Here is a 576,716-nt window from a genome sequence, read left to right on the forward strand (position 1 = left end):
TGTAAGCCCAGTCCAGACAATTAGGGCCACCCATCCAATCACTGAATCAACCACCTAAGAATTGATGCTTTTGAACTATGCTATTGGAGAAGACTCTTGAGAGTCCCTTCGACAGCAAGGAGATCCAACCAGTCCATCCTAAAGGAAATCAGTCCTGAATATTCATTGGAATGACTGATGCTGAAGCTGAAACTCCAATACTTTGGCCATCTGATCCAAAGAATTGACTCATTTGAAAAGACCCTGATGCTGGCAATGATTCAAGGTGGGAGGAGAAGGGGATGACAGAGGATGAGATGGTTGCATAACATCACAGACTCGATGGACAGGAGTTTGAGCAAGCTCTGGGAGTTGGTGATGAACAGGGAGGCCTGGCATGCTCCAGTCTATGGGGTCACAAAGAGTTGGACACAACTGAGCAACTGAACTAAACTGAACTGATCCAATCCCTGTGGCAATAAATGCCAATTATTGTATGTCATTGAGATTTTTGTGGCTGCAGATTATGCATTATTATTATGGCCATAAATAACTGCCAGAATATAAATTTCAATGAGCAGAGATTGTGAGTGCTCACCTTATTCTAGATGCTAGAGCTACAGTAGTTATTTAAACAGACAAGGTCCTTGCTCTTTGCAGAGATTACATTCATACAAGGACACAGATTTTTTAAAATGTGTACAAGATACTTTCAGATAGTGAAAGGTACATGAAGAAAATCAAACCAGATGGTATAACCGAGACTGACTAGGAAACAGAAGATGTGAGGCATAGAATGTGATCAGGGAAGGAAACATTTTGGAGTGACATCACTATTGATTTCAGAAGGGACATTTGGGCTGGTAACAAGGAGTCAGCCATGCTAAGATCTGAAGGAAGATCATTTTAGGCAGAGGAAACAACCAGTGCTAAGTCAAACTCCAGGCTTGTGTTGAGAGTTGAATTTTGTCCTGCATAAAGACATGTTCAAGTCCTAACTCCCAGTACCTATGAATGTGGCTTTATGTAAAAAGGGTCTTTGCAGATGCCATCAAGTTGAGATGACTGGTACTTTTATAAGAAGAGGGAAATTTGGAAATTTGGACAGAGACAGACACACTCAAGGAGAGTGCTTCATGAAAACAGAGACCAATTCAAGCATTTAGAGACCAAAAAAAAAAAAAACCCCACCACGAACTGTCAACAATGACCAAAAACCAAGAGAAAGGCATGGAAAACTAGATTCTTCCTTAAGATCTTCTAGAAGGAATCAACACTGCCTACACCTTACTTTTAGATATCTGGTCTCTAGAACTATGCGAGAAAAAAAAAAAATTTTTTTTAAGGCAATCTGCTGTTTGCAGTACTTTATCACAGTAGCCCTAGGAAAGGAATACTGCTCAGAAAAAATTCAGTGGATTATAAGACCTGAAAGAAGACTCAGGAGCTACAATATGGTGGATGAGGATGTTAAGTGTAGAATTTGAATTGGGAGAGACTCAAGGATTCCAATATTTAGGGAAATGAGTTATTTTTTAGTTTTAAAAGCAAGGAAAGAAGGGAATGAAACTAAAAGAAAACAAGGGAAGGAAAGATATAATGAAACCAGCAATAAATTTAAGTAGGCAAGTATTCATTTCATGGGTTCCCTGTACTTGTTAGAAATGCATTATGAATATTGTCTTAAATTTTCTATCATCCTGTGCAGAGAGAAACTCATAAATCAAAGTTCTCTTAAGATAACACCAATCTGGTTGCCAATCACAAACAAGATAAAGTCTAAGTTCCTTGGCATGTCATGGGACTTTTTATTTGTGATTTCTGCTTATCTTTTCCATTTGACTTTCATTCATTCCCTTCCTCACTGTTGTTTGTTCAGTTGCTAAGTCATGTCTGACTCTTTGTGACCCCATGAACTGCAGCACAGGGTAGGACAGGCTTCCCCGTCCTTCACTGTTTCTGGGAGTCTGCTCATACTCATGTCCATTGAGTTGGGGATGCCATCCAACCATCTCATCCTCTGTCACCCGCCTCTCCTGCCCTCAGCCTTTCCCAGGACCAGAGTCTTTTCCAATGAGTTGGCTCTTTGCTTCAGTTGGCCAAAGTATTGGAGTTTCAGCTTCAGTATCATATATGAAAGTACTCAGATTGTCATAATTTCAATGCACCATTATTTCTGCCTTCCATGTTTGCACATGCTATTTGGTAAAATATTTAATCACCATCAGCCCCACATTCACTTACCAGTTTCTTCATCATTACATTCATTCGTTTAACATTTGAACTTCTTCTCTGTACCAGGCATCTTTAGCGTTAAGGTATAGTAATAAATAGAGTGTTTCCCTGGTGATTCAGGGATAAAGAATCCACCTGCCAATGCAGGAGACACAGGTTCGATTTCTGGGTCAGGAAGATCCCTTGGAGAAGGAAATGACAACCGCTCCAGTATTCTTGTCTGGGAAATCTAATGGATAGAGAAGCCTGGTGGGCTTCACTTTCTGGAGTTGCAAAGAGTTGGGCACAACTTTGAGACAAAACAACAAATAACAACAATAAATAGGATATATATATATATTCCTTTTTTTCCCATAGAGCTACGGTCTAGCAGGCTAGGCTGAAAAATAGAAGATCAATTAAAATTGTGTCAAATGTAATGAAAGAAAAGTACAAAGCATAAGGCAGGGAGAACCTGACCCAGGCTTAGAAGTTGAGAATTGGCTTCAAATTGAGAAATAATGGTTGAAAAGAATTATCAACACAAAGAATGAGGGCGCCTGTCCAGTCAGAGAAAGCTGCATGGTCAAAGGCCATAGAAATGAAAAGAAGTATTTCATGTTCCAACTATCTGAAATAAACTGCTTCTCCTTTCTATCTCTCTTTCTTTCTTTGTACCTCCCCACTCCTGTTTCTTCCTCCTCCCCTTCTTCTTTCTCCCTCTTCTTCTCCTCCCTACCTCTTTGGTTGTTGATTTTTATTTCCACTCAAAAGAGGTGGTATAGCATCATTTATTATTTGTGTAGAAAATTATTTAAGATATGCCCCTAGTCTCCTTATCTGTTCAATAGGAACAGTAAAAATCCTTAACACTTGGATTGTATTGAGGATTGAATGTGATTGTGTGCCAATTGCCTCAAAAACTGAGCTATTGCTCTATTTATTCATCTATTTGTCCTTGAGCATTAACTATTAGTTTTATGTGACAAACCTAGCCATAAGCGCTTTATATAGACAAAAGGATAGAGAGCGAAGGGATTGTTACAAGAATGTAAAAGAAAATAAGTCAAAGTGCAGCCATTATGTTGCTCATTCCTGAGCACTATAATGTCCTTGCCAACCCAGATTAATGATACAGATCATTTTCCAAATATGTATAATTTGGGAGATTTCCAAAAAACTGTAGGGTAGATCATTAAAAGCTACAATTAGCCAGTGGCCATCATTTCAGCCTTCTGTCACCATCCTCTTCCTTCCCCAGTTCCCATGAGGCTGATGCTTTATGATAACAACCCTCAATGTGGGCTAGTGGCCTAAGAGATCAGAAAAAACATTTATATCAATTGGATCTCAGTTTACAGTTCTCTGATGGTCTGGTTCAAATATATATTTTAGGGGTGTCCATAAATCAGAAGCACATACAGTGGCTGAATATTAGGACAGTATCCCCTTTCTTTCAACAATGCTTTTGAATTACAGAATGTAATACATTCTCTGGTAAGAACCTGAAGTGAAAATCATCTGTACTTATGAAGTCCAGATCTTTTGGGCATCATTTGAGTTGGGGAAGACACTCCATGTTTTTAATCATACCACAAAGTCTATGCAGCCATGAAATTAAAAGATGCTTACTCCTTGGGAGAAAAGTTATGACCAACCTAGACAGCATATTAAAAAGCAGAGACATTACTTTGCCAACAAAGGTCTGTCTAGTCAAGGCTATGGTTTTTCCAGTAGTCAGGTATGGATGTGAGAGTTGGACTATAAAGAAAGCTGAGTGCCGAAGAATTGATGCTTTTGAACTGTGGTTTTGGAGACGACTCTTGAGAGTCCCTTGGCCTGCAAGAAGATCAAACCAGTCAATCCTAAAGGAGATCAGTCCTGAATATTCATTGGAAGGACTGATGCTAAAGCTGAAACTCCAATACTTTGGTGACCTGATACGAAGAACTGACTCATCTGAAAAGACCCTGATGCTGGGAAAGATTGAGGGCAGGAGGAGAAGGGGACGACAGAGGATGAGATGGCTGGATGGCATCACTGACTCGATGGACGTGAGTTTGAGTGAACTCCGGGAGTTGGTGATGGACAGGGAGGCATGGCGTGCTGTGATTCATGGGGTCGCAAAGAGTCGGACATGACTGAGTAACTGAACTGAACTGAACAAAGTCTATGGTAAGGAATAATATAAATACTAACAGACTCTCCAAACAAGAGGTTGTCACTGTTGGCCCATGATTGATACAAATTCATTAGGCATTTTCACCTGTCCTCAACTTCTGACTTCTCTATAATGGGGATCAAAACCTCCAGTCTACACTCTCATTGTAGGCAGATATATATCTGGCTTGAAGGGATCTGCAGTCTCCAAAGCTCTTTTACCTCCAATTCACTCCCTAGTCTCCAATGCTTTGAATCTCTGACTTTCAAGGAAAAGTCAGAAATACTGCCAGATGACAGAGACTGGAAAATATTTTCTTTAAACTCTCAGTTTCCCCATAACAATATAACAGGGAAGTTGGCTCCACTTTCCTTAACATTTCTGTGCAATACTGACTCTTTTGAGACAGAGGAATCAGACATAAAGAGCAGTGTGGAGGTTCACTGGGAAGTCATCTCAGGAATTATAGCTGAGCAGAAATAAAGGAAGACTAGTTGGGCAAAAGAAATTGGATTTTAGTGAAGTTGCAGCAGCAGCCTCAGTCAACATAGGGCACTTACTACCCTATATCCAGGCAAAGTGGCTGGGTCTATGTACCCTTCCATTAACCAGTCATTGGAATATGGGCTGCCTCTGGAGAGGGGCCACACCTTGAGTTAGGCTTCTTCCTTCATTCAAGGATAACTCCCGTATAGGACCACAGCTATAAGCCATGAGGAACCCATACATCTTCTGATTTCAGGGATTAGTTTATTTTTCCTGGGGGATGGGAAACATGCCACAACATCCACCATGTGGAGACATTGTGATACACTGGATGGGATATACTGGGTATTTGTTTAGTTCTCTTCTCTGTGTTTTGTTGCCAAATGTGGATCCCTAAAGTGACAAGCATAGAGAAGGAAATGGCAACCCCCTCCAGTATTCTTGCCTAGAGAATCTTGTGGACAGAGGAGCCCTGTGGGCTGCTGTCCATGGGGTCGCACAAAGTTGAACACGACTGAAGTGACTTAACATGCATGCATACATTGGAGAAGGAAATGGCAACCCACTCCAGTATTCTTGCCTGGAGAATCCCAGGGACAGAGGAGCCTGGTGGGTTGCCGTCTTTGGGGTCGCACAGAGTCGGACATGACTGAAGCGACTTAGCAGCAGCAGCAGCCTCAGCAGCAAAGTGACAAGCATAAGTCAAGAAAATAATTATGAGCGAAGTGAGATTGCCAAATAAAATTGAGTTGTGTGTGACTCCTATCAAAAACACTTTTTTTGAGATTATGTTCTGTGTACTCCTTTGGTGTTAAATATAGGTTTTAAATATCATATTTGGGATTTTTAAAAATGACAATACTATGTTGAGTCCACACATCCAGTTTTCTTCCTGAACACTTCCGCCTGGATGTCCCCCAGCATCTCTTAGTCATCTAATTCTCACATTAAGTCTATTCCTTTTATTCCTCTTTTGGAGAGTAGCCGAGGGTTATTAATAATATCAACATTGTCATCTATTGCCACTCATTTCAAAAACTTTTGATCTATCCTAAATATCTCAATCTTTTCTCCTGTCTGAATTCAATAAATATGTATTTTTTAAAAAAAATTCTACTTAAAGGAAAAAAAAAAGCAAACAAGTTCTGACTATACTGCTCCATTTTTACTTCATTAGTTTCTTTAGGTCTTTATTTTTTCTCCTCTGTATGATTATTCAGACCAATCTTTCCAGTGTTGCCAGAGTAATGTGTATTTTTCTTTTTTAATATAAGTTGTGTTTCTACAAATCAAATATGCTGATGATAATTCATATTTTCAAAACATTGAGAATGTCATCCTTCTGGATTAAGTCCAGACAATTTATCAGTGTACATTCAAGACCTTTTATGACCACATGCCTCCTTCCCTCTTGGTTTATGTTCTCTCATTGGCCCAAATGCTTCCTAAATTTCCTTCAAACTGAAAGTGAAGTCATCTGCAGCTGCACAGGAATATTGCTTCTTCCTGGAAGGCCTTTATCCTCAACGCCATCCACCTGACTAATTCATGAACAGCCTCCCAAGTCCAGCTAAAGCATCACTTCATTGGGAAGGTTTTGCTGGCACCCAGACAAACAGTTACAATAAAACGTGATAAATGTTTTGATAAAACAGGGTATAATGGAAATAAGGAGGAGGGGAATTTAGTTCAAACTTAGCACTGCAAGCAGGGCTTAGAGAATGTCACATCTAAGACCCGGACAATGACAGGAGTGAGTCAAGCATAGGTATTGGGGCAGACTGCTTCATTAGAGGAAAGTGCAAGAGCAAAAGTGTTCCTGTTAGAGGTAAAACCTAAGTTAAGAAATTTGACCTTCATCCTGAATGCCACTTGTTAAATAGGAACTGTAGAGAATTAGAATTGGTAGTGCTTAAGCTGAAAAAGCGACGTGTGTACTGTTTATATAACCCAGATAAAAGTTCATGCCACTCAAGCAAAGAGAATGGGAATAGTAATGGAAATAAATAAATTTGAGAGAATCTGGTATGAATACTCTCCCCCACAAAAGAAGTAAAGGAAGGAAGGAAAAGAAAGAAAAAAGAAGGAAAGAAACATCTCCTGGAAAGAAGTCTGCTCTCTGCTGCTTCTTTTCTCCTTTGCTTAGATAGAACAAACATGCTGGACATGTATGGAGGCGAGGTGCCTATGAGAAAGCTCTGTGTCTCCCTTTCAGTTTTGTTGTAAACTTAAAGCTTCTCTTAGAAAACTAAGTTAAACAAAAATAGAAGAAGAAAAAGAAAACAGTATAGATTACGTTTCCGTATGGAGAAGACTCTTGAGAGTCCCATGGACTGCAAAGAGATCCAACCAGTCCATTCTAAAGGAAATCAGCCCTGGGTGTTCTTTGGAAGGAATGATGCTAAAGCTGAAACTCCAGTACTTTGGCCACCTTACTCGAAGAGTTGACTCATTGGAAAAGACTCTGATGCTGGGAGGGATTGGGGGCAGGAGGAAAAGGGGACAACAGAGGATGAGATGGCTGGATGGTATTACCAACTCGATGGACGTGAGTTTGAGTGAACTCTGGGAGATGGTGATGTACAGGGAGGCCTGGCGTGCTGCAATTCATGGGGTCGCAGAGAGGTGGACACGACTGAGTGACTGAACTGAACTGAACATTTGACTTATTTTGAACACCAGGTGGCAGTAGATATAACCTTTATCTAAAATGAATGCTTAAGGAGAGAACAGTTTGTATTTTGTGTATGCTCAAATTTTTTTCTACTATCTAGGGAGAAGGCAATGGCACCCCACTCCAGTACTCTTGCCTGGAAAATTCCATGGACAGAGGAGCCTGGTAGGCTGCAGTCCATGGGGTCCCGAAGAGTCGGACACAACTGAGCATCTTCACTTTCACTTTTCACTTTCATGCATTGGAGAAGGAAATGGCAACCCACTCCAGTGTTCTTGCCTGGAGAATCCCAGGGACGGGGTAGCCTGGTGAGCTGCCGTCTATGGGGTCACACAGAGTTGGACACGACTGAAGTGACTTAGCAGCAGTAGCAGCAGCAGCAGGGCATACAACAGAGAGGGCAATGGCACCCCACTCCAGTGCTCTTGCCTGGAGAATCCCATGGACGGAGGAGCCTGGTGGGCTGTAGTCCATGGGGTTGCTGGGAGTCGGACACGACTGAATGACTTCACTTTCACTTTTCACTTTCATGCATTGGAGAAGGAAATGGCAACCCACTCCAGTGTTCTTGCTGGAGAATCCCAGGGACGGGGGAGCCTGGTGGGCTGCAGTCTATGGGGTTGCATGGAGTAGGACACGACTGAAGCGACTTAGCAGCAGCAGCCGCAGCAGGACATACAAAGCACACATAAATGTGGAATATAATGTACTAATCTGTTAATTCCATCATCTATATCATTTCTGAGTCTGTTCCTGTTAATTTACTTTTCTGCCAGTTATGGTTCATATTTTCCTTCTTCTTTGCAAGTGTGGTAATTTTTTTAAAATGGATGCCAATCAGTGATAATTTTACGTTGTTAGGTCCTTCAGAAAGTGTTGAATTTTATTCTGGTTAGCATTTTAGCAAGTTGAAACCAGTTGGATTCTTTCAAATCTTGCTTTTAAGCTTTGTTGGTGTAAATCTGGAGCAACTTTAAAACTAATTTAGCCCCACTACTAAGACAATGAATACTCTTCTAAGAATTCTACCAGTATCTCACATGTTACAAGGTCTTTACATGTTCACTGCAGGAATGCAAATTATTTCTAGCCCTGGTACAAAGGCCAAGACCATATCAAATTAGATCAGCAAACATTCTGAAGCTGATACGTTTTAGGAAACTACTTTTCTCCTGCTGTTTCATTATGCATAATTTTATATGCATATGCATAAATAATCTTTATTACTCCAGATTATGTCTAAAATCTTCTTTGCATATTGTGTAGGTCTGTGCTCAGTTGCTAAGCTGTGTCAGACTCTTTGCCACCTCGTGGACTGTAGCCTGCCAGGCTCCTTTGTCTATAGGATTTTCCAGGCAAGAATACTGGAGTGAGTTGCCATTTCCTCCTCCAGGGTATATTCCCTACCCAGGAATTGAACATACATCTCCTGGTTGGCAGGTTTCCCCAGTGGTAAAGAATCTGCATGCAATGCAGGAAACGCTGGTTGGATTCCTGGGCCAGAAAGATCCCCTGGCCAAGGGCATGGCAATCCACTCCAGTATTCTTGCCTGGAGAATCCCATGGACAGAGAGAACCTGGTAGGCTACAGTCCATAGTGTCGCAAAGTCAGACACCACTGAAGTGAATAAGCATGCATGCACGCACTCCTGCTTGACAAATGTATTTTTTATCACTGAGCCACCTGGGAAGCCCTTGCATATTGCATCATGTTTCTAGACCTTTGTAATTTTACTTTGAAACTAGTTTTGAATGCTACTTTTTAGCTATGTATACAGAAAGACTTGTAGCTGTAGGCTCCCATTTTCACAACATTGTAATTGTCTTATCTCAAATTAGAGTATTGTCATTAGCTGCTGCTGCTGCTAAGTTGCTTCAGTCGTGTCCGACTCTGTGCTACCCCATAGACGGCAGCCCACCAGACTCCCCCGTCCCTGGGATTCTCCAGGCAAGAACACTGGAGTGGATTGCCATTTCCTTCTCCAATGCATGACAGTGAAAAGTGAAAGTGAAGTCTCTCAGTCGTGTCCGACTCCTAGCAACCCCATGGACTGCAGCCTACCAGGCTCCTCTGTCCACAGGATTTGCCGGGCAAGAGTACTGGAGTGGGGTGCCATCGCCTTCTCCATTGTCATTAGCACATACTAGTAAAGAAATATATTTCTGATCCTATTTAATGAGAAAAAGCAAAGTCTGCCAGTACTACATTGCTTAGTTTATTGTCTCACATTGCTGCCTATTTCTTCTCCAGAAACTTCTATAGTTTTGAAAATTGGAGTGGCAATTGTGAAAAAAACAAATGTGTAGATTTCCACGTTGTGTGTGTGTGGTAATTTGCTTCAGTCATGTCCGACTCTTTGCAACCCTATGGACTGTAGCCTGCCAGGCTCCTCTGTCCATGGGGATTCCCCAGGCAAGAATACTGGAGTGGGTTGCCATGCCCTCCTCCAGGGGATCTTCCCAACCCAGTGACTGAACCCATTTCTCCTGTGGCAGATCCTTTACCGCTGAACCACCCAGGCAGCCCAAAGTAAAACAATTCTTTTCTTTTGCTTTGGTTTTGAATAATAATATTAGTAATTTCAAAATACAAACATCTCTACTTTTTTCTACCCAAATTATAGAAGATCAATTGTGAATAGTTCAAGAATTAATTGGTTGTTGGCTGGTTCAACCAGGTTCTTCTCTGCCTCCTGTAATTCAAGACTACCTTTTAAACTTTTCAATGGCATTATCTAGTTATATCTATATATAACACCATCACTGGGTACTTGGTGAATTCTTAGGGGCATTTAATGTAATACTGAATAGGAGACTCAGATGATCTTTTTTCTGAATTTAGACAGAGACAAAAATATAATAAATAATCCCAGCACTGCCAGAAGAGCAATAAAAACACAAGCAGCATGGACTAAAGGCAGAGATTACAAAAAGCTTGTGAGACTGAAAATGGTACATGAACTAAATAGATGGATGGTAACCAAATAGTTGGGAGATGAAACAGAATTAGAAAAAGAATGAATAATACACACCATACTTTGCAAATAAATTCACAGGCAAAATCTCACCAGGGACCCCTCATACAAATCAAGGAAGTTTTATTTTTTAAGACTCCCAATGAGAACACAGGTATAGTGAAGGGACTCCTACAGTGGCAAAGCATGGTATACACTCATTATCAAAGCATGGTGTATATTATTTTCTTAGTGGCAGGGGGAGGGAGATACTAAATCCCTTTCCTACCACACAGGTGGGGAGAACGTTTTTTTGCCATGAAGAAAAACAGCTACACTTCATCAAACCAGTGGATCACCCAGCCTAGTACCTCATCACTATCCCAAGAGATGTTTTCTGGACAGTGTTATCTAACATTAACCACCAAAAGTGACTCTAATTTCCTATATGGTGCCATCATTTATCAGTTCATCTTGTCTCTGTCTTGATTTTACATCATCTCTAAGAAATACAAATCTAATAAACTCATTCTATACTTTATAGCATGGTACTTTGATTTGTTCTTGATTGCTTCTTTAAGGCTTTGAGTGTTACGGAATTTGATCAAAATTCCTCTTAATCATATTAATAAATTTAATTATCTCATAGGCATTGATCATTATTTCTTTGTCTTAATCAGCTAGAGTCTTTATGTTGTAATTTACATCTTCTTGAGGAAAAAAATAACATGAGGTTGAAAGTCTCTGGGTTCTAATTATTCTGAATATCATATGGATTATTCCCTAATGAAACCCAGATTAGGTGTCAGGGAACTATAGAGAAATGGTTGGTTGAGCTAATTTTACATATCAGTGCATCAGACAATTTAGTTGAAGGGGGACTTCAAGGTGGTAAGAAAAGACAGTGACTTTACCGCATCTAGTCAAAAAGGCTGTCACTCCTACTACAGTTAATTCTTTTTCCTCTATCTTCAAATAATGAAGGAAGAGAAAGTGACTTGGTCACAAAGTGGCATTGAGAATTAGCCCCAAGTGACCGAGTGTACTCTTCAGCTGAGAGCCTCAGAAACTTGACAGCTAAGGTCCAAAGGGCAAATCTCAGAAGCTCAGTAAGCCGCCCAGAAAAGTTAATCCTGGGGCTTGAAATTCTGTGTGTTTACCACTAGGTTATCATCTCCATATTAGAAGGTATGGAAGTAAATTACACTAAAGCTGCAAACGCCCATCATTCATATTTATATAGCAAGGTGATCTATCTCTTTTTTAAGGCCGGGATCCACTTTGCCACAACGTCATAAATCCTTCCATTTTCCTCCTTGGTGGAAATTTCCCGTTTCTCTTTGAGAAAGATAATTCGATTTTGTTTGCATCATTCTTCCTCCCAACAGGCTGTTGTAGAAAACGCGCGCGCACACACATGCAACCGCACACAATGATTTATAAAGATTTCTTTTCACAATCGCTCCTATCCAGCTCCGAAAGTCAGAACCTATATGACTGATGGCCTATCCAGATGAGCGGGTCCCAGGTGGGGGAAAGGCAACCTCTGCGTCAAGTCTCCCTCTCCACCCAGGGAGACCTGGGCTCCTCACTCCACCTTTGAAAGGAAATGCATTCTTTGCTTGCCTGGAAGTCTCGGTAGCCTGATCGATCTATCATAAAAAAGGAAAGAAAAACCGCAGCCTCGAAACAGGTCTTGCGCGCCACCATCCCCCCCAACAGACACCGTGGGGAAACTCCCAGGGAGGGAACGGATTCCCAGCATTGAATCCCCGGAGCTCAGGGCCCAGGAGGGACTGGCGGGGTCACTGCCATCGGTCCCCACCTCCTCTGCCCGTGGTTCTTTCTCTCGCTCCGCGTCAAGTGGCTTCTCGGAAACGTTAGCCGATTCAGCAAAGCAGGAAGAGTGGAAAGGGTGATGGGGGCGGAGTGAAATAAGGGAAGGACTCTTCTGGCAGCTGGAGGAACACACACACACACACACACACGCACACATTCACATACTAACGCCCCATCCAATGGGGTAGGTGAGGGTGCGCAGTCGTGCGATCCCCTCCTCTGCTCTCTTCTGGAGCACAATGGAGAGCCTGTGGCATCTCCAACCCGGAGGTCGGGGCTGGGTCCCCGCCCAGCGCCCCCAGCAGGAGTGGAGGGCTGCGCGGAGCTAGGGTGGGGCAAGGGCGGGGAGCGAGGAGGGGCCGGAGAGCCGGGGCGGGGCCGCCGCCTTTCTGGGCGCGCCCGGGAAGGAGGGGCGCAGTGGCCCGGCTGGCCCTCGCCCGCGTTCACCAGGCGAGTGTCTGGTTTCCAATTCCGCGGGCTCCGGAATTGGGGTTGGGCTAGCTTGGGTGCCAGCGGCGGGTAGTGGTAGGCGCCGGCCGAGCAACAGGAGCTCAGAGAAAGAGGCAGCGGCAGCAGTGGACAGGACGCCGGAGGAGAGGAAGGGTCCCTGAAGCCCGCGCCCTCCCCGGGGCCAGACTCTGCGGGCTCACTCGGTGGGCATGATCGGCGAACACGGTGGCAAGTAAGTGCCTTTTCTCTTGCTCCTCTGGTGTGGCGGGGACGGAGGCCGCCAGTCAGTCTCTCGCCAGTGCTCTGCTCAACCGCCACACCCACCTGTGTCCGTTTTCGCGTCTCTCGGGTTTTGGCCACCTGGAAGTAGAGCGGGGAGAAGTTAGGCGAGGAGGTGCCAGCGACTGGACAAAGGGGAGCTGGAAAGGCAGCTGTTTCCCTTGCAAGGTCGGTGTTTTGCCAGTTTTGACGGTGTGGGTATGCTGCCAGATCCTGAAAATGTGGCTGTACCGAATGGCTACTGTTATTTCTTTTCTGTCTACGGTAGCTGAGTCGTCGGATGGGTTTCGGTTTCAGGGTTAGGTCGTATTCTTTAGGAGCAAAAAACATGTGTTCTGTATCCCATTTGCAAAGGTGAGCGTGCAGAACCCGCAGAGCTGACACTACCTGTAGGGTGGCAAGGATGCGCCGCACCCCTTCTGAGCACACAAACAGAGATGATTGACGGGAGGGTTAGCCTTATTTCTCGGCCCAGTTTATTTTCTTTTCAAACGAATGTGCATTTTGTTAGTGAAATTCAGATGGATTTCAGAATCATTTTAACTTTTTATCGACTTCAGCTGAAACTATCATTTAGTTTTTAGAAGAAAATAGTTGTTTTCGTTACTTCTTTTAAATACAAAAGCTTAAAACGAGATTAACAAACTAGAAACTTCAGTGCCAACTTTGGTGATTATAGCAAAGATTTCTCATTATTGTAGTGTTTATATCAGCAGCGTTTGAAATAATTTATTTTAGTGTTTTTTTTTTTATTATTACAGTAGCAGCGTTCGAAGTAATTTATATCTGCTCTGAAGGTAAGAGCAATTTTTATGTGAGAGAAGCTTAAGGGAAAGTTTTAAACAGCTCACTTCAATAAGATAAATACCAGATCAACATAGGCTTTTAAAAGGATGATGGATTTTCATCTGTTGTTGTGAAGTCAGTGTTAAAAGGTTCAAGTTTTTTCAGAGACACAATTAATGTTCTTGTCTATTTCTCCTGATTCTACATGGGCAGGAGAAAGGTACTGTCCTTTCTTTCTTTCTCTTGGTGATTTAAAATATATGTTCATGATTTTTGCTTTAATATCAATAAGACTTATCTCTATATAATCTGCAAACCAAGTCAAATTATTCAATAGCCCATTTTATTGAAGTCTTCAAAGTATTTTCCATCATTTAAAAAATATAAACTAGAATTCACTTTTTTAAGAAACTAAGTTGTTAATCTTTATTTATTTAATCTTTGTTTAACATTTTAACAAATGTTGTTAATTATTTGAAAGCTTGTCTTATTTGAGCTCTATATATGGGATAATCATGATTGCTAGAACAGCTTATTCACAATAAAATGCTCGACAAAATATGGCATATGATATAATGAAGGATGTGCCCTGTATTAAGCAACTGACAATAGCTTAAGATAAGTTTTGTATTTTGTAGATGTTTTAAGTACCTGTCTATTTAGAGGTCCCCTTTTGAAGGTGAACCATTGTGAAATGGAGGGACATGGTGACATATTCTTATAGAAGCCAGGGGTATGGTGTGCCATGATTCCTGTGGTACAGGTTAGGGCTTCCAGGGCACCTGATGCTTCTATGGAAGAAAGATGAGTCAGGTTTGTCTCTCTGCCAAGAGCATCCTCCTGCCTCTGTGTCTCCTAGGACCAGGAGCTAATCATGGGAGCCCTCCTGTGGCAGTGCTTCTGTGTTTTTGCTACCTGTTGCTGAGGAGACTTTTGGCAGCAAAGAAAAAGTAAGAAATTCAGAGGTGGAATCTGTGGGATCCTATTCACCCTATTTAATGTGACGGACCAACTTTCTCTGTGGCAAGGAAAAAAATAGAATCTTGTGTGTTTCATGAATAATAAAAATATTTATCTAATATCTATGCCTGTTAGATATGTGAAAGACTGTGAAGTACTGGGAAGAATTATATGCTATTTTTTCTAACCTTGTAAAGGAACTTAAAGTTTAGAGCTATGAATGAGTCATTCTGAATGTCATAATGGTAACAATTTATGATTTTCCCTAAAACTCTCTCAGGTCCTTTTCCCCAGTCTTTGTCATCTGAATTAATGGTTCCACCTTTCACCAAGTATTTACTGCCTTCTCTCCCTCCTCATAGCATTTCATCCCTAACCAGTCCATATTTCGATCTCTCAATCCTGTCTCCCAAATGCATCTCTATTCAATTATACTTCTCTGCTGTACCTCTTCCACCCTGTTTTCTTTATCTACCCTGCCACCAGATTCGTGGCATCATTATAATTTTAATGGATTCATGCTGCAGCCTTGATGCAGCCTCTCTACTTCCATAGTTTGCTCCCTTGTAATTACCTCTCCAAGAAAGCAACACCATTGTGTCTCCCCTTAAGAACATTCAGTGGGTCATAACTACATAGAAAAAAGGAATAAGTGCAGAAACACAAAAACGGATTATCAACACATTCCTTCAGTTAGCATCCAGCTCACTGTCTAATCTGGCCCTCCGCTACAGCCTCTCTGAGCGCATCGCCCACTCATTTATATGCTCCAGCCACCCTGGTCTTTTAGTACCTGAAACACAAGAAGCAGTTTCACTCCCTAAGGCCTTTTCAAATGTTCCCAGTGCCTGGACTGTTCCTTCCTCTATTTAAATGCCTCTCTTGTTTGCAGACTTAAAACCTCAGCTCAAAGGTCTCTCCTTCACAGAGATCATTCTTGATCTCCTTGTCAAAAGTAGACTGTTACACATTTGTTTCTGTCTTGGTACCTTGTCTGTTTCCCCCATAATGATTATTACAGCATGCAGGTATTTTGTAGATCTGTATATTTTGTGGTTTTGTGTACTGGATGCTCCAAACAAACAGACACCATGTCTTTCTTGCTGACCCTGCTTCCAGAGTCGTACCTGCAGTGGGGAAGTAGGAGGTTCCTAGATATTTATGAACAAAGATAAGACTTATTTCACCATAGAGTGCACTAACCCTGTAAACTTAAGCATTTGAGGATTCCAATTCTTTCTTTGTTGAGCATCTGGTAAGTTTACAATGCAGAACTATGATTCTGAAGAGGTAAAATTTAAATATCTTGAGATCTCTCAGCAGTATAGGCTTTAAGGTATTCAAAGGGAAGTAGATTATAACACACTCTAAAAAGGCAGCAACCACAACTGGATTAAAATGTATTTTAAAGAAACATTGGAGTGCATAATCCAATGACTTTATGACTTTAGTGCAAGTGACTCATAATATACAATGATGACCTTATTAGGTTTAAACCTACATCTTTCACCAGGATTTGAGGGTCGCTTTGTAATCACTAAATTTAAAATCTTGTTTCATAATAAATGAGAACATTGGGCTCAGTGGATGGAAGTATAATCAAATGAAGTGGAGGTCATGGATTGGTGCCCACATGATCCAAATTTGTGTTTACTCCAGACTCAAGGGGCAAATTATCTCACAAATCCAAAATATTCAGTAGGAAAACTCAGAGAGACACTGTGGGCTAACCCAGGAAGATCCATCACTATTTTGGGGATAGGAGACAGGGCTTCAAAAATGCTTGTTGGTTAATGATAGCATTATATTTATACTGCAGTTTATGCACACACACACACACACACGCTTGTGTATGCCCACACTTTGTGTGGCAATAAGCCCCCTCTTTTTTTGAGCCTATACTTAATGATATTAAATGAAAAATAAGTTTTTATAGTAACATTTGGTTGAAAATGTAGCTTTCAATTAAGCACTTGCTTTGATTAGTGATATTTTTTGTCTTGCAAGTGACCAAACATTTGTTTGTTTGTTTTTGGTAAAGAATTGGGCAGTCGTGTTTCTTCTTGAAGGACTGCACTACTTCATGAATTGTCACTAGGGATTTTGTTAAATTTGCCCTTATAGTGGTACAGTGGGGTTGTTGTAATGTATTGGAGTGCATCTGTGTACTCATTGAAGTCAGGCTTCCATTTTACATATCCTCCATTAACCAATTCATTCCCACATATAGTTATTAGGCTTCCTTCTTTGGAACTATGTAGGATTAGGTTACTATTTAGTATGGCAAGGTCATAATGAAATGGATATCCTAAGATTGTATGAAAATGATTTGCTTATGAGAATTTATAAGAGCACATTCAAAAAAGGTGGGTAGATTACTTTTGTGGAATATGAGAGAACAGTTGATGCCTTGCCATCCTGCAGAATGAAATTTCTTCATCAAAGGTTTAATTTGCTTTTCCTTCTCTGTGTAGCTAGCAGCCAGTGGCTTTAGGCAACAGGGAAAACATAAGCCTTGGGCACCTAAAAGTAGAATGAAGTTTGGAGGAATGAAACCCTTGAGTGGTGAGGGAAAATGCCAGACCATGAAAGAGGGGAAGGAGGAGGGAATGTCTCAAGGAGTGCCAATAAATATCATCTGCCACAAACAAATTTGAGTAAATATTATATGGAGAACTGAATTATTCTCTAACTTTTTAGTCTCACTGAGAAAGTCATTCTCTTTTCATTTCTCTTTAAAATAACTGTGTTTTAAGTGAAAAGACATTCTGTCGTTGTGGCTTTTTAATATAGGAAATAGCTTTGGATTTTTAGAATAATATAACCTGGAGCTAAAAGCCATATATTACTGTTAAATTATACCATTACTTTAATTGTAATTTCATGGCTATTCGTTTTATAATTTCCTTTTGTTGTGTCAGGTGTTTGAGAGACTGCCATTATTGATCACAACTTTCTTTAAAATGTCTCTTTGGATTTTTTACAAAGCTGTCTGAATCATTTATCAACATCTGATAAAATTTTAATTGCACCTACGATTGTTCACTTAGAAATTGTTCACTCTTAAAGAGAGTGAGTACATTTACATTATCATTAACTTACCATCCCTCCCCTGAAATGAATGTCTTTTTCTTTCCCTTTCTCTCTTACATCTCATCTTCTAAACAGTAATACAAATTTCGCTCCACTGCTCGGTCAAAGTATTTATACAAATAATTGGAAAATTGAGCCTCTAAAGAAGAATTAATAAGATTAGATAGATGTATTAAAATACAAAGACATTTCTATACAGGTGGTTAATGAAATCTTCTTTGTGTTATATGCCAAACCAAACTTCTTGTGTCACCTGATTTTTTTTTTAAATTGGGGCAGTTTCACGATATGTAGTGTCTGCCAACTGTATCAGTCATTCAATGTAATTAAAAATGTTAACTTCTTCAGGGCCTGTGATTTACAAGTTCAAAAAAGAAGCAAATAGAAGTAAATCGGAGAAGGCAATGGCACCCCACTCCAGTACTCTTGCCTGGAGAATCCCATGGATGGAGGAGCCTGGCAGGTTGCAGTCCATGGGGTCACTAAAAGTCGGATATGACTGAGCGACTTCACTTTCACTTTTCACTTTCATGCATTGGAGAAGGAAATGGCAACCCACTCCAGTGTTCTTGCCTGGAGAATCCCAGGGACAGGGAAGCCTGGTGGGCTGCCGTCTATGGGGTCGCACAGAGTTGGACACAATTGAAGCGACTTAGCAGTAGCAACAGTAGAAGTAAATAGTACATATTCATATTGATACATAAAAATATAATGTGGGAAAATAAGAGAAATGTTGTTTGATAATAAAATATCTCCTTATGTATGACTTAAATTCCACTGAATGTTCATTCTTTCAAGTCCAATGGAACTGCTTCCTTTAGGGCTTTTTTTTTTTTTTTAATTAAAAAAAATTTTTTTTTAATTTTATTTTATTTTTAAACTTTACATAATTGTATTAGTTTTGCCAAATATCAAAATGAATCCACCACAGGTATACATGTGTTCCCCATCCTGAACCCTCCTCCCTCCTCCCTCCCCATACCATCCCTCTGGGTCGTCCCAGTGCACTAGCCCCAAGCATCCAGTATCGTGCATTGAACCTGGACTGGCATCTCATTTCATACATGATATTTTACATGTTTCAATGCCATTCTCCCAAATCTTCCCACCCTCTCACTCTCCCATAGAGTCCATAAGACTGTTCTTTGAGTAAGGATAATTTGCTAACTATACATATGTTTTAAATGGAATAAGTAAAATATTTTATTGGTAAATTATGATTCTGCTTTCTCTGGGTGATGGTATAGAGTTAATATTGCTTATAGGTAAATTTTATGGGCCCAATATTTATAGGTAATCCTTTCATGGAACAAATTTTACAAAGTTAAAATGACCTCCCTCCTCCAATGTAATACATATATTCTTGTTATCCTGGAAAAATTAGGGTAATTCAAGTAGGGAGAAAAAAAATGTCATCATCAGGGGTCAACTGGAAAATTTCAGTTCAGTTCAGTCACTCAGTCATGTCCTACTCTTTGTGATCCCATGGACTGCAGCAAGCCAGGCCTCCTTATCCATCACCAACTCCCGGAGTTTACTCAAATTCATGTCCATTGAGTCGGTGATGCCATCCAACCATCTCATCCTCTATAGTCCCCTTCTCCTCCTGCCTTCAGTCTTTCCCAGCATCAGGGTCTTTTCCAGTGAGTCAGTTCTTCACATCAGGTGGCCAAAGTATTGGAGTTTCAGCTTCAGCATCAGTCCTTCCAATGAATATTCAGCTTCTTACAATCCTGTGAGATCATCTGACAGACTTTCAGGAATGAATGCTTGTGGAATAATGGCTATGCAAAGAATTTCTTTTGAAAATTCATATTGTCTCTCCTGTAATTCAGAATCTTTGTAAAATACTCTATAATGTGTTGAAAACACAGAGGAATAAATTTGTATTTACATTAGTGTAGTGAAAGAATTGTTTTCTAGATATTTCCTTTGCGGAACATATGATCTTAGTCAAATGCTGAAAAGTGAAAGTGTTAGTCTCTCAGTCATGTCCAACTCTTTGCAACCCCATGGACTATAGCCCACCAAGCTCCTCTGTCCATGGGATTCTCCTGTCAAGAATACTGGAGTGGGTAGCCATTCCCTTCTCCTGGGGATCTTCTTGACCCAGGGATCAAACCCAGGTCTCCAGCATTGCAGGCAGATTCTTCACTGTCTGAGCCACCAGGTAAGCCCTAGTCAAATGTTTTCGCTTCTCAGATCAAATTTGTTATAAAATTGGTAGTGTCTATTTCTCAGGGTGGCTGTACAAATTAGGTTAAACTATATATATTATCAACAGGCATTTTAGTGTCTCACATTTTAGGGAGGTGTTCAGTAATGTTGGCTAGACATTTGGTAACAGTATATTATAGTCAAAATTTACCCATTATATTTTGAATACAAATGGTGCAACATCTAAAGTTTAATCCTGTTTCAGTGAATACTAACAATACACTTTATCCTGACTTTTTCATGATAGTATAGTTATACATCTCAAACACAGGACCACTGCATTTATAACACTTGCCAGTAAAGTTTTCAGCTATAAGCTATTTCACATAGTTTATATGAAGTATGTAAGAACTTCTCAGTAGGAATACATGAGAGAGGCATTCAAAGATCAAGAATTTAACCATCCAGTTACACTTTATTTATGACTTTCAACCTGATCCATCAGAATTCTGCATTAATAGAGAGCAGGTCTGTGGAGGTGACCTGTCAGATGTCCTATTAGTGACCTTACAACAAATACTATCTACTTTGATAGGAATTTAAAAAAAAGCATACATGAAATTTCTCACTTATGTATGAATTCAGACTTACTCTACTAATTCAATCATCAGGAGTATAACTTTGCATTTATAAATCAGTGAATAAAATGTGTGAACTTGAGGGAAATACTTGCCAGTTACATCCATTCTCTTACTTTATTCCGCTAGTGATACATGAACAAAAATCCACATCTTGTAAAGCAAATCATCAAATTAAGAATGATAATTAGTTTTTTAGTTATTTTCTTTAGGCAATCATAAATTTTGCTCAGATACATAGAATAATAAGAGGTGGGCTAGAGCAGTATCATGAAGACATAAAATAAGCATATAATGGATACATTACCATAAGGGAAAATATAGATAGCACAATTTACATCTTGTTAAAATTACTGATTGCTCCTTGGAAGAAAAGCTAAGACAAACCTAGACAGCATATTAAAAAGTAGAGAAATCACTTTGCAGACAAAAGTCAGTATAGTCAAAGTGATGGTTTTTACAGTAGTCATGTACAGATGTGAGAGTTGGACCATAAAGAAGGCTGAGCGCTGAAGAACTGATGCTTTCAAACTGTGGTGCTGAAGACTCTTGAGAGTCCCTTGGACAACGAGGAGATCAGTCAGTCTGAAAGAAAATCCACCCTGCATATTCATTGGAAAGACTGATGCTGAAGCTGAAGCTCCAATACTTTGGCCACCTAATGGAAAGAGCCAACTCACTGGAAAAGACCCCTATGCTGGGAAAGATTGAGGGCAAGAGGAGATGGGGATGGCAGAGAATGAGATGATTAGATAACATCACTGACTCAATAGACATGATTTCAGCAAACTCTGGGAGATAGTGAAGGACAGGGAAGCCTGGTGTGCTGCAGTTCATAGGGCTGCAAAGAATTGGACAGGACTTAGTGGCTGAACAACAGCAATATTACTGATAATAACATTAATTTAACAGCTTTATGTGTGAGGGTATCCTTTTACACTGAGCAGTACATTAAGGGATTTGCTAATGCTCTTTTTAAATCCCCACGATCACCCTCTGAGGTGAGAAAACACTAAGGCTCAGAAGTTAGCTAACCTTCCCAGAGACTCACTATGATTATGAAACTTGAGTAACATATATATTCCTTTTAATGAAAGCAAAATCTTATTTATCCCAAGATTAAGCTTACAAATATCCCACAGAGATATACCTGATTACTGTGTATTCTACAAACGCTTTTTTATAAGGGAGCTGAAATAATCTACATTTGCAATTAAACATACCAAACAGTGTAATTATAATATTAGAGAATAAGAAGAAGAAAGGTTGAAGCTTATTTAAATGTTCATCTTGAATATTGATCTTGGGGAGTGCATTTGTATTAAACTGAAATTGAGATGTAGGTAGGAGTTTGAAGACATTATATTATTATGAAATGCATCTATACATTTGAAGTGTTTCTGAGGTTGTTTTAGACATTGAGTAGCTTTGCTTTCTTGATCTAGGGGTATCACTATATTATTCTGACTTGCTGCTGCTAAGTCACATCAGTCGTGTCCGACTCTGTGCGACCCCATGGACTGCAGCCCATCAGGCTCCTCCGTCCATAGAATTTTCCAGGCAAGAGTACTGGAGTGGGGTGCCATTGCCTTCTCCGATTCTGACTTGACTTGGCCATAATTAGAATATTTTGCATATTATGAGTTTCTCGTACTCATACTCAAGGAAAGGAGACTTTCCCAAGGTGGGCAAAAGTTGAAAGAAGGATGATAGTGTCATTGAAAAGGGTATGTGTGTGAAATGTCTGGGGCAGATTTAGTCAGCTATGAGCTATGAAATGGAGTAGAAACAGGGAGTGGAGTATATCTATGAGATCCTGGGTGTTAGAGGGTGGAGGAGAGATTGCCAAGTGATCTTGTGCAGGGTAAGAAAAGAAGAAGACAGTATTCATCTAAAGTGTTTTTATGTTCTAAAGCTTAGTATTTATTGTCACACAATCAATTATTTATGTCAATTACAGTGATTCTTTAACATCAGTGCTGCTGCTGCTAAGTCGCTTCAGTCATGTCTGACTCTGTGCGATCCCGTAGATGGCAGTCCATCAGGCTCCACCATCCCTGGGATTCTCCAGGCAAGAACACATCAGTAATTCAGGGTTAAATAAGGGTTTTAAAACATTTGGGGAAAAATAATTTATTTTATGTGACACATAATTTTCTAAGACAGATGATTTTCTATCAGTATCTGTTATCTACTTAGATACTGTCCTTTGGGTGGTGTATAAAAAAAACGAGAAAATGGACCCCTGAGTTCTATGATATATCTCAGTCTGTTCTAGTGATTGTGCCTTGTCAGCTTACCCACTAGACTGTTAAAGTTTTAATAGCAGAGACCATAACTTGTTCATATTGGCATTTCTGCATGGTGCCATATACACAGTCATTCTTAATACATATCTCATCAATAAAAACAGATTTCGTCAATACTTATTACACAACCATGTCCTTGACTTTAATTAAAAATAGCTTTTTCATTGAAATGGAACAATTTCTAAGAATATAGGAGGAAGTTAAGAATTTAATAATTTATACTTCTCTCATGTAGCTTTTTACCATCACAAGGTAAATTCACGTTTTTTATTTCTTACTGCTTTTTTTCTTATTTTCTGCTCCAGTATGGGTTCATCAGTTGTAGATGACAATATTTAGCCTTCTTTGCCTTGAAGAGCTGAAATATTTTGACATGTATGCAAGTTGATGCTTTAAAAAGGCTGAAGCCCAAATCCTTTTCTAAAAGTGAAGGATTTCTGTTGAAGGATTCACATAAGAGATGAATCAGTAACCAGATAGTAAAAATAAAAAGTTCAAAGTAAAATTTTCAACTGACTTGTGTGGAGGTGATGATCAATCATTTAGCCCTATCTGGCTGGCCTCCAGAATGTGTAGGTTAGGCGTTCGTATCCAAGGTGGTATCAGTGCCCTTGAGGTTTGTGGGGAGGGAAGACCTGGCAGAGGTCCCAAGGGCAGTGGTAAAGGGATGCAGAGTTGCCCCAGGTCCATTCCTGGAACTCTCAGCCTCACTATTCTCAGCATTTGTACATTTTCTTAAATTTAATGGTATTTCCTTCTTTCCTTCCCTCTTCCTTTGTTCACTCGCTTCAGCAACTATCTGTTGAGTAGGTATTCAGGGTACTACCATAGACACTGTACACGCAGCATTGAACAAAACATGGCAGTTTCCTGCTAGTTTTGAGACTGATAATGAATAAGTAAACAAATGGTTATCACTTCCTGACCTTACACTGTATACTGTGAGAAGAAAATAAAAAAAGCAGGACAGAACCCATATAGGAAAGTAGGCATTGTTTATTAAGAGTGGCTTTCGTCTTTTAGGGGTGGGTGCTATTTGAGCAGAGACCTGAAAGAGATAAGGAAGTGTGGAAGCCAGCTAAGTGACAGGAAATTTATTCCAGTCACAAGAAGCAGTGATCTCCATAGCCCTAAGGTTTATCTGATGTGTTTACTGAACAGCAAGGAAATCAGTGTGACTGAAGTACAGAGAGCAGAGTTGAAAATGGTAGAAGAAGGCCTTTTCTTAATTTGGAAAAGATTACTAAGTCTGCCTGGAGGCCTCTGTGATAAACCAACATTACAGTGGGACCAACGTCATAGCAAGGGACAAACTTTGGGAGGGGTGAAGTGTGCATGTTTTAAAAACTGGATCCCATTCTTAACGTGAGTACCACACAACCCAAATTAATGATTGAGAAACTCTTAATTTCCTTACAAATTTATCTTTTAGTCATTTTTTTGATGATTTATATGAAAAGGTCATATTATTTTACCAACTGCAATAGATTAGATTCTTGGTAGCCATTTGAAGAAAGAGGTAACATAGAGTTTACAGTTGAGAGTATCTAAATATTTAAATTCTGAAAATTAATATGTGGTGAAAGTACAGTAAGAGTTTGTATATTTTGATTACTTTTTATATCATGCAAATTATTTCCCATGAAATAATGATATTGCATATATGTAATTGAGTCCTGTAACTTCTTGGCCTTTTTGCTAAGATCAAGTTTATAAAGGAGTCCTGCCTGGCAAAATAGATAGCAGGAAAGCACATCTGAATCCCATCAACTTAGACCCAATGCTAACTGCTGTGCCTTTGGTATCTCCTGACTCTCTTCTTTACAGTTGTCAGCAAATTTTTGCGAATTAAAAAATAAAAAAATTTTTGTGGTAAAATATACATAGCATAAAATTTACCATTTTAACCATTGTTAAGTGTTTAATTCAGGAGCATTAAGTACATTCACACTGTTTGCAACCATCACCACCATCCATTTCCAGAACTTTTTCATCGTTCCATACTGAAACTCTGTACCCATTAAACAATAATTCCTCATGCTTTCTGCTCCCCCCAGACCCTGGTAACGACCATTCTACTGTTTTTCTTTATGAATTTGCCTATTCTAGATACCTTATGTAAGTGAAGATATACATTTGCCTTTTTTTGTCTGGCTTATTTCACTTCACATAATATTCTTAAGGCTCATTAATGTTACAACATGTATCAGAATTCCTTTCTTTTTAAGGATACGTAGTAGTTCATTGACTGGAGAATCCCCATGGTCAGAGGAGACTGGCACGCTACAGTCCATGGGGTTGCAAAGAGTTGGACATGACCGAGCTACTAAGCACAGCACAGTAGCCCCTTGTATGTATATACCACACTTTATCCATTCCTCCACTGATGGATGTTTAGGTTGCATCTGTGTTTTGGCTATTATACATAATGCTCTGATGAACATTGTTGTACAAATAGCTCATTGAGTTCCTGCTTTTAATTCTTTTGGATGTATAAAAGAAGTGGAATTGCTGCTGCTGCTAAGTCACTTCAGTCGTGTCCAACTCTGCTGGATCATAGGATAATTCTATAATTAATTTTTGAAGAACTGCCATACCCCTTTCCACCATGACTGTACTATTTTATATTGCCACCAGCAATGTACAATGGTTCCAATTTCTCTACATCCTCATTAACATTTACTTTCTCTCTTTTTAAATAATGGTCATCCTACTGGGTGTGAGGTTGGGTTTCCCGATGGTTTTGATTTGCATTTCCTAATGATTAGTGAAATTTGTTTTTTCATATGTATATTGACCATTTATACATTTTCTTTGAAAAAATGTCTATTCAAGTCCTTTGGTCATTTTAGAATAGAGCTGTTTGTTTTTGTTGTTGAGTTTAAGAGTTATTTATATGTTGTGGATATTGCTCCCTTATCACACACATGATTTGCAAATGTTTTGTCTGTTCCCGGGTTGTCCTTTTACTCTCCAATAATGTCTCCTGACACACAAGTTTTAATTTTTATGAAATCAAATTTATCTTTTTCTTCTGCTACCTGTACTTTAGGTACTACATACAAGAAATCATTGCCAAATCCAATGTCTTAAAGATTTACCGTGTTTTCTTATTTTTATAATATTAGCTCTTATGTTTAGGTCTGTGATCCATTGTTGATTTTTTTTTCCATTCCTGTAGATGTTACAGAGTTTTAGAGTCTCCCACTTCCCTTTACCCATCATTCCCAGTGGTTTGTTCTTTAGTGCAGTATTCCTTACTCTGAACATTTTCCTTTCAATAATGTCCATTGCATTTTTTCTTGTATGGCAAGATTAAAATGCTTAAATTATTGAAAAAGTATAGTAGTGATATAGAGGGATGCCTGGTACAGAAAGAATATTACATATTCACATTCTCCTAGTCTCTAATTGGGTTCTTTCATCCTTTAGACAAATATTATTAAAATTATTTTGTAGTTTAAGAATTATGATTCCTTTCTAACTAATTAATAGATTCAAGAACTCTTTCTATTCTCATTGTAGATATCAGTTCAGTTCAGTTCAGCTGCTCAGTCATGTCCAACTCTTTGGGACCCTATGGACTGCAGCATGCCATGCTTCCCTGTTCACCACCAAATCCCAGAGCCTACTCAAATTCATGTCCATTGAGTCAGTGATGCCATCCAACCACTTCATCCTCTGTTATTCCCTTCTCCTGCCCTCAGTCTTTCCCAGCATCAGAGTCTTTTCCAATGAATCAGTTCTTCACATCAGGTGGCCAAAGTATTGGAGTTTCAGCTTCAGCATCAGTCCTTCCAATGAACATTCAGGACTGATTTCCTTTAGGATGGATTGATTGTATCTCCTGGCAATTCAAGGGACTCTGAAGAGTCTTCTCCAATACCACAGTTCACAGTTCAAAAGCATCAATTCCTTGGCACTCAGTTTTATGTAGAGTCCAACTCTTACATCCATACCTGACTACTGGAAAAACCATAACTTTGACTATATGGAATTTTGTTGCCAAAGTAATGCATTTGCTTTTTAATATGCTGTCTAGGTTGGTCATAGCTTTTCTTCCAAGGAGCAAGCATCTTTAATTTCATGGCTGCAGTCACCATCTGCAGTGATTTGGGAGCCCAAGAAAATTAAGTCTGTCACTGTTTCCATTGTTTCCCCATCTGTTTGCCATCAAGTGATGGGACTGGATACCAGGATCTTAGTCTTCTGAGTGTTGAGTTTCAAGCCAACTTTTTCACTCTCCTCTTTCACATTCATCAAGAGGCTCTTTAGTTCTTCTTCACTTTCTGTCATAAGGGTGGTGTCATCTGTATATGTGAGGTTACTGATATTTCTCCCAGTAATCTTGATTCCTGCTTGAGCTTCATCCAGCCCAGCATTTCACATGATGTACTCTGCATATAAGTTAAATAAGCAGGGTGACAGTATACAGCCTTGACATTTTCCAATTTGGAACCAGTCTGTTGTTCCATATCCAGTTCTAACTGTTGCTTCTTGACCTGCATACAGATTTCTCAGGAGGCACGTCAGATGGTCTAGTATTTCCATCTCTTTGAAGATTTTCCACAGTTTCTTGTGATCCACACAGTCAAAGGCTTTGGCATAGTCAATAAAGCAGAAATAGATGTTTTTCTGGAACTCTCTTGCTTTTTGATGATCCAGCGGATATTGGCAATTTGATCTCTGGTTCCTATGCCTTTTCTAAACCCAGCTTGAACATCTGGAAGTTCATGGTTCATGTACTGTTGAAGTCTGGCTTGGAGAATTTTCAGCATTACCTTGCTAACATGTGAGATGAATGCAATTGTATAGTAGTTTGAACATTCTTTGGCATTGGAATGAAAACTGACCTTTTCCAGTCCTGTGGTCACTGCTAAATTTTCCAAATATGCTGGCATATTGAGTGCAGCACTTTAACAATATCTTTTTTTGAATTTGAAATAGCTCAACTTGAATTCCATCACCTCCACTAGCTTTGTTCTTAGTGGTGCTTCCTAAGGCCCACTTGACTTCACATTCCAGGATATCTGGTTCTAGGTGAGAGATCATACCATCATGGTTATCTAGGTCGTGAAGATCTTTTTTGTATAGTTCTTCTGTGTATTGTTGCCTCCTCTTCTTAGTATCTTCTGCTTCTGTTAGGTCCATACCATTTCTGTCCTTTATTGTGCCCATCTTCCCATGAAATGTTCCCTTGGTATCTCAAATTTTTGAAGAGATCTGTAGTCTTTCCCATTCTGTTGTTTTCCTCTATTTCTTTGCACTGATTGCTGAGGAAGGCTTTCTTATCTCTCCTTGCTATTCTTTGGAACTCTGCATTCAAATGGGTATACTTTTCCTTTTCTCCTTTGCCTTTCGTTTCTCTTCTTTTCTCAGCTATTTGTAACGCCTCCTCAGACAACCATTTTGCCTTTTTGCATTTCTTTTTATTGGGGATGGTCTTGATCCCTGCCTCATGTACAAGTTCACGAGCCTCCGTCCATAGTTCTTCAGGCACTCTATCAGATCTAATCCCTTGAATCTATTTCACACTTCCACTGTATAATCATAAGGGATTTGACTTAGGTCATACCTGAATGGTCTAGTGGTTTTGCCTACTTTCTTCAATTTCAGTCTGATTTTGGCAATAAGGAGTTCATGATCTGAGCTACAATCAGCTCCCAATCTTGTTTTTGCTGACTCTTTAGAGCTTCTCCGTCTTTGGCTGCAAAGAATATAATCAGTCTGATTGCAGTGTTGACCATCTCGTGATTGGCCATATGTCGAGTCTTCGTTTGTGTTGTTGGAAGAGGATATTTGCTGTGACCAGTGTGTTCTCTTGGCAAAAGTCTGTTAGCCTTTGCCCTGCTTCTTTTTGTACTCCAAGGCCAAATTTGTCTTGGAGTTATTCCAGGTATCTCTTGACTTCCTACTTTTTCTTTCCAGTCCCCTATAATGAAAAGGACATATTTTTTGGGTGTTAGTTCTAAAAGGTCTTGTAGGTCTTCACAGAAATGTTCAACTTCAGCTTGTTCAGCATTACTGTTCAGGACATAGACTTGGATTACTGTATTATTGAACAGTTTGACTTGGAAATGAACAGCAATCATTCTGTCATTTTTGAGGTTGCATCCAAGTACTGCATTTTGGACTCTTTTGTTGACTATGAGGGCTACTCCATTTCTTCTAAGGGATTCTTGCCCACAGTCGTAGATATAATGCTCATCTGAGTTAAATTCACCCATTCCATTCCATTTTAGTTCACTCATTCCTAAAATCTCGATGTTCACTCTTCCTGTTTGACCACTTCCAATTTGCCTTGATTCACACACCTAACATTCCAGGTTCCTATGCAATATTGTTCTTTACAACATCGGAATTTACTTCCATCAGCAGTCACATCCACAACTGGGTGTTGTTTTTACTTTGGCTCAGTCTCCTCAGTCTTTCTGGAGTTATTTCTCCACTCTTCTCTAGTAGTATATTGGGCACCTACCTACCTGGGGAGTTCATCTTTCAGTGTCCTATCTTTTTTCCTTTTCATACTGTTCATGGGGTTCTCAAGGCAAGAATACTGAAGTGGTTTGCCCTTTGTTCTCCAGTGGACCACATTTTGTCGGAATACTTCTCCATGACCCGTCGGTCTTGGGTGGCCCTACACGGCATGGCTCATAGTTTCATTGAGTTAGACAAGGCTGTGGTTCATGGGATCATTTTGATTAGTTTTCTGTGATTGTGGTTTTCATTCTGTTGGCCCTGTTATGGATAAGGGTAAGAGGCTTATGGAAGCTTCCTGATGGGAGAGGCTAACTGAGGGGGAAACTGAGTCTTGTTCTGATGGGCAGGGCTATGCTCACTTCACTTCAGTCATTCAGTCATGTCTGACTCTTTGCGGACCCATGGACTGCAGCATGCCAAGCTTCCCTGTCCATCACCAACTCCCAGAGCTTACTCAAATGAAACGTATATCACATCAGTGATGTAATCCAACCATTTCATCCTCTGTTGTCCCCTTTCTTCTCCCACCTTCAATCTTTCCCAGCATCAGGGTCTTTTCTAATGAGTCAGCTCTTCGCATCAGGTGGCCAAAGTATTGGAGTTTCAGCTTCAGCATTAGTCCTTCCAATGAATATTCAAGACTAATTTCCCTCAGGATTGACTGGTTGTATCTCTGTGCAGTCCAAGGGACTCTCAAGAGTCTTCTCCAACACCACAGTTCAAAAGCATCAATTCCTTGGCACTCAGTTTTCTGTAGAGTCCAACTCTCACATCCATACATGACCACTGGAAAAACCATAGCCTTGACTAGACAGACCTTTGTTGGCAAGTAATGTCTCTGCTTTTTAATATGCTGTCTAGGTTGATCATAGCTTTTCTTCCAAGGAGCAAGCATCTTTTAATTTCATGGCTGCACTCACCATCTGCAGCAATTTTGGAGCCCGAGAAAATTAAGTCTGTCACTGTTTCCATTGTTTGCCATGAAGTGATAGGACTGGATGCCATGGATTTCTGAATGTTGCATTTTAAACCAACTTTTTCACTCTCCTCTTCCACTTTCATCACAAGACTCTTTAGTTCTTCTTCACTTTCTGCCATAAGGGTGGTGTCATCTGCATATCTGAGGTTACTTATATTTCTCCTGGCAATCTTGATTCCTGCTTGAGCTTCATTCTGCCCAGCATTTTGCATGATACTCTGCATATAGGTTAAGTAAGCAGGGTGACAATATACAGCCTTGACGTACTCCTTTCCAGATTTGGAACCAGTCTGTTGTTCCATGTCTAGTTCTAACTGTTGCTTCTTGACCTGCATACAGATTTCTCAGGAGGCAGGTCAGGTGGTCTGGTATTCCCATCTCTTTAAGAATTTTGCACAATTTGTTGTGATCCACACAGTCAAAGGCTTTTGGCATAGTCAGCAGAAGTAGATGTTTTTCTGATGATCCAACTGATGTTGGCAATCTTATCTCTGATTCCTCTGACTTTTCTAAATCCAACTTGAACATCTGGAAGTTCACAGTTTATAAGTATTGTTGAAGGCTGGCTTGGAGAATTTTGAGCATAACTTTGCTAGCGTGTGAGATGAGTGCAATTGTGCAGTAGTTTGAACATGGCTTGGCATTGCCTTTCTTTGGGATTGGAATGAAAACTGGCTTTTTTTAGTCCTTTGGCCACTGCTGAGTTTTCCAAATTTGATTACATATTGAGTGCATGCTCAGTAAATCTTTAATGCAATTTTCTGTTGATGGGCAGGCCTGTGTTCCCTCCCTGTTGTTTGACCTCAGGCCAAACTATGGTGGAGGCAATGAAGATAATGGTGACCTCCTTCAAAAGGTCCCATGCATTCACTGCTGCACTGAGTGCCCCTGACCCTGCAGCAGGCCACCACCAACCCACGCCTCTGCCAGAGACTCCTGGACACTCACAGGCAAGTCTGGGCCAGTCTTTTTTGGGGTCATTGCTCCTTTCTTCTGGGTGCTAGTGTGTACATGGTTTTGTTTGTGCCCTCCAAGGGTCAGTTTCCCCAGTCCTGTGTAAGTTCTGGTGGCTCTATGGTGGGATTAATGGTGATCTCGTCCAAGAGGGCTTATGCCATACCCAGGTCTGCTGTACCCAGAGCCCTTCCTTCTGGGCAGGCCACTGCTGACCCGTACTTCTGCAGGAGACATCAAACACAGATCTGGCTCAGTCTCCGTGGGTTCTCTGGGTTCTGGTGCACACAAAGATTGTTTGCACCATCTGAGTGTCTCAGCCTGGTTTGGGTTTTGATTCTAAACATGATTTCACCCCCCTACTGTCTTACTGGGCTTCTCTTTTGCCCTGGGACGTGGGGTATCTTTTTTGGTGGGATCCAACATTATCCCATCAACTGTTGTTTAGCAGCAAGTTGTAATTTTGGAGTTCTTGCAGGAGAAGATGAGTGCCCGTCCTTCTACTCCAACATCTTCCTCTGCCACCAGACTCCTCTATCCATAGGGATTTTCCAGGCAAGAATACTGGAGTTGGTTGCCATGCTCTCCTCCAGGGGATCTTCCCAAACCAGGGATCGAACCTAGGTGTTCTGCATTGCAGGTGGATTCTTTACTGTCTGAGCCACCAGGTTACTCTGTGGCCAGTATGCAATCTGGAATTTTCTCCACTATTCTAAGCCTGTTTGCATTTATAAGACTCTAAAATTCTGTCTAAAAATGGTAGAATATAAGAAATACCATCATATTTTAATTCACTCCTCTTTGGAAACAGTCATACTATTCATCTTCTGACTATCTTTTAAACAACTGTCTCAAAAAAGAGTACATTTTAAGTGCTGTTATGTGGATTCCATCCTATTCCCAGATTAAGGTCAGGGCTACTGAATGCCTTGCCATAATGATAGCCTCTAGTTCCAAGAGGGAGTAGAGAAGTAGGGAGTATAGGAAGTTTCTCTGTGATGAGCATAGTAGTTTGATGGACATTTAGTTTGCAAAGGATTTGTAAATCCATGTTATTTATTCAGTGGTTCTTTACCATCCCTAATGAACTTCCAGTAAATAAGTTGTTTGTTTAGAATCTTAAAACCTTCTCTTCCTGCATTATGCATCCTAAAATAAAATACACCAAAAGCCTTATAAGTCGACGACAACTTTTCTTGATAATGCCTGCAAATATTCCAAAGAATCTCTTGGCGTGTGTACTGCTTAATTCACTTGTTCTGATATTGAACTAAAGGGCTTTGAGTCTATTGACCATTCCTGGTCTGCAAGGAATATTTCATCAGCAGCTGTCACTACTTAGATTTTACCTTGAATGAGTGTCTAGTCTTCTCATGCTTTAGCTTTAAGTTCTGGAGCATCCACTACTAATAAAGAATAATCCTCTGACCCCCTATGAGAAATTTTTCCCTTTTTGTTTTTGTGTAAATAATGTGTCTCTGTATCATGCAGACTGTTGCCTACCCTCAGCGTTTTTAACCCATTGCACGATCCTGCTCAGTCCTAAAGAAGCATTTCTACTGTCTGTTGATTAATCTTCTATGAAGTCGCCACATTCCTTATTTTCATATACTTTAAATTATTTTATTATTTCCATTTGGATTTCATCAAATTCCAATTTTGGGTTGTCAGATATTTTAAATTCTCAGTATATTTTCATTTAACAAGCCTGATTGATTTACTAGTTTTTATCACGTCTGAAAAGCAATGCACATATTCTACATACACTCCATAAACTGAGCCTTAGGTTGGGCGGGGACCAGATGACTACTGTGTGATAGATATTGTCATCTGTTGATAGAAAGCGGTGTCATTTTGGTTTTACAATGATCATAGTTCAGTTTTAATCTTTAAAATATCCTGAAAGTAGAGACTCACAGACATAGAGAACAAATTTATGGTTACCAGGGGGAAAGAGGAGAGGAGGGGTATTACTGACATGTACACACTGCTAAATTTAAAATGGATAACCAACAAGGACCCACTGTATAGCACAGAGAACTCTGCTCAATGTTATGTAACAAGCTAAATGGGAAAATAATTTGAAAGAAAAGAGATACAGGTATATGTATAACTGAATTACTTTGTTGTACACATGAAACTAGCCCAACATTATTAATCAACTATACTTCAATATAAAATGAAAAGTTAAAAAAAATAAGTACAGCTCCTAAGAAAAGCAAGTTAGGAACCTTCTACAAAATTACAAACATGCATATCTTTTACCTTAAATAAATAAATAAATAAATAAAATACCCTAGAGAGGAAAAGTTTCTGTGTGTAGATAAATGCAAAGTTTATCTATTATGAAGTAATCAAATTTATTATCCTTTTTTAAGAACGTTAGGTGTGCAAAATAAATTGGTAAGAAAGTTGATAAAAATCATTCATAATAATCGATAGGGTTTTTGTGTACTTAAAACATTATCAGGAAATATGCTAAATGAATGGTTAGAATGTACTGTACACTTAAAATGTACTAAAGAAATGTGCTTATGTTTAAAATGCATTGTCTCATTTTTTCCTCTAAAATGAACTTATTGGATAATCATTTTCAGTCCTGTTTTCCAATGCAGAAACCAAGCTTTAGAGAGATTGACTTGCCCCCAAACACAAGCTTACAAGCAATAGAGATAAGATTCATATTTTTAAGTGATAAATGCAAAATATGAAGTGGTGTGTATATAGAATATTATTAATGTGAAAAGAAAAATTAATAGGTATGTATGTGTTTATTAAAACACATAGATGGATACATAAGGGATTGGACCAGTTATTATCTCAGGATAGGAGTCTGGGTGGCTGGGAAAAAAGGGAGAGAGGGAGAATCACTTTTTGTTATATGTACCTTTGTGTTTTGTGGCTGTATTTATTCTTCAAAAACAAATGTAAGGATGCTGTTTAGGGGAAAAGTGAGTCGTAAACCTGTAGTTTGGGCCCAACATTTCAACTTAAAAGTATTCTGTTCTTGGAGTTGCTGATTGCTCTGAAACTTTGGGCTCTAATCAAATAACATATCCTCAAAAATATGTCTAAACTGAATTTGAATGAATGAATGATGCAGGTGAGTGTTTAGTATACCATAATGTATATAAGAATATATGATATTATTAGCCTTATTTAGAATATTCATCTCAATTAAATAAATTTCACTATACAAAAATTTGAAATGCAGTAAATTTTATACAGAAGATCTGAGAATGTGCTTGACCCAAACACTAAGAAAAGCAGAGAGGCAAAAGTTGAGTTGGATGAGTCCAGTTAAGGTAAAATGAGCAACCTCTCTTAGCCTCAGACCTGACTCTAGGGACTGTGTGATTAACTCATTCCTAGGTCTGTGATTCCAGAAACATATCTTGAAAATAAAACTCTGCTTTCACACAATGAAAAAATACATATGCATAAAAAAGTGTGAACATTCTTATTATAAACTAACTATATAGTTTTGTAAAATAGCAATTCTATTTATTTTCAAAAATAAGGTTTACCAAAGACAAAGGTTAAGATGACAAACTGGCAAAAAATGATAGAACTTTTGTAAAAAGGGACCAATGTCCTTAGCATAAAAGACCCCTTATCAAAGAAAGAAAAGATGAAAACCCCAATAGAAAAAGGACTAAGAAAGTAAGTAGATTAAAGAAGAAACAAATGTTCCATGGAATGCACATTTTTAAATGTTTTTTTTTTTTTTCCTATCAGATTGGCAAGCATTTTTCAAGTTACTATATTTAATATTGTTTGGGTATGGAAAAATATATACTTTTATATTGCTAGAGGGAATATACATTTTTACAGCCTATCTGGAAAACGTTTTGGCAGCAACTTCACTTTCACTTTTCACTTTCACGCATTGGAGAAGGAAATGGCAACCCACTCCAGTGTTCTTGCCTGGAGAATCCCAGGGACGAGGGAGCCGGGTGGGCTGCCATCTATGGGGTGGCACAGAGTTGGACACAACTGAAGCAACTTAGCAGCAGCAGCATGTGCTTTAAAAAGACAAAGGAAATACATCAAAATATCATCAATAATTTGCTTTGAATAGATTACTTTTATTTTAATCTTTATGCTTTTCAATGTTTTCTAAAAATACCAATGAAAATTTACTATACTTATATTCAGCTATATTAATAACTTTAAATTAGTTGTGTGTACAACTTTCTTCAAGGTATCATATGTTGGATTTAACAGTAAAGCCATAGCTTTGACTCTACAGACCTTTGCTGATAAATGTCTGTATAGTCAAAGCTATGGTTGTCCAGTAGTCATCTACGTATATAAGAGTTGGACTATAAAGAAGGCTGAGCACTGAAGAATTAATGCCTTTGAATTGTGGTTTTGAAGAAAATTGTTGAGAGTCCCTTGGACAGCACGGAGATCAAACCAGTCAATCCTAAAGGAAATCAACTTTGAATATTCATTGGGAGGACTGATGCTAAAGCTGAAGCTCCAGGACTCATGTGAAGGGTCGACTCATTGCAAAAGACCCTGATGTTGGAAAAGATTGAAGGCAGGAAGAGAAGGGGGTGACAGAGGATGAGGTAGTTGAATAACATCACTGACTCAATAGACATGGGTTTGAGCAAACTCCGGGAGATGGTGAAAGACAGGGAAGGTTGGTGTGCTGCAGTTATGGGGTCGCAAAGAGTCGGACACAACTTAGTGACTGAATAGCAGCAGCAAGAACAAAAGTATTTTCTATATAACTTGGCCTTGTTATTTACCTACAGATTTTAAATAAACTATTGTTAATGGCAACATTTAAGCTGGAATTAATCAACAATCTAGTATTGTATCTGTGCCTAAGTTTCTGTCACAGTTGAGTAAGTTACCACTTTGCTAGAGATCCAGACATTTAGATATTTGTCCTTAATCAAGTATATGTTTCAAATAAAGTATCTGCAATTTGGGGATGCTCAACCACTGATGACATGGAAAAACATTCCTAATGAATTTTTAGGAGTGACTAATATAATTGTGTGTGCCAACAAAGGTCCGTCTAGTCAAGGCTATGGTTTTTCCAGTGGTCATGTATGGATGTGAGAGTTGGACTGTGAAGAAAGCTGAGCGCCAAAGAATCGATGCTTTTGAACTGTGGTGCTGGAGAAGACTCTTGAGAGTCCCTTGGACTGCAAGGAGATCCAACCAGTCCATCCTAAAGGAGGTCAGTCCTGGGTGTTCATTGGAAAGACTGACGCTAAAGCTGAAACTCCAATACTTTGGCCACCTCATGCGAAGAGTTGACTCATTGGAAAAGACCCTGATGCTGGGAGGGATTGGGGGCAGGAGGAGAAGGGGACAACAGAGGATGGTATGGCTAGATGGCATCACTGACTTGATGGACATGAGTTTGAGTAAACTCCGGGAGTTGTTGATGGACAGGGAGGCCTGGCGTGCTGCAATTCATGGGGCCGCAAAGAGTTGGACATGACTGAGCGACTGAACTGAACTGAACTGAATATAATTGTGAGTATACATGACTAGTATAATTCAGAATTGAAGAATTTTAGCATGGATTTTCCAGTAGTCATGTATGGATGTGATAGTTGGATCATAAAGAAGGCTGGGCATCAGAGAATTGATGCTTTAGAACTGTGGTGTTGGGGAAGACTCTTGAAATTCTCTTGGACTGCATGGAGATACAACCAGTCAATCTTAATCAGTCCTGAGTATTCATTGGAAGGACTGATGCTGAAGCTGAAACTCCAATACTTTGGCCACCTGATAACAAAAAACCGACTCATTGGAAAAAGACCCTGATGCTGGGAAAAATTGAGGGCGGGAGGAGAAGGGGGCCACAGAGGATGAGATGGTTAGATGGCATCACTGACTCAGTGGACATGGATTTGAACAAACTCTAGGAGATGGTGATGGACAGGGAAGCTTGGTGTGCTGCAGTCCATGGGGTCGCAGAGTTGGACATGACTGAGTGACTGAACAACAACAACATTTGATTAGGTGATGTTTACCATACTATTCTCTCTTCCTATCTATCAGATCAAGCTTTTAACTTGAGTGTTTTTGGTTGTTATTAGAATACTGCTTTCACTAAGGTAGATAGACAGTAGCTTTTATTTTGGTATCATTAAAATGAGAAAAGACAATAAAAGCAGCAAGGTTTTCACTTTCAGTTGCTCAGTCATGTCTGACTCTTTGTGGCCTACCAAGCTCCTCTGTCCATGGAATTTTCCAGGCAAGAATACTGGAGTGGGTTGCCATTTCCAACTCTAGGGGTTCTTCCTGGCCCAGGGATTGAACCCGCATTGGCAGATTTATTCTTTACCACTAGCACCACCTGGGTAGCCCCAGTTTTATATTTCTTGCATACATGAGGCTACACATAAAGTAAGGAATTGTTTCTGAATGTGTTTTAATTTTTTAGAAGATAAAAAGTAAGAACATCATAACTTTTTAAAAATTTTCTGATGTAAAGTCAATGACATGACAGTTATTGATTACTGTATTTGAAGATAATCTTAAAATATTAAACTCTCAAGTATTTACTAAATAATAATTGTAATTCACTTACAAATCAGTGTGGCATTTACATTGCCTTAAAGACAGGGTGCTCAATTCTTCCCGTATTTGGGTTAGCAGAAGTTGTCATTCTTCAAATGTTCAACAAGTTCCTATGACATCTAGATGCCATGCAATACGCTAGTGATAAAAGATACCCAAGACAAGTTTCCTGTCTAAGGAGCTTAGAGTCTGGTTGAAGAAGACAGGCATGGAGACTAATGAAAGAAATGAGGCATTATAGGAAATATGATAAAAATCTGCACTGGGGGGTAGGTAGAAACACAAATTAGGAGAGGTGAGAGAAGGAGAAGCTGATGAGGAGTTGAATTTATATTTGAGGGAAGAAAGGTAGGAGATGAGATCAGATCTCTTCATATAAGAAGTGCTGAGCTGAATTTTTATTTTATTTTATTTTTTTAATTAATTTATTTTTTTTGAGCTGAATTTTTAAAGTAATGAGATGATCAGAATAGTTGAAACTGGATAGAAGGAGCAGCATAAGAAAGCAGGGATCGTAGAATAATCTGGCTGCCCTTTGGGGAAATGAAATGTAGAGAGATGTAGCTGGAATGTAGTAGACACAAACAGGGGAAGGAAAAGAGGCTATCAGCACCTGGCTAGGAAAAGTTTTCTGTGTTTTTCCTAGCCATGGCAGATTATCCTGTAGGCAGCTGTCAGCTACAGAGGATTATTTTTAGCAGGGGAAGATTACTGAATTTCCCATTATAAAGGCAGGGTTTCTTGTACATTGAATGAATACTAGAACTGACTAAATTTCCTTGGTACTACTGAACTACATGCTTTCCAGCATTTTCTGTAGCACAACTCTTTTTTTCCCCCTAAAGGAATTATTTTGGTGCTTCAATAAGAAAAACAGATACAAAGGAAATATAGGGTCCTTAACAATTTTAAATCTTGGTCTAGACTAATTCATTGTTCCAGCAACCCCTGATACTCCTAAATTGAAATCCACTAATGTGGCCCATGTCACATGTACAGAAATGACACCCAATTTTCAATTGATAGAGGTACCAAAACAGAGAAGTATGGAAACCCAAAGCCCCCTTTCAGGTGAAGGCTTAGATTCCTAATAAAGGCTCTGTTAGGAATTTCATCCCCTTTTGTAAAGTTTGAAAGTCTGACTATATTCTTATAATTGTGGGGGCAAAAGTATTTTGATAAGATATATCAGAATATCTTACAATATCATTGTAACTAAAGGGAAAATTAACAAATTTGAAGCAGAATATTTTTAATGAATTCATTAAAATTCTGAAAAAGATGCCTTCAATTACAGCAGCACATGTATTTTAGCTAATGATTAAGAGTTTGTGATTGAGAATTGCTTTCCTAAGTACTTATTTACTTCCGCAGGTCCTTTCTAGGACATTATTTGGTTTCTTAGTTTCAGCCTTTCTGTACTTTGCTCTTACAGTAGGATTTTTTTAGAAAGTTATCATCATCATTACACTATCATCACATCATTACATTATCACTACAAGGGCTTCCCTTGTGGCTTAGCTGGTGAAAAATCAGCCTGCAATATGGGAGACCTGGGTTCAATCCCTGGGTTGGGAAGATCCCCTGGGGAAGGGAAAGGCTACCCACTCCAGTATTCTGGCCTGGAGAATTCCATGGACTGTATAGTCCATGGGGTCACAAAAAGTCGGACATGACTGAGTGACTTTCACACTTCACATCACCATCATTAATTTGTCGTTGTGTTTCATTTTTTGAATTTCAATTGTTTGGATAATATTTTGTATGTTTTACTTCTTGTCTCAGGGCAAAAGAGTGCACACGTCAACCGTGTAAATATTTGTTGAGTTGAACAAGCTTTAAAAGTACATCATTAAATCACTATGGATTTATCTATTCTAAAATTTCTATTAAGCTATCTGAAGGAGAAGTGTGTAAAACTGAAACTCATTTAAATTATAATAGGAAATGTACCAATATTCCAAATTAGCAGTTTTTTCCCATTTTACAGGGATGAAGTTTATTTTCTAGTCATGTCAGTATAGTTTCAACATTGCATAATGTGTTGCTTAACAATATGCAGAAGAAATGACAGTAGAAAAGAGTATTTGTGATATAGTAGATATCATATATAATTTAGCCATATAATAAAAGATTATATTATAATGGAGGCTAGACTATGTATGTTTGATATATATATAATATATGTATATATATATATATTCTAGTGCAGTGTGTTATAATGTTTTCTATTACTGTAAGATAGTAAAAATAAGTATATATACTATATATATTATATGTATATAATATATATAATGGAATAAAAGACATTTTAACGGTCACTGTATTATTTTACATATACATGTTTGTAGGTGGCATCAGGTATGCTGATATGCTTCATAATAATTGTTTAAAACTCCAGAATGAGATTTGTTCCCATTGTAATCAAGCAGGATAAGGCATTTTGAAAAAAAAAAAAGAAAGGACTTATTCTCTGGTAATTAAAATTAACTATATGAAAAGATTTGGACTCTGTGATTCCACATGGTTTTTCTACCCATCCCCCAAGCTTAATGACTTAGATGATCCTGTTGTATTCGCTTGTCCATAGCAAAGACAGATGGCTCAGCCAGGGAATTCTCCACTAGCTCTGCCTCTCTGAAACCACAAAGTCAGGAAATGTAATCAGAGTGCTCAGCTGAACCAGAGCAAGAGCTTTCCTAATGGGTAACTGTGACTTGAGAAATTACATCCATTAGATAAAGTGATTAAATATACATCAGTCCTTTGGCAAGGGAGCCATGAAGATATTGCAATAGAACATCATCATGTGACCTGTCTCTCCTGCTGGGAAAAAGAAACATGTTTTTACCTTTGACATGTATTATCTCTAAATTCCTCAGCTCAGTTTCAGGGAGACATTTTTTATAACAGGATTTATACAGTTCTGATTTTCTGTGAACTAGAAAACATACAAAACATTACAAAATATTTCAGAATTGCTCATTCCTCCACACTGTTTTTGTTTTATATTGTTTTTCTTCATGTTTTAGGCATTTCATACTTCAAGAATTTTTTTAATTCTTCCAGTAGAAACCATTTGTGTCCCCACATTAGACTTTTTTCACTTAGATATACACATCTTAAATATATACTTAGAAAAAATTTTGTTGTGCCAATGTTCATGCAGATTTCTCTTAGCATTCTAAATAGTTTATGTTAAAATCATGTTAAAAGAAAATTTAGCTTTAAAAAGAAATATCACTATAAAATAGCATTGACCTTGAATGTATTTATAGTTCTAGAGAGTCCTGTTTCTTACTCTTAGTTATAACTACCTTTTGATTAATAATATGCTGCCCATCATATATTAATATACTTTCTACTAACCTACTTGAATCCATGCATTTAAAATGTTCTTTTTAAGTGATGAATAATCTTTCACTTTTTCCCTGGTGACCATCAGCAGATCGGAGAAGGCAATGGCACCCCACTCCAGTACTCTTGCCTGGAAAATCCCATGGACGGAGGAGCCTGGTAGGCTGCAGTCCATGGGGTCGCTAAGAGTCGGACACAACTGAGCAACTTCACTTTCACTTTTCACTTTCATGCATTGGAGAAGGAAATGGCAACTCACTTCAGTGTTCTTGCCTGGAGAATCCCAGGGACGGGGGAGCCTGGTGGGCTGCTGTCTATGGGGTCGCACAGAGTCAGACATGTCTGAAGAGACTTAGCAGCAGCAGCAGCAGCAGCAGATAACTGCAAGATGACTGACAGAAAATGTGTTTACAGTTATGGACTCATAGATAACTAAGTTGAAAATACCCTCCAAAAGAGTCAACTTCCTCACTTTATAGATAAATCCCTGAGTGCTCAACCTGTGTCTAGCATAATAGAAAGCACAATTAAAGACATGAGCAAAAGTAATCATCATTTTTGAAGTTTTCTTAGTGGATTCCTGAGCACACTTATATATACACTAATTCCTCTCTGCCAAACCAAGATTTCTCTTCGTATTCTTTTTTTATAATTTATTTATTTATTTATGCTGGGTCTTCATCAGTGGGCAGGCTTTTCTCTAGTTGCAGCGAGCAGGGCGCTGCTCTCCAGTTGCAGTATGTGGGCTTCTCATTGTGTGGTGTCTCTGGTTGTGGAGCGTGGGCTCTAGAGCACAGGCTCAAAAGTCGTGGCACCTCTGCTTAGTTGCTCCACGGCATATAGGCTCTTCCGAGATCAAGGATCAAACGAACGTCTCCCACATGGCAGGCAGATTCTTTACTACTGAGCCACTAGGGAAGCCCTCTCTTTATATTCGTAAATCTCCAAGTCCTCAGTCAGCAGTTTTTACTATCTTACAGCAGTAAAAAAAAAAAAAACAAGTCCTTCTTTAATTACCTGTAAATTATATACGAAGGAAAAATGGAACCAGAATTGTAATACAGAAAAGTACCTTACAGATGTATAGTTAAAACCTCCCGTTGTATAAATGTTCTTGGTGCCAGAGATAGTTTAGCTATAATGTAACAAGTTAAAGTCAAGTCTGTGAAGTCATTTATTGGTAGAAAGCCTTTGAACTAAAAATATAACAGACCTGATATGTTTCTATGAAACATTTTTACGTACACGATGATTCTAGATTCCTATATGTACTACCCTCAGTGTTTAGTAAAATTATGCCGTAACTTACAATGTAGTGCAGATATTATAATTTACAGAATTGACAATATTTTAATTCTCTCTGGCCATTGAAAATATTCCATTCTATATTCCAAAACTGGGAGTTGAGGAAAAAGTATTCAATAGATAAGCAAAATATGTGGTTCAGTGTAGAAATTGAAATAAATAAAATGGATTATATAGAAAATTGTATAGAAAACAATAACTATGAGAGAAAACTGGAGAACTCTTGTGTAATTTTGACGTTTCTCTTTTATTGGGGTCTTGAGGTTTGAGCTTCTTTGAACCTCTTCTTGATTAAGGAATAGAGAAAAAAGTATACAACCATTGAATCAATGCTTGTTGTCTGCCTACTATGTGCCTTGTTAGGCTAACCATTGGGACATGAAAGATGAATAAAATGCCACATTATGATGAGAGGAACTACTTTGGAGATTTAATTAAAGTTGTCCTGGGTGAAATAATCCTTGGGCTGGCTCCTGAAGGATGAATGGGAATGCTCCATTGGACCACGGCCACTTAGCTAGATTTCTGGATAGGTGTGTGGGCCTGAATTTCCTTAGTGGATTCCGGAGCACACTTATATACACACTAATTCCTCTCCACCAAATCAAGATTTCTCTTCGTATTCTTTTTTTATAATTAATTTTATTTATTTATTTATGCTGGGTCTTCATCAGTGGGCAGGCTATTCTGCCCACTAAGTGGATCACTTAGTGATCCACTAAGGCTAGGATCACTTAAGAAAGGCTTTTGTAGTTAATCTCATAAACCAAACATTGATGATTTTTATTACAAGTAGAGAAGTGATGTTGTCAGTTTTTATTTACCACTTTGCTATTAATATGTAGTCTGTAGATTAGAGGTAAAGAGTGAAAACCTAGACATAAGAAACTATTGTGATAATGTAGATAAGATGTAAAGAATAAAGAGACAAACTGTGGGGGTGTAAAAGGAAATGAATTTAGGGGTGATTTAAAAAGAGTAATTAGTAGGACTTGTTGACTGGATATTAAGAGTCTATTCTGAATCCCCAGATAGTGGGTGATATTTGTTACTTCTAGTACTGGCTACTGATTAGTTGAGTCATTTAATGATGAGAGTAATATAAAAGTATAGGAAAAATAGATAAGAGTTTGTCAAATCTGAAGGACGTATCTGCTGCTACTGCTGCTAAGTCACTTCATTCGTATCCGACTCTGTGCGACCCCATAGATGGCAGCCCACCAGGCTCCCCTGTCCCTGGGATTCTCCAGGCAAGAACACTGAAGTGGGTTGCCATTCAAAGGACGTATCTAGGTTGGAAAATAATTGTTTTTTTCATGTTTTTACAATGGAAAGCCTTTCCATCCTTAGTTTGTATCCTTAGTTTGTAAAAAGGCAATCCATATGATAATCAACAAACAACTGCGTATGTGCAGTGGTGCTATTTTAGCTGATTTCCATTGGCTCATGAGTTGACTGCTGCCCGAAGTCCTCTCTGAGAGGCACCACATGACAGCTAGGAAGTGGGCCATCTCTCTCCCACATCTCTTCTTCCTGAGTGTGCACCTGTTTTGAGTACCTGCCATCTTACTTAGGAAAAAGGCTTAGTCCCTCTGGAACATGGTCATGAAAAGTTGCCAGTTCCTTATGTAGGTCCTGCATCTATTGAAATTCAAATTCAACTGGGCATCACATATTTTATCTGGCAACCTTGTCCTATATTTTTCTAAAATGTTCATCCTTTTCTGTCTCCTCATGACCTCATTATATAAGCTCTAGATTAGAATGTACTCTGTAAATTCTGGGACATGAACTTTAAGTGCATATGAAGGGTGGGGTCAGGGGGAGGTCGTCTACCAGTCAGTTCCAGGTACTTCTGACACTAATTCCTGGATTTATTTTCAGTGTTTTCATTTATCGATGACTTCACATAAAACCTTAATGTGTTTATAACTCAGGCAGAATGATGGAATAGTAATAACAGGGCCCCAGGTGTGTTTTGAGCATTAATTAGTTAATTATGGAACAGTTGAGAGGCATACTAAATAGCATAGAATTCAAGGCTTTTCACTTCAATTGGGGGTCCACTTAAAGAGCACTTTACTAAGCCAGGGAAAACAAATACAGCTTGCCCATGAGGTACACAACCCACTAGGAAGGCTGATCTCCTAGTGTGGCCACTTGCATGAAAATATATCCCCTGGGTGTCAAAGGCTTTCTAAGAGCAATGATTCATGAGCCTCTTGGATTTTTAGGATGGTATTATTAAAATATTTTCATCTGTACTCTTAAACAGTTACTTGACTTGATTAAAATATTTTATGCTTTGATCCAGAAGTTACAGGTGTAAGTGGAAATGACAGACTACTCCAGAAAAAAAAAAAAAAAAATCCTAGAGGAGAGAGGGAAATGAGTTAGGAAGATGGAGAGAGTGATGGGTGGGTCAGTGCCTAGAGATTTTAGACAAACTTGCAATACTAATGCTTCTAGTTTATGTTCTCTAGATTCCATTCTTATTAGTTCAGGATCACTGTAATACATAAAAATATTTATTAAAAAAGACCAATCGGTTATCAGCAAATTGATGTGGAAGAGGAGGAGACATGTAGATGACTCAGCCCCAGTCCCAATTCCCCGTCCTAATCTTCATGTGAAATAGTCAACCTTTCAAGCACGCTGAGTTCTGTCCAGTCTGAGGCTCAAATGATTTGAATAGTTATCTCAAAACTATTGTGCAGGTGTCTTGTTTTCTATATTTTTGTTGTCTGCGTTTTTCTCTCCTGGCTTTCCCACCTACTATGAGAAGTCATATACTGTATCATGTACATTTGTATATTATATGCCTTTTTCATTGAGCATGACATTCCCACCTGAACCCATGCTTTAGCGAGAACAATGATAAGTTTCTCTGCACCTGTTCCATGTTTAGTAAGTTTCCAGTTCCTTTTGGTGTCAAACAATAGCAGGTATCTGTGCAGTCCCTCAGGTCACTACTGTGCTTGGTTTGTTGTCAAGGTAGCAGCTGAACTATATCTTTCACAAACAGATGGTAAATTTTTTTCCAGCTTGAGCAGAGCACCTCCCATTCATTAGCAGAAATGCCCCTAGAGACCCATTTCTGTGTTGCCTACATGGCTCAATCATTGTATACTTTAAAATGTCTAACATGTTCAGTGTTGAATTGTTTTAAAACATTTAAGTATCCTAGTAAATCCTCTGCATTGAGATGAATAAAAAGGGTTCGGTTTCTCAAGTCAAGACTGAAAAGGTCTATGAGAAATGCCAAGTCATGGTAGATTCATTTGGGAAAAACAGAAAACTTTTGTGCAAAAGATTCATGATCTTCGGTATTAAATTTTGGAATTAAGAATAGACCTAAATAATGAGATTTTCTGATGATCTTTTCCATTTTTATATCCCCTGAGCAAGCCCATTTTCTTTTTGAGAAATTGACTAAGGCAGGAAAGAGGGGGCAAGTGTTAGGGCATCACTGGTCCTTCTTCCCTTGTTTGTTTACAAGTGGTGAGACAAATGACCTCCCACAGCAGCACAGGTTAATCAAGAGACTCAGAGGAGCTGCGGATGAGACACTCCTTATTGATATTTCAGTAAGAATTCTCCGTTTTGGTGGTTTCAAGGCAGATGACAATAGCTCCTCAGCCTATACATCCCAACAAGCAGACCTATTGACATAGAACTTCATCATGTGTTCCAGGAAGGCAATTTTAAGTGTAGAATACTCCCATGTTTTAGCAAGGATGCTAGGTCGCTGTTTTTCAACTAGACTGGAAAGTCTAATCTATAATACCTTTGTTCAAACAGTCTTTGGTTTCTAACAGATTATAACTTTAGAAAAGAAATTTTCTTGGGAATGAGAAAAATACAGGATAGGCACCGTTAGTTTTATTTTGGGTGAAGTTGATAGTAGGGAAAACATAGCCAAGGATATCATCCTTGTTCCTAATACTAACAACATGGAACTTTGGGAGCTCAGGAAGAAGGTAAGCAGCAAATGTTCTCACCTTCAGCAGAACCTTCTGGTAAATATACTTGTTCTGTTCATTTGGTTTTTATTTTATTGGTTTTTAAATTTCTGTATTGACTTGAAATACCTGTTTATGCTGTGTGTTATCTTATAACTTGCACTTTTATCTCAGTCAGTATCCCCCTTTCCATAGGTTTTTTCCCCTATCACCTTTTAAAGGGTCTACTGACCTGCACATGATGAAAACTTTCAAAGCAGGGAGAATTGAGTTTGGCTTGCCTCGGCCCCTTTCTGGTATAATAGTATCAAAGAAATGTCTCTAAGTCTCTGTAAATTGAGATGAGAATAATAACTGTTTCTGAAAAGATTATAATTCTAACACAGTACTTAATGCTGCATTATCTATATATTAGTTTTCTTCTATAGGACAACCAAACCCCATCTTCGCTCAAAAATCATGTTCTCTCCTGATGGCATTCATAGTTTTGTAAAAGCTCTCTTATCACTAGCCAATTTTCTAAGCTATGCACACCACAACTCAGTACCAACTTTGTCATGAAATTACCTAAAGATAGCCTAAGAGTAGAGATTCTATGAAAGAACTTTGGGAACTCCTAAATTGAGATATGTATCATCAAGCTGCAATTTGCTGGCTATTCTTCTATACAGATGAGAGCCAGGGCCTCTATTTAGGCCATTTGATGCCCATCTTACATGGCAGCTGTGATATTTTAACTCACGCAGTAATTGGGGTTGTATTTGCAATACAATCAGCTCAAATCTAATTTATCAATTTTATGAGATCTGAAACATGGTCAGAGCTCCCTTTCAGAGCCTTGAGGAAAAGCTGCTTTGCCAAGATAACAGAGGGCATGACTCAGGCTTTTCTGACTTGCAATCCTGCTTCACATCAGACCCATAAACTTTTATATTTAGCGACCTTCTCCTCCCGTGTGTTTTGGATTTTTTCATCTAAAGGCACAGCTGTGATGTCAGTGATGTCAGCGGTGGGAATTTCCATCTCTGGGTTTATTATCTTGAGGAGTTTTTCCTGCTTGGACAAAGGATTTTAGGTGGCTTTCCATAAAACACACGTGAAAGGGATCACTAAAAGGAATTTCAAAATAAATTAGACATTATTGGCAGTGAAGAAAACAGTCCAAGCAACAGGGAACTTTGTTTTGTGTTTGACAGAAGGGCTTCCACATACTTGTGTATTGCTAGGATGATGATTATTTATACAGGTCAGATACATCTTCTTAAGGTTTGTCCTCTAGTCTCTTTTGACCAAGCCCAATACTCTACAAGGTTGAAAGATTCTGATGACGCATGAGTAGGAGGATGTCTTTTTAAGCCAAAGTATATGATTACACATCCTTAGTTTCGTAAGATAACTTCTCACCAAAGGGCTTTACTTTGTGGTTTCTCATGGTTCACACTTCTGATAATTCCTAGGTGATGGTTAATAGTTCAGTGTTGTTAGGTTCCAATGAAATAATATATACTAAAAAGCCTCTAAGTGTTGTCAAGAAGCAACAGTTAGAACCGGACATGGAACAACAGACTGGTTCCAAATCGGGAAAGGAGTAATTCAAGGCTGTGTATTGTCACCATGCTTATTTAACTTATATGCAGAGTATATCATGCGAAATGCCAGGCTGGATGATGCACAACCTGGAATCAAGATTGTCAGGAGAAATATCAGTAACCTCAGATAACGGAGATGACACCACCCTTACATGGATGGAGGAGCCTGGTAGGCTACCATCCACGGGGTTGCAAAGAGTCGGACATGACTGAGTGACTTTACTTACTTACTTATGTAAGAAAGCAAAGAAGAACTAAAGAACCTCTTGATAAAAGTGAAAGAGGGGAGTGAAAAGTTGGATTAAAGCTCAACATTCAAAAAACGAAGATCATGGCATCCAATCCCATCACTTCATGGCAAATAGATGGGGAAATAGTGGAAACTGGCTGAGTTTATTTTTGGGGGCTCCAAAATCACTGCAGATGGTGACTGCAGCCATGAAATTAAAAGATGCTTACTCCTTGGGAGGAAAGTTATGACCAACCTAGATAGCATATTAAAAAGCAGAGACATTACTTTGCCAACAAAGGTCCGTCTAGTCAAGGCTGTGGTTTTTCCAGTGGTCATGTATGGATGCGAGAGTTGGACTGTGAAGAAAGCTGAGCGCCGAAGAATTGATGCTTTTGAACTGTGGTGTTGGAGAAGACTCTTGAGAGTCCCTTGGACTGCAAGGAGGTCCAACCAGTCCATCCTAAAGGAAATCAGTCCTGGGTGTTCTTTGGAAGGACTGATGCTAAAGCTGAAACTCCAATACTTCGGCACCTCATGTGAAGAGTTGACTCGTTGGAAAAGACCCTGATGCTGGGAGGGATTGGGGGCAAGAGGAGAAGGAAACAACAGAGGATGAGATGGCTGGATGGCATCACTGACTCGATGGACATGAGTTTGAGTGAACTCCAGGAGTTGATGATGGACAGGGAGACCTGGCGTGCTGCAATTCATGGGGTCGCAAAGAGTCAGACACGACTGAGCGACTGAACTGAACTGAACTGAACTGAAAAGCACTGCAGATGGTGACTGCAGCCATGAAATTAAAAGAGGTTTGGTCCTTGGAAGAAAAGGTATGACCAACCTAGACAGCATATTAAAAAGCAGAGACATTACTTTGCCAACGAAGGTTCCTCTAGTCAAAGCTAGACTGGTTTTTCCAGTAGTCATGTATGAATGTGAGAGTTGGACTATAAAGAAAGCTGAGCACTGAAGAACTGATGCTTTCAAACTGTTGGAGAAGACTCTTGAGAGTCCCTTGGACTGCAAGGAGATCAAACCAGTCCATCCTAAAGGAAATCAGTCCTGAATATTCATTGGAAGAACTGATGTTGAAGCTGAAACTTCAATACTTTGGCTACCTGTTGCACAGAACTGACTCACTGGAAAAGACCCTGTTGCTGGGAAAGATTCAAAGTAAGAGGAGAAGGGGACAACAGAGGATGAGATGGTCGGATGGCATCACTGACTCAATGGACATTAGTTTGAGTAAGCTCCGGGAGTTGGTGTTAGATAGGGAAGCCTGGCATGCTGCAGTCAATGGGTTTGCAAAGAGTCAGACACGATTGACCAACTAAATGGAAATAAACTGAAAAAGCTTTATAAAGCTTTAAAAGCCTTATAAAGCATATCAAAATATGCTTTTAATGATGATTCATTGATTCTAAATAATATGATATGGTTGATCATTTTTCAATTAAGTATGTGTCTGTGCTAGTTTAGGTTGGTTGATTGAAATGTGATCCTTCTAAAGCTAATGCAGTGGATTGGATCCATATAGGAACACTTAGCATTTATTTCTCCATGGAAAGATATATTATACTCTCAGACAGTCTTCCATGACCCTAGCCAGTTATCCACATAAGCACAGAATTGAACCTTAGCATTTTGAGTTTTACTCTTTTATTGAGTCGTTCTTATGTTCAGTACTCCTTTCAGCACCATCTATATAAATAGATGGCTTTACATGCACTGTCTATTGTAATGCACACAATAACATTATGAGGAAAAGCACTGTTGTTGTCATCACTTCTTAGATGAGCAAACTTGATCTTAGATAAGACACTAATTCATTACACACAATCAGAAAATGATAGGACTGGATTTCAAAAGCTCATTTGTCTGACTTGTTCCTAATACAGTCCTATGTTCCTCAAGTCGAAGGCTGTCTTTTGACTGATTTTGAAATGTATAGAGTAATTCTTTGGGCAAAAAAAACCAAAGTTTTATTTCCATTTTTTCCCTTTCCCAAAAAAGGTATCGGCAGGTATTTTGCATCAACTATAACTTCTTTTTTGAAACACAAACATTCCCAGTTCTGTAAAATATCGACATATGTAATGTCTCCTAAAAGCTTGGGGCTTCCATATGTAAAGACTTCTTGTTTTTGTTTCAAAATAAAACACCAGTTATAATTCTAAATGGGTTATCTCAAATATGTAATTTTCTGTAAAACTGGTGAAGGATATGACAAAAATTTTATGTGTTTTCTTTTTCACCACACTGAGAAAAAAAATCAGTCTTCTAATTATTTTATATAAATATAAATTTAGTACATATTTCACCTGCACTAAATTTTGTGTTGGGTTGGCCAAAAAGTTCATTTGGGTCTTTTCCAAATACCTATAAATGCTTACTATAATAATCATTTACAGCCAGGAAAATCTGAAGGAATTTTTTTGCCAACCCAATAGTTAATTTCATGACACCTAGAAAGATGTAATACAGATATTACAATTAATTTTGATGTTGAAAAAAATTGCTAGTTTCAAAACCTAAAGTATTCTGTGTTCTAAAAGTATTTTTGCAGTATGAAGGCAGGAATAGATAGGGACATGCTTTCCAGAGTTCTCCAGGGAAGTTTTGGTGGTGGTTTTGAGGCCTGAGCAAGTCAAATAAATTGTGATTTGAACATGGGAAGGGCATATTCTGCTGTCTCCAAGTGGATTATGCACATCTAAGAAGGATGTTTGAAGATTTTTTGAAAAATTATTGCCTTTAAATTTTCAATCTTTTATGTCCACATTTTAATGTATATGCTATTTTGTAGTTGTACATGTAAACTACATGTTAGTAGTTTACACTAACTTTACCACTGCTTTAAAATTTAGCAGTGGTATAAATTCATGTACTCAATTTATTACTATTGTTATTATTACTTTGCTAGTAAAAATGAGTCTGGGAGGTTTTCTTAATGATAAGGATTGCAAACATGATCCTGTAAGTATCACAGTCTTAAGGAAAGGCAGGAAAACTAACTGTAGGAATTAATTGTAGGGCTCATGATTGGCCTAGTCACAAACCTCTATGTGCCATTGACTGAGTAGATTGGCCTCACCACTGATTGAAAGCATTTATGTTTCCTAGTCAACCTTGAAATAACACAATAATTCTACATTATTTTAAAGTAAATATAATGTATTATTATAATATATCTAATATATATTGATATATATTTATTTGCTCTTTTTTCTGTTTGTAAGATATCATAATTTCTCAGATGTCAAGAACAGAATCTTCATGACAAGATTTTTGGAAAGTATATGCAGTCATCACTCAATTGATTATTATTTTGTAGATATTTATATAACATCCACAGAAATAAGTCTGAGACATTTCCTGTGTATTGACCTCATTATTCTGCAAGTATGCTTACAAGACAATAAAAGAGAGATGAGAATCTCCTAGTTTTCTTAAAATTAAGATCAAAACTTGCCTCATATTTCCTGAATGAAATGACAGGTTAATATTATTGATGAAATGATTATGGCTTGGCTTCTTTGAAGAATAAGCTGTTTTAGTTTAAAAAAAAAAAGCAATTAGGAAAATAATAAAGAAATGAAATAGCAATTCCCCTTCCATTTTTCCCTTTCCTCATATTGTCATAAGCAAAAGTAATACAATAGCCACTAATTATAGGAAACCTCTCAGACTTTGTAATTTAATTTCCCATTTTCCCCACACAAACTATGAACTAAAAATTTCTTCACGCAAAGGCCTGGTTCATTCTCTTGAACTCTTATCAGTGTGTCTTTATGAGAACCATAAAAAAACAGAGACACATTTAGACTTATTGGCTAAGCTGGTTCCTTTTTCAAAAAAGAGCAAATATATGTAGGCTTATTATGCTCAATTCTTCCATCTACTATCAAAGTAACTCATCTTAAACATAATGAAGTGGTGGAAGGCACTGTACTAAAGCTCAGAACTTGACCTCTAGTCATGATTCCAATATTTCCTTCAATATAACTTTGCAAATACTAAACTGTAAACCTCGATGTCACCATTTATTTTTAAAACAGAATATCTACATTTTACATTTCAGAGCATTCCCATATGAGAAACAGGTATAAAAATTATAAAACCATTATAAGTCAGTGTATCTTTATGTAAGTCTATGTTATTCTTGAATGTAATGTTTCAGCAACCAGTAATGCTGAAGAAGCTGAAGTTGAAAGTTTCTATGAAGACCTGCAAGACCTTCTAGAACTAACACCCAAAACAGATGTCCTTTTCATTAGAAGGGACGGGAATGCAGAAGTAGGAAGTCAAGAAATACCTGGAGTAACAGGCAAATTTGGCCTTGGAGTACAAAAAGAAGCAGGGCAGTGAAAGGCTAGCAGAGTTTTGTGAAGAGAACACACTGGTCATAGCAAACACCCTCTTCCAACAACACAAAGGAAGAATACATGTGGCCATTACCAGATGGTCAACACTGAAATCGGATTGATTATATTCTTTGCAGCCAAAGATGGAGAAGCTCTATATAGTCAGCAAAATCAAGACTGGGAGCTGACTGTGGCTCAGATCATGAACTCCTTATTGTCAAATTCAGTCTGAAATTGAAGAAAGTAGGGAAAACTACTAGACCATTCAGGTATGACCTAAATCAAATCCCTTATGATTATACAGTGGAAGTGACAAATAGATTCAAGGGATTAGATTTGATAGACAGAGTGCCTGAAGACCTATGGACGGAGGTTCGTAAACTTATACAGGAGTCAGTGGTCAAGACCAACCCCAAGAAAAAGAAATGCAAAAAAGGCAAAATGGTTGTCTGAGGAGGCCTTACAAATAGCTGAGAAAAGAAGAGAAGAGAAAAGCAAAGGAGAAAAGAAAGATATACCCATTTGAACAAAGAGTTCCATAGAATAGCAAGGAGAGATAAGAAAGCCTTCCTCAGTGATCAGTGCAAAGAAATAGAGGAAAACAATAAAATGTGAAAGACTAGAGATTTCTTCAAGAAAATTTGAGATACCAAGGGAACATTTCATGCAAAGATGGGAACAATAAAGGACAGAAATAGTATGGACCTAACAGAAGCAGAAGATAATAAGAAGAGGTGGCAGCAATACACAGAAGAACTATACAAAAAAGATCTTCGTGACCCGGATAACCACAATGGTATGATCACTCACCTAGAACCAGACGTCCTGGAATGTGAAGTCAAGTAGGCCTTACGAAGCATCACTAAGAACAAAGCTAGTGGAGGTGAAAGAATTCCAGTTGAACTATTTCAAATGCTAAAAGAAGACACTGTTAAATTGCTGCACTCAACATGACAGTGAATTTGGAAAACTCAGCAGTGGCCACAGGACTGGAAAAGGTCAGTTTTCATACCAATCCCAAAGAAAGGCAATGCCAAAGAATGTTCAAACTACTACACAATTGCACTCATCTCATACATTAGCAAAGTAATGCTGAAAATTCTCCAAGCTAGGCTTCAACAGTACATGAACCATGAACTTCCAGATGTTCAAGTTAGGTTTAGAGAAGGCAGAGGAACCAGAGATCAAATTGCCAACATCTGTTGGATCATCAAAAAAGCAAGAGAGTTCCAGAAAAACATCTACTTCTGCTTTATTGACTATGCCAAAGCCTTTGACTGTATGAATTACAAGAAACTGTGGAAAATCCTTCAAGAGATGGGAATACCAGACCATCTGACCTGCCTCCTGAGAAATCTGTATGCAGGTCAAGAAGTAACAGTTAGAACTGGACAGGGAACAACAGACTGGTTCCAAATTGGGAAACGTCAAGGCTGTATATTGTCACCCTGCTTATTTAACTTATATGCAGAGTACATCATGTGAAATGCTGGGCTGGATGAAGCACAAACTGGAATCAAGATTACTGGGAGAAATATCAGTAACCTCACATACGGAGATGACACCACCATTTGGCAGAAAGCAAGGAAGAACTAAAGAGCCTCTTGATGAAGTGAAAGAGGAGAGTGAAAAAGTTGGCTTAAAACTCAACGTTCAGAACTAAGATCATGGCATCTGGTCCCATCACTTCATGGCAAATAGATGGGGAAACAATGGAAACAGTGACAGACTTTATTTTGGGGGGCTCCAAAATCACTGCAGATGGTGACTGCAGCCATGAAACGAAAAGACCCTTGTCCTTGGAAGAAAAACTATGACCAACCTAGACAGCATATTAAAAAGCAGAGACGTTACTTTGCCTACAAAGGCCCGTCTAGTCAAAGCTATGGTTTTTCCAGTAGTCATGTACGGATATAATAGTTGGACTATAAAGAAAGCTGAGTGCTGAAGAATTGATGCTTTTGAACTATGGTGTTGGAGCAGACTCTTGAGAGTCCCTTAGACTGCATGGAAATCCAACCAGTCAAGCCTAAAGGAAATCAGTCCTGAATATTCATTGGAAGGGCTGATGCTAAAGCTGAAATTGCAATACTTTGGCCATGTTGTGAAGAACTAACTCATTGGAAAAGACCCTGATGCTGGGAAAGATTGAAGGTGGTAGGAGAAGGGGACAACAGAGGATGAGATGGTTGAATAACATCACTAACTCGATGAGTGTGAGTTTGAGTTAGCTCCAGGAGTTGGTGATGGACAGAGTGTGCTGCAGTCCATGGGGTTGCAAAGAGTCAGACATGACTGAGTGACTGATTTGATCTAAATTATCCTTGAATTGGAAATGTATTTTCAATTTTTTTGCCTAAAAGGGTGCTATCAAGGGGTATTGACAAAACAAATTAATTCTTTAGAAAATATGTTGGCATATTTTCTAGCCTTTCCCTTCTCCAGAGCATCTTCCCAACCCAGGGATTGAACACAGCTCATAACTCAGTAGTAAAGAGTCCGCCTGCAATGCAGGAGACCCTGGTTCGATTCCTGGATTGGGAAGATCCCTTGGAGAAGGGATAGGCTACGCACTTCAGTATTCTTGGGCTTCCCTTGTGGCTCAGCTGGTAAAGAATCTGCCTGCAATGAGGGAGACCTGGGTTCAATCCCTTGGTTGGGAAGATCCCCTGGAGAAGAGAAAGGCTACCCACTCCAGTGTTCTGGCCTAGAGAATTCCATGGACTGTATAGTCCATGGGGTCACAAAGACTCAGACACAACTGAGTGACTTTCACTTTCACCCATATTGCAGGAGATTCTTTACCAGTTGAGCCACAAGGGAAACCCAAGAATACTGCAGTGGTTAGCCTACCCCTTCTCCAGGGGATCTTCCCACCCCAAGAAACCAACTGGGGTTTCCTGTATTGTAGGTGGATTCTTTAACAACGAGCTATCACGGAAGCCCTGGCATGTTAATGTCTGTCAAAAGTACAAAGAAATGTAGATATAATAATAAAATATAGAGCAAGTACACAAAGCCATGTTCTTAGCATAAATTTGTACATCAGGAAGTAAACTTTATAGTGTGATGAGAGGACTAAAACATTGGAAACCTGATAAAATGAAAATTAGAAACCTAGAATCAGTAGGATGAGTTGAAATAAAATGAATCCGAGGTCCATAGTGGAACTGATGTGGAAGCTGTGTTTGGTAAAATACACATGTGTCTTTGGGCTTCCCAGGCAGTGCTAGTGATAAAGAACCTTCTTGCCAATGCAGGAGACTTGAGAGATTTAGGTTCAGTCCCTGATTTGAGAAGATCCCCTGCAAAAGGAAATGGCAGCCCACTCCAGTGTCCTTGCCTGGAGAATCCCATGGACTGAGCAGCCTGGTGGGCTGCAGTCCATGGGATTGCAAAGAGTCAGACACAACTGAAGTGACTTGGCACGCCTGAACATATGTGTCTTTGCCTTTAGATTGTATATATAAATATTAAAATTGTATAGTTTGAGGGAAAACCCAGGTCAAGTGCAGTCAATATAAATTATAAAATTTCTAAAATATTTTCTTTTTAGTTTGAGTTATTTGGGAATTTTGTTTTCACTCATTTTCATTAAGAGATGGGTTTCCTATTTGCTTCCTTCCTCCCTCCTTTCTTTCCTTCCTTTATCCCTCTTTCTTGCTTGCTTGCTTGCTTTCTTTTAGCTGTAATGCAGTAGACTAAAACTAAACAGTTTGTAGACACATATATCTCATGGTTTCTTCTCAGCAGATTAGCCAGTTAGGTTTCTTACCACTGAAATAGGATGTAGAATTCTACAGTATTGGGGAGAATAAATTTCTTGTTGTTTATGTTGACAACAAAAGTGTTGTCACAGCATTTGCTTTTGTGATAAGAGAGCTTATGATTTGCCGGCTATAATTTGCTGCCTCTCTGGACAGTAGCCATTAGTTTCAAAGAGAAATCTCATAAGAGAAGTTTTATGTATTTATATTCTGCACTAAGGTGCTCTTTATTTTATATTTTTGCCATATTATACAGAGATTATTTAAATGAAAGCCGGTTCATCTTACTAAGATGATCTTTGTACTAATACCAAGTTTCTTCTTTGCAGTGGTGAATTTATAATTAATTAACCAATACTTATTTGCAGACACTTAGATATAAGGGACTCAATTTTGTTAATATATTTCTTTATTTAAATATAGAGTTCAGTTCAGTTCAGTTGCTCAGTCATGTTCGACTCTTTGTGACCCCATGAATTGCAGCACGCCAGGCCTCCCCATCCATCACCAACTCCCGGAGTTCACTCAAACTCAACGTCCATCGAGTCGGTGATGCCATCCAGCCATCTCATCCTCTGTCGTCCCCTTATCCTGCCCCCAATCCCTCCCAGCATCAGGGTCTTTTCCAATGAGTCAACTCTTCGCATGAGGTGGCCAAAGTACTGGACTTTCAGCTTTAGCATCATTCCTTCCAAAGTAATCCCAGGGCTGATCTCCTGTAGAATGGACTGGTTGGATCTCCTTGCAGTCCAAGGGACTCTCAAGAGTCTTCTCCAACACCACAGTTCAAAAGCATCAATTCTTCAGCGCTCAGCCATCTTCACAGTCCAACTCTCACATCCATACATGACCACTGGAAAAACCATAGCCTTGACTAGACGGACCTTTGTTGGCAAAGTGATGTCTCTGCTTTTGAATATGCTGTCTAGGTTGGTCATAACTTTCCTTCCAAGGAGTCAGCGTCTTTTAATTTCATGGCTGCAGTCACCATCTGCAGTGATTTTGGAGCCCCCAGAAATAAAGTCTGACACTGTTTCCACTGTTTCCCCATCTATTTCCCATGAAGTGATGGGACCAGATGCCATGATCTTAGTTTTCTGAATGTTGAGCTTTAAGCCAACTTTTTCACTCTCCACTTTCACTTTCATCAAGAGGCTTTTTAGTTCCTCTTTACTTTTTGCCATAAGGGTGGTGTCATCTGCATATCTGAGGTTATTGATATTTCTCCCGGCAATCTTGATTCCAACTTGTGTTTCTTTCAGTCTAGCGTTTCTCATATTGGAGAGACTTGATATCAAATATTAGAACAAAAGGCAATAGATTTAAAAAGCTTCTCTTCCATCTTCATAAATTCATTATGTTTAGGGATGGGGGCCTATAAAAATACAAAGACCAATAGGTTTGTTGTACTTCTACAAAATATGAGAAAATGTGTTTCCTCCCCAAGGCATATCTTTCTTGTCCTCTTGGCCTCACCTATTTTTGCATATTTACTAATCTTTAATTACAATGTCTAAGTTACAGACTTAGAAATTCCCAAATTGTGTGCCTATCAATAAAAAGTTGCTGCCTATGAAATCCTTTTCCTTGACAGATTAAATTTCAGAGTTTGCAGTTACTTGTTTATGCCTTTAAGGAAGTTAAGAGCAAACAGTGTCATTTTAAATTTGATTTTCAAAGAGCAGTGTGACAGAAATGTGACATAATCACACCAACAGAGTATATGTACCTTCTCAGTGTTACTGATGTGTAGACATTCCTCAATTAAGTTTCTGGGGATTGTTTTATTTAATTATGAAGTCAGTTTACTAGATAAACTACTTGCTGATTGAATTTCTAAACTCAAGCCTGCTAAACAAAGCCAAATGAATCATCAATTAAGAACTCTAGTGATTCACATACCAAGACCTTTGTGACAGGTACATCCTCTCAGCCATATACTTCTGCATTTTGAACTTTTAAAATCATGAATATCCCTTTTCTAGTGTTATTTATTTCCTACATTGAGAATCAGCAACCTTAGTTGCTTAGTTTTGACTCTGCTTCACACAGCTTTGTCATCTTGGACAAAGTCACACTCTAGATGACATTTCAGTTAACATATTTGTAAATTGAGAGGTCTGACTTAGATTTCCTCTAAGTTCCAGTGACTCTAGAGTAGTGTTTTTATACTGGATTAGTGAGTTGTAGCATGTAAGTTTAACACACAGGCACACATACTCAAGGAAATGAGGGTAGACTAGAAGAGAGAACATCCGTATTATTTATAGTAACAATAAATATTGTTTGTGAAGTTTGTTTCAGATATAAGTGAACATGTATACTCAGCCTCAGTGTAAAGTTACACTGTGGGTCATGGTCATAAACTGTGAGGACTTCTCTAGAATCTTACGGATCTTTCCCACTCTGTTTATAATGGTTGGTTTGCAAATACAAACTTAAATAACACCTGTTCCCACTACAGAATTTTAATTGTCTTAATAGCCTTAAAAACACCATGTCCCCAAACAGTAAACCTCAGAATAAAGTAAACACAAACCAGAATAATTCATGCCTTGAATATGTATGATATAATTTTTTGATTATATTAAAAGTAGTCACGAGGGGAGGGAGGCAAAGGAGAGAAGGAATATATATACATAAAATTATGACTGATTCATGTTGTACAGAAGAAACCAACACAAATTTGTAAAGCAATTCCACCAATTAAAAAAAAAGTAGTCATGGAAAAGCAGAATGTGCTCAAGGCACTGAATACTATTTTGCCCTGTTAAGGTAAGGGCAAGTATTTCAAGTATTTTCTGCATCCTAAAAGTCCATTTGGTGGTTAAATTTTAATGTTGACTTTGCTGCACCCTATTCCTTTCAGAACAATGAGTCTGATCCTGCTGTCCGAGATTTGCATATTAAATCAAGATGATAAATAATTGTTGAGCCTCAGTAGATAGTAATTAATGTAGTCTACTTAAAGTATTCAAATTGTCTTTTTATTTCTAGGCTATAAAATAGATTTTAGTACTATCTTGGAAAATCTTGGTTTTGGAAAACTCCAATTAGGAAAAATTATTTTAATATAGCCATTTATATGCAGACCATTTGGACCAAGGTCTGAATGTACTATAGTTGTTGAAGTCCTATTAAAATATTACCTCTGGATTCATGAGAATAGTCCTTGGAATTTTCTTATAAGTGAAACTGTTATTTTGCTGTGCTTTGAACTTCCTCTTAAATGGCACCTACGATGTAGTCACTCTGTTCTCTTCTCTTTGGAAAAATAATACTAATTATGATATTAAAGTTGTTCAATTATAGGGTTGTTTTTATAGCTGTCTGCAATTCATAAGGACTGTACATCTTGAAGAACAACTTGCTTCTTGAAACCAACCTGTGTGGTAACACGTCAAACACTGAATAAGATAATTTTTTAAAATTAGAAATAATTGTGAAAAATGAAATAATGTTTCATAAATGTAAAAAGCAGAAGCACATGAAATGTGTTTCCATGTGGTATATGATGTTATTAAGAGCGATTTAATTCAGTTAATCAGTTTAATTTAATATGAATCAAGTTAATATCACTTAATTTGATAGTTATTCAATATTGCTTCAGGATTATTTGGAATTACATTCCAGTGCTAATAATAGTGACCTGAACACAGTAGCTTAAACTCCCATATGCAGAGTACATCATGAGAAATGCTGGGCTGGATGAAGCACAAGCTGGAATCAAGATTGCTGGGAGAAATAAAAAATAACCTCAGATATGCAGATGACACCACTCTTATGGCAGAAAGTGAAGAAGAACTAAAGAGCCTCTTGATGAAAGTGAAAGAGGAGAGTGATAAAGTTGGCTTAAAGCTCAGCATTCAGAAAACTAAGATCATGGCATCTGGTCCCATCACTTCATGGCAAATAGATGGGGAAATAATGGAAACAGTAGCTGACTTTATTTGGGGGGCTCCAAAATCACTGTAGTTGGTGAATGCAGCCATGAAATTAAAAGACGCATACTCTTTGGAAGAAAAGCTATGACCAACCTAGACAGCATATTCAAAAGCAGAGACGTTACTTTGCCAACAAAGGTCCGTCTAGTCAAAGCTAGACTGGTTTTTCCAGTAGTCATATATGGATGTGAGAGTTGGACCATAAAGAAAGCTGAGCACCGAAGAATTGATGCTTTTGAACTGTGGTGTTGGAGGAGACTCTTGAGTCCCTTGGGCTGCAAGGAGATCCAACCAGTCCATCCTAAAGGAGATCAATCCTGAGTGTTCATTGGAAAGACTGATATTGAAGCTGAAATTCCATTACTTTGGCCACCTGATGCGAAGAGCTGACTCATTTGAAAAGACCCTGATGCTGGGAAAGATTGAGGGCAGGAGGATAAGGGGATGAAAGAGGATGAGATGGTTGGATGGCATCACCGACTCGATGGACATGGGTTTGGGTAAACTGTGGGATTTGGTGATGGACAGGAAGGCCTGATGTGCTGTGGTCTACGGGGTCGCAAAGAGTCGGACATGACTGACTGACTGAACTGAACTGAATGGAAGGCCAAGATAGACATCCAGGACTTGTCTAGTGCCTGCAAAAAATCAGTAGGTACCTACACGGTCCTTCTCCTTCTGTTACTCCTGACTTCCAGCCAGAAGGTCCATTATAGTACAAGATGGTTGTTGGAGTGCTAATGCCCAAATTCAAGGCAACAGAAAGGAGGGAGGACTCAGCTTCTCCTTTTTCAGGCATCTACAAGGAAGTTCCATCAATACTTATTACATTTATTTAGTCAGAACTAGTCATACCCCTACCTGTGAGGAAAACTGAGTAATGTAGTTTTTCAGTAGAGCTGATAACCCAGGATTCTTGTGTAAAAAAAGAGAGTGAGAATGAATATTAGAACACATACATTTCCTCTTTTGTTCCAAATGATGGGACCATTTGAGGTTTTCTAAATTTTTCAAGAAGCAGTCTCATTATCAAGTAATACTGAAGGGTTTATTAAATAATCATTTATAGACATTGTGCTTTTTATTCAGAAAAAGTTACAAGTTTACAAAAACTTTTTATTCAGAACTTTTAGTCAGAACAAATTACAAGTTCAGGAAACTTATGAACTCTTTAGACTGGAAAAGAACTTAAAGATCATCATCAAAATTTTTCATTTTCCCAGTGGAATAACTGGCGCTAGGGTAAGCTGAGTAAAACCTGCTCTGGGTCTCATGGGTGACAAGAGTAAGAGCCAGAACATAAATATGGTTTCCTAAGGTTCCTACTAATACTCTTCCCGCAACGTAATGGCATAAAAATTGCTGCACAGATTCCTATAGAAGTGGTTAGTCACTCAGTCGTCTCCGACTCTTTGCTGCCCCTTGGACTGTAGCCTGCTAAGCTCCTCTGTCCATGGCATTCCCCAGACAGGGCTGCTGGAGTGGGTAGCCATTCCCTTCTCCAGGAAATCTTCTCGACCCGGGGATTAAACCCTCTCTTACAATGCAGTAAGTTCTTTACCATCTGAGCCACCAGAAGAGGAATGCCAGTGAAAGCACTACTCTGCTAGGAAGTTCTGGTTCATAATCATCTGTTCCTGGGTTTAATGCTACCAAGTACTCCATAGACCTCTCATCATTTCTTTAGTTTGCTCTGTGTGTTTTGATGCATCAGTGCCTTGGTTCATTTTGTTCCCACTGCCAGATCAATAATGATAATAATAGCAATCATCATAGGCGTTTATTAAAGTCTTACTGTTTTAGATGCAGTTCTGAGGAGTTTATATTTGTTGATTCATTTAATTCTCCATCATCCTTTCCATACTCATCTTACATGTGAGTAAATTGAAATGCCCAATTAAGTTATTTGACCTAGGTAACATAGCTTCTAAGTCTTGAAGTCAGGATTAAAAAGAAGTTCTCCTGCCTGGGTTATATAGTCAGGATAATTAGAAATATCTATTCAACCATGAACTTCTATGGAATTCTGGCTAATCTTTCCTACCCTAGCTCAAACACACTTCTACATCCTCATGTTTCTAAAGTACTTTTTCCATTCAGCCTCCCTTGTATTATGCTAATTTGTACATAAGTCTTTCTTAAAGACTATTACCCTTTAAAAATAGAATTTTTTCTGGTCTGTGTCAAATGGTTCTTTATGCTGATGAGTCCAGAGTTACTATTTTCATCCCCACTCATATACTGAGTGGGTCACTGAACATGGCTCACTACTTATTCACCTGTATACTTTATGTCTGCAGACATCTCAAACACATTATGTTCAAAACTGGACCCGTCATTTTTCTCTCTTGTTTAAGTCTCATCCTCCTAGTTTTCTTACCATCAGAAATTATGGAAGCATTTACTTGGTTGTCCAAGTTGGATACCTGAAAGCAATTTTTGATTCTCATCTCATTCCTAGGGTACCACATTTAAGTGTCAGTTTTAACTTTTCATGTGCTCTCAAATATGATCATGCTTCTGCACCTTGATATGTTACATTTTTGTACTCATTTGCTAGCTGATCTCTATACTGTAAATTCACCCTCTGCACTGTGGAAGACATGAGTTTTACTAAATACAGATTTGATCATTTTCCTGCTTAAATTAATTCACAGTCATTGCATCTTCCTTATTCTCCAACCCTCCTTTCTTTTCATTATTTTTTCAAGGACACAGTTCCTTTAAAAGGAATGGGAAGAGTGAATATTTCCCAAGTGAATTAGTGTCAATATCTAGGTCTCTAGCTCTGCACAGATATTCTTTATAATGAGTACTATAGTAGAAGTACCAAAGGTTGGACCAAAGCTAATGATAATGTAGTGATTATAACTGAGAAGAGTGGAGCCATTGTGAATTTATTGACAGCCTACAATACCCATCAGGAGAAGGAGAACCAAAAACTGAGCCATTTGCTCAGGGAGTTTACAGTGTAAACAGCAAGGAGACAATGTAAAAATCAATGAGAGTCAAATTAGCAAGTAAGTTCCTCAGAACCTTGGCCAGTGCTAAATCAGAGGGGCCCGTGGATGAAACTGTGGTCTAACCACAGGTTTCTCAACTCAGCAAGATTGACATTTTGGGCCACGTAATTCTTTGTTGTTGGAGGTGTTCCTGTAGGATGGTTAGCAAGCTCCCTAGACTCTTCCTGCTTGATGTTCATGACAAGCACTCCTCCTCTTACTGAGTTAGGCATTAATTATAAGAATTGTACTTTTTTGGTGGAGATAATACAAGTATAATTTGGTGATGTGTGTGTGCTCGGTCGCTCAGTCATATCTGACCCTTTGTGACTCCATGGACTGTAGCCTGCCAGGCTCCTTTGTCCATGGAATTTTCCAGGCAAGGATATTGGAATGGGTTGCCGTTTCCTACTCCAGGAGATCTTCCTGACCCAGGGATCGAACCCATATCTCTTGTGTCATTAGCAGGCGGATTCTGGGACATTCATATTTTGGTGGATGTTTACCTAAAGGTGTGTTGTTTATTCAAAGTTGAAGCAAAGTAAAAATGAGTCTCTGAGTGTTGACAGTTCTGCCATGTTTTACATAATGAGCAACATCTGGTGTCCTTTATACTGACAGTAAGGGCTTCCCTGGTAGCTCAGTCGGTAAGGAATCTGCCTGCAGTGTAGGAGACCCAGGTTCATTTCCTGGGTCAGAAAGATCCCCTGGAGAAGGAAATGGCAACCCACTCCAGTATTCTTGCCTGGAAAACCATGTGGATAGAGGAGCCTGGTGGGCTATAGTCCACAGGGTCACAAGAATCAGACGACTTAGCGACTAAGCACCATATTGACAGTAATGTAATCGTCGTGAAATTATTTTCTTATTTTAAGATTCTGCTCAAACAGAATGATTGGAGGATTTTTATAGTTTGTTTGCGTTCATTACTTTTCAGTTCTCTTGCATTCTAAAAGCTAGTGGCTTTCTAAAAATGCAGTGGAGACAGTCCTTGACTATTTGAAGCATTGAAATCATATATTCATTCTGAAATTCTTGTTGACTTTTTAAATAACTCACTGAGTGATGCCTACTTATTTCCTGTTTATAGTTTTCAGTATCTCTTTACAGTATGATTATGCTGTTTGAAAGCAGAGAAGAAAGTATTATTGAAGTACTCCACTGCTTAAAAGAACTTGTTGAATGAAAAAAATTAAGGAAAATGTTATTCCTTAAATACCAAGGCTGTTTTTAAAAGGGACAACTTTACTTAAGAACAAGTGGGGGAAAATCCATCTTCTAATGAATGATTATTATGGCAGGCATGATGACTGTATTTTGAAATGACTCATCTCTTGAAGAATTTGATTCTTGCTTATGAATGTTGCTAAATTCTCTTCCAGAATGAGGTTACTGGAACCATCTGTAGTCAAAGAAAAAGAGGTTAAAAATTCAAGACAGTGTTTGTTTGTCAGTAGACAACATTTTAAAACGTCATAGATCAAGAGAGATGACTTAGTCCTAAAAAATACAAAAGCAAGTTATATCATGAAAGGTAATATTATACACTTCAAAGAAATCAGTCATATGACTTCAGAGTCATTGTACATATGTGCTCAGTATTTCAGCTTGAAAGGCTGATGTTGACCATGTTTTCTCCTTAATGAATGTTCAGTAGACAAGAGAATGAAATAAGTGGATGTGAACACTATACCAGATATGTTACAATGTAAATGGAACATAGACTCTAATTGCAAGAAATTTTATATAAGAAAATTCAGCAAAACAAGGAGCTGTTAATGAAAGCCAAAACACCAAGGAAATATTTAAGAAAGGTATAGATAATTTAGATACTGATAATTTTAGATACACAATGAATGAAATTTTAAAGTAAGTATGCTCTATGTGTGTGTTTTATTTATCTCAAAATGGGCATAAGCAATTCAGTTCAGTTCAGTCACTCAGTCGTGTCCGACTCTTTGACCCCATGGACTGTAGCACACCAGGCTTCCCTGTCCATCACCAACTCCCAGAGCTTGTTCAAACTAAGGTCCATTGAGTTGGTGATGCCATCCAACCAACTCATCCTCTGTCACCCCCTCTCTTACCTCCTTCAGTCTTTTCCAGCATCAGGGTCTTTTCCATTGAGTCAGTTCTTTGCATCAGGTGGCCACAGTATTGGAGTTTCAGCTTCAGCATCAGTCCTTCCATTGAACATTCAGGACTGATTTCCTTTAGGATGGACTGGTTGGATCTCCTTGCAGTCTAAGGGACTCTCAAGAGTCTACTCCAACACCACAGTTCAAAAGCATCAATTCTTCAGCACTCAGCTTTCTTTTTAGTCCAACTTTCACATCCATACAGATGGACCATGGTTGGCAAAGTAATGTGTCTGCTTTTTAATATGCTGTCTAGGTTGATCATAGCTTTTCTTCCAAGGAGCAAGCATATTTTAATTTCATAATTGCAGTCACCATCTGCAGTGATTTTGTAGCCCCCCAAAATAAAGTCTCTCTCTATTTCCATTGTTTCTGCATCTATGTGCCATGAAGTGATGAGACCGGATGCCATGACTTTGGTTTTTGAATGTTGAGTTTTAATCCAGCTCTTTTACTCTCCTCTTTCACTTTTATCAAGAGGCTCTTCAGTTCCTCTTCACTTTCTGCCATAAAGGTGGTGTCATCTATGTAATCTGAGGCTATTTATGTTTCTCCTGGCAATCTTGATTCCAGCTTGTGCTTAATCCAGCCCAGCGTTTCGCATGATGTACTCTGCATATACGTTAAATAAGCAGGGTGACAGTATACAGATGTACTCCTTTCCGAATTTGGAACCAGTCTATTGTTCTACATCCTGTTCTAACTGTTGCTTCCTGACCTGCATACAGGTTTCTCAGGAGGCAGGTCAGGTGGTCTGGTATTCCCATCTCTTGAATAATTTTCCACAGTTTGTTGTAATCTACACAGTCAAAGGCTTTGGCATAATCAATAAAACAGAAGTAGATGTTTTTCTGGAACTCTCTTGATTTTTCTATGATCCAAAGGGTGTTGGCAATTTGATCTCTGGTTCCTTTGCCTTTTCTAAATCCAGCTTGAACATCCCGAAGTTCATGGTACATGTACTGTTGAAGCATGGCTTGGAGAATTTTGAACATATCTTTGCTAGCATGTGAGATAAGTGCAATTGTGCGGTAGTTTGAACATTCTTTGGCATTGCCCTTCTTTGGAATTGGAATGAAAACTGACCTTTTCCATAATTGCATAAAAAATTAGAAATGATTTAAATTTGACTGAATGTTGTGATTTTTTATTTGCTAACTCTGGTAACTCTACCTGAGTAGTGAGTAGGGGAGTATTTCCCTGTTGAGAGAACCACTAGTTTAGGCCAAGATCAAATAATATAGCATTCTTATGATTATTTAAATTACTTTATTATCAATCTTTATATTTCTCATAATCACAATATTCCTGTTTATCCCAGACTTTCCTGAGGATGAAAAACTATAAATATTCTATTAAAAATGTAACATTAAAAGAAAATTTAATTTTGAAGTATTTTAATCACTTAGCAAAACTGCCCTGTCTAAAATTAGCCTGTTCTTTTCATAACCTAGTTTCCACACAGTGAGTCAGAAGTAATTTTCCCTTATTAAGCAAGAATATTAGTTGAAAGCAACAGAAATAAACATTGGCTCTCTCACACCAAAAGGAGTTTTATTGGAAGATTCTGGGTTCTCACACAGTCACTGGACAGCTTTGGGAATCTGGACAAGCTGGATGGGGAAATGAACAGACCAACAGGAGGGCCAGAGACTATTTGCAGACTCATCTGGCCAGGACAGAACTGCTGGACAGTTCTACCACAACTGGACTTTACTGTAGTTGCACAAAGACTCAAGCACCTAGGAATTCCAATTTGACCTTCCTCCGTCTTGGCTTCACTCAATCCAGAGTAAAAGTAAAGGGAAAGTTAGTCCATTTGGATCAACTTAGGAGATGCGGCCTCACTATTCTAACAAGAGTAGAAAGGAAGGATAATTCACCTTAGATTTTTATAGTAAGAGGTAAAGGCTCAAGTTCCATCACCACTACTCTCAAAGGGACATCCCTGTTCACCCCAGTTAAGAAGGAAGATTGGTTGTTGGATATAAATGTATATACATATACACATACACACATACTTCTCTGCATAGACATATCTGTAATTTCCTTTGAGGTTAAAAAATGAAGCAAATTAATATCTGACTATGTCTAGTCAAGGCTATGGTTTTTCCTGTGGTCATGTACGGATGTAAGAGTTGGACTGTGAAGAAGGCTGAGCGCCGAAGAATTGATGATTTTGAACTGTGGTGTTGGAGAAGACTCTTGAGAGTCCCTTGGACTGCAAGGAGATCCAACCAATCCATTGTGAAGGAGATCAGCCCTGGGATTTCTTTGGAAGGAATGATGCTAAAGCTGAAACTCCAGTACTTTGGCCACCTCATGCGAAGAGTTGACTCATTGGAAAAGACTCTGATGCTGGGAAGGATTGGGGGCAGGAGGAGAAGGGGACGACAGAGGCTGAGATGGCTGGATGGCATCACTGACTTGATGGACGTGAGTCTGAGTGAACTCCAGGAGTTGGTGATGGACAGGGAGGCCTGGCATGCTGCGATTCATGGGGTCGCAAAGAGTCGGACACGACTGATCGACTGAACTGAATTGAACTGATGTAAGACTGATCTGTGTGTGCAGTGAGTTGGAATAGATATACCTTTTATATCTTCCTTTGCTTGAAGCAAAGGAAGGCATTTTACCTCAAGTAGTGTGACTTTTCAATAAAGTATCATTTTATCTTTGAATTTGTCTTGTGGTAGCAATTGGTAACCCCTTCTCTCCAAAGTAGGGGTTCCCTTGTAACTCAGTCAGTAAAGAATCTGCCTGAAATGCAGGAGACTCAGGTTTGATCCCTGGGTCAGGAAGATCCCCTGGAGAAGGAAACGGCAACCCACTCCAGTGTTCTTGCCTGGAGAATCCCATGGACAGAGGAGCCTGGCTGGCTACCGTCCATGGCGTTGGAAGCATTGGACACGACTTAGTTACTAAACCACCACCACCCCAAAGTAATAGATAATTTGTGGTGCTTTTCTATCTATGTAGTTGTAATACTGTTGTTCAGAGAATTCCCAAGTGATTTAGAACCCAACTATGCCTACTGTCTAATTTGATAAGTGAACTATGAAATAATATAATATGAAAAGGTAACACAAGTATGAAAGATAATGCACTAAAAGTAGATTATAGTAAAAAGAAGCAGTTAAAATGATTAAACCTTAAGAATTTAAGTTTTAAGTTCTGCTTATGTTTATTTTAGTACTGCAGTGCAGCTATAACATGTATCTTTGAGCAAAGCACACAATACCAAGATTGCATACCTTGACAGTCATCAAGACAATTAGTCTCACATGCTTCCTGAAAGAGGAAAATTTTATTACAAGCGAGTGCCTTTATAAGGCTCTCAGGTTCTTTTTGGTAACTTCTATGATGTCTCAAGAGGAAGATAGGCATATACGTCTCTTTAGATTTATGTCTTTCGATTTATGTCTTGGTGTCTGATGTGATACAGCATTTAATCTTGACAAAATATTTTGCTTTGCTGTGTAAATGCCACAGTTATCCTGCCAAGGATGGAACCAGATTTGTACACCCAGGGCATATCTGTCTATTGCCTTCCTCCAGTGATGTTATCTGGCAGATTCTTTACCGCTAGCGCCACCTAGGAAGCCCCTATCAGGTATTCATGTGTGAGTAAAATGAACAACTATGGAGAGGCCTTCTAATTATGATTCAGAAAGCAGCCAGTACTTGCCCCACACCTGGTTCAGTTACTGTTTTTCCTCTGTATTCTCCAGATTTAGTTCTCCAGCAGCTTTCCCTTTCTTATCTAAGTAGGAGAGCTAGTGGTTGACGAATGTGCAAGTCCTCTTATCTCGAATTGTTTCACCTTCGTCTTCCTTGTTGTTGACAGTTAGGATCTAATTGACCTAGGTATTCCTCTCCTGTGCTGAAGCTGGGTGTAGGAAGGATCCACATGTTTCCTTTGGAGCCAAGAGGTAGAGCAGAACTTCCAAACTCATCCGAAGTTTTTCAGTTCTCATGAAAGAGAGCTTGTATCACGACAGTCATACTAGAAGGTTGCCTCTCTCGTCTCCCCTGATGATGACTTTCTCTTTTATCAAGAGACTTTGGATTTTATGAATAGAAAATTTGTAAAGGGGATGTCATTGAACATAGGTGAGGATTTTAAAATGTTTTGGTGGTGGGACTTTCCAGGTGTCCAGTGGTTAAGGATCCACCTTGCAGTGCAGGGGACACTGGTTCAATTCCTGGTTGGAGAACTAATATGCCACATACTGCAGAGCAGGTAAGCCCACCTGCCATAACTAGAGCATCTGCACTGCAATAAAAGATTCTGCATGATGCAGCGGAGATCCCACATGCCACAACTGAGATGCAAGTCAGCCAAACAAATTTTTTTTTAATACTGTGCTGGCAAAAGAGCACTTTGGTTGTAAGAAATGGTTAATCAAGTGTATCCCTGCTAGCCAGAGTTGTCTGTTGTCTTGTTTGTTGTTATCAGGTGTTTGTTGTTATTTAGTTGCTAAGTCGTGTCTCACTCTTTTGAGACTCCATGGACTCTAGGCCACCAGGCTCCTCTGTCCATGGGATTTTCCAGAAAGAATACTGGAGTGGGTTGCCATTTCCTTCTCTAGGGGATCTTCCTGACCGAGGAATTGAACCCACATCTCCTGCAGTGGCACGCAGGGTCTTTACCACTGAGATACCTGGGAAGCTCTCAGGTGTTTAGATGTCAGTAAAATGAGAATTTTGCAGTCAGATTTCTTTCATCACAGTATTATCCTACAGTTCCTAAAGTAATACAGAAATTGGAACAGAGCCTTTTGTAACTTAACTGTATCATCATGCAGATATATAATAAAGCTTTAATTTAACAACTTAGAAGATATTTGGCATCTTAACACTACGGAGTGAGTGAAATTGCCCTTGCAGGTTTGTGCAAAGTCGCTTCCGTCGTGTCTGACTCTTTGCTACCCTATGGACTGTAGTCTGCCAGGCTCCTCTCTTCATGGGGCTTTCCAGGCAAAAATACGGTAGTGGGTTTGCCATTTCCTTCTCCAGTGGATCTTCCCAACCCAGACCTATTCTAAAAGAAAACACACATGAATCCCTTATAGATGAATTTTTTAGCCCACTTAGTCATAATGATCTCAAGTATAATTAGGGCTCAGACATTGTGAATCCAGTCAAGTTCTGTGTTTATAAATTGTAAGCTTATTCCTTACCCAAGAGGGCACATTTATAAAAATTACCTCCCAAGCATAATAACTTAAAAATTGATCAGCATTTCTAATGGATCTCATATTTATTAAATCTATGCTATCTTTACTGTGTAAAACATTATTTTTATGTATTAAGTATAGCCCATTTTAATTAAAGTAGTTCAGTTTTGTAGATCTATTATTGCAGGTACATTCTAAATAATAGCAGTGTATTTACTTGATAAAATCAAATTACTGAGACATTGGTAATGTTACATAATATTAGTATAATTTTACACCTGTGATTTCTTCTTGTTTTAAGTGAACTACTGATCTTGGAATTGCTTTAGATTTACGGAACAATTTTACAGGTAGTACAGAGTTCCCATGTAAACCATACTCAGTTTACTATATTAATGACAATTTACATTGTTATGGTATATTTGTTGCATTAATGAAACCATAATGATACATTATTATTATTAAAGAATGCTATTACTATACTTAGATTTCCCTAGCTTTTCCCCACTGTCTTTTTTCTCATCCAAGATCTTTCCCACATTACCAACATTACATTTAACCATCATGTCTCCTTAAGCATCTTCAAGCCATGGCAGTTCTTCAGACTTCCTTTGTTTTTGATGACTTTGATGATTTGAAGAAGTACTGGTCAGGCATTTTGTAAAATGTCCCTGACTTGAGAGTTTCTGATGTTTTTCTCATGATTTAGATCAAGGTTTTGGGGAGGAAGACTATACAAGTAAAGTACCATGATCATCATATATCAAGTGAGCATGTTATCAACATGTTATCACTGTTGATGTGAGGAATGATTTGTCTTAAATTGCTCTTTAAAGTGCTTGTGTATGGATTCCATGGTGCCTTCAGAAAGCTTTAAAAATAATTGGTACTCTGGCTAAAATCTTACCTATGGGAAAATATCACCATTTGTTTCTGGGAAAGTGGCAGTTTCAAAGCAGTTTTTTGCTTGACAACCATATGTATCAATACAACATTCTATTTTACTTCCTTTTACATTTGTCCACTGTCTTAAATAGTTTAGATTTGACTGAAGCTGATTCACATTTTGACAGATCTTCAAAATGGTTTATTGAACCTATTTTACTTTTATATAAATTTAAATTAGCCATAGGTAAGAACCCAATGAGGAAATATAAAACAGAATCTGAGATTATGAAAGAATTTTGAGCATATAATTATTCTCCTGCTCCTTGAAATGAGTAAGTATATCTTTAATTGTCTAATCTCAACGAAAGAAACAGGAAGTTCAAATGGTGGTTTCTTTCTACAAGAAATATTGAAAGCTGTCAAATGAAACTAACTGCTAAAGGATTTCCGTAGGAAATATTTTAAGAGAATAATTGTATTTTTAAATCTGTATTACATGTGTAAGACAAAATATGCTGATATCATTACAAAAGCCTGACTCTCATTAGAAAATTATATGGACAAAAATATATACATATGCTACCTGAACCACGATAGACTAGATACTGTCATTAATAAACCAGTTGGGTTTATTAGAGTCAGCATTAGGCACCTGCCGTGGCACTAAGGAAACAGGCCGCTGAGACCTTTGTCAGCATAAGATAATGGGCACAGACATTTTCCCCTTTCAGTCACTTAAGTAAGAACTGGTTTGGGGTTTACTTCAGTGATTTCTATGAGAGTCCCAATTTGGATTGTAAATATCTATGGGACCCCATGCCCTTCTTACTCTCAGAGGTTACTTCTATGGCAAGGGCTTCATAGGGCTCTGAAGATTAAAGGAATCCCCCCAAACAGCTTCCTGATGGCTGCAGCTAGTATATGATGACAAAAATCCAGTTTTTGAAACAGTATGTTCAGAGCCATAGAAAGTACCTATAGTCCCTAAAACTCTCTAGAGACTGTCATATTTCTTTGCTTGAAGGAAGGGATCATTCTTGTTCTCTGTTCAGAGACTCTATTAATGATACTTAAATGCTTCTTAGAAGGTGAACCAAGTGGTTGAATTCATTTCCTTTTGACTCTGTTCACAAATACAAATTTAAGTTTAAAAAAAAAAAAGAAAAAATCTTAATGATAGTTCTTGAACCACCTAACTTTGTCTAAATAAAAAAATATCTTGCAAATCTTCATATAAAGTTCAGCAAAATAATGGGGATTTACTTAAACGAAACTCAGTAGCAGTCTAAATCTCTGAGTAATCAAAATGCCTCCTAGGGATATTTGTACTGTTTAACATTATGTTTATGAAGTAACCGGTTCTTTTATAAATGCTTTGCCATCTTTGGGCTCAGAGAGGTTGCATAACTTTGATATACAAGATCACATACCTAGTTACTGGAAAACCTAGGATTCAAACTCTAGGACTTTTAGCTCCTGAACTTGCACTTGAATCATTTCTCTAAATCAAATCTCTGCTTATGTTATACACATATATTGAGCTATGTTTCATGTTTAAAAGGCTAATCATTTCAGCTCAGTTGTGTCTGACTCTTTGCAACCCCATAGATTGTAGCACACCAGGCTTCCCTGTCCATCACCAACTCTTGGAGCTTACTCAAACTCAGGTCCATCGAGTTGGTGATGCCATCCAACCATCTCATCCTCTGTCATCCCCTTCTCCTCCCACCTTCAGTCTTTCCCAGCATCAGGGTCTTTTCTAATGAGTCAGTTCTTCGTATCAGATGGCCAAAGTATTACAGGCTAATATATATCTATAAGCTGAAATATCCTCAAGTTGATCATAATTAATAGATCTTAATTACAAATTTATGATGAAATTGACCCCAGCAAGAAATTTAAATGAAAGAATGAGACAAGTTAATAATATTAATGGCCCCATTTATGGTTACTATATGAAAAACTCTCTCCTATGCTCTTTATATACACTTAATCATCCCAATCCTAACCACTCTTTGAGGCAGTGATTATTAACCCCATTTTCCAACTAGGAACCTGAGGCTCAGAGAAGTTAAGTCATATGTACGGAGTTAATAGCTGTAGAACATAGAATGTGGATTGTGATAGGAAAGGTCAAGATGATGAAATGATCTGTGAGCTACTGAAAACAGTTCAGATTTTCCTGTATTGAGTGCAAGTATACCTCATGAAAACTTTTGTCCATTTTATATTTTACATTTTGGAAATTGAGTCATACTTTCTTTTTTTTTAATTTTATTATTTTTTTTTTACTTTACAATATTGTATTGGTTTTGCCATACATCAACATGCCATACTTTCAATATCTTATAGAAACTCAAATTTGAAAAGAAACTGGAGAAACTTACATAAAGTGAAAAATTATTTTTTTTTAAGTGTGCACATTCCTAAATAGCATTCATAAATTACCACGTACCTTTAGTTTTAAGGGCTTCCATGGTGGCTCAGATGGTAGAGAATCTGCCTGCAGTGCAGGAGACCTGGGTTTGATCCCTGGGTCGGGAAAATCCCCTGGAAAAGGGAGTGACTACCCACTCCAGTATTCTTGCCTGGAGAATTCCAGGGACAGAGGAGCCTGGCAGACTAAAGTTCCATGGAGTCCCAAAGAGTCAGACATGACTGAGCAACTAGCACTTTAATTCTTAAGCTGATAAACATGCATCTTTTAATATCTTTTTTTTTTTTTTGCAGTGTTGTCATTTATTCCTGAAAGTTGAAGATCAGCTTTTTTTAAACTGAAGAATAATTGGCATATAACATTGTAATTAGTTTCAGATATACAGCATAATAATTTGATATTTGTATACATTGTGAAATGATTGCCACAGGAAGTCTAGATACCATCTGTCATACATAGTTAATTTGTTTTTCTTGTGATGAAGATTTTTAAAGTTTATTTTCTCAGTAACTTTCAAATAGGTAATACAGTATTATTAACTATAGTCACCATGGAAGAACAGCTTTTAAAAAGACATACTTGGAAAGGCTAAAGGTAACTCTTGGTTTTTTTTTTTTTTTTTTAAGCAGTATTAGCTAGTCCTCTCCATGCTTATTGCTTAGCAAACATTATCTGGGCTCACGTGAGAGACCACAGATTTGAAGGATGAGTGTGGGGGACACTCCCAGGAGGAACATTGCTTACCTCAAATGAAAACGGAGAACATAAAGGATACAAAACTGAAATTTCCAGGCTTAATAGTGATGAAGCGATATGAGTGATACAACGTGTGGTTGAATTGCCAAGTCATGTCTGACTCTTTGTGATCCCTTGGGCTGCAACTTGCCAGGCTTCTCTAGCCATGGGATTTCCCAGGCAAGAATACTGGAGTGGGTTGCCATTTCCTTCTCCAGGGGCTCTTCCTGACCCAGGGATTGAACCCACATCTCCTGCGTTGCTGGCGAATTCTTTACCAACTGAGCTACAGGGAATACAGCATGAGTGATGCTTAAAATGTTGAGAATTAAAAATAAAAATTAATATGGCAAAGAACTTGCTTTGCTCTTTTATTATCTTGGACTTTGTAGCTAGAAGGGAGCTAAGGGATTCAGGGTATTTTTGTTAGTCTTTCCCCCTTTTCCCCTATTACACTCTCCTTTTGTGTTTGGTTTGTTTATTATCTTCCTTCTCTTGCTCAACCTCTTTCATTTCCTCCTTTCCCCACCTCATCCCCAAATCTTCTTTCTTTAACTGAGCATGATAGAGATTCAGAGTTCAAAAATGTGTTGTTTTTATTGAATGGAATTTATGTTTATCCTTTCAGTTTTAACATGGAGACTTTACATTTTCATATTTTACTTCCTACTACCTACTGTTCAAATAAAGCATAACCCACACAAAAATTTTGTGTGGTTTTAATTGCATTTGTTTTCATTAAATAATGAAACCTGGTCATTAATTTACAATGTTCATCTGATTTTTTGTAACAGTTTATGTGATTTTAGCTGTGCTGGATATCTGTTGCTGTGTGGGTTTTTTCTGGTTGTGATGAGCAGAGCCTACTCTCCAGTTGCGGTGTGCCGGCTTCTCACTGTGGTGGCTTCTTGTTGCAGAGCACAGGCTCTGGGGTGCAAGGGCTTCGCTAGTTGCCGCAGTGGGGCTCAGTAGCTGTGGCTCCTGGGCACTGGAGCACAGGCCCAGTAGTTGTAGCGCACAGGCTTAGTTGCTCTGCAACATGTGGGATCTTCCTGGACCAGGGACTGAACCAGTGTTTCCTGTGTTGGCAGGTGGATTCTTTACCACTGCGCCACTGGGGAAGCCCCAGTCTGATGTTTTGATTTGGTGCATTTGTTCCTTTAAAAAAATGGTTCTTAAAAGAAGTCACATCAATATTTTATGATTTTTTTAAAAGTAGATAAGCGTAAACCCTCCCTGAAAAATTTTATTTCAGCATTACTTGGATAAACCCTGACAGTTGTATTTTTTTAAGTTATACGCATGATTCCTTTATATACATACGTTGAGAATGGAGTATACCTTCATTCTGACATAAATATTTTTTGGTAGCTATAGGGAAAGTACTTACTATTTTGAAATAGTAGTATTTAAGAAAATGATAGGGAATAAGACTCATTAATTTCATATTATGGATTCTTGATATTGTTCTCTATCCTCTCAAATTTCTCTGGGAATGCTAATTTTAAACTCTTAATATTCCCCTATGTTTGCTTTTTCCTTTCTTCTGGAGTTAAGAGTTTGATCTGTACATCTTAGTCCTTCAGTTTCATGTTTGGTAGTTTTGATTACCAGTTTACCCTTAGTTATCTATTAGTAGTTATAAATAAAAGGTTGTGATCTTGTTGGTCAGGGTTTCTTCTGCCTTTATGTAGGCCTGTTTTCCAAATAAGTACTCCCTTGAAAGGGCAGGATGATTTCAAGTTCTCTATATGTATCTGATGAGTTGATAGACTGGCTTCATTTTAGGATAGGTGAGCAAGAAGAAGAATCCATCTTTCCCCAGACTCTACTCCGCTTTCACCTAAAATGAATATGGACATTCTAGAGGTCTTATCTCTTTTAATTCAGAGATTAACTCTTTGGTTTTAGCCTCAGGATGAATTCTGCTGCCTTATACAGAAGTATAGAGGGAATTGTGGGATAGCAACCTGCAAGTTGTTAAGTTGATAATCCTTGGTTAGTCAACTTGGTTTCTGACATACTTGCTCGTGTGCCAACTCTATGACTTCTGTGCTAGAAAGAAGTATTTCTTTCTTGAACATTCTCAGATGATTGTTTTAGGCCTTGCCTTCTCCTTTTATCTCCTCTCTAGGGTAATCCCATCTGCTATCTCTTTGAAAGGGAAAGTGAAGTCCCTCAGTGTCTGATTCTGCAACCCCATGGACTGTAGCCAGCCAGGCTCCTCTGTCCATGGGATTTTCCAGGCTAGAATACTGGAGTGGGTTGCCATTTCCTTCTCCAGGAGATCTTCCCGACCCAGGGATTGAACTTGGTTCTCCCGCATTGTAGGCAGATGCTTTACTATCTGAGGTACCAGGGAAGTCTGTCTGTATCTCTATCGCTGCTGCTGCTGCTGCTAAGTCACTTCAGTCGTGTCCAACTCTGTGCAATCCTATGGACGGCAGCCTACCAGGCTCCCCCGTCTCTGGGATTCTCCAGGCAAGAACACTGGAGTGGGTTGCCATTTCCTTCTCCAATGCATGAAAGTGAAAAGTGAAAGTGAAGTTGCTCAGTCGTGTCCGACTCTTAGCGACCTCATGGACTGCAGCCTACCAGGCTCCTCTGTCCATGGGGTTTTCCAAGCAAGAGTACTGGAGTGGGATGCCATTGCCTTCTCCGATCTCTATCACTGTCTATCGCTATCTCTAGTTTTGTGAAAACTCTTTAGTATCTTTTTTTGGTTTTCAGTGATGTCATAAAACCCTTGGTTCCCTTCTGTGCATCTTTGTTTTCAATGTAGTGGGGATTTAGAAGCCAAAGAGTGATAAACACATGGAATAAGACCATTGTCATGAACTGGAAGCAGACATTGCTTTGACTGGAAAGATGTATAAGATAAAAATAGGTAGATGGTAGATGCATACGTACATAGGTAATAGCTAGAAAATAAGAGAGTTCAGAATACTTTCATAGATATCAATGCATGGAAATATGGTATTTTCAAATTATAAACTAAAAAGGAAAGAATAAATATTGGCTAATTTTATTAACTGTCTTGCTGCTGTTTAGTCACTAAGTCATGTTCGACTCTTTTGTGACCCTATGGACTGTAGCCTGCCACACTCCTCTGTCCTTGGGATTTCCCAGGCAAGAGTACTAGACTTGGATTGCCATTTCCTTCTCCAGAGGCTCTTCCTGACCCAAGGATTGAACCCATATCTCTTGCATTGGCAGGTGGAATCTGTACCGCTGAGCCACCAGAGGTCAAATAAATTTCAGTGCTTCTGTTTTAAGTACATTTTTTTGATAAAAAAGTATGACATTTTTAATGTTAAAATTTGAAAAAACATAAATAAATTAGTAAATAACTCCTAATCCTTCAGCTAGGAATAGCATTCATTAAATATACAGTACATTTAATTTCATACTTTCAATACATTTTAAAAAAAACTAATACAATTATGTAAAGTTTAAAAATAAAATTAAAAAAAAAATTGAGATGAAAGTAAGTATATGTTTTTGTTTGTGTACCCTATATTCTGTTATTTATATAAGATTTGTAAAATATATTAAATCGTCTTTAAAGCACTCTTTAGACGCCACTCAGTTTCCTATTATATGTTCATTTTTCACTTAATGAAACCCTGACAGTTAGACTTTTGGATTGATTACACTTTTTCAATATTATAAAAATATTGCAGTTATATCTTCATAAATGTTTAAAGACATCTGAGATTATTGCTTTTGGTTACTTTCTTAGAAGGGAAATTATTTGGCAATAAAAATGAATCAACATATTTATTGATAGATATTGCAAAATTACCCTCAAAAATTTGTACACATTATTTTTTCCCATCATCCAGATAGGAGGCTGTGATTTCCCCTCTACCCACCAAACTAGAGGATGATTATGGAATCTGACCCAAAGCTCTTTAACTTACTTTTTTCAAGACCCTCATGTTAAGCAAGGGCTTAACGTCTTCCTTCAATTTAGCTTGAGGAAAGTATCTAAAATTGTGGTACCACTGACTTGAATCACCCACCACCCTCACTGTTGGCATATACTTTAGTGACTTTTAAACTGTATGTTGAGAATGTGCATGAATAGAGAGTGAGGACAAGAAAAAACAGGGAAAAAGAAAATAACAATATTGGAAGAGTATTGGATATCTGAGGTCATGACATCTACTTACCAGAATTTCTGTCAAATAATTCTTGAAAGATGTGACACCTCCATTTGAATATAAGATGTACAGAAATACCAGCTCTTCAGCCATCTCTTCCCCCAGGAGACCAAGTATGTGTACACTTAAAGTCAATCAGGACAAGTAACCCCTCCTTACCTCTATGATTTCTAGAAGCGTTGAGGAATCTCCTAAGCCCAAACGGCAACTACACTCACCACCTTGTTTCTCAGAGAGAGGTAGTACCATTTCCAAAAGGCTACTAACTTCTGGAATCAAGTGATTTGTGACCACTGTTTTATAAATTGTACCAGGCTTGGCCTGCAAGTGCTAAAACTAAATCATAGCTTCTCCTAAATTAGTCTTACACCAAAAGATATTCTGTGTTTATACTGAGACCATAGAGACTTATGCAGAGATTGGTGTTGAACGTGTGCATTTGTTTCCATTTTCTAAACCTCTTTTCTTGACGTAGGACAGTTTTCATGGATTTCATGATTCTGTTTTCTTAGAAATTGTTTTTAATAGTTTTATGAAGGTGTAGCTTACATATCATAAAAATCATCCTTTAAAGTGTAAATTCAGTGATTTATAGCATAGTTACAGAGTTGCACAATCATTGCGTTATCTAATTTTAGAACTTTTTCTCATCTCTCTGAGAAGCTTCATTCCTATTAACCATTAACCCCATCACCATTAATGGTCATTTCTCACTATCCCCACCTGCTGGCCTCTGGCAACAGTAATGTTCTTTTTGTCTCTGAGGATGTATCTATTCTGGACATTTCACATGGATGGAACCATCCAGCCTTTTGCCATTTGGATCTGGCTACATTCATGGGGTTTTCAGGGTTCATCTGTGTTGTAACATGAGTCCATATTTTGCTAATTTTTATTTTCATGTAATATTCCATTATGTGGACACACTGCATTTTGTCAGTTGACAGACATTTGGATTGTTTCCACTATTTGGCTATTAAGAATAATGCTGCTATGCACATTCATGTACAAGTTTTATGGGGACGTGTTTTAAATTCTTTTGAGTACTTACGTAGTAGTGAAATGATGAGTCATGATTCATTCTCTCATGAGTCACCCTGGCCTGCTTTTGAATGTGCACATTAAGATATTCCTTATCTTTCACTACTTTCTTAAAAAAAAAAGTCATCTCAGCTTTAGTTTCCATCAAAATAAATAAATAATAAATGTTTCTTCTTATATTGGTTTGAATTTATAGAAACAATGGAGTAAATGAATGCATGCATGCTAAGTTGTTTCAGTCATGTCCAGCTCTTTGCAATCCTTTGGACTGTAGCCCATCAGGGTATATTCTCAACTCAGGGACTGAATCCACATCTCTTACAATTCCTGCATTGGCAGGTGGGTTCTTTACCACCAGCACCCCTGAGAAGTCCAATGAAGTAAATAATCTTAGTCAAATACTTTAAAACCCAGGAAAGCCAGCAAACATGTAGTCATTAACTGTTCAAAAGCAATATTATTAGCTGCTTGTGGCCAGCAGCATAGACTTTGTTCTTCTCTATAATTATAAAATTCTATAATTCTGAATCCAGGTAGAGATATGTTCTTATTTCTAATTATGCCATTGCATGGCTTTCAACATGTTCTTTCCCGTGAATGATTGCTATATGTCTACTATTTATAAAAGGGTTTTAGTTCTGCATATTTGGAGAGGATACTAAAAGAGTCCTGGAATTTGTCAGAAATGTTTGAAATTTTGTTCTTAAATCAGAGAATTCACTACTTCCTCTTACATATGGTACCCTCTCTCCTGATCCATGCCTAATCTCTCTATCTTTGTTTCTACATTCAATATATAAAAAAAGAATGTGAGTTAAACTAGTTGTATTGTCCTTTACTATGGTCAAACCAGGTTTGTCTGTATGATTCGGTTCAACTGGTATTCCTTTTTAGAAGTTTCATAAACACAGAAGCTGTGTTTTCTCCTTACTCTCACAGCTCTATATATCCGATATAGAAACATGCCCAGATTAACTATTTGGTAAAATTATTTTAAATGAATATGAGTTAGCAAAGTTAAAAAGAAATGTGATAAGACACTGCCATGGCAAAACCCAGATTCAAGTGTGTGGTGGTTTAGTCGCTAAGTTGTGTCCAACTCTTGTGACCTAATGGACTGTAGCCTGCCAGGGAATCTTCCTGACCCAGGGATCGAGCCTGGGTCTCATGCATTGCAGGCATATTCTTTACTGACTGAGCTGTGTGATAAAACATAAAAAGGTTATTTTTCAGAAAAGCTAAATTTGCTTTATAAGTTTTTACATAAATTTACATTGCAAAATGATTGTTTTTATGTTGTTTTTAAACTGGCTTTCCACCTTTAAAAAAATACATAGATTTCTGATAAGGGCTTCCTTGGTGGCTCAGAGAATAAAGAATCTCCCTGCAATGCAGGAGACCCAGGCTTGATCCCTAGGTCAGGAAGATCCCTATAGAAGGGAATGGCAATCCACTCCAGTATTCTTGCCTGGAGAATTCCGTGGACAGCAGACACAGTGGGCTACAGTCCGTGGTGTTGCAAACAATTGGACACGACTGAGCGACTAACACTACTACTTACTAAGGGTTGTTATTCTTATACTGTGCTCAAGTAGCTAAGGGGAAGAGTCATCCATTTTGCTCTAAACATAACTAGAGTTGATTTTAACAAAGCGGAGAAATCTGTAAAAGAAAGAATAATTAGTTTCAGCTTCCTTTCACTTCTTTTTCTGAATCTATATAACCTGTGTTGTCACTATTGTGATTTGCTTAATTTTTACGTTTCACAATGGAAAATAAAAGAGCAGACCATGGCTTCTCTTAGCTCATCCTCCCTTTGTGTATCAAGATGTCACTTAATGCACAGTCTTTCAAGCTTTTCACAGCGGGTTGACATACTAGAAGTTGGTGTATCCCAACACTCAGGCAATCCTGATGCAGAAGGACGCATTTTTATTTCCCAGTGGAGGCGTTATGAAGTTACCTTGACTCAATGAAATAATGCGCCTATCATTTTAAAAATAAGAACTGTGATTTTTATGCTTTTATTTAGAACATTCCAAAATAATAATATATAATTTTTAAATTTTTCTTTCCTGCACTTTTTGTGTTGTTTTGTATATATATGTAAGTCAATTAAGGAAGTCATAATTTGAGTGCCTATCATAGTTTCCCACCACTTCATGGGAAATAGATGGGGAAACAGTGGAAACAGTGTAAGACTTTATTTTTCTGGGCTCTAAAATCACTGCAGATGCTGACTGCAGCCATGAAATTAAAAGATGCTTACTCCTTGGAAGGAAAGTTATGACCAACCTAGATAACATATTCAAAAGCAGAGACATTACTTTGCCAACAAAGGTTCGTCTAGTCAAGGCTATGGTTTTTCCTGTGGTCATGTATGGATGTGAGAGTTGGACTGTGAAGAAGGCTGAGCACCGAAGAACTGATGCTTTTGAACTGTGGTGTTGGAGAAGACTCTTGAGAGTCCCTTGACTGCAAGGAGATCCAACCAGTCCATTCTGAAGGAGATCAGCCCTGGGATTTCTTTGGAAGGAATGATGCTAAAGCTGAAACTCTAATACTTTGGCCACCTCATGCGAAGAGTTGATTCATTGGAAAAAGACTCTGATGCTGGGAGGGATTGGGGGCAGGAGGAGAAGGGGATGACAAAGGATGAGATGGCTGGATGGCATCACTGACTCGATGGACGTGAGTCTGAGTGAACTCCGGGAGTTGGTGATGGACAGGGAGGCCTGGCGTGCTGGGATCATGGGGTCACAAAGAGTCGGACATGACTGACCAACTGATCTGATCTGATCATAGTTTTTTTTTTAACTTTAAAAATTGATGGAGTAGGAAATGGCAACCCACTCCAGTATGCTTGCCTGGAGAATCCCATGGACAGCAGAGCCTGACGGGCTGCAGTCCCTGGGGTCTCAGAGTCGGACATGACTGAGCGCACCACAGCAGCAGCAATAACAAAGGCTCTGTGTGGAAGTCTTCAAAATTGAAGAAGTCCTTGAACAAGCAGACTACTTATATGAAAGTGGAGAAACAGAAAAACTTTACCAGTTGCTAACCCAGTACAAGGAAAGTGAAGATGCAGAGTTACTGTGGCGTTTGGCACGGGCATCATGTGATGTAGCTCAGCTTAGTGGAACCTCGGAAGAGGAGAAAAAGTTCTTGGTATATGAAGCCCTAGAGTATGCGAAAAGGGCACTAGAGAAAAACGAATCCAGTCGTGAGGCCCATAAGTGGTATGCAATCTGTATTGGTGATGTTGGAGATTATGAAGGAATCAAGGCTAAAATTGCAAATGCCTACATTATCAAGGAGCATTTTGAGAAAGCAATTGAACTGAACCCTAAAGACGCTACTTCAATTCACCTTATGGGTATTTGGTGTTACACAGTTGCTGAAATGCCTTGGTATCAAAGAAGGATTGCTAAAGTGCTGTTTGCAACTCCGCCTAGCTCCACCTATGAGGAGGCCCTAGGCTACTTTCACAGGGCAGAGCAAGTGGATCCAAACTTCTACAGCAAAAACTTGCTCCTTCTAGGAAAGACATATTTGAAGCTGCACAACAAAAAGTTCGCTGCCTTCTGGCTAACAAAGGCCAAGGACTACCCAGTGCACACAGAGGAGGATAAACAGATACAGACAGAAGCTGCTCAGCTACTTACAGGTTTCAGTGACAAGAACTGAGAATTTTTCAATGAAGTACCTAAGGAGCATTGCCTTTTCATCAGATTTTAAAGATAATAAATACATTAACTATATAAAAGAAAAATTGAATCTTTCCCCAAACATTTCCAAAATTCCTTTTATCTTCTTTGTTCTTCTAAAACATTTCCCTAAATCATTTTTAATTCAAAATGTAAAAATGTTTTCTGATTTGTAAAATGGCATGTATTTATTGTGTGTGTGTGTGTGTGTTAGTCGCTCAGTCGTGTCTGACTCTTTGGAACCCCATGGACTGTAGCCCGCCAGGCTCCTCTGTCCATGAAATTCTTCAGGCAAGAACAGTGGAGTGGGTTGCCATTCCCTTCTCCAGGGAATCTTCCTGAACTAGGGATCAAACCCAGTCTCCTACATTGTAGGCAGATTCTTTACCATCTGAGCTACCAGGGAAGCCTATGTATTTATTGTAAGAAAATCTAAATGTGTAAAATAGAGTAAAACAATCTTCTACCGCTTCACTTTATAGAAATGAGTTTCTTTAAGAGAGAGAAGCAGAGACTGTGAGTATGTCAGAATAGGATCAGGTGATGCAGAAAGAGGAGAACTGGGACATGGTGCTGTCAGAAGTCCTATCACAGAGATTTTTAAACAAGGGAAGTTGAATTGCACTAAGAGTAAGCACAGATGAAAAGAAAACTGAATTAAGCATTTTTAATTAAGTTGTCACTAAGATCCACGAAGTACTAAGTTCAAGTTCTTAAGTAAAGTTCATTAGAGGGCATGGGAAATAAGTCATGTACATGGTAGTCACTTAGTAAGTGCCCATTCAACATGATGGTGATTATGTGAACACATTACTTCTTGCAATTGAAACCAGAATCTGTTTTTTACTATTACTATAATTATTATTATTATTTGTTAAGTGTCATTCTTGACTGGCAAACAGTTAAAGCTTTCTTTATTTCTCCTTAGGCCTCTTATGTAAGGAGTTGAAGGGGAAATAAAACATACAGGATGAAAAGATGGCAATGTTGCCTCCCCCGGGACCTCAGAGCTTTGTCTTCTTCACAAAACAGTCTCTTGCCCTCATTGAACAACGTATTGCTGAAGGAAAAGCAAAGGAACCCAAAGAAGAAAAGAAAGATGATGACGATGAAGGGCCGAAGCCAAGCAGTGACTTGGAAGCCGGCAAGCAGCTGCCCTTCATCTATGGGGACATTCCTCCGGGCATGGTGTCAGAGCCCCTGGAGGACTTGGACCCTTACTATGCAGACAAAAAAGTGAGTTTATTGTACCTGCAATGGTGTAGTTTCTCTTTACCTCTTTTGTACAAACAGATACTGAGATTAAGAGGAATTTAGTGAAAAATTACATCATGAAAACATGTTTAGTTAAAAATGCATATGTAGGATATTTCAGAATATGTACTTTTTCTAATTTTTCATCAAAACTGATTCTGTCACTGGCATACTATTTTGATTTTTTTTTTGAAAATAGTGTTCAGTATCATGTTCTGCCCTTTAGACATGACATAAGTGCATCCTCATAGAAACAAAATAACTGTCAATGTGAGAAGTAAGACCTGGGTAAACGTCCAGAATGCATTTGCATGGAGGTGTCAGTTGAATCCGTGGGAATATATAAAATCACTTAACTAATTATAGGGTTTTGAGAGCCACTCATTTAGGGGGTTGGAGAGAATGGAGAATCTGAGATGGTCAGAAAGGTAAGACATAAATAAGAAAATTTTCCACTATTCAAGAAAAAAAGGAAAGAGAATATCTCATAAAATTACTCAGGAAGCTGAGGCTGGATAAAGACTATTGGAATGAACAAGGAAGATGAGTTGGTAACTTTTTTGCAAGCAGTTTATGTTGATGGAAATCAAAGCAAGAGAGTAGTAACTCTGCTCAAAACTCTGTAATGGCCTATATGGGAAAAGAATCTTAAAAAAAAAGAGAGGATATATGTATAACTGATTCCCTTTGCTGTATGCCTGAAACTAATACAACATTGTAATTAACCATACTCTGTTCATTTTTTTAAAAAAGCAAGATAGTGTTGGACAGCAAGTGAAAAGAGGAAGTTTGAGAAATTTCCATCAGAAAGATGGTCACTTAAGGCAACAGAAAAATTGAAAACATTTTTTTTTTAAAAATAATGAAACGTTGCAGTTACAGTTTTTTTAGTATTTATTTTTGGCTGTGCTAGGCCTTCCTTGCTGTGTGCAGGCTTTCTCTCGTTGTGGCGAGCAAGGGCTAGTCTGTAGCTGTAGTGTGTGGGCTTCTCATTGCAGTGGCTTCTCTTGCTGTAGAACATGGGCTTCAGTAGTTGTGGCACACAGGCTTAGTTGTCCCATGGCATGTGGAATCTTCCAGACCAGGTATCAGACGCATGTCGCCTTGCATTGGTAGGCATATTCTCAACCACTGGACCACCAGGGAAGTCCCTTGAAAACCTTTTTTACATAGGGTATAAATAGCATGTTTAAAAGTGGAGAAAAATTATTCCCAGAGAGGAAAATACAGAAGGTTGAGTAAAGTAGTTAGTTGCTGATGTTAACAGACAAGGGATAAACCACAAGTCGACTTGAATTTGCATTAGAAAACTTCAGAAAAGTGGAGAGAAGCCTTACTGTGTGAGCCTTGTAGGGAAAATACGATGATTTAAGATATGTTGAAGTAAATGTAGGGACATCTGAGGAAATGCACGTTAAATACTGTCAATATTTTCCATGCTACAGGAGTGGAAGCTGTCCTTTGAGAGTCAGTCTTGGGAACAAGGAAATGGGAGAGTTTGAAACAATTGCTGTAAAGATAATTCTACCAACAAAATGAGAAGGAGGTTACCGTCATTTTGAGACAGTAGCAGATACAACCAGATATAACTTGACAAAGAAGAGACAGTACAGGATAAAATCAGCAGGTTCCCTAACTTTCTCCCAATAACGCTTTGCTGCACAGCACCTGCAGACTTACCGTCAAGAGGTCAAGAGAGGCAGGATAAAGTCCGTTTAAAAGTTATTTTGATTTAAGATATAAATAAAAGGGCACATTTCTTGATAAGATAACTAGCAGACAAAATAAGGAATAGTAAAATGTCTTGTGAAATAGAAAATGTGATTAACTTAATTTTGATGGTATAAACACATCTACTATGAATAACAATGCATAATTTTTTGCCTCATATTAAAATCAGCATGTCAACAAACTGACAGCATGTCAAATAAACAGAATACCTGAGAAGCCTTTGAGATAATACCCAGCATTCTTATGCACCCATCAGTACTCCGACACAGAAGAAAAGAAAGCTAACATGTTTTTAGGGTCTCTGTGATAGACACTGGATTTTTCATACAAATTAGCAACATATTCACCACAACTGGGAGAGATAGGAATTAATAAAGGATTCAAGGAAATTAATTAACTCACAAAATGTTACATAAACACTCGTAAATTCCGTCCTAGATTTTTTAGTTCAAGTTGATTTGACTCCCTACTGAGATGTTGTCCGGCAGCTCTTAGTTTGGTTTTGTTTCTGTTGTATAGCAACTACTGTGCTCACAACTTTACAAAAATGAATGAGACAATGAGTGGATAAATAATGAAATAGGCAAAATTAAAAATGCTTTCTCATTTTACTTATTGATATTACTTCATCCTGAAAAATGTCTGGCTCCTGCATTTCCCATTTCCAGAGAGGGCCTGGATGTAATTTAACCAGCCTCCTTAAGGAGGAAAAAATCTTTCTGGAGTAAATCCCAGTTCAGAGACATAAACTAATATTGGCTTAAAGTGACTTGGGAGGTAAGAAGAAAATGTTTGCATTTGGAGGATGAAAAATGGAATCATTTTAGCTCTGGGATAGACTAATGTAATAGAGAATATTTGGGGTGGCACTCTAGTCCCTCGCTTTGACACCAGCTCCTTTCAGATGTGACACCAACCATGTTAAAAGCACAACGCACATCTACATCAGAATATAATACTTAGGTAGAGCTAAGTCAGACTAAGTAATCTATTTTTCATGGCTCTTTCTTAACAAATAAATAAATACCCAAAGGGATTATTGAGTCTTCTTATTTTTATTTTTTGGTTTGGAGCTTTAAATGATCAACTTTCAGTGCTGTGTCCTAGCTCCTCAATCATTCTTGGTTAAAATGGTTTGGACATCCCCTTGCAACTTCAGGTTGACTTTCATGTGGATTGAGTCTTTAATGTTTCAGGTTATTCACACTAATAGACGAGAACTTTATTTCTGCTACACTATAATCATTGCTTGGATTAAAAATCTTAATGACTCCTGATTTGACTTAGGTTCAGATTTTAACTTATGCTTGAGTGTAATGGTCAATGCTTTGTTAAAAAAAAAAAAGAACATTTAATAAATTAATGTAGAGGTATGTAGAGGTTAGGGCTTCATTTTCATATATGATAAATATATTAAGTGGCTTCCCAGGTGGCCCTAGTGGTAAAGAACTCACCTGCCAATACAGGAGACATAAGAGATGTGGGTTTGATTCCTGGAGTGGGAAGATTCCCTGGAGGAGGGCATGGCAACCCACTCCCGTATTCTTGCCTGGAGAATCCCATGGACAGAGGAGCCAGGTGAGCTGCAGTCTATAGGGTAACACAGAGTCAGACAGGACTGAAGTGACTTAGCATGCATACATGTTCCCAACATTTACCAAGAAGTTACAATGTACCAGAACTTAAAAGCTTCACAGACACTGAGTGCTGGCTCTCAAGTTGTGAAATGGTAGATCAAGTGTTTAGAATACTATCTGTCCAACTCCAAAGCTTATACTCGTAATTTCATAATTCTCGATTTTATGTTCAATAAATTATTAAATAAGTGAGCCATATTAAAATAATTTATTCAGACATTGACATCTGTGCATTTGCTAGCAGGAATTTAGAGTTTTCTAGAGATACTCATTCTGCTACTCAAAATTTCATATCTGTTCTCCCATCTGTAATTAACTAGTGGCTATGTATAAATCCAGACAATCCTAAAGAAGTTTTTAATGTAAATGAAAATTGGGAATTTGAATTTAAAAATAGTAAGCCAAGTCTTTTTTTTTTTTTTAAATTTCAAGTACAAGTTAACTTGATCTTGCCAAGTTGAGGCAGTAATATTTTCATGTTAGCTCAGATGACTTCTGTTTCGTGAAGCCTCCCTGATTATTCCAATAGACGTAAGACCCTGCTCCCTCTTTACTCTCATGCTCTGCCATTTGAATTTCTCTGTATGATACCTGTCATGTCATGCCTTGTACTAGAGTTGTGCTGTCTGCTTAGTCACTCAGTCGTGTCTGACTCTTTATGACCCCATGGACTGTAGCCTGCCAGGCTTCTCTGTCCATGGAGGTTCTCTAGGCAAGAATACTGGAGGGGCTGCCATGCCCTCCTCCAGGGAATCTTCCCAACCTAGGGATCGAACACAGGTCTCCCGTGTTGCAAGTGGATTCTTTACTTTCTGAGCCACCAAGGAAGCCCTGTATTAGTTACTGTGCTCTTAATCACTTTTCTCTGAAACCTCTTGAATGCAAAATTCATGCCTGACTTATGTTCAAATTCATTTCAGTATCTCTTATGCCATAGTTGCTCCCAGGTGGCACTAGTGGTTAAAAAAAAAAAAAAAAAAAAAAGCTTGCTATCAATGCAAAAGAGACTTAAGAGACACTGGTTTGATCCCTGGGTCAGGAAGATCCCCTGGAGGAGGGCATGGCAACCCACTAGAGTATTCTTGCTTGGAAAATCCCATGGACAGAGAAACCTGGCAGGCTACAATCTAAAGGGCCGCAAAGAGTTGACAAAAGTGAAGCAACTTAGCACACACTCATGTTCATGAGACAATTGTAGAAAATATTAGATGAATGAATTTTAAAAAGCACAGTGCATTGAGATTTAAGAAAGCAATAATTGTACTCAAACATGAGGTATTAATTTTGAAACTAATTTGCAATATAACAGTGAACTTTATGTTCAATTATGTTTTAATGTACCTGGTATAGTAAAAGAGACAAGGAGTATAAAAAGTTAACCTAAGATAGTTCTCATTTGTTTTCTCAGGAACACTGCCACATACAAAAGCAAGATTACCCAAAGTTATATCTCTAAAATTGGGTGGAAAATATTTATTACATATGTTTACCACTCATAAACATATATAAAATTCAGAATCAACATCAAAAAGACCAAAAATCAGTGTCTTCTGTTAATACATAGCACAAGGAATTTGCTTGCCAGCCACAGATAAGTAAGAGCAGGCTTTGAACTTAAGTCTTTCTGGTTTCCAAGCCAATTCCTTAGGTTGTTTTAATGTTTTGTTGTTATTGCTATTTATTTGTTTGGCTTTAAAATTTTTCAACTAAATACCAAAGCCATGGAGAATGTAACTCATTATTCAGTGGTTACATATTTTTTCAATGGTTCTATTCACATTTCAAAAAATTACCATGAATAGTAGCAAGCAAGTTCTTTAATTTGTGTTCTTTTATTTTAGCTGTTATTAGTATTATATGTAAAATAGGAAAATCAAATCGAGTAATAGGATTTTTCAACTCTAATGTTCCTTAAATTCATGAAAATATTTTGAAAACTCATATTTTAGAACATTTGCTACTAACCCTGACAATAGCCAGGAAGTATTACAATTCTCAAAGCAACATGATAAAAATCAGGGATAGCTCGTTGCTATTTGGTTTGCATAAAATGCAATGCAATGGTACAAGGAAGTTGTATTTTAAATAATTCCAGTGGCCACAAGTTATTGTTACTGATTTGAATGTTAAGGGGTATAAAAAAGAGAACACTGCATTTTGAAAGCTGTAAATAATACATACCCATAAATGGCTCACTTCTTACTTTATTGAAGAAATGGACAATGGACTTGGAGTTCATTGGCTAACATGACATGAATATCTCCATCAATGGCTTTGGAATCACACTGCTTGAGTCTGATGGCAGTGTTTCTTTAATATGACTCTACCACATGCAGAGGTAAACTGCAGCTATTAATGTACTAGATTGAAATTTTGGAATTTCAATTCATACTGTTTTCTTTTTGCTCCTGCAGACTTTCATAGTGTTGAACAAAGGGAAAGCAATCTTCCGTTTCAATGCCACACCTGCTTTGTACATGCTCTCTCCTTTCAGTCCTCTCAGAAGAATATCTATTAAGATTTTAGTACATGCATATCCTTTTTAAAATGCTTACTTACAGTGGTTCTTTAAAATGTAGTTCTTGGCTATTTTATTTAAACATAGAGTTTTCTTTCCTACCTGAGAAGACTTAGGTCTGTCAATCTCAGTATGTATAATTTGGTGTAGATCTCTGCATAGATTGGGAGTCTGGCGATTTGGGGCTTCCCAGGTGGTGCTAGTGGTAAAGAACTCACCAGCTAATGCAAGAGACGTAAGAGATGCAGGTTTGATCCCTGGGTCAGGAGGATCTCCTGGAGGAGGGCATGGCAATCCACTCCAATATTCTTGCCTGTAGAACCCCATGGACAGAGGAGCCTGGTGAGCTACAGTCCATAGGTTTGTAAAGAGTTGGACGTGACGGAAGTGACTTAGCATGCATGCATGCGTTCATTATATCATCATCATCATGGCAATTTTAGTATTTTAGGATAAATTGCTTTTATCCATTACTCTTTTGTTCAGAGAGGTTTTTTTTTTTTTTTTTAAGTCTATAGGCTCTTTTAGAATTATTTTCTAAGGAAAATTGTCAGCATTTCAACAAATGTCGTTATCAGATATTCAAAGTTACCATGTGTTCTTTGATCATATTCCTTGACTCTAAGCTACCGCATTCAGCATGCTTATCATGTGCACTATTCTGACGAACTGCATATTTATGACCATGAGTAATCCTCCAGACTGGACCAAGAATGTAGAGTAAGTGGGTATAAGTACATTTTAATATAGTCTTACTATGGTTGTTATCCTTCCTTTTTCATACCAGGAAGTTATTGCATGTATAAAAATTGTGGTGATTATCTTCCCATGTTCTATAGTTACTGTACTTTCAATTAGTTTTTCTCCTTTATTAACCTGCTAACATTAGAAAAGAATAATACATGTTACAGTCTTTTCTAGAAAAAAAGATCTTACCAGATACCCTGCCTGTTCTTAGACATGTCACGTATCTCTTGTCCTTGGATGTATTTCAGATAGGAACAATACAGGAATTTTCTAGGCAGATCTCATACCTGTGTTCTTAGTAAATACCTTTACTTTAAAATACCTCTACTTTCTGGGAGTGTTTCTGACATATACATTTCAAGATTTTCTGGAAAGATCTTAATTGTAATTTATTCTAATAGTTAGAATGGGCCCCTTAATCATCAGCCATACTCTAATCAGTGTCTTCCTTTGGTTGATCTGAGAAAAATAATTATAAAGGCTTACCTGGTACCATGTTCTTTTCACAATGGATTAATATCACAATGGACTCTTTTACCTAGGTACACTTTTACTGGAATATATACTTTTGAGTCACTTGTGAAAATCCTTGCAAGAGGATTCTGTGTAGGAGAATTCACTTTTCTTCGTGACCCATGGAACTGGCTTGATTTCATAGTCATTGTCTTTGCGTAAGTATTTATTTTTTGAAACTCCAAACTCATGAAAATCTCAGAGAGCACAGTGTCCCAGTGAGAAAGAACTTTGGGATCAGACTTTTCCTGCATATAATAGTTTGATTTAAAAGATACTGCATGGAAACTAGTCATCAAAAAATGGTAATAATTTTTCAGAAAGAGCATTTCCCACTCAAACATGTATATATGATATTGTTATAATAGAGGATCTTTCTCTGTGCTCAGCATGTGGATGGATAGCATATGTGGTGCCAGTTAGAGTCACACTTTTCCCAAGTTCCTATTTAATATCTGGTAAAACAGATAAGAGAAACAGAGAAAACTCAGGCATTTATTATTAGCATGGTGCTCTTTCTATTAATGTATATTATTCAAGAACTAATAAAATATAGAAGCAAATCTTTTCATAAGGACTGTCACTGCATACTGAACCTAACATTAATGCATTGTGTATATATTACATAGGCATCTACAGTTTATTTTCATGGGAAAAATATCACATTAAGATATAATTTTAGCTTATTTATATTGCTGCTCTTTTCCTAACTATATTTGTCAGAACATTTCTTTAGTTTTAACATCTCAAACCTAAATGCAATATTTTCCCTCTGTCATTTTGAATTGTAAAAGTAATATATGTTCATTGGAGGGATTTAGACAATAGAAAGGGTCTTGAGATTTCTAGTCTCCAATTCTGTACACCTGCCCCACCTCTTTGTCCTTCATCCATGACTACTGTAGGTCCACCCACCACCTGCTAAGATAACACTGTGTCAAAGAAGGCTGCATCTTCTCAGGGGTCTCCTTTTTTATTGAGTATAAATTACATGCCATAAACTTTATCTTTTTTTAAAGTATAAAATTCAGTGTTTTATAGTATGTTCATAAAGTTATGCAACAATCACCGCCCTCTAACTCCAGAAAATTTTCATTATCCCAGAGAGCAGTCACTTTCCTTCCCTTCTTCCCCCAAGTCCCTGGAAAATACTCATCTATCTTCTGTATCTGGATTTGCCTAATGTAGACATTTCACATGAGTGGAACCTTAAAATATGTGGCCTTTTGTGGCTGGTTTCTTTTAATTAGCATACAGTTGTTAAGATTTGCTGATGGTGTTTTGTAGAACATTATCAATATTACCATAATATTGAAGTCTAGTCATTGAAGCATTTCATCATTTATTTAGGCATTTAAGTGTATGAAGCCATTTTAATATTTGCATTTTGCTCACATCAAATGACTCAAATCAAATTAAATTAGTAATGATAGAAGCAAAAGATTTGCACAACTATAAATTTAAATAAGAAGTTCCAAGCATAGGAAACACCTTGACTAAAGGCACAGGTAAGTATTATAGACTCTATCTAAATTCTGAATAACTCTGATTTAATTCTGCAGGTATTTAACAGAATTTGTAAACCTAGGCAATGTTTCAGCTCTTCGAACTTTCAGAGTGTTGAGAGCTTTGAAAACTATTTCTGTAATCCCAGGTAAGAAGTAACTGGTGCGAAGCATTAGGTCACTCATAACTCCAACTATTTGGGAGTTGTTCTTTGTGTGTGTGTGTGTGTGTGGGTGTGTGTTGTCACCGTGTTTGTGTATAAACTCCCCTATTTCAGATATGTGACAGAGTTTGTGGACCTGGGCAATGTCTCAGCGTTGAGAACCTTCAGAGTTCTCCGAGCTTTGAAAACAATTTCAGTCATTCCAGGTGAGAGTGGGGTTAAACACCAGGGCTGACTTTGATCTTTTGAAGGAAAAAACAATAAAAACTTAATCTTAACATAATTTTAATTAAATTTGATCTCATGTCTTTCATAATTGTTATGAAAAGTCAGCCTTTGAGTTTAATCAATTGCATGAGTCTTAGAGGATGAAGATGGCCATTTGGTTCACATCTCAACTTGAAATTTTTCCTCCTGTTTAACAGTTTATTTTCCATTTTGCTTATCCAGGAATAAAAATTTCAATTTGTTTTACTGCTTTTCTTAGAGTGAAGAAAAGAGATATAAAAATATTAGCATGGGGAGGATTGCATGACACAATGCTTTTTTCTTTCCTCAACAAACCATTTCGTTACTGAAAACAGTTGTCACTGTATCCTGTAATTCAGCCTCTGTTTTGGTCATTACAAAGAGATGGTTTGTCTGACAGACATGTACTGAACTGACACAAGTTATTTTTTCAAGTGAGTGTGGCTATGATTTGAGCAACCAAATTATTCATTTTGATTGGTTATTCTCTGGAAATACTTTAAAGTTTTTAGTCACTTGCTGCAATATACAGAAACAAAATATATAAAACAGCAGATCCCCCTTTTGAGCTGGTAGACTTTTTTTGAACTAGGTTATTTAAGATCATTGATTTGATAAAGTGCATGCACTTCTAGGAAAGCTTGTATTTTGCTTTTGTTTTTCATTTAGAAACTTTATTTCATTTTGAACACCATTTCTTCGCTGTATTCAGGCCTGAAGACCATTGTGGGGGCCCTGATCCAGTCTGTGAAAAAGCTCTCAGATGTCATGATCCTGACTGTGTTCTGTCTGAGCGTGTTTGCCCTGATTGGGCTGCAGCTCTTTATGGGCAACCTGAAGCATAAATGCGTGCAGAGTTCACTTGCAAATAATGAAACAATGGAAAACATATTGAACACCCTCGATGAAGAAGAATATGCAAGTAAGAATACCTCTGTAGTTGCTAATAGGTTGAAATAAGGCTAAGAGCATTGTTCTTTTTTGGCAATGAAATGTTGCTTTCATTTTAATTATTTCAAAACCACTCAAATATACAGAAAGTTGCAACAGTGTGAATTTTTATTATGTTGTATTTTCATAAATTTCCCTTGGATCTGAGCTTTCTAGCAGCTCTAATATTGAGAACTTGTGATAGTTCCATAATTCTCAATTTCTATAAAATAAAAAAGAATAAATTCAGCTGTAGAGAAATAAATCTAGCTATAAATTAATGGTATTGACCATTAGATTTCATCATGAACTATATGTTTATATACTGTAGTTTTATTGTACAGTTTATGCTTACATTTTTTATAGTATGATTTATTATATAATAATACAATTACATTTTCATACTGGTATTATTTTTATAACATTAATCATGGTACAATGTCAATTATCACATATTAAAATATTTGTCTCAATATATTTCTAAAGATTTGTATAAGCAGAGAAATTTATTCAGCTTCATCTTATTATATTAAGCTCTATCCTCCTATTATAACCAATGATGTGTTTCACAGAGCTTTCTAATGGCTCCCCTCAATCTAGCTAATAGACCATCGAAGTTTAATTCCTCAGAACTTGTTCTGTAGGTATCATTTCAGATGATATGTATACACAGTCCCAGAAGTCTACTTAATTCACGAATATATCTTTGAGTATCTTACAGAAAGCATAAATTGTATGTTTCCTAACAGTTATCCCCTACCACAGTTTCTTTCACCAAAGCCGATTAGTTTGAGTGAGAATGAGGTCTGACAAGATTGTACTTTCTGTCTCACACCTGCAGTGTGTCTGTATGATGTTACCCACAGAACCCATGAAAGTTAATAGATAATTGAATCCAGAGGTAAATGGATATACAAGTGCCTTAGATAGAAGGGGATCAGGAAAAAAAAAAAGAAGAAGAAAAGGGGATCAGGGAGTAAAGGTCAGGGGTTAATTCTCCTTAAATAATAAAGAATCATATGCATCTTTTTTTTTTTTAAACTCAGTGTGTTTTTCCTACTCACTGAGAAATATAAAGGCAAATAAAATCTAGATAATATAGGAAAAAACTGTAAATAAAGAAAACTAAAAAAAAGGAACCTAAAACAAGAAAACTGAAGATTTTCAAAGTAAAATTTTAATGTATTTTTTTTTACTAACTGAAGGATAAGGAATTTAGCAGATTTTCCTTTCCTTTTTTAATTTATTTTTTTAGCTTCTGATATTATTAATATGATCCTAAATTTTATATATTTCCCAAAGACTTTATTTCTAATTTTATGCCATAAAAATTTATATATCTTACAGGTAATTGCTGACGTTTATATTCTGTTTTATGAATTGGTTTACAGCACTTACTTAAACTTGACTTTTTATACTATGATCACTATGTCCTTTTTTCAGAATCTTCGTCTCATTCCTGGGTTGATGATTTGAGTGATTTTTAAAAACATTTTAGAATTGCTATAAGCAATTTTTTTGAAAGGAGTAGTAAAAGCTCTTAGATTTTGCAGTGTGTCCTCTTGTTGTGTTTACAATGACAGCTTAGCTAAGAGTGAAATTTTATACCATCATCTTCTCCCTCAATTCTGTATATTATTCTTGATTTTAGTCTGAAATATACTTTCACAGCAGAGATTACTGTGTTAAATCTGAGTTTGATGTCCCACCTGTTTGTTGTGTCATGGAAGCCTGGTCTCACTGCAATATTTATTCAAGCATTCGTTTATCATGTCTTTTTATTGAATGCTTCCTCGAGCTAAGCATTGTGCAAGTTTCTGGAGCTGCAGCAATGAGTATGGTAGCCTCAGACCCAGCATCCACAGAGCTTATCATCTTGGGGGAATAAAAGAATAAAAGGAGGGGAACAGACAAATAACAATATTATAAGTTATAATAAATGCTATGCAAAGAAAGTAAATCTCAGGGGCTGAGATACCAACTAAATGAGAAACCTTCTCTGAGGAGGTGGCATTTAAGCAGAGATATGAAGGATAAGAAGAAGTCATAACACAGTGTAAGTGTATATGGAGGCTGTTCCTTGAGTTAGAAGGAAGAGGCTATGGAAAAGCCCTAAGACTGAAAGAGTATGTATTTAAAGAATGGGAAAGAAAAAAGAATGGGAAAACAGCAGTATGGTTAGACTTTAGCAAAAGAGAGGCAGAATGGCAACAGAGAAAGTAAAGGGAAAAGGCAGGGGTCATTTCATGAAGGATGTTTTAGCCCAAGGAAAGGAGTTTTGATTTTATTTTAAATGCAGTGGTTTTAATCACTTTTGCCATATGGAGAGTTCACTGCGCAAGAATGGATAGTAGACTGAAATATTGAAGGCCATAGGATGTTGTTTCTGTCATCCAAACAGGAAAACATTGTGACTTCATCTTGAGAGAAGTCAGAAAATGAAAAGGGTGTGTTCAAGATGACCTATATAACTCATGGATGGATTAAAGAGGAGAGGAGGGCTTGGGGATCTCATCTAGGTTTCTGGCCATAGTAACTGGATAGGTGGCAATGGGAAATGAGGGAAGAGTGGGCAGGTTTATAGGAGAAAGTCACTATTACCCAGTTAAAATTGAGAAGTCACTGGGACATCCAAATGGAGATAGAAAGTAGACAGTTGGAGATTTAAGAATAGAGACCAGAGGAACTGCCTAGTTTGGAGATACATACTTTGAAGTATTCATCAAAAGGAAAAGATATGTACACACCTACCCACATTCTTCTGAAAAACCCTGATGTTTATAAGTAGGTAGAGAATGGGCAATCTGGTTTTTAAAACAAATTTGGTGGTTAGAAGCTGCTAATCTCCACAACCCTAATGTCTGAAAGCAGGTAGAGAGGAGTACCCCAAAGAAGACATAGAGAAAGAGTGGCCAGTAAAGCAAGAAGCAAAGATATAAGTAAGGATGCCAAGAGAAGAAAGTAGACTGAGAAAAAGGGAAAGCTTGTGTTGAATGATGCTGCAAGATCAAGGATTAAGGTTAAGGTCAAGGATGATGAGGATGGAGAAATGTACATTAGCTTAAACAACATGGGAATGATTAGTCACTTTCATGCAGAAATTTCAGTGAAGTGGTAGGAGTACAGGGTGGACTAAGGCGGTGACAGGGGTGAATAAGACAGCAGAAAGAAGAGAAGACTGTGTGTATAGACAGTTCTTCCAAGACATTTGTCTATAAGGGAATCAGAATAACAGGGACAGTGGCTGGCGTTTTTTTTTTTAAGGTGGATTTTGATAGAGATATTTTTCTAGCGCTAAAGAGGAATGAGTAGTAAAATATGGATTAATAATTCAGGAGAGTAGGGAGAGGCAAGTCCTTGAGAAAATGGAAGAGCGAAGGGGAGAGACATCTCCACCATTGAAACAGGAGGAAAGATGGAGGAGCAGGCTGCAGTGTTCATCAGAAGAGGATTAAGTCAAGCCCAGGAGTTTTTATTTCCATAGAAAAGTGTGAGATGTATCATTGGCTAGGAGGAACAGAATTCTTCTCTTTGTATTACATTCTCCCATTACATGTTAACCTTAAATTCTCTCGAGGCTAATTACCTTAATACTTTACTTGTTTAGGAATTATTTTCAAGTGTTACACCAGACCAGCATGAGCTTTCCCATTGCTTTCCCTTTCATCAATAATGTGCTGAATTGAATAGTTAGCCCTGCAGCATGCCTATGCAGGCAGCTGTAGAGCCCACTTTTATAAAGCAACTCCTCAGTGATTGGCCAATATGAATCAGCATTACCTTAAAGGATGACTCTAAAGTAATCTTTCCATAATAAAAAAAATCTCAGAGATTTATGGATAAAAAGTTACATGATAACCTCCTCCATCCTCATTCTGCCATGCCTACCCTCCCTGAGGCACAGGGTTGTTTTTTTTTTTAAAGCACAGTGTGAGAATTTTCTCCCCAAACTAAGAGGCTTTATTGCTTTGTGTCTTCTAAGATTTGTGTCTTCTGCATAATGCCAAACGGTGATGTGTAAGTTGGTCAGTCTTACCTGAAGTTATTTAATAAGAGCTGCTGCTCTTTGAGTATTTATATAGAAAGTGTGGGGCACTGTGTTAAGTGTTTTACACGCAATATCATATTAGTACTATTCAACAGCTCTTTGAAGTAGGTGTTCCTATCCACATTTTACAACTGCAATAGCCAAATCATAAAGTGGTAAAGCAATTCACTTACATATGAAAGAGTGGAAGCAATATTCAAATTTAAGTACATCTGACTTCAGAGTTTTTGTTCTACTGTTGCTCCAGAGGCTGCTAAAAATGATATCTTTATTTTTTTTTTTTTGACTTGAGCCAAATAGGAAGTTGAGCCCCTATTAAAATGTTTTTTTTGTCCTTTATACCTTTACTATGTACTTTTGGATCAACCCTCTGTATTAAGAATAAGTTGTTGCAGTGAATAAAGGAAGAGTTATGAGTTCCTTTACACCTGAAAATGGGCACCAAGGGTACCATGAGAGGGGAAAATGTGCATTTATTTCAGTTCAATGTCCTCAACATTCCAGAACTTAGTAAGTCGTAAGTAGATATTGATTAGTGAGTAAACAATGAGAGAATTTCAGAAAATACATTTCCTTTGCTTGTGGTTTTGCCTTGCCAGTTCTTCCTCTTCTGGAATCCTTGGAGCTCTTTCCCTTCTCTTCTCCCTCCCTCCACTCCCCTCCCTTACTCCACTTCCTCTCTGGGTTCACTCATCAGATCCCCTTGGCCTGACAGTAGTTGATACTTTCACTGACCTTAAGACGTATCCATCCACTTACTTACTTGACAAATATAATTAAATACCTAGTAATCATTTCAAACAAAGAACAGCTAAAACAGAGATCCTGGTTTTCCTTCAGGCCATTTCTTTGCCTCAATCTTCCTTATCCCAGGTAACTGGCACCGCTCTGACCAGTTGACACATCCCCGTGTCCCCTCTCTTCCACACATCCCACACACATTCCTAAAGGTAGAATAGATACCTTTATTCTACCCCCTTCTCTCCGTATCCATGGCTACTCTCTGGAGACCTGTCACCTCTCACTGTAGTCTCTTAGCTTGTATCCCTGCCTCCACACTTGCCCTCCTATTGTCCAGAGTCCACAAAGCAGCCACAGCAACATTGTCTTGTATCTCTACTTCCTACTTCTATTGCTTCCTATCATACTTAAAATCCAAACTCCTTTGCATGTCATGCAAAGACTTGCCACATGGCCCCTGCCTATCTCTGCCACCACAATACCCCCAACTCACTACACTGTAACTGGGCTGACCATTTTGCTGTTTTGTCCCATATACCAATTTCATTTCCACCTTAGGGTTTTATTCTGCTCTTTACCCTGTCAAGATGTCTCTTCATCAGGATCTTTGAGTAGCTGGCTTCTCTGTAGCATTTAGGTCCCAGTTTAAATGTCATCTCTTTAGAAAAGACTTCCCAGGCCACATTTTGTCACACTTTCTTAATATATTTTTATAGGGCATCTTCCCCTATGTGAAAATCCCTTGTATATTTATTTACATACTTCTTCACCATCCCTAGCCTCCACCCTTACCTGAGCATAAAGCTTCATAAAACTGATGATCTTATTTATCTTGTCATTGTATTCACTGCCTGGCCCATAATAGGTTATCAGCATTTTTTGAGTGAGAATTTATAAGAATGCAATAAATAAATGAATGCCTATCGCCGGGCCTGAATGTATTTGTAAATATATCTGTTTTAGTTAACTTACCTGCTCAGCCACTCTGAAAGTTTACACTCCATAACGTGATGTTGTCCAATTTCTTCCTAAACAGAATATTTTTATTACTTGGAGGGATCCAAAGATGCTCTCCTTTGTGGTTTCAGCAGTGATTCAGGGTATGTAATATTTGTTTCAATTTTAGTCTAAAGACTGAAAAAAAGAAAAAGCAAGTTCAATCAGTTTGTTAAGAAGGACCTTTGATTCTATGTTATTTTCTTATATTTCATGACATTACTTGACGCATTCTGTCCCACAGTGAGTCCAGACTTTAAAACGATCATGGTTAATGCGTACTTTTGAAAGCAAGATGTAGGTATGCTTGGATTAAAACAAGATACCAGTCATACATATCTTAAGGAAGTAGAAAGAAAGTTACTTCCAAAAAACCCAACCAAGAGTTGTTTGGATAGTTTCTAGCCTTTCTTGTTTCCAGAAAGAAGAGTGATAAAATCAACTTTTCTTTCCATCCCTAAATTCTACTCATTCTCCCATCGAGTACAGTTCATGGGTGACAGAATGTAGTGACAGTTTGGCCACTCTAAACAAAAGGGTCCCACGGACTTGGGTAAAGCTATTTTAAGATATCATATTTATGTAAGTACCTGCTGTTTCTCCCATACACAACTTTATTTCTGCTGTAAGGCCTTTGTTCTTGCACTCTTACTGCCCAGAAATCCCTTGACCAGACTCTGTGTACACAGGGAACATAAAAATAAACAAGATAAAGTTGCTGCTCCCAAAGACACATCAAAACACCTTTTATCTGTCATTGTGGATACCAATCTACCAACTTTAAAAAGACAAAAAGTCTAATTATAAATCTCCATGAACTTACACAATTGCTATCTGTTGACTGTTGTTGATTCTAGTTCACCTCAAGAATAATTTGGGGAAACAGTTTTATTAGAGACCTGTATATTAATATCAATCTTTGTGAATATAAGAATTTTTATATGATATCTAGTGAAAGTTTTCAAGTTTTGATGATTGTTGATGATGATACTAATAGCAGCTACCATTTATCAAATGTTTTTAATGTACAGGAAGTAGGTTAGGTAATTTGCATACATTATCTTTTTTAAACTTTAAAACAATCTTAACCTTTGGAAGTACGTATTATTATCTTGTCTCATGGAAAGAAGAAACTGGGCCTTGCAGAATTTAAGTAATTTGACAAAGTCAGCAACTAGTAAAAAATAGGGATGGGGTTGAAACCCACTTCTTCCTGACTTCAAAAAGTGTGTTCTTAAAAATTATTCGATATTGTCCCCCTGAAAAGGAAATCTTGAGTTTTTGATTTCTCTGTAAGACTCTTCAGCTTGCATCCTCTGACTTGTGATATTCTTTCTCACATGTAGTCAGTGTCCAGAAGGGTACACCTGTAAGAAGATTGGCAGAAATCCTGACTATGGCTACACGAGCTTCGATACTTTCAGCTGGGCCTTCTTAGCCTTGTTTCGGCTAATGACCCAGGATTACTGGGAAAACCTTTACCAACAGGTGCGTGCCAAGAGAAGCATCCATTGTATTCACTCCACAAAAAAACTGATGTATGTGCTAACCAGCTTTATGTATGAGATATTTTATTCAATTTAGAATGGAGAAAACTCTATTGTATTAGTCCTGTGTGTTCTATTTCTTGTATGATTAGAATGGATCATTCTTAAATCATAAATTATTTTCTTATCTTTTCTGGGCTTTTTGATCTCCAGATCTCTTTCCCTCTTTGTGAATGTAGCATCCCATGGGGTCCTAGGTAAATAGCAAGAAATATCCTATAACATTTTCTCATAGCACTGCTATACACTCTATGCTTTCCACACATGCCTCCCTGCTTACAGTGCTCTAAATACTAGGCTCTCCTGTGCTCACCATACTTTATCTTTTAACTACCTTGGACACTTGTTCTGGACTCAGTAGTATCTCCCCCAAATTCATATGTTGAAGTCCTAACTCCCAGTACCTTAGAATGGCTATGTTTAGAGTTATGGCCCTTAAAGAGGTAACTAAGTTAAAATGAAGGGCTTTCCAGGTAGCTCATTGGTAAAGAATCTACCTGCCAATGTAGGAGATGTGGGTTCAATCCCTGGGTCAGGAAGAACCCCTGGAGAAGGAAATGGTAACTCACTCTAGTATGCTTGTCTGGAGAATCCCATGGATAGAGGAGCCTGGCAGGCTGCAGTCCATGGGGATGCAAAGAGTCAGACACGACTAAGCAACTGAGCACAAGTTAAAATGAGGCCATTTGGGTAGGTTCTAAACCAATCTCATGTTCTTATAAGAAGGAAACATTAGGACATGAGTGAGAGACACCACACACACACACACACACACACACACACACATACAGAAAATGCCAAGTGAGGACTTAGAAGGTGGCCTCAGGAAAAACCAAACCTGCCAACACTTTGATCTTGAATTTTCATCATCTAGGACTATGAGAAAATACACTTCTGTTGTGTAAGCTACCCAATTTATAGGATTTTGTTATGGCAGCCTGAGCAAACTAGAATAGGAATGGAAGACTCAATTCATGACTCTAAGTTTTCCTCTCCTAACTCAACTGCAGGTTTCATCATCCATCTCTTGTAGTGGAATTCTTCATTCACGTGGCTATCTCCTCCAACTTACGTGTGGTCTTCTGGGGACTGTGGGCTCTATCTTTTCACCTATATGTTATCAGCACCCAACCTCAAGAGAAAGGAGACCAAAAATGATTATTTTGTATTATAAAAAATAGGTTCGTGACATTGTACAGGAGACAGGGATCAAGACTATCCCCATGGAAAAGGAATGCAAAAAAGCAAAATGGCTGTCTGGGGAGGCCTTACAAATAGCTGTGAAAAGAAGAGAAGTGAAAAGCAAAGGAGAAAAGGAAAGATATAAACATCTGAATGCAGAGTTCCAAAGAATAGCAAGAAGAGATAAGAAAGGCTTCTTCAGCAATCAATGCAAAGAAATAGAGGAAAACAACAGAATGGGAAGGACTAGAAATCTCTTCAAGAAAATCAGAGATACCAAAGGAACATTTCATGCAAAGATGGGCTCGATAAAGGACGGAAATTGTATGGACCTAACAGAAGCAGAAGATATTAAGGAGAGATGGCAAGAATACACAGAAGAACTGTACAAAAAGATCTTCACAACCCAGATAATCACGATGGTGTGATCACTGACCTAGAGCCAGACATCCTGGAATGTGAAGTCAAGTGGGCCTTAGAAAGCATCACTACAAACAAAGCTAGTGGAGGTGATGGAATTCCAGATGAGCTATTCCAAATCCTGAAAGAGGATGCTGTGAAAGTGCTGCACTCAATATGCCAGCACATTTGGAAAACTCAGCAGTGGCCACAGGACTGGAAAAGGTCAGTTTTCATTCCAATCCCAAAGAAAGGCAATGCCAAAGAATACTCAAACTACCGCACAATTGCACTCATCTCACACGCTAGTAAAGTAATGCTCAAAATTCTCCAAGCCAGGCTTCAGCAATATGTGAACTGTGAACTTCCTGATGTTCAAGCTGGTTTTAGAAAAGGCAGAGGAACCAGAGATCAAATTGCCAATATCCGCTGGATCATCGAAAAAGTAAGAGATTCCAGAAAAGCATCTATTTCTGCTTTATTGACTATGCCAAAGCCTTTGACTGTGTGGATCACAATAAACTGTGGAAAATTCTGAAAGAGATGGGAATACCAGACCACCTGATCTGCCTCTTGAGAAATGTGTATGCAGGTCAGGAAGCAACAGTTAGAACTGGACATGGAACAACAGACTGGTTCCAAATAGGAAAAGGAGTTCATCAAGGCTGTATATTGTCACCCTGTTTATTTAACTTATATGCAGAGTACATCATGAGAAACCCTGGGCTGGAAGAAACACAAGCTTGAATCAAGATTGCTGGGAGAAATATCAATAACCTCAGATATGCAGATGACACCACCCTTATGGCAGAAAGTGAAGAGGAACTAAAAAGCCTCTTGATGAAAGTGAAAGTGGAGAGTGAGAAAGTAGGCTTAAAGCTCAACATTCAGAAAATGAAGATCATGGCATCCGGTCCCATCACGTCATGGGAAATAGATGGGGAAACAGTGGAAATAGTGTCAGACTTTATTTTTCTGGGCTCCAAAATCACTACAGATGGTGACTGCAGCCATGAAATTAAAAGACGCTTACTCCTTGGAAGGAAAGTTATGACCAACCTAGATAGCATATTCAAAAGCAGAGACGTTACTTTGCCAACAAAGGTTCATCTAGTCAAGGCTATGGTTTTTCCTGTGGTCATGTATGGATGTGAGAGTTGAACTGTGAAGAAGGCTGAGTGCCAAAGAATTGATGCTTTTGAACTGTGGTGTTGGAGAAGACTCTTGAGAGTCCCTTGGACTGCAAGGAGATCCAACCAGTCCATTCTGAAGGAGATCAGCCCTGGGATTTCTTTGGAAGGAATGATGCTAAAGCTGAAACTCTAATACTTTGGCCACCTCATGCGAAGTGTTGACTCATTGGAAAAGCTTCTGATGCTGGGAGGGATTGGGGGCAAGAGGAGAAGGGGACGACAGAGGATGAGATGGCTGGATGGCATCACTGACTCGATGGACATGAGTTTGAGTGAACTCCAGGAGTTGGTGATGGACAGGGAGGCCTGGCGTGCTGCGATTCATGGGGTCGCAAAGAGTCGGACATGACTGAGCAACTGATCTGATCTGATCTGATCTTTCTCAGATTGCCACAGGTTCTTTTGGCTTGTTTTGTCTGTTTCATTTCTGAGAATATTATAAATGAATATAGAAATTATATGGAAATCTAACTTTACAGGAAAAAATAGGAAATATACAAATGACTGTTTAAGGATGCAAAAAGATACTCACCTTTACTGCAAATTAAGACTAGAGTGACATATAACTTTTCATCTCTTGGAATGACAATGATCAAAAAGTTGATCAAAAGAAGATACTGTCTGATTAAGCTATGGGGAGGCAGATTTTCTCACACATTTCTGTGAACCACTGGAGAGGCTAACATGGGAGTTTCTATGAAAATTAAAATGAATATGCCTGTTGACTTAAGAATTCCACTACTAAGAATTTATCCAAAAGAAGAATTCAGTAACAACTGATACTGATAGAAAAAGGAACTGAGTTTTTAGAGAAAGGATAAAGAGACTTATTTTTCAGTTAATATCTGTTGGTACAATTTAATTTTTTAACATGTATTACATTTTAAAATGTTTAGTGTTAATTAAAAATATGTAAAAGTTGAATACATAAGTTCATTTAATAAGGCTATTTACCTTGTGGTAACATAAACATTAGTATTTAATATATCAGAATGTGATACTATAGAAATTATCTAGTCCTATAATTTGAAAATGAGTAAAAACATCTAGTTTTTGAGTAATTTTCAGACTAGGGGAGAAAAAAATTCAGAGTTCTTATTAAGCTTATCATAGTCTAGAGTCATATTTAATTTTGGTACAGGCTTAATACATTGCTATATCTTTTGTCTTGGAAAAGTGTGTGTTTTAATACTGATTGTTTTCCATGAAGATACAGTTTTATTCCTTTATTTTTTGATAACATGAGACTATACAGAACTGCTAGATTTACCATGCCTTAATATGCCATTCAAGTTGAAATGATTTACCAAAAAAAACCCCTTTGTGTTATTAAAATAATGATTTCCTTTTTTGCCTAGACCCTGCGTGCTGCTGGGAAAACCTACATGATCTTCTTTGTTGTGGTGATTTTCCTGGGATCCTTTTATCTAATAAACTTGATCCTGGCTGTTGTTGCCATGGCCTATGAAGAACAGAACCAGGCAAACATTGAAGAAGCGAGGCAGAAAGAGTTAGAATTTCAGCAGATGCTGGATCGACTTAAAAAAGAGCAAGAGGAAGCAGAGGTATTTTTATTTGGTTTAAAATTCTTCCTAGAAGTGAACAGGCAAAGGGAACAACAGAACCCCTGTGATCTCTGTCCGACCTTTCCCAGGGAGATTTTCTCTCCTGGATTCTTTCATATAAACTGAATTTTCATTCTGGTGTGGTCAAAGGAAGCAATTCTGTATTGAGTTAGAGTTGACATCTGCTTCATTCTACCTTCTCCCTTAATCAGCTCACTTCAGCATGGAGAATGTTCTAAGCTCTTTTTCCTAAGCCTGTTCCCCATGATTCCTCAGTGTGTATGGTATTAAGCAAAGTCCCAAAACATTTATGATGTTATTTCCCCACACTAACAATTGTACACATGTCCTTAGGGAAAATTATGTTGCTATTAGAGTTAACAAATACACTGTGGAGTAGAAAGCAAATGGGCATCAGTTTTGGTTAAAGTTGCAAAAATTTTAAGGTAATGTGAGATGTTGAAAAAATCATACTTATGATTGTGGCCACTTTAGGTTAAGTCGCAAATTTTTGTGGATTTTTCCTTACTCCTCCCTCCAAAGGGGTATGTCAGTGGAAAAGTTTGAGGAAGTTTGTACTAAGAGAACCAAAATTTCAAGTATTTTACATAAGTGATGGTTTGACCTAGTAAAATCTCTTCAAGAAATCTAACCTATTGGGAGGAAGGTAGTAATCTGTAATGCAGAGAAGCTTTTAGGCAGAAAGATGTTCAGTGTAATATTTTAATATTTAAAATCAGAAAGCATTTAGATTTCCAAAAATTAGAAAGTAGCTAAGAGGATTATAATATTTTTGTGTCTTGAAATATTACTCAGCCATAAGATATGTATTTTAAGAATATTATGACAGGAAAAGGTGTTAATATAATAAAATATGAAGTCATAGAATACAAAATTGAATGTAAGATATACATTAAAAATATATGAAGACTGAAAGACGTGTTAACACCAGTTATTCCTGGGATGTAGGATTGTGAGTAATTCTTGCTTTTTATTCACAATATCTTTAATTCCAAATTTTGTAAGGGTTGGAAGGTTTTACAAGGGTTTTTAATAATAAAACCTTAATTTTTATAAAAGGGTTAGCACTAGGCTATTACAGGAATTTCCTGGGTAATCCCTAAAAGTGTCTTTTATTTTCTTGATATATTATTCTGTAATAATTAATATTATTTTAAAATAATTCTTTCTTCATTTAACTATAGAAGTGCGTGAATCTATTGATAATATTGAAGTATACTGTATACCTGAACAACGTATACAAATGAATTATCTTATCACATGGTTGATATGTTTTATGTCCCAGAATTATCTACAGTTAAAACTTTTACATACACTATTTAAAATTGCTTTATTATAAGTATAGTAATAGTATATAATTGTTTAATTATGAAATACCGTAGGGCTTTATTAACAATGCAGGAGAAGTGATAAACATATATTTTATAAGCTCTCAGTCATGATGCAAAGGAAACATTACTTCCCGTATGAGGGACAGGATTATATGCACAGTATAATTAGATTTGTGGTAAAGAGGTGCATTTTGCAGTTCTTGGAATTGACTCACTGTATGTGTGTTCTCTTGGTTCAACAGGCAATAGCATTAGCAGCAGCTGAATATACCAGCATTGGGAGAAGCAGAATAATGGGTCTGTCTGAGAGTTCTTCTGAAACATCCAAACTGAGCTCTAAAAGTGCTAAAGAAAGAAGAAACAGGAGAAGGAAAAAGAACCAAAAGAAACTCTCCAGTGGGGAAGAAAAGGGAGATGATGAGAAACTGTCCAAATCGGAATCTGAGGAGAGCATCAGGAGAAAAAGTTTCCACCTTGGTGTTGAAGGTCATAGGCGAGCACGTGAAAAAAGATTGTCTACCCCTAACCAGGTACCACTGACACCCTCACATGTGTATTGCCAGAGGTGGGATCATGGAGTTCTGTCTGAGGGGAGGGCGCTCAGAAGAGTGAGTGACTTCGTTAGTATGTTTTTAGGTAAAAACCTATTGATGACTGGGCATTTATGGAAAGAACATAGAGATGTATAGTCTTCCATTTAAGTTTGACCATTTTGAAGGAGCTTATAGTTTTAGAATTGTCATATCTTCTCCAATATAAATATCCAAAACACATGTTCATGAGAACCAGCGTAGAAATGAAGAAAACATTTACAGTATCAGTTACCTTTTCTTGTTTTTATTTAGTCTTCATTTTGCAGTGCCTCATTGGTTAAAAACTAACCTTAGATTAGTTTTTTTCTTTTTTCACCAGTGTAGGTACACCAGACTACTGTAGGTAGTCACCACATGACTGCAAGGAGTCACCACTTTAGGGACCACCAGAATATCAGTCACCCAAACCTTACTGCCTCTACCCCAAAAGGTACCAGTCTCTAACATCTAGTCCCTCCCATAGTCTCTTATTTCTCCTTGTGTGGAATTTCTCTTTCCTTTTTTTTTTTTTTTTTCCCACTGACACCTCTGTATTTCAGATCTTCCTGCCTACAAACCTCCAGGAGCAAGAATTCCTATTCTTCTTTACACTTCCCTGGTTTCCACTGCACAGTCCCTTCAAATAAGTTTTCTAAAACCAAGTAGTTTTTCTGCTCAACTTAAAACATAAAAAGCAGACAAAAACTATGTTGAATAGCCGCTGACTACAGAACAAGCCCCACGTCTTGTCAGTGCCATGGCTTTGATCTAGTCCCACTCTTGTCAGCCTGCAATGTAGCCTCGGTCCACCACCACGGTGACTCTCCGCTCCATGCCCTATGTTCTCATGGCTTTTGACTTGGTGCACATGGTTTCCTCTTCTTCCTTGTTTTCCTCCTGGCATGGGGCCACCCATTCATTGCCCCTTAGCTCAGGGGCCATCCATCCACAGAGTCCTCTGTTCTCTCTGCTCCTCCCAATCTGCTCTTCAATTACCCACTTAGAATTACTCTCATTTTCATTTATGTCATTAAAATTTCTAGCTTCTGCTGCTTAAGTCTGTAGGACCCTACCAGATATACACAAAAGTGAAAGAATCCCTTCCTTCAAAGATTTCATAATCTAGTTGGGGAGATAGAACTTGAATGTAATATCGGTAAAAAAAAAAGCAAAACAAAACTATGAGTGGAGCAGTTCAAGCTAGTTTTAAGGTAAAGACGTTACTATATGCATTTCCCATTATTCTCAATGCCTATCACATTGTCCTTAGCATAGTAAGCACTAATGTTTATTGAATTAGATACACCCAAGGAATATGCAGTTTGATTTATACACATAGTTTATCTTGGACACAAGTCATATAAATGTGACTTGTTTTCACCTCTTTAGTATTGGACAGCTTCTTCTCCATGTTCTAATATTATTATGGGGGCTTCCCTGGTGGTTCAGCGGTAAAGAATCCACCTGCCAATGCAGGAGACAGGGTTCAATCTCTGGGTGGGAAAGATCCCTTGGAGAAGGAAATGACAACCCACTCCACTGTTCTTGCCTGGGAAATCCCACAGACAGAGGAGCCTGACGGGCTACAGTCCACAGTTTCCCAAAAGAGTCAAACATAACTGAGTGACTAAACAACAACGACAAAAAATATTTTTAAGACTTTGTAAATCCATTGGTAATTAGAATGTCTTTCTTAACAGACCGTAACTGAGCCCTCAGTGTGCAGGGTAGAGTTGCAAGCAACGGAATGCAAAGATGCGTATAGTGTGGTCTTAGCCTCAAGAAAGTTTCAGTACTTAAGCAATGTAGGGGTTGATGTATGAACAGCTCGGTAACAGCTATTAGTATCAAATTCTTTTTTAAGTAATAATTTATTTATAGCAACATGAATGGTACAGAATGAGTGGAGAGATAACTTGATGCCAGAAGTATAGAGAATGATACAGTAGCAGATAACGCACTTGGTCCTGAAAAGATGAACTTTTCCAGTCTCCTCATTCCTTATTTGAAAGAATTTGTTGTTTTGCTGAATTTCTTTGTTTTTAAATATGTTTCTTTTAAACCCAGTACAGAGCCCTCTGCCCTCAGGTCCGTGGTCTTCATAGGAGTTCTAGGAAATGCACATCTGCTTCAGCAGATACACATCACCTTTTATTTTTCCTGCAGTCACCACTGAGCATTCGTGGCTCCTTGTTTTCTGCAAGGCGGAGCAGCAGAACAAGTCTTTTCAGCTTCAAAGGTCGAGGAAGAGATATTGGATCCGAGACTGAATTTGCCGACGACGAGCACAGCATCTTTGGTGACAACGAGAGCAGAAGGGGCTCCCTGTTTGTGCCCCACAGACCTCGGGAGCGGCGCAGCAGTAACATCAGCCAAGCCAGTAGGTCTCCCCCAGTGCTGCCAGTGAATGGGAAGATGCACAGCGCTGTCGACTGCAATGGCGTGGTCTCCTTGGTGGATGGACCCTCCGCCCTCATGCTACCCAATGGACAGCTCCTGCCAGAGGTGATAATAGATAAGGCAACTTCTGATGACAGCGTAAGGACGTTTTAAATAGCTTAGGCATGGTTCGGCCCTTATTCTTGCATCCATCACTCTCTCTGCTGGAGGGGCCTTCTCTCTGGTCCTCTGAATGGCTCTGCATCTTGCAATACTTTTTATGCTAGAAACACACCTTTAACTGATTAATGTAATCCTTATACTATTGTTGTAGGTATCCAATTCCAACATATTTAAAATCCCATTTTTGAAAAAATAGTACTTATCTACTGATATTATACTTGATTATGACTCACCCCCTTAGAAAACAATTTATATATCAGCATAAAATGCATTGATAATGCTAACATTATTAGTTGATAATAGGTTCCATGTCTGTAAGGAGATCTGGGTTATTTGCCACCTACTGCTATTTTTTCAAGTCACTACTTTATATATACCTTGCTCCAAGGGATCTTATTTGAGTTCTTAATAATTAATAATAGTAATAATAATAGCAGACACGTTAGTATTTATAGCAGCCCTAGGAGGTGATATATTACTATCCCTTTTATACACCTGGGGAAACTGAGTCACGGGGAAATGAAACAATTTGTGCAAAGTCACTCAGCCAATAAATGGTAGTCCTGAAATTCATAAAGAGGCCCTCTGTTTCTGAGCTTGTGGTTTTAACCACCACACTTTCTCTCCAGGATGTGGTAAACTTCTTAGGAATAGTTTAGAGTAACTGTGATTTTCCCCCACATATAAATGAAACACACTGTTATCATTAAAAGAAATACCAAAATTCTTTCATCTGAAATCTGTGAATAAAAACATAATATCCAAAATACATACGTAAATGCAAACATATACATATAAGATAAAAATAAAACACCTTTCCAAAACAACAATTTCAAGAGTTCGGGAGTCATTGAGTGGTATGAGAAAAGGGTGTGATGAAGCCTGAAAGTGAGATCTTTCTGGTTTTAGAGTTTCTTGGTTATGTGTTAAGGTCACTCACCATGTTACATTGTGTTGCTTGATATCTGAAAGGCTTTGACTAACTTAACAAGCTCTGAACTTGTGCCACCTATTCATAAATCATATTTGCAGACAATGAAGTATTTTAAGTGAGAATGAAGTTCCATCAAAGCCATGGCCACGCATGCATTTTCGTTTGAATGCATGCATATGCTTTTAGGTCATATGTGACCTCTGTGCTTGCATGATACAGCTTCAGCCCTCTGTCAAGGTGTTTTTCTTATCAAACAAGCATGTTAAATTTCCATGGAATCATATCTTTGCTGTGTTTTGCTTTTCAATAATGTGTATTACCTATAAAAGATTATATAATGTATATCAGATTTAGAGATTATTTCCTATTTTTAAATGAAATGTTTCACTTAATACTTTGTTTTACCACAGAAAAATCATTATCACTCTAAATTCTAAGACTAAAACTACAGAGCTGGAGTAATTAGTGGATACTTTATAATTCAATAGAAATAAATGCAAAACATAATAGCGTGAAATAATGTACAGTTTAGATGAAAAAATTGCATGAGAAATAATATAACTTTGAGACCTGAGACATGTCTATATGGAGAAAAAAATGCTTTATCAACACAGCTATTTGTTTGACTTGGGGAAAAAAGAAATCACTGCTTCCAGAAAGTCAGTAAATTAGAGAGTATTTCAGCTAAAACATGGTTATAGACAGATCTCCGTAAGAAGCCACCTGCAAATATGTGTGTGTGTATCCTCACACATATATGGACATGCATGCATATATACACACATACATCTATTTATGCCTGTTTGTCTACATTTTAATATACAAGCATATATAACTGTATCTAAACAACTATACTTTACAACTCTAAATCTTATATCTATGTATATGTTTGTAGAATGGTGTGTGTGTGTATACACATATATATATATACATACCACATATTGTGACCCCATGAACTGTAGCCTACCAGGCTCCTCCACCCATGGGATTTTCCAGGCAAGAATACTGGAGTGGGGTGCCATTGCCTTCTCCATAAAGTTGTCTGAAGTCTATATGTATATATGTGTATGTGTGTGTGTATTGTTGGCCTGCACTGAACTGGCACAGTGTTTTAACTCTGAATTAGCTGCCGAGATTTAGAAATAAGACATCTTTACATAAATATGGTATACCTGGTAAAATTGAGCTCATATTCCTGCATGGCAGCAATCCTTTGAAGCCTCTTTTAGATGGAGCTTACATTCTCTATTTTGATACAGTGTCCATCAGTCTTAATCATTGTTTTTCTACTGAGTCATTCATCTTGATAGAGCAGTTCATGAGATCTGCTTTGGCAAGAGAAACAGTCATGACCATTGCCCTGTTATTGCCCCAACAAAGAATAATTACAGAAGTTTATCAGAGAACACTGAAGTTCTTCCTTTACACACACACACATACACCATTGCAAAACTTATTTAGCTGTTTTCATGTTAGGACTCTTACATAGTAAAGCTATCTGAATAAATTGGAGACCCAGAAAGATAGATAATGATAGTGATTATAACAATGAAAGCAGCTCATTTTAGTTTTTATTTCCTTAGTGTTAAGCCATTTAATCCTCATAACAAGATTGTGAGGCAAGTACTATGATTATTTCCATTTCACCAGTGATGAAATGGAGACAGGTTAAGTAACTCTCCTGTGGTACACAGCCAGTAAATGGCAGAGCCATGACTCAAATCAACAGTCTAGGCTCTAATTACTCACTACAACTTTGTGGGCAAGATTTTATTTTCTACCTACAATTTATTGAAATTCCATTCTTAAACTGTAATTAATCATCTTTTTTTTTTCAGGGTACAACCAATCAAATACACAAGAAAAGACGTCACAGTTCTTACCTCCTTTCTGAGGATATGTTGAATGACCCCAATCTCAGACAAAGGGCAATGAGTAGGGCAAGCATATTAACAAACACTGTAGAAGGTATGGAATAACATTCTCTTAACCATACAGATTTTTAAGCAAAATTCAGGTAAGTCCTGGTCAGCCTCGAATAGATACAGCAAGTACTTAGAAAGAATTCAAAGAATGTAAAATGGTTATGAGCAATGGTAAGACTAACCAATAGGTACTAATGGAATTGTCTTTAGTGCTTAAAAAGGGGATAAAGTTCTTTGTGATTAAAGACAGGCTTTGGGTGATAAGGGCTTCCCTGGTGGCTCAGACGGTAAAGCATCTACCTGCAATGCAGGAGACCTGGGTTCGATTCCTGGGTCGGGAAGATCCCCTGGAGAAGGAAATGGCAATCCACTCCAGCACTCTTGCCTGGAAAATCCCATGGACGGAGGAGCCTGATAGGCTACCGTCCATGGGGTCGCAAAGAGTCGGACACGACTGAGTGACTTCACTTTCTTTCTTTCTTTCTTTCTTTCTTTGGACGATAATGACCTTTCAAAGATAAATAGCTTTATGGTACTAAATGAAGACAGTGAGGGTGGCCCAGGGCTATGTGACTCTTTTACTATATATACTCTTAGAAATGTTACCTAGTCTCTCGAAATTGATCATTTTTCTAACAGGCAAGAAAACAGTACCAACTTCCAGGTTCTGTAAGTTTCTGCTTCTGAGAACATTCTATAAAATTGTAAAATGGTAATATGTGACACAACATCTTTCAAGATAGTGATGCAAAAGCGCTAGACAAAGCAGTTTAGAGAATATGATGTGAACAGTAGTGATCAGCCAAAGGGCGGCAATTTCAATAATGTATTGGCGCCCACCTTCTCTCCCCTTAACAAGCCTCTGGTTCCACCTTATCCATGGGCTACCACCTCATCCCCCAACACACCCATGATGGGCCCAGACAAAGTTTTCACCCACCTCCTAAATTTATGATGAGAACTAAATGGGCTAATGGTGTGTGCTACCTATTGCATGAATAGCTCTATAAATTATTTCTAGTCTCTTGGTCCTGGGATTATTTTCACCTGTGAGCTGGCAAAAGCTTTTCCTGGAGAGAATAGAAATGTGTTATTATTGTAATGGATTCAGGGCATAGGGGAATGTATATATTGGGGTGTGTGTTTGTGTTTGTATGTATATATATTGGTTTATATACATTTATCTTAAATATATACATTATCTGAATTAAGAAAACATCAATTCTTTTAACATCATATGTTAAGTGCTTGTTTCTCTCAGAGATACCCATAAATGCTCTTATTCATTAATTTCACTGCCTTCTTATGATTGATCTAATAAATGAATGCATGATATAAGATTTTTATGTTATATGCTATGCTTTCATAGAAAGGATATTGTTAAACTTACAAAGTATAAAGCAGAAGACTTGTTTCAATGTTAAAGTGTACTGCTGATGTGTATCTGGTTAGCAATAAAATATATAATATGCTAATGATTAACTTCGTGATCTCTGTGGTTTTTTCTTCCAGAACTTGAGGAGTCCAGACAGAAATGTCCACCTTGGTGGTACAGATTTGCACACACATTCTTGATCTGGAATTGCTCTCCATATTGGATAAAATTCAAAAAATTTATCTATTTTATTGTAATGGATCCTTTTGTAGATCTTGCTATTACCATTTGCATAGTTTTAAACACATTGTTCATGGCTATGGAACATCACCCAATGACTGAGGAATTCAAAAATGTGCTCGTTGTGGGAAATTTGGTAAGTCTGTTAATGTGTATTATGTACCCAGAACGTCTCTCTTTGGTTGTCATGATTATCATTCCTGTTTTTTTTTTTTCTTAAGTCAGATGGATATTTAGCTAGTTAGTTATGCATGTTCAGGATTCATAATGTGAATCATTGTACAGAGAGAAGTTTCTGGTAATAAACACTATGTTAAAGTAATTCTGCAGGCATATTGAGGTCTATGAATAACAGCATTATCTCCGTAATTGGTCACCATCTTGGGAGTAAATATGTGTGTTTTCTGACAGGCATGTCTGTTAGCAGCAACACTTTGAAAACTTGATACTTTCTAAGCCATTTTATAATTATTTTGCAGCTTACTTGTGAGTACATACCCTACAAGTTTTCAGAAAAACTACAGACACTTTGTTTTGACATATAGGCAAAGGATTCAGGCCTTTGGAATCCCAAAGTCCTTAGTTTGAGTCCTGGTTTTGCCTCCTACTTGTTATATGACCTTGGGAAAAAATTTTAATATCTATACTCTTTCATTTTCTCATTTATGTGATAATAGTATTTTCTTTATAAAATAATATTTTATTTTTAATATAACAATAATGCTTTATTTATATTACATATATAAATAAAATTAATGCTTATTTATTAATATTTATTGAGAGGAATGAAGACTTTCTACTTATTAGCCAGGCATATAGTAAGTACTTAAACCTGTTTTCATCAGTCATCACCATCATCATCGTAATCATCATGCTTTCTTTTTTTTAAAATTTTTGTTGGAGCATAGTTGATTTACAATGTTGTGTTAGTTTCTGCTTTACAGCAAAGTGAATCAGTTATACACATGACGTATATCTACTCTTTGTTAGAATCTTCTCCCATATGGGTTGTAATAGAGTATTAGGCAGAGCTCCCTGTGCTACACAGTAGCTCCTTATTAATTATCTGTTTTTTATAATCATCATGCTTTCAATGAATCAGCAGAAACAAGCCTTAAGAACAAAAATATTTAGAAGTCAAAATGATTAAACTGGACACAGAAGAAATAACGGCAGCCTAGAAGGGATCTGTAAGCTTCAGGAAGATATAGGATTCTGTTAGGAAAGTTGATGCCAGAGTGACCTCTTAAATGGGCAGTGGTGATCACACTCAATTAATGCCTTATGGCAAACAGAAAGTGCTAGTTTCCAGCAATCTGCATAACCAGGCAGAAGTTCTATTTCACAGCCAAAAGGTCCCAGGGTGTAACTCTTAATCAATCATGAATAACTCTGGATGTCTTTGAAAAATGTCTGTATAAGATAATTTTGCTTTTGCCATGGTCCCAAATCAATTGCTATTTGAAGTCAAAGAGTGTTTCTGAGTTGGTCTTCTATCCAAAATTTCTTACACATATTCCACGGCAGGATGTTTAAACTCATGTGCCCTGAGTTAGCATTCTTCTTTCTATTCCTAATTGCAAAAGGGCAGGACCGTCTAGTTTCTAATTGTTGGTAGAGGTCAGATCATGAATACCAGTACCTTCTCACTGAGTTGTCTGTATCACTGTGAATCCACAAATGATTCATCATGTTTCTTGTCTATACAGTCCCAAGTCTGGGTGCTCCCTGCCAGTCTTCTTGATGATGTATTATTTTACAAATGACTCACAGTTATAGAGCTAACCATTTCCCTTTGAACCTTCTTTGCTGTTTCTTTGAATCAAATTGTACCCAAGTGATTTATAAGACTTCTGCTGTTGCCTTTTTAAATGAGTCCTTTTGATGCCATGTCATAAATTAATGATGTTTTGTGATGTACTATTGTGTCAAAGCTTTAGAAATCTTTGGGGCTTCACTGGTGGCTCAGAGGATAAAGAATTTGCCTGCAATGCAGGAGCCCTGAGTTCAACCCCTGGGTTGGGAAGATCCCCTGGAAAAGGGAATGGCTACCCGCCCCAGTATTCTTGCCTGGAGAATTCCATGGACAGAAGAGCCTGGCAGGCTACAGTCCATCAGGTCATAAAGAATCAGACATCACTAAGTAGAAAATCTTACTTTAGCTGCCACTGTATCGATTAAATACTTTCTCCTCTTCTACTGATACATCTTTGGAGTGAGTCAACTTATTCCTTATTACTCTAACAGCAGTCAGACCAAAAAAAAGACTGGCTCAAAGTTTCAGTATCAATATGTTTCCTTTTTACTATCTTCCAGAATAACTTGTTGACATAAGTTATTTAATAAGTGTTTTACAAAGAGTGCCTATCTTAATTTTCAAAGGTTTTATGTATCAGAGATTTTAGTGTGCTCTTCTAAAATGCTCTCTAAAGGTGATGAAAACTGATAGAGTCAGAGCTTCTTAACTCTTCAATGCTTATAGCTATAGGAATAGTGATAGTTGGTTTATAGGATTAAATGAAACAATAATATATGTTTATAAAGTATCTTTATAAAGCACATTGTCTGAAACACAGTAAATGCTGCACAAATAGTCATTATCATCATTAGGTTGTTTTCATACCTTTTAATACTAGATATATATTTTATTTCTCGTGTAGGTCTTTACTGGCATCTTTGCAGCTGAAATGGTTTTAAAACTAATTGCCATGGATCCATATGAGTATTTCCAAATAGGATGGAATATTTTTGATAGTCTTATTGTGACCTTAAGCTTAGTGGAACTTTTTCTATCAGATGTGGAAGGATTGTCAGTTCTACGATCATTCAGACTGGTAAATATAGACCCAACTTTGCCTTTATATTCTATGTATAAAGGGGTGATTCTTTGGTTTCACATTACTATTTTTTTTTTTAACTTTTGGAGATGTGATTCAAAATATAAGGTTAGATCTCAGTAGCTAGTAAAATGAAGTTCCTTCAGTAGCAAATGCACTTAAAGAGCTCAACAATATTTGAATGTTTTAATTTTGGGATCTTGAAGACATATTCAGTTCTACATGCTAGTATAATGATAGGGCAGTAATTTATATCACAATAAGAAGCTTATGGTTTATAGAATTTCAATCATTATAATATGTTCATAACTTTGTGGATTTCATAAAGTTTATCCCCTCAAAATTGCTGTCTGATGTCAAAAATATTTTTAAAAAAATGACTTTTTAATCCTTTTCCCTCTAATATATTGAACTTTCTCCTTATGTCAGCATGAAAAAAAATTGTGAAAGTATCAGAAAATAGAATTAAGGATAAATGATCAATTCTAAAGGATATAATATCTGATACTGTGATAAGAGATTTCCATAACTATCCTGAACTAAAATTACAGTTTCTTCAAAATATGTGTAGTAATTGTATAGTGGCAAATATAACAAAATAATAGGAATATTGACAGTAGATTAAAAATTAATAATAAAAATAATTGATTTTAACTAGATAATGATAATATTTTAGAATTAAATTTTGAAACAAAGTTCAAGACTGGAAACATTGAGAACTTTTTCATAAAAACTGATAATAAGTTTTGTGTTTACTCTTAGCTCCGAGTTTTCAAGTTAGCAAAATCTTGGCCAACACTGAACATGCTGATCAAGATCATTGGCAATTCAGTGGGGGCTCTGGGAAACCTAACCTTGGTGTTGGCCATCATCGTCTTCATTTTTGCTGTGGTTGGCATGCAGCTCTTTGGTAAGAGCTACAAAGAATGTGTTTGCAAGATCAATGAAGACTGTACACTCCCACGCTGGCACATGAATGACTTCTTCCACTCCTTCCTGATTGTGTTCCGGGTGCTGTGTGGAGAGTGGATAGAGACCATGTGGGACTGCATGGAGGTCGCCGGTCAAGCCATGTGCCTTATTGTTTACATGATGGTCATGGTCATTGGAAACCTGGTGGTATGTAATCGCCTGTTCATACATTTAAAATTCTCCGTAGAAAATTATTATATGATGATATGATCATTTATTTTTATAATTATAGGGTTAATTAGGTCTAAAGCCATTAATTGTAATAGAATATTGACTATTTTAATCCAGTGAAGAACAGAAAAGATAATGAGTTATTGTCTTAATTTCTCTGCCAGATAATGCTTATTTATAGCTTTCACAATATTTATTTTAATGGAAAGTTTTCATTTTTCTACTTCTTTCATTTTGATAGTAATGTCATATGAATTAATCCATGGTTTTCATGTCTTTTAAATGTTGATTCAAACATGAAGCTATGCTGGTAAACAGAATATGATTAAATTAATAATAACAAAATGAATTTATAATGGAACAAGGCAAATGGAAGGCCTAGTCCTGCTGTGTTAGTCATATATAAGACTAGCATCTATAACAAGTATCGGCAAACTGTATGGCCCAAGGGCCAAATCCTGCGCACTGCCTGTTTTTGTATGATTCCTGCAAAGCTAAAATGTTTTCTACATTTTAAAGTAGTTTAAAAATATAAAGAAAAATATTTTTTTGGCACAGGGAAATTAAATGAAATTCAAATTATAGTTTCTATAAGCAAAATTTATTGAAAACAGATATGCTTATTCATTTTCATGTTGTCTGTAGCTGTTTTACTCTACATAGACAGAGATCCTCTGTCCTACAAAGCCTAAATAATTTACTACCTGGCCCTTTTACAGAAAAAGTTTGCCCACCACTACTCTATAGCATCTCTTTTACAAGTGATCTGCTTCTCCATTACTGTTTTCTTAGCTTGTATGCCTTCTGTTTCCTTCTATCTTATACCTACCTGTTGGTGGGAATATTCAAGCTTAGAGGCAGGAGAAAATTGCAATAAAATGCTTTTCAGTGGCTCACTTCAGTTTTCAAAGCCATCATGTTCATTTGATGTAGTTGGTCAGCCAGTCATCAAGTATGGTTGTATATGGTAACAGCCATATGATTAGGACCTTCACTTCCCATTGACTTGAAAACAAGTTGCTAGATTTTTTTTTTTTTTTATCCTTGTAGCCCCCATGCCAGCTTGATAGTTGGTAAGAGAGTAGACGTAAATGTTCTCACTGCAAAAAAATAGTGGTAATTATGAGACATGATGGAGGTGTTCCTTGACACTATGGTGGTAATCATTTTGCTGTCTATATGCTCATCAAACCATGTTGTACACTTTAAACTTATACAATGTAATATGATAATTATATCTCAATTAAGCTGGAAAAGCTAAATCTAATTACAAATTTGAAGGGAAAAAAACTATTAATATTTGCAATGATTAAGAAAACTAAAGGGAAAATGAGCCCTTGGTTTGTCATCACCATTCTTATTAGAACACACACACATCAACGAACATATATTTTATAGCAAAAAATACTTTTTTATTGACAATGAAGACCAACAGGAAAATAGTCTCAAAATTTCTTAATGATTCATCAAATTGATTTCTGTGATTTTCTCTCCCCTCCATCTCAGATTCTTCTCTTAAGCCTGATATATTAACACAGACATTTTTTTACTTATGCTTTTCTACTTACATTTCTGAGAAATTATTCTAGATGTGACCAAAATTAGTGGTGAGTCCTTTTTCCTCAGTTTGGTATAATTTTGATTGTTTAAATGTGAAGTAGATGTTTCTGGCCATGAAAAGACTTACACGAAAGGGTTTTTCAGTTATCTTTTTTTTATATAAAATATTTTTAAAATATAATTTACATATTTTGAGCCCTCTGTGAGAATTTTTTAAAAAATAATATTCAGTTTACTTGTACCCTTACCTCTAGGAGGAAAACAGAAATGGTTTTGCACACAAAATTTTGCTTCAAGGACAGGAGTTATCCTGACCTGTTTTATAATATTTTCCAGGGCCAAAATGATTGACAGTAAAGCCACCCAATCATAATGCCATTATCTCATTTGAATTGGGTTCAATGGGCAGATCTTTTTCTTTGCTTTAAAAGTCTCATTAAGTTGCAAGTTGGCACAATTCTTGGACAGAATATTTTATTACAGGAACTCTGAAAGCATTGTATGTTCCACTTATTGCAATAAGTGAAGTTTATCTTCTGGGAAAAGTAAACGCAGATCTTGGCTTGTTACCTTCAGCACAACAGACACTAGTCACAATTTTCTTGTTCTACTTGTTTCTCACAGGTCAAATATTAAGTAAAGGCAAATGTCAAGAGGGCATTTTAGGTGCATAAAAGGGAATTTGGACACAGGTTTTCTGCTATAGAAATGAGTTTAGGAATGACATCACAGTAATGGTGAGGGAGCATTCTCTTTGCTCCTCATGCTGGCCCTTTAAGGCTCGGGCTGACCTCTGCTCCAGCGTTCACAGAGGCTCACACATGGGAGATTGATGAGAACTCTAGCTTCTCTGCTGCCCCATCCTGTGTTCTTATCTATGGATGAAGATGTATAGAGCTCTTCATTGCTGGTTTGGATTTTGGCCTATATTTCAGAAAACTGTATTTATGTTCTTTTTTATTTCCCATCTCCCTGTTTCTCCAACCCTATTCTCCTCCTGACATAGGTCCTCAACCTATTTCTTGCTTTATTACTGAGCTCATTTAGTTCAGACAATCTTACAGCCATTGAAGAAGACACTGATGCAAACAACCTCCAGATTGCAGTGGCCAGAATTAAGAAGGGAATAAATTACGTGAAACAAACCTTACGTGAGTTTGTTCTAAAAGCATTTTCCAAAAAGCCAAAGATTTCCAAAGAGATTAGACAAACAGAAGATCTAAATTGTAAAAAGGAAAACTACATCTCTAACCGCACACTTGCTGAAATGAGCAAGGATCACAAATTCCACAAAGAAAAAGATAAAACCAGTGGTTTTGGAAACAGCATGGACAAATACTTAATGGAAGAAAGTGATGGTCAGTCATTTATTCATAATCCCAGCCTCACAGTGACAGTACCAATTGCACCTGGGGAATCTGATTTGGAAATTATGAACACTGAGGAACTTAGCAGTGATTCAGATAGCGAATACAGCAAAGGGGTAAGATTGTTTTTTACATATATTGTTTAATGTTATTTATTATGAGTTAAAATTTCAGATTTTTGCTGTCATGAATTCTTTTCTAATATGCATACTAATAGGTACTTTGTGAATTTGTACAGTAACTTCCTGAAGGTTCACGTGGTAAGGTTTTACCTACTGGTTCTTAATAACTGATACAATCTTATTTAGCTAGATTTGAAAGTTTGGGAATATGTAAGTCTTCCTTTCCTTTATTCCGTTTGTCATCAACGGTAAAGTCATACGCAGTCTGCTTTAATAGTGTCTGTTGAATCCACAGCTCTTCTCCATCCCCTTTACCTTTGCCCTCTGCTTGGCTAAGCCATTTCCACATGGTGTCCCCACCGATATCTCTGCCTTCATTTTCCATCTACTCTAATCCATCTGTTTGATTAATTTTACTCAGGTCCAATCCTAATCACATCACTCCTTTGAAGTATCCTTGATCCCCAAGATAGATTTGAATTGTACACTGTAGGTAAAAGCCTTCATATCATGCCCTCACAACCAACTGACTGGCTGTGTCACCCTGGGGCTCCATACCCCTGAACCAAGCCAGTTTTCTTCTGGGCCACATACAACTCACAACCTGTGTGATTTTGCTTGGGGTCTCCTTCTTCAGTCAAAATCCTGAGTACGCCCTTTAAGACACAGCCCTCAGTTTCCTTGTATATAAAATTATTAGCCCTTATTAGGAGCTAGGTGACGGTTAAATGAATTGCACATGTAAAATGCTTAGAACAGTATTCACAGTGCTCAGAAGTTGTACTGATTATTTAGCATTATATTTTATATTCTTAAAAAATTATTATATGCATCAAATAGTACTATAAACTCATTGAGAACAGGAAGCTTCATTACAACTTTTTTGTATCCTCCTTCCCCACCTCCAGGGGCATATATTCAAAGTATTATTGAGCTGCATTTTTATTAATATAGAATATAATCATAAGTGAGTTTTATGACAGGATTTTTATGGCATCTCTCTAAAGTTTTAAGATACCATTTTACAATATTTTTCCTCTCTTTAGGTCACATCTGAAAATATTTGACACGTATTTCCCAAACATCTTCTATCTGCTTGGCCCTATATTAAGATCTGGGTTTCCCAGGTGGCACAGTGGGAAAGTGAAGAATCCACCTGCCAGTGCAGGAGACCCAAGAGATGTGGGTTCAGTCCCTGCATTGGGAAGAACCGCTGGAGTAGGAAATGACAATCCACTCCAGTATTCTTGCCTGGAGTATTCCATGGACAGAGGAACCTGGCAGGCTACAGTCCTTGGGGTCACAAAGAGTCAGACATGACTGAGTGAAGGAGCACACCACACACACACATATTAAGACCTATCCTTCTTAAATTTAGAGTGGATTTTGGAAAAAGATACACAGCTCTGTGTGTATGTGTGCACATGTGCATTGGCCATGTAACCAATACTAGGTACATAGTAAATGCTTAATACTTATTCACTAAATAAATACATGATTAATAAATTATGAATATATGTTTTAAGTAGCCAAAGAAATTATCTCCAAGATCACAAAGTAAGGAATAAAATATTTTATTTTTTATTTTAAAAATCTTTGCATGGAAGAGGTTAATAACTCCAAAGATTCAGAAGGTATAGTTGTTTTGGTTTGAAAGTAGAAAATTCGATTCCTCATACCCTGTGCAGAAGCAGTAATCTGGGTCTAGACTCATGTGAAAAGAAAAACGAATTCAATTACCCATTTTTCTGCCTACAAAGTTTAGAGTTGTAAAACCCTAACTGCCTAGCAGACTTTCTGAATAAGCTTAGATTCTGGGTGTTAAAGCACTGGGGTAGCTTGGGCTTCCCTTGTGGCTCAGCTGGTAAAGAATCTGCCTGTAGTGCAGGAGACCTGGGTTCGATCCCTCGGTTGGGAAGATCCCCTAGAGAAGGGAAAGGCTACCCACTCCAGTATTCTGGCCTAGAGAATTCCATGGACTATACAGTCCTTGGGGTCGCAAAGACTGAGCACGACTGAGCAACTTTCACATTTGAGAGGAATAATTTCTTACCTGGTCATTTTTTCTTTGCTCAAAGCCTGTGGCTATCCTTACATGGATCTCCTTAAGTCGCTGGCAAATATCATATTCTTAGTATGTTGAATTATAACATTTTAAAGGGAATCTAATAGACCTGTCCCATATAGCACCTCATTTTCTAATTCAGAAAGCCAGTAAGAGAAAGCAACTTTATCTACAGTTATGAAACTCGTTCAGGGCAGAGCAAAATCAAGTCCCAGTCTTGATGTGCATAAGTCTGCCTTTATTCTCCTGTCTTTGTCCCTTTCAGGGATAAAACTCACATTCCTAATGGGGTTCATACCCAGTTTGTCTCCCCTGGGATACTGAGCCATGCTTCTGAAGAACTTACATATCCTGTGGTATCCAGAGGAGGTTTGTGATGACATAGTATCCAACTCGGAGAAGGCAATGGCACCCCACTCCAGTACTCTTGCCTGGAAAATCCCATGGACAGAGGAGCCTGGTAGGCTGCAGTCCATGGGGTTGCTAAGATTTGGACACAACTGAGCAACTTCACTTTCACTTTTCACTTTCATGCATTGGAGAAGGAAATGGCAACCCACTCCAGTGTTCTTGCCTAGAGAATCCCAGGGACAGGAGAGCCTGGCGGGCTGCTGTCTATGGGGTCGCACAGAGTCGGACACGACTGAAGTGACTTAGCAGCAGCAGCAGTATCCAACTGTCTATAATTAATGATTTCATCTATAAGTTATTTGGTACTGAAATAGACTATTTTAACCATTCATAAAATTACTCTGCCACCTGTCCCATAAACCTTTCCTAAACCTAAAAAGCATGAAATTTAGTGCACTTAAACTGTGTTATCCAAAGACCATTTGATGGTAACTTAATATTTTTAATTATCATTGAGTTTTTTTATGACATTGTAGTCATAACTACTTGAGAAAAAATACATTTTTTCTATTTCATAGAAATGGAAATACATGGCATCATTTTCAGGAGCTTGAGGCTACCTTGTAGGTCATAATTTAAAATACATAAACTAGTTTCTTTAAGTCATTTGCACAGTATTTGAGTTGGTAAGCTCTAAACAAATTGGAGAAGGAAATGGCAACCCACTCCAGTATTCTTGCCTGGAGAATCCCAGGGACAGAGGAGCCTGATGGGCTTCCGTTTATGGGGTCGCACAGAGTCAGACATGACTGATGCAACTTAGCAGCAGCAGCAGCAAACAAATGTTAGGTATCGTGTTTATTATTGTATTCATCATCATTATTAGCCTCTAGAAATTCAGATTTTAAATTATGGGCTTTGAAATTTTGTCCTTAAGACATTTTCCATGACATATCTCAAAAGTGTGTCACCCTGAGTGTATTCAAACCCGCTTGACTATATACTGGACTTGAGAAGTAATGAAATTTCAAGATCTATAAGAAATTTGTTACGTAGTATTAAGCAGTTGCCAACTGTAACAACCTGCATCTAGTCTTCCTCTCCAGTGCCTTGTGATTTAAATGTTTCTAGTTATGACTTGGTTTTATTTTTCAATTCAGAACACTAAAAGGAATTCACATTTCCTTATTTACCTGAAGTGTTTCTACATCATTTCAGGCTAAGCTCTCTGCTCTAATTCCCCTAATCTTCAGCTCCCATTGAGTTCCCAGTTTTTTAATTGCTTATTCTCTCCTTTGTATCTTTCCTATATTTTCATCTTTGAAATAATTCTTGATGAACTTTTCCCAAAAAGGCAAATCATGATTATCCAACAGAAAATATTGCCCAACTGAATGTCGGTTATTTAAGTCTTAAGCACTACCTGGAGTATGGTGAAGAAGGCAGCCTCTGGAGAGAGAATTCTTGCCTTAGATCTTAGCCTTAATATTTACTGTCTCCATGGTTTGAGCAATTTACAAAATCCTCTGGTTATTTTTTTCTAGTTTACTTACATGCAAAATAGAATTATAATCAAGATTACATTATTTGGGTAAACAAACAAGTGCTTGCTGAAAAATAAGTGCCCAATTAACAATTGCCATAGGTATGAAATTGAGTAGTCATGTACATACTGTAAGCAGCTATTTGCTACAGGTTAAATTTTTATGTGTAAAGACAAATGTAGGAGCTTGTTGCAAATGCCCGTTCTGGGCTGCATCCTGCAAATGCTCTCTAAGTCTGGATGCACTCAGAATCCTTGCCGCGGTGCTCCCAGTGACCACTGTGATGGATTGGTGGGCATAAATGAACCTAATTCATCTCTGGCTTGTCTTGATCCAGGTTTCTGAAAATTCATTTTCTTTATTCAAGGGCTGGGGATATATTCTACATTTGTCTGTTTAAGAATCTGCATTTTGAACAGGGGGAAATAACATCTCTGACCTTTCCTACTTTCCCCTTCCCCATCTGGAAAATAAATCCACCCTGTCTGTTATGACCTAACATCCTTTTTTTCTTTTTTCTGCCCTCTTCTAGCATTAGCTCTCAGGCAAGTTTTCTTCTTCTGATAGACAGTTAGATATATACACTCCAGAATGAAGGCAAAATACTTTGTCATCAAACACCTTATCAGAAAATGACCAGAGATGAGTTCAAGTAAGGTGTTGAGTAAAATATCTTAAGAGTTTTGAGGCAATAATTGGCATTAGAACGCCAGCATTTCTCTGAGGATGAGTCTGTCTCAGAATCAAGAAAGACATGCTGTCATCTCTAGGGACCCATGAGAATAAGGCTCCTGTCACTGCTTCTCGGAATACACGCTGAACTGATGGCCACCCTCAGAATCAATCTCCTCCTGGGGTGCAGTGCAGCCCTCGGCAAACATTAACACACTGCAGATTTTCACCATTAGCATTGAAGTGCTTCATTATTATGAGCCTCAAATGAAGCATGAAATGCATCCATTCATTCAATAAATATTTATTGAGATCTACTATGCTCCAGGCATTGTGCTAATAGTTGCTTAGAGAAAAAAAAAATTTTTTTTCAGCCAGGTGCAATAATTCAATGTGATTGGCATCTGGCTTAATTTTTTTTTCTGTTTTTAAATCGTGCCAAATCTCAAAATTGAAAGTTGTAAAAAACTAAATTACTAAGCTTTTTTTAATGGAGAGCTCTTTCTTAGAGGGTTAAAGGGACATCCTTTTGTTTTCCGTTATTACAGATTACTTCCTTTTTTGCTTTCAAGATGAAAGAAAAATAACCAGTTTATAGACTTGTGATGTTAATTATAGACTTGTGATGTTAATTTTGAATGTGTGTGTAAATTTCAGGGGAAAACGTTAAATTTATCCATTTTATTTCTCCAAATATTTTAAAACATAACAGTCATGTGGTTTTTGGAATAAATTCTGACAGGTTTCAGAGACGCTGGTAGCTATGAATCTAAAACCCTAAATCTTCTTTAATGCTCTTTTGACGAATGTATTATCAATGCTTGCTAAAGTGAATTTGTTCATCTTGTGTACTCAGCAGAGAGGAAAACATCTCACAGAAAGATCTCCCCATTCATTCTTCCTCTATCCAAATGCAAATACTTAGCTTTCCTCAGTGGTTTTTCAGTGTTTTGAAACCAAGTTGTGATGGAGCTAGCAGAGGTCCTTAGAGAAAGGAGAGAGAGCAATGAAACTTTCAAATTTACCTAATCAAACTTCTCACCTTCAAGGGAGTGTCATTTAAAACATTGCAAAAACAGTTATGCAAAATTTATGTTCTTAAAGGAAGTGAAGGCCACCTAAAGCCCTCATTCACTTTGATTATTGTGGGAGAAAAAATTGCAAAGGAATCCATGAGTAAATATTCCATTAACTGTGGCTATTCATTTTTTCAACTTCCATTTCCTAAGCACCTGCTTGTTGCCGTATGCCTGCCGGATTCTAGAAAGACGTCAGCAGTGTACTCATTTCCTCAGGAGATGTGGTTCAGAGTCTTCTTGGTCTATGGTGTTGTAAAGTGTTGTAAGTGGTAAAGAGTAAAGCTAGGTTCCTACCTTTGAGTTAAAACACCCACAAAAATCAGGAATTATAAATATATATATAAAAATAATTAAAACAGATTTTTTAGAAAACATATTGAGGCAGGATAAGGATAGGGTGACTAACCTTGACAATAAATTGGAGTACTTCACAATGGGGATGCCAGTTGAAGTATGTTTTATGATAAAAAGAATTCATCAGGTGAGAGAAAGAGTAGGGAGAGAAGGGGAGGAATGGAGGGAGACAGAGACGAAGAAGGACAAAGAAACACCTTTCTGGTAGATGTAAAAGGCCCAGCCTGTGTGGAAGCATCCAGATACAAAAACACCCATTAAAGACATGAGAGGATGGCCACATAGGATGCAGTAGGTGACTGAGGTTGATTGGAGCCAGATAGTGAGTGACGACTTACTGTGATTTGGAGATTGAAGTAGGTTTCTTTTTATTTAACAGAAAGGGAAAACTTTGTCTTGTTGTGTTATTCTTTGTTGTTAGCAGACTTCTACTTTTAAAGGAAGTTTGGGGGTGTAATAAAGGTGAGGAAGCAGAGAGGATGGAAAGTTGTTGCAACCGTCCTAAGGACACTTGATGGAGGCTCAAGGTCAGGGAGTGATGGTGACACTTGGGATAAGTGAAAGACACTTCCAAGCTAAACTATAAGGGCTCAAGGTCTGGATATGTGAATTATGAGCTGTTTCAAAGGGCATATTCATTTTCTGTGGCTGCCATAACAGCGTATCAGAGACCCGGGGCTTTGTACAACAAGAACTGTATTCTCTGATAGTTCTAGAGGCTGTAAGTCTGAAACTTATGTGTCAGCAGGGCTATGCTCTCTCAGTGGGCTCTAAAAAGGATTCTCCCTTGCTTTTTCCTAGCTTCTGGTGGTGGTCTTTCATCCTTAGCCTTCATGATTAGCAGCTGCATCACTCTGATCTCTGCTTCTTTTGTCACATGGGATTCTTCCTGTCTTTTCTTTTTATAAGGACACTAATTATATTGGATTAGGGCCCACCTCAGTGACCTCATCTTAACTTGGCTACATCTGCAGAGACCCTCTTTCCATGTAAGTTCATATTCAAAGGTAACAGGCATTAGAACTTCAACATATATTTTGGAAGATACAAAGTAATTCATAATAAAAGAGTTTTGGCTTAGACGACTGGATGGATATTGATGCTGTTAAAAATATGCAGGAGGGAAATATTAAGGGGGTAGGGGAGAGAGAGTTTAATTTGGGGACATCTTAATTGTATTCTACTCACAGGATAGCTAAGTGATAGTGAACAGTAGATATTTGGAGGTTTTAAGAAGATAACTCAGAGTTGTAGACAGCTTGGAATTTTGTATGTAAATTTTAGGTCAGGTTCCCTGGGAAACCAACTGTGAGTAGTGTTTTCAGGTTAAACACCTAACGCCTGTATGAAATGATGGAAGCTAGTTGATTGGGCCGAGGGAGGAGTTGACATGCTCTGCAGTTGTAGCAGAGGGTTCAGCTGGTTCTATAGACATCGCTGGTATGTATGAGCCTTTGGAGTAATCCCAGATCAAAGCAAGGCTCAGGACCTGTGTGCCCTGAACCCATCAGTCATTGGATACAGGTTCTCCCTCCACTCTTCCAGGGAAGGGAGTATGACCTTGGGTAAGGCAGCTCCCTTCTGTATTTCATTTCCCAGAGAGGGACTCAGCTGTGAGCCTTCAGCTGCCAATACTCCTAGAAGGTGGAGGAATGAGTAGCTTGTTTGAAAGGCAGATCTGGGCAGTGCAACCACAGTATCCACTGCAATACAGGGACCACAGGAGGAAGAGGACAAGTGAATAACTTGACAAGTGGACATGAAAGCAAGCACCAAAGAGACCAAGGAGAGAATGTATATATTAGCCACTTTCATATACGCTATATAACTTTCCTCCTTACAGCAACCTGGGAAAGAGGGTGATGTTAATCTATATTCACAGATAACTAAAATGCTAAAGCATTAAGAAATAGTGCAGGTTAGTTGCTGATGTTTCTGAGAGTCATTTTAAATTTGAACTCCAGGCTTTAACCACCTCTAATACATATCATGGAAAGGCAAAAGCATGAGTAGGAATGTATTCTCTGTTATATCCCTGCAATGCTGCAATTCATGGTCAGATTTTCTGTTATAATGGTATTGTGCATTTGCTGATTCATGTTCAGTTTCTAGTCCTCCTTAGTGCTAATTTATTAGCTTATAGTCTACTTTCAAAATATAACACAAAGCAGAACAAAGCACATTCCATGAGAAAATGAGAAGCCAGTCCAATGAGGATGCGTTGAGTAACGGATTCTATTAGATTGAAGGCACATGAAAGGAAGTGGCACCTAAGCTAGACATTAAAGAATGGAGATCATATTTTTGTGTGAATGTGGTAGGGATGGAAACCCCAGGCAGAGGAACAAACAGTCGTGCTATTCATCTGATTCACTTAATCACTTATCCATCCACCCATTCATCTATTCAGTATTCAGTTTCTGCAAGCCATCATGTTTTGAGAAACTTTGTGTGCTTACTTGTTATTGCTTCCTTTTATTGATTTGATACAAATTTTAAATATTTGCAGTCATCGAGGTTGAATATTTCATGTTTTTTACTATATGGTGGTTTATGTTGAATATTTTATGTTTTTTACTATATGGTGGTTTATGTTGAATATTTTATGTGTTTTACTATGTGGTGGTTTTATTACACTGTTGTCAGGTCTGTCTCTCCTAAGATTTTTGTAAAGTTTTTTTCCACTAAGAGGCAGTTGCAGGCAGTTTAGATTTCTTCTCATTATTCCATTTTAGAAAATATATTAATTTTTCCAGAAATTCATTTGATTTGGCAATATTCAATTATGCTTCTGGGGGGAGCTGACATCCCTATCTTTGATGCATAGATTCTTACAAAGACAAACCAGAATACCCCTATAGGATTTCACTTAGATCATCTTTTTGCAGATTGGTTCTAAACTGTTTAAAATTTTTTCCTCTTTATTGCATTTGTTCATGTGTCTAAAAATGATGAAATTTTGGTCTGATGTTTTTAAATCAATGTTTCTTAATTGTTATATTTTGATAAATTTGAAAACATTCCTTTCATGTAATATCGTTTGAAATGTCAAAATTAAATCATCAATGCTAATTTTACAGTATGCTTCAAAAACCATATAGTGGCACTCTCACCCCACTCCAAAATTGAGGATGACTTCCTTTAAAATGTCTTATGAAAAGCAAACAGAATGCAAAAGGTTGCCTTCAGAAATTACAGTATTTAATTCATCTCATAAAAAACAGAATGATATAACTGTTTAGTTCATTGTTTACAGTCTGTGCTATTACTCTGTGGCAAATATATTTCTATGTGTTTAGCATATAGCATGCATTGTCAAATGTAACTAATTTCTACTTACAGGTATGTTGACTTTAAACACTTAAATCAGTTGATTAAGCTGTTCCATCATGCTCCACTTCCACACCTCAGTACCTAACTTTCTTACTTCTCACAGGGGTAAAAACAAACTGGATCCATCAAGGATGCAGCTCTGTGCTTTTAACCAGGCAGAGACATATGTGACCACTTTTACACAGGTTACCTAAAAAAAAATTCATACATATGTATATGATATTTTTTTTCAGTGTCATGCATGCTGTTCAGCTACAAAATCTCTCTGCCTGACCCATTGCAAGAAAGTAGAAACATACAATTGTGCCATAGATAAATTGACATCACAGCATGTCACGGGCAGTTCTATCTATTTTTGTTATTCTCTCGATGACTCCCTTGGTATATCTCTCATGTCCTTAGGTGATTTCAAGTGCATGAGCTATAGATTTTTATTGGATAGATTATTAAAATAAGGTATAGCATGTAACAGAAACCACTGAAGCAGCATTTAATTTAAAAACCTCTATCAACTTCCCCTCCTAATTTAAGCTTTACGGTTGACCCTTGAACAACAGGGGTTTGAACTGCATGGTTCGACTTATAAAGTGATTTTTTTCAATAGTAAATAATACGGTACTACATGATCCATGGTTGGTTGAATCCACAGTTGCGGAACAGAGGATCTGAGGAACCGTGAGTGTGGAGGGCTGACTGTAAGTTTTAATCAGATGTTAGACTGCATGGAGGATTGTGCCCTGACCCCCATGATGTTCAAGGGTCAACTGTATATGTATAGATATATATCATATTAACTTGTCAGGCTTACTGAGATAAGAGTAGAGTTTTAATATTCTCACCATAACAACAACAACAAAAACGGTGATTATGTGAGGTGAAGGATGTGTTAACTAACCTTATTATGGTAAACATTTCACCGTATATTCATGTAATCTAATCACCTTGTTTACCTTAAATTTACACAGTGCCATATGTCAATTACATCTCGGGGGAAAAATTAAGATTGTCACATTAAAGTCAGTAAATTAAAATTTTATTAAGAAATATTTTGTGGGAGTATTATTTCAGGTATAAACATAAAAATCTTGTAACAAGAAAAGACCATTCTAGTGCTGGTCTATAATTCACAGGTTAAGGAAATTGAGGCTCGTGCAGTTTCTGAGGACGCATGTAGAACCCTGAAGACAGAGACAGGGTTACCCAGCTTCTAGGCCAAACTTTGCATATATTTTGAAATAGTTTTAAGCAAAATGATAACTAGGGCTTTATTCCCTTATTGATTCAGTAATTAACATTTGATTTTTATTTGATCATATGTAAAGTATATCATTAATAATTTACTGGGCCTATGAATGAATGAGTTATAAATGCCTGAAATGATTAATTTGATTCCAGAATCAATTTTATACACTGATGAGAGTAAGTTTCTGATTATGTACATTTGGCCCCCTGTACCTATGGGTTCTGCATGTGCAGATTCAATCAGCTAGGGATCAAAAATATTCCAGAAAAGTCCAAATAGCAAAACATGATTTACCTGCATGCCAGCAAGTATTTACATGCATTTGCATTGTATTTACAACTGTTTACATAGCATTCACATTGTATTAGCTATCATAAGTAATTTAGATATGATTTAAACTATAAGGGATATATAAAGTATAAAGGATGTACATAGGCTATATGTAAATACTATACCTTTTTATATAAGGGACTTGAACTTATGCAGATTTTGATATCTTCTGTGTATATCTGTGATTATCTCATAAGGAGATAGATACACAGAGTAGCCTCAAGAAGATAAAAAGTTTAAGTGGAACATATTATGAAGTGGACACTAAATCTGTCAATAAGACATAAAACACTTTCTTAAAATTAGAAACAGATTAATATGAATTGCTATAACTAAAGTCTAACATATAAAAAATATGCTACTCAGATATAATATCTTGTTTTAATTTTAGTATAGCTTGTTGAATGACTGAACTGGAAGGAAAAACCCATGTTAATAGGAATCATGCTTTTTTTTATACTTAATAGAGTTCATGTTTTTAATTTATTTGTCATTGTTAGAATGTTTCTATTACTGTTTTCAATAATGAAAGCAAAACTTTATCCTGAAGTTCATACGCTCTAGGAATAATAATGCTCAGTTTCAAATTTAAAAAGAAGCATATAGTTTGTTCTAGTTTACTTGCAGTTAATTTTAAAGGAATTCCTGAGTAAAAGACATATTTTTGTATTTGAGATTGATGATGATTTAGAGGCAATATTGTCTTAGAAAACTATTTTGCTCCAAAGTGTAGTCAGTCCTCCTTCTAGAACCTAAGTAAAGATACATACATATGCAATAGAATCTATATATGTATAGGTAAAACACTATTTTTGAGAAAACTATGTTTAGAAATACATATAGATACACACATATATATGCATGTATGTGTGTATGTGTGCTTAATTACTAAATTATTATTACTTTTTTCTTGTTATCAAACTATATTAGAGAACATGAGGTGCATATTAAGGAATGGTCATTCTCTAGATAAAGGCTCAGTTGCAAAGAATGACTTGAAATATTTTCTTTGGCAGAAAAAATATATTTTTATCAGTGCCAAATTCTATTTTTACACTGTGTTTTCAATATTAGAAGCCTGGATATATTTTTAAAAAATGGTAATTGTTGTATTATTGGAATTGTCATTCCTTGTCCTTCCTCCTTACAAGTGGATAGTTTTAGGAAATAGTATTCATCATTCAGAGGTACAGGCAGTTTGTTCTTCGTCATTTCTTTTTTTATTATTGATAATTTGTAGCGATCTTAAGTCACAGAGTACGTGCTTTTACCTCACATTTTGCTGTCATGTTTGCCTGTGTCCCGATCCTTATTTACCAACTTGCAGTATTCTAGCAGGCCTCAAAAGTAGAACTGTTTAAATATTTGTTCCCAAAACTTTTAAGGTATTCTTTCTGATTTGACCCACTGCATTCCAGCTATTTATATACTCTTCTCTGCAAATAGCACAAAGCCCCTGAATACCAATTGTTGTTTTACCTTTCAAGACCTTGAATGCCAGGGTGAATGCCATTTTCCATTAGAAAGAAGTGGATGAAACTGTAGGATCTGGCTGGGAAGTCTAAAACCAGTCCAATCTTCTTATATGACCAAACTTTCTTGCATTTTTTTGTTTGCTTTTATATGCAAGATCGTATCTTTCAGTCGCATAAATTGTCATGTATTGGACAGAAATTACCCTAGGTACAAGACTTTAAGAAAACAAAGAACTTTTAGTAAAGTGTTTGCTTTGAGTTTCCTGGTGGTGACTGAGATTTTACTTCATTATTTCTCCATTATCTAAAACTATAAACCAATTGATCATAAGATGGAACTGTTAAGTGGGTTTCCTGCTGAATGAACAACAGCTGTTCCCCCAGAGCCTATGCAGCTTCTCTAATATCAATAAACAAAACACTAGGAAAGGAAAAACTCTGTTTTCTTGTCCTTTATTTTAGAAAGTGCTGGTGTTTTAGTGCCCTTAATGTGGAGCCCTATGCAAGGTCACAGGTATGGAGCCCTGTACCAGGGTCACAGGATAAAAATCTCTGGAACTACCAAGCCCCATAGCAACTGTTTCCATGAGCCTCTGGATCTAAACTGGCCAGTTCCCTGACCCCATATTAAGTAAAATACCCACCCTATTATCCACTCCATAGTATCCTAACCAATCACCCAGTGCCACCATTCCAGTAGGAATTTTCTCTGTCTTGAGACTATAAAAAGTGGCTGCTAGCCTGCAAAAGGGTTCGGCTCTCCCTTGAGCCAGCCCACTGTTCTAATGGTGTCTCTCACTCTAATAAACTTTACTCTCTGCTCATTCTGTCTCATGTCTGGAAATTCTTTTCCAACCCGCACACAGACCACAACATTTTTGGTGGCCCGTACTTGGACTTGGGGTCTCTTCCCCTACCTCCTCACTTCTCCTTTCTCATAAGGACCCTCTGCAAACAGGCAAGTGGCTGTGGAAGCAGCTGAGGAATTCTGGCCAGGGTTACTCTCCAGTGTAACTCTCCACAGTGAGCGCCACTGCTCACTGGGCCCCAGTAGCTTCCGTCCAAATGGGTGATAGTCTCTCTGACTCCTTTCCAACTGAGGAATAGGCCGACCAATATTGCTCTGGGGCTTGGTCAGTTCCAGAGATTTTTATCCTGTGGCCTCGGTACAGGGCTCCACGCCTGTGAACTTGATATAGGGCTCCACACTTAACTATGTGAGAAAAGAATTTAACTAGTAAATAAACTATTTTGTACTAACCTAAATGGAAGCAAAATGAAAATTTAGACCACAGAGAGGAAAAAATATTTAATATTCCACTGATGAATGATATCTGGTATCATTGATGAATGATGTCTGGTTGCAAAGATACAACTGAGCTAGGAAACTGAACTTAACTGATCTGGTACATTTTTTACCTTGGAGCATTATGTTTTAAATATAATCTTGAGAGAAAGCAGAATTCCAGAGAGACCAGAAGAGGATTTGAGGGGCTTTATGGGGCCCAGAAGCTAAATCATGTAAAGAAAATAAATACCATTACTCTCAAGATAAAAACAAACATACAAATGGTAATATCATAGGTAATCTCTAGTTTTAAAAGTGCTGAAGAGAGTAGTGTTTGCCTTTCTGTAGAAGGTGGGGGGAAAAAGGGGGGCCTTTCAATTGCAAGAGAGAGGAAAGCATATTTTGGCTTTAAATTCAAGTTATCCGGTAATAGAATGGTAAACTTGGAAAACTGGACTTCTAGTCACACAGAGCATAGTATAGAATTCTATCTATAGAATTCTTCTCTAAAGGTGCTTTGATCCTTTGTTATAAAGTTTACCATTTTACTCACTGTAGATTCAGAAACTTCACTATATGTATAAATTGTAAAACGAGGCTGTAAAGTTAAAAGATGCGTGATACTGGATCTAACCAAGTCTTTGAATCTAATAAAGTCTTCCTTGCTTACCGACGTACAGTGGAGCTTTTTATCACTAATGCTTCCCATAGTTTTTTGTCCTTTTATGGCCAGCCCTTCCTTTTGATTTGCTTCTTTCAACCTTCTTCCTGTCCCTCGTGTTTCTCTGATTTGATGCTCAGGTGAGATAACTATTCTAGACTGTGCTGTTCAAAGAATATCTTTCTTTTGTTGTGTGAAGCAAACAGCCTTATAATATGTACTTTAAATGTGACATCTTTGGGATGTTTTCAACACCAGCCGTCCTCTTTGAATAAGGCTTTTGTTGACTTCTGTGTTTCCTCAGTGCTCTATGTTGATAGTGTTTTTTGATTTTGAGTGCTAGACTATCAAGTTATTAGACAATCCTACTTCAAACTTCTCAAGATAAAATATGACCAACATTAATGAGCATCCATGCTAGCATGAAGTAGGCTTACAGTGTTAATGTCTATTTCAGGAAATGTCAGTAAGAAATTTGTAAATGACCAACCTAGGGCAGTTTTTCATATGACACCTATATTTAACAGAATCTCTTCTTAAATGCAGTTTTGTAAAAAGCACACCTTCAAGGCAATCAAAAGGAAATGCATAAAGAATAGTTGAGCCTTACTTTGATCATATTTTCAATAGTGAAATAGCTACAGAAGTTTGTAGTCAAGATTAGAATGTTACAAAACTACTTTATTATTTTATGGATACACACTGAATATAGAAAACTATGTCCAAAACACATGTATAATATAATAATTACCTAAAGGAGACATAATCAGGGAGAGAGTGAAGGAGACTTGTATTTTTCATCATATACTACTGTACATTTGAAATTTTTGAGGCAAGTATATAGACTTTATTTAGGAAAGATGGAAAAAATTAGAAAGTACCTACAGTCATACTATACTAGTGATTCTACTAAAAATTATCCTATTTTTACACTTGTTTCCACTTCTGTGTAGAACACCAAAGACGAAAGATTCTCTGTTGACAAGCAAAGAATAGGCAAAAAGTTTATTTCATATTTTACTAAAAATAAAATCAACATGAAATTATAAAATGACCTATTTATAAAACCAAAGGAGAAATTTTTCATTCTGAAGTATTTATTTTACTGCTTTTAGTATAGTATAGTTATTCTTCCATTTCCAAAATCACAAGAAAGAAAGCTAAATAAATAGCAAATAACTGAATTTATAGAAATGAAAATAACCATATAATTATTTAAAATAACACAAATAATTGACTTGATCTTCTCTGTATACTAAATAAGAATAAAAAAACAGTCAGTAGTTAAAATCAGAACACCTACTATGAGATTTGAAAAATTTATCTTCAAGAGAAAAACTTTGTTACAAATGTAAGCCTTTCTATTTACCCTGTTAAAGAAACTTCTGCTTTAGTAAGTATTAAATTTAAAAGCTGAATAGATTAAAACTAAACTATCTATATTGCTAGGACATGCACATAAATATTTGAAAGTATATACAGTACTGAAATTACTACTGTGTAAATACTTAGTACATTCCCAGGAAAGCATTGATTTCCTAAAAACATTCTAAAGATTGAATTTGAAAGCCACAAGAATTTGACTTGTGATACAAATTATAGTACATATTGAATATTTTGATAATTTATGTTCCAGTGAGGAATAATTTTGAATAACTGTCATTTATGATATAAAATCTGAGTCAAACTCTGAGTTTCATTGACAAAAAAAATTGCCATAAAACTTATGGGGGGTACATTTCAATGGCAAGATATGCTTCGTAAAATCATCTTAGTTTTTACTTATAAATTAACTTGGCATTAATCTGCTTTGTTAATGCTCTTTTGAAGAGCGGGATGCTTTCATTAATTTAACCCATGTTACAGCTCTGCGAATTTTAGTCATTTTATTTAGAAGTTATTACCAGGTGAGAGAAAATCATTATAATTATATCCAAGTGGTCAATGTTTTGGCTAAGGACAGTAAGGAGTTTTTTATTCTATCAACTGTTTCACCCACTGCTTTGCCTCAAATCCAAGCCAGTAACTTTTTTTTCAGGATGGCAGTATTTGATTTTAGCTCCACAGAATCAAAGTGTCTTATCTTTCATGTCCCTAAAGGTCAAAATTGAGGGTATCAAATAATTGTAGTCTTTGGATATGGTACTTAAAATTGGTTTTTGTGGTAGTTGGCACAATAGGACATATTAGTAATTACAAATTTCCCCATTGTTTCCAGGAGTAATAAATATTTTAAAACCTTAAGTCTTACGGAATATCCAGTCTTATAATTAATTTGTATTTGCTTTAAAGTAATTTTAGATGAATACAATCAGTTTAAATAACCTACTTCTTAAATGAAATTTTATATTGATATTGTTAATTCATAATATTTTTAAAATCTTTGACATTATGGGAAAAATACTTCTATGCTAATATAGATTAGAAGTATTAATTTTAATAGAGTATTCATAGTTCTTTACTTCAATTATACAAATAGCTTTCCTTACTTCATTGCTTATGCTCATTACTTTATCAACGCCTTTTTTTTACTGATGTTGAATACTGTGTGGTAATAATAGTGTTGAGAACATAATGTGGTACCCATAAAGCACACTTTTAGCTTCCAAGTCATTCACTAAAAGTTAATAGTCTAGGCTGGGCCTGTGATCTTAATGCAATTCAGGAGACTGAAGAATAAATCTAAATGAAATAAGAATTTTCTCCTTTTTAAAACTTGCATTTTTTTGGAATTATTCTTTTAAAAAAAACAAGTAAAGCTGTAATCTTAATAAGAGACTACATGCTGTAATAACTAGAGGTTTCCAATAATCACATGTCATTTAGCAAATGAGAATGAAAATTGAACTCTTCCATTGATGTGCTGCTCCATTATAAAATAATTTTAGGAAAGTCTGACAGAGTTTTGCTACAGTTGCTGTATGTATTTTTTCGAAAACTTTCTGTGTATCTGTGTGTTCGTAAACATCCTGTTTGATCACAAAGTCCTGGGTGGGAAAAAGCCTGTTTGTGTTATGATCAGTTTCATGATCATAATGACAATGAGTTCATTCCTCTCATGTGTTGGTCTGCCGTGTTCAAGTTCATGGAATCTTTGTTTCAGACTTTGCATGTGGTGCGCGCTTTAGTAGCCAGTATCTCTCGACATTATAAATACTAGTTATGATCTCTTCTACTCTATCCTGAAATTCCATCACTAAGATAGGTGATGATGAATAATTGCTATAGATGTTGACATTCTGATTCTGATACAGTATTTGACTTTTTTGTTTGTTTGGATGAAAGGCCTTCTATCTATATCATCCTGATACATATTCTTAAACCCAAGCAATGATAGAAAAAATATGTTTGGATTTCATTTTACACTAATTTTATTATTTTTTTAAATTTTAAGTATCAACAAGCTTTTTCTGCCAATTGTCAGATCAGACCTTTCCGTTATCAGGTGTTGGCAATTTGGCATTTGTATATTATTGCTGTTAGGGTCTTAGTTGTTCTAAAATAGTAATTAGTTGTATATATAAACTTATATTAAACATAAAACAAAGGTGTGGTCAATACTTTGCAAATGTTATAGTTTACATAAAAATTGTACCTTCAGGCTAATTCTGTCCTAATAATTGTTGACATACTAAAAATAATGAAATGTATTTTGCACAGGATGTGTAGATAGAAAGATCAAGCATAGATGCATTGTAAGGTGACCTGACCTCAGTGTATGTTTATATGTTTTTATGGCCATCGTATTGTTAATCTTTTTTTCATAACACTTTGCATGACTCTGATGATCAAATATGGTTTTTAACAAGAGATTTGAATTGAACCCTAAAGGAACTCTCTGGTGGGGTGGTGATTTCTTTTTAGAGGCTGAACCAATCAAGTTCCTCAGAGTGCAGCACAGTTGATAACCCTGTGCCTGGAGAAGGAGAAGAGGCAGAAGCTGAGCCTGTAAATTCAGATGAGCCAGAGGCCTGTTTTACCGATGGTAAGAAAAAAATTGAGTCCTCACTTAACATCCATTTGTTAATGTTTTGGCCTCGGTCTTAAAGCCTAATGCTTACTTGGGATTGATGAATAAACTGTCAGAAGACTCCATTCCATGCTGATTTAGTCATGGCTCTTTGACTAGGCTTCTGTTTCCATACTTATGCTACTAATAGTAATTTAGAATGTTTATGTGTGTGTTATGCTGTAAAGCACTGCCATTTTTTGAGAGAAGCAAATAAGTGTGATACCCGATAATGGAAATTTGTGTTTGCTCAAATTAGTACTATAAGCAAAACACATGGAGTTTCCTTTAGAAGTATCCCTATTAAAGGCATTTAAGGGTATCATCCGGAGAAGGCAATGGCACCCTACTCCAATACTCTTGCCTGGAAAATCCCATGGACCGAGGAGCCTGGTGGGCTGCAGTCCATAGGGTTGCTAAGAGTTGGACACGACTGAGCGACTTCACTTTCACTTTTGACTTTCATGCATTGGAGACGGAAATGGCAACCCACTCCAGTGTTCTTGCCTGGAGAATCCCAGGGACGGCGGAGCCTGGTGGGCTACCGTTTATGGAGTCGCACAGAGTCGGACACGACTGAAGTGACTTAGCAGCAGCAGCAGCAGCAGCAAACCCTCTGTGGAAAGTATTAATGCTAAACTATTTCAGACTGTAGGTGCTATTTTACTGAGATCAAACTTTACAAAGGCTATTTTAATCCTATAAAATACCAATGAGAATACTTATATAATAACTTAGAGATATTCATAACTTTTCAAATTCACAACTCTAATTTGAGTCTAGTATATAAGAGATATTACAGAAACACATTTTCAATGAATTGTAGCCTTCAACACTGAAAACATGCTGTAAACCAAAGTTTCAGTTGTGTAAGATGAATGCATTCTGAAAATATAACAGGCAACAATATGATTATAGTTAGCAATACTTTATGGTATACTTAAATACACAAAAGTGTAGATCTTATATGTTTTTAATTACCCACCCCCCAAAAAAGAAGAAATTGGTAACTATATGAAGAGATGGCAATTTAATTAGCTTGATTGTGGTGATTATTTCACAGTGTAAACATAACATATTTACAAGCTGTATAATTTAAATTTTTAATTGTCAATTATCTCAATAAAGCTGAAAAAAATGGACAGAATAAGAGAAGAATGTTTGCATGCAAAGTCACTTTAATCATGTGTGACTCTTTGCAACCCTATGGGCCGTAGCCCACCAGGCTCCTCTGTCCATGGGATTCTCCAGGCAAGAATACTGAAGTGGGATGCCATGCCCTCCTCTAGGGGATCTTTCCGACCCAGGGGTCAAACCCATGTCTCTGGTGTTTCCTGCCTTGGCAGGCAAGTTGTTTACCACTAGCACCACCTGGCAAGCCCAAAAGAAGAATAGGCAAAATCAGTCTAGAAAGGTAGAAGTCAGACTCATACTCACCTTTAGGAGGTACAGATTGGGAAAGGGCATGATGGTGATTTCTGGGTGCTTGAAAATGTTATATCATGACCAACATGGCTATTCCATGAGAACATTAATCTATATAGTTAAAATATATATACTATACTGTATGTACGTTCTCCTCAAGAATTTAAATAAATAGATAAATATATTTTTTAATGACCAGAACACCAAAGAAAATCTATGAGCAAACACACATCTCTTAGTTATATCATTTTGAGCAGCTGTGTTCCACTAGAGACTTTATACTCATTGGACCTGCTGGGGTAAGAGGTTCAGCCTGATGAATTAAACAGGGCAACCAATGAACAATGGCAACCTTCAGCTTATCTACTTATTTTATCCAGTCACCAAATAATCATTAAGTACTTTCTGCCAGGCCTAGGCCTGAGCACTAGACAGAGCAGTTGAAAAATAGAAAAAAGTTTCTTACCCAAATGAAATATGTAAGTATGTAGTAGATCAGATAAGCAATATGTGCTCTAGAGAAGTAAAATGAAAATAGGAGTACCAAGGTCAAGGGGTAGAAGCCTACTACGATATAAGTAGAGTGATCAGAGAAGGACTTTCTAAAAAGATAACACTTGATCAGAGACCTAAAGGAAATTGAAGCAGATATATGAAGGAAGACTGTTTCAAGCAGAATAAGGAAGGCATATGCCCTGAAGTGGGGATATGCACATTTGAAAACAAAATCAAGGGGCCAGTATGAGTCGAACAGATTCAGAGGTGGGAAGATTGGTAAAAGATGAGGTTAGGAAAAAAAAAAAAAAGATGAGGTTAGAGATGCAACAGAGGCCAGATCATAAGAGTATTGAAAAAACATAAGAATCTTATTTAGAAGTCTCACAACATGCCATCTTATAAGCAGATGGGTGGGTAGCAAGGGCAGAAGTTGGAAAACCTCTGAATGTTCCTGCAGTAATCCAGGTGAGAAGTGATGGGAAATTAAAAACTACTGTGGGAGTATAAGTGTCTGAATATATTTTGAAGTTAAAGCTGAAGGGATTTGCTGATGGATTAGATGTTGGGTGTTAAAGCTTTCTTTTCTTTAGAAGAGTCAAAGATGACTCCAAGCTTGGGGCCTCTGAGAAATACATAGTCTCCACACGAAGGGTTAAAAATGAGCAGGCTTGGTCTCCATGGGAAATCCACAGTTTGTTTATTTATAGTAGAAATGACCCTGACCAAGCTGTGATTGGCTGACAGGCGTTGAGCTAGAATCAATGCCAATTTAGAGCAGTGTTTGGCCTTCACAGGTTTTTGTTACCTGAATGGCAGCAGAAAAATCAAGGCAAATGTGTGAGTTAAGTCAGAATAATTGTGTTTTGGTTAAGATGAACACTAACAGGATTTTGTTGTTTATAGTCTCGCATGCATTTTTTCAGCTTCATAACTACCACTTTATCAGTTTGCACCTTATTCCTCTTCACCTTTTTCTCCTCCCTCTTCTTGTGTGTCTTTCTTTAGTTCTTTGTCATTAGTGTCATAATTCAAGACTTCAGGTTCCTTCCCCAGTTCTAGTACCATTCTTTACTATCCTTAATTCTAAATGTCTTTGCAATCTGTATAATTATGAGCATGACATGACTCTGGTTCTGCTTGGTTTTATATTGTACTCCTGTTGGATTAAACAATTAGTAAATCAAAAAATTAGGATTAGGGTGTGAGAAGGATACACTCTTCCTTAAAAGGATGTGTTTTCTATTAATTTGATAGGAGGCACTAACTCAGCTCTGCCCTCAAGTGTTCTGAGTTCAACTTCCTAAAAAATAGCTAATAACTAATCCTAACTTTGATAACACAATAACTAACTCTTTTGTGCCTATTTTGTCTTTTTTTTTTTGAAGGAAAATATGGACAAAACATTTGTTTTAAAGGATTTATAATTTTTTAAGTGTTTAAAAAAAGACATTTTTCTAATCAGTTTTTACATTAATTATACTGATCATGCTGTTACATTTTTATTAATGGATAAACTGTCTTAGAAGAAGTCTGTGGTTTTTTTTTATTTGAAAGCGTTAGTTTAACATGATGAAACCAAGTGGAGATTTGATGTAATGGCTCATAAGAGCAAATAAATGAAACCACCCAAAAGGAATAGCATTTACCCGTGGGGACCCATTAAAATGTTTGAGAAGTTCTCTGTTATGTTTACATTTAATTAATAGTCCTTTTAAAAAAGAAAGTGTGATTCCATTGCTAACCAGCTAGGTTGGAAACATCTTGGGATATACCTTTCTATGATGGTCAAACAGGCAGTGGTCTTACACTCCTGTCTCAAAATAAGAGAGAAACTCTGTGAGGTATGATAAATCCTGAGGAAAATATTTATGCACCTTCATCTCAGATAAAAGGTTTATCTACTTTTCTAATTATAATATATAGTGCCTTTTCCTACCTGAATCATAAGAATAATATTCTCTTCAATCTAAATACTGACAAAAATAAATCCCAAATGGTAAAATCTTCTTGGGGCTTCCTTGATGGCTCAGTGGTAAAGAATCCTCCTGTCAATGCAGGAGATGCCAGAACTTAGAAGTTCCCAGAAAGGACAAGAACACATAAAATATACATGCCAGGAAAAATGTCAGAGACTTGGGGGGAAACATCGCTTGCTGCATTTCTATAAAGCTGAAAATTATTTACTAAGACTTACCTCCTATTAAGAATCAATGAACTAATTTCACTACAGAATCATAAAAGAAGTACAGTACATTGTCCAAAAAATGTATTTCATTAAAATTCTAGCTATGTTGTTTCAGGACATACAGTTTATGATTATATGAAGTTATTACTTGATAGGCTCAATATTTTAATGAAATATATTGCTTGATAGACAAGGAAATTATTTTTAAAGCAGCCATGAAATTAAAAGGCACTTACTCCTTGGAAGGAAAGTTATGACCAACCTAGATAGCATATTCAAAAGCAGAGACATTGCTTTGCCAACAAAGGTCCATCTAGTCAAGGCTATGGTTTTTCCAGTGGTCATGTATGGATGTGAGAGTTGGACTGTGAAGAAAGCTGAGCGCCAAAGAATTGATGCTTTTGAACTGTGGTGTTGGAGAAGACTCTTGAGAGTCCCTTGGACTGCAAGGAGATCCAACCAGTCCATTCTGAAGGAGATCAGCCCTGGGATTTCTTTGGAAGGAATGATGCTGAAGCTGAAACTCCAGTACTTTGGCCACCTCATGCAAAGAGTTGACCCATTGGAAAGACCCTGATGCTGGGAGGGATTGGGGGCAGGAGGAGAAGGGGACGACAGAGGATGAGATGGCTGGATGACATCACCAACTCGAAGGACATGACTTTGGGTGAACTCCGGGAGTTGATAATGGACAGGGAGGCCTGGCGTGCTGAAGTTCATGGGGTCACAAAGAATCGGACACAACTGAGCAACTGAACTGAACTGAAACTTCTGAAACAAGTTTCTGAAAGCACTGTTCATTTTTGCTCTCCCAATTCTACTTTCTTTCCAAATGAGGTTTTATGTCTAAGATTTTTAAGAGAAGAATTAACTATAGTACCTCTTTTTAAATTCTTTCTTTTCTTTAAAGTAATTTTGATTGTTTATTCTTTAATCAATTTTAATTTTTAAAATTTTCAATTGTTATTTCTCTAAGCCTCTCTTGGTCATAGCTCTGTTCACAGTCCTTCAGGAAACTTCTTCCTTTCTAACTTTTCTTTTACTTCAGCCTCTTGTACATTTCCCCCACTACTGACTCTGTCATTTCCTTCAGGGTTTTCTTTTCTTCCGCCTATCCCAGTGATGTACAGCTAAATGTTTAACAACCAGTTCTCCAAGAAAAAAAAAATGGTATACGTACTGCCATCAGTTGACCATATTCTGTTGATGTAAAGGATATGTGGTACACAATTTACAAATAATAATATAATCAACATCCTTCATTGACTCTTCCATATAGCTATTCTCACAGAGTGTGAATTTTGCCAATTTTTTAAATTTATAACAATGATTGCAATTGATAAACAATAATAGTTTTAATCTGAAGGTTGCTTGGTATTTTCATTTACATTAATCAGTAACATGAAACAGACTTCCTGTCAGAACTTGACTCATTCATCAGTGATGTGAACAAATTTTTGCTGAATCAGATAATAGGATTTGAGCAATGAAGGAATATTTCCTCAAGTTTTTCATGCTATTCACAGTGTAATGGCTGCAAACATACATAACTTTTACTGTTTTATTAACATTTTATCCATCACTGTCTTAGTCTACTCTAGAAAATCAGCAAGCCTTGATTTATAGCACTTGATAACTTTTGTAAAGATTCCCACCATGACTCATTTCAAACTACTGGTGTCACTTTGCTGCATGTGGAGTTGAAAAGAGACACACAGTAGCCCAACAGTGTAACATATTTCTACCAACCAGGTAGAATACATAAAGATACTCAAGAGCATTCAGTTCAGTTCAGTCGCTCAGTCGTGTCCGACTCTTTGCAACCCCATGAATCGCAGCATGCCAGGCCTCCCTGTCCATCACCAACTCCCGGAGTTCACTCAGACTCACGTCCATCAAGTCAGTGATGCCATCCAGCCATCTCATCCTCTGTTGTCCCCTTCTCCTCCTGCCCCCAATCCCTCCCAGCATCAGGGTCTTTTCCAATGAGTCAACTCTTCGCATGAGGTGGCCAAAGTACTGGAGTTTCAGCTTCAGCATCATTCCTTCCAAAGAAATCCCAGGGCTGATCTCCTTCAGAATGGACTGGTTGGATCTAAGTGCAGTCCAAGGGACTCAAGAGTCTTCTCCAACACCACAGTTCAAAAGCATCAATTCTTTGGTGCTCAGCTTTCTTCACAGTTCAACTTTCACATCCATACATGACCACTGGAAAAATCATAGCCTTGACTAGATGGACCTTTGTTGGCAAAGTAATGTCTCTGCTTTTCACCAATTGTAAATTGTAGTAAAATTATTAGAGTAGTATGTTTTTAGTATTTATTACCTTTTCTAAAGTTATACTTTTAGGTTTATACACTTTAATTTTTGATAACAGCTGCATTTAACAACAGGCTAGCAAAATTTTCCTGACAATTTAACAATAAGTTGTCAAGACCAATGTGAGTTAGTTCCAGCATACCTTTGAATTCTCTTAATATAGCTGTTCCAGAATGTTCCAGACTTGCCCCTTTTCTCTCTTACCCTAAATACTTTTTTTGTGTGGCCTTAACAACTATCCTGATCTCAGCTGACACATACATGCTAATTATTCCTTCACATTCTTTTCCAGCCCAGACTTTTCCTTTAAACTGCACAGATTCACACCTTCAAATATCTACAGGACCTCTGTGCTTAGAGATTTCACCGGCATCTCAGACTCATTACCACCCCAAGCAGCTCCTGCTTCTGTGGTCTTCATTCATTGCTGACATCCTCACAATTGTCTGGGCTTCTCCCTTCTTCTTACATCCCATATCCAGTCAGTCAGCAAATCTACTGATTATACCAAATATGTCTTGACTCTGTTACTGCTCTAGTTCCTAACAAAAGCTACCCTAATCTATTTTTCTTGTTGAGGATACTGAACCAGCACCCTAAATGGTTTTCTAGTCTGGGTTTTTCTTTGTACCTTCCCATCCCTCTTTTTTCTTCTCTTCCAACTTATCCTCCACAGTTGTTGGAGATGTCTATTTAAATTATGATCTTCCTATGTAATTCTCTACCTACAGCCCTTCACTTACCCGTCATCAGAATATAGGATATAGACCAAACTACTTAAGGTGGGGGAAAATATTTCTATAATCTGACCAATTTCTCTGCCTCATCTCTCATCCGTGCCTCTTGTGTACGCTGTGCTTTCATCACAGTTCTGAAATACATCACAGTTCTGAAATAATCTCTGTACACATTTTGCTGTCTCTTGGCTGGAATTCCACCCAAACTCTTCTTGACTAACAATTTGATTTAATACACCTCTTCCAGAAAACCTCCTCTGACCTTACTTTTTTAACAAATTAAGCCAGCTTAGGTGAATGTCTTCCATGCTACCAAAAATAACCCCGGCATATCTGTCCTTTTAGTTGCTTTATCCTATTGTGGCCATTTATTTCTATATCTAGCTGCCTAGCTAAAAGCCAAAAGTAGATTCCATAAGAAGAAGAAACTATGTACACAGCTGAGTAAAATGCTTGCTCAATAAATGTTTGATAAGGATGTGAATGAATAAACCTAAACAACTTTAAAAATTCCTGTTTCTTTTTTATAGAAGTATGTTTTACATCTGTGATTCCAAAGTCAAATTGGTTTTTAACCTACATTATTTGAAAGTTTTATCTGCATCTTATAATCAAGATCTCTTTCTTTTGAACTGAATGTATAGGTCCTTCCACTAATTTTTAAAATATTACTTAGAATGCTGTTTCTCAAAAGTGCTTTTTTATAGAGGAGTTGAAGCAGCACCAGATTGTAGACTAAATTCACATCAAGAAGGTCATGAAATGCAATATTATCTTGAGATTTATATTGATTCACCAATCATTATTTACTGCTCATTGTGTATCAGGATTAGGATTGTATTAGGGCTGCAATAATAAATAACAGTATGTGGTTTAAATACTGTAGAAGACGTTGATGAGGAACTAGAGAAATATAGAAAACACAAATATATCCAAGTTAGAAATTACTGACAAATATTAAGAAAACGCCATGGAGATTTAGGAGATAAGAAAAAGCAACACCCAAGTTAAAATTATTTGAAGCTTCAGATGTGCTTGAAAGTATTTGGTTGAGGAATTATCATAGGGAGCACTTTGCATTAAATAATATTTCTTAAGTATTTTATTTATTCTGAATATCCAGATTTTACATGCATGTCTTTCTTGCCAGGTTGCGTACAGAGGTTCCCATGCTGCCAAGTTAACATAGAATCAGGGAAAGGAAAAATCTGGTGGAACATCAGGAAAACCTGCTTCAGGATAGTTGAGCACAGTTGGTTTGAAAGCTTCATTGTTCTCATGATCTTGCTCAGCAGTGGTGCTCTGGTAAGTGATCTGACACCTAATGCTTAAATGGATGGTCATTATTTTTAATAAATGTGTTGGAAGTTAAAAATATTGTGGCATTTTTTTTTTTTTACTTAAAAATTAATCCCTCTGATCAGTAAAGGACAACATGTTAGTTACCTTAGTAAATACTTACTACATGCCAGGCATTATTCTTCCTCCTGGAATGCAATGATGTTTAAGACCCACAGACTTTTCTCAAGGAGATCAGAGAGCTTTAGGGAAGTAAGAGGCACGAGTGGTACAGAACTGGGATACGTTTGTAAGTGAAGTACATGCACGTTTAAGCTCTGGAGCAAGAAGAGTCATCTGCTTGGGAATTCAGAAAGGTAGATGATGTTTTGCAAAATCCAGAAAGATGAATAGGAATTTTCCAGCCAGGAAGGTGGCCTGAGGGGAATGAAGCATGAAATAGCATGAGACATTTAGGAAATTGAAAGTTGTCAAACTGTAGAAAGTGTTGTGGGAGGAAGAGCAAATCCAGAGAGGTGGGTGGTGACCAGAGATACGGTGAAAAAGATAGACAGTGTCAATTTAGGAAGCATCTTGCATAAAAGAAAATACTGTAGTTTTAGTACGAGAATGGGATAGGTCTCTCATTCTTATACATGTGCTAACACTTTCTATGAGATTTGAAAAGGATCTGGGAGAGTTAGAGGCTCCCTGAGCTTTTTCTTGACTTAGAGAAGGGAAGCAAGAAAGTCCTGAGGGCTTGACTTTAATTCTTGCATTTCAGTTCCACTGTCATTCAGAAACTGTGCCAACTGCTGGAACCTTCTCTCAGCATCTTAGTAGGTCTGTCCATTCTCTGTATCCCAACGTCTGTGTTTTCCTCAATATTGACAATAAACTTTTGTAAAAAGTGCTAAGGATTATTTTTAAAGTATCGATAGAAAAACTTGGAATAAGAAGAATAAGAATGGCACAAGTCCATAACTGTGGACAAGTAGACCACTGTTAACCACTAAAGATAAAGGTCCTTTTGCTTTAATTTTCTCTAACAAGGTGAATATTGTTTAAACTTGAAAGAGAAAATTCTAATCCTTTAGACCTGTCTAGGTCAGCAGTCATTTTCAGTGGCTTCAGTTAACTCAGTTCTTTAAGTCCTTTCAAACTATTTCTCAAGGACTTTGTGGCTGTAACCACAGTATCATCATCTACCACTCACTAAAAGTTCTTGGGAAGGATCAAAATGTGTCACATTGATGGAATGAATATAACAGATATTAGTAGAGCTGAAGCTTTTAATGAATGATAAAGGGTTGGTGAAAAATTCAAAGAAAGAAACCATCTTCTGTGCTCTATAGCCCTGTTAAGCTACAGCACTTGATTTTACAAACCTTTCCTGCTGTGTTCTTGACATAGAGCTAGGTACTGAGAATTCATAAGCACATAAGAGCTGAAGGAGAGGCTCTAAATCCTACTGCTGGCTTGAAGAAGAGTGCAGGGTGAGAGAGATTTATAGGAGGGGCTGACCCTGGAATCATGTCTTAAATTATTAGGACTTACTAGTTTGCAGGAGCGTTTAGGGGTGTCAGATAGTGGAAATCACTGAAAGAGTCAGAGATCATGGTTCTTTTATAGGACTATAGTAATTTCATTTTTCATTTTTTTGCACCCTATTTCTCTTGACCTCTGGTGACCAGCCACCTGTATTGATGAGAACTGAGTGTTACACCTGCGTGTGTGTGCTTGTGTGTTAAGTCACTTCAGTTATGACTGACTCTTAACAACCCTGTGGCCTGTGGCAAGGCTCCTCTGTCCATGAGATTCTCCAGGCAAAAATACTGGAGTGGATGAGAATGGGATAGGTCTCTCAATCCTGCAGGATGCAGGATCTTCCCAACCCAGGGGTCAAACTGGTGTCTCTTACGTCTACCTGCATTGGCAGGCAGATTGGTGACTTAGTGGTAAAAAAAAAAAAAAAAAAAAATCCGCCTGCAATACAGGAGATGCAGGAACCCAGGTTTGATTCCCTGGATTGGAAGATCTGGAGGAGAAAATGGCAGCCCACTCCAGTATTCTTGACTGGAGAATCCCATGGACAGAGGGCTGCAGACCATGGGATTGCATAGTAGGAAACTTAGCAACAGACTTTCTTTCTTTTTCTCCCTTTGCCACTAGCGCCACCTGCGAAGCACATGTGCTCCACTGTAACTGTAAACCAGAAGAAAGCCAGCAGCCCCGTAATAGCATAATACGTCAGTGATCTCTTTATCAGAATTTCAGTTCCTGTTTTGGTCTTGAATCATAAGCTTTAAGTTGTACCGAATTTAAATTCAAATGTTATTTTCACAGGCTTTTGAAGATATATATATTGAAAAGAAAAAGAACATTAAGATTATCCTGGAGTATGCTGACAAGATATTCACGTATATCTTCATTCTAGAAATGCTTCTAAAATGGGTAGCATATGGTTACAAAACCTATTTCACCAATGCCTGGTGTTGGCTGGATTTCTTAATTGTCGATGTAGGTACTTTTGAGTAAATTTTAAAGAGGGTTTATTCTTAATAATAAGAGCTCTGAAAAATCTCACTAATGTTGTGTATTAATCATATTTAGATACGTGATATGCAAGAAACAGTTTTTCCCAAGGCATAGCTATACCTTATAATCTCCTGTGTTCTCTCAGACTTCCTCTATGAGAAATTTGATTTTTGATACTTATACTAATAATTTCATATTTGATTTTTTTCATTCACCCTTTTAATATATATGTTACATAGTTACTGCCTAGAAAAATGAATGGTAAGATGAATACTTTTGCAATATAATAGTTTTAAAGAAAGGCTAGCCAAAATAAGAACAGAAAGAATTTAGATCTTTTCTCTTAACCTGTAATTATGATTGAGTCTTCTAAAAATTATTATAAAATATTTAAAATCTTCACAAACTTCTTAAAATATTATCCCAAACTTTACTCTTTTCATCTCTCAGTTTAAGAAAAAAAGTTTACAAGCAGAGTTGAATTTATTTTTAGTTAATAAAGGGATATGGCTATTTAATAATGGAATTTGTTTGTATTTTGAAAATATGAAGTGTGATTCTCAATATTTTGGAGTATGTAATATGCAGAATTCAGAAAAGTTATATAGCTTCAATTTGAATTTTTAAAATATTTTGCAAAAAGCTAAATAAATTATATACACATATATATAATATATATGTGTATGTTTACAAAATGTCTTAATAATGCAACAGAGCAAAACTTTACCCAATATTCACAATATTCATACACATCTAGGCATGTGGATTTAGGGGAGGAGTTGAGTTTTTTTTTTTTATTATCTCAAAAACAGAAATTTGTCTATCTAGCACTACTACTGCTACTGCTAAGTCGCTTCAGTCATGTCCAACTCTGTGCGACCCCATAGACGGCAGCCCACCAGGCTCCCCCATCCCTGGGATTCTCCAGGCAAGAACACTGGAGTGGGTTGCCATTTCCTTCTCCAATGCATGAAAGGGAAAAGTGAAAGTGAAGTCGCTCAGTCATGTCCTACTCTTATTGACCCCATGGACTGAAGCCTACCAGGCTCCTCGATCCGTGGGATTTTTCAGGCAAGAGTACTAGAGCGGGTTGCCATTGCCTTCTCTGAACAAGGTCTATACTAGGACATAAATTTGGCTGAGTGAATGCCACACTCTTTGGACTTAGCTTTAGAATCACACAGTTCATTATTGTTGTTCAGTCACTAAGTCGTGTCTCTTTGTGACCCCATAGACTGTAGCATGTCAAGCTCCTCTGTCCTCCATTATTTCCCAGAGTTTGCTCAAACTCATGTCCCTTGAGTTGGTGATGCTATCTAAGCATCTCATCCTCTGTCACCCCCTTCTGCTTTTGCCGTCAGTCTTTCCCAGCATTAGGGTCTTTTCCAGTTAGTTGGCTCTTCACATCAGGTGACCAAAGTATTGGAGCTTCAGTTTCAGCAACAGTACTTTCAATGAATATTCAGGGTTGATTTTCTTTAGGATTGACTAGTTTCATCTCCTTGCTGTCCAAGTGACTCTCAAGAGTATTCTTAAGCACCACAATTTGAAAGCATTAGTTCTTCTGCACTCAGTCCTCTTTATGGTCCAACTCTTACAACCGTACAAAACTACTGGAAAAACCATAGCTTTGACTATACAGACCTTTGTCTGCAAAGTGATGTCTCTGCTTTTTAATATGCTGTCTAGGTTGGTCATAGCTTTTCTTCCAAGGAGCAAGCATCTTTTAATTTCATGGCTGCAGTCATCGTCTGCAGTGATTTTAGAGCCCAAGAAAATACCCTGGACTTTATTCCAATTGAAATTTTGATAGTTGCTTTAATTAAATGTTCAGAATCAATAAGCAAGTAAAAAACCTACAAAAGTATGAAAAGCATATGTGATTTTATTATTCAGATATAAGAAATAACTTACTTTCCTTCTACTATTTCTTTTTTTCTGGTTAACTTTCCTTTAAATCTATTTCCTTAAAAAGGCATCTATTTTAACCAATTTTTAGACAATTAGTAGATAACTTTATATATAAATCATGTTGTTCTTGTCCAGTTGCTCTTCAGTTCAGTTCAATTGCTCAGTCATGTCTGATTCTTTGAGACCCCATGGACTGCAGCATGCCAGGCCTCCCTATCCATCACCAACTCCCGGAATTTACTCAAACTCATGTCCATTGAGTTGGTGATGCCATCCAACCATCTCATCCTCTGTTGTCCCCTTCTCCTCCTGCCCTCAATCTTTCCAAGCATCAGGGTCTTTTCCGATGAGTTAGTGCTTCGTATCAGGTGGCCAAAGTATGGGAGTTTCAGCTTCAGCATCAGTCCTTCCAATGAACATTCAGGACTGATCTCCTTTAGGATGGACTCTTTGGATCTCCTTGCAGTCCAAGGGACTCCCAAGAGTCTTCTTCAACACCACAGTTCAAAAGCATCAATTCTTTGGCACTCAGCTTTCTTTAGAGTCCAGCTCTCACATCCATACATGACCACTGGAAAAACCATAGCCTTGACTAGATGGACCTTTGTTGGTTGCTCTTAGTGATCTTTAAAATTGACTTGTTCTCATCATGCTTTATTATTTAATTGAAATGATTAGATAAAATTTTTGATTAATGAAAATTTTCTTTTTTGTAGGTTTCTTTGGTTACATTAGTTGCAAACACTCTTGGCTACTCAGATCTTGGTCCCATTAAATCCCTTCGGACACTTAGAGCTTTAAGACCTCTGCGAGCTTTATCTAGATTTGAAGGAATGAGGGTAAGAAAATACTAAACTTTCTAATATATTCATATTTCTTAATAGAGTATGAAATATGAAAAATGGGTAATTAGGAATTATGGACTGTTTATACACGTGCATATATATACATATGTATGATCTGTTTATGTAAATAAGTGTGTATACATGTGCATATACACACATTTCAGTGCATATTGTTTAACAAAGAGTACGTGAAATATAGTAATGCCTCCTTCATATTATATTGTTAGGCAGTGATTCAAATAAGTTACTTGTCCCTTCCTAAATGAAAATCTTTACTATGGTAGGAAATGCAAATGAAGGGGACACTATTAGTCCTGACAGCATCTCTCAAATACAAGTCATGAAGAACTTGCCTGTATCAAGTGCTTAAATAATATTTTTTTAAGGAGTCACTCTGGGTAGGAAGCATAAGAAAAGACAGAGAAATAGCATCAGGCATCACTTTAAATTTCATTCTTGAAATATATGGTTCAATAAAAATGGAAATATCTCCAAATTATATTTGAGAAAATGGAAGCTCTGAGTTAATTTGCACTAGTCTGTATAGTGCCTGACAACTGATTCATTTTTCAGAAACAAACCAGGTGAGATAAATAATGACTACCAGAAACCTAGCTTTAAGGCTATATTAAACCAGCAACTTCTTCATAAAATACATAGAGGATAAGAGGACAGTGACTTTATTTTCTCTAATGAGTCCATGTCCTCATTTGTTGCTACTCCCCTCAAATTTCTTCTTTTCCAGATAGATTCCTGCTTTCTCATGCCTCCATTCTCTTGGCTGGGAATGCTTCTCCCTCCCCTGTCTCAACTCTAACTCATCAATATAGCAAATTCCTACTTATCCTTTAGACCTAAATTTAAATGTGCCTTATCTGTCCAGGTATAACTGGGCATCCTTCCTATGTGTTCAAACACATAAAATCCTTATTATATTGCATCATACATATTTATCTGACTGCCTCTCTGTAGTCTCTGAACAATTTAACATGCAGATTAATCTAGCTTGCTGCTTCTCTAAATGTAGTCAGCATCATTTGAAAACTTAGTAGAAATGCAAATTCCTGATTGCACCCTAGATCTGCTGAATGATAAACTCTGGAGTGGGGCTCAGAAATCTGAAGCGTCTGGGGAATGGTAGACATCTTTTAGTCCAGCAGATCTTCATTGTTATTCTTACTAACCTAATTAAGACTATTACCTCAACCAGTTAGTGTATCCACTGCATATTGTTCCAATGTATATGAGAGATCATGATTATACAAAAAAAATTTCATAAGTAAAAGTCAATTCCTGTTTGTCATGTAAGAACTGAAAAATTACATTTCATTTTATACAGAAAGGTAATATTGGAATTGACATTAATTTTGCTCTTTGAACATTAGTATATAGAATGTTGCCATCAGAACTTCTCACTGATCCTTGGACTCAAGCGGAGCACTTATGACATTTTCATGATCAAGGAATATACTTTGACCAACAAGACTACTTCCCTCAGTGATTAAGTCACTCCATTATTTTACCCTGTTCTTTGTTCTTTATCTGTAATACAGCTGAATAGGATGAAGGAGAATGTTTTAATGCATTTGGAGTGACAAATGTATCTATTTAGTTATGTTTATTAGCCAGGCAAAAAAAGGGACTTTTCTTCACAATGCAGGGTCATTTTTAAGAATATGATTGGAGACATTTTATAGTTAGCTTCCTTTGAAAAGACTTGAGGTTCTTGAACTTACTGACTTCTCCAAATGGCTTCTCATCAGAACAACATATATCCATCTCCCTCAGAGACCCATCATAACGCGCATTCTTTCAGCAAACATTTTCAACACCAACTATGAGTCAAATTTTGTTCTATAAAAGAAGTACAATGGTAAATAGACCCCAGCCCTCCAGGAGTGAGTCAGGACAGTGTCCATGGAGAGCTAGACAGGGGAATATTAGTTATTCTGTGGCTTCTGCTGTAAACAGTAGGCACCCAGTGCTACGGGAGTGAAGATGAAAGTGGCTGCCTGGGGGGACCTTGGAGGGGCTTCATAAGGAGGTGACCTTGGAGCCATGACTGAAAGAATGGACCCTAGCTCACAGGCAGGTGGGCATTTCAGGCAGAGGTGCAACTCGGTAGAGAAGGACAGAGTTGCATAGGCAAGGTGTGTTTGAGCAGCGACTAGAAGGATCAGCACGCCTAGGTGATAAGCATAGTGGGAGGATAAAGGAAATGAGGGTGAAAATGCAGGTTTGAATCATAGCTGACCACTTTGAACTCTCTAATCCTGTTCTTCCTAACCCTTTTGAGGGTGATGTACACTATAAAACTCTTGTGAAAGTATAAATCATCTCCATAAACAAAGCATGCCCATAATATTTTCATATAATCTCATGCCCCCATGGAACCTCTACAGGTCCAGAAATCGCAGGGTAGTAACTGTAGTTCTGGGTCAAGAGTCAACAACCAAAGCCCACAAGCTGGATGCCTGTTTTATAAAGGAAGTTTCTTTGGATCACATTGCGTTCTTCAGTCACTAAGTTGTGTCTGACTCTTTGTATGACCCCATGGACTGTAGCCCACCAGGCTCCTCTGTCTATGGGGTTTTTCCAGGCAACAATATTGGAGTGGGTTGCCATTTCCTTCCCCAAGGGATCTTCTGAACCCAGGGATCAAAACTGTGACTCCTGCATTGGCAGGCAGATTCATTACCACTGAGCCACCTGGGAAGCCCCACTGGATCATAGCCACACCCATTGGTTTATGTATGGTCTGTTGCTACAATGGCAGAATGGAATAGTGGCAACAGAGATCATATAACCTGCAAAGCCTAAAAACATTGAAGACAATATTTGCCAACTCCTGCTCTAGACAATCTCAAAAGTAATCAGGGATCCTTAATGTCTTCCCTTTTGGAAACGTCTTGAGAGCCTGCTCAACATATTGCAAAAAAAGAGGGAACATATGCTTTTTACTTATCAAGTTAGTCTTTAATGCATTTATCCCCAAATTCAGGGTAAAGTTTAAGAAGATAGTAAGTTTGGAAAGATGAGGTAATTAAGAAAATCTGGAGAGTGATAAATGTTACAGTAGTTGCCATGCAGTAGGAAGAGGCATTGGTGAAAGGTAGTAGTAGAAATGGCTGAAAAGCAGAAATAAAGGGAGCATGAAAGATAAACTGTACTGCATTTTTGTGTTAGCTGAGACTAGCTCTATCTGTATTTAGCCAAGGCTTATGTGTAAAGTTCTTTTTAGAGTTAGAATAATAAATTTGAAAAGATTGCTCTCATTCTGCAGAAGAGGAAACAGGGATCCTAAAGTCTTAAAGATATTTATGCATCACATAACTAGTGTCCATGCATGCTAAGTCATTTCAGTCGTGTCCAACTCTCTGCGACCCTATGGACTGTAGCCCACCAGGTTCCTCTATCCATGGAATTCTCCAGGCAAGAATACAGGAGTGGGGTGCCATGCCCTCCTCCAGGGGATCTTCCCAACTCAGGGATCGAACCTGAGTTTCTTATGTCTCCTGCATTGGCAGACAGGTTCTTTACCACTAGTACCACCTGGGAAGCCCCATCACATAACTAGCAGAACCAATTAAATCTAAGGAGTTCCAACCACAAAAAGATTCCTAGTCTTAATTCCAGTTTATACATAGTAATGGTTTACATGGAAGAATTTTAGCACTGGTAATTCTAGGACTATGAACCTTTAAATGTACATTTTGTTTATTTAATCATTTATATTTATAAATTTCTTTCTTTTCTAGAGCATGCAGATTTTATGACTTCACCTTACATACATCAGGTTTTTGGTTTATTCTTTTATTTATTTAATTTATTTGAACTGTCATTTAATCTTAGTAAATTGTTTCATATTGTTGCTAATAGTTTCACTGTGTGATCCTCATGTATTTTTGTAAACTCATTGAGCACGGGGCTCCTGTCTCATTTTGTCCTGCTTAGCACACTGCTGAGCGTATAGTAGGCATTCAGTAAGTCTTATGTCTTAAACATGTAAGGGTAGCTCTTCTAACTTTTTAAATTCTGCATAATGTTTCATTAATGTTGCCTACTTAACATTCTTACTGGTCCTAACCCTTCTTTTCTTTCTTTTGAATGCTAGGTGGTTGTGAATGCACTCATCGGTGCAATTCCTTCTATCATGAATGTGCTACTTGTGTGTCTCATATTCTGGCTGATATTTAGCATCATGGGAGTAAATTTGTTTGCTGGCAAGTTTTATGAGTGTATTAACACCACAAATGGATTACGTTTTCCTACAAGTGAAGTGGAAAACCGTTCTGCCTGTCTTGCGCTTATGAATGTCAGTCAAAATGTGCGATGGAAAAACCTAAAAGTGAACTTTGATAATGTTGGACTTGGTTACCTGTCTCTACTTCAAGTGGTAAGTGACTCGTTTTATGAATGCTTGATATTTTAGTGCACGTTGGATGGAGGAGCTGTCATTATCATGTAGCTATTAACTAAAAATTAAAGATAAAGTACTGTGTGACAAAAAACAGAAGTGGTCTTTCGTAGAACATGTGCCTATAAACATGAGTTAAGAAGCATGGGCTCTATTGCACTGCTGTACAGGTGATTAATCCATAATCACCTTTTCAGAGTCACCTGACCCCCTGCCATTGTGCCTTCTGAATTGCTCCAAAAATGAATAGTCATTTTTTGGACTACTGCTTTCACACTACAAGGAAATCAGAAGGACTTGCCACTGGTACAGAAAGTCCTTAAAATATGGAGAAAAATTGCTTCTTTCCTTAGTTGTAAAACTCTCTACCCCCTCTGGAAAAATAAAAGTTCAGGTACAAAACTCACAGGCAATTCTAACAACCTGGAAATTCACTGCTGTTGCTAAGTTGCTTCAGTCATGTCCAACTCTGTGCAACCCCATAGACAGCAGCCTACTAGGCTCCCGCATCCCTGGGATTCTCCAGGCAAGAACACTGGAGTGGGTTGCCGTTTCCTCCTCCACTAGGACTGAGATTTAGAACGTGACTTGGCAATGTGCCCCCCCTCTTTTTCTTCTTGACACAGCATCTTTATGTTAAGTTGATATCTTGAAATATAATGGGCTCTCTTTATCCATGGCTTTGCATCTGCATGATGCAAGGGCTTGAGCATGGGCAGATTTTGGTATTTTCAGGGACTGCCCTGGAACCAGTCCCCCCTGCATGTACCAAGGGACGACTGTATAGTTCACTCACTTAATATTACTTAAAAGTTGTAATATTAAATACACTTACTCATTTATGGCTATTTTAGACTATGAGCTTTACATTCAGAGTCTATCAATGTTATATTTACAGGCAACATTTAAGGGATGGATGGATATTATGTATGCAGCAGTTGATTCTGTTAACGTAAGTATTGGTAAACATAACACCGAACTCTACAGTTTTGAAAAGCTTCTTTGTTGAGTTAGGCTGTTTCCAAACAGCAGCTCCAAGAAGCTCTTGCTACGGGCACGCTCACTGAAGAAAATCCACCTGGTAGTTGCCTCGGTTACCTGTGTGGCATTTGGAAACAGAGCTTGACTTAAATTCTGTGACTCTACTGTATCAGACAAGCTTGCATCTGACTTGCAGCGAGCCACTTTATCTCTCTGAGCCTGTTTATTGATCCATAAAAAGAAAATAATTCACCACTACCTCATGGGGCTATTCTCTGGATCCAGCTAGAAAATGTAAATAGAGAACTTAGTTCATCCTGGCAGTAATGTGTTCAGTAAATATTTATCAAAATAAAAATGAAATAACATGTTTTATTTATCAGTCTTACTGCTTTTATATTTTAAAGTGCCTTGGAAGAGTTAATGTGAAATAAGTCTCACACTAAGGAATTTTGAAAACTACTGACTAGTTTATATTATCACAAAAGTGATAATATTAGTGAAGATATTTCTATAATCAAATTTAAAAAGGAAAAATTTATATAAATATGATGTCATCTCTTTTACTGTTTTTTCTGGAAATAAATAACATGGATTGTAATTTACTTACTACATTGTCCTATAATCCAAGAAAGTGGATAAGCCCTTTGTAGTTATTTGAAAATTATATTTAGTATTGAGTAAATGTTTAAGAATGATTATGTTGAACTTTGACAACACTATGGCTTCTGTAAAACCACATTTACCTAGGATTGCACTATTTGAATTTCCTTGTCAGAGCATGTGAGAAAGAAAATGATGAATTTATTGTCAACATACGTTAACTTTTGTTAATTCCGTAGGTAGACAAGCAGCCCATTTATGAATACAGCCTCTACATGTATATTTATTTTGTCATCTTCATCATCTTTGGGTCATTCTTCACTTTGAACTTGTTCATTGGTGTCATCATAGATAATTTCAACCAACAGAAAAAGAAGATAAGTATTTCAACTTTTTGTCATTGCCCTGAAAGACATGAACATTATTTTTCCAAAAAATATAATGTGAAATTTAATGTCAATTACTTCATTAGAATTTCATTAATTTTCCAAGTAGTTTTTAGTATCCAGTGATGGATATGCTTAATCTCATTCATCTCTGCACAGAAAATAATCACCCTGCGATACATGAGACCTGGGTTCAATTCCTAAGTCAAGAAGATCCCCTGGAGATGGAAATGGCAACCGACTCCAATATTCTTGCCTGGAGAATCCCATGGACAGAGGACCCTGACAGGCTACACTCCATGGGGTCACAAGAGCTAGACACAACTTAGTAACTAAATGACCACAAAGTCCTAATTATTTTTAAGCAATACATCAACTATTCAGGTTTTTTCCCCCCAGTGTTCCCTGTGGAGACTTAATTAAGAAAACTCAGTGCACTAATTATTTATTCAAAATGCTTTTCATAAATAGTTCCTATATTCTGTTCTGAGCCATAAGAGGGATTATTGTTATAGACTTTGTCTTATAAATGAGAAAAGGCACAGAGATTTTGTGTAATTTACCAAAATTATGCACCTGGTAAGTGATAGGGTTTTAATAGTCAGTAGTTGATCTTATCAGAGAAGGCAATGGCACCCCACTCCAGTACTTCTGCCTGGAAAATCTCATGGACAGAGGAGCCTGGTAGGCTGCAGTCCATGAGGTCGCTGAGGGTCGGACCCGACTGAGCGACTTCACCTTCACTTTTCACTTTCATGCATTGGAGAAGGAAATGGCAACCCACTCCAGTGTTCTTGCCTGGGAATCCCAGGGACGGGGGAGCCTGGTGGGCTGCTGTCTATGGGGTCACACAGAGTCGGACACAACTGAAGTGACTTAGCAGCAGCAGCAGCAGCAGTTGATCTTATATACTTTGTATATTATTTAGGCCCCTTTCTACCCCCCAAATACTGTAATATGATATAGTTATAAATGCAGTAAGAAGTTAACAAGAAATGTAAATAGGCAGTTAGAAGAAAGCTAGATACAGCTAAAACATTTTTATGATGTATGTGACAATTGAGCAGGCCTTGGAAGATGGATGAAGAAACACATAGCAACGGGGAGGCAAAAGGATAAGTAGTCCACAGCGGGTCAGAGATATGTCTGAGAACACGCACAGTGATGATAAAGGAGGCAGCAATCCAGGCAAAATACCAGTCCATTCAGTTGGGATGTAGTTTTGAGAAAAGAAATAGCAAGAGGTCTTGATTTGCTTGAGCACAGGTCTGAAAAGCCATATTAGATATTTTTCAATAGGAGCTGATGTCATTGAAGTATTAAGGAAGAACATACAAGCAGGACATACACATTTATTAAGATTTGATGACATGTCTGATCCTGTGTAAAGTACTTTACACAGTAATCTTCATCACATTCTGTAAGTGTAGAGGGCATAGTATCCGCATTTCACCTCTCAGAGGGGTTATGTGCCTTGCACATGATTGGATAGCTCAGAAGTAGCTGCATCGTAGATCCAACTCTGAGGTCTTTTTTCCCAGAATTTATGGAAATCCAGCTTTAATTTAAAAAATTAATCTATCAGTGATGCAGAGAATGACTGTAGGAGCCCAAAGACTAGGTTAGGCTCTCCTTTACCTGCTACCTAGACCACACTTCGGAGAAGGCAATGGCACCCCACTCCAGTACGCTTGCCTGGAAAACCCTATGGATGGAGGAGCCTGGTGGGCTGCAGTCCATGGGGTCGCACAGAGTCGGACAAGACTGAGCGACTTCACTTTCACTTTTCACTTTCATGCATTGGAGAAGGAAATGACAACCCACTCCAGTGTTCTTGCCTGGAGAATCCCAGGGATGGGAGAGCCTCAGAGTCGGACACGACTGAAGTGACTTAGCAGCAGCAGCAGCAGACCACACTTCATTCTCCAAATTAGTCATTTGCAGCACTGGAGAATGTTTGTGTGTGAGTGCTAAGTCGCTTCACTCTTTGCATCCCTGTGGACCATAGCCACCAGGCTGCGCTGTCCATGTGATTCTCCAGGCAAGAGTACTGGAGTGAGTCGCCGTACCCTTCTCCAGGGTATCTTCCCAACCCAGGGGTGGAATCCCATGTCATGTCTCCTGCATTGACAGAAGGGTTCTTTAGCACTAGCGCCACCTTGGGAAGCCCACTAGAGAATAGGGGATACATTCAATTAAGAGATTTTAGAGGGTAGGATCTACCGTATTGTTTGTGGTTTGCAGGAGAAAAAATTGTCTATGAAGTCTCAGTTTTCTCAAAGTAAACTGGGTTACTGTGGCTGTAGCACCACCCACAGGAAAAGAGACTTTAGAAGGATGAGGTATAGAATAACAAGAGGAAGTGATTTCAGGTACTGGCTTAGTATCTAAGAAAAGACAGATGTACTTGCAATGAAATGTCATTCATGATATGATTGACTGTTCATGGTTGAAAGAAAATGTAGTAAATATTGTGTTGTTTATGCTTACATTCTGAATACAGGTGTTTATTTTTCAAAGAATTTTTTAAATTCCTTGTTCCATTCTAACATTTTATATCTGACAGTCAAAGTTAGTATTATCATATATTCATGCCTTTAGGCAGAGAATCTTAAATAAATAATAATCTTGAAAAAAATATAAATTATACCTTCATTTCCAATGTAGTTATTTTTCCTACTTTGGTCATTATATATGTGTACCTGTGATATATAAGCACACATATATAGTTCTGCAGCATTTCCCATAGAGGATGAATTATACATGTATCTAGAAAGAGCAGTATGACCATGACAGGACAGCTACAGCCCTCACTGCTTTAGTCCCCTTGCTTTTAAATATTATTCTTACAACAAGAATTGCCACTACAGAAAGATGGGATGAATAGACACCATTCCCAGTAGCATCAGGCAAAATTACTAATTTCAAAATCCTGTCAGCTCCTGTTATCCCCTACCATTCTTCCCGTGTTTCATTTGCATTTGAAACATGCTTTTTATCTTCTGCCCCTTTCTGAGTAAGTTTACAGTTTCTTTCCAACCTACTTGGAGAATGAAAGAAGACAGGAACAACCTGTCTTCAGTTAATAACCTACTACGTAGGAGGCCTCCTGTGCTATACAAAGTGGGTATGAATTCATCTAATCCATAGAACAAGCAAATGAAAGTGGTACCTTTATACGTGCGTATAAACCGAGGCCTATAAAGAGTAAACAGCTTGTTTCAAATCAAGAACTAGGTCATTGGCAGTCAGGGTCCAAAGTTCTGTTTGAGTGCAAAGCCCATCCAAAATGAAATGTGGCCTCTTAGTGCTTTTTAACTTCAACACTTTGATCTCGGTTTGGTATGAAAGTGTTAGTTGATCAGTCATGTCCAACTCTTTGCAACCCCACGGACTGTAGCCCACCAGGTTCTTCTGTCTATGGAATTTTCTAGGCAAGAATACTGGAGTGCGTTGCTATTTCCTTCTCCAGGGGATCTTCCCAACTCAGGGATCGAACCTGCATCTCCCACTTGGCAGGCAGATTCTTTACTGCTGAGCCACCTGGGACGCCCACCATTACCCATACCTCTTTCTAATAGCCAACCCCACTTTACTAGTTTTTCAAACTAGTCTTTGAAACTAGTCCTTAAGTCTTATAAATACTGTTTTTATCTTTAACAAATCTATGTGATAATTGGGTTTTAATAGTTCATCAGAAAATATACTTCTAAAATTTGAAGTTAACGTTATTAATGAGTTCAGGTTATAAAAGGGAAATGTATGCAATGTATTTACACAAATGACTAGTACAGACCTTGGTACATGTAAGTAAATTCTAAGTAACATCAACCCTTTTCAGTAACAGTAACCTTATTTGGAACATTAATAACAACCACAGGAATTATAAATAATTATTGAATGTTTGGAATGCAGTATCTTAATTGATCCTCACAACAAACCAATGAGGTAATTACTCTTGCAGTGTGAGATTATTCAACCTTCAGTTCAGTTCAGTTCAGTTCAATCACTCAGTTGTGTCCGACTCTTTGCGACCCCATGAAACACAGCATGCCAGGCCTGCCTGTCCAACACCAACCCACGGAGCCCACCCAAACTCATGTCCATTGAGTCACTGATGCCATTCACCATCTCAGCCTCTGTCGTCCCCTTCTCCTCCTGCCCTCAATCTGTCCCAGCATTAGGGTCTTTTCAAATGAGTCAGCTCTTCACATCAGGTGGCCAAAGTACTGAAGTTTCAGCTTCAATATCAGTCCTTCCAATGAACACCCAGGGCTGGTCTCCTTTAGGATGGACTGGTTGGATCTCTTTGCAGTCCTAGGGACTCTCAAGAGTCTTCTCCAACACCACAGTTCAAAAGCATCAATTCTGTGCTCAGCTTTCTTTATATTCTAACTCTCACATCCATATATGACTACTGGAAAAACCATAGCCTTGACTAGACAGACCTTTGTTGGCAAAGTAATGTCTCTGCTTCTTAATATGTGATCTAGGTTGGTCACAACTTTCCTTCCAAGGAGTAAGCGTCTTAATTTCATGGCTGCAGTCACCATCTGCAGTGTTTTTGGAGCCCCCAAAAATAAAGTCTGCCACTGTTTCCACTGTTTCCCCATCTATTTCCCATGAAGTGATGGGACCAGATGCCATGATCTTCGTTTTCTGAATGTTGAGCTTTAAGCCAACTTTTTCACTCTCCACTTTCACTTTCATCAAGAGGCTTTTTAGTTCTCCTTCACTTTCTGCGAAAGTGGTGGTGGTGTCATTTGCATATCTGAGGTTATTGATATTTCTCCCGGCAATCTTGATTCCAGCTTGTGCTTCTTCCAGCCCAGCGTTTCTCATGATGTACTCTGCGTATAAGTTAAATAAGCAGGATGACAATATACAGCCTTGACACACTCCTTTCCCTATTTGGAACCAGTCTGTTGTTCCATGTCTAGTTCTAACTGTTGCTTCCTGACCTGCATACAGGTTTCTCAAGAGGCAGGTCAGGTGGTCTGGTATTCCCATCTCTTTCAGAATTTTCCACAGTTTATTGTGATCCACACAGTCAAAGGCTTTGGCATAGTCAAAGCAGATATTTTTCTGGAACTCTCTTGCTTTTTCGATGATCCAGCAGATGTTGGCAATTTGATCTCTGGTTCCTCTGCCTTTTCTAAAACCAGCTTGAACATCTGGAATTTCACAGTTCATGTATTGCTGAAGCCTGGCTTGGAGAATTTTGAGCATTACTTTACTAGCATGTGAGATGAGTGCAATTGTGCGGTAGTTTGAGCATTCTTTGGCATTGCCTTTCTTTGGGATTGGAATGAAAACTGACCTTTTCCAGTCCTGTGGCCACTGCTGAGTTTTCCAAATTTGAAGACATATTGAGTGCAGTACTTTCACAGCATCATCTTTTAGGATTTGAAATAGCTCAACTGGAATTCCATCACCTCCACTAACTTTGTTCGTAGTGATGCTTCCTAAGGCCCACTTGACTTCACATTCCAGGATGTCTGACTCTAGGTGAGTGATCACACCATCATGATTATCTTGGTTGTGAAGATCTTTTTTGTACAGTTCTTCTGTGTACTCTTGCCACCTCTTCTTAATATCTTCTGTTTCTGTTAGGTCCATACCACTTCTGTCCTTTATCAAGCCCATCTTTGCATGAAATGTTCCCTTGATGTCTCTAATTTTCTTGAAGAGATCTCTAGTCTTTCCCATTGTATTGTTTTCCTCTATTTCTTTGCATTGATTGCTGAGAACGGCTTTCTTATCTCTCCTTGCCATTCTTTGTAACTCTGCATTCAGATGCTTGTATCTTTCCTTTTCTCCTTTGCTTTTTGCTTCTCTTCTTTTCTCAGCTATTTGTAAGGCCTCCTCAGACAGCCATTTTGCTTTTTTGCATTTCTTTTTCCTGGGGATGGTCTTGATCCCTCTCTCCTGTACAATGTCACAAACCTCTGTCCATAGTTCATCAGGCACTCTATCAGATCTAGTCCCTTAAATCTATTTGTCACTTCCACTGTATAATCATAAGGGATTTGATTTTAACTGCTATGTAATACATCTTTGACATAACATGTAAAGACCAGCCTGACTTACAGAATGTCTGCCACCTAGGTTTTAAAGGGATGCATTTCACAGGGTCTTTATAAGCTATGGTTAATTAAAATTACAACAGGAGTTTCTCTACTGGAGTGTTTTGTAATCTCCTCTTAGCTTCATCCCGCTCTTCATTATACTGACAACCAGGGTATCGTCAACGGAAGACAAGACATGTAATTATAAGTTATTAATAGGCTATGATATTCAACCCTTGGGCTTCCCAGGTGGCACTAATGGTAAAGAGCTCGCCTGCCAGTGTAGGAGACATAAGATGCATGGGTTTGATCCCTTGGTCAGGAAGATCCCCTGGAAGAGGGCATGGCAATCCACTCCAGTATTCTTGCCTGGAGAATCCCATGAAGAGAGGAGCCTGGTGGGCTACAGCACACAGGGTCACAAAGAGTTCGACATGACTGAATCGACTTAGCATGTACTCACTTTCAACCCTCGTCACCAGACAGTGAAGGGTTTAGGTTTCTCTTGACGTTATCTTGAAAGTTCTTTCTTGTACATCAGTAGATCAAATGAATACCAAAGTTACACAAAGACTGCGTATCAATTAGAGGACATGTAAATTAAAACACATAAGACCGAAAGGGAAGACTGGTTTTCAGTAGGTATTTGATAGATAAGAAAATGCAATCCAGGAAAACCAAAGGGAAACCATATCCAAATCACCTTTAACTCCAGGACCCTACAAGTAAAGGAAAGATTTCAGAACTATAAATTTCCCCCCCAATTCCTAATTACATGGATTGTGCTAATTTATGCCATAACTTAAAGTTTATATTTCAGGTCAATGAGGAATGTGCATGAATCTGTATAAATTGTAGATAATTTTAAGAAATCAACAGAGTTTAAAAGAATAGGCAAAGCTTCTAGGTCTCCTGTGTGAGATTTAGACTTCTACAGTGAAGAAAGGATCAAAAACTTTATTTAGATGTTACTTTATTTACTGTTGAATCTTAAATGTTGTATATTCAATTAGAAAGTCCTTCAAGTCAGAAACCCTAGAGTATTGATAATTTTCTCAACATCTAAAACTCTATTATGTATATTGTTTATACCCAATAAAGTGTTTATGTTGAAATTCCTTTATTTGGAATTAAAGAGGTAATGAAAGTTTTTTTTAGTAAATAAGTAAATAAATGTACTATGTGTATACCAAATATATTTGTGTGTGTACACTATTTATCAATGTGTTATCATAACATATATAGTATATTCATTTGTATGCTAAAGGAATGTGGTATGATAAAATGAATACAAGTGAATACAAAAATATTATTACTTTTTGCCCCTACTATTTATGAGTCAGTATGGCTAATAAGTAAACATTAGCCAACTTATTATTACTTACTTTTGTTTCTTCTCACTCTTCCTGATATATTTGTTATTTAACAATGAAATGCCTGATGAGACAAGTAGCAGATAAAATGAGATACCAGCATATCATTTAAAACAAAACAAGTTAGGCTACTAAAAAATAAGTGAGCCAATTATTATTTCACGTAATCCATATATGTTATATATTATGCATATTACATTATATACAGAGAGTCATGTCCCTATGTGTAGGTAATCCTTTAAGATAGATTTGATTTATAGCTACCTTGCACATAATAAGATACATTTCATTTTATTGAAGTGTAATTAACATATAACAATATATTAGCTTCCCAGGTGGTACTAGTGGTAAAGGACCTGCCTGTTAATGCAGGAGACAACAGATGCTGGTTCGAGCCTGGGTTGGGAAGGTTCCCTGAAAGAGGAAATGGCAACCGACTCCAGTTTTCTTGCATGGAAAATCCCACAGACAGAGAAGCCTGGCAGGCTGCAGTCCATAGGTCGCACAGAGTCAGACACAACTAAATGACTCAGCACACAGCACGTACAATAGAATCATTCAGTACTTGCATACATTGTGAAATGATTACCATAAGACTTTAGTTACATGTGTCACCATCTGTCATCAGAAGTATGCAATACTTTTCAAGAGCCATACTAATCTCTATATGGTTCCAATTTTAATATATGTGCTGCTAAGTCGCTTCAGTCATGTCCGACTCTGTGCAACCCCATGGACAGTAGCCCACAAGGCTCCCCTGTCCCTGGGATTCTCCAGGCAAGAACACTGGAGTAGGTTGCCATTTCCTTCTCCAATGCATGAAAGTGAAAAGTGAAAGTGAAGTCGCTCAGTCGTGTCTGACTCTTAGCGACCCCATGGACTGCAGCCCACCAGGCTCCTCCGTCCATGGGATTTTCCAGGCAAGAGTGCTGGAGTGGGGTGCCATTGCCTTCTCCAATATATGTGCTACTGAAGTGAAAACACATTTCATTTCTGTATGAATACATTTTTAACCTGAATAATCACCTGAAGGAATATCTGGAAAATGATTCTGGTTTTAACTAGATTTATTTTTATTTCTTTACCTTGGAGGTCAAGATATCTTTATGACAGAAGAACAGAAGAAATATTATAATGCAATGAAAAAGCTGGGATCCAAGAAACCACAAAAGCCAATACCTCGGCCAGGGGTAAAAAATATTATATTTAGCTTGTAAATTTTAAAATTATTTTAATTCATCTTTAATGTATAATTATTTCTTAAACATGAATGTATAATTTTAACATTTTAAAGAAAAGTCCTTATAAAACTGAACATATGTATTTTGAACACTATCACAGCTCTTAATAGTCTTTCATATATTTTCCTTTTCTATAAAAATGAAAAAATAATTATATATGCTTTTACTCTACATTAGCTGTACATCTTACTATTAGTACAAATGTTCTATAGAGAATCAAAATAAAATGTACTTTTGACTGAAATTTGATTATCTTGATGACTTTATGATGTAGTCACAGCATGTAGTGATAGGTGTCTTCAGTCAGGTGAAACCAACCTTGTAGACCTTTGATATTACAACAGACAGAACACCAGGGAAGCAGTCAGACTGGTCATGAATCTAAACTTTATCCTGCCATAAGATCAAAGACCAGAATAGGCTCAGGTGTAAATAGTGAGTCTTAGCAGTTAAATAGTTTGTATTCCTCTAATAGTTAAAATAAATTTAAACGCATTTTATGTATCTCAATTTCTGTTTTGTATAACACTGTAGAGCAAAGTTGTTGCTGAAGACAGAGCATCCTAAAAATGGGAATATGTTTAGTACCAGCTGCCTACATGAGGATTATCCAGCACTTTTTAAATGGACACATGGCCAGGTTTCATCCAGACCTACAGAACCATAATCTATGAATTTAAAGCTCTAGTATTTAATTTTCTCAGCACCCTACTTGATCTTGATAGAGTGTCTTAAAACTTGCTTATGTAACCAATAAAGTGATTTTGAAATTGAGTTTCATGAAAAGCACAGTACTGTTCAGTGAGATTGATAAGAAAAGTGATATGTTAAATATGGATATGTTTGGAAGTATATATTCTATACATGGAAGAGACAGGAAAGTATACATCTCTGATATTATAGCAGTAATACCAGTGTAAGACAATGATGCCAACACATTAGTCAAAATAAGGTGACAAAGTAGAAATTGAGAGATGTCATTTTATTACCTTGAAACACTCTAGGTAATGGAACTGAGATTTTCTTTTCTTTTTTTTTTTTTCTCTGAGAGTTTCTTAGTAAAAAAATTACCTTGTGATCCTGGCAATTCCTGTATGACACAGTAGGGTGGATAGACTTAAAAGCAAATGTTAGTTTACAAGGTTAATTGAAGAATTGGTACACTGAAAGTCAACAGCAAGTTGTCATGTACTCTGACTTAGATCTAGCCCATTAATCATATTCCTTAAACAAAGCAAGAGCTTATAACCAAGGATAATTTATGCAAGTTTTGAAGACAGGTACCTTTAAAATTTGTTTTGTTAATGTAATCATTTATGGATACTACTTTGAAAATTTACTGTACAACTTCCTATCATTTTTGTTTCTTTGCAGAACAAATTCCAAGGATGTATCTTTGACCTAGTAACAAACCAAGCTTTTGATATAGCCATCATGGTTCTGATCTGCCTCAACATGGTAACCATGATGGTGGAAAAAGAGGGACAAAGTGACTACGTGACTGAAGTTTTAAATTGGATCAATGTGGTTTTTATTATCCTGTTCTCTGGAGAATGCGTGCTGAAACTGATCTCCCTCAGATGCTACTACTTCACTGTAGGCTGGAACATCTTTGATTTTGTGGTTGTAATTCTCTCCATTGTAGGTAAGACCATTTATTAATCAGATTTTAATTCTGAGTCAAACTAAACATCACACGTATTCAGAGAAGTTTCTGAATTCATGACTGTAAACCTACTTTTGAGTAACACTGAAAAAAATGAAGTAACCTTTAAAGCAAAACTAAACAAAAACATCTGTGTCAGAATTCCTAGGTTCACGTTATGAGCCTGAAGGATACATTTTCTATTTGTTGGAAGCACATAATACCCCTTGATGTTTGACTTCCAGGATACCCTTCACAAACGTAGCAAGTGTGCCAGTAGATAGGTGTGTCTTAGACCAATGTAAACTGGCAATGTAAATCTAAATGTAGAATCTGAAATCATCTCTAGTTTTTGCATATATGAGAACTATCCCTTGATTAGTGATAATATAACTAGCCAGAATATTGGTGATTGAAAAGTCTCCCTGAAATCAAAGTGAAGTTAAGGTATGAAGAAATGCCAGCTTCATTTCTTACAGCTTCATACTTGTCAAGTCTGTAATCATTTTCAGCCAACCACAGTCATGTCTGTGAATCACAATATTTGATTTTATACTTCCTCTTGTTTCATTACCATAGCTGTTTTCCTGTCATCTTGTTTTTCATTATTTGTACATGCCTTTCCCAGTAGTTTAGGTTTGAATTTATTTTTATAATTATAAATTTTAGACAGAAGAGATTGTGGAGATTATTTAATACAAACTCACTTAGAGATGCTGAAACAAGGAAACTCAGAAAGGTTGAAAGTACTATAACCTAAAACTGCCATATTGAGTACTGCAACTTAGAATAGGCATTCAAAATCAATTTTTGGAAAAAATAAAAGAAAAATTAAAATATAGGTAGGAATCACACATTAACAGCAAGCAGAAGAGAGGAAGCATTCCACTTAACTTAGGAAGAAGAAAGGAATATCCCTCTATCACTTCGCTTTGTAACAGTGTTGGCTGATCCAATTAGATCAGAAAACGGAGAGGTACATATATTTAAACAATGGAGCAAATGATCAGTTTCACATCTTACTGTGGTACTCTAAAAATGCAAGAGAATCAACCAATAAAATGGATTCAATTAAAGTTCAGAAGGTACAGATTTTAAATTGCATGAACCATGAACCAATGTTAATGATTGTTTATGTGGACCAAAGGATTAGAAAATATATCTAAGGAAATCTGATTCATGATTCCAATAAAAATAAAGGAAAATACCTAGAAATAACTGTAATAAGAAATGTATAAGACTTCTATGAGGAAAACTAACAGAAACAAAAGAAAGTTTAAATACTAAATCCAGTGTTACCCCAATGAGAATATGAGTGGGATAATAAATTGGCAACATAAATCTAAATGATTCTAAAATTCATCTGGAAGAAAAATTAGAGTAATGAGGGGTGACTTACATTGCCAGATATTAAAGATTGTTTTTACGTTGATGAAGTAATAGATTCAAATGAATAATCCTAATTTAAGCTTCAATATATGGAGAATTACTAAATTACTCAGTTAAAAGATCTCATGGATCAAGATTAATGGATGTGTACAATTGTATTCTAGTAGAAATAGATTTATAACCATGAGCTTAAATAGCCCTTTCTATTCATGACAAACAACTCCCTTGAGACAAAATAATGGATATGACCACATAAAAATCAAAATATTTATTCTATGGAGGAAGAATCACTACCGCCACCAAATTAAAAGAAAAAATAGTTGAAAAACATGTTAAAAACAAGGAAATTGTTAATGTAACATTTATGGCTAACAAAGGATTAGTACTTGTGAACACATGTACACCCGTGGCGGATTCATGTTGATGTATGGCAAAACCAGTACAATATTGTAAAGTAATTAGCCTCCATTTAAAATAAATAAATTTAAATTAAAAAAAAAAGGAACCACACACAAAAAAAATATTCCTCATAAATCAATAAGAAGTAAATCTCCCAACAGAAAAATGTCCAAAAACTAGACTAGGCCAAAAGGAGAAAGTTGAAAATAGTCAACAAGCATACAAAATGTCCAATAAATTAAGAAAATGTGGATTATTTTTCCCCAAAAAAATGCCACAATACTGAAATGTTTCAAACATCACAGAGATATTTTTGATAAAATTACAAAGAAGAAAACAGCGCCGGTGAGCATGTGAAGTGGGAGCACTTTCATAGACTATCGTTAGAAAAGTTAGTTTCTACAAACTTTTTGGAGGTAGATTTGCAATATATAACAAAGATTTAAATCACTGTTTCACCTACCTTCTATTATTATCAAAAAATGCTCATGCAAAAAATATACCTGCTTAGATATTCATTTCAATCAAAACAATTGGAAACAGCATAAAATTCTTCAAAATATGGTGACTTTGACACAACATTATACAACTATAGGGAATTGTTCTGTTGTCATTTATAGGGAAATACCTCCATAACATATGATGAAATAACTAAAACAGATGACCAAAAAACCCTTCTATTATCATGCTTACATTTGTATATGTTTGTGTGCTTGCATAGAAAAATGGAGTGATCCTAAACAAAATACTAACAGCAGTTAATGGTTGGTTGATATTTCAGGTGATTTATATTTTCTTTTTAGCATTTTACTATGTGACTTTAATTTTTCTACCCTTACAAATTAAAAAACTGTGCATGAAAAAATAGAAGGTTCACAAACCTACTAAAGTAGAAAAAAAAGTCATAGTGGTTAAGGCTAGCCATTTTACTGTGGGATTGCTCAGTCCTTGGATTGTTATAATATTGTCTTCAATATAAAATGAAAATCCTGAAATCACAAGAGATAAAATGGCACATAAAACTATTTAGAGTCATAATTTTCTGTAGCATAGATATTTAAATATTTACCATTTACTCCTCCACTCTTCACCAGGTATGTTTCTGGCAGATTTGATAGAAAGGTATTTTGTGTCCCCTACCTTGTTCCGAGTGATCCGTCTTGCCAGGATTGGCCGAATCCTGCGTCTGATCAAAGGGGCCAAGGGGATCCGCACGCTGCTCTTTGCTTTGATGATGTCCCTTCCTGCGCTGTTTAACATCGGCCTCCTGCTCTTCCTGGTCATGTTCATCTATGCCATCTTTGGAATGTCCAACTTCGCCTATGTTAAAAAGGAAGCTGGAATTAATGACATGTTCAACTTTGAGACCTTCGCCAACAGCATGATCTGCCTGTTCCAGATCACCACCTCTGCTGGCTGGGATGGATTGCTGGCACCTATCCTCAACAGTAAACCACCGGACTGTGACCCCAAAAAAGTTCATCCTGGAAGCTCAGTTGAAGGAGACTGTGGGAACCCATCTGTCGGGATATTCTATTTTGTCAGTTACATCATCATATCATTTCTGGTCGTGGTGAACATGTACATTGCTGTCATCCTGGAGAACTTCAGTGTTGCTACTGAAGAAAGTACTGAGCCCCTGAGTGAGGACGATTTTGAGATGTTCTATGAGGTTTGGGAGAAGTTTGATCCAGACGCGACCCAATTTATAGAATATAGCAAACTCTCTGATTTTGCAGCTGCCCTGGATCCTCCTCTTCTCATAGCAAAACCAAACAAAGTCCAGCTCATTGCCATGGACCTGCCCATGGTCAGTGGGGACAGGATCCACTGCCTTGACATCTTATTTGCCTTTACAAAGCGTGTTTTGGGGGAAGGTGGAGAGATGGACTCTCTTCGTTCACAGATGGAAGAAAGGTTCATGTCTGCAAATCCCTCTAAGGTGTCTTATGAGCCCATCACAACTACACTAAAAAGAAAGCAAGAGGATGTGTCTGCTACAGTCATTCAGCGTGCTTACAGACGTTACCGCTTACGGCAAAATGTCAAAAATATATCAAGTATATACATCAAAGATGGTGACAGAGATGATGATTTGCCCAATAAAGAAGATATGGTTTTTGATAATGTTAATGAGAACTCAAGTCCAGAAAAAACAGATGCAACTCCATCCACTGTCTCCCCACCTTCTTATGATAGTGTAACAAAACCAGACAGAGAGAAATATGAAAAAGACAAAACAGAAAAGGAAGACAAAGGGAAAGATGGCAAGGAAGGCAAAAAATAGAGCTCATTTTTGATATATTGTTTACAGCCTGTGAAGGTGATATATTTGTGTTAATAAGACTCTTTTGAGGAGGTCTATGCCAAATCTCTTTTTATCAATTTATTCTCAAAGTCAGTGCATTTGCTAGCTCTGATTCTCTGACATAGGTGGGCAGCATTAGCAGATGGCTATTTTTACATTGGTAAATGTATCTCTAAGAATTGTTAAGAGTGAGTGTACAGGAATTATTGATTACAGCAAACAGAGGTGATTTAATTTTATTTACTTTTAATAAATCAGAAAAACTTGTAGAAAATATTCACATCTGCCTTGTCATCTTTTCACAGGATTGTAAACATTCATGTTTCCCATGCATGTAGGCATGTGTGGGTGCACACACACGCCAATACCTAACATTTGGATATCTACAAAAGTATTTTGCCTTGACTTTTCAATGTAGTGCTCTGATAGAAGGCACCAGTAATGAATGTTCAGTTAAAACATCTTGTTATCTTGTTATTAGGGGGCAAGACTCTTTTATCCATGTCCAAAGGTCATTCTATATTTTGAGGTGCTTAAATTTATCCATGTTACATGAAAACCAATTTATATGTGCCCACTAAATGCCATGTGACATGTAGGCTGGTCAGTTCTACCAATGCTTTTTGTTTATCATGATGCATATACCGATTAGGATAAGAGTTACCTTTAGAATATTGTGCTTCATGGGCTGCCTTTTTCTATATCTTTGTTTGTTCATTCAGTAATCATGAAACATGAAAAATTATTTTCAGTACATATCACGTTCCTTGAAAGAAAAAATGAACATGATTGAGAAAATAAGCAACTAAAGAAAGCTTTATCCATTTTAATTTATATACTGTAATGCCGGACTGTGCTGCTCCAAAAATACCAACAACGACCCAACTCTTATCATTTCTGTCACAGTTTTCTGCTTTCTCATGCAGTATTGTTGAATCATTCTTCAGCACTGAGCAAAGCTGATACTGTCTTCAGTGAAGTGCTTCCAGATATGCAGAAAGATATTTGATATCATGATACATGTTTGAGCAGATAATGACTTGGGCACAGTATTTAGTATTTCACCTGCATAATATCCTGAATGTGTATGGCAAGCTTTCAAGTCGTACTACATGGCAGGCTTTCAACACAAACTTGTGTGTAGTAAGAATGAAATAGCATTCAACCAAGATTCTTGCCAACTTGCTTGCCTGATTGGTTCTAGTAATCCACTTGAACCTTTGTTCTTTCATCTACAAAATGAGGAGGATGTCACTTTCTCCTTAAAATTCTATGACTATGAGATATATTATGTATCCATCAATAATGTACCCTGAGCTTAAAGTTTACCAAACACACATTCATTTTGCTTCTGCTGTTGTTCTTCTATCAAGGATTATATATCTAGTTTAGAAAAAAAACTTGTTAATACTGGCTTGAAAAGAAATAGCCATAATGCATTTTTTATGAGTTTATTCCAGGAACGTGAGATCATTCTCCTATCAAGTTATTCATGCACAGGCAAAAACTGAGTTACAAAAGTGGAAAGTAATTTTATTTAGAAGATTTTGTGGGAGGTTTCAAAACAAATATATACAACAATATTTCATTCATTTGCTTTCCTCAATGAAAAAAGAACATAAACTGTATTTCTATATTAAGTGCTTAAAACATTTTTGTTGTTGTTCTTTTGGCTAGTTAAAAATAAAGGAGATTTAAGCATACCCATAGAGATGAAGAAGTACAGATAGAGGATGAAAGGCAAAGGGCAAAAAAAAAAAAAAACACAGAAATGAGAAAGACAGACAAAAACAAAGAAAGCGACATCTCCACAGAACTTCCTACCTAGAATATTTCTAAAGTATGATGTGTTTTACAGCATTAGTGAAGGAGATTATCACATCTAGACATTTGTCCTAAAGCATGAATGAAATTAAACCTAGGGCCAAAGATTCTTTACCAATCATCCATCTTACATTATTTGGGCCTCTTTTTTATTTACTATATAAGATACCATGCAGTGTTTTCCTAGACTATATAGAGCATTGTATCACCTCCCTGCTAAGTCTGTTGAAAATAGGTTTTGACCAGTTTAGAGAACCATGCAAAATATATTACCTTTGTAAGATTTTTTAATACACAAAATTAAGAAATTAATATTACCTTAAATGTGAAGTTTATCCTCATCATTTTAAATCCATATAACTGTACTTTGCGTATTTATAAAATATAGTGGGGAAAGATGTGGGAAGGTTTATGTGTGATTTACTATTCATGTTTTTACATTGCCTGATTTTTATGTGAAAAAAAATATTAGCAACTTGTTCCTCAACACAATTTATTCTAAACATTTCAAAAAAAGAATTACAAAGTTGCACTTCCATTTCATGCTGAACTATAATTTTTTAATGTAACATGGTTAAGTTTTTTTATATATATGTTTTCCCAGGAATGTCTAATTGTAACTTTTTATCAATAACAATATTTTGGAACCAAGTGCTCATTTAATATATTACAAGCTTGAAGGGAAGTTAGACTTCTCTTTTCATACAGATTACTGTTTGGTACTAATAATAAGATACCATTCTCAGCACTGTCATGCTAATATTTAAGTCACACTTATCATTGAACACATTTAATCTAATGATATAAAATGATAGTTACACTGTACAATTTAAATTGGAATAAAGTGGCAGGGAACAGATTTGAACACAAATCCATTCATCCAATGGAGATAAACATGGGAGAATCTCATTTTATCTTTTTGACTGTTACGTAGTTTGCAAAAGATGTAAGTAACTTGTTGGCTGTTTCTAAATGCTAACTGATGAAAACTTCAACTCTAAATATTTGTTCAGCATGATTTTATAGAATTTTGATAGCTTTATTCAAAAGTTAAGAGGAAATGCATATGTAAATAAAGCAGTTCTAAATAGCAATTTCAGAGAAATGTTAATGGGAATGATGAAAGTGGGCCAGCTAAATTAGAATGGCCAAGTAACTGGCTTGGGTTTAGGACCTATGTATAGAGGCCACCAATTTCTTTTAATAACTGTGGTTTGTTATGTTATATTCTTGAGGAAAATAATTGAGTTGCTTCATAAAAATAAAGGAATAGCCATGAATATAATAATGCTGTTTACATAGAATTCTTTATAAATTTCATACATATATGAATGCTCAAAATGTTTGAGTTTGTCATAAATTATATTGTAGTTATACTTGAGACCTGCACATTGTAATAGAATCTAAAAATAAAAGTCATCAAAAAATAAAATCATGTTTGCATGTATTTTCTGTTTTTGTGAGAATAACCTTTAACATTACAGCATAACCCAGGCAAAAGGAGCTGCAGAGTACATAGTTAAAATCTCTTTCAAGGGAGGGAAAGGTTGCGTACTGATTAGAGTGGAGGGGGCCTTTGCTGCAACAGGATTTGCTGCACGTGGGGTGAAACACATGACTAGTTGAGAGCTGTAAACAAGCAACAGGGGAAACATGCTGTACTTTCTGTCTATTATTCTGAAAGTTGTGTAATTGGATACCCATATTGACAATCTGTCCCAGAAGAAAAAGCCAATTTTAAGAGATTTAGGAAGCTTGTGTCATGTCTGTATCACGTGCTTTAGCTTGACCCTCAAATTTATTTTTCATAAGCAATTTAAATGCAAAAAAGCCATGGATGAAACTATAGGTAGTAAGTATATAGAAAAGATTCAGAGCTTATTAACAGTTTTGAAAACCTAGTAGCATTGAGGAAAAATTATTCCTCTTCCAGATGTAATATTTGCTAGCATGTGCTAGTTTCCATTGTATTTTGTGCAAGACAATATGACTTGTATTTTGTTAATTTCCACTCAGTGACTAGCAACACCTTGGGATATCTCTATGGGCCTACAAGAATAAGAAAAGCAAAACAAACCATGTTGCTAAGTGAAAGAAACCATTCTAAAAAAGCTATGTATTGTACAAACTAGCAGGTGGCACCAATGGGAATATTTCAACCCAGGCAGAATGTACTTAGAGAACCTTAGAGACCTTAGAGAAATTTAAATAGAATTGATTTTCACTGCATAAACCCCAGGGAAAATTGAAAAGAGAACTACTGGAGAAAATTTCTATAATTTATTGAAGGGAAAGAATGCAACTCAAAGTCTGAGAAAGACTGTTAATAAATTGAGACTACAGAAAAGAGACATTTTCCAACCTTCTGGCAAAGCCACCCAAACCCCATCTACTTTTGGTCTTTCTGCAGAGTTTTAGAACTGCCAACACTCACTTTCGTGAAAGACAAACATGATGATGACATCTGAATGTAAATATCAGAGTGTAATATTATATTGATTTATCATTCATTATAAATCATCTATTTGTTAAATTCTATTTTACTATTTCTTCTATAACCTATGTTATAGACTATTTTCTTTCATGATACTTTGAAAGACAGTATCTGGATGCTCCACTCTCAAAAGCTTCATAATTCTGGGCATAACTTAAAAATAGTGACTGGAGGTTGTGCAGATTCTTTTACTGCATGTCTGCCAGTCCCTGTTTTCTAGCTTAGTTCAAGTCAAAGGGCTTTGTTTTCCTATGGAAGCACTGACCTCCTTAGACCAAGCTCATCATGTCTCTTGTAGCTCTTGGCATGAGAGTTAAGTGAAGTTTTAACTTTATTTCAATGAAAACGATTAAATTATGCTTGCTCACATTCACTTCTTACCTGCAGTTATTCTTCAGATTTCTCATGTAGGCTGTGGTTTAGTATCATGAAGCTAAAGTAGATCGTTTATTTCTTTTCTTCTCCCTGGCTACCTCCCAGATCCCTTTCTGCCTATAACCTGGCTCTTAAGTGGTACTCTGGCTGTGGTTTGTAGGAGGCAGACCCATTACCTCTCAAATAAATGGACAATGTGTGATTCCTTAGAGAGAAATATCTTTTCCTTTACTTACAAGTATCAGAACCAAATTAGGTGACTCCAAACCAGTGGTTAGAGTAAGATGAATATATAAAATAAAATAAATTAGGCAGGAAAATGAAGCATGAAGGAATTCGTTTCCCACCTCTGTTTCCTCTATTCTTTTAACACAGTTGATTTTATTAAATTCATCAACTAGAACCACTATATCAGGACAGGCTGAGTTGTTAGGGAGATTACAAGAAACTTACGTCTTTACTAATCTCTTCAAGCGAGTCAAAAGAAGATATTTAGAAGTATGATAGTTGTGGGTTTCACAGGATGTTTAAGAAAACCAATGTTTTCTGTGGAATTTTGATACCTAATTCTTATTCATAGCATTTTACTATAAAATTAATTCTTAATTTCAAGGATTGAGAAGAACATCCAGGAAAATGAATCATTCTGGCAGCTTAAAATGACTGAAAATGCCATTAGCATTTTTCCCTATCAGCATTTCCTCCTGTTCAGTTATCTCCTCCAAAAGTAAGAGAACTCGTGTTTACCCCCAGTATCTGTCATCTTCAGAGCTGAAACAAAACAAACCTCTCCCTCTTTACAAGATCATTGAAAGCACTTAAAGAAATCTAAGCTCTGCTTTTCAGAGTCTGATACCATCTTATGCCTTTAAGATTTGCCAAAAAATACAAATATCCACCCATATACACAACAGCAGCATATTACATAGTATCATGAGTTTAAATCTTTCTTGCACTTACTAACAATGTGACTATAAGCTTAAACAATGTACTCTATTCTCTGAGCCTGGTTCTTCATCTGTAAGAGACCAGCACTTATTAGATCCAAAATACATAAATATGTGGTAGGAGTTTTAAAGGCAAACACTTTATTATGCATTTTCTGAAGTACTGCTCACTCTTAGGATTCAGAAATAAATTCTGTCAGATAATATTCAGCATCTGCTGTATCGTAGAAGAATCAGTCAGTGATGGTTGTTCAGTGCTAATGTACCATGGGAGCACGAGGAAGATGAGTTAAATCTAGTAAGGGTAGTCTAGAGTCAAATATTGAAAAGTGAATAAGAGTTAGTTTTGAGTGTGTTGAATTTGAGTTACTATGGGTCAAAGTAAAAAATGTACTGAAGGCAACTGAATATATAAAGGCCTGTATTTCGATGAAAACACCAGAAAATATCTATTTAGACAGAAGAAGTCAATAAGAAAAGGATATAAGGAGGAAAAAAACATGTAAGAGGTATAAAAAATAAACTTCAAAATGTCAAACAAATACTACCTTATTAATGCATTGAAATATCAGTATTTTTCTTTTTTTAATTTTTGTTTTGTTATTCATCAGACAAATGAAAATTAAAACAGCCATGAGATATTATTAGACTATCACCAAAATGACTACATATAAAAGACAGACAATAACAAGTCTTGTTAAAAATTTGAAGCAGGTAAGGCATTTAAAGCAAAATTAAAAAAATAAAGGAGAAAAAAGAGTGGGTATATGTATATGTATAACTGATTTGCTTTGCTGTACAGCAGAAGCTAACACAACACAGTAAATCAACCGTATCCCAATAAATTTTTTAAAATGTGAAGCAAAAGAAATTCTCATACATTGCTGCTGCTAAGTCACTTCAGTCGTGTCTGACTCTGTGTGACCCCATAGACGGCCTCCTATCAGGCTCCCCCGTCCCTGGGATTCTCCAGGCAAGAACACTGGAGTCGGTTGCCATTTTCTTCTCCAATGCATTAAAGTGAAAAGTGAAAGTGAAGTAGCTCAGTCGTGTCTGACTCTTAGCGACCTCACGGACTGTAGCCTACCAGGCTCCTCCGTCCATGGGATTTTCCAGGCAAGAGTACTGGAGTGGGGTGCCATTGCCTTCTCCGCATACGTTGCTAGTAAACATATAAATTTGAACAATTACTTTGAAAATATGTTTGTCAATATCTGTTTAAACATATATGTATTCTATTACTGGAAATTTTGTGATGCACAAAAATGAGTGTTTATAATCAAAAGAAATTTTTATGAAAATTCAGAAATGCAGATTCAGTATTTCTATCAGAAAGGATACTGTGGTAGAGTATACAACAAAATGCTATCCACTGCAGGAAAGGACAGCTAGCTGATACATGCAGTATCACAGAGAATCTCACCAACAAAATAACGAGCTAAAGAAGCTAGACAAAATATTATACATTGTATAAATTAATTTATAAAGTTTAATAACAGGCAAAACTCATTTCTGATAATAGAAGTCAAAAGAGTAATAACCTTTTGGAGGCTTACTGACTTGGGCATTAGGGAGAATTGTAGAATACAGGATATGTTTTATATCTTAATCTGGGTGGCATTTACATAAGAGCATAAATATGTATATTAGAACTGCATGATTTTTCACTTACTGCATATTTATTATACCTCAATAAAGTAATAATCAACAATTAGAAAGTATTCTGAGTTAGAGATCAGCCACCAAACCTCCAAGGCAGCTCAGCTGCAGTGTTTTCTCCTCTGTGTCCCGCTGCTTCTTTTCTTTTGGTTCTTAGAAATTTCCTTTAATTTCTTGCAAGCTTCGTCTTGCATTCAAAAATATACCTATTAAATTCTACTCAACACGCATCTTATATTAGAATTTTTTCAGGATATCTGTTCATCTCATTGTTGAGCATTAAATGGACATGGGCTTCCATGATAGCTCAGTTCCTATCCTTTCTGATAGTAATACTGAATACATATTTATGCTCTTATATAAAGCTTATGGGCATCCCTGATAGTTCAGTTGGTAAAGAATCTGCCTGCAATGGAGGAGACCTGGGTTCCATTCCTAGGTCAGGAAGATCACCTGGAGATCTTTCCTGAAAGGCTACCCACTCCAGTATTCTGGCCTGGAAAATTCCATGGACTTTATAGTCCCTGGGGTCCCAAAGAGTCCGACACGACTGAGTGGCATTCACTTTCACTTTCAAATGGACATGAAATGATATCCTACTTAAGAATCTCTTGTGATGTTGTCTGAAAGTCATAAAAGCTAAGATCATCCTAATGAAACTTTGGCTCCCAAGAGAATTTTTTTCTCCATTTCTAAAACTTCCCAGAGCAAACCTAGAAATAGCTTTTATAAAGCAGTAGGAAAATGCGGGAAAATAATTTATTCAAAGAGACTCATTAAGCCTGAGACTTAAGTTTGTAAATTTAGATAATGTCTTAATTATTTTAGAGGAGAGTAATTATTTGGTGGTCTCACTGAAACATCATTTTCCTACTGCATTGTAATTGCATTTCACTAACAACACAAAGCTATCTGAGAACTTGGATGTACGATAAACACATTCATTTATCTTTTGAGGAATGGCTTGAAATAAAGAATGCAATATGAACAGCCTTCTTTTCTCCAGCTTGCAGTGTCTTAAAGTTTTTCTTTTCTTCATTATTTAGACTGGTCATTCTTTTAAATTGACCTCAGACTAGAAATTAGCTGATAGATAATAATATCTACCCTGTTCCTCAAATTAAAAAAACAAACCTCAGAGCATACTTTTATCCTTCCCTTATATAGGCATCCAACTCATCAACAAGTACTGTTGGTTCAAGCTATAAAATACACCCCAAAGCTGTTCATTTCTCCTTATCTCTATCACCTTTACCCATAGGTCTAAACCACTATTGTTTTTGGCTTGATCTGTTCTGGTAGCCGCTTTACTGGTCTTTTGGCTCCACTTTTGATTCCCTACAATCTTTTCTCCATAGAACAAACAGAATGATCCTTTGAAACCCTCATTTAAACAAACCATTCTTCCTTGGTGTCTCAGACAGCAAAGAATCTTCCTGCAATGCCAGAGACCTGAGTTTGAACCCTGGGTCGGGAAGGGAATGGCAACCCACTCCAGTATTCTTGCCTGGAGAATTCCATGGACAGAGGAGCCTGGCTATAGTACCTGGGAGTTGCAACGAGCCAAACATTACTGGGTTACGAACACACACACACAAATTCTCCCCCATTGCCCTACTTCCTCTTAAGGTTCTTCAGAGCTTCCTCTTCCACTTAACATGAGGGGCAGACTTCTTAGCATAACGGGCCTGATATGACCTGGGCCCTGCTTAACTGCACGTCCCCCTGCCATACTATCCACTTCTGAAACTCACAGAGCCTTAGCTCCACTGACTTTCCTTCTGTTCTTTGACTCATTAAATCTACTCTTGCCTCAGCTCCTTTGTGTTTGCTCTTCTCCCCTTTTCTTTGTGCCTCTGATTCAGAACCCAGCTGCAGCCACTTAGATTTCAGCTCAGGTGTTTCCTCTTTAGAGAGGCCTTGCCTTACACTCTATATAAGGTAACCCCACTGCCCCAGCCACTCTTTACCAAGTTGAAGTTCCGTCTTCATCTCACCATTTACTATTACCTAAAATTCTTATGATTTTTATCCATTGGTTGACTTGTCTCCTCTCAGCTGATAAACAGACCTATGTGAGGTAGACACACTCTTTATTTTTGCCTTCTCTAACCCTAGAAGGTCTGACCTCCAACAGAGGCTCAGTGAGGATTAGTTCAATGGGTTATTCTGAGGCCTGAACTCCATCAGTTTGGCTTGAAAAGGAACAGCTCCAATGGACTCCTATTATGCAAAGGTCAGTGTCCACTTATAGTGTTACCTTTTCCACAAGTCTGTGAATTTAACACAGAAATCCTGGGAATATATGGTGGGGAGTGCTTAGCAGGGAAGGGCTTTCCTGAAATACTCCCACACCTGTCTCGTATTTGGGTTATGTTTGGTTACTCTGTTTCACAAGAGAAAAGCAAATCACCTCTCCTCAGGAGTAAATAACCACAAAATGAATGCCTACCAGTAGTGTCCTGGTAAATGTTTACTAACTGGCTCTTCTTCAGGACTAAAAAGCTCTTATTTGTATGTACCTGTTGTCAATTCCTATAGTATAAATACTCCTACAACAACAAAGTTCAAGCAAACAACCTGAAGTCTCAGGATGTAGCGTTGGGAGGAGATGGGCGCCAAAGGCCCCCAAGCCAGTCCAAGCTGGCTCTGGCAGACCACTGCTGGCTAGCATGTGCCAAGAGCAGGGTGGAGATTTCAAATTCACTCTCTCCTTTCTTAAAGCAGCCTGTGAATGGATAGGCATATGTCAGAGATAAGGATTTACACTTAGGCAACTTGCTCATGAATACACATCTGGAAAGGGGTAAAACCAGAGCTCAATTCCAGGCTTGACTTCAGAAACCACATTTCTCATTTGTTTCACAGAGAGGCAGTCAAAGAAGGCAATCCTAACCTCAACAACAAACAGGATTTTGGTTTAATGTCAAGCTGCTGCTTAAGATCGTGTCAGTCAGTCAGTGTTAGTCGATCAGTCTGCCCAACTCTTCGTGACTCCATGGACTGTAGCCCAGGCTTTTCTGTCGGTGGGATTCTCCAGGCAAGAATACTGGAGTGGGTTGCCATTGCCTCCTTCAGGGGTTCTTCCTGACTCTTGTATCGAGCTGTCTCCTACATTTCCAGGCAGATTTTTTATTGCTGAGTTGAGCCACGGAGGAGTGGAGGGGAAGCAGATGCAGGGTGTGGCCCTAATTTGCATTTCTAACAAGTTCTCAGGTGATGCTGAGGCTTTTTATTCAGTTCAGTTCAGTCGCTCAGTCGTGTCCGACTCTTTGAGACCCGGTGAACCACAGCACACCAGGCCTCCCTGTCCATCACCAACTCCTGGAGTCCACCCAAACCCATGTCCATGGAGGTGGTGATGCCATCCAACCATCTCATCCTCTGTCGTTCCCTTCTCCTCCTGCCCTAAATCTTTCCAAATGACTCAGCTCTTCTCATCAGGTGGTCAAAGAATTGGAGTTTCAGCTTCAACATCAGCCCTTCCAATGAACACCCAAGACTGATTTCCTTTAGGATGGACTGGTTGGATCTCCTGCAGTCCAAGGGACTCTCAAGAGTCTTCTCCAACACCACAGTTCAAAAGCATCAATTCTTCGGTGCTCAGTTTTCTTTATAGTCCAACTCTCACATCCATACATGACCACTGGAAAAACCATTGACTAGATGGACCTTTGTTGGCAAAGTAATGTCTCTGCTTTTTAATATGCTGTCCAGGTTGGACATAGCTTTTCTTCCAAGGAGGAAGCGTCTTTTAATATCATGGCTGCAGTCGCCATCTGCAGTGATTTTGGAGCCCAGAAAAATAAAGTCAGCCACTGTTTCCCCATCTATTTGCCATGAAGTGATGGGACTGCATGCCATGATCTTAGTTTTCTGAATGTTGAGCTTTAAGCCAACTTTTTCACTCTCTCCTTTCACTTTCATCAAGAGGCTCTTTAGTTCTTCTTCACTTTCTGCCATAAGGGTGGTGTCATCTGCATATCTGAAGTTATTGATATTTCTCCCAGCAATCTTGATTCCACCTTGTGCTTCCTCCAGCCCAGGGTTTCTCATGATGTACTCTGCATAGAAGTTAAATAAGCAGGGTGACAATATACAGCCTTGACGTATTCCTTTTCCTATTTGGAACCAATCTGTTGTTCCATGTCCAGTTCTAACTGTTGTTTCCTGACCTGTATACAGTAACCACACAATAACCCAATAATTTGCGTACATATTACAGATTGGAAAGCACTGGTCAAGACCATGTTTCTCAAACTTCACATTGAATTACAAGGGGACTTTAAAACCAATGCCTGGATTGAAACTCAGAGATTCTGATTTAATTAGTCTGCTGTGCAGCCTGAGTGTTGTAGAAATAGGAAGAACTCCACAGGTGATTCTAATGTGCGGCTAAGTTTGAAAATCAAGAGAAGTTGCTCTGGCTTTAATCCATAGATGCCATATTCTTTGCACACAGCTCTCAGTGTTCCCCCTACAACTGACCCATGAGAAAAGCACTCATTCCCACAGTGTCCTGGTTTGTTTCAAGTGTGTATTGAATGACATTAGCTGCAGTGCTGGTTTAGGACCCAGCAGACTGCCTCAGCTATGAGTTAGGAAGTTCTCCTTAGGGTCTCAGTCTCTGCTGCTTACTGAGTGTTTGCCTTACTTAGTTGAATATGACATTTAATTTCTGTTTTGCCTTTTTCTTTTGTATACATATCAGTGAGTAGTATTTTAAAAAAAGAAAACTTGGAAAATAATATTTCTCTGTATATGTGAGGTTAAAACATGTTACCTCCTGTCCATTGTTAAAGAAAAATGGCATTCAGTTTACTCAAATTGCATAAAATGGTTGAAAATATTAAAGAGAGAAACTGCAGATCAATTTTGGCCTGCAAATTTTAAAAATTCTTTATATAATGGCTCCATCTTCTGGTGAATGAAATAAAAGCGTTTTCAAGCTTGAAAATGCAGTTATGTGTCATGCTCCACAAGTTAACCAGTCTGAGTCAGGAAAAGAATAAGGTGACTTCTTAGAATAAGGTGAATTCAGAAAGATTCCATGAATTTGACTGAATTTCTTCCTTGAGAATCTTACTTTATTGTTTGAATCAAGCTCAATCTCTGTAACATTGTCATGTGAAAGCAAACGGTGCCATATTTGCTTTGTTCTCTCTGATTTCCTTCTTCATTATTCCCTATCCTCCTTCTTGCTGTTTCTTCCCCTTTTTCTGTTTCTTCCCCTTCTGCTGCTACCCTGAGATTTCAAGAATGCTGATACTTCACCCTCTTCATTGAATTTTTCATTCTGATTTGGAAGAAATTTTATGATACTTATGCTAAAATAACAATGAGGAAGTATGGATACTAACTCACAAACAAGCTTTGCTTCCTAGAGATGGAACGCTCTAACAGGAACAAAGACTCTCAATAGTAGATCTGAACCCAGTAAGTATATGAGATCTTTGGGGGCTAATGGGTTTAGCTTAGTAGGAATGAAGACCTGTTGAAAACGGAAGTTAATTATAAGTATCAATAAGTAGAAAAGATGTGTTCAGTTAGTTCAGTCACTCAGTCTGTCTGACTTTTTGCAACCCCATGGACTGCTGCATGCCAGGCTTCACTGTCCATCACCAACTCCTGTAGCTTGCTCAAATTCATGCCCACTGAGTCAGTGATGCCATCCAATCATCTCGTCCTCTGTCCTCCCCTTCTCCTCCTGCCTTCAATCTTTCCCAGAATCAGGGTCTTTTCTATTAAGTTAGTCCTTCACATCAGTAGCCAAAGTATTGGAACCTCAGCTTCAGCATCAGTCCTTCCAATGAATATTCAGGACTGATTTCCTTTAGGATTGACTAGTTTGATCTCCTTGCAGTCCAAGGGACTCTCAAGTCTTCTCCAACACCACAGTTCAAAAGCATCAATTCTTCAGTGCTCAGCTATCTTTATGGTCCAACTCTCACATCTGTATGTGACTACTGGAAAAACCATAGCTTTGACTAGACAGACTTTTGTTGCAAAGTAATGTCTCTGCTTTTTAATATACTATCTATGTTGGTCACAACTTTTCTTCCAAGCATCAAGCATCTTTTAATTTCATGGTTGCAGTCACCATCTGCAGTGATTTTAGAGTCCAAGAAAATAAAGTCTGTCACTGTCTCCATTGTTTCCCCATCTATTCACCATGAAGTGATGGGACTGGATGCCATAATTTTAGTTTTTTGAATGTTGAGTATTAAGCCAGATTTTTCACTCTCCTCTTTCACTTGCATCAAGAGGCTCTTTAGTTCCTCTTCACTTTCTGCCATACTGGTGGCATCATCTGCATATCTGAGGTTATTGATATTTCTCCCGGTGATCTTGATTCCCCTTGTACTTCATCTAGCCTGACACTTCTCATGATGTACTCTGCATATAAGTTAAATAAGCAGGGTGACAACATATAGCCTTGACATACTCCTTTCTCAGTTTGAAACTAGTCTGCTGTTCCATGTCTTGTTCTAACTGTTGCTTCTTGACTTGCATACAGATTTCTCAGGAGGCAAGTAAGTGGTCTGGTTTTCCCATCTCTTCAAATTTTTCCACAGTTTTTGTTGTGATCCACACAGTCAAAGGCTTTGGTGTAGTTAATAAAGCAGAAGTAGATGATTTTCTGGAATTCCCTTGCTTTTTTGATGATCCAACGGATGTTGGCAATTTGACCTCTGGTTCCTCTGCCTATTCTAAATCCAGCTTGAACATCTGGAAGTTCTCTGTTGATATACTGTTGAAGCCTCACTTGGAGAATTTTCAGCTTTACTTTGCTAGCATATGAGATGAGTGCAATTGTGCAGTAGTTTTGAACATTCTTTGGTGTTGCCTTTCTTCAGGATTGGAATGAAAACTGACCTTTTCCAGTCCTGTGGCCACTGCTGAGTTTTCCAAGTTTGCTGGCATATTGAGTGAAGCTCTTTAACAGCATCATCTTTTAGGATTTGAAATAGCTTAACTGGAATTCCATCACCTCCACTAGCTTTGTTCATAGTGATGCTTTCTAAGGCCCAATTGACTTCACACTCCAGGATGTCTGGCTCTAGGTGAGTGATCATACCACCATGGTTATCTGGGTCATGAAGATCTTTTTTGTGTAGTTCTTACCACCCCTTCTTAATATCTTCTGCTTCTGTTAGGTCCATACCATTTCTGTCCTTTATTTTGCCCATCTTCTCATGAAATGTTCCCCTGATATCTGTAATTTTCTTGAGGAGATCTCTAGTCTTTCCCATTCTATTATATTAGATCTCTCAGATTAGATCTGACAGAGTGCCTAAAGAACTATGGACAGAGGTTCGTGACATTGCACAGGAGGCAGTGATCAAGACTATCCCCAAGAAAAATATATGCAAAAAGGCAAATGGTTATCTGAGGAGGCCTTACAAATAGTTGAGAAGAGAAGAGATGCTAAATGCAAAGGAGAAAAGGAAAGATATATCCATTTGAATGCAGAGTTCTAAAGAATAGCAAGGAGACATAAGAAAGCCTTCCTCAGAGATCAATGCAGAGAAAAAATGTGTAGTTGAATGGAAAAAAAAAAAAAAACAGCTATGAGCCCACGTACTGCCTGGATATAAATCTCATGGAAATGTTTTATTCTTTATTAGTATATCCAGTAGCAGATACAATACAAGTTACCCATTTATTTTTTAGTTCATACAACATAGTAAAATGGCAGACCATTTTAAACTGTATCAGTGTCTATCTGGGGCTTAGCAAATATGACTTACTGGTTCAATGTAGCTGAGTATTAATATACACAGGTTATAGCTGTTGATTTACTTCTTATTAAGAGGAACACAGTCTTTTCTTATACTAGGGAGATAGTGACGTACTTAAATTTAAATTGCATTTTTACATTTTATATTTATGGAAATTGTGATTTATTATTATATGCATTGAAATATTATATCAAGACAGGTTGAGTCTAATATATTATTTATACTAATGCATATTGGATCTATTAGTATGTCTCAGAATAAAACAAGTACAATAATAATAATAATTGAATAATAAAAGAAATTTTAGAGAGAAATACCATAATTTGTGTACTATAAGTGCTCTATAAGAATTATATCATTAATTATTATTATCTTCTAATACTTCAGTGTTGAGATATTTTAAATGGTTTTATTAAAATGAATGTACATGAAAATTACCTCAAAAGTAAAAAAACTAAAGAATAAAATATTGTTGTTGTGTTCTAATATCAAATTAATCAAGTCTCTAGCGAACTTTCAATGGACACAATATTTTCACTAACTCACTAACAAGGTCTTATATTCTCTAATATGAAATGTACAAGGAAAAAAATAACCAATGATGTTTTGGTAGAATAATCAACTCAGTTGATGCCTTCTTTGTAACATAGTATTATAGGAACTAGGGGGGAAAGGGAGGGAACAAAGCAGACAACAGTTTGTCTTTAGAAGTAACAATAGCTAATCATTGGCTAATGATTAACAATAGCTAATCACCTAATAGTAACAATAGCTAATTGTAGTTGGGTGTGATTATGTCAGATCCTGCAGGATCTCTTCATCTAATCAATCCGTCAATCATATTTGTGACAAATTTCTTCTAGCACCCTTCTTTTCTTCATTATCTTTCACTTCCTTCATTTGTAGTTTAAAAAAAAAAAAACACAACAAGCTGAGTTCATTCTGTGCAGTGTGGCAGAAAAGGAACTTTGTGGGTAGGGAGGGGTGCTAAGGATTAGTGTGATTCTGTTGTAAATTTCATGTGCCTGGATGCTCCTCCTCACTGCAAGTTGTTTGGACAGCCCTGAGCAATACTCGGTTTTCTGGGGATTTTATGCAGTACTTACACAGTACTGGGATCTATACTTAAAACAGGCCTCTTAATCACAATCTCACTTAAATGGCCTAAAGAGTCAAGAGAACTAAGCAAAGTAAGGCATGGACTAAGCAAACTAGAACAGTGAGGAATAACGGGTCAGGAATACCTCAGACCACTACAGGTTGCTATTACTGTAAAAGGTGCCCCTGTGGGATTAATGGTAAGAAATGGACCTAGAAAGTGAACTTGTAGACCGCAAAGTTTGCCCTATTTGGTAGTAAGTAAGTCTGATATTGTGACGTGGCCACCAAAGATAAGGAAGACAACCAGCTCACAGCTCTAGATCCCCATGATCTCACTGCTTGCTCACTCTGCTTGTGGCTAGCTCTCTTTGGGTGTCCCTCCAAAGGGGAGGAGGGCTCTAGGGAGCTGCATCCACTTTACCCATTTGTGTCTGTATCTGGTTTTTAAATCTTTGCATCAGTCATTGCTGGTTTGGTATAAAGAAATAGCAACCATGAACCAGATCTCAGTACGCACTCACTAGTCAATAATCACAGACCAGCTCTGTGCAGTCGGCAGATGAAGGTAAGCTGCTTAGCCACATTTCATCAGGCTGTACAATTCAAAGGGGTCTGTGTCTCCTGATGTATTGGGGGAACACATTGCACTATAGAATATTTATTTTCTTAAAATCTAGTACTTATTCCTTGGATTGCAAAAGTAACATGCTCTTTGTAGGAACTGGAAAAATACAGGAAGAAGAAAAAAATAAGGTCACAGTCTTGAGATAAACAATTATTGAATTTTGATGCATTTCTTCCCATTATTTCTATGTTAGTAAAATTGATTTTTATGTTTTTGATGTATTTTAGATAGAGTCATGGTTAGAGTAACCTAAGGTCATCTGTTTCTTAAAACTGTTAGCTGGCAGCTGAGTGCTATATTTGGTTCATCTTACAGAGCTCTCTTTCTCTCTCTGCATCCCCCCCTCTCTCTCAGCAGTGAAGGCACTGTTGCTGGTAAAAGGTTCCAACTCTCACATCTGGAGGATATACTATTTAACTGAATTGACTCCAGTGAACAGGGAAATGAAGCTAGGTTTTGCGTGCTGTTTCTTTGTGATAGCAAAGACAAAATCATCAACCAGCCTTGCTTCCAAGTATTAATCCTCCTAGGGGAACACTTTTAAATAAAATGTGTATAGAAACCCTTAGCTGCAAAGGCTTACTAACTCAGCCTCTGGTTCTGGGGCAGGCTCCCATGAGATTCAAAGTTTCATCATAAGCAGCCTCAGAAATGTGTTCACGTATTGCTCCTATAGTCACAACTAGAATGGGTATATGTATATGCATTTGAAAATACTTGTCAAAGAGGGGAGTGTGTTTGAAGTATTTCTACTTATTTTAACATTTTCCAACTCTTTAAAATTCTTACAAACCTAAGTTTGTGAAAATGTGTAGAGGCCTATAAATTAAGCACTAAATATCTTGGTGGTGATATTTGGATGTGTTTTAAGAATTGTTGTTGTTTTATGAATTTCATCTCTAGCCTGAATTTTTTGAAAATGCAGTATGAATTTTACTAACAGAAATGAGATATCTTCTAGTTTGTTTAAAAAATAAAAAAGTTTTAAGTGATTAATTCAGCATTTGCCCTGGTTGTATCTGTGTTTATGTAAGGGGGAAGTTCAGGATGGTGAAACCAGCACAGAAAGGAGCAAATGCAGGCCTCCGTTATGGAGAAGGCTTATTTGCTGTGTGTCCCCTGCTCAGAAACGGTTGAAATGATTCCTAGAAAAATGATATAGCATTTGTCTTTCTGAATATGGCAGCAGCATGAATATTAATTTTCAAGGATTACTTCAGAATTTTATATGCTTTCCTTGCCTCCATCGATGGATTTTGAAAACCTTTAATCAAAACTATAATGTGACAAGTAAATATCATCCTATGCAATTTATATCACATTACTGAAGATACTTGAAGACTATTATTCTTAATCATTAAAAAAATATACTAATCTGCCCTCTACAGAGGCCAAGGCATACAGGTAATGCTTAAAACTATATTAAAATTGGAGAAAATATTCCTGTCTAGAAGAAACCTTCAAATAGGCTTTAGAATGTGAGTTACTGTAAAATTACAGTACTGATTACTCCTTTTTTAAAGTATATTAAAATATAGTTGACATATAACAATGTAAAAATTTAGGTATTCAATGTGATGATTTGATACACACACACACACACACACACACAGAGCAAGAGAAAGAAATGCTTACCAGATAAATAAACACATCCTATACCTCACATAATTACATTTTGTAGTTGTTTTTATGGTAAGAACATTAAAACTCCACTCTCATAGCAACTTTTAAGTATAGAATACAGTATCATTAGCTATAGTTGCCATACTGAACATTAGATCCCAGAATTTACTCATCTTTTAACTAAAAGTTTTAACATTTGACCAACATTTTATTTCCCCCACCCCTTAGCCGTTGGCAATCACCATTCTAATTTGTATTTCTATGTATTGTTTTCAGCTTTCACATATGAAATCATACAGTATTAATCTTTCTCTCTCTTGCATTTTCAAAGTTCACCCATGTTGTTGCAAATGCCAGGATTTTCTCCTTTTCTGACTGCCTAATAGTCCATTTTAGGTATATTTGCCATGTTTTCTTTACGCATGCATCCATCAGTGGACATTCAGGTTGTTTCTATGTCTTGGCCATTGTAGATGGTACTGCAATTAACATGGGAGTACAAATATCTCTTTGTGAGATAGGGACTTTATTTTCTTTGGAGATATATCCATGGGTGGATTTGCTGGGTCACATGAGAGTTTTATTTTTAATTTTTTGAGGAACCTCAATACGATTTTCAAGAGGGAACGCACCAATTTGTATTCTCACCAGCAAGGTAACAATATTCCCTTTACATCACATTATCATCATAATTTATTTACCTTTTCTTTTTGAAAATACCCATTCTAACTGTTAGGGAATGATGTCTTATTGTGGTTTATATTTGCATTTTCCTAATTGCTAGTGATGTTAAGAAACTTTTCGCATACTTGCTTAGCTTTCCTGTATTTATTTTTGAAAAATGTTTAAGATTTCTGCCCATTTTAAAATTGGACTGTTTTGGAGTTTTTTGGGAATTGAATTATGAGTTCCTTACATATTTTAGATACTAACTATATCAGATACATGATTTGCAAATATTTTCTCTCATTCTGTAGCTTGGCTTTGCATTTTGTTGATTGTTTCTTTTGCTGTGCAGAAGGTTTTTTAGTTTGATGACTCCTACTTTCTGATTTATGCTTTTGTTGCTTGTGCTTTGGGTGTCACATCCAGAAAATCATTGCCAAAACCAATGTCAAGGGGCTTACCTTCTACAATTTCTTCTAGGAGTTTTATGCTTATAGACCTTACATTTAAGTTCTTAATCCATTTCAAGATAATTATGTAAGTCATGTAAGCTGGGGGCTCAGTTTCATTCTTTTGCTAGTGAATATCCAGTTTTCTCAGTACCATTCATTGAATAAAATATCCTTTCTCCTTTCAGTATCCTTGGCTCCACTGTCAAATATTAGTTGATCATATGTGTATGGGTTTATCTCTGGGCTTTTGATTCTGTTCCATGGATCTATGTATCTTTTTTATGCCAATATAATTCTCTTTTCATTACCATAATTTCATAATATAGTGAGGCTTCCAGCTTTGCTATTTCTCAAGATTGTTTTGTCTGTCTGGGATCTTTTGTAGTTGTTTTGTCTATTTGGGATCTTCTGTGGTTCCATATGAATTTTAGGATTTTTTTCCTCTCTGAAAAATGCCATTGGAATTTTGATGGGAATGCATTGAATCTATAGATGGCTTTGGGAAGTAAGGACATTTCAATAAAAACTCTTTTGATCCATGAACATGGCCATTTGTTCATTTGATTACTGATTCAATTTCTTTTTTTATTGGTGTATAATTGCTTTACAATGTTGTGTTAGTTTTTGTTGTACAGCAAAGTGAATCAGCTATGTGTATACATATATCTGCTCCCAACCCTCCATCTCACCTACCTAGGTCATCACAGAGCACTGATTGATTCAATTTCTTATTTAATATTGGTCTGTTCAGATTTTCTATTTCTTCATAATTCAGAGTTGGTTGTCTGTTTCTACGTATTTATCCATGTCTTACAAGTTGTTCAGTTTGTTGGCATATAATATTCTTTGTGCTTTTCATATATGTGTGTAGTATGAGTTGTAATGTCTATCCTTTAACTCATAATTGAGTTCTTCTCTCCTTTTTTCAGCTGAAGCTTTGTCCATTTTTGTTTCTTTCCAAAAAACAACTTAGTTTTGTTGATCTTTTCTATTGTTTGTTCTAGATTTCATTTACTTCTACTCTGATCTTTGCTATATCCCTCCTTCTGCTAACTTTTAAGTTTTTATTTTGAAGTTTTTGTCAGGCATTTCATATATCTCCACTTCTTCTGTGTCAAATCCTGGAAGCTTACTTCTTTGGTTGCTGTCTTATTCGCTTGATTCTTTGTAATCCCTGTAGCTTTGTGTAGGTGTCTGTATTTGAAGAAGTACAGTTCTTCCAGATTTTATGGATTTAACTTCAGTAAGAAAAGATCTCTGCCTGCAAGTAGAGGCATTCTGGAGCATGCTGTGACCCCAGGACTAGAGGTACAGGGCATTGAGAGCTGGAACATGTGTCTGCTTCAAGTATAGGGGAATGTGATGTCTCATCTTGAGCTGCTGAGTTCATTGTGTAATCCTTGACAAACCCTGAGGGGAGTCCACAGTGTTTTCTAGGACTGTTTGGATTCTCAGAAGCACTAATAGTCCCCAAAAGCTGGGGACTAGGACAAACGGTGGTGGTGGCTGGAGTAGGCAGTGTGTACACACTCAGCCGTGGGCCCTAGCTGCAAGTACCTGGCTAGAGTAGGGCCAGTGGAAGACTCCCACTTAATGCCAGGGCCAGCTGCAAGAGCCAGGGTCAACTATATAATTACTGGCAGCTGTGGGAGTCCTGACTATCTGTGTGCACTCCTATGACCACAGGATTTCACCACAGGCACATGTACAGTCGTAGAGTCCAACAGCAGGAGTTGAGCAGGGGTCATGCAGGTGCATGGGTAAACAGGCAGCTGGAGCTGAGCCCAGTGATGCAGGAGATAGGAGAACAGGAGACCATTAAGAATAGGAGATAAGATGGAAACTGGGCCAATGCACAGCTCTGGTGGCCTTGGCTATTGGTGTGCACTTCCATGGCTACAGGGTCTCACCACAGAGGAAAATACAGCAGTGGGGGCTGTGACAAGCATCAGGCCAGGAGTGTGCAGGAGCCCTGCTGGAGAGGCTGGCGTCAAGTGTGGTCATGGTGGTGGGGGTCAGCTGTGGGGGTCTAGGCTGGCCTCTCACACAGATAGAAGGCTGGGATAGCTGCTGTGTGTGAGAATCCTGGGACCTGGCAGGGGCAGGGAAGAGGAAACAGAAAAGGACTCAGGATAGGTGCCTGCAGATGCTACTACCTGGGAGACAAAAACTAGTGAAATCTGCAGGAGGTCCTCAGTGTCCATGGTACCCACTGGTTTCTTCAGTGGCAAAAGTTCTAAGACTTCTGTCCAGGGCAGATCACTGGGATCCACAATTGTTCCCATTTCAGGGCTGATGTTAGTCCACTCTGCTCTCCTTCTTTGTGTCCAGCCTTTTCCATCTGTCTTAGCTTTACCACTCTCTTCTGTGAAACTGAATTGGGTTGTTCAGGCCCAATTGGAGTGCCCCCAAACTCTGGGTAAGCTGGTCACTCACCCATTTCCCCTTTCCCAGGAAAGGAAAATCTTTCCAGCTGGGGAGTTCCCTTTTGGTGATGAGCAGTGCCAACCTAGATGCTGGGGTGATGCAGGCAAAATAAAGTGGTTCTTCATTCCAATTTTGTATTCTCAGGTTTTTTCTTCCACTGTTTTGCTGAAGTTTCTTAAATGGGCTCCTGAGCTCTCCCAAAGCTGTTTTTGTTCATAATTGCCTCGTGGTTGATCTTCGTGGGAGGATGGAGGTTGGTGTCACCATTTTGGTAACAGTACTTGTAACTCTATGCCTGTGTGTCTCAAACAGAAGAATTTTGAAGAATCAGTCTATTTTTGAAAACCAACCTGGATAAAATATTAAGAATAATTTTTCTTATTATCATGGCTTACTCTGAAATATATAATCACTGGTAATTTATTCTGCATAAGCTTAGCACAATAAAAACCACCTGGGGTCTTAGGAGCATTATTATGCCTGTCATCTCAGTCACTTATTTGCTGTTACCATCTAGCCAACCTTCGTATCTAGGTTACTGCAAGAGTTTCTTGTTTTCAATCTATTGGTTAGAACCTTCCCAAATTAATCTTTCTAAAATCCAGTCAAGGTTTATATAGATAGTGCTGCTTAAAAACCATTGGATTTTATTCCATTACCTAGAGATAAAATCTATACTGATTATTCTGGTGCCAACACTCTTATCAACTCCAACCTGTTATATTATTTTAATTTTTCACAATTCCTCCTTTCACTCCTGTCAACTCAATCAGAGCTGCTGTCCTGAATCCATCATGTACTTTCTACTTCTGCCCTTGGCTTCATGCTATTTTCCCTGTACTTTATCACTCTTGAGTCTCTTTCCTTAAATCTCTCCAACTCCTCTCAGTTTTTGAGTACAGCTTATGGGGACTGTGAAGGAGAGAAGCTTGGCACATACCCAGGAGGTGCTACTCAAAAGGCCAGTCTTCTATCAGGGGAGGAACCAGTTAGAAGGCCATTACCAAGAAGACACTTTACAATCAATATTGGAGAAAGGAGGCAGTTTTCAACCTGTGAGTAAATGGGGGGACCAATAGCCCTGAGATTTGATCAAAGGAGTTACCGAGTCAGATGATCTGAACAAACCGAAAGAAAGTGAACGTGAGAGTTGAGTTGAAGGATGTAAAAGGAGTGAGGTATCAGTGTGCCAGAGGCCAGTTTGGGAATTACTGTGTATCTTCTACTGCTGTCCTCTGTTTTGGTTTGGTATGCTTTGCAGAGTTGAGGGAAACGCTTAAATTAAAAACACTGCTCAACTGTACACCCCATGCTTTTTGGCCCAGTTCAACCCAGTCTCCTCCAGATCTCTATGAAGCCTTCTTAGATCATTCAAGCATAGGTGTCTCACCTTCCTCTGACATCATAGCACTTGTTACTCTGTCTCTCACTTGGCAGTAAGCCTGTGCTTGCCTTATGACACTTTTTGTATTATGATTTAATTTTTATTTAAAACATTTTACCTGTTAGAAAAAACTTTCTGTGGTTATGTCTAACATAATCTCATTAGATTGTTAAATCTTCCTTCAGTATGGAGATGTGAATCTTTTATTTTATATCTTCCTCTTAATCTAACATAGAAATATGCTTTTTATAGGCACCTAAACAAATACTTATTACATGACCAGGAATCTTATATTTTAAAGCACTCTTCTCTTTAACCTGGCCTAAAATGCAAGCTGATATCCTAACCCTCCCTGAAACCATTTCTAAAACTCAAAATTTTCCCAAAAGTATACATTCAGAAATAATTATGTTGATTATTCTGTAAGGAATATAGATGCAGTTCAGACCTATGCTCAAGAGAGAAACATATTTCAGCTAAAATTTTTTTGTTACAAGCAACAAAATCAACTCTGGGTAACTTAAGGAGAAAATAATGTATTATAAAGATACTTTGTAGTTCAAAGTTTACAAGAAGGCTAAAGAAGGGGACTCAGGGGAAAAACTGTGACCAAGACTCTAAGGCCCAATGTAACAAACCCATCAGAGTATCCCTTCCAAAAAGAACAAACTCTGACCACTTTTTTTATCCTTGTGTTCAGTTTGAAAATGTTTCCGAGTCTACAGAAAGAACCCAGTTGACCCAACCTGTCCTCTTGACTGACAGAGAGCAAACATCTTGACTGCACAAAAATATGAGGAGAGGTTATTTGCCCAAAGTGAATCCTGGTATTCTTACCAAAAGAAGAAGAATGGAAACTAGCCATCCAAATAAAGAATAGCTGGTATATTTCTCCATCTATTAGTGTCCTCTTTGATTTCTTTCACCAGTGTTTTATAGTTTTCTATATATAGGTCTTTAGTTTCTTTAGGTAGATATATTCCTAAGTATTTTATTCTTTCTGTTGCAATGGTGAATGGAATTGTTTCCTTAATTTCTCTTTCTGTTTTCTCATTATTAGTGTATAGGAATGCAAGGGATTTCTGTGTGTTGATTTTATATCCTGCAACTTTACTATAGTCATTGATTAGTTCTAGTAATTTTCTGGTGGAGTCTTGAGGGTTTTCTGTGTAGAGGATCATGTCATCTGCAAATAGTGAGAGTTTTACTTCTTCTTTTCCAATTTGGATTCCTTTTATTTCTTTTTCTGCTCTGATTGCTATGGCCAAAACTCCCAAAACTATGTTGAATAGTAATGGTGAAAGTGGGCACCCTTGTCTTGTTCCTGACTTTAGAGGAAATGCTTTCAATTTTTCACCATTGAGGATAATGTTTGCTGTGGGTTTATCATATATAGCTTTTATTATGTTGAGGTATGTTCCTTCTATTCCTGCTTTCTGGAGAGTTCGTATCATAAATGGATGTTGAATTTTGTAAAAGGCTTTCTCTGCATCTATTGAGATAATCATATGGTTTTTATTTTTCAATTTGTTAATATGGTGTATTACATTGATTGATTTGCGGATATTGAAGAATCCTTGCATCCCTGGGATAAAGCCCACTTGGTCATGGTGTATGATCTTTTTAATGTGTTGTTGGATTCTGATTGCTAGAATTTTGTTAAGGATTTTTGCATCTATGTTCATCAGTGATATTGGCCTGTAGTTTTCTTTTTTTGTGGGATCTTTGTCAGGTTTTGGTATTAGAGTGATGGTGGCCTCATAGAATGAGTTTGGAAGTTTACCTTCCTCTGCAATTTTCTGGAAGAGTTTGAGCAGGATAGGTGTTAGCTGGAAGAATCAATATAGTGAAAATGAGTATACTATCCAAAGCAATTTACAGATTCAACGCAATCCCTATCAAGCTACCAACGGTATTCTTCACAGAGCTAGAACAAATAATTTCACAATTTGTATGGAAATACAAAAAACCTCGAATAGCCAAAGCTATCTTGAGAAAGAAGAATGGAACTGGAGGAATCAACCTGCCTGACTTCAGGCTCTACTACAAAGCCACAGTTATCAAGACAGTATGGTACTGGCACAAAGACAGAAATATAGATCAATGGAACAAAATAGAAAGCCCAGAGATAAATCCACGCACATATGGACACCTTATCTTTGACAAAGGAGGCAAGAATATACAATGGATTAAAGACAATCTCTTTAACAAGTGGTGCTGGGAAATCTGGTCAACCACTTGCAAAAGAATGAAACTAGAACACTTTCTAACACCATACACAAAAATAAACTCACAATGGATTAAAGATCTAAATGTAAGACCAGAAACTATAAAACTCCTAGAGGAGAACATAGGCAAAACACTCTCTGACATACATCACAGCAGGATCCTCTATGACCCACCTCCCAGAATATTGGAAATAAAAGCAAAAATAAACAAATGGGACCTAGTTAAACTTAAAAGCTTCTGCACATCAAAGGAAACTATTAGCAAGGTGAAAAGGCAGCCTTCAGAATGGGAGAAAATAATAGCAAATGAAGCAACTGACAAACAACTAATCTCAAAAATATACAAGCAACTCCTACAGCTCAACTCCAGAAAAATAAATGACCCAATCAAAAAATGGGCCAAAGAACTAAATAGACATTTCTCCAAAGAAGACATACAGAAAGCTAACAAACACACGAAAAGATGCTCAACATCACTCATTATCAGAGAAATGCAAATCAAAACCACTATGAGGTACCATTTCATGCCAGTCAGAATGGCTGCGATCCAAAAGTCTACAAGCAATAAATGCTGGAGAGGGTGTGGAGAAAAGGGAACCCTCTTACACTGTTGGTGGGAATGCAAACTAGTACAGCCACTATGGAGAACAGTGTGGAGATTCCTTAAAAAACTGGAAATAGAACTGCCTTATGATCCAGCAATCCCACTGCTGGGCATACACACTGAGGAAACCAGAAGGGAAAGAGACACGTGTACCCCAATGTTCATCACAGCACTGTTTATAATAGCCAGGACATGGAAGCAACCTAGATGTCCATCAGCAGATGAATGGATAAGAAAGCTGTGGTACCTATAAACAATGGAGTATTACTCAGCCATTAAAAAGAATACATTTGAATCAGTTCTAATGAGGTGGATGAAACTGGAGCCTATTATACAGAGTGAAGTAAGCCAGAAAGGAAAACACCAATACAGTATACTAATGCATATATATGGAATTTAGAAAGATGGTAACAATAACCCTGTGTACGAGACAGCAAAAGAGACAATGATGTATAGAACAGTCTTATGGACTCTGTTGGAGAGGGAGAGGGTGGGAAGATTTGGGAGAATGGCATTGAAACATGTATAATATCATGTATGAAATGAGTCGCCAGTCCAGGTTCGATGCACGATACTGGATGCTTGGGGCTGGTGCACTGGGATGACCCAGAGGGATGGTATGGGGAGGGAGGAGGGAGGAGGGTTCAGGATGGGGAACACATGTATACCTGTAGCAGATTCATTTCAATATTTGGCAAAACTAATACAATATTGTAAAGTTTAAAAATAAAATAAAATTTAAAAAAAGAATAGCTGGTAGAATTGATGTACATTATAGTCCGGTGAATATAATGGTGAGGTTTTATAGAACAAGGTTCTTCTGTTGCATGAATTTTATAATCCATTTAGACATAAAGCAAGCTTAATGAGCATAGGGCAAAGAGGTTATTTAAAATTGGAATACTAGACTGAGGCTTTAACCTTGAGGTAGACTTGGAACCATAGTATGAGTCCAGGCTTTTGGACAGGAAGCACAATCAGGTCAATGCAGAGAGGGCAGAGAGTGGGCAAGTTGCCATGTGAGGATGCTTTCAGGATTTGGGCCTCACTGTTTGCTTGTATATTCCTTTAAGGTCATGTTGGCAATCATTCTGTTTTGTATTTAATTGGAACTTTATGTGTAAAAGGTAAGTGTTTTACATTAAAGGGGAAAAGAGAAAAATTAACAAAAATATAGCATTGCTGTACCTGAGATGGATTTCTATTGTCCAACTGGTATTTAGGTTGCACAGAACTGTATTTAAGGACACAGGCAGTGAGTGAGATAAGCTGCCCAGTTACTCATCAAGCATCTCCAAATACAAAGATATTAAAACTGCTGTTTTCTTTTTCATTTAGTGTTTGGATATACTCATAAATTTTCAAAACATTTATCAAGTAATTTTATCTTGAAAAAAAATAATACCTTAAACCTGAGAATAAATCACAAATTATGAATTTTTTCAAAAGGACAGTTTTTCTACTGTCTGTGTTTCTCATACTTGTATTAGTTTTAACTGCTTCAGTTAAAGAATAGTGAGCACAAAGCTTACTATGTAAGAAGATTCTAGTTATTCTACTCTAAGCAGAGGGTCCCAAAGCTCTTGTATCTTCTTGGAAACAGAAAAATGTTCATGAGAAAATAAGATTCATTTAGAATGAAAAGGGCTAATGTTAGTATGAAAATGCTTTACAGAATGATTCTGGTTGCACATTCTCATCAAAACTGAGCAAGATATTTTATTAGTGAGTTTAGACATAAAAAAAAAAAAGGGCGATTAGAACATAAACAAGTAAAGATGACAAAAAATCAACATTTCATTTCTGTAACAGAGATGAACCAGTGAATAGTTGCTTGATATTTTTTATAAAAAGCACAGGAAGCAAGAAGACAATAAATAAATTGCATTTTCATAGCAAACATGGAACATCACTTAGCGAATAGACATTACTAAACTGATGAGATAACTTTGAATCTGTCATTAAATATTTAGAGCTTGATTTCTAAAAAATGATACTCATCTTTTAATCACTAACTAATCTGTGATTAAATGTATACAATATTTTACTTGTTGGATCAAAGGAACTACAAAGTAAAAAGTTTTCATTTTTATGGCGCTTAAGGATTAGGTAGGGAGATGGATTCATATCCACCCTTTCCTTTCTATCAATTAGTCCTGGAATAAAAGAAAATTAAGAGATGTGTTTTATGGCAAAGTGAAGCTCCCCACAGTTGTATACAACTAAAAGAGAAAAATACAGAGCAATTAAGACATCCCAGTGTTACACCTTCCCAACAATTATATTTAAGTATTTCATCCAGTGTGCATAGAAAATATCCAGTATCTCGTGTTTAGTTCCCATCTGTAAAGACAGTGTGGGAGACTTCAGACAAAAGCCCTGGTGAAATATTTTACGTGCCTCACAATCACTGTTTAACATGAATATTGCTACTGGCAGACATCGAAGCACTTAAACCCAATTTTAAAATGGCCAGGAAGTGGTAATATTGCACTGAAGGGCACACTAAAATGTTTTTAATTCCATCTGCAGACATTAAACCAATGTGGAAGCTAGCAATTTTATTGGCTCTCTATAGAGCCCTTTCTACCACAGGAAAATAAAGAAAGCATGTTATAAAAATAAAGTTCTGTGGGGATGTCCTTAACAATATATAGTCCTTTTTTCTAAGAAAAACGTTCTTATACCATATCCCCAGGACAATGAACTAGGATGTATGCGGTTGTATGTTCTATAACATACATATTGTGTGTGTGTGTATACACACATACTTGACTGGAGGCTCAAATGTTAAAAGAATCTGCCTGTAATGCAGGAGACCTGAGTTCAATCCCTGGGTTGGGAAGACCCCCTGGAGAAGGGGATGGCAATCCATTCCAGTATTCTTGCCTGGAGAATTCCATGAACAGAGGAGCCTGGCAGGTTACAATCCATGGAGTTGCCGAGTTGTACATGACTAAACGACACACATAATATATATACACACATATATATACACACACATACTTTTTCACATTACTTATTTTGAAAAAAGTGCATAAAAGTGTGTCTTTGAGGGATGAGTAAGGAAGTATAGAAGAAATTGACATCTCCACATAGCTTCCAAAGCTCTTGGGAATTACTGACCTGAGATTTTAACTCCAGGAAGGGCTTTCTGGTAGCAGCAGCCTCTCTGACTTCTTTGTCAGCTGGTGGTTAGAGCCTGTTTCATACACAGGTGCCGAGATGAGACTGAGACCGTCACTCAGCCTCAGTAGTTAGGACCTCTTGCTTCACTAACTGATGTCAAAATCCTGGTAACAGCAGTGGGACAGAAAGATCTTTTAGATCACAGTGGAGTAGTTAACTAGAGGTTGCTTTGGGGAAGCTCGGTCTTAAATTCTACAGGGAAATGCCTCAAGTATTTGCCTGCAATGAAAGCAAAAGTAGAATCATCTCAACTTGAAGACTTAGGTACTTCTGTTAGACATAGAAAATATCAACTACAAAAATGTGGAAACACTAATACATTCAAAAATTCCAGAAAGATTATAATACACGTTTTAAAAGGGACAGCAGGTGGTAACATAATCTGAGAGTTGTAAACAGTGAACAGTTAGTTCTTTCTAAGGACTTTGCTACCCTTTACTCAATTTTTCAAAATTAGTAGCTGAATACTGAGTTTGTTGTGGAGCACTTTGATCAAAGACAGAGCTCATTTGCTTGTTCTTCCTTCACTGAATGCAAGTTAAAGCTGCCTGAGGTTTCAGACATTTCTAAGATGAAAGAACTTTTTAAAAAATTTGTGATTCTTTTATTTATTCCTCAGTACAACAAATATTTATTTATTGACCATGGACTCTGGAAGCAAAGTCTAGGTATAATTTAATTATCTGCCACTTAATAACCCTGTTATATTATTTTAATTATTTTTAAACTAATATAGATGCTGTATAATGTTATATAAGTTACAGATATACAGTATAGTGATTCCCAATTTTTAAAGGTTATGCTCCATTTATAGTTAATATAAAATACTGGCTTTATCTTCCGTGTCGTTCAATATATTATTGTTGTCATAATAGTCTGTACATTTTACTCCTACACCCATAGTGTACCTCTTCCCTCTCCCCAGTGGTAACCACCAGTTTTCCATATCTGTAAGTCTACTTCTTTTGTGTTATATTCACTAGTTTGTTGTATTTTTAGGATTACACACATAAGTGATAGCATACAGTATTTGTCCAACTACTTTCTAGTTTAGCAATTTATAATATGTGCCAAGTTTCATAGTCAGTATTTAGGTAGCAATTCCCATGTATTTTTCATCTGAAAAACATGATCTCATTTAAAACCCTTTCTCAATTTGATTTAAAGCCAATTTTCACTTAAGGTATTTTTCCTTCTTTACTGTCCCAAACATACATATTTAGATGATCTTTGGTTTTAAACTACAACTGTTCAGTCAGCCTGTTAACAAACACTGGTAGTTGTTTAAGTTGCAGCATCTTATGATTCTATTGAACATCGTTGAAAACAACATGATTATGATCAAATCAAACCTGCAGTGGGTCTCTCTAGAATTTGACCATTGTGTGTTTCTACTGAGTTTCCATGTGGTCCCAAATAAGGCTCTCTGCTTATCCAATAATGGAGTGTGTAAAAACTACAAAAAAGACTGAACTGCAAAGTATCCTTTGCCAACTCTACTTCTCTGACTTTTGATGAGTCAAAAACAGTTTGATGTTATAGTTTCTGACAAGGGCCTTAAGTACTAGTATTCCTGGGATATTGATAAGGGCAAATTCTTTTTTTAAAACTGTAATTTAAAAAAAAATTTTTTTTAATTGATGGAAAATTGCTTTATAATGTTGTGTTGGTTTATGCCAACAGTGCGAATCAGTCACACACACACACACACACACACACATACACACACACACATACACACAGGTACGCACACACGCATATCTACACTTAGCTCCTTTCCCTCTTGAGCCTCCCTCTCCTCCCCTCATCCCACTCCTCTGAGTCCTCACAGAGCTCCGGGCTGGACTCCCTATGTTATACAGCTACTTCTCACTATCAGTTTTACACATGATAGTGTATATATGCCAGTGCTACTTTCTCAATTCATCCCACCCTTAGCTTCCCCTGCCATGTCCACAAGTCATCCTATGCTTTCAGTATAAGATGTGTAGATGGCAGGCTGTCATCTTTTTGTGAACAAGCATACAATGTCTTAAGCAAAGCTCTTACATGAGGCAGGGACCTATGCTATGGCTTCCCTCATGCTGGAGCCTCCTAATAGTCTTCCTACTAATTCTCTTTTCTGGCTTGTTTTTTGGGGAATGAATATGTAATTAGGTGCAGATTTCCCACCAACATCAAAAATGTCCCCAAGTATTTAAAAAGCAAGTATAATATTGTGGCTTTAGAAAATAATTTCTGTTTTTACTAACACACTTTGTAAGAAATGGTTAGACTTCCATATTCTTTCCTCATATCTGAGAGACTTTATAGTAAATTGGATATTATTGCTAAATTCTAAGCTAGAATTATTTTTAATTTAGATATAAGAGACTGTCAGCAATAGACAACTTGTAAATTCTAAGAAAAAATTAGTGATCACCACTGACAATGGAGGGGATTCTGGCACAGGTTTGCCTCCATTCTGAAAGAAGGGCTTGAGGTCTAGATAAAGACAGCAAGCAGCATGGAATGGGCTTGTAGCTATCTAAAGACATAGCCATAGAAGCGTGGGAACAGTGTAATAGGTGTCAGTCAGTTTAGTCACTCAGTTGTGTCTGACTCTTTTTGACCCCTTGGCTTCCCTGTCCATCACCAACTCCTGGAGCTTGCTCAAATTCATGTCCATCTAGTCAGTGATGCCATCCAACCTCATCCTCTGTTGTCCCTTTCTCCTCGTGCTTTCAATCTTTGTCAGCATCAGCGTCTTTTCCAATGAGTCAGTTCTTTGCATCAGGTGGCCAAAGTATTGGAATTTCAGCTTCAACATCAGTCCTTCCAATGAATATTTAGGACTAATTTCCTTTAGGATTGACTGGTTGGATCTCCTTGCAGTCCAAGGGACTCTCAAGAGTCTTCTCCAACATCACAGTTCAAAAGCATCAATTCTTCAGTGCTCAGTTTTCTTTATGGTCCAACTCTCACATCCATACATGACGACTGAAGAAACCATAACTTTGACTAGATGGACCTTTGTTAGCAAAGTAATGTCTTTGCTTTTTAATATGCTGTCTAGGTTGGTCATAACTTTTCTTCCAAGGAGCAAGCGTCTTTGAATTTCATGGCTGCAGTCACCATCTGCAGTGATTTTGAAGCCCAAGAAAATAAAGTCTGTCACTGTTTCCATTTTTGCCCTGTATATTTGCCATGAAGTGATGGGACTTGATGCCATGATCTTAGCTTTTTGAATGTTGAGTAATAGGCATGGTCCTCACTCAAATTCCCTTTACTAGAATAGCATGCAGGTCCCTCAGTTGTTGTCAGTTTTCATACCCAGAGCTTCCCTCTTTTCTGAAGAATTCCCCTAGGCCAGTAAGAGTGACCCCGTCACTAGGAAACACATAGAAAATTCCACCCTTTTCCAGAGGGGAGGATCTGATGCCTCAAAATCTAGCTGCTGAGTAGAATGACAATGCACCCTGCTTCAAGGGAACCCAACTTGTGGTGGTCAATCTGGGGAATGGTTGACAGTCACATCAAATTTCCTCCTAATTTTCCATTTTATGGCATAAGGCTGAGAATTTACTAATTCAAACACCTTTGTCAGGCCATTTGATTTCTTAGGTCACTTAATAAAACCATAAGTATTTGATCGATTTTGATTCTTCATTTCCCAGACTGTTGGAAAGAGCAGAACAGAAGTAGGTTGTGGGGAGGAGAAACCTAATATAAGTTCTGATAGTTTGTCAAATCAGGTTTTCACGAAAGATTTTAATATAGTTAGACATAAATTCTTAGCAGGTACTGAACTGACATTTTTTGAATAACTCTCATGGAGAGCTATGCCTTACAGAATTTTTTTTAAATTCTTGCATTTGAATGATAGATGAGGTCATGATTATTTGTGTGAGAATTAACATACACATATGAGTATGTACAGTAAAAACTAAAGCATTCAAAATGCATATGATCATTCTTAAGATAATTCCTCTTCCATGAATGTCATAATTATAACCACTCTAAATCCAGTCTTAAATAACAGTTTATTCATTGATTAATTCCTTCAGTCACTTAGCAAGTATTTTTTGAGAGACTAACATAAACCAAACACCTTAAAATGAGCTGAGATACAACAGTGGATAATTCCCTTTCCGCACAAAGCCTACAGCCAGTCAACAATACGGACTAGACATGGCCATGGGCTATAACAATACAACATGAAAGTGGTGAATGCTGTAAAGAAGGAAGCACAGCAGAACACACTGGAAATGCACTTAATTAGAATAAGGATCAGAATAGCTTCCTGAAAGGAGTGACACTTTAGCAAAGACCAAAAGAATGAGGGAGGAGAGAGCTCAGGAAAGGATAAGTGCCAAGGCTCAAAGGTAGAGCACTGTATATTTGAAGAACTGAAGTTAGGTCAGGCCAGATTGAAATATATATATATAGAGAGAGAGAGAGAGAGTACAAAGGGAAGAGGTCATACAGTATGAGGCTGAAATGCTAAACAGTCCATCATCGGAGAGTCTCATTCAAATATTGTGTTCTCTTTGTTATGTAGTTAGAATAGGAAAAAGGAATCCAGAATGCTGGTGGCTAAAAGACAAGGAAGGGGAAAGCCTGTGAAAATAGAACAAAGGAAGGTCTGAGGACTGGAGTGAGGACTTCAGGTAGAACAAACAGCACTCCTGGCTAATCCCAATTTACATAGGGCAGGCCCAGGGGGAAAAGAAAAATATGTAAAAAGAGGAGCCAAAGGACCCGGTGTCTCCCTCACTCCCTTTCGCTCTCTTGCTCGGTCTCTCTCCTCTTTGAGTCTTTTGGGTTATCATGCCCTCATGCCTCGAGGATGTATTTTCCTTTATTTTCTAAATAAAAATGAGCTGTAACATGGAGCTGTGACACTGGTCTGTCAGAGAGCTGTAACGGTGGCCCATCTGACAGCTGTAATGCTGGTCCATCGCTTCAAATTTTTCTTGAGACGAGACAGAGCCAAGGAAATTACACACTCCCCCAACATCTTGAAAATAGGCTCAGAGGCTGAGGTCTTGATATAGGAGATTTATTGGGGAGAGTTTTCAATATCAACACCTGTGAGGCAATGAAATCATTCTACTACCCAACCTCTCTCTCCCTGGGCTGGGAAGTTGGGCTGTAATATGATCACAACAAAGTCTTCAGCCAATCCCACAAGAAGCTCTGAAATAGGGATAGACCTTCAGAGTAGTCTATGATTGTATTCAGGAAACTAGAATTTTATGCTTCTGAATGGAGGTGTCATTGGATGACGGCTGTCCTGGGGAGGGTATAAACTTGTGCATGTAGGTTCTCTTCAGCTGAGGGAAAGTCCCAGGGAAGGACAGAATTTAGAGCTGTTAGCTGCAACACTACAATGAACACTTGAATTTTCAAAGAGATCTAGGAAGTGCATCCCATTGTAATAAAGTATATTAAAGATGCACTGTATAAACCATTAGAATGGGAAATGGGGGTTTAAGCACAATAAAAGAAGAGACACAATATGATGTGCTGACCCTTTGTGGCCCTATGTCTGACCTTTTGTGACCCTATGGACTGTAACCTGCCAGGCTCCTCTGTCCATGGGATTCTCCAGGCAAGAATACTGGAGTGGGTTGCCATGCCCTCCTGGGGATCTTCCCAACCCAGGGATTGAACTCATGTCTCTTATGTCTCCTGCATTGGCAGGGTTCTTTACCACTGGCACCATCTGGGAACAGATGGTGGCTTGAAGCAGGGTAGTGGCAGTAAGAATGAAAAGTTATTGATAGGTCTCAAAGATACTTTAGAAGTAGAAGGGCAAGATTTGGCAATTTGTTGTGAAAAAGAGAGAGGAATCAGTCTATAACCCAAATTTTTAGCTTGGGTAACTGTGAAAGGAAACAAAGTAAGAGAATGCAATTTTTAAAATTGTTAATTACATTTTTTAATGATAGGATGATGATAAATTCAGTTTTGAAAACACAAAGTTTAACAGGAGCATGCATGTGAGATTACTAAAAAGTATATAAATAAAAGAGTCTGGAATATAGGAAAGTGCTATGGACCAGAAACAAACATATGGGGGCCATCGGTATAGGGCTTCCCTGGTGGCTCAGACTATAAAAATCCCGGCTGCAATGCAGGAGACCTGGGTTCAATCCCTGGGTCAAGGAAGATCCCCTGGAGAAGGGAGTGGCTACCCTTTCCAGCATTTTTGCCTGGAGAATTCCATGGGAAGAGGACCCTTGCAGGCTATAGTCCATGGGGTGGCAAAGAGTTGGACATGAATGAGCAACTATCACTATCAGTATAGAGGTGGTAATTGTGGCCCAAAAAGAGATCAAGATGGCTCAAGATAGTGTATAAAGTAAGGAAAACAGGAGACCTAGGAAGGAATCATGAAGATTTGATTTTCTTTTTCAGTGAAGCTTTCATTAAGTTCCTACCCTGTACTTTCAACATAAGGAGGAGAGGGGGGAAAAGAATAGTATTTTTTTGGACATCTTTGTTATAGCAAACGTATCTCAGTATCTTATTTTACAACCCTATGATTTTGGATTCTCATCACCATTAAACAGACAAGAACAAAGCCTCAAAAAACTTAAGCAACTTCCAGAAGGCATAATGATATCAATTAGTGAAGCCAGAAGCTCAATTTCAGTCTGCCTAACTGTGTTGTACTATGGTTTTTACACTATACTGAGGCTAACTTCAAATGATCATATACTTCAGGTTTATTGTGAATTATAGTTTTTACAGTCATGATCTTACTTTGGTTGATATAGTAACATTTAAACATTAAAAAGTAAAACTAGAGAATTCAAATCTGCTTCAGGGAATAAAGATAGGGTCTCCTACATTCTTAAATCTTAAAGAAGATGTAGACATTTATTCTCATCAAATAGAAGAATAAAAGAAAAGGGCTTTACCTTTCATTAACCACTTTGTAAAGAACTGCTTCTATTTATTCTAAAGGGAATTAAAAATGTATAACTATAAGCATTTAGGACAAATTTACCTCACAACAAAAGTGTATGTATTGTTAGCACTGATGTTATTTATTTATGTGTAAGCTAGAATTACATGCACATCTAGGACCCAGGCTTATGAAAATGAAAGAGTTTCTCAGGGCTGGAGAAACTATGACTATGCAGAGGCCAATTCTAAGCTTTCTTGCAAAGGTTCTGAAAACTGCCAGCCACCCCATGGTTTCTGTTGATAGAGATGCATCCGCAATGCTTAATCAATGCTCTGTCTTGGTTGATAACCTGCAAACATCTTCTCTAACACAGAGAATGGGAGCTTAATCTTCAAGATGGGGGACTGAGAGAGAGAGTAATGGTACCACCAGGAATTGGGTGCTATAGTCATAAGTGTGACACCATCCATCAGCTCTAGGCTTCCTGTGGATACATCCTCCACATAGAAGTAGCATCCACTTATCACCACCCCAGTGGTGAGGCTTGAATACATTACCTTTAATGAAAGGTCACTTAGGTCAAGTGCAATTATATGAGTGGATGCCGTTTAAAACTGGAAAACCTCATAAAGTCTTGAAATTAATGTTAAGTTATACATATTTCAGAATTCCCTGCAAGCCCCAACCAGGAGCAGAAAGACATTGTTTTAAATCATCCTTTATCTTTTTAAATTTCTTTGGGATGCTGGTTTTGACATTAAGATTTAACTGGGCTAAAAGCTGCCATGTAACCCATGAAAAATTATCTTGCTACCTAAGAAGAAAAACATTTGAAATGTGCAGGTCCCATTCATCATGAATGTGGCTTTTTTTTAAAGGATGAAAATAAAGAGTATTGTGATTTAAAAAAAAAAATACATAATTTTAAAACTTGAAGAGATTAAGATGCACTTACATTTAGTCTCATTTATTTTGTACATTGTTATACAAGTTGTACAGATTCACAGATGGGAAATATATTCAAGGTCATACAAGAAAAGAATATTTAATGGTAAAAGTCAGACTCCAAGTATTTTATTCCAATTGAAAATATATGTCACAGCACTGTAGTGCTTTGCTTCATAATTTCTTGATAAGTATAGGATGATAAAATACTATCAATTGATATGCACTAGGTAAAAATGTCAAGTCATACATTTAGAAATTTCAAGGACACTAAAAATGTGCTAAAACTAAAGACTCAATTTGCCTGGGGTAATGGCATTGCTCAGTTTTAAAATATCACACATAAATCAGTCCTTTAATGAATTTCATTTTATTGCCTTCATTTCTTTAAAAAAAAAGTTTCCCCTGTCATTGAAGATGTGAAACAAAATGCATCGACAGGAATTAATAGGCAATGGAACTTGATGAATTCTCCTGGAGAATATTTTTATGATGAAAGCTTGGCATATGTTCCTGTGATTAATCATGACAATACACAAAAGCTCGGCTCCACATAAACAGCCTATTCCTTCTTTCTGGAATATTCTTCTCTTTTTTCTTCAAAGATGATTAAGTGCTCCACCCTCTCCATAGTCTTCCCTGTGATAGCCCTACCTCCACTCCTCCTTCCAAATCCCACTTTCCCCAAGAAGATATCTCAGATAACCAAAAGGAGGAAAGGATCTTGTTCTCCTTTGAATCCCAATGTACTTCAGACTTCCAGCACCCAACACTGATCATACAGTATAATATCAGCATGTATTCTCTAGACCTTAAACATTCCAAAAGGATTGAGTTTTATGTTCCAGAAGATAGGTGTGTGGGTAAGGAGTCAATAGATATTCCTTGCCAATATATTGAGTACACAACAAATGATTAAACACATCAGAAACTAAGATACTTTAAAAATTCAATCAGTGGGTCATTGGTTACCACACAAGCTAAAAGTAAGCTTTTCCTAGGAAACATGGATACTTCTAGTCTGATCACCTTTCCTATTAGAGGAAAGTGAGAAGAAAAAGGAATTAGTTAAAAAAAAAAAGGTCAAATAGAAGATTTTCAATTTAATGTAATCTGAAGGTTTAGTTGACTAAAAACAGTCTTCCTCTGGCTGACCAGGGACCAAAATGCCCATCTTTACCCAATGGAAGCAAGAGGGGTAGAAGTGAAAACTATTGACAGGTCGTCACATGCCCAGTGACAAAGTTTCCTACTATAATTTATGACAGTCCTATGAGAGAGGCATTATTATTCCCATTTTCTACCCTACAATATTTGCCCTGGCTGCTCTGGAACCAGGAATTCAGAAAGAATATGGTCAAGATGTGGCATTTCATGTATGTAATATTTCCTCTGCTCTGTTTTATAAAATAAATTTATGTTAAATGAAATAGTGTGTTTTTAACACTCATTAGTATATATCAAATGTTATTGCTTATTAAAGGTTAACAATGAGGGCTTAACAATTAAATATCAAACTATTGACATATTACATTTAAAAATTATCTTACATTAGTGAAGAAAGATTGTGAGTTGGAATGTGCTCTAGAAATATCTTTTCTTTAAATAGCACAAATCAAAGTCAAGTTTCATCTGATTATGAATTTATCAAGCTAGCCATGTGGAGCAATTGCAAAATTGGGGTTTCCTCTAACCTCCAAATCCTATGACTGGTTGATTTATAATGTTCTTTAATACTGGAATTAGAGTAAATTTTTCCACCCAATTAAGCTTGCTGACAGAGTAGTTCTATATATATGTGGAATTTGCCTGCATTTGGAGCCCTCTTGCCTATCCCCTGCTAAGAGGGAAATGTTTTCTAATCTGAAGACATTTGCAGCTGTTGGACTAGTTGACTAATCAATTTTGAGGTTTTTTCCCCCCAAAATAAAAATCATCTGGGGACTATTTGTTACTCAGAATAATAAGAGCTTGGCATTTCTGAACATCTGTTCATCACTGGATTTTACAAGTGTTCTGAGCCAACCTCTGAAATCCTGAGCTTCTCTTCCAAAATCCAAGTAGAGACTTGAATAACAGAGATTCTCCGTGGCAGGTGTGGGGTTAGGATTGAACATTCCTTGTTCGTACTTTCCACCTTACATCAAGGAGGCCCCATACTTGCTTAGTAGTATCCTGCGTTGTAATAAGATGCAAAGAGCCCTACATGCAGAGTTCTACTGTCTTGATGCATCTGGGCTCCATTTTAATAGAAGCAAAGAATCAGATAAGTGACTGCCTTAAAGACCTCATGCAGATCTGGTAAGCATCTAGGTCTCTAGGGAATAAAGTTATGAACATGCCTTGTAAAGTATCAATCATGTTTACACTAACCACTGCAAGGAGATCCAACCAGTCCATTCTAAAGGAGATCAGCCCTGGGTGTTCTTTGGAAGGAATGATGCTAAAGCTGAAACTTCAGTACTTTGGCCACTTCATGCAAAGAGTTGACTCATTGGAAAAGACTCTCATGCTGGGAGGGATTGGGGGCAGGAGGAAAAGGGGACGACAGAGGATGAGATGGCTGGATGGCATCACCGACTCGATGGACATGAGTTTGAGTGAACCCCGGGAGTTGGTGATGGACAGGGAGGCCTGGCGTGCTGCAATTCATGGGGTCGCAAAGAGTCGGACATGACTGAGTGACTGAACTGAACTGAACTGAACTGAGCACAACATTCTCATCAACTTCTTCAGTTACCAAAAAAGTGTGGCGGGGGGGTGGGTGGCAAGAGGAGGGTGACTCAATGTATATGAGGTCACTACGAAGAACATGTTTAGAGGTTTTGCTAAATGGAATGGAATACATTGCAAACTTTTTATAATCCAGCTATATCTACCAAAAAATTCTAGGTTGTTTATTTTTCATTTCAATAATTTATTTTTTCATTTATTTTACCCTAGTCAAGAAATCCTGTGTGTTGACCAAGCCCTAGGTGATTCAGACAGTAAAGAATCTGCCCACAGTGCCAGAAATCCTGCTTTGATCCCTGGGTTGAGAAGATCCCCTGGAGGGCATGGCAACCCATTCCAGTATTCTTGCCTGGAGAATTCCATGGACAGCAGAGCTTGGTGATCTACAGTCCATGGGATCCCAAAGAGTCAGACATAGCTGAGCAACTTTCATTCATTAGGGACAAATATCTATGTGGCCTCAGGCAAGTTATCTACTTTTTCCACATCTTTTTCTAACTGAAAAGTTGCAAAGTAGGAAAGAAATGGGGCAAAAGGAACAAATGGGTCTGGGTTACCCAGGTCGACATTTACAGCCTTAATTTTCTACCCCCAAAGGAACACTGGCCTTAAACAAAGGGAGCTCTACCGATTTAGAGTTCTATGTGCTCACAGATGTTCGCATCAAAATGAGAGAGTCAAGACTGGCAATTTGAAGACAGCACTTCTAAAACTGTGTTCCAAATACAATAGCTTAATTTGGAATTCTGTCTAAAAGTGACTTTGAGGACTTTGTAGAAGTAATAAAGGATGGCACACCAAAAATGTATGTTGACTGTTTGATTTGCTGATACACTAAAATTTTTTATTGAACTGAGGTCCATTCTGTGTGTTGTGTTAGGTCACTCAGTCGTGTCTGACTCTTTGCGACCCCACGGACTGTGGCCCGCCAGACTCTTCTGTCCATGGGATTCTCTAGGCAGAATACTGCAGTGTTTTCCCATTTCCTTCTCCAGAGGCCCATCCTGAGAAAACATAAATTCTGAAAGTAAATTAATACTAAGGGAATCTTGGAAGAGCCGTGTGCACTTTCTCCATCTTTTTTCTTTAATACAAGGAGAGGTAGGGTAGAGTGCTGAAATCTGTTTAACACCTATCATAGGGTTATTATAAGAATAAAGTAGTAAATCAAATGTGAGAGTCTGGGGAAACTAAAACATATAATACCAGGTCAAAATATTAAACTCTATTAATAACATATATCATTTTTATAACTTCTAGAGTATTTTCAAATAGACTACCAATGTCCAGCTTCTCTTAATCTTTACATTTGAATTTAATAAGCATGTAGAGAACAAAGTAAAGCTCCTCTTAAAACTAGGTTTAAAAAAATGTTTTTTAATCAAGCCACTGCCTGTTCTGGAAAAAATAAATGTAACAGCAGCTATTAAATGATATTTTCAATGAAAATTTGGTGTCCTTTTACAAAGTAAAACATCTTTTTAAAGGATATATCATTATTCCCAAGTTTTTATATTTAATAAAATCTGTATTTGTGTATGTTTGTTTTTCTTAAAAAATTGAACACATCTCTTTCTTCTTCCCAGGGACCCATCTCAACATCCTCCCATCCACATATACTCCAATCTGGATGATTCTCCTTTTTGTCTAAAAGCTTAGATATTCTGGTGTGCGTATGTGTGTGTGTTTAATGAAGAATGGCAGCTCTGAAGAAGGCAAGAAAGCTTTTTTTTTTTTTTGAAGAATGCCTCTTTCTAGTTGAAGTAGGACACCTGCTTTGAATATATCCTAGCGTGTTAAGAGGAGAATCCAATACTGAAAAATATGGAAAGGCAAAATTACAAATCCACAAACAACCTGGTTCATTAGCCACAGATTACAGAACAGATTTAAGTGAAAGAAGTCTCTGGACTGCCTAGGGATTCATCGTTAGCAACAATCATTTCCTTCCCCTCTCTCTCTCTCCCAACCTTTGTCTCTGTCTCCTTCCTCTCCTTTTCTCCTGCTGGAAGTCTGATTCAGAGCAAGAGATGCACTGCAGAATAGCAATAGACCCAAAACCCCAACAGTGAGCCTAAGAAAACCTTGTCAGCGCTGGCCACCATTCACATTAGGCAACACAGTAACTGGCCAATCTAATAAAACATCTGCTTTGATCATTTTACTTATTGTCCATGAACTTTGGATTGCGGCATCACTTAAGTACAGCTGCTTTTCCCCAGCTCCTTAAGGAAAGAGATCACTTGAAATAACCGGATTCCTCAGGCCCTTATCACGTGAATTGCGTGAGCCTCATCCTAGTCGAGTCCAACACAGGCTCAAGGGCACTAAATTTAATCATACCTGCACCAGGTAGGTAATATATTTTTCAGGCCACTTCTCTGTTTCTACTGATATATAATCTACTTCTTCATTTTTATAGAATAGCCTTCATATTTTAACTATTTAGGGGTCATCTCAGAGCTCTCTAGAATTTTTTTTCTAGAGCTGAATTTTTGTCTTCATTAGCCCAATTTTCTTATAATAGAAATTAGGTTGCTTTCATTCAGTTACATGTTTCTCTGTCTCTGTGTCCCTTTCTCTTTTCTCTCTCCTCACCCCTCTTTCTCTCCCCCATCCCCGCCCCCTTGCCCACCCACTTAGGACCACTGATACTTAGCTCCCTGGGAAGTATAAAAGAAGTTTATAATCACCTCAGGCTGATTATCTGTGCTATTAGTGTGCTATTAGACAGTTATTCTTTTCTTCCTCCTTTGTTATTAAGAGAACCCCAATTTAGTTTGAAACATCTAATAATACAACTTGAAAGCTATCTTTCCCAGCTTCCTCTCTCGCAACCCATAAGTGGCCATATAACAATTCTGGCCAACGAGGCCCGTGAAGAAGTCAGCTGAGGATTTCTGAGAAATTCGCTTTCCTGACATGGGCTCTAAACCTTCCTCCTTGTATTTTCTTACATCCTGCCTGAAATGCCAAAGTGATATGCTTAACTAAATGCTATGATCAGAATGGATTAGAAACTGTTCTTTCAAAATTCATATATACAAGCAATGTTTCTTAGAGCATGGGGAACTATTCCAGTTTGGGGAACTTTTACTTAAAATGTAAAATTATAGGCCTGAATTCCAGGTACTACAATGCAAACATTCAAAAATTTATGCCAAAATACCTCTGATCTCTGAAGGTAGAAGAGAAAGGACACTATCACATCTGCAGGTGCAAAAGATCATCAATCATGCCACCAACACCAGGAGAGGTCCCCCACCCCGCCATTAAATCCTCTCCATTCTCTAATCTCAATAAATAATAACTGGCAGAAGATGATATATTTTCAAAAGACGCTTAAACTGCAAAGATGAAAAGGAGGCCGAGAGAGCGTCATGACCACAATAACTTATGCTCCCATCTGAGAAATGGCCGCTGAGCCAGGAACAACATTTCTCAGCCTTTCATTGCATCTAGGTGGAGTTATGTGACTCTTCCTCACCATCTAAATATAAATAAATATAAAAATAAACCAGTCATGTGTGCTTCTTCTGGGCTGAAGAGGTAGGTGTAACTCTTCATTATGTCTGTTTTTTTTTTTTTTTTTGGTCTGTTAGCTGATTTTGGGTACCTCGAGGCAAGAAGAGCCACAGAAGGACTCATGAATGATCATGTGGAAGGTCACTTGCCAACTAGGAACAACCACAGAGATCTTTGCATGAGTAAGACAATTTCATTGTACTAAGCTACCAAGACTTTTGGGAGTATTTGATGCTGAAACTAGTGTTACTCTGATTAATATTAAGGGCAAAAAATTGAAATCTCAAACTTTACTGAGCTAAGCCTGAGATAACCGAGAAAGCATTAAAGTGATTGAGCTAACATAGAAATAATTACATTTTCTGCCATTAGGCAAAAATGGGACATTAAAATAGAAATTAAATTAATTTATAGGGAAATGAAGAAAATTGCAATTTTGTTCTCCATTGAGTTTACAATCTATAAAACCTATACCTGCCAGGTAGTAAACATATTTTAATTTTGATGTGTCTATTTGGTTTGGGTATAGTCTTGCTGTTCTGCAAAGAATTTCCTCACTGATTTCTGTAAGGAAGTGAAATAAATAATATGCTCCTCATTGCTATAGATGGAGGAGCCCAGTAGGCTACAGTCCATGGGGTAGCAAAGAGTCGGACACGACTGAGCAATTTCACTTCACTTCACTTCATTGCTATTTAGGGAAGTAGACGCTACTGAAATATTTCATTTTTTTCTGACTAGATTATTTCGAGGTGATTGTGATTTGGGTTCAAAAGTCAACTGCTGCAAAGTCGCTTCAGTCGTGTCTGACACTGTGTGACCCCATAGATGGCAGCCCACCAGGCTCCGCCGTCCCTGGGATTCTCCAGGCAAGAACACTGGAGTGGGTTGCCATTTCCTTCTCCAATGCATGAAAGTGAAAAGTGAAAGTGAAGTCGCTCAGTCGTGTCCGATTCTTAGCGACCCCATGGACTGCAGCCTACCAGGCTCCTCCATCCATGGGATTTTCCAGGCAAGAGTACTGGAGTGGGTTGCCATTGCCTTCTCCCAAAAGTCAACTATGTTTCTTTAAAAGTTAAGTTTGGTAAAAACTATGAATGCTATCATTTTTTCCTCTAAAATTAGAGAGCTTCTATTCCACTGTACCCAGGAACCCTCTACAAACTTAGAGCAAAACTTTTGATTTGCAGGGTAATCTTGTTCCAGGTTTTTAAAAAGATGTCAGTATTATTATTCCTGACAATATAAAGAACAGCTTCTGGTTTAGAGAGGTGTTCTTGTGACCTAGTTGAAATATCTGATGAAGTTCTTCCATGCCCAGTGGGAGGCACCATGAGCTCTTCAGTTTAGTTGATTTCAGCAAGATAACAGACCAAACTGGGAAGAAGAAAAAAAAAAAAGAAGAAAAACCTCTTTTCTAAATTAGTGAGACACCATTTTACTTAGGAGTTGCATATGTTTCAAGGGTTAGAGCTTTAATTCAATGTCCATTTATTCTTTTGTAGAATCTTTCTAGAAAGATACAGCTTTAGACAACCTTGGATTGTGAGTATAGGTTGAGTATGAGGTGAAATGGCAGATGGGATTATTTTTCCTTCTTCATTCTGAAAAGGTTATCTACAGCTTTCTCTTTGCATCTATTTGACAACAGTGTAGTTATAAACCCATTGTTTCCCAGGTAACATTCTGCTGCAAAAATAGGATAATTTTTCCCATAGAAAAGCCAGACATAAAATGAGAAAAGTTCTCATTTTGTGGGAAGATAAATCCACTTAGAATAAGTGATCATTCTTTAGGATTTTACCATAAACCCAAAACAATATGCTAAGGGAGAATGTATGTTGGAGAAGCAGCCCACTTTACCTTAAAAACAGAACCCTAGCCTTCATTGAGAGTGGCAATGGGTTCAGCTAAAAAGTTATTCCACATGTGTTCCCAGCAAGGGGTGGCATTTTTCAGTTATAGCACATAAGACACGAATTAAAGTCTCTAGATGATCTTCTGGGAAAGCTCTTAGAGAAAGCTCACTCAGCTGGCACTTGCCTTTTGCACTCTCTGTCCTCCTGCCTGGAATGTAGTCAGGATAAAAGAGGCGGGGCAGCCATTTTGAGACCACAAGGCAACAAGTCAGGATAAAAGCCACATATTAAGGACTGCCAAGAGGTAGGAAAAATGGGCTTAGATTCCTGAGGACTGTGGGTCTGCCAGGATTGTGAAATCCTAACTTATGTCATTTGTCTCAACTTAATGTCACATGGGTAAAACAAAACCTCTATTTGGTTAACCCAGGGAAAGTTAGATTATATCTTATGGGCTGTCAAACCTAAACCATGTTGATTGAATTAGGTTGCAAGGAAAACACTAAAATAAATTTATAATAACAGTTTCTAAGCAAGTATTTCAGAGGCATTCATTTATTTTGAAAATTATTAACATGTATAAATCATTTTTATATGTTCTTTAAAATGAGTCCTCCAAGGAACTCTACTTGGCAACAACATACACAACTCTCATAGAAGGGTCAGTATGAACACATTTTATCCCTCCATTCATTAATTCAGTGAACATCTACTGAGGGCACAGTAACCTCTGTGCTGTGGACAGGGATGCAAAAATGAAAAACAAGTGCCTGACTGCAAGAACCTGCATTTGCTTGAAAGTAATGGATGAAATAATAAAAGCAATAAGACGAAGTCTTTTTTTGAAACATTCTGTTTTCCAGTTCTCTGCTTCCTATGGGTTATTGCAGGTACATTAGCTCTCCAAGAGATGGATAAGCACCACAATCAACATTAACAAAATAAAAGAATCTGAACCACCAACATGGTATCCAGTGCTAAATGTTCAGAGCACTATCTCATAATTTGAAATTTTAATTAAATGTCATACCAGTGTATTCATTACAGCCGTGAGAAATAATTGGAGAAAATTTCTCATTCTGTCCATGACAAAACTTACTTTTTCCAAAATTAGAGAACTGCTAAAAGCAGATATTGAGTGCTATTCCACTTTGTTTTGTTATTTCTATGAGTAAAAAAATTATTGTACATCAGACCTTTACACCAGTACCAAAGGACAATTATTCACAGTGGTATAGTCAGCAAAATATTAACACCAGTGAGTATCAGGAAAACCACTTGCCAGTCACCTCTTCCTCTGTGTCACCATCAGCACATCACTTAACTTCTTTCCACCTCTGTTTACTTAGGGGTTAAATAATGGTGAGGAATTAAATTAATGTGTTTCATTGAACTAAAATTCTCTTATTTCTCTGCTCTATTCTCTGCATGATGCATTAGTAGACAAGTTTCCCAGCTAAGAGCAGCACATTAAGATTATTTTTAAATGATGCATGGTGGCTTCTCTGTTTCCGTTGCCTCGGGAATTATATATCTTAGGCCATATCCCATGTAAAACCACAATTTTATATATAATTAAACAATATGTCTTCTTGAATTAATAATACCATATCACTCTACTCAGGCTCAGAATATAGGACTGGTTTTATTATTTCCAGCTTTTAAGGACTTAACTTATATTGCACCCGTTTGAGATAATTCAATGAAAATTAGATGGAGAGTACATTGTTTTAAATTTATTGTTCAAAAGTATATCCGAGATATTCAGGAGTGAGTCTAACAAAGCTTATTTAAAAGCGCAGTGATCTTCTTGCCTCATTCAGATAAATTGCTTTCAAAGTCTAAAAAAAAGATTCATTATATGCAAAATCTGGATGCTGAAATTCAGATCTTTTTTGTATAGAAAACAGAAGTAATTAACACATCTGAAAGTTATCTGCAAATCACCACAGAGAGGTACCTGCTTCTCTTCCTACTTTCATGAAAATATCTGAAACTGAAATATATTAAGTGCAACCAGTTTAACCCCCCACATTCTGAATTTGATACACAAGATTATAAATGCTATCATCTTGCTTGCGACAAGATGTTCAAGGGACATGAACACTCTTTATAAAGCCTTTAGTTATCACCCTGCAAAGCAACTCACACCTGCAAGTATTCCTCTCTCAAAAATACATGCGTTCCCTTCTACTCACCACAATGAGTTAAAGGTAGACAAAAGCTCCGTGGCAGCCTTTGAGTCATTACTTTGCTCTACCATTCCTTTCATTTTAGGTGTCATAGCACAGTCCTTTACAGAGAACCATTCATTCTGCTAGGTTTACTGCAAACACTGAAAGAGGTGTCAGGTACTTGCTGGAAGATTTGGCTTTTCTGCTTCTGGTCACTCTCCCCACAAAAAGAGCAAGACCAGTTTCTGAGCTATTCTTAACTCTCCTTCCAAAACATTTGAAAAGAGAAAGACAAGACTTCTTGATTTCCATGCAAACTCCCAGCCTGCCCGCCTGCCTGCTGCTGCCAATACTTCTCACTCTTGCTGGTGATGACACTCAGCAAGCTCCCCAGCCCCGATGCTTCGTTATGTAAGGCTGTCTAGGTCAAGTGTAGGAGACACACTGCTGGCCTGTGAAAACTCATGGAACTGTTCCTTCAGATTAACACTTCAGGGACTATGGAAGCTGAAGGAAGCTGAGCTTTCACTACATCTTTTGGGGGTAAATATTGTTGTTTTTTTTTTTGCATGAATCAGTGGTTTATGTGCTATAGTCTTGGCAGATGCCTGTCAGCCATGCTGAGAGGTGCAGAGAGAAATTATTAAGAGATTTCAGTTCTGTCAGCATGCTTGAATAAACATAGGAAGTCTTCTAGCCATCCTAGCTTTAAGACCTTTAAAGAGTAAATGAATCATAAATCAGAGTTTGCTTGTCAAGCATCATCTCTAACCATCGAGGAATGCATGTTGATTTGACTGTTTAAACTGACTGCAATCCATTTGCTCAGAGGTGTTGTAGGAGAGCATTATTGGATGGGGCTATTAGCTGAAAGAGATTTACTGCAGTTCTTGGCTATTATTTTGCCCTTGTCTGATTGCAAATTTGTTTCACTTGTAAATGAGCTGTATGTTTTCCTATATTTGTCTTTTGTTGTGATAGTTTGTTATAATATGAGAATGGAGCCTGCATAACCTGGCAGTTAGGTGACTTCAACGAATCATAAATCCTGTCTATTTATTCCAAGGTGAATGCTGCAGTGGGAGCGCCATTCGGTACAAGCCTGAATGGTGTTGGGTTAACTGCATTGGCTCACAGTGTACTATGCTTGGGGGGCTTGGAGACATCATCCCAGGTTTAGCATCAACACTTATTCGGTCTATGAGCAAAAGTAGAAACAATATAGTGCTTATTCTGTTTCAGATTCTCACATTGTGTCCTAGTACAGGGATTAGCTGAAACAGGAGGCTCTCACTGAAATGCTGCAGAAAAGCCTGCTAAGACTGCGGCAGCAGTGTGATGTTAAGGAAAAAAAAATAAATTGATAAGATTTAACCAAGATGATGAGACAACAAATGGCACCTAAGTTAAAGGACAGGTGGGTATTTTAAAAGTTGAAGATAGATGCAGCACAGTTGAGAGGAGCTGGCTTCCTGCATGCCCCTGGCAAGAGAAGTTCAGTGCCTTGAAGCAGAATGTCATGATTAGGAAAATAAAGGCTGTGTACCCTGTCTCTGTGATGTTCAAGACATAAAGGTTGACTATTCAGTCACTGGGAGGACCAGCATGAGGCAGGTTAATCGGAGCACACTAGGTACACAGGTAGTTTTCAAGTATCTGAAATTCTGTTGCATTAAATGATCAGAATGAAAATGAGTGCTACTGGAATGAATGTCTTTGAGAGTACTTTTATTAATCAAGATTCACAGTGGCACATTGATTATTTATGATGAGAATATACTGCTTATCATCTTATTCTATGTTTAAGTGATTAAACATGTACAATTTTTCCCAAATAATTTAAAGAGACAGTTATGGTCCCTCAGGGCCTGATTGTATATTATTGATGTTCAATAGTCACATTCCCCACAGACTTTGTTTGGCGTAAGAGCCCCATCAGACTAGGTTTTACTCACTTTGACATTTCGAATATCCCTCATAAACATAATGCTAAAAATAATGCATACATATTTAGTTGTACTTATAATCTTTGACTTTATGTATCTTAGGATAACACTATCAGTACTCAAATTGTCTATAAATGATTTTCATTTAATACTGTTTCTTTTGGCTATTGTTCAAAGGAATTCTTGTAATATAGCTTTAAAGTTACATTACTTTTTTTCATTTCTAAAGTGAAACATTTGAGTTAAGCGAGGTCCAAAGTTAGTTTTGGTTCTGTCATCTGTAGAATATATTCTATAAAGTGTGAATTAGCCATACTAATTAATCTATGCTAAAGTGAGATAACATCTTCTGGTGAAATTGTTTTCTAAATACCGACAATATTAAGTCAACGTTTATTGACCGAGTGCTAGGCCAGTGTTATTTCAACATGTTACCTCTTGAGCGATAGCAAGGGCAGCATCACCTGGGAATGTGTTAGGAATGCAGATTCTCAGGCCTGTTCCAGACTTCCTGAGTCAGAACCTCTGCGATGGGGGCGGGGTAATTTGTCTTTTAACAAGCGCTCCAGGTGTCTGTGAAGCTGCTAAAGGTTGAGAACAGCTGTGCTGGGCAGGTCTTTGGTTAAATATAATTTTAAAAATTATTATTACTATAATGTATTTCAAGTAGATCCTTTTTATATTATCAAGTATATTTCAAAGATATGTTACATAAGTAAGTTTTCTGTTTTCTGGTGGCCCATTTTTCCAGTGTAAGCAGTACCCGGATTTAAAGATTTATGCACTTATTTAGTACATCTTAAGCCTAAATTTGTTCCTAAGAAATTTTATTTCCCAACAGCTTCATTTTTAGCTTTCAGAAGTTACATAGTGTGATGGGAACAGCGCTGAGGGGCCTATCTCCTCTGTTGGTGCGCTGTGTGACTTGGCCTCTGTCACTGACCCTCTCTGCTCAGTTTTTTCTTTGTAAAATAATAGGCTGGTTTAAGGGCTTCTCAGCTCAGTACAGCTGACATTTTGAGTTGGATATTCTTGTTGTGGGGTGTGTCCTGTGCATCATTTAATGTGGAGCAGCATCCCTGGCCTCGACCCAAAAGGTACTGGTAAAACCCCCCAGTTATGACAATCAAAACTATTTTCAGACATGAACAGTTTATCTCCTGGGGGCAAAATCACCCCTCCCATCTCCTCATGTCCTAGTCATCCCATCCCTATGTTTGATAACTTTTGTTGATGCCTCTGCATAAAGTTCTATTAAACTAAATAATAAAACAATGCATAATTTCTTCTTTTGGAAGTAGGTAGGTTAAAAATCCCAAATGAATAAATAGGTATATGTCTTACTTACATAGGCTCTTTGTCCTTTTTAAGATCTAGGCATAATTTGCTCAAATATCTACCAATTCCAGAGTCTGTGGAAGACCACAACCCTTCTGCAACTTTTTAGGGACTTAAAATCTTATATCCTCTCCCATGTTTCAGAGTCCTAACTCCATATATACTCATCACTCTAAAAAAGTGACCCAGACTCCATTCATCACTAGTTTCTACCAGGGATTTATGCATACAAATCATCTTTGGTGTTTAATAGATTTCACTAAGGATTTTGGTTCTTCCCCTCATTCTCTTTCCTTCCTTGACCATCTCTGCTCCTTACTCTATCTGTGCAAGATGCTCTGAGACCTTCAAATTCTTCTTTTTCTATTGGGCATGATAATCCAGTTTTCCACAGCTCTTACATCCAAATGTAAATGCCCAAACTTATCAAAGAGTTTAGAAGATCAAGGATCTTCGGTTTAGAACTATCTCCCTTTCATGGAAGATAGTTGAGTTCATGTACTACAATCGCAAAATCATAAAGTCATGGGGCTGGAACAGATATTGAACTTAATTTAATTTGTATGTCTTTAGAATTCATACTGAATGATAGTTCTTGGCCCATAAAACTATACATTTGCATGCCAGCGTTTCAGAATATTAAATTGTATCTGCCCGTGTGGAGTTACTGCAAACAGTTCAGCAATTTAGTCTAGACATTTTCTAGGGTTGATATGCATGGTGGAAATAGATAAGCGTCACCCCTCCACATACACATGCTTTTCCCTAAGAGTAAGGAATTCTTTTCAGTAAAACATACTAAAATTAAAATTGTGAAGATAACTGTGAATTAATGGATTTAATTTGATGTAAATATAAATAATATACCAGATAGCTATATTTTGATTAATCATCATAATAATAGATTATGGTAGAATAATTATATCCAAGTAATTTTATTTGGATTATTATTTCCAAAGTAATTGTAATACAAAAGTAATTGTAATAATTATATTATTTCCAAGTAATTTTATAGACATGATCCTTTTCTAAGACCCACAGCAACCCTATATATAGGTCCCATCATTTTATAATTGAAATAAAATAAAATTCTTATCTCCAGATGCCAAATTCTACCATTTAAACATAAATGGGTGCTGAATTTGTCAAAGGCTTTTTCTGCATCTATTGACATTATCATATGGTTTTTATATTTTAGTTGTTAATATGATGTATCACATTGATTGATTTGCATATATTGAAGAATTCTTGCATCCCTGGAATAAACCCAACTTGATCATGGCTAAAGCTGAAACTCCAATACTTTGGCCACCTCATGTGAAGAGTTGACTCATTGGAAAAGACTCTGATGCTGGGAGGGATCAGGGGCAGGAGGAGAAGGGGACGACAGAGGTTGAGATGGCTGGATGGCATCACTGACTTGATGGACATGAGTTTGGGTGAACTCAGGGAGTTGGTGATGGACAGGGAGGCCTGGCGTGCTGCAATTCGTGGGGTCGCAAAGAGTCAGACATGACTGAGTGACTGAACTAAACTGAACTGATCATGTTGTGTGAGCTTTTTGATGTGTTGCTGAATTCTGTTTGCTAAAATTTTGTTCAGAATTTTTTCATCTATGTTCATCAGTGATATTGACCTGGAGTTTTCTTTTTTTGTGTTGTCTTTATTTGGTTTGATTGATGGTGGCCTTGTAGAATGAGTTTGGTAGTGTTCCTTTGCAATTTTTTGAAAGAGTTTTAGAAGGATAGGCATTAGCTCTTCTCTAAATGTCTGATAGAATTCTCCTGTGAAACCATCTTGTCCTGGGCTTTTGTTTTTTGGGAGATTTTTGATCACAGCTTCAAGTTCAGTGCTTGTAATTGGTCTATTTATAATTTCTATTTCTTCCTGGTTCAGTCTTGGGAGATTGAACTTTTCTAAGAATCTCTCCATTTCTTCCAGGTTATCCATTTAATTGCCATATAGTTGTTCTTAAGTCTCCTATAATCCTTTGTATTTCTGCATTGTCTATTGTAACCTCTCCTTTTTTATTTCTAATTTTGTTGATTTGATTCTTCTCTCTTTTTTTCTTGATGAGTCTGGCCAAAGGTTTATCAATTTTGTTTATCTTCTCAAAGAAACAGCTTTTAGCTTTATTAATCTTTCCTATTGTTTTGTTCATTTCTTTTAAATTTATTTCTGCTTGGATCTTTAAGATTTCTTTCCTTCCACTAATTTTGAGGGTTTTTCTGTTCTTTTTCCAGTTTTAGGTTTTAGGTGTTTTAGGTGTAAAACGAGGTTGTCTATTTGATGTTTTTCTTGTTTCTTGAGATAGGATTGTATGGCTATAAACTTCCCTCTTAGAACTGCTTTTGCTGCATCCCATAGGTTTTGAGTTGTTGTGTTTTCATGGTCATTTGTTTCTAGAAATTTTTTTATTTCCCTTTTGATTTCTTCAGTAACCTGTGGGTTATTTAGAAATGCATTGCTTAATACCCATGTGTTTGTGTTTCTTACAATTTTTTTCTTGTAATTGATATCTAGTCTCATAGCATTGTGGTTGGAGAAGATGCTTGATACAATTTCAATTTTCTTAAATTTACTGAGGTTTGATTTGTGACCCAAGATATAGTCTATCCTGGAGAATGTTCCATGTGCACTTGAGAAGAAGGTGTATCCTGCATTTGGATGGAATGTCCTGAAGATGTCAATGAGATCCATCTCATCTAATGTATCATTTAAGACTTGTTTCCTTATTAATTTTCTGTTTTGATGATCTGTCCATTGGTGTGAGTGGGGTGTTAAAGTCTCCTGCTATTATTGTGTTAGTGTCAGCTTCTCCTTTTATGTTTGTTAGTGTTTGTCTTATTTATTGAGGTGCTCCTATGTTGGGTGCATAGATATTTACAATTGTTATGTCTTCCTCTTGGATTGATCCCTTGATCATTACGTAGTGTTCTTCCTTATCTCTTGTAATCTTTATTTTAAGGTCTGTTTTGTCTGATATGAGGATTGCTATTCCAGTTTTCTTTTGCATCCTATTTGCATGGAATATATTTTTCCATCCTCTCACTTTCAGTCTATATGTGTCTTTAGGTCTGAATTGGGTTTCTTGTAGACAGCATACATATGGGTCTTGTTTTCTATCCATTCAGCCAGTCTCTGTTTTTGGTTGGAGCATTGAATCCATTTACATTTAAAGTAATTATTGATATATACATTCCTATTGCCATTTTCTTAATTGTTTGGGATTGATTTTGTAGATCTTTTTCTTCTCTTGTATTTCTTGACTATATATGTCCCTTTAACATTTGTTGTTAAAAAAAACAAAAAACATTTGTTGTTAAAGCTGATTTGGTGGTACTGAATTCTCTTAACTTTTGCTTGTCTGAAAAGCTTTTGATTTCTCCATCAATTTTGAATGAGATCCTTGCTTAGTAAAGTAATCTTGGTTGTAGATTATTCTCTTTCAGTACTTTATATCCTGCCAATCCCTTCTGGCCTGCAGAGTTTCTGCTGAAAGATCAGCTGTTAAACGTATGGGGTTTCCCTCGAATGTTACTTGTTGTTTTTCCCTTGCTGCTTTTACTATTCTTTGTCTTTAGTCTTTGTTAGTTTGATTAACATGTGTCTTGGTGTGTTTCTTCTTTGGTTTATCCTGTATGGGACTCTTTGTGCCTCTCAGACTTGATTGACTATTTCCTTTTCTGTCTTGGGGAAATTTTCAACTATAATCTCTTCAAAAATTTTCTCATACCCTTTCTTTTTCTCTTCTTTTTCTGCTGCTGCTGCTAAGTCGCTTCAGTTGTGTCCGACTCTGTGCGACCCCATAGATGGCAACCCACTAGGCTCCTCTGTCCCTGGGATTCTCCAGGCAAGAGTACTAGAGTGGGTTGCCATTTCCTTCTCCAATGCATGAAAGTGAAAAGTGAAAGTGAATTTGCTCAGTTGTGTCCGACTCTTCACGACCCCATGGACTGCAGCCTACCAGGCTCCTCCATCCATGGGATTTTCCAGGCAAGAGGACTGAAGTGGGTTGCCATGGTTCTGGGACCCCTATAATTAGAATGTTGGTGCATTTGATATTGTCCAAGAGGTCTCTGAGATTACCCTCAGTTCTTTTCATTCTTCTTACTTTATTCTTCTCTTCAGAAGTTATTTCCACCATTTTATCTTTTAGCTCACTGATTCGTTCTTCTGCCTCAGATATTCTGCTATTGATTCCTTCCAGAGTATTTTTAATTTCAGTAATTGTGTTGTTTGTCTCTGTGTGTTTATTCTTTAATTTTTCTAGGTCTTTGTTAATTGATTTTTGCATTTTCTCCATTTTGTTTTCAAGGTTTTTGATCATCTTTACTATCATTATTCTGAATACTTTTTCAGGTAGTTTGCCTATTTCCTCTTCTTTTATTTGGACTTCTGTGTTTCTAGCTTGCTCCTTCATTTGTGTAGTATTTCTCTGCCTTTTCATTATTTTTTTTTTAACTTATTGTGTTTGAGGTCTCCTTTTCCAAGGTTTCAAGGTTGAATTATTTCTTCCTTTTGGTTTCTGACCTCCTAGGGTTGGTTCAGTGGTTTGTGTAAGCTTAGAATAGGGTGAAATTTGTGCTGAGTTTTTGTTTGTTTTTCCTCTGATGGACAAGGCTGAATGAGGTGGTAATCCTGTTTGCTGATGATTGGGTTTGTATTTTTGCTTTGTTTGTTGTTTGGATAAGGCATCCTGCACAGGGTGCTACTCGTGGTTGGATGGTGCCAGGTCTTGTATTCAAGTGGTTTTCTTTGTGTGAGTTCTCACTATTTGATACTTCCTAAGGCTAGTTCTCTGGTAATCTAGGGTCTTGGAGTTAGTACTCCCACTCCAAAGGCTCAGGGCTTGATCTCTGGTCAGGAACAAAGATTCCACAAGTGGTTTGTTATGGCATTAAGTGAGATTAAAACAAATACACAAAAATGAGAAAACAAAGATGAACCTCTGACAAATGGCAGTTACAAATGGCAGACAAATAATAATTAAAATAATGCATATGCATATACACCCATGAGCAAAGTCAAAACAGTCCAACAAGAACAAAGTACAGTAGACTGACCTGGTGAACAAAGGAAACCAAAAATTATATCTACCAGTTAAGAACAAAACTAACTAAAGAACAAACTGCAAAACAAAACTAAAGCAAGGTGCTAATTGGGGAATAAAGCAATAAAACTAATACATATGTTGAGAGGAAAGGAAAAAAAGAAAAGAAAGAAAGAATAGATATGCAAAGTTAAATAGAGGTAGATAAAGAAGATTTATATACATTGAAGGTTAACTGCAAGGGAAAAAGTACAGTAGGAAAAGCAAACAAAAGAATAAATGTCGAAAAAAATTATAATAGGTTTACAAAATTAAAATTAAAAAAAGAGAAAAGAAAAAAAATGTAAACCCCACAGAACTGCAGAAGCCCAACATACAGGCAGAGGTTTATAACAAAAATAAAAAGTGTGACTGATTATACACATATACATATACACCCATAAGCAAAATCAAAACAGTCCAACAAAAATAAAGTACAGTAGATTGACCTGATGAACAAAGGAAACCAAAAATTATATCTACCAGTTAAGAACAAAACTAAGTAAAACACAAACAGGAAAACAAAACTAAAGCAAGGTGCCAATTCTAGAGTAAAGCAATGAAAACAAAACTAACAAATATGTTGAAAGGAAAGGAAAGAAAGAACAGATGTGCAAAATTACATAGACGTAGATAAAGAAGATTTATATACGTTAAAGATTAACTGCAAGGGAAAAGAATAGTAGGAAAAGCAAACAAAGGAATAAATGGAGATAAAATAATAATAGGCTTAGAAAAATTAAAAAAAAAAAAAAAAAAGGCAAACTACACAGAACTGCAAAAGCTCAATGTAGAGACAGAGGTTCAGAACAACAGTAAAAAATGTGACTGAGGGAAAAAAAAAAAGCTCAAAAACTTTATTAGATTTCATAGTGCCAATAAAATTGACAACTACAATGGGGGAGGGGGGAGGGGAGGAAATTAAAAGAAAGAAAATCCAAAAGAATCTACAGAGTAAGTCAAAACATAAGAATAATAAATGTTTTTCTTGAGTCACTGCTGTCAGAGTCCTTTCCCTTGGTGGGAGTCACAGTCTACCTCACCTCCCTAGGATGCCCTCCAACACTGTGTTGATCTCTGGACCTATTGTAGGGGCAGCTCAGATTCTAATCTGGTCCTGCTCCTGTGTGTTCTTGCCTCCAATGTCCACAGCCATCAGAGCTAGTGTGTCTTCTATTGTGGGAGCTCTCAATGTCCTTTTATATATTCCATAGACACAGAGTCTGCCTAGTTGATCATGTAGATTTAATCTGCAGCTTGTACAGCTGGTGGGAAAGTTTTCGCTCTTCTTTCCTACCTACACTGCCCCTGGGTTTCAATTGTGGTTGTATTTCCACCTCTACATGTGATTCGTCCACTGGAGTTTGCTCCTGAGGCTGCCCTGGAGGACTTGGGTTTGCCCCTGTGAGGGCCAGGTGTTGAGGTGGTATAGCTGCTTGGGTCACAGGGATTCTGGCAGCACCAAGTACTCAGGGGAGTTGGTGGCTGGGGCAGAAGGAAATATAGTGCTCTAAAAGGGTATGGCAACCAGAATCGGCCAATACGCTCCAGTATTCTTGCCTGGAGAATCCCCCTGACAGAGAAGCCTGGCAGGCCACAGTCTTCAGGGTCGCAAAGGGCTGGACATGAACGAAGCGACCCTACGCATATAGATGCAAGACTTTTTTTGCCTGTGGCAGTTCTGTCCCAGTGAGAGTTGAGTGTGAAGGTGGCACAGCTGCTTGGCTTGAGGGGACCCTGGCACCACAAAGTGTGTAGGAACACGGACTGCCTCTGCCCCAGGAGTTATGGCCCTATCAGAGTCGTTCTTCGTGCCTTTTGTAGCTGGTGATCAGAAGGTCTCTTTGGCCACTCTTTCTCCATAGCTCCACCCATCCAGGCACATAGAGGGTCCCCCTGGCTGGGGTCCTACTCTGTAGTTTGGCGCATCAGGCACTTAAAGGAGCACCCTGGGTGGGGTCCTACTCTGTAGTTCAGTGTGTCAGGCATTTGATGGGCCAGCCTCTCTATTGTTCAGCTGCCGATGCTGGCGTGTGGGGAGAGAGAGGCTATGGTGATGTCTCCACCCCTTACGCATGACTCAGCAGTATTGCCTTGTTTCCATGGCTGCCCGGCTTTCCTCCACAGGCATTTCCCACCACAGTCTCCTCCCTCACATTCCCCTCAATCCTCTCTCCACAGTCAACAGCAGCGCTTACCCTGGGATTGCTCCACAGTCCCTAAACTCCAGCTCCCAGCGGCTGTACCTTCCAGGGGACCTGTGTTCCTGTCCAGGGTATGTATGGCTGCTGCAAAGACTGATTCTCATTCCACTTAGGCTACCACAGGTCAGCTGTTTCACTCTCAGCCTTAAATGTTTCTCCTCTGACTCAGACAATTGCACCGATGTGGGGATCAGACTCCTACTTCAGTTTTCCCACTCGCTGAGAGCAGGTCCAGTCCTACTAACACTCCTGTTTTTTCCCCTTGTTCCTTCACCCTACTGAGTTTTGCCTGGTTCTATATATTCTTTGCCATTGGTCAGGTACTCCTGTCTATTCTCAGCTGGTGTTCTGCATGCACTTCTGTATCTGAAAGTGTATTCCTGATGTACACATAGAGAGAGATGTACTCCTGGTCTACCTACTCCTCTGTCATCTTGTTCTCTCCTAATACTTAATTTTAAGCCAGCTCTTTTACTCTCCTCCTTCACACTCATCAAGAGGCTCTTTGGTTCCTATCCACTTATTGTCATTAGAATGTGATCATCCACAATCTGAGGTTGTTGATGTTTCTCCTGCCTATCTTGATTCCATCTTGTAACTCATCCTGCCCAGCATTTCTCATGATGTGCTCAGAGTACAGATTAAACAAATAGGGTGACAACTGACAGCCATGTTGTACCCCTTTCTCAATAATGAACCAATAAGTTGTTCCATAAATGCATAAGGACTGAGATGTGTTGCTAATTCTTTGCTTTGAATTCTAGGATTAATACATTTCTCCAACTTATCATACATATATTTGTATGAAATACTTAGTTAATTGCTCTTCATACATATTACTAAAGTGCTTAGGAAAGAATTTCAACACTTCATTTATGCTCTCAAAATCTCTAAGATGGGATTTCTCCCTTTTTTAATAGATGAGATTGAATTCAACTTCACCTCAATCAGTTCAGTTCAGTTGCTCATGCATGTCCAACTATTTGTGACCCCATGGAATGCAGCACTCCAGGCTTTCCTGTTCATCACCAACTCCTGGAGCTTGCTCAAACTCATGTCCATTGACTCGGTGATGCCATCCAACCATCTCATCCTCTGTCATACACTTGTGCTCCTCCCTTCAATCCTTCCCAGCATCAGGGTCTTCTCTAACGAGTCAGTTCTTCACATCAGGTGGCCAAAGTATTGGAGCTTCAGCATCAGTCCGTCCAATGGATAGTCAGGACTAATTTTCTTTAGGATGAACTGGTCAGATCTCCTTGCAGTCCAAGGGACTCTCAAGAGTCTTCTCCAACACCACAGTTCAAAAGTACCAATTCTTCTGCACTCAGCTTTCTTTATAGTCCAACTCTCATATCCATACATGACCACTGGAAAAACCCTAGCTTTCACTAGATGGGCCTTTGTTGGCAAAGTAATGTCTCTGCTTTTTAATATGTTCATAACTTTTAATATACTCATAACTGCTTATATCTAGGTTGCTTATAACTTTTCTTCCAAGGAGTCTCTGAATTTCATGACTGCAGTCACTATCTGCAGTGATTTTTGAGCCCCGAGAGATAAAGTCTGTCACTGTTTCCATTGTTTCCCCGTCTATTTGCCATGAAGTGATGGGAACAGATGACATGATCTTAGTTTTCTGAATGTTGAGCTTTAAGCCAACTTTTTCACTCTCCTCTTTCATTTTCATCAAGAGGCTCTTTAGTTCTTCTTCACTTTCTGCCATAAGGGTGGTGTCATCTGCATATCTGAGGTTATTGATATTTCTCCGGGCAATATTGATTCCAGATTGTGCTTCATCCCGCCCAGCGTTTCTCATGATGTACTTTGCATATAAGTTAAATAAGCAGGGTAACAATATACTGCCTTGACATACTGCTTTCCCAATTAGGAACCAGTCTATTGCTCCATGTCCAGTTCTAACTTGCTTCCTGACCTGCATACAGATTTCTCAAGAGGCAGGTAACTGGTCTGGTATTCCCATCTCTTTAAGAATTTTCCACACTTTGTTGTGATCCACATAGTCAAAGGCTTTGGCATGGTCAATAAAGCAGAAGTAGATGTTTTTCTGGAACTCTCTTGTTTTTTCAATGATCCGACAGATGTTGGCCATTTGATTGCTGGTTCCTCTGCCTTTTCTAAATCCAGTTTGAATATCTGGAAGTTCACAGTTCATGTACTGTTGGAGCCTGGCTTGGAGAATTTTGAGCATTACTTTACTTGTGTGTGAGATGAGTGCAATTGTGTGGTAGTTTGAGCATTCTTTGGCACTGCTTTTATTTGGGATTGGAATGAAAACTGACCTTTTCCAGTCCTGTGGCCGCTGCTGAGTTTTCCAAATTTTCTGGCATATTGAGTGCAGCACTTTCACAGCTTCGTCTTTTAGGATTTGAAATAGTTCAACTAGAATTTCATTACTTCCACTAGCTTTGTTCGTAGTGATGCTTCCTAAGACCCACCCGACTTCGCATTCCAGGGTGTCTGGCTCTATGTGAGTGATCACACCATCTTGGTTATCTGGGTCATGAGGATCTTTTTTGTATAGTTCTGTGTATTCTTGCCACTTCTTCTCAATATCTTCTACTTCTGTTAGGTCCATGCCATTTCTGTCCTTTATTGTACTCATCTTTGCATGAAATTTTCCCTTGGTATCTCTAATTTTCTTGAAGAGACCTCTAATCTTTCCCATTCTATTGTTTTCCTCTATTTCTTTGCATTGATTGCTGAGGAAGGCTTTCTTATCTCTCCTTGCTATTCTTTGGAACTCTGCATTCAAATGGGTACATCTTTCCTTTTCTCCTTTGCCTTTCACATCCCTTCTTTTCACAGCTATTTGTAAGGCCTCCTCTGACAAGTATTTTGGCTTTTTGTATTTCTCTTTCTTGGGAATGGTCTTGATCCCTGCCTCCTGTACAATGTCACAAACCTCCATCCATAGTTCTTCAGACACTCTGTCTAAGAGATCTAATCCCTTGAATCTATTTGTCACTTCCACTGTATAATCATAAGGGATTTGATTTAGGTCGTATCTGAATGGTTTAGTGGTGTCCCCTACTTTCTTCAATTTAAGTCTGAATTTGGCAATAAGGAGTTCGTGATCTGAGCCAGTCCTCCCAGTCTTATTTTTGCTGACTGTATAGATATTCTCCATCTTTGTCTGCAAAGAATATAATCAATCTGATTTCAGTGTTGGCCATCTGGTGATGTCCATATGTAGAGTCTTCTCTTGTGTTGTTGGAAGAGGGTGTCTGCTATGATCAGTGCCTTCTCTTGGCAAAATTCTGTTGGCCTTTGTCCTGCTTCATTCTGTACTCTAAGGCCAAACTTGCCTGTTATTTTACATATCTCTTTACTTCCTACTTTTGCCCTCCAGTCCCCTATGATGAAAAAGACATCTTTTTTGGGTGTTAGTTCTAGAAGGTCTGGTAGGTCTTCATAGAACCATTCAGCTTCAGCTTCTTTGGCATAGTGGTTGGGGCATAGACTTGGATTACTGTGATATTGAATGGTTTGCCTTGGAAATGGACAGAAATCATCCTGTTGTTTTATAGATTGCACCCGAGTACTGCATTTCAGACTCTTTTGTTAACTATGAGGGCTACTCCATTTCTTCTAAGGGATCCTTGCCCACAGTAGTAGATGTAATGGTCAGCTGAATTAAATTCACCCATTCTAGTCCATTGTAGTTCACTGATTCCTAAAATGTCAGTTTTCTCTCTTGCCGTCTCCTGTTTGTCCACTTCCAATTTACCTTGATTCAGGGACCAGACATTCCAGGTTCCTCTGCAGTATTGTTTACAGCACTGGGTTTTACTTCCATCACTAGTCACATCCACAACTGGGTGATGTTTTCACTTTGACTCAGCCTCTTCATTCTTTCTGGATCTATTTTTCCACTCTTCTCCAGGAGCATATTGGGCATCTACTGACTTGGGGAGTTCCTCATTCAGTGTTATATCTTTTTGCCTTTTGATACTGTTCATGGGGTTCTCACAGCAAGAATACTGAAGTGGTTTGCCATTCCATTCTCCCATGGACCATGTTTTGTCAGGACTCTCCACCATAACCCATCTGTCTTGGGTTGTCCTACCTGGCATGGCTCATAGCTTCATTGAGGGAGACAAGGCTGTGATCCATGTAATCAGTTTGGTTAATTTTCTGTGATTGTGGTTTGCATTCTGTCTGCTCTTTGATGGATACAGGTAAGAGGTTTGTTGAATCTTCCTGTTGGGAGAGACCAGCTATGGGGCAATCTGGATCTTGCTCTGATGGGTAGGGCCATACTCAATAAATCTTTATACCAATTTTCTATTGATGGGTGGGGCGGCATTCCCTCCCTGTAGTTTAGCTTGAGGCCAAATTATGGTAGGGGTAATGGCTGTAATGGCAACCTCCTTCCAAAAGACTTATGCCAGCATGCTGGGTCTCCAGGACTGTTATGTTCAGTTCCCCTACATTCAGCAGGCCACTGTTAACCTGTGCCTCTGCTGGAGACTCCTGGCACTCACAGGCAAGTCTGGCACAGTCTGTCTGCTCCTTTCTCCTGGGTCCTGGTGTGCACAAGGTTTTGTTTATGCCCCACCATAGAGCCACTGGCCACCTTAGTCCCACCATAGAGCCACCGAGGAGACAACCCACAAACTGGAGAACAATTATAAAAGTAGTTCTCACACTGTTGCAAAAGTTCTACGGCCCACAACAGATTTCCCAACCTGGGGATCCAGCAAAGCGACTGAGAACCCAGAGGGAATGTGACTTTGAAGGTTAATGAGATTTGACTACGGAACTTCCACAGGACTGGGGAAACAGACTATTGGAGGGCACAGACAACTTAACCTAAACTTGAGCTTTAACAGAGTTACCTTGTGAATCCTATTATCTGCTCTGTTTTCACAAAACAAAGTGGAGCCCTACCAACAGATCACCTCTATTCACTCTTATGTCCCAGGGCATGGCACAGAGTTTATACTGAGTCTCAGTAAATATTTGTTGAATGAATGCTGAGTAATTATCACTGCTACCTAGTTCATTTATATTTTGGATTTTACATAACTCTGTTCACTCAGGTCCATTAAATAGCAACTAACAAATGAGAACTAGGAGGAAAAATCAAATTCCACAAGGAAGAAGTGGTTCACTTATCGCTGTAATACATTTGGAACTCTTTGCAGCTCTCAATCATTCATGCTACTTTCTTAATTTACCTTGAGAAAGAATCTTTTCGGTTTGATACACAGAGTTTCTCAGACTTACAACATAAAAAGTTACTCCCAACATCAAATATAAATTCTTCTTTTAAATGATGAGTTTCTAAACACCAGGATCACACAGTCACATCCAGCTTCATTTGATCTTAAAGTAAATACCCAAGAATAACTTAAAAGATCTTTTATTCAATTATAGAATATTAATTCAGGAGAAAATTATTCAATAATAAAAATAATTTAAACACATACTAAATACAATATGACATTACTTTGCCAACAAAGATCTGTCTAGTCAAGGCTATGGTTTTTCCTGTGGTCATGTATGTATGTAAGAGTTGGACTGTGAAGAAAGCTGAGTGCCAAAGAATTGATGCTTTTGAACTGTGGTGTTGGAGAAGACTCTTGAGAGTCCCTTGGACTGCAAGGAGATCCAACCAGTCCATTCTGAAGGAGATCAACCCTGGGATTTCTTTGGAAGGAATGATACTAAAGCTGAAACTCCAGTACTTTGGCCACCTCATGCGAAGGGTTGACTCATTGGAAAAGACTCTGAGGCTGGGGGGGATTGGGGGCAGGAGGAGAAGGGGACAACAGAGGTTGAGATGGGTGGATGGCATCATTGACTCGATGGACATGAGTCTGAGTGAACTCCAGGACTTGGTGATAGACAGGGAGGCCTGGCATGCTGTGATTCATGGGATCGCAAAGAGTCGGACACGACTGAGCAACTGAACTGAACTGAAATACAATACATTTCAAATGAACTGGTAGTATGTCTATTTTTTCTGAAGTGGTGAATTAGCTCAATATTAGTCCTCTATTAGAGAACTAGTAGAGACTAATAGAGTCCCTTGGATAGATCAAACCAGTCCATCCTAAAGGAAATCAGTCCTGAATATTCATTGGAAGGACTGATGCTGAAGCTGAAACTCCAATACTTTGGCCACCTGATGTGAAGGACTGACTCCTTGGAAAAGACCCTGATGCTGGGAAAGATTGGAGGCACGAGGAGAAGGGGACGACAGAGGATGAGATGGTTGGATGGCATCACTGGGTCAATGGACATGAGTTTGAGCAGGCTCCAGGAGTTGGTGATGGACAGGGATGCCTGGCCTGCTGCAGTCCATGGGATCACAAAAAGTCAGACACGGCTGAGTGACTGAATGGAACTGAACTAGTCCTCTATTGAGAGTGAAAGTTCTCAACCTACACCTAACCCTGATAGAGTTAGGGGTGTAAATGTCTTGTCAGACAATCCCCTTCCTCATCTCCGGTTAGCTCTGTGACCACAGCCAATTTATTTAACCTTTCTGAAAACCCCTTTAGGTGCCAGGTGAGAATGATACTATCCCCTTGACAGAATTCAAAAGAGATAATGTATGTCAAGTTGTTTATTTCAGTGTGTTTCACATATTAAATGTGTTTAGAAAATAATTATTTATGATAATATTTGGCATCAGACACTCTCAAACATATCTCAGGGAGTCCTCCTAATATCCTCTGACCAGTGAGGACATTTGTATCAATATCAGGATCTGAGACTCAAGATTCTAGATTCAAGGACCAATATTCAAAGAACCAGGGTTATCAGGAACTGGAAATTGGGAAGGAATGATGCTAAAGCTGAAACTCCAGTACTTTGGCCACCTCATGCGAAGGGTTGACTCATTGGAAAAGACTCTGATGCTGGGAGGGATTGTGGGCAAGAGGAGAAGGGGACGACAGAGGATGAGGTGGCTGGATGGCATCACTGACTCAATGGACATGAATCTGGGTGAACTCCGGGAGTTGGTGATGGACAGGGAGGCCTGGCGTGCTGCGATTCATGGGGTCGCAGAGTCGGACACGACTGAGCGACTGAACTGAACTGAAAGCTAAATAAGTATGGATGGTTATCTGAGCTCTCACCCTGCCCCTAGAGATAGTTTTAAAAATGCAGTATTCCAAAATAACTAGTATAACCTTGTATATAATAATTTCACTTTTTTTTCCCCTAATATGTCAGCCCCTATTCTTTAAAAATTATAGCAGGGTAATAATTATTATATTACATATAATCATATATAATAACATAATATCATTAATTTACATGTAATTGCATGTGATTTAATTATAATAACTATATAATTTGTATAATTATGTTATCAGGATTATAATCCTTTGAGAGATTTGAAAGGCTTAGCAACTATAGAAATTTTTTTCCAGGGTAGACAGAATAACTAACTATTGGCAGAAAATACCTCTGACTGGGAAAGAAATTTAAAAGTATACTGATTAATTTATTTTGAGAAGCAGTTGGGACCAAAGATGAAGCCAAATAAATTTCTACCAAGTTAATTTCTTTGACAACTGAGAGCCTAAATGACGTAATTTAGGCTGATCTTTTTCTGATTGTTTGTTCTAATTCTGATATTTTGTATACATGAGTTGAACTCTAGAATATGGTCATCCAAATATCAGCCAAATCCAAGATGATTAGATTTAATAGACCCGTTTCATATACCCATTATTAATTAAAGAAAAATAAGTGGACTCAATATTGCTGTTTGAATCATTTATCCTACAATGCATCATTAGTAACATATGCCTCATGATCTGGAATTTGCTGGATAAATATGCTGATTTGTGAAAAATTAATCCTTGTCTTTTTAAAATGAAATTATAGTTCTCGATACAGTGGTCTTACATATATTATTTTATGTCCAACAAGTGAAACAGTGAAATAGGAAGGACCTCTATCCATGGCAACCCACTCCAGTACTCTTGCCTGGAAAATCCCATGGACAGAGAAGCTTGGTAGACTACAGTCCATGGGATCGCAAAGAGTCGGACACGACTGAGAGACTTCACTCACTCACTCTATCCATTACTTGGCCTAGCAATGGGAAATCCTGGGAAGCATTACTCCCGCTTTCAAGAGAAAAAAGAGCCATAATTGTAGGTGATGGTGTGAGTTTGTTCATGGATTTCTAAAGGTGAGAACTGCTTAGGGATGTGTGAAAGATATCAGTCTCACAGAGAAACATGGCAGCACCTAATCCAAATGACTGTTGTGCATATGGATAGCTTTGCTGTGCTCTTAGCAAAGTCAGTGGCTTTTTGCCTTAAACATGAGAGGAAGAAGATGTTAGTAGGAATCCTTTAGGGGAACAGAAACTACATGCTTGCTTATGCTGTCATGGCAAAATTCAATTTTATTCTCTAAATAGAGCTGTCTTCATAGATATCAGCTATTTCCTTCAATTTAAAGAAAGTCCTCTTTATAAAACAAATATGATTAAACTTCTTCAGTAAATAGACAAGTGATGTGGTTGACTCAAAAATATATTAAAATAGCAAGCTGGTGCTTGGTTCCAATAAGTAATTAAGTATATTTTTCATAGCACTAGCTTTAACTTGACTCATCTTTGCAGAGGGGGAAACTGCTGCAAGAAACTGATCAGGCAAAAAAACAAGCATAACATTTAATTTACTTAAGAAAATGGGAAAGAGCATGTGTAAGCACAGAAGAGAACCCAGCACAGTAATTTAACTTTTCATAACTTCATACATTTTCTTAATTTATACTGATATTTCTTTTTTCTCTTTAATCTCTTATGGCAGTAGATCTAGACATAATGCTTTAAATATTGTGATCTTTGATCTAATTTCAAGAGCCAAAGCTTTATGAAGCCTTTGTATATTTAGAGAAAGAGGCATAAAGCTTAGGCATGTGAAACATTAAATTGTGTTTTCATATGTGAAAGAGAAGTGCCGTACATAAATGGTTTATCAGCCTAAAAAAACAGACAATATATTGTTAGATTATATTTTAGCTTTTTGAGGAAATTATACAGCTTCATGGCCATTTGCTTCATGGATATTTCCTGGGGCTCTTTTTGGGTCCGTATTTTTGAAAACTGTTAGTGTTTTACTCTGAGTACCTGATTCTCACGTCCTTGAATACTTACGTTAATATTTAAGATCAGTACACAGAGCTAGACTGAAGGGCAGTCACTTTCTTTACCCTTTACTAAAACCAATGTTGGTTAGTCCATCACCTTCTTAAACAGTAACTGTGATGATATACTCCATCATATCCATCTCTGTCAAAACATGAGTGAAAATCAATTGTGGCCTACCTAGAAATACTCCACTCACTTCCATTTTGCTTCTTATGTGCTGATGCACCTGCTCAATATTAATTTCCTTCATGGTTAGGCTGTGGAAAAAATTGAATGGACTTTGGGGGGATAAAACTAGCTTGGTGACCTTGGTCAAGTCACATCATTTCTCTTGACATCATCCCTCATATCTGAAGTAAAATCCCTTGTCTGAGTAATCTCTAAGGACTTTCCAGCTCCACACTTCCTCAAAATTATAGACTCTTTAGAGCAGTGGTGAACATTTATGCCAGTTGACATTCTGCTTTATGAGGTTTGAAAATGTTATTTTATCCTACCTGTAAATGGTAATGGAGTTTCATTCTGGAATTTTGATTCATCAGTAGTCAGCAGATGCTGTCAGTTCATCTTCAGAAAGTACTTTCATTCAACCACAGACACTGTGGTATGTTGGGGGGACGAAATAATGCATGAGACATAGGTCTTGCTGTCAAAGAGATTATGTTGGACTGGACAATGGAGAAGTGCGCAGATAACAGAAGATGGGGATGTGGGCAAAGAGGAGGAGGAATCCAAGCAGAAAAGGGAGGAAGCAGAATATCCAAATGTGATGGCTCCTGGCTTATTTAGGGAAAGCTTGTTAGGAAAAAAATGACATTGAGGTTGTCCTCAGTAAATATTGTTAGCATGCTCTTACACTTTAACTGAAGGAAAATAAGAACAAAAATAAACCAAGCCTCAAGATAATAATGGATTCTAAATTGAAATTTATATGGAACAATAGAGTAATTTTTAAAAACTGAGGTATAATTGACATATACCAATGTATTTGTTTTAATAATATGATTATTTGATTAATGTATGTACTGTGTGATGATAGAGTGATTTTTAAAAGTGTTGCTTGGGTGGTTATATAACAGGAAGGATAATATTATGTAAAATGATAAAAAATAGTTTTGTAATTTAATACCCACCTTGAAGCAATATTGCAGTGTTGATCTCTTCAGATGTTTTACATTTATGTTTGTAATTCTCCTTTGAGAAGTCAGGTTTCTGCATTACCATGTCTCGTCCATAAAACCTGTTTATTTGGCCAGGAAATACCACTATTTCCTTCTCCAACACCAATGGCTACCTATGTAACTGAGAGGAAATTGCAGTGAATATTCCAACAAGAAGTAACTGCAACCCTGGGAATGATCCTCTGTGGATTTGTGATTAAATTCTGGCTTTCGTTGCTTTGGATGGAAGAGCAGGGAAGGCGTGGAGAATCTGGTGGTGGGGTGGGGTGGGGAGAGGTGTAGCGATTTGGGGGAATCTAGGGGAAATCTGATGATCTCCATGGTGATTCTCTCCCCTTCTTTCTCACTGTGAAACACAGAACTGTGGTGAGGTAAGAAAACCCCTCACTGGTCATTCTTCTCCACTACCAGAGGGAGAGTCAGGAGTAATTTTAATGATGTTTTAGAAACTTTTAACAAAATTCCGTGTACCCACAAATGCATTGATTCTATAGGTGTTTAAGAAACATCTTAGAAATTAGTAAGAAAAGTAATTCTAATTACATAAGCTCAATATATTGTAGGTGATTTTTTAAAATGGCATCTATAAGTGGGAAAACACAAGCCCCTACAACTTTGATTAAGTAAATTCAAGTGGGGGCCCACAAATAGTTTGGTATCATATTTTAAAAATAGCTGTTTTTTGTTTCAGTGGGATGTATGGACTTTACTACGGTTTTAAATGCTTACCTTCTGATACCTACAAAATGCTCTGAAACCAAAAGACCAATTTTGTGCTATTAAGAAATTGTAACTTAAAACTTGCTGAAAAACTAACTCTAGTCCTCCTAAAAGAGGGTTCCTAATTGCAGTTTCCTTCTTCATTTATCTAACAGTCAGTAAACCCTGCATTTATTTCTGGCTCATTTTCAAAGGGATAATTTAACCTGAAAAGTAAAGATAAGAGTTAATTATTTTCTGCTAGGAAGTGATTTCTATTTCTAAAAGAGTGGCTGCTAAAGGCACTGTGTTAGTGAACATTTGGGAGAGAGAGCAAGGAATGGGTAGTAAATCTTTGCAGAATGCTGCATGTTCAAAAAAAGGACTGGGAAACTCCTATCTATAGAAGCAAAGCCCTGGAGTGGAAAATGATGTTAACCACGGGATCACATCAGTACTGAGCTTAGCTGAGTTCCATGTTTCATTCTCAAGGGCAAAGCCAGGATTTGAAGCCAGGTAATAACACAGTGGTCCTTTGGATTTAGAATCATAGAGTCTGGGTTCATATTCTGACTCTGCTATTTTCTATCCATGCTGGAATCACTCACTCACTTCATCAAAAGTCCTGTTACCACCCACAGTCTGTATGGCATTACCACTATATCTTTGGGGATACCATCCCAAGGTCAGACCACTGCCCAGGTTCAACTCCAGACACCAGCATCCGGATTCCTTTCTTTCAAAAAGGAACCCAGCTCCTTGAGCCTAGATTCCCATACAAATTATAGGAGAATCTAGAAACACTTCTGCCTTAAAACCCGAATGCCATTTATAACTCTGAGCAATGGAATCCAATATTCAAAACATAATGATTTGACCATTATTTAGGGAAATTTTTGGCCAATGATTCAGAGTTATCCCCTTCTTCCTGTGAGGCCCCAAGTTAACTGAGTGAATTTATTCTCTTTGTAAGGCAGCTAACGAAAAAGGTTCAGAATTCCAAGAGCTGGGCGTCAGGCAGCATGTTTTGGCAACAAATTCCCTTTATTTTCTTTTTTTAAAAAAATAATTGTATATATTTATTTACTTTGGGCTGTGCTTGTTCTTCATTGCTGCGAGGGCTTTTTTCTCTCATTGCTGTAAGAGGGGGCTGGTCTCTGGGTGCAGTGTGCGGGCTTCTCATTGCATGGCTTCTCTTGTCACGGAACATGGGCTCCAGGGCACACAAGCTTCAGCAGCTGCGGAGTGTGGCCTCAGTAGTTGGACTCTAGAGCAGTGGCTCGACAGCTGTGGGGCCTGGGCTTGGCTGCTCCATGGCATGTGGGATCTTCCAGGATTGAATCCATGTCTCCTGCGTTGGCAGGAGGATTCTTTACCACTGAGGCACCAGGGAACGTCTCCCTTTATTTTTTATGCAAGAAAACATCAAATAATATTGAGATATTAGTTACACTGAGTTATTAGTTACAATTAGTTACATTGAGATATTAGTTACTCTTCAGCCTTCCAATTTAAGTTCTCTCCTTGAACTCTTGCAGAGTTCTCATCACAGCAGAAGATTTTCCAGGTTGTCTCAGTACTGACAGGCAAAAAGAAACAGCATGACTTTTTCTACCTCAGTGACTCCTCTTTTTCTTTCACATCTAAGATTTATTGACAGTGGTGATGTCCCATTACAATATTCCCTTTCTGTATTGGGCACTGAGCAGTGAATTGCTGCCACTGGCCCCCAACAAAGCTCTTCCAAAGGAACAATCCAATTCTCATGGCAGAGCTAATGCTTCAAGGAGTAAAGGGCATCTCATGGTTTCATTCTCTTTACCTTGCTAGGAACTCTCTCATAGGAAAGGCACACAGCCCAGACCTCTTAACTGGTTTAGTAAGTCCATGTATTCACAGGTTGAAGAAGTGTTGTCACATGGGAGATGGCCTGTATGTTCTTTCCACCTTCTAAGATGAGATTACAGAGGACCTCTTGTAATGGCTAGCTTTCAGGGTGGGAAGGAGGGAAATGACCCTGTCATTCTTTGAAACTGGAAATGTAACAGTGGGAAAGAAAATTATCTCTCAATAAACTAACTTCCAATCACAGATAATGTAAACCAGTGTAAAAGCAATGTAAAACTGGTTGTATAAGGAGTTTAGAGTCTGGAAGACAAATAAGATATGTACATAAAACTGTCAGCAGAAAGCCAAAGGGAAAAAGAGCTGAAGTGTTATAAAAGAATACAGATAAAGATTCATTTTAATTCATCTTTTTTAAAAAATTTATTTATTTTTTAATTGAAGGATAATTGCCTTACAGAATTTTGTTGTTTAAACCTCAACATGAATCAGCCATAGGTATATATATACATTTTAATTTATCTTTAGCCAACTTTTAGGAATATGTGCATTTAAGTGTATACTAAGATGATTTAATAACCATCTCACATCTTGTCTTTATGGCAGGCCTAAAATAAGGAATATTTAAAGTTACCAATGTTGTTCAACTGGTTCATCTCTGATGAACTATAAATCTTGTGTACAGAATGACAAGCTATTCATTAAATGTACTCATTGTTCAGTGGATAGGATGTTGGCCTTATTTTTCCAGAGTCTGTCAGAAAATGTATTTAACTTCATATGCCCAGTGTGTTCAGCTTAACAAATAACCATATTCTGCAATGTAAAATACAAAGTTTTTCTGTAATTAACAAAAGAAAAGAGATCTTCCCTATTGAGAAAACAAGAAAGACATTAGAGTAAAAAGAATATGTGACCTAGAACCTTGGTAGAATTTTCCACGGACAGATGGAAGGAGGCCCTGTCAAGTGAAGATTATGAACAAAGATACAGAGGTGGAAGGGTGATGTGTGCATTGAAAACGGTACACCTTTCCATTTATCTAATGAACTCCACTGGTAGAGGGATTTTGATCTAGTTTGTTCACTGATGTAACTTCTGTGTCTGAAAAAGTGCCTGACTTTTAGCTGGTGCTTGAAGTGAATAAGTGGCGTGTCAGATGTCCAGGCTATGAGCGGTACTTGAGAGCTCTCAAGGGCTTGGGCATTTGGATTCCTGCAGTGAGGAAACTGGCTAGAACTCCACAGAGGAACAGAAACCAAGCTCAACTAAGCAACAGTGGAGTTTATTTGTGACTATCATGGAACCCCAAATCAGGAAAGTATCTCAATTTGGGAAAAAACTAGAGTCAGAAACAGAAAGTCATCAGGTGTTTTCTGGCTGTCTTTTAAAAATTTGTTTATTTTTTTAAAAAATTTATACAATTTTTAAAGGTTACTTTCCATTTATGGTTGTTACAAAATACTGGCTTATTTCCCATGTTGTACAAAATATCCTTGACCCTGTTAGTGCTGGGCTTCCATGGTGTCTCAGACAATAAAAATCTGCCTGTCATGTGGGAGACCTAGGTTCAATCTCTGGATCAGGAAGATCCCCTGAAGAAGGGAATGGCACACCGCTCCAGTATTCTTGCCTGGAGAATCCTATGGACAAAGAAGCCTGGCAGGCTATCGTCTATGGGGTTGCAATATGTCCTTGAGCCTGTCTTACATTCAACAGATTGTACCTCCCACTTCCCACTGGTGACCACTAGTTTGATTTCTGTATCTGTGAATCTGCTTCTCTTATGTTATATTCACTAGTTTGTAGTAGTTTTTAGATTCCACATGTAAGTGATATCATACACATTTATCTTTCTCTGTCTGACTTATTTCACTTAACGTGTTAGTTGTTCAGTCGTGTCTGACTCTTTGCAACCCCATGGAATGTAGCCCACCAGGCTCCTCTGTCCATGAGATTCTCCAGGCAAGAATACTGGAGTGAGTTGCCATTCCCTTCTCCATTCACTTCACATAACGCTCTCCAATTCCATCTTTGTCACTGTAAATGGAAAAATTTTGTTCTTTTTATGGCTGAGTATGTATGTGTATCTATACCATTGTGTATGCATGTTTATATGATCACATCTTCTTTGCATGAATCTTTTCAGATTAGTGTTTTGAGTTTTAGTTTAATATATACCCAGGAGCGGTATTACTGGGTCATGTGGTAGTTCTGTTTTTTTTTTTTTTTTTTTTTAAAAAAAACCTTCATACTGTTTGCCATATGGCTGTACCAATTTACATTGTCACAAATAGAGTACAAGGGCTCCCTTTTCTCCGCATCCTTGCCAACATTTATTTGTAGACTTTCTGATGATTCCGACTGTCCTTTTTCACTATTTCCCCTTCCATGCCTACGTAACTCCTCTCTCTCAGTGCCCTGGTCTACTTTTCCTGAGTCTGCATTGTGAGCGAGGACTGGCCCCCACAGCTATAATAAGCTATAATAAGCAATTATAAAACATGAATGCATGTGGTCAGGGGTGTCCTTATTTTGTCTAAATCATAAGGACCATTCTCATGTAACAAGTTAGTCTAAAGATTTTAAAAGTCTGCCTGTTAGTTCACACGTTTCCCATTTTCTCTTCATCTCTTAACATCCCAGTAATTATTTACCAAACCTTGGTCCATTCAGTCACCTGTCTCTCCAGCTCCTTTCAAGATTGCCCAGACTCTACCAGAGACTGAAGAACATTATCTACCCACACCACATAGCTTGCGGAATCCTAGTTCTCTGACCAGGGGTGGAACCAGGCCCCAGCAGTGGAAGCACTGCCTCCTAACACTGGATCACCAAGGAATTGCCTGAATACATTTGCAGTGTTCATCCGACCTTGACTGGCCTTCATGGAAGTTTAGGATTTTTGAGCTGAGCAGGAAATAATCTTGATTTCTTTCTTTTATAGATGAGAAGATAGGCCCTTGAGTAATTTATACATAAGGGTTAGTAGATGTCTTGTGAACACAGAAATGCAGATTACATTCCTGTGATTCTAGAATAGGGAAAGAAGAGAGGACTTTTGAGTATGTTGTATAGAACAAATGGACTTTGGGACCAAAAGCTTTAGTTTTATTACTTTGCAAGCTAGATGCAGCCTTGAATAAATCTCAGTGAGGCTCAGAAAGCCCTCAGTATTCCCAAATGTATAATGGGAATAATTTTAATAATAGTAATAGTATCTACCACATTGTCTTATAGTAAGGAATAGAATAATTAAATATTGAAGGTGATGTCATTTAATAAATGATAAAGCACAGGCAAGATTGTTGTTGTTCATTCTCTAAGTCATGTCTGACTCTTTGCAAGATAATTATCAATAATAAGGCAAGATAGTTATTGATAATAAGTGGATTAGATAACAGATAACCAGGATGAAATATTTACTGCAAATTAGCCAGACGACTAATCTACACATAGTTAATTGTGAGCATACGCATGACCAAATGCTAAAGACTGTTCATTTTTAAAGTACAGTTTATAACACACAAAGCTGTGCTCTCATTTCCTGGAGTTATAAATAGTTTAGCATGAATTCTCCCTTGTCTTAGGAAAACCTGATACACATGGCTTTCATAATTCTATCAATAGGTAATACTTAGTTGGAGTCAAAATATATATTTGCTTACTAAAATGTTGTTATAACTAAGTTTTAGTCATGTCTAAAAACCGTGGAAATATATTGCAGTAAAAGATAATAGAACCATAGACAGAATGGGAGTATAATCTTGTTTAACAACAAATAAAGGTGGGGAAATGCAAGTTCTCAGAGAGTTCAGGGACTTGTCAAAGGCACACACTCATGAGGACTGAGCTTGTAGTAACACAGCTTCGCACTCAGATCTCTTCACTATAATACAGAACCTGCTATTAAAACACCATGTTAAAAATGAGAAAAAATTTCAAGTAGATCCCCATTGGAAAGCCATTGATCTGTCATAAATGACCTCCTAATTTTCTTCTGGGAATAAAAAAGACAAAGTTTTATTCACAGGTTATGTAAAAGATTCATAGTAAGAATAAAGTAATTCTTTTGAACAAAAATAAAATGCAAAAACAACACAAAAGTCATTTGTTGGACTTGAAAATAACTATATTTAGTTTTAAACTTTTTCGTCTTTGAGTCATTAGTTACTTGATAGAGAAATTAGAAACGAAGAGGAAACAGACAAAGCAATCGTGAGAGATCAAAGGGAAGAGAGAGATGAGGCTGAGAGAAAAGAGGTTGAAAAAGAACACAGAATTCCGGCTGGTAAAAAAATATTTAATGTTTGACCACTAGATGGCGATGTAATGTAAGGTGCTACCTCGACTTTTTTTTTTTTAAACAAGCTATTTGCTGATTTGTATTAGGTACCATAGAGTGAGGCGAGGATGAAGCCGAGAGGATACTGCAGAGGTCTCCGGTGCATGTGTGTATGTGTGCGTGTGTGTGTGTTTGTGTGTGTGTGTCCTGCCACAGTGAGACTGCAGTCCCCGTAAATACTTGGTCACCTTTGCAAGAAAGAATCAGAACAATTGCAACTGAAGGCACGCTATCATCTGGTCTTTGGAAGATGCTGTTCCTCGTTGCAGATGGGTAATTTTCCTTTTTATCAGGTAAGCCATCTGCTTATTTCGTCGCGATCTTAGGCATGTTCATTCCAGTTATTCTTTTGGGGAGACCGTGGAAATACAGTGGGCAGAGCAGGAAGTCCATTTTTGTATGTGAATTCGGACCGACGGGTCCCCCTCCTCCCTCTCTTCTCCTCCCCTTCTCCTCCCCTCCCCTTCCCCCCTCCTCTCTCCACCTTCCACGAACTGAAATCAGGTTTGTTTTGCAGTTCAGCATTTTGATACAAGGAGATTCTTTGGCCTGAAATAGCTTGGCACCTGGCCAGCTCTTGCCTTTGCCACCCTCCATCCTATTCAAAGTCTCCCTTTGAAGCCCCCTCCTCCTTCACCGGTGCTTTAGAACTGGATAAGCGGAGCTGTAAATAGAGGTCATAGTGTTCCTAAGGATGGAGCAAAAACTAGATCTCAAGTTAACCCCACAGGAAGAAAGCCAGCAGCGGGGACCGCGGCTGGAACCTAGCACTGCAGGGATTTGAGCCTCCTCGGCAGAGGCTGGGCTTCTGAGGAGAAATGCCGCCTACCTTGAGCCAGAGCAGGACAAGGATTTATTCTTTGTAACTCTGATTGAGCATGGTAATAAAGGAGCTGGAGGGTAGTGGGAAAGAAGCCCTTCTTCCTGGAATGCCAAATGGGGAAGGCTGAGCTACTTTTAATTACACAGAGGTCACTAGCTGCAGTGATACTGCAGATCCTGTTCAGTCCTCAGTGTGAACCGTGTTGCTTTTACAGACAGCACAAGAAAAGGTCTCTGGGTGGACTGGAGGCTTTTTCAAAGATCCTTGTTCTCATGGATCCCCTCTCTCCTACCTGTTTGAGGTATTTGTTTAAAGACAGCCCCCCACCCCCGCCACATTTACTTCCCGTATTTCTTTTTGTTCCCTTCAGTGACTCTGTGACAGTTGTCACTCCTCTTTAGCAAATGAGTCCAAAAGAGAGTGGTGGTAGTTGCTTTTTCACATGTCCCAGGAAAGGATTAAAGCCAAAGCCGGGTAACATCCTCTCCATATGTGCATGAGACTCAATATTTCTAAGGCGCTGTAGCAAACTTGCAAATTGCCAAACGCTGTTGCTATCACACCTATAAAATGTGGCTTCTTTTTTCTATGGATTTTCAGGTTCACGTGGTATTTCTGATGTGCTAGTGTAGTAACAGAACATATTTCCCCATTAAGCACTTTCAATCATCCCAAGAGGCTGATGCCAAGCAGAAATAGGAAAATTCCATGCTGAGGTTGGCTATCCCTGCTTTCATTTCTGTCCTCCAGAGCAGTGGGTCGCTTACCTTTCCTGTTTGCTACAATATCTGGCACACCAGATGCAACTTGGAACTCCTGCATGCACACCAGGGTCTCACACTTTTCCCCTCATCTCTGCATTTGGGAAGCCCAATAACTTTGGTGGAAAACTCCTTTAAGCCTCTCCTTTGCGGTCGCGGCTTTTGTAACTGCCCTCAGGCCATCGCATCCCTCTTGCAGGGGTAGTGTTGCAGTTTAGGCCTTCCTCCACAAAGCTTCTTGAAGAGATTTTTAGATGGTGTCTATTTTAGGAACAGAATGTGTAGACAGAATGGATGGCCACTGAGATTTATGGGAAAACAATTTTGTGGAGAGGATGAGGTAACCTTGTAACAGAGCTGGTTATATCGCATAAACTGAGCAAAGGAATTCGTTTTCATGAAATTTACTGCAGCTCAGTTTTATGGCTTTTTCTCTTCCCTCTGCACATTGTTGGCCTGTTGTTTTCAAATACCTTTTTAAGCATAGCTAGTACTTATCAGTATTTTTACATACTGATAAAAATAATATGTTGGATTTTGCTGCCAATATTGATAGTTTCTGTTACATGGCCCCCCATGCTGAGTTATTTGGCATCTGGAGACTCAATTATTAGGACTATTTCCCTTTAAGGCATGGTCGAGAGGTTTTCTCCATCTGCGAAGGGAAGGGAAAGGCACAATTGGAGGCCTAATTAGTTATCCCATATCCCAGAAGGCACTGGGTATCTCAGCTAGGATTCAGCTTTACCAACCAGAGGTGCCAGGGGCAAAGAGACAGACCAGAGACACAGAAGAAAACTATTGCCACCAACACAGGAAATTAAAACTCTAGAATCCAAAGGAGTCCAGTAAGAACTGTGCTAGTTCTGAAATTGCATACCTCAAACTGGGACTTGAACCCAACCAAATCTCTGACTGGAACTTGAACCCATGGTCTTTTAAGTGAGAACACAGGTTTCAGGATTTAATGAAGCCCAGGTTCTTGAAGTTTCATTGCAGAGAGAATTCAGTGAGAGACAAAGTGATAGGTGAGAAGTGGATTTATTTAGAGAGAAACACACTCCACAGACAGAGTGTAGGCCATTTCAGAAGGCAAGAGCTGCCTCGAAACATTGATTAGTTAGTTTTTAGTTCTTGGGTAATTTCATAGGCTAATGGGTAGGAGGATTATTCCAACTATTTGGGGCAAGGGTGCAGATTTCCAGGAATTGGGCTACTGCCCACTTTTTGGCCTTTTGTTGGCCATGGAACTGTCATGGTGCCTGTGGATGTATCATTTAGCTTGCTGATGTGTTGCAATGAGCATATACTGAGGCTCAAGGTCTGGTGGAAGTTGACTTGTCTGCCGTCTTGGATTTTGGATTTATTTGGTTCTAATCAGTTTCTGTCATCTCCTTGGGCTATGTCATTCTTTTAAAGTTTGTGCCCTGCCCCCTTCCCTCCTATTTCATTTCCTTGTGTAGAGGGTACTGTCTGGGAACCCAGAGATTCAGAGAGCAATAACAGAAGAGCATCTTCTTTGGATGTTGCAGACAAGGAAGGGAAAAATTGGGGGTTCCTTTAGAGTTACCTCTAGGACAATACAAAGCAAGCAGTCCTCATGAATTTATATTGGTATATAACGAAGCGAAAGTGAAAGACTTCCCTGGTGACTGAGACTGTAAAGGATCTGCCTGCAATGCAGGAGAACAGAGTTCAATCCCTGGATGGGGAAGATGCCCTGGAGAAGGGGATGGTTATCTACTCCAGTAATCTTGCCTGGAGAATTACATGGACAGACAGAGGAGCCTGGTGGGCTATAGTCCATGGGGGAGAACACAAGAAATATTGGTTTATTATATAGGAGATATGTATATTTTGCATATTATTACATTATTTATGTGTTTCTTCTCTGTATTCTTCTCACACAGAGGAGCATCCTTGTAAAAATTACCCTAGGGTGTCACACAAGGTATTAGTTTCCTCCTGGTTAGTTGGAGAGGCTGAACTCATCGCTGCCTCCCTGTAAATACTGAGAGCACATGCTAGATGTCCCAGCTCCCTCAGATGGGAGAGGAGAGGAGGGAGAGTTTATGGGAGGAGAGGAGGGAGAGTTTATGGGGAGGCTGCAGACTAAGACTCAGTCAATGGAACTAGGATCTGTGAAGTAATCACTTCCCTTTGAAATTCTGAGTAGTCACTGAAGCACATTTCACAGATCAGTTTAGACAGTACTGCCTTAGGGTAGGAGTGGGGAAGAGATTCTCAGAGCGGCTATAGTCAGGGGAAAAAAAAAACTGAGCCAAATCTCCCCAAACTGTCCCAAACTGTGCTTTCCCAACTTTCTCTTTTGTCCAGGTTCTCATTTAGTAATTATTTTATTTAACAAAGATATGCAGCGTTTACTCTTTTGTTGCTGAGTGTGTTCAGTTGTGTCTGACTCTCTGTGGCCCCATGGACTGTAGCCTGCCAGGCTCCTCTGTCACTGGAATTTTCCAGGCAAGAATACTAGAGTGGGTGGCCACTTCCTACTCCAGGGGATCTTCTTAACCCAGGGATCAGGCAGATTCTTTACCACTGTATCACCTGGGAAGCCCCAGCATTTACCAGCCACAATTCTAAGCAGCACCTCAAAATATTTTCTCATTGAATTCTGTGAAGTCGGTGCTATTATTAATCACCAGTTTATGGATGAGGAAACCAAGGAAGCACAGGGAGGTTAACTTGCCCTGAGCTTGTTTGCAGATGGTAGAGCCCAAACTTGAAACCAGGCTATCTGGCTGCTGGATCTGTGCTCCTGGCTGCAGAATAAGGATAAGGATATCACCCATGTGATGGTAGAATGAGGGCTTAGCCCACATAGTAGAGACTCTGGTTGCTGGCATCTGTACATGGCAGCTATAATTTATCCCTTTTCTTACATACCAAACTTTCAAAATACTTTGGTTTAGAGTAATTCTCTGTATCTACTTCATTTACTCATTTTTTTAAAATGTGCCTTTCTGTACTATTGGAGAATCCCTATTCTAGGTGCTGAATATGGTAAATAAAAGTCTTACCCACATGGTGATTGCAGTCTAAAGATGGAGTTAGTAGACAAATCAGTGTGTGATGAAATAATAGCAAATACATGTTCTTTGAAAGAAAGAAAGAAAAAAAAGGCGGTGTGAGCCATAGGATAAAACCAGCATGTAGAGACAAAAAACAATGTTTGAGAGGTGAAGAAAATAATTTTCATCTGAAGGAGGTGAGAGAAGAGCAATCTGGGAAGAGAAGTCCCAAAGGGCAGAGTACACCTGGCAGATATAAGGAATGGCACCTGTCTTGTGAGGGATTGGAGTGCAGAAGAAATGGAAGGAAATGGGGCCAGATCTGTGGAGTCTTAATGAGCATGCTTAGGGCTCTAATTGTCCCTGGCCTTTATTTAAAAAAAAAAAAAAAAGAAAGAAAGTCAAGGAACAATGTCAAGTCAATATAAGTCCTATATTTAATGATAACAAGTTACTAGGTTAAAAAAAAAAGACTAAATCGAATCATTTCTATACACACACAAAGTTTTAACAATGTGTAAAGTTCTGTGAAGAATCCTATAGTTCCTAGTATGCAGTGAAATTGGCTCAAAAATATTTAAAAGACTCTTTGATGGAAAAAAAAAACTTGCTTGAATGAGATTATCAGTTAGATTGCTATAAACTATCAGTTAAAATAAAAAACACCCCTTGTCACCTAGTCAGTTTTGCTTGCACTTCAGGACGTCCCCCCTGAAATGACCAAATTGAGGAGATGTGGCCTGGGAGCAGACATAAACCAAATCAGTATGTCCCCTAGAAGGGTCACGACACAGTAGGTATTCGGAGAGTTTGAACAAATCTTTTTCTGCACATGAATTCATACTAATGTGATTTTAAAATAATACAGTAAAACATAAGTATCCACTCTCATGTTTATCTGGTTTTTCCTGTGGTCATGTATGGATGTGAGAGTTGGACTGTGAAGAAGACTGAGCGCCGAAGAATTGATGCTTTTGAACTGTGGTGTTGGAGAAGACTCTTGAGAGTCCCTTGGACTGCAAAGAGATCCAACCAGTCCATTCTGAAGGAGATCAGCCCTGGGATTTCTTTGGAAGGAATGATGCTAAAGCTGAAAGTCCACCTCATGCGAAGAGTTGACTCATTGGAAAAGACTCTGATGCTGGGAGGGATTGGGGGCAGGAGGAGAAGGGGACGACAGAGGCTGAGATGGCTGGATGGCATCACCGACTCGATGGACACGAGTCTGAGTGAACTCTGGGAGTTCGTGATGGACAGGGAGGCCTGGCGTGCTGCGATTCATGGGGTCGCAAAGAGTCGGACACGACTGAGCGACTGATCTGATCTCATGTTTATCTACATTAAAAGCGTTTGTTGGTATAGTGTCAAAGTTCACTTTCTAATGGTTTACCTTTTTATATTTGTTCCCACTCTCTCAGTTACCTGCTAACATTGTAGTTCCTTTCCAGAAAATGTGTGTTTCTCTTCTTAGCATGAAGTGAAAGTGAAGTCGCTCAGTCGTGTCCGACTCTTTGCAATCCCATGGACTGTAGCCTATCAAGCTCCTCCGTCCATGGAGAGTGCTGGAGTGGATTGCCATTTCCTTCTCCAGGGCATCTTCCCAACCCAGGGATCGAACCCGGGTCTCTCGCATTGCAGGCAGACGCTTTACCATCTGAGCCGCCAGGGAAGCCCCTTCTTAGCATAAACCTTGCTTTTTAGTTTATCACTGTAAGTCGTATAAAACCCTTTGTCTCTTCCTTCTTTGAAGCTCTCTGTATAACTGTGGCTTTAATTTGGTGATGTGTCTATAATCTTTGGCTTTAATATTTTCTTTTGTCATTTGTGTTTTTTATGTCATACATAAGAAACCACTGCCTAATCCAAGGTCATGAAAATTTACGTCTCTTTTTCCTCTGAGTCTTATTGTTTTATCTCTTGTATTTAGGGATCCATTTTGAGTCAGATCTTCTCTATAACATGAGGTAGGGGCCAACTTAATTCTTCTTTGTGTTGCCGTCCAATTGTCCCAGTATCATTTTTTGAAAGACTGTTTTTTCCCCACTGAATTTTGTTGTTAATGCTGTTGGTCATTCCATATTTAAGTGCATCCATGTTTTTAGCATACAATTAGCAATGATTTGATACCTTGGGTACTAGCGGCAACTTTTTTCTTCCAGGAAAATGCAGTAAGATTCTCCCTTCTGGAGAATTCATACAACTTTAAAGTATGAGAAAACTGGCCTCTATCTTCTTAACTGTTACACACTTTTTTGGCCTAAGTTTAAGTCAAGTTTTTATATTATAAAATTTTTTATAATAATTTATAAAATTATAAATTTTATTATAATTTAACACATACTCATTTGTGACTCGATTGGAAATGTAAGGCAATGTTGTGCAGTTCAGCAGTGAGCTAACATTTTTGGAGAAAAGTTACTAGTTATTATAAAAAATATCTCTACTATATTGCACGTGCTCTCCCAAATTCAGACAAACATTATCTGTATAATATATGTTACTAGTTATCGTTTGCTTCCTAAACACCACTGAGGGGAAAACGTTGAACTTGAGATAGAAGTGAGTCTTTAAAATAAGGTTGACAGTTGTGTGAGTTGGCTGAGGCTACTGTGTAATGAAATACCATAGACGTGATGTCTGAAACAACATACATTTATTTCTCACAGTTCTAGAGGCGAGAAGTTCAAGAGCAAGGTCTCTGCAGGTTTGTTTTCTTCTGATGTCTCTGCTCAACTTGTGGCTGGCAACCTTCTCGTGTGTATTTGTGTGCATCCTTAGTGTCTCTTTTTGTGTCCATACTTCTCTTTATAAAACACAAGTCAGACTATAATAGAAGCCTCCTAATAGCCTCATTTTAATCTGATCCCTTCTTTAAAGACCCTATTTCCAGCTGAATTTTGAAAGGGTCACAATTCAGTCCATAGTAGTTGTCTTTGGCTACACTTACGACTGCTAAAATAATGAACAAAGATGATTGAAACTGACAGTCATTTTTTTATTGTCAAATTGTTGTTAATGGTAGTCTTTCATTATTCATGCTTTATTCCCACTGAATAATAAGGAGCCATCTATGTTTTTGTTGATAGTCAAATAAAGGCAATTAATTAGGTTTGCATTTAAAGAGGCATGATGAATAACAAAGTCTACAGAAGCAAAATGGTGGTGACATTGATTCCGCTCATATGCCTATAATGCTCTTTTTATAATCTCTGATAAATTTACTAAGCCAAGGCTCTTGTTTCAATGAGAAAAGTGACAAAAAGGGATATAAAACATGAGGTATTCATGAGACACTTATTAAAATAATTTCAAAGTGTTTCAACTAACCTCAGTCTCAGTTGGGACACAACTTGAAATGACATTAATGTAAGTATATCAGTAACGTCATGGGAAGTTATTAGAGCTCACAGCGGGAGGGGTAGGTAAAATCCAGAAACTGGAAATGACAAGAGTAAGGAAAATTATGACAGCCCAGATTTTAGACTTTTGGTGCTTTTTGTAACAAGCTCTTATCTCCTGGGATGATTGACGTCAACTGTTTCCAGGCTTTTTTTTTTTTTTTTAAATACAGTCAGCTTTATGATTAAAATTCCAGGAAGTAAGAATCTGAATGGTCACTTTGGGACTCTGAATCTTTCCCTTTTGTTAAGGGTGAACTGGACCCTTGACTGATCGTCCCTCCAATCTATTCCCCTTTTAAGAAGAGTAATTCCACCAAACAAAACTGAAAACAGTCTACATACACAATGTAAGAAGAAAGAGTAAATAAATCATGGTTCATGCAAATAATGAGATCTTGTGGAGCCATTAAACATAATATTTCAAGGAGCATTTTTACTTCTATGGAAAATTGTTCAGGATATAAGGCTACATGAAAAAGTATATATCATATATACCTAGTATGATCTCAATGGAAGACAGAAAACAAAAAAAGCATATTTGCTTAGGGAAAAAAAAAACTCTGGAAATAATGTAACAGTTTCTCCAGTTTATGGGATTGCAAGTTCAATTTTCTTTTTAAAAATAAAACATTAAATCTTATTTTTCTAATAACAAAATTAGTACATGCTAATTATGTAAAACAAAAAAGAAAGTATTAAATAATAAAGGATAGAATAACCCCTACAATTCTACATATGCAGAATTATTAGTGTTAATAATTTATTTTACTTATCAAAGTGTTTTTTTTGTACAAATTCTCTAAGCATGTGTTACTTTAAAAGTCAGCATAAAAGCATACATTATTTTTCAAATGGAACTGAATTAGCCTTTTGAACAAAGGTATTTATTATATCACTAGTAAAAATAGTAAACTCAAAGTTATTAAGGAAACAGTTGAATATTTGAATAATTTATCAGCCCAAAACTCCTCTATAATAATATTGTAACTTTTTGGAAAATTTGTAACAAGTATATAACCATTGGGAAAGGATCTAACATAATGTTAATTTTGGAATTTCAAAAGAGTGTTGTTCTGAAAATTGTGTAATTTGGTAATTTAATTTCTCCCTGTAGAATTCAGCAAACTTTGGGGAAAGTTGTCTTACATTCATGGAGCATCTCCTGTTTGCACTGGGTTGTTTTAGTAAGAACTGACCTCAGATTGAGAATGACAACAACAAAAATTTCTAAATACTAATATGTATTAATATATAAATTCTTAGCCATTTAGAATAAAACTCATCAAATTGGGAAGAATCAAGTTACAAGTTTAACATCATTACCAAATCCAATGATGGCAAGATTAAACAAGCAATTTATACTATTGAGCCAGAGGTGGCAGGATGGAGCACTGAAAGTAATTATTAGTATTTGTTGCATTTGGAGATATGAAATTATTTATGCTGAAGGTGTGGGAGGATTATGTGTGAAGAGGAATAGATGGTTAATGACAAGTCTTAGGTAACAGTATCTAGATTGTTTTAAAGCAAATATTAATAATTAAAAACTGAAGATTAATATTGAATAAAAAGAAACTAGAGTTCAATGTTTCTAAGTATATATTCAAAGAGGAGGAAAAACTAAGAATTCTGTCACATAAAATATTTCTAAGAAATTCAGTGGATTTGAGAATCCTGGAAAGAGTTACTTTGAGACTTGACAAATGCTCTCAGGCAGCAGTTTTGATATTACCCTGGAATGTGATATGCCGTTTACAAAGGCCAGATATTTTGGGCTATGTCTGTCAGTGTGTTGGTACAAAACCAAAGAGGCAACAGGCTGGTTTCAGGTCTAGAGTACCATAATTTCTGTGCTGCTTGGGTCTTGAAGTTTCAGGTTTCAGGTGATTTGAGGCATTTAGAGGATTATATATCAGCAACCTATATGAATGAAGACAAGAGTTTCCTTTGAAGAAATTTGAAAAAGGAAGTTTGAACATAGTTGAGTTAAATAGAAATCAGTAAGAAAAGAACAGAAGAAGGTGATCTCTATATAACTCTTTCTATAAGATGACAAAAAATGGAATCTCAGCTCAGTTCTCTTTTCTCTGGAGCCAAAACTTACTCTCCTTTGCGCTCACCTTTTTTTTTTCTTTTTGTTTTTAACTAATTTTTATTGGAATATAGTTGCTTTACAATGTTGTATGTTTTTCTACTGTACAGCAAAGTGAATCAGCTATACATATATTCCCACTTTTTTGGATTTCTTTTGGATTTCTTTTTCTTCTCATTTAGGTCTTCCCTGGTAGCTCAGCAGTGAAGAATCTGCCTGTCATGCAGAAGATGCAGGTTCGATCCCTGGGTCAGGAAGATCCCCTGGAGAAGGAAATGGCAACCCACTCTAGTATTCTTCCTGAAAAAACCATGGACAGAGGAGCCTGGCCGGCTACAATCCATGGGGTCACAAGAAGTGAAGTGAAGTGAAGTCACTCAGTCTTGTTTGACTCTTTGCAACACCATGGACAGTAGCCTACCAGGCTCCGCCATCCATGGGATTTTCCAGGCAAGAATACTAGAGTGGGCTGCCATTTCCTTCTCCAGGGGATCTTCCCAACCCAGGGATCGAACCTGGGTCTCCTGCATTGCAGACAGACGCTTTACCATCTGAGCCACCAGGAGTGACTAAACCACTACCATTCATTTAAGTCACCGCAGAACATTGAATAGGGTTCCCTGAGCAGTACAGTGTTTTCTTATTCAGTTCAGTTCAGTTCAGTCACTCAGTCATGTCCGACTCTTTGAGACTCCATAAATCACAGCATGCCAGGCCTCCCTGTCCATCACCAACTCCCAGAGTTTACTCAGACTCACGTCCATCGAGTCAGTGATGCCATCCAGCCATCTCATCCTCTGTCGTCCCCTTCTCCTCCTGCCCCCAATCCCTCCCAGCATCGGAGTCTTTTCCAATGAGTCAACTCTTTGCATGAGGTGGCCAAAGTACTGGAGTTTCAGCTTCAGCATCATTCCTTCCAAAGAAATCCCAGGGCTAATCTCCTTCAGAATGGACTGGTTGGATCTCTTTGCAGTCCAAGGGGCTCTCAAGAGTCTTCTCCAACACCACAGTTCAAAAGCATCAATTCTTCAGTGCTCAGCTTTCTTCACAGTCCAATACTCACATCCATACATGACCACAGGAAAAACCATAGCCTTGACTAGATGGACCTTTGTTGGCAAAGTAATGTCTCTGCTTTTGAATATGCTATCTAGGTTGGCCATAACTTTCCTTCCAAGGAATAAGCGTCTTTTAATTTCATGGCTGCAGTCACCATCTGCAGTGATTTTGGAGCCCCCAAAAATAAAGTCTGACACTGTTTCGCCATCTATTTCCCATGAAATGATGGGACCAGATGCCATGATCTTAGTTTTCTGAATGTGGAGCTTTAAGCCAACGTTTTCACTTTCCTCTTTCAAGTTCATCAAGAGGCTTTTTAGTTCCTCTTCACTTTCTGCCGTAAGGGTGGTGTCATCTGCATATCTGAGGTTATTGATATTTCTCCCGGCAATCTTGATTCCAGCTTGTGCTTCTTCCAGCCCAGCGTTTCTCATGATGTACTCTGCATAGAAGTTAAATAAGCAGGGTGACAATGTTTTCTTATTAGTTACCTATATTATACAGAGTAGTGTATGTATGTCGATCCCAGTCTCTCAATTCATCCCACTCCCGTTTCCCTCCTTGATGTCCATGTATTTGTTCTCTATGTCTGTGTCTCTATTTCTGTCTTTCAAGTAAGATCATCAATACCATCTTTCTAGATTTCACATATGTGTTATACAATATTTTTTTTCTGACTTATTTCATTCTGTATGACAGTCTCTAGGTTTATCTGTGTCTCTACGAATGACCCAATTTCGTTCCATTCTATGGCTAAGTAATATTCCATTTTATGTATGTATTATAACTTCTTTATCCATTCCACTGTTGATGGACATTTAGGTTGTTTGCATGCCCTAGCTATTGTAAATAGTGCTGCAATGAACATTGGGGTTCATGTGTCTTTTTGAATTTTAGTTTTTTTCTGGTTATATCCCTAATAGTGGGATTTCTGGGTGGTATGGTAGTTCCATTTTTAGTTTTTTAAAGAACCTCCATACTGTTCTCCATAGTGGCTATGCCAATTTACATTCCCACCAACAGTGCAAAAGTGTTCTCTTTTCTCAACACCCTTTCCGGCATTTATTGTTTGTAGATTTTTTATGAGGGCCATTTTGACTGGTGTAAGGTGATACCTCATTGTAGTTTTGGTTTGCCTTTCTGTAATAATTAGTGTTGTTGAGCATCTTTTCATGTGTAAAAATGTGGAACCCTTCAGGAATTTGTGTGTCCTCCTTGCAAAGGGGTGATGTTAATCTTCTCTGTATCAGTCCAGTTTTAGTATACTTGCTGCTGAAGTGAGCAATCTTTTTTTTTTTTTTTCCCATTCCTGGGCATTTTGTTTTACCCTTGAATTTTGCATTTCATTTTTAACTCTCCTTCCACTCATGGGTTATGTGAAAATACTTCCACAGTTGTATTCTCAGTTTGTTCAGAGCTTGTGATGTGTACACGCATGCTAAGTCACTTTAGTCATGTCCAACTCTTTGTGACCCTATGGACTATAGCCCACTAGGCTCCTCTGTCCATGGAATACTCCAGGCAAGAACACTGGAGTGGGTTGCCGTGCCCTCCTCCAGGGGATCGTCCCAGCCCAGGGACTAAACCCACATCTCTTACATCTCCTGCATCAGAAGGGAGATTCTTATTACTGGTGCCACCTGGGAAGCCCCTTTGATGCATATAGAATGTAATCTAAAAAATGGAAATATTGTGTAGAGCGAGTGCAGAGAAAAAGAGAACAAGCTGGGCAGTCAGGCAAAGAAAAGGAAATTTATTAGAGGGAAACGAGGTGACTAGCCCTTAAGGAGAACCAGCATCCTCTTTCTGATGAGGTCTTTCTTATACACCGCCAATGAAAAATTCTCTGAAGGGATGGTTAATTTTTAGCCTGTAGCTGAGTCCTGCGGTCACATAGCCAGAGGTCTGGCATCCAGTGGTCTCGTAGCCTTGAGAAGGTAGGTGCCAGCGGGAAAACAGAATGTCATTTGAGCAATTCGGTCTGTCTCAAGGGTCACTGTGACTTTATCCTTTGTTTGCGAGGTCAACATAATGAGCCATTTTAACAATAAGCCCCCATGTAAGCCTTATCAAATTGTTAACATGACTTTGGTTATTTTCAAAATGTAGCCCACAGACCTCCTTGAGTTCTCTTGAAACCTTTTAGGGAGTCCCTCAGGGCAAAAGTATTTCAGAATAATAAAAAGAACATTTTTTGCCTTTTTCACTGTATTGATTATTGTACTTAGGGTCAAAAGCAATTAAAACTCTTAGCCTTAACAATTATCAAAACAGTGGCACCAAACTGTACTTGTGGTCACTGTAGTCTTCACTACCATTCACCCCCAGTAAAAACAAGTAAGTAAATAAGTAAAATTAAAAACCAGATTTACTGCAAAAATATCTTTGATGAAGCAGGAAAAAGTATTAATTCTATTTCACCTAGATACATAAATAAGTGCACCTGTTTTTTTTAATGTTATTTGTGCTGAAATGGGAAGTATGCATACAAAATAGTTTCCTCAAACAAAAGTGTGATGATGGTTGACTCAAAAAAATAATAAATAAAACACTTGTGCAATTACTTGGAGTTGCAAGCTTAATTAGCTGATTTTCTATGGAACACCATTTTTACTTGAAAGAATGACTGACAAATTGTAGTTATTTAGACTTGGCTATCTGGCAGATGACTTTTTGAAATTGAGTGAAATGAGCCTGTCATTTCAAGAAAAAATAATTTACTATATTTGTTACCAAGGACAACATTTGAACATTTGAGAGAAAAATTAGAATTTTGGAAAACTTGTATCTCCACCATAAGTTCAATAGCTTCAAAACAAAGAATTTTCTGATGTGATGAATCATGGTATTCACATTTCAAAGATCTGCATAACTCAGTCAAGCAGTATTTTACAAATGAGCAGTGGATAATGATACAAAATCAGACACAGATAATAGATCCATTCAAAGTGCAAGATAAACCAACAGATTTAAATGTAGCACAATACAAGTTCATTGATACATTTTCAGATTCTATTTGTCTAGTTTTGCTAAACTTTCAAAGACTATTTCTAAGACTCTATTATTGAATATGTATTGAAATATATATTGTTGATGTTAAGTTGCTCAGTCATGTCCAACTCTTTGCTACCCCATGGACTGCAGCACACCAGGCTTCCCTTCCTGTACCATCTCCCAGAGCTTGCTCAAACTCATGTCCATTGAATCAGTGATCCATCCAACCATCTCATCCTCTGTCATCCACTTCTCCTCCTGCCTTCTATCTTTCCCAGCATCAGGGTTTTTTCCAAGGAGTCAGTTCTTCACATCAAGTGGCCAAAGTATTGGAGCTTGAGCTTTAACATCAGTCCTTCCAATGAATATTCAGAGTTGATTTGCTTTAGGATTGACTAATTTGATCTTGCTATACAAGGGATTCTCAAGAGTCTTCTTTAGCAGCACAATTCAAAATTATAAATTCTTCGGTGCTCAGCCTTCTCTATGGTCCTGCTCTCACATCCACACATGACTACTGGAAGACCATAGCTTTGACTAGATGGACCTTTGTTGGCAAAGTAGTGTCTCTGCTTTTAATATATATTCAATATATTGAATGTATATTGAAAAGGCTGTTGAAAAATTTAAACTCCATATACATGTGAGGCCAGATTTTCATCATCCAAAATGTAAAGTATAATAGATTGAATGCAGCAGCAGATTTAAGAATCTAGACATTAAGCCAAAATTAAAGAGATTTGAAAATGTATAAAATAAGACAATAAAATAATTAAAATAACTTTTAAAAGTAAATTGAAAAAACTCAGTAGATTTTCTTTTAGAGCTATGATTATTTTTCACCTAAATTATTATTTTAACATATTATTGTTCCTTACTGATATTTATAAATTAACTTTTTAATGATTTCTCTTTTAATTTCCAATAAAGTAAAATGTTAGTATAAAGTTATGTCCAACCTAGACAGCATATTAAAAAGCACAGACATTACATTGCCAACAAAGGTCCGTCTAGTCAAGGCTATGGTTTTCCAAGTGGTCATGTATGGATGTGAGAGTTGGACTGTGAAGAAAGCTGAGCGCCTAAGAATTGATGCTTTTGAACTGTGGTGTTGGAGAAGACTCTTGAGAGTTCCTTGGACAGTAAGGAGATCCAACCAGTCCATTCTATAGGAGATCAGTCCTGGGTGTTCATTGGAGGGACTGATGTTGAAGCTGAAACTCTTACTTTGGGAGTTCCCACCTGATGGGAAGAACTGACTCATTTGAAAAGACCCTGATGCTGGGAAAGATTGAGGATGAGAAGAGAAGGGGACGACAGAGGATGAGATGGTTGGATGGCATCACTGACTCATTGGACATGGGTTTGGGTAGACTCCGGGAGTTAATGATGGATGGGGATGCCTGGCATGCTGAGGTTTGTGGGGTCACAAAGAGTTGGACACAACGAAGTGACTGAAGTATATAAACAAAAGCTTTTGGAGGTCCTCAATAATATTAGCAATAAAGACGTCCTGAGATCAAAAGTTTATCTGACAAGGATGAATTTGATCATTCTTTTTCTATGGTAAATACATTTATGTCTTTTACATTATGGACATGTTTTAGTTGAAACTACTATAATGCAGGTAACTGAGTCCCGGAAGTTATGCTGAATAAGGAAAGTATTTATCACATTATACTAGTGTGTTTTCCATTACTGTGATATGAGCTGCACATATCATCAGTTTAACTCAGTAAGTTCTAATAAATGGAAGAAGTGTTGCAAAGCAAACCAGAGATTATAAAAGAAAAATATTCTGATACTCTTTTTGGATTTTCAACATCTCTCAACTAAAACAATGTAAAATTTTTCTATTGGTCTTTTTTTCATATAAACATCTTTCCTCCTTAAACCTCCCTCCCCTCCACACTAGTAACCTTTCTAACAGGCACATCAAGTCTCCACTGTTTAAAAGTATTAGTGACATCCAGGGATAAAAGCTCAGTTTATTCAGGATGACTGGCTCCTGTGAGCTGTTGAGGTTTCTGTCTTCTCTATGGTCTGTCTACTCTACCATGTGCCCCCCAGATATACTGCATTTCTGTGCATATCTGAACTGTTTTTGTCTCCTGGCCTTTGCTGCTGCTGCGTTCTCTGCCTGAAAAGCCACGATCTCTTCTTCCCTCAAGAATGACTCATTTCCTTTCTGTGCTATGGCTGTGCCTGGAACAGACTTCCATCCTAGCACCAACTGCACTTTATTGTGCTTATTTCTTGGCTTCCTTTTCATGTGCTGTACCTTCTCTGCAGCACATTTAGGCCTATTCTCTGATGTAACAGGATCACCACTACCTAGTTCATATGGGGGCACCTAACTACTCAATAGGGGTTTCCCAGCTGGTGTTAGTGGTAAAAGATCCCAATCTGCCTCCCAATGCAGGAGACACAAGAGACACAGGTTCAACTCCTGGGTGGGGAAGATCCCCTGGAGGAGGAAAATGGCAACCCACTCCAGTATTCTTGCCTAAAGAATTCCATGGAGAAGAGAAGCCTGGTAGACTATAGTCCATGGGGTCACAAAGGGTGGACACAACTGAGAAACTGAGCGCACACACACACACACACACACGCCCCCTACCTCAGCCGTAAAGAACCTGCCTGCAATGCAGGAGACACAGGGGAAGCAGGTTCAATTCCTGGGTCAAGAAGATCCCCTGGAGTAGGAAATGGCAACCCACTACAGAATTCTTGCCAGGAAATCCCATGGACACAGGTGCCTGGAAAATGAGACAAAACAGAAACATTTCAGGGAAACCTTTATTACCTGACAATTCTATACTTTAAATAATGTTTTCATAAATATATTTATTGGTAAAACTATACTTAAGCACATAATAATCTTAATATTTTTGTGCAAATTCCAAACTCCTATCACAGAGTCCATACATGCTATGATTAAATGCTGTTTTTCAAAGTAACTCTGAATTTTTTTTTCTTATTGTTAACTGTAGTTAAAAATGACTTGATTTAATTCAGAGAAATTTCATTACTTCCCATTTAATCTGTTGAAGTTGTATTTTGTTTTTTGCTTGAGTCAAATTTAAAAAAATTATCCAAGGATTATCCTCTTTTAGTTATAAAAATTAGTAAAGTTATTATAGAAAACTGCTGCTGCTGCTAAGTTGCTTCAGTCGTGTCCGACTCTGTGAGACCCTATAAACGGCAGCCCACCAGGCTCCCACGTCCCTGGGATTCTCCAGGCAAGAACATTGGAGTGGGTTGCCATTTCCTTCTCCAATGCATGAAAGTGAAAAGTGAAAGGGAAGTAGCTCAGTCGTGTCCGACTCTCAGCAACCCCATGGACTACAGCCTACCAGGCTCCTCCATCCATGGGATTTTCCAGGCAAGAGTACTGGAGTGGGTGCCATTGCCTTCTCCAATACAAAACTTAGAATATTTTAAAAGTATAAAGATTATAATATTCATAATTTATAATCTTCTGTGTGATTTTTTTTGCCCACAAGAATAATAATATATTGCTTTTGACACTGTAATATTTTCCTCTAAATAATTTTTATTTTTGTTGTTTTGGGGGAAATTTTTGTTGTTTCTTAGGATTCCTATGGTGTTTGCAATTTTTTATCTATCAGGTGTTATATCTTAAACATTTTTTTCATGCTGTCAGAAATTTTTTAAAAAGATTATTTTAATGGCTCCATAGTATTCCATCACAGAGTTTTACTTTTATTTAATTATTCCAACAGTTATGGAAATGTTGTTTCTTTCTAATTGGATAATTACTTTTGAGGTAAACTTAACTAGCACATTAAAAATATCAAGCATTTTAGAGTACTGTTAATAATCATCAGATCATTTGTTGTATAAAGTAGAGCCAAAAAAACAGAATTCCCACATTGCCTGTGTAGTGCACACAGAATGAAAGTTCAGTCAACCAGCACTTACATGTGGCGCAAACAATTTCAGTGCGTGGATTCATGCAGTAGGCTCCTTAGCTTTCACCTTCAGTTGTTCCGGGTCCCCGCTGAGGGTAGAGCTGGAAATAGGTTGGTTTACTATTCTTATTCACTCCTCCTCTCACAATTTGTTCAGAATATATCCGTTTGTGTTCATTTTCTCACATTTTCCCTTACTTTCAGAAATAGAGACAAAATAACACAAATATTAACATGGAACAACTACACAAAACTATTGCACTGTTTGCTTTTTTTTTTTTAACCACTTTCCAGTAGCATATAACACTCTTCTTAGATATTCAGGTACAGTTTTAAAGAGATTTAAAGTTCCCATTAAAATATGTCTTTAACAAGTGTATTGAATGATATGAGACTTGAAAGGGAAGTAAGGAAATGGTAATCATTTTACAGTTCTCATTTATCCTTCAATTATGTGTGCATGCTAAGTTGCTTCAGTTGTGTCCGATTCTTTGTGATCCCATGGACTATAGCCCACAAGGCTCCTCTGTCCATGGGATTTTCCAGGCAGGAATACTGGAGTGGGTTGCCTTTTCCTTCTCCAGGGGAGCTTCCCGAGTCAGGGATCCAACCTTCAACTCCTGTGTCTCCAACATTGCAGGCAGATTCTTTACCACTGAGCCACTGAGGAAGCCTGCTGCTGCTGCTGCTGCTGCTGCTGCTAAGTCATTTCAGTCGTGTCCGACTCTGTGCGACCCCAGGGACGGCAGCCCACCAGGCTTCCCCGTCCCTGGGATTCTCCAGGCAAGAACACTGGACTGGGTTGCCATTTCCTTCTCCAATGCATGACAGTGAAAAGTGAAAATGAGGTCGCTCAGTTGTGTCCGACTCTAGCGACCCCATGGACTGCAGCCCACCAGGCTCCTCTGTCCATGGGATTTTCCAGGCAAGAGTACTGGAGTGGTTTGCCTTTTCCTCCTCCAGGGGAGCTTTCTGAGTCAGGGATCCAACCTTCAACTCCTGTGTCTCTAACATTGCAGGCAGATTCTTTACCACTGAGCCATTGAGGAAGCCTACATAGTACCTTAATCTAATCAATCCACTTTCAAATCCACCAATTTAATACTATTTTATTTGGAGGTACCTGAATATATTTCAGTATTCCTACAGCTCCCTTTGGAGGTTTATGCTTTTATGATTATTATCTTCCTGCCAATGTACTATATCTCTTATTTCTCTTTCACTGGCAGGCAGATTCTTTACCACTAGCACCATGTGGGAAGCCCTTCAACTATATGTAGTTATAGGTTTGATATTGTTAGTAGAGAGTCTGGTTGAGACCCCTCCTCCTGTTAGCCTTGGTTCTTGGTAAGATTGCAAAGAAGAATCTGAGGTCTTACCTGTTGCAAGAAAATTTATTGAAGATAAAGGAAGAGGGAACATCTCAAAAGAGAGGTGGGCCAGGTCAAGGGAAGCAATGACCCTGGAGGGCTGAGGTGTAGAGTTTTTAAGGCAAGCTTATTTGCATAATCCATGCGGTCCATTGACTGAGGTTATATAATAAGAGGCTCTACTGTACACATCATGCACATATTTCAGTCTATTATAATTAGATGTGTCTACTCATGGAATATTTATGAACAGTTAATGAGCCCAATGGCTGCCAAAGTTTACCTAAGTACATGATAGTGAGAGGTGTGCACATATGCCAGAGAGGGGAAGGTCCCTACAGTTAGCCAGTGGAGGGTTTTTCTGATCCCCTGACTATTTTGGAGTACCGTTGGGAGCTATGTGGGGCAGGGTTGGTAAATAGCTTAGTGGGATTAGGCGGCCACTCTTGTTGCTCATGGCTGACTTCCTGCCTAACAATATTATCTAAGAAAGGATCATTCATATCCTCCATGATGTGAAAGAATCACATCAGATCCCAAAACTAGGGTAACATTAACAGTGTTAAAAACAATTTAAGTTTTCATTTTGTCGTCAGTTCAGTTGCTCAGTCGTGTCCGACTCTTTGCAACCCCATGAATTGCAGCACGCCGGGCCTCCCTGTCCATCACCAACTCCTGGAGTTCACTCAAACTCACGTCCATTGAGTCAGTGATGCCATCCAGCCATCTCCTCCTCTGGCGTCCCCTTCTCCTCCTGCCCCCAATCCCTCCCAGCATCACAGTCTTTTCCAATGAGTCAGCTCTTCCCATCAGGTGGCCAAAGTATTGGTGTTTCAGCTTTAGCATCAGTCTTCCAAAAAACACCCAGGGATGATCTCCTTTAGAATGGACTAGTTGGATCTCCTTGCAGTCCAAGGGACTCTCAGGAGTCTTCTCCAACACCACAGTTCAAAAGTATCAATTCTTCGGCACTCAGCCTTCTTCACAGTCCAACTCTCACATCCATACATGACTACTGGAAAAACCATAGCCTTGACTAGACAATCCTTTGTTGGCAAAGTAATGTCTCTGCTTTTCAATATGCTATCTAGGTTGGTCATAACATTCCTTCCAAGGAGTAAGTGTCTTTTAATTTCATGGCTGCAGTCACCATTTGCAGTGATTTTGGAGCCCCCAAAAATAATCAGACACTCTTTCCACTGTTTCCCCATCTATTTCCCATGAAGTGATGGGACCAGATGCCATGATCTTTGTTTTCTGAATGTTGAGCTTTAAGCCAACTTATTCACTCTCCTCTTTCACTTTCATCAAGAGGCTTTTGAGTTCCTCTTCACTTTCTGCCATAAGGGTGGTGTCATCTGCATATCTGAGGTTATTGATATTTCTCCCAGCAATCTTGATTCCAGCTTGTGCTTCTTCCAGCCCAGCGTTTCTCATTATGTATTCTGCATATAAGTTAAATAAGCAGGGTGACAATATACAGCCTTGACGGACTCCTTTTCCTATTTGAAACCAGTCTGTTGTTCCATGTCCAGTTCTAGCTGTTGCTTCCTGACCTGCATATAGGTTTCTCAAGAGGCAGGTCAAGTGGTCTGGTATTCCCATCTCTTTCAGAATTTTCCACAGTTTATTGTGATCCACACAATCAAAGGCTTTGGCATAGTCAATAAAGCAGAAATAGATGTTTTTCTGGAACTCTCTTGCTTTTTCCATAATCCAGTGGACGTCGGCAATTTGATCTCTGGTTCCTCTGCCTTTTCTAAAACCAGCTTGAACTTCTGGAAGTTCACTGTTCACATACTGCTGAAGCCTGGCTTGGAGAATTTTAGCATTACTTTACTAGCATGTGAGATGAATGCAGTTGTGTGGTAGTTTGAGCATTCTTTGGCATTGCCTTTCTTTGGGATTGGAATGAAAACTGACCTTTCCTAATTCTGTGACCACTGCTAAGTTTACCAAATTTGCTGGCATATTGAGTGCAGCACTTTCACAGCATCATCTTTTAGGATTTGAAATAGCTCCAATGGAATTCCATCACCTCCACTAGCTTTGTTCGTAGTGATGCCCTCTAAGGCCCACTTGACTTCACATTCCAGGATGTCTGGCTCTAGGTGAGTGATTACACCATCATGATTATCTTGGTCATGAAGATCTTTTTGTACAGTTCTTCTGTGTATTCTTGCCACCTCTTCTTAATATCTTCTGCTTCTTTAGGTCCATACCATTTCTGTCCTTTATTGAGCCCATCTTTGCATGAAATGTTCCTTTGGTATCTCTGATTTTCTTGAAGAGATCTCTAGTCTTTTCCATTCTGTTGTTTTCCTCTGTTTCTTTGCATTGATCACTGAGGAAGGCTTTCTTATCTCTGCTTGCCATTCTTTGGAACTCTGCATTCAGATGCTTGTATCTTTCCTTTTCTCCTTTGCTTTTTGCTTCTCTTCTTTTCACAGCTATTTGTAAGGCCTCCCCAGACAGCCATTTTGCTTTTTTGCATTTCTTTTCCATGGGGATGGTCTTGATCCCTGTCTTCTGTACAATATCACAAACCTCTGTCCATAGTTCATCAGGCACTCTATCAGATCTAGTCCCTAAATCTATTTCTCATTTCTACTGTATAATCATAAGGGATTTGATTTAGGTCATACCTGAATGGTCTAGTGGTTTTCCTTACTTTCTTCAATTTAAGTCTCAATTTGGCAATAAGGAGTTCATGATCTGAGCCACAGTCAGCTCCCAGTCTTGTTTTTGCTGACTGTATAGAGTTTCTCCATCTTTGGCTGCAAAGAATATAATCAATCTGATTTCGGTGTTGACCATCTGGTGATGTCCACGTGTAGAGTCTTCTCTTGTGTTGTTGGAAGAGGGTGTTTGCTATGACCAGTGTGTTCTCTTGGCAAAACTCTATTAGCCTTTGCCCTGCTTCATTCTGTATTCCAAGGCCAAATTTGCCTGTTACTCCAGGTGTTTCTTGACTTCCCACTTCTGCATTCCAGTCCCCTATAATGAAAAGGACATCATTTTGGGGTGTTAGTTCTAAAAGGTCTTGTAGGTCTTCATAGAACCATTCAACTTCAGCTTCTTCAGTGTTAATGGTTGGGGCATAGACTTGGATTGCTGTGAGATTGAATGGTTTGCCTTGGAAATGAACAAAGATCATTCTGTCATTTTTGAGATTGCATCCAAATACTGCATTTTGGACTCTCTTGTTGACCATGATGGCTACTGCATTTCTTCTAAGGGATTCCTGCCCACAGTAGTAGATATAATGGTCATCTGAGTTAAATTGACCCATTCCAGTCCATTTTAGTTCACTGATTCTTAGAATGTCAATAAAGTCTAGTAATTTATACCCGATAGTAATAAATCTCAGTGTATACATCTAATTCTCAGAGCATAATCTATACATCAGAGCTTTGAAAGAGGTTGTTGTTTTCAAGGTCAGTGAAAATGACCTGAGAAAATTTTCTTTCTTCTCCTGAATTTGGTAGTGGTAATAGACACACAGCTTCTCTGGCAGTTCAGTGGTCAAGAACCCGCCTACCAAAACAGGAGTCTTGAGTTCAATTTCTGGGTTGGGAAGACCCCTGGAAAAGAAAATGGGAACCCACTCCAGTATTCTTGTCTGGGAAATCCCACGGACAAAGAAGCCTGGCGAGCTACAATAATGAGGTCATAAAGAGTCAGACACGACTTAGCAACTAAACAGCAGACAAGCAGTCACCTTCTTTCTTTCTAGCATAACTCTGATTCTGTGGAGGTTCCACCCTCCTCAGGACATTGAAGGGTCATGAGAAACTGGTCTGTCTCAATTTTCCACCCAGTTCTAGGAGTGGGCTAATTAGCCTAGGGGTGAACTCATTCCCATCATCAATGATTGATTTAGCAATAGACTCGTTATCCCATACTAACTAATGAAATATAAAATGTCTACCATGGGGCTTCTAGAAAAACTCACTTCTCTCCTAAGAAAAAGCCACAAGAAAAGATGGTATTTTTCCTCTGGTGTTGCCTCCCTGGATGTAACACCTTTCACTGCTGCAGACCACCTTACTCAACCATCGCTGAAGGTGGTAGAATAGAGGCTTGAACAAAGCTTGGCTTCTTAAGTGAAATTATTGAATGAGCCAACCCTGAAACTGCCTCTTCTACGGACTTTCTTAGTTCAAGCCATCAGTTCATTTCAGTCGCTCAGTCGTGTGCGACTCTTTGTGACCCCAAGGACAGCAGCATGCCAGGCTTCCCCATCCATCGCTAACCCCCAGAGTTTACTCAAACTCATGTCCATTGAGTCAGTGATGTCATCCAACCATCTCATCCTCTGTCATCCCCTTCTCCTCCCGCATTCAATCTTTCCCAGCATCAGGATCTTTTTAAATGAATCAGCTCTTCACATCAGGTGGCCAAAGTTCAAGCCATCTTGAAGCCAAAAACTCCTTAACCAAAATCAAAAAATTAACAAAAAGAGTGAAATGCTTGGCATATAAAATGTAATGTTATATATTACTATCTAGAATTATTTAAAATTATAGTAAATTGAGTCCATATCATATTTATGATGAACATATATACTGATTGCTCAATCTGATAGACAAATGCAGGAAACATTGACCAATAACACTGTCTAGACATTGTAAATACTAAATGTTTTAGCATTCATAGTTACTGGGCCTTGGAGTAGAGCAGTCACGAAGTTGGTCAGCAAGAAATAATTTTCTCAGTCATTCATCCACTTATTATTCACTCACTTTACAAATATGGGTTGAGAGCCTACTATGTATAACACTAGATTTCAAGATACCATCTTTTAAGTACTTGAATTCTAAGAAATATAAGCCGGCTATATAAAAAAATATTTTAAAAACAGAATTCATTGCTTCTTTGAGATTCTGAATATATTGCATACCATCTCTAAACCTCAGCATTACTGATCTTAATAAAATCAATATTCTTATTTATGTATACTATTTCAATGCAAATGCAGTACTGTGCCTTAACTGGTCATAATGGGATTCAAAATTTCAGTTTAAATTTGGAACAGAGATTTTTCTCTATTGTAATGCCCAACATGCTGCTGCTGCTGCTAAGTCGATTCAGTCGTATCCAACTCTGTGCGACCCCATGGACAGCAGCCCACCAGGCTCCCCCGTCCCTCGGATTCTCCAGGCAAGAACACTGGAGTGGGTTTCCATTTCCTTCTCCAATGCATGAAAGTGAAAAGTGAAAGTGAAGTCGCTCAGTCGTATCCGACTCTTCTCGACCCCATGGACTGCAGCCTACCAGGCTCCTCTGTCCATGGGATTCTCCAGGCAAGAGTACTGGAGTGGGGTGCCATTCCAAATTAATAGACATTCCATGAGGAATAATCACTTTTGACTTTAGGCAAAAAAGAAAATTATGTAAAGAAATATAATAATAATTCAAATATTACAGTTATTATTTCTATAAAATTCTTCTTGAATTCCTTTAGAGGAGTAAAGCATAAAGAAATGATGAAAGCATTCTGATTCATAAATAGAAAAGAAAGGAAGTCAATAATTATCACTGTTTACATGATTATCATTGTGGCATGAGTTTCTTTTATAATTCAGTATTTTTAGTATATTTGTAGAGTTGTGCAACCATTACTACAACTTAATTTTAGAACACTTCCATTGGGCCGAAAAGAAACCTAATGCGCATTTGTGCTCACTCCCCACTTGCATTGTCAGTCCTAGGCAAACACCATTTAGTTTTTGCCTCCATACATCTGCATTTTCTAGACATTTCATATGAATTTGAATAATGCATTATGTTATTTTCTGTGTCTTGCTTCTTTCACTTAACATTATATCTCTGAGGTTCACCCATATTGCAGCATGTATCAGTACTATTATTTTTAATTGCTCAGTAATATTTCATTGTATGCATATACCATATTTGTTTATTCATTCACCAGTTAATGGACATTTGGGAAGTTTCTACTTCTTGGCTATTGTGATAAGACTGCTCTGAATATTCCCGTACAGGTTTTTGTATGCGTGTATGTTTCCATTTCCCTTTCTTGCTTTGGGGTGAAATTACTAGGTCATAAAATATACCAATGTTTAACATTGTGAGACACTACCAAGATGTTCTCCAAAATGTCTGTACCATTTTATATTCCTGCCAGCAATATACGAGGGCTCCAGTTTTTCTACATCCTCAACACCACTTGTTTTTATCTTTCTTATTATGCCCATTCTAGTAGATGTGATGTGGTATCTCACTGTGATTTTGATTTGCCTTTCCCTCATGGATAATGATTGCTGAACATCGTTTGATTTGCTTATTGATTTGTGTATCTACTTTGAGCAAATGTTTGTCCAAATTCTGTGCTTATTTTTACACTGGGTTTTTGTCTTTTTATTATTGACTTGTCTTTTTATTAAGACTTTTGTCTTTTTATTATTGGTTTTTAAAAATATCCTGCATATAATTCCTTATCTGCTATGTAATTTGCAAATGATTTCTCCTATTCTTTGGCTTGTATTTATTTTCTTGATGGTGCCTTTTGAACTACAAATCATTTTTTATGCAGTACAATTTACCAATTTTTTTCTTTGATTACTTGTGCTTTTGGTGTTATACCTAAGAAATCATTACCTCACCTAAGGTCATGATGAATTACTTGTATTTCTCAAACAGTTTTATTGTTTTAACTCTAACATTTATATCTATAATTCATCTTGAATTAATTTTTGTATGGTGTTATACATGGTCCCAATTTTTTCCTTTTGCATGTGGAAGTCTAGTTTTTCCAGCACCAAATATTCAAAAAAATTATTTCCCCATCAAATTGCCTTGTGTCTTTTTCAAAAATCAACTGGCCAGTGTCGTATTCAAAATCAAAAGCTAATCAAAAGCTAAATTGATAAAAATTTTATCAAAGTAATGTTCTCTTCTTATTCAAGAATGAATCAAAATAAAAGCCTTTGCTACTTTATAAATATCATACGTCTAAATATTAAGGAAACTATATGGTCACTTTATAAGACCTTATACTATAAAATGTTCTGAAAAAAAATTTTCTGTGTTTTAGGTTTTTAGTTTTGCTGTAGGTTTTGAATTTTTAACTATTGTGTTGTATCTCTCACTCTTGGGAGATGGCATTGTTATTCCAAGTATAATATTTTATTTATTAATGCAGAAACTATTGTGTGCCTTTCACAAGTATTCACTTTGCATGTTATAGTGAAAAATGCAAAGATGGATGCTATTCTTAAGGTGTTTATGTATTAAGATAGAAAATAAGACATTCACAAGTAAATATAATAAGAGGTAAAAGTTGGCAAGAAATGTGAGAATTGCAGGTAAATGCTTATGGGAATTTAAAGATGACTTGCTATTTATTTTGGAAAAGCGCCAGTGGATAAAAGATTAACAGTCTATGTGACAGCAAATTTAGCTCTCCATTGGCCTATAAAAGTGGTTAAGGTGATCACAAAAAATAAGCATCAAGTATCTGATTGATGAATATAAATGAGATATATGTAGCTATCAAGAAGTATCACCTGTGAAAAAAATAATTATGAATAATAATCATTGTACATGACATGCCAGTTATCAATTTGTTTTCTCTTAGCTCTAAGTTCACCATTTGGAACCTAGACAGCTATAGGGCTTTTTAGTTAGAGGCATTAGTTCTTTGTCAGTGAAAAGACTGTATCTGACTCTTTGGAACCCCATGTACTATAGTCTGCTAGGCTCCTCTGTCCATGGGATTCTCCAGGACAGAGAATCCTGGAAGAGGGTAGCCATTATCCTTCTCCAGGGCATCTTCCTAACCCAGGGGTCAAACCTGGGTCTCCCACATTGCAGGCATGTTCTTTACTATCTGAGCCACTTGAAGGCTTTTGTCAGGGAAGCTTTGTCAGTAGAGGGTACTAAAAGGAACATTGCTGACGGAAGGAGCTACACTCCCTGCTATATTTTGTTTTTACTTGCTCCTGGTGCACTGCCTATTGGGGATGTGTGTGTATGGTGACATGTAGTGATATTTTGCCACAGCCTAGTTGGGGCAGCCCATGGTGACTTCAGAACTCAGATAAGGGCACAGTGACCACTTTGCCCCAGCCCTCCTAACACAGAGACAGACCTCTTGCTCCTTGACTCACAGAGTAGTGCCCCACTCCTCCTGAGGGCCCATCTTTAATACCAAACTTGGGTCACTGGGTTCTGAAGTGTTGTTCCTGCTTGCCTGACAACTATGACCCAGCACTGGCCTGAACACCCCCACAAACTATGCTGCTTGTACAGAAAAAGGGCTTCAGCTACCCCTTGTCCGATGAGCTCTGAAACACCCCCTTAAGAAGGGCAGCACTTCTCTGTCTTCCTTTCTATGCTCTCCCTCAGCCCTAGAATTTGCTTTAGACTTTTCTTACATCTTTTTATTTACTCAGCCATTATAACTTAATAATCCTTCATATTAAAGTCTTCCTGTTTAAATTTACATGTGGTTTCTTTCACCTGATTGGATCCCCAATTGGTACCTATTGCTATAAAATCTTTTGCTCAGTTAATATTATTGATTTTTCCAGTTCCTCAGTTTAGAGTGATAAAGGGTTAATTTCACATCACTATCCTGGGCTTCCCTGCTGGCTCAGTGGTAAAGAATCCTAATTTCTACAAAGAAATTAGAGAAAATTTTTCTATATTTCTTGTATTTGTATATTTCTCAAAGGATTATAATCCTGGTAATATAATTATACAAATTATATATATAATATATAATTAAATCATATGTAATTAATGTAAATTAATGCTATTATATAGTTGTTACTCTGATATAATTTTAAAAGAATTGGAGCTGACATATTAGAAAAGAACAAGTAAAATATTATATAGAGGATTATACCAGTTATTTTGGGATATTGCATTTTTAAAACTATCTCTAGGGGCTTCCCAGATGGCTCAGACAGTAAAGAATCTGCCTGCAATGCAGGAGACCCAGCTTCGATCCCTGGGTTGGGAAGATCCCCTGGAGGAGGAAATGGCAACCCACTCTAGTATTCTTGCCTGGAGAATCCCATGGACAGAAGAGCCTGGCAGGTTTCAGCCTTTGGGGTTGCAAAAACTTGAACATGACTTAGCAACTGAGCATACATATCCCTAGAAAAGAATTAGAGATGTGTGACATATTTCCTCACATGGCATCATGGAAGGTGACTTTTTAACTAGTAAATATTGACTGTGGTCTAGCATCCCATTCACAAATAAAAATTAGGCATTCATTTATTGAATCAAGTGTCATTGATCCTATTCCCAGTTCAAGTACTTGGTTTCATATTGAGTTACCCATATAATAGATTTTGTAGGAATTGATTATTTTGGCCAAAGAAATAGAAAGAGAGAGACTTAAACTATTGTCAAATTTTGTCTTTAAATTAGCAAAGTTATACAAAGGTATAATACAACTCTTAAGTCTTAAAATGAGGTTTTTTTTTTTTTCAAAAACATTGATTTAGTTAAATACAGTAAGATTATTTTACCATTTGTTGTACTTCTTAAAACTCAAATATTTCTTATTTATATCATTGTTCTAAATTTTAGTCAATATTTTCTTCATTTTGAACATATATGTCAAATTAAAGATTGGCCAGCCAGATTGCTATTTAGGCATGTAGTCATTCTCATCTTGAATATTAATATAATACAATTTTGTTACTATTTTATGTAATGTGCCAATATAAATCTTTTGAAATGTCAGTATTCTAAAATATAGAAGTAGAAAAGATGTTTGTTTGGCAAATAATTTTAATATTTAGTTTTTGGCCAGTTTAGCCAATTTAGTTGTTGGCTCTTGTAACTAGAGAAAGATAAAATAAGGTTTTTATTTCAAGTAACTTTAATTAGTAAAAGATTTACAAATCTCACATTCATATTACTAACTCAAAAGATGCAATTCTCTAATATTAATCTAAGTGTACACCCACACATATACATATATATATGTTTCTTAAAAATCCTTAAATATTCATTTGAGAAGAAAATAAGCAGCATAACATGGAGTTATTTTTAGAATATTTATGTGCAATCTGCATTGTTTAGATTATTTTCTTATCAAATGCATATATAACAATTCTCAAGAAATATGTGTACTCCATGTATCTGGATATAAGTTTTCCAATTCTCCAAACATCTAGAACTTAACCTAAAATCGAGTTGAATATATAGGCTTTTGAATATTCGAAATATCTTTTCATATCTTTTGCTTCAAATTGAAGTCTGATGCTGCTGCTGCTGCTAAGTCACTTCAGTCGTGTCCGACTCTGTTCGACCCCATAGACGGACGCCCACCAGGCTCCCCCTCCCTGGGATTCTCCAGGCAAGAACACTGGAGTGGATTGCCATTTCCTTCTCCAATGCATGAAAGTGAAAAGTGAAAGTGAAGTCGCTCAGTCATGTCCGACTCTTCATGACCCCATGGACTGCAGCCCACCAGGCTCCTCCGTCCATGGGATTTTCCAGGCAAGAGTACTGGAGTGGGTTGCCATTGCCTTCTCTGAAATTGAAGTCTAGATAACCTCAAATATAAATTTTTCAAAATAGATTCCTATTTAAAGCAGATCTTTTAAACCTGACATTTGGAAAGATCAAATTAATAGGGACTAGAAGATGAAATAGAGATGGAGATATACAGAATTAGACATTCTTATCAAGGTAAGAAGGACTTTCCTGTATGGCTCAATGGATAAAGAATCTTCCTGCAATGCAGGAGACCAGAGACCCAGGAAATGTGGGTTTGATCCCTGGGTTGGGAAGATCCCTGGAGAAGGAAATGGCAACCCAATCCAGTATTCTTGTTTGAAAAATCCCATGGACAGACAAGTCCAGCGGGCTACAGTCCAAAGGGTCTCAAACAGTCCAACATGACTGAGCAACCAAGTGCATGCACCATGAGTGCATGTGTGCACACGTGTGCACACGCACACACACACACACACACACATATCTAGGTAAAAAGGGGAAGAAAGAACTTAAAAATTAAAACCAAGTATAATTGCCATATATTTATAAACTCGTAAATAAAAAGAGAAAAAGTGTATAATATTTTTAGATTTCCAGCAGAAATGGTGAATGCACACAGTATTTTGCAAATTCCATGAAAGGGCACATTTGAGATGTTTGAGAAAAATGATTAAAGAATTTTAGGACCTTTATCTTAACTGAATATCTTGAGATAGCCTAAAAGATGAGAAAATAACACATAAAAACCATATATATTGAAATTGAGAGTCATCTAGAATAATACAGATAAAAACAATTAAAGCCTGTGAGTAGAGATTGTGTCAGACCAATTTAATTTCCTTTGTGACAAAGTAAAAAGTCGTGTTAAGACAAATATAATAAATATAATTTATTTGTGCTTTGGGTATGCTTTCATATATCTGTACTTGATCTTTTTTTATGATCTTTTATTATTAATTCCCAACTTTCATGTAAGAATTATGAAGGGGACCACCAAATGAAAGAAGGTGAACTTTCAGTGTCTGTTGAGAGTAACAATACACTTTTTCAAAAAAGGCATCTATGAAAGAATTTATATTTTGTTAAGTTTTATCATGTATATAATTACATAATTGAAAGAGATTATGATATGAATGTGTACATGGCATGTATTCAGCATGAATCAAAAGCCAGAGTGGGCATTACAGATTTTAGAATCTCTAGAATAACCCTGAGCCTGATTTCTTGAAATTATTGGTTTATTAATTTAGTTTAATTTAAAATTAATTGTTAAGTGTTCAAGTGATTCAGGATGGTTAACAATGATTTCATGATTTCAGGGAGAAATTTATTAATTACACCATTGAAATCAACCCAGAGATTATTACTATTTAATAACTTTTCACTGACCTCAATGTTGAAATTGGGAATTAGAGTATAAATGGTGTATAATAAATCATATTAAAAGCTCTGAGGGATTCAAGAATAGAACACAGCATAAACTTGAAACTTTTAGAAGCTGACAGACTCTAAAGTTCAACCAAGGTTAGATTTTGAATCAAGAACAAACTATTAAGCGTAAATATCATAAGATGTTAGGAAAACTAGTCACAAGTTGGTGGAATCAAGACCCTTATGTTTAACAAGAAGTCAGTAAGTGTTTCTGATTAATAATAGGAAAAGGATCATAGGATGTTTTTATATGTAAAGATTGATTTTATTGTTTCAACCCTTTTTATAAATGTCAAATTGATTTGTGCAGATACAGGCTAAATGAATACAGATACCCTATTACTGAAACAATTTGTAAAGAAAATTATGCAAAAGTTAGGAATCGTCTTTTATTGTTGTTGCCATTTAGTTGCTAAGTCATGTCCTACTTTTTGAGACCCCATGGACTGTAGCCCATCAGGCCCTTCTGTCCATGGGATTTTCCGGGCAAGAATACTGGAGTGGGTTGCCATTTCCTTCTCCAGGGGATCTTCCTAACCCAGGAATTATCTTTATGCTATTTTTAATTACTATTATTCCTTTAGAATCTCTGAGCTCAGTGAATTTGGGAAGAAATTGGAAAGGACCAGGTGAACAATGCAAATAATTACATAGTATCAATTATAGGGCCTTAAAAGATTGAAAATTTTTCAGGTTGGAAAAGAGAGCACTGAAGGGAGAGGTTTTCAAATAACTGTTTTCAAATGTATGTAGGTTTGTTGCAAGGAGAGTGTGTAATTGTATCTTTTTTAATCTTTGTAAAAATATAAATTACTGGCAATGGGCATAAACGGTAGCAAGAGAACTTCATGTTTTTCTTTTCTTCTTCCAAAAGTGATTTGATCTGACTTAAAAAATCAAATACAGTATAAATCCAAATAATAAAGACCAAACAAGCTAAACAGAGTGGTGAATTTGATGTTCCAAAACCCAGAAAAGATATGACTTCTACTTGGTTCTGAACTGAACTTTGTGCTTCTAACATTAACTAGCTAAAGGGATAGCATGGAGGGTCATGGGTTACATAAATGGACCCCATTGTCTACACAAGAAAGTTAATGAAGGGGACACACTGGAAATCTCTGCTATCATGGTTGTAGTTTAATAGTTTCTTCGGTTGATTAATTGATTGCTTGATATTTAGTGATCTTTTGTTGTTGTTGAATTCCATTCTACCAAATGCCTGCCACTGTATGTCTTTTGTTGTTCAGTCACTGAGTCATGTCCAACTCTGCAACTCCATGGACTGCAGCATTCCAGGCTTCCCTGTCCCTCACCATCCCCCAGAGATTGCCCAACTTCATGTCCATTGAATTGTGATGCCATCCAACCATTTTATTCTCTGTTGCCCTCTTCTCCTCCTGCCTTCAACTTTCAGAGCATCAGGGTCTTTTCGAATGAGGTGGCTGTTCGCATAAGATAACCAAAGCATTGGACCTTCAGCTTCTGCATCAGTTCTTCCAATGAGTATTCGAGGTTGATTTCCTTTAAGATTGATTGGTTTGATCTCCTTGCAGTCCAAGGGACACCAAGAGTCTTCTCCAGCACAACAGTTCAAAAGCATCAATTCTTCAGCACTCTGCCTTCTTTATGGTCCTGCTCTCACATCCATACATGACTACCGAAAACACCTTAACCTTGATTGTATGGACCTTTGTCAGCAAAGTGATGTCTTTGGTTTTTAACACACTCTCTAGGTTTGTCATAGCTTACCTGCCAAGAGGCGATCTTCTAATCTCAAGGCTGCAGTTACGGGTCAACTGTATGTCTATGCCAACTAATTAGAAATTGCTGGTATTTTTATCATATGCAACTTACTTTCTGCATTTGGCCCTACTTTGTAATATCTAAAACACTAGATATTTTTATACTAGGATTTTTTTGAATTTTGAGGAGCAAAACATTCTGAATGTTTCTTACTTCTGCCAAAAAATTATATAATAACATATAAAACTGACTATATGTGGAAAATAAATTTGGCTCAATTGAATATTCTGGGCACAACTTAGTATCTCCTACACAAAAACTTATTCTGGCAGATGTTCTGCAAGGTCTAAATTGGTCATTTAAAAGGACACTTTCAACACTCGATTCATTAAATGGCATAGAGACTCCATTTGCAGGTAACCCCTTCTAACAGATCCATCAGGATACAGTCTCCTTAAAATCAATCATTCTCCATGTGCCATTCTTATCTTTCTCTTAAAATGTGGAGGGTATAGTAACAATGCTGCCTTTTTTTTTCCTAGTCACAAGTTTTCTCTATTCTTTATAACACAGAGTTCTGATATCCCAAGTAACCACTTGTTCAAGTGCTTGAAATTATGTTAGACCATTTTTTGAGGAAGATTTGGCCTGGAGGGATTCCTTGAGTCTACTTTTAAGAAAAGTTAGGATGACTCAGTTTCTCAGTGAGAAAACATATTGTGACAATAAATGCTTCGAACCAAATATCAGCCCTGCTGCCTGAGTTTCTGGTTTTATAACAAGAGCATTGAGCTATAAAACAGTAGACCCAGATTTCAATTTCAAACTTCCACAAACTATCTGACTGGAGCTAGTCACTCCATTATCTGTGGTACCTAACTTTATTGAACTTTCATTTTCTCCTTTACAAGGCAGACAGTTAAAATTTTAAGAATCTGTTATGTACAAAGTGCCCTTACATTTTTAACGGGGGGAAGGGAGGTTTCAGAGAATGCTTGTTCCCAAGGCATAAAAACACATTCAAGGTAGTACAGGTCAAATGGGTTATTTATTGGAATCCCACAGACCAAAACACAGCTAAGGCATAAAGAGACTAAACTGAACTGAGAAGTCAGGAGACACATCACAACAGCTCCCTCTGGCTCACTGTTTGCATGCTTGCTTCTTATCTCTGCTACTCTGTCTTATGCTTTGGCTGCTGTCCTCTGCTTGCTCAGGGCCAGAGAGCGCTTCCCAGACTCAACCCCGGGTCACTGCGTTCAGGTGCTTATAATGTTCTGACTCACTCAGTCTCACTCCAATCTAATCCTTCTCCAGAAAGAGAACCCTGTTGGCTCAGATAAGCTTGTGGATTGGTTCTACTGTGATCTGTGTCCTCATTTCACCTACCAGGCTGTGGCCACCGGAAGGGATGGGAAAGTCAGGTGGTGCAAACATGGTCACTTAGGTTATCTTTTAGCCCTGGTTACACATGGGGCTGAGTAAGCCCCCCAAGTGTTATTATAAGAATTAATTACATTTTACAAATGATGAAACTGAACTGAGGGAAGTCAAGAAACTATTTTTAATGTCATAGTTTAGTAAGGGTTAGAGCCAAAATTTGAACCAAGATATCCTCTTTGAGTTCAGTGATCTCACTACAAAGCTTTCATGGTTGACAGAATAAACCTCCAGGTCAGAAGTGACCATTCCACTATTTAAATTATTGAATCATGGATTCCTCTCTAATCAGTAAACTGATACTTGCGTGAATTAATTTAATTCCTTAGGTATCAAATACTTGATTTTGATATTTATAAAGTATGCCTTACCTAGTTCATTTGTCTATACCAGTGTTTATCAACACGTGCCCATTGATTAAATATAACCCCCCTGTCTTAATCACCTGAGCAGGTGGTTTAAAAACAGATTCCAGGCCCAACTTCAGATCTCTGAAACAAAAATACTTGGGTGGCTTTGGACTTGTGTTTTCCAAATCTCCCCCAGGTGATTTTTATGAATAAAATCATTTATATCCTCAAGGTTCAGTATCTATTAAATAAACAATATGCCCTATTATTTTAGTTCCCCACAAATTAAAAAAGAATTCACTTAATTAAGCTTTAATGTTCCATTTTTAAATTTTGAAGAAAGGAGAATTTTTATATGAATGAAGCTCTGAAAATTTTTATTATCTATGTTTGAGTTCCCTTAGTTTGGTGATGACACATATGTTAGAGTGAGATGTGGGAGGACAGTGGCTTTGCCCTTCTAATGACCTGGGACTGAGCAGATGGCCTGGGTCAGCCTCTGATTCTGAATTCATTCATGTATTCATTCATTCAAGAAAACATTTACTGAACACAGTGAGGCTCATGTGTTGGTTCTCCCAAATGTTGAATAGGATGATCTTGCTTATATTTCTAAGAGAGTTGGGGGAAAACAGAGGATAAAGGAGATTTAGTTGATTTAGTTCTTGTAGGATATTTGCAGTTTGCCTTTTTCCTTAATTCTGAAGTTGTCTTTTCTGCCTTCCTCTTTGGTGAGGGGGAAATAATTGAGCAGTAGCAGAGGAGTCTTGACTTGTCTACATAGCCAGCAAAATTTGGCAGGTTAAAAAGATGCCCAGAATGCTGAGTAATGCTTGCACATGTAAGAGGCCTGTCAACCCCATCCCTACAGCTCTGTTCATGTCCTCTATCAGGGCTGTCAAGTCCCTGATGCTCTATAACCCTGTTTCTAACCTCAAAATGAAACTCAAGCTAAATAAAGCATACAATACATTTATCCATTTTTTCCTTCATTCAAATCAGTAGCATCTAAGAAGTCTTGTAAGGACTCTTCAGTTACCAGAGAGACAAAAAAATATTTAAAACTGCTATGTTGCTAGTTTCTAAAAAGTGTCAAAATTTTTTTCTTTCCATGTAGTCAGTGTTTAAGGGAATTAATGTTAGATTAGTTATGTGAATTTTAAAAAAAGAAAAGAAAATTTCTGTTTCATCTCAGCGGAGAGCCAGCAGTGCTGCTCCCGAAAGAAGTGATTTTATTTCCAGCCTCTCTGCAGTGTCTCTGTATTGCATTCGTGCATTGCTGCAAAGCTGTGCATTGCATAGCTCTCCCCATCAGTCAGACAGCTGTTTAGCTGTGTTTCCCATAAATGTTATTGTTCAAAAGAAGGCGAAAAATATAAACCCATTGCAAAGTAGATTATTATGTTCTGACATCTGTTTCATGCAGATTGTGGGTACAATAACATGCTAGTAATTGGAATTAATGTAATTGTAGTCTGATTTAATTTTGGCCAGTTACATTTGTTTTGATACACAAGTCTTAGGAAAATGAAATTTTAAACTTGGATTGTTTGGTCACAAGAAATGAATAGCAATACTAATATAAAATATTAGATTTTGGAATTTAGAATCTATTTGGGGGATTTCACTTTAAAATATGAATTTTAATGAACAGTTGTTCAATTCATCAAAAATTTTGAAAGGCTGTTCAGTCCATCTTACTTTTCTGGGTGTCATAGAACGTGCAAGGAGTTTATAACAATGGTAAACATGTAACAATATTAGCTACATTTTGTAAGAAAACATCTATCTTATGCCCAGTGAATGGTAGACAATATACGGTGTGGACTTTGGTGACTGGGGAAACTGTGTGGTGTAGACTCTGTTTAAGAAGAGCTGAATGCTGCCAAATTCGTATCCTTTCATTTTTGCTAGGAATGTATTGTATCACATCCAAGGCTGAAGGGAATCTATAATTGCTTTATCTCTCTCAAAAGTTTATAGGTTTATGACTCATGCAAATGTGTAAGAGCATGTTCCTTCCTGTTATTATGGCTGTTCAGGTTTACTGGTTTCATTCTTAGTAATCTGACAAAACAGAGTGTGAAGGAGCAGATGCCATCCATGCCAAGAGCTGGGCTTTCAGACCCTTCTAGTTGAGATTTTTGTTTAAAATGGAAGCCAATGTTATTAATATAACCATCATTGTTTACACACATTGAAACCACAATGATATTAGTTAACTTGACCTGTCTTGTGATTTTAATTGCTGTCTCTTCACCATTTGTGAAAATCTACTTGCCACTGATTTTAATATTTACCATTATCCACTTAAATAAAAAAACAAGCCCACTACTGATTCCCTCATGAAGTAAGTACGGTTTTTAAGAAAAAAATCGAGAACAAGTGGGCTTTCTCTGGTGCTACTACCTTATACTCTTAGCCCCATTCCATCCTTTGTCTAGTCTCTCCCTGGCCTTTGATAATTGTCAGAAAATCCCCACTAAAACTGATTCATCTGCAGATATCCTCCCATAGAAATTAATAGTTTCTACCCAACCATAATCAACCTCTTCCCGCCAAAAAAAAAAAAAAAAACACTCCCAGGCCCTTCAGTCTGACTGACTGACCCACTTTGATTCAGAGAAATGAGCCAGACATTGGGAATTAAGTAGTCTCTTTAAATTAATTCACACTGACACATGAACAACTCATATAATTCCCAGAAATATTTATATTTTAAAAGAGAGTGCTTCTTAACTGATCAAAAAATGTTAATTAATTGAATGTTAGGTGATGTGAAAAGAATTTTTAGCAAAGAAGCCTTTCTTTGGATTTAGGATGACTAGATTTAACAAATAAAAATATGGGATACCCAATTAGATTTGAGTTTCAGATAAGCAATAAATAATTTTTTAGTATAGAGTATGCCCCAAATATTGTATGGTATATGTTTATACTATAAAAGAGAGTCTGTTGCTTATCTGAGGTTTAGGTTTAATAGGGTGTCATGTATTGTTTCTGGTAGCCCTATTCCATTTCTTTAAATCACCATTGTGACTACTGGTATCCTCCAAGGTGTAAGCTGGCCCTGGCTTTCCCTATCTGTCTGCCTGTCCTGTCCCAAGGATGAGCAGGTCGTTGAACATCATTATGTTTCCTCCTTTCAACACTCTACCCGGAAAACAGTAGTTTTCTCAACAAGTCAAGCACTCTTCTAGATCAGCTCTGTAACTTAGAAAAAAAAAAAAAAATCAGACCCTGCCAAGCCCAGGGGCTTTGGGACTTTACTGGGGCTGGAGGTGAAGCAGTAGGTGAAAAATGTTTGGAAATTGATGCAGAAGGAAAAATCATTTGAGTGTAAGCTTTAGTTAAATGTGATAACAGTCTACATTATTTATAAGGTTTTATTTAACAAAGTGTGTAATTGAACAACTTCAGCTGCCACCTGCTATGGAGGATAACAAAAAGGGAAATTTTGCTCAGCACTTAAATGTTCAAAAATATATTGATATGGAAGAAGAGAAATGGATCCAAAAAGCATGCATTTTTCTTTAGGAATTTTTATTTTAACTAGCTCTTCACTGACACCTGGATGAAAGACACTGGTGCCACAAAACTGGTTGAAAGAAAGGACATGCAGTGAACTTTTTCTTGTCTTACAGGCTTATTAACATTCAATATGATATACTAAGAATGTCTTAAATGAATTTATTTTAAAAATGGGCATCCAGATTACAGAAAAATCACTCTGGCCTGATAGTTTTGTGTGAGACTATGAATACAGATGGTACAGTGGTTGCCCAATTATTAAAGCATGGTTTAGCAGTACTGATTCAGAATAGCTTTGCAGCTCACACATTCACCTGCCACACACAGAGACATTCTCTTGACTTGTGAGGTTGGGAGAGATGTTCAGTTTGCAATGCTTCAGTGTTCAACATCCTTTTTTCTCCTCTCTGGGACTAAAAATATTGAATCCATTAAGATAAAAAAGCAAATGTCTAATTTTCAAGTCAAGGTCCACATGCCCTAAAGTTTATTTCATAAGGTAGCTTATAAAAGGAATTTGCTTACCTTCCAGTATTCCCAATATTGTTCTTTGCCACTTGCTAATTTAATATCCTTAACAGCCCTGCTCAGTGCCTTGTACATGGTATACATTCAATAAATATTTGAAGAATGAACAAAATTGATTGCGCATATCATATGTTGCACAGAGAGACAGAAATAGTTCCAGCTAAGGCTCTGCTATGACAGATGTTCTGGACATCTGGTCATGTCCACTCTATATAAATCTGTGCTAATCATCAGCTGGTGGGCATTCAATCTAGAAAAAACTACAGCAATAGCTAGAGGGTCACTTTAACACAGACCAGTACACCACAGAAGAAACGCAGTGAGGATGATTGAATTCACATCACAGACTGACAGATGAAACAGTTAACATAAGTATAATTGTATATAAGTGAATTGTAATTGTATATCATAGACGAGAAATAAAGAAAATTTAACATAGTGAATTTTGAATCAGGAAATCGTCTCTATTTTTCAAGATCTATTTTCTGTAACTTCTCTCAGCTTACCCTGTATTGATAGGATTTTTCTATGAACAAATAATAATTGTACATAATACTATTACTTTGCCTATAAGTGTTCAATTTTAAGATTTTGTATATACAGCATATTTTTCAACTGAGTTTCAGTAGCTCTGATACTTCTGGTCTTAATTCCTCATGTCTCAGGGAGTTTCCCTTCATCTTCTGGTTGTTCCGAAAAGTGAGTCTGCGCCATTAGATCCCTCTCCCCCAGGGCTGTTCATTAGTATGCAACACTTTTCTCTCCTCTTCTCTCCCCTGTAGTTCTGTCCTGTCTCTGCTCAGCTGCCCCTCAGTTGTGTGCTGTGTTTCTCCATATAGCAACTCTGCCTTCGGCAGTTTTGATTTGCGAAGAGATGGTGTCACACATACAAACTTATTTGGGCCCGAAGAGTAATTTCAAATTGCGTTCTTGCTAAAGAGGAGCCCCCTGAGCAGAATTCCACCCTCCAGGCTACTTCCTGTGTGACACCATTTCCACATCCTTCTGGCTTGCAGCTGCTCTGGGACTTCTGGAGAACTATTTTGTACTCTGAACTGTCAGGCAGCACTCACAAGAGTGAAGGGTGAAAGTCTTCCCCCCCAAAAAATAAACAATTATGAATTCTTAAGAATACCTAGACATTCAGTAAAGATGTGACCAAAAAGACGGACTCTGTTTCTCTCATTAACAGCATCTAATCATGTGTGTTGTGAGTCCTGAAATTGTTTACATCCTAATTGAAAATATTGCATCCTTTCACTGAAGTGATGGTCAAGGTAGATAATTTGCAAAGAGGGAATATAAGCATTTCCTCCCTGACATCTTGTGTTAAATGCTAGTGCTGGCTTCTACTTTCCTTCAATGGGAATTGTACCAAGAAAGCCTGATTGTTTTTCTCCCCTGGTTGTCCCATAGCCATCAAAGGACAGATGCCAACTCTAGCACCATGACTCCTGGCTGCTACTTAGGGCTACAGAACGCCCACCCCTCCTTCAGGGACCTGGCCACAAATGACTTGTCTTGCCTGAGAGAGAACAGTAAGAACAGTGTCATTTATTTCATCTATATCTTTGTGGAGTTTTATATTAAATTATCTTTTGGCAGTAGTTTCAAAAAATTTTTGAATGGACTCCTGAAATTTCTGCAAAGGAAGGGGGTGTGTGGAGAGTGTGGGGAAGATGAACAATGGAAGCAAAATAGGGACTGAGGGAAAGAAAGGGAAAGGGATTCAAGGAGAGTTGTGATAGAAAAGACAAGCGATAAGAAAGGGAAGGGTGAGCAGAAGAACAGGACCGGTCTCTGCACTTCTGGGCTCTAACAAATTCTCTGCATTCACAGCCTGCTGTGGTTAGCCTGGATAGAAGTGTGCTTCCCTCCTTCCCAGGTAAGCAGGCCTGGAGCATCCGCAGTAGGCTCTTGGTGCCCTGTGCCTCACAGTCTGTCAAAATCTGTAACCACAGACACAGCCAACAACTATGTGTCACACGAGTGTATGTTCCTCGGCTCTTTGTCTCGTCACAACAAAGATTTGGAGTGACGGACATTAAAGCCCCCTCAGTGTGTCACAGCTCTTGGGTCTTGGATAGACTGTGTTATAGTTCTTAGGTCTCAAATGGACCGTGTTATAGCTCTTAGACAAATCAGTGTCACAGCTTAGTGTAACAGCTCTATTTGATATAGAAGATAGCAGGAAAATTCATCTTCGCGGCGTGAGGGCACGTTGATCCAAAGACATGAGAAGAGCGCCCCAGCGCGCGGGAGAGAGAGAGAGAGAGAGATCTTGCTTTGGCTCTTCTATTTATGTTTATCTCTCCCTGGGCCTGTCCTATGTAAATTGGGCCATCCAGGAGGGTTGTTTGTTTTACCTGAGGTCCTCACTCTGGTCCTCGGACTTTTTTTTCTATTTTCACGGCTTTTCCCTTCCTTGTCTTTTAGCCACCGCCATTTTGGACTCTTTTTCCCTATTCTACCTACCTAACATTGCCCCCTCAAGAGATGGGAGGCCCAATTCTTTGGGAATAAGGGCTTCAAGGTCTTTCTGGCTACTTCCTGCTGAACTGGGATGGTGAGGGGTATTGGGCCTCCCCCTCTTGCTAGTCTCAAGCCTCAGAGTCCTTATAGCGGTGTCCATCTAAGGGTGTGTGATATTTTCCATGGTCAGCTGTAGTTTTATATCTTTGTTGAACTGGCACTGCATGTTGTAGCTGGTTGACTTGGGCAGAGACAGAACAGGTTAGACAATTGACAGTACATGGAATAATCATAAGCATCATCAATATAGCATAACAAGGACTAGTAGGGACATTAGTCAATTTTAAATTCACATTGCCAGGATGGCTCAAGTCCCTCTTTGTTCAGGGATCAGAAGATCTATCTCCTGTCTGTTTTGGAGTACAGTCTCTGTCAAGCTGTGTTGGCTCTTTAGAGTTATCCTGAGAAATTTTATCCCCAGAAACCAGATTTTGGGGGTGTTCATTAGAATGGCACTCATTGGTACCCCTGAATAGGTATCTGAGATCTCTCAGGGGCTCACAGGTGTATTGAGTGTCCTCTTCTGTTTTCTTCCATGGCTTGACTCGTGAGTAGTGAATCCAGGAGTCATGTCCTGGTACCTTGACTGCTGTGGGGGTAGAAAGTATTACAGGGTAGGGGCCCTTCCATGTGGGCTGGAGTTGAGCCTTTGGCGACCCATCTTTCCAGACTTTAATTAGGACTTGAGTCCCTGGAGCATACAGTGGTGACTCTTTAGAATCTTTTGGGTCCTGGTTCATACCCCACAAGCGTATATCCTGTTGGAATTCCCCAGTGGCCATGGTATAACACTGGAGGGTCTGAACCTCTGGATCTAGGAAGAGGTCATTGACATAAACAAAAGGTCTCCCATATAGCATCTCATAAGGACTAAGACCAACCTGTTCCTTAGGGGCAATGCGGGTGTGGAGGAGAGCTATTGGTAAAGCCTCCTTCCATCCCAGGGAGGTCTCCTGGGTTATCTTTTTTATTGCCGATTTTAAGAATTGATCGGCTCTTTCTACTTTTCCTGAAGATTGAGGCCTCCAGGCACAATGGAGATAATAAGTAATGCCCAATGCTTTTGAGACCCCTTGGGAGACCTTAGAAGTAAATGATGTCCCGTTGTCACTTTGTAATGACCTGGGCAGACCAAATCTTGGAATGATTTCATGGAGCATTTTTTTTTTTTTTTACCACCTCTTCAGCCTTCTCAGTCTGGGTGGGAAAGCCTTCAATCCATCCTGTGAATGTATCTATCATGACTAATAGGTATTTATACCCTTGAGAAACTGGCATCTGGGTGAAGTCCATCTGCCAGTCCTATCCTGAGTAGGCCCCATGTCATTGGACGGGCTGGGCCAGCTGGGGTCTTTGAGCTCTTTGGGGGTTGTTTAATTGGCAAGTGGGACAAGAGGAGACCACCTGTCTTATAGTTGTTTGGAACCCTGTTCCTCTGAAGGACCTTTCTAGTAATCTTTGGAGGGCCTTTTCTCCTAAATGAGTAGTGGCATGTAAGGAGTTAACCAGCTTCCATTGGAGGTTCCCAGGCAGAAAAAGGAATCCCTCTTTTTGGAACCATATAATCTTCTTGAAAGCCCTCACTCTCAGCTTTAAAAGTCTCACCTTCAGTATATGAAGGAGTTTCTGGAAAATTAGTCTGTAGAACTAAGGTGGCAATCTCTATTAGGTCATGGTTCTGTAATGCTGCTCTCCTAGCTGCCTGATCAGCTGCTGGGTTTCCTCGTGCCACTTCCGTGCTCCCTTTTTGGTGTCCTTTACAGTGGGAGACTGAAACCTCAGTGGGCAGATGGACTGCCTCCAAGAGTCGAAGAATCTGATCACCATATTTGACTGGGGACCCTTGGGTGGTCAAGTGGCCCCTTTCTTTCCAAACAGCCGCATGTGCATGTAGCACCAGAAAGGCATACTTGGAGTCAGTGTAAATGGCTATTCTTTTTCCTTTTCCCAGCTCTAAAGCTCGAGTCAGGGCTATGTTGGGCTGAACTAGTCAGCTAGTTGGGCTGAAGTACCTGGTGGCAGACGCTTAGCCTCTATGGTCTCAAAATTGGAGACTACTGCATACCCAGCTCTTCTTTTTCCATCCAAGACAAAGCTGCTTCCATCAGTGTACCAGATTTCCTCAGGATTGGTCAGAGGATCTTCTGACAATCCCTCTCGGGGTTTTATCCAGTGGTCCAAGGTTTCTAGAAAAGAGTGAAAGTGGAGAGAGCCCTTGGGGGTAGGGAGGAGGGTGGCTGGGTTAAGAACCTCACAAGGGGATATAGAGAGGCCTGGATTTTCTATCAGTATTACTTGATATCTGAGGATTTTTTGATCAGACATCCATAAATGGCCTCTCCCATTTAGAAGTTGTTTTACTTGGTGGCTGGTAAAAATAGTTTGCCCCCAAAGGAGAGTTTTAAAGCATCTTCTATCATGATTGCAATAGCTGCAAGATTTTGAAGGTGAAGGGGCCAACCTCGGGTAGTTGAATCGAGCCTCTTGGATAAGTAAGCTGCAGGCTGGGGCTCAGATCCCAACCTTTGAGTTAACACTCCCAAGGCTATTCTCTCTCTTTTATGGACATAAAGTTGAATGGTTTTTCTGGGTCTGGCAACCTTAAGGCAGGTGCCTGAGTTAAGGCCTGTTTTGGTGTAGCCTCTGCCTTCTTTTGAGGAGTTCCCTACATCAGTAGGATTGAATCATCTCGTCCCTTTAAGCTTTCATATAAGGGCTGGGCAATTAGACCATAGTTGGGTATCCAGATTCTATAATATCCAGTTAGCCCCAGGAAAGCTTGCAATTGTTTTTGAGTCGTGGGGGAGGGAAACTGGAGGATTCTTTGTACCCAATCAGAGGACAGCCTCCTGGACCCGTGTGTAATCTGAACTCCCAGGTAAGTGACCTTTGTCTCGACCATCTGTCCTTAGCACGGGAGACTTTATATACCCTTTCTGCCAAGAAGTTTATAACCTGAATTGCATGTTGTTGGGCACTTTTCTCATCTGGAGAGCAGATTAGTAGGTCATCTATGTATTGTAATATTTTCCCATTAGGTCCCAGGTCCAGATCTAGGAGATCTCGGCTAAGGGCCTGTCCAAACAGGTGGCGGCTATCTCTGAACGCCTGAGCTAATACTGTCCAAGTCATCTGTTGGTGTTTTTCTCCTGGGGCCTCCCATTCAAAGGCAAAAAGATATTGGGATTCTTTAGCCAGTGGTATGCAAAAAAATGCATCTTTGAGATCCAAGACTGTAAACCACTTGGCACTGGGTGGGATTTCTCCCAAGATTACATAGGGATTGGGTACTGTGAGATGGAGGGGGACTCCAGCTTCATTTATGATCCGGAGATCTTGAACCATTCGCCAGGTTCCGTCTTTTTCTTTACTGAGAGGATTGGGGTGTTACATGGTGAATTGGTGGGGACCAATAGCCCAAAAGCAAGGAATTTATTTATTAAAGGCTGTAGTCCCTCCCAAGCCTCTCTTTTGAGAGGATATTGTTTCCGGTTAGGAAACCGAGTGGGATCTCGGAGGACAATGATGACCGGTTCAGCTTGGTGGGCTCGTCTAGGAATCCTCTGGTCCCACACCTGGGGGTTAATTTTGTCTTCCCATAGTTTTTGGTCCTTCTCTATTGAAGGTGTAATGGGTTCTTCAGTAGTAACCAGGAGCTGTAGAGCTCTTGGGGCTGAAAAACTTCCCATCACAAGGGTGGTCCCCAGTTTAGTGAGTATATCTCTTCCCAATAAGGGAGTAGGACACTCAGGGACCACCAGAAACTGGTGGGAAAATATTTGTCCATCCCAGCAACAAAGAAGTGCTCGGGTGAATCTTTTAGTAGTTGCTTTTCCTGTAGCACCCAAAATGGTACAGGTTTGGGAGGAGAAGGCTCCGGAGTAGGAGATCAAGACAGAGTAGGTAGCCCCTGTGTCAACCAAGAAATTCTCGGACCTACCTGCCACATCCAGTTGCATCCTTGGCTCCAGTCCCATGATGGTTATCCATGACAGGCAGGCTGGCTAGAGCGGGCCGCTTCAGTCCTCTTGAACCATCATGAGGGTAGGCTTGGCACTTGACCTTCAGGCTCTTGGGTCTTGAGGGCATAGTGCTGCCCAGTGTCCCAGTTGATGGCATTTGTGGCAAGCTGTTCTAGGAGACTTGTCACGGTTTGGACACTCTTTGGCCCAATGCCCTGCCTGTCTACAGATTAGGCATTTGTCTCGTGCCTTGTCCTTCAAGGACTCGGGGTTTGCCATAGGGCTTCTCTGGAGGGCAGCCGGCATCTGGGCACGCCTTGTCTCTTTCTTTCTCTCCTTCTCTTGGGCCTTGGCTTCCTTCTGTTCTCTGTTATAAAAGGTATTGGTGGTTGTCTGGACCATCTCATCTAAAAAGGCAGCAGGGTCCTCTGTTGTAGCTGTTGTAATTTAAATCTAATATCTGATGCAAATTGGGACAGGAATTTGTCCTTTAAAATCACCTGTCCCTCGTAAGAGTCTAAGTCCAGATTGGTAAACTTTTGGAGTGCCTCTTTTAGCCTCTCCAGAAAGGCAGTGGGGTTCTCATTGGGCTCCTGAGTTATTGCTGAGACCTGGGCATAGTCCCACAAGTAATAGGCGTTCGTTTCCATAGGTAGACTTTCTTAGGGGTGAGTCTTTTTGAAGCTTATCCTACCCAGAACTGTTGCAACCTGAGAGCCAGGCGTCCCCGGGTCAGGGTGCAGATCCCCAGGCAGGCTGAGGCGTGACAGCCTCCTAGAGATCGAATCCCCGGGCAGGTTGAGGCATGACGGCCTCCCGAGAATTGGGTCCCTGGGCAGGTCGAGGCGTGATGACCTCCTGTGACCCCTGGGACTGGCAGATCCCCGAGCAGGTTGAGGTGTGACAACCTTTCGAGGACCAGATCCCTAGGCAGGTCAAGGCGTGATGACCTCCTGGGACCCCTGGACAGGAGTTTGGGCGTCCCCAAGGTCTCCAGTGTGACCAGTACTGGGTAGGATTAGGGGGTTGGATATTATAGAGTATTTCCCTCCCAAGCCCAGCTATTTTCTGATTGTCTCTCCAGAAGATTGTAGAGGCAGTCTTGTGGGTCTGGATGGGGCTCAGGAAAAGAGCATGAAACAGGAGGGAAGGGGGCAGAGCACAACCTTTGAAAGAATGACATAGCACAAGGGTATAATGTAAACCAATTAAAATCAATTGGGTCCAAGATGAGAAGTCAAATTTAAGTAAACCTTAATCCCCAATCTATAAGCCAACAGACACACCCAGAGGTGGCAGGACAGCTCCAAGGCACTGTCAAGAGATGGAGGAGTGGGTGGTTCCCCAGTGGCTGGGATGATCCTCTCATTATCATATGAATTCACCCCGCTAGCAAAACCTAGCCAGGCCGCATTCCATGGCCAGTACCCTGTAGAGTGGGCGCTTCTCTGTGAATCTTAACAAATCGACCTCTTATCTATCGCTTTGACTCTCAATGAATATTTGCAATGAGACCTCAGAGCCTGAGCTTTATTAGGTCCTGAAGCCGGGCCTCCTGGGTTTTGGTTGGGCTCAAGTCCCGACCCGGAAATAGAGCTGAAGGACAGGAGGAAAAAGCAGTGGGGAAAACATGCCAAGGAATCCCCTTCATACCCCGCCGGAAAATTTGCTAAATATCTGACTGGTGCTCAGTTTCATTGGTCTGATCCTTGGCACAGAGAAGAGAAAGGATAGAAGAACCCCCACCGGCTTGTGTAACAGCTACTGGGGCTCAGCAGATAGTGCCTTTGGGACATGCTGAGGAGTAGCCTCTCCAGAGTCCCTCAGTTGTGGCCCCTGCCACCCGCCTATTCACGGGAGGTTTGAGGAAACAAGAAACGAGAGATTGTAAAGGTCCCTCCAGCCATAGGAGTGACGACATCTTACCTTAACCGGAGGTCTTCTGGAATCTGAGACTGGGCTGCTTGAGCTTTCTGCTGAGTGCGTTTTTCGCTGTCCTGGTTTCCAGCACGATGGGCCTTCCCCTGCTCTGGGTTTCTTCGCCTTCTGCTTCTAGCACGGGAGCTTCACTGAGTTGGGTTCCTGCTGTGCTTGGCCTCTTCCACGCAGAGGTTGTTTCAGCCAGGTTAAATCCGAGTCACGGCACCATAGATGTCATGCGAGTGTATGTTCCTCGGCTCTTTGTCTCATCACAACAAAGATTTGGAGTGACGGACATTAAAACCCCCTCGGTGTGTCACAGCTCTTGGGTCTTGGATAGACCATGTTATAGCTCTCAGGTCTCGAATGGACCGTGTTATAGCTCTTAGACAAATCAGTGTCACAGCTCAGTGTTACAGCTCTATTTTATTTAGAAGATAGCAGGAAAATCCATCTTCGAGGTGTGAGGGCACGTCGATCCAAAGACACCAGGAGAAGAGTGCCCCAGCGCTTGGGAGAGAGAGAGCCAGCGAGCTAGCTTTGGCTCTTCTATTTATATGTTTATCTCTCCCTGGGCCTGTCCTATGTAAATTGGGCCAGCCAGGAGTGTTTGTTTTACCTGAGGTCCTCACTCTGGTCCTCAGACCTTTTTTGTTCTATTTTCGCGGGCTTTTCCCTTCCTTGTCTTTTAGCCACCGCCATTTTGGACTTCTTTTCCCTATTCTACCTACCTAACATATGAATCTTCTTCTCTTTCTATCCTCCCTAATATCTGTGACCTTGTCTCCCCTACTCTGTGACCCAAACCTATTATTTGCAATGCATTTAAGATTTTACCAGGAGCATGGACTTCAAGCAGCTCCTATGTACTGCTCTACTAATATTCCTGAGGTAATAAAGACTCACAATTCAATTTGTTTGAAATGACAGAGAAAGGAAGATGTATAAACAGAAAAAGGAATATATATAACATACAAAATTATATTTCACTAAATTATGCCATCACATAATGAGTTTTCTAAAGGCTAAGATTCTCAGCCCGAGTCTAGGACACAAGCATTTCAGCAATTTGTACTATTAAAGTATTTTGTTCAGGGATACACTAAATGCAAAGTATATCTTATATTAGGTAGCAGTTTCTGGAGTTCAGGAAACAAATTAATGGTATAAAGGCATAACCTGGAAATAGCAATTGTTCATAAGACTGGACCCAATTAATTATTTTACCAAATAAAATTTTCCACTGGGCAAAGAAAGATACGATTAAAGGCAGGCAGGATGATGTCTATTAGAGCTACATTTAAGTAGATGAGTTCTCTGAGGCGTGACAGTATAAGCCTGTGGTCTACAGGAGTACATGTATGGTCAAGCACTTTATAAGAGCTGATAATAAGTCTGTATATATTTTTTAATTTTTCAAATACTGCCTCAAACCTATGGCCAAACTGGGATAACATTCAAAGTCGACTCCAACTAATGTGATGTGAGGGCTCATATTTTGTTTTTCTAAACATTTAATTAAATAATCATACAGCAAGGCAAAAGCCCAACAATTGCACAGTTTTATTAATAAAAAATTGGTTATACATTTTTTTATTTCAAACATACCTAGAAAACGGTGTTTTATTTTAGTTCAGCATAGTATATTTGATTCTACTCTGTTTTAATTTTGCATTAGCATCTGAAGTAAATATAGACCATTTATTTAACACAGTAATAATGATGTCAATTTCAACAAAGTAGTTTATTGATATTGGATCGGCAAAGGCACTAGGGGATTTACTGAATTTTGTAGCTTGTAGTCTATTATTAGGATGCCCTGAAAAATACTCCTGAAGTGAACAAATGTACATGGAGATGTATATTAGATATGTGACCTTGTTTTAAATGTAATTTGCATATAGCATAAAAATTAGTTTTGAAAGATTCAAATTTTTTTGAAGGTTAATAAAGTTTTGAAAGGATGCAAATGTTTTAAACACAGGGATGAAATATGTTATTTAGTCAATCCCAGTTGTAATACTAAAAAAGAGTCTTGTTAAAAACCACATGAAATACAGTTATTAAAAGCATATCAAAGCCAGTTATTTCTAGAAAAGAAATTCATAAAACAATATTTCTTAGGCTTGTGAAATTCTATGTAAAAGCAGCTTCTTTCTTGAGTGTTTAAGAAATAATGATGTGAGATTACAACCGTGAGAATAACATTTGCCTAGTTATTTTTATTATTATTGGCAGTAACATTCTGTTGTAAAGTAGGTGGCAGAAACACCACAAAATCAACCGAAACACTTCCTCACGAACTACTGTGCCCAGATGGATTACGTCCCCAGAATAGTAGTGGGATGCTGCAAGGGGCTGGCAGTCATTTTGGCAGGAGACTGCTTTCTCCTCAGTTTGAAAATCAAATCATTTTAAAGACAGAATTGCAGATATAAGGATTTTCCATGTTAAAATATATAAAATGGTCAAGATACATCAGTGTCATATAATTATAGCTTTGATTAGAAAACCTTTGAGTGGAGCTAATGAATTATACAGAGCGATCTTCTCAGTAGTAAATAGAAGTAGGTTTAATAAAACATAAAAAGTTATAGAAATAAAATATAAATTGTGGAAAGATGATGGTCAGGTTTCAAATCTGTATAACATAGTTTCTAAATTTAAGTATTATCATTCTTTTTGGTGTCTAGTGTTTTTCAGATTTTTTAAAAGATAGTTTCAACTTCTGCCAAAATACTTCATTTACTTGGTTTGTTTTGGGTTTTTGCAAGAAATATAATTCATTGAATGAATGCTAGGTTACCGTAGCTACTTGTGTTATATTTACATACATTTTACTTAAGTTTAAAATCATGTAAGTACTTGAAAATCATTTCATAACTATTAAATATGGGCAGGCACTGGTTTGGGAGTCAGGAAATATTCTGAATCCAGTTCATTAATAAACTTGTGACCTGGACAAATCAGGTATTTATTTTGGAAGTAATAAGCACAAAAACTCTAAACAAAGTATCAATTTTGTTTTGATTTTGTTTGTTTTCTATTAAATGAAAGGGGTGCATTAGATGGTTTTTAACTTTTCTTTCAACATTTGCTACTTCTTGATTTTATGATTTAGTCCATGGGATCTCACAGAGTCAGACACGACTAAAGTGACTTAGCAGTAGCAGTATCTTTATCTGATTCTCTTAAAGTAACTTACTTAACCTTTCAGAAGTTCCGAGATTAAAGCAAACTAATTCTTTGACTGAAAAGCCTGTCTTATAAATTCTAAGGATCTCTTCACATCAATATTAAAATATGATTATGTTAAGGATTATCTATACATTTGTCTGCAGAAAATTAAGATCATGGCATCTGGTCCCATCACTTCATGGCAAATAAATGAGGAAACAGTGACAGACTTTAATTTTTTGGTCTCCAAAATCATGCAGATGGTAACTGCAGTCATGAAATTAAAAGATGCTTGCTCCTTGGAAGAAAAGTTATGACCAACCTAGCCAGCATATAAAAAGCAGAGACATATCTTTGCCAACAAAGGTCCATCTAGTCAAAGCTCTGGTTTTTCCAGTAGTCATGTATGGATGTGAGAGTTGGACTATAACGAAAGCTGAGCACCGAAGAATTGATGCTTTTGAACTGTGGTATTGGAGAAGACTCTTGAGAGTCCCTTGGACTGCAAGGAGATCCAACCAGTCCATCCTAAAGAAAATCAGTCCTGAATATTCATTGGAAGGACTGATGCTGAAGCTGAAACTCCAATACTTTGGCCACCCGATGCGAAGAACTGACTCATTGGAAAAGACTCTGATGCTGGAAAAGATTGAAGGCAGAAGGAGAAGGGGACGACAGAGGATGAGATGGTTGGATGGCATCACTGACTCAATGGACATGAGTTTGAGTGAATTCCGGGAGTTGGTGATGGACAGGGAGACCTGGCGTGCTGCAGCCCATGGGGTCACAAAGAGTTGGACATGACTGCCAACTCACTTGAACTGAATTGAACAGTTGTCTGTAAGGAAAAACTTAAAGTGACAACCTGAGAAAACATCAGACTGTATGTTTAACTTACTTATTAGTTGGCCAGTTTTTCCCTGTAAATTCTCTTCCAGAGTCAGATAAGGCATAAAATAATAATTATTGTTCTAATAGATCATAATGGCAGTGGTAGAAGTTTGTTAGAAAGCGTGATAAAATGGTCTTACCACGTTGGAGTGAGGGAATGGAGGGAGTGGAGAAGGAAATTACACTTAGACTTTAAAAGTAACATGGAATTTAAGAACCAAAATAATTCCATGAAAAGTTGCCTAAATTATGTTATTCCTCACCTAAATCAACAATAGCATTAGGATGCAAAGTTGTCGATGTTGGGAGTCTTTTAAGGGCAGCATTAAATGACACATTTTTTCTCACTCAGATTCTGAATGAAAGAGGCAAATTAGCAGAGGGATAACATACGAATGGGCTTTCCAGGTGACTCAGATGGTAAAGAATCTGCCTGCAATGCTGGAGACCTGGGTTTGATCCCAGGGTTGGGAAGATCCCCTGGGGGTAGGCATGGCAATCCACTCCAATATTCTTGCCTAGAGAATTCCCATGGACTAAGGGTCTGGTGGGCTATAGTCCACAGGGTCGCAAAGAGGCAGACGTGACTGAGCAACTAAGCACAACACATATATAACAAAAGATCATCTTATAATTTCATTTAAGTTTGTTTGGAGGGTATAGCTGTGTAGTCAGGGACAGAAGTATCCCCCAAAAGAAGCTGCATAGTATTAACTTATAAAAGGCCCAATTTCAAGTGGTTGTTGTTATTGTTCAGTTGCTTCATATAAACACAAGGATTAAAGGATTAAAATGTATCTCTGGTTCTCAAATACATATACATACAAATGTGTATTTGAAAGCAATACCAATTTTCACATTGGAGCTTTTCTGCTCAGATTTTTCCTCCCAAATTTCATATTCAAAAGACAATGTCATACATTTGCTCCATCTAATATTTAAGCATTACATCTCCAAAATAGATTCTGATCCCATCCATTTTTCTTTGTCTTCATTGTCAAAAATCTAGACCAAGCCTCTGTTGTTCAGTCACTCAGTCGTGTCTGACTCTTTGCAACCCCATGAATTGCATCACACCAGGTTTCCCTGTCCTTTGCTGTTTGCTGGAGTTTGCTCAAACTTATTTCCATTGAGTTGGTGATGTCATCCAACCATCTTGTCCTCTGTTGTCCTTTTCTCCTCCTGCCCTCAAGCTTTCCCAGCATCAGAGTCTTTTCCAATGAGTTGGCCCTTCACATCAGGTGGCCAAAGTATTGGAGCTTCAGCCTCAGCATCTGTCCTTCCAATGCATACTCAGGGTTGATTTCCTTCAGGATTGACTGGTTTGATCTCCTTGCTGTCCAAGGAGATCTCAAGAGTCTTCTCCAACACCACAGTTCAAAACCAGCAGTTCTTTGGTGTTCCACCTTCTGAGTTGGACTATAAGTCCAACTCTCATATCTGTACACGACTACTGGAAAAACCATAGCTTTGAGTATACAGACTTTTGGCATCAAAATAATATCTCTGCTTTTTAATACACTGTCTAGGTTTGTCATAGCTTTCCTTTCAAGGAGCAGGCGTCTTTTAATTTCATGGCTTCAGTCACCATCTGCAGTGATTTTTGAAGTCCAAGAAAATAAAGTCTGTCACTGTTTCCATTGTTTCCCCATCTATTTGTCATGAAGTGATGGGACCATATGCCATGATCTTAGTTTTTTGAATGCTGAATTTTAAACCAGCTTTTTCACTCTCCTCTTTCACCTTCATCAAGAGGCTCTTTAGTTCCTCTTCCATTTCTGCTCTTAGAGTGGTGTCATCTGCATATCTGAGGTTACTGACATATAACCTCCCAGCAGTCTTGATTCCAGCTTGTGCTTCATCCAGCTCAGCATTTCACATGATGTATTCTATATAGAAGTTAAATAAGCAAGATGACAATATATTACCTTGAATTATTCCTTTCCCAATTTTGAACCAGTCTGTTTTTCCATGTCAGTTTCTAACTATTGCTTCTTGACCTGCATACAGGTTTCTCAGGAGGCAGGTAAGGTGGTCTGGTATTCCCATCTCTTTAAGAATTTTCCACAATTTGTTGTGATCTACACAGTCAAAGGCTTTAGTGTAGTCAATGAAGAAGAAGTATATGTTTTTCTGGAATTCTCTTGCTTTTTGTGTGATCCAAGGGATGTTGGCAACTTGATCTCTAGCTCCTCTGCTCTTTCTAAATCCATGTTGTACATCTGGAAGTTTTCAGTTTACATACTGTTGAAGCCTATCTTGAAGGATTTTGAGCATTACCTTGATAGTATATGAAATGACCACAGCTGTGTGATAGTTTGAACATTCTTTGGCCTTTATAAGACTGCCTTCACGTTTAAGACTTATGTGAAATGCCACTCTGAAAATGAAATGCTTCATTTGAACTATTGTGGATAATTCTGTTTGGATGCAAAAATGCAGATGTCTAAAGGCATCTGAACTGTGCAGCATCATGGGTTAAGGTTTTTTTTTTTTTTTAATTGAAGTTCCTCTATGTGTACTATCAGTTCAGTTGAGTCACTCAGTCATATCTGACCCTTTGTGACCCCATGGACTGCACCATGCCAGGCCTCCCTGTCCATCACCACATCCTGGAGTTTACTCAAGCTCATATCCACTGAGTTGGTGATGCCATCCAACCATCTCATCCTCTGTCATTCCTTTCTCCTCCCACATTCAGGCTTTCCCAGCATCAGGGTCTCTTCCACTGAGTCAGTTCTTCACATCAGATGGCCAAAGTATTGGGGTTTCAGCTTCAGCATCAGTCCTTCCAATGAATATTCAGGGCTGATTTTCTTTAGGATGCACTGGTTGGATCTCCTTGCATTCCAAGGGACTTTAAAGAGTCTTCTCCAACATCTTCTCCAACATCACAGTTCAAAAGCATCAGTTTTTCAGTGCTCAGCCTTCTTTATAGTCCAACTCTCACATCCATACATGACTACTGGAAAAACCATAGCTTTGACTAGATAGACCTTTGTTGGCAAAGTAATGTCTCTGCTTTTTAATATGCTGTCTAGGTTGGTCATAACTTTTCTTCCAAGGAGCAAGCATCTTTGAACTTGGCTGCAGTCACCATATGACTTTGGAGCCCGAAAAAATAAAGTCTGTCATCGTTTCCATTCTCTCCCCATCTATTTGCCATGAAGTGATGGGGCCAGATGCCATGATCTTAATTTTTTGTATGCAGGTCAAGAAGCAACAGCTGGGCTGGATGACACACAATCTAGAATCAAGATTGCTGGGAGAAATATCAATAACCTCAGATATGCAGATAACACCACCCTTATGGCAGAAAGAAAAGAGCAACTAAAGAGCCTTTTGATGAAAGTGAAAGAGGAAAGTGAAAAAGTTGGCTTAAAAGTCAACATTCAGAGAACTAAGCATCTGGAAGTTCATGGTTCATGTACTGTTCAAGCCTGGTTTGAAGAATTTTGAGCATTACTTTACTAGCGTGTGAGATGCATGCAATTGTGTGGTAGTTTGAGCATTCTTTGGCATTGCCTTTCTTTGGAATTGGAATGAAAACTGACCTTTTCCAGTCCTGAGGCCACTGCTGAATTTTCAAAATTTGCTGACATATTGAGTGCTGTTCTATGGGGATAATCAAAACCATACTGTTCACTGGTCCAAACTCCTCAGAAAAATGTTTTGACTGTGATAAATGCTTACTGAAGTCCAATATGTAATGCATGTGTTATTTTCTAAGGGAACAAGCCATATGAAATGTCAGGAAGCAAAACCTCATCAAATAATAAAACACTTATTATAATATATGTGATTAATTAGGGACATATTATGGGTGATACAGAATCACAAACTTTCTGATCTTACAAAGGCCCACAGAAATGTGTAATATCTTACTAAAATGTAATTCTGATGTTGTAGATTTAGCTCCCCCTTTTAATGTCCATTTGGTGTTATCAGAATGCATAATTTCTTTTATTTATACTTGTACATTTTAATATATTTTCCCCTTATTCTTCTTTTTCCCACATTAATATTGGTTATGCTATTTCTATTACTTTACTATTTCTTTCCACTCACAAATTCTACTTTGCTTTTTTACAACCTTTTTTTGCTTCACAGCCTCTGGCTTCCAATTTATTTCCTTTTGGATTTTTTGTTTCTTTATAGGATTTTTAAAAATCTAATTGGCTTCTACTTTTGTTTTGCTTGTCTTCCTAAAGAATGTTCTTCCATTTTTCTATTGCCCACTGCACTACTTATTTCCAACTTAGGAAAAAAAAATCTTTCAGAAATGCTCTTGTCATACACGTCCTGTTATTATTTTATACCCAGCTGTGGTTACTTAGTTATCCCTCTCACTTTTTATAGTTCATTTTCATTTAAGTGCATATCTCTATTCATCTTGAAAGTATTTCTCTCTCTTCAAAGTCTTTTTCCACCAAGAAAATTAAATTGTTTTGTCTCTTATGAAAGGACTAAGCACTCCTCTGTCAACTGAAAGGCATATTTAAATGCCAGCTCTCATGTAAAGAGAAGGTGTAGGCCAAAACTACAACCACAGGTTTTGTGAGTTCCTATATGCCAACAAAGGTTCGTCTAGTCAAGGCTATGGTTTTTCCTGTGGTCGTGTATGGATGTGAGAGTTGGACTGTGAAGAAGGCTGAGCGCTGAAGAATTGATGCTTTTGAACTGTGGTGTTGGAGAAGACTCTTGAGAGTCCCTTGGACTGCAAGGAGATCCACAGTCCATTCTGAAGGAGATCAGCCCTGGGATTTCTTTGGAAGGAATGATGCTAAAGCTGAAACTCCAGTACTTTGGCCACCTCATGTGAAGAGCTGACTCATTGGAAAAGACTCTGATGCTGGGAGGGATTGGGGTCAAGAGGAGAAGGGGACAACAGAAGATGAGATGGCTGGATGGCATCACTGACTCAATGGACCTGAGGCTGAGTGAACTCCAGGAGTTGGTGATGGACAGGGAGGCCTGGCGTGCTGCGATTCATGGGGTCGCAAAGAGTCGGACACGACTGAGCGACTGATCTGATAATATATGATGTGGTGCATTGTTTCATATGCTTATTTGCCAACTGTATATCTTCAATTTGGGACAAATTAGCATCTTGATAATATTGAAACTTCCTATCCATGAACCAGGAATACCTCCATTTATTTAATTAGTACTTTCCTGGTGACTCAGACAGTAAAGAATCTGCCTATAATGCAGGAGACCTGGGTTTGACCCCTGAGTCAGGAAGATCCCCTGGAAAAAGGAATGGCAACCCACTCTAGTATTCTTGCCTGGAGAATTCCATGGACAGAGGTGCCTGGTGGACTACAGTCCATGGGATTGCAAAGAGTAGGACACGACTGAGCAACTAACACTCACTCCCTTGATTTCTTTGGTCAGTTTTATAATTTTACTCATACAGACCTTGAACATAATCTGTTAAATTTGTATTTAAGTATTTCTTTGAGGGGAGTGCTAATGTGAGTGGTTTTATGTTTTTAACTTCCAATTCCACTTGTTCTTTGCTGGAATGTAGGAAAGCAGCTGACTTTTCTATATTAACTTTGTAATTTGCAACCTCACTGTAATTGCTTATTAGTTCCAGGAGTTCTTCTGTTAATTCTTTTGGATTTTTTTATATAAACAATTATGATGTCAACAGACACACTCATTTCTTCCTTCTCAATCTGTAAACTTTTTATTTCCTTTCCTTGCCTTATTACATTAGCAAGGACTTCCCGTATGATCTTAAAAAGTGATGAGAGGAGATGTCCTTGCTTTGTTTGTAATCTGAGTGGGAAAGGTTCTAGTTTCTTCCATTGTATTTTAAAACTTGTTGTTCCTATAAAGGAAATATATTGAGTTTTTCATATCATCTTTGAAATAGACACCTCAATTCTTTTACCACTTTTAGGAATCTTTCAGATGTTTCTATTTTTTCTAGGCATACAATTATATAGTATGCAAATAACTATATTTTACTTCCTTCATCCTTATTAGTGTAATTGTATCTCACATATAATTGGATTCGTATGTATAGTGTTGAGTTTTTCCTAAGCTTTATGAAAGTATGTTTAGGATTTGTAAAGTGTTTTGTTGACCTTGGGGATCTGTGTGTGTGTGTGTATAAAATGTTAGAACAACTGGACAAATGGATGTCTACCTCACTCCATATAGTAAGCAAATTCTAGGGCTTCCCTGGTGATCCAGTGGTTAAGAACCCATCTTGCAATGCAAGGGTCACCAGTTCATCCCTGGTTCAGGAATATCCCATCTGCTTCAGAGTAACTAAGCTCACACACCACAACTACTGCGCCTGCACTCTGAGGCCTGTGAGCCACAACTATTGAGCCCACATGCAGCAACTACTGAAGCCCGCACACCCTGGAGCCCGTGCTCCATAACAGGAGAAGCCTCAGCAATGAGAAGCCTGTGCACTGCAACTAGAGACTAAGCCCCGCTCCCCATAACTAGAGAAACCCTCTGTGCAGCTATGGAAACCCAACACAGCCAATAAGTAAATAAATATTAGAAATCACATTCCAAATAGATCAAAGATTTAAATGTATAAATCTAAACCATAAATGATAAAAATGAAGGAAGAAAATATGATGTATCCCTCCACACTCTCAGGGACATGGATGCTTTCCAGAGCATGACACAAAATCTAGAAACCAGAGAAGAATTAGAGTGAATCATCACATAACATGCAAAATGTTCTAATTAAATTTTGTAATCTGTAGCACAAAACACCATAAACTCAAAATACATACACTATATATTTTTAAAAGCCCCCACATTCCCAAATTAAATGGTTCATATTGTATCTAAAAGGGTGCTATAGTTTAAAAAGGAAAAGAAAATGAAAACATGTACTGTTATTTAAATAGTCACAGAAAGAAAAGAAAATATAGCTCTTGAACATATGCTCATGTAAGTTCACATAAGTTCAGCTTTTCTCATTTTAAGACAAATGCAAATTAAAATAGTAATATGGCCCCTGTTTTGCCCCAATCCGATTGAACATACTGAAAATATGATAACACATTATGTGGTGAGAATGTACATGAGCAGGCACCATGTTGCATTGTTGTCAGAAGAACCAGTTGGTTCAACCTTCAGAAAGAGTTATTTTGTAATAATACTAAAATTAAAGATTCACATTTTGCATAGCTAAGTACAACTGTAGAAATTGATACTATACTATTCACATGTATGTGAAAGTATGTGTATAACATATATTAATTCTATCTTTATTTGTAAAAACAAAAGATTAAAAACAGTACCTATCACCCGGGAATTGATTGAATAAATTATAGTATGTACAAAAAAAGGAAAACTATGCAGCTGATAAAGAGTTGAATCTGTAAAAACTGATAAGAAATGAACTCTAATAGATATTTTCAGTGAAAAGTGCAGGGTGCAGAAAATGTGTGAGTTGGCACATATCTATTACATAGACAGATAACAGTGGTTAGGTCTTAGGTCAGAAATTGATTTTTTGCGAGCAAGAAGGAAGGGGAATTTTCCAGTTTCCTTTAATATTTTGAATTTATGTCATTTATGCATGTTTTCTATCAAAAAAACTAGTCAAAAATAAAACCATCCATACATTGATGTTATAATAGTTACCTTAGAAAATGCACCATACTTGTTATCCCTAAACATTTATTTCAAAATAAATTACTGCCAGTATTTTCCTGATTCCTTATGGGAACAGTAGAATTTTAAGGCCAAATATGCTTTTTCTGTTGATTTAAATTTACTTGATTTAAATTTTCTTTTCTTCCAGGCCCTAAGCTGAATTGCAGGTAGATTGAAAAGACCTCTGAAAATTTCACTAGTTCACTTCAAGGACAGAGAGTACAAATTTAGACTTGTATATCCAGTAAAGAATCTGCCTGCAGTACAGGGGACCTGGGTTCAATCCCTGGGTTGGGAAGATACCCTGGAGAAGGCATGGCAACTCACTCCAATATTCTTGCCTGGAGAATCCCCGTGGACAGAGGAGCCTGGCAGGCCACAGTCCATGGGGTCTCAAAGAGTTGGACTCGACTGAGTGATTAAGCACAGCACACCCCCTTGTTTCCGGTCACCCGTCAAAAACTTCACAGCAGTGGGAATCTCCCTCAGTAAAATTTGAAGTTCCTGTAAGACCTCTCAAAAGATATATGGCAGCAATTTTAATATTGCAGTTCATATACACCAAAGCTGCAATTAACTATATTGTAGTTTGCTGACCTTAATGAGTTAATGACCTTCCCTCCTAGCTCAGTTGGTAAAGAATCTCCCTGGAAGGCAGGAGACCTGGGTTCAATTCCTGGGTCGGGAAGATCCCCTGAAGAAGGAAATGGCAACCACTTCAATCTTGCTTAAAGAATCCTATGGACAGAAAAGCCTGGCAGATTAGAGTTCATGGGGTTGCAAGAGTTGGACACGACTTAGCAACTAAACCATGAACCAATGAGTTAATGCCGTGTCCAAATAAAACTTGTGGTCAAATGATAGCCTAGGCTCTGAGAAGTTTTGGCTCAGTATTATCTGTGAAATTTGAGCTGATATTAAATATGCCTTAAAACAATACCTTTGGGATTTGGCCTCCAGCATCTGATCAGGTCTGGCAGCTGTATGAGTCAAGAGTTTTGCCTCAGGTCCTTATGTTTTGCACTGTAGGATTATAGCATCAGCAAGAATATCATTATTCCTTTAGTGAAGGAAAATATCTCAGTGTTTGAGCTTATAGAACTGTCTTCTTTCTGATTACTTTTTCCTCTGAAATAAGAGAATTCTGCTGTCTCCTGTACCTACAGTTATCTTCTCCCGCCCACTGCCCAATCTAGTAATTCTTTTCCAGCCTAGCCTTTCTGCCATTCTTAGTCATCTAATTGTTGTCTGTCTAACCTTAAACTGTCTCTTTCTATATGTATTTAAGTAGGCCGACCCTAGCATGACGGATGCCGTGACAGGTCACAGTTCCATTGTCTTTGTCTCAGAATAGATGAAGGCTCAATCAGGACAGCCATGGCTATTTGGTCATTAAATCTGTCTGCAGCAAACTGTTCTGACTGGCTTGATCAGGAGCCACTTGTGCAGATTAGACAGTTGCATTTTATATCCTCTCAGAGACAGCTCCCTTTCCACTTCATCCTGTTGATGAGTTAACCATGGTCTCTCTGGGGCTACATCCTCATCTTCTGGGTGGCTCACAGAGTGAATAGCTCATTTGGGACAGGGTGGTACTTAGCCAATGTACTTTAATTAAGGCTATACTTGAATAACTTCCTTAAGTTATGGCATGGTTCCTGCCTCAGCAAAGCATAAGGATTGGATTAATAAACATGGGACGTTTATAACAAAAAAGCTGAGATAGAAAACATGTTGGTTAAGCCAAACTCATAGAAACAGAAAGTGGAATGGTGGTTGCAAGAAGCTGGGGGAGGGGAAAATAGAGAGTTGCTGTTGCATAAGATGAATAAGTTCTAGAGATGCATAAGATGAATAAGAGTTGCATAAGATGAATAAGTTCTAGAGATCTAAATGACTTTGTGCCTATAGTTGACAATACTGTCTTGCATGTTTAAAAGTTTGCTTAAAGGGTCATGCTAAAGATCTCAAGTTAAATGTTCTAGCTACAAAAAAAAAAAAAAAAAAGAATTTATATTTAATTATTCCATTTGAATTTAATTGGAAATGAACTTTTCAGTCCTCTAGTTTGTATTGCATAACAGGAGGTTGCAGATATTAAGATCTTTAAAGCTCCTTAAAATATCTGTATTCTTTCTCTTTAGGACTTCATATGCAGAGTAAATGGTGATTAAAATGTGCAGGATGACAAGATGGAGCAAACAGTGCTTGTGCCACCAGGACCTGACAGCTTCAACTTCTTCACCAGAGAATCCCTTGCGGCTATTGAAAGACGCATTGCAGAAGAAAAGGCTAAGAATCCCAAACCAGACAAGAAAGACGATGATGAACATGGCCCAAAGCCAAATAGTGACTTGGAAGCCGGAAAGAACCTTCCTTTTATTTATGGAGACGTCCCTCCAGAGATGGTGTCAGAGCCCCTGGAGGACCTGGATCCCTACTATATCAATAAGAAAGTGAGTGTGTTTTATCAGGCATATTTTGCTGCTTTTTGCCTTATAGTATACCTTAGACTGTTAGATCACCAACATATGCTAAGTTAGCACAAACTCTAAGTATCCTTCTCTTTGGGAAATAGAACACATTTGTGAATGCTTTATGCATATATACGACAAATAAATTGATTAGATCATAACAGATGGAGCTGTCCCAAATGTACACAAAAGATATCTAAAAACAAATGTAAGTCATAGGCAGCTATTTTGACAAATTAAAAACTTCTCCCCAGGGATTGTGTTTACTATTTATGAGTTTTCTGTACTTGAAAATCCTGAAATTGTCACAAGTTATAAAGATCTCAAAAATGTTGGTATTGATTTCTCATAGAACAAAATTTGATACCACAAGGATTTTCAATTTTTATATTATATATAAATATTATGTTATATATAATACATCAATTAAGTTCCTGAAGAAATTTTTTCATTTGGGAAAAAACATTCCTATACAAACTATAGTTTAAACAATTATTTAATCTTTTGGTGGGAATATATTAATATTGGTAAGGATTAACCAAAATCTAGTAATCTAAAAATACATAAATTTGAGTATTCATGCTTGAAGTGAATGTATTAAGTACTTATCCTTTCATTATGACCATGATTTCACCAAGTCAAGAAGAAAAGTATTAAAAAAATATTTAAAAAATTATTATATTGATTTTAGATTAAATTTATGGCTTGTTAATTTGCAATATTTTATTATATTTTTCACCTAACACAACATATTTGTTAACTCTTGGTGGAAGGTACAGCACAAAGATTGTAATTAAGCAAATTAAATGTTTTAGTTAAATATGGTCCTTAAAAATGCCCCCAAAACTTTTAGGGATGTTTTTGGTTGCTGGCACAATTATCATGTTAGTTTTTATGAAGTGCAGAAATTTGGAATTATGGTATGTTAATTCAAGGCAGTTTTGTAAATCACTTCTCATTGACCACCACAGTTTTCAGAGGTAGAAACCTCTTAGGTTCAGATTTTTTTTTTTTAAGTTGTCAGGCTATACCTGGTTTAAGTATAACAATTTTCTTTTTTAAAACTGATTTGTCATTTTACAGTAATGGAAGAGATTAATCATTTTCAATAGATGTATTATCTTTTATTTAAATTTGTTTTTTAACATTGTAGTATTAAATCTTAGTAGGTAAACCATTATCTGTTTCATAACTGCCATTTAAATTAAGAGAAAAATTACATTTTATCATTCAGTCACTACTTTGGAAATTAATATGATATCTGAAAAGCTAAAACCCATATTAAGCAGTCTACGAAGGGGTTATTTGTATTTTTTTTAAAGTAAAAATGTGATAAACCAGTTATTCAAACATTTTACCTTACTTAAAATTACTCTATTATTGAAGTTATGACTCTGATATGTTCTAGCCAGAAATTCATTGCAACTAAAGTATATGACTTTATTTATAGCCATTGGACATTTCCAAGCTACTTAGAGCTGCTATTATCGTGGGTTAGGTGGGCTCCATCCTAAGCAGGCATTTTGCTACCCCTAGACATCCAGTCCCCAGCTTTCCAGTAGAAATAACCATCTGAAAGTTATTAAAGTCACCCAGAGCCTACCACTTCATCAAACAGGATCCAAAGCTAGGATCCCGGATCCTCTGCCATGTCCTTATCTGTAAAACAATATATGCATACATTGAGAAAGACCAAACTAATGCCTGTTGACAAGGGTGGCTCTTCTTTAAATAGAAACCAAATCATCCAATCAATCTTTTCCTTTATATTGAAAAGTTTTTAGATTAATAAAGTTGTCATATTGAGCAAATGTCCCCAAAGCAGTCCACAATTGGTTTATAATGAATTAGATATAACAAAGGATATAAAGACAGATGGAAAACAAAGTAATGTAAACCCTTCCGAATAGTTAAAAGAAAGGTCTTGAAACTGAGGATGAAAGACAGACTCTGAAGGAATGACTTATCTGCCAGATTCTTGTGCTGAAGTAACCCTTATAAACTTTGTTAGCTTCACATTCAAACTTGCCTTTACCACATCCTTATCTTCAAATGCACATTGTGTGAGGAAGGAAAAACATTCTGACATTTCGGAACAAATCTGTGCGCAAGTAGCACAATCTGATAAGAGAAATATTGTTATTAGAAAGGAGCTTTCCCCAAGTTGAGGCACGTCCATTGCTTTCACTTTGAGCTGACATCAAGAAAGTCTCCAAATTTAAGTCATTCAACAGAAATACAAATGAAACTTTTTGCAGGACTGAAATCCTTAAAAACTAACATGGCATGCTTGAGCTGTGTGTTTGAAATTTCCTTTTTTTTTTCATCTTCACGTTTTAAAACTTTCTATAGTTATGTGTACACTCTTTTCTAGTTTAAATTTTCTTTCACAATTGGATTGTTTCAGTATGGAGGAATAGTCTTAAATTCTGAATGTGTTTCCTCTGATTGATAGTAGAATGCTTAGAAAAATAATAACTTTTTTAAAATAATGAATATTTCTTTTGATATTTGACCAATTTCATTTTAGTGGCTTGGGTGTCTAAGGATGGCAGGGTGATCTTCATTAAACAACACAATGCATATACACAGTACTCCTGGCGTAGATGAAGTGTCTAATGATGGAAGTGTCACTGGGGAAAAGCTTCCTAGGATGAGATTTCCCATTCTCACCAATATTGAGGATGTGGGTTTTATAGCCTTTGTGGGTTGTAACATACAAGTATTAATCAGGCTAGTGATTCCCCTAAGGCTTAACTCAAGTACAGTACTTAATGTGTCAGTTGTGTCTATATACCACATCTCTATAGTCTCCTTCTAAAAAATGTATAGAATAAACAAAGCAAGCCCCTTGTCAGAATGGCTGGAGAATCTTTGCTGTTTTAGCTTAAAGTGCAGTGGTGCACGAATATAAGGAATTTACCTGTAAGGAATAGAAAGAACACAAACCGCAGCGAAGCTGTCTGTGATCTTCTACAAAGACAATGTCAGTGCGCTTATGGAAATGTCACTGCTGATGGTATATTTTCGGATGGCATATGCCCACATATATTTATCTCTTTTGCCCCAGTTTAAAATGTACTAATTACATAATGTTCAAAATTTCTGCTGAGACTGTTAAAATAGTTTAATCCATGGTCAGTGATATTGTAGCAGTAACTGGAAAAATAGTATCAACTGTCTCGTGAACATTCATGGCACATGAAGCATTCCAGACCTGCAGATGTTTTAAGCCTTCAGAAGTCCAAGGTAAGAACTAAGGAATAAATTAACAGTGCTATCAGAAGAGACCCACAGAATTTTCCACACTGTGTTAACTTTGGTTCCATGGTCTTCAGAACATGATTCCAGGCTGGGTTCCTTTTTTGTTTTGTTATTTACTGTGTGGCAAGGCACATTTTAGCTTGTGAACACACCTTTATTTCTTCGTGGGAATTTTTTTTTTTTCACAGTTTCCTTTCATAGCTTTGGTTGATATTGCACCATTTGGCTATACATTCAAATTCTTCACCCACTCTTTATTATAGAAAACTTCTTCCTTCTCATGTTCTTCTTAAAATTACAGATGACTCATTAGTATCCTTTTGACTGTGACAGTGTACTGGAAATAGAATGAGGTATTTTAGCTGTGCGGTGAAAATGGATGTTTGTTAATTATGGAATGTACAAATGTATCCATTTAAAATGTACTCTTTACTTGACTGTCTCACCAACCATTAAAAGACAATTTATTCTCCCCTTTTATCAGCTCTTCTGAAAGAGATGCATGGCTCCTCTTTATTGGGGCTGCATGAAAAATCGGACAGGAACTTGTGATTTTAAATTCATGCCTGGTTTGTCATCACTACAGGAGTTTTTAATTGTTATGTGGGGTAGGGAGAGTTCTTTGTTTTGGTTTTAAACAAATAGAGATTTGGTAGTTTTTCTTGCAAAAGTAATTTAACAGAAAATCAGAACAATAGATGGTAAAAGCTCATGATTCCATGAATTCTCATCTTCATGAATTTTCTTTGTATATCATTCAGTCAGTTCATTCAGTTCAGTCACTCAGTTGTGTCCTACTCTGCGACCCCATGAATCGCAGCACGCCAGGCCTCCCTGTCAATCACCAACTCCCGGAGTCACTCAGACTCACATCCATCGAGTCGGTGATGCCATCCAGCCATCTCATCCTCTGTCGTCCCCTTCTCCTCCTGCCCCCAATCCCTCCCAACATCAGAGTCTTTTCCAATGAGTCAACTCTTCGCATGAGGTGGCCAAAGTACTGGAGTTTCAGCTTCAGCATCATTCCCTCCAAAGAAATCCCAGGGCTGATCTCCTTCAGAATGGACTGGTTGGCTCTCCTTGCAGTCCAAGGGACTCTCAAGAGTCTTCTCCAACACCACAGTTCAAAAGCATCAATTCTTCGGCACTCAGCCTTCTTCACAGTCCAACTCTCACATCCATACATGACCACTGGAAAAACCATAGCCTTGACTAGATGGACCATTGTTGGCAAAGTAATATCTCTGCTTTTCAATATGCTATCTAGGTTGGTCATAACTTTTCTTCCAAGGAGTAAGCATCTTTTAATTTCATGGCTGCAGTCACCATTTGCAGTGATTTTGGAGCCCCCAAAAATAAACTCTGACACTGTTTCCACTGTTTCCCCATCTATTTCCCATGAAGTGATGGGACCAGATGCCGTGATCTTCGTTTTCTGAATGTTGAGCTTTAAGCCAACTTTTTCACTCTCCACTTTCAAGTTTCATCAAGGCTCTTTAGTTCCTCTTCACTTTCTGCCATAGGGTAGTGTCATCTACATATCTCAGGTTATTGATATTTCTCCCGGCAATCTTGATTCCAGCTTGTGCTTCTTCCAGCCCAGCGTTTCTCATGATGTACTCTGCATAGAAGTTAAATAAGCAGGGTGACAATATACAGCCTTGATGTACTCCTTTTCCTATTTGGAACAGTCTGTTGTTCCTTGTCCAGTTCTAACTGTTGCTTGCTGACCTGAATACAGGTTTCTCAAGAGGCAGGTCAGGTAATCTGGTATTCCCATCTCTTGAAGAATTTTCCACAGTTTATGATGATCCACACAGTCAAAGGCTTTGGCATAGTCAATAAAGCAGAAATAGATGTTTTTCTGGAACTCTCTTGCTTTTTCCATGATCCAGCAGATGTTGGCAATTTGATCTCTGCTTCCTCTGCCTTTTCTAAAACCAGTTTGAACATCAGGAAGTTCATGGTTCACGTATTGCTAAAGCCTGGCTTGGAGAATTTTGACCATTACTTTCCTAGTGTGTGAGATGAGTGCAATTGTGCAGTAGCTTGAGCATTCTTTGTCATTGCCTTTCTTTGGGATTGGAATGAAAACTGACCTTTCCCAGTTCTGTGGCCACTGCTGAGTTTTCCAAATTTGCTGGCATACTGAGTGCAGCACTTTCACAGCATCATCTTTCAGGATTTGAAATGGCTCAAATGGAATGCCATCACCTCCACTAGCTTTGTTCGTAGTGATGCTTTCTAAGGCCCACTTGACTTCACATTCCAGGATGTCTGGCTCTAGGTCAGTGATCACACCATCGTGATTATCTTGGTCGTGAAGATCTTTTTGTACAGTTCTTCTGTGTATTCTTGCCACCTCTTTTTAATATCTTCTGCTTCTGTTAGGTCCATACCATTTCTGTCCTTTATCGAGCCCATATTTGCATGAAATGTTCCCTTGGTATCTCTAATTTTCTTGAAGAGATCTCTAGTCTTTCCCATTCTGTTGTTTTCCTCTATTTCTTTGCATTGATCACTGAGGAAGGCTTTCTTATCTCTTCTTGCTATTCTTTGGAACTCTGCATTCAGATGTTTATATCTTTCCTTTTCTCCTTTGCTTTTTGCTTCTCTTCTTTTCACAGCTATTTGTAAGGCCTCTTGAGACAGCCATTTTGCTTTTTTGAATTTCTTTTCCATGGGGATGGTCTTGCTCCCTGTCTCCTGTACAATGTCACGAACCTCTGTCCATAGTTCATCAGGCACTCTGTCTATCAGATCTAGTCCCTTAAATCTATTTTTCACTTCCACTGTATAATCATAAGGGATTTGATTTAGGTCATACTTGAATGGTCTAGTGGTTTTCCCTGCTTTCTTCAATTTAAGTCTGAATTTGGTAATAAGGAGTTCATGATCTGAGCCACAGTCAGCTCCTGGTCTTATTTTTGCTGACTATATAGAGCTTCTCCATCTTTGGCTGCAAAGAATATAATCAATCTGATTTCAGTGTCGACCATCTGGTTTTGTCCATGTGTAGAGTGTTCTCTTGTGTTGTTGGAAGAGGGTGTTTGCTATGACCAGTTAGCGCCTCTAAAATTACCAGTCACCCAGGCTCTCCCTCCCTTAGTTTTAGAGCACTATAGTTCACTTTTAGATATTTCTCCTACCCACCGTTTGTTTCTTCCTTATGTCCCTTTCTTCTTTGTCACCTTCCTGTCTCTGGCTCAGAAGCAATCCCAAGTTGATGAGAGCAGTAGTTAAATAACAGTTAGCATTTATCAAGTACCTGCCATATTAGTAAAACTTAAAATGAAAGTGACGTAAACTCAATGGAAAATAGTTTTTTAAAACAAAGAATCAAACAACTAAACGTGTGTATAGGGTAAATCTGGTCTTAATATTAAAGGATCCAGTACCTAACGCAGTGTCATCAGGACACAGTCCTTTTGCATTTCTCACTCTGCTTCCACCTATGCCAGCTGCATTCACAGGCTGGTTCTTCCCACAAGATGGTAGAAATAGCCATCAGTGGCACAAAACTGATGGACAAAAAATTGATAGCACAAAACTGGGACTTCCCTGGTGGCTCAGAGGTTAAAGCGTCTGCCTGGAATGTGGGAGACCCAGGTTCGATCCCTGGGTTGGGAACATCCCCTGGAGAAGGAAATGGCAACCCACTCCAGTACTCTTGCCTGGAGAATCCCATGGAGGGAGGAGCCTGGTAGGCTACAGTCCATGGGGTCGCAAAGAGTCGGACACGACTGAGCGACTTCACTTCACTTCTTCACTTTAGCACAAAACTAACTTCTACAGCCTAGTAACTCCAAAGAACTCATTTTTTCTTCAAAACTTCTCCTGGAATTCATTTTACTAGGTCACATAACCTATTCTGAATCAGCCACTGTAGCCAAGGATTTGTGATGATCTCATTGGCTAGATCAGTGTCACATGTTGACCAGTGTTGCCAAGGGATGGATCAGCTCCACCCAAACCATGTGGCTAGACAGTGAGGCAGCGGTTTTCTGTAAAAGGAAGAGATAGAGACTGTGACAAAGGTGTGCTAGATAAACAAAAGCCAAGCTCTGTCTATGCTTTAGGAAATTTACAGTTCTTATTTAACCAACATACCCTTCCAAGATAATTCTTATCTTTATTTTAAAATGATGAAACTGAGGTAAAGTAATTTTCCTAAGATCATAGGGCTATTAAGTAACAGAGACTAGATTTCAAACCAGATCCTTCAGCTTCTATGGCTTATTGCTATGCTACTCTGGATTTGCAGTTGTCACACTAATGAAGAGAAGCCAGCGATGGAATCTAAATAAGCCTGTTGCTACTTTTCCTGCCTCTCCACACAGGCCACTGTGAAGCTGTCCTCCTCATCTACTCGGCTGGCAGTATTTCCCAAACCTGACTTGTTGCTTCACTACTTCTACTCAATCAGGGCCTGCCTTCGTAAAAACTAATATCTTTGAGACTCAGTGGCTCTAGATCAGTTCCTAAATTAATTAGAAAATTACATTTCCCATCAAATTTTAATAGTTTTTTTTCCACATTTTTTTCCAAAGAGGACAGATTCAGGTAACATGAATTGTGTGCCTCTGTAAAGAAATGCCATTTAAATTGGGATCTCAAGTGTAGAAAGAAGAGAGAAGTCTTCCATGGGAAGGGAACAGCCTGTAAGAAGACATGTAATATATTGGGACTGTAATAAGTAAAAGGAAAGTAAGATGTGGTTGGGGAGATGGGCTTGGGGCTAGATCAAAGCTCCAAGAGTTTGATGTTTAAGGGAAAAATAGTTCTCTGAAGACTTTGGGTAGAGAAGTGACGATGTTCACTTTTTGCTTTTAAGATCAAGTTGGGGGTCTTTATAGAGGTCTGGTCTAGATTTTTGACAATGAAGACAAAGAATATGGATGAGATAAGAATCCATTTTGGAGACATAATGCTTAAGTATTAGATAGGAACAGTGTCAGACTTTATTTTTCTGGGGCTCCAAAATCACTGCAGATGGTGACTGCAGCCATGAAATTAAAAGACGTTTACTCCTTGGAAGGAAAATTATGATGAAACTAGATAGCATATTCAAAAGCAGAGACATTACTTTGCCAACAAAAGTCCGTCTAGTCAAGGCTATGGTTTTTCCAGTGGTCATGTATTGATGTGAAAGTTGGACTATGAAGAAAGCTGAGCACCAAAGAATTGATGCTTTTGAACTGTGGTGTTGGAGAAGACCTTTGAGAGTCCCTTGGACTGCAAGGAGATCCAACCAGTCCATCCTAAAAGAGATCAGTCCTGGGTGTTCTTTGGAAGGACTGATGCTAAAGCTGAAACTCCAGTACTTTGGCCACCTCATGCGAAGAGTTGACTCATTGGAAAAGACTCTGATGCTGGGAGGGATTGGGGGCAGGAGGAGAAGGGGACGACAGAGGATGAGATGGCTGGATGGCAGCACCAACTCGATGCACATGAGTTTGGGTGAACTCCGGGAGTTGGTGATGGACGGGGAAGCCTGGCGTGCTGCAGTTCATAGGGTCTCAAGAGTCGGACACAACTGAGCGACTGAACTGAACTGATTAGATGGGAGCAAACGGATGGCATTGTTTTTTGAATATGAAATTTGGGAGGAAAGAAACTGAGCAGCAAAGTTCCAATGTGAAAATTGGCACTGCTTTGTTTTAACTTATGTTAAAACATGTAAGTTTTAACAAGTGTTTGTGTATATATTTGAGTTTGTATACACAAGTGTTTGTATGTGTATATATTTGAGAACCAGAGATACTTATATTTTTAATCCTTTAATCCTTGTGTTTATATGGCACTTGGAATTCATTAAGGAGATTCACATGTTTTATTTCATTTCTATCCTTTAGACCACCCTGAGGTTAGTAGTATTATAATCTTCTCCATTCAGATGAAGAAATTGACATGGAATAATTTGCCCAAAGTCTTCACACAGCAACATCTGCAATAAAACTGGGCCAATTAGTCCTTTTCTGTCAATGGAAAATTAACTGAGCATGGACTATGTACCATAACCATGTTATAGGCTAAAGATACAGGGATGAGAAATATTTGACCCCCAGATTTTATCAATTTACTGGTGGTTATAATTTTTTCTCTCCATCTGAGGCAGAGGCAGAAGCATCTGTAACTAACTGATGAGAATCCAGTTGGGGACCAATTATGGGGTCATCTCTAGCACTGGCCCCACTGCAACTATTCTACCCAGCTAAACCTTAGGGACAAGCAATTTTACAGATTCTTTTCTGGGTACATATTTTTCTCCTTTGCATTAACTTAAAGCAAAAATTAAAAAAAAAACAAAACTATGAGGCCTTGAGCCTGCAGATGTATTTTTGTTTGTCTCATGCAATACTGTTTAAAATTTTGAATTAGTGTCTGAGATTTATAAATCAGAAGATTGCACAAACATGTGTAAACCTGAATATTTAGGTTTCTCACACACTATCAGATCTGGCATCACTGATTTGCATACCAGAAATTAGCATGTCTCTTGCACTGTCTAGCCACTGTGGGGTGTTGGTTTGTGATCTCTGGCTTCAAGACAATTAAATGAGGGCTGGATATTAAAGCTTGGTGGGCCATGGGCAGGCATCAGTTCACAGATTGTTCTTTAGGCTGGTTATCCCTCATCTAAGCAGAAAAGTAGAATGAGATTGGGAGAGAAAACGTTTTGTAAATTATTGCTCACTTACTTTGGAATCAGGAAGAGAACCTGTGAGAAAGCTTTCCATCCCTCAGTGAGCCAGGAAATGAGGGAAATCTTGGCCTGAATCCACAGGTTATTTAAAAAAAAAAAAAAAGGCAAAGAAGTAGGTGAGATAATTTAGATAGCTCATAGGGAAAAAATATAATTAGATTCCAAGGAATTGGCCCACAGTGAAAGATGTCCCCAGAGATATGTACTAATGGGAATCTCTTGCCTTTCTATGCAATTATTTACACCCAAAGCTCTGAAGCATCTCTTCTGCCATGTGGTATCATTCTGCCCTTTCTTGCTGGAACCTCTTCTCAAGCCAACAGCTTAGAGCTCGAAAAAGGTTGACCCCACTTCTCGAAGAAGATAGAGCCAGGGAGTTTCCCTAATTTGAATGCCAGGGTAATATCAAAGTGGGGAGAGAGTTGCTGCCCAATTTAGAAATCTGTTACCACTTTTAGAGCGATGATTTCTTATAAAGAGTGATAGAGTTCCACGCTGTCATTACATAGAATTCTATTTCATTAGGAATTACATAGGCTTTTGAATCTACGTGTAAATATAAATCCTTTCTTTGGGAAAAGATGGTCAGAGTTCCAAACAGCTGACCTCCAAGCACATTTTTGGATTACAGTATAAGTACATGTTGAAAATTGCCTCTCTAAATTTTGAGGCTAAAGAATAAACGTAATCGACCGATAGCATATTCTGTTTTTCTATTATTCGTGGTCACTGCTCACCTTCCTCTGTTATTTCTTTTGCTTTTTCCAGTACATTTACTATAAGAGCAGGCAAATTGAGTTGGCGTCGATCTTTTTATTTGGCAATTTTTAAATAATGTTTAGATAAACACAAAGCTGGGCCTTAGGTTTAAACTATTTAAGAAGGAAAACACCTAGATTGAAAGAAATATTAAGATAATGGACATAGTTTTTAAGGGAACTGGGAAACTATAGTTTGTTAAATTCAGTGTTCATTCTGAAGGGAAAAGATAAATCATCTTCTAAAGTCTCAGAGACAAGAAGGATTACTAAATAGTTAACAAGTACAGATTCATAAACAATAATCCTACCAAACTAGTATAACTTAAGTTGACTTAAGTCTTATTGACTATGCAATGTATAAAGGGGAAAGATTTCAATGCAGGTGCATAGCATAAGCATTGATAACAAAAACAGATTCATAGTCCTCCTATTGCAGATCACCCTAGTTATTCATTAAAAGTACAGAACACTGGACATCACAATCTGACCTACTAAATTAGAATCACAACACCTCTGTTAGCTTAGTGCATGAGTGCGTGCTAAGTCACTTCAGTTGTTTCTGATTCTTTGTGCCTCCACAAGCTATTGCCCACTAGGCTCCTCTGTCCATGGGATATCCCAAGCAGAATACTGGAGTGAGTTGCCATGTCCTTCTCCAAGGCATCTTCCTGACCCAGGGATCGAACTCGTGTCCCTTACGTCTCCTGCACTGGGAGGCCGGTTCTTTACCTCTAGTGCCACCTGAGAAGCCCCAAGTTTAGTGTATTGTATTTTCCTCATTTTGCTTTCTAGACTATTAAACTTTGATTATCAGGAGTGTTAACCTGCTTGGGTTTTTGTTGTTGTTTTCTTTAAAGCTGGAATGGATTTTTACCTAACAAAGCTTGCTGAAGAGAGTATGACCTGGCAGTACAATAAATGGTTTACACCTAGGCTGGTGCTGCCCAATTCAGTGGACAGCATTCATGCGTGGCTGTTGTACTTGAAATGTATTTGACATGTGGCATGTTCAGTCTTTGAAGATTTAGAATGGTATGAAAAGAGGAGGTAAATTATCTCAATAATTTTTAATATTGATTTCATCCTCAAATGATAATATATAGGATATATTAGGTTAAAGAAAATATTATTCAGATTAATTTCATCTCTTTTTTCCCCCCCCTTTTTAAATATGGGTATTAGAATGTTTAAAATCACATATGTGGCTCAGATTTGTAGTTCACGTAGTATTTCTATTTGGTAGCTCTGGTCTAAGTAAACTTTCACTAATACTTCTAGATTTTCTTCTGTCCGTAGAGATTGTTGAACATTTACTAGTTTTGAGGCTTCTTAGGGTAATAACTTACTACTTATTCCAAGTTTCTTGAGGGTCTTTGGTTTCCCTACAAACTTTAGCACAGAACTTTGTGAATATTGTGCTAAATGGTTGACACACATCTTCTGCATTGAAGTAAACTGAATTAACAGTTGGACTGAGAATTAGGTCTAGGCTGCTTTCCAAGTGTCGGAAACACTCATACATATTAACAGCTTAACATATAGGGACTTAGTAAATGCTACTTGAGTTTAGTAGCTATACATAGAAGAGATAAGTGACAAGCCTGATCAATACTTAGTATATGAAGAGTTACATTCCTATAAATGTGTCTCTAAAGTGGCATTTTATATATAACATCTCATTTCCAATTCAGTCAAAATGCTGTCTTGAAATTTGTTCTGAGGCACAGTATTATTCTCAGGTTAAAATGACTTCATGAATTTCCTACAGCCTTGGGCTGTTTAAAAAAAAAAAAGAAGTCTGTTTTTAGCTGGATACTACTGTATCAGCCTTTTCTCCTCCACATTCAATTCTGAAATTTTTCTTTTCTATTGAAGTGACTTAATGCAATAAAAATTTTCCTGAGTAGATATGTTGATGAAATTTTTATTAAACTAACTAGATTTAAAGAATGTTAAGATCAGTTCAGTTAAGTCACTCAGTCGCGTCCGACTCTGTGACCCCATGAATCACAGCACGCCAAGCCTCCCTGTCCATCACCAACTCCTGGAGTTCATTCAAACTCATGTCCATTGAGTCGGTGATGCCATCCAGCCATCTCATCCTCTGTCATCCCCTTCTCCTCCTGCCCCCAATCCCTCCCAGCATCAGAGTCTTTTCCAATGAGTCAACTTGTCGCATGAGGTGGCGAAAGTATTGGAGTTTCAGCTTCAGCATCAGTCCTTCCAATGAACACTCAGGACTGATCTCCTTTAGAATGGACTGGTTGGATCTCCTTGCAGTCCAAGGGACTCTCAAGAGTCTTCTCCAACACCACGGTTCAAAAGCATCAATTCTTTAGCGTTCAGCTTTCTTCACAGTCCAGCTCTCACATCCATACATGACCACTGGAAAATGGACCACTAGTGATCCATACATGATCACTAGACGGATCTTTGTTGGCAAAGTAATGTCTCTGCTTTTGAATATGCTATCTAGGTTGGTCATAATTTTCCTTCCAAGGAGTAAGCGTCTTTTAATTTCATGGCTGCAATTACCATCTGCAGTGATTTTGGAGCCCCCAAAAATAAACTCTGACACTCTTTCCACTGTTTCCCCATCTATTTGCCATGAAGTGATGGGACCAGATGCCATGATCTTCGTTTTCTGAATGTTGAGCTTTAAGCCAACTTTTTCACTCTCCACTTTTACTTTCATCAAGAGGCTTTTGAGTTCCTCTTCACTTTCTGCCATAAGGGTGGTGTCATCTGCATATCTGAGGTTATTGATATCTCTCCCAGCAATCTTGATTCCAGCTTGTGCTTCTTCCAGCCCAGCATTTCTCATGATGTACTCTGCATAGAAGTTAAATAAGCAGGGTGACAGTGTACAGCCTTGACGTACTCCTTTTCCTATTTGGAACCAGTCTGTTGTTCCTTGTCCAGTTCTAACTGTTGGTTCTTGACCTGCATATAGGTTTCTCAAAAGGCAGGTCAGGTGATCTGGTATTCCCATCTCTTTAAGAATTTTCCACAGTTTATTGTGATCCACACAGTCAAAGGCTTTGGCATAGTCAATAAAGCAGAAATAGATGTTTTTCTGGAACTCTCTTGCTTTTTCCATGATCCAGCAGATGTTGGCAATTTGATCTCTGGTTCCTCTGCCTTTTCTAAAACCAGCTTGAACATCTGGAAGTTCATGGTTCACTTATTGCTAAAGCCTGGCTTTGAGAATTTTGAGCATTACTTTACTAGCGTGTGAGATGAGTGCAATTGTGCAGTAGTATGAGCATTCTTTGTCATTGCCTTTCTTTGGGATTGGAATGAAAACTGACCTTTCCCAGTTCTGTGGCCACTACTGAGTTTTCCAAATTTGCTGGCATACTGAGTGCAGCACTTTCACAGCATCATCTTTCAGGATTTGAAATAGCTCAACTGGAATGCCATCACCTCCACTAGCTTTGTTCATAGTGATGCTTTCTAAAGCCCACTTGACTTCACATTCCAGGATGTCTGGCTCTAGGTCAGTGATCACACCATCCTGATTATCTGGGTCATGAAGATCTTTTTTGTACAGTTCTTCTGTGTATTCTTGCCACCTCTTCTTAATATCTTCTGCTTCTGTTAGGTCCATACCATTTCTGTCCTTTATCGAGCCCATCTTTGCATGAAATGTTCCCTTGGTATCTCTAATTTTCTTGAAGAGATCTCTAGTCTTTCCCATTCTGTTGTTTTCCTCTATTTCTTTGCATTGATCGCTGAGGAAGGTTTTCTTATCTCTTCTTGCCATTCTTTGGAACTCTGCATTCAGATGTTTATATCTTTCCTTTTCTCCTTTGCTTTTCACGTCTCTTCTTTTCATAGCTATTTGTAAGGCCTCTTGAGACATCCATTTTGCTTTTTTGAATTTCTTTTCCATGGGGATGGTCTTGATCCCTGTCTCCTGTACAATGTCATGAACCTCCGTCCATAGTTCATCAGGCACTCTATCTATCAGATCTAGTCCGTTAAATCTATTTCTCACTTCCACATTCAGTACATTCATTAAAAACGTCAATATCAAACTTGTACACTTAGAATGGTTAAAATGGTAAATTTTATGTTAGGTGTATTATACAATAAAAAATTAGGGGCAGAGTTAAAAATGTCACTCAGTCGAACAGCTTATAAATCTTGCTTTGCTTAAAGTTGCATATTTGTTGATACAATTTAAAGTACAGAAACATTTTGCCTGAAAGTGAAAATTTTAGTTACTCAGTCGTGTCCAAGTCTTTGCAACCCCAGGGACTGTATGGACTATAGCCCCCCAGGCTTCTCTGTCCATGGAATTCTCCAGGTAAGAATACTGGAGTGTGTTGCCGTTTCCTTCTCCATACATATTTGTTTATACAATTTAAAGTACAGAAACATCTTGTCTACCTTCCCTGCTGTTTTCTTTTTGACCCCTTACCTGTGAAATGAGAAAAGCAGATATCTCTATGTTGGAAAATTCTAGAGTTACTTGACTCCTTGTAGGTAACAGTGTTCCCTTCTTACTCTCTTCTCCCTTCAGTACCATCAATACCATTATTTGGGGCAATGTGCATTTGAGAGTCTTTGGGGGCAAGTTAGTGACTGAGGGAGAAGGCAATGGCACCCCACTCCGGTACTCTTGCCTGGAAAATCCCATGGACGGAGGAGCCTGGTAGGCTCCAGTCCATGGGGTCGCTAAGAGTCAGGAAAGACTAAGCGACTTCACTTTGACTTTTCACTTTCATGCATTGGAGAAGGAAATGGCAACCCGCTGCAGTGTTCTTGCCTGAAGAATCCCAGGGACGGTGGAGCCTGATGGGCTGCCGTCTATGGGGTCGCACAGAGTCGGACATGGCTGAAGCGACTTAGCAGCAGCAGCAGCAGCAGCAAGCAACTGAGGGTGCACATGCACACACATCCTTTCGTTAATCTTAATACTTACAAACTAAATGTCTGGCTTCTTGGATGTGCAAGTAAATATAAGGAGAATGAATACAGATAGATGAGGAAATAGATATGAAATTAGTTACAAATAGTAAATTTGAAGTTCTAAATGGAACTTACTCACATAAAAATGGTTACAGATTCAAGATTCTAAAATTAGGTTTCTCTGTAAGTCAGCAGTTTAAAATGAATCCATAAACATTTTAAGGAAATATTTGTGTAGATTGTATGTAAATATATATGTTTCAACCTGGGAACGACAGAGTCCTCACAGAAGAAACCCTGAAATGGTCCCTTAATGCTGATCTCATCGTCAGCTTCCTGGGAACTCTATCAAGAACGTCTTATCTCTCTATACTGCTGGCGAAAATTAAAGAACAAGCATTGCTCTATAGTAAAACCTCACTAATTTCATTATACATTCTAATTGTAAGCACTTACACAGTGTGCACACATTTCTTAACTTTTGAAGTTAAAAATACATTCTTTGAATTTTGTAAGTAAATAAGTGAAAATATCCTAAAATCAGTAAAAGTCCCTGTCTGTCTTGAACAATTGAGAATTATGTCCTTTTGCCTTTAGCTTTTGTGTCAAAGTATTACTTTCTCTATGTGTAAGGACTTTTGAGAATTGTTTATCAGCATCAGGGGTGCTGTGGCGTTCGTTAGCTTTACCCTGCTGAGTTCTGGCTCTTTTTCTGTGCCTTTCTGGGCTCCTCCTGGTTCAATTTCAGAGTCTTGCTTCTTTTTCTTCGTGGTCTTTAGGGCAGAGGTTCTTCCACCCTTTCATTTAGCCTCTGCAGCTTTGCCTTTGGCCTCGTCACCCCCTTCCTCTATCTTTTCCACTTCTTCTTTTGTTAGGTCTGCTCACGATTTGGGCTGGAGGCTGGCTACACAGCCGGAGTCACAGGTGATCTTTTCTGTGCGTGGTCGCATCTCCTCAGGATGAGCTGCATTGTTATTCTTATCCACTGAGCTACAGTCAGGATCATCTTCATCCCCTCTCCAAGTTCATGATTTAGCCCCATATGGACTGTAACTTCTTTTCCAAAATTTGTTTGTTGTCGTTTAGTCACTAAGTTGTGTTCGACTCTTTGTGACCCCATGGACTGTAGCTCACCAGGCTCCTCTGTCCATGAGATTTCCTAGGCAAGAGTACTGGCGTAGGTTGTCATTTCCTGCTCCAGGGATTCAATTCAACATCTCTTGCATTGCAGGCAGATTCTTTACCACTGAGCCACCAGGGAAGCCCTTTCCAAAATTAGGCTTGTAATATTATTTGAAACAAGGGTATTTTTATTTTTAAAAAATATATCCTATATTATGTTTTTACTGGCTCTCCCACTCCCAGCCCATAATATTTCTACTAGGGTTTACTCAGCATAATTCTGGGGAGAGGAAGCATAGGCAAGAGGTTTGCAAGGTGGACCATATTTGGTCCCGAATTAGCTCACTCAGGGCCTTGCTGTGTCCTTGCACGTGTGTACTCCCTAGGGCAAAAGCATTTGCATTGCACAAGTCTGTGCACTTTGTATGATGATATCACAATGTCATTTAGGGACAGGGGCACTGAACGAATCAGAGAAAAAGGCACAAAGTACTATAGACACAGGTGATTGCTCCTCCAGTAAGCACGTGTGAAACTCTTACCTCTTACAAATGGATATGATGATACAGTTTTCTTTGTATTCTTGACCCACAGTCCATCAGAGATGAAAGTGGAAACATGGAGTCAAAGTTCCATGTAGAGCAATGCTTCTCAAACTCTCTATTGTGAAGATGAGGTGGCTAGTCTATAAAATACAATAAAATTAATCTTCAGAAAATTGAAAAAACAGACCCACAAAATACGCTCTTCTGTTTTATTTTTAGATGCAACAGATGTAAAATTAGTTTGTCAGACACATTTCTGAATACTTACTCTCAGTGTCATGTTGCAGATCAGGAAAAAGTTGGAGACCAGCACTGGTTGGACCAGGTTCAAAGCTCTCATTTAGGGCACTTGTACCCATACCAGCCAGGAAGTGCTAGTTTCAAACAATATCTCAGTAAATATTTTGGAATGATTGCTTGCATTTAGAAAACCCTGAAAATAGAGGGAAAAAGAGTTGAGAAATCTGTGAATACCTGAAGACTAAACGTACAGAATAAACACTTGTCAAAGATTCTTACTAGAAAGTAAGCATAAGGTTAATGCTTGCTATGTAGTAATGCTGGCTTCCATCTATGCATCTTAGAAGGGGGTAGAATTTTTGAAAGAATGGGTGAATTTAAATTTAAAAGATTTGTAGTTCCCTTCCCAAGATATGTTCTTCATAAAGAAATAGGCTTTCCTAGAGAAATAGGCTTCCTTTCATCACCCCCAGGCTATTTGAACATATATAAAGGTCCTAAGAAACAATGAGTAAGAATCCTTGATACAGGGTTGTACATTGCTGCTTTGTTTGTTGTTGTTTTGTCTACATACCGTTAATTGTGCTCAAATATGGCTAAATTTTGGAATGCCAATTCCATTCACATCCATGCATCCTGGATTTTTCAGGGTCTTTGATCTTTTCCTCTATGCTAACAAAGCACTACATGAAATAGGCAATCAGTTGGGATTGGAATTCAATGTGTCAGCTAACTCAGAAATCCAAATACAGAATTTAGTACTCTAGTCAGCAGATATTCTCCAGGGAACTTGGCCTCCAGAAATCAATCACTGGTTTACATCCATCTAACCCAAGAGTGGGTTTAGTGGTGGCTGTTTTTATTTCCTATTATAAACAGAGTGATTTTTTATCAGGAGAAATGGTAAAAGAATATTTCAAAAAGTATTAGTTTTATTAAATGATTTGCGTTCTACGTCATTAATTTTCAAGGTAATCAAAATGAGAAAGCTGAAATCACTGTAAAAGAACTGCAGTGTCTTAAGGATCTGTAGAATGAAATGTGAACCCTTTTGAGGCTTTCATTTAACTTAGATATTTAAAATACTAAGAAAGAAAATAAATTATTTTGGCTAACTATCTTATAAACAATAAAACTGCAGTATCAAGTCAAAGGTAAGTGATATCACTGGATATTGTTTCTAGTTAAGAGAGCCTGGAACAGTTTGTCCTTATGGTACACATCAAAAAGTTGCAACACTGGAATAACTCATGTTGACAAATAACAGAAGGTGGGTAATAGAGTTTAAATGGTTGATACTTTATACTTCTGTGTTGTGTTCCTATCTTACAGACTTTTATAGTATTGAATAAAGGGAAGGCCATCTTCCGGTTCAGTGCCACCTCTGCCCTGTACATTTTAACTCCCTTCAATCCTCTTAGGAAAATAGCTATTAAGATTTTGGTACATTCATATCCTTTTCAAGTGATCGATATTAGCTATTTGTACATAATCTATAAGTGCTTTGTAGCTAAATGTAAGATTAAGTTGGGAAATGTCATATTCTGTGGTTTTTATCATTTTCATTTTGTATTTCCTTTTGTCATATAAGCATTTTCTTAAAATTTATTACATTAATGTTACTGAAATTTACAGTCTTTACTATTATATATACACACTATATGTATATTTCAGTCTATTATATATCAAATTCTAACATTATATATCTCTTTCTAAAATTACTCATCCTACAAATCTAGTGTAAAACAGACTTATTTTTACAATATTGTATAAAGTTTGTGACTTTCTGGAATTTGCATGGAATCCTGATATAATAGTAAGAAAACCAAACCTATATCCAGAGCCAAGTATAACCATATCTATAATATAAAGCATTTTAGTGTACCTTAGAGTTAACCTTTAAGCATAATTTCCACTGGAGACGATCAGGGGGCTCTGGCCAATATGTAGCTAGTTTTTGAACTTTCCTAATGAAATTCGTGAAGGAAGTACTGGATCACTGGCTGAATTTCAAATAGAAGTCATTGAATTATGACTCTGCCGTGCAAAACTGATTGCTTAGTAAAGACTCTGAAAGTTAATGAAAGATGCAGGGATTGTATTTCCAAAAGGTCTTCAGGGATTTAGCTTTGTGATTCTCACTGGTGTTAAAAAAAAAAAAAAAAAAAAGGACTCTGCAACTAAATTTATCTGTTCCTACTCCTTGGCCAAAAGCCTTCACTTCTGATTATGTCTCATTTGACGGCTTTGGCAATAATAAATATAGAATTACTGGTATAATTATCATCTACTTATCATCTATAATTATCATCTGCTCTATCTTCTATACCATTACTGGTATAACTATCATCTACTTCTAAGTAGAAAAAAACTTAACATTCCACTCTATTTTTAAACTGATAATAAGAGATTCCTTATGGTATAAGTATGGTATTAGTGAATTTCAAAGATTTGAAACATAACTTTTACATGTCCCGAGCTTTGACATTTATGGAGGTTTCTTTATCCTAGTTTGCGTTCCTAGTGCCATCGTGTGGTCATTTGATGAAAACTTTCTTTTTCTCTTATGGAAAATTTTTGCTTTGGCTGTTGACTGTTGTTGAATGTTAGATATGAATGCAAGAAATCTGTGTTTTACTCCTTGGCCAAGTTATCTAATTTCTCTAAAGTTTTAGCTTTATTTCTCTAATTTCTAAAATACAGGAATTAAACAGTTGTTTTTCAAGGTCCCTTTCAGCTCCATAATTCTGTTAGATCCTAGTCATTTGTTTCACTAACATTTAGATCATAGCTACTAACCAGACCTATTCCAATAACTCACACATATTATCCCATTTAATCTGTACCTCAAATTGATGAGTTCCACATCTGATTAGCTCCACTGCGTAAAATTCAGTGGAGACACTAGAAAGTTCAGTGGCACAGAGAGGTTGAGTGACTTACCCGAGTCATTTTCATGTTGCTAAGATCACCTTTATGTTGAATTTTATCATGCTAAGGCATGACTTTGAAATATTCACTTTCAATCTTATCCAATGCTGCTATATGTTTACAAACACTTGAAATAAAGCGACCTGACATTTAACACCGTACTATAATATATTCATCCATATTGTATCACATGTGTTTAAGAAATTATAATTCTGCCAGAATGTGCCTTCCTCAGCAATTCACTATTTTAATCAACTAAATTAGTTCACATCAGTGCTCTCTGCTCAAATCTATGCAGTTCCAGAATGCCCACAGTTTTCCCAATAAGGTCTTCTGGGAATAAATAGATTGATTTAATAATAGTAGCAAAAACCACACTTTATACTTTTATAAAGCTTTCTCGTACATTATCTCATTCAATCTATACAACTACTCTGTGAGATTAGTGTTATTATATAAATTTAAGGATGAGAAAAATGAAATTTAAAGAGATTAGATGATTTGCCCACAGTATGTTTGTCACTGATTCCTGGCCAAACTGCAGGTTGAGCTTTTCAATGTTAGTTTTATATAATATAATACATGGGTTTGGGTTTTCTTCTGTGTGTTCCTTAACAATAACCTACATTATTCAGCATGCTAATTATGTGCACTATTTTGACAAACTGTGTGTTTATGACAATGAGTAACCCTCCCGACTGGACAAAGAATGTAGAGTAAGTTCAACTTATAAACTATATATCAACTTATGTATAAGTGTGTGTGTGTGTGTGTATTGTTGCATAGACATAGAGATGTATATCTATGTCTATATATATGTATTTAGGATTTAATATCTCTCCATGTGTACTTGGTGGTGACCAGAAGCCCATCATTCTTGCACACTCATCACTCTTCCTTTAGGATATACAGTGGCCAGAGCAAATATGGTGAAAGTTATCACAGAAAGGAACCAATGTGGTAGACCTTGGTTCCAGTTAACTTCCAGATTAATTCAGTGAGTCTTCCACATGCCCTAAAAACATACTATCAAGCCTCACCAAGTTTACACTTCCATCAGGCACAGCCACTCTGTGCCAGGCCCATATTGGTTTCAAATGTGGTCAACCAAAATATCTGCTGGGAAAAAAAATCCCGAAATTTGGGATTTTCAAACTTGAATATTTAATAAACTGAGGACTCTGCTAACTGAGCCTCCCTAGTCACTCAGACAGTAAAGAATCTGCCTGCAATGCAGAAGACCAGGTTTTAATCCCTGGGTTGGAACGATCCCCTGGAGAAGGAAAAGGCAATACACTCCTGTATTCTTGCCTGGAGAATTCCATGGGCAGAGGAACCTAGCGGGTTATAGTCTATGGGGTCACAAAGAGTTGGACACAACTGAGCAACTAACACCCACACACACACACACACGCATACTGAAATAAAAGAGTGGCATTTTCAGAAACCAAGTGCATTGCTAACTGTTCTAATGGACTCTTCTGGGATACTTTGAGGACAGCGAGGCCAGATATGTGGTAAGTGCTGCTGGGGCTGTTCTCATGGCTGGCGTGGTGACCACTATTGCTCTGTGGCTTCTGACCCTTAAAACAACAACCATGGGGGTATTCTAAGGGCCTTTTCCCTTCCTGGACACTTCCAGGTTAGAACCAATAAAAAGATAGAGTTTCTGAAGAAGTGAAAGTCGCTCAATCGTGTCCAGCTCTTTTCAACCCCATGGACTATACAGGCTATCAAATTCTCCAGGCCAGAATACTGGAGTGGGGAGACTTTCCCTTCTCCAGGGGATCTTCCCAACCCAGGGATCGAACCCAGATCTTCTGCATTGCAGGTGGATTGTTTCCCAGCTGAGCCACTAGGAAAGCCCAGAGATTCTGAAGGAAATTTAAAAAAAAATTATATACAAAGGATTGTTTAAGTATTAATACTAATGTGTGAGGCCCACAGGTCTCAAGTCACCCTTGTTTCTGTGATTTCATTATCCAACTTCTGAGACGAAGATGAAAACATCTAAGTTTCTAGTTGGAAATCTATAAATTTCTTCTCATTTAAACTGACTAAGTCATTTAAATTTTGGATTTCCAATCTGTCTCAATATTTTATTCAAAATTAGATTTTCACCTCTGATGACCCTAGAATTATCCATTTGGCATGAACAAAATTCTTTTCCCAACTAAGTTAACTTAGCTTATCTTGAAAAAAGAGGAAAACTTAAGACTTACTAATTTGTCCATGTTCCCTCAGTCATAAAACATGATTGAAATTAAGCATTTTACTTTCTAAGGAAAATAATTTTATGCTTCCACAATATTATTGATCAGCTACTCCATCATGTGAATGTACTGGATAATTCTCAGGAGGCTCTATTCATTTGTGTCAATACTAAGACATTTCAGATACACTTTATACAGTATGTATTTCTCACTCTACCCTTAGGGCAATTTAAAAACAACTCTGTGTGCGTTAAGGAGTTGAATTTAAATTTCAGACTATGTTTTATTTCCATAAAAATAATTTTAACCTGCATGATTCCTTTTTAAATGTTTGTTATTAACATAATGAGAGAGTGTTAAGAAATTGATATGTCATGAAAGAAAGTGATTAGTTTATTCATTCTTTTTGGATACTTGTCTCCAGGTACACCTTCACAGGAATATATACTTTTGAATCACTTATAAAAATTATTGCAAGGGGCTTCTGTTTAGAAGATTTTACTTTCCTTCGAGACCCATGGAACTGGCTCGACTTCACTGTCATTACATTTGCGTAAGTGTTTTTCTTGGAAGCTTCAAAATAGGATATATTTTGGCTTCTACAAGTGTTCATGCTTTTAAAGAATAAGCTTGCTTTAACTGTAGAATGTTTCTGTGTGATTTATACATTTAAGCTCTGGATTTTAATTTAGTGCAACAGAGGTCAAAGAGGCATTTCACTTTGGCATAAAGGCTTTGCAGTAATTGAAATTATAATGTTCACACATAACAAACATTGTCAGCAAATTTTATACATGCTGCTGTTTCAACAGTACACACACACATTCACACATATACACACACACACACTAATATGGAAGCAAAAGTGTATTTATAATACATCTGTGAAAGTGTTTTTAAAAATTACAACCAAAAAACCCTCTACTGGCCCTGCAAATGTCCATTGACCTTACCCACGTCATGCACTCTCCCCAGTTTCTTAGGTAGAATAATAGAAAATAAACATCAAAACATTTTGACATAACAAACTAATAGAAAAACGTAAGGTTCTTAATATATATTTGCTATTAAATGGTTATGTCATCAACAAATGCACAATTAAGGCTTACAAACAAGCATACTCTCTGACTCTTCCTATTTCTCACTTGATCCTTTCCTTTCTTCCTCTCCTTCTTTCCCCTTCTAATTTTCCTCATCATTTTCTTTATATAAACCTTCTTATCCTTATTTCCCAACCAGATAAATTCAGTAATGCACACAACACAACTTCTGCAGTCTGCTTTTTTTTTTTTTTTTTGGTCTAGTGATAAACTTCCCCAAGAAAGAAGAAACCCAGAAAAATAACAGAAGGCCGCTGTGCACTAGATGAAATTAGAATGTAGAGGAAGATGGACCAATGTGGTTCACCCTCATTCTTCAGCAGCTGGTTTACTTGGCCTCTTCCAGGCATAAGGATGTGGGAAGATGAGCAGAGGAGAAATGGAGCTGATATTCTCAAGGCTCCAAATGCTGCCTGTCTCATCTAAATTCCATATCTATTCAAGATGAGCTGATTCTTCACCGTCCCCTCTGGCCATGGCTCAAAAGAAAGCATTTTTGAGGGGCTATTGTTTCTTGAGGCTAAAATAACAGGAATGGCAAGAGTGATCATTGGGCCCCCATAAAATATTGTTCTTAATTTTCCTAGCTTTCACTTAAGAGTTACACCAAAAAATCCTGATCACATATGGATAGGCAGTAAGTCAGTCTGCCTGAATTTCTCTTGGATGATTTCATATATTTTTTAAAAACTGAAGGCCTAAGACTATTAGTTCAGTTCAATCACTTAGTCATGTCTGACCCTTTGTGACCCCATGGACTGCAGCACGCCAGGCCTCCCTGTCCATCACCAACTCCTGGAACTTGCTCAGACTCAACGTACATTGAGTTGGTGATGCCATCCAACCATCTCATCCTCTGTCATCCCCTTCTGCTCCTGCCCTTCAGTCTTTCCCAGCATCAGGGTCTTTTCCAGTGAGTTAGTTCTTTGCATCAAGTGGCCAAAGTATTGGAGTTTTCAGTTTCTGCATCAGTCCGTCCAATAAATGTTCAAGACGGATTTCCTTTAGGATTGACTGGTTGGATCTCCTTGCAGTCCAAGGGACTCTCAAGACTCTTCTTCAACACCACAGTTCAAAAGCATCAATTCTTTGACGTTCAGCTTTCTTTATGGTCCAACTTTCTCATCCATACATGACCACTGGAAAAACCATAGCTTTGACTAGATGGACCTTTGTTGGCAAAGTAATGTCTCTGCTTTTTAATATGCTATCTAGGTTGGTCTTAGCTTTTCTTCCAAGGAGCAAGCATCTTTTAATTTCATGGCTACAATCACCATTTGCAGTGATTTTGGAGCCCTCCAAAATAAAATCTCTCACTGTTTCCATAGTTTCCCCATCTATCTGCCATGAAGTGATGGGACCGGATGTCATGGTCTTTATTTTTTGAATGTTGAGTTTTAAGTCAACTTTTTCACTCTCCTCTTTGACTTTAATCAAGAGGCTCTTTAGTTCTTCTTCTCTTTCTGCCTAAAACTATAGCCAAGAATTATTGTCCTTTTACTTAATTCTCCTAAATTACCCATATTGATTGTACTGCTTTCTGCAATGACAAAAGGATTGTGTACTTAAGAAACTTACATCCACTTCATGGCCTTAAATGATGTAAATAAAGAAAACCATAGTGATGGACCCTAACTTCTAAATTGTTACTGACAAAATTATCATTCAAAATCACGAAGAAGGGCTTTATAAAAGACCCAAGCAAATAATATAAATGCTACTTAATTCTTGAATAACTCTAATTTAATTCTACAGGTATGTAACAGAATTTGTAAGCCTAGGCAATTTTTCAGCTGTTCACACTTTCAGAGTCTTGAGAGCTTTGAAAACTATTTCTGTAATTCCAGGTAAGAAGTGGTCAGTGCAAAACATAAGGCTTCTTGTACCTATGGCTCTTTCTTTGTATCCTGTTATTGTGTTTGTGTGTGAACTCCCTATTTCAGATATGTGACAGAGTTTGTGGACCTGGGCAATGTCTCCGCATTGAGAACATTCAGAGTTCTCCGAGCGCTGAAAACAATTTCAGTCATTCCAGGTGAGGGTTAAACACTGAGGCTCAGCTGTCATGATTTTTCAACAACAGTCTCTTTTCTTAACACTCAGCATTACATAAAATTGGGGATCATAATAATTTAAATCATAATAATAAAAAAATGAGTGTTACCCAGAAAATAATTCTTATTATTTGAACATAAATGTTTATGTTTTCATATTTTTCATCAGTCTTGGAGTTCAATACTTTCTTGCATGAGACACTGTATTATACAGTCTATGTGATTTGCACTTAAATAAGTCCTGGGTTTTTTCTTCCATGTCAGTTGTACTAAAGATTTGTTCCCTGTCAAATGTACTGGTCTGTAATTTCTTGTTAATTTTAGGCATTGATGACAATGTCTGTACAATGTGAATCTTAATATTGTTTAAAAAGACAAGGAAATAAGATAGTAAAGAGTAGCATGGGTCTGCTGGAGGATTTATTATCTTTTAAGCCATGCTGTGTGGCTTGGGGGATCTTAGTTACCCAACAAGGCTTTGAACTTGGACCATGGTAGGAAAAGTAGCAAATCCTAACCACTAAACTGCCAGAAAACTCCCCAAGCCTTTCTTATCTTAAAGTGCAATTATACTCCAAACTGCCTCCAGTTTTATAGCAAAATCTTTCCTACTTATAAATAGGAATTTGAAAATATTTTTATTCTGGTAACTTGTCATAAAACTGACCACTGTCCCTAATGAAAGTACAGGGCAAGTTTCATTAGCAAACCAGAGAAATACAAGGTATTTTTCTTCATATAGGCCTTGTGAAGACCATGAACTTCCAGCTATTTTATCCAAATGTAATGGGATATGGATTTTCATTTCATCGCTCAGATCGTTACGTTTCCAAAGTTTATTTTCATTAGCACTTCAACCTTCCATGAAGTGTTGCTTTCCCTTTACAACTGATTGCAGTCATTTTCAAACATACTTATGGAATCTATGTTTTCAAGAAAATTGTGTGAAGCTTTTCTTACTTCAGACATTCTAAGTCTTCATAGTAATAACCTTCCTTCTTTCAGGTCTGAAAACCATCGTGGGGGCCCTGATCCAGTCTGTGAAAAAGCTCTCAGATGTCATGATCCTAACTGTGTTCTGTTTGAGTGTGTTCGCCCTGATTGGGCTGCAGCTCTTTATGGGCAACCTGCGGAATAAATGTGTGCAGTGGCCTCCCACCAACGCTTCCCTGGAGGAGCACACTGTAGAGAAGAACATAACCAAGAATTACAATGGCACATTTGTAAACGAAACGCGAAATGAGTTTGACTGGAAGTCGTATATTCAAGATTCAAGTAAGAATTGCTATTATGTAGGTTTATTTTTTTCATTGCTGATCTTCTTTCCATATAGGCATGGAAAAATTTTTAAATGATTGTGTAACAGGCTGTGGTATCTTTATTGCCTTATAATGGTTTGCACATAAATTTAATTGTTTGAGTGATAAATATTCTAATTATAACTCTTAAATGCCACTTTCTGTCACATCATCTGATGAGAGACTGAAAAATTCAGCAAGAAAGAAATTTTCATAGGATACTGGGTTTCTGTACATTCTTCTCATCAAGGTATGAAGCTATACATTGTCTCATTTGAGGCAATCAAATAAAATATTTGAAGGCCCTTTGTTAACTCAAAAGTATTATGCAAATATAACTTATTAAATACCAATTTTAGAATGCATTTTATGTACCAGAAACTGCACAGGATTCCAGGAAAATAATGGTGATGGAACATGGTTCCAGGGTACTTATAGTTTAATAGGTAACTTTTATTGTTATTTTATAGAAATCAAGTGAAGACCTAAAGATAAATAGTTTTTACAATTGTAAAATGAGAATTTTAAGTAGTATTCCATCAAAAAGAAGGAAATGAGAATCAGTAAACCTTTAGGAGAGAGAAGTTTAAGATGTCAAAAATCTGTAAAGATATTAGAATCAGTTTACCTTCATTTCAAGAGTTTAGACAAAATATGCGAATGTTTAAATATTCTAGTATAGAAGGATGAAAAAATAAATGGCCCAGTATCCTTTCTGTTTTGAAAGTGACAATAAAAATAAGCAAAATTTTTTTGTTGTATAATTTTAGTATCTGCCAGTAGCAACATTTCAAAAGCAGAGAAAAAGACCATGATTCATGGGAAAAGAGAACATCTTTTTAAAGAAAAATATTAAATATATAAAACTAAGACTCTACAGGTGCATAAATATAGCTGTATCTTTATTATTTTAAGGAGATGAGTAATACTTAGGGGAAAAAAATCAAAGAAGAAAGAAAGTCTTAGTAATGATTATGTGAAACAAGTAGAATTAGTCTTAAAGTTTAACTTACTGGTGATTTGATAATTTTTAAAAAAAAATGCTATCTTAGTTATATCTAGTACTGTGGGCAAGAATCCCTTAGAAGAAATGGAGGAGCCATTATTGTCAACAAAAGTGTCCGAAATGCAGTACTTGTATGCAATCTCAAAAATGACAGAATGATCTCTGTTTCAGGCAAACCATTCAATATCACGGTAATCAAGTCTATGCCCTGAGTGTAATGCTGAAGAAGCTGAAGTTGAATGGTTCTATGAAGACCTACAAGACCTTCTAGAACTAACAACAACAAAAAAAGATGTCTTTTTCATTATAGGGGACTAGAATGCAAAAGTAGCAAGTCAAGAAACACCTGGAGTAACAGGCAAATTTGGCCTTGGAGTACAGAATGAAGCAGGGCAAAAGCTAATAGAGTTTTGCCAAGAGAATGCACTGGTCTTAGCAAACACCCTCTTCCAACAACACAAGGGAAGACTCTACATATGGTCATCACCAGATGGTCAATACCAAAATCAGATTGATTGTATTTTTTGCAGCCAAAGATGGAGAGCTCTAGACCAGGAGCTGACTGTAGCTCAGATCATGAACTCCTTATTGCCAAATTCAGACTTAAATTGAAAAAAGTAGGGAAAACCCCTAGACCGTTCAGGTATGACCTAAATCAAGTCACTTATGATTATACAGTGGAAGTGACAAATAGATTCAAGGGATTAGATCTGATAGAGTGTCTGATAGGATGGAGGTTCATGACATAGTACAGGAGACAGTGATCAAGACCATCCCCAAGAAAAAGAAATGCAAAAAGGCAAAATGGTTGTCTGAGGAGGCCTTAAAAATAGCTATGTAAAGAAGAGAAGCAAAAGGCAAAGGAATAAAGGAAAGATATACCCATTTGAATGCAGAGTTCCAAAGAATAGCAAGGAGAGATAAGAAAGCCTTCCTCAGTGATCACAACAAAGAAATAGAGGAAAACAATAAAATAGGAAAGACTAGAGATCTCTTCAAGAAAATTAGAGATACCAAGGGAACATTTCATGCAAAGATGGGCACAATAAAAGACAAAAATGGTTTGGACCTAACAGAAGCAGAAGGTATTAAGAAGAGGTGGCAATAATGCACAGAAGAACTATACAAAAAAGATCTTAATGACCCAGATAATCAGGATGGTATGATCACTCACCTAGAACCAGGACATCCAGACATCCTGGAGTCCTAAGTCAAGTGGGCCTTAGGAACAAAGCTAGTGGAGGTGATGGAATTCCAGTAGAGCTATTTCAAATCCTCAAAGATGATGCTGTTAAAATGTTGCACTCAATATGCCAGCAAATTTGGAAAACTCAGCAGTGGCCACAGGACAGGAACAGGTCAGTTTTCATTCCATTCCCAAAGAAAAGCAATGCCAAAGAATGCTCAAACTACCACACAATTGCACTCATCTCACACGCTAGCAAATTAATGCTGAAAATTCTCCAAGCCAGGCTTCAACAGTACATGAACCATGAACTTCCAGATGTTCAAGCTGGATTTAGAAAAGTCAGAGGAACCAGAGATGTTAATACCCAACCACCTGACCTGCCTCCTGAGAAATCTGTATGTAGCTCAGGAAGCAACAGAACTGGAAATGGAACAACAGACTGGTTCCCAATTGGGAAAGGAATATGTCAAGGCTGTATATCATCACCCTGCTTATTTAACTTATATGCAGAGTATATTATGAGAAATACTGGACTAGATGAAACACAAGCTGAAATCAACACTGGAATATCAATAACTTCAGATACACAGATGACATCACCCTTATGACTGAAAGTGAAGAAGAACTAAAGAGCCTCTTATGAAGGTGAAAGAGGAGAATGAAAAAGTTGGTTTAAAACTCAACATTCAGAAAACTAAGATCATGGCATCCGGTTCCATCACTTCATGGCAAATGGATGGGGAAACAGTGTCTGACTTTATTTTGGGGGGCTCCAGAATCACTGCAGATGTTGACTGCAGCCATGAAATTAAAAGACACTTGCTCCTTGAAAGAAAAGCTATGACCAACACATTACTTTGCCAACAAAGGTCTGTCTAGTCAAAGCTAGATTTTTTTTTAGTCAGAGCTACTGGTTTTTCCAGTGGTCATGTATGGATGTGAGAGTTGGACTATAAGGAAAGTTGGGCACCTAAAAATTGATGCTTTTGAACTGTGGTGTTGGAGAAGACTCTTGAGAGTCCCTTGGACTGCAAGGAGATCCAACCAGTCCATCCTAAAGGAAATCAGTCCTGAATATTCATTCAAGGACTGATGCTGAAGCTGAAACTCCAATACTTTGGCCTCCTGATGAGAAGAACTGACTCACTGGAAAAGACCCTGATGCTAGGAAAGATTGAAGGCAGAAGGAGAAGGGGATGACAGAGGATGAGATCATTGGATGGCATCACTGACTCAGTGGACATGAGTTTGAGTAAATTCCAGGAGTTGGCTTTGGACAGTGAGGCCTGGCGTGCTGCAGCATGGGGTCACAAAGAGTTGGACACAGCTGAGCAACTGAACGGAATTGAACTGAAAGTAAAGATAGCATAATAAAAAAACTATTTCGATATTTGCCAAAACTAATGCAATATTGTAAAGTTTAAAAATAAAATAAAAAAAAATAATAATGGGTCTCTTATAGTTGTAAATCTGGAATATACCTTGATTGATACAGATGAACTCTTCCATGATATTATTGACATGCCAACAAGTAATTTGCAAATAATTATAAATTGCTACATTAAGACAAATGATGAGAAAAATACGTGTAAGAGGAATACATGAAACGTCTCTTATTCATTTCATATGATGCCCATCAGTTCACTGATGTCACCAACTCCCTGAAATCTGTTTTTCTTTTTAATCAAGAAACTGGTTATGAGGGTGTCACTTATGATTTATTCACTTTAAGGAAAATGTATTGAACTCCATCTTCTTACATTGAAAATAAAGGAAGTTAAGAATATCTGAGGCTATTTCAGCCCTAAAAATCTGTCTTATCATTTTTTCTAATAATATTCCATTTGTTGAAAAAAGAGTATTTTAAATTAAATGCACCTATAGATAAAATGGTTTGTTTTTGAAAGTGATAGAAAATCTAATTTATTAAAATCAAAGATAAACATTATGCTTGAGTTATATTTTATTCAGATTAAACTTCTAGATCACTGAGTTTAATGGACAAAACTTCCCTTATAAATACCTAGTATCAAAAATTTTTCCAGAAAATGTCATATTTCTTTCACATTGTTTAATTTTAATTACAAGTTAAGAAATTATACCTTTGTTTTCTTATGTTCAGAGATGACATGGGGAATTAAAATATTTTATTATGCATCTTTGTATCTCTTACAAAACTACATAGAATAAATTTTTCAGAAAATTTAACATCTAGAAAATATTTTTTCTTATAAAATCCTAAATTGTTCTTTTTACAAAATGACTCTTTAATTTCATGTGTTTCAATTTTTGTCATCCCTTTACTTATTCATTCAGTAAACTTTATTGAAAGGCTAGAATGAAGTGAAGGTTAAGTTGCTCATTCATGTTCAACTCTTTGCAACCCCAAGGACTATACAGTCCATCAAATTCTCCAGGCCAGATTACTGGAGTGGGTAGCCTTTCCCTTCTCCAGAAGATCTTCCCAATCCAGGGATTGAACCCAGGTCTCCTGCGTTGCAGTTGGATTCTTTACCAGCTGAGGCACAAGGAAAGCCCTGTTGAAAGGCTACTATGTCCAAATACTATGTATTCCCAAATAATATGGAAATAACCGATGATTCATTTTTCAAGGAGTTGTAAACAAATAATTACAACACAAGACAGTGAATGTAATAATAATGGGTATATGTGTTTCTGGTAGCATAGTGAGAGTTCTTAATTCTGCCTATCTTCATTGGAAGAAAGTAGGAGATATCAAGGAATAGTTCATGAAGAGTTGACATTTCAACAGGATATTGAAAGAATCTAAGGACTTTGCCCAGAGACAGAAAACTTAGAGTTAATAAAATATTCACCTATAATAATTATTTTAGCTTTAGTATTTAAGATTATTTTTAAATTTCACTTATTTTAATAACTGACATGGTTTATGCATCTTTTATGTTACCTATGACATATTTTATAAATTGGTAGAATATAAATTATAATTTATTAGTCATTTATAAAGTGTTAAAAAATATAGACTACTGTTCAGAAAAGCTAAAATTCCTTTCTTTTGAAGTATGTGGCAGTCTTGAGAAAGCAAAGAAATCCCTATCATTCTTATCTATTTGTAGAGAATGAAATTTTTATTTTTCATGAGGAGGGTAGAAAAACACTGTTACTTTTAAAAATGTTATGTTAGTTCCTGTGATTATCGCTTGTTTTACCTTCACAAAGAACAAATGTCTTCTACTCTTACGTAAGCATCCAGTCCCCTTGATATAATAGCTAATATTTAGAGGGAGTAATAGTTCTGCCTTGGAATAAATTATATTATGTATTTAAAACTACAAACTTAAAAAGTAGAATCAGATCTTAATCTTATTTTGCAGTGTCATGCAAATGTTCATCGTGTGACTTTTTTTTTCCCAAACAGGATATCATTATTTTCTGGAGGGTTTTTCAGATGCACTACTGTGTGGCAATAGCTCAGATGCGGGGTAAGCCAATAATCTGTATGTGTGCATACATGTTTTCTCTTTTTTTGTACAAACTGACAGATAACAGCCAGCTAATTTTATTTATAGTAATTTGTGATAATTAAGATTTTTTTATTTATAAGGTGAGGGATTATTTAAATGTTAGGCAAGCTTTCATGTTGTGTAAAACAAGAAGGAACACTTTAGCTTTAATGCCAGTTCCTTTAGATGAGTATTCGTGAGCTATGAGTCAACTCTGGAGCATCCATGCTAAGAAAATGAACTAAACACATGTTAACACGCTGATTACGGACAGAAAATAGTTTTGTAAAATATTACTAGGCATGCTATACAATATTTTAATGATGACATCAGGTGATTAGTAAAATTATATTAAGTCAAAAGTTGGGAAATGTGTTACTTATTTAATACTTTCATCCTTTCATACTTATTTCATACTTATTACATACTTTCATCCCTTGAAATAGCAAATCTTTCTAGCTCAAATATTTAAAGTATAGTGTGCTACCAAAATAAAAACACAGCAGAGCTTCTTATAATACTTTCTTTTGTCGCATTTACAGCCAATGTCCAGAAGGATACATGTGTGTGAAAGCTGGTAGAAATCCCAATTATGGCTACACAAGCTTTGATACCTTCAGTTGGGCTTTTTTGTCACTGTTTCGACTGATGACTCAGGACTTCTGGGAAAATCTTTACCAGCTGGTGAGAACCTGAGGCAACACATAATTGTGTTTAATTGGAAGTATATAAGAAAACCAACTTAGTTATGAAATCCAAACCACACCATAATATAATGGAAAGAGCAGACCTTGAAATCAGAAGACTTGACTTTCTTTGTCTTATTGATTATAACACATATTAAGCATAGCAGTGTGTTATGAACACAATTCTGTCTCATTTCCCCTTGATCTCTAAAAATATTCCCCACTCTTCCCATACACAGATGCTCCTAAATGGAAAAGCGCAGCTTCCTCTCAATTCCGTTTACCCCCTCAGGTATTATCCTTCAGGTGGCAGGTGATGAAGATGAGTAAACAGATGTAGAAGGATAAGTTTGGTCTCTTCCTGACTTTACTCAAAGGTTCAGTTCTTTAATGGAGATCCCCATGGTATATTATTCGACTCTGCTTTATTCCTGGTAAATCCAGGAATTCCCTCCTACAGATTAGAATGCTAAATGCATGAGTTAGGGGAGAAGGAAGAGGATGAGGTTAAAGAAACAGATAGTCAACAAAGTAGGAGGGGATGTGACCATCATAATTACTTATATCAGAGTCCTACACAAAGTAAGTTGACAATTGAAGCCACCAGTTAGAAAAATATTGTAAAAAAATAATTCTGGTATTCTTGTTTTCAGACATTACGTGCTGCTGGAAAAACATACATGATATTTTTTGTGCTGGTCATTTTCTTGGGCTCCTTCTATCTAATAAATTTGATCCTGGCTGTGGTGGCCATGGCCTATGAAGAACAGAATCAGGCCACCTTAGAAGAGGCGGAACAGAAAGAGGCTGAATTTCAGCAGATGCTCGAACAACTTAAAAAGCAACAGGAGGCAGCTCAGGTAAATTCACCAAATCAAGTATGTCCTGTCTTGTGGTATGAACCTTTTTTTTATTGTTTTGGTTGTTACAACAACACTGGAAAGAAAGTGAGAACCAGATGATCATTTGTACTTAGGAGAAGCTGATAGTATAGGGGGTTAGTCAGTATTTCTACATTATTTTGATCATCTGTAAATCCTTTAGTTTAACTATTCTAAAATGTTTATAATATTGACCACAATATTATAAACAATATTATAAAATATTGTTTATATATTTATTATAAAATATTGACCACAATATTATAAAATAGCAATATTCATGCACATTTAATCATCTTAAAAATTTTAGAATTCAAGGAAAAATGTGATTTTGAGGTCTTCTCAGGTGAGAAATTTTACTGAATGAGTATACTGGCATTAGAAGAAAACCCTAAGAAATCATCTTCTTTTAGAAAAAAATGTATTGGTTATTGTGTAAAAAGATGTTCATGTAGTTCTTAGAAGACAGTCTTTACCCAAAAATATGTTGTCTTTTGTGTGGTTGCTTGTCTTTCTAAATAAAGAAGTGATCAAATAATGTAATGCTCTCTGATACAGCAGTAGGCATATAAAAGTCACCAATTTTATGGAGATCAGGGAACCTAAGAATTACTTCATCTTATAGTATGATAAAATGCCCTTCCTATCACTTCCATCTTTCTTCACTTCTGTTTAGCATCAAAACTCATTGTCTTTACTATAAAAGAAAGTTGATTGGGGAATATTAATTTATTTGGAAGCCTATATTGAGGGCACTCTTGGAACAATGAAAATCGTCACAAAGTTCCAACAAGCTGTGATAAACAGCACTGTTTTCATCCCATGACCATGTAGCCAGCAAAAACCAGTGCTGACTTGAAAAACTGGGGATGATCTTTGGAGAACTGAATGTCTTGTCTTGCTTAGCAGAAACTATTGACCCTCCGGTCTCTAGTCTTTTGGATAGAGTTTTGTAGACGTGAGATGGGATATCACCTTCTATAAATTTGATTGATAATATTTTGAGGGTACTGGACAATCCTGTTTCAATAGCTAGAAAGAGGCCCTCAGTTCTTTATCTCATGCCTCCTGTCTTTGGATGTGACCCCAAGTAACTCATCACCTTTTCTTCCATGCTCTAGTTTTGTTTTGTTTTGTTTTTTTCCCCCAGTGAAAAAAAGACAGTGCTAATTACCAATTTTTCAGTTCAGTTCAGTCGCTCAGTCATGTCCGACTCTTTGCAACCCCATGAATCTCAGCATGCCAGGCCTCCCTGTCCATCACCATCTCCTGGAGTTCACTGAGACTCACGTCCATTGAGTCAGTGATGCCATCCAGCCATCTCATCCTCTGTCGTCCCCTTCTCCTCCTGCCCCCAATCCCTCCCAGCATCAGAGTCTTTTCCAATGAGTCAACTCTTCTCATGAGGTGGCCAAAGTACTGGAGTTTCAGCTTTAGCATCGTTCCTTCCAAAGAAATCCCAGGGCTGATCTCCTTCAGAATGGACTGGTTGGATCTCCTTGCAGTCCAAGGGACTCTCAAGAGTCTTCTCCAACACCACAGTTCAAAAGCATCAATTTTTCGGTGCTCAGCTTTCTTCACAGTCCAACTCTCACATCCATACATGACCACTGGAAAAACCATAGCCTTGACTAGACGGACCTTTGTTGGCAAAGTAATGTCTCTGCTTTTGAATATGCTATCTAGGTTGGTCATAACTTCCCTTCCAAGGAGTAAGCGTCTTTTAATTTCATGGCTGCAGTCACCATCTGCAGTGATTTTGGAGCCCCCAAAAATAAAGTCTGACACTGTTTCCCCATCTATTTCCCATGAAGTGATGGGACCAGATGCCATTTTTTAGAGTAAATCAAATCCCCAAAGAAATATGAATATATGTTCTTGTTGGTGTCTGATCCTTTTGAGTATGTGGTCTGTAAAAAATGTTAGCACAGAGAAAATCAATTTATTTCTAAAAGCCTATATTAGATGGACAGGAAAAAAAATCCCTCATATTTGCAGTTTCTTCAGTGTAAGATTAACTGGAGTCAGCTGAATTTTTTTTAAAATACTTTGCAAATACTTGAGCTATATTTTTAAAAGTAAGTTCTTCTCCACTTCTGTGCTGAAACCATGTCTCCTCAATGTAGCAGGCAGCAGCTGTAACTGCCTCAGAGCATTCCAGAGAACCTAGTGCAGCAGGCAGGCTCTCAGACAGCTCGTCTGAAGCCTCCAAGTTGAGTTCCAAGAGTGCAAAGGAAAGAAGAAATCGGAGAAAGAAAAGAAAACAGAAAGAGCAATCTGGTGGAGAAGAGAAAGATGATGATGAATTCCAGAAATCTGAATCTGAAGACAGCATCAGGAGGAAAGGGTTTCGCTTCTCCATAGAAGGGAATCGGTTGACATACGAAAAGAGGTACTCCTCCCCACACCAGGTATGGCACTGCAGAGTTAAATGATGCCTGGATGGAAATTAGAACATGAAGCTGGCAGGGGGACGGGGAAGGGGAGGCTGGTGGCTGGGAGGAGAAGTGACTACAACTTAGGAATTTTTATCAACTGAATTGACTGCTTTTTAAAATTTATATATATATATATATATTTAAACCTATCCTTTCTGTACAGTTTGAAAGAATTTTAGTTTGCATATATATAAACTTGAAGCTTGGTGTGTATGTGTGTATTAGTCACTCAGTCATATCCTCGCAACCCCATGAACTGTGGCCCACCAGGCCCCTCTGTCCTTGGAATTCTCCAGGTAAGACTACTGGAGTGGGTTGACATTCCCTTCTCCTGGGGATTTTCCTGACTCAAGGATCAAACCCAGGTATCCTGCATTGAAGGAGGATTCTTTACATCTGAATCACGAGAGAAAGCTCTACAGCTTGGTGTATTAAGGTAGCACAGCATCAAAAGTCAGGAGACCTGAATTCTCACCTGAACTTGTCTCCTGGCACTTGTTCTAACTAATATCTTTCTGGTCCACAGCCTTTTTAACAAGAAAAAATGTGGATAACTAATCAGTAATGTCCTTTTTTCTTTTTCATTATTTCATGTTGTGTGTGTGGGTTTTTTTTCAACCCAGACTTCTTTATAAGCCATAATGCATGCTTCTGAAAATATTCACTGTGGTATGCTTTATGAAAAAGCACATCACTCTGAATTTCAGAGGTCTTAGCTTCAAGCTCCAACAACACTGTGCCTACTAGATGCGATGGAAATAATTCAAGTGATATTAGGAGGATGGACTTAAACAATTTGTGCAAAGTGTTGGAATTTCTTGAAGGGAAAGAGCAGCGCAAACAGATATGCCCTTGTTAGGGTCATGCTGTTATTGAGTGTTTACAGCGTCCACTGTTAGGTGCTAAAGATGTTTGCTTTTGAACTTGAAAAATGTAGTTCAGGGTTTTGTTTTTCAATACCTTTAAGTTGCGGTCTATCTCTCCAGTTATTAATCTCAAGGGCTAGAAACCTTCTCTTATAAACTAATTTAATTTAATCTGAATGCACATAAAATGAGAATGTTAATCAAGGAATGAGTCACATTCTGTTAAGAATGCTGAAATCCCCTTCAACTTAATCTTACAAAATAAAAGCACATTCCAAATGACCATACTAATATGAGTTTAATTTCTTTTCGGTTTCAAACTTATAGTCTTTGTTGAGCATCCGTGGCTCCTTATTTTCTCCAAGGCGAAATAGCAGAACAAGCCTTTTCAGCTTCAGAGGGCGAGCAAAGGATGTGGGATCAGAGAACGACTTTGCTGATGATGAGCACAGCACCTTCGAGGATAACGAGAGCCGCAGAGACTCCTTATTTGTGCCCCGACGGCATGGAGAGCGACGCAACAGTAACTTAAGTCAGACCAGTAGGTCGTCCCGAATGCTGGCTGTGTTTCCAGCCAATGGGAAGATGCACAGCACTGTGGATTGCAATGGTGTGGTTTCCTTGGTTGGTGGACCTTCGGTTCCTACATCGCCTGTTGGACAGCTTCTGCCAGAGGTGATAATAGATAAGCCAGCTACTGATGACAATGTAAGGAAGTTTTAAATAGTTCAGGCATGGAAGGCCCATGATTGCTGTACCAGCCAGTGTTTCTACAGAATGGAACCCCTTGAGAATGATTCCTGGTTGGTCAAGCTGTGAATGCACCTGCATCTTGTAATACCTTTAAAAGACTAACCAACTAAAACTTAAGGCCTCAACACTCTCTTGCATAACACCTGAATGCATTTATTTATTAAATGTGCTAAGGATAAATTATACACAGTAATAAATGACTGCCTCCAGTTGGAGGATTTGCTATATACCCATGCTGAACTACCTTTAGATAGCAGGCCATCCACTAAAGACCTGGTATAAGAATAAATGAACGATTCCTATATTTAAGTGTAAAGGGTGTATAATAAATCTTTCCAACAGATTCTTCGATATAGCTTGCTTTAGTGTAGAAGATTTTAAGAACACTGTGCCTAAATAGATAGCTTTATTATTATCTTCAAATTTCTAGTACTCATACTTGTCTTACTAAAAAATAATGCTGATATAGGTCTTCTCAAAACTAATCTAAATGAAGAGACACACAAAATTATTAATACAGACAGTTAAAAGAATTCTCTGTGTACAAAGGTATGTGTTTGTGAATATATACCCAGATAAGGAATTTCTAAACACGTGCTGCCTCTTATTAGACCTGGATATATATCAGCATGAATGAGGCATGATCAAGTCAGAACTAGATGACTTATTGCTTTGGTACCCTGGATGAAACTGTTGTCCATGCAGCATGTATTGTTGTTTTTTTTAATATACAGCTTGTGTTGTCGATGACCATCTATGTCTTGTGTCCAGAAAATGAGATGGCAGCTACGTGTGTTCTAATTATTTGTATTCCTTTAAAAATAAAGGGCTACCTTCTCAAAATAAAATGCTGTGATCATTTAGGTGACTTTTCAAGTTATTGCTTTCTGCTGTTAGTTCTGACATAAGCAAATTGTTAAATATGTCACTCACAGGGTTTATCAAGGATATCAAAATTACATTGTCACCTAAAACTATAAAATCAGAGGGTAAAAAGAAAACCCTTAGTTCTGGTGTATGAATAAATGGCTAACAGTTCGGACAGTCCAGGTTAATGCTACAATAAGTCAGCAATATCTGCCATCACTAATTAAATATGAATGTGCATGATGCATGTATTTCATGAATTTCACTGTGTCACAATGGTTGTTTGCTTATCATATTGCCCAAGTTAAGCATTGAATACATTAACATTTTCTTTACAGGGAACAACCACTGAAACTGAAATGAGAAAGAGAAGGTCAAGTTCTTTTCATGTTTCCATGGACTTTCTAGAAGATCCATCTCAAAGGCAAAGAGCAATGAGCATAGCCAGCATTTTAACAAATACAGTAGAAGGTTTGTAACAAATTCCATTTCCATTTCAGTTGTTTTCACTGAATTTATATTGTCTTATTTGAAACACATGTCAGTAAGTTGGAAGTAGTGTATTCCAAAGAAAACATCATAGGTCTTATTTAAGAGTTATTTGTTATATATTTCTGTATTCTAGAAACTTTTTTAAAAGTTACTTAAACTCCATGGTTTTTGCAACTCTAAAGAATGTATCCTGTATGTTTTGTTGGGGAGTCTCTCAGTAATGACCGACTCTTTGCCACCCCATGTACTGCACTACACCAGGCTTCCCTGTCCTTCACCATTTTGCAGAGCTTGCTCAAACTCATGTCCGTTGACTTGGTGATGCCGTCCAACCATCTTGTGCTCTGTTGTTCCCTTCTCCTCCTGCTTTCTATCTTTCCCAGCATCAGGGTCTTTTCTAATAATTCTGTTCTTTGCATCAGGTAGCCAATGTATTGGACTTTCAGCTTCAGCATCAGTCTCTCCAATGAATATTCAGGATTGATTTTCTTTAGAATTGACTGGTTTGATCTCCTTGCAGTCCAAGGGACTCTCAAGAGTCTTCTCCAACACCACAGGTGAAGAGTTGAAAAGCATCAATTCTTTGATGCTCAGCCTTCTTTATGGTCCAACTCTCACATCCATACATGACTACTGGAAAGACCATAGCTTTGACTATATGGACCTTTGTCAGCACAGTAATGTCTCTCCTTTTTAATACGCTGTCTAGGTTAGTTATATCTTTTCTTCCAAGGAACAGGCATCTTTTAATTTCATGGCTGCAGTCATCATCTGCAGTGATTTTGGAGTCCAAGAAAATAGTCTGTTACTGTTTCCATTGTTTCCCTATCTGTTTGCCATGAAGTGATGGGACCAGATAGCGTGATCTTAATTTTTTTAATTTTGAGTTTTAAGCCAACTTTTTCACTCTCCTCTTTCACCTTTATTAAGAGACTCTTCAGTTCCTCTTTGCTTTCTGCTGTTAAGGTGGTGTTGTCTGCATATCTGAGGTTATTGATATTTCTTCCAGCAATCTAAATTCCAGCTTGCACTTCTTCCAGCCCAGTATTTTGCATGATGTGTTCTGCATATAAGTTAAATAAGCAGAGTGACAATATACAGCCTTGACGTACTCCTTTCCCAATTTTGAACCAGTCCATTGTTCCATGTCCAGTTCTAACTGTTGCTTCTTGACCTGCATACAGATTTCTTAGGAAGCAGGTAAGGTGGTCTGGTATTCCCATCTCTTAAAGAATTTTCCACAGCTTGTTGTGATCCACACTGTCAAAGGCTTTAGTGTAGTCAATGAAATGAAAGTAGATGTTTTTTCTGGAATTCTCTTGCTTTTTCTATGATCCACTGGATGTTCGCAATTTGATCTCTGATTCCTCTGCCTTTTCTAAGTCTAGCTTGAACATCTAGAAGTTCTTGGTTCAAGTTCTCAATTCTCTTGACAGAGAATTCTCTTGACAAAGAATTTTCATTTTTTTTTTAATATTTTAGGCTTATTTATTTTCTTCTAAATAGCTTTATTAAGAGATAAATGACATTCGGTAAACTGCACATATTTAAAGACTACAATTTGATAAGTTTTGACATAAGACACCATCATTGCAATCAAGATAGTAAACATAACCATCACCACAAAATATCTCCCAGTGCCATCCATCCCTAGGCAAACACTGATCTTTGCTTACTGTAGATTAGTTTGTATTTTTTAGAGTTTCATATAAATGAAATCATATAATATTGCACTCTTTTGAGGGGAAAGCTCTGGCATATTTTACTCATGAAACTCTTTTATATACCTTATCTGATAATTAAAAAAATAACCCTTTATCTAAGGAACTGATATTCAGAGAGGCTAAGTCCCAAGTTTACCCAGTTGAACAGTGGTAGTCCTTGGTCTCGGAGGCCATGCATTCTCCATGGCCAACCACAGCCTGGCTAGGGCAACTCCTGCAGTATGCATAGTCTCTGAGATGCTTCATCTTCATGGCATGAATCTAAGGGGGTGCTTAGCCCACATCTCATGGGTTTGGAGGTTGGAATCAGGACCTGCAGAATCTGAAGATGAGCCCCTTACCTCCAGGACAGTGCACATGTGAAAAATTCCTGTGTCAGAGAAACAGACACGAATGACCTGAATTTTTGTAGGATCTTCATTTGTGAAGGCCACAGGAAGGCTAGTGGAGATTGCAGAGATGAAAAGGGTGGGATAGATGGTGTGCTCCCTTGGTTTTTATTTTTAATTTTTTTTTAAATTAATTTTATTTTATTTTTAAACTTTACATAATTGTATTAGTTTTGCCAAATATCAAAATGAATCCGCCACAGGTATACATGTGTTCCCCATCCTGAACCCTCCTCCCTCCTCCATCCCCATACCATCCCTCTGGGTCGTCCCAGTGCACCAGCCCCAAGCATCCAGTATCGTGCATTGAACCTGGACTGGCATCTCATTTCATACATGATATTTTACATGTTTCCATGCCTTTGCTAGCGTGTGAAATGAGTGCAATTGTATGGTAGTTTGGACATTCTTTGGCATTGCCCTTATTTGGGATTGGAATGAAAACTGACCTTTTCCAGTCTGGTAGCTACTACTGAGTTTTCCAAATTTGCTGGCATATTGAGTGCAGCACTTTCATAGCATCATCTTTTCGGATTTGAAATAACTCAGCTGGAATTCCATCACCTCTACTAGCTTTATTAGTAGTCATGCTTCCTAAGGCCAACTTGACTTCACACTCCAAGATGTCTGACGCTAGGTGAGTGATCACACCATTATGGTTTTCTGTGTCATTAAGATCTTTTTTGTATAGTTCTTCTGTGTATTCTTGCCACCTCTTCTTAATACCTTCTGTTTCTGTTAGGTCCATACCGTTTCTGTCCTTTATTGTGCCCATCTTTGCATGAAATGTTCCCTTGATAGCTCTAATTTTCTTGAAGAGATCTCTAGTCTTTCCCATTGTTTGTTTGCCTCTATTTCTTTGCATTGTTCACTGATGAAGGCTTTCTTATCTCTTCTTGCTATTCTTTGAAACTCTGCATTCAATAGGTATATCTTTCCTTTTCTCCTTTGCCTTTATCTTCTCTTGTTTTCTCAGCTATTTGTAAAGCCTCCTCAGACCACCATTTTGTCTGTTTACATTTCTTTTTCTTGGGGATGGTTTTGGCCAATGCCTTTTATATAGCATTATGAGCCTCTGTCCATAGTTCTTCAGGCCCTCTGTCTACAGACCTAATCCCTTGAATCTATTTGTCACTTTCACTGTATAATCATAAGGGATTTTATTCAGGTCATAACTGAAGGGCCTAGGGGTTTTCTCTACTTTCTTCCATTTAAGTCTGAATTTGGCAATAAGAAGTTCATGATCTGAGCCACAGTCAGCTCCTGGTCTTGTTTTTGCTGACAGTATAGAGCTCTCTATCTTCAGCTGCAAAGAATATAAACAATCTGATTTTGGTGTTAACCATCTGGTGATGTCCATGTGTGGAGTCATCTCTTGTGTTGTTGAAAGAGGGTGTTTGCTATGACTAGTGTCCTCTTGGAAAAACTCTGTTAGCCTTTGTCCTGCTTCATTTTGTACTCCAAGGCCAAATTTGCCTGTTACTCCAGGTATCTCTTGACTTCCTAATTTTGCTCTCCAGTCCCCTATACTGAAAAGGACATCTTTTTTGTTGTTAGTTCTAGAAGGTCTTGTAAGTCTTCATAAAACCATTCAACTTCAGCTTCTTTGGCATCAGTGGTTGGGGCATAGACCTGGATTACTGTGATATTGAATGATTTGCCTTGGAAGCTACTGAGATCATTCTGCCTCAGACCAAACTACAGGGAGGGAACACAGTCCCACCCATCAACAGAACATTGGATTAAAGATTTGCTGAGCATGGCCTTGCCCACAGAACAAGAGCAAAACAGAGCAAGACCCAGTTTCCCCACAACCAGTCCCTCCCATTAGGAAGCTTCCACAAGCCTCTTATTCTCATCGAGCAGAGGACAGACAGAATGAAAACCACAATCACAGAAAACTAACCAAACTGATCGCATGGGTCACAGCCTGACCCAAGCCGTGTAGGGCCACCCAAGATGGACAGGTCATGGTGGAGAGTTTGGACAGACGTGGTCCACTGGAGAAGAGAATGGCAAACCACTTCAGCATTCTTGCCTTGAGAACCCCATGAACAGTATGAAAAGGCAAAAGATGTGACACTGATAGATGAACTCCCCAGGTTGGTAGGCATCCAATATGCTACTGGAGAAGAGCAAATAAATGGCTCCAGAAGAAATGAAGAGATTGAACCAAAGCAGAAACAGCACCCAGTTGTGGATGTGTCTGGTGATGAAATAAAGTCTAATGCTGTAAACAACAATATTTCATAGGAACCTGGAATGTTAGGTCCAAGGATCAGGGTAAATTGGAAGTGGTCAAACAGGAGATGGCAAGAATGAACATCAACATTTTAGGAATCAGTTAACTAAAATGGACCAGAATGGGTGAAATTAATTCAGATGACCATTATATGTACTACTGTGGGGAAGAATCCCTTGGAAGAAATGGAGTAGCCCTCATAGTCAATAAAAGATTCTGAAATGCAGTACTTGGGTGCAGTCTCAAAAATGACAGAATCCTATGTGTGGCAACTCCTTAAAAATGCACAATAAAGTATTTCTGTAAAGGGTTTCTAATCCTATTAGTCATAGTGACCATATCTTCTGTTCCATTTAGTTTAGGACTTCTGATACCATCCTAAACACTCTCAAGACTGGAGGGGAAGAATGGGTTATTCTCACAAAATAAAAACAAACAGCTGATTCTTGGCTCTCTTATAGCCTGAAGATGACAGCATAGCCAGACGTTAACATAGGATTACACACAGTGTCTCTATTAAAAAGACAATCCACGTAACTTAGAGCCAAATATGGAACCACAATATCAATGCATAAGAGAAGACAATCATTCTTTGATACCGCTGTTCTATGTTTATGTCTGAAGAAATTTTGGGGAGGAATCTAAAGAGTAAATTCTATTTTTTAAATCACGTTTTTTAAATAATGAAGTACAAAAATAGGTTGATTATAGCAAATGAGAATGTTTGGTTAGTGAAATCTATTGGATCTGAGAGGAATATGTATGTTTAAAAATCTCTTTTGACAGTTTTTTTTTTTTTTTAATCTAGAACTTGAAGAATCCAGGCAGAAATGCCCACCCTGTTGGTATAAATTTTCCAACATATTCTTAATCTGGGACTGTTCACCATATTGGTTAAAGGTGAAACATGTTGTCAACCTGGTTGTGATGGACCCTTTTGTTGACCTGGCCATCACCATCTGCATTGTCTTAAACACCCTCTTCATGGCCATGGAGCACTATCCCATGACAGACCATTTCAATAATGTGCTTACAGTAGGAAACTTGGTAAGCATATTGGAAGGTAAATGTGTTCAGTCTTCAAATTTTCTGTTTGAGAAACTGTTTGCATTTTATGTCTTATAGCAGTCTTACCACCACCCTTTCTACTTCCTTGCTTTCAAAAGATGGGAATTATATCTAGCTGGCTATACCTTACTCTTTGCCAAAAATAGCCCTTAACAGCCCTTAAGATCCAAGCTGAAACTGAGAAAGACAGCAATATAAAAACAGGCCTACATTACTACTTGAAAAAGTCAATACTGATATTTATAAGTAATACAAGGCACAGAAGCAGTTCATAGTTTAAGAACACACTTTTTGAAATGATATTATCATAGTTTCCCTACATATAGAAGGCTAAAATAAAATTACAGATCTTTTTATCTTGCTTAGTCATTCATCTTCACTATAAGCCACAACTTATTTAACAATTCACAAATGACTCCAGCTTTTCTACTTCCAAGATCTAGGTAGGGCCTGTATTATTTAATCCATCTAGTCTAGATCAAAGCTATAAAATAATAAAAAACATCCAGTACATTTTGTGCCTTATACGATTAACAAGACCATTTTTGGTGAAGGTTTAAAAAAAAATTGTTAAAGTGTTTGTTGTCTCAGTTTAGGAATATTAGCTTTCATTTGCTGAAATAAAGGTTTCTAAAATAATGTATTCATTTTTCATAATATTTGTTTTGAGGTTTAAAGTTCTTGATGTTAGAAAGAAAAATATGTAAAGCATCCTGAATTATAGTGTTCCTATTTTTAAAGTTCTAGTATTTACTGTTGAAGTAATTTTTTCACGTGCAAATAAATAATGATAATAATGCACATATTATAATATAGGCACGCATGCAAAATAACTGTCTGAGTAGAGGGAAATGGGAATAAGCTTATAGATAAAACTGTTTATGGGAAAAGTCTTGTCAGTACCTGTGCTGTATGAAGTCTGGAGGAAAACGCAGTTGATGTAATGGAAAGAACACTGGTTAAAAATAGATTTGCTCTCAAATCCTAGTTTTTCTAACTTTCTAGTTGATGTTGGGCAAGCCACTGAACCCATGTGAAGACATGTTTCCTAATTGGTAAAGTAAGAGTTATAATACTCACATTATGTGTTTAACAGTGTTTCGTTTGAGGATAAAATTAAATAACATATATGAGAGCTTTTTAACAACTATAAATTATTGTGCCAATGTACGCAAGTAATAGAATAATTACTAGTGTAAATATTTTGTTCTAGGAGCAAATATTATGGCATGCTATTTTGTCATTATCTGATGGAATTAGAGTAACTTTGTTTTGATCTTAGGTTTTCACTGGGATCTTTACAGCAGAAATGTTTCTGAAAATTATTGCCATGGATCCTTACTATTATTTCCAAGAAGGCTGGAATATCTTTGATGGTTTTATTGTAACGCTTAGCCTGGTAGAACTTGGCCTGGCCAACGTGGAAGGATTATCAGTTCTCCGTTCATTCCGTTTGGTAAAAAACAAAACAGTACAAAGACAAAAACCTTTCCACCAATCAGGGCTCTTGTATCATAGATTTTACCACACACCATTAACATTTTAAGTTTTTTGTGTAACATTTGCATTGTTAAAAACAGTCCCTAAGTGGAAAAAAATATTCCCACATATTTAGGAAAAAGCTTTATTGCAAAAATCCTGGTCATATAAAGTTGAACATGTTACTCGATTACCATTCCAACTAATTATTGTTTCTAGAGGTGACTGCAGTTAATATTTTTGCATCTAAGAAAATATTTTAATGAAAATGTATTTTAGTAGTACTTTGAAAATATAAACACCCTTTTATATTAGGTGAATAACAATCAGATAAGGATGTGCATGTAGAAACCATTTCTGATTGTATCTCTGGAAAATATTCTCCTTCCCAAAATCAGAGGAGAGAAATCAGAAGAAGTATTTACTTAGTCCACTGATTCACATATATGTGCATGCAAATAGGGAAAGAATTATGAAGTCACGGGAAGTATCCCAAGTTCTTAAATGCAGGTGCATCTAGCTATGTCAGTGCAACAGAGGAAGATTGTGAATAATAAACACTTTACTTATAGCAGGGCTCTATGTGCTGTTACTTTGCCTGCTATTGACAAATGAGTATCTCTGAGCAGAAATCATTGAGATCAAATTAATATTAGTGTCAGTCCATGTATGCCTTACATCCACCTTTACAAAACAAATGAGGGACAGTATGTCCCCAAGTAATAATTAAAAATTCACTCTCAAGGAAAATTATCTACATAAAACATGGAAGGATCAGATTCTTCCTGGGTGGGAGGGAGGGGTTCAAAAATTAGCCATGAGACTGGCCATGGTCAAGGATAGGACAGATGTTGTAAGAGAGTTTTTTTGTTGTTGTTCTTTTCTTTTTTTTTTAAGATAAGAAGCTCCATACAGGAAGACCTTTGCTTCTTGTTTGGTGAAGTGAAACATTTGCTCACAACTCTCTGTTCCTGACAGATTAGAAATATGTCTTGGAGTAAAGCCGAGCACTGACACAAAGACATCCAGACAGCCTGCTCTTCACATCTTTTGCTTAGGAGGGTGGTGCTATGACAGTGCAATGGCACAGGTCATTTCTAATTGGTTATGGTCCAAAGGTAGACGGATTTAAAAGTCTGGAAAGTGTAAGAATGCAAGGTGGCTCTTACCTATTTCCCCAATCAAGATTATAAGTTTTGCAATCAGCAGTGGCCCAGGACATCCACTAACTCTCTTAAAAAATGTCTTTTGTTATATACTTCAATATCTTTCTTATAAGTTATTATTGATATAATAACACTGTATTTCAGGTTTACAACATATGATGAAATATTTGTATGTAGTGCAAAATGATCACCACAATAAGCTCAGTTAACATCCATCACCATTATAACATCTGTAGAGCAAAGGTTGTTAGAGATTCAATTTTATTCATTTCTTGGTAAACCTCACATGTAATGCTTTCAAGGCTTGATCATAATAACATATTTTTTTTTATTTTCCAGCTTCGAGTTTTCAAGTTGGCAAAATCTTGGCCAACATTAAATATGCTAATAAAGATCATCGGCAATTCAGTGGGGGCTCTGGGAAACCTAACCTTGGTGTTAGCCATCATCGTCTTCATTTTTGCTGTGGTTGGCATGCAGCTCTTTGGTAAAAGTTACAAAGATTGTGTCTGCAAGATCAACAGTGAGTGTAAACTCCCACGCTGGCACATGAATGACTTCTTCCACTCCTTCCTGATTGTGTTCCGGGTGCTGTGTGGAGAGTGGATAGAGACCATGTGGGACTGCATGGAGGTCGCCGGTCAAGCCATGTGCCTTACTGTCTTCATGATGGTCATGGTCATTGGAAACCTGGTGGTATGTACCCATTTAAGATATGAGTTTCAGAAATGGATTAAGAGCACAATGAAATGACGACCATTTTGTCTAAAACAAAATTATCATTATTAATTTCAAAAGTCTCTTACCTTGGATACACTTATAATCTTTGACAACACAACCAGTGACCCTACAATGTTTATTCTCAACTGTTTTGCCAGTCATTTCATCACACTTACTATGTGAGCTCCTATGGAGTATAATATTAAAGACAGGTTTAGAAGGATATATTGGGAACATTTTAAAAATTCAGATCCAAGGAAGGGAAAAGTCTGAAAAAAAATAAATTTAGAGAAAACCCAAACTTACTTGCCAGTACAGGACTAAAAAGTGGCACTTCCCATTGTTCCTAGCTATTTCAACTTTTCTTTGCTCATTCATTGTAGATAGTATTCAGTCACTCTATGTCATAAGGCAAATGCATGAACCAACCTGGGTTAGTCAATCCTTACATCAAAACAGAGGTCGGCTAAGGATTCCTAACCCACATGGAGTAACTAATCCGTCCTCTCTTTTAGGTTGGTACCTTACTGTTACCATATAAAAATATATCATACACTCCAAAGGATACATACATTAATATGCCAGTCTCATGGAAATATTAGTGATTGTTTATAAATAGTTGTCCTAATTAGTCAACAGTGGGGTATGAGAAAAATAGTAGATCAAGAACATATATGTTGATACCTATGTTAAGCCCATAATTCTCATTCTGGATCATAATGATTTTCTTTCAATTAATATCCAATTTAATATCTTTTCATCAAAAAAGAAACTATAATATGCAATTAAATGCATAGTTTTAAAAACTAAGGAATTTTAAGTTTAGAACTCTTATATAGAACCCACATAAATTTATTTCTTATAATCACATATTTTTAAGTTTAGTAAAACCTTAGGTCAGCTCAGTGTCTTCATTTTATAAGTAGAGGAACTAGAGACCAATGGAAATCATATCTTTCCCTTTAGATGAATTGTGGCATCGCCGTTAAGCCCGAGCACAACATTTAGATCTCTGAACTTCTAGTCACTATGCTGTGGTGTTTCTTTCGCCTCATTGTTAGAACTTATAGTTTCCTCAACAAGAAATAAGTGATCTCAATCTGGTCTTCTTCACATTGGGGTGAAATTATAATGATGTTTGTGTTATTTTTAAGGTCCTGAACCTCTTTTTGGCCTTGCTTCTGAGCTCATTTAGTGCAGACAACCTTGCGGCCACTGATGATGATAATGAAATGAACAATCTCCAGATTGCTGTGGATAGGATGCACAAAGGAATAGCTTATGTGAAGAGAAAAATATATGAATTTATTCAGCAGTCTTTTGTTAGAAAACAAAAGATTTTAGATGAAATTAAACCACTTGATGATCTAAACAACAGGAAAGACAATTGTATGTCCAATCATACAACAGAGATTGGGAAAGACCTTGACTATCTTAAAGACGTAAATGGAACCACAAGTGGAATAGGAACCGGCAGCAGTGTTGAAAAGTACATTATTGATGAAAGTGATTACATGTCCTTCATAAACAATCCCAGTCTTACTGTGACTGTACCAATTGCTGTAGGAGAATCTGACTTTGAAAATTTAAACACAGAGGACTTCAGTAGTGAATCAGATCTGGAAGAAAGCAAAGAGGTAAGATTATAAGGATGTGGTTGGGTATAAATGTATATGTATATACATATATTATATTGCCTGTATTTATGATTATATATTCCATGTAGGATATTTTTGCCATAATATAAAATATTATTTCATTGAAGAACCAAAGATTTAAGCTCAGTGAGATGATTAATAAGTTAAAGAATAATATATGTGTATGTTTTCTCATCCTAATAGTATAAGTTTTCTCATCCTAAGTAATGGGTGTTTGTTAGAGGATGAATGAATGAATGATCCAGGGAATGAACAAGCATCATTGGATTTAATCCTTGTAATAACCTCAGAAAGATTTGTTGTCATTCTAACCTGTCAGATAAGAAAATTAGCTTAGGAAATTTAAGCCCATATTATAATGAGGAGATATAGCTGAGAACTGAACTTACAGTCATTATGAGCTCTGTATATCTTACACTGCATTGCACTAATTCACATACATGGAAGAGAATTTAACAAGAAATAGTCTATGTCATTCCATTAAGGTGACTCAAATGGTAAAAAATCTGCCGGCAATGCAGGAGACGCAGGTTCGATCCCTTGGTTAGGAATATTCCCTGGAGAAAGAAATGGCTGCCCACTCCTGTATTCTTTCCTGGAGAATTCCATGGTTAGAGGAGCCTGGTGGGCTACAGTCCTTGGGGTTGCAAAGAACTGGACATGACTGAGCAACTAACACTTTCTTCTGAACTTCATGTTAATCTTCCAGGCTGCCATAGCAATGCTCCACACACTGGGTGGCTGAAACAATCAAAATGTATTTTCTCACATTTCTGGAGAGTGGAAAGGTCAAGGTCAAGGTGCTAGGAGGATCAGGGTCTGGAGAGAGCTCTCTCTCTGTGTTGCAGACAGCTGCCTTCTCACTGTGTCCTCACACGGTCCGTCCTCAGCATGTGGGTGTGAGCTCTGGTCTCTCTTCTTATAAGAGCACCATCTCTGTTGGATTAGAGGTTGGATCAAGACCTCACTTAACCTATATCACTACTTCACAAGCCCTGTCTCCAAATAGAGTCACACTGGGAGTTATGGCTTCAAAATACTAATTTTGAGGGAACACAATTCAGTCCATAGCAACTGACTTAGAAATATTAATCTAAATATTAATGGATTTAAAAGATAATTCCAAAGAAACAAAACACCTTCACTTCCCATTTATTGTGTGGAAGTCTCAAAAATGGTAAGATGGCTTAGGTTACATAGTCCAAATGTTTAAAAAAATTCATTTACACAATTTATTTTTAAAACAGCCTCACAGAAAAATTGAGAGGAAGACAGCAAAATTTCCACATACTCCAATTTGTTTTATTTGTTGAAGCTACACTGATGTGTCATTATTACCCAAAGTGTATAGCTTACATTTGGATTCATTCTTGGTATTATCCATTTTATAGTCAGTTCAGTCATTCAGTCATGTCCAATTCTTTGCAACCCCATGGACTGCAGCAGGCCAGGCTTCCCTGTCCATCACCAACTCTCAGAAATTGCTGAAACTCATGCCCATGGAGTCAGTGATATGCCATCCAGCCATCTTATTCTCAGTCATCCCCTTCTCCTCCTGCCCTCAATCTTTCCTGGCATCAGGATCTTTTCAAATGAGTCAGTTCTTCACATCCGGTGGCCAAAGTATTGGAGTTTCAGCTTCAGCATCAGTCCTTCCAATGAATATTCAGGACTGATTTCCTTTAGGATGGACTGGTTGGATCTCCTTGCAGTCCAAGGGACTCTCAAGAGTCTTTCCCCACACCACAGTTCAAAAGCATCAGTTCTTCAGTGCTCAGCCTTCTTCACAGTCCAAATCTCACATCCATACATGACCACAGGAAAAACCATAGCTTTGACTAGATGGACCTTTGTTGGCAAAGTAATGTCTGCTTTTTAATATGCTGTCTAGGTTGGTCATAGCTTTTCTTCCAAGCAGCAAGCGTCTTTTAATTTCATGGCTGCAGTCACCATCTGCATTAATTTTGGAACTCAAGAAAATAAAGTCTGTCACTGTTTCCATTGTTTCCCCATCTATTTGCCATGAAATGATGGGACCAGATGCCATGATCTTTGTTTTTTGAATGTTGAGTTTTAAGCCAGCTTTTTCACTCTCCTCTTTTGCACAAATGTCTGAAGGCATTTATTGTCCGTTATTGAATCACACAGAGCAGTTTCTATGGGTCTAAAAATCCTCTGTACTCTATTCATCCCTCTGTACTAACCTCTGGCACTGATCTGTAACTGTTTCTGCCCTTTTCAGAATGTCATATACTTGGAGTCATATAATATGTAGACTCTTCAGACTGGCTTCCTTTACTTAGTAATCTGCTTTTAAGACTCTTCCATGTCTTTTCATGGCTTGATAGTTCACATCTTTTAGTGCTAAGTTCTATTTTGTTGTCTGGATGTTTATTTATCTGTTCACTTACTGAAGGACATCTTGGTTTTTCCGAATTTTAGCCATTATGAATAAAGCTACTATAAACAGAGTCGTGTACAGGCTTTTGTGTGGACATAAGATTTCAACTCATTTGGTTAAATACCAAGAGTGGCAATTGCTGGTGGTATGCTAAGTGTAAGTTTTATTTTGTAAGAATTTACAACCTGGTTTCAAAATGGCTGTACGATTATTCATAGCCACTAGCAATGAAGGAGAGCTCCTGTTACCCCACAGCATTTGCTGTTGTCAGTGTTCAGGATTTTGGCCATTCTAGTAGATGTGTTGTTGTTCAGTCGCTCAGTTGCATCCAACTCTTTGTGACCCCATGGACTGCAGCACGCCAGACTTCCCTGTCCTTCACCATCTCCCAGAGTTTGCTCAAACTCATGTCCATTGAGTCAGTGATGCTCAATAAATGTGTAGTGGTACCATATTGGTTTTCTTTATTTGTTTTTCTTGAAGGATAATTACAATATTGTGCAGATTTCTGCTATATAACAACATGAATCAGCCATAGGTATACATATGTCTCCTGCCTTTAAACCTCCCTTCCCGATCCCACTCCTCTAGGTTGTCAGAGCCTTGGTTTGAACTCCCGAGTCATATAGCAAATTCCCACTCACCATCTATTTTACATGTTGGCTCAGACGATAAAGCGTCTGTCTACAATGCGGGAGACCCGGGTTCGATCCCTGGGTTGGGAAGATCCCCTGGAGAAGGAAATGGCAATCCACTCCAGTACTGTTGCCTGGAAAATCCCATGGACAGAGGAGCCTGGTAGGCTACAGTCCCTGGGGCCTCAAAGAGTCGGACACGACTGAGCGACTTCACTTTCACTTTCAGTGTGTATATTTCCATGCTGCTTTCCCCATTCATCTCACCCTCTCCTTCCCCCCTCCCCGTGTCCACAAGTCTGTTCTCTTATGTCTGCATCTCCATTGCTCCCCTGCAATAGGTTCACCAGTACCAGATTTCTAGATACCATATAAATACACAATATCTGTTTTTTCTCTTTCTGACTTACTTCACTCTGTAGGCTGTAGGTTCATCCACCTCATTAGAACTGAATCAAATGCATTTCTTTTTATGACTATTATTCCAGTGTATATATGTACCACAGCTTCCATTGTATATATGTACCATTACTTTGCCAACAAAGTCCATCTAGTCAAAGCTATGGTTTTCCAGTAGTCATGTATAGATGAGAAAGTTAGACTACAAAGAAAGCTGAGTGCCGAAGAATTAATGCTTTTGAACTGTGGTGTTGGAGAACACTCTTGAGAGTCCCTTGAACAGCAAGGAGAGTCAACCAGCCCATCCTAAAGGAAATCAGTCCTGAATACTCATTGGAAGGACTGATGCTGAAGCTGAAACTCCAATACTTTGGCCACCTGATGTGAAGAACTGACTCACTGGAAAAGACCCTGATGCTGGGAAAGATTGAAGGTGGGAGGAGAAGGGGACGACAGAGGATGAGATGGTTGGATGGTATCACCGACTCAATGGACATGACTCTGAGTAAACTCTGGGAACTGGTGATAGACAAGGATGCCTGGAGTGCTGCAGTTCATGGGGGTCTCAAAGAGTCGGACTTGACTGAGCAACTGAACTGAACTGACTGACCACAGCTTCTTTATCCATTCATATGTTGATAGACATCTCGGTTGCTTCTATGTCCTAACTACTGTGAATAGTCCTGCATTGAACATTGTTTTTTAATTTACATTTTATGAATACATATGATGTGGAGGATCTTTTCATATGCTGCTTTGTCATCTGTTTGTGTTCTTTGATGAGGTATCTGTTGAGAGCTTTGACCTGTTTTTTTTTTATCAAGTTGTTTTCTTATTGTTGACTTTTGAGAATTTTTTGTGCATTGTGAATAACAGTCCTTTACCAGCTTCATTTTTGCAAAGGTTTTTCTCCTAATCTATGGCTTCTCTTCTCACTCTCTTGATGACGCCTTTCACAGAGCAGGTATTTTTCATTTTAATGAAGTCTAGTTTATCAGTTCTCTTTTTCATGGATTGTGCCTTGACAGATTTCTGAAATCTGGGCAAAATCGCTGAGACAATGCAAAAGACAAATAAAATCATATCTCCCCAATTAGAAAGTAATTCCTTTGGCAATGGATTGTGTTTTATATAATTTTAATCCTCCGAAGCACCTAGTACAATGTTGTATACATAATAAGGGCTCAATAACTTTTTGAGTTTAGGTTGATTTGTATGGATACTAAAGTTAGAGTGTGCTGGTCTTAACTCTATTATGGGCAGTCACTGATTGTATATTATCCAATTTTCTAGTTATAATATGAGCATATCTGTCCTGTAGTGCTTATAGGAATCTTATGAGAATCTAAAAGCCGTTCAGAAGTTAAAAGGACTCAAAAACAAAAGGTAGTGATGGTGCAATTACTACCCTAACTCTGCTTAAATAAATACTTTTAAAGTCAATTGAATTATTAAACTTACGTATCTTTGGAATAAAAACAACATATTAGTGGCATAGTTAGGGGAAAGTACCCTTATTTTAGCAATGAGTGCATGCCAGAATTAAGTAAAACTGTCATTTGAGTCTTTGTAATTCAGATCATGTTAATAACATGTCATTTGTTGTTTGCTCACCATAGACAAAGCACTGTTTATATGGCTTTACACATAGCATTATCTCATTCAGTCTTCACACCATGAGATAGATACTATTATTCTAATCTTACAATTAAGAAAATTGAACACAAAGAGTTTAAGTAACTTGCCAAGGTCATACAAGTAGTAAAGATTGATCCTGGCCTAGAATCCAGGAAGTGAGCTACAGTTTATATTTTGAACCATTACCTTAAATTTCCTTAACAATGTCTAAAAGTATACTATCTCTGGTATCTCTTTGAATTGAATAATACTGTTTACTGACAAACTAATAAGTGTTCACTATAGAGTTGGTATTGAATACCAAGCCCTTGTCACCTGGCACCAGTTAATGATATAGTCAGGAGAATCTGAATCTCCATCAGTCCTAGAGGGTCCTCTTCCTCCTTTGCTGGCCTATAATTTAGATTGATCTGCTTCTACATACCACACTAATCTGTAGAGATCTGCTAATTACAGAGCTCTTATTCTCCCAAATTATGGGTACTCAAAGTTGTGCTTTAGGAATATACCTTTCTGCATTTAATCCCACCTGCAAGAATCTTCCAAATAATTAGGAAGCACTTCTGTGGTTGCATTGTTAGTTTATGAAGCCTTTGAGAATAGGGAAAACACCAACCATGTCTTCCTCACCTTAAGTCCACAGCGTATACATAATGTTTATTAAATGAATGAATAAATGAGTAGTGAACAGTTCATTGATCCCAATGAACAAGTAGATCCCACTTGTCCTCCCAGTGATAAATATTTCCTTACTGTTTTGCTATTTCCTCATTTAATATTAAATGATATTTCCTCATTTAATACTTTTATCTTTATTATGCATGATATAAGTTGAAGAACATGCGATCATTTTCAATCTGTTATATACGCAATTTAAATTTGTGCTACCACATAAAGGTCTACAGGGAATGCCTTATGTGGACAATAATCAGTTTTCAGATGTGTCTAAGGACAAGGATTAAGCTCATTTCATTTAACATAATATGCCCCACATTTATCCTAGACTCTAGCATACAGTCAGTATCCAGTAAATGCATGTTAAATAAAAAAATAAGAATAGGAAGTCTTTTGTTAATCTTGAATCAAATGGATATATACCAAGACTTCTGCAAATATCCAAATTTATGAACACCATGATAACATAACTTTCCCCAATAGAAAAATAGCAGACAATATATCTGGAGATATTAAGAATCTACTGGAAGATAGGTATATATGCCTCCAGCTTTTTTGTGTAGACCATCTCTTTACCTCATGGTCTCTACAGCAGGGATTGCCTCCATCTTATTAGTTTGACATACTTTAAAGCAGAATTCAGAGTATGTGTTGTTTGTTCAGTCGTTGAGTCATGCCCAACTCCTTACGAGCCCATGGAAGGTAGCCTTCCAGGCTCCTCTTGTCCATGAAATTTTTCAAGCAAGAATACTGGAATGGGTTGCCATTTTCCTCCTCCTGGGGATCTTCCCACCCAGGGATTAAACCTGTCTCTTGCTTCTCCTGCTTTGGAAGGCAGATTCTTCACCACTAGCGCCACCTAGGAAGCCCAATTCAAAGTATATTAGAATGATGTTTCTTCACCTTAACCCCTGCATAAGGCAAATGTTTGACTAACAGAAGATTTCACAATTAATAAGAAAATTTTATATGTATTGATTATGAATAATCAACTGAAGACTGTCATTACAACATAAATCTTGATGAAGAAATCATCTGAGTTTAGGGATGATAAGGAAATTAGAGTTAGTATTTGATTTTTCTGTAGCTTCCCTATGGAAATTCTAAATCTCAGTACAGAATCTGTTCCTTTGATACTGTTGCTTTGCTGAAAGTTTTTAATAGAAGTCACTTTAATTTTTAATATGGTTAGTGTACACTAGAAATATTTACTAATGTACAATGTACACAATAAAATATTAATACTGATATTTTTGATGTTGAGCATCTCAACTATGTTTGATTTAAGCTATATATCTTAAATATGTATGTTAATATGAATACATTTAATAACAGTAAAATTCTCACCTTTAAAATAGTATATGCCAGCTTTTAAATATTTTTTCAATATAAAAAATACATGTATTATACACATATTCTATATCCTTTTGACCCTTAAATTCCAGATTTATTTTTTAAATATTTTATCATATTATAAATTGAAATTCTATTACACCCTACAAATAAGCTCCCTGTAACAAACCAAGTCTAAAATAACAACATAAACATCCTAGGATGAGTCAGAGAACAATAACCAAAAAAAAATGTGATCACTTACTCAAAGAAATATTGTGGAGAGTACTATTTGCTTTGCTTTGTTTTGCTTCACCCTCAAGGTCAAAATCGTTTGCTATAGTACAAAGTATTTTTTAAAAAGCAAGAAATGTTGCATAAATCCACTGAGGAGGAAAAATGCTCTTCCCATCAGGATTGTAGTTATTAAGTGGTTATTGAATGCCCTTGTGTACAAGGCAAAGTGGATGCTTCAGATGCAATGTAGTTCTTTCATTCTCTCTGTTCACTTACTGTCATCCTGCCAAACATACATGGACAATAAGTCAGTATAGAATTGAGCCATTGAGAGTTACATGTGAAAAAATATTTTTAAATGAACTAGCCCAATTGGAAATGAGTAAATTAAAGGTCAATTAATGGCTTCATAAACATAAAACTCAATGCTTAAAATAGACTATTAATCTCGAAGACCATAAGAACCAATTGCTTTATTATGTGAATGATGAATTTCAAAATAAAAGTGAACTTCAAAGTAAGAACAAAAAAGGAAAAATTAATTGTTTTATTGGTTTTTAAATCAATACAAGTATTTATTTGAAAATTTTATTTTCGTTGTTATCCAACTTATTTAGTAGTTTATCTGAATTCGTATCTCATGTTTATCTGAATTAATATCTCAGGTCTAAAAATCTTTTCCTTCCCTTTTTGAGTAATAGTGTTTTTACTCCAACCAAATAAAGGATTCAGAACCATATTATCTTTGATTTCAACAATGATAAATATAAAAATACACTGAAAAAGTATAATGGTTATAAGAGTTTTAATACTATTCTTTTGGTCTATGGTGAATCAAAGAAAAATAAGGATGTCAATCATTTGAATAATATAAATAGTAAAATGTTATAAATGTTTGTTATCTACAAAAACTATATGTACAGAGAATTCTTATTTTCAATGGCCCATGGTGTATTTATATAAATTAATAATGTACTGGGCTTCAAAGTAAGCCTCAATAAATTCAAATAAGCAGACATTGTAGGGTTATTATACCAATAAATTCAAGATAGAAGATGTCATATAGGGTTATTATCTAATCACAATGCAGTTAAACTAGAAATTAATAATAAAATAACAGAACAAATATAACCATTTGAGAATTTAAGAGTTTCCTCCCAAATAAATGTTGGTTTAAGTAGAAAATAAAATATGTAAATAACTGTTTAGAAAATAAGAACTTTTTCTCTCAAAAATCTATGAAATTGGACCAAACACCCTCTGAATATCTCACTGTTAACAAAGATGACCAAGAAAGGATGAAAGAACATGACATGGAACTTAATTTGAGAAATTAGAAATAGAACAACAAAGCAAAGGGTATATGAATAAAAAGAAATTAATGTAACAGATGATATTAGTGTAGTAGGTGGTTCTTAGGGAAAAAAATCAATAAAACATACAAACTTTAGTATTATCAGCAGGATCCTAAGATGATGCCAATGACTCAACAAGCTTGGGTTCAATTTATTAATGTTATTTAATCTGTTTTTGTTTAATACATTTATTATTTATTTTTGAATTTCAAATTTACCTACTAATATTCTTTTTTTATCTCATCAGTCAAAACCCTTGCTGCCTCCTCTGTATTGTCTAGGCATGCTTCTCAGCTTAGTCTCTTCTGTATCAGTTTTGTTTGTCTTTCTTTTCTTTTTCACACTAATTCTATTTATTTCCATTATGTACAAACTTAAAGAAAAAAACACTAAAATTTTTCTTGTGGTAGCATAGTTAATCTAGAGTAGATTAGCTGGCCTGAGTCTACTTGCCTGTGGTTGGTTTTTTCTAACATTCACATGTCACTTTATCTGATGTCAGTATGATTTAAAGTTGGGGCAAGTTTCCCTCACTAGTGTGAGAATCAGGGTCTATCAAAGGGGTCAGCCAGGGTGTGGCTTACCAGGCTTCTTTTGCAAAATGTTGTTTTAGGGACCTATTTAAACCATGTATGAATACTAAATTAAAAAATCTAATTTGTAATCATGTCCCATTCCTGAAATGCATACAAACTCCTTCTGGATCCCAAATGCCAGGCTGCATGAGTTACAAGCTGGAATCAAGATAGACAGGAGAAACATCAACAACGTTAAATATGCGGATGATACCACTCTAATGGCATAAAGTGAAGAGGAACTAAAGAGACTCATGAGGAGTGTGAAGGAGGAGAGTGAAAAACTGGCTTAAGACTAAATATTAGAAAAACCAAGATCATGGGATCCACCCCCATTACTTCAAGGGAAATAAAGGGGGAAAAGGTGGAAGTAGTAACAGATTTCCTCTTTCTTGGGCTCCAAAATCACTGCAGATGGTGACTACAGCCATGAAATCAGAAGATTATTGCTTCTTGGCAGGAAAGTGATGACAAAACTAGACATTGTGTTGAAAAGCAGAGACATTACTCTGCTGACAAAGATCCATACCGTTAGGTCTGCCCAGTGGTCATGTACAGTTGTGAGAGCTGGACCGTAAAGAAGGCAGAATGCCAAAGAATTGATGCTTTCACACTGTGGTGCTGGAGAAGACTCCTCAAAGTCCCGTGGACAGCAAGGAGGTCAAACCAGTCAATGTTAAGGGAAATCAACCCTAAATATTCACTGGAAAGACTGATGCTGAAGCTGAAACTCCAGTATTTTTGTCATCTGATGCGAACAGATGAGTCATTGGAAAAGTCCCTGATGCAGGGAAGGGTTGAGGGCAGAAGGTGAAGAGGGCATCAGAGGATGATGGCTGGATGGCATCACCAATGAACATGAACTTGGGCAAACTCCAGGAGATGGTGAGGGACAGGGAGGCCTGATGCGCTGCAGTCCATGGGGTCATGAAGAGTCAGACATGACTGGGCAACTGAATAACAACAGCATGCCCTTTTTAAAAATAACCTACCCACACCTAATTTTACAACAAGCTATGTTTTGATTTGTTTTTTAATTGGAAGAAAATTGCTTTACAATGTTGTTGGTTTCTGCCATACAACAATGTGAATCAGCCATAATTATACGTATATCCCTCCTTCTTGAACCTCCCTCCTTACCCCCATCCCACCACTCTAGGTCATCATAGAGCACCAGATTGGGTTCTCTGTGTTATATAGCAACTTCAACAAGCATTTCTTTATGTGTTTGTATATGTTTGAGGGATTTGCCTTTATTAATTTTATGCAGTGATTTCAATTTAGTTTCTATGAATACAGCAACTTTGTTTTCAAACTCACTTTGTCAAATTATGCAAGAGTAAATTCCATAATTATAATATATTAATTTACAATAGTACAGATTGATTTGAAAGCAGTACTTTTGGTAAGTACTTATTTTTGATAAGCATAGAACTCACCAGGTGGAAGCAGAGATGTACTACAGGATAGCCGACCTCCTGAGAAAATAGCAATTACTGGTATCAGTCATTGTGTTTTACAGTGAAAATGCCAAGCATTGTTAGTTTGGTAAGTCAATTAGCATGGAGGTAGGCTAGATAAAAAGCAGTCTGTGCCCAAAGAGTTGTGCGGATAAAGTGGTGAGGATAGAGTAATTATTATTCGTCCAAAATGATGGGCAAAAACCACTATATTACTAAAAGCCAGAGAACATTAAAGAAGTTCACCGTGACTAAAGTACGGCTTCTGTGAAAGACAGATCTGGGAAATTTGGTTGGAAAGCCAATCTGGAGACAGAAACTTCATTTGGTAGTAACATCTGAAGCACAGGCACTCATTCATTCACCAAATATTTATTGGGCAACTAGCATAATTCAGGCCTTTGTGGTAAGGCTAGAATAAATGGTGACTATTATTTATAGCTGTCCAGAAAAGAAGTGACAAGGCTGAACAGAGCATTCCTAGGGATCAGGAAGATGAAACTGAGAGCAGAGTATTTCAAAGGTATAATTAAATTTGACTTCACTGTCATTATTTGAAATAAATAAGAGTAAGCAAGATGATTTTGAGTCTAGGTGCTGAAAGATATTTCAAACAGAATCAGGAACTTCGTTTACAAAGTACATTTAAGAGAGGAAAAAGAAGTCATGCCTTTAATTGAGATAGGTTGAGTTTCAGTGACACTAGACACACTTTTGCTTTCCTACCATGGTCCGAACAAACCATGGGATATACTTACGTTGCTTAAATTGTGTTTGGAAATAAATTTATAAACATCTAAAGGATCACTTGTGTAAACCTGGGGACTTTCTAAGAGCACATCTTCCATTGTAATACTAATAATGGGCATTTTAATCATCTTTTATATTCTTTTACAATTTCTCCCATATTGATTGCAAACTGTATGCATTAAAGGGGAAATATACCTTGAAGTGTAATAACTGGTAATATATTATAAACTTTGATTTTAAAACAAGAGTAGCTAATTTTTAAGAATATTCTTAAGAATGTTGTTGTTGAGTCACTCAGTTGTGTCCAGCTCTTTGCAATCCCATGGAACTGCAGCACGCCAGGCTTCCCTGTTCTTCACTAACTCCCACTTTGCTCAAACTCATGTCCATTGAGTCAGTGATGCCATCCAACCAACTCATCCTCTGTTGCCCCCTTCTCCTCCTGCCCTCAGTCTTTCCCAGCATCCGGGTCTTTTCCAATCAATCAGCACTTTGCATCAGGTGGTCAGAGTATTGAAGCTTCAGCATCAGTCCTTCAAATGAATATTCAGGGTTAATTTTTTTTAGGATTAACTAGTTTGATCTCCTTGCTGTCCAAAGGACTCTCAAGAGTCTTCTCCAACAGCACAGTTCAAAAGCATCAATCCTTCAGTGCTCAGCCTTCTTTATGGTTCAGTTCTCACCTTTGTACATGACTACTGGAAAAACCATAGCTTTTACTAGACAGACATTTGTCTGCAAAGTGATGTCTCTGCTTTTTAATGTACTTCCTAGATTTGCAATAGATTTTCTTCCAAGGAGCAAGTGTCTTTTAATTTCATGGCTGCAGTCACTGTCTGCAGTGATTTTTCTTGGAGCCCAAGAAAATAAAGTCTGCCGAGGTCCAGCCCTGGCTGATCCAGGGTATTCGAAGGGGAGACGGAGTCGGCGACCTATTCAAATGGTAATTAGAGATATAAAGAGTAATAGAATGAGGATAGCTCAGTAGGAAAATTCAGTGGAGAAAAGAGGCTGAGTAGCTTGGTTTATGCGGAAAATCAATATAACCCGTGACACCAGGTTGACGGAGGCCTCAGGCCCCCTCTCGAATAGCGGAAGGTGCCCCACCTTAGACACCTTCTCAAGTGGGTCTTAGAAGCCCAGGCAAATAAATGGTTGCAGAGGACCTCCACGCTCCAGATGGAGACTTCAGCCAGAAGTTAAAGCAAAGAATGACATGGGGAGACCAAGCGTTGGTGAGCAAGGCCCGTAGCTTTATTTTCAACAGGGGCTTTTATATCCTAAGTTACACATAGAGGATAATAGGAGATGCAAAGTCAGCAGTTTTTGATCCTTATCAAAAACCGGGGTTTCTTTCCTGCAAATTTATCATATACAAATGGTTTAGGTGATTTACATCATCTTCTGGCCAGAAGGCCTATTAACATTTTATGACTCTTGACAAGGACTTATCAACAAAGACTTATTTTCTCTAAGAGTAATTATTTTAAGGTTTGGCGCCATCTTCCGAAGATAAAATTGCATTCCTATAGGGCGGATGTGTAATGGGTTTACAACAAAGGAAAGAATTTATTACCTTAAGGGTCTAAAGTTACTAACACCAAGGCCACTACTTATTTTTTCTACATACCAACTATTGATTAATACATATTCAAGGATACAATTCAGGGGATGTGAAAACTTGGCAGCAAGCATTGGCTCATCGATGAAATCTTTTACTAGTTTTATTCTGACAGTTTCTAACTCTCTGAGAGGCTCTAAGCTATTTGAATATCTTAAGCTTCCTGTGCCTCTCGAGGCTGGGAGACTGTAAACAATCGTATGCATAGCTGTAGGAGTCCGGGTAAACTTGTCAGGCGAGTTAGAGAGCCATCTGAGGGGTTTGGATTTAAACACTCCTAATTGCCCAGGAACTTTATTAATTGGAGCTGTAAGTTAACTCTTTGACAGACAGAGCAAGATGGTGGTGGGGGACAGCCCCCAGTAAAGTCAGAGGTGAGAGCACAAAGCAATAAAGTAGCCAGACTCTGGTTTTTTGGGGGAAGATGCTCGAGAGTATCCGGGGAGACTCCCGAGGTTCGATCCCACCTTTGCGTATGCCGAGCCTCCTTCCTCATGACCTTTGTCACGAGCGGAATGTCTCTTGCCGGCTCCCGGCAAGTCTGTCACAGTTTCCATTGTTTCCCCATCTATTTGCCATGAATTGATGGGGGACCAGATGCCATTATCTTAGTTTTCTGAATGCTGAATTTTAAGCCAACTTTTTCACTCTTCCCTTTTACCTTCATCAAAAGGCTCTTTAGTTCCTCTTTGCTTTTTGCTATAAGGGTGGTGTAATCTGCATATCTGAGATTATTGATACTTCTAGCAAGCTTGATTCCAGCTTGTGCTTCATTCAGCCCAGCATTTTGCATGATGTATTCTGCATAGAAGTTAAATAAGCAGGGTGACAATATTCAGCCTTGATATACTCCTTTTCCAATTTGGAACCAGTCAATTGTTCCATGTCCTGTTCTCAGTGTTGCTTCTTGACCTGCATACAGGTTTCTCAGGAGGAAGGTAAGGTGGTCTGGTATTCCTATCTCTTGAAGAATTTCCCACAGTTTGTTGTGATTCACATAGTTAAAGGCTTTAGCATAGTCAGTGAAGCAGATGTTTTTTCTGGAATTCCCTTGCTTTTCTATGATCTAACAAATGTTGGCAATTTGATCTCTGGTTCCTCTGCCTTTCCTAAATTCAGCTCGTACATCTGAAAGTTTTTGGTTCGTGTATTGTTAAATCCTAGCTTGAAGAATTTTGAGCATTACTTTGTGAGCATGTGAGATGAGCACAATTGTATGGTAGTTTGAACACTCTTTAGCATTGCCCTTCTTTGGGATTAGAATGAAAACTGACCTTTTCCAGTTCTGTGGCCACTACTAAGTTTTCCAAATTTGGAAAGCATCATCTTTTAGATTTTTAAAATAGCTCAGCTGGAATTCCATCACCTCCACTAGCTTTATTCATCATGATGCTTCCTCAGGCCCACTTAACTTCACACTCCAGGACGTCTGGCTCGAGGGGAATGATCATATGATTGTGATTATCTGGATCATTAAGACCTTTTTTTGTACATTTCTTCTGTGTCTTCTTGCCACCTCTTCTTAATATCTTCTGCCTCTATTATGTCCATACCATTCTGTCCTTTATTTTGCCCATCTTGAGAATAAAGATGAATATACTGGCAATAGCTCTCATCTGAAGAAAGTATGACCCAGTAAGACCTGGAGTAACTATACACTAAGAAAAAAAGTATCGATTTATTTTATCATCATCTAGGCAAGACACAGAATATTAAAAAGCAGAGACATCACTTTCCCAACAAAGGTCTATATAGTCAAAGCTATGGTTTTTCTAGTAGTCATGTATGAATGTGAAAGTTGGACCATAAAGAAGTCTGAGCTCTGAAGAATTGATGCTTTTTTAATTTGGTGCTGAAGAAGACTCTTTGAGAGTCCCTTGAACTGCAAGGAGATCAAACCAGTCAATCCTAAAGGAAATCAACCCTGAATATTCATTGGAAAGACTGATGCTGAAGCTGAAGCTCCTATACTTTGGTCACCTGATGCTAAGAACTGACTCATTGGAAAAGACCCTGATGCTGGGAAAGGTTGAGGGCAGGAGGAGAAGGGGACGACAGAGGATGAGATGGTTGGATGGCATCACCAGCTCTATGGTTTGAGCAAGCTCCGGGAGTTGGTGATGGACAGGGAAGCCTGGCATGCTGCAGTCCATGGGGTCACAGAGAGTCAGACATGACTGAGTGACTGAACAACAACACAGGCAGAACACAGCAGAGGAGGATATTTAGTGCGGCAATCAAGAGACATAAATTGATTTTATATTATTAGGTTCACATCTTTTCATCTTAGTACTCACAGTTGCTAATTAAAAAACTGAAGTCTGGGTGACCAATAATGATATTTACTAATGGATACAAAGTTTGTTATGGAGTCTGATATTTGGCACTATGTGTGAAGAACTATGATAAGCAAGAACAGGATTTGCCTCAAAATTTTAAAGACTTTTCAAGTAGTACTTGTAAAAAATTTCTCTGAGTTAAAGTAGTATTATACCAAAATATTTTATTATTGCTTGTACTTAAGTTACTATTATGCCATTTGCTTTCTAACAAGTGTATAATTCATTTGGAAGAATTACTATAAACAAAGATTAAATGGGAACTCATGTCTACAACTACCCAAAGGTTAGTTTTTTTGCATCTGATGAAATTATTTCCATGAAGATACTGACTATCTATATCATTGTAAAATTCCATTATTGGTTTACATTATGGATAGATGTTTTTGTTTTTGTGTCACTTCAAGATTGAATTGTAGATTCTCTTCAACTGTTAGACTCACCTTGGGATTTTTCCTATGGATTATTTTCACCTTTAAATGGATAGAATTATAAGCATGTGAATATACTGTTTATCTTATTTCAGAAACAGTGTAGTTGCACAGAAGGCAGGGCATGGACACTGGGCTCAGGAATAATTCAAATCTTGGTTTTCTCATTTACTGGTTATATGACATTAGACAAGTTACTTAACCTGTCTAAGCCTTAGTTTTATCATCTCTAAAACAATAGCAATTATACGAACTCCTCCTCCCTCAACCTTCCTTTTGGCTCTTTTCTAATTCATAAGACAGTTTGCTTAGTACATATTTTCAATAGCCATTTGTAACTTCAAAATATAGCAGTCTGATTTCATACTCTGCAGATTATGGTGAATGATTATTTTCTTATACCTTAATATATATACCGTATATAATCTTATATATCTTATATATAAGAATCTTAATATACCTTATATACTCTTATTACCATAGATTATTTTCTTATTTCCTCCTCTTATTCAATCACTCTTTTGCTCTAATCTTAAAAATCTCTTTGTTTCAAGGGGAATCTAAAATCAGTTCATAGTATTCTTGCTAGACTATTTCTTAGTGACCAAATTAAAGTGACTTACTTTTTATGTCCATCTCACGGTCAGAAGCTTAATGAAAGCAGTAGTTCATCTGAAGGTAGCACTGTAGACATTGGAGCACCTGCCGAGGAACAGCCTGTGGTGGAACCCGAGGAAACCCTTGAACCTGAAGCCTGTTTCACTGAAGGTAAAAAAATGACCTTCGTGTTAACCTTACATTTATAGAGTGCAGTTGTTTTTTATTTTCTTTTTTTAAAGCTGTTGATCATCCAAAATGGACAACTCAGAATAGAGTAGTACATTGTAGTCAATCTATTTTAATTACTTCTAATAAGCTAACATATGTAAAATCTCTCATTATATTTTGGTTATACCTACCATGTGTAAGGCACCATGAACATGGAGAAAAGATCATTTAATGTAGTCAGAATGAATGACTAATTTATAATTTTTCAGATAAAATGGTGATTTTGCAGGAAGTCAGCATCTTAAACATTAGTCAAAATTCTCATACACAACATTTGCTTTAAAAATAATTTTTATATTATTATCAAATGAATTGCAAGCATATTTTTTTTCCATAAAAACAGCAGTTTCCAATACTTGGGGGGAACAGGAAATAAGCACTGCCCTATTCCTGATCCCTGCACAGTACCTAGTTGAGTCTGGTGCAGTATGGACAATAAATCCATATTTACTGCTTTGTTTTCTCCATGATTAGTATTTCCCATGGAAATAAGGGGCTGAATAGTTTTCACAATTTCACATTGCTAATGCACGTGTTCCTACTACCCTAGGCTTACAGTTAGCCCAGCAAGATGGAGATGGCAATAGTCATGAGAAAATGAATCTAGAACATGCCAAAGGGTATCACTGAAGCAGGAGAAGTTATTTATCTGCTCCTGTTTGAACATTATATTTGCAGGCTGTGTGCAAAGATTCAAATGTTGTCAAATCAGTGTGGAAGAAGGGAGAGGAAAACAGTGGTGGAATCTGAGAAGAACGTGTTTCCGAATAGTTGAACATAACTGGTTTGAGACCTTCATAGTTTTCATGATTCTCCTTAGTAGTGGTGCACTGGTGAGTGAATATTAAGCAAAAGTGCCATAATCCTAAGTTTTAGAATCACCTAATACTGATGACTTATTAATCCTTTCTGTTTCATTCTTTTACTATCCAATGGAGCTATTTCCATTTCCATGGAATCAGCTGTTAATCTCTGTTTGATAACCCCAGAACTGTTATCTCTATTTATGACTTCTTCCTTAAACATGCGTACATCACTATGTCCATCCATCCACCCACCCATCCACTCATATCTTTCTACCTATCTCCAGGGCACTTTTAGTAACACCACTTCATATCTTCCAGACTATAGACAATGTATAACTATGCAGCTCTGCATTTATTTTATTATGTACACACACATTTCTAATTAACTAGTTATTAATTTTCATTTATTATTAAGTAACCCGGAAAATTTGTCCCTCTAATTTATTCATGATAACCAAAGGACATGAGTATTTAATTACTCATGTTTTAACAACAAAGTAAGCATGATAATACAGAGTAGTTAAAGAAAGTCCTGTGGTTGGTATATATATTAATATAATTTCTATGGTCTGATGAATTTTGTTTATGAGTTATATTATTATTAACTCCTTATGGACAGTTGATAAGTCCTTAGGGACCACTTCTCTGTCCCTTTTGAAATGCATCCAGTGTTCTCTTGTTACTCCAAAACCAGTGAATATTGGTAACAATAAATACTGGGCAGTGTGCCTAAGTAATCATTTAAGCATTGGTTTCTCTCTATATAAAGGTGTTCATTTCATCAGAATCAATTTCTATTTATATAAAAATCATGTACAAAAATGTAAAGTATAGCACATAGACAGCACTTTAAGAAAATGCTAACACAAATAGACTACTTAAGCCATAAAATAGATGTAAACAGACAGACAGAGATGGAAAGATGATACAGTACTTAACTGAAACACAATAACTTAGGTTTATTTAACTTAAAAATGTATAATTCTAGCACAGGCCTATATTTTTCTGCATATTTCTCTGATGAAATAAATTTTATCTACATGCTACTTTAGATAGGAAATAGTTTTTTTCACCATTTAAATGAATATAGACTTAGATATAAAGTATCATTGAGGTTCATATTAGAAGAAGAACACATATTATAGTCTAAATGAGAAGGAATTTCATCCTACCATCTTTGTTACACCATATCTTTGCTGATAAACATAAACTGTCAACAAAACGAAGGGGACAAATGAACTCAACTGTATAGTAAAATTAGGTGATGTATTGATCAATTATAATTTCTGCTTTATGAAAAATATAAGCCTTTTTATTTCTTCAACCTCCTTTCTGTGGAAAAAATAAAGAGGCTAACAGGAGGAGGCAAAAGATATGAAACAAAGAGAATAAATAACTTCAAGTTGGGATACCAGCATCAAGACGTGACATCAAGAACTATTTCCTGAACAAGTCACTTTAATTCCTTAGACTTAGGCTTTTATTTCTTCCTTTTAGTTAGATCAATAGAGAGCATAACTTGTCTCCTTATTCATTAAAAGATCTTTGAAAGAAAGAATAAAAAAAACATCAATAGCTACTTTTCCTCTACCCTCCTATTCCAATGAAATGTCATTTTATGTATATGAAAATCAGGAAAAACTATGTAATCAGGGAAAATAGCCTATAATAGCTGTAGCATAAAAGTTTCAGAAAACTAAAATGCGTAACTTTTCTTTATAGGCATTTGAGGATATATATATTGACCAGCGAAAGACAATCAAAACAATGTTGGAATATGCTGACAAGGTTTTCACTTACATTTTCATTCTGGAAATGCTTCTAAAATGGGTGGCATATGGCTATCAAACATATTTCACCAATGCCTGGTGTTGGCTAGACTTCTTAATTGTTGATGTAAGTATCCCCCATGTTTTTGTCTTTCATTCAAGGTAATTTGTCTTATTTATAAACTAATTCCAAAACACTGAATCTTTGATCACTCTGTTATGTTGACAGGATATGCTACTTAATAGACACTAAACTAATTCACTGAATAATAGTGTAGTTTTTGTAATAAATAAGCTAATTTAGTACATTGGGAGGATGGGATTTATGGTGGTTATCTAAGATAAAAAGCTGGGGGAAAAACATCAGAAGTTTGTAGAGAGAATGGTGAAATAGGATATGATGTTTAAGTTACTTTTATTAATATTATGATTCAAACAGAGTTGAGTTTGAATCCCAGCCCCACCATTGATTTTGTGTGCCACTAAGTTACTTGGCTCCTGACACTATAAAGTGATCATATTAGTACATAAGAGTTAGAGGCACTCAGTACACAAACAAGCCAGTGATAATGGTGGAAGCTACCGTCAATTTTTTTAAAATTCTTTTTGATTTTCATAAAGGATATTTTTAAAGAGTAGATTATATAGCTTGTAACTAAATTATAGAAAGTAAGATGTATGGGGAATAGTGCAAAAACTCTACTTCATGCAGTGATGGGACTTACTCTAGAATATAACTAGATTTACGGCAAGCCCATAATATACCAACAGCCCTTCACAGAGTTGGTGTATTCAACAATTAATACTTCATCAGCCCAAAGCAAGTAGCTGTCTTTGAGATTTGTTAAAGGCAAACATCATGCTTTATGTTTGGCATATTTTCAGCTTTAAGAATGTATTTTCAAAATACCACAAACTTCATAGGCATTTTATTCTCCTAAAATGATAATCCAGCAGAACTACTCAATTTTCTTATGGAAAGTATTTGTAGAACTAAGAGCCATGCAATATCTCTTTAATTCTGTTGAACAGAGGCAAATCCAGAGCTATTTGAAAAGCTTAATGTTACTATGAAATGAGTAAATTAGGGGAAAAAACCTCAAAAGAGTGATAAGTCGCTCATATTCTACATACATAAATAGCTCATACAACTCAACATCAAAAAGCAAACATCCCAATTAGAAAATGGGCAGAAGAAGTGAATGGACATTTTTCCGAAGAGGAAATCCATATGGGCAATAGGAACATGAAAAGATGCTCAGTATCACTAATCATCAGGGAAATGAAGATCCAAACCACAACGAGATATGACCTCACACCTGTCAGGCTATCATCAAAAGGGCCACAAATAAAAAATGTGGAGAAAAGGGAACAACTTTACACTGTTGGTGGAAATGTAAATTGGTGCAGTCACTGTAGCAAACAGAATGGAGGTTCTGCAAAAAACTAAAAACAGAACTACCATATGACCCAGCAATTCCACTCCTGGGTATAGATCTGGAGAAAATGAAAACATTAATTTAAAAAGGTATGTGCACCCCAATGTTCATAGCAGTATTATTTGCAATCACCAAGATGTGGAGGCAGCTTAAGTATCCATCAAGAGATGAATTGATAAAGAAGGTTTATAATACGGCTAAATAGAATACTGCTACTGCTAAGTCGCTTCAGTCGTGTCCAACTCTGTGCGACCCCATAGACGGCAGCCCACCAGGCTCCCCCGTCCCTGGGATTCTCCAGGCAAGAACACTGGAGTGGGTTGCCATTTCCTTCTCCAATGCATGAAAGTGAAAAGTCAAAGTGAAGTCGTTCAGTCGTGTCCGACTCCTAGCGACCCCATGGACTGCAGCCCACCAGGCTCCTCCGTCCATGGGATTTGCCAGGCAAGAGTACTGGAGTGGGGTGCCATTGCCTTCTCCCAAATAGTATAGTACTCAGCCATAAAAAAGAATGAGATTTTTGCTATATGTAACAATGTGAATAGACCTGGAATTTATTATGCTTAGTGAAATAAGTTAGACAAGTGCTGTATGTTATCACTTAAATGTGAAATCTACAAAATAAAGCAAACTAGTGAATATAACAAAATAGAAACAGATGTCACAGCTGTAGAGAACAAATTAGTGGTTACCAGAGAGGAGAGAGAATGGGGGAGGGGTGAGATGGGGTAGAGGATAAAGAGTACAAACCACTATGTATAAAGTAAGTCACTCACAAGGATATATTGTATAGCACAGGGATGTAGCCTATACTTATAATAACTTTAAATGGAATATAATCTATAAAGATTTTGAGCTACTATGTTGTAAACTTGAAACTAATAGAATACTGAAATCAACTATACTTCAATTAAAAAAAGAAACCTCAAATGAATAATTGCTTCAGCATTTCACAAAGAGAAAAAAGTTTCTGCTATTGATATTTCAAACACTAGAAGTTATTTCATATTTGAACTCTTCAAAAACTTTCAAATTAGGCTTTAAATCTAAATGTAATTTAAACTTTTTGAAAATTTCTAAGCTTTATTTTTCTTTATTATACTTATTACATGTCTGAACTTTTTAGTGGAAGAATAATGATTTTGTTATTGTAAGTTGGTTTTTAATAGCCATTTCCAAAATAGTTTAGGAAAATAATTCTATAGAGAATTTTGTAGTTTTGCAACAATAATACTTTCATTTTTCAAGGTTCTATTTTAATTATTTATTAAGGATCAGTGTATCACTCTAAAAAAAAGACAAAAGGAATTATACCACATTTCAAGTAAAGTAAAAAGTGCCAACTTAATACACTAAAATATAGATAATTTTACAAAAATAGTGTTTAGTTTATTTGAAACGATCCAATATTCTATTCTCAAACCAAAGAAATTCTATTTGGATACAGAGTTTTGGTCTTTGTTTAAAGACTTAGACACCTAAAATTTTATTTCTTAGTTATTGTATATTTCAGGCAACTGAAATTTAGTTTATTTAATAAATATTGACTAGCCATTTGGGGTCAAGTACCATGACAGGAGGCTCTAAATTAGTATTAAAAATTTGAGTAAATTTCATGATTAAATTACTTTTAAGTTACATTATTTATATAGAAATAAACTTCAGGCAAGTGAAAACACAAAGTATTAGCAAGACACCAAAAAAATCAATGTCAAAAAATCAACCTCAAAACAATGTGACTTAGTGCATTAATTTCTGAGGGTATCAATTATCATTAATTGAAAATACCAACCAACACAGGATAGAGATTGCTTGCCTTTTCTGATACAATCTAAGTTTTTACATTTTATTACTGGGCTTCCCTGGTGGCTCAGAGGGTAAGCATCTACCTGTAATGCAGAAGACCTGGGTTCAATCCCTGGGTCAGGAAGATCCCCTGGAGAAGGAAATGGCAACCCACTCCAGTACTCTTGCCTGGAAAATCCCATGGACAGAGAAGCCTGGTAGACTACAATCCATGGGATTGTAAAGAGTCAGACACGACTGAGCGATTGCTTACCTTTTCTGATACCATCGCAGTTTTTACATTTTATTACTAGCCATTGGCAAATCTCTAAATTCAGCAGCAACTTAATAAAGGAAGGATGATCAATGACATTTTCTTGTACCTGGCTTTCTTCCTTTTGAAAATCAGTTTTTATTTAGGTTTTCTAACTACTTGAGGGATTAATAAATCACATGACATTTATTGTTTTTTATTTAACTAGCTTTAAATAACATCATGAAAGCTACTTTCTTTGTATCAAACTAAAAATATTTCCTTAAAATTTTAAGTGGTTTACTAAAAACATGTAAGCATTTATCTTCTGAATAATTATAAATAAAAACTGTTAATTGTTACAACATTTCAATTCAACTATGTGTGGAAGTGTTAGTCACTCACTCTTTTCTGACTCTGTAATCATGGACTGTAGCCTGCCAGGCTCCTCTGTCCACGGAATTCTCCAGGCAATACTGGAGTGGGTAGCTATTCCAGTCTCCAGGGGATCTTCCCAACCCAGGGCTAGAACCCAGGTCTCCTTCATTACAGGTAGATTCTTTGCCATCTGAGCCACCATACTTCAATAAAATAAAATTGTAATAAATTATAATTGTGTTATATAATACTACATATTGAATGGCAATAATTCTATCTTTATTCATTTATTTTTGTATGCTTTCAGGTTTCATTGGTCAGTTTAACAGCAAATGCCTTGGGTTACTCAGAACTTGGTGCCATCAAATCTCTCAGGACACTAAGAGCTCTGAGACCTCTAAGAGCCTTATCACGATTTGAAGGGATGAGGGTAAGAACCATGAAAGAACATGAAGTATTGTATATAGCCAAAATTAAACTAAATTTTAAAAAAGGAAAACTCATGCATGCAAAAGGAATGGCAAATCCTTGCAAAATTGCTACTTTATCTTTTTATCTGTTGCATATTTACTTCTAGGTGATATGCAAGAGAACTTAGGCCTCCTTTGAAATGATATAATATCATTTATCTGCTGTGCTCATTTATCAAAATGACTTTATTTCTTAATCCATTTTGGGAGTTTCCTTGCAAACCTGTACACAAAAAAGCAGATGCAATATTAAAGTACTATGTGTCGTGATGATGATGATAATAATCAACTAAAATAAATCCTACATCATGTGGTTCTCATTTGTGAGGGTCTAAACTGTGTTTAATGAGTTTTACTGAAAATAATATGAATCATGCCTAAATATAAAAGAAAAAAATTTAAGTTGTCAAAATTTTGTCTGTACAATGCCAAAGTTAGCCTTATTTAAATGTTCAAGGGTAGATATTAAAAGTTAACTGAATTTCAAAGTTTTCAAAAAGTTATATTAATATAACCTCAACCTGTAACTGTATTAATCTTAATTTATATAAACAGTAATATCAACTTTAAGATTATATATAAGTGCTAAGTTGCTTTAGTCATGTCCAAATCTGTGTGACCTTATGGACTGCAGCCTACGAGACTCCTCTGCCCATGGGATTCTTCAGGCAAGAATACAGGAGTGGGTTGCCATTCCCTTCTCCAGGGGATCTTCTGAACCCAGGGATAGAACCCAGGTCCGCATTGCAGGTAGACTCTTTGCCATCTGAGCCACCAGTCTTATGAGATCCTCACATTTTTACTAAAATGTTACTGAAATTCTCTTCAGGATATGTGAAAATAGTTTATTTTCCACTTAAAATAGAGAAAAATATCATTTATATATATTCTACTTGAAAGGATTTTTTTGTTTTTTAAAAACATTTGATTGGAAGTCACATTTGAGACTCCCAGGGACGAGGGATCCTGGTGGGCTACTGTCTATGGGGTCGCACAGAGTCGGACACGACTGAAGCGACTTAGCAGCAGCAGCAGCAGCACATTTGAAAAGGGGCTTCCCAGGTGGTGCTCCTGGTAAAGAACTCAACTGCCAATGCAGGAGACTTAAGACCTGGGTTCGATCCCTGGGTTGGGAAGACCCCCTGGAGAAGGGAGTGGCGACCCATCCACTATTCTTGCCTGGAGAATCCCCACGGACAGATGAGCCTGATGGGCTACAAGTCCATAGGGTCGCAAAGATTTGAGTATGACTGAAGCCACTTAGCATGCATGCACATTTGAAAAGTTTTCTGAAATCTGTACAGTTCTAAAGATTTGAGGCTCTTATAATTATTTCAGGTTTGACCTTTTATAAGTTGATTAAATCCATGAATCCAAAGGCCAGACATTTTCATATTTAACACCTTACTTCTGAAACAATACTGGCCCTGTGGGCCTTTAATTTTTATAGAAAGGACCTTCTCTATAATTTTGATCAATAATGTTTTTTATGCTGTAGGGGAGGCCAGTTTTTGAAACTTGAAATTTGAAAAACACAAACTCATTATAGATACTGATAGGAGATGAACTCATCATTTAAATTATCACATTTATGAATATATAGTTCTTGCCTCATAATAACAGCATGTATACAACCCTAAAATGGCTGATGGTTTCAACATGTATTTGGCATTGTAAAGACAAAGTAACCTGATTATTGATTCTATTTGTGTGTGTTTGTTTCTGGTGTTTGGAATTTTTGACTTTGTTAAAAATATAAACATATATACTGGTAAGGATGGAAATAATAATGATGATTATAATTTAGAAGTGAGCTTTGAATATATTCAGAAACTCTCATTTTATTCTTTTCCCTAGTAGCATAAAATCACAATGGCTATGTCAAAGCGTAAATCAGACTCATTTTATTTTCGTTGTTTTCTCGCTTTTTCAAAGCATGTGCTTTAATGCAATATTACCAAGTAAAGCATGTTGTATAGTGCTTGATAAGAAGTTAGAAAGTGAGAAATAAATTATCATCACTTTGCCCTTTATGTTTTGCATGTTTTATGCACATTTCTGGCTGACAGCTTTGAAACATTTATTGTATTTCAAATTTCCAGTCCAAATTTTTCAACTTGTAAAATTGAACTGAGTGAATTGATGTCATGAATAACTTGAGTAAAATACATTTTGTATTTTCAATTTCCTTATCTAGGAAATCTTAAATATCTTCTTTTTTTTCAAAAGAACTCAAGTCTTGATTGATAGGGAAACAGACAGAGAGCATCATATACAAAAAGTAACACCAATTGTTCTGTCATATCAGATTTCTAACTAATAACAAACTATATATTTCTATTTTGTATAGGATAATCTTGCTCCAACTTGGATGGGGTGGAGCGCTGGTTCCGCCCCTCAGCCCTTTATTATGGGTACTGTATTACCCCTTTTGCTTCCTTTCATCCTTTCACTGTGACTTTGTGTAGTGGGATGAGGGAGGGGTTGGGAGGGGTACCATTGTACCACAGTAAAAAAATACAATATTTACATTCTAATCCCCTATTTTCAATTGCCTTAACTTTTCTTTTGAGAAAAATACCTTTTGTGAATTTACCCTCTGTGGATTTGAAGCCCAGCTGTTGATATCCTTATTAAGTTTCACTGAATCTGATTAGATGTGTGTATATCGAGTTCCATTTATGGGGAGATTATTTATCTGATTGGTGATGGGGGGGGACCCTGGTTCAGAATGGTTGAATAAAATTTTTAACTTGTCAAGTTGAATGATGCTCTTTGGGTCATTTAAAAGGACCTTGCTATTTTCTACATTGGTCTGAGTCCTGAAAATTAATATCAAGTTACCAACAGTGGCTTCTTGCCTTGTTGATCTGTGTGAGCAGATGCTGGAGTGTAAAAATCCCAGGTTTCATAGACTGGAATTGATTGTATGATCATTCTCATGTTTTATTAAGTGTAAGTTTATAGGGATTATTTTCCAAATGCAAAAAAACAAAAACATATTAAACTAGAGTTGACTGAGCAAATGTGATTTGTGTTTTAAATAGGAAACGTAAATTTGAAACGATCTACTTATTTGAATTATACAGACAAGAACACCCACCTAGAAATAAAATATCATGTGTATTAAGGTAGTATTTAATGCATAGACTGACTTCATAGAATACATCACTCCCAGCTAACCTCTTAGTGTCTGAGAAGACAGCACAGTGAACGCCTAGATAAAAATGCATCTGCTACCGCTGTGCTGTGCTCAGTGGTGTCTGGCTGTTTGCGAGCCCGTGGACTGTAGCTCACTAGTCTCCTCTGCCCATGGGATTTCCCAGGCAAGAATACTGGTGTATTTCCTCTTCCAGGGAATCTTCCCCACCCAGGGATCAAACCCACATCTCCTGTTTCTCCTGCATTAGCAGGCAGGTTCTTAACCAGTGAGCTACCTGGGAAGCCCCACATTTTGTTGATTCTTAAAGTTTGGGATAATGTGCAAGGATGATAGTTATTTCTGAGGGAGAGAAAAAGTTAGAATTTTTGTTTGGATAATTGATATATCTTATCTCTCAATAATAATTACCTTAAGTAAATCCCACAACACAAATGAAGACATTAGGTTTTTAAAAGATTTTATACTTTTCTTCATACTTTAAAAGGGGTGACTTCTACTTTGCCTACTTTTGATTTTTATTCACAGTCTTTTCAGTATTTTGATTAAAGAAGCAGTAGAATCCACGAGTAGTATTGATTTGAAGTTCAAAGACAATTTATTTAGGCAAGAGGACATTTCTGCATGTATCAAAATTCCCAACATTAATTTGCATTTTTAACTGTCAATTTCTCGCTTTGTGTTGATTTACTTAAAAAGGAGATAACGAACCAGAGACAGTTTCTATAACAGTGAGTTGTGCTAAAATACAGAAATTCTATAGGATGATGCTGTGCAAAATGGTTGTGAGGAGAAGCACCTCTGGTGTTAATTCATTAAGATAGTTCCTTTCTTCTACACCTCTTTGATGCAGCCTGAAACCTCAGTCTATTCTTTCCAGTTGATTAGTCCAGTTCTGCCTAGTGCCTTCACCACCTGGAAACGAATTACTGCAGTTCCCTGGAGCCAGAAAGGAGTTAACACACCTCTCTCTGTGCTGAACCAAGAGAGGGCTTGGGGCTCTTGGGATGTGAGTCCTTTCTCACATCCTTTATTGTCTAATTTAATGAAATTTTAAGAATAGATGGATCTCTGTAGAGTAAGTCCTTTTATCTTATAAAAATAAACCTTTTCTCTGTACCAAATGTATGCAAACATTGTAAATGTATCTTGAAACATGCTACTGCAGAGCACTTGCTTGTGTCCTGTATTACATAGAGTTAATTTGAATGCAAATCTAATCCCCAGTTTCAAAGGAAACCCCTCAGACTTATTAGCTAACCCCACATCTTTTGTGTACAGTTCTTTATTCTCATTCCTATATCTAGAAATAACATTTAACATTTGTTTTGATCAATAAATGCTAAGCTAACCTTTACTTCATTCATTCAGTCACCATTTTTATAGTCCTATATTCAAAGTACTCAAAGCCTTGGAGAATTCACAAATATATTTTTTTATCTGAAGTAATGAAAAAGCCTACCATCTGTCAAGATTACGGGAATGCAATTAACTCTAGTGCAGAGCAGTCTGGGTAGCAGATAAGGAGGAGCGACCCCAGGGACAATCAGTGCAGTGGGGTGGAAGAAGCACTGGATGCCACTCATAGTCTACATTCTGAACTGAAGCTGGCTTAGCTCATTTTTCTCATTTGCCAAATGAGAATGCAGTAGTAAAGTATCTCTATAGTCCTGTCCAGTACTAGAATTCTGATTTTTCAATTCAAAAGAGGAAACATCTCTATCTTGGAGGCTAAACTGAGCGGAAGTGAGGCTGCATGCCAAAAGTACTGCTTGAAATACAGCTAGTGAGAAGAAAAGTGTTTCAGAAGGGGAGGAATTGGACAAGGAATTTCAGAGGAAATAGTGTCTCAATTCTCTGGTAGTGTTATTAGCATATGGTGACTACATTAGTTGGATTGGCATGAAGGCTAGGTAGCTAGTGAAGTTAAAACTAGACATGTAGATTGAGGAGTGATTTGAACATCAAGGTAAGGCAAATACGTGATAATCAGTGGAAAGTCATTAAATAATGTTAAATGAGAGTTGAAGAAAATTAATTCATCTTACATGAATTTAAAGAAAGAGAACTGGAAGACAGTAGTACAAATTGGTAGTAACAGATGTCAGAACTAGATGGCGATCATGAAGATGGAGAAGTGAGAAAGGTTTTGAAGAAAAATGTGAGACCTGCAGATGGATATGAAAAGAATTCAAGAAATAGGTATAGGTAATCAGTGTTCTGCTCATGGCCTATGCTGGGTGTTATAGGTTTTAAAATAAAAGCTTATTTTAATGTGTGCTTTGTAGGAGCAGCTTTTTAATCTGGATGGTAGGCAAAATATTTGGAAAAGGAGAGGAATAAAAACTTGATTTCAGCTTTCAAATCTTGAATCCAAAGAAATCTAAGTGTATCCACACATTTAAAGTGAAGTATAAAATAAAGACTTATTCATTCAATTGTATTAATACAGATGGCCCCATGAGATAAGGTGAGGGGCCATGTGTCAGCTTGGTAGGCTTGCATAGCTCACATCATCTGGATCTGCCTAGATAACTCAGCTGACTTCATTGTTTCATTCTCATTCCCTTCTTTGTCATTAATGGTTTTTACTTCCTTTGGCCCACTTATCACACTGTATTGTAATTCCAGAAGGCCTAGAGTTCTTGATAGACTTTAAACACAGCTCAGAAGCATAAGGAATTGCCTCATCTATTCTTGTTTTCAGACAGTCAAAAAATTTTTTCTGAAAACACATTGGTATCAAATGGCAGGTAGAAGATATTTTGATGCCTGTTGTTTCTTTTAGATCAAGTTGACAAGAATGATAGAAGTACACAGGTAGAATTCAATTTAGCTATGAATGTTCAAGTCTGAGGCATCATCTGCTACTTAGGAGCATATTAGGGCCTGTCTTTCTCTCTTAGCTATTCATGTGTATCTCCAAAGGGAACTATAGAGAAGGAAGCAAAGACAGTCATCCCTACAGTGTTGCTAAATAAAACAGATTTTTAACGTATGGTCCAGGAATAAAGATAAAAAGGGCAAAAATGCTTCCATTAAAAAAAAAAAAAAGTAGATAATTATTTAGCACAGAACTTGATGTAATCACATCAGATTTGGGCACTATCACCCCAAATATGGCATCTCTCCTTTTCTTATTTTCCTAAGAAACTGATTTCTACTATGTTTCATTTAAAATAAGTTTATCAAATTAAACTCAGTAAATGAAACAACTGATATGACTGGAGCTTGAAATAAGCTATGTGATGATCTAATGAAATACATGATGCTAAATTGTCTTGCTTCTTATGCCAAAATTATTATTAGTCATAGTGATGCATGAATAATTAAGGACAAAATTATTTAGGTATTTAATAATATTTTTATATTTATACACCTGAATTTTTTTAGTTTATTAAAATATATCAGTCAATCAAATCAACTCTTGCCCCAATATTTTAGTTTCATTCTTTAATATATTGCTTTGTTTAATGAGTTAATCTTCTCTGGTAGGATTTCTTACTTCTCTTTTTCTAATAAACAAATTTTATGGCTTCATCTGGCAGCAAATTCCTCTGCTTTTGTTTTCCCTTTAAACTTTTAGTACTTTCTCCTCTCTTTTAAAAAACTTTTTATCTTTGTTATATTATCTATATTCATTTCTCTAAATGTATGCTTATGAAAGAATATATTTCATTTTAAGACTTTATTTTGCTTTTAAATATCTTAGAATAGTCTTGATATTTTAAAAAAATAGAATCACTAAATATTACTAGGGGGATAATGTTTTTTCTTTTAACCAACAAGAATTCTGACTTTTCTTTTTTTCCATTTGTGTATTAGGTGGTTGTGAATGCCCTTTTAGGAGCAATTCCATCCATCATGAATGTACTTCTGGTTTGTCTTATATTCTGGCTAATTTTCAGCATCATGGGCGTAAATTTGTTTGCTGGCAAATTCTACCACTGTGTTAACACCACAACTGGTGACATGTTTGACATCAGCGAAGTGAATAATCATTCAGATTGCCTAATACTAATAGAAAGAAATGAGACTGCCCGATGGAAAAATGTGAAAGTAAACTTTGATAATGTAGGATTTGGGTATCTCTCTTTGCTTCAAGTTGTAAGTGAACACTCTTTTCTCTGAAATGTGTTTATTGTCTAGAATAATAACAAAGTGATGACATACAGCTGTTGTGTAGTACTAAGAAGAAAATTTATATATCCTTTTTTCTAATTTTGATTTATTAGTACGTTTATGAGCCCAGATGGGTGGAAGTATCAGTATATTTAAACAATGCAGACACAGTTTCTCATATGAACAAATTGATGACTAAATCAACAAATTTGCTAATATTTTTCCTATTGCAATTTGAAAGCTTGGTTCACTGATGGATCACCCCCTCCCCTCAAACACACACCCTAAACACACCTGACTGGATTGTAACAAATTGGTGAGAATTAATTGCTACTGAGTTATATCATTTGGATTGAAGATTGGGGAATGATATTTAGGCTTTAGGATTAGCTCCTCATAGTGAAATGGAATAATACCAGATAGCACTCAGAAACAGAAATGAAACACAAGCAGCTGTTATCCCATCGCAAATGGCCTTTAGTACAATTATGAAAGTCTTTTTTTCCTCTAAATATTAATGTTTTCACTGCTGGGTCTCTAAGACTGAAAAACCATTCACAATGTATAAAAATATAAAAGATGGTAGCCTCTTGAACATTTTCATTTGATGCAGCTTCTGACCGCAGCTGCATCACAAAGCAGTGGATAAAAAGAGTCCAGAGTATTTGAAAAACATTGTAAAAATACTGTTCTATTTTGGCCACTGAAAACTCATATTAAAAAAAAAAAAACCTGCATAAATTTGTTCCTGTAGTTCTATAGTCCTTAGGGCAGAAATCTATTTTATTTCACCAGGGTTGTGTTTCCAACTGTTCAACCAGGAGATTAAGCAAGCAAACAAGCTTGCGCTGATCAAAATCCTCCTGCATCTCTTTCAGAGTACTATGGCTCTTTTGCAAGTTCTCTCTACCTTCTTGTTAGAAATTCTTACTTCTCTTGTAGATGTTTCTAATTTATTCTAAATGTTCATGGAATTAAAATAGAGATTTTTAATATTTGGACAAGTATGATTTCTTTGAATATTATAGTAGACACATGATGGTATTTCCTTGGGCACTTACCCTAACCCTTAACTGATAACCACACTTGTAAATATCACTAATATATATCACTTCCTCCATAAAATTGAGAAAGAAAAATTGAAAATTTCAAGCAATCCCTTAAAATGCTAGGGTAAAGATGCTGCACAAAGCCAGTAAATAAATTCTGCTACCAGAGTACTGATTTACACTTGGCTATATATACAGAATCATCTCTCTGTTGGTTAGCAATTCATTGAAATGGTTCCTTGAATCACCTTTTACTGCTTTTGTACCTAGTATATAATGAACTTGTTCTGTCATTGACCTCAGCCATTGACACATTCAAAATTTTCCTCTTTGATAGACAAATAAGTTCTATTTTCTAGCTAAGAGTCTTTACTTTTTCTTCATTGCCATCGCAAGCACCCATACTTGACTTTCTTCCCATGACATCTACCACTTCATAAGTGTTAGTGTTACAAAAACAAAGATGTGTTAAGATACAGATGCTAAAAGCTTTTTGATAGACTTTCTGACTAAGGAATAATCCTCTCAGGTCCATAGTGTTCAAAACTCATATTCTAGAACAAGTATCAAGTTACTATAAATTATTACACTTGGAATACCAAGTGTCTACTGTACTATTTTCACTTTTCTTACCCAAATTAACTCACTGTCATCAAAAATTGCAGAAAAGAAAGTGGAAGATAGGATTATTTCTGATGTTATGCTTCAAAATTCTTAAAATGTTAGCTGCAACTGACTTTTGGATACCTGTATGATCTTTAGAGTGTTACAATCAAGAGAAATTGTAAGCTTTCAGTCACTTTGATCACCCTGTAGATAGGTGTTAGTGGATGATCATCAGGTCTAAGATGTAGTTGTTTTGCTGCTATGAACATTACTAAATGTGTTGGCATTTGTAAGACTTTCTAAAAGTATTCCACCAAATCTTGATAGCACTTTAAACTGCATGATTCCATTAACTAAAGAACTGAAAAGTATTTGTCAGTTGGTTGTCAAGCAGGAGGATATATCAAAGGACCATTCTATTCATTATATGGTGTAGAAATGAAGAGACTTACTGAGATATTGTTGGTCCAAAATCCATGTAAAATTTGTTTTGAGATATATTTTTTAAATGTTCCTTTTAAAGAAATGTATCAGTAAGGATATTTATTAAATATTGGGTCTGAATTACTTTTACCCCAAAATAAAACATGTATGTCCTTTTTAATAGGCCACATTTAAGGGATGGATGGATATAATGTATGCAGCAGTTGATTCCAGAAATGTAAGTATTCTTTACATTCTAAGTCTTTTCACAATTTTGATTAGACATTAAAAATAATTTAACAGAGCATAGCAGCTAAATGGAATGATTTTACAATGATTTTTTAAAAAGAAAAAGTATGATTCAAGACTCAAGTATAGCAGTAGTATGCACGCATATAGCAGTATTTATCAGAAATCTTACTAAGATATATCAAAACAGAAGTGCAACGAAAGTAACACAGTCATATATTTAACAACTAACAAATATCCTTCTATTGACTATTTTTCTATTTTGTTTCCTTTCAATCTATCAATTACATACTCATTAATAATTTTGGCATGATAAAACAAATGTGAAGAAATATATGATTGCTATCCGTAGTTTACCCTCCATATTGGACAAGTAAAGGATGTTGTCTAGGCAGTGTAAGATTTCTGTAACAGTCACTTTAAAATCCATTCCTTTATGTGATGATACACTGTGCTCAGTCACTTCAGTCATGTCTGACTCTTTGTGACCCTATGGACTGTAGCCCACCAGACTCCTCTGTCCATGGGATTCTCCCTTCTCTTCTCCAGGGGATCTTCCTGACCCAGGAAATGAATCTGTGTCTCCTGTGTTGTAGGCGGATTCTTTACCACTGAGCCATCTGGGAAGCGCCCTTTATATGATCCATAAATTTACTGGAGCCTTTACAGACTGTTATCATTTCTATGATCAACAGTTTCCTTTAAGTTTCTATCACCTAAGACCTACTTTTTTGATTTTTCCTACTACAGCCTTTTTTAGACTTCAAGAAGAATTAAAATCCATGCTCATTCCAAATCTGCTCTTCAAATTTTGTACAATTTAGTATTTTCTCTTTATCTTTCCATTCTTAGGTCCCATCTGTTTAGCCTATAAACATGATGGATGACTTTTGCCCCCATAATCTTTAAACTGACCTAAGAAGCTCCCTTTTATCTTTCCTGATATACATTTTCCATAAATGATTCTAGTTTTGTGTTGAGTACCTTCCTGATATCCTCCAGAGTTATTTTACTTTGTTATTTTGTTTTGTGTGTTTGGTTGGTTTTTAACTCTAATATCTTTAGGAGGACATGAATATATTAGGGCATTGTCTTATAGTGACTCCTTTATGTCTTTGTTACATGCTAAGTAAAAGCTCAAATGCTTATTTCTCATGAGTACACTCTAGAGATTAAATTACTGGTTGAGGATTTAGCAGATGGCATGTCCAGTTGGATGCTAAGTCCCCTTCAGTTGGATCTGACTCTTCACAATCCTATGGACTGTAGCCCACCAGTCTCCTCTGTCCATGGGATTTTCCAGGCAAGAATACTGGAGTGGGTTGCCATGCCCTTCTCCAGGGGATATTCCCAACCCAGGGATAGAACCCAAGTCTTTAATGTCTCCTGCATTGGCAGGCAGGTTCCTTACCACTAGTGCCAGTTAATGTCTACTTAATCTGAAAAATTCAGTGACTGTTACACTGTTATAGGCAGTGTCAAACTGCCTATTTATTTAGATGTCAAACATCTAAATAAATAAATAACTAAATTGTTTGCTAAATAAATTCACACATCAGGAATGATTATTTCTAAACATAATCTATACATATTTACTGATGTAAAATGTTTTCACTAGTAATTTTTAAGTTATAAAAATGCAGTATGTTAAAAATTGCCAAATTTAGTATACTGCTATTCAAATAGCAACATATTGGTTGTATTTGTAGTTAGAAAAAAAATAATTTCTAAATCATTTTATGGTATTTTTTACATAACACCTCCTTTTTTACTTAAAAAATTATCTTAAAGGCTAATTTCAGAGATTATTTTTAGAAGTAGCTGATGTATAAGAAATAAAAGTACTGCTTAAGTATTACTAAAAATTTTCTTATCTATTCTCATGAAAAAGCAACAATTACTTCCAGCGTCAAATGTATTATAATGTCTAAAAAATATTCTCCTTTGGTAGGTGGAACTCCAGCCTAAGTATGAGGAAAGTCTATACATGTATCTTTACTTTGTTATTTTCATCATCTTTGGGTCCTTCTTCACCTTGAACCTGTTTATTGGTGTCATCATAGATAATTTCAACCAGCAAAAAAAGAAGATAAGTATTTCTAACATTTTCTCTCCCACCAAGATAATAAATCATTTGGAGGGCTTTCAATACCAAATGAGTACTTTAACTCAGAAACCAAATGGGATTATATATTACAATCTATTTTTTGCATGCTTCTTCTCTGCCATTTACTGCCCATGTCTTTGCTAAGAATGACTGTGTTCCATATTTCTGTGCATAGGCTCACAAAATCTCCTCTTTAAATAAAAACAAACAAACTTCAGGCACCACATTTTCTCTTTTGAAAAAAAAAAAAAAAACTAAAAAAGAACTGGAAGAGAACCCAGACATATACCTCTTTCCCAGACTCAGCTTATTGTTTATCCCTATGACATCTCCCCTTAAAATATACTGTCCAACAAAAACCTTTAGAATGCAACAAATTATACATGAGATGTAAGCTTCTTCTGGTGCTTCTTTTCACACTTTAAAATTCTTTATTGGCTCCATCTATATATTCCCACTTCATTCTCTCTGATATTAATTATAAGCTATCAGTTCTAGCTTTGAATTGAAAGTTCTTTATTAATTAGTATCATTTATAAAGCCCACTTATTATCTAATTATATATGTACATTATCATAAAATAGAAAGTAAAGAAATATCTTTACTCAGGAATATATTCACATTTTATGTTTTGCTGTATAAACTTTTTCTACACACATTCTTATTACTGAAATTATTTTATCTATAATTATAAATTATTTTTGACTTAACATATATATTTCCCTTTTTAATCCTTCATATATACATTATCATAATTTACTTAACCATTTCCAAGTAGACTGATGATATAGGTTATTTTTAACCTTTAAGGATTAAATAGTGCCTGGTCAAAACTCTTTGTGCCAAAAAAACTGGAGCCTTTAATGATTTCTATAAGATAAATTTCCACAGTAAAGTGTTTTGCTTTCCTACTCATAGTACCAATATGGCTGTGCTCAGGTCACCACTGATACACTAGCATCAAGCATTCTCTCTGTTTTTTGATACTTGGTATTTGATATATGAAAATTGTATTTAATTTTCATTTTCATGTCTTTTATTATTAGTAGGTTTGAATATGCTTTCAAGGGCTATTTTTTGCCATTTATATTTCTTCCTTCATGTACTGACCCTTCATCTCATTTGTTCAGTCTGTTTTCCTATTATATAATTGCTTCCATTGTATGAGGCTCTTTCATTATAGAACATGCCCTCCTTTGTTATTACTAATATTACTCTGTCATCATTATCAAGCTATTTCATTTCACTTATTAGCTTGAATTCCAGTTGTCTGTAACTACTGGCCTGTCACATACCTGTCAAACTTATGACTTTGACTTTTCCCCTAACTCTTCTACCAACTTCCCCAGTTTCCTTTCCAGCCTTTTGTTCCAATTCTTGGCAGAGTGACAGTGGCTCTTTATGAGTAACTCGAAACCATCACGCAATATACCTACTTTAACTCTTTGCTACATATGAATAAGAAAATCATTGTCTGAAAATTCTGAAAGACAGTGTGTCTAGTGTAAGGAACCAAGTATTTAGTGACTCAGTGAACCAAATAGTACTACTTCCTGAGTTTACAGTCTTGGGTAAAATACTTAACCTCTCAGTTTGTGGGATTGTTTTCCTCCATAAAATAATAATAAAAATCATAAAGTCAATTTTGGATGATTGAAATAAATAAGATTATAGTATCTAAAACTAGTTTTAATTTTTCACTTTAAAATCCTAGGCAAATAATGCTATTTGGTTGAATTTTGTGTTTCCTTTTTTAATGGTCCCTTTTCTAAGTTTAACATTGAAAGAAGGAAGGTACACAGTTTTAACCAGTTTTTATTTTTCTTTTCTATACTTTGGAGGTCAAGACATCTTTATGACAGAAGAACAGAAGAAATACTATAATGCAATGAAAAAATTAGGATCAAAAAAGCCACAAAAGCCTATACCTCGACCAGGAGTAAGAAATACCAAATGATATGGGGGAAAATGTATAAAAACAAAAATTTGCCTAGTTTTTCTCACAGAAGAGATAGCAGCTAACATTTCTAGCAGCAAAGATTTCTCCCACTTTTAGAGCATCATTAATTCATACATTTTATGGTAATGGTAAAATAATTTTTTACAGGAAGAGGCCAAAAGGAAAAAGAGGAAACAGAAAATGTACCTTTATTGTCAAGTCAATTAGAATTATACAACTAGAATCGAAATGAAAAGCCAAAAGACACATAGGCAGTGTTATGTGCACAAGAAATTTGATCATGTAACTCAAGAGTAGTTGCTGAGTCATGCATATAGAGAAGTAAATCTTTGATAGGGTTCCTGATAAACAAGTTTAACAGTTTCCTGATAAACAAGTTGATGAACTGTTAAGTGAAATAATACCTTACTTCCATTTTATTTTTCATTAGAGGTACCAAGTATTTTGGAGATGAAAAGACTTCTAGTATCTAATATTCATATATATGGCTATAAAGTTAGAAATTACTAATGTCTACAGAAGTCAGAGCCAATAAGTACAATTCATGATGATAAGAAACAGGTGTCATGTTTCCATGACAACCAATGAAACAACTGCTATGAAATAGAGAGCCTTATCCCACATTGTGTTGATTTTTATGATGATGACATGTGAGGTTAAAGCAACCCCTGGGGTGTACTGGGGAATAAAATGTTAATGAACATTCATATTCATATTGTGCTAGCCCACACTTGCTTTCTTGAGAATGATAAAAAAACATATGTTAAGCCTCTGTGAAGGCTTAACACTGAAAGTAGAAATGAGTCAATTACGTGTAAGAAAAATGTAAGACAGAAGATATCCTCAAAGTTCTTCAGTGGCCTAGGAAAGTGGGTCAGACAGTGAAAGTGAAGTGAAATTGAAAGTCCCTCCATCATGTCTGATTCTTTGCAACCCTGTGGACTATACAGTCCATGGAATTCTCTAAGCAAGAAGCCTGGAGTGGGTAGCCTTTCCCTTCTTCAGGGGATCTTCCCAACCCAGGATGGAACCCAGGTATCCCACATTGCAGGTGGATTCTTTACCAGCTGAGCCATAAGGGAAGCCCAGTGGGTCCGACAATGGCCTGCAATGAATGACAGTGGCAAAATCACAGATCAGTGAAAAGCGCCATGGGTTTTTGACATCAAAGCATAAGGAATGTCTTCCGGTTTGATTATCCCTGTGTAGGCTCAGCATTCTGTGTGTGACAATATCAGCAAAGACTGCTTGGTGGAAGAACATCACTATTGCCACACAGGGACTTTAAACGCATAATGTTATAGCTGTGTGTGGCCTCTCAGAGTAGTGTGTAATAGTATGCAGTGTTTCTTATCAGAAGTCCCTTTTTGACAAGGGATTGTTATTCTGTGGAATATATTTTGGTAAATAGTAATTTGGATAACTAAATTTAAAAACTTAAATGTGATACACACCATCTTTCACGAAATTCAGAGCCAGTGGTTCTTCGGTACAATCCTAGACAGTCAGTACAGAAACTACTTATATAGAAGTTCATGTGTAGAGGGAAACTCCTCTGTCCCTAAAAGCTTTTCTGTTTCTCTACAGAACAAATTCCAAGGAATGGTCTTTGACTTCGTCACCAGACAAGTTTTTGACATCAGCATCATGATTCTTATCTGTCTCAACATGGTCACCATGATGGTGGAAACCGACGACCAGAGCGACTATGTGACTAGCATTTTGTCCCGCATCAACTTGGTGTTCATTGTGCTGTTCACTGGGGAGTGTGTGCTGAAGCTCATCTCCCTCCGCCATTACTATTTTACCATAGGCTGGAATATCTTTGATTTTGTGGTGGTCATTCTCTCCATAGTAGGTAAGAAGTATTTCAAGCCTTTTAGCTCAATAAAAGAGCAATCACATTTAATTTAGAAGTCATCTGATCACTCAGAGAAAACCACTGTGAAAATTCTGATGTTTTTCATTCAGATGTGTTTGTCTTTCTTACAAAATTAAGTTCCTGCTATACACTGAGTATTGTATCCTGTTCTATCCATTTTAGACTAGGTGTATTATTTGTCAATATAGTAAGTCTCAGTCATTTGAACTAGAAATGTTCTATTAACTAAATGTGCTATTAAGATCGAAATGTCTTTGACATGTTGAAGTTGAATAGTCTATACAATATGTAAATGACTCTGTTGAAAAAAGGGATAGAAATTTAGTCTGATACTCAGGAGAGACAGTACATCAGAGACATAGAGTCATTGGCATACAGATAAGAGTGGAAGCTGGTACTAATAAGGAAGAATACAGAGTGAAAGAGAGTAAAGCAAAGAACAAAATGTCAGTGAAAATGGTAGGTTCTTTAATGCAGAGTATCAGAGATTTTCTAGATTACCTTGCAATGTATAATAATGATGCACAAAAGAAGTGATTTGGCATGGAACATCATTTCATCAGTCATACACTTCAAAGCCTGGAATGTCAACAGGTCACATGAGCAATAACCCATCTAATTGAAGATACAACTCCAGCCCCAGTGAAGTGAAGAGGTCTGTCTGTGGGCCTAAAGTATCCATTTTTTCCCTAAAGCAGATGATATGATTGAATAAATATTTTACCATCCAATATGGGGCACCTCTGTTGGGCAGATTTTTATGCCATTCCCCCTCTGAAGAAGTTGATTTTTTATCCAACTTATATGTTGTATGTACCCTTTGATTCCCATAGTATTCTGTGGTATTAACTAGTTGTGGATAGGGTACTTAGTTGTATTCACCTCTCTTTCTTTCTCTGTCTCTCTTTCCCTCTCTCATACAGACACAAACATGCTTATTTACTCTTTACAAAATGAGATAGTGTAATTCAAAGATACTTGGTTTCTTGAGCTCCTCTTCAGCTCATTCATTATTTCACTATTTCGAAGGTAAATGGATAAAGACGCTCTGAGTAAGAGGGCTAAGACACAGATGTAGGAAACCAGAAAAAGCATCAGCTTAAATCCTTTTAGAAATGCACCAGAGCATATATAAATATATACATCTATATATGAATATTATAGTGGAAACTTAGGAAAGCATCATGTTCATGGAGAGATGAATGCATTCAAAACTACAGATAGGTTTATATGGGGAAGGACTGAATACAGGTTATATGATTTAGTGTTTCAGAAAAAAATCATCGTGTTCACTGTATTTTTATAAACATTTACATATACTGTCAGCTACTGCTCTTCAGACAAACTTGAATTTTTAACTTGTTTTTTTAGATTCAGTCTTTGGATTTTCTGTAAGCAAAACTAGTCTATCAATACCCCTCAAGGATAAAATATACTATAAAATCCTTATTGAATTGAATACTATCTTAGTCACCTTGGAGTTTGCCAGGTAGTGCAGTAGTAAAGAGTCCTCCTGCCAATACAGCAGATGCAGGAAATGTGGGTTTGATCCCTGGGTTGGGAAGACCCTGTGGAGGAGGAAATGGCAACCCACTCCAGTATTCTTGCCTGGAGAATCCCATAGACAGAGAAGCCTGGCATGTTACAGTCCATGGGGTCGCAAAGAGCCAGACATGACTGAGTGACTAACACTTTCACTACACTTTTCAACTGAATTTTAGTACTCTGAAATTTACCTGTGAGCCTTAACAAAATTTGAGTATTAATTTAATGGATAACTTCTTCACTAGTCAGTACCCTCATCTTTTTTGTCCATAGGTATGTTTCTGGCTGAGCTGATAGAGAAATATTTTGTGTCCCCTACCTTGTTCCGAGTGATCCGTCTTGCCAGGATTGGCCGAATCCTGCGTCTGATCAAAGGGGCCAAGGGGATCCGCACGCTGCTCTTTGCTTTGATGATGTCCCTTCCTGCGCTGTTTAACATCGGCCTCCTGCTCTTCCTGGTCATGTTCATCTATGCCATCTTTGGAATGTCCAACTTCGCCTATGTTAAGAGGGAGGTTGGAATTGACGACATGTTCAACTTTGAGACCTTTGGCAACAGCATGATCTGCCTGTTCCAGATCACCACCTCTGCTGGCTGGGACGGATTGCTAGCACCTATTCTCAACAGTAAACCACCCGATTGTGACCCTAATAAAGTTAACCCTGGCAGCTCAGTTAAGGGAGACTGTGGAAACCCATCTGTTGGGATTTTCTTCTTTGTCAGTTACATCATCATATCATTTCTGGTCGTGGTGAACATGTACATTGCTGTCATCCTGGAGAACTTCAGTGTTGCTACTGAAGAAAGCGCAGAGCCCCTGAGTGAGGATGACTTTGAGATGTTCTACGAGGTTTGGGAGAAGTTTGATCCCGACGCCACCCAGTTCATGGAATTTGAAAAGCTATCTCAGTTTGCAGCTGCTCTTGAACCACCGCTCAATTTGCCACAACCGAACAAACTCCAGCTCATTGCCATGGATTTGCCCATGGTAAGTGGTGATCGAATCCACTGTCTTGACATTTTATTTGCTTTTACGAAGCGGGTTCTGGGGGAGAGTGGAGAGATGGATGCCCTTCGAATACAGATGGAAGAGAGATTCATGGCCTCCAACCCATCGAAAGTCTCCTATCAGCCAATAACTACGACTTTAAAGAGAAAACAAGAGGAAGTGTCTGCTGTTATTATCCAGCGTGCATACAGGCGCCACCTTTTAAAGCGAACTGTAAAACAGGCATCATTTACGTACAACAAAAATAAAATCAAAGGTGGGGCTAATCTTGTAAAAGAAGACATGATAATTGACAGAATAAATGAAAACTCAATTACAGAAAAAACTGATCTGACCATGTCCACAGCAGCTTGTCCACCCTCCTATGATCGGGTAACAAAACCAATTGTGGAAAAGCACGAGCAAGAAGGCAAAGATGAAAAAGCCAAAGGGAAATAAACACAAATACATAAAAATCACTGGGTGACAAATTGTTTACAGCCTGTGAAGGTGATGTATTTTTGTCAACAGGACTCCTTTAGGAGGTCAATGCCAAACTGACTGTTTTTACACAAATTTACTTAAGGTCAGTGCCTACAATCAGACAGTGACCCCTTGTTGGAAAACTGTGACTGTGTAAAAGGGAGATGACCTTGATGGGAGGTTACTGTTCTCACTACCAGCTGACACTGCTGAAGACAAGAGACAAAATGGCTACGTAGACTGTAGGGACCAGTTCAAAGGGGTGCAAACCTATAATTCGGGGGTTGTTTAACACGAAAACACTGTAGTGTAGTAATTGTATCCACTCTTTGCATTTCGACTGCCACATTTGTCACGTTTTTACAAAATCTGTTAGTGGATTCATCTTTTTTTTAGTCCATATGTTGTTTATTATATGTGACTATTTTTGTAAATGGGGTTTCTGTTGGGAAATAGATTAAAGGACCTCTTAAACAGGTATGCCACTGGGGGTTATGGCAATCACATGGCCCTCCCATCTGCACAAAGACATGGTTTGCATGAGGGCATGCTACACTTAGAGATCATGCATGAAAAAAGTCACAAGGAACACAATGAGCTCTTAAATTCCATCTATGTTTCTGGGAGGGGTGATTAGGTGATAACTGGAGGTGCTTTGCTGATCTTGTTTTGTCAAATCCAATCCCTAGACCAAGTATGTCATTTTAGGGGGATAGCCCATTAAATCTTAGCAGGTGCAAACTTCACTCAAATGTCAGGAATCTTAAGTGTTACATTTCTGTTTATTGTATTTAAAAAATACTGAATAATGAGTATTGCTTCTCCCTTAAAGACGGAATTGACCAAAAGAACCCTTTATAAATTTCTGCTTAATCCTGCACTTTGTTTAGCCATCTTCAGCTCAGTAAGGTTGACAATGCATATGTTAATGAAATGCTATTTATTATGTAAATAGTCATTTTACCCTGTGGTGCACGTTTGAGCAAACAAATAATGACCTAAGCACAGTATTTATTGCATCAAATATGTACCACAAGAAATGTAGAGTGCAAGCTTTACACAGGTAATATAATGTATTCTGTACCATTATAAATAGTTTGGATGCTATGAATGCATGTTTCTATTACCATGCTGCTGTATCTGGTTTCTCCCACCGCTCAGAATCTCATTTATGAGAAACCATATGTCACTGGTAAAGTCAAAGAAATTGTTCAACAGATCTCATTTATTTAAGTCATTAAGCAATAGTTTGCAGCACTTTAACAGCTTTTTGGTTATTTTTAAATTCTAAGTGGATAACATATGGTGTATAGCCCGACTGTACAGACATGTTTAAAAAAAAAAAAACACTGCTTAACCTGTTAAAATGTGTTTAGAATTTTATAAGCAAATATAAATACTGTAAAAATCATTTTATTTTATTTTTCAGCATTATGTACATAAATATGAAGAGGAAATTATCTTAAAGATTGATATCACAATCACTTTCTTACTTTCTGTCCATAGTACTTTTTCATGGAAGAAATTTGCTAAATAAGAAATGAACACAAGATTGGGTAGTTGTAGATTTCTGCTTTTTTATTACATTTGCTACTTTTAGATTATTTCATAATTTTAAGGGGCAAACATAGATTCACAACTGACATCCAAATTATGCTTTGCAAATGGAAAAAAGGTATAAATTTTTATTTACGTTTTTGGTAGTGCCTATACTAACTGATTGAAGGTAGTGTTTATTTTTCATTTGCGTCTTTTTTTTCTAACTTCTGTTTATGTTTCCATTTATTTGAAGTCATGCTGCTCTAGATTGCTCTAAATATAATGTGGGTTTCACAGTTTTTTTTTCCCCACAAGAACAGAGAGTAGTGAACTTATGTAGTTAATTACATCAGGATATTTTGTTTCTTACAGAAGCAAACTATAGGCACCTCTTTTTCTTAAAACTACTTAGAATACTTAAACTGTATTCGTGAACTGCATGCTGGAAAATGCTACTATTACCCTAAATGATGCTAACCAACACTAAAAATGTGCAAACTAATAAAGATTACATTTTTTATTTTATTGTTTGCCTGGTTACTTTTGGTTAACCATGTTGTGTAACAAGATAAGTTTTATTCTACAGATTGAGGGAGAAGGGGAGTTACACACACACACACACACACACACACACACACACACCCCCACCCTGGGCTGAGAGCAAGAAAACTTGGGGTAAGAATGAGACTGGAGGGAGTGGCCTACCAGGGAATACAAGCAGCAGATTAGATTATAAACCGGAGGCTCTAGCAGAACAAGAAGCAAGGTTGGGTGGCCACTTAAGGTACAAACAGAATCCCCCAAAACCTATTAAAATATTAGAAGTTGCTGTGTGTGAATGGGGTGTTTTGTTTGCTCCTCCAGAACCACTCTTCCTGCTCCTCCATCATGCTCTGTGTGAGGGTGAATTTGTAAATTGAATCAACAGGCTCTCTTACCCTCCAGATGGCAATCAGTTTGGCCAATGGGAAACCCCAGCAGGAAAACACCATCAGGAAAGCAGGAGAACAGTGAAGCTGGGTGTTTATACCTAGTGTCATCTTTGCCAGGTTGCTCTGGGTTGGCAGTGCTGCCTTCATCAAAGGTCATACTTCCAGTCAGACAGCCCCTCCTCCAATGAGAGCTACTTTGTTGAGGGGCTGGTCATCACTCTCTGCCTTGCTCCCTTAGACCTGTGGCCCCTTTATCTTGCTGACATCTTTGTAAATGGCCCTTCATGAAAAACGTCTCTCTTGCCTCATTTCAGTGTGCCATCTGTCTCTCACCTGGATGAAACAGTGATTAAAATAGCCTGTGAAAGTGGGCGACAGGCAAAGATTTGCCCTGGGTCAGCTTGGAGGCTTAATCTAACCAGCATTAGCAGATGGAGAAAGAGGAACTGGGGAAACTACAGTCGAGCACAGATTTCACAGAGATCATGGAGCAGTTACTGGAGTGGCCCAAACAATAAAAGTGACAGCTGAAGGAACATCTAAATTTATGGGAAAAGAGAAGCCTCATTGTTTCAGATTTGCACAATGTCAGTTATGAAGTCTGAAAGAGGACGTGATCTTGATGAGAAGAGGAGAGATCACACACAGTGCTTCTCCCTATCCTTCAGCTTCCTGACCTTGTCTCTTCATGACATCATTGCTCTAAAACACCAGGGCAACTAATTCTGAATTAGACTTAGCAGCAGCAGCAGCACCAGGGATGATGTCTGCAACTCACTTTTGAGTGGGATTGAAGGACAACTAAAGGACTTCCCTGGTGACTCAGATGGTAAAAATTTCTACCTGTAATGCGGGAGACCCGAGTTCAAGTTGATCCCCTGGAGAAGGAAATGGCAACCCACTCCAGTATTCTTTCCTGGAAAATTCCACAGACAGAAGAGCCTGGTGAGCTACAGTCCATGGGGTCACAAAGAGTCGGACATGACTGAGAGACTAACACAGAAAAGGCAATGAATTATATGTGTATATGTGTGTGTGATAAAGATATATGTGTGTGTCTTCAAGGAAGTGAAGATTTTTTTGTTGCTCTTGTGTTACTGCAGTGTGTGTGTGTGTGTGTGTTCACTTTATCACCTGTTTTTCTGTGTTCTGGAATTTATGATTCTACTCTTAAAATTATATAAACTATTTCTAGTTACTTCAAAGAAAACTGCATTTTAATTACTATTCTTGTTTTCCAGAAGTTGTGTTTTTGAAGAGACAAATGATTACATTCCTTATCCTTTGTGGTAACCCTTATGTTACTAAAAATAAGAATATTTTTAGGAGAGATCTGTGGTTAAGACTCCAGTATTCGAAGCTAGATCTATTAAATTGGAAACTTGTGATCTAAACTCTGGTGATTCTGCCTGTATTGTAATAGAAGGTGTCTTATTGGCTATATGAGCCCCTGGGGTCCAGATATTTTAAGTACCAACCAATAATCCCAAACTCAGCTCTACAGGCCAGCACCCACATGACAAGTATTTCACATGCCACAGTTAACCATGGAAATTATGAATGATGTGATAAATATTTATAAAGCTGCTGCTGCTGCTGCTAAGTCGCTTCAGTCGTGTCCAACTCTGTGCGACCTCAGAGACGGCAGCCCACCAGGCTCCCCCATCCCTGGGATTCTCCAGGCAAGAACACTGGAGTGGGTTGCCATTTCCTTCTCCAATGCATGAGAGTGAAATCACTCAGTCGTGTCCGACTCCTAGCGACCCCATGGACTGCAGCCCACCAGGCTCCTCCATCCATGGGATTTTCCAGGCAAGAGTACTGGAGTGGGGTGCCATCGTCTTCTCCTATTTATAAAGCTAAACATATTCAAATTAAAGAACTTTACTGTAAAAATGTGCCTTTTTAATGTTTTATTTCCAAAGACTAAAAACATTTCATGTTAAAATGCTCTTTTTGAAATGATGAGAATAAATTATAGTGGGTTGTTTTAATATTTTATTTAGCTAAATTACAAATTGGCAACCCTGTATTGGTCCTCCCATTTGTATTTTACTGATGCAGCAAATCAAGAGTCTAGGAACCAGTGGGATAGACAATCAGTACTCAACCTCATAAGCTTGTATGTTCACAAGTGTATAACAAAAAGTTTGGATGCTAGAACTATACAAACTATATTAAAGTCTGCAAATTTGTCCTATAGTTATTTATTCTACCATACATGGACTAAATTTCATACTATTATGTAATAAGATGAATGCTTCTTAGTCAACTATGAATGTATTGAAATGTTCATAATTAAAATATTATTGCTTTAATCATGTACAATAGCACTTCTAGTACTGTCCTTCCTGGAACATAGGAATATTCTCCTAAATTGTCAATTAACACTGATTCAGTCAGTGTGGCAGCAAAGGCACTAGAGGAGAAAAATATTCTTGACAATCGAGTATTGTTGGGGAAACTGCATCACCAAGAAATTCTTGACATCAGTAATAGATAATCTGCAATGTCAACTGAGTACTCAGTGTTGAGTTATTACCCTCTCTTGTGTCTTTATTCTCTCCTTTTGATTGCTTCTTTCTGTCCAACTTTGCACTTTCAAAACTGTCTTTCTAATCTTGAAAAATAACTTTTCTCAACCCTGATGCATTTTTTTCTCATTGTTCATATCTCATTCCTTTTTAAAAAATATCTTTTAAATTCAGGGTGCTATACTCAACACTTTCACTCTTGGTTAAAATTAAATGAAATATAGGTCCCAATGATATTGATGAGAAAATGTGGCTGTGAATATTCTTATTGACATAAGCACATGGAGTATTCATATACTATGCTGGTCATTATCCTTCTCAATAACACTATGAAGAAAAGACTGGAAAATACAAAAGGTGAAGATAGGAAGAAAGAACATTATCCATGTGCAACAGAACTGTATATACTCTATTTCTGGTTATCATGAATTATCTCTTTATTTAATGTTTATTAGAAGAGCAAGATGGTCACAGAACCATTCAATTGTTAACTGCAGTATTTTGTTTGTCTTCCAGGAATGTAGTCTTTATCATGGTATGGAGACCAGAAAGTTCTTAAAATAAATTTATAGGAAATTATATTTTAAGTATAAATTCTTCATTAAAAATATACTGTTACAGGAAATTCAATTTACTTCCTAAGCTTTCATGAATTCACTACCCCATGTTTAACTTGCCACAGTGTGGTGTGTGTTAGAGAACATTAAGATACAAGTTTTATCTTTCTTCTTCAAGCTGTTTGAAATATATTGAGACTCTAACATGGCAGCCCATTTCAGTATTCTTGCCTGGAAAATCTTATGGACAAGGAGACTGGTGGGCTACAGTCCATGGGGTTGCAAGCGTCAGACATGACTTAGCAACTAAACCACAACAGATTCAAATATCAAACCAATGTTGAATCTTTTTCTTACAAAGCACCTTCTCATTCTCTTCAGTGTTCTCAAATCTGGTTCTACCTCCAACCAGTCTACAGTTACTCAAATTCAATTATCTTTATTCAGTCTTTATCATATTTTTTATAGATTTTTAGAATTTGATGAAGATGGTCATCACCACGTCCTTCATTGAATTGCATCTTCCCTTGCCTTCCATAAAAACTAAGCTTTTCTAGGTCTCTTCTTTCTTTAGGATCTTAGCCTTCACTTTTTAATTGTTCCCCTCTCCTATCAGATTTCTTCTGCAGCATCAGCCTCTTTTTTTGAGTTACAATTCTAACTTTCTGTTGGACTTTTATACTTGCATATATGTCTTCATCGTCAACTTCATACATCCAAAACTGATTTGACCATGTTCTATTCCTCTCAACCACCAGGAAAACTAGCCAGGAGTCAACCTGCTTTCTCAGTCTGTCACTGTTTGGGGTCTTCCTTCAGGCTCAGCAAAAGTAAGTACAAATTACAGAATACATAGAGGAATGGGTGAGTGACTCTACAGCCTTGGATTAGAGAGGGTTGGAAGGAGGATTCAGGGACAGTTATAACTGTAAACTCTGACCTGGATTTGAAGAATGAGAAGGGTGGGGCAGTTCAGATAGCAGAAATATTACAGAATAGTGGTCAAAATGTGTATTCTGTAGATTGCCAAAAAGCAGGGTCATCATTTGAGAAGTTGCTGGAAGAATGCAGGTAAGCAATAATGGAACATAACCCTTGACTGCTTCCTCATCTGTCTTTCTACCTCTGAAATCAAACCCATCCTTCAGGATTCAGTGACATTTTCCTTGTGCCTTATTACTGGAAGAGAATTTTCTCTCCTGTGAACTTCTGTGGAATTTTGATGTATATGTTTACACCTGGACAGTTTTGAGAGCAAAGGGAGAGACAATTAATAATTATGCTAAAGCAACAAGCATCAGTGAGGACTCTCCTGGGCAAAACAGGACATAGGATCACCTCCATGTTCCATTTGTATGGACTTAAACTGCCATGGCACCTTGGTTTATGTTTTCTTCCTCTCATCATCCTTCTCCTCCGCTTCTGCCATAAGAATACACACACCAGAAAGTGTACAATTGGCAGAGCTTGGCCTTAAATACCATTGTATCCTCTATAGTAACTTTTTACAGAGAAAGTGCTCTCTAGATGTTTAGTAAATGGGCAGATTAGCTAATTTTTAGCACTGTTCTAAGTAGTTCTATTTTTGAAAGCATTGTTTACCACTCTGGGATCTTTCCCTCTTATATGTTTTTTCACAGGGATATCATTACATGCAAGATATATAAAAGAATAAAACATCACAAAAGTTACAAATGAAAATTGGCCTTGGTATTTTATAGTAATATTGGATTTATATAATATATATTTAAACGGACATAAATTACATCCATAAGAGAACATATACTGTTTTTGTTACTTATAAAGAAATATATATAGATATGAGTGTAGTTATACATATTTGTATATCCAGAAATGTTTGCAAGGTATAAGAGTAAAAAATAGACTTTTGACTCTCTAGAGCTCAAGGACTACATAATATTCACCTCGTTCTGTGCTATGATGGAACTACTGAGTTTACCATTTAAAATTTAATCTCTAAAAGGAATTAGGGCTTCTGGACCATGTTTTTTCTTCAATATCATTTGGCCTGACTCTTATCTGCATTATTAATGTTCCTCGTTCATCAAGGATGGTGAAGAAATGTCTTATTCAGCAGTATTTCTTGCAGTCACAGAAAACACCAAAGGTAACTTCAGTGTGGAGGGCTCCAAGTCTTTGGGTCTATTAGATAACCTCTTTTACCTTTCAATAATCTTAGGACATTAAAAAAAAAAATTCATCTAAAAGCCTACCAGGACAATAGTTAAAAATTTAGTTCTAAGTCTCATCTTACATTAAATCAGAATCATCAGGAAAGGGCCTAAAAATTTCTATTGAATTGTGCTGTTAGAAAGAGGTAGAAGAAAGTTATAACAAGCTTCCCAGGAGGGTCTTATAAGCAGCAAGTCTGAGAAATCCTGTCTGAGTGATTGGTAACTGGGTAAGGTTCAGGCCTTTAGGAACTCATCATTAGTTGACTGTAGTACTTAATTAATAAAATACTCAAAAGTCAAAATGGACACATCACCAAGTAGCATCTCTGAGTTACCGAGTTTGATTAAGTATGGTCCTGTTATGTATCTAAAGACTTACCAGCAGTCTGGGCTGAATAATAACAAGGCAGCTTACATTTCAACCTATGTGATTTAGATTTACTAAAAGAAAAGAAGTTCTAACATCAGGGAAACAATTAGCTCATATAGGCCTTTGTAAAAAATTAGGGAAAAATTCCCTTTTCTTCTCTGGGGAAAACAACTCTGTGCTGGGACAAGGGATTCAGTAAATGAATTTCAACAGGTACTGTGTAGGAGCTTCTCTTTGAAAGGATCGCAGGATACTCTTGAATTTTTCATCTATCAACATATCTTCCAAGACAAATAATTCTACAACCATAACATCTGTAAGGGGAGGAACCATGCCCATCCTACATGGTATGGAACAGTGCCTCTATTGAACTTTTTAAAAAATTGAATAAATGAATAACCTACCACCTTAATAGATATTGCAAACTGCACTGAAAGCATCCTTCACAATATCTTGAAATTTAGGACCAACCAATAATACTTTCCACAAAGCCAATAATACTTTCTTTTTTTTTTTTTTTTTTGCAGGGAACCTAACAATCAGCCTGTATGACAGTGTCATATTTCAGAAGGTGGGAGCTGCATGACATACTATTATTATTCAAAAACAATGACTGCCAGAGAATGAAAATGGGGAGGTATGCTAAATACTATTAGCCCATCTGATGGTATTTAATTCTTATATATTCTATGAATGATATACAAAGAATGCAATTTAAAAACTATGTATATATATGTATATTTTTTCACTGTTTTCACTAATTTTTTTTAAATTTTATTTTATTTTTAAACTTTACAATATTGTATTGGTTCTGCCATATATCAAAATGAATCCGCCACAGGCATACATGTGTTGGATTCTTTATTGTCTGAGCTACCAGGGAAGTCCTTCACTAAATTTTATATGGGCATGGAACAAGAAATTTCTACCTCTTCTTTTAAATCTAGTAAAATTCAAAGCTGAGCATCAGTCCCATTGGATTGCCAGAAAATTTAATCTCATTCAATATTACAGTCTTCTCTCCCAGGATTCAATCGGAATCCCTGAGGCTTATAGGGTGTTTAGTAAGTGGGAAGCCCATCATAGCTTCTAAGGGCAAACTTGTTGGCCGCACTGGATCCCTGAGGGTCAGTATTTTAGACTCAACTCTGCTGGGCACACCATGCAACCATTTTTCGGAAGTTTTGCCTCCTCCTGGGTACACTGTCACAGAAGAGGGGGTGGGGCCCTAGGAATCACGGGACCCTATTGCTTTTGGGCTCTGTCCCCGTTTCAAGGACAAACTCAAGCGCTAAGTTTTTGCAAACTCAGCACTTGACATTAGCATGTATTGCCTCCCTCTCTTGCCTTAGATACAATTCTCTGGCTCCTCCTACCCACCAAGAAACCCAGACTCATTTCTTAAATAAACTTATTCCTCTACAGAAGACCCAAGAGCTTTTAAAGTGCCATAAAATAGAATTTCCTGAAATGATGCAAATGACCTCTGTGCTGTCCCAATCCAGCAACCACTAGCCACACGTGGCTACTGAGCATTTGAAATGTGGCCAGTGCAATTGATGAATCTAACTTGTAATCTTAGTTAACCATCATGAAAATGTAAACAGCTTCATGTAGCTAGCAGCCACCTTTCTAAGGGCTTTTACTTCCACCCTGCTACAAAAATACTAATAGTCCAACCATCCACACGAATTCAAGGAAGATGGAAAAATTAAAAAAGCAGTAGGATATAGCATCTCAGGAAAGTTCTGTGGTGGTGAGTTAGAGGGGTGTTTATTGTGATGTTCAACTTTTCTGTATGTTTGAAAATTCTCAAAAATTTGTGGAAAAAAAATCCTGCCATAAATTAACACCCAGTTATACATGGATTTATGAGCAGGGATTTTGAGGGAGGAGCTCCAGCCATTTTATTCTTTTTCAGAATTTATTATTTATTGATTTGGCTATACACCGAGTTTTAGTTGCAGCACTCAGGATCTTTATTTAAGCATGTTAACTCTTGGTTGCGACATGTGGGATCTTAGCTCCCAACCACGGATTGAACCTGCATCTCCTGCACTGGGAGTGAGGAGTCTTAGCCACTGGACCACCAGGGAAGTCCCTTGTTTTAATTCAACTGATTCAGACAAACAATAGGGCTAATGAGGAGGGCCCAGAGCCTGAGAAACCAGGAGATGGATGTAAGGAGAGAGAAAATCTAGATACTTTGAGGTGAGAAAAATATATATATTAGCTGTTAGGGAAAGTGAAAACTCTGCCTCCAGGCTTACCTCTGAATGGAAGGGTTCTCCTCCCCAGGGAGATGGAGGCAGTGTCTTTGGGATGGAGGCACTTTCTCTTAGTCACTGTGAGGCTCCAATGAACTTCTGGCCTCATTTGTCACAGATAAAGAAGTCAGGCTGGCAGAGGGAGAGGTTATTTAGGGCAAGCACGTCGGAATCACGGGCTAGGAAGCAGCGGCAATCCTGTGGCTGTTAACACAGAGATGCTGAAATTTATCCAGGGAGCGACCAAAGGGAAAGCTGAGAGAGGAGGATGAGTGAGAATTGGGTTTGATGTACCCAAAGAAGATCATGCTAGAGCATACCATCCTGCATAACCGAGTCGACTGGGCAGGCACAAAGTTGCTATTCGCTCCTTTATTTTTGCAAACTCAGCACTCGACCTTTAGCATATTTTGCCTCTAAGGAGCATTGGGACTGTTTGGAAACACTGCCATAAACAAAGTCCTCCAGAATCAGATTCTTAGAAAGCTAAGGCTGATTCTTCTCAACCTTAAGATAAAAATTAGAACAGAGGTCTGGTTATCTCACATTCAGAAATAACAGAGTGTCTAGGAAGATGTGCAGTGTGAATTTGATGTTGAGGAAGATTTTTCAGAAGTGAGCTTGGACCTATGGGAATAAAATCTAAAGCAATGTACTGTCTACCTAATGTCACAACAGGCAGAGGGAGAATGATTGCTATTCTTTGTTCTTATTCTATCAATCAGAAAAAGATTCTTTAAAGGAGTAGAAGACAGATGGCATCTTGTCAAGATATTCAGTATATCACAGTTTTAAACATTTAAATAATTCATTGTTTCTATTTCAAAATACCAAACTCTTCTGAAATGTGTTTTTCTGTTTTCTCTCTCCTACTTTTGCATAGATGAAATGTCAACATATAGTCAAGAACATCAAGAAAAAAAAATAACCCCTGGTAAATCTCTGTCATGGTATTTGCGTAGAAACATTTGTTACATCAGGTGAGCCAGAAACAAATTTCTTATCCATCAGTTATCTGAGCTTCTCAGGTATTTTAAAAGAAAAACAAAGTTACCATTAACTACTAAAAGAAGTTAACTACCTCTTTAGTAGTTAATTAACTACTAAAAGAAGTTAATTGAAGGAGTTGAGTGGAAGGATTCCTTGGACTACAAGTGATGTTTCACTTCATTCTTGGTATATTAATCCCTGTAACTGCACAGTTTAGTCTGTTTATTGCACTTACTAAAATAGCTATTAAAGCTGTCACTGCTTATAATTTTTCCATTTCCTTTTGTGAATATTTATTCAATGTCTGTCTACCTTTACTAGACTTTATTATTCTCTGTCACTGGTATTCATTTAACATTTGCTGAATGAATGAACGAATGATTAAGCAACACATTGTTAAAACTCAGATCACTTCCTCAACTTTCTCCATAATCAGATCAGATCAGATCAGATCAGTCGCTCAATCCTGTCCGACTCTTTGCGACCTCATGAATCGCAGCACGCCAGGCCTCCCTGTCCAACACCAACTCCCAGAGTTCACTCAGACTCACGTCCATCGAGTCAGTGATGCCATCCAGCCATCTCATCCTCTGTCGTCCCTTTCTCCTCCTGCCCCCAATCCCTCCCAGCATCAGAGTCTTTTCCAACGAGTCAACTCTTTGCATGAGGTGGCCAAAGTACTGGAGCTTCAGCTTTAGCATCATTCCTTCCAAAAAAATCCCAGGGCTGATCTCCTTCAGAATGGACTGGTTGGATCTCCTTGCAGTCCAAGGGACTCTCAAGAGTCTTCAACAGCACAGTTCAAAAGCATCAATTCTTTGGCGCGCAGCCTTCTTCACAGTCCAACTCTCATATCCATACATGACCACAGGAAAAACCATAGCCTTGACTAGATGAACCTTTGCAAAGGAAATATGAAAGGTAAGTGGCTGATCATTAACATCATCTCCCTAATTTACTTAAATGAATAAAATTGGAAAATTTTAAAGGGATGAGTTATGACAAATTTAAAGGGATGAGTTACGAGTTGTTTTTTGCATCGGCAGACTTTTTTTTGCATTGCCATGCTTCATGAACAATGCAAAAGAATGGTACTGTGTGTACTGTGCTATTTGGAGAAGAAAAGAGCACTAGAGAGCATATGACCAGATCCTAATCTCAGAGAGCTAAGATGGCTTGCCCCATAGTGAGGTAAGGAGCCTTCCTGTAACTGTGCTATGAAGTTTTCTTGTAAGTGTGCTATGAACTTTCAAAAGGTGCTTTTCAATTTTTGAAACATTTTCACATAATCTCATTTAGTCTACATACTAAGAAAACAAATATTATAGTCCCATTCCCAATTATCCATTGCAAAGGTATAAACCAAAGCAGAGAAAAGTAAACAACTTTGCCCAAAATTGCAAAGTTATTAACTTTAAGGAATAGAGCCTTAACTCAGATTCAGCAGTTCTGACTTCAGTTAACTTCTAACTTTTCCATAGTGTCACCTCTGAGACTAACTATGTGCCAGTTTATTTGAATAGTACATATTTGCCCTCTACATTTTCTTGCTCAACTTTATAGTAAAATAGCCTTAAGAAAGAACAAACACATTATCTTTTTATTATTCATAACTGCTTTGAAGGCTAGGTTGGGAGTAGAAAACTGGGGGCCTTTGGGTAGATTATTTCATATTTGGGGGCTTCATCTGTAAAATACAGAGATTGGATAATTGATTCTAAAGTTCTTTCCAGCTCCCAAGTTTAATAATGTTATATGTTTATCTTTTTTATTTTTTGCATACTTACCTTTACTTTTGTCTTCACCAGAACCACCTATTTTTCTTAAGCGTTTTCCTTTAATTTCTCAAATATATCATAAAATAATATAGATACAAGTGTATTGATGTAGGAATTGGGGAGAAGAAAGCCAAACAGAGGCACAACCGAAGGGCTTTAACAGTCCTATAAGATGTGCTAAATGCTTATGGAATCAATACTGTGCTCTGTGTTTGGAGAAGTTGAGAGTATAATTAATTAGAAGTTAAAGTTATTCAGTGACTACTATATACCTAACACTGCTGTGTTCATTAAATATTAACTCATTTAACCTTAACAGCATTCTGAGGTATTAGTCTCACTTTACAGCACAAGCACAGGAAAGTTAAAAAATTTGTCCAAGTAAACAGCTAGGGAATGGTGGTACCAAAATTTGATTGCAGGGGTTCCCTGGTGGCTCAGTAGTAAAGAATCCACCTACAGTGTAGGGGGCGCAGGTTCGATCCCTGGGTTGGGAAGATCCGCTGGAGAGGGCATGGCAACCCACTCCAGTACCAAAGAAGATTCTTGTCCAGAGAATCCCAAGGAGAGAGGAGTCTGGCGGGCTATAGTCCATAGGGTTGCAAAGAGTTACACACGTCTGAAGCGACTTAGCACGCACACATGGCCTACTCCAGCGACCAGGCTGATCCCCACTTCACTATACTGTGTGGCTTTAAGGTACTCCCCATTCAGTAGAAAAGATTACATGAACAAAAAATGCACCATAACTATAATACAAAAATATATATAAAAGTGTGTTAAGTCTTACAGAACACTATGTGTTTTATGAATGGTTATAGAATGTCTATTATGTGTCAGGAACTTTTTGTCTATTATTAGGTATTCAGTTTCTTTAGTAAACATGGAAAATTAAGCTCAGGAAATTAACCTTCCCAAGTCATGAAAAATAACAGCACACCAGGGGGTTTCATCTCAGGTCTAGGAGACCATGTTCTTGCTACTGTACCATGCAGTCTCACACATTCAGTCAGTTATGGCAATCATTAAAGGCTTCACAGAGAGTAAGACGGAGAAGGCAATGGCACCCCACTTCAGTACTCTTGCCTGGAAAATCCCATGGAGGGAGGAACCTGGTGGGCTGCAGTCCATGGGGTCGCTAGGAGTCGGACACAACTGAGCGACTTCACTTTCACTTTTCACTTTTATGCATTGGATAAGGAAATGGCAACCCACTCCAGTGTTCTTGCCTGGAGAATCCCAGGGACGAGGGAGCCTGGTGGGCTGCCGTCTATGGGATCACACAGAGTCGGACACGACTGAAGCAACTTAGCAGCAGCAGCAGCAGAGAGTAAGAGTTGAGATGAATTCTAAAAAAAGAGTAGGCTTTTTTCATATGGAGAACGGGCTCAGAGCAAAGTAAGGGAAAGTATTCTCAGAAGGAATGGTTGTCCCATCTGCCTGGAATAAAGTGTTAGTCACTCAGTCATGTCCCACTCTCTGTGACCCCATGGACTGTAGCCCACCAGGTTCCTCTGTCCATGGGATCCTCCAGGCAAGAATACTGGAGTGGGTGGCCATTCCCTTCTCCAGGGAATCTTCCCGACTCAGGGAATGAACCCAGGTCTCCCATTTTGCAGGCAGATTCCTTACCATCTAAGCCACCAGGGAAGCCCATGTGAACAAAAGATCATGTGACCTTATGCAAGGACCAAGTTACCAGGCGTATCAAAGCAAATTTCCAAAGTAGTTTTAATCCAAAAAACACTCATGGAGTGCCAGATATGGTGATTTGTGCTAAATACTTTAACCTTAGAACAGAATTGAATGAAGGGAATTTTATAAATTAAAGTGATCTAAGTGTGCAGCCTTCCAATGGTCTGACAGTCCAAGTTTAGACATTAAAGATCTCAGAAAGATACCTTGATCATCTGCTCCTTTAACTGTAACCTTCAGAAATTTTCTTCCAGATGGACTCTTTACTTGAAACTAAAAGTGTACAGTTTAAGATTATATATGCTGACTAGGACCTTGTTGTTCAGTCGCTCAGTCACGTCTGACTCTGTTACCCCACAGACTGCAGCACGCCAGGCTTCCATGTCCCTGACCATCTCCCGGAGCTTGCTCAAACTCATGTCCATTGAGTCGGTGATGCCATCCAACCATCTCTCCCTCCATCTTCTCCTTCTCCTCTTGCCTTCAATCTTTCCAAGCACCAGGGTCTTTTCTAATGACTCAGTTCTTCACATCAGGTGGCCAAAGTATTGGAGCTTCAGCTTCAGCATTATTTGATGAGGACCTTTGTTTCTGGTATTCTCTGTTGCATACCAACTATGGATTAATCCGCAGACTCTGAAAATCAGACCAGCAGGTAATACCAGCTGTCCATCAGCACAAACATTTAGCTTGACTATAAATGATGGAAACAAACAAATAAGAACTAGTCTTTATGAAATAATATGTGCCTCTTTGAAGAGAATGCACTCTTAAGGAAAACCAGTGAGAAATACTGTCTAGCATTGGAGCCTGTTATCTTAGTCATTCTTTCCCACAAAATTGACATTACCTAAACTCCTGGCATATAAAAAGGTTAATGTTTTTTGACTGCTTAACAAACTTAAGATCTGATTAAGGCAACTCTGAATTATATCAACTAAATTAAAATAATTAGGATTGAAATTTGGAATCCGTGTAAAAGATTCTACAAAGATTACCTAAACCTCAAATCTTACTTTGAAAATATCTTTAAGCAGAAATACGAAGTCTCTTATTTCATTATATTTCAATTTAATTCACTAAATAACTTAAGAAATCTATCAGCAACTGACAGTTGCCTAACTGGCACAAACATAAATGTTTGCGTAGGGATTAAATCTATTTTCAGTTTAAAATCGGCAATATTATTTTTAACTAAAAAAGGAAATGTCAACCCACTCCAGTGTTCTTGCCTGGAGAATCCCAGGGATGAGGGAGCCTGGTGGGCTGCCGTCTATGGGGTCGCAGAGAGTGGGACACGACTGAAGCGACTTAGCAGCAGCAGGTTACTTTATTAGTTTCTCTCGTTATCAGGGAGTAAAAAAGAGCTTTTTTTTTTTTTTAAGGACTAATTTAAAGTGCATTCTAACAGGAAACGCGAGATTTCCAGCAATGCTTGCAAAGATGGGCCCAAGTGTGATTTTTCTGCGCCACCTTGTGGCCATAATGCAACTACTACACGTGAAAGTTAAAGGCTTTTTTCCTGAGCTGCTGAGGCCTTCTAAACAGCCGCACTGCGGGAACCTGCCTCTACTCAAACATGCAGAAAATGGTATCTTTCTTTGTAGTCAGTGATGGGAAACAGACTTGCCCTTATCCCTCCGTTCTCTTCCATTTCCTTCATTCTTTAATTCCTTATCCTGGGGACCGCCCTCCCATTGCCCTCCTAGGGTCGTTTCTGCGTTTGACCTCTCCACCTCCCGGGGCATCCGGTGGGTACGGCCCCCTTCCCCATGTGCAGCCCTCCCTCCAGGTCCCCGCCGGCGCCTGACCTGCAATCCCAGCCGCGAGGGCCCGCCCCCTCACACTGGCAGCCAATGGCGGCTCGGATCCGCCCCGCCCCTCCTGCCGCGTCCCGAGCGAGTTTGGGCCTGGGCGGCAGGGCTTGAGCCCCTGGCTCTGCTGTTAGGCTTCGGTAGGCGCACAATCAGGAGGCCTGCGGCCTGGCCTTGGGGAAGCCATGGACTCGCAGGGGCTGAAGGTGAGCGGGCAAGACGTGCTGCGTGTTGCAGTGGGGGGATGGCGAGGGGCCGCGGGGCGTGGGGAAGCGCGCGGGCCGACCGGGCGAGGCCGTTGTTACTTGCGGTGCCCGCTGCCCAGCCTGGCTGGGTGTCCCCAATTGGAGCGCCGGCCTGTGATTTACATCACCTGCTCTCCTCCGCCGACCCTGCTTAGGAAGCTTCATGTCGGGCAGCCTTCCCCACGCGCTGCGTTCCGAATTGCCGTTAGTGTGCGGGCCCATCCTGTTGGTCGTCTTTACTTTTACTTTTGTACCCTGTTTGCTCATAAGGTTTTTAGTCATTTTATGACACTGAGTGCGACTCCGAGATGCGATTTTTTAGGACTCCAGCAAACTAGTGTCAGCAATCCCCCTGCGACGGTAAAAGGGGCAAAAAGATTTTATGAAATCAATTAAAGACATAGGCTTGAAAATGGAGTATTTTAGGGTGATGGTCGGACACGACTAAGCGACTGAACAACAACTTCTCTGTTTATCACTGATGCATCTCTTCGGCAAATATTTAATGACGATCCACTTACGAAATGATGATACGAAAACAAAGATATGAGGCTTGGAAATAAAATAAGTTACTTTTTAGGATCATGATCTCCATTCATTTGTTCACTGATTCCCTTGTTCAACACATGTTGAAGGAGGGCTCACTGTCTGTCCACTGGAACTGGGGATAGTAATGAATAGAACAGTCCCCGCCTTCACCGATTTTATAGTCTATTGCTGGCGAAAACCTTAATTAAATTAATTCAACAAATGTTTATTGAATGTGTCCCATGTGTCTAGCATTGTTCTAAGCCCTGAGGATAATAAGCCCCGCAATAATAAAGCTAAGAAAAATCCTCCCAAATCTTTCTACATTTGATGGGGGGCGGAGTTAGTCCCTATACAGGTGAAAGCAGTGTGTATTGTTTGCTGGTGATGAGTGGATGGAGAACACTTAGCCAATGATAGTGTCTTTTGCTTTTTTGTCTGAAACTTAATTTTCCTGTGGAGCTTTCCCCGTCCCCTTAAATTTGTTCTTCATATTGCCACCTAAATGAACTTTTCAATAAAAACACTTCTCATGCTAAAAAGTGTTGTTTTTAGCATGTTCTAGTCTAAATCAACTCAATAGGAGGTCCTTGACTCCAGCTTTTTCTCCAACCACCTCTTCCAATTATCCCTGTTCTACTTAAGCGTCTAGAAATGGCCAACTTTCTCTATAATGGGCCAGGTGGTACATATTCAGGCATTATCGACCATAGGGTCTCCGTGGTATCGAGTCTGCCGTCATAGCATGAAAACAGCCATAGACAGACAATACCTAAGCAAATGAGCCTGGCTTTGTTCCAATAAAACTTTACTTACGGACACTGAAAGTTGAATTTCGTGTAAGTTTCATATGTTATATTTTTCTTCTTTTTCCTCAACCATTTGAACATGTTGACTTGCTGGCTGTTTGAAAGCAGGCAGCAGGCCAGACATGGCCCATACGCCACAGTGGGCCAGTCCCCGCTCCCGCATACAAGGATGGTTTTAGTCCTCTCCATCCTCACCCGATCCCGGTGAATCATGGCTTAATTCTGCCTTCTGTGTTGTTTGAGGTCCTCTTTTGGCCGACTTCCTTATGAATCATGAAGAGGGATAGGTAAGAGTATGTATGTAGGAAGTAGGAGTTTGTGAATAGAGTCAGTTTCTAAGTCCTCCCCAAGAATTTTACTCTCCTATCCTCCCATACCCCAACCTCACTCTCCTGCATTCCCAAAGCAGTTTATAAGCTCTTTTCTTGCATTTGCTACACTACATTTCAGTCTTTTAAAAACTTTGTTTTATTGAAGTATAGTTGATTAACAATGTTGTATTTCTAGTGTACAGCAAAGTGACTCAGTTATAATTAACTGAGTTAATTCTTTATAGTTAAATGAGTTAATTCTTTTTCATATTCTTTTCCATTGTGGTTTATCACAGGATATTGAATGTAGCTCCCTGTGCTATAATAGGGAGAAGGCAATGGCACCCCACTCCAGTACTCTTGCCTGGAAAATCCCATGGATGGAGGCGTCTGGTAGGCTGAGGTCCATGGGTCCGCTCAGAGTCGGACACGAGTGAGCGACTTCACTTTCACTTTTCACTTTCATGCATTGGAGAAGGAAATGGCAACCCACTCCAGTGTTCTTGCCTGGAGAATCCCAGGGACGGGGGAGCCTGGTGGACTGATGTCTATGGGGTCGCACAGAGTCGGACATGACTGAAGTGACTTAGCAGTAGCAGTGTATAGTAGGGACCTTGTTGTTAATCCATTCTCTGTATAACAGTTTCTGCTAACTCCAAATTGCCAATATCTCCCTTCCTCCCTGGCTACCACCAGTCTCTTCTTTCTGTCTGTGAATCTGTTTCTGTGTCATAAATAAGTTCATTTGTGTTATATGTTAATTCCACATTTAAGTGATATCATATGTTATTAGTCTTTCTGACTTCACTTAGTATGATAATCTCTAGGTTTATTTATGTTGCCGCAAAATGGCATTTTTATTATTAATATTCCATTATGTGTGTGTGTGTGTATATATATATATATATATATATATATATATATATATATATACACTACATCTTCTTTATCCAGTCTTCTGTCGATGGACATTTAGGTTACTTCCATGTCCTGGCTATTGTAAATAGTACTGCTGTGAACATTGGGGTATATGTACCTTTTTGAATTACAGTTTCCTCCAGATATATGCCCAGGAGTGAGATTGCAGGATCATATGGCAACTCTATTTTTAATTTTTTGAGTAGCCTCCATATTGTTGTCCATAGTGACTGCACCAACTTACAGTCCCACCAACAGTGCAGGAGGGTTCCCTTTTCTCCACACTCTCTGCAGCAATTATTATTTGTAGATTTTTTTAATGATGGCCTGTGTGAGGTGATATTTCATTGTAGTTTTGATTTGCATTTCTGTAATAATTAACGATGTTGAGCATCTTTTAATGTGTCTGTTGGCCATCTGTATGTCTTTGGAGAAATATCTGTTTAGGTCTTATGCCCGTTTTTCCATTGGGTTGTTTGGGTTTTGTTGTTGTTGTTTTTTCTGAATTGTATGAGCTGTTTGTATATTTTGGACATTAAGCAAATATTTTGCAAATATCTTCTCGCAGTCCATAGGTTGCCTTTTCGTTTTGTTTATGATTTCCTTTGCTATGCCAAAACTTTTAAGTTTGATTTGGTCCCATTTGTTTGTTTTTTCTTTTATTTATATTGTCTTGGGAAACTGACCTAAGAAAACAATTGGTACTATTTATGTCAGAGAATGTTTTGCCTAGGTTCTCTTCTAGGAGTTTTATGGTGTCGTGTTTATTTTTTAGTTTTTAAGTCATTGAGGTTTTTTTGTATATTTGGTGTGAGGTTGTGTTTTAACTTCATTGATTTACGTGCCACTGTTCAGCTTTCCCAGCACCACTTGCTGAAAGAGACGGTCTTTTCTCCATTGTGTCTGTAACTCCAACATATTCTTAACCTCCTTTGTTGAAGATTAATTGACTATAGATGTGTGGTCAAATAGTCTTTAGATTCTAGTCTCTGTTGACAATTTTAAGCATTTCTGGGGCTTTTCTGGGACAAGAACCGTGTCTTATTCATCTTTATAGTCACTGTACTTTGTCCAGTGTCTGGCACTCAGTAAATGTTTTTGGACTGGACAACCTAACCTGAACGAAGATAGTAGAAATTGGTGTAGGGAGTGGGAAGTGGACTCGAGCAACAGAAGAGCCGACTGACTGGTTAGACTTAGGGGGACTATGCAAACAGGAAGAGAGAATTTCTGACTAGGTGTCTGGCTTGGGTGGTGGAGAAACTGAAAATAGAAATCTGGAGCTGCGATGAGAGGTCTTGACACGTTTTTCTGTTTTGTTTTGTTTTGTTTTTTTAATATCATCAACATATGGAGTTTGGAGGAACTTTTTTTTCCCCCCTGAATAGGAGGAATTGAGTACGATAATTCAATGAATCCTCACAATGACCTGTAAATGACTACCAGCATTTTATCAGTGAGCAAACTGAGGTGCTGTCGGATAGACCAGAAATTTGAAACCAGGTCTTTTTACTTTAAAATCCATGTCCTTTGTAGGTTACCATGCCCCTGCCTTTCAGGAGAGTTATATAGGTGCTTAGCGATACTAAATGCTGAACAGAAAATCAAGTAAGATGATATTAAAAGGGTCCAATTCTTTGCTATCCCGTGCACTGTAGCCCGCCAGGCTCCTGTGTCCGTGGAATTCTCCAGGCAAGAATCCTAGAGTGGGTTGCCATGCCCTCTTCCGGGGGATCTTTCCAACCCAAGGATCCAACCTGAGTCTCCATCTGAGCCCCCAGGGAAGCCCCAAAAGTGTCCTTAGTTGTGGCAAACCAAGGAGTCACTTGCAACCTTAGGGAAGCGGCTCTGGAAGAAACCTGCACTCTTCTGAGCTGTGCTGTGGGGGTCTTGGAAATGGCATCTGAATCATGCTGTGAAGAAGCTGCGGCTGAGACGGGACCAGAGATCTGCAACCAGAGGAGGGAAGCATAGTGAAGGTTACAGAGGATGTTTGCCTGACTCTTCTAGAAAAGCTCTCAGACCCTCCACAAACAGTAGATTGGGAAAAAAAAAAAAAAGGAGCTGTATAGACACTCATTTTAACCCTGTCAATGAGTGCTTCATTTGTGTTTCTCACAGATGAGCAGCTGAAGAGTCATACTAGATAGGTATGGAATGGCCTGAATTGGTTCGTGGAGGTGAATCAGGTGTATCTTAGTAATGGGGAGTATGGAATATGGTTTCCTTCTTTGATTAGGTTAGCAACTAAGCCTTAGATAAGATCCTAAGAAAAACAGTATAAAGCATAGCTGATGGTGGGCTTCCCAGGTGGCACCAGTGGGAAAGACCCTGCCTATCAATGCAGGAGACATTAGAGTCACAGGTTTGATCACTGGGTTGGGAAAATCCCCTGGAGAAGAGAATGGTTACCCACTCCAGTACTCTTGCCTGGAGAATCCCATGGACAGAGGAGCCTGGGGGGCTGCAGTCTATGGAGTCTCAAAGAGTGGGACACGACTGAAGCGACTTAGCATAGCTGATAGTACTTTTCTGCCTTGTATATGAATAATGTAATTTTGAAAAAAAGCCTGAAGAGAGTGATTTCCTTTAAAAAATAGATTCTTTGTTTTACTGACATTTATTTATCGTGGAACTCAGAAAACATAATCTTTGACAATAAATTGCTGGGTTTAATAGGTCATTACTTTGTGATGCTACAAAAGCAAAGTAGAAACAAAGTGTTGTTTGTTTTAAGAAACCTATAGTCTGGCGATAGAAGCCTCTGGTCTTTTTTTAAAGTTTTTTGGTAATTGAAAGTACTCTGACTTCAATATTGTTAAGAAAGCATTTAGGAGAAAAAGATTGAAATTATTAGAAAATATTGTTATTTTAGTAGTCTTATGTTGATTGTGTTCCACATTCCTTAGCACTAAGTGCTAGGCTTTAACAATATTTTAAGGAACTTAGAAGAAAAATATGGTAAGTTTTAGATTATTCAAGATCTTAGATTAGTGCCTGCTTGTTAGAGTATTTCAGAACATTGGAATCTCTCTTAACTTTATCTTTATTTCCTTTTAGGCTTTGATTAATTACTACTGTCAGGAGAGATATTTCCACCATGTGTTACTTGTTGCCAGTGAGGGAATGAAGAGCTACGGCAGTGACCCAGTCTTCAGGTTTTATCATGCCTATGCTATATTAATGGAAGGTACATGCTAATTATTAAGCACTCCCACAAGTTTTAAATTCTTGTTTTGCACCAAGAATAATTTTTCACTTTGTGCTTTTGATTTTCAGGTAAAATTCAAGAAGCTCTTCGAGAATTTGAGGCTATTAAAAATAAACAAGATGTATCACTTTGTTCTCTAATTGCACTGATATACGCTCATAAAATGAGCCCTAATCCAGGTATAGTATTTAAGTATAATGCTTAGACAGTTTTTCTACTCAGTTCATTTTGATTTTTGTCAATTACCTTAACCTTCAGTCTGTATTATATATTATCTGTGGATACTATTGATATCATATTTGTTTTATCGTCCTAACAAGACCTTAAGTTTATTAAGCACAAGAAATGTGAGTCTTGTCTAGCTTTCATATTTCTTATATACTATGGAAGTTTCATTAGCCTGTAGGAATTGTTTGAATTAATACAAAGGTGACTATGTGTTATCAATGGTTAAACCAAAAAAGGACAGCTCAAAACAGGCGTATACCTAAATTACTCGGTAGCAGCCAACTTTAACTTGTGTGCATATATAGTTAAATGCGCTTCCTCTCTTCTACTATATCTTAAGCTTCTTAAAAGCTCTTATACCCCCCAAGGGGGCTAGCTGTTTTTAAGATATTCAGTAAATTTTTATCCAGTAGTAGGTTGGGATATATGATTAGATTATATAAGGAACTTTATACATAAACCAGCAATTAAAATTAGGTTAACTGTCTTAATATTTAGTGTATCGTAATGGCTGAGGCAGAACAGTATTAAAATTTTAGATAATAACAAAGAAATAATATTGTATTCATCCATACATATCTAGTAACAGCTAATAGCATCATAAAAAGATCTTGTTTCAAGTAATTGGACACTTACCAAATGTCATAGAATTGTTTAAAATAATAGAAAACAGTTTTTTCTTAATCAGAGTATCACTTACATCCTTCCCACACATATTCGTGTACAAATCAATAAAATGTTATTTAATATGTTTAGCTTGTAAACAGATCTAACAACTAGATACTTTCTGCAAGGGACAGATAAAGCAAGGGGTTCCCAACCTTAGGGTGGTAGACCAGTACCTCCTGTCAGATCAGTGGCGGTATTAGATGAGGAATAAAATGCACAATAGATGTAATGCACTTGAATCATTCCCAGACCAGCCCCCTCCAAGTTTGTGGTAACACTGTCTTCCTGGAACGGGTCCCTGGTATTGAAAACATTGGGGACTGCTGAAGAGGAGCCACAAGAATTCTAAGAAGTGATCTGCAATATCAGTTTATAATTTAGTTGGGAAAGAAAATGTTAAACCTACAAAGATTAAATACTAATGTTATTATTAAGTAAAATGATACAAAATAAAACAGATGAATCCATAATTAATTGAAAATGGCATGTACTGTTTATCCATAGCAGTAGGCTGGGAGGGCTTTGTGAAAATGGAGATTGATCTTGTCTTTAAAGGATAGCTAGGGTTTGAGTATAAAGCATATTTGTCAGACAGGAGAACTTGGTGGGCAAATATGTCAAAATGGTTCAGGATTAGGCTCCTCTCTGGATCCCCTTTCTCTGTGCTCCAGCAGGAGTGTGTATAGCTGGAGCAGAGAGTTTACATAGGAAAGCTAATGTAGTCAGTAAGCCTAAAAAAAAAAAGTAACAAAATATGCTTCCTGGAAGCAAGTTGTCATTTAATTGGTTATTCCCAAGAGTACTGGTTCTGTTGGAAAATGTGATTTCCAGGACACTAAAAAGATGGAGGCAGAAGTATTGTTTAGAGGCACCTGAGTCCTCACTCGACTTTGCATAGATGATGCTGAGTGGGCTTGAACTCAGGAGAGGCCCAGAAGCCTGTCAGTCTCCCTGAGAAAGGGCCTAGATTGTTCTTGTACATTCTTCCTGAATATTGATGAAAGCCCTGGTTATGAAAAGGCTGTGATGCATTAAGAACTGGAGCTGATATCCAGCAAGAGCCAGCTTTGTGAGCTAACCGATTCTCCGCTTGATGGAAATATAGGCAGGAAGGTGCAATGCCTGCTTCCTCCCTGATAAGTTCTGTTTCTGTATCACGACTATTTGATGAAAATTTCTGAAGGTGTTCCATGGGCGTGTTGGGCAGAAAGGATATCTTGCCAAGCAGTCTGGCCCTCCAGAATGCGATTTTGTTTCCTAAATTCAAAAAGTTGTACCTTGGTAATCCTTCACTTAAGTTTGTATCACTAGAGTTAAGAGGAAGAGTCATGTACCTTTCCTTGGTAGCCATTTCCCAAAAGGTAGTCTGTTAGAATCTCAACCCTCAACTTTCACATTTCTTTTTCCTATTACCTGACTGATCCACATTCTGATTTGACCCAGGATTTGGATCTAATTGACATTTGTGTCCTAAGCACATACGTAACAGATTGAATAGAAGTGATTAGAGTTCTAGAAGTCACTCAGTCATGTTGGACTCCTTTGTGACCCCATGGACTGTGGCCCTTCAGGCTCCTCTGTCCATGAGATTCTCCAAGCAAGAGTACTGGAGTGGGTAGCCATTTTCTTCTCCAGGGTATCTTCCCGCCCCAGGGATTGAACCCACGTGTCTTGTTTCTCCTGCATTGGCAGGCAGATTCCTTACCATTAGCACCACCTGGGGAGCCCATTAAACTATATGTAGCAGTAATTATAACACTTTTCATTGGCCAATGACAGCAGCCTGACATATGTTTTAGAATTGGATTAAGAATTAGGGCAATTTGACTACTAGTTCTGGGTTTTCCCTTAATAATTGTCCTATATTAGAGTCATTACTAACTTTTTTTTTTTTATGTCTTGAGAATGACGTAAAGTGTAGAATGGCAGTGTGGTCACAGTAGTTGTTAGCTACACATGGCTGTAGAGCATTTGAAATGTGTCTTACTTGAGGATATGAATTTTAAATTTAATTAATTTACTTTTACTGGTAGTTGATTCAGTTGTTAGAAATATGTTTAGGATGAATATATGATTGTGTTTTTTCCAAAATAAATTTTATGAAATCTAAGCATATATTAAGATTTTCTGAAGAAAATGTAGCATCTTAATTGAGATGTGCTTTGTGTAAAGTGCATATCAGAATTTAGAAAGAAGAGAAAAAAAGGAAATTATCTTCTTAATTTTCAAATCCATATGAAATGATCATTTGGATATATTGGGTTAAATAAAATATATCATTAAAGTCAATTTTACTTCTTTTTACTTCTTTGTAGCTACTAGGAAATTTTAAATTACTTAGTTCAGTTCAGTTGCTCAATAGTGTCCGACTCTTTGCGACCCCATGGACTGCAGCATGCCAGGCCTCCCTGTTCATCACCAACTCCTGGAGTTTACTCAAACTCATGTCCTTTGTGTCGGTGATGCCATCCAACCATTTCATCCTCTGTCGTCCCCTTCTCCTCCCGCCTTCAGTCTTTCCCAGCATCAGGGTCTTTTCCTATGAGTCAGTTCTTCGCATCCAGTGGTCAAAGTATTAGAGTTTCAGCTTCAGCATGTCTTTCCAATGAATATTCAGGACTGATTTCCTTTAGCATGGACTGGTTGGATCTCCTTGCTGTCCAAGGGATTCTCAAGAATCTTCTCCAACACCACAGTTCAAAAGCATTAATTCTTTGGCACTCAGCTTTCTTTATAGTCCACCTCTCACATCCATACATGACTACTGGAAAAACCATAGCTTTGACTAGACGGACCTTTGTTGGCAAAGTAATGTCTCTGCTTTTTAATATGCTGTCTAGGTTGGTCATAATTTTTCTCCCAAGGAGCAAGCATCTTTTAATTTCATGGCTGCAGTCACCACCTGCAGTGATTTTGGGGCTTGCATATTTCTTGCATTTATTTCTACTAGTGTTGCTATAAAGAGAAGAACTATATTCTCTGCTGTTAATCATCTGATCTATCATAAACTCGTGATCTAGAATTTAATTTTCACTTAATGAGTTTTTTCCCTCTCCCAGATAGAGAAGCTATTCTCGAGTCAGATGCCAGAGTGAAAGAGCAGCGTAAAGGAGCTGGACCAAAAGTTTTGTACCAAGCAGGCTTGTTTCTGTGGCACGTTGGTCGGCATGATAAAGCGAGAGAATATATTGACCGAATGATCAAGATATCAAATGGGAGTAAAGAGGTAGCTGATTTTCTTATTTTGAAATAGTATCATTAAAGAAAGCTTAATGTTGTTTATATATTCACTGGTGTTCTTTGTTATTGCCCACTCTATGCTCACTTTATAAGTAACAGCTTTATTTTAATATTTTATAAAATTCTGGTTTTCTTAGGTTGCTTTTTTTAATGCAGTCTATTAGCTCTTGACGAGATCCTTCCTGCTTCCTTCCCTCCCTTCCTTCCTGTCCTTTCTCTTTCCTTCCTTCCCACTGTCCGTATTGAACTGCTCTAGGCACAGGACACCTATTATGTGCACTGTTAATAGAAAGATAAGGAATGCATAAACTTGACTTTCATGAACGAATCACCTAGCAGTGTTGTAGAGCACATACCCAGTTAATATTATGAGAAAATTGACAAATGGAATGAGAAGTGTGATTAAAATGTGCAGGGAAATATTAGTTAGCATTTATTGCTCATTTACTTTGTGCCTGGCACTATTCACCCATTACATAAACACTAGGAGAATGAAGAAGAATTTCTTGAAGGAGGTAGTATTTGAGCTAAAATTTGAAAGAGGGATATAGTTTCCACCAGCAAAGATTATAGAAAAGGGAATTAGATATACCCAAATGGGAGATAATACGGAAATAAGGAAAACAAGGAGACATGTAGGTTCTGGGTACAGTAAGAACCTCACATCTGACCAGAGTTTAGGGTAAACAGAAGAGAATGGAAGAAAAGGTTGGAAAAGTAGATTGGGACAAATTGAAGGATCTTGATGGGTAGGTACAGACATTTGTATCTAATTAGATATGCATTAAGGGTCATTGAAGATTTTTAATCGTGTCAGTGTTACTTTAAAGTGAAAATTCAGAATGTGAATTTAGCAAAGGTTTACAGGATGAACTGGCCTGGGAAGGAACCAGAATGCAGGCCCCTTTGCAAAGGTAGTACTTTCTGCCAAAGGTTTTAAGGATCTACACTAAAATTATACAGTGGATAGGAACTTGAGAATTATCAAATACCTGCAGGAATTAACAACTTCTTATAAATAGTGCAGGAAAGATACTGAGGTGTCAGATATCAAGGATGTCTCTCTGAAGTTTTAAGCCTGGACAATTCAGAGACTAGTTAATGTGGATAGAAATTACACTGGGATGAGAAAGTAATCTTGGAGAGAGATGATGTGTTTGCCTTTAGATGTGCTATATTTCAGGCACTGGCAGGACAGTGAGATGGAGACAGTAGATGAACTTTTGGAAAGAAGAGAAAAAATTAGAAGAGGTGTTGGACTAGAAATAAAAGTTGGGAATCATGCACAAGTTTGAAACAATTCAAATAAGGACAGTGATCTAGTGAGTAGAAGTAGCATTGTTTAAGAATTCTTACCTGTCTTTTCAGGTCTAATACAGGGAAGTAAATATGATCTTAGTTAAAGATTTAGAAGATTTAGTAATTCACCTAGAATTTTTTTTTACAAAGGAGCAGATTTCGTAATTTTTTATTTGGCATTAAAAAGAAAAATAATATATGAGTATCCGTTTTATTTCTAATCCTATAAACCTTACAGCCCATTGGCTTACTAACATTTCTGAAGGTAAATGTTCATGACTGCTTCATTTTTAAATTTCTGAGGGCATTTTATCCTTTTATTTGAATCTCACTGAACTAGTCAAACAGAATGAGATAGTTGCCAAATTATCTTAATATTTAATAAATGTGAAACAAGGAACTTCTTCCTCATCTTATTTCATTTGGTCTGCTTCCCCCCAAAAAAGTAACAAATTCTTATTTATGTACTGAATTACATGTTTAACAATTATTATTAATAGTTTATTTAAAAAGCCCCACGTAAGAATATTGGTTATTTAGCATTAATGGTTTTACAAACTTATTCATATTAATACTGGCTATAGTAGTAATCTTAAAGACTGAAACTCATAATAGTTCTCAAGACTCTAGGCTGGCAAGGGCTTGAAAGTGATTTTATTGTAGTCTTATTTTTTATAAGATTATTCAATAGAGTGATTTTTGTGACTGATTACAAATAAGAATGATGTAGCATTTAACTCATCCATGTTTGTTTCTTTCATTTCCAAGAAAAAATAAAAGAATTATTTGTTTTACAGGGACAGGTTTTGAGAGCATGGCTTGATATTACAAGAAGAAAAGAACCTTATACTAAAAAAGCATTAAGATACTTTGAAGAGGGATTGCAAGATGGGAATGATATTTTTGCTCTACTGGGTAAGGTGAGTTGGAGTTAGATTAATAAAATGATGTTTTAAAATTTATTTGTAGTATATCTGAAACCCAACAAAACTAAGTAGCTCAAAATGATGGTTTTAAATGTTGCTTTCAACTCTCAACTGCATTTGTATAGGATGATGAACAGTAAACTAGGGAAAAGTACTCCCTGCCAAATTCTTAAATCCTGGATCAATTTTATTTGTTTTTGCTGTTGCTGTTGTTGGTTGTGATGGTTCCTACATTATTTACTCACCAAACATCTATGATGCGTCTTAATATGTGTGAGGCATCACTCTAGATACTAGGGATACCCTGAGCAAAATAAAACGTCTTTCTTTCATGAAGCTTATGTTCTACCAGTGGAGAGAGACAATAAACGAAGCGAGTTATGTTGTATATTAGAAGGTGATAAGTACAGTGGAAGAATACAGAGCGAGAAGTACAACTGGGTATGAAAGCAGTTTTAAATGTTGTACTCAGAGAAAGTGATTTTGAGCAAAGATGTATGGGAGGTGAGGTTTAAAGCCATGTGGGCCCCTAGGGAGAGCATTACAAATAGATGGGTAGAGAGTTCATATACCTTAAGGCATATGCCTTTAGTCTGGAGACTAAAGCACAATGAGTGAAGTGGAGAGAAGTGAAGGATTGAGGGAAGGAAGGTGAGTGTCAGGGCAGGTGGGTATGGATGGGATGGGGATGAGAGGCTGGCTCCTTCTGTAAAGCCCTTGGCTCTTGCTTTGAACCAGGTAGACTGGCAGCTGATGAAAAGAGAAATAACATGAACTCACTTAGCCATACGTTGGGAGGGATAACCAAGTGGCAAAGTCATTAGAAATCATTGGTGGGTGGAAATGTTTAATTTGGACTCTTTCTTCAATCCCACTGATGACTTTGAATGCCTTAAATTTTTTTTTTTAATTTCAGCAAAAAGAAACTAAATTTATATTAGGAAAACAGTCTATTAAATTAGCGATTTGGGGGAGGGGATAAAAAAGAAAAAGAGGATTATTAGTGTCTTGGCTACTGCCAATATCCCTACATTGCTCTTGTCAATTTCCAGGGCTAGTGAGCTTCTTCAGATGCTTGTCATCAGGACAACTAGAATTCGTGCTGATTGGACTCAGGTTTTGCCTAATGGCGCTGCTAGAGCTTATGGACATATAGCAAGTTGTTTTTGTTTTTTTTTTTTAAGTTTTTCTGTCTCATTTTTCATCCTCTCTAGTCCTTAAAGCAAAGCTAGTAGATAATCTTCTCAGGTAGGGCTATTTCAAGTGTTAATATAAGCAGCTTAGGAGGATTTTCCCTTTTCCTCTAATACTTTTTAGACTGGTTTAAATTCTTTTTCTGATATAACCCATTCCAATTATGTATGTATTTTTCAGTTCATTCAGGCAGAGGCTTCCGTTAGTTGAAGTCCAACCAGGAATGATATGAACCAATTATATAGCAAATGTAGTTTCATTTAATATGATATGTTTTCTGAATGTTGAGCTTTAAGAAAACAAAGATCATGGCATCTGGTCCCATCACTTCATGGGAAATAGATGGGGAAACAGTGGAAACAGTATAAGACTTTATTTTTCTGGGCTCCAAAATCACTGCAGATGGTGACTGCAGCCATGAAATTAAAAGATGCTTACTCCTTGGAAGGAAAGTTATGACCAACCTAGATAGCATATTCAAAAGCAGAGACATTACTTTGCCAAAAAAGGTTCGTCTAGTCAAGGCTATGGTTTTTCTTGCGGTCATGTATGGATGTGAGAGTTGGACTGTGAAGAAGGCTGAGCGCTGAAGAATTGATGCTTTTGGACTGTGGTGTTGGAGAAGACTCCTGAGAGTCCCTTGGACTGCAAGGAGATCCATCCAGTCCATTCTGAAGGAGATCAACCCTGGGATTTCTTTGGAAGGAATGATGCTAAAGCTGAAACTCCAGTACTTTGGCCACCTCATGCAAAGAGTTGACTCATTGGAAAAGACTCTGATGCTGGGAGGGATTGGGGGAAAGAGGAGAAGGGGACGACAGAGGACGAGATGGGTGGATGGCATCACTGACTCGATGGACGTGAGTGTGAGTGAACTCCGGGAGTTGGTGATTGACAGGGAGGCCTGGCGTGCTGTGATTCATGGGGTCGCAAAGAGTCGGACACGACTGAGCGACTGATCTGATCTGATCTGATCTGAATATGATATGTTGCTTTCACGTGGGAGGCAATGGTCTAAGGAAGTACTAGATGTGCTCTGTTGGCATGATTTTGTTATTTTAAGTTACCAGCTATTCAGACAGATTCCAAGGGTGTCTATATATTTTTTAAAATTATCTTTATTCCTTTTTGCAATTACTGTTTGCCGTTGAGAAGTTTAAATAATTTATTTTGATGCAGTCAGTGGCATCATTGGGTGGTTCTCACACTTTTCCTTTAATTCTATGGGAATATAATCTCAAACTGATTTCAGGAATGTATTGCAGTTATACTGTGCATCTGTTGAGGCAGATGCTCATTTTGAACTGAGATATTCTAGGACTAAATTTACTCCTGAAGGGGATTCAGTAACACGTTTTAAAAAACGTGTTAGGCCCCATCATCTGTTCTTAAAGCACATACTAATTTGTAGATTTATATTTTCTGACCATGAAAGTAATTGCATGTACATTGTAGAAAAATTTTAGAATACAGTAATATCTGAATTAAAAATAAATATCAGCATTGGAGATAACCAGGTAAATTTATTATATTGTAAATTACATCTCTGTTTCATAAGTATAGATCTACAAATTAACATAATGACCTTTAATGGCACCTGAAATCTTATTAAATGAATATGCTGTCATTTAATGCTATGTGGCCATTTTGGGTTCAGTTCAGTTCAGTCGCTCAGTCGTGTCCGACTCTTTGTGACCCCATGAACTGCAGCACGTCAGGCTTCCCTGTCCATCACCAACTCCTGGAGTCCACCCAAACCCATGTCCATTGAGTCGGTGATGCCATCCAACCATCTTATCCTCTGTCGTCCCCTTCTCCTCCTGTCCTCAATCTTTCCCAGCATCAGGGTCTTTTCAGGTGAGTCAGCTCTTTGCATCAGGTAGCCAAAGTATTGGAGTTTCAGCTTCAACATCAGTCCTTCCAGTGAACACCCAGGACTGATATCCTTTAGGGTGGACTGGTTGGATCTCCTTGAAGTCCAGTGGACTCTCAAGAGTCTTCTCCAACACCACAGTTCAAAAGCATCAATTCTTCGGTGCTCAGCTTTCTTTATGGTCCAACTTTCGCATCGATACATGACCATTTGAAAAACCATAGCCTTGACTAGACAGACCTTTGTTGACAAAGTAATGTCTCTGCTTTTGAATATGCTGTCTAGATTGGTCATAACGTTCCTTCCAAGGAGTAAGCGTCTTTTCATTTCATGGCTGCAGTCACCATCTGCAGTGATTCTGGAGCCCAGAAAAATAAAGTCTTATACTGTTTCCACTGTTTCCCCATCTATTTGCCATGAAGTGATGGGACCGGATGCCATGATCTTGGTTTTCTGAATGTTGAGCTTTAAGCCAACTTTTTCACTCTCCTCTTTCACTTTCATCAAGAGGCTTTTGAGTTCCTCTTCACTTTCTGCCATAAGGGTGGTGTCATCTGCATACCTTAGGTTATTGATATTTCTCCTGGCAATCTTGATTCCAGCTTGTGCTTCATCCAGCCCAGCGTTTCTCATGATGTACTCTGCGTATAAGTTAAATAAGCAGGGTGACAATATACAGCCATGACGTACTCCTTTTTGTATTTGGAACCAGTCTGTTGTTCCATGTCCAGTTCTAACTGTTGCTTCCTGACCTGCATATATGTTTCTCAAGAGGCAGGTCAGGTGGTCTGGTATTCCCATCTCTTTCAGAATTTTCCAGTTTATTGTGATCCACACAGTCAAAGGCTTTGGCATTTTGGGTTACTTTAACTTTTTCTATTGTAAATAATTCTGCCATAAATATCCAGTTATGTCTTTAAGATAATTCTTAGAAGTGAAAATATTGAGATAGTTTTGCAATTTATATTGTTTATCTCTAAAATTTTCTTGAGGCAGAAAGTAATTTTTTTAAAAAGATACAAATTTATTAGTTTTTAGATGCTACTTACAGATATCCTGGAAATATTTTATTCTAAAAGGTAATTTTTTCTGTTATAAATACATTCTTTTTGATATATTCTTTAAAATTGTTATCCTATAATTATATTTCTGTTATTTAAGGTGAATTTTAAAACAAAATCACTTATTGTATAAAATGTTTTGATTCTGTGTGATGTTTCAAAATTTTGTTTGATTAAAACTTACTTTTCTGATTATAAAAGTGAAAACTATTCCTTACAGAAAGGTCAGAAAGCAAAAATATAGAAAATTTTAAGTAATAGAATTCTACCTCACCTGCTGTGACAACCTAAGTGTATATGATCACAGTTTTGATATCACTCTTTACTTTTTTCTCCCATTAGGCACAATGCCTTGAGATGCGCCAGAATTATTCAGGTGCTCTGGAGACTGTGAACGAGATAATCATGAATTTTCCAAGTTTCCTTCCTGCTTTTGTAAAGAAAATGAAACTACAGCTAGCTTTGCAGGACTGGGACCAGACGGTTGAGACAGCACAGAGGTTAAGTAAAACAAGATCTCACAAATATCTTTGGGTCTGGTTTTAATTTCAAGAAAAAAGAAAATCTATGTGTATTTTTTTCTTGTAAGATATTTTCAACTTGATTTTTTACAAATAATGTAGAATTGAAGAAAATCTTGACATTCCATTGTTTTTTAAGGACTGAATTTATTGATTTACATAAATATATATTAACACCTGAGTAGCTATTCTAAGACACTCTTAAGGTTCAGAAGGACAATAATTGCTGACCTCATGAAGCTTATATTCAAATGAGAAGAACCATGTAATAAGTAAACAAATAAGAAATTCTGTAGGGTGCTAACAAAGTTATAAGCTCAGTGGAGAAAAAGTAAAGCTGGAAAGTGAAATAGGGAGTTGGGGGAAGGGCTTCTATTTTATCAGCTGATCAGTGAAGGCCTCTGAGAAGATGCCATTGACAGAGGGAGCAAGCATGCAGACATTCCAGAGAAGGTTGCAGACAGAGGGGAACGCAGGTGCAAAGTCCTTGAGGCAAGAGTCCGTGTCATATGGTTAAGGGTGGGAAGGAGCAAGGTGACTAGGCGGTAACCTCAGAACAGAGGGTGGGAGGGGGAAGGTGTGCCAGGCTGGGAAGGGTCTTGTTCATCATTGTAAAGAGTTTAGTTTTTCTTCTGAAGTCTGAGGGCCTTGGATGGTTCCCTCTCTCTTCTTCCCTCTCTGCTTTTCCTTCTTTCTCTCCCGCAGTCTCTTCTTTTTCTTCTTACTGTTAAGTTAATGAAACCAGGATTTTTATCCAGCAGGTATTCCATGATAGGAATTGTATTGGTTGTGTGCCATATTAGCGTATAACTTGTTGCTTATACTCAGTTTTTCCAATAAATTGTTGACAGATCCAGAGGCTTGGTTAGATTCACATTCAATACTTGTTTTTGTCTGACAGTTAATGAATAAGTATTGATGTGCTCTTCCATCGAACAGACATAATCTCTGCATGCCTCTTTTTTGTGTGATACTAGTAGCAATTCATGCTTAATACTTGGGTATTTGGTTTAGGATTATATTATTGAAGGCAATGGCACCCCACTCCAGTACTCTTGCCTGGAAAATCCCATGGATGGAGGAGCCTAGAAGGCTGCAGTCCATGGGGTTGCTGAGGGTCAGACACGACTGAGCAACTTCCCTTTCATGCATTGCAGAAGGAAATGGCAACCCACTCCAGTGTTCTTGCCTGGAGAATCCCAGGGATGGGGGAACCTGGTGGGCTCCCGTCTATGGGGTCGCACAGAGTCGGACACAACTGAAGTGACTTAGCAGTAGAAGTAGCAGCAAGATTATATCTTTCCTTCTGCGTTTCTTAGTTAGAATACTCCTGTAAAGAAAAACTTCTGCTGGTTCGTTATCTAATGTTACAGTTCTTATAGGAAAAATTGGATAAATGCTTGAGTCTTTGACCTTATTCCCAGGTTTCAGAAACAAGTAAAAAAGGCCCCTTGCATACCTAGCATTCTCCAGTGGTGATTAAGGATTTGGGTTTGTTTGTTTATGTGATATGGATTAAACTTTGAGTGTTTCTAACCATTTTGGTTATTATAGTTGCTCAGGTTGACTTGTCTTTGGTCATTAGTAGCTTCTTCAAGTCCTTATGACATGATCCAAAAGTCTTTTGTAGTGTCCGTACTGTTGCATATGGCAAGATAAACCAGGGTTATTTTATATATTTACTGACCCATTATAGGTATTGGCCATTGTACAAGGCAATCTAACTCCTTTTACTGAGAAGTGGTATTTGGAGGCCACAGTTGGTACATAAATAAGTTTCTGATGTTTATACTTTTCAGATTTTTTTCCTAGGCACTGTTTGTGGGCTGGGTGTTGGAAGTATCTATATAATAATGTGCAATATATATATATGTATCTTGGGGCATTTAAAAAATGATAAACAGACTTGTTATATGGTTTTTAAACTTGATTTTTCTTTAACTTAAATATTTCATTAGCCATGAATGGTGTCTTAAGGTGAACATAAATATAGTTTGTTTTGTCTTTCCCCATTGATAGGCATTTAGGCTATTTTGAATTTTTTGCTATTCTAATTATTGTAGTGAACACACTCAGCCACACACACACACGTCTTTATACACATGGAGAAGTATTTCTGGAGGATGGTTTCCCAAATGACAAATTACTGATTTAAAGGGAATTTTATTTTTTAGGGTAAGCTAAGCTCCTGTGAAAAGTAGATACAAATATATGTTTATTTTTGTCATCTGTAACTGTTTTGAGTGGGTGTAAGACTTGATCAGTCAGCCTTTCTCCACCTTGTCTTTAAGGAACCTAAGTTCTCTCTGTCTTGCAACTCTGCCTTTACCTAAAACCTCATGATGTTGGTGTCCACCTGGTAAGAGAAGAAAGAGTGTGGAGGAGTCATTCTGCTTTTCTTAAAAATCCAGGCCCAGACATGGCACATACTGCTTGCTGTCACACTGGCCACGGCTACCTGCAGAGATGGCTGGGAGATTGGGTAGCCCAGAGCCCAAGCAGATAAGGCGAGAGTGATTTTGAGGAGAGAGTGCAATCCCTGCCTCAAATGTACACATTTGACATTGGATAAATACTACCGAGTTGTGAGAAACTATACTAATTTATATTCTCATCATTAGTCTATTGAATATCCCCTCCCCTATCCTCAGGAATTTTGGCTATTGTCAATGTGAGGTTTTTTGTTTTGTTTTTTAAAAAAACAATCTGGTAGGATAAGAATGGTACCTTACTTTTATTTTTACTTCCTTGTTTGTGTTGCAATTGAGCATTTTTTTTTTAATGCTAAAAGCTTTTTTTCCCCCTATATATTCACTGTATATTCACTTTTTTTCTTATTAATGAAATCTATCCGTTCCTATATTTCTAATGGACTTTGACATCTTTTAAGAAGTTCTCCATCATGTTTCTTTTCTGATGATCTTCTTGGCCTTTTGCAATTGACTATCAGAATAGCTTGTTTAAAAAAAAAAGCAAAAACCTTATAAGATGTTGGGTTGAATTGCATGAAACCTATAGATTATTGGGGAGAATTTCTTTAATCCCAAATTAGTAGTATCTTTAGGCAGCTACTGATGTGCATCAAACAACCACACTCCTCAGGGCATGTGATAATATGTGCTCATTTCTTACTTTGGTGTGGATCATCTAGGGTCACTGACCCAGTCCAGATGTGGCTGGGGCTCCACTTCAAGTTTCATGTCCAGCTGAGAGGGCATGAAACCTCACTGCAGTTTGGACTCAGGTCAGCTCTAAGGGTCTTCTCTGGGCTCCAGCCAAATAGCACCAGCTCTTTAGAGGAAGCCCTTCTCCTTGTGATGGCAGAGATGCAGAGGACAAGCAGAAATATGCAATGCCTCTGAAACAGGGATGGCGCACTGCCATTCCTGTCCTGATCCTATTGGCCAAGAAACAGCTCCAAGTTGTAGTTGGGGGCAGTGAAGTACAAGCCAGGATTTGTAGGAGGAACTGCTCAGTTACATGGCAGAAAGCATGTATCAGGGAGAGTGAAAAGCTGCAGCTAATAACATAGCATGCCATGCATGATAAGAAACCTAATGTGTTACCCCGTTTGTTCAGTTCCATCAGTTCTTCAATGCTCAGCCTTCTTTATGGTCCAACTCTCACATTCATATATGACTACTGGAAAAACCATAGCTTTGACTATATGGACTTTTGTCAGCAAAGTAATGTCTCTCCTTTTTAATATGTTACCTAGGTTTGTCATAGCTTTTCTTCCAAGGAGTAAGCGTCTTAATTTCATGGCTGCAGTCACCATCTGCAGTGATTTTGGAGCCCAAGAAAAGAAAGTCTCACTGTTTGCATTGTTTCCCCATCTCTTTGCCATGAAGTGATGGGACGAGATGCCATGATCTTAGTTATGTGAATGTTGAGTTTTAAGCCAGCTTTTCACTCTTCTCTTTCACCTTCATCAAGAGCTCTTTCTGCTGTAAGGGTGGTATCATCTGCATATCTGAGGTTATTGATATTTCTCCTGGCAATATTGATTCCAGCTTGTGCTTCATCCAGTCTGGCATTTTGCATGATGTACTCTGCATATAAGTTAAATAAGCAGGGTGACAATATACAGCCTTGACATATTCCTTTCCTAATTTAGAACCAGTTTGTTGTTCCATATCTGGTTCTAACTGTTGCTTCTTGACCTGCATACAGGATTCTCAGGAGCATGTAAGGTGATCTGGTATTCCCATCTATTTGAAGAGTTTTCCACAGTTTGTTGTGATCTACACAGTTAAAGGCTTTAGCATAGTCAGTGAAGCAGAAGTAGATGTTCTTTTGGAATTCTCTTGCTTTTTCTATGATCCAACGGATGTTAGCAATTTGATCTCTGGTACCTCTGCCTTTTCTAAATCCAGCTTGAAAATCTGGAAGTTCTTGGTTCACATATTGTTGAAGCCTAGCTTGTATAATTTTGAGCATTACCTTGCTAGCATGTGAAATTGTGTGGTAGTTTGGACATTCTTTGGCATTGCCCTTCTTTGGGACTGGAATGAAAACTTTGAATTGGATTGGAGTGACCTTTTCCAGTGCTGTGGGCACTGCTGAGTTTTCCAGATTTGCTGGCATGTTTAGTACAGCACTTTCACAGCATAATTTTTTAGGATTTGAAATAGCTCATCTGGAATTCCATTACCTCCACTAGCTTTGTTCATAGCAATGCTTCCTAAGGCCCACTTGACTTCACACTCCCAAGATGTCTGGCTCTAGGTGAGTGATCACACCATTATGGTTATCTGTGTCATTAAGATGTTTTTTTGCATAGCTCTTCTGTGTATTCTTGCCACCTCTTCTAATATCTTTTGCTTCTGTTAGGTCCATACTGTTTCTGTCCTTTATTGTGCCCATCTTTGCATGAAATGTTCCTTTGGTATCTCTAATTTTCTTGACGAGGTCTCTAGTCTTTCCCATTCTATTGTTATCCTCTATTTCTTTGCATTGTTCACTTATTTCTTATCTCTCCTTGCTATTCTTTGGAACTCTGCATTCAAATGGGTATATCTTTCCTTTTTCTCTTTTGCCTTTTACTTTTCTTTCCTCAGCTATTTATAAGGCCTCTTCAGACAACCATTTTGCTTTCATAAACACATTAAGATAAAGATCCAGAGATTCTTTTGGTTTTAAATAATGAGATTGATAATTTTTATAAAGGAGATGTCATTTTGCTAATGAAAATTACTTACTTAAACCGTGGAGTAATCAGACCAGCAAACCAACCTTGCAAGTTGTCAAATAATAATACATAATTTATTTCAACATTAACTGAAATTTTTTTTGCAGGTTGATGCTGCAAGATAATCAGAATTTGGAAGCACTGAGAATGCTGGCCCTTTACTATTTGTGTAGGGAGGGGGATATAGAGAAGGTAAGTTGTATTGTACTATATAACTTTCCTGTATTAAATATATGTTTAGTTACACACACATGCACATACTAAAGAGCCTTGAAGTGCTTTTAGAGTGTATATCATGGCAATTTTTAGTTGAGTCCTAGAAATATACCTTAACAAAGGTGGGTATCTTAAATCACCTAGTAAAGCAAAAGTATCATATAAGTTAAAATTACCCTTGAAAGCTTTAAAAATTATTAATTACAGCAGATGCTGTTTCTATGTAAAAATCATGTGTCGTATGATATATGATTAATGTAACAAGTGGTACTAGTTATAGAAGAGAACATACAAAATACAATTCATAGTACTTTTACAATTTTATTGAGTTTGCATAAGTTAAATGGGTTAGGATGAAATCCCATTGAACCTTATAAGGCACACGTTTCTCTGGTAATGAACACATTGACTATATATTTTGGTTTATGGGATGCCAAAATCCACTCTGAAATCAATAATATTATAACAGATAATAGATTTAGACCCTTACCTAGGGTTAAATGGGTTAATGTGATAGTACTTAGTAAGTACTTCAGTAAATACTAGAAGAATCTTAGTAGGAGCATATCTGGAGTAAATTTTCCAGGCATTAAATTATTTTTCAATAATCTGATTTTTTTGGTCTCAAAAATATTTTAAATATAATCCAGGCTATGTAGGTAATCCAAGGACTGACCTCATATAATATTAATGTTTGTAAATAAGTTATCATTCATATCTCATATGTGTCATAAATTATTGGAGAGGGAGCTTGGCATGTATAGTTAACTGGATATTATAGGTGTCTTTGAATATTTGGATATCACCCAAAGGTTTCTATTCAGTAACAACTATTAAAGAAGCACATTTTATAATGCAATTTTTACTTATAATCATTGCACTTTTTATGGAAGGATCCTTTACCTTTTTGTACCATATGATTTCATTGGAAGAAGGGGAATTGATAAAAGCAAAGATTTTTTTAACATATAAATACTGATTTACTAATGTACATGTCATGTATTATGCTATTTTTATTCTTAATGTATTTTAAAATTATACTGAATACTTTTGTTTTAGGCTGCCACCCAGCTGGAAAACTTAGGAAGTGCGTTGGATGCCGTGGAACCACAGAATGCTCAACTTTTTTATACGATCACAATAGCCTTCAGCAGAACTGTAAGAGTACAGCAAAGCTCTGTTATTCGTAGCTGGCAATATAAAATTAGTCACAAATGTTGAAGCACCAAAAAGCATATGGCCTAGAGTGAAAATACTTGAAAATTCATAGATGTGCCTATGAATATGTGATACTTTCTTAAGGGAGGTAGTTCAGAGGAGATACAGTTTCCAGCTATAAAAGGCCATCATGGAGGGTTCATGGAGGAAGTGGCACTTGTGAATCCTTTAAGAATAGGGAAGTGCCTTCCAGACGAAGGAAATGGAAAGTGATTTATTTTAAACAGAGCATAGGATTTATGACTAAGTTGTTCTTTCCTTTATGTTTTTAAAACTGTTTTTTAAATATTTTTAAATAAGTAATGGAATATTAGGGTTGAGGAAATGGTTTCTGTCTTACTTTTTGTAACAGTAAAGAAATTATTTTTATGACAAGCACCCATAAAGAGGTAATTGGAAATGGAATAGATAAATATAGCAGAATCTTAAAACCAATACAAGAAACGAGAGGATCGAAACTATGCTAGAAAAAAATAAGGAAAAGGGCAGACTGAGTAAAATAATTATTAAAATAAAGTTGAAAGAAAATAATTAAGTTTATTATTGTTAAATGACATGAATAAACTGAATTCTCTTAATTAAAAACAAAGGTTGTCAGATCATGTGAAATTTAGGGGAACTGCTCCCCATTACAGAAATTTGAGTTAGTGGGGAGTATTAACATTTTTTTATTTACCTACTTCAGACATATGATTGTTACTAGTTTACAGCAAATCAAACAATTTAGTAAGTAACAACTCTTCAAAGTAATGATGTTCAAAAAGTATATACTTAATTCTGACAACATTGCCATTTCCTGAAATATTTTTGAAGGCGTTTTTTCAAGAAGATTATAAGGCGTGGTTCTCACTAGTGGCACACTGGTCTTTAGGGGTAAATCAGATTCTTATCCTAGTTTTCAATGCAATAAAAGTTCAATAAAATATATACATCTCTCTATATTATGCTATATCTACACACACACATATGTAAATATATATAAAACCTTAAATAATGATTTTCTTCTCTAATTATAAGACAGTCATGAGACAGTTTAAAAAGCGAGTTATAAAAAATATGCTTGTGGAGTAGCATAGAAGCAATACATTTTTCAAGAGAGCTGTTTTTTAAAAGCACTACTCATTAGGATGTTTAAGTTCTGATAGGATATAAACTGTTGATGCACTATCTAGATAGTAAATACAGTAGATTTATTATTATTCTAATTTTTTTCCTATATTTTTCATCTGTGAAATGCAAATTATTCATATGTACATTTAGAAAAAACAAATTCTTCCATCTTCGTAGACTTGTTTTAGTTTAACTTAATTTTTTTTTCTTTTTAGTGTGGACGTAGTCAACTCATTCTTCAGAAAACCCAAACATTACTAGAAAGAGCTTTTAATTTAAATCCTCAGCTGTCAGAATTTGCTACAGAGCTTGGATACCAAATGATTTTACACGGGAAAGTGAAAGAGGCCTTGAAGTGGTACAAGACCGCCATGACACTAGACGAGACCAGTGTCCCTGCTCTCGTTGGTATGGCAGCTGCATCTATGAGCGTTCCTCATACAGAGGCAAACGACGATTGCTTTTAACACCTGCCTTTAAAGAAGAAAAGACATATCTTGTAGTTTTCTAAAATTAAACAGTTCTCTACTATCTACAGCAGAAAAAAATCATGTACCTTTAAAAATAGAATTTTTGTTTCTTAGAAACTATCTGCAGGTAATAGATTTTTATGAGATAATTCCCATAAATTAAGAATTCCTTAGTAACTGATTTTATGTGGGTACAAAGCTACTCATTTCCTTTTACTCTTTTTCTTTTTTTAATCTAAAACTTTGTATTATGGCCAAAAAGAAAAAAACCTTGTTTAATATTGTTTGTGTTAACTTGAGATGTACATGCCTGAAATGATGTGGATTTTTCCCATTTTCATCTGTTTCCTTTTTAGGATTTATCCAGTGTCAATTAATAGAAGGGCAACTACAGGATGCAGATCAGCATCTAGAATTCCTTAGTGAAGTTCAGCAGTCTTTTGGAAAATCGGCGGTATAGTATTTTATTTTATCAGGGAAGATTGTAACTACTTATAAAATATGAAATTTTAAATGTTTAAAAATTTAACAATGGGATTAGAGGAGTAATGTACTAATTTTAATATGTAGTTACATTTATTAATTTTCCACATGATGTTAAAAATCCAAGTAAACTAATATTTAAGTTTGAACAAATAGTGCCTACAAATATCTCTTCATATACATTTGAAATCTAAGTAGAAATAAATGGCTTTATAACTGTATGGAGTAATTTATGAAAACTACTTATTTTCCAGGAATTAACCTATTTACATGCAGTTCTCGCTATGAGGAAAAATAAACGACAAGAAGAGGTTATTAATTTGTTAAATGATGTCCTGGACACTCATTTTTCACAGTTGGAGGACTTACCTCTTGGCATACAGTATTTTGAGAAGTTAAATCCTGATTTCTTGCTAGAAATTATTACAGAATATCTGAATTTCTGTCCAATGCAGGTGTGTATTTCTGGGACTTATTTTCAAAGATGCATTTACATGATGTTTTATAAAAGGTACTAATTATGTTCTACAGGTTAGACTATAAAATGAAAGTATTTGTATCTATATTAGTTGAAATAGTTTTTAATGAAAATATTTACAGTAATGATAACTATCAACTAATAAATGTTTTGGTTTACAAATGTTCATTTGTAATTCATAAAATCTTAAAATCTTGAATTTAAACTATTAAAAGTCATTTAATTTAGGCACCCACCTTATATTAGAATCTACTCCATAATATCCTCATTAAGTGTCCATCCCACCTTTGGATTCACTCAAAGATAAAGTTCTTATTTGTAACTATGATTATTAGACTGTATTTCCTGTGTTAAGTCAGATTTTGCTTTGTGTTAAAAAAACTCAGCTATTTACTGGTCCTCCTTTTGTTCTCTGCAGTGACATGGAGCAAGTCCAGTTACTTAGTGTATTCCTCATTCATAGAACAGACCTGCAGATGTTGGAAATTAATTTTCCTGTTTCTGAACAATTCCAGGTTTCCAACCATTTCTTTTTTTATGACATAGTTTGAGATCCCTGGTTGTGAGCCTGAGGATATTCTTGATTTTATCAGTGCCTGATTAAGCTCACTATTCCAAATATGGATTTGGCCTGAAAAACTTAGATCAGATTCTTTGCTTCCTAATTCTGGATATCCATCAGTTTCTTTTTTGTGAATCAAATTACATTATCGACCCCTGTAGATTTAACAGTTAACCAGAGTCCTTAGACCTGTTAATCACTGTAACTTTGGACATAAGTGTCAGATCTGATCAGTCGCTCAGTCATGTACGACTCTTTGCGACCCCATGAATCGCAGCACGCCAGGCCTCCCTGTCCAACACCAACTCCCGGAGTTCACTCAGACTCACATCCATCGAGTCAGTGATGCCATCCAGCCATCTCATCCTCTGTCTTCCCCTTCTCCTCCTGCCCTCAATCCTTCCCAGCATCAGAGTCTTTTCCAATAAGTCAATTCTTCACATGAGGTGGCCAAAGTACTGGAGTTTCAGCTTTAGCATCATTCCTTCCAAAGAACACCCAGGGCTGATCTCCTTCAGAATGGACTGGTTGGATCTCCTTGCAATCCAAGGGACTCTCAAGAGTCTTCTCCAACACCACAGTTCAAAAGCATCAATTCTTCGGCACTCAGCCTTCTTCACAGTTCAACTCTCACATCCATACATGACCACAGGAAAAACCATAGCCTTGACTAGATGAACCTTTGTTGGCAAAGTAATGTCTCTGCTTTTGAATATGCTATCTAGGTTGGTCATAACGTTCCTTCCAAGGAGTAAGCATCTTTTAATTTCATGGCTGCAGTCACCATCTGCAGTGATTTTGGAGCCCCAAAAAATAAAGTCTGACACTGTTTCCACTGTTTCCCCATCTATTTCCCATGACGTGATGGGACCGGATGCCATGATCTTCGTTTTCTGAATGTTGAGCTTTAAGTCAACTTTTTCACTCTCCACTTTCACTTTCATAAAGAGGCTTTTTAGTTCCTCTTCACTTTCTGCCATAAGGGTGGTGTCATATGCATATCTGAGGTTATTGATATTTCTCCCGGCAGTCTTGATTCCAGCTAGTGTTTCTTCCAGTCCAGCGTTTCTCATGATGTACTCTGCATAGAAGTTAAATAAACAGGGTGACAATATACAGCCTTGAAGTACTCCTTTTTGTATTTTGAACCAGTCTGTTGTTCCATGTCCAGTTCTAACTGTTGCTTCCTGACCTGCATACAAATTTCTCAAGAGGCAGGTCAGGTGGTCTGCTTTTCCCATCTCTTGAAGAATTTTCCACAGTTTATTGTGATCCACACAGTCAAAGGCTTTGGCATAGTCAATAAAGCAGAAATAGATGTTTTTCTGGAACTCTCTTGCTTTTTCCATGATCCACAGATGTTGGCAATTTGATCTCTGGTTCCTCTGCCTTTTCTAAAACAAGCTTGAACATCAGGAAGTTCACGGTTCACATATTGCTGAAGCCTGGCTTGGAGAATTTTAAGCATTACTTTACTAGCGTGTGAGATGAGTGCAATTGTGCGGTAGTTTGAGCATTCTTTGGCATTGCCTTTCTTTGGGATTGGAATGAAAACTGACCTTTTCCAGTCCTGTGGCCACTGCTGAGTTTTCCAAATTTGCTGGCATATTGAGTGCAGCACTTTCACAGCATCATCTTTTAGGGTTTGAAATAGCTCTACTGGAATTCCATCACCTCCACTCACTTTGTTCATAGTGATGCTTTCTAAGGCCCACTTGACGTCACATTGAGGATGTCTGGCTCTAGGTGAGTGATCACAGCATCGTGATTATCTGGATCGTGAAGATCTTTTTTGTACAGTTCTTCTGTGTATTCTTGCCATCTCTTCTTAATATCTTCTGCTTCTGTTAGGTCCATACCATTTCTGTCCTTTATCGAGCCCATCTTTGCATGAAATGTTCCTTTGGTATCTCTGATTTTCTTGAAGAGATCTCTAGTCTTTCCCATTCTGTTGTTTTCCTCTATTTCTTTGCATTGATCGCTGAAGTAGGCTTTCTTATCTCTTCTTGCTATTCTTTGGAACTCTGCATTCAGACGTTTATATCTTTCCTTTTCTCCTTTGCTTTTTGCTTCTCTTCTTTTCACAGCTATTTGTAAGGCCTCCCCAGACAGCCATTTTGCTTTTTTGCATTTCTTTTCTATGGGAATGGTCTTGATCCCTGTCTCCTGTACAATGTCACGAACCTCATTCCATAGTTCATCAGCACTCTATCAGATCTAGGCCCTTAAATCTATTTTTCACTTCCACTGTATAATCATAAGGGATTTGATTTAGGTCATACCTGAATGGTCTAGTGGTTTTCCCTACTTTCTTCAATTTAAGTCTGAATTTGGCAATAAGGAGTTCATGGTCTGAGCCACAGTCATCTCCTGGTCTTGTTTTTGCTGACTGTATAGAGCTTCTCCATCTTTGGCTGCAAAGAATATAATCAATCTGATTTCAGTGTTGACCATCTGGTGATGTCCATGTATAGAGTGTTCTCTTGTGTTGTTGGAAGAGGGTGTTTGTTATGACCAGTGCATTTTCTTGGCAAAACTCTATTAGTCTTTGCCCTGCTTCATTCCGTATTCCAAGGCCAAATTTGCCTGTTACTCCAGGTGTTTCTTGACTTCCTACTTTTGCATTCCAGTCCCCCATAATGAAAAGGACATCTTTTTTTGGGTGTTAGTTCTAAAAGGTCTTGTAGGTCTTCATAGAACCGTTCAACTTCAGCTTCTTCAGCGTTACTTGTTGGGGCATAGACTTGGATTACTGTGATATTGAATGGTTTGCCTTGGAAATGAACAGAGATCATTCTGTCATTTTTGAGATTGCATCTAAGTACTGCATTTCGGACTGTTTTGTTGACCATGATGGCTACTCCATTTCTTCTGAGGGATTCCTGCCCGCAGTAGTAGATATAATGGTCATCTGAGTTAAATTCACCCATTCCAGTCCATTTCAGTTCGCTACATTTGTCCCTATGAAATTTTATCTCCTCATACTTATCCCATAATTTCAGATTATTCTATCTTTTGGGGTCCTAACTGTCATCTGTTTTATATGGATCTTTGTTGCCTCTTGAGAAACCTATATGCAGGTCAGGAAGCAACAGTTAGAACTGGACATGGAACAACAGACTGGTTCCAAATAGGAAAAGGAGTACATCAAGGCTGTATATTGTCACCCTGCTTATTTAACTTCTATGCAGAGTACATCATGAGAAACGCTGGGCTGGAGGAAGCACAAGCTGGAATCAAGATTGCCAGGAGAAATATCAATAACCTCATATATGCAGATGACACCACCCTTATGGCAGAAAGTGAAGAGCAACTAAAGAGCCTCTTGATGAAAGTGAAAGTGGAGAGTTAAAAAGCTGGCTTAAAGCTCAACATTCAGAAAACGAAGATCATGGCATCCGGTCCCATCACGTCATGGGAAATAGATGGGGAAACAGTGGAAACAGTGTCAGACTTTATTTTTTGGGGTTCCAAAATCACCGCAGATAGGGCCTGCAGCCTGAAATTAAAAGATGCTTACTCCTTGGAAGGAAAGTTAGGACCAACCTAGATAGCATATTCAAAAGCAGAGACATTACTTTGCCAACAAAGGTCCGTCTAGTCAAGGCTATGTTTTTCCTGTGGTCATGTATGGATGTGAGAGTTGGACTGTGAAGAAAGCTGAGCGCCAAAGAATTGATGCTTTTGAACTGTGGTGTTGGAGAAGACTCTTGAGAGTCCCTTGGACTGCAAGGAGATCCAACCAGTCCATTCTGAAGGAGATCAGCCCTGGGATTTCTTTGGAAGGAATGATGCTAAAGCTGAAACTCCAGTACTTTGGCCACCTCATGTGAAGAGTTGACTCATTGGAAAAGACTCTGATGCTGGGAGGGATTGGGGGCAGGAGGAGAAGGGGACGACAGAGGATGAGATGGCTGGATGGCATCACTGACTCGATGGATGTGAGTCTGAGTGAACTCTGGGAGTTGGTGATGGACAGGGAGGCCTGGCGTGCCACGATTCATGGGATTGCAAGGAGTCAGACACGACTGAGAGACTGAACTGAACTGAACTTGTTGTCAAACATCATCTGCCTATGTGGCTCCAAGTAGAACTGAGAATGGAACCCTCTTGTATTACCACAGAGTTCATTCCAAGTTGACATATATCCATTAACGCTCTTTTATTACAAGCAATAAGCAGATGACTTAACTTTGTTATACTCAACTCACAATTCAACATAGAGATATCATGGCATGCACTATCAAATACTTCATTCCTGAAAGCATAGTTTTTAGTATTCTCCCTGATTTTTCCCTGAAGTTACAGCTTCAGTAACTGTGTTAACAAGGAAATGAGAATAATGACCTTTCCTTAGGGAGCTCACACTGCCTTTTATTGGTCATCATATCCTTTTCCAGACTTTCATGACCAATTTTTTTCAACTAACCACTCTGGAATTGCACTTGGGATTGATCTCAGTTTCTCCAGTCATGATCTGCTTTCAGTTGCTCATGAGTTGGAAAGCATTTTTCAGTACCCATGCAGTATTTAGAATTCATCCAACAAATGCTTGTAGGGTTCCCAGTGGACTGTTCAGAGTTGGGGAAATAGTTGTGTAAAAGCAAACAATATTCCTTGCCTTCTTAATACATGAATACTAGCAGGAGGAAACTTAATACAATCAATCTATTATGCAGTATATTAGGAGATTACAGGAGAAAATAACAAAACAGAGTGAAAGGGGGTAGTAATTTTAATAAGGTGGTCTAGGTAGGCCTCATTATGATGGTAAAATTTGGAAAAAAACTTCAAGGTCACGTGGGAATATAGTATAGAGTGTTTCAGGCAAAAGGAGCCATTGTGCAGTGGCCCAAAGGGACAGAGGAGGGCGGCTGGGACCGAGTGAGGAGGCAGGGAGTGGCCACCGTAGGTCTCAGCATAGGAAACTGAATTGGTGGTGATTTCTCTGACTTCAGTTCTGAGAACAGTGGGGAGCCACCAGAGGGTTTCCCACATGATCCAGTTCAGCATTTTAAAAGGCTTCTTCTGGCAGCTGGACTGAGGGTAAACTGTAAAAGGAGCAAAAAATAATCTGTTGAATTGTAGTTGGGTCCCTAGTGCACTGCTGCTGCTGCTGCTAAGTCGCTTCAGTCGTGTCCGACTCTTAGCGACCCCATGGACTGGGCCCACCAGGCTCCTCTGTCCATGGGATTTTCCAGGCAAGAGTACTGGAGTAGGGTGCCATTGCCTTCTCCGAGTGCACAGTCATTCTGTTTTTCCATAATGTAACCTTCATCAGCATGATAGAATCTAATTAGCATTACAATGCTGTTTTCCTGGGGAAATATCAGAAAGGCAGACTTGTCTCTCCAGCTCTGTTTCTGTTACTTTGGCCCTTTTACATATACATGTACATACTTTTTTTAAAAAAAATCAAGCAGATATCTTAGAGATTGTCTTTATAAGCCCTGGATTTTTTACTATGATTCGTTCTGAAATTAGAGGAAAAATGATGGTTGTTTTCAATTCGTAATTTTTAGCAAGGGGCAGATGACATCAGAACCTCACCCTGTTACCTGTGCTTTCATTATTTTCAATTGCACTGAAAAAGTAAATATATTTTAAGAATATACACTATATCCATTACCGTGTAAAGTTTTAAAAGTCTCATCTTTAAGACACATAAGGACCCTTAGCCCTATAAAAGACGCAAAACTAAATATGAAACTACTGTAGGACTAATAAGACAAAGAATGCTAAAAAAAAATTTATTACCTAGATAAGTGCTTTAGAAATTTCAAGAAGTTGAAGTATTCTAGGCACCAATAGTTGTGTTCTGAAAATTCTTTTGAGCGCACATTTTTTGGTGCCTCAGCATCGAAGATACCACACTTTTCTTGTTAGTAACAGTGGCTCCTTGTAGGGTCAGTTGTCAGTAAGAGGCTGTGCTTCAGTTACGAATCTGTGAGTGTGGAGTGTAAGGTTACGGGGATGAGAGGATCGTCCTTCAGATAAAGGAAGGAGCATTAGTAAGGTAAAGCAGGAGAGTAAACGTGGAATGTCTAAAATCTAATACCACATTTCTAAGTTGTGAGTGGATAACTGCTGGATAAAGATTGAGTAAATAGCCATTAAAAGAATAAACAAGTGGTCTAGTACTACTTTAGTTATTAAATTCATTATTAATAAAAAGAGAAAATAAATTGAGGGCCTAAACACGTCAGACAGAAAAGTGGGGGATATGAGACATCGGTGTAGTGTACATGCGTGTGTTCTGCCACTGGATTTTTACTACAATGACAAAATCTGAATTCTCTAAAAACTGACTTTGCAGTATTCTCGAGGGTGGTGCAGGTTATTGAATTGAGTAAAATCCCAAGACAGGTTTAGAATTAGAACTCACATTCCCTTGACTCTCAGTTCCAGCAAGAAACTCTGCCTCTCATTATTCCTTTGAACAGGTGTGTTTCCTTGATAAAGCTTTTGAACATAAATGCTCCTTTCATATGTTATCAAATTAGTAACTGTATAGTAATTTCACAATTATTTTGATGAGCAAAAGCCATCATTTATATAGTCTGTTCATAGATCCCAGGGAAATAAACTAGTATTAATCTAATCATAGTGAGATATTGGACAATAAATAGAATAAGAGAAGTTTTAGAAAAGCATGTAGGTTTTGCTCTTCACATTATAATTAATAATGTGTTTATTTTTAGCCTAATACTGTTAAAAACTTATAAAAATGACTTGCTGATTTGTTTTGTTTAGCCTGCAAGTCCTGGGCAACCTCTTTCTCCACTTCTCAGACGTTGTACCTCAATCCTGGAGACTATAGTCAGAACCGTTCCTGGTCTTCTGCAGGCTGTCTTTCTAATAGCAAAAGTGAAGTATTTGTCAGGTAAGGTGTACATTAAAAGCTTAAAATAACCTTTATATTCTGATGTTGATAAGAACAAGTATTAACAAACTAAGCACTCCTCATATATGAAGAATAGTCGCACAAAATACACATTTTATATATGCACAGTTCATTAACTTTTAACAGAATAAAATTGTACAACTCTTAACTATTTAGTTCTTTAAAAAAGATTACCATAAACTTCTGTGATTCAAATGAACTTCTGGAAAAATATAGTTCTACCACTTTAAAAAAAAGTCCATCAGATAGTACTAAAGCCAGGCAGTAAAAAATTATAGTCTTTAATCTCTCCTTTGAACAGATCATAATCCATCATTATTGATTCATTGGCATAATCAAATCTGATGTTTATCAGGTTTCAGATACTTAGGAAATATATTAATTCCTATCTAGTTTCTGTGATTGGTAATTCATAGCTTTAAAAAAATAACCTCAGTTGTTACTTTAGCGTTTTAGGACATACACATGTTTGGCAATATATATGTAAGTAGACCATCACATGGGCCATATATATATATATATCTTTGCTGGCTACATGCTATGCAGAGTAAATTAAGTTTGTAAAGTCCTGTAGGGCAGAAACCACCTTAAATGTATTCATTCTCATGAACAGTTACTTCCTATATATAACAAAAAGAGTTAAGAGATTGTCTTTACTAATTTTTTGGATCTTGGTTTTAACTATTTTTAAAAAAGAACCAAATTATCAGAAGAGTTTATTTCACCTCTAAAATACTCTAGTTGTAAGAAGTGAGTCTCTGATACCTTCTCCTGAGTGAGTTCTGTTGAGCCATGTGATATTTCTACTTTATTTTCAGTTAGAATGGGTGTCACATACTAGATATTCAAATGGGACTTTGAGTTCTGTTATTAATTTATTAAACATTTATTTTGAATTTTTATATAAATCAGTCTCAGTATATTAATAGTAATATTTCATTGCCAAAGTCTCTAGGAATGAAGTGCTTCCCTTGTGGCTCAGCTGGTAAAGAATCTGCATGCAATGCAGGAGACCTGGGTTTGATCCCTGAGATGGGAAGATCCCCTGGAGAAGGGAAAGGCTACCTACTCTAGTATTCTGGTCTGGAGAATCCCATGGACTATACAGTCCATGGGTTGCAAAAAGTGGGATACGACTGAGCAACTTTCACTTTAACTAGGAATGGTTTCCCTGGTGGCTCATATGGTAAAGAATCTGTCAGCAATGCAGGAGACCCAGGTTCAATCCCTGTTTCAGGAAGATCCCCTGGAATAGGAAATGGCAACCTACTCCAGTATTCTTGCCTGGAGAATCCCATGGACAGAGGAGACAGTCAATGGGATGGCAAAGAGTCGGATATGACTGAGCAACTAACTCTTGCTAGGAATGAAAGTCTTGTACATTAACCCCACTGTTAAAAAGAGCAGCCTGAAATACTGTGAAGTAGTGCTGGCACATGTCTAAACAGTAGTATCTTGCTAAGCTGCCAACTGCAGTGACTTCTGGTGCAAACTACCTGGAGTTGGACCAAACTTACGGGTTAAGGGCACAGTCTCCATCAGATGCCCCAGCTGTAGACAGCACCCACAGGCTCAGGGGTTCAGAGCCATTTGCATGTCTGACTTGCTGGCTACAAATTTAAGGGTTCTGACGACTCCCATCAGGTTCAGTAGTTTACTTGAAAGACTCACAGAAGTCAGGAAAGCACTATAGCTAGGATTAGAGTTTTATAGAAAAAAATATCCATCTGAACTAGCAAAAGGAAGAGATGCAGAGGTTGAGGTCTGGGAGGGTCCCACGTGTGAAGCTTGCATTGTCGTTTCTTAGTGGAGTCAGGACACATCAACTTTCTGACACATCAACATGACAAAAATCCCTTGGACTGCAAGGAGATCCAACCAGTCCATTCTGAAGGAGATCAGCCCTGGGATTTCTTTGGAAGGAATGATGCTAAAGCTGAAACTCTAATACTTGGGCCACCTGATGTGAAGAGTTGACTCATTGGAAAAGACTCTGATGCTGGGAGGGATTGGGGGCAGGAGGAGAAGGGGACGACAGAGGATGAGATGGCTGGATGGCATCACTGACTAGATGGACGTGAGTCTGAGTGAACTCCGGGAGTTGGTGATGGACAGGGAGGCCTGGCATGCTGCGATTCATGGGGTCGCAAAGAGTCGGATACGACTGAGCAACTAACCTGAACTGAACTAGAACATTAGCAGCAGGGAAGCTCACCCAGGGTTCAGTACCCAAGAGTTTTATTACATAGACAGCTCTCCTCTCCCCAGGTCAGGCTGGTATGGGTGACTTAGAGTCCCTACCCCTCTAACCACATGGTTGGGATCTCTGGCCTGGCCAGCCCTTAGTCATATTAGCATAAGTTATCAGGGCCTACCATGAATAACAAAGACACTCTTATTGCTCTGGATATTCCAAGATTTAGAGATGGTCTCCTGGGAACCAAGGCTAGCCAAATTCTTTATTACAGAAGACCCTGACAAAGGCAAAATTTCTTTCATTTTTTCCTCAAGAGAATTTGAGCTGATCTCAGATAAGAATGTGATATTGATGTGATATTTGTTTGTATGGCCCTTTTTCCCAACAACAATGACCTGTTTCTCCATTTTTAAGTAATTAGTGGCTTCTAAAGCTAACTGGCCATATTCCGTCTCTTTACCTTTAGAAAAAGCAAAAAAGATCTCAGTTATTCACATAGTTCTCTTTTTTTTTTTTCAGGCTCTTGTTTGCAAACCCTTCTTTTGGGAAATAATCTTTCTATTTTTTAAAATATATTTATTATTTGGCTGCGTCAGGTCTTGGTTGCAGTATGCGCTATCTTCACGGAATCATGCAGAATCTTTCATTGTGGCGTGTGGGCTTAGTTGCTCCATGTCATGCAGGATCGTAGTTCCCTGACCAAGAATCAAACCTGTGTCCCCTACCTTGCAAGACAGATTCTTAACCACTGGATCACCAGGGAAGTCCCAGTAATAATCACTTTATTTCAGCTTATCTCCATGATTCTTCTCTTTCCTACAAGAATGTGGGGGTGGTAATTTGCTTGCAAATTTATTATGCTTTATTATTTATTATTATTATTTATTATTGTTATTATTAAAATAATCCTTTCTTTTTTTGCCTGTAGAGTTCTGAGTGTTGGATTGCATCAGAATAAAAACTCTAATATTTATTATGCTTGATGGTTAATTGACAGATTTTGATGCTTCATTTAATAAGTTATTGTACTAACTCAGCCAAATTTTTTTCATTAAGCCCCTGTTGTTAAGAAGAATATTTTCTGTTTAAATGGATTCTGTTATAAGAAGGTTGAGCCTTTGGGACCGAAGGCCTGACTGTAAGCCTTATTTTGTTTGTTGAGGTGTCAGGTAAGGTCACAGAGAGTTATTGAACAGATAATAATTTAGGAGAGTTACGCAGGGCTCTGGTCTAGCTGTACCTGCTTAAGACCAGTTTATGAGATGGCTAAATGTGAATCAGTGTGAGTTATATCACGAAACTTCTAGCACCTAGAGTCTGTGCTGGTGTTTCTCTGAAGAGCCTCTTCCTCCCTTAGCTGTCAGCCCAGGGTAGAATCCAATATTTTGATCACTTTCATTTTGATCATTTCCTTCTGTTTTAAGACTCCCAGATGTAGTTAATATCCTATAATGGAATATAATCTGCAAAAATACTGAGTCACTACTTATACCTGAAACTAACAGAGTAAATCAGCTGTAAATCAGCTACAATTAAAAAAAAAAAAAGACTTCTAGATATACAATAGATGTGTTTCCAGAATATTTGAATATTTCAGTTAGTATTAAAAGGCATTTAAAGTCTGTAACTCACATTTCTAAATTTCTAGACTATATTCCTATGCTTTTTTGTGTTGTCTTTTGTGCAGTAGTAAAATTTCTGGCCAAGAATGATTGCACAACTAAATCTTTCTTGTTAATGTGACACTATAACATTCTAGTTATTTAAATTTCTATGTTTTACATATTTTAAAGAAGTTATAAATTTAAAAACATTAGACAAGGAAAGTAAAAGTACATTTATAGGACGGTCAGTAACAGTGGTGATGGATTCTGACTTTTTCACATACTCTGATTTGCTCCTTATCACCAAGGGGATGGCCTGGCTTTGGATATATTCTTTCATGCAAACTAGAAAGAAGCGGATGGTGGCACTAGTGTTAAAGAACCTGCCTGCCAGTGTAGGAGACATAAGAGATGGGTGTTCGATCCCTTGGTCGGAAAGATCCTCTGGAGAAGGGCATGGCAACCCAATCAAGTATTCTTGCCTGGAGAATCCCATGGACAGAGGAGCCTGGTGGGCTGCAGTCCACGAGGTCGCAGAGTCGGACACGACTGAGCGACTTAGTAGTAGTGGTGCAGGGGGAGTTTAAGCTGCGGACCTCCAGGTCAAACACCGGAACTGTCCATACACTGCTTTTCTCCCTCTTCGCTCAGATTTCCTCTTAATCGTTTTTTTTTTTTAACTTTGTTTCCTCACCAGGTGATATTGAAGCAGCTTATAATAACCTGCAGCATTGCCTGGAGCACAGCCCTTCCTATGCCGATGCCCATCTCCTGATGGCTCAGGTTTATTTGTCTCAGGAAAAATTCAAATTGTGTTCTCAGTCTCTTGAACTATGCCTGAGCTATGATTTTAAGGTAAGTGTTCCAGACTCAAATGGATAAATCATATCGCTGTCCTTAAACCTTTAGCAAATGTTTACATGTTCAACTATTTTGTATTTTAGCCTGTAACATTTTGCTAATAAATGCATTTTTTTAGTGGAAAATGTTTTGAACTCGTTAGCAGTAGGAGAAAAAAATGGAGGCACCTGTGGTTTAGTTTAACAAAACTATATGGACTTGGCAACAAAAGACCTGGAATTAGCGTCTGATCTTCCTACCTCTTGCTCTCTGAACCTCAGTTTTCTTTTCCATAAAACTTATAATACTCTACAATTTTAATGAACATTAAATGTACTGTGAATACATATAAAGATAGTTGTAAACTATAGATCATTGTTGTTGTTCAGTCATTTAGTCCTGTCCTAGTCTTTGCAACCCCATGGACTGCAGCACGCCAGTCTTCCCTGTCCCTCACCATCTCCCAGAGCTTGCTCAAACTCATGACCATTGAGTCGATGATGCCATCCACCCATCTCAATCCTCTGTCGTCCCCTTCTCTTGCTGCCTTCAATCTTTCCCAGCATCAGGGTCTTTTCTAATGAGTCGGTTGTTCTTATCAGATGGCCAAACTTTAGAGCTTCAGCATCAGTCCTTCCAATATTCAGGATTGATATCCTTTAGGATTGACTGGTTTGATTTCCTTGCAGTCCAAAGGGCTCTTGAGAGTCTTCTCCAACACCACAGTTTGAAAGCATCAATTCTTTGGCACACGGCCTTCTTTATGGTCCAACTCTCACATCCATACATAACTCCTGGAAAAACCATAGCTTTGACTACATGGACCTTTGTCAGCAAAGAGATGTCTGTGCTTTTTAACATAGAGCATTGTGCCAAATATTTTTATGTTTTAGGATTTTTATTGTTTGTCTCTTTCTTGGACCTTGATTTTTAATAACTTTGGATATATCATCACAGAATGCCTAGTCATTTTGAAAGTTGGTATGTGGTTTGAGGACATAAACACACTAGATTTCTATCCAAGACGTTCAGTGTAAATATCCCATATCCCTGAGCATTACGTAAAATCCTAGGTTCAGGGGCTTCCTGAAGTCACGTTAGGAGCTCCTCAGACTTTCTGTTTGTCTGGCAGTTCTTTGACTCTTTGATGTGAGAACCCTTTAGTTAACTGGAGAATGCAAGTTGCAGGCAAGGTTTGCAGAAAGTAACACCTGGTTCTTAGAATGGTAGTTCTTAAGACTAGTGAGACATTATGACCCCAGTGCCAGCACCCCACCCAATAAATCAAGATCTCTGAGATCAGAGCATAAACGTGATTGTTTACACAAGGACAACAGGTAAACTTGATGCCTAGCTCTGGCTCAAACCCAGCCTTAGGAGGACTATAGCCATCCTAGAGGTTAGATGGCTGCCACATCACCTCATTCTGTACCATCTTCTTTTCTTGACTCCTTCCTCATCGTCTGTCATTCTCTTATTTTTTCTGTATATGCTTTTGGTAGCCAAACTAAAGACAGAAGCTTCAATAGTACACATTTCAGAGTAGTATCAAAGGGTAAAAACCCATGTTTGGTTAACATGCCCTGAAATGTTTAATCTTTAAATTAGAAAATAAAAAGAAACTGTAGAAATCTGATAACTTATATTTCAGTACAAGAAGTCTCAGATAAAGAAATTTCACTTTCTGAAAACTAAAATAATTTCTTCGAATATACTTGCTGGCCTTCTAAACTCTGTGTGCAGTTTCTCTCCTGTCATGGTAGCAGCACCAGGGGAATGCTAGGTAGTGGCAGGTTACCTGAATTCTGATGTTTCAGTAAATGATCAGAACATGAATAAGAGGACAGAAAAGGACCTCATGCATTCACAGGGTGGACTGTCCTCAGCATTCCTATTATCATAACATTTTATGGATTGTAAACTATGTGTTGATATTGTAAGCACTCCAAGGAAGGATTTCTGAATATTATTTTTTCAGGTGAGAGAATATCCTTTATATCATCTGATAAAAGCACAGTCACAAAAGAAAATGGGAGAAATAGCAGAAGCAATTAAAACTCTGCACATGGCAATGAGTTTACCAGGAATGAGGAGAATTGGATCTTCCTCAAAGTCAAAATACAGAAAAACTGAAGTTGATGCAAGCCATCGTTTATCAGTCTTTCTTGAGTTGGTAGAGGTTCACCGTTTAAATGGAGAACAGGTAGGTCAAACTTAATTCAATTGCTCAGATCTGAACTTTGTTATCCAAGTATATATAGTCATAGGAAATGAAAATGCAAAAATTATTCCCTTGAGCAAGTGGTTAAGTTTAGAAAATTTGTTTCTCATCACTTGGCACCAGATGGAAGCAAACATGAATGCAATTCTGAGAAAAGAATTAGAATCTTGTAGAAAATGAGGAACTTATCATTTATAATCTGTTTTTTAAGTTACAGCGGTTGCTAATCAGTTACTTCATATTTCATATTTTAGTGGAAATTAAGGCTATGTCTAGGTACTTGCCAAACCTCAAAGAATTTCTACTTCACTAACAAATTAACATAAAATGCACTTAATAAGGAGAACCAATTCCATTATAGATTGATTCTATGATGCACATTTTTTTTCTTGATTTAACATTTCTTAAATCAGCTAAGTTGAGATGAATTAAAATAAATGATATTTTAGGTTCATTGAGGTACCAGTGTGGAAATTAAGAAATATTTTTGCCTGGAATATAACAAAAATGATGTCTTAGTGTAGGGAATACCTGCTATATAGTGAAGAACCATCTGGTCCAGAGAGCGACTGTGGACTGGATCCCACTGAAGACGCAGTAATGAACATGACGAAGACTTTAGGCTTTGGAGTCAGGCTGCTTCCCCATTTGTTAACTCCTTAGCTGTCTGAGTCTTATTTTCCTTATTGCAAGGTGGGAGGTAATTATAGTAACTACCTTGGAGGATTGTCATAAGAAGTAACGGGTTAATACAATGCTGGATGCAAGGTAAATGTTAATTAAATTATAGTAGCAGCAACTCTTATGTAGCAACTGCTGTTGTCATAGTTATGAGAACACTTTTCAGCTAACAAATACATCATCTTAATTTGGTCTCTGAGTTTAGTTTTAAATTTTTGTGCTTTTCAAAAATCGATCAATATATCACAAATATCAAAACTGTACTAGCACTTATTGTTCATTCTGTATTAGAAGAAGACCCTCATTTGTAGTGTGATATGTTATAGTTTTGAATGTTATTTTGATGTCACCCTTACAGCACGAGGCAGCCAAAGTTTTACAAGATGCCATCCATGAATTTTCTGGGACGTCTGAAGAGTTGCGTGTCACTATCGCTAACGCAGACCTAGCTCTGGCCCAGGGAGATGTGGAGAGGGCTTTAAGCATGCTTCGGAATGTTACAGCCGAGCAGCCGTATTTCATAGAGGCCAAGGAAAAAATGGCAGATATATATCTGAAGCACAGAAAAGAGAAAATGTTATATATCACTTGTTACAGGTAAATGGGTCTTTCAGCCCATTATATTTTGACACATTTATCTCCTAAAATTAATCCCCAAACTTCTTTCTTCCTTTTAACTGCTTTTCGTATACTTTAATAGATCCCTTCCTTAATGTGTTCTTCTTCTACTGCGACCAGCCACAATCACTCTAACCAGGTTACAGTCTCCCTAAAACCTAAATCATAGTAATTAGGATTTATTTCAACCTGTGACTCCCTCCAGCTTCTCAGCTCAGTCTCCCTCCTCAGGTATTATTTTTGGACCTTGAATCTTCCTGGGTGGGAAGAAAAGAGCAACAATTATGTGTATTCTAATAGCTTAAAAGCATTATGTAATGTAACAATTCAGGGACTAAATAGTCATGTTTAGCACTGTCTCATAGCAGAAGAAAATTATGGCTTAGTATACATTGCACTAAAGTATGGATTACAGAAATGGCAGGGGTTTAAAGTATCATATGCTGATGCCCTTAGGATTTAGTGGGATACACAACACACAGACGTGAGTGTGCACATGCACACACAGGTTGCTCTTACACTTCTCCCCCAAAAGATAAATATACAAGCACATAATCCATGTGAAAGAAAATTAATGTTTTTATCCTTAAGAATTTTGATGAATTGAGTCATGTTGATTCATCTATATTTTGTAAATATCAAAGCCCAGAAATCTGTTCACATTCTTTGTGGTTACTGAGTGATGTAAAAAGAAACTGAAGAGTACCTCCTGTATAGTTGAATGGGCGGGAGCTTCCTAAATTATGTTTTCTATGATGTTTCTAAAAGATCAGCACTATCATCTCTAATGATATGACAGTGTTTTAAAATTGAGTACATGTATTTGGATCCACTATAGTAGAGTAGTTAAAAGCATAGTTTTTTATTTTATTTTTTTAAGCAGATCTGACACATTAGCTATATAGTAAACTCTTAGCATTATCTGTAAAGTCTTAGTTCTCTTTTCTCATTAGTTTTTGGACCAATTAAATGAGATGTTCACTAACGACTTAGCACCATATTACTTGAGCAACTTTGGTATTTTCACCTTTAACAGTTTACATTTTGTAGATAAAAAGAAGCAGCAAATACTGAAGTAGAAGATTTTGTATTTTTATCCCTGTATATGACTTACACCATGAATATCAGAGCTCAAAACACATAGGATGACAATAAGTATTTGTCATATTTTGGAACTTCATTCCCACATCATTTTAGAATTAAGGAGAACAAAACATATTTCTGGATAATGAGAGCTTACATATTTACTGTCTTGTCAGTATACTTCTACCTGCTTTTCAGGAAATGGAAAATTTAATGAAAAAAATTGTTGCCCTAGAGTAAACAATCTGGTTGTGAGTATTGGTAGGGTTTTAATAGTATGTATTACACTGTGGGATATAAAGAGTACTCAAAGGCTATTAGTTTATTGAAATAAGTGAGCTTCTCTTTTATTGGCTTAGAAGAAGAAATTTGTATTCAGTATGCTAAGTACACTTCATCTGATTTCCAGAGAAATGGCTGAAAGGATGCCCAGTCCTCGGTCTTTTCTTCTCCTTGGTGATGCATACATGAATATTCAGGAGGTAAAGTTTATGATACTACTGTACCTAGATTTAAAAACAAAAACCCCAAAATTCTTCTTTGTGATTAGTATAACATTCTACGGAAAGGAATTTGTTTTTTTTCCCTCCATTGTTAATGAGATATAATTGACATGCAGCATTGTGAGTTTAAGATACAACATGGTGACTTAACTTACATACATCATGCAGTGATCATCACAGTAAGTTCAGTGACTATCCATCATCTTATATAGGTACAAAATTTTAAAAATAGAAAAAAATATTTGTTCTGTGATGAGACCTGTCAAAATCTACTCTTTCACAGTTTTCATATACAGGTACATATAATGTACCTCACTGTTAATTATTATGTTGTACATTACATCTGTAATACTTTTAACTGGAAGCTTGTACCTTTTAACCACCTTTATCCAGTTCCCCCTCTCATTTTACCAATGTTTACTTAATAGTTGAAGATCATGTCATCACAATAAAAAGGAGACAACCATGACATTTAAAAAGTTGTAGTTATTTTTTTCAAACGAAGATCCAGTTATTCAGCACAGACGTTTGAAATAGAGATGATACCAGAAGTAAAGTGAGAGTCATCTTTAAAAGGGTGAAAAGAGCTACTGGCTGAGATGGAGTTTTCTTCAAAGGGAAGCGATCCTCTGACCTCTGATTCTGTCTTTTCTAATGACTGCCAGATGAAAAGTCAAGAAGCTATCTCTCAGTTCTCATATGACTACTTATGAGGACCTGGGCCTACTTAATATGGTTGGGATTGTCCTACTAAGTTATACCTGTGCTGCTGCTGCTGCTGCTAAGTCGCTTCAGTCGTGTCTGGCTCTGTGCGACCCCATAGACGGCAGCCCACCAGGCTCCCCCATCCCTGGGATTTTCCAGGCAAGAACACTGGAGTGGGTTGCCATTTCCTTCTCCAACGCATGAAAGGGAAAAGTGAAAGTGAAGTCGCTCAGTCGTGTCTGACTCCTAGCGACCCCATGGACTGCTACCTACCAGGCTCCTCCATCCATGGGATTTTCCAGGCAAGAGTACTGGAGTGGGGTGCCATTGGTGACTGTCATTTCCCTGAAATTGTTAATGTTTCTGGAATTAATATGTGCTTTATTAGTCTTGTTAAGTTTTCCAGATGTAGAGCTTAGTTATAGAAGTGTTGCCATTTAATGGGAGCCAACTAAGCTGTTATTTTATTGCTTATTTTTTGTATCTGCCAACATTAGCCTGAGGAAGCCATAGTAGCGTATGAGCAAGCACTAAATCACAACCCAAAGGATGGAACATTGGCAAGCAAAATTGGGAAAGCTCTTGTGAAAACTCACAACTACTCAAAGGTAAATACTTCACATTTTTAGATATATCTGTTGGATCACATTTGCAAACCCTGCTTGATGAGAAATCTTCAGCAAGCACTATTTGTTTCTTAATGGTTGGAAACCCCAAATTTGTTTTTTTTTTTTTTTTTTTTTTTTCTTTTGAATTTCAGATATACACACACAAAAAAAATTTGTTTTTACAAACTGGAATTTGTGTTAAGGACTTTCTCAGTGTCTCAGATTCTTCTCTGCTTCATTTTGCAAAGGATGTTGGGACCCTCAAGTTTACATCAGGCTTCACCTTACACCCCAATTTTGCCATCAAGTGAATTAAGATATGTTTACTGTTAACATCTCTTTCATTTTGTGACAAAGCATAATAGATATCCTTTCTGTTGAACCAGTTTTGAGCCATGTGCTTTGAGGATTTTTTTTTTTTTTCTGTTTTTTGTTTTCTAGTCAGGATAATGGATTTTCCTCTAGTTGTTATATTCTTGCCCTACTCCTTGTAACTGTTGATCATATATATAACACCTAGCAAAGAATTTTCAGTCAGTAAATTTCACTAACTTTTGGAATAAAATTTTTGAGTACTTTTGTTATTTGCTAGAAGAAATTCTAGTTGCCTTCTGTGAAGTTTGGTTCTGTAAGAAAAATGGCAGACTTAACCAATAGTGCAAGTCCGTGTATAAGCTGCTTTTAGGTTACTTCCAATTGCTTTAAGTCATAGTGTGTGTAGGGTCTGTGCTTGAATGCCACTCTCACTGCCTTTTCTCTTCCTAACTGAAATGGATTCTGTTTAGGCAATCACTTATTATGAGGCTGCTCTGAAAAGTGGACAACAAAATTATCTCTGCTATGACCTGGCTGAGCTCTTATTAAAATTGAAGTGGTATGATAAAGCAGAAAAAGTTCTTCAGCATGCTCTAGCTCATGAACCTGGTATGAAAATCTAATTTTAATATACCTGATATATCTGATCCTTTTTATTTTGATATTATATTAGTATGTATTACCTCCTTAATATATGTGAGGTTGATTTAATTTGTCAGAATGTCAATCTACTAAAATAAGATATTCGTGTTATAGAGAAACACTTTACTTTCCAAAGTGACATAAAGGAAGTTTTTTTAACTTAATTTTTATTTCTATTAGAGTACAGTTGATTTACAGTGTTGTATTAATTTTAGGTGTACAGCAAAGTGATTCAGTTATACATATATATAATATATATACACATACAATATAGCCATTCTTTTTCAGATTCTTCTCCTATATAGATTATTACAGATGACTGAGTAGAGTTCCCTGTGCTATATAGTAGGTCCTTGTTGATTATGGTGATGTGTATTTGTTAATCTCAAACTCTTAATTTATCCCTCGCTACAACTTTCCCCTTTGGTAACCATAAGTTTGTTTTTGAAGTCTATAAATCTGTTTTATAAATAAATTCATTTGTATCTTTTTTTAGTTTCCACATATAAGTGATAATCATATGGTATTTGTCTTTTTCTGACCGACTTCATGTAATGTGAATCTCCAGGTCCATCCATGTGGCTGCAGATAACACTGTCTCATTATTTGTAATGGCTAAGTAATGGTCCATTGTATATTTGAAGTTGATGCTTAAAGCCTACTAAGTTGAATGCATTTTTTAATTCCATAGAAATACTTGCATGAGTCTTGTCAAACCTTGCTTGAAACACTACAGATGGCCTTAAATGTGGATGTGCATTTTTAAAAAGGTTTTAGAGATTAAAGGAGTATGTTCTACTTCCATGGGCATAAGCATATTACATTTATTCAGTATAAATACTTTCATTTAATAATTACTTGCTTAGCACATCCAGTGGTGTACTTAGATGCCCTAGTGCTTACATTAGTTTTTGAGGCAGATAAAATTATCTCCATTTTTAAATTAACAATCTGATACTCAGTTTTCTTGATGTTTATAGGTTCACCTAGCTGATAAAGAGTAGCACCAGGGTTATGATAAATATCTTAAATTTAACATGTCTGAAACTGAATTCCTTATCTGCCTCCCCACATCTGTTCCGTGTGCGGCCTTCATCTCAGTAACTTCATCTTTTCTTTGCAGTTTCAGATAGCCAAAATCCTGGCCTTCACCCTTCTCCTTGTCCATTGGAAACCCTCTTGGTTCTTGCAGATATATTCAGAATTCTCTCGCGTCTCCTTATTTCTCCCACTGTCAGCCTGTCCTTGCTTATGTGGATTACAGCAGTAGCCTCCACCTGGTCTCCGTGTTTGCACCCTCAGCCCCACGCCCTGACACAGTCACTCCTAACCCAGCAGCAGCACTGGGCCTTCCAAACAGTGGAGGCCCGGTCCCGCCTGCTCCAGTCCCCCTCGTCTCCCATTTGTCCCAGAGTTAACTGGAGTCTTACAGGGGCTTACGTGGCCTCCACAGGTGCATGCTGCCACCCCTCTGACCTCTGCTTCCAACCTGCTCTCACCATTGTCACAGCCTCCTTGTGGTTCCTTGTACCACCTTTTCTCACCTGTAAAATAGCAATAACAAAACATGCCTCTCAGGTTGAAAGTTTAAAGAAACAGTGTACGTAAACCACTTCAAACATAGTATGACGCACTTGATAAATGGTGGAAGAAACAACTTTGTTAATTATCTAGAGTTCTTTTAGTACTCTTGAGCACTTGCCATGTACAAGGCTTTAATTGCTTTGCATCTATTATTTAATAATTTATGAACCTGAAATTTTACAATAATTCTATGAGATAGGCACTGTTATTTCCCTTACTTTACAGATGAAAGGGAGGGACAGAAAGGATAGATACCCTGTTGAATTTGTATCTTGTTAACTAGCAAGTGATAAAGCCTCGATAAAGCCAGACAGGTTGACATCAAAGTCAGTGTTTATTATGTGTGTGTGTGTGCTTGTGTGTGTGTGTGTGTGTGTGTGTATACACACTTTGTTTATTAAGTTCTACTATTAAAAAATAGCAGTTATCTTAATTGCATGTACCAAATACCCTATCTTGTCTCTGAATAACTTCGATAAACGGAAATGCTTACACACTTAATGAAAATTGAAATTCTTACTGTGTTGTTGTATTGTTCTATGTCTAAGAAGAGTCTCCAGTTATTCTACAGTTCTTTAACCTTTCTTTAGGCCACTTTTTAATCATAAATCCTTCCCCCTCTGCCAAATTTGGCCATTCTTCATTTAACTTACTGAACATTATTAAACTTAATTCACTATTTTTCAGAATCAAGTTTAAGAACTTGTAGGAAAATGTAAACATTTTAAATGAGTCATAATTTTCCCAGTATATTTTCTTTCATAGTAAATGAACTGTCGGCCCTCATGGAGGATGGACGTTTTCAAGTTCTTCTAGCAAAAGTTTACAGTAAAGTGGACAGACCTGATGATGCAGTCACTTCATTGCAACAGGTAAGGAAAATACCTTCGTTTGTGAAGGAATGAGGGTGGGTGGCGGTCTCAGAAGGAAATATACCACATACAAAAAAAAAAAAAAGACAGTCTTTAGGTCCAGCTGTTCTGGAAGATAAGTCAAATAGAAATAACATTTGAATGCCAGTGGATTGTACTGTTTAAAAATATCATTGCTAATTATTATATAACAATTAGGGAAGGTTGATATTTTCAAGGTTGATATTTTTAATCCTGTTTTACAACTGAAGAAGCTTGGTTTAATAACTTGCAAGAACTCACTCAATTAGTGTCATAGGCAGGAGTTAAACTCACTTTTCTTCTTCTGTTTATTTCTTGCATTTATTTATATCTTCTTTAGTTTCCCTTAATATTTTGTGGTTTTTCAATGTAGAGGTTTTGTACATGTTTCCTTAGATGTATTCCTAAATATAAGTGGCTGATGTGTTTTGATGATTTCTTAATTTCTAGTTTGTTAACAGTATTTTTAGTACATGACTTAAATTTTATCTAATGTACTTTCTGCATCTGTCAAGATGGTCCTGTGACTTTTTTCCAATTTTTTTTTCCTGTAGTATATTAAATTGATTGATTTTCAGATGTTAAACCATCCTTATGTTCCTGAAATAAATGACACTTTGTGATTTTTTTAAAAAGATATTGCTGGAATTTAAAGATATTTCCCAATATTTTGTTCAATATTTGTGCACATACATTCAAGAGAAAGACTGTTCTCTAAGACATGCTATTTCTTAATGTTTGGAACAATTCAGTATTAGCATCTTTGAGACCTTGAAGCTTCTTTGATGGTAGATTTTTATTAATGGATTTAAAATCTCTAGATTTCAGACTCATCATTTAAAAATTTTTTTCCTTCTAAGTCATGTCCTTAATACCTTCCCAAGAATGGAACAGCTAAGTTCAATAGCCTCAGTGATTTTAGAGGTTTAGCATGTTTTACAGGGGTGCTCCCTTCAGAAAGACTAGACTGATCTATATGCCACTGACAGTATGTGGATGTACTTACTCCCTGAAACCAGTCAATATTTGATTCAATAACTTTTAGGTACTATTTTATTAATGTAATAAACATTTACAATTTTTAATGATAGTATCTAGACATCTTTTCTAAATATTTGTTCCATGGTTGCATTTCCTCCTCAGAGAACAGACTCTGTACTTTTTTATAGTATTATACTTTTATAGTTTCAAAGATAATTGCATGGCTCATTTGCAAACAAGTACCTTTTGAAGACTTCAATTAAGACATTATCTTTGGATCAGGCTTTGTTAGATTGAAGACCAATCATGTTTAAATAAATCTGTAAAATTATGCTACATGTGAATGATTGAGAATTGTTTCATTTCTTTTCTACTTCTTTTTTTAATTGCTTTTTATCCTTACATTTTACTAGGCTCGAGAATTACAAGCTCGGGTGCTAAAACGTGTTCAGATCGAACAGCCAGATGCAGTTCCTGCACAGAAACATTTAGCAGCTGAAATTTGTGCAGAGATTGCAAAACATTCTGTTGCTCAGCGAAACTATGAAAAAGCAATTAAGTTTTATAGAGAAGCTCTTGTTCATTGTGAGACAGATAATAAGGTCAGTACCTTTATAAAATTTTCAGCACCTTATAATCCAGATGTCATCTCATTTCCCCAAATGTAAATTTCTTAACAGCTTATTTATAAAGATTTGAAAAGAAATGTACTAAAAATACAAGTTAAAATATTAATATTGGTTTTATAAATACTTTAAAATACATGCTGGCTTGAATTAATAATGTTCGAGTCTAAAAATTATTATGGAACAAGTGATAAAAAGTAAATCTGTAAGCTTTTATGTTCATCTATGTTTTAATAATTACTGTAAAATGATTCTCAATCTCAAATACCTGAATCTAGAGGATTCGATTCAGTTAACTGAATACCTATTGTGTATCAGTCGCTGTTTAGTGCTGGATATACAAAAATGGCTAGATTGAATCTCAACCTCAATTGGCACAATGTTAGAATAAATGCAAAGATAATATTAGTGTAGAAAATATATACATGGCATTTTTTGAAAGTTTTAATTTTATTGGCTGTATCATTGATTTATAATGTTAGTTTCAAGTATACAGTGAAGTGATTCAGTTATACATAGATTCATTCTTTTTCAGATTCTTTTCTCACATAGGTTATCACAGAATGTCGAGTAGAGTTCCTGTGCTATACAGTGCTCGTTCGTGAAAGTCGCTCAGTCATGTCCAACTCTCTGCAACCCCATGGACGATACAGTCCATGGAATTCTCCAGGCCAGAATACTGGAGTGGGTAACCTTTCCCTTCTCCAGGGATCAAACCCAGGTCTCCCACATTGCAGGTGGATACTTTATCAGCTGAGCTACCAGGGAAACCCTGTCTTGTATACAGTAGTGTGCATATGTTAATCCCACACTCCTGATGTATCCCCCCACTACATTTCCCCTTTGGTAACCATAAGTTTGTTTTTGATATCTATAAATCTGTTTCTATTTTGTAAATAAGTTCACTTGTATCATTTTTTAAAAATTAGATTCCACATATGAATGATATCATGATTTTAGTTATTCTGAGTCCACTTAGTATGATAGTCTCTAGGTCCATCCATGTTGCTGCAAGGGGCAGTATTTCAGCTTTTTTGTGAGTAATGTTCCGTTTTAATATGTGCCACATCTTCTTTATTCCTCTGTTGATGGACATTTAGCTTGCTTCCATGTCTTGGCTGTGGTGCGTAGTGCTGCTATGAACGTAGGGATGAATGTATCTTTTCTAGTTATGTGTTCTCCAGATATATGCCCAGGAATGGGATTGCTGGATCATATGATAGTTCTGTTTTTTATTTTTTTAAAGAAACCTCCATACTGTTCTCCATAGCGGCAGTACCAATTTACATTCCCACCAAGAGTGTAGAAGGGTTCCCTTTCTCTACACCCTCTATATCATTTGATGTAGACATTTTTTGGGGGGAAGGATAATTTTTTTCACAGAATTTTGTTTTTTGTCAAACCTCAGTGTGTGGCTCAGCTGGTAAAGAATCTGCCTGCAGTGCAGGAGACCTGATGTAGACTTTTTGATGGTGGTCATTCTTGACCCAGTGTGGGGTAAGACCTCACTGTAATTTTGATTTGCATTTCTCTGATGAGTAGTGACACTGAGCAGCTTTTCACCTGCTTTTTGGCCATCTGTATGTCTTCTTGGGAGAAATGTCTGTTTAGATTTTCTGCCCATCTTTTGGTTGGGTTTTTTTTTTTTTTTTTTTTTTTTGCTTTTTTAATATTGAGCTGCGTGAGCTGTTAATTTGGGAGATTAATTTCCTCATCACATTGCTTGTAAATATTTTCTCTCATTCTGTGGGTTATTATGGTTTCCTTTGCTGTGCAGAACTTTTCAGTTTCATTAGGTCCCATTTGTTAATTTTTTTTTTCATGACTAGGAGGTGGATCCAAAAAGATACTGCTGCAGTTTATGTCAAAGAGTGTTCTGTGTTTTCCTCAGAGCGTTTTATAGTGTCCAGTCTTGCATTCAGGTCTTTGATCTATACTGTTTATTTTTGTGTGTGGTGTTAGAGAATGTTCTAATTTCATTCTTTCACATGTTTCATGTAGTTTCACGAGCGTGTGTCTTCCTTCACGCCTCTCTCTTGACTTACCCGCTAGAAGGGAGCGGGAAATGGCGGCAGTCAGTTCCCCACAGGAACCGTCTGTTAGTGCTGATCTCTAGGATTTTCCACTCTCAGTCTAGTAAATGGCTAAATATTTAAGTGATGTAAAACACAAGACAACCATGTTCTAGAATTTGACGTTTAAGATTGAACATTTTGAATTAACATAGCTCTTTCAGACATAAGGCAAAAATAAGTGTTTATTAAGTCACAACCAAACAGGTGCCTCGTTCAGTGATGACTAAAGTGACTGAAATCATAGTTGTAAATCTGGAGCGTGTCTGCTGTAAGCCTTTTATTGATATTTTACGAATGAGGAAACAGGTTTAGAGAGGTAAAGGGCCGTGGCCCCATCGTGGAGATGCTTGGACTAGAATCTTAGCTGCTTATTTTGGGCCTGTTCTTTTCACAATGCTTTGTCTCTACTTTTCAAGTGAGTTACAGCCCGTTTTTCCATAATTTTTCCTGTATAAGAGAAACTAGAGATGAGCAAACCTATAGCTTTACCTGCCTGTCGTGGTTGGCATTTTTATTGTACTAACTTTGGTCAGGTGACGTCTGCGCCCTAGACACTTTCCTGACTTTCTGCTCTAGACTGTTTCTGATTAACCTCGCCCTTCTCTACAGATAATGCTGGAGCTGGCCCGATTATACCTGCTACAAGATGATCCTGACGCCTGCCTGCGGCACTGCGCGCTGCTTCTCCAGAGCGACCAGGACAATGAGGCCGCCACCATGGTTAGTCCGGGACACTTCAGTGCTAGTAGGGCCGTCGTGTTATTTATTCCATGTGGCAGTTTCAAATTTTACCTGATAAAACTAATAGTAGATGTGAGGCCCGGCTCTTGTTGGCTTTTGGGAAAAATAATATTTGTAAGATTATTAGCACATTTTTAGTTTTTCTGTATGACTAAAAGTATGCCTGGTCAGGAATGATTGATTCCTGTGGTCAAGTTACTTAAACATGCTGGAGTTTTTAACAATTTCAGTCAGACTTTCTGAATTACAGAGAAAATTCTTCGTATAACATTTTAAGACACTGTATTTTAAATAGTTTTGTCTTTCTCAATTTTATGAGGGTTGAGGTTTTTGTTAGCTTTTCAAACAGCTTCATAGATGACAGTTTGTGAGGTTCATTTAATAATTTGACAAATGAATCACTATAACTGAAAAATACAAGAACTCTCCCTTTTAAAACACATAATAAGAAAATCTCACTAAGTCTTGCTAATTTTATATTCCTTTGAAATATTATTTTGGGTTTTTAAAAGATTTTCTTGTTATTTTTACAAAGTCCAGTGAGGTTTCTTCTCTATGATAACACATAGAGTGCAGTTTCCTTCAAATTTCTGTTTTAAAAATAACTGCTTAAAACATATTTTCTGCTAAAAATAGTTTTTGTGAACAGAGAGATCTGTTTCACATCCTTGACGGATCTCAGTGCTAATCTGCTTAAGGTGTACTTGAATTTAAATGGCTCCGTTTTATAAAACTTTGCCCTCGTGTTTCTCCTATGTGTCTTCATAGCAGTCAACCTTGATAGGAATAACATGCTTTGTAAAATCACATGGCTGTATTTTTATAACCAACTTTTACCTTTATAGATGATGGCAGATCTCATGTTCAGAAAACAGGACTATGAACAAGCCGTGTTTCATTTACAACAGCTTTTAGAACGAAAACCAGGTAAATATCTGCTGATTTTATCTTCAAATGCAGTTAACGCCCTTTCTCTTTTTGGCTGTTACACTTCTTGGAAAAACCGCAACCATGGTCAAATCCAACACTGTTTATTCCACACCTGCCATTGAGCAGCTCAGATGATTATAAGGAAAATGACTGGTCATTAAAGTCACTGGTCTCATTTTAAGACCACCAACCCCAGATGTGCCCTCAGATGCTACCAGGCAACCCTACTGCATCTCTGATGAATTCACTCACTGCATCTCTGTTTTACTCTTCTTCCTCTCGCTTCAAACCTCCGATAACCTTTCCCCTTTCCTCATCCTCAGCTAGGAACCTTCCCTCCTGGCTCACTGAGAGGACATGAATACCTGGAAGAGAAAGTCTCCTGCTTCCTGTCCTCAAGTCAGCCTGCCCCCAGCCCTTTCCCCCTTCAGGCCTGCCACCCCACCTGCAGCACGGCTCCCTGTGGGCACTGGGCGCTCCCCTTGCTTCCGAAGGGTTTGCCTTCTGGCATCCGTGTCTCCTGCACCATCATTTTCTTTGCAGTTGGCACGTAAATAGGCTGTGACATCTCCCCACCTTGAAGGCATCAGTAAATACATAACAACCAGCTCCCACCTCTCCATTTACTCTACCCGTCCACTTCCTGCTCCATTTCTCCGGTTTCCTCTCAGGTGTTTCTGTCCGTGCGCTCTTCACTGTCTCCTGCACTCCAGGGAGGCCGTGTCAGCCGGGCGGCCAGTGACCTCCATGTTTCCAGATCCAGGTCTAGTTCTCGTTCTCTGCTTCCCCAGGTCTGACAGTGTATTTAGCACAGCTTATCCCCGCTCCTTCATCAAAGACTTTCTTCACTTCTGGGATGCTGGGCTTACCTGGTTTTTCTTCTCCAAGCTGATCATTCTATTTCACTCTCCTTTGTTAGATCCATCTTCTCTTTATGACTTTTAATTTTCAGAATGTTTTAGACATCTGATCTCAAACTTTTCCCCCATCTTTAATACCTTCACCACACTCTTATGACTTCATCCAGACCCAGTGTCCTTCATGTCCAGTGTGCAGTCTTGACTCATCTACACCACTGCCTGTTTGCACTCCCACTTGGGTGCCTGGGAGGCTCTTCAGCTTAACCTGTCCAAAGTAGAACACCAGGTCTTTTCCTTCCCTCCAGACCTGCTCCTTCTCTTTTTCTTTCAGTAAAGGGTATTATCCATTATGCATTTGCTCTGGTCCCCAGCCTTCTAGTTAGCTTTGTCTCTTCTTTTCCTCATACACCACATCCAGTGTGTGAGTGAGTCCCTGTTAGCTCTACTTTCAGAATAATCTAGAATCCCATCACGTTACCACCTCTGCTGCTGCCACCCTGGCTCAGCATCTCTCAGCATCTCTCACATAGACTGCAGGATTCTTGTAATTCATTTCTGTTTCTACTCCTTGGCTCCAAACAGTTTAGAAATGCTTTCAGCTCAAAGTAGCAGAGGGACCCTCATCCCCCCACTAGACTCCTAGTGACCTAAATAATTATGGCTTTTATTTTACTCTTATGTATCAATAAAAAAAATTTAAAAGTAGATTGTTCCAGCAGTGATTCATACATTCCCTAGCATCGTCAGGAAGTCTGAGTCCTTTTTCTTGTGCTATCATTAGCCAAACTTTCATTCTAACTTTTTCATCCAAGATGACCACCACACCTCTGGGCATTGATGTTTCTGGATGGGGAACGTGGAGGTGAGCCAAAGGGCTTACCTCCCAGTGAATCATCTTTTTTAAAAAAAGAAAAAGAAAACATTTCTAGAAGCACCTCTGTGACTGCAAAAGAGTGGGAAATGTCATCTTGTAGCTGAACACAGTGTCACAAGATTAAAATCAGAACTCTGGTAGTGAAGAAAAGGATAGGAGATACGTGGTAAGCAACAGCCCCAGCAGGTTATGACCTTGAGACTTGTCCCTTGCTGTTCCCTCTTCACAGAATATGCTCTGCTTCCTCCCACTCAGGACTTTGCTCCCGTGCTGCCTCTTCCTGAGCCTACCCTTCCCCAGCCATCCTACACCACTGACCCCTCATCATTCTCCATCCTCTTACCCTGTTCTTGGTTTTTTGTTTTGTGTTGCATTTGTAGAACAAAACCAAAACTGTGATCTGTTATTTACAAGCATCAAGTGGCCAGGAATTGTGCCTTCATTGCTATGAAGATTTAGAACAGTATCTGGCTGAGTATAAACTTTGAATGAAATGAAATGAATGAATAAATGAAAGAAGAGGGTGAGGGGAAACGGAAGGTGGGATCAGGGAATGTACATTCCTTATGTGTAAAAGAACTTGATAAAAGAATGTGTGAACTCAGAGAAATCCTTGAGCTGTCATTCAGTTCTTCCAACCCCTTGTCTCAGGATGATGCCATGGAAGGTTAGAGCTCATGGCTATAGAAGTGGCTGTGCCTCAGGCACAGATAAACTCTGCATGTTGTACTTACTAATGCTTTTAGTTACTAAAAGTTTGGATTTATAGAACAATACTTTCTGCTTACAAATAAAATATTCCTTGTTAGGGCCAAGATTGAAAGGGAAAAATCTTGTTTGACTTCCTCAGGCCGTGTCGTTTCTCCCACTGTCTGCTCCAGCTTCTATTCAAATGGTATTTCAAAGAGTGCTCCTAATCACTCTAACTTCGTACCTCTTCTGCCCACTCTTAAGTCCACCATATGGGCCACCCTTTCACCTCATTTGTCCAAACCTTACTCTGTTCAGGCCAAAGTTGTTTTTTTTTTTTTTTTTTTTCCTGCCATGGCTTTTGTCTTGGCTTCTAGACTCTGTTTTGTCTTTACTTCTCTGAACTACTATTTAAGGTAATACGCATACTTTCATTCTGTCCCAAACTTTTCCCATATTACAACATTTCCCTCTGAGCCAGTTATCCAACCTGATTTAAAAAAAAAAAACAAAACAGGTCTCTTCCCTTGTGAATATTTTTGTAAGTCTTTGGTGGCAACATTGCCACTATGTAAGATCTGAAGGAGCCCTCATCTGTCACAGGAATTTCCTATCTCCCAGGTTACTTGGCACCAGCACTTTTTTCAAATAGATAATAGTGGTGCTCTGGACTGCCTACTTAAAAAGTGGATTATTATAAATTCAGTCTAAGGACCTGTTACTCCAGAATTACTAAACAATATACAGCCACCAGCATCGGATATATTTCTGGGTACATAGATGATGCAAAGTAAATGTTTACTGGTTAAATGGATCAATGAATGACTGTGAAATACCAGGTTGTTTAAAAATACAAAATTTTAAGTAAACTTTTATTGTCCATGTGATATTTTATGCTTTTAATCTTGCATTCTATGCTTTATTCCTAGTAGGACTTTATAAACTTATCTACTAGTCAGCTTTTTCAGAATTATTCTAAAACCTGCACAATACTTCCTGTGTGTTATTCTCAGCAGAACATCTTATACTTTAATGTTGTGTTTGAGCTTACTTCAGAAATGTACTAATCTGATTTAACCTAGCTAGTAGAAAATTCTCCTTACAGATCTAATTATTGCACTCTTACCAGATTACAAACCTTTTCTCTCTCAAAACTTCCAGATCATCCTGAGCTTTCCCCCTCCCTCACACTAATTGGTTAGCAAGTCCCATTAGTTCTTTCTGCTCAACGGTGAACTATCACATCCTGTCTTCTCCTAGCCCCCTGCTCTATTAAGGACTTTATTAACCTGGCGCTAGTGGTAAAGAATCCACTTGCCAAGCAGGAGACAAGTTCAATCTCTGGGTTGAGAAGATCCCCTGGAGTATAAATGGCAACCCAGTCCAGTATTCTTGCCTGAGAAATTCCATGGACAGAGGTGCCTGGTGGGCTACAGTCCATGGGGTCTCAAAGAGTTGGACACGACTGAAGTGACTTCACACGTACCTCTCACATGGGCTAATGCAGTTTCCCAGCTAATCTTCCAGTCTCTAGGCTTTTGCTCTTCCAGGACTATCATATTCATTCTAAAACTATTCTTCTGCTTTAAAAAAGTCTAAAAGTCTAAAATAGAGCATTATTTTGATAATAATATATACCAGGGTTACCTTTCCATCTGTATTTCATATCCCACTTCCTCTAATTCAGTATACAGCACTCTCCATTCCATTATCAGTCCTGTCTTTGCACATGCTGTCTGCCCTTTGAATAACAAGATCCCCCTCCTGCCCTTCAAGCTGCTGGAAGGTCTGTCCAATGTGAAACCTTTTCTTCCTCCCCCAGGCAATATTAAGAAACGCAATGAAATTCCATAGCACTTCATTCCTCATTACATCACACTGTGTGTGTGTGTGTTTAGTAAGTCCTGACTATTCATCACTACTTGAACTAACTTTTCAGAATATAATACATTTCATCTTTTGACAGATTTCTAAAGTGTACAAATTTGTCCTCTGTCAAATTTTATGGTTAACCAAAAGACAAGTTAATGCAATCTAACCTATCAGTGGTAATTATAACTTCAACTAATAATAAATGCACTTCAATAATATTTTAAGGTGATAATTATTCAAGAAACTGGCCTCCTAAGGTTGACTTTAGATTATATCAGCAATATCATACATCACACACATTAGCAAAGTCATACAAAAAATTGGGGGCCAGAAATTTCAACCTAAATTTACTTCTTGTTTAATCCAATATAGCTTTTAGATTCTATGGCTTTTTTATAGGATAGTCCTAGTTTTTATTACAATATTTGGCATTATATATATATTACTATTGATGTTTGTAGTTTTAAGCTCTTAAATGCTTTTATTTTACTTGATTTCCATGGCACTCTCAAGGTCAATATTATAATCCTATTTTAAGAAAGTGAGTGATCCCAGACTCAGAGAATTTGAGTAATTTGCTTGAATTTGCAGTCAAAGAAAGATAGAAAGTGAAATTGCTCAGTCGTGTCCAACTCTTTGTGACTCCATGGACTGTAGCCTACCAGGCTCCTCCATCCATAGTATTTTCCAAGCAAGAGTACTGGAGTGGGTTGCCATTTCCTTCTCCAGGGGATTTTCCTTACCCAGCAATCAAACCCGGGTCTCCTGCATTGCAGGCAGATGCTTTACAATCTAAGCCACCAGGGAAGCTGAGTTTCATAGTCTAAGGACAATACAAATATCCGAATCTTCTTTATGAAATTGTATTCATATCATATCCTCTTTTTGATGATACCAAAGGCAAAGGCAATAAAATTTTGAAACCAAACATTATGGGTTAAGAAAGGCAAATGTGGGTGGAGGGTGTGGTCAAGACGGCAGAGTATTAGGACATGAGGTTTACCTCCTCCACAAATACATCAAAAATATATCTACATGTGGAATGACTGTCATAGAATATCTACTGAATGCTGGCAGAAGACCTCAGACCTCTGAAAGGACAAGAAAATCTCCACATAACCTGGTAGAACAAAAGAAAAAAGAAAAGCAAAAAAGTAAGAAAGGAATTGGAACCTGCCTTCCTGGGAGGGAGCTGTGAAAGAGGAAAGGTTCTTGCACCCTGGAAAGTCCCCTCACGGGGAGATCAGCTGGAAAAGAGGGGGAGCTTTGGAGCCTTGGAGAATGCAGCAACTGTTTTTGCCTCTGCTAGAATGGAGAGAGACCTGCACAGTCAGTGCCACCACTCTGCACTCACCCCCTGAAACACATGTCCACCAATGTGGGTGGGGGCTTGGTAGAGAAGCTCAGGCTTCAGAGATCAGATCCAGGGAGTAAAGTGGGGTGGGCTATGCAGAAACCTCAAGATGCTAGAGTCTGCACCTGAGGATGTAGGCAGAAGCAGCCTGGTCTGCTTCAGAGGCTGGGCATCACTCTGTGGGTGGTGTGCAAGGGAAGGGATGGAACTCGCCATTACAGCCTTTTCTCCTTTGTGAGCTCTCAGATGTCAAGATGCAGCCTGCATGAGCTCCAGGAGCAGTTGTAAGCCACCACTGCCCCTAGGGCTTCAGAGGTGGCTGTGAGCTACCACCACTGCCCTCGTCTGCTTCAGGACAGGTCTCCAGCCAATGATTCTGTCCTTCTGGACTCCCTGTGCAGTCACAAGCTGCCTCTCTTCCCATTGCATGTTCTAGGGGCATGTATGAGCTGCCACCACTGCTGAGAACCCCATGACTGGGCACCAGCAACTGCATCTGGATACCCTCTTCAAGGGGATAATGACTAGCCCACACTAAGGAAAGAGGCAACAAACATCCATACAATAAACAGCCCTCACACCAAAAATGTTCATCCCACATGAGCTACATAGGGATGCTCCCACATACAAATAGGCCTCCAAGACCACAGTACATAACTATTTCTCCTAAACTCAGAGTAAGAGAAATAGAAGTAAAATGAAGCAGAGAAACCACTCCCAGTTAAAAGACTAAAAGAACTCCCCTGAAAGAACAGGTAATGAAACAGACCTCTTCAGTTAATAGATACCTATCTCAAAAAGAAGATAATGAAAATACTGAAGGAATTAAGAAAGGCTGTCAACAGAAATGCAGAGTACTGTAGAAAGGAACTAGAAAAATGTAAAAAGAAAGAAAAAGAACCAAGGAAAATTAGAAAACTCATTTACCAAGACAAAAACTGAACTAATGACAATGAATAACAGAATAAATAATGCAGAAGAATGAATATGTAACCTGGAAGATAGAATAATGAAAAACACCCAATCAGGACAGAAGGTCAATGAAAAAAAAATGAAAGCAATATACGAGACCTTTGGATAATTTACCATGCCCATCTATGCATAATAGGGGTTCCAGAAGGGGATGAAAGAGAGAAAGAGCTCAACACCACATGTAAAGAAATTATGGCTAAAAACTTAGCAAAACCTAAAGAAAGAAACAGACACCCAGGTCCTACAAGAAGCACAGAGGTAGGAAATCATTCACACACTAATATGATATCAAAACCAGTAGTTGTGAGGAGAGTACAAATGCAGGATATTGAAAATGCACTTGAAATGAAAAAATCAGCAACTTAAAAGCAATCTTGTTTATATACAGACTGTTATATCAGAGCCTCATGGTAACTGCAAATTGAAAATCTCTAATAGATACAGAAAAAGAAATCCAAACACTGAAGTTAGTCATCAGATCACAAGAGAAAAGGGGAGGGAAGGAAAAACACCTACAAAAACAAATTCAAAGCAGTTAACAAAATGGCACCAAGAATATACATATTGATAATTACCTTAAACGTGAATATATTAAATGCTCCAACCAGAATGTATAGACTGGCTGAAAAATAAACTTAAAATGTATTAAAGACCTAAATGTAAGACTACCTGATACTATAAAAGTCTTAGAGAAAAACATAAATTTTTGACATAAATTGCAGCAGTATCTTTTTGGATCCATCTCCTAGAGTCATGGAAATAAAAACAAATAAAAATGGGTAAACTCTACATAAACTCTAAAGCTTTTTGCACAGCAAAGGAAACCATAACAAAAAGATAACCCACAGAATGGGAGAAAATATTTGCAAATGATGAGACTGATGAGATTAATCTCCAAAATCTATTAACACCTCATGTAGCGCACTATCAAAAAAATAAATCACCCAATCAAAAAATAGGCAGAAGACCTAGGTTGACATTTCTACAAAGAAGACACACATATGACCAAGAGACTCATGAAAAGATGCTCAGTACTGCTAATTATTAGAGAAATGCAAACCAAAATTACAGTAAGATATCACCTCACACCACTCATAATGGGCATCATCAAAAAGTCTACAAACAGTAAACACTGGGGAGAATGGGGAAGAAAGGAAACCCTACTGCCCTGCTGATGGCACTGTGCCTTGGTACAGCCACCATGGAGAACAGTATGGAGGGTTCTTAAAAGCTAAAAATAGAGCTACACATATGTGAGCCAATAATCCCACTCCTGGGCATATATCCAGACAAAGTCACCCAATGTTCATTGTAACACTGTCTACAACAAGGAAAACATGGAAACAACCTAAATCTTCATTGATAGATGAATGGATAAAGAAGATGTAGTACATATGTACAATGCAATATGACACAGCCATTAAAAAGAATGAAATAATACTTGAAAAAGTACTGCCATTTGCAGGAACATGGATGGGCCTGGAGACTATCATACTAAGTGAAGTAAGTCAAAGACAAATATCATATATCACTTATGTGCTGAATCTAAAAAATACAAATGAACTTATTTACAAAAGGAACGGACTCACAGAAATCAAACTTATGGTTACCAAAGGGGAAAGGTCAAGGAGAAGGGATAAGTTGGGAGTTTAGGATTGATATATACATATACTGCTATACTTAAAATAGATAACTGAGAAGGACCGACAGTGTAGTACAGGGAACTCTGCTCAATATTCTCTAATAGCCTAACCAGGAGAAGAATTTGAAAAAGAATGAATACATGCATATGTATAACTCAGTCACTTCACTGTATACCTAACTATACTCCAGTATAAAATAAACATTTTTTAAAAAAGAATAGCTTTATTTTCATCTATAAAAAAGAATTTCTTAGACAGCAGAAACTAAAAGAAACAGCATTACTAAATCCTAGAGGAAATATCAAAAATTCTTCTCTGAATAAGAAAGAAGAATATATAGGAAAGAGAAAATCACAATTAGAAAGCAAATCATCCTAATAAGCCAGGACACGGCTTAAAAAAATTTTTTTTTTCAGTGAAACTAATGATAACCGCAATGAACAGTAAAAGATGTAAAAGAGGACATCAAAATTATAAAATATGTATGAGGAGAGTAAGAAAAAGTAGATCTTTTTTTTTTCATATCTTCAAATGTGTTTGAGCCTATATGACTACCAGTCTAAGGCAAGTAGATATAGGATGTGATTAACATACTTGAAAAACAGGATAACCACAAATCAAAAACATAACAGTAGATTCACAGAAACCAGGAAGAAGAGAACATAAGTATAATACAAGAGAAAATCATCAAGCCACAAAAGAAAACAAACAGAAAAAGGGATAAAGCAGAAATATAAAATCAATGGGAAAGTAGTTAAAATGGCAGTAGTTAGTTATCCATCAATAATTACTTTAAATGTCAATGGACTAAATGCTCCAATCAAAAGAGACAGAGTAGCAAATTGGATTGAGGAGGAAGAAAAAAAACCCCAAGAGTCTACAATATGCTGCCTGCAAGAGACCCACTTAGGTCAAAGGACACACAAAGATTGAAAGTGAAGGGATAGAGAATGTATTTCCTGGAAATGAGAAGAAATTGGGGGTAGTATTGCTCATATCAGACAAAACAGACTTTAAAAGGAGAAATTCACTGATTCAGTTATACGTGTATTTACTCTTTTTTCAAATTATTTTCCCATTTAGGTTATTAGGGAATATTGAGCAGAGTTCCTACGCCATAAAGAAAGTTAGGGGAGGACACTATATAATGACAAAAGAATCAATACAAGATTTTACACTTGTCTACATATATGCATAGCGGATTGGAATGCAAAAGTAGAAAGTCAAGAGATAACTGGACTACTGGCAAGTTTGGGCTTGGGGTACAAAATGGAGCAGGGCAAAGGCTAACAGTTTTGTCAAGAGAACACACTGGTCATAGCAAATGCCATTTTCCAACAAACCAAAATATGCCTCTACACGTGGACATCACCACATGGTCAATACTGAAATCAGATTGATTATATTCTTTGTAGCCAAAGATGGAGAAGTTCTATACAGTCAGCAAAAATAAGACCTGGAGTTGACTGTGGCTCAGATCATCAGCTCCTTATTGTGAAATTTAGGTTCAAATTGAAGACAGTAGGGAACACCATTAGACCATGCAGGTATGACCTAAATCAAATTCTTTATGATTACACAGTGAAAGTTACAAATAGATTCAAGGGAGTAGATCTGGTAGACAGAATACCTGAAGAACTATGGACAGAGATTCATAACACTGAGGAGGAGGCAGTGACCAAAACCATCCCAAAGAAAAAGAAGTGCAACAAGGCAAAATGGTTGTCTGAGGAGGCTTTACAAATCGCTGAGGAAAGAAGAGAAGCAAAAGGCAAGGAAGAAAGAGAAAGATATATCCAACTGAATTCAGAGCTCAGAGAATAGCAGGGAGAGATAAGAAGGCTTTCTTAAGTAAACATTGCAAAGAAATAGTGGAAAACAATAGAATGGGAAAGACTAGAGATCTCTTCAAGAAAATTGGAAATATCAAGGGAGTATTTCATGCATGAGAATGAAAAAGGACAGAAGCAGTATGGACCTGACAGAAATAGAAGCGATTAAGAAGAGATGGCAAGAATACACAGAACTATACAAGGAAGGTCTTAATGAACCAAATAACCATAATGGTGTGGTCACTCACACCTAGAGCCAGACATCCTAGAGTGTGAAGCCAAGTGGGCCTTAGGAAGCATTACTATGACCAAAGCTAGTGGAGGTGATGGAATTCCAGCTAAGCTATTTCAAATCCCCAAAGATGAAGCTGTTAAAGTGCTACACTCAGTGGATCAGCAAATTTGGAAAATTCAGCAGAGGTCATAGGACTGGAAAATGTCAGTTTTCATTCCATTCCCAAAGAAGGGTAATGCCAAAGAATGTTCAAACTATCGTGCAATTGCACTCATTTCACATGCTAGCAAGATTTTGCTCAAAATCCTTCAAGCTAGTCTTTAGCAGTATGTGAACCGAGAACTTCCGGATGTACAAGCTGGATTTAGAAAAGGCAGAGGAACCAGAGATCAAATCGTCAACATTCATTGGATCATGGAGAAAGCAAGATTTCCAGAAAAACATCTGACTCATTGACTATGCTAAAGCCTTTCACTGTGTGAATCACAACAAACTGTGGAAAATTCTTAAAGAGAGGGGAATACCAGAGCACCTTACCTGCCTCCTGAGAAACCTCTTTGTGGGTCAAGAAGCAACAGAACTGGACATGGAACAACAAACTGGTTCAAAATTGGTGGAAAGGAGTATTTCAAGGCTGTACATTGTCACTCTGCTTATTTAACGTCTATGCACAGTACATATGTGAAATGGTGGGCTAGATGAATCACAAGCTGGAGTCAGGAATGCTGGGAGAATATCAACCTCAGATATGCATGTGGTGCTACCCTAATGGCAGAAAGTGAAGAGGAACTAAAGAGCTTCTTGATGAGGGTGAAAGAGGAGAGTGAAAAAAACATGGCTTAAAACTCGGCATTCAAAAAAATAAGATCATGGCATCCAGTCCCATCACTTTATGACAAATAGAAGCGGAAAAGGTGGAAGCAGTGACAGATTCTCTTTTCTTGGACTCCAAAATCACTGAAGACAGGGACTGCAGCCATGAAATTAAAAGACACTTCCTCCTTGGAAGAAAAGCCATGATAAACCCAGACAGTGTATTAAAAGGAAGAGACATCACTTTGCCCACAAAGGGCCGTATAGTCAAAGCTATCGTTTTGCCGGTAGTCATGTACGAATGTGAGGGGTGGACCATAAAGAAGGCTGAGCACCAAAGAATTGATCCTTTTGAACTGTGGTGCTGGAGAGGACTCTTTGAGAGTCCCTTGGACAGCAAGGAGATCAAACCAGTCAATCCTAAAGGAAGTCAACCCTGAATATTCATTGGAAGGACGGATCCTGAAGCTCCAATCCTTTGGCCACTTGATATGAAGAGCTCACTCATTGGAAAAGACCCTGATGCTGGGAAAGATTGAAGGCAAAGGAGAAGGGGTTGGCAGAGGATGAGATGGTTAAATAGTATCACCAACTCAATGGACATGAGTGAGCAAACTGGGAGATCATGGAGGACAGAAGAGCCTGGCATGCTGCAGTCCATGGGGTAGCAGAGAGTCACACACAACTTAGCGACTGAACAGCAGCAGCAGCAACATATATACACTTAATATAGGAGCACCCAAATGTCTAAAACAATACTAACAGACATAAAAGGAGAAATCGACAAGAATACAACAATAGGAGACTTTTACACCTCATTTAAATCAATGGACAGATCTTCTAGACAGGAAATGAATAAGGCAACAGAGATCCCAAGTGATACAATAATACAGTTAAGACTTAATTGATATTTTCAGGTCATTAAATCCCCCATCCCCCCAAAAAAACACCAGAGTACACATTCTTTACATGCCCCTGGAACATTCTCTAGGATTGACCACATACTAGGGCACAAATGGGCCTCAGTGAATTTTAAAAGTATAGAAATAATCCTAAGCATCTTTTCTGACCACAGTGGCGTGAAACTAGACATCAGTGACAGAAAAAGAAATGAGAAAAAATTATTCCATGGAAACTAAAGAACATACCACTAAAAAAACTAATGAATAAACAGTAAAACAAAGAGGAAATTACAAAATACCTTGAGGCAAATGACAATGAAAACACAGCCATACAAAAATCTATGGGATGCAGCAAAAGCAGTTCTTAGAGGGAAGTTTATAGCAATGCAGACTTTGCTCAAACTAACAAGAAAAATCTTGAATAACCTAATTTGCCACTTAAAACAATTAGAAAAAGAAGTAATAAAACCTAAAGTCAGCAGAAGGAAGGAAATAATAAAGATCAAATAGGTAATAGAGATTTAAACCAATAGAAAATATCAATAAAACCAATAGCTAGTTCTTTAAAGAGGAAAGCTTCTGCACAGCAAAGGAAACCATAAACAAAATGTAAAGATTCAAAGAATGGGAGAAAATATTTACAAATGATGCAGCCGACAAGAGCTTAGTTTCCAAATTGTACAAACAGCTCATACAACTCAACAGCTAAAAAAAAAAAAAAAAACTTTAAAATGGGCAGAAGACCTAATTTGACATTTCTCCAAAGAAATATATAGGCACATGAAAAGATACTCAACATAGCTAATTAGGGAATTGCAAATCAAACTGCAATGAAATACCACCATACACCAGTCAGAATAGCTATTATTAAAAACTCTACAAGTAACAAATGCCAGAGAAGATATGGAGAAAAAGCGGCCCTCCTACACTGTTGTTGGTGGGAATGTAAGTAGGTACAGCCACTATGGAAAACAATAATGGAAGTTCCTGAGAAAACTAAAAATAGAAATACTGTTTGATTCAGCAGTCCCGCTCCTGTGTATATATCCAGACAAAACTCTGATCTAAAAAAGAAACACGCACCGTTATGTTCACAGCAGCACTATTCGCAATAGCCAAGACGTGGAAACAACCTAAATATCCATCAACAGAGGAATGGATAAAGAAGTAGTAGTACATATATACAATGGAATATTACTCAGCCATGAAAAACAGAATGAAATCATGCCATTCGCAGCAACATGGATTAGGGATTATCATAATAGGTGAAGTAAGTCAGAAAGAGAAAGACAGATAGCATATGATATCACTTACATGTGAAATCTAAAATATGACAAATGAACCTATCTACAAAACAGACTCATGGATGTAGCGAAGAGCTGTGGTTGCCATGGGGAAGAGAGTCCAGTTAACACATGTAAGCTAATGGAATGGATAAACAACAAGGGCCTACTGTATAGCACAAAATTGTATATTCAGTATCCTGTGATTAACCATAATGGAAAAGAATATTAATAAAAGTGTATATTTGTATAACTGAATCACTTTCTGTACAGCAGAAATTCACATACCATTGTAAGTCAACTACATGTCAATAAAACTTTTAAAAAGACAAATGGTTATATTGTAACCTGGATTGTTTTGACATCATGTAAAAGAGTAGATGCAAAGCCCACAGAGGTTCCTGTTTTTTCATGATTTTTTTTGTATTTGTTAAAACATACATAAAATTTGCCATGTTAGCCGTTCTTCAGCGTGTGGTTCAGTGGCATTAAGTACATTGACATTTTTGTGTAACCATCACCATGATCCATCTTGAGAACTTTTTCTTCATTTCAAACTGAAATTCTATACCCTAACTCCCCATTTCCTGCAGGCCCTGACAATCACCATCTACTTTTTGCCTCTATGAATTTGATTCCTCTAGATACCTTTTATAAATGGAATCATACAGTACTTGTTCTTTTTTTGTTGGCTTATTTCACTTAATTCAACGTTTTCAAGGGTTATCTATGTTGTGTGTGGCACATCAGAATTTCCTTCCTTTTTAAGTTGAAATAATATGCCTTTACATATATATACCATGTTTTGTTTATCCATGCATCCACTGATGGATATTTGGGTGGTTTCCACCTTTTGGCTGCTGTGAACACTGGTGTACAAATATTTCATTAGGTCCCTGCTTTCAGTTCTTGTGGGTATATACCCAGAAGTGGAAGAGCTGGATTATATGGCATGTTCTCTTTCCTTACAAAATAGAATCAGGATAAATTGCTTTTAAGTTTTTATTTGTATGTGTGCACTTTAATTCTAGGAATTCAGTGACTCCATTGGTATAGTCCATGGAATTCTCTAGGCTAGAATACTGGAGTGAGTAGCCTTTCCCTTCTCCAGGGTATCTTCCCAACCCAGGGATCGAACCCAAGTCTCCCACATTGTGGGCAGATTCTTTACCAGCTGGACCACAAGGGAAGCCCAAGAATACTGGAGTGGGTAGCCTATCCCTTCTTCAGCGGATCTCCCCAACCCAGGAATCAAAACAGGTCTCTTGCATTGCAGGTAGATTCTTCACCAACTGAGCTATCAGGGAAGCCCCAGCAAAGTGATCAGAAAAGCTTATATAAATAAGGAATTTTATAAATCCCTACCATGCGTCCTGTGCTAACAGATACTTATAAGATCCAATATCTAAAAAATATAACTATACAGAAATAAAGTGTGAGCCATCAGTGTGATAGACAAGAGTACAGTGACTAAAATGTTTTTGAAGATCATTTTATGACAGGAAATGTTTACTATACAATGTTGAGTCAGAATCAGAATCCCAAACATGACTCTAACTTTTATATATGTAAGCAACATATTTGTTTGCATTTAAATATTTATAAATTGATTTCCACTCATAAAGATAGGAAATGTACCAAAATGTGGTAATCTCTAGTTGGTGGGAATATGAGGGATTATTTTTCTCCTTTATACTTTTCTATAGTTTTCCAAATTTTCTGAAGTGTCCATGCATTGTTTTTATAATCTTAAAAAACAGGTATTAAAATGATTCTCAAAATTTAGTATTTTAGTGATTAGAAAGGACTGAATAGATTTAATTTCTGGCAGAGCCTGCCAGAAAATTATACCCAAGACTAAATACCTAACTCTTTTTCCTTAGAAGAAGATAAAATAGGATTAAAATACTGGGATTAATATGTTAAGGTTATAATATGGCAAGTGGGTATCTAGTGTTTCAGGTACGTATACACATTAAGGCACGTCTGGAGTAAAATTCCTAATTGCCCACCCTAAACGTTATCATTAAGATGTTCTCCAGTACTCTTGCCTGGAAAACCCCATGGATGGAGGAGCCTGGTGGGCTGCAGTCCATGGGGTCGCTAAGAGTCGGACACGACTGAGCGACTTCACTTTCACTTCTCACTTTCATGCATTGGAGAAGGAAATGGCAACCCACTCCAGTGTTCTTGCCTGGAGAATCTCAGGGACGGGGGAGCCTGGTGGGCTGCCGTCTATGGGGTCGCACAGAGTCGGACACAACTGAAGCGACTTAGCAGCAGCAGCAAAATACCTGCTTCCTAGCTGCCTGCCTGTTAAGTCGCTTCGTTCATTTCCGACTCTGTGCAACCCTATGGACTATAACCTACCAGGCTCCACTGTCCATGGGATTCTCCAAGCAAGAATACTGAAGTAGGTTGCCATGCCCTTTGACAGGGTACCTTCCTGACCCAAGGATCGAACCCACATCTCTTACTTCTCCTGCATTGGCAGGCAGGTTCTTTACCACTAGTACCACCTCGGAAGCAGAAGTCAGAAAGCAGATCTCAGAGACAGACTTGTCCTGTGCAATCAAATTGATCCTCCTGAATTGTACTTCTAAGAGTTTAGATTGTGCAGAGGCTGTTTCTTTCTAGAAGGTTTATGGTCCCAGGAATAATGACTGAAAAGTAAGTCACAACGAATATGCATTTTATAGATTTGCCTATAATGAACATTCTCTCACTGTGACCAGACCAATCCCAGCTTTATTGTTTGAGAAATCATCCACTGTCCATACAGTCTCTTTAGGGACTTATAACCCCTAAGGTACTTCTTTTATTTATATTTAAATTGCACTTCATTTGAAGCAAACTATACTTTAATAAAGTAAGATTTCAACCATCAAAACAAAAGCTGTAAAATGTTTTCCATAACCGAAATGTTCTTTGTTTCTAGATAATTATATGACGTTATCTCGTTTAATTGATTTCTTAAGAAGATGTGGAAAACTTGAAGATGTTCCACGATTTTTCTTAATGGCTGAGAAACGTAACTCCAGAGCAAAACTGGAGCCAGGATTTCAGTACTGTAAAGGATTATATCTTTGGTAAATTTGTTAGCAAATAAACTCTATATAATGTTTTTCTCATTCAATTACAAAATTTCTGCATTTTAAAGTGATAGTTTTATTTACTAAATAAATTATAAATGATTTAAAGTTTGTAGTGATTGAAATAAGTAATACTTTTTTTTTTTTTTAACATGTAACAAGGTATACTGGAGAACCAAATGATGCCCTTCGACATTTTAATAAAGCTCGGAAAGACAGTGACTGGGGCCAAAATGCCCTTTATAATATGATAGAAATCTGTTTGAATCCAGATAATGAAACTGTTGGAGGCGAAGTATTTGAAAATCTGGATGCAGATCTGGGGTGAGTAGTAGTTGACAAGATACACTTTAAAAAAAAAACAAAAAACACTTGTTAGGGGCAAATAAGCAAGGGTGTTTTATAAGGAGAACTAAATTCCAGGAGAGCACTAATGAAAGTTTAGTGAATAAATCAGCTGGAATAACTCTTCTATGAAACAAGTATGAAATGCTTATAGGTTTCCTAAATCAGAATAGATGTTATTAAAGACAGCCCCCCAATTACTCTGTAAAAAATGGGATGAATTGTAGAGTTTGATTACTTAGGAAAAAATTGCCCACATAACAGTAACTTCCTAACATGATAGCTATCTGCCAAACCCTGTGCTCTATACTTTATTAACACACTGTCTTATTAATATTTATTCCCTATTACAGCATTGTGAAAAAGCTCAGAGTTAACCTGCAAACTTAGATTCAAATCCTAGGTTTAATATAGATATGTGACCTTTGGAAAATTATTAATACTTTCTCTGTTGGAGCCTTGGTTTTCTCATATATAAAATGGATTCAACATTGATTGAATGAAGTAATACAGTGCTTGGCACATAGTAAGAACTTTAACATAATAACTTTCTGCTCCCTCCTTTTTAATTTTTTTAAATTGAAGTACAGTTGATTTACAGTATTTTATAGTCTTTTTTTTTTTCCATTTTCTGAGAAAATATGCTATTTGATAATTTTATGATTCTACTTATCCTGAATTCAGTTTTGTATTAGTGAAATGAATACACTTACCACAGGTAGATAGTATCCAGTTTTTGTTTTCAATTTAAAGTGAATAAATGTCTAATGATGTTCGATTGAAGCTATGTTAGTTTTGTTTTTTTTAAACTAACTGTGCTTTAATTTATATTAGAAAAGAATAAGTGATGTTCTTCAATAGGATTAGTTTTAAATTGGTGAGAAAAGTAGAAACCAGTGTACCCTCAAGCTCATTCTAATCTCAATGAATTTTGTTTCATGAGTAGTAGATATTAACAGATTTATTTTTAATTGCATACAGTAATTCAACTGAGAAGCAAGAGTCTGTGCAGTTAGCAGTGAGAACAGCAGAAAAGCTCCTTAAAGAACTAAAACCTCAGACTGTTCAGGGTCAAGTACAGCTTCGCATAATGGAAAACTATTGCCTGATGGCCACCAAACAGAAATCTAATGTGGAGCAGGCATTGAATACCTTCACCGAAATAGCAGCATCTGAGGTTAGTAGATGTTCTTTTTCAACTTCACATGTTACCTTTCCTTGCTGTGTTTAGTCGCATAGTTGTGTCCAGCTCTTTGCAACCCCATGAACTGTAGCCTGCCAGGCTCCTCTGTCCGTGGGGATTCTCCAGTCAAGAATACTGCAGTGGGTTGCCATGCCCTCCTCCAGGGGAACCTTCCCAACCCAGGGATCAAACCCAGGTCTTCCACCTTGCAGGCAGATTCTTTACCATGTACTCCACCAGTACCTTTCCTTGGTAGTGTAGAAATATGTGTTTTTATTAGTTGTTTATTTTCTGAAGATTGACTTCATTATTTACAATTATTAAAAATTAGGTATACAGTTTGGTATGATTTTCCATCAGGCACCTTTGTTTTCACAGGAGGCATTGTTACATGCTTACGTGTTGTTATCAGTTCAGTTCAGTCGCTCAGTCGTGTCCAACTGTTTGTGACCCCATGGACTGCAGCACGCCAAGCCTCCCTGTCCATCACCAACTCCGAGTTCACTCAAACTCATGTCCATTGAGTTAGTGATGCCATCCAACCATCTCATCCTCTGTCATCCCCTTTTCCTCCCACCTTCAGTCTTTCGCAGCATCCAGGTCTTTTCAAATGAGTCAGTTCTTCACATCAAGTGGCCAGGGTATTGGAGTTTCAGCTTTAACATCAGTCCTTCCAATGAATATTCAGGACTGATTTCCTTTAGGATGGACTGGTTGGATCTCCTTGCTATCCAAGGGATTCTCAAGAGTCTTCTCCAACACCACAGTTCAAAAGCATCATTTCTTCAGTGCTCAGCTTTCTTTCTAGTCCAACTCTCACATCCATACATGACTACTGGAAAAGCCATAGCTTTAACTAGACGGACCTTTGTTGACAAAATAATGTCTTTGCTTTTTAATATGCTGTCTAGGTTGGTCATAACTTTTCTTCCAAGGAGCAAGAATCTTTTAATTTCATGGCTGCAGTCACCATCTGAAGTGATTTTGGAGCCCCCAAAAGTAAAGTCAGCCACTGTTTCTCCGTCTATTTGCCATGAAGTGATGGGACTGGATGCCATGATCTTAGTTTTCTTACTGTTGAGTTTTAAACCAACTTTTTCACTCTGTTCTTTCACTTTAATCAAGAGACTCTTTAGTTCTTCACTTTCTGCCATAAGGGTGGTGTCATCTGCATATCTGAGGTTATTGATATTTCTCCTGGCAATCTTGATTCCAGCTTGTGCTTCATCCAGTCCAGCATTTCTCATGATGTACTCTGCATAGAAGTTAAATAAGCAGGGTGAACAATATACAGCCTTGATGTACTCCTTTCCTGAATGGAACCAGTCTGTTGTTCCATGTCCAGTTCTAACTGTTGCTTCTTGACCTGCATGCAGATTTCTCAGGAGGCAGGTCAGGTGGTATTCCCATCTCTTTCAGAATTTTCCACAGTTTGTTGTGATCCACATACTCAAAAGCTTTGGCATAGTCAATGAAGCAGATGTTTTTCTGGAACTCTCTTGCTTTTTTGTTTTTTTTTTTTCAGTGAAGCATATTAGGTTTATTTTCTAACTCAAAAGAAAAGTTTTTATCATTTTACCATTAAATATAATTTTTCTGTAAGTTTGGGAGATATTTTTCTCAGATTAAAGATGTTTCTTCCTATCTGATGTTTTTTTTATTTTTTTATTTTTTTTTAATTTTATTTTATTTTTAAACATTACATAATTGTATTAGTTTTGCCAAATATCAAAATGAATCTATCACAGGTATACATGTGCTCCCCATCCTGAACCCTCCTCCCTCCCCATACCATCCCTCTGGATCGTCCCAGTGCGCTAGCCTCAAGCATCCAGTATCGTGCATTGAACCTGGACTGGCATCTTGTTTCATACATGATATTTTACATGTTTCAATGCCATTCTCCCAAATCTTCCCACCCTCTCCCTCTCTCACAGAGTCCATAAGACTGTTCCATACATCAGTGTCTCTTTTGCTGTCTCGTACACAGGGTTATTGTTACCATCTTTCTAAATTCCATATATATGCGTTAGTATACTGTATTGGTGTTTTTCCTTCTGGCTTACTTCACTCTGTATAATAGGCTCCAGTTTCATCCACCTCATTAGAACTGATTCAAATGTATTCTTTTTAATGGCTGAGTAATACTCCATTGTGTATATGTACCACAGCTTTCTTATCCATTCATCTGCTGATGGACATCTAGGTTGCTTCCATGTCCTGGCTATTATAAACAGTGCTGCGATGAACATTGGGGTACACGTGTCTCTTTCCCTTCTGGTTTCCTCAGTGTGTATGCCCAGCAATGGGATTGCTGGATCATAAGGCAGTTCTATTTCCAGTTTTTTAAGGAATCTCCACACTGTTCTCCATAGTGGCTGTAATAGTTTGCATTCCCACCAACAGTGTAAGAGGGTTCCCTTTTCTCCACACCCTCTCCAACATTTATTATTTGTAGACTTTTGGATTGCAGCCATTCTGACTGGTGTGAAATGGTACCTCATAATGGTTTTGATTTGCATTTCTCTGATAATGCGTGATGTTGAGCATCTTTTCATGTGTTTGTTAGCCATCTGTATGTCTTCTTTGGAGAAATGTTTATTTAGTTCTTTGGCCCATTTTTTGATTGGGTCATTTATTTTTCTGGAGTTGAGCTGTAGGAGTTGCTTGTATATTTTTGAGATTAGTTGTTTGTCAGTTGCTTCATTTGCTATTATTTTCTCCCATTCTGAAGGCTGTCTTTTCACCTTGATGATAGTTTCCTTTGATGTGCAGAAGCTTTTAAGGTTAATTAGGTCCCATTTGTTTATTTTTGCTTTTATTTCCGATATTCTGGGAGGTGGGTCATAGAGGATCCTGCTGTGATGTATGTCAGAGAGTGTTTTGCCTATGTTCTCCTCTAGGAGTTATATAGTTTCTGGTCTTATGTTTAGATCTTTAATCCATTTTGAGTTTATTTTTGTGTATGGTGTTAGAAAGTGTTCTAGTTTCATTCTTTTACAAGTGGTTGACCAGATTTCCCAGCACCACTTGTTAAAGAGATTGTCTTTAATCCATTGTATATTCTTGCCTCCTTTGTCAAAGATAAGGTGTCCATATGTGCATGGATTTATCTCTGGGCTTTCTATTTTGTTCCATTGATCTATATTTCTGTCTTTGTACCAGTACCATACTGTCTTGATAACTGTGGCTTTGTAGTAGAGCCTGAAGTCAGGTAGGTTGATTCCTCCAGTTCCATTCTTCTTTCTCAAGATCGCTTTGGCTATTCGAGGTTTTTTGTATTTCCATACAAATTGTGAAATTATTTGTTCTAGCTCTGTGAAGAATACTGTTGGTAGCTTGATAGGGATTGCATTGAATCTATAAATTGCTTTGGGTAGTATACTCATTTTCACTATACTGATTCTTCCAATCCATGAACATGGTATATTTCTCCATCTATTAGTGTCCTCTTTGATTTCTTTCACCAGTGTTTTATAGTTTTCTATATATAGGTCTTTAGTTTCTTTAGGTAGATATATTCCTAAGTATTTTATTCTTTCCGTTGCAATGGTGAATGGAATTGTTTCCTTAATTTCTCTTTCTGTTTTCTCATTATTAGTGTATAGGAATGCAAGGGATTTCTGTGTGTTGATTTTATATCCTGCAACTTTACTATAGTCATTGATTAGTTCTAGTAATTTTCTGGTGGAGTCTTTAGGGTTTTCTATGTAGAGGATCATGTCATCTGCAAATAGTGAGAGTTTTACTTCTTCTTTTCCAATTTGGATTCCTTTTATTGCTTTTTCTGCTCTGATTGCTGTGGCCAAAACTCTGTTGAATAGTAATGGTGAAAGTGGGCACCCTTGTCTTGTTCCTGACTTTAGAGGAAATGCTTTCAATTTTTCACCATTGAGGATAATGTTTGCTGTGGGTTTGTCATATATAGCTTTTATTATGTTGAGGTATGTTCCTTCTATTCCTGCTTTCTGGAGAGTTTTTATCATAAATGGATGTTGAATTTTGTCAAAGGCTTTCTCTGCATCTATTGAGATAATCATATGGTTTTTATTTTTCAATTTGTTAATGTGGTGTATTACATTGATTGATTTGCAGATATTGAAGAATCCTTGCATCCCTGGGATAAAGCCCACTTGGTCATGGTATATGATCTTTTTAATGTGTTGTTGGATTCTGATTGCTAGAATTTTGTTAAGGATTTTTGCATCTATGTTCATCAGTGATATTGGCCTGTAGTTTTCTTTTTTTCTGGGATCTTTGTCAGGTTTTGGTATTAGGGTGATGGTGGCCTCATAGAATGAGTTTGGAAGTTTACCTTCCTCTGCAATTTTCTGGAAGAGTTTGAGCAGGATAGGTGTTAGCTCTTCTCTAAATTTTTGGTAGAATTCAGCTGTGAAGCCGTCTGGACCTGGGCTTTTGTTTGCTGGAAGATTTTTTATTACAGTTTCAATTTCCGTGCTTGTGATGGGTCTGTTAAGATTTTCTATTTCTTCCTGGTTAAAAATTCCAACATATGTAGGCTGAACAACACGCTGCTGAATAACCAACAAATCACAGAAGAAATCAAAAAAGAAATCAAAATTTGCATAGAAACGAATGAAAATGAAAACACAACAACCCAAATGGGACACGGTAAAAGCAGTCCTAAGGGGAAAGTTCATAGCAATACAGGCACACCTCAAGAAACAAGAAAAAAGTCAAATAAATAACCTAACTCTACACCTAAAGCAACTAGAAAAGGAAGAAATGAAGAACCCCAGGGTTAGTAGAAGGAAAGAAATCTTAAAAATTAGGGCAGAAATAAATGCAAAAGAAACAAAAGAGACCACAGCAAAAATCAACAAAGCCAAAAGCTGGTTCTTTGAAAGGATAAATAAAATTGACAAACCATTAGCCAGACTCATCAAGAAACAAAGGGAGAAAAATCAAATCAATAAAATTAGAAATGAAAATGGAGAGATCACAACAGACAACACAGAAATACAAAGGATCATAAGAGACTACTATCAACAATTATATGCCAATAAAATGGACAACGTGGAAGAAATGGACAAATTCTTAGAAAAGTACAACTCTCTTGCATTTTTGATGATCCAGCCAATGTTGGCAATTTGATCTCTGGTTCCTCTGCCTTTTCTAAAACAAGCTTGAACATCTGGAAGTTCATGGTTCATATACTATTAAAGCCTGGCTTGGAGAATTTTGAGCATTACTTTACTAGCGTGTGAGATGCGTGCAATTGTGTGGTAGTTTGAGCATTCTTTGGCATTGCCTTTCTTTGGGATTGGAATGAAAACTGACCTTCTCCAGTCCTGTGGCCACTGCTGAGTTTTCCAAATTTGCTAGCATATTGAGTGCAGCACTTTCACAGCATCATCTTTTAGGGTTTGAAATAGCTCTACTGGAATTCCATCACCTCCACTCACTTTGTTCGTAGTGATGCTTTCTAAGGCCCACTTGACTTCACATTGAGGATGTCTGGCTCTAGGTGAGTGATCACACCATCGTGAGTATCTGGGTCATGAAGATCTTTTTTATATAGTTCTTCTGTGTATTCTTGCCATCTCTTCTTAATATCTTCTGCTTCTGTTAGGTCCATACCGTTTCTGTCCTTTATTGTGCTCATCTTTGTATGAAAAGTTCCCTTGGAATCTCTAATTTTCTTGAAGAGATCTCTAGTCTTTCCCATTTTATTGTTTTCCACTATTTCTTTGCATTGATCACTGAAGAAAGGCTTTCTTATCTCTCCTTGCTATTCTTTGGAACTCTGTATTCAAATGTGTTGTTATACTCTGTATTCAAATGTGTTGTTATATTTATTTCTATTACAATGGTGAGTTCTAGAGAAGGCAAATTCTGCAGGAGGGCCAAAATTAATTCCCAAGGGAATGGTTTTATCATCTATGTTATAGGTATAGCCTAGGTTAACCTACTAAGTGAAAATAAATACCTGAGTGCCTTGATATCTCCTTTTCACTTATGTGAACCTGAAATTTTTCCAGCTCTAAGGACTAAATGAGATCAGTACTGATAACTTGTAATTCAGTCATGCAAATAATACTACTATTCTTTAGCAAGACTGTTATCACCCCCTGCAGCAGTAATAATATTTAACAATAATGAATTTTATTGTTAGATCAAAGACTCTCTTTTCACCCCATTCAAATCCACCATCCTTGCTACCCTCTGGGCCATCTATTTTCCCTTCTCTCATACAGTGCTCTACTCTCCAGTTACTTGTTATTAAGGAAAGAATCCTAGGTACCCATTCCATCAATGGGGTTCCCTGGTGTCTCAGTGGTAAATAATCCACTTGCCAATGCAGAAGACATGGGTTTGATCCCTGGTTCAGGAAGACGCCCTGGAGAAGGAAATGGCAACCCACTCCCATATTCTTGCCTGGGAAACCTCATGGACAGAGGAGCCTAGTGGGCTATAGTCCATGGGGTCACAAAGAGTCGTACATGACTTAGTGACTAAACAACAGCTCCATCGACAGTTGGTCATAGCTAGTTCTAAGTATACACTAGTTATGTTCTTCCACCATGAAAGACTAGTAATTTGGGGCCTCTCAGAGGATATACAGAATTTTGCTGTATTTTCTTCTGGTTCAAAGATCACAGTGACAACAATAAACCAAAACAACAATAAACCAAAACCCTTTGCTGACCCCTTCCCCTGCCTCTCAGGACCCTGGAGGGCTTTGGAACACCTACAGCTCCTGTTGGTACTTGGGTGCAGGTATCCTTGGTGGCACTTGACCACCACCCTCAGTCCTCCTGGGAACAAAACAGCAAGGCAGCAGCTACACAGTTCCACCCTCACGCCGAGCTTCTGCTGGCATTCAAAGAGTGTTCTCAGGGGTTGTGCTCAGTAGAATTGACTGTGCGGGAGCAGATGGATGACAGCAGCTGATCCAGAAATAGGACTGTCCTATATCTAAGACAGTCTGTAAGAACATGATGAAGCACCATTTTAAGTAAGGTGTCATAGCTACCGAATGTTGTGAAGTAACGTTCTGCCGTGTAAGGTGGTTTTGAACTGTGAGGCTTAAGAGAGAACCCTGAAAGCACTAAGTGACATCACAGCTGTTTCCTAGAAAGACTGTGCCAGTTTTTTTGTTTTGGTGAGACTGCCCCATGTTTTGTCATTCTAAATGTGTGATTAGTAATATTCTGTCCTCAGATCTGCTTGCTGAGCACACTGTCCAAAGACTGATGTATGAATTGAAGTTTCATAAGTGAATTTTATCTTGGCATTTTTCCCTTTTAACTCATAGGCTCTATATATTAAATATAATGAATATTCATTGAGTATCCAGTGGGTGCTAAGCATAGACTCACAAAGAGAAGCCACATATAGTTCCTGTCTTCAAGTTTCTCATAACCTACCAAAGAAGAGACAAGCATACTGACTGTAATGTAAAGCAAAATCTGTTACATTCTGTTCTAAAGTTGCAAATAAAAGTGCTGTAGGGGACAGTATTAGGAGAGCTGAGAGACCTTTTCTGTGGAGGAAGTTATGATATAAGAAAAACCAGGATAAACTGCATTTTCACAGGCAGAGATGGAAGAAGTATATTCCAAGTTAAGGGGAAAATGTGAACAAAGACAGGGAGGCCGTGAAGCATAGGGTATATCCGCAGCCCTGTGTGGCATTCAGATTGATTGAAAAACAGGGATGTGTCAGGAAGACATGAGAGGAAAGAGTGGAAGATGCATTAAACCCAAGCTGAAATGGTCCACTTCCTTTCTTTCCCTCATCTTGAACTATAAAGGTACATCATTTATAATAGAGCTATAGCGCCTTTTGTGCTATAAAGTTGTTGCACTTTCAAGTGACAGAGAGAGAGAAGGTGGTACAGATATCCTGAGAGAGAACATCTTAGTATGTCTCCACCAGAAAAGGTATCATGGGTCCAGTGCAGGGGTTGGAATGCAGGTGTGCAGTATTAAAAAACCATTCTTCAGTTCACTCAGGAGTGATCAAGCTGTGAGGAATTGATTAATTCTAATTAAACTCAAGGTATGTAAATTTTAAATCAGGGAGCTCACTTTAAATGTATAGTGTTGGATATTTTTAGTATGTGAATAGATCTGGGCATTTTTTCAGGACCCCTCTCTTTGTGAGCTGTCCTAGGATTCGACAGACAAATACATATTAAGCCTTTATTTATTATACTTTCCTACCTAGCCCACCTGGGATAAGGGTACAGTTCAATAATTAATAATATCCCACATGTCTTCAAAATCCTTACCAAATTGGTTATATTTGGCATTCAAATAAAACCCTTTCTGTCACTCCTTAATTAGAACAAATTACACGTTGGAACTTTAACAGAGTGTCTGAAGAACTATGGAGGTTCATAACATTGTACAGGAGGTGGTAACCAAAACCATTCCCAAGAAAAAGAAATGCAACAAGGCAAAATGGTTGCCTGAGGAGGCCTTATAAATAGCTGAGAAAAGAAGAGGAGCGAAAGGCAAAGGAGACAGGAAAATATGCACCCATCTGAATGCAGAGTTCCAAAGAATAGCAGGGAGAGATAAAAGAGTGTTCTTAAGTGAACAATGCAGAGAAATAGAGGAAAACAATAGAATGGGAAAGACTAGAGACCTCTTCAAAAAGATTAGTCATACCAAGGGAACATTTCATGCAAAGATGGGCACAATAACGAACAGAAACGGTAAGGACCTAACAGAAGCAGAAGACATTAAGAAGAGCTGGCAGGAATACACAGAAGAACTGTACAGAAAAAGGTCTTAATGACCAAATTAAGGTCATTAAGATAACCACGATTGTGTGGTTACTCACCTAGAGCCAGACATTCCTAGAGTGTGAAGCTAAGTGGGCCTTAGGAAGCATTACTGTGAACAAAATTAGTGAAGGTGAAGGAATTCCAGCAGAGCTGTTTAAAATCCTGAAAGACAATGCTGTTAAAGTGCTGCATCAATGTACCAGCTATTTGGAAAACTCAGCAGTGGCCGTGGTACTGGAAAAGGTCTGTTTTCATTTCAATCCCAAAGAATATTCAAACTACCACAGTTGCACTCATTTCACATGCTAGCAAGGTAATGCTCAAAAACCTTCAAGCTAGGCTTCAACAGTACATGAACTGAGAACTTCCAGATATACAAGCTGGATTTAGAAAAGGCAGAGGAACCAGAGATCAAATTGCCAGCATCTGCTGGATCATAGAAAAAGAGAATTCCAGAAAAACATCTACTTCTGCTTCATTTGACTATGTTAAAACCTTTGACTGTGTGGATCACAACAGACTGTGGAAAATTCTTAAAGAGCTAGGAATACCACACTACTTTACCTGCCTCCTGAGAATCCTGTATGCAAGACAAAAGCAGCACATGGAATCAGACATCGAACAATGGACTGGTTCAAAATTGGGAAAGGAGTACACCAAGGCTATATATTGTCACCCTGTTTATTTAACTTATATGTAGAGTACATCATGTGAAATACTGGGGTGGATGAAGCACAAGCTAGAATCAAGATTGCCTGGAGAAACAATCTCAGATATGCAGATGACACCACCCTCATGGCAGAAAGTGAAGAGGAACTAAAGAGCCTCTTGATGAAGGTGAAAGAGGACAGTGGCTTAAAAAAAAACCTAGCTTAAAACTCAACATGCAAAAAACTAACATCATGACATCTGGTCCCATCACTTTATGGCAAATAGAAGGGGAAACAATGGAAACGGTGACAGAGGTTTGTTTTTTTTTATGGTGAGAAATTTTTTTTTTTTTTTAAACTTTACATAATTGTATTAGTTTTGCCAAATATCAAAATGAATCCGCCACAGGTATACATGTGTTCCCCATCCTGAACCCTCCTCCCTCCTCCCTCCCCATACCATCCTTCTGGGTCGTCCCAGTGCTCTAGCCCCAAGCATCCAGTATCATGCATCGAACCTGGACTGGCATCTCGTTTCATACATGATATTTTACATGTTTCAATGCCATTCTCCCAAATCTTCCCACCCTCTCCCTCTCCCATAGAGTCCATAAGACTGTTCTATACATCAGTGTCTCCAAGATCGCTGTAAACTGTGACTGCAGTCATGAAATTAAGATGCTTGCTCTGGAAGAAAAGCTACGACAAACCTAAACAGTGTATTAAAAAGCAGAGACATCACTTTGCTGACAAAGGTCTATGTAATCAAAGCTATGGTTTTTCCAGTGGTCATGTACAGACGTGAGAATTAGACCATAAAGAAGGCTGAGCACCAAAGAATTGATGCTTTCAAACTGTGCAACTTATGAAGAGTCTTTGAGAGTTCCTTGAAGAGCATGGAGATCAAACCAGTCAATCCTCAAGGAAATCAACCCTGAATATTCATTGGAAGGACTGATGCTGAAACTGAAACTCCAGTATTTTGGAGTCAACCATGTCCAGGAAGAATAGGGAGTCCAAGACAGAATATACCCAAGAAGGAACAAACACACCAAGGCACATGATAATCAAACTGACAAAAATTAAAGACAAAGATAAATTATTAAAAGCAACAAGCGAAAAAAGACAAATCCAAGGAAAAACCCATAAGGTTATCAGCCAATTTCTCAATTGACACCCAGCATAGGAGCACCTCAATATGTAAGCCGAATACTAACACATACAGGGAGAAATTGACAGTAACACAATAATAGTGGGGGACTTCAATACCCCACTTTTACCAATGGACAGATCATCCAAACAGAATATCGGTAAGGAAACACAGGCCTTAAAATGATACTTTTCACAAGTTGGACTTAATTGATATTTATAGAGCATTCTATCCAAAAGCAGCAGACTACACATTTTTCTCAAGTGCATGCAGAACATTCTCCAGGATTGAGCTCATATTGAGCTATAATGCAAGCCTTGGTAAATTTAAGAAAATCAAAATCATATCAAGCATCTTTTCTGATCACAATGCTATGAGATTAGAAATAAACTACAATAAAAAAAAAAACTCTTAAACACAAAGAGGTGGTGGATAAACAATATGCTACTAAACAACCACTGGATCACTGGAGAAATCAGAGGAAATGAAAAAAAAAAAAACTGGAGACAAGTGAAAGTGAAAGGACAGTGGTCCAAAACTTAAGGGATGCAGCAAAGCAGTTGTAAGAGGGAAGTTTATACCAATACAGTCTTAACCTCAAATAAGAAAAATCTCAAATAAACAACCTAACCTTTCGCCTAAAACAACTAGAGAAAGAAGAAACACAAAACCTAAAGTTAATAAAAGGAGGGAAATCATAAAGATGAGAGCAGAAATAAATGAAATAGAAAAACAACAATTGCAAAATTCAATTAAACTAAAAGCTGGTTCTTTGGAAAGATAAACAAGATTGATATACCTTTAGCCAGACTCATCAAGAAAAACAGGAAGAGGACTCAAATCAGTAAAATTAGAAATGAAAAAGAAGTTACAGTTGACTCCACAGAAATACCAAGAATCATAAGAGACTACTGTGAATAACTGTATGCCAACAAAATGGATAACCGGGAAGAAATGGACAAATTCTTAGAAAGGTAGTCTCCCTAGACTGAACCAGGAAGAAATAGAAAATGTGAACAGACCAATCACCAGCCCTGAAATTGACACTGTGCTTAAAAACCTCCCAACAAACAAAAATCCAGGACCTGACAGCTTCACAGGTAAATTTAGAGAAGAGTTGACACCTATGCTTCTGAACTGTTCCAAAAAGTCTCAGAGGAAAACTTCCCAACTCATTTTATGAAGCCACCATCACCCTGTTAGCAAAACCAAAGATACCACAATAAAAGAAAATTACAAGCCAGTATCACTGATGGACATAAATGTAGAAATTCTCAACAAAATACTAGCAGTCCATATCCAACAATACATTAAAAGATCATACACCATGATAAGTAGGATTCATCCCAGGGATGCAAGGATTTTTCAACATCTGCAAATCAATCAGTGTGGTACACTATATCATCAAATTGAAGAATAAAAACCATATGATCATCTCAATAGATGCAGAAAAGGCTTTTGACAAAGTTCAGCACCCATTTATGATAAAAAATACTCTCCATAAAGTGGGCATAGAGGGTACATACATCAACATTAAGAAGGCCATATATGACAAACCTACAGCCAGCATCATACTCAGTGATGAAAAGCTGAAAGCATTCCAAGATCAGGACAAGACATGGATGTCCCCTCTCACCACTTTTTAAAAAATTAATTAGCTTATTTTAATTGGAGGATAATTAATTTACAATATTGTGATGTTTTTTTGCCATACATCAACATGAATCAGCCATGGGTGCACATGTGTCCCCCCGATCCTGAACCCCCCCCCCACCCTCCTCCCCACCCCATCCCTCTGGGTTGTCCCAGAGCACTGACTTTGAGTACCCTCCTTCATGCATCTAACTTGCACTGGTCATCTATTTTACATACAGTAATATACATGTCTTAGTGCTGTTCTCTCAAATCATCCCACCCTCGCCTTCTCCCACATAGTCCAAAAGTCTGTTCTTTACATCTCTCTTTTGCTGTCTTGCATATAGAATCATCATTACCATCTTTCTAAATTCCATATGTATGTGTTAATATACTGTATTGATGTTTCTCTTTCTGACCTACTTCACTCTGTATAATGGGTCCAGTTTCATCCACCTCACTGGAACTGACTCAAATGCACTCTTTTTATAGCTGAGTAATACTCCATTGTGTATATGTACCACAACTTGCTTATCCATTCATCTGCCAATGGACATCTAGGTTGCTTCCATGTCTTAGCTATTGTAAACAGTGCTGCAGTGAATATTGGGGTACGTGTGTCTCTTTCAGTTCTGGTTTCCTCATGTGTACGCCCAGCAGTGGGATTGCTGGGTCGTATGGCAGTTCTATTTCCAGTTTTTTTAAGGAATCTCTACACTGTTCTCCATAGTGGCTGTGAAAAGTGAAGTGAAAGTGAAAGTCGCTCAGTCATGTCCAACTCTGTGACCCCATGGACAGTGCATGGAATTTTCCAGGCCAGAATAATGGAGGGGTAACCTTTCCCTTCTTCAGGGGATCTTCCCAACCCAGGGAGCAAACCCAAGTCTCCCACACTGCAGGCAGATTCTTTACCAGCTGAGCCACAAGGGAAGCCCAAGAATACTGGAGTGGGTAGCCTATCCCTTCTCCAGTGGATCTTCCTGACCCAGTAATCGAACCGAAGTCTCCTGCATTGCAGGCAGATTCTTTACCAACTGAGCTATCAGGGAAGTCCATACCAGCTTGCATTCCCACCAACAGTGTAAGAGGGTTCCCTTTTCTCCACACCCTCTCCATTATTTATTGTTTGTAGACTTTTTGATGGCAGTCATTCTGACTGGCATGAGATGATGCCTCATTGTGGTTTTGATTTGCATTTCTCTAATAATGAGTAATGTTGAGCATCTTTTCATGTGTTTATTAGCCATCTGTATGTCTTGTTTGGAGAAATGTCTGTTTAGTTCTTCAGCCCACTTTTTGATTTGGGTTGATTCATTTTTCTGGTATTGAACTGCATCACCATTTTTATTCAACATAGTTTTGGAAGTTCTAACCACAGCAATTAGAGAAGAAAAAGAAGTAAAGGTAATCCAGATTGGAAAAGAAGAAGTTAAACTGTCACTATTTGCAGATGACATGATACTATACATAGAAGACCCTAAAGATGCTACTAGAAAACAACTAGAACTCATCAATGAATTTGGTAAGGTTGCAGGTTACAAAATTAATACACAGAAATCTGTTGCATTTCTATACACTAACAATGAAAGAGCAGAAAGAGAAATTCAAGAAGCAATTCTATTTACCATTAGATCAAAAAGAATAAAATATCTAGAAATAAGCCTACCTAAGGAGACAAAGGATGAGATGGTTGGATGGCATCACCAACTCAATGGACATGGGTTTGGGTAGACTCCAGCAGTTGCTGATAGACAGGGTGGCCTGCCGTGCTGCGGTTCATGGGGTCACAGAGTTGGATATGACTAAGCGACTGAACTGATGATGAAGGAGACAAAAGACCTGTACTCTAAAAACTAGAAGATGCTGATGAAATAAATCAAAAAAGACATAAACAGATGGAAAGATATACCATGTTCATGGATTAGAAGAATCAGATCAGTTGGTCAGTCTTGTCCGACTCTTTGCGACCCCATGAATCGCAGCACGCCAGGCCTTCCTGTCCATCACCGATTCCCGGAGTTCACTGAGACTCACGTCCATCAAGTCAGTGTTGCCATCCAGCCATCTCATCCTCTGTCATCCCCTTCTCCTCTTGCACCCAGTCCCTCCCAGCATCAGAGTCTTTTCCAATGAGTCAGCTCTTCACATCAGGTGGCCAAAGTACTGGAGTTTCAGCTTTAGCATCATTCCTTCCAAAGAAATCCCAGGGCTGATCTCCTTCAGAATGGACTGGTTGGATCTCCTTGCAGTCCAAGGGACTCTCAGGAGTCTTCTCCAACACCACAGTTCAAAAGCTTCAATTCTTCAGTGCTCAGCCTTCTTCACAGTCCGACTCTCACATCCATACATGACCACAGGAAAAACCATAGCCTTGACTAGACGAACCTTTGTTGACAAAGTAATGTCTCTGGTTTTGAATATGCTATTTAGGTTGGTCATAACTTTCCTTCCAAGGAGTAAGCGTCTTTTAATTTCATGGCTGCAGTCACCATCTACAGTGATTTTGGAGCCCCAAAAAATAAAGTCTGACACTGTTTCCCCATCTATTTCCCATGAAGTGATGGGACCGGATGCCATGATCTTCATTTTCTGAATGTTGAGCTATAAGCCAGCTTTTTCACTCTCCACTTTCACTTTCATCAAGAGGCCTTTTAGTTCTTCTTCACTTTCTGCCATAAGGGTGGTGTCATCTGCATATCTGAGGTTATTGATATTTCTCCTGGCAATCTTGATTCCAGCTGTGCTTCATCCAGCCTGGTGTTTCTCATGATGTACTCTGCATATAAGTTAAATAAGCAGGGTGACAATATACAGCCTTGACGTACTCCTTTTCCTATTTGGAACCAGTCTGTTGTTCCATGTCCAGGTCTAACTGTTGCTCCTTGACCTGCATACAGATTTCTCAAGAGGCAGATCAGGTGGTCTGGTATTCCCATCTCTTTCAGAATTTTCCACAGTTTATTTTGATCCACACAGTCAAAGGCTTTGGAATAGTCAATAAGCAGAAATAGATGTTTTTCTGGGACTTTTTTGCTTTTTCCATGATCCAGCGGATGTTGGCAATTTGATCTCTGGTTCCTCTGCCTTTTCTAAAACCAGCTTGAATATCAGGAAGTTCACGGTTCACATATTGCTGAAGCCTGGCTTGGAGAATTTTGAGCATTACTTTACTAGCGTGTGAGATGAGTGCAATTGTGTGGTAGTTTGAGCATTCTTTGGCATTGCTTTTCTTTGGGATTGGAATGAAAACTGACCTTCTCCAGTCCTGTGGCCACTGCTGAGTTTTCCAAATTTGCTGGCATATTGAGTGCAGCACTTTCACAGCATCATCTTTCAAGATTTGGAATAGCTTAACTGGAATTCTATCACCTCCACTAGCAATATTGTCAAAATGACTATGCTACCCAAGGGAATCAACAGAGTCAGTGCAAACCCTATCAAATTACCAATGCTATTTTTCACAGAAATAGAACAAAAAAGTCACAAAATTTGTATGCAGACACAAAAGACTCCAAATATTCAAAGCAATCTTGAGAAAGAATAAAGCTAGAGGAATCAGGCATCCTGACTTCAGACTATAATACAAAGCTACAGTCATCAAAACAGTATGGTACTGGCACAAAAATAGAAGTATAGATCAATGGAACAGCATACCAAAAAACAGAAATAAGCCTGTGCACCTGTAGTTAATTAATCTGTAGCAAAGGAGGCAAAACTACACAATGTCGGAAAGATAGTCTTTTCCACAAACGGTGCTAGGAAAACTGGACAGCCACATGTAAAAAAAAATGAACTTAGATTATTCCTTAACTCCATACACAAAAATAAGTCAAAATGGATTAAAGACCTAAATGTTGGACTGGACATTTTAAATCTATTAGAGGAAAACATAGGCAGAATACTCTCTGACATAAATCACAGCAATATCTTTTTCAGTCCATCCCCCAGAATAATGGAAGTAAAAGAAAAAATAAGTGGGACCTACTTGAAAGCTTTTGCGTAACAAAGGAAACAATAAAGAAAATGAAGACAGCCCACAGATTGGGAGAAAATATTTGCAAATGATGTGACTGATGAGGGATTAGTCTCAAATTTATAAACAGCTTATGACACTTAATAGCATCAAAGCAAACAACACAAAGAATGGGCCAAAGACTTGAATAGACATTTCTCTAAAGAGTATATACAGTTGGCCAATAGGCACATGAAAAGATGTTCAACATTGTTAGTTATTAGAGAAATGCAAATCAAAACTACAGTGAGATATCACCTCACACTGGTCAGAATGGCTGTCATCAAAAAATTCGCAAATGCTGGAGAGCGTGTGGAGAGAAGGGAACCCTCCTGCACTGTTGGTGGGAATGTAAATTGGTACACCCACTATGGAGAACATTATGGAGGTTCCTTAAAAAACTAAAAACAGCTACTATATGACCCTGCAATCCTATTCCTGAGCATATATCTAGAGAAAAACATGGCCCAAAAAGATACACGCACCCCAGTGTTTTTTGCAGCACTGTTTACAATAGCCAGGACATGGAAACAACCTAAATATCCATTGAGAGAAGAACGGATAAAGAAGATGTGGTACGTATATGCAATGGAATATTACTCAGCAGTTAAAAAGAATGAAATAAGGCCATTGACAACAACATGGATGGACCTAGAGAGTGTTGTACTGAGTACAGTAAATCAGACAGAAAAGAAGAATCATATGACGTCCATTATATCTGGAATCTAAAAAGTAATGATACATGATCTTACCAAACAGAGACTCACAGATTAGAAATGAACTCATGGTTGCAGGAGGGGGAAATGATAGTTAAGGACTTTGGGAAGGTCATGTACACTCTGCTATATTTAAAATGGATAACCAACAAAAGCCTATTGTATAGCTCATGGAACTCTGCTCAATGTTATGTGCCAGCCTGGATGGGAAAGGGGTTTGGGGAAGAATGTACTTAATTGCTCAGTCGTGTCTGACTCTTTGCAACCCCATGGACTGAAGCCTGCCAGCCTTCTCTGTCCATGGGGATTTTCCAGGCCAGAAAATTGGAGTAGGTTGCCATGCCTTCCTCCAGGGGATGTTCCCAACCCAAGGATCAAACCCAGGTCTCCCACATTGGAGGCAGATTCTTTACCATCAGAGCTACCAGGAAAGCCCAAGAATACTGGAGTGGGTAGCCTATCCCTTCTCCAGGAGATCTTCCTGACCCAGGAATTAAACCAGTGTCTCCTGCATTACAGGTGGATTCTTTAGCAGCTGAGCTATGGATATATGTATATGTATGGCTAAGTCCCTTCACTGTTCACCTAAAACTATCACAACATTGTTAGTCGGCTATACCCAATACAAAATGTTTGTGGTGTTAAAAAATAATAATAATGAATTTTTTTTTAAGTTAAAGGGTAAAAAAAAAGAACTGGCGAATTTGTGCACACACATACAAAAAAAATCATCATAATCCCTCTGCTGAAATTTAAGAAGCACTTTAGCTTTATCAGATACATACTCATTATTGCTTTGGTATGTTAATTTTCTGAATAGATGGCAAGTGCTGGAATTCTCCAGGCAAGAGCACTGGAGTGGATTGCCATTTCCTTCTCCAGGTGATCTTCCCAACCCAGGGACTGAACCCGGGTCTTCTGCACTGCAGGCAGATTCTTTACTAACTGAGCCACTAGGGAAGCCCCTCTCCATTTTATACCAGTTTTTATTAGCTTGTTGATTTCACAGAGTGACATTTTCTAACTTTGAACTCTGTCTTTAAAAAGATAACATCTCTCTTATAGTCACTATTAAGGATCTGCAGAGTCCAAATCTAAAGGCATCTTTTAAGGCATGAGTTTATTTCATATAATTTCCAAGTGATTAATTCATTGCATGCCTTAATAACATTTCACTGGTCACACTTTATTGGAAGAAAAGACTTTTGAATAAAATGAAAAGGGATAGGGAAAGGAGGAACAGAAGTCAGTCTAGATAAGGAATATCATTTGCAGGTATGTCATTCTGTTGGTTATCTGATTTACAGGTGAAATAACTAAGGAACCAGAATGATACATGTGCAATTAGGACTACATTCAGATAGAATTTTATTTTTTTTCTATATCAAAACCAAAACAGTCAATCCCATTAAAGATCAAGTTGTCCTTATTGCCTGGAATTGTGTGGTTATGGCACTTGCCTTCTTGCTGAATTCCCTTGACCAGATGGTTCTTCCTGGCAGCTTGAGGTTAGTTGATGTGCTAAATACTGACCATATCACAGGATTTAAGTGAAGCCAGAGACAGAATTCACAGGCCAGTCCGTATATTATGTGGCACTTGCTACTTTCCATGTGTTTCCCTTTGAAACATGAGACATTTTATGTTTGTGTATCCGGGGGTCTAAATGTCTTTTTTCTTACAGAAGGATCATGTTCCAGCACTTTTGGGAATGGCAACAGCTCATATGATCTTGAAACAAACTCCCCGGGCCCGAAATCAGCTGAAGCGGATTGCAAAAATGAACTGGAATCCTATTGATGCTGAGGACTTTGAGAGGAGTTGGCTGCTGCTTGCTGATATTTATATTCAGTCAGCAAAATACGACATGGCTGAGGAACTGATAAAACGGTGCCTGCGGCATAACAGGGTAGGTGCTGTACTGTGCTTCAGTTCACTTCAGTCCAGTCGCTCAGTCGTGTCCGACTCTTTGCTGCGACCCCATGAATCGTAGCACGCCAGCTGTGTTCAGCTCTTTGTGACCCTATGGACTATAGCCTGCCAGGCTCCTCTGTCCATGGGGATCTCCACACAAGAATACTGGAGTGGGTTACCATGCCCTTCTCCAGGGGATCTTCCCAACCCAGGGATCGAACCCAGGTCTCCTGCATTGTAGGCAGATTCTTTACTGTCTGAGCCACCAGGGAAGCCCAAGAATACTAGAGTGGGTAGCCTGTCCCTTCTCCAGGGGATCTTCCCGACCCAGAAATCAAACCAGTCTCCTGCATTGCAGGCAAATTTTTTACCAGTTGAGCTACCAGGGAAGCCCATGGGGTGGGAGACTGAGGAGGAAAGAATGATTGTTAGCCTTGGTTGTATAAACATTCTATAATAGGCTTCAGAGTGTATTGGTCCATTTCTAGGGATTTCTCTGTTTTTGGAAATTAAATGTTTATTTCTACCACAATCAGGATATAAACATTAATAATAAAAAAAGCTATTTGCCCTTGAAAATAAAATAAAGATGTATGCAGTTTCAAGTTTCAGCTGTGGTTTGCCCTACTTATCAAAAGTGTTTTGGAATGTCAAGCATTTGCCTGTGATTATCCATCTCATCCCAGAACTAATGAAAATTGCAGAAGAACATTAATTGCAGACGCCTGTCCCTCCTATTAAATACTCCTGATGAATTTACTGCAGCTGCATGTTGTTTTCACATTATTAGAATACACTCTGCATAATATATTTTATGGGGGGGAGTCTTTTCAGCATTTAATTTGATTTAATAAAATGTCCTTATCATGAGGTATAAAATTGAAAATCTTCACGTCCTTAGAATTTAAGGCTCTTTACTAACAGTGCATTTTGGTGTTTAATAGCCCCCAAAAGGATGTCTTTTTATGACCTTTTTAAAGTTAAGAATGTTCCTATTTACTGAGAAATAATTGTGCTCAACTTAGAAACTTAAGGGTATTTATCTTTATGGATTCTTATCAGTTACTTCAAAATCTTAATCACAGTAAATCTATGTTTTATTCTCTTTGAGCCAATTAGAATTCAAAATGGATCATTTGTTTTTTAAAGAGAAGTCATGATCACCTAATATTATTAAGTTACTTTTTTAGGGACTTGAAAACTGAAAGATTTAAGACATTTATCAACTTATGGTTTGTACAGGTGATTTAATTTACATTGGCCTTAAGAAAACACGATACTTATTAATAGACTTTAAAAAATCTAAAGTGCCAAATAACTGACCTCTGTAAGTAAGATTTCATGGGAATTAAGATTTTGATAGATAGAATTTCAATTTGCCAGAACTCAGACAGCAGTACATTGCGTGGCTGAACATGATGGCTGGTTTAGAGGTTAAACATGATGGTTATTTAGGCATGTTCATATGGGAAGCATGAGATTCAGGAACTGGAGCTTAGAAACTTTGAATTATGTAATTTAAAAATGGAGATCATCCAGATCTGGGGCAGGAAATGTACAAGATGCAACTAGACCATCCTGTCATACCAGATGGCAAGGAAACTATCAGAGATTATTGGAGTCATGTCAGGGACTCAAGAGCCAACTTGAGGACACTCCCACAAGCCAAAGTTGACACACTTCAGGCATCAATAATGACTGCATTGAATAACACACCAAATATGTTTAAATCCATGAGTTTACGAAGATATAAAGAAGAAAAGGAAAAAAACCTAATTGGTCACCATTGAAATATGCTAATAAAATGTTATTTCTAAAGCTGGCAAGTAAAGGGAAAGAATTAAGTATCTCTCCTGCCTTTTCTGTGTGAATAATACTGCTGGGAAATGAAATGATGGAAAAGGAGATGTTTCTCATTATAGATGTTGTCCAGATAATGAAGAAATGAGGAAAGAATGATAGAATGTCACTATTTTCCAACCATTATGAATTAATGAATGGGTATAACATCACAAGACATTATGTGCCTCCTGAATGAAGAACACACTATCTGACAGTCAGACTGGGGGTGAGACAAGTGAAACACTCAACTCTGGGTCCAAACTTTAAAGGGACACTTAATGTAATTATCTTAAGTGATCCTGCTCTAACAAAGTATCAGAGACTGGGTGGCTTATAAACAACACAAGTTTCTTCTCACAGTTTTGTTAATAGATGCTGGAGTCTACAACCAGGGTGCCAGCATGATTGGGTTCTGGTGATGGCCCACTTGCCTGTTGCAGACTGCTGAGTTCTCATTGTGTCCTCACAGGGCAGAAAAGAGAGTAGGAGAGCTCTCTGGGCTCCCTTTTATAAGGGCACTAATTCCATTCAGGAGGGCTCCACCCAAATGACCCTTCCCAAAGCCTCACTTCCTAATACCATCACATTGGATGTTAGGATTTCAGCATATAAATTTAGGGGGACATAAACACTCTGTACATCACAGTAATCAAGATGAATGATATTTAATTCAATTTTTTTAAATAAAAAAAAAGTATCAAAATGTGAAACAGGATCTTACAGTGCTGTGCTGAGCTGTATTGAAGCCTTAAGCAAAAGGGTAAATGTGTATGTACCCTGATCACATGTTTATATTTTTTAATGGTTAATAGTTTTCATGAAAATATTAGTGGTGTATCTTCTTGAATTAAAGGAAAGTAAAATTCCACTAAATAGAAAAATAACATATAAAAATAACAAACAACATATGAGTTTTAATACACCTACTTTTCTTTTTTTCAAATTTTTTTAAATTAACATTCTGGGAAAAAATAGCAATTATACATGTACCTAAAAACATGTACACAGCATTGTGCATTTTTGCTTTTTCCTGAGGAGCAGTGTGGCTTGGCAGAGCAGCGATCTATGAAGTAAGTAGCTTCATCTCTTTCCCTCAAATCAAAATCAGATCCAAACCTCTAGATCTAATACAATTTCCAGGAAATATCAATGACATAGGAATGTATTATATAACTACCACAAGGATGCACTCAGCTAAATCTGGTCTGTGAGAAACTCTAGGATAAACATTCATATTTTTCCTACATTTAATTGCAAGGAAAGAGAGAGAGAGGAAACCTCTAGATCAAAAGGAAGCTTAGGGACATTTCAAATCACAGTGTGTGGGCCTTATTTAGTTCCTCATCCTGACAAGCAAACAAAAAAATTATATTAAGGCTATTTGAAATTTGAATAGTGACTATATATTTGGTAATGTCAAAGAGTTGTTATATTTTAGGCATGATAATTTGTGATTATGATTAAAGAAAGTCCTTATTTTAAAGAGTATACTAAAATATTTATGAATGCAATGTTATAGTATCTGAGGACTTTTTATCTGACAATACAGAGGGACAAATATGGGATAGAAGTGAGACAGTATTAGGCGTTAATTGTTAAACAGATTCATGGGGTCCACGATACTGTTATTTCTATATCTGTTAAAATTATTTGTAATAAAAAGTGTTAAGTATATGTATAAAACATGTCCTTGCCTCTCACCCAAAAATCCTGATTCTGTAGGTTTGGGATAGGGGCTTGGCATCAGAATCTTTTTAAGTCCCATAAATGATGTGATTGCATAGCCAAGATTGAAAACCATTGTTTTATGGGCCATTTAAATAAGTTAATATGATTGACCTCTATAGTCATAAGCACTCCATAAAATCTTAGTGATGTCAAGCTTAATCTATTGATACGTCTTGTATTTATTTTTAGTCATGCTGCAAAGCTTATGAATATATGGGCTACATTATGGAAAAAGAGCAAGCATACATGGATGCTGCCTTAAACTATGAGATAGCATGGAAACATGGCAACCAGACAAACCCAGCAGTAGGTGAGTTTAACATTTGAACACTAGGTTTTCACCGGAAACGTGGATTTTATGTGTAAACCTTCATTTAAATAAATTTGATTTTCTTGTTAAGGACAAGATATATATTAACAGCCAACATCCTTTGTCATTCCTGAGAAATAAATTTTACATTCCTAATAGATTATTAGCTACTAACTTATTAGGTATAGTTTGCTGAGATTCAAACTCGACCTCAGTGGCTTTAGAGGACATCTAATCTAATTCTGCCCCTTTGTCTCCCTTCACCCTGTAATTGAAAAATGTAATACTGTGGGAGAAGGTGTTCATTGTGAAAGAAGTGAGAAAAACATTGCATTAAATCAAGTTCTGCTGGTTGCTTTATTGCAGAATTTCTCAAAGATTCTAAGCCCTAATATGCATTGTGGTGGATATCACGTAGAGAACGTGTTTCCCACGATAAGTTGACGACAGAACTTTTTTTTTCCCCTGAGCATCTGGAAACATCATCCTGTCCCAGTGGTAGACTTGGTTTGAGGAAGGCTAGTCGCCAAGGTCCCTAACAGATGGGCGGCACCTGGAATATACTTAGTGACCACTGACAGCCACGTTGTGAGGGAGCTCACCCCCAGGCTTCTCTTTGTGTGGAGCTGAGATCAGCTTCATTGACACTGCCCTGTCTGTCCTCTGGAGCAACCCGCAGAGCTCTTCCCCGCTTATACATAAGGGCCCTCAATTGCAAACTCTGTCATGTCTCTCCTCAGTTTCTCTCCAGACTGTTCTCAGGTGCTTTTTCATTCTTCCTAAGACTTGCTTTCGAGTCTTTCGCCCTCCTTGCTGTCTCCTGGAAACTCTCAAATAGCACTTCCCAAACTTGCTTTGGAATACTGGGTGAGATACTGATAGTTACTTCTTTAAAAAAGAGAGTTGGAAAAAAAAAAAGAGAGTTGACTGTGAAGAGATTAGATTTCATGGCCAAATAAGTTTGGAAAAGGCCATATTTGGCTATGTCCCTCCTGATCTGTTTTACTAGAAATGAAAAAATTGTTAAGTGTGATTTACGAACGAATTGTATGTATAATGAAGCTTTTTTTTAATGAGGCATTGAGTAGTTGATAATTCAACTCAAGATGACATCGGTCTTTTTAGCATCTGTGTCACGGTAATGACTCAGATTTAATCTACAGTCAGATAGGTCATCTTTAAACTTACTGCTGTCAGTTCAGGACTTCCCCTACTTTTTCTCGGGTCTGTTACTTTACTAGACTTGTTCAGAGCACAGAAACTAATTTGTAGACAGTATTTTTCCTTCTCAGGTTTTGTTCATGTTACAAATAAAGTCAGCTTGTAATAGGAAAATTCCTTAAAATCTTTAAAATATATGTAATTCTGATGCTTTATTCCCCAGAAGGAATGCAATTAGAAGTGTAGTTATTTAAATATTCTGTTCCTTCAAAGACCAGCAAATAGAGTCCAGGTCACTCGTTCTTTCATTGTGTTCTCTTTGAACTTTATAGGTGATTTTATCAGCTCCTCTGACCTCTCTTTAAAATCATTTCTCTGTAAAGACATTTCTCTGAGGCTCTCAATTAATTCTTACAGTTTCTTTTTTAAGATTATCATTGCATCCAATACTCCCAGCCTTTCTGGCCAAGTTCGTGATGCATTTTTTTTCATTTGTCAGGAAATCCTAAAAATCATAGTTGTGTTCTTTGCATAGAATTCAAGCCTGAGCACTGTCACTGTAAAAGACACCAAGGAGCCGAGATCCACTGCGAGGAGAACACAGTCGTGTTTCTCTCTTCACAGTCGTTCCCAGGTTATGTGACAGTCACTAGGCTGTTTACACTGTGTTTTTGTTTTCTTGCTTTCACGAGCTCAGGCTCTCTCCCCCCATTTTTTTTTTTTCCCTGATTACACAAAGAGTTGAATTCTTAGAAGCCTGACAGGTGTAATGAAACTGGTACACATGTTCTTTGCCATGTGTAGCTCTTCATTTCCTCTCTAAAGTTTTTTTTGAAGGAAATGATCTATCAAGTTTGTTTCATTATGACAACTTTGTGCTTCTAATTTAGTGTTTACACAGTTAAAAAAACAAAACATTAGTATTTGTGTGGTACTCTGAAATTTTTTAAAGCATTTCACAAGTATTTAATTTGATCTTTAAATTTACATTAAGAGTTAGCAGGGTTATCTTCCCCATTTTTGGATGCAGAAACTTGAAATTGACAGCTACCGGTGACTTGCCTAAGGGCTCAAAGCTAGTCAGGAAGCCGGAAACCGAAAGTTATGTCCAGGTTTTTTTGGCTCTAGTTTCCATATTTGGCATGACATCTTTAAGTTGTTTTCCTTTTTAAATGTCACAAACTATTTATTATTCTGTTTTATAATTCCTTTCTAATGATATCAAGTTTACCTCTCTGATACTGTTTTCATCTTGGACATTTCTCATTGTGTGTGTGTTTGTGTGTGTGAATTGAATACTATGAATTTTAGATAATTTCTGTTCCTTCCTTCTTGCTACCATGATTGCATTAAGCCAATAATTCTTCTAAAACATTGTTTTGAAATTCTAAAAATTTTCTTCAGGGGTCCTTTGATTAAAGTCCAAGAGCAGCATTCAAATGTCCTTTTCATATTTTTAAGTGGTAAAGCAAAATATATTATTAGTTACATATTATTTACATTCTGTTATATCTTATTTATTGAATCTACTTTTTCATCTCCTTATTTGCTTACTACTAAAGAAACTAAGATGAAATTGGCATTCTTATTATAGAACAACAGTTATTTAAGAATGTATTAAAACTTTCTTCCAAAATGTCAGTATTTGGACTTCCCTGGTGGTCCAACTGTTTAAGAATCTGCCTGCCAATGCAGAGGACACAGGTTCAACCCCTGGTCTGGGAACATTCCACATGCTGTGGGGCAGCTAAGCCCGTGCGCCACAACTTCTGAGCCCGCGCACCTAGAACCTTACTCCACAGCAAGAGAAACCACCGCAGTGAGAAGCCCACACACCACAACTAAAGAGCAGCCCCTGCTCATCACACCTAGAGAAAGCCCACCCACTGCAGTTACTGGAGAAAGCGCGTGCACAGTAAGACCCAGTACAGCCAAAAATAAATAAAGATTTTAAATAAATACTCCTTGCAGTGTGCCATTTCACTATCACATGTGGCTGACGTGGCCGTCTAATGACTAACCCTCTGCCTTCTGAGTCACCCCGCTGCTGCGCTGCCATCTGCTCCCCCTGCACTCCAGGCCCATTTGGCTGCTGTGTCTCCCTCTACCACTGGCCTCTCCATGTGCAGTTCTCTTTGCCGAACGGAATTCTTTCTTCCCACCCCCTTGGCCTACATTATGCCTCTTCCTTCAGGTTTCACACATTGCCTGACACCCACCCCAGATCTCTTATTACAGTGCTGTTGGCCTGTGCCATTATTTCATAGCATTTATCTCAGTTTTGAAATCATCCATGTACTTCCGTAATTACTTAAATAACATACGCTCTTTCCTAACAGAATGTAAACCTCAGAAACCAGTTTGCCTGATGTGTTAAGTACATCAGTACTGTGTAAAGGAATAGCCGTGTTATCACTTACTGCTCTGTGATCAGTTTTTACTGTAATCTGAAACAAATGGGACTTTTCTGTAAGTTGCAAAACCATATTTGTGGGATGGCCGGCCATCTTCTAGCCCACCTGTGGCCCCTTGTTCCAACTCCATTTTCTTTGGTACCTGTTCTCCTTTGTATCACTCCACCTTCTGTTATCTTATCGTTTCTATCATGGTACAGTCATCACCCTGCACTAAGAGTTCTCTAATATTAGCATAAACAAAGGAGGAAGCCAAGAAAGGTAATACTAACAGTGTGCTCTATAAATAAATAATACTATATCATTGCTGGGGGTTTTGTCTTTACAGGATACAAACTGGCATTTAATTACTTAAAAGCAAAAAGATATGTGGATGCAATTGACATATGTCACCAGGTAACACTTAAATTTATATTTCTTAAAATTTTTCAGATGTGCTATTTCCTACTTTTGTTTAATATCAAGTTGTACATGAATAGAGATAGAGGATGTACTGTTTTGGTTCAATGCCTCGTCGGACACATCTGGAAGAAATTACCGGTTTTCAAAGTTTAGAAAATAAAGTTTACTTAAATCAAAAACGTGTTTTTAATTAGGCCTCAAATAAGGTTTGCCAATTTAAAGGAGGAGGCTAGACAAGAAGCATGTTAAACAAACTTAATCCTTAAGTCAGAAAATATCTGAAGATTTTTATAGATTCTCCAGGTCATTGTTCTGAATAGAAGTTCTTATGTTTGTGTCCAAGTCTGGTTATTAGAGGATTCAGATTTATAAATTAAAGAGGTATTTTTGTCATTTAGAAGCCATTCAGTTACACTTCTGTAATTGGTTTCTCGACTTCCCTGATGGCTCAGACAGTAAAGACTATGCCTGCAATGCAGGAGAACAGAGTTCGATCCCTGAGTTGGGAAGACCGCTGGAGAAGGGAATGATTACCCACTCCAATTTTATTGCTTAGACAACTCTATGGACAGAGGAACCTAGCAGGCTATCGTCTATGGGGTTGCAAAGCAGCAGACATGATTGAGCGACTGGTTTCTGACTAAATGATCCCTTGCTAAATGACAAATTTTTGAGTTGCAGTTTTAGAATTTGCAATTTTTTTATATATACATTGTCGCATTGATATTCATACAAGGCATTGTACTAAGTATCGTTGGGAGCTCCAAGAAAAGCACCTTAGCAGAGAATTATGTAGTGTACCTTATCCCATATAACTGTGTCAGCATCATTATAGTGAATACTTGGCTCCAGTGATTGCTGTTGATTACTGAGTCTCTATGTAAGGCAACATTTCACATTAAGGTTAAGGTTATATATTAATTTGTGGAGTTTTGATTTTTCTTTCTTTATGACTACCACCCTACTCTTCAACTCAGTAGACCTGGAAATTTGTATGTTTCAAAATCATTCCAGTACACAAATGTGTACTCCTGGGTAAAAATATCTCTAAGGATTTGTTAAATATCATGCATAAATAGCTAAATTTTAAAAATTATCTTAAATCATTGATCATAATTGTTTTATATAACTGATCTAATAAGGAAATAATTATATTTGTTTTATTTTCCACATGTAGTGGTACATTTTTACCATTTTCATCTAATTACTGTTAATAGAAATGTCACCATGTCATATCTCAGATATCACCTTTAAAAAGTGTTGTTGTATTTGCAATATTATTATAATGTAATCTCAACTGTAATGCCATTGCTAGTAAGTTTGTGGCTCCCCAGTTCTTGATAATGAATTATAAGTTAAGTTTTTGTTTTATTTTGTTTGTTTTGGCAGGTTCTTGAAGCACATCCAACTTACCCCAAAATCAGAAAGGATATACTTGATAAAGCTCGCACATCTTTAAGACCTTGAAAATTCTTTTAACTTTTCAAAGCAAGAAATGGAAAGAATCTGAGTTCTTCCAGTACAAAATAGGTTAAGCTAATACTTTGTATTAGAAAGCATACTTTCTCCAGCAGAGGCTGCTGTTGCATATAAAGAGAAACACTGTGTTAAATGGATGTCTTCTGATGGAGAAAGTGAATGAGCTGGTTTATTTAATTGACTCTCTTGATTAGGTGCAGATTTGGTGTTTCTGTGATAAAGATTATAACCCATTTCTATAAAGAATATTTTGTTAAAATCTAGATAGGTAAGTACCCTGTATCTTTTCTAAGGGATATTGTTTCAGGAAATATGTTTAAAATACTATTGGTCTCTGTTAAACATTTTTGTGAAATTCTCTGTTATTTCAAAGGTTTGAGTAAGTTTCCATGTAAATATTTATAAAAAAGAAAACATTTTTAATAAACGTTTTATGAAATTTATGAACTCAAAACACATGGTGAGTTTTGCAAATTCAGGGTAAACTACCCATGTTAACACATAGTATTACAGAAACTGACTTTCTTAGAAGAATATTTTGGAAAAGTATAAAGAGCGTTTGTGAGTTTCCCTTCTTTGTTGAATTGATTCTTCCTGCTTTTAATGCCAATGAGATTCTTTTAAGAAATAACCAGTACCGGAAATTAAATAGGTAGACCTTTATAACAATATTTAACCTTAGCCCAAAGACAAGGTCTTTTGGTGTAACTTTAGACACTGTGACACCTGATAGAGAATATTTTCGGTCAGCAGGGACTCACAAAGCACACCATGTAAAAAGCAACCACATACCCCGCTATCCCTAGCATTCCTGCCCCCAACCTGAGAGAGTTACTTACTCTTTACACTGAATTGAACTTAGCCTTCCCAGATGGCACTAGTGGTAAAGAACCTGCCTGCCAGTGCAGGAGACTCAAGAGATGCGGGTTCGATCTCTGGGTCGGGAAGATACCCTGGACAAGGGAATGGCAACCCACTCCAGTATTCTAGCCTAGAGAAGCCCATGGACAGAGGAGCCTGGTGGGCTACAGTCCAATAGGGTCACACAACTGAGCATCTGAGCACAGCTGCTGCTGCTGCTGCTGCTGCTGCTAAGTTGCTTCAGTAGTGTCCGACTCTTTGCGACCCCATAGACGGCAGCCCACCAGGCTCTGCTGTCCCTGGGGTTCTCCAGGCAAGAACACTGGAGTGGGTTGCCATTTCCTTCTCCAATGCATGAAAGTGAAAAGTGAAAGTGAAGTCGCTCAGTCGAGACCCCATGGACTGCAGCCCACCAGACTCCTCTGTCCACGGGATTTTCTAGGCAAGAGTACTGGAGTGGGGTGCCATTGCCTTCTCCGCTGAGCACAGCAGCACACCATAAACCTGATCTTCATAAACTCAATTCTTAGCATCATTCTTAGTGTATCTACATCTACATCTTGGTTTTAAAAATAAAATAAACACAGTCTTCCATTTTAACTGCATTTTCAATAAATAGTTTTTAAAAGTCACTTCCTTTTCCTAAAGTACTTCATGTTTATTTCTTTTGAGTTACATTCTTATTTCAAATCACTTCTCCAATTTCCAGAGTCCTTTTAATTCCAATTATGTGTTATAAGATTTCTAATCATTTTTAGTTATGCTGTTTCATGGAAATGTTTCATAATTAGAGCATTTATGAAATATTTCATGTCTGTTAAAACACTTCCATGTCTTATTACATTTTGTCCTCACAGTCCTATGATACAGATATTATTATCTCTCTTTTACAAATCTGGCCCTGTGACACATTATCTTTCTCTGTAATTTAGGGGGAAAAACTTTCAAACTGAATGGACATTGTTAAGGACATAATACAACAGAATACCCGTAGCAGTTCCAATGAGCCTGCATTGTAGAATGCTAGAAACATGGAAATTGGATGGAGAAAGTAGAACATCTGTTCTCCCAGCAAGACGTTTCCAAATCTGTTTTCCTATCTATAAAATGAGGAGTTTGTGTTTGTTTCTTAAGCAGCGACTTATTCTGCCATTTGTTAGATACTATCCTAGGAACTTTCTTTAAAGTATGTCTTTTATTTCTCAATAAACTCTCTAGAGAAATAATATTTTTCAGATAATGAGATGAAGCTCAATCTAAAATTTGCCCAAGCTCACAGAAAAATTGTCAGAACCTGGATTTCACACCAGCCTTTCCTAAATTGAGATGCTTTCCATAACTAAGACAGACTGTGTCTGTAAGAAACATTCTCTTATCTGCATCTGGCTAGCAGATGAAACTGAGTGTTCTATCACAGAGATGGCGAGGTAATAAGGAACAAGACCTGAATGGAATGAACGTTCTTACAGATGTGGACACTACTAAAGAGAAGCCTGAGTGAGGAGCAGTGTAGTGCGGTGGCGAGGAATGTGGACCTGAAGCCAGACCGTCCTAGGTTTAAAGTTTGACTCTGCTACTTACTACCTTTCTCCAGTCACATAGGCTCTCTGAGCCTCGGTTTTCTCATCCATAAAAAAGCGTATCAGGATAATAACCTTCCTCGGGTTGTTGTTAAGAATTAAATGAGAGAACTTACATAAAACCTATAATGAATCTTACTCACTTAGGCTCTTAATAAATAGCAGCTCTATTATTGTAAACTGAACAGGGTCAAGTAGTAGTTGCAACTGAGAAGAACCTTCACAGGAGAAAAGAGAGCAAGGACAGCGGAGAGACTGACAGGGCCCGTCAGGCCCCTCAGAAGCACAGGCACACAGGAGTCAGGATTCTCATGCATGGTCTCCCTTCCCTTCTTGCCTCTTTCTCTCTCACTCTTCCAACCCCAACTGGAAATTGTGTTGCAGTCTACATGCATAAATCTCTCTTCATCTAATTTTTGAACAGACTTACCCTTCCTCTACTGGAATTCTCTCCCTGCTCTCCTCTCCCTAATCCCCAACTCACTGTCTCCAAGCCTCCCTCTCTAGGCTTACTCTCTCACTCAGTTATCAGTTTATTAATCACCTGCTCAGAGGCCCTGTCCGTGTCCACTGACACTCTATAAGGTAGCCATCATGTCAGTCTGTACTCGGTCACCGTATTTAAACCCTCTATTTAGTACTTGCTAATCTCTGATGTTTTTCTTGTGCACATGCCCGACATCACACATCCAGGAAAGCTGGAACTCGAACTGAATTGCTACTTGAAGGAATCAGTTCCCATAGCATGTTCAATGAGAGTTTAGGGTCCACACGTGAGATGGAGAAGGAGGGACACAACATGAATGAAAGAATTTTTTGTGAATCTGGGATTTGAATGCCACCACCCTCAGGATAAGGATAAGGAAGCGGTTTTAAGTTCAATGTCCTTTGACCTCAGGTCAGCTAGCATGAAGAACTGGATCCCAAAAGGAAATAGCTTTCTTTTCCAGAAGTCAAGAACCTAGAGCAATTCTGGAAAGAAGGGTTTTATGCATGGACAGCTGAGGAAGCTAGGTTCAACTTTGCACCAGGGTAGATAATAGAATCACTATGGAAACCAAAAGACCAGTTAAAACTGCGAGGAAACCTTCTAGTTTGGGTCTGGTGATAAGTGAAGAGCCTTTTAACAGGATCGTGTAACCTGTGCTAGTGCTGATAAAGTAGAAAATGCTATTATTTTTTTGTTTGTTTTTAGTGAAAGATTGGCAACAGTGCAAGGAGAACAGCACATTGATCCTCTGTTGGTACAAGTGTCATGCACCCTTTCTGAAGGGCAATTTGGTACCATGAATTAAGGCTTCATCCTTTGACCAGGAAATCTCACTTAGAGAAATACATCATAAGAGACAGAAATTTTCTCAAGGTTTTTTGGTTTAAAAACTGATGAAAGCAAAAAGTTTAGGTTTTATGATTATTGTCAAAACATTCACCATAATTGAAGTGGTTGAATATACTAGTTTACCTGATAATGTGGTCATCAAAAGCCGTTTTCAAAGATTTTTTTTTTTTTACTATTCATGTTTTAAAATTTTTTTCAAAGATTTTTAACTGCTGGGTGTCTTACAAATAAGTGAAAATTCAGGAAACATAACTTCATATAAAATTAATTTGCATAATAATAATAAGTAGATGTATAGTGAAGTGAAAGTCACTCAGTCATGTCCAAGTCTTTGCAACTCCATGGACTGGAATTCTCCAGTACTCTGCAGAATACCGGAGTGGGTGGCCGTTCCCTTTTCCAGGGGATCTTCCCGACCCAGGAATCAAACCAGGGTCTCCTGCCTTGCAGGCAGATTCTTTACCAGCTGAGCTACCAGGGAAGCTCAAATAGATGTACACATAGATATATATACACATAGACAACACACAACTACTGCAACTAATGCAGTTTTTAATGGTAGTTATGTCTGTGTGATGGAATAGTGATGAGAAATGTGCCATTTTTGAAGTTAACTGCAATGAACACATACCCTGCCCCCACCCCCCATCCCCCCCCCAAAAAGGATGTTTTTTCCTTTTAAAAAAAGGATCCCTTTCTCAAAGATGAATAGAAAAAAACTAAACAAAAGCTGACACTGACATTGTTTCAACTCTTAACACCCACACTTTACTACTAATGGTTTGAACAAAACCTAATCTGGTTTATTTCAGTTGTCAAAGAAGATGCAAGAAGTAGCAGTTAGAGAAATACTCCGCCAGAAAATGGAAATAGGAGAGTGCTGATAGCAGCACTGATAACAGGAGAGCCCAGGAGTTACTAAGGGAGATGAGAGTACCCCATAGAAATGAGTGAAGAGCGCACTCCTGCAACCACAGGGTAAAATAAATGAGAGGGCTTCCCTGGTGGCTCAGTGGTAAAGAATCTGCCTGCCAATGCAGGAAACACAGGTTCGATTCCTGATCCAGGAAGATTCCACATGCCTTGGAGCAACAAAGCCTGTGCCCTACAACTATCGAGTCTGTGCTCTAGAGCCCAGGAACTGCAACTGAGACCACGTGCCGCAATTACTGAAGTCTGTGTGCCTAGAACCCATGCTGAGCAACAAGAGAACCCACTGCAATGAGAAGCCTGCACACCGCAACTAGAGAGTAGTCCCCACTCACCACAACTAGAGAAAACAGGCAGCAACGAAGACCCAGCACAGCCAAAACGAAATAGTAAAAAAAAAAAAAAAAAAGACAGGAAAACCCACTTTCTGCACTTCCCGTGATTCTAGTAACAGTTTTAATGATGATCCTACCAAACGTAATTAGTATGAAGCCAGAGGAAATAAGCGAAATCACGTGGCCACAATGGTTGTGTGGTGTAAGACCTGGATAGGGTGACCCAACTGACCAGGGAGCAGAGCAGAAGCTAACACTCTAGGTCACACACCTCCAGCCACACCCCTTGCAGGAAGAGGGCCCCTTCCTAATTTGAACAAAGTATGAGTGGAAGGGGAGAAACTAGAGACAGGAGAGCAAAGTGTTCAGCTGTAGGGCTGAGGGTAAGGGAGCAATAGAGTGATGGCTACAGAAGTTTATGAAAGATTTTTATTTTCTGTTTTTTAAGACAGGAGCTATTATACTAGAGTATCTTGGAATATTTATGGGAGAAAGTAGATGCTGAAAGTATAAGGGAAGAGGAGGAAGCCTGAGTAGGAAAAGGGGTCCGGGGGTGGTTTAGAAGAATTAGAGTTTAGAGGGATGTGTGATTTTTGTAAACACAGTAAAGGAACAAACTCACTGTAGAAAGAGTTATTATATATAAAGGTGGTCCAGGAGCCCTTATGCTAATTGGCTCCATCAGTTTTATAATAATTAAAATGGACTTCAACCTAGAGGCAGAACCATTCCTTCCTATGCATGGAATTTGGGGGCCTCTGTTTCCCTTGGGCTCTGAAGTATTTTTCACTTACTTCCAGGTTCCTGTTTGTGGTTGCTGGGAGTTTGCCTGCCAGATTAAAGGGGGGGTTACTGTAACATCGTAAATCATAGTTATGAGCAAAAAAAGTGTTACCCACCTTTTAATACTCTTAAGAACCAGATGTTTTCCAGAGAAATGCTTGACTCTACAATCTGCCTTGCAGTGCACATAAATGAATCTGGCATGCTGCCCATAAAAGCAATTTGATCCCATAAATGAGGAAAGCTGAGTAATGAGCAGGTTCTAAATGTCTTCCTTCCGAGTGGTATAACCTTAGAGTCTATGGCAATCTTTAAACCAGGCTGTTTTCAAATAGTGTGTATGTTATTTTTATCTTCAAACAAAATTCTTTTGGCAATGTAAAAGAAACTCTGTTTTTAAAGAAACAAGTATATTTTGAGAAAGTAATTACTATTTGTTTGCTCCAAAGCCAGGCTAGTTTTATTTTTAATTGGTAAATGATGTAAGAAGCTTCCCACCCCGCTCCAAAAAAAAGAGACACTTGAAACACTAAGAACAGGGCTGTGAAGTACGCAGTAGTATCCTCACTCATAATGGGTAATAGGTCCTCTTTCACAGAGAGAGATTAAACCTTTTTGAAAAATACATTAAGCATAACACTGGAGGAAAAAAAATGCTAAGCAGTTACATAAATGTTCTTTTTAAGCAGTTTAAATACTTGAAGTTACTCTAGTCAATGAATGAAAACTCCCTGACATATACTTCCTTGAAAAACTGTTGGCAAATTTTTCACATTAACTTAAGTCACATGCTGTAAAGGATAGTTGGAGGGGGATACAGGGATTGGGAAAAGTCCAGAATATTGAGAGTACCCAAGAGCAAAGTTAAAGTGATGGAACACTGACCACATAGATGCTAGGGGAAGAAATGGGACCAATGAGATGTGTCTAGGTCCTGATGTCACTTCTCTGTGCTAAACAAGGGACTCTACTGTCACTTAAGACGTGTAATATCTTTTTGCCTTGTTACTGCTGTTGCCATAGATTTCTTAAAATGTAAATATTCATTATTTTAGTTCCAGTAAAAATCAGATTTTTTCCAAAGAAAGAAAATTTGATTTTTTTTAAGAGTTTTCATTTGGAAATCATTTCAAACTTAAAGAAGTTCCATGAATAAGAAAAGTACAAAGAGCACCCACATGCCATTTATCCAGATACTAAAATATTGTTAATATTTTACCTCATTTGCTTCATCATTTGTGTCATCTGTGTGTATACAAATTTTATACATATGTTTGCACATGCACATATACATGTCTATGCATTGATTTTTTTTTCTGAACATTTTGAGAGTAAGTTGCCTACATCATACATGCCTCTGTACTCCTAGGTACATCACTGCATATTTCCTGAGAATAGGAATATTCTCCAATATAATCACAGTACAGTTATGAACATCAGTTAGTTCAAGATAAATACAAAACTTTTAATCTGCCACTCTTTACTGCCAGCTGATCCAGTAATAATCCCTTACAGCATCTTTTCCCTCAAGTTACATTCTGGGATTGGGTATTACATGTCATGTCTTTAGTCTTGTTTAATCTAGAGCATTTCCACAGCCACTTTCTGCCTTTTATAAAACAGCCATTTTTGAAAATACAGTTCTCTGACCGCCCCCCTTTTAAGTATGAGTGTTCCTGTGTTTTGGGTGTGTCTGATATTTCCCTGAGATTGAATCTGAATTGAGCATTTCTGGCCATAATATTGTATAAGTGAAGTGATGTCCTCAAGGTGTCACATCTGGAAACATACATGTCCATCTGCCCTCACTGGGGACATTAATTTTGATTCCACAAGTCACATTTTTCTACTATATAGTTGTTTTTTCCCTTGCAACTAATAACCAATTTTTGAGGAGACATTTTCAGATCATACAAATATTCTGCTCCTTCAAAAATTTCCCCTAGATTAGTATGATTCCTGCTTGATCTGATATTCACCACGATGATTACAAATAAAGACATTCTAATATCACTACCTTCTCTAAATATTCCAGTCAGCCCTTAGAATTTACTAAAAGCAAGAGCCCGTTCCTTATTATTTTTTACTTATTTAATTCATCTAGTATTTACTATCATATGTGTTCATGAGTTCCCATTTTTTCAATGGTTCATAATTCATTAATGCCTTTAATTATTTTGGTGCTCAAATGGTTTCAGATTTGGCCAGCAGAAGCCACATCATTTGTCTTTTTTTTTTTTAAAGAACTTTCCTACTTTCTAACAACAAAATATCCCAGCTTCAACTTCTAATTACCCTGTCCCAGCCTGCAATCAGCCATTTCTCTAAGCAACCCTGGTTCCCTTAAGTGGGGCAATGTAGTAGAAATCAAGATCTTAGTGCAAAGTGTGTTCACTGCCACTTTGGATGAAGTGCTTCTAAACCCTTTCAGCAAATAGAAAACATATGCATGTATACATGTGCATACATATATACATGCATATACAGGTGTAAAACACACATACTGAAACATTTTAGAAGTCACAAAATTATACCAACTCTTCCAAATCCAATTTATCACCATAGGATTCTTTCTGTGTTCCCCAAATTTTCATTTGCATGTCTTTTCTTCCACAGTGAGACCCTGAGTCCCAACAACTTCATCATATTTGTTCATTTCTTCAATCGAGGAAATAATTTCAGAATTGCTTCCCCCTAAGACTCACAAAAAACAAATATACTGAAAAGAATTCAGAATTTGACAACATATTTTAAAATGTTACCATAAGCATTTCCCAGTGGTATGAAGTATTTTAAAAATCAAACTGAATAATTTATTGATGACAGGAGAGTGTGTTCTGCTCCATAGACCAGCTTTGCAGATTCCTTCCAAATATTCATCTACTTGCAAAATAAATACTGTACCTTCCCACACCAACCAGTGTCATATTAATGAAGCCTTGGCAGGAAAAAGAGTATGAGACTGGAGCTTAAGCAAAACATCATGTGCTGAGGATTGAGAGGTGAAGTGTTTTTGTTTCTCAATAAAATATGTAGTAGATATATATGACTATAAATAGATTTATTTTTTGTTTGCCCTTAGGTATTTTCAGACCCTTTGCTGTGATGGTTTACATGACAGCTATAGACATCTCTAAAAACAGGAAAATTTTCTTCTGAGACTGTTAAACAAAATACTAGTTTCTGGTTTATAGCAACTAACACCATTTCCCCCTCAACCTGCTTTTTTCAAACTGCTGCCTTTTTTCTTTTTTTCATTGAGTGAATTGTGGTCATTTCTTCAAAAAGTCAGATTTATTTCCCCTATTCTTTATTTTTGTATTTACATTTTATATCTATTTTCTTGAGTCCTACAGCCTCACAAAATAGTTTCGAATAGCAGAGCTGCAGAGATGATGGGGAGGTCAGCTATGTTAATTTCAAAGCGCCCCAGTCTTCCATGTGGGGTTGCCTAGCAACCCATCTCTCAGGCCTCCTTTGTGGATGTGAGAAGAGGAAGCAATTCTCCTATACACTCTCAAGCCGAGATGGTTTTTATAAAGTGAAAAACCTTTTGCAAAGGCTCCAACACAACCCCTGTCTCCTTTTCGGCTCACTTTGTGCACTTCACACATGATGAGAGAGATATTCCACCTTTTGATGTTTTAGATCTGACACATATAAAACAGAGCTATACATGCTACAGTCAAACAGAGAAAGTGACCTGTATCCCTATGTTAAATTGAAGCACATTAATTAAATCGCTAGTCGTCCCCTTTCTCTTACATGAAAGCATACTTACCCCTCAAGTTCTAAAAGCCAGTTATGTTAAATGAAACTGCAACTGCCTGCTGAGCATCAGTTACCATAGCGACGTGAGGCGGGAGTGTTTTCCGCCTTTAGGCACAGGATGGCTGAAGTGTGTTCAACCAGGGACTCAAGCAGCATGTTGACTAGAAATCAGACATCTGGGAAGAGCCTCCTCTATTCCCTTTTCTCCACACTAACTTGAAAAAATAACTAACCCCTCTGCTATTCCCTAAGCTATTAGCTTTTTAGAAGTAAACTTCAGTGGGTGGCAGAAGTGTCCTACCTTAGGGCATATAGGAGAAGGGAGAACAATGACACATGCCAGGAAAGCCAACGTGAACAGCTGAGCCACGTTGAGACGAGTGCTATATAAGATATGCTGACTTTTCAGACACTCTGAAAATACACAGCGAAAATAACAGCTAGAAATCCATGCATTTCCACATTGTAACAACACTGACATACAATTTTTGAACCATTTGTGATTCCCTAATATTTTGTGGACTTCCCAGGTGGCTCAGTGGTAAAGAATCCTCCTGCCAATGCAGGAAATGAGGGTTCGATCCCTGGATTGGGACGATCCCGTGAAGAAGGAAATGGCAACCCACTGCAGTATTCTTGCCTGGGAAATTCCATGGCCAGAGGAGCCAGGTGGGCTACAGTCCATGGGTTTACAAAGAGTTGGACATGACTTAGCAACTGAGGACATGCATAACCTTATTTTCTAGGCTACTGATGCTATTCAGCAGAACATTATGATTCAGATCCATATTGTTTTGTGAAGTCTTTATAACTGAGAGTTAAATCATGTATAAAGCAAATGTCCCATTCTCACTTGCCTCCAATTATGGCTGAGAAAAGGCAGGCAGTAGAGCATTTGAGGCTTTGAGGTCAGACAACCTGACTTTGCATGTTTTGCCACTTATCAGTGTGATTTGGGGAAAGTTTCTTTCATTGCTTAAGTCCCAATTTCCTAACACTTAAAAGGGGACTGAAAAGACAATTGTTGACAGAATGAAATAAGAAAACATATGTAAAGTACCTGGCATTGATAAGGGTTTAAACACTGATAGCAGGTGTTATGAGCTTAGCTTATCAAACACAGCATTCAATCATTACTGAACACCTGGGCTGCACCCAGAAGTCTGTTTGATGTGCGATGGATAATAAGGTCCAGTCAAGAAGAAGGCAGGCAAATTGGGGATGCCTACTGGCACCCCACTCCAGTGTTCTTGCCTGGAGAATCCCAGGGACGGGGGAGCCTGGTGGGCTGCCGTCTGTGGGGTCGCAGAGAGTCAGACACGACTGAAGCGACTTAGCAGCAGCTGCCTGGTTATCCACCCTGCGGATATTTGGTGCAGCATTCCCGCCAATATTCTGTCCATACTAATATGGCACTCCTCATAGTTTGCCCCAGGGCCAGTTTTATAGGGTAAAAAGTCTTGCTGCTACTTTACAGTTAGATTTTGCTATTCTAACCAAACAGGTGTTTCCAGCACCTTCAGTCTCCGTATTCCTCAGACTGGAGATTGCCTTTCATGGGCAAAGTTGAAACAACATGTGACCACCAAAGAAAAACTTCCAGAAGATCTATCAAAGTGCCTATTCTTGGGCTCTCTTATCTGGCAACAGAATATCTCCTGGTGATTTATTAACAAATTATTGACATCATTCTTAGAAAACATAACCTGTGAACAATTCAAATCACTTAGTCTTACTCCTTTATTCTAGACATAAGGCACAGAGTTCAGGGACACTAAAGAATTTATCTGAATCATATGCAGATATACCTGTACATGCACACATGACACTACGCAGACATGCACACACACTTGTAAACACACACACATATATAAAGAGAATAAATTCTATAGACTTTTTTCACATTTGCCTCAAAGTTAATTCTAAGCTCTTCATTATTCACAGTGATCACAGTTTGCTAGAAATAGAAACCAACATAAGATGTCCTGAGTTAAGGGTAAACTTCCAAGGATCATGAGGCTTACTAAGGTCAACACTGAAGCTAAGAAGCAGGAAGCACCTGGAACCAGGACTGAAATCCGGGCAGGACTGTCAACCTCTGCTGCTTTGGCCGTGTCTGTATCCACATACTTCAATACTCACTGAAGACCGATTCTGAACCAGGCAAATTGAACCCTCACTGCACAGTCAGTCAGCTCTCACAGACGTTTCACTGCTCCTGTCCATGTTACAGATTTAGCCACATGCAGAGACTCAAGTATAAGTCCCTTAACCCAACCCTCACCCCACTCCGGTTAGCAGGGAGGCCACCCAGTGCAACAGGTCACCCTCCATGCCCAATGGATCAGAACACTGCTGAGCAGACAACCCCACGGGCTCCTCAACAAGCACGTCATCTGATCCTTTTGCACCTCTCCCTCCACAGGACTTAAGCCAATATTCAAAAAAAAAAAAAAAGGCACCCAGGCACTAGCATAGATGACCAACTATACAAAATAGCACAAATTTTAGTTTTAAAAAGTAGAGAAAATAACACATAAAATAATTTTCAATGTGATGAATTACTTGTTCAAAATCATAATTCTTCCACCTGTTTTCTTTCTACCAGACTTATACTGTACCGGGCTGTACTATTTCAGTTTAATCAGGAAATTAGTGGAGAAGGTACTGCTGAGAGTCTCAGTAACATGATAACTGCCCAGGCCAGTACATTTCCAAGTCAGGGAGAAAGCCACCATAAAGACCCCTACTTCTCCAAATTGATTAGTACACAACTACAAATATGTTGATGTATACCAAGACTTCTGACCTTTATATTCCTTCCTCTGTGCAAGGTGGCTCTTACATTTACACATTATTCTATTATCAAGTAAAAGGAGGTCATTAACTACTATCCCAGTTCATGGAAAATACAGGGAGATGCTGGAAGGGGAATCAACCAGGCTGGCTTCATTTAGGCCTGAAGGATTGCTTGTTACACTACCCCATTAAGTCCAGGACTTCCTCACCCCTGCCCCACCACCTTCTTTCTCTTGAGCTTGTATATGTCCTGGGGCATTGTGAGGTGAGAAGAAGTTAGAGACACAGCAAAATGTAAGGAAATGGATAGGAATCCTTTTCTCAGGGAGGACCCAAACAAGATGTTAGCTGATGGAGTGAAAACTTCAGGAGAAGCAGAAAACAAGTACAGCTAACTGAGCCCTCAGGGACAGGAGATGAACATTTGGATAAAAGCTAAGTTTTCCCAGGATGTCTCTGCTCCCATGAGTAGAACTATATCTTGTGAGCACACACCTGGGCAAGAATATTGCAAGGTTGCTCAAGGTCCCACCTGCATAGCTATAACCACCTCCCCTTGCCTCCTTTCCCTCACTCCCCCTCCTCATGGTCCACTGGAGAAGGAAATGGCAAACCACTTCAGCATTCTTGCCTTGAGAACCCCATGAACAGTGTGAAAAGGCAAAATGATACGACACTGAAAGATGAGCCGTTAGGTCGGTAGGGGTCCAATATGATTCTGGAGAAGAGCAGAGAAATAGCACCACAAGGAATGAAGAGGCTGAGCCAAGTGGAAACAACAGCCAGCTGTGGTTGTATCTGGTGGTGAAAGTAAAGACCAATGCTGTAAAGAATGATACTGCATGGGAGACTGGGATGTCAGGTCCACTAATCAAGGTAAAGTGGAATTGGTCAAACAGGAGTTGGTAAGAGTTAACATGAACATCTTAGGAATCAATGCACTAACATGGACCAGAATGGGCGAATTTAATTCAGATGACCATTATACTACTGCGGGCAAGAATCCATTAGAAAAATTGGAGTAGCCCTCATAGTCAACAAAACAGTCCCAAATGCAGTACTTGGTGCAGTCTCAAAAATGAGAGAATGATCTCAGTTTGTTTCCAAGCAAACCATGCAGCATCACAGTAATCCAAGTCTATACATCAACCACTAATGCTGAAGAAGGTGAAATTGAACAGTTCTCTGAAGACCTACAGGACCTTCTAGAACTAATACCAAAAAAAGATGTCCTTTTCATCATAGGGTACTGGGAATGCAAAGGTAGGAAGTCAAGAGATATCTGGAGTAACAAGCAAATTTGGCCTTGGAGTACAAAATGAATCAGGGCAAAGGATAACAGAGTTTTGCCAAGAGAACACACTGATCATAGCAAATACCCTCTTCCAACAACACAAGACATAACTCTACACAGGGACATCACCAGATGGTCAATACTGAAATCACATTGATTATATTCTTTGCCGCCAAAGATGGGGAAGCTCTCTACAGTTAGCAAAAACAAGACTGGGAGCTGATTATGGCTCAGATCATGAACTGCTTATTGCAAAATTCAGACTTAAATTGAAGAAAGTAGGAAAAACCACTAGACCATTCAGGTATGACCTAAATCAAATCCCTTATGATTATACAATGGAAGTGACAAATAGATTCAAGAGATTAGATCTGATAGAGTGCCTGAAGAACTATGGATGGAAGATCATAACACTGAACAGGAGGCAGTGATCAAAACCATCCCCAAGAAAAAGAAATGCAAAAAGCAAAATGGTTGTTTCAAAAGGCCTTACAAATAGCTGAGAAAAGAGGAGAAGCAAAGGCCAAGGAGAAAAGCAAAGATACACCCATCTGAAAGCAAGGAAAGATAAAGCCTTCTTAAGTGAATGAAGAAATAGAGGAAAGCAATAGAATGGGAAAGACTAAAGGTCTCTTCAAGAAAATTAGAGATACAAAGGGAACATTTCATGCAAAGATGGGCTCAGTAAAGGACAGAAACAGAAAGGACCTAACAGAAGAAAAAGAGGTTAAGAAGAAGTTGCAAGAATACACAGAAGAATTGTACAAAAACGCCTTGCTGCTGCTGCTAAGTCGCTTCAGTTGTGTCCGACTCTGTGTGGCCCCATAGACGGCAGCCCACCAGGCTCCCCTGTCCCTGTGATTCTCCAGGCAAGAACACTGGAGTGGGTTACCATTTCCTTCTCCAATGCATGAAAGTGAAAAGGGAAAGTGAAGTCGCTCAGTTATGTCCCACTCTTCGAGACCCCGTGGACTGCAGCCTACCAGGCTCCTCCGTCCATGGGATTTTCCAGGCAAGAGTACTGGAGTGGGGTGCCATCGCCTTCTCTGCAAAAACACCTTAATGACCAAATTAAGGTCATTAAGATAACCATGATGATGTGATCAGTCACCTAGAGCCAGACATCCTGGAGTGTGAAGTCAAGTGGTCCTTAGGATACATTACTACAAACAAAGCTAGTGGAGGTGATGGAATTCCAGCTGAGCTATTTCAAATCTTAAAAGATGATGCTGTTAAAGTGTTGCATTCAATAGATCAGCACATTTACAAAACTCAGCAGTAGCCACAGAAATAGAAAAGATCAGCTTTCATTCCAATCCCCAAAAAGAACAATGCCAAAGAATGTTTAAACTACCATACACTTGCACTCATTCACATGCTAGGAAAGTTATGTTCAAAATCCTTCAAGCAAGGCTTCAGCAGTACGTGAACAAAGAAATTCCTGATGTATAAGCTGGATTTAGAAAAGACAGAGGAACCGAAGGTCAAATTGCCAACATCCGTTGGATTATAGAAAAAGCAAGGGAGTTCCAAAACATCTACTTATGCTTCATTGACTATGCCGTTGTATGGATCAACAAACTGGAAAACCCTTAAAGAGATCGAAATACCAGACCATCTTACTTGCCTCCTGAGAAACCTATATGCAGGTCAAGAAGCAACAGTTAGAACCAGACATGGAACAACAGACTGGTTCAAAACTGGGGAAGGAGTGCATCAAGGCTGTATATTGTCACCCTGCTTATTTAAATTATATGCAGAGTATATCATGTGAAATGCCAGGCTGAATGAAGCAGAAGCTGGATTCAAGACTGCCGGGAGAAGTATCAATAACCTCAGATATGAAGATGATAGCACTCTAATGGCAGAAAGCAAAGAAGAACTAAAGAGCCTCTTGATGAAAGTGAAAGAGAGTGAAAACTTAAAAACTGTGAAAAAACTGGCTTAAAACTCAACATTCAAAAAAAGAAGATCACAGCATCCAATCCCATCACTTAATGGCAAATAGATGGGGAAACAATGTAAACAGTGAGAAATTTTATTTTCTTGGGCTCCAAAATCACTGTGGATGGTGACTGAAGCCATGAAATTTAAAGATTCTTGCTCCTTGGAAGAAAAGCTATAACAAACCTAGACAGTGTATTAAAAAGCAGAAATACCACTCTGCCAACAAAGGTCTCTATAGAGAAAGCTACAGTTTTCCAGTAGTCATGTATAGATGTGAGAGTTGGACTATAAAGAAAGCTGAGCGCCGAGGAATTGATGCTTTTGAACTGTGGTGCTGGAGAAGACTTTTGAGAGTCCCATGGACTGTAAGGAGAACAAACCAGTCGATCCTAAAGGATATCAACCCTGAATATTCACTGGAAGGACTGATGCTGAAGCTCCAGTACTTTGGCCACCTGATGTGAAGAGCTGCTGCTGCTGCTGCTAAGTCACTTCAGTTGTGTCTGACTCTGTGTGACCCCATAGATGGCAGCCCACCAGGCTCCCCCGTCCCTGGGATTCTCCAGGCAAGAACACTGGAGTGGGTTGCCATTTCCTTCTCCAATGCATGAAAGTGAAAAGTGAAAGTGAGGTCACTCAGTCGTGTCCAACTCTTTGGGACCCCATGGACTGCAGCCTTCAAGGCTCCTGCATCCATGGGATTTTCCAGGCAAGAGTACTGGAGTGGGGTGCTATTGCCTTCTCCATAATGTGAAGAGCTAACTCACTGGAAAAGACCCTGATGCTGGGAAAGATTGAGGGCAGGAGGAGAAGGGGGCAATAGAGGAGGACATGGTTGGATGGCATCATCGACTCAATGGACATGAGTTTGAGCAAACTCTGGGAAATAGTGAAGGACAGGGAAGCGTGGCATGCGGCAGTCCATGGAGTTGCAAAGCATCAGTCAGGACTGAGCAACTCAACAAAACAACCCCTACTCATATATACACGGTGATTTCCTCTCTCTTCTTGTCTGTCCCCATCCTAGAACCCCTTCCCTTGCCTGGAATGAAGCCCTGCTCTTTTCTGTTTCTGTTCAAGATATTTTCCTGATGCCCCAAATTCTCTTGTTTTGGCTTCTAGCCAAAGTATTTTGTCCTCTTTTCATCTGAAAGAAAGTGAAAGCATTAGTCACTCAGTTTTGTCCGACTCTTTGTGACCCCTATGGACTGTAGCCTGCCAGGCTCCTCTGCCCATGGGATTTTTCAGGCAAGAATACTAGAGTGGGTTGTCATTCTCTTCTCCAGGGGGTCTTCCTGACCCAGGGATCAAAACTGGGTCTCCTGAATTGCAGGCAGCTTCTTTACCATCTGAGCCACCGAAGAAGCCCTCTTTCATGTAACTAATCTAAAAAAGAAAATCTCTTCAGTATTCAGATTTTCATGTTAAAGCTTGATGGCACTTCAGACTCCAAATCTAATCAATGACAAGAACAACAAAATGTCTACTTTTGCTCAAGTAGCAGGAGGATCTTAAACTCTCAACTCTGTGAGTAAAGCAAGGAAAGAAGAAAACCAGAGCAGTTGGTTCTGAACTAAAATTGTAATAGGAAAGGAATATCTACAGTTCAACCAAAAGGTATCTCTTAAGAATCAGAGAAGTAAAAAGTGTGCTTTGAAGAGTTCTTGTGTCATGCTGGCCTTATTACATCAGTCATTCCTCTCCTTTCATGTGGATCGATGGGCGCTGCCTGTCCTGGACTTCCATCTGTCACCAGGGGAATCAGACCATCTGGAGTCGGAACAGATCATCAATCCTTCCACACATTCAAGTTATTTTTTTAATTTAAAAAATGTTATACAACCGAGAAGACGTTATCAGATTCCCTTGTGGTTCTGTCTAATTTCTGTTTGGGGTCCATGACAACTCAGAGTGATGTGAGTGATGCCATGATGTCAGGGCAAAAGCTGTGCCTTAGGAGTCTATTAGATTCCTATTGCTGTAGTAACAAATCACCACAAACTGAGGGCTTGAAACAACACACATTGATTTTCTTACACTTCTGTAAAGTCAGAAGTCTAAAACAGGTCCTATATAAGGGTTTAAAATCAAGGTGGTAGCAGAGCTGTGTTTCTTTTGGGAGGCTCTAGGTGAGTTGTTCTTGATGTTTCCAGCTTCTGGAGACTGCATGAGTTCTTTGGCCTATGGTCACATGACTGACCTTTGCTTCTATCATCACATCTCTTTCTGACTTTCCTGCCTCCTTCTTGCCCTAATAAGAACACTTGTGTTTATGTTGGGCCCACCCACAAATGCAATAATCTCTGCATCTCAAGATCCCTAACTTGATCACATCTACAAAGTCCCTTCTGTCATGTAAGCTAACATATTCATAGGTTTTAGGGTAGGATATTGGTATCTTGGAAGGGTGGGGGTGGATTTTTCTGCCCGCCACGTGGTCTGACAATCAGAGGCTTACTTCATGAAAATCAGAAAGCATGATTTCCAGTCCATAATTAGGAATTTCAGTAGAAGAGTGCAGGGGGGTTGTTAATGTCTGGGTTTGACCTTGGCTTACTTGACTATTGTCCCAAATCCTGGCCTAGAACCATAGGATGTTACAATGAAAAGCACTGGCTTTCAATTATACTAACCTGGGTTCTCATCTCCACCACTTAGGAATTCTGAGCACGTGGGCAAGTCCCTCAGCCTGTCTGAGTTTCCATTGTCACCTGTCCTCTGGGATATTTTAGGAAAAAAGACTCAGAGACTTGCCTGCAGGAGTCCTCTTGAGGCTAACACTGCTATGGGATTGAGGGAAGCAGGACTGGACTGGGATAAAGTCACGAGACAGGTCTCAGCTGAGCCCACAGGGACTGTGGTGCTAGGTGACCCTTCAGCCTTGTCTTCCTGTGGGGCAATCAAGCCAGGCATTGATACCACTTACCATGGCTTGAACTAGGGTGAGTTGAGGGAGGTCCTCGACTCAAGGACAAAATTTAGGGGTGCCAAAAAACTCAGTAACTGAGGTAAATAATATTTCATTGCACTATTGAAAAAAAATCTAAACTAATGCAAAATTGTGCAGTGAACATATTGAATAAAGACAGAATAAGTGAGGGAATTCCCTGGTGGTCTAGTAGTTATAGGCTTCCCTGGTGGCTCAGATGGTAAAGAATCTTCCTGCAATGCCAGAGACCCATGTTCAATCCCTGGGTTGGGAAGATCCCTAGAGAAGGGAATGGCTTCCAGTATTCTTGCCTGAAGAATTCCATGGACAGAGGAACCTAGTAGGTTACAGTCCATGGGGTCACAAAGAGTCAGACATGACTGAGCAACTAACATTTTCACACTAGTGGTTAGGGCTCCACACTCTTACTGCCAAAGGCCTAGGTTTGATTCCTAGTGAGGGAACTAAGGTTTCACAAGTCATGTGGTGTGGTTCCCCCACTCAGAAAAAGGGAAAAAAAAAAAAAGAATAAGTAACAGAGCTGTGCAGGGTTATATTGGAGCCTCAGATAAAAGGAGGAATCAGTTATTACTGATATTGTCTCTATTTAAAATTGTGATATTTTGAGTAGTATGGATTCTTTTCATTCTTGATTTTTAAAAATAGTGCATTAAAATATCATTTATCTTGATTTCTGAGTTTTTTGACACTTTATTAAATCTAGCATTGAGGCTTATTCCTCACTTTGTTTCATCCTCCTCCTGGCCCTGTGTAGTGTGGGGGCTGCTCTTCACCTCCCCTTAGGAAGGGAGACAATCTTAGGTCAAGGGTAATTCCTGGAGAGGGGCTTAGGTGTGAACCATTTGCAGCCACCACTCCTGGCACCTGGGGAAAGAAATACCTAGATTCTGAATAGGGAGAGGGAACCAGCATCCACTGGTGGGATGATGACACCTATCTATTAGGAGATTGCATTGTCATATAGTTTTCCCTCATTGGGACAGAAAGACAGCCAGGCAGCAGTTGTTTGATTACTAAAGCTCATTGTTTCAGGTGCTAGTGAATATGTTCACAGCCAAATTTGGCCTGACCTCTTCCTTCTACCTTCCTAGGAGCCAATCATCTGAGTGAAAGGTCTAGATTATTTACTTGGATCTGAGACTCCAATTAATACTACTGTAAACATATGATTTTGATTTTTGGTTAGAATTGCTGAGCAAATATACCAAAGTCAAACTTCTCTATCCTGTGGCCAGATCAGACCCCTACCCCCTGGACAGCCTTCTTAGACTAGTGGTCACAACCAAGTGGTGAATAGGGATAACTGTTTCCTTGCTACAAGGAAAAATTTATATAGAGATATACAGACAAACATAGCTATCCCTCAAAGCTCTACCAAATGTAGGATCATGGATGCCATGTGAATGTAGCCTGTAGTCACCATGTTCTTGAAGTTTGTTAACCTGGCATGAAGTAAATACAGAGATTTTTGTCTTTATCCAAAGATTGCATGCGTGCTAAGTCACTTCTGTCACATCTGACTCCATGCAGCTCTATGGACTGTAGTCTGCCAGGCTCCTCTGTCTGTGGAATTCTCCAGGCAAGAATACTGGAGTGGGTGGCCATGCCCTTCTCCAGGGGATCTTCCTGACCCAGGGATCAAACCCACATCTCTTATGTCTCCTGTATTGGCAGGTAGGTTCTTTACCACTGGTGCCATCTGTGAAGTCCTTATTCAAAGATTACTGATTCTCAAAACAGTAAGGGTTCTATAACCCCTGGGGGCTGTGTCAGAATCCCCTGAGGAAGGTGTTAAACTGAAGTCCCTTCTCAACTTCCCACTGGACTAACAGCCATAAAAGGAGAAATCAACAGTAACACAATAATAGTGGGGGAATTTATAACACTCCATTTTCATCAATGGACAGATCATCCAGACAGAAAACCAATGAGTAAGACTTCCCTGGTGGCACAGTAGATAAGAATTCACTAGCAAATGCAGGGGACACAGGTTTGATCCTTGGTCCAGGCAGATTTCACATGCCATGGAGCATGCACCACACGCTCCACAATTACTGAGCCTGTGCACTCTAGGACCCATGAGTCACAGCTCCCGAGCTTCGTGCTCACATGCCCTAGAGCCTGTGCTCTGCAACAAGAGAAGACACTACAATGAGAAGACCACGCACCACAATGAAGAGGAGCCCTTGCACATCTCAACTAGAGAAAGCCTATGCATAGCAATGAAGACCTGGTGCAATCATATACATTTTTAAAATATATACACCAATTAAAGAAATTGTGTATTATAGTGTATTACACTATAATACACCAATTAAAGAAATATAATATTAAAAAAACAGATGGAAAGATACACCATGTTCTTGGATTAGAAGAATCAATATTGTGAAACTGTGTATACTACCCAAGGCAATCTACAGACTCAATGCAATCCCTATCAAACTACCAACGGAGTTTTTTTTTGCAGAACTAGAATAAAAATTTTAAATTCATATGGAGACACAAAAGACCCAGAATAGCCAAAGCAATATTGAGAAAGAAAAACAGAGCTGGAGGAATGAGGCTCCCTGACTTCAGACTACATGAAAAGCTTAAGTCATCAAAACAGTATATTACTAGCACAAAGATAGAAATATAGATCAATGGAATTGGATAGAAAGCCCAGAAATGAACTCATGAACCTATGGTCAATTGTTCTATGACAAAGGAGACAAGACTAAACAATGAAGAAAAGACAGTCTCTTCTATATGTGATGCTGGGAAAATTGGACAGCTACACATGTAATAAATTAGAACATTCTGTATCACCATACACAAAAATAAACCCAAAATAGATTAAAAACCTAAACATAAGACCTGACGTAATACTCAGAGGACAACATAGGCGGAACACTCTTTGACGTGAATCACTGCAGTGTCTTTTGATTTATCTCCTAGAGTGATGGCAATGAACAAATGGGGCCCAATTAAACTCAAAAGCTTTGACACAGCAAAGGAAACCATAAGCAAAAGAAAAAGACAACCCACAGAATGGGAGAAATTATTTGCAAACAATGTGATCAACAAGGGGTTAATCTCTAAAATCTACAAACAGCTCTTGCAACTCACTATCAAAAAACCAACTCAACCAAAAAATAGAAGACCTAAACAGACATTTCTCCAAAGGATACATACAGATGGCCACGAGGCCCATGAAAAGATGCTCAACATAGCTAATTACGGGAGAAATGCAAATCAAAACTACAATGAGACATTGCCTCACATCAGTCAGAATGACCATCATCAAAAAGACTACAAACAATAAATGCTAGACAGGGTATGGAGAAAAAGGGGCCCTCTCACACTGATGGTGGGAATGTACTGGTACAGCCACTATGGAGAATAATATGGCAGTTCCTTAAAAACTAAAAGTAGAGTTACCATATGATCCAGCAGTCCCATTTCTGAGCATATATCCAGAGAAAACTAAGATTCAAAAGGATACACACACCAATGTACACACACCATTGTTCACTGCAGCGCTGTTTACAATAGCCAAGACATGAAAGCAACTTGGATATCCATCAACAGATGAATGGATACAGAAGATGCATAACATATATACAACGGAATATTACTAAGCCATTAAAAAGAATGAAAGAATGCTTTTTGCCACAATATGAATCAACCTGGAGATTATCATACAAAGTGAAGTCAGAGAGAAAGAGACAAATATTATATGCTATTGCTTATATGTGTAATAAACTTATTTACAAGATAGAAAGTGAGTCACAGACTTAGAAAACAAATTTATGGTTATCAAAGGGGAAATATGGTGGAGGTGATAAATTGGGAGCTTGGGATTGACATATACACATCCCTATTTTTAAAATAGATAACCAAGAAGACCCTGCTGTAGAGCAAAGAAACTATGCTCAGCATTCTCTAATAACCTAAACAGGAAAAGAACTTGTAAATGAATAGATACGTATGTATGTATAACTTGATCACTTTGCTGTATGCCTGAAACTAACACAACATTGTTAATTAACTAAATATTTTTTTAAAAAACTTTCCATTAGAGAGGGGTTCTAGCACTTAAATGGTCTCTGAGAAAAGATTTCGTGATTACTTAGTGAGTCACTGTCAGTGATGGGAGAATAACATGTACATCAGGTTTACTGAAACATAAAATGACAAGAACCACTCTTATAAATTGTTGACACAAGTGTGCATGAAAGGAAAGTGGCAAAATTTTGCAGAATTAACTGACATGCGTAGTGGCATATGAGAAATAGAACTTCAGCTTTTTCATGAGCCAAATTTAAACAGCTATTAATGGTATTGAGAGAGCATGTGGTTTGTGGAAACAACCTTTTTTCCCAGGCTTAATGAGATTTTTAATTTTTATATGTTAGCTGAAGGGTATATTTTAATAATCCCCCTGCCACATTGCGAAATGAACATTGTTGACACTGCCTTTTGCTTCTTGATACTAGTTCGGTAGCTTTTTACCTTCTCCTCCTCCTCCTTTAAATAACTTCCCATCCTTACTAAAGCAAACATTACATTGATCGTGATGAAAGAAGCAACAGACTTTCTGGACACTGTGTACTCTTCAGATAATGCATCTCTACAATGAATCACTTTTTCTAATTTTGCAGATCATTTAGCAAAGTGCACATCCTAAAATGGATCCTATAAATGGTTTTTCATCTGTGAGCTTATTGTATTCCCTTTAGACATTTTTCTATGTGGTTTTAACATCTTCTAGGGTAGGGTGGAGATAGTTTATATTTACTTTAAAATATTCTCTGTGATTGCTTTTTAAATCAAGCAGTCACTTCTCCTTCCTTGTGATAATCATTTCTTTTATGAGCTGAAAGGGATTTTTGTTTGTGGTGTTTTGCTATAATCCTAGTTGATAATACAGTATCTTCATTGTTGCTCAGTGCATAAGTCTTTGAGGTTTCAACTATAGTCAAATCATGAGGAGTTTTCATCACAGCCACTGATGAAAACTCCAGCTTTTTAGCTGATCTTTGGAACAACATTATGTACTGCCTTTATTATAATGTCGGAGCTTTCCTGGTGGATCAGATGGTAAAGAATCTACCTGCAATGCAGGAGACCCAGGTTCAATCCCAGAGTTGGGAAGATCCCCTGGCGTCACAAAGAGCTGGACATGACTGAGCGACTAACACACACACAGATACATTATAATGTCAAGTGATGTGTATCTAGGTGATCTGATGATGGAGGTTACACTTTATAATCATCCTTGGAATACCAAAGATTTATTTTCTACTTGTTCATTAGAGAGGAAAAAAGAAAATATAAAATGAACTAATTGAATAGTCTACATGACAGTTATCTTTTTGTATTTTTCTCTCTGTACCTTTCTAATTTAAACCAAGATAGTATAAAAGCCCACTCACATTTCACATGTAATTTTTTTAAAAAAAGCAACTCCTTTTATACATCAAGGGAAAGAAAATTCAGTATTTTCAGAAACCTAGCAAGAAATTTGAAACTTAAAATATTACAGAGAAGTTTCAGATAAGTTAATCTTGCAAGTATTAAATTGAAATAAATTACAAAATAAATTATGATAATAGATTAATTGTTGACTTTAAAGGTAGAAAATGTAAGGAGGATGGTTTGAATTTAATGAAGTATAGATATTTTCATTACTGTCACATTATGGCTTTCCATAATAGTGGAAATTTAATAGTGGCTTTCCACTGTACATTCTTAAATCATTTAAAAAATTACTTTAAATTTTTAATTGTCATTATAGTCCATCTAATAAATATATCAGAAAACAAATTTAGGTATACATTTATGTTTGCATATACCATCATTGAAAAGTTTTTTATAATTACTACAGAATGTATCAAGTATAGATTATTTACCTTCTGCTACAAATGATAAACTGATCTGATTATGTTTGACAATTTTCTTCATGAAAATTATCACCTATAAATATATTGGTGATCTTGTCTGAATGTGGCTCAGAAATATTCCTAAAGGCTTGTCACTTTTAAAGGAATGGGGTTCTTTTGTGGGGGCTATGACCTATAAATTTATAATACAATATATGTGACAAGTATAATGAAGATGTTAAATTTACACAAAAGTCTCATCTCAGTATGCCATCAGGGTTGACTGCCCATTATTACTTAGTAACACTGAAGAAATGAAGGTAGGAATTAGAAGATTATCTTCCAACATTTTGTACCCCTTTCAGGAAAATAACCTGAAAAATGAAAAAGGATCTTCCATTAAAACTGGTTTAAGACATTATTGGATTAGAAGGGAGTGAGTGTAGGAGCCCAGCATACTGCAGTTTATGCTTTCTAGACTTTGTGTCAGTCTCCTGTGTCCCTTCTGATTGTGTTTACACAGTGAGAACAACTGGTGAAGGCATTCAGCGGTCCTCACACTGTTTGAGTGGTCACTGGATTGAATGGACAGTGCATGACACGGTGCAGAGCCCAAATGACTCAAGCCTTCCTTAATTCTAACCATTGCATTCCTGCAAAGAGCGATGGTGGCTGATGCTTAAGGGCGACTAAGTTGGGAGAATGCAGACCAATTCAGAAATGGTTTCACTGCGTGGTTTGTTTCCAGCCTGAGTAGGCAGTTATATCTTCTTTCATACTGACTAAGTGGGACCAGATGGTTACTACTATTATTTTCTTTTATTTGTAAAAATGAAATAAAAATGTTTACTAGTTAAGGTTCTCTTGAGGATTAAGGAAAGGGAAATTGTGTGTATTTACACAATACCTACCAGGGATAGAGTACTGTGTTTGACATATGAAAGGTTTCTGTTGGCAGGTTGACTTTTAAGTACTGTCAGCAGCTTTAGAGGATGTCCAAGGAAAATTAATGATTATGATTTTGATACAATTCTGCTGCTAAGTCTATGGATGTAGTCTCATTCATAACACTCTGTATCTGGAGAGTAGCATTCTAATGAGAAAAAAAAAATCTAGGAAGTTCTATTGCTATCTCTTCAGATTAAGTAATATTTGTATTTTCCAATGCTAAATTTGGCTGTTGCTGTAACTAGGTGAAAATAATACTCAGATTTTGGTAGCCTCTGAAAATTTTGGCATTAGCAGAAGACAGAAAAGAAAAAAAATTTACTTTGAACTCACTTGTAAAATACAAGAACTGTACAATAAAATAAGTATTACTAAAATTCTAAAATTCTATTGCTTTTGGTTGATCACTTTGTAGAATGAAATAAACTATGAACTCCAAATGAGATACACATATCTATTCATAGACAGAAAAATCCTTAATAAAAATTGTGACAGTTTGATTTAACTAATTTTGAACAGAAAGGATACCACGAAGCTTTTAGAATTTTCCTTGGGTGTTTGGGGACACACACACACATACAAATAGGGGAAAATAACCTCTCTCCACGGTGGTCATGAAGTCCATGGACTTTTTTTTCCCACAGGAGAGAATGTGACTGCAACAGTCATGGGGATGGCCAAGGAAAGGGGGGATAGCTAAAAGCATCGTGGCAGAAAGAAGTAAGAGAAGGCAGAGGAAGAAGATACCAATGAACAGCACACTGAGTTTATAAACATGTTGAACTTTAGGGCTTTCATTATCTCCTAAAAGAATAAACAAGTGAAGTAACTTCTCATTCACTTTTTTTTTTCTTGTTTATCTACCTGCTACTTATCAAAATAGGCAAAAAATATTTTGATATGATGACATTTATTATGGGACTGCTGCTGCTGCTGCTAAGTTGCTTCAGTCATGTCCAACCCTGTGCGACCCCATAGACGGCAGCCCACCAGGCTCCCCCATCCCTGGGATTCTCCAGGCAAGAACACTGGAGTGGGTTGTCATTTCCTTCTCCAGTGCATGAAAGGGAAAAGTGAAAGTGAAGTCGCTCAGTCGTGTCCGACTCTAACAACCCCAGCGACCCCATGGACTGCAGTCCACCAGACTCTTCCGTCCACGGGATTTTCCAGGCAAGAGTACTGGAGTGGGGTGCCATTACCTTCATTATGGGACATTCTTCCTCAAATTTGTAGCCAAGGGTGATTAATCATACTGAAGGCAAGGTCATGTATATTTTCTGTTTTGTTTGATTTGTTTTCATTTGTTTATTTACTCATTTATCATTTCTAATTCATCTAGAAATTCATTTACAATTTCAGTCTAGTGTTTCTGAAACACTACACTGAAATTACATTCTGAGCCTGATATCTAAATAATATCAAATGTGTATGACTATTTGGAAGGGAATGCTGCTGTGAAAGTGCTGCGCTTAATATATTAGCAAATTTGGAAAACTCAGCAGTGGCCACAGGACTAGAAAAGGCCAGTTTTCATTCCAATCTGAAAGAAAGGAAATGCTGAAGAATGCTCAAACTACCACACAATTGCATTCATCTCACATACTAGTAAAGTAATGCTCAAAATTCTCCAAGCCAGGCTTCAGCAATATGCAAACCGTGAACTTCCAGATGTCCAAGCTGGTTTTAGAAAAGGCAGAGGAACCAGAGATCAAATGGCCAACATCCGGTAGATCATCAATCAAAAAAGCAAGAGAGTTCCAGAAAAACATCTATTTCTGCTTTATTGACAATGCCAAAGCCTTTGACTGTGTGGATCACAATAAACTGTGGAAAATTCTGAAGGACATGGGAATACCAGACCACCTGACCTGCCTCTTGAGAAACCTGTATGCACATCAGGAAGCAACAGTTAGAACTGGACATGGAACAACAGACTGCTTCCAAATAGGAAAAGGAGTACATCAAGGCTGTATATTGTCACCCTGCTTATTGCTTATATGCAGAGTACATCATGAGAAATGCTGGGCTGGAAGAAGCACAAGCTGGAATCATGATTGCCAGGAGAAATATCAATAACCTCAGATATGCAGATGACACCACCCTTATGGGCAGAAAGTGAAGAGGAACTAAAAAGCCTCTTGATGAAAGTGAAAGTGGAGAGTGAAAAAGTTGGCTTAAAGCTCAACATTCAGAAAATGAAGATCATGGCATCTGGTCCCATCACTTAATGGAAAATAGATGGGGAAACAGTGGAAGACTTTATTTTGGGGGGCTCCAAGATCACTGCAGGTGGTGATTGCAGCCATGAAATGAAAAGACACTTACTCCTTGGAAGGAAAGTTATGACCAACCTAGACAGCATATTAAAAAGCAGAGAAATTACTTTGTTAACAAAGGTCCATCTAGTTAAGGCTATGGTTTTTCCAGTGGTCGTGTATGTTGAGAATTGGACTATAAAGAAAGCTGAGTGCCAAAGAACTGATGCTATTGAATTGTGGTGTTGGAGAAGACTCTTGAGAGTCCCTTGGACTGCAAGGAGATCCAACCAGTCCATCCTAAAGGAAATCAGTCCCAAATATTCATTGGCAGGACTGATGCTGAAGCGAAATTCCAGTACTTTGGCCACCTGATGTGAAGAGCTGACTCATTGGAAAAGACCCTGATGCTAGGAAAGATTGAGGGCAGGAGGAGAAGGGGATGACAGAGGATGAGATGGCTGGATGGCATCACCAACTCGATGGACATGAGTTTGAGTGAATTCCGGGCACTGATGATGGACAGGGAGGCCTGGCGTGCTGCAGTTCATGGGGTCACAAAGAGTCGGACACGACTGAGTGACTGAACTGAACTGAAATAAGCTATTCCTAGTAACTTATTACTTGGGAAATCAGACTGACCATATAAATCAAAACAACTTCAATGGTGTGCCCTGCCTTGTTAAGCTGGGTATCCACACGGACCTGAAAGCACAGGTTCCATAGCTTTGGTTGGAGAAAATGAGTGGGATGCACCATGAAATCCAGGCTGAAGGGCTCTTTTGACTGTTTATGCAGAATAATGATCTACCACAAGATTGCTTAGCTCAAATGGAAAATTTTCATCAAAAAGATTCTCTTCCATTAAGACAAGACTAATGCACAATTTTAACACCTTGCCAAAACATTAGTCATTGTGTTTTCTCCAAGCACAAATCTAAGAAATTACCCACTTTATTTTTAGAAACAATTTCCCTCTATTCCCCTCAGGTTTTGAGAGTGCCATTATGATGTGGCTCCTCTCCCAATAAAAAGTACCCATATTTTTTTTTTATTGAAATATCCCAGATTGATGTAGCTTCTTTGGCCAATAACAATAGAGCTTCATTCCACAGCATTTTAGTTCTTTTGAGGACCTCAAGGGCTGAGACATGAGTTAAACATACCCTTTAGTTCATAATGAACAACCGTTAGTCTGGTCAAGGACCCTTGCTTGCTTTCTTTCACATGTGTTTTCAATTCATTCCTGATTACCCTCCCCCCAACCTCACATCCACTTTCCCCTTGCCTACAGATGGCCATTTTAATGAGTTTGATGTTGTTAAATATGTAAATATCTTTGAAAAATACAATATGCATGTTTTAATTTATGTAAGTGGTATTGTAACAGACCTAATTCTGTCATACTTTGTATTCACTCAGTGCTATATTTTTTAAGATGGTGCTATGTATACCGATTCATTGCTACTAATCACTCTGTGTTATTCCACAGAATGTATCCAACACATTTTACTTATTCATTCCTGTAATAATAGATCTGGATTGACACCTAGCTCCCAACTCCTACAGACTAGGTAGTAGAATCTAGTGCTGGGTCTGGAATATGCACGTGCTAAATTTCTCCAAGTATTGCAAACTGATCTCATCAGTTCTGAACAAATACTAACCTAATACAAAGTTTCCCACATCTACCTAGCACTTGGTATCTTCGAAAGTTCTAATTTTTACCAATTTGATGAGTATAAAGGGACATCCCATTTTGATTTGTGCTTCTCCGATTACTAGTGAGGATGGCCATTCTACTGTATAATTTTTTTTTAATTTTTATTTATTTTTGGCTGTGCTGAGTCTCCATTGCTGTGCAGGCTTTTCTCTAGTTGCAGCGCATGGGCTTCTCATTGTGGTGGCTTCTCTTGTGGAGCACAAAGTCTTCAGTAGCTGCAGGCCCTGGGTTCCAGGGCACAGGCTCAGGGGTTGTGGCACATGGGCTTAGTTGCTCCCCAGCATGTAGGATCTTCCTGGGTCAAGGATCAAACCTGTGTCTCCTGCATTGGCAGGCAGATTCCTTATCACTGAGCCACCAGGGAAGTCCTCTACGTATACTTATTAACCATTTGGAGTTCTCATCTGCAAATTGTCTTTTCACATTTTCCCAATATTTATATATATATTTTTTCCATAGCATATTTGGGCTTCCCAGATGGTGCTAGTTGTAAAGAATCCACCTGCCAATGCAGGAGACATAAGAGATGCGAGTTTGATCCCTGGGTGAGGAAGATTCCTTGGAGAAGGGTATGGCAACCCACCCCAGTATTCTTGTCTAGAGAATCCCATGGACAGAGGAGCCTGGCAAGCTACAATCCATGGGGGGTCACAGGGTCAGACACAGCTGAAGTAACTTAGCAAACAAGCATAGCATATTCACATTTCTAATACGAAATGATAGAAGTGAAATAGGACAGTTGTCTGTGCATCCTTGGGCTTAAAATATGGCATGAAAGTTGGAAGTCAGATTATTAGGGGGAATTTCCAGATAGTGAAAACTGGTAAGTATAGATTTGAATCACAATTTCACAACTTAATTGCTGGCTGACTTGGACCAAAGTTCTTTCTCTGTGTGTCTCTGGTTGTGAGCATGTGTGCTTGTGTGTGTGTGTGTACACATGGGAGTCTTATATAAAGGTAACACAATCACAGGAGTGACACCTCATCACCTTTGCCATATTCGTTGGTTAGAAGCAGGTCCCAGGTCCTGGCCACAAACTAGTGGTAGGAAGTACGATACATGAAAGTGTGAACCGTTGGGGACAGGAATCATGTGGGGGTCACCTTAGAGTGTCACCTTAGAGTGGCAGACACCCCACATGCAAAAGACACATGAAGTATACATGAGGAACTCTCTTGGCTTGTATTACATACTCTGTCACACTTACTTGTAAATCTTAAAACTTTGTAAATTAGGGAACTACTTAATTCTTTACATTCACTGTTAGCTTTAATTCTTGTTCCTGAACATACTTTTAAAAAATTCCATTTTGTCATCCCAATTTCTTCACACATCCCTCTGTTTTTGCTCCCTTTCTTCTTTCATTTTGCAGACATTTATTTAGCCCTCTTGGAGAAGGCAATGACAACCCACTCCAGTACTCTTGCCTGGAAAATCCCATGGACAGAGGAGCCTGGTAGGCTGCAGTCCATGGGGTCACTAAGAGTCGGACACGACTGAGCGACTTCCCTTTCACTTTTCACTTTCATGCATTGGAGAAGGAAATGGCAACCCACTCCAGTGTTCTTGCCTGGAGAATCCCAGGGACGGGGGAGCCTGGTGGGCTGCTATCTATGGGGTCGCACAGAGCTGGACACGACTGAAGCAACTTAGCAGCAGCAGCATTTAACCCTCTTAATGGTTCCAAACACTATTTTAAATACTGGGGATACCATGGTGTAAAGAAATATCCAGTGTCATCATGTTCACAGAGTTTATGGATTATAGGAAACCGAAATTATAAATGACAACTATAAGACAGTGTCACAAATGTAATCAGCCAAAAAGCCCAAGGTCATGGGCAGGCATGTAGGAGGAATACCCAAACTGTTCTGGAGGGGAAAGGAAAAGCTTCTGAGGCGGTGACCACAAGATTTTAGTTAAAAACCTAGAACAGTAGTAAAATAGCAGGATGTCAAAGTCTATACTGAGGACCAAACATTCTTAATGACCTAAACAGCAAGCTGAATTGCTGTATTTTCGTCCATCTGTTTGAAATTATAGCTTAAACCTCAAACTTTCTTAAGTAAATAGAACTACCATATGATCCAGCAGTCCCATTCCTGGGCATATACCTGGAGAATATCATTACTCAAAACGATGTATGCACCCCAGTGTTCATTGCAGCACTATTTACAACAGCCAATACATGGAAACAAGCTAAATGTCCACCAACAGAGGAATGGATAAAGATGTGGTATACACACACAAATATATATATATAATGGAATATTACTCAGTCATAAAAAAGAATGAAATAATACCATCTGCAGCAACATGGATGAACTCTGGCAAGCTACAGTCCACAGAATTGCAAAGAGTTGGACACAACTGAAGTGACTTAGCACAGATGGACCTAGAGATTATCATACTAAGTGAAGTCAAACAGAAAGATACGTATCATGATATCACTAATTCGTGGAATCTAATTGTTTTTTACCTGTACAAATGAACTTATTTACAAAACAGAAGACTCACAGATGTTAAAAACAAACTTATGGTTACCAAACAGGAGGAATCAAAGGTGTGGAAAGATAAATCAGAAACTTGGGATTAGCATATACACACAGGTATACGTAGGCCACCAACAAGGACCTACTGTATGGCACGGGGGACTCTACTCAATATTTGATGATAACTTATATGAGCAAAAAACCTGAAAAAAAAAGAATATATATTCAGTATATGTATAACTGAATCACTTTGTTGTATACCTGAAAGTAATACAACATTGTCAATCAACAATACTCCAATAAAATTTTTTTAAGATTAAGTACATCAGCTTTTGTGATGCATTAGTAAAAGTGAGTCTATGAACAAACTCATAAAGATTATAATATTGTTGAATAAAAGTTATTATTATCTAAACTTAAGTCAAAACTCTTTACTTCTCTATGGCTCAGTTCTCTCATTTATAAAACAATTTGGGATTAGTCATTTCTAAGATATTTGTGTGTGTGCGTGTGCTTGCTAGGTTGCTTCAGTCATGTCTGACTCTGCAACATAATAGACTGTAGCCCATCAGACTCCTCAATCCTGGTTCTAACTTCAGTGATTCCACAAGTCTGTTGACTTTAGAATGGCATTACTTAAACAGGAATGATGGTGCTAGAGGACACTTTAGCTGAGATCCAAGCCCATGTCAGCCAGTCCAGGTAAGACCTCCATCCACTAGCAATATCTTTGTGTGAATTATCATAAGGCTCCCCCTTCTGGTGGATACTTTATAGAAAGGTGTCCTTTCTTCAAGGCACAAAGCTTTTTGAGAGCAGTGAAGGTTGGGTTCAGGGCCTCAGAGGCTCTTGGTGGAGTGGAAGAAGTATATGATTGTACTGCTGCTGCTGCTAAGTTGCTTCAGTTGTGTCCTACTCTGTGCGACCCCATAGACGGCAGCCCGCCAGGCTCTGCCGTCCCTGGGATTCTCCAGGCAGGAACACTGGAGTGGGTTGTCATTTCCTTCTCCAGTGCATGAAAGTGAAAAGTGAAAGTGAAGGTGCTCAGTTGTGTCCAACACTGTACTGAGTTCAGTGTTATTTCTGACCCAGTTAGAACCATTCAAAGCTCCAGCTTCACAAGAAATCAGAGATATAGTGGAAGAAGCGGAGAAGGCAATGGTACCCCACTCCAGTACTCTTGCCTGGAGAATCCCATGGACGGAGGAGCCTGGTAGGCTGCAGTCCATGGGGTCGAGAAGGGTTGGACACGACTGAGTGATTTCACTTTCATTTTTCACTTTCATGTGTTGGAGAAGGAAATGGCACCCCACTCCAGTGTTCTTGCCTGGAGAATCCCAGGGACGGGGGAGCCTGGTGGACTGCTGTCTATGGGGTTGCACAGAGTCAGACATGACTGAAGCAACTTAGCAGCAGCAGCAGCAGTGGAAGAGGATTAAACGGTGATTCGTTGCCTGTCACAACCCACCTCAGATCCATGTTAAGTTCCTGAACACTCCAGTAGAAGAAGTAAGGTACACTTGGACTTATTTTTAACAACGGCACCTAATGTTTTCAAAGGTACAATTATGTGTTTGCATTTAAAAAAATCTATTTCTGTAATCCTTACCTAATCTTTTCTCAGGCTCTAGTGTTATCACACTTAAAATCTGTAATGGCAAAATTATGAGATTTACAATGAGAAGGGTAGCATCCATAAAAGTAAATTTATCATTTTCCTCTTCTGAGTGACAGTTCTGGTCACAGCCCCTCCTCTGCCCCAGAGCCCTCAGTCAGCTTCAGTCAATACCCTTCTTAAAACCCTCGTCAAACCCTTGTCAGCTCCTCCTAGGGACTTATTGCCCACCACACCCTGTGATTTCTCTCTCCAGGGCAGGTTGTGTCACGCATTGCCTGGTAGCTCTTCAGGAGTAATTAGGTTCATTTAAATCCTCACTGGTCTCAAAGGCCCAGTAAGCCCCACCCAGCAAGTATCTCTCCTTCCCATAAGGGTTCACTTAGGTTCTCAAATGTCCTTAGAAGCTAAATGCCTTCTTAGATGCCTCACCAGTTGGCAAATGGATGGACTGTGTTTTATGCTCAGTTTTGGCACTGAACTGGGTAGTCATGGCCAGGGTGACCCTGGACAGTCTGACAATCCTCCCAGAACATGACACCCGTTCCTCCATAAAACAGAGCCCAGGTGAGGTCTTTAAAATTAACGTATAAGATGAGGAATATTATATATAGTGAATAATGTTTTATATATTTATATACAGGGGTAAGAAATCACTTCTCTGACAATATCAATTTATTAAGATTGAGGTAGGAAAGATGGCCAACTTCAATTATCATCATTATTGAGTTTAACAGATTATATTTATTATTCCTTCCCTGTGTACCAGACATTTCGCAAAGTACTTCCCTGAATTACCTAATGAAATCTTCACAATGCCAAGAAGTTGCTACTACTACTATTTTAAGGACAATCTCATTTGTTTTGCAACTAATTTTACAAAAGTTAATTAATAAAAAAATGTTTAAATGACTTCCAGTGCTCAGTTGCTGAGTCGTGTTCAACTCTTTGCAACCCCATGGACTGTAGCCTGCCAGGCTCTTCTGTCCATGGAATTTTCCAGGCAAAAATACTGGTGTGGGTTGCCAGTTCCTCCTCCAGGGGATCTTCCCAACACAGGAGTTGAACCTACATCTCTTGCCTCTCCTGCATTGGCAGGTAGATTCTTTGCCTCTAGCACCACCTGGGAAGCAAAATGACTTCCTAGAAGTTGTTTAAAAATGAGCTAAATGGATATATATTGCCATGAAAAGATGTTCAAGAGATGCTAAGTTGGAAAAGAAAATGAAACCAAGCTGTTGCAATTTTTTTTTCAATTTTTAACATCCTGCAAAAATAATTCCATCTTTTTTGTAAAGATACATTGTATATCTGATTGCACACAAAAAATAGATTTACTCACAAGAAATTATTAACTAAAATTTTAATGTAGTTAATTCTAAATATGGCATGGAAAAGATTAGGAAGGGGATGGACTCTCCTTTTTTAATTTACTCAAGTCTTGTAATTTAACTACAAAAACTACATGGATTTTTGTAACAAAGACCTTTTTTAAGGTAAAAATAAATGAATAAAAGATGTCATAGTCTTGTCAAGTTCTAAGCATTTTCTTCATACAACCCAGGTGAGTATTTCTTCCAAATTTTAAAACATCAATATGATGAAAAGCATATAAATATTCATAATTGATAAAAGCTGACTAAATCTAACCAAAGTAAAGAAGTCTGCTTCTATTTTTTAACTGGCCTAAATAAACTGATCCAAGCAGAGTTTTCTGGAAGTCATCTAATTCTCTGTAATAATTTAATGATGATGATGACAATTATGACCAACATTTATACAGTGATTTTCAGATTTACAGATTAAAAATCATGTTCCCTTGCATTTTATTCTATTAATAACAGCAGTCATCTTGTATTAGGTTCAGCAACAAGTTTCAAAAAGTAAATAATAGCAGTAGCACAAGCAAAACAGAAATGCAAGACTTCCCTGCTGATCCAGTGGTTAAGAATCCTCCTGCCAATGCAGGGCACATGGGTTCAATCCCTAGTCCCAGAAGATTCAACATGCCACTGGACAACTAAGCTCGGCCCCTAGAGCCTGGGAGCCACAACTACTAAGCCTGTGCATCACCAGGACTGAAGTCTGAGTGTCCTAGAGCATGTGCTCTACAGTGAGAAGCCACAACAATAGGAAGCACCATGACTAGAATGGAGCCCCTGATTGCTGCAACTAGAGGAAGCCTGGGCACAGCAGTGAAGACCCAGCTCAGCCAAAAGCAAACAAATAAATAAACTAAAAATATAAATGCATTTCTTTTCTAAAAGCCTGGGAAAATAATCTAGGGCATTTGTGGTGATGATCATAAGAGACCCCGATTCCTGTTCTTTCTCTGCTATCCTCAATACACAGCTTCTGTCTCATTGTTTAAAATGACTGCTTCAGTTCCATCCATCATACCTGAATTCCAACTTGCAGAAAGGAACAAAGGGAAGAAAAGATGCATCCTCCCTTTTATAAAGATACTTTCTGGAAGTTTCAGATACAACTGCTGCTGCTGCTGCTGCTAAGTCACTTCAGTTGTGTCCAACTCTGTGAGACCCCATAGATGGCAGCCCACCAGGCTCCCCTTTCCCTGCGATTCTCCAGGCAAGAACACTGGAGTGGGTTGCCATTTCCTTCTTCAACACACGAAAGTGAAAAGTGAAAGTGAAGTCGCTCAGGCGTATCCGACTCTTAGAGACCCCATGGACTGCAGCCCACCAGGCTCCTCCATCCATGGGATTTTCCAGGCAAGAGTACTGGAGTGGGGTGCCATCACCTTAGCACACCTAGTAAAGTAGTGCTCAAAATTCTCTAAGCCAGGCTTCAGCAATATGTGAACCGTGAACTTCCTGATGTTCAAGCTGGTTTTAGAAAAGGCAGAGGAACCAGAGATCAAATTGCCAACATCTGCTGGATCATCGAAAGAGCAAGAGAGTTCCAGAAAAACATCATTTCTGCTTTATTGACTACGCCAAAGCCTTTGACTGTGTGGATCACAATAAACTGTGGAAAATTCTGAAAGAGATGGGAATACCAGACCACCTGACCTGCCTCCTGAGAAATCTGTATGCAGGTCAAGAAGCAACAGTTAGAACTGGACATGGAACAACCGACTGGTTCCAAATAGGAAAAGGAGTACGTCAAGGCTGTATATTGTCACCCTGCTTATTTAACTTATATGCAGAGTACATCATGAGAAACACTGGGCTGGAAGAAGCACAAGCTGGAATCAAGATTGCTGGGAGAAATCTCAAGAACCTCAGATATGCAGATGACACCACCCTTATGGGCAGAAAGTGAAGAGGAACTAAAGAGCCTCTTGATGAAAGTGAAAGTGGAGAGTGAAAAAGTTGGCTTAAAGCTCAACATTCAGAAAATGAAGATCATGACACCTGGTCCCATCACTTCATGGGAAATAGATGGGGAAACAGTGGAAACAGTGTCAGACTTTATTTTTTGGGGCTCCAAAAGCACTGCAGATGGTGATTCCAGCCATGAAATTAAAAGATGCTTACTCCTTGGAAGGAAAGTTATGACCAACCTAGATGGCACATTCAAAAGCAGAGACATTACTTTGCCAACAAAGGTCCATCTAGTCAAGGCTATGGTTTTTCCAGTAGTCATGTATGGATGTGAGAGTTGGACTGTGAAGAAAGCTGAGCTCAGAAGAATTGATGCTTTTGAACTGTGGTGTTAGAGAAGACTCTTGAGAGTCCCTTGGACAGCAAGGAGATCCAACCAGTTCATCCTAAAGGAGATCAGCCCTAGGTGTTCTTTGGAAGGACTGATGCTAAAGCTGAAACTCCAGTACTTTGGCCACCTCATGCAATGAGTTGACTCATTGGAAAAGACTCTGATGCTGGGAGGGGTTGGGGGCAGGAGGAGAAGGGGACGACAGAGGATGAGATGGTGGATGGCATCACCAACTTGATGGACATGAGTTTGAGTGAACTCCAGGAGTTGGTGATGGACAGGGATGCCTGGCGTGCTGCAATTCATGGGGTCGCAAAGAGTCAGACGAGACTGAACTGAACTGAACTGAACCAAAAGGTCAACTAGCAAACTTTGCTTTTGGACTGAATGTTCATTTGCTGCGTTAGTTATTCTGCTTACCAGGCATAAATAAACACTCTATGCATGTCTACTTTTGGTCAATACATAGTTTAAATGTAGGAGCTTCTAAAATGAATTATATTATTTCCATCTAATACCAGTAAAAGTGATATTCAGTAAAGAATAATAGGGAAATCCTTGGATAAAGAGAAATAGCCTCCTCCAAACCTACTGAGAAGATTGGCTTACAGCTCTTTATTAGAAATTATGACATATATAAAGTTGCGTTAGATCAGAAAAAAGAGATGGAATGACACTAGTTTAATGATGATTGCAATGACAAGATAGTACAATTACCTAATCAAATATATCTTGAGATGAAACAGAAATAAAGGAGATTCATCTCTAGCTACAACTGCACTGTCTGTTGAGCACCTAAAATGTGGACAGTCCAGATTGGGAAGAGCTGTAAATATAAAATGCACATAGAATTTTGAAGACTTGGTATAAGTGTAAGAATGTAAAATAACTCACCAATACTTTTATATTGAGTATATGTTGAAAAAATGTATATATACACACATAAATTTTTTTCCTTTTTTTTTTTTTTGGCTGATCTGCAAAGCTTATAGGATCTCAGTTCCTTGACCAGGGATTGAACCCACACCTCTTGCAGTGGTAGTGTGGAGTCTTAACCACTGAACTGCCAGGGAATTTCCATGAAAAGATATCTTAGATATTTGGAACAATTAAAGTCTATCATTAGATTTCATTTCACCTATTTCTTTTTACTTTTAAAAATATGGCTACTAGAAAATTTTGCTCTTGCATGTAAGGTTCATGTTGTAATTCTTTTAGACAAACGATTTATACAAACAGCATGAAGGAAAAGAACAAGGACAGAGGGTCTTTACCATTGTCCAAGAGGGGAAAAGAGCCTTGCTCTGAAGTGAACTGAATTTCCCAGTGACAAGACTGACACTCTGTTTCTCAGTAGCAATATTTCAATAGGATTTCTAAACATGCAGTTAAAATCATCTGGAAAATAATTCTATAACTAGCCTATTTCCCTGCAAAGGATTCCATCCTTAGGGAGGAGGGGAGAGAGAGAGAATCATCTGATGACTAACTGAGCTTTCCTAGATCTTCCAGTATAGGAAGGAGCGTCTGGAGTGGGAGATAAGTGCATTTCTGGTTACTGGAAAGAATATGCTTTAGTGGAAGTAAATGCGTTGATGTACAGTCAGTTATGAGGCTTTTGACTGCAAATAATAGAAAACCTGATTTGAGCTGTAAGGAAATACGTTATCTTAACACCAAGGCCAGAGATAAGGCAAGTTCTTCTGGGTGATAAGGCTCCATTTGTCAGCAGGCTTCTCAAGCTCTGCCTTCCCAGGTGTGTTGGCTTCTCTTCAAATTATGTTTAATAATGTAACAAATAATGTTACATTGTATTTAATAATGAAACAAATGTAAGAAATGTAGCTTCATTTCTTCTCATTCTGTTTAATTCTTACTCCACTCTTCATCATTCAAAATTCCCCAAATATAATCAAATTAATCTTGTCACAGGTTTTTGCCAGCATTCACTTATTTATTCATTCACTGAGCACCTGTGATGTATCAGGCAAAACACAGTTCTTGCTCTTATGGAACTTTCTGTCTCTCTTCCCATTAGACACAAAAGATAAATACATACAAGTCATAGCCTCAGTTTTGTCAAAATGGTAGGGCTGTTCAATATGCTTGAAGTTTGTGTTGTTGTTATTGTTGTTCAGTTGTTAAGTCATGGCCAACTCTTAGCGATCTCATAGACTATAGTCCACCAGCCTCCTCTGTCCATGGGATTTCCTAGTCAAGAATACTGGGTTGCCATTTCCTACTCCAAGAGATCTTCCCAACCCAGGGATCAAATCTGTGTCTCCTGCCTTGGCAGGTGGATTCTTTACCACTGAGCCACCAGGGAAGCCCTGCTTCAAGCTACATATGATCTAAACATACCCCTAAAATATACATCTTTGAGAATCAGCAGCCAAATTAGGTGAAAGAGCCAGACAGGTCAGTCTAAGTCACTCTAGGTCTGAAACTTGTATCAACAGGTTTTTCCATTCTTCAGTGACTTAAATCCCTTAATGACTAGTGCCTGTGGGACTATATGATGATGTTTGCCAAAAGTCTTAATCAAATGAGGAGAGTAAGGCTTGAATTCTTCATGAACTTGTTTCTGACCAGCAGAAACACTGGGGGTGAGGGGGAGAATTTCTAGGACTTGACTCAAGGAAGAAGGCCAGGCTGAGCTATCTAATATTACCATCATAATATCATTTCTCAAAACACCTGAATGGTGGGTAGCTCCAGGGAGAAACAAATCAACTCACCTTTTGAACTGGTGAAGCATTTTGCCAGCACTTTAGATCAATTATAAACTGAACTAGACAGAACTTGGTTTGAGTTTTCTGAGTTAGTGACTTTGGATGTGTTATCTCACATGTGATGATCAGGTTTGGGGTGGAAGGTATCTCCAACTCTGTGAAGTTGGTTTTGTTTTGTTGTGATGTCCATTTGAAACCTGAGGAAACTGAGGCTCAAGGAGTAAGTTCAGTTCAGTTACTCAGTCGTGTCCAACTCTTTGCAACCCCATGGACAGCAGCACGTCAGGCCTCCCTGTCCATCGCCAACTCCCGGAGTTTACTCAAACTCATGTCCATTGAGTTGGTGATGCCATCCAACCATCTTATCCTCTGTTGTCCCCTTCTCCTCCCGCCATCAATCTTTCCCGGCACTAGGGTCTTTTCCAATGAGTCAGTTCTTCGCATCAGGTGAACTCCAAAGTATTGGAGTTTCAGCTTCAGCATCAGTCCTTCCAATGAATATTTGGGACTGATTTCCTTTAGGAAGGACTGCTTGGATCTCCTTGCAGTCCAAGGGACTCTCAAGAGTCTTCTCCAAACACAGTTTGGAGAAGTTCAAAAACATCAATTCTTTAGCGCTCAGCTTTCTTTATAGTGCAAGTCTCACATCCATACATGACTACTGGAAAAACCATAGCCTTGTCTAGACAGAACTTTGTTGACAAAATAATGTCTCTGCCTTTTAATATGCTGTCTAAGTTGGTCATAGCTTTAATTCCAAGGAGCAAGCATCTTTTAATTTCATCGCAGCAGTCACCATCTGCAGTGATATGGAGCCCAGAGGAGTAAAGTTTGTCACCGTTTCTCCCCTGTTTCCCCATCTATTTGCCATGAAGTGGTGGGACCGGATGCCATGATCTTAGTTTTCTGAATGTTGAGTTTTAAGCCAACTTTTTCATTCTCCTCTTTCATCAAGAGGCTCTTTAGTTCTTCGCTTTCTGCCATAAGTGGGGTATCATCTGCATATTTGAGGTTATTGATATTTCTCCCAGCAATCTTGATTCCAGCTTGTGCTTCAAGTCCAGCGTTTTTCATGATGTACTCCGCATATAAGTTAAATAAGCAGGGTAACAACATACAGCCTTGATGTACCCCTTTCTTGATTTGGAACCAGTCTGTTGTTCCATGTCCAGTTCTAACTGTTGCTTCTTGATCTGCATACAGATTTCTCAGGAGGCAGGTAAGGTGGTCTGGTATTCCCTTCTCTTTCAGAATTTTCCACAGTTTGTTGTGATCCACACAGTCAAAGGCTTTGGCATAGTTAATAAAGCAGAAATAGATGTTTTCTGGAATTCTCTTGCTTTTTCAATGATCCAGCGGATGTTGGCAATTTGATCTCTGGTTCCTCTGCCTTTTCTAAATCCAACTTGAACATCTGGAAGTTCACAGTTTACGTGCTGTTGAAGCCTGACTTGGAGAATTTTGAGCATTACTTTGCTAGTGTGTGAGATGAGTGCAATTGTGCGGTAGTTTGAACATTCTTTGGCATTGCCTTTCTCTGGGATTGGAATGAAAATTGACCTTTTCCAGCCCTGTGGCCACTGCTGAGTTTTCCAAATGGCCCCCTAATTTTCCCACTCAAAGTTCTTTACTATAAGCAAGTGGGAACCACTGTGACCCATTGCCCTGATCATTTCTTCTAAAGGTCTAAGAACCCAGGAATTCCCTAGTCATTGTACAATGAAACTTCTATAACTTCATCAGGAAATTCAACTGGAGGGAGAGATAGGGGCCGCTGAAAATATTGTGCTGTGCTTAGGTGCTCAAGTCATGTCTGACTCTTTGTGACCCCATGGACTGTAGCCCTCCAGGCTCTTCTGTCCTTGGAGATTCTCCAGGCAAGAATATTAGAGTGGGTTGCCATGCCCTCCTCCAGTGGATCTTCTCAACCCTGGGATCGAACTCAGGTATCCCTCATTGCAGGCAGATTCCCTACCAGCTGAGTTACCAGGGAAACCTCCTAAAATATTAGGAGGTAACAAAAACCCAACCCCATCTACCTTTTGATTTTCCATCTTCTTGGTATTGAGTTGTCAGAGTTAGGCTCCCACTCACTTTAGACTCTAACATGAAACAAAAAGAAATGGAAGTGCTATGCCACCTCCAAGTCCATCAGTCAGTATTTGTTGAATAAATAATGAATTATGTTGAATAAAAAAAAAAAGGAATGAAGGAGCCCAGATTTTTCTCATCTTGAAGATTGCAATGAAGTTGTCTGCAAAGATAAGTTTAATCGCAGGCTGATCACAGCAATAATAACCAGCTGGGGCTAAAAAGTTTCATATACTGGGTTTCATCCTAAAGCCCTTAATAAGTTTCATTCTTTTACCATTCCTCCATAGCAGATAATTTTATCCTGAGACAAGGAAAACCCAAAATGTCTTTAGTTCTCCTCAATTTTCCAACTTCTTTTGATTTGGAAAAGAGAAAACCAGAAAACCAAGTATAGGGAGAATGACTGGCCCACTCACAGCTGGCTCTTTTCGGGCTGGGGAGGAAGATTTTTTTTTTTTTTTTTTTTTCATTTAGAGCAGCTCCTTGGGCTCAGTGCAGGTGAGAGAGATGTAGAGGTGTTTTTCTTGAATTCTAAGTGGAATTGGCCCTTGAAGCTGCTAAATCTCAGGTGGGATACTCAAAGGCTTCAGCCACTCAACTGAATGTGGTTGTGTTATGGAAGCAACTCAGTTTAGGACCCTTCATCAATGGTGAGAGTTTTTCCTGCTATTCCATGAGGCCATCCCACTCCATTTCCCAGCACCTCAGGCCATTTGCCTTGATAGTGATATTTTATCCAGCGAGACAGACAACTATTCCCATGGATGCTTGATATTTTTAGTGGCAAATGCATAACACACATATACATAAATGTAGGTAGATACGCATGTAAAGACTAATACACTTCTATTTCCTCACAACAATCCACATTCAATAACAACTTTTTCACAAAACTCATAAAACAGGTAGAGTTTTTTAAACACAAATAAACTGACCTATGGCAAGAGAGGATTTCCTTTCCTTCAAACTACACTTTACCTCAAATCCTACCATCCCATCCCTGTGTCCTTTCCTTTCTCTAAAAGGAAGGAAAACACAAAAGTTCTCCTAAGGATACTTGTCAATGATTAAAATTCCACCAGTGGAAGCATATAGTCCTTTGATAAAATGTGTTACTACTTAATGATACATAGATGACTCTGGAGTGAAGTTGCCCATTTGACTTCATCTTAACCTTTTATATTGATAGGGGAGAGATTTGCCTCCAGAAACCAACTCTGAGATCGGCAGAGGTAGCTGAGTAGGAAAATCTCCAAGTCCTCTCACAAACACACCAAGATCACAACGATCTGCAGAAGAGCCCTTGGTGAGAAAGACTGGAACCTGTCAGAAAAGATCTGAAACTAACAACATCAAGAAGAAACTATGATGAGATGGGGAGGAGGGACAGACTGGCAGCATACTTAAGCCCCACACGCCCAGGTGTGTGACTCACAAACTGGAGAATTATATTGCAGAGGTTCTTCCTAAAGAAGCGAGAGTCCTGAGCCCCATGTCAGGGTCCCTCGCCCAAAGGTCTTGCACAGGGAAGATGAGCTGCCAGACTTTGAAGGCCAGTGGAGTTTAATTTCAGGATTCCCACGGGACTGGGGGAGACAGAGATTTCACCCTTAAAAGGCCCACACTAAATCCCACATGCCCAAAACAAAAGCAGTAATTTGATAAAACTTTAGCCAGTCCTACCTGCTGGTCTTGGAGAGTCTCCTGGAGACGTGGAAGTCGCCTGTGGCTCATGCTGGGGACATAGGCACTGGCAGCAACTGATCCTGGGAGTGAAACCTGGCGTGGATGCTGGTGCACGCAGAGGCTGACAGTGAATTTCAAAACCTTCCCTCCAGTACATCAGTGTCAACACCTGCCCCTACCCAATAACCTGTAGGCCCCAGTGCTGAGAGACTTCACATCAAGCAATTAACATGGCAGGGATACAGCTGCTCCCATCAGCAGACAGGCTGTGTCCAGACCTGGCTGTGGGTTCAGGAGGTCTTAAGTACTTTAAGACTGCGCTTCCACTGTAGGGGGGCTTGGGTTCAATCCCTGGTCAGGGAAGTTTCGCATGCTGTGGTGTGGCCCCAAAATAAAGCCTGATGGGACTTGGGCTCCATATTAAAAAAAAAAAATTAAAGTGATAGAAAATACAATTTAAAAAAATAAAGAGTTTATCCCCTGCCTTAAATTTAAAAAACAACAACAAAAAAAGGTGGCTGAATTATTTGTTGGCAGTGTAAGATTTTAAAATGTATAAATCTTTTCTTTGAATATAAATTACTTACAGAATAGATTTTCACCCTCTGCATGTTCTTACACACAGCAGTTAACTGCTGAGGCTTAAGGTTTACACAGTGAATGGTGATGACAGTAGTTTCAATAGATAACTTCTGGACAGCTTAGGATAGCTCCCCATAGTTCACTGTAATTGAATAAGATTAGGATAGATAAAAAATTTTCCCTGCTAACCTACTATGATATGTATCTTAAACTCAGAGCTCTGAAACAGTTCAAATAAACACAGTAAAATTTTCTTTAAGTGTAGCTGAATCTGAGAGTTACACTCTGAATGGCTGATTTCAAGGTTTATAGCTATTTCAATTTGTGTTTCATTTTGGATGTTTAGTTGCCTTCTTGCTTGTGAGAGCTCCTTGACTACTATCTGCTTTTACCCATCCTTGTAGCAATGGCTTCTTTCAGTTCCGTTCAGTCGCTCAGTCGTGTCCGACTCTTTGTGACCCCATGAATTGCAGCACGCCAGGCATCCCTGTCCATCACCAACTCCTGGAGTTCACTCAGACTCATGTCCATCGAGTCGGTGATGCCATCCAGCCATCTAATCCTCTGTCATCCCCTTCTCCTCCTGCCCCCAATCCCTCCCAGCATCAGGGTCTTTTCCAATGAGTCAACTCTTTGCATGAGGTGGCCAAAGTACTGGAGTTTCAGCTTCAGCATCAGTCCTTCCAATGAATACCCGGAACTGATCTCCTTTAGGATGGACTGGTTGAATCTCCTTGCAGTCCAAGCGACTCTCAAGAGCCTTGCTGCTGCTGCTGCTAAGTCGCGTCAGTCATGTCTGACTCTGTGCGACCCCATAGACGGAAGCCCACCAGGCTCCTCTGTCCCTGGGATTCTCCAGGCAAGAACACTGGAGTGGGTTGCCATTTCCTTCTCCAATGCATGAAAGTGAAAAGTGAAAGTGAAGTCGCTCGGTTGTGTCCCACTCTTAGCAAACCCGTGGACTATTAGGGGAAGCCTAATCTTGTTCTCAGTGAGAGAATAAAATGAGCAGTGAAATGTAAACAACCTCTATTGACTTGAAAGAAATACATTTAGACACAAGTCTCTTTCAAGGTATTCAAAGTCCAAAAATCTCTCTTCACAGAGTAATAGCTGCACCAAGTTTTAAGCAAATATACTCTTAGCAATTATATTTCACATCATTTAATGCTGACTATCTGTGTCTAAAAGTCAAGCCAGTTTTGGTGGGCATCTCTTTTCAAAGGATTCTTTTACCTTCTGAGAGGATTTCTCTGGCATTCTCATCTCACTTTCTTTTTCCTTAATTTTAAGTACTGTTTGAGTTTGCAAGAAATCTCTTTCCTGAACTCCTGTTTCTGGCAGAAGAATGAATTTAGATGACTGAGAAAACTGATAAGATGGAAAGTGAAAAAGAATGTTGTCTGTCTAGGTACCAATTACACTGCTGCTGGTTGTCTATTATCATGCATTATCTCAGGACTTGGGCTTCCCTGGTGACTCAGATGGTAAAAAATGTCTGCAATACAGGAGACCTGGGTTCAATTGCTGTGTCGGGAAGATCCTCTGGAGGCTTGGCAACCCACTCCACTATTCTTGCCTAAAAAACCCCATGGACAGAGGAGCCTGGCGGGCTGCTGGCCACAGGGTCACAAAGTCGGATATGACTAAGCAACTAAGCACAGTACATCTCAATACTTAGAAAACAAGTGATTACTATGTCTTAGAGGGGCATCTCCTATTGTACCCCAGTCATGATTCTATGACTATTTTGAACTGAATAGAGAGATAAGCAGTTTTAAAGTCTATAGAGAATCAGACAAGGGTGTTGTCTAGTAGACTTCCAGAGAACAGAGATTAAGATGCTGTTTCTGAACAACTAATTGAAACTTACAAGGTACAGGATCTGATCAAAGGTGGACCTTTACTCATTCCAGGGCCTATTCCCCTTCTGTGTCTTATTTCTAAATTGTATAACTTAAGTCATGTATGTGTATGCTCAGTTGCTCTTTGCGACTGTAGGCTGCCAAGTTCCTCTGTTTATGTGATTTTCCAGGCAAGAATACTAAAGTGGGTTGCCATTTTCTCCTCCGGGTAAGTCATGCATAGGTTATTGCATAACTTAGTGATGGGAATCAACAGCAATCATGTATTATTTTTAGGATTTCTCATGGTTTTGGAGGTTAACTGAACTCAGCAGGTGGCTGTCACTTGGGGTGTCTCATGCGGTTGCATGTGATTCTGACAGTTGGTTCTCCTAGGACATCCCTGTCATCATGTGGCCTCTCCAGCAGGACAGTTTCAGGGAATCAGATTTGCAACATGGCGATTCAGGAGCCCAAAGGCACACAAAGAGCTTCCAGCCAGCTTTTTAGCTCCTCATTCTTAAATATGATCACATTGCCAAGGTTTATCAGGTATAGGAGGAAAGTAACACAAAAGATAAAGACTAAAACAAAACAGAAACAAAATGGGGGAGGGAGTTCAGAGGAAGTAGATGAATGACATATAGGCTTACCATTGTCCAGGTACTGTTCTAAATGAGTAGTACATATTAATCTCATTTGAACCTCCAAACAACTCTATGCAGTGAGTACTCTCATTACTGCTCTTTTTGCTGAGGAAACTGATAAACAGAGGTCAGGTAACTTGCCTAAGTTACTTGTCATAGTGAGTGGCAGTACTGGCATTTGAACTGGTTGCAGAGTCCAAGTTCATAACCATTACAATCACATACCAGAAACCATTCATGGAAGAGCAGGAAAAGTCTCTATATGTAGTATCTTCAGAGACAAAAGTAGGTTTCACACTTATGAAACAAGAACAGAGTGCTATTTTACAAAGAACATTTAGGAGAAAAAGAGATTTTTAAAATTAAAAAGAAGGCAATGATACAAATAAAAACAGAGAGATTATAACACAAATTTTGAAGGAAACTTTCAGAAATTTAAATAAAAAGCTGAGATGGAAAATAAGATATTAATAGAAGTGACAGGAAAAGGAAAGGCTTAGGGGCTTCCCTGGTGGCTCAGATGATAAAGAATCTACCAATGCAGAGATCCAGGTTCAATCTCTGGGTCAAGAAGATCCCCTGGAGAAGGGAATGGCAACCCAGTCCAGTATTCTTGCATGGGATATCCCATGGACAGAGAAGCCTGGCAGGCTACAGTCCATGGGGTTGAAAATAGTTGGACATGACTTAGCAACTAAATAGCAACAATCAAGGATCTAGCATAATGAGTGAAATAAAGATCTATATCAAGGCTCACCATCAAAAAGCCAGAGATAAAGACCTTAAATGTTTTCCAGAGAGAAAAATCAGCCTTAAAAGGATTTAGAATCCACTGAACTTCTCAACAGCAACATGGGCCATGTTCCAGTTGGAGCATTGTCTTCAACTCTGAGGGAAAATGATTTCCAATCTTGAATGCTGTGTGGTGCCAAACCACAACCAGACCAGAGTACCCAGTAAAGGGATTTTCTGACATGTAATCCTTCAACATGTTTCTCTCTCAAGTCCCCGTTCTCAACAGACCACTTTGCTTCTTCCAAATGATGGAGGAAATAAAAAAAGAGGAAGGCATGAAATTCAAACACTGAGGGGTAGATTGCAGATGAGAATGGATGCTCATGGTCATCCATTTCCAGGGTGGAGGAAATTTCCAGGACTGTTGCAATGTAGCAGGCCTGGAGCACAGAAGGACAGAGAGCCCCATGGAGACTTTTACCATGAAAAAGGCAGCACTGATACGTCACCTAATGGGTCTGATTTTACTAGAAGTTTAACAGCAGTGTTAGAAAATTTGAGGATGTGTGAATAATAGATACACAGGAGGCTAAGGACACAAAATAGTACAGGACTTTATTAAAGTCCAGGAAAAACAAAAATTACTACAAGAAAAGAGAAGAAAGTTGCAAAACATGGTGTGGCCCAGCTGTGAGTGGTATGTATTACGCAATGAATTAACTCGAAAGTGTGCTATAAATACAGTGGGAAGTTTGAAAAAGAGACCTATATTTGTGGGGTATGCCCAGGCCCCTTGATCATCATTTTAAATGCAGGCAAATCAAATCAATCAATAATGATATCTCAAGTTGAAAAGTCAATACCGTGAACAATAGGTAATAAAAATTGGGGGATATGTATTATTGTGGACAGAAGATGTTGCCTGCCGTCAAGACTTCCACCACTGTAGTTGCCCCCTGCCCTCTGACAGGAACTCAGGATGGAGAAAAACATGATACTGGCTCTAAATAGTTAAGATCCATGTGTGCATGCTAAGTTGATTTACTTGTGTCTGACTCTGTGTGACCCCATTGACTGTAGCCTATCAGGCTCCTCTGTCCATGGGATTCTCCAGGCAAGAATTCTGGAGTGGTTGCCATGCCTTCCTCCAGGGATCTTCCTGACCCAGGGATCGAACCCGTGTCTCATTGGAAGGCAGGTTCTTTACCATGAGCACTACCTGGGAAATTTAGTTAAGACGCATATCAAGGAATAATCTCAGTGAACCCAGTGTCTCTTGCATCTTCCTACATCTCTCTACCAGCATCTGTAAATGCAAATAGAAACCAGGAACTTTTGCCTCATTTGGCAAGCTTAGACATTTACTTGAAAACATTCTGTTGCAAGAAGCCTGAATTCTCTTTATGGAACAGATTTTCTTTCCACTGGGACATGAAGGGTCCCTTTTAAATTTCTCTGGTTATCTGGAGTAGTAATAGAGCTGAACTATCATCAATCATTAATTTTGAAAGGAGTTCATCTGATAAGTGAGCACCATTTAGGAGTGCCTTGAGGAAATAAGGACTTCCCTGGTGACTCTGACTGTAAAAAATCCGCCTGCAACACAGAAGACATGTGTTCAATCCCTGGGTTGGGAAGATTCCCTGGAGAAGGGAACGGCTACCCACTCTAGTATTTTTGCCTGGTGAATGCTATGGACAGGGGAGCCTGGCGGGCTACAGTCCATGGGGTCACAAAGGGTCGGACAGGACCGAATGACTATCACTTTCACATTTGTCAAAAACTAAAGCGTTCAGTGGGTGTAAAGACTGAGAAAAATATGATCCCCACCTGAACGGAACAAGCTGGACTGGGAGAGAAGAGGTCTATAGGAGCAAAGTGGTGTCGACTGGTGAGTTTGGACATCTGAAAAAGATGGGAATGTCGAAAATTAGTTTCCAAAAGGATCCGTTTTTCTAGTTCATGGGTTTGCTTAAAGCTTGTTTAGGAAGCTAGTAACCTCTGTAGTTTTAGCCATCTAATAAACACATCTGATTTAAATACTAGAAGAAGTTTGAAAAGTATCTTAATTTGCTTTGGAATATTTTCAAAATAAATTCTATTTCTAGATGTATTTTCTCCTGGAGAACATTTGTTAATTAGATTTAACTCAGTACCTTCTGGTCCATACTGAAGATGTGTGAGGGAAAAAGAAGACAATGCATTTTTCAAGTAAAATAGGAAAAGGCAGATTTGGCCTTGTTTTTATGGCTCACTGAAAAATTGGGAATATTATAATCTGAAAATAGATGTAGGCAAGATCTGCTATCTTATCCAATCTCCAGAGCAAAATTGTAAAATTCCTGCTCATTAAAGCTAAACATTTTGGGTTTCTCTCCTTTGAGTAACTTGGCTTGCAAGAGTGTTCTCTCAGCAACTTCTCTGAATTTGGTGACTGACTTCATGTAACTCATATCTTTTTCGTGATTTTAAAAGAAAAGCTCCAAACTATACTCATTTTTCTATCTTCTCACAGATGACTTTTCTTTAAGAAGTGCACCTCTTATTGTCTTCATCTCTTAGAGCTCTTTCCCTCCTCACCACCTGTCACCCAAAGGCTCTCTCCAGATAACTTTCCTGTGAAGTAGAAACTACTCTTTAAGGATATTAAAATCACACTTGGGGTTTTAACATGTTTGAAGGGAAAGCTGAAAATACATTTCAAACATTTTAAATATTCATAGTCAGTGAAGAGATATCAGACAAATACACGTGGATATTTCCATTATTTAAAATTGAATTGAAATTACTTAAATATTAATAAATAGTGAATTGGTGAAATAAGTACAATAGTACTATGCAGTGTTATAAATAGTGATGTGGAGATAGTCTATCTATCTAATTATCTATCTTTATATATTTTAAATAGCTCAGAGTATATTGCTACCTGAAAGAGTATGGTATGACCTCATCTTTGTCTTTAAAAAATGTGTATGTATTTAACGTCTATCCACATAAATGTCTGAAAGAAGGTACATGAAAATACTGGCTTCTTTGGGTGCTTACGAATATGCGTGAATTTCTTTTTTCTTTTTTACATTTTAATGAATTGTCTGTTTTGTTTTACAATAAATAGGCATTACTCTTTAATCACAGAAAGAACAAATCATTTTCATTTAAAAATGCATACTATGGGAAATTATGATTTAAGTTCTTTAAAAATCCTTTCAGTAAGAGGTTATTCCATTCTTAATATATTCAAATTAACTATTGAGGAAAATAGATAAACAACTTTCAAATCATAAAACTATAAACAATAGTCCTGGAAGTAGGACTAAGAAACTGTATCTTTGAGCAAGATAATACTCTTAAATATTTTAATGTGAATATATTTAGGGGCAATATCGGGAGTATAATTAAAAAGTGTTAGTTGCTTAGTCATGTTGACTCTGTGACCCCATGGACTATAGCCTGCCAGGTTCCTCTGTCCATGGAATTCTTCAGAGAATACTGGAGTGGGTTGCCATTTCCAACCATGAATCTTGACTGGGGACAGCTATACCCTTGGGCAGAAGTAACTGCTTTCATCAACTGAGTGAAGATCACTGGTAAAATCTTTTATTATATGTGCATAATGGGAGTCAGAATCTCAACGCACCATTAATGAATTGGGAAATAAAGTATGATGTCTTGTCAGAAACCCTAGAAATGCAATTGTGAGTTATTAGAGTTTCCAGAGTAAAACAGAAGCCTGTACAAACGTTTTGAGGATACCACACAAATAGTACCTGCTTAATTGGCACAAGGCAGAATAACTTAATTAGGGTAATTGACCACAAGGAAACTGGAGCCACTAGAATAAAAAAGAAAGGTTCCATTGACCTGTGAGCCTCAAACCCATTGAAAGGAAAATGAAGTACATCTCAGAATTTTCAGAGCCCCCAGTGTCAGTTTCTAGTTTTAGCCAAATTCCTATTTCTGGTAGTTAATACATATTATCTTTGTAATTTTTTTTTTTACTTTTATACAGGGGTTCATCGTTATTGCTCTTATTACTAATAAGGACAAGGAGCTTGGTTTAGGTCCAATTTAAGGTCTGTGGAAATTAGTTTGGTTTCCTTCCAGACCAAGCCAATGAAAATAACTGGTTCCATTCATTTATTAGTCCAGATAAACAAAGCCAGTTTTATTCTGGGCATAATGCTTATCTGTGTGAGTGACCTGCACTGAAGCCCAGGGGAGGACAGAAACCATGAAAAGCAGAAACTGAAAAGTTGGCCTCTTTCCCCAGGAGCCAACTGTGCTCCAGAGCAAGGAGAAACTGTACTCAAATGAGCTGGAGAGCAACAGGCTCTTTTGACCTTTGAATATAGGAAAATAAAAGCAATTTTACTGTGTAATCTGGAAGAACAGTTTTTCCTAGTTTGTACTCAGTTTAACAAAATATAAAAAAGCAAATGGATTGCTCTTTGGGGCACTGCTCTCTCTTTGTCTCCCAAAGTGTATAGAATATGTTTCCTTTGAAAACAAAAGTAAATTATCTTTATTTTGAGATATTTAAGATAATCCTATATATATACTTGAGCTATTTGGAAATACTCTTATAATAAAACCAAGTATATAAATACAGACATTCATATCAAGATTGTATGTTACTTACTCTCCAGAAAGCTGCTATAGAATTTACCAAAAATGGCTTTTTTCCATTTCTTCAATTAAATAACTTATAATGGCAAATACATTGGCACTGTAAAAATGCAGAATACAAAGTATTTGCAATAAAAGTATACCTGCTTCCCAGGTTCCCATCCAGAACTAATCATCCTTTGTACTTTTTCACTTATCTTTTCAGAAATTTTCCACGCACATACAGCATTTGTATGTAATAAATTAATGTATAAAAAATATTTATGTTTCACAAGTGGGAACTTTCTTGCTTTTACCTACTTTTACTTTTTATTATTTCTTTTATATTGAAATTAAATATATGTCCTAGAGATCATCCAAATAAGCCTATATAGGCCTGCATTATTCTTTCTAATGAATGTAAAATATTTAATTATATGAGTGTACCATAATCTATTTGATCAGGTATGTGTTGAAGGATAGAGAGTTGTTACTTGCTTCTTTCTTTTTCTACAAACAATGCTTCAATAAACATTCAGATACATATGTCTTTGCATGCACATGTAAGAATGGGTAGATAAGTTCTAGAAGTAGAGTTGTTAGGTTGAAGTCTGTACCTCATTTTAAATTCTCCCTATTATAATAAATTTGATAAAATTTTGATTTTCACTTGAATCATTTCACAATAAAAATGTGAAAAACCAAAGAATTTACTATATAAAATGGAAACAGTGATGGGTGTTGATTTAAGGTCAACAAAACACTCAGTTTTGAATGTTTGTTGTTTAGTCACTCAGTCGTGTCCCACTCTTGCAATCCCATGGACTGTAGCCTGCCAGGCTCCTCTGTCCATGGGATTTCCCAGGCAAGAATATTGCAGTGGGTTGCCATTTCCTTCTCCAGGGGATCTTCCTGGGCCAGGGATCAAACCTGCATCTCCTGCATTGGCAGGCAGATTTGTTACCACTGAGCGACCCAAGAAGCTCTTTGAATGTTCGATGACCCTGAAAATAGTCATGTAGATGCTACTAACCCAGAGAGAAAGAATCTCTACAAGCTTACACTCCCTTAAAAAAAAAAAAAAAAAATCCAGCTTTTAGTTCTGAAAGAATTTGGCACTAAGTTGTGAAGAGGATATTTTCTAGAGCATTTACAGTCTCAAAGCAATTCAGTTCAACACTGCAAGTATTTATTGCCTGTTTATTCATTATAAATCCCAGTGGACTGTAAAAAGAATTGTATGCTGTCCCTGCCCATCAGGAACATGAGAGTATGATCACTGCATAAGCAAGCTATTTAGTGAAAGAGACTCATTTTGGGGGAAAAGGGGATTACTGTAACATGGAAAAATCTTTATCATATCAGTTCTCACATAACAAAGTTATGTCATGTCAGCAGTGATATAAGGGAAGACATATTTCTTTAGCACATTATGGGTGTTAATTTCAAATATTATAAAGGAAGAAAGAATGGAGGAAAGCAAGGAAAAAAGAACATGAAAAACAAAAACAATTTCCAGCATGCATCATCCAGAAAAACTTCTTTTCTTTGTATCTCCATCAGTCATGTGATGGCCCCAATTTCACACCTTATGACTCATCTACCATGAATTATTTGCTTTTCTCTGCAACACACACAGCACTCTCCTATTGCATTGCCTTTAAATGTCTCCCTTATGTTAGTCCACCCAGTAATAGTCTGTTTATCCTTGCATTGCTGACTCAAGGATCATTATTTTCTCTTTCACCCAGGAAAATATACCCCTTTCTTCCCCTACACTCCTATGCTTCTAGGGTAATATCTCCATCATAGTTTGTGTGTGTGTGTGTGTGTGTGTGTGTGTATTGGCCATGCCATGTGGCTTGTGGGATCTTAATTTCCCAACTTCCCCAACCGGGGATCAAACCTAGGTCCAGTCATGAAAGCGCCAGGTCTTACCCACTGGACCACCAGGGAATTCCTTCTTTTTTTTTTTTTCTTTTCTTCTTGACCTTTTGTATTTCTGAGCTTTGTGTTCTTTCTTGCAATATTTTCACATACTGTCTTTGTCATGGTTACCTGTGAATATTACAACTAGGCTATCATTTCTTTATTTTCTCCCAAAAATACAAGTTTATCTCTCTCACAACTTTTAGCACACTGCTCTGTATTTAATTTTACAAAGCTTACTGTGTGTCTGCCATCCAGTTAGGATGCTAATTTAATGGTTCATGTTGCATCATTAGGGTTTCCCTGATAGCTCAGTTGGTAAAGAATCTGCTTGCAATGTGGGAGAACTGGGTTCGATCCCTGGGTTGCATCATTAAACACTTGGTAATAATAGCAAATGATCATAGTGCTTACAATGTGTGGGCACTCTCTTAAGCACTTTATATAATTAACTTTAATTCTCACAGCAACTGTGGGAAGTAGACTTGGTAATACTGTGGAAACTGAGGCACTGACAGGTTTGATATTTGCCCAAGTTTAATGTTAAGTGTTGGAGAAGGCAATGGCACCCCACTCCAGTACTCTTGCCTGGACAGAGGAGCCTGGTAGGCTGCAGTCCATGGGGTTGCTAACAGTCGAACACAACTGAGCAACTTCACTTTCACTTTTCACTTTCATGCATTGGAGAAGGAAATGGCAACCCACTCCAGTGTTCTTGCCTGCAGAATCCCAGGGACGGGGGAGCCTGGTGGGCTGCCGTCTATGGGGTCGCACGGAGTCGGACACGACTGAAGTGACTTAGCAGCAGCAGCAGCAATGTTAAGTGTTGGCACCAGATACTCTGGGCCATTGTTTGAATATGACTAGAGGTTTGAGCAGACATTTACATTAACAGTTAGAGCTAGGCATCACAATTCCTGTTTTGGAGATGAGGTTCAGAGAGGCAAAATAGCTTATTCAAAGTCACATAGCTTGTTGGCAAAAACAGGATCCAAATTATGTTTAATTCCAAAATCCGTGTATTTTCCACTGCCTGTTCTTCAACTCAACCTATCTCTTCCTGGGGCATGACTCAAGTTTCAGATTCAGCATTTCTCAGCAGTAGTTTTTGCCTGCCAGCATCCATCTTCCTTTTCTCTAGTAACATCATGTTATTCCTTCAAGGACCTACCCCATCTTACCCTCAGTACATGGAGGACACAGGCTTTACATTCCTGTTATGGTTACATGTCTTCTTCCCAGGAAGATTTGAAGTTTCTTGAAAGCAGGGACAGTTTCCTCTTTTTCCTCTTCCTCTTCCCTCTTCTTCTTTAACTCTTTCTCTTCTTTTTCTTGTAGGTACATCTCACATGCATAATCCTTAGTAGAGGCTGAAAATATTTTCTGAATCAATGTCTTGCACATGGGACTTGCTTACTCTGTATTTGTGAAATTGGATTGTTTGACAAGATTGCAAATAAAATGAGCCTCAGCAAAGTATAAGAATCTCAGCAGGCAGAGAAAGGTCAAATACA

At 37.9% G+C, this 576,716-nt stretch overlaps 4 protein-coding genes and 2 non-coding genes across 13 annotated transcripts; 4 read left to right on the top strand and 2 right to left on the bottom strand.

The window, feature by feature from the left end:
- Nucleotides 1-11,888: 11,888 nt before the first annotated feature.
- On the bottom strand, nucleotides 11,889-13,499 carry LOC133259180 (uncharacterized). Its single transcript, XM_061436372.1, has 2 exons — nucleotides 12,294-13,499; nucleotides 11,889-12,120 (listed from the first exon to the last, which is right to left on the bottom strand). Exons 1-2 carry the CDS (start codon nucleotides 13,364-13,366, stop codon nucleotides 12,057-12,059), a joined length of 1,137 nt encoding a protein of 378 aa, XP_061292356.1. The 5' UTR covers nucleotides 13,367-13,499; the 3' UTR covers nucleotides 11,889-12,056.
- Nucleotides 13,500-83,018: 69,519 nt separating this feature from the next.
- LOC133259153 (regulator of microtubule dynamics protein 1-like) lies at nucleotides 83,019-83,826 on the top strand (the record flags this gene model as incomplete). The annotated part of the gene is made up of 1 exon (XM_061436281.1): nucleotides 83,019-83,826. A coding segment is annotated over one exon (723 nt), but the record flags the coding sequence as incomplete, so codon positions are not given.
- Nucleotides 83,827-91,405: 7,579 nt separating this feature from the next.
- Nucleotides 91,406-406,941, top strand: LOC133259160 (sodium channel protein type 1 subunit alpha). Of its 8 annotated transcripts, XM_061436361.1 has the most exons (27): nucleotides 250,899-251,187; nucleotides 312,137-312,448; nucleotides 331,354-331,472; nucleotides 333,579-333,668; nucleotides 335,590-335,718; nucleotides 338,209-338,300; nucleotides 339,325-339,594; nucleotides 345,213-345,276; nucleotides 345,840-345,981; nucleotides 346,637-346,843; nucleotides 348,991-349,275; nucleotides 350,496-350,876; nucleotides 352,127-352,259; nucleotides 357,444-357,682; nucleotides 358,986-359,159; nucleotides 360,688-361,044; nucleotides 362,223-362,705; nucleotides 379,222-379,342; nucleotides 380,081-380,235; nucleotides 381,931-382,104; nucleotides 386,140-386,262; nucleotides 393,288-393,569; nucleotides 395,847-395,900; nucleotides 397,863-398,000; nucleotides 399,853-399,957; nucleotides 401,566-401,836; nucleotides 403,679-406,941. In XM_061436361.1, the coding sequence occupies exons 2-27, from the start codon at nucleotides 312,185-312,187 to the stop codon at nucleotides 404,851-404,853; spliced, it is 6,027 nt and encodes a 2,008-aa protein (XP_061292345.1). In that variant the 5' UTR covers nucleotides 250,899-251,187; nucleotides 312,137-312,184; the 3' UTR covers nucleotides 404,854-406,941. The 8 variants fall into 8 exon arrangements, with proteins under 8 accessions (XP_061292290.1, XP_061292315.1, XP_061292324.1 ...); XM_061436306.1 differs by lacking the exons at nucleotides 250,899-251,187; nucleotides 312,137-312,448; nucleotides 331,354-331,472; ... (1 more) ...; nucleotides 335,590-335,718; nucleotides 338,209-338,300 and adding exons at nucleotides 91,406-91,621; nucleotides 92,191-92,319; nucleotides 93,724-93,815; XM_061436331.1 differs by lacking the exons at nucleotides 250,899-251,187; nucleotides 312,137-312,448; nucleotides 331,354-331,472; ... (22 more) ...; nucleotides 401,566-401,836; nucleotides 403,679-406,941 and adding exons at nucleotides 91,412-91,621; nucleotides 92,191-92,319; nucleotides 93,724-93,815; ... (19 more) ...; nucleotides 171,253-171,523; nucleotides 174,406-177,398.
- On the bottom strand, nucleotides 263,238-263,344 carry LOC133236003 (U6 spliceosomal RNA). Its single transcript, XR_009732700.1, has one exon. It is a non-coding gene; the product is annotated as a U6 spliceosomal RNA (small nuclear RNA).
- On the top strand, nucleotides 319,289-319,360 carry TRNAS-GGA (transfer RNA serine (anticodon GGA)). Its single transcript has one exon. It is a non-coding gene; the product is annotated as a tRNA-Ser (tRNA).
- A 14,659-nt stretch (nucleotides 406,942-421,600) lies between the features above and the next one.
- On the top strand, nucleotides 421,601-521,749 carry TTC21B (tetratricopeptide repeat domain 21B). Its single transcript, XM_061436383.1, has 29 exons — nucleotides 421,601-421,754; nucleotides 427,420-427,549; nucleotides 427,639-427,749; nucleotides 431,527-431,693; nucleotides 433,804-433,926; nucleotides 438,403-438,560; nucleotides 443,880-443,964; nucleotides 445,048-445,146; nucleotides 446,532-446,724; nucleotides 447,143-447,240; nucleotides 447,524-447,724; nucleotides 455,063-455,192; nucleotides 459,712-459,869; nucleotides 461,833-462,057; nucleotides 463,115-463,353; nucleotides 464,867-464,939; nucleotides 466,163-466,273; nucleotides 467,059-467,197; nucleotides 469,580-469,686; nucleotides 471,102-471,290; nucleotides 473,999-474,109; nucleotides 474,976-475,057; nucleotides 491,329-491,479; nucleotides 491,645-491,806; nucleotides 492,809-493,004; nucleotides 511,616-511,840; nucleotides 515,605-515,725; nucleotides 519,629-519,696; nucleotides 521,092-521,749. The coding sequence occupies exons 1-29, from the start codon at nucleotides 421,734-421,736 to the stop codon at nucleotides 521,167-521,169; spliced, it is 3,951 nt and encodes a 1,316-aa protein (XP_061292367.1). The 5' UTR covers nucleotides 421,601-421,733; the 3' UTR covers nucleotides 521,170-521,749.
- Nucleotides 521,750-576,716: the final 54,967 nt, after the last annotated feature.

The sequence above is a fragment of the Bos javanicus genome, chromosome 2, assembly GCF_032452875.1.
Source record: "Bos javanicus breed banteng chromosome 2, ARS-OSU_banteng_1.0, whole genome shotgun sequence".
In the NCBI taxonomy this organism is placed as follows: domain Eukaryota; kingdom Metazoa; phylum Chordata; class Mammalia; order Artiodactyla; family Bovidae; genus Bos; species Bos javanicus.

Bases quoted from the DNA above. Each gene is read 5' to 3' on its own strand.
- TTC21B (XM_061436383.1), top strand. From the start codon at position 421,734: ATGGACTCGCAGGGGCTGAAG. The intron at 474,110-474,975 runs GTTAGTCCGGGA...TTACCTTTATAG, and splicing joins ACAATGAGGCCGCCACCATG to ATGATGGCAGATCTCATGTT. The intron at 491,807-492,808 runs GTGAGTAGTAGT...AATTGCATACAG, and splicing joins AATCTGGATGCAGATCTGGG to TAATTCAACTGAGAAGCAAG.
- LOC133259180 (XM_061436372.1), bottom strand. From the start codon at position 13,366: ATGTTTTTTGCTCCTAAAGAATACGACCTAACCCTGAAACCGAAACCC. The intron at 12,121-12,293 runs GTGGGGACCGAT...TTTTTATGATAG, and splicing joins AAGAACCACGGGCAGAGGAG to ATCGATCAGGCTACCGAGAC.
- LOC133259160 (XM_061436361.1), top strand. From the start codon at position 312,185: ATGGAGCAAACAGTGCTTGTGCCACCAGGACCTGACAGCTTCAACTTC. The intron at 393,570-395,846 runs GTAAGTGAACAC...CCTTTTTAATAG, and splicing joins ATCTCTCTTTGCTTCAAGTT to GCCACATTTAAGGGATGGAT. The intron at 398,001-399,852 runs ATAAGTATTTCT...TCTTTTCTATAC, and splicing joins TCAACCAGCAAAAAAAGAAG to TTTGGAGGTCAAGACATCTT.